This window comes from Hyperolius riggenbachi, chromosome 1 (genome assembly GCF_040937935.1).
Source record: "Hyperolius riggenbachi isolate aHypRig1 chromosome 1, aHypRig1.pri, whole genome shotgun sequence".
NCBI lineage: Eukaryota > Metazoa > Chordata > Amphibia > Anura > Hyperoliidae > Hyperolius > Hyperolius riggenbachi.
In genome coordinates, this window is record NC_090646.1 from 582,334,491 (window position 1) to 582,911,206 (window position 576,716).

The following is a 576,716-nucleotide window of genomic DNA, read 5'->3' on the forward strand; positions in this document are numbered from 1 at the left end:
GGCTAACTGATAAAGGAAATTAAGCGAAATTATGGATGAATTACATTTACATTTGAAATCTATTACGAATTTTCCTGCAATTTCGCATTAACATTTTGGAACGTAATTGCAAATTATAATGCAAAATTATGACTATGCGAAATTTGTGCTCATCATTACTAATTAAAAACAATGGTAAATGTTTGGAAACTAGTTTAGAGAAATCTACCATGTCTTGTTTTAAAAAATATCTCTGTCATGCCATACAGGGGTACTTTGTGAGCATAGCCAATAAATGATATAATCCTGATTTAAAACTTCTTGCTTTTACCAATTAAAATGTTGAGAAACACTGCTCTAGCATTATCATTGTGCTGTAGGTTAATAGAAGGTAGCTGTTGTGCAGATTGAGTCGGAGACAACTTGCAGTATGCAAGCAAACAGTCTTTGTACTGTACAGTGTTTGAAGATAGAGCTGGAGTACAGTGAGAGCTGTGATGTATGGAGCTCCCCCGTAGGCGGCGCTGTCCCCGCACACCAGGCTGTAACACGCCAGTACTGTAGCTGGCAGGCTTTAGGACCGCGCTGCCCGGTGCTGCCAGAGTACCCGGCGGCCTGTAGGACCGCGCCGCTCCTGCCTCCTCCTCCTCCTCAGGAAAGCCGCGCCGTGTCCGTGTCCTGCGCCCCCAGCATGGAGTACGAGTGGAAGCCGGACGAGCAGGGCCTCCAGCAGATCCTGCAGCTGCTGAAGGAGTCGCAGTCCCCGGACACGTCCACGCAGAGGGCCGTGCAGCAAGTATCCTTCCTGAGTGCGGCCTGGCGGGGGAGATGCCGGCTGCGGTGCGGGAAGTGCGTGCTGAGGCCTGGCTGCAGCATCTCCATCCGCGGCTTCCTCCCGTGCCTTCCCGCCACACGGCGGCCTCTGCCTGCTGCGGGGAACCGGCACACTGACTGCTGCTGGCCCGTGCCTGTCACCACCAGCGGCAACTGGCAGCCTGGACTGTCTCTATGCCGGTAACTGACACGATTCACTGACCTCTGGCCAATGCTGCCAGGCCTGTCTGTACATCTGCTTATGACGTTACAGACTGACCCCTAATAACTGCCAGGCCTGTCTGTACAGTGGCCACTAATAACTGCCAGGCCTGTCTGTACAGTGACCCCTGACATTACCCACTGACCCCTAATAACTGCCAGGCCTGTCTGTACAGTGGCCACTAATAACTGCCAGGCCTGTCTGTACAGTGACCCCTGACATTACCCACTGACCCCTAATAACTGCCAGGCTTGTCTGTACAGTGACCACTAATAACTGCCAGGCCTGTCTGTACATCTGCTTATGACGTTACACACTGACCCCTAATAACTGCCTGGGCTGTCTGTACAGTGATACTAATAACTGCCAGGCCTGTCTGTACATCTGCTTATGATGTTACACACTGACCCCTAGTAACTGCCAGGCCTGTCTGTACAGTGACCCCTGACATTATCCACTGACCCCTAGTAACTGCCAAGCCTGTCTGTACAGTGACCCCTGACATTATCCACTGACCCCTAATAACTGCCATGCCTTTCTCGTACAGTGACTACTAATAACTGCCAGGCCTGTCTACATCTGCTTAGGATGTTACACACTAACCCCTAATAACTGCCAGGCCTGTCTGTACAGTGACCCCTGACAATATCCACTTACTCCTAATAACTGCCAGGCCTGTCTGTACAGTGACCACTAAGGGCCTGTTTCCACTAGGGCTGAAACCGCTGCGATTCCGCAGTTTCCCCGCACATGAATCGCACGGGGAAACTCTGCCATAGGGGAGAATGGAGCCGCCGGCGGAATCGCTTACTGTAGTGTTTCGGCCGGGAACCCCCCGCAGAATTCGCAGCTAAGGCTGCGAATCCCATAGCCGTGCATGGCTCGGCTGATGGGATTTGCCTGCGATCCTGCCCACCCGCTCAGTGCCAGCGTGCGTCTCGCAGCCGCACTAGTGGAAATGAGTCCTAATAACTACCAGGCCTGTCTGTACAGTGACCACTAATAACTGCCAGGCCTGTCTGTACATCTGCTTATGATGTACAGTGACCCCCTGACATTACCCACTGACCCCTAATGACTGCCAGGCCTGTCTGTACAGTGACCACTAATGACTGCCAGGCCTGTCTGTACAGTGACCATTAATAACTGCCAGGCTTGTCTGTACAGTGACTCCTGATAACTGCCAGGCCTGTCTTTCCAATACCTGGCATTCCACGTTAGACCCCTGATGACTGTCGGCCATGCCTGTCTGCACATTTGCTCCTGACTTCACACTGACTTCATACCTGCCAGGCCTGTCTGTACAGTGACCTCCGCCATTACACACTGACCCCTGATAACTGCCAGACCTGTCTGTACAGTGACCCCTGACATTACACACTGACCCCTAATAACTGCCAGGCCTTTCTGTACAGTGACCCCTGCCATTACACATTTACTCCTAATAACTGCCAGACCTGTCTGTACAGTGACCCCTGACATTACACACTGACCCCTGATAACTGCCAGTCCTGTCTGTACAGGGACACTAATAACTGCCAGTCCTGTCTGTACAGGGACACTAATAACGGCCAGGCCTGTCTGTACAGTGACACTAATAACTGCCAGGCCTGTCTGTACAGTGGCCCCTGACATTACACACTGACCCCTAATAACTGCCAGGTCTGTCTGTACAGTGACCATTAATAACTGCCAGGCCTGTCTGTCCAATACGTGGCATTCCACGTTTGACCCCTGATGACTGTCGGCCATGCCTGCTCCTGACTTCACACTGACTTTTCATACCTGCCAGGCCTGTCTGTACAGTGACCCCTGCCATTACACACTGACCCCTGATAACTGCCAAGCCTGTCTGTACAGTGACACTAATAACTGCCAGGCCTGTCTGTACAGTGGCCCCTGACATTACACACTGACCCCTAATAACTGCCAGGCCTGGTTGTACAGTGACCCCTGACATTACATACTGACCCCTTATAACTGCCAGTTCTGTCTCTAAGAGGTCACTGACATTACATGCTGACCCATAATAATTGCCAGTCAGGTCTGTTGGTTGCCTCACATTCCAAACTGATTTTTGATAGCTGCGATTTTGGCACACTAATATGTGACTTTACATGCTGAGCCCTGATAAGTCAGCCTTTCCTTTCCACATGCCAGTACCTATATACTGACCCCTGATAGCTTGCGGACTGGCCTCTCTGCTCTTCGGTAATTGACCTTATACTAGAGATGTTAAATGAGATGTTATGTTTTTTTCGCAGTTGGTTCGCAGATTCAATTCAAATTGTATGTAGCTTGGATCTGGGCAATTTAATGTGCTGCCAATTTGGATTGCCCACCATTCCAAGGTGTATAGAATTTACCATCTGCTTTTCCTGTCTGCACTGATACCTGACCCTGCACACCAGAACCCTGATAGCCAGCAGTATACATGCTGGCATCTGACATCACACAGTGGGAGCTGCTAACCTGTCCTGTGAGGCGAATGAGGTGGGCAACTGACTGGACTCATCATACCTCTTCAATTCCATATCAGTCTGGTACTTGGCATTACAGTGCTCTCTGGCAGGTCTCCAGTCTGACACATGCTCACCACAGAAAAGACTGGTACCTGACTTTACATACTGATTGCTGATCAGACTCCAGACATTGCTGTCAGTATACTCCCAGTATAGCTATTACTTGGCATTACACACTAAACAGTGATAGAACTGTGGCCTGTCATTTACCAGATGCAGCTGTTGCCTGATATTGTACACTGGTCACTGCTGCCTTTTCTCCGCTCACCATTACAGATGGTCAGTGAGATGATGCTAATTTTAATTTGATGCCAAAGTATTTGGAACTGGGCGGTTGAAGTGTTGGTTTTGATTGGCCCAAACCCATCCTGCATACATTTGCCTAAAATCAATCATTTATAGTACACTAAGGGACCGATTTAAAGAGGAACTGCAGTGAAAATAACATAATAAAAAAAAGTGCTTAAAGGGGGACTATGGTGAAAAATTGTAAAATTTTAAAATATGAACAAACCTACAAATAAGTATGTGTTTTCCAGAGTAAAATGAGCCATAAATTACTTTTCTCTTATGTTGCTGTCACTTACAGTAGGTAGTGGAAATCTGACAGAAGCGACAGGTTCTAGTCGGGGCTAGTCCATCTCTTCATAGGGGATTCTCAGGGATGGTTCTTTCACGAATGAGGAAAAAAAATAAAAAGTGGTTTATGCATAAACTATTAAACATCCTTGTAAAATAGTGTAAAAAGTTTTTTTTAAAAAAATGAATGGTTACATCATTATTTTATTTATTTATCAATATAATATGTATTGTAAATAGTGACAGATGACGGCTGGGAGACATCCTTTTTTTAGGGGTGTTTTTTTTTTTTTTTAACTTTCTTTTCACAACCATAACTGCTGCCTACATAGTTTTCAGTGGTATAACCCACTTCTAGCAGGAATCACCGTTATAACCCTAATAGCTGAGCTCCGCTGAGCTGCTGAATATGTGTTTATATTGTTGCTAGGCAACCAGACCCCAGGTGCAGAGACTCCTTTGTGAAGAGTCATAAGCTGCAGGGAGAATCAGTCCTATCTACACCATATGATTCTTTGTCAGATTCAATTCAATTTGATTCGATTCATTGATATGATTTGATTCAATCTGACATGTCCAATTCATGATTCGATTCAATTTGAATTGAATCGGGCATGTCAGATCAAATCAAATCAATGAATCGAATCAAATTCAATCGAATCTGACAAAGAATCATATGGTGTAGATGGGGCTGATTCTCCCTGCAGCTTATGACTCTTTTCACAAAAGGAGTATCTGCATGGGGTCTGGTTGCCTAGCAACAATGTAAACACATATTCCTGCTAGAAGTGGGTTATACCACTGAAAAAGGTTGTAGGCAGCAGATATGGTTGTAAAAGAAATTAAAAAAAAAAAAAAAAACACCCCTAACAAATGGATTAGCCTCCCAGTCCTTCATAAGTCACTATTTACAATACATGTTATATTGATGAAACCATTCATTTAAAAAAAAAAAACTTTTTACACTATTTTAGAAGGATCTTTAATAGTTTATGCATAAACCACTTTTTATTTTTTTCCTCATTCGCGGAAGAACCCCTTTAAAGGCACTTAGTGAATGGCAGTTGCTCTGGCCAACTGCCAAACAACTGTAGAGAGCAGGAAAGCTGGCCAGCATCATTGTTTAAATCCTTTTTAGGGAATATCTTTGTAAAGAATAAAAAGCCTTCTTGAGAATCCCCTATGAGGAGATGGGCTGGTCCAAAACCTGTCACTTTTGTTAGATTTCTACTACCTACTGTAAGTGACAGCAACATAGGAGAAAAGTAATTTATGGCTCATTTTACTCTGGAAAAAATGTACTTCTTATTTGTATATGTTTGCACATATTTTATATTTTACAATTTTTTGCCATTGTGCCCCTTTAATTTTTACAATAATTTATAAATTTAGTCAATGCTAGCCCATTGCAAAATCTTTCCTCTCACTGATTTACATTCTGACATTTATCACATGGTGACATCTTTACTGCTGGCAGGTGATGTCTGTGGAAAGAGATGATGCATTTTTGGCAGTTGGAAACAGCTGTTATTTCCTACAATGCAACAAGGCTCGCACAGTGTGATGTCAGCGCCCTGGTGCTGACATCACACTGTGGGAGGGGTTTCACCACAATATCAGCCATACAGCGTCCTCCTGTTGATCCGTTTGAGAAAAGGAAAATATTTCTCATGGGAAAAGGGGTATCAGCTACTCATTGGGATGAGTTTCTCTTGAAGTGGTTTTTTTTATATCAGAAGTTTGCTATATCAGAAATAGTCATAATCAAGCACATAAAGTGTACTATAGTACTGTATACTGTATGTGATTCAGTCAATAATTGAGTGTCCTCTTGTCTTTTCAATGCTTTAGCAAGTGAGCACAGTGTCTAAGCTAGATCAAAATGTACAGTGCTCAGTATGCTAGGATTTGCACGTAATAACTCCACTGTATATTTTGTTACAGTAAAGCTGTTACTGAACAGCTTCTGTAACAAAAACGCCTGGAAAACCGCTCTGATCTAGCGTTTTTCAGAGCAGTTTTCCTCTCTCCTAATACTTAACATTGAGGCAGAATCGCATCAGAAATCTAAAAAATGCTACAGGACCCGAGTGCGTTTGAGAGAAAAAAAACGAGCCACTCTGGGGTGCACCAGCCCTTACCACTGATTACAATCCGGGATAGAGCTGCTGATGTGTAGCAGAACACATGGAGAAACGTGATCAGCTTCAAGTGTTAGTGTAGACTAAAGCAGAAAGAGAATACAAGAAATAGGAACGTTACAAATCTATCACCTGACCGAACTGATCTCATGCTTCTGTACTATAGAAGAGCAAGTCTACATCAGAACTTTCAGTTTGCTCGAGAACAGATGAGGCTAGCACCTGGCATTGCACACTGGCCCACTGATAGGACTGTAGCCTGTCAACAAGTGGATAAGGCCAGAACCTGATATTGCTTATCAGTAGGGATATTTATTGAGATGCCAATACTTCTAAGGTTATGCAAAAGTTTACATTTTGACATTTTTTTGGCAGTTGAAAACAGCTGCCAAAAAAAGGGTGGGAACTCAATGGTGGATGACCAAGGTAAGGCAGAGTTATTAAATGTTTTCTTTGCTTCTGTCTTCACAAAAGAAACAGCACTGTTGCAAACTACAGAGGTGGAAGAGTCTCAATCTTCTAACTGTAATATTAAATACTTAACGCAGGAAGAAGTGAAGGCAAGACTAAATAAATTAAAAATAAACAAGGCACCTGGCCCGGATGGCATGCATCCTCGGGTCCTAAGGGAATTAAGCTCAGTTATAGATAAACCCCTTTATCTTATCTTTTGTGACTCTCTTGCAACTGGCAGAGTCCCAGTGGATTGGCGTACAGCCCACGTTTTCCCATTATTTAAGAAGGGCAAAAAATCAGATCCAGGAAATTATAGACCTGTAAGCTTAACATCAGTTGTATGCAAACTATTTGAGGGGTTACTAAGAGATACTATACATGACTTCATAGTAGAAAATAATCTTATTTCTCAGCATCAACATGGGTTTACTAAAGACAGGTCCTGTTTGACTAACATGCTCAGCTTTTATGAGGTAGTGAATGCTAATATGGATATTGGGAATGCTGTAGATGTGATATACTTGGACTTTGCAAAGGCCTTCGACACTGTTCCCCACAAAAGTCTGGTGCAAAAGTTGAGGATACAAGGACTGGGGAAGAGTCTGTGTTCATGGAAAGGGAACTGGCTAATGGACAGAAAACAAAGAGTTGTGGTCAATGGATCGTACTCAAAATGGGAGACTGTTAGCAGTGGGGTCCCACAGGGGTCTGTTCTGGGTCCAGTGCTCTTCAATTTATTTATTAATGACCTAGTAGATGCAGTAGTGAGCAATGTTGCTATTTTTGCAGATGATACAAAATTGTGCAGAATCCTCAACTCTCAGGAAGATAGTGTCATATTGCAACAGGATCTGGATAGGATGGCTATATGGGCACATACATGGCAGATGAAATTCAATGTTGACAAATGTAAAGTCATGCATTTTGGACGTACTAATGGTCTAGCACCATACAAAATGAATGGGATACAGTTGGGGACATCAAACTTGGAGAAGGACTTAGGAGTACTCATTGACAACAAGTTAAAAAATCGTACTCAATGCCAAGCCGCTGCAGCTAAAGCTAACAAAATTTTGGGATGCATTAAAAGGGAAATAAAAACTCGAGATGCTAGCATAATATTGCCCCTGTTTAACTCTCTAGTAAGGCCACATCTGGAATATGGAATTCAGTTCTGGGCACCACATTACAAAAAAGATATTGCAGTTTTAGAGCAGGTGCAGAGACGAGCAACAAAAATGATACGTGGGATGGAAGGTCTCACTTATCAAGAAAGGTTAGATAAACTGGGTTTATTTAGTCTAGAGAAAAGACGCCTTAGAGGGGATCTAATTAACATGTATAAATACATCAGAGGGCAATATAATAGCTTGGCGGATGAGCTTTTTGTCCCTAGGCCTTCTCAAAGGATTAGAGGACATGATCTGCGCATGGAGGAAAAACGGTTTAGCCATTTATTTAGGAAAGTGTTCTTTACAGTAAGAGTGATTAAGATGTGGAATGCATTGCCACAGGAAGTCGTTATGGCAAACTCTATACCTGCATTTAAAGGGGGCTTAGATGCTTTCCTTGCCTTGAAAGACATCCATGGCTACAATTACTAGGTAATGCCTAATGATGTTGATCCAGGGATTTTATCTGATTGCCATCTGGAGTCGGGAAGGAATTTTTCCCTTTAGGGGCTAATTGGACCATGCCTTGTGGGGGGGTTTTCGCCTTCCTCTGGATCAACAGGGATATGTGAGGGAGCAGGCTGGTGTTGTACTTTATACTGGTTGAACTCGATGGACGTATGTCTTTTTTCAACCAAAATAACTATGTAACTATGTATAATGTAATTCTTATTTATGCTGTTCGAAAAAAAAGACATCAAATGAACCGGTATTCGGAAATGTTTATATTTACTCTTTCTGGAAAGTGAGGCTAGCAGTGCTTTTTTTAAATCAGTTTTTCCCTTATGCTGGGTACACACGATGTATTTTTCCGCTCGATTCTCTTATCTTTTCTTATCAATTTCCATTCACTTCTAAGAGAAATTGAGCGGTAAAACTATTGAAAGTAAGATCGGATATGTCAAACTAAAGGTCCGTACACACGCCGGACTGGAGGCAATGACTGGTCCGTCGTCACCTCCCGCTGGGTGGGCGTTCCAGCGACAGTCCGGCGTGTGTACAGTCTGTCAGCGGACTGATACGGCTGTTTCTGAGCGATCCGCCCCGACGGATCGCTCAGAAACAGCCGTATCAGTCTGCAGACAGACTGTACACACGCCGGACTGTCGCTGGAACGCCCACCCAGCGGGAGGTGACGACTAACCAGTCGTTGCCTCCAGTCCGGTGTGTGTACGGACCTTAAGTATCGAACCAACAATCTGCCAAAAAAAAAGCATCGTGTATTTCCCAGCATTATACTGCTTACCAGGCAACCTCATGTTCATTGTTGGGGTGACATTTTATAATTGTCGCATACCTGTTAGAATGAACAAAAGTGGGCGCTACTGTCGTTGAGGTAAGCTTATAGGGAACAGTTTTCCAATGACGGCACTTTTTAAAAAAAAAAAGTATAGTGTTGTAATTGGTGGAAAAGTGTAGGCATAGTTATTGCTACCTATCCCAAACCTAAAACTTTTAAAGGGTGCTGTCGTTGGCGTACTTTTGAAGCAGCAACCAATCACGTTAGTGGAATTTTCCCTATGAGGTTCCCCACTCGGTCACCTCAACCGTACTAGCTTCCAGAAGTGCCTAACGGTAGGTCTTTGGAAATTGGTGTCCTTGTCCCCAGCCCTAAGAGCATTTCCAGTGTGAAAGTGTAGCTGTGCCCAAAGAGACAGCATGATATGCATATATAGAGGATGGACAATTTCCACTCACCAAGGCTTTCACTTGGCTGAACGGTATATTCTTGTTCTACAGGAAGTAGAATTAAAAGTGGGCTGAACCGAACCTTTCCCAGGCTGAGGAGTTTTGGAGGCTGCTGATTATTTCCATGCAAAGTTTTTTTTTTTGTTCCAGCTCTCACTAATTTTCCTTCCTGTAGAACAAAATAACACAGTTGAAAGGACCCTCATGTATAGTCTCCAGACTCGGTGACTGATAACATAGTCATATATTTTCCATCAAGCTCTTTGATGTTTACCGCACTGAGTTACATTAGCAAGTGAAGATGCAAAGAAATGGTTTTTGCCCCGTTTCCACTTGTTGCAAGTTCTGGATGGATCCTGAACAAAAAACACACGTGAATTACATAAGGTGTAACGGGCCACTGAAAACCATTGGTATTTTAGAAATCGCATGCATTCACATCCGTAAGAAAACAAAATTTGTACTTGTAACTAAAATCTGGACAACGTACATAGGGGAAAACAGCACTGCGCCAACTCCACCTCCTAGTTGCAGGTGAATTCAGACTTGTTTGTGCGCATTGTCTGAGATACTGCATGGAACCCAGAACGCCTGCCCCTGGGGGGGGGGGGGGGGGGGAGGGGTGTCTGACTTAAAGGGAATGTCAATTGATATTAAAAACAACAAAACTGATTCTTGCCTATAGAGAGGGAAGGCTCTGGTCCTATAGAGCAGTGTTTCTCAACCTGTGGTCTCCTGGGGATATATCGGCACCTATCGGGGCTGCAGACAAAATCACTGATCTTTCCCCCGAGGAGAGAAGTGGCAAGCAGCATCCGCAACAAGGGGCGCCGTAACTTATATAACCTTTTCCAGTGCAGACTCCTCTCCGCTCCTGTTGTTGCGCTTCCTTCTCTTGTCGCCTTGCCAGGATTGTGTCCTTTCTCCATGGTTACCTGGCGGGCACCTCTCATGATGTCAGAGGTACCGCTGGAAGTAATCTTGGTGGTAGGACATGGAGGCAGTGAGAGGAGTTGCCGCTGGAACGGGGTTATGTAAGCTGAAACCTGCACCTTACATACTGGGGGCACCTATAGCTCGCTACCTATTCTGCTTTCACCTGTACCTGGCTAACCTATACTGGGGCACCACCTGTACCTGGCTAACCTATACTGGGGCACCTATAGCTCGCTACCTATTCTGCTGGCACCTGAACCTGGCTAACTTATACTGGGGCACCTCCTGTACCTGCCTACCTATCTATATTGGGGCACCTATAGCTCGCTGGCTTCTGTACCTGGCTAATTTATACAAGGGCACCACCTGTACTTGGTTATCTATACTGGGGCACCTATAGATTGCTACCCATACCGGGGGGCACCTGTACCTGGCTAACCTATACTGGGGCACCACCTATAACTGGATACCTATACTGGGGGCACCTGTGCCTGGCTACCTTTACTGTGGGCACCTATACAGTGGAGGAAATAATTATTTGACCCCTCACTGATTTTGTAAGTTTGTCCAATGACAAATAAATGAAAAGTCTCAGAACAGTATCATTTCAATGGTAGGTTTATTTTAACAGTGGCAGATAGCACATCAAAAGGAAAATCGAAAAAATAACCTTAAATAAAAGATAGCAACTGATTTGCATTTCATTGAGTGAAATAAGTTTTTGAACCCTCTAACAATAAAAGACTTAATACTTAGTGGAAAAACCCTTGTTTGCAAGCACAGAGGTCAAACGTTTCTTGTAATTGATGACCAAGTTTGCACACATTTTAGGAGGAATGTTGGTCCACTCCTCTTTGCAGATCATCTCTAAATCCCTAAGGTTTCGAGGCTGTATCTGTGCAACTCTGAGCTTGAGCTCCCTCCATAGGTTTTCTACTGGATTAAGGTCCGGAGACTGACTAGGCCACTCCATGACCTTAATGTGCTTCTTCTTGAGCCACTCCTTTGTTGCCTTTGCTGTATGTTTTGGGTCATTGTCGTGTTGGAACACCCATCCACGACCCATTTTCAGTTTCCTGGCAGAGGGAAGGAGGTTGTCGTTCAGGATTTCACGATACATGGCTCCGTCCATTTTCCCGTTAATGCGATTAAGTTGTCCTGTGCCCTTAGCAGAAAAACACCCCCAAAGCAAAATGTTTCCACCCCCATGCTTGACGGTGGGGACTGTGTTTTGGGGGTCATAGGTAGCATTTTTCTTCCTCCAAACACAGCGAGTTGAGTTAATGCCAAAGAGCTCTATTTTGGTCTCATCAGACCACAGCACCTTCTCCCAGTCACTCACAGAATCATTCAGGTGTTCATTGGCAAACTTCAGACGGGCCTGCACATATGCCTTCTTGAGCAGGGGGACCTTGCGAGCCCTGCAGGATTTTAATCCATTGCGGTGTAATGTGTTTCCAATGGTTTTCTTGGTGACTGTGGTCCCTGCTAATTTGAGGTCATTCACTAACTCCTCCCGTGTAGTTCTAGGATGCTTTTTCACCTTTCTCAGAACCATTGACACCCCACGAGGTGAGATCTTGCGTGGAGCCCCAGAGCGAGGTTGATTGATGGTCATTTTGTGCTCCTTCCATTTTCGAACAATCGCACCAACAGTTGTCACCTTCTCTCCCAGCTTCTTGCTAATGGTTTTGTAGCCCATTCCAGCCTTGTGCAGGTCTACAATTTTGTCCCTGACATCCTTGGACAGCTCTTTGGTCTTTCCCATGTTGGAGAGTTTGGAGTCTGCTTGATTGATTGATTCTGTGGACAGGTGTCTTTTATACAGGTGACTAGTTAAGACAGGTGTCCTTAATGAGGGTGACTAATTGAGTAGAGTCTCTAACCACTCTGTGGGAGCCAGAACTCTTAATGGTTGGTAGGGGTTCAAAAACTTATTTCACTCAATGAAATGCAAATCAGTTGCTATCTTTTATTTAGGGTTATTTTTTCGATTTTCCTTTTGATGTGCTATCTGCCACTGTTAAAATAAACCTACTATTGAAATGATACTGTTCTGAGACTTTTCATTTCTTTGTCATTGGACAAACTTACAAAATCAGTGAGGGGTCAAATAATTATTTCCTCCACTGTACATGTCTAGGGCAGGGGGACAAGAGGTTACAGAGGGGTACAAAAGAGGCACAGGGAGAACAGAGAGGGGGCATGAAGGCCCATATGCAATTCACTTTTTCTCCTGAGCTTTCTCCTGGGTGATAAGTTCACATCTTGTCAATAAAACTTCTTTTAAACCACCAGCAAGCAAAAAATACTCAAAATAAATTTGATAGTACTTTTTCACCTACTATTTGGTACTTTTCAATTGAAAAGTGCTGAAAAGTAATTTAAGAGAGATTAAAAATTATCTCCTAGGAGAAAATGCTAGAGAAAAAGTTAATTGCATATGGACCGAGGTGACACAGAGGGAGTCAAAAGAGGCATAAACTTAGGTGACACGGGAGGACAAAAGAAGATGGATTCGAATTAACAACTGACCTACAGTCTCCATCTCGTTAACCTAGGACGACCTGTATTTTGCTAGTGTTTGGCTCCACCTATGTCATGGCCATGCCCACTTTTTCACCACGGCGCGCTTTCCATGCAGTTTTTCTGGTAGATGGTGCATTTGGTTGAGGATGACTCACAAAGGCGGTACATATACTGAAAAGGTTGTGAACCACTGCTATAGAGCTTTCCCGCTCCTCTCACGGTCCCCACGTTCCAGCTCTGAATCTAGTCCAGGCATGGGCAAACTTGGCCCTCCAGCTGTAAAGGAACTAAAAGTCCCACAATGCATTGCAGAAGCCTGACAGCCACAGTCATGACTCATAAAGGCAAATGCATTGTGGGACTTGTAGTTCCGTAACAGCTGGAGGGCTGAGTTTGCACATGCCTGATCTAGTCAGTCCCAGTTTTGATTTTTGTGTGTGTAGATTGCATATGAAGATAGTAGCTCTTGTGACATCTCATTTACTTTCAATAGATAACTTGATTACATAGTTGTCTTGAGAAGAGTCTTACTATAAAGATCTCCAGAGCAACCCGTCTCTTCCACAAAGCTATCCATGTCACCTGGGCTGAAGAACACAAATTACTATGTTAATGTTGGTTCATACTATGCGCATCTGGGCATGATTTTGTGAGCACATGCAATTTTAAAAACATTGTACTGTATTTGCCATTCCATTGGGAAACCAGATTTGTTTTCAGATTTGTGTATTCTCTTTGCAGCGCTGTTGTCTCTGCATACAGTGTTGTATTCTTTTCAGGAAAACATGTTTATTGTTATGGATGGGTGGAAACTTGAATGTGTTCACAATGTGCGAGTGCACACTGGAAATGTGAAACAGTCCTGACTGAATAGTGATTGTCATGTCTAGGAGAACTCGTGGAGAAACGTGATTTGTTTGATCATCTGATTTGCAAAGCTCTGATTTGCTGTGATCACATCCTGTTTTAGCACATGATCATGACTAGCAAATCCAGAGAATTGTATTATTATCAAGTGACCAAATTGATCACATGCTTCTCCGTGAGTTCTCCTAGACATGACCATCACTAGTTCTGAAGGCCATCCTGCCTTTGTAGCGGTGTCATATTATTAGGCCAGAGACTTGCCACACTTATGAACACTAGCAAATGTTAATTGCTGTGAAGTTATTTTTCACTACCGTATTGCATGTTTATCAGATCCTTGATGGGTTTTTAGCTTTTCACTTTTATTTGGTGATATCAACCAGACAGATGTCAATCCCTACCTCTACTCCATTTTATCCCCCCTCCCCCCTTTAAATCCACCTTCCGTCTCTGGGAGGTGGACCAGGTAGTTCTGATATGGTCCGTTATGAGGATAGAACTCTGTTTGAGTCCTGTCATGATTCAGGTGTTTGCTCGATTTCGAATGATTGATGTGAAAGGTAACCTTGAGTGGCAGCAATGCCCCTTAAGTCTTATTGACATCAGTAGCGCAGAATGGCTGTGGGATCGGAACACAACGCGTGCAATCACGCCGCTATATGCTGCCGATTCCATTCACTGTAATAAATGGCTCAGAAAATGCATGCAGAAGTGCGATAGCACATCGCACTGCTGCACAGCGCATATGATCTGAACGGCAGAAATGCTGTCCATGCACTTCTGCAGTCCTTGCATGTTGCACACCATACTCTCTGCTGAAATGCGCACCGCAGCCCGTATGATGTGAACGAGGCCTTACACTTACCCGTATGAATCATATAGTTTACGTAAAAACAATGAAAACAAAAAGTTTATCAGAGACACAGGTCCCCATTTAGTATTGTATTTTTTTCCCCCTCTAATTTATACAAATATATTTTATAGATTATATGGCTATAATGCAGCAAATAATAAAAAAGAAAAAAAAGTGCTTGTAAAATTTGTCTCCAATTAATTAAAATCCCCTCTCCAGTAAATGTTTTTAAATGTACTGGTTTCTCAGTGACATAGACTGTACATCTGGTTTTAACAGCAGCCTATAACTTTAGGTAGAGTTCCCCTTTTAATACTACATGAAAAAGAGCTCAGTGGGTGAAGATTCCGCAAATTATTTACCACATTTAAATATGCGGCGAGTCATTCGCTCATTAGGTGAGGCTGATATTATCCTAAACGTGATTCAATGGAATGCTTATAGTGGCTGAAACAATTTTACGGTAGTAATGAAGAGGTAATTATTTTTTAGACTTGCTGTTCTGCTGCAGGAGATGACTGGGAAGGACTTGGGATACACTGTTTAGTCACAGAGTTATTAATACATCCAATCATCAAGTGTAAAAATAGATGCTTAGGAATATACTTTACATACATAGCATGTAACGTGTGTGTGTATATGTACAAATATGTGTGTGTGTGTGTGTGTGTGTATATGTAAACTTAAGCAGTTTCAGGTGTATCCATACATTTTATTAGTTTACTGCTAACAGATAAAAAATGCTCTCTACATTATATATTATTATTATTTATTGTATTTATAAAGCGCCAACATATTACGCAGCGCTGGACAATAAATATATACAATGATACAAGGATGACAGACATAGGGTTATACACATAGAACAAAGTTATGAAATGGAACAAAGAACATGAAATGGCAAATTGCACAAAATACATGATCATGCAATATGGGCTGGTTAGGTAGGCCCAGTAATACAAGTACAGTCTGTCATAGGACAGGAGCACATGATCCTGTAGATAACACTGGGGAGTGGAGGACCCTGCCAGAGGCTTACAATCTAAAGGTTATATGTCTATATGTTTATACATTAAAGGTCTATATGTTTATACATTACTTTAGCCTGCTTACCTTATTTTACATCCATATTCAAACACAGCCATTCTGAATAATCTGTGACAAACGCTGGATGATGCTTTCTGCAGTCTCTAAAGTGGTCCCCAAATTAGTCCTGGAGTGCAGGAAGAGTCCCTAGGGTTCTCGGTTTTATCATAATTACTCGGTCAGTAAGATAGAGATGTGTGGGTAGTCGGTGTTCCAAAGTACTGTTGCTATGGTTGCAAAATGGTGCAATTTGAGCTCCATGTCAATTTTAGAGATTCATATAATTTAAGTATTTTAACAGGCACTTTGAGGGCTCGTTCACACTAGGGGCGTTTTTTGCCCCTTTTTTTTTTTCTTTTCCAAGTGCAGGCGATTTTCAAAATCGCCCTAAAAATGCTTGTGCAATGATACCCTATAAGAGAGTTCACAGCTGAGCGGTTCATTTGCAGTCCGCTCAGCAAAGTGGTGCCTGTACCATTTTTGAGGTGATTTTGCCTCAGTGGAAGGTATATGAAAAAGGCTCACAAAATCGATGTGTGCAGTGATTGCGTGAGCGTTTTGGGGAATAAATACATTGTATTATTTTCCGGGTCAAAGAGTTCACTTCCGGACTTGTGTCAGGGAGTGAATTACAAAACTGCTCTGGAAAAGCAATTTTACCAGAAACGCAGCGCGCAGTGGAGCGCCTGGAGGGGGAGAAAAAGCTCACAAAACACTTGCGTTTGTATTTTCGATTTTAGGTGTGAATGAGGCCTTAGAGATTCATAGCTACAATAGAATCTTGTTAGCGTACGAGAGAGAACGGCGCCGGTAGACTTGGGCGCAGGACACAGCCAGTATATGGCTGATCCTGCTGCCGCACAAGTCCGGGCCGTGTTAATTACTATTCCCCCTCCAGGCCGACATGGATAGTGGGGGAATGAAATAATTCAGCTTCCAGCAATCGCTGGAAGCCGAATTATTGTTTTAAAAGCAACTTCAGGTCCGTCTTCTGACGACGCTGAAGTTACTCCCTGTGCCTGCAAAAGCCGTAGTTCCTATTACGGCCTATGGTGGCGCCGGCTGCGCCCAAGTCTCCTGCGCTGCTGCGCCAAAGTCTCCAGCGCTGGATTTACCGTGTTCGTCTTGTTATAGTAAACTCAGATGTAGTAAACCTCTGGCTATAGTAAACTCTGTCCCCAGGTCCTGGCCTTGGGTCTGTAGGAATATATAATGTATGACAAATGCTTATAAAGTTTCGCGGAAAGAACCACTTCTTCAGAGTCTCAGACGCAGAATGTGGGCTGATACTCTGCCTCTGAGCCTCTGAAGAAGCGTTTCTTGCCATGAAATGGCTGTTAGGCCACTGTGTGTACCTACCTGCACTGCCTTGTCTATGTCTACCTTGTGTCTTAACCATTGATGGTCAATAAAGCGTAGATGCTTTATTTCTACTTACCCAGCCCTCCTCCTGTTGGCATTAGGTAACCGTGATCACAGGTTTTTTGACTGTAGCTTTACTTGGGCACACTGCCTGTCTGCTAGTGCCAGCATTCTTTGCCTCCCTTGTGTATATTGATGCTCCCGTTTAGCTGTATGCTTTGGTGTGATTAATGGCCTCAAATTGAAACCTATTGTACACTCGCCATGTTCAGCACTTTAAAGCGGAACTGTAGATACAAATTAAACACATTGTTTCACTTACCTGGGGCTTCCCCAAGCCCCCAGCAGCCGTCCTGTCCCGCGCTGCTCCTCGACGAGCCTCCGTCCTCCCGCCGTCAGCTACTTTCGGTTTCGCCGCCGGGCCACTACGCCCACACGGCTCTGGCCACGCGTATCCTTTCTTCGCGTTCCCCGCTATTGCAGAGGGGAACGCGAAGAAAGGATATGCTTGGCAGGGCTGCGCTGGCCTCCACTTACAAGTCGAGGTACGGAGCGGCGGCGGGAACGGAGACTCGTGGAGACTCGGCACGGGACAGGACAGCTGCTGGGGGCTTGCAGAAGCTCCATGTAAGTGAAACAATGTGTTTAATTTGTATCTACAGTTCCGCTTTAAAGGACAACTGTAGTGAGAAGAATAGAGGCTGCCATATTAAAATCCTTTTACACAATACTAGTTGCCTGACTATCCTGCTGATCCTCTGCCAGGTACACACTGAGATTTTCTGGCAGATTTACTGACCAATCATTTCCAACATGTCCGATCTGATTTCCGTTCACTTCTATCAGAAATCAGATCGGACATGTTGGAAATTATCCATCTGGCAGTAAATCTGCCAGAAAATCTCAGTGTGTACCCAGCATAATACTTTTAGCCATAGACTCCGAACAAGCATTTGCAGGTCAGATGTTTCTGACATTGTCAGATCTGACAAGATTAGCTGCATGCTTGTTTCTGGTTATTCAAACACTTCTGCAGCCAAATAGATCAGAAGGACCTCCAAGCAACTGGCTTTGTTTAAAAGGAAATAAATATGGCAGCCTCCATATTCTTATCACTACAGTTGTCCTTTAAGGTCTCTTTCAGACTGGCAGCAGAAAGGTGGTGAATTCACTGCCAGTCAGCTGCTCTCCTACACAGTCTGGGTGCTTGTTAGCACTCGGTACATGCGCTGGACAGGCAGCCTCCCCATAGTCATATCTGAGCACAGCCGTGCAGAGGGTAGTACTATGGTGAACAGGATAGACACCATAATGGGGGAAGTAGAGGGGGAGCAATACAATGACGGGGCACACTATATAAAGTATTTTCATGAATAGGGGTTCTACAACTGTGGAACCACAATTATGGGCACTATATAAAGAAGGGAATCCGGTGTGTTCTCCAGCATCGGCGTATTACCAGCCCTCATCTTTCCCAGCTTTGTATTCACTCCCTGTTTGCCTTCCTTATTTATGCTGAACATGGTATACCCTGCCTTCATCTAGTGCTATTTCATGGTTTATCCAACTGCCTATTCATCTGTTCCCACAAAGCTCTTCTCGCCCATCATACATTCTACCTTCTTGCTCTGTCTAGTTCCCACTGTCTGCCTCTGTCTGTCCACCTCTTTATAAGAAGACTGAAACCCAAATGATAATGTAACCCCTTAGCGTCAACTCATCTTGTGTGTAGCCACTAAATAGGCAGATGCTATGCTTGCATATTGTCCCTCGTAGCTTTCTAGTGATATGGTCACTTCAGATAGTCATCTGTTTTCCATCAAATAAACTGAAAATATCAGTACAGCTGTTCATTTTTCTTTGTATGTGTCATTGTCTTTTGAATCCTTAACTCCGTATCTAAGAAATTGGAGCAACTCAACCAGTTTCCAGATTTCAACAATTATCTAATTTTTGTTCTCACAAAGTTAAAAAGAGAAGGTAAGTGCTGTTTTTATTTTATCATGTTTGTAAATTAATAGAAACTAGATGCATTTAAATGTCATAAAGTGCTATCTTTAAATTGCTGTGATCTAAGGCTTTACCAAAATTCCATGTTGTTCTGTGAGTCAGAAGTCTCTTCAGGAAAGTTGTGTAACCCAGCTGTCTCTTTCACACCAGTATTAGTAAGCCCACTTATCTAACTGATGTACTTTTGTGACAAATTTAAAATGTGTATTTGATCAGCTCATAAGGTTTCATAGAAAAGGGGACTACTATGAAAACACATGTAATGCATGTTTTATTTATTAAATCGGGTCATATTTTATTTGTAAAATATGACAGCTGGACAAGTCATCTCCTCGTGTGTCTTGTTATGCCACAGTAGAAATGGCAGATGCAATTTTGTGTATTTGTACAGTTTTGCACTTACTTCGCTGCCATTCATTTAGGAAACAGATTTCCAGAAACGGTGATAAATATTGGTTAAAGGATACCGAGATCAACCCAAGGGATTGGTGGTTGATGTAAAGGTCTTGATGTACAGGATTTTGGAAATCTCTTCCGGACAGAGATGGTCGGAAATTTGACGGAATTGCACATACTGACAATTGTTTCGGAATTCTGTGGAAGAATATTCGAATTCCGTGGAATGTTTTTTATTTTTTTATAATAGTTAAATTTTTTAAATTATATTTTGTGGACGTACGCTATATACATGATGCGTAAACTGCTATTCTGGAAGCCAAGCATGGTACGCTCCAGAATTCTCTTGATTGGACTAATAATTCAGAGTCTTACAATTGGCCTCAAAATTCTGAGTTTTGGTACTCTGGATACTGCTCTCAGAAATGCTGTGTTCTTCGGTATTCTGAAGCTCATCCCTACTTGTATGGAAAGGGTTAAGGAGGGACGCCGGACTTTGTGCTGTATCAGATATACATGTCAATGGTATGTGCAGTGGCTGGATAGTGTACTGGTAGTGCACCGCATTTGACATAGGAGACCAGGGGCCATATGCAATTCACTTTTTCACCTGAGTTTTCTCCTAGGAGATAAGTTTTCATCTTCAATTTAAAATAACTTTCCAGCACTTTTCAACTAAAAAAAGTACCAAAAAGCAAGTTAAAAAGTCCTACCAAAATTATTTTGAGTATTTTCTTCCTTGCTGGTGGCTTAAAAGGCATTTTGACAAGTTTAAAAATATCACCTAGGAGAAAACTCAGGTGAAAAAGTGAATTGCATATGGCCCCAGGTTTCAAATCCTGGCTAGGGTCAGTACCTATTCAGTAAAGCGTTCAAGGCAAGACTCCCTAACACTGCAGGGTGGCCTACTGAGTGCCCCCTTAGTGGCTGCAGCTCTTGGGCGCTTTGAGTCGTGACAGGAGAAAAGCGCTATACAAATGTTTGGATTGTTACTTCTGAACACCCCACCAGTGACAGAACAAAGGAGCGGGCCAATTCCAAGTCCAATTCCAAGTCCAATAATTAAGGCTATGAGGAGGACATGACACATGAAGCCAAACACGGCCAGTGTGCCAGGGGCCTGGGCGATACTCCTATATGTACTTAGGTACTGTCATTTTGTCACATCCATTATTTCCATGTGACAGAAATGGATCTTTGGTTGCAGAGATATTTTTAGGAATGTGCCTCCTATAATTGCAGCATTCTGCGGAGTCAGCAAGACAAAAGGAATGTTTCCTTATTAGGGAAAATGGTCTGTCAAAGTGGAGTAAATTCAAACCAAGGACTCATCCTCTGCTCGAATCTCACTAATCAGATTATGATTGAAATAGCAGCTTTTCAGCTAGATCTTCTTAAAGGCCTGTCCACACAAAAGGCATTAAAAATTGCATTATTGAGAGGTTGAAGAGCAGTGCGAAGGTTCTTAAGAGTAAACGGCAACATAACAATGCTTGCCAAATCTGTGTGAGGCTTTAGGAATATTTAAGAAGACCTATATGTAAACAGACCTTTATTGTTATGGCCAGTGTGTTCACAGATTTCATAATGCCTCAGTTTTGGAAAACCCTTTTAATTCTTTGATGTTATGCCTGCCATTTCTTAATTATTGGTGTGAGCAAGCCCTTGGGGCCTGGGACCCACCAGACGGCGGCCCTGGGACCCACCAGACGGCGGCCCTGGGGCCTGGGACCCACCAGACGGCGGCCCTGGGGCCTGGGACCCACCAGACGGCGGCCCTGGGGCCTGGGACCCACCAGACGGCGGCCCTGGGGCCTGGGACCCACCAGACGGCGGCCCTGGGGCCTGGGACCCACCAGACGGCGGGCCTGGGGCCCACCAGACGGCGGGCCTGGGGCCCACCAGACGGCGGGCCTGGGGCCCACCAGACGGCGGCCCTGGGGCCTGGGACCCACCAGACGGCGGCCCTGGGGCCTGGGACCCACCAGACGGCGGCCCTGGGGCCTGGGGCCCACCAGACGGCGGCCCTGGGGCCCACCAGACGTTTGCTCCGCAATTGCAACGGTGCTGTGGAACCAGCCCCATAGGCATGCATTGGAGCAGCGCTTTGCCTATTGCTGGTGATTGGCAAGTGCTGGCAGTGTGCCCCCTAGCCTCAGGGCTAACTTCCAGGGTGGCCCCTGAGCGGCCACCCGTAGTGGCTGCTGCTCTTGAGCGCTTTGAGTCCAACAGGAGAAAAGCGCTATACAAATGTTAGGATTATTAACTTGTCAGTAAAGTAAATGCATGTGTGCTCTGAGAGGTTCTGTGCTTGTACCTATGTCAGATAGCACAGATGTTTTCACTTGGAAAAGGGCCAAACTGTACATAATCTTCCTACAGATCCAGGTATGAAATCTTTCCCACAGCTTTCCTCCTGATCCATTCCTCCTTCCAAAACCTTTCATTATCTCCAAATTAAGCCTTTAGTCCTGGAGATTCAAGAGGTCAAGTGATCTCTTACAATGACCTCTTATAAGCATAAATGCCATGAAAACACCCGTTTGTTGATCGGTATCATCACAGTGTATTAGGCCCAAGCTGTATCTTTTATTCTACAGGTCCAAAGAAAATGTGATTAATCTTTCTGTTGTTATGGTTATTTTAAAGCCCTGCTTCTGATGTTTTTTTTTTTTTTTTTTTTCCATTGATTTTAATTTTCTATAACGTAAATGTGGACATCTGCATCAAATATGAAAATTGTGTACTTTATTGCAGAGACATTTTCTTTGGGAAGGCTTGTCACATGATGGCTTACATGGAGTAAAAGTTGTTGGCCAAGTGGGTTTTTCGTCTTATGCCCAAGGAAATCGCATGACCACACCCACAGCCTCCCTCTACTACTTTGTGTATTGTACAGGGAGAAGATGGACTGGCCTGGCTCAGGGTTCAGAGTGAAAGACTGTCTGGTTCCCTCTCCCAGGTCTTCCCTGACTAACTCATTTGTGTGATGGGATAAGCGGAAGAGTTCGGCTAGATCACCGATTGACTGTTGTTCAATCCTGCTAGGCTATATTTGACTTTAAGACAGCATGTCAGCATTTATTTGTTGTACAAATAACATTTTAATGTGGTTTCATAAGTTGGTTTATAAATTACTCTTCTCTTTAGAAGTATTTAATATACACTACACCCTGTACCAGCCCAAACAGTAAGTCTTGAGTTTCTGCAGACTGAGGGCTCACAACATGGAAATCGAGTTTGGGTGGCATAGACCTACAAATACAGGGAGCATAGACTGTGGGGCAACAGTGTGACCAGAGGAACCTAGAGGTCAACACTCTATTCCTTATGCACTGCCCTTATATTATTGGACCTCATCCTAGATTTTGGGTCTTTTAGAGCAGTGTTTCTCAACATTATATTGGTATGTACCCCCTTTAAAACCCTGTACTCACCAAGTACCCCCTGGCATAGTAAACATCACAAGTACCCCCTGACAAATCTATATTTAATCGTAGCACATGATAATTGGTTCTAAACAGTTTTCAAGCATGTATTATTGCTTTTAATTAGCTAAAATACTAATTTGGTGTTGTTTAAATAAGATTTATCCTATTCTAAAACTCTAAATTTGTTATTCTTGGTTAAGTATATCAAGCCCGAGTACCCCCTGGAACCATCAGAAGTACCCCCTGGGGTACGTGTACCACATGTTGAGAACCTAGGTTTTAGAGGATGAGAGAAAACTCTATATGCTGGGAAAAACGGAAACCACAGTGACGATTGCTGCATGCTACATCACGGTATGCCACAGACTGATTCTGGGTACACACTATGAGATTTTCTGGCCGATTTACTGTCAGATCAATTATTTCCAACATGTCTGATTTGCTTTCCGATCGATTTCCTATTAGAGTTAACAGAAATCGGAAAATGCTCGGAAATCGATCTAAAAGTAAATCGGACATGTTGGAAATAATCAATCTCACCGTAAATTGGCCAGAAAATCTGTGTGTACCCAGCATGAGTTTGTTTTGCCCATAATACCTCGATCACTTTACCACACCCCTGGTCACTCTAAAACCAAGCTGCACCTAGCTCATATAAGGTTACAGGAAAGGCTCCAGCCCCCTTCATATTCTCCCATCCCATACTTACTTTGGCAGTGCCTGAATGTATACATTTTTTTTTTAAATAAAGATGTAGAGATCTGAGGAAGATAAAGTATACGGAGCGAGAGAACTCTAGAGATCGAGATCCTGGTTCACAGTTAAGTTTATGCCCGTTGCCCAGTTAAAGCGACATGTTACCCTAGCAACACTCTTGTTACTTGGGTGAAGCAGGCCTGCGTGATTGGTAAACGCGCTACGCTGTTATCGCTACTAATGGTAAAGTTGTGTGCTACCTGCGCACTGCACTTACTTTGAGCTATGATTAAGGACCGTATTGGTCGAAACATGTTAGCTGGTTGTGATATTTGTAGTAATTTTTTTTTTTTTTTTAAGGATACGTCCACAATAAAGATTTTATTTTTTTGGACACACTGTGTACCCCTCTGTTTGTTTACAATACTTACTGGAGCTTCAGCGATTGGGCCCGTGAAGGGAGTTGGAAATCTGGAGATATAAACATGGATATGGCGATCTAGAAGTAGAGTTATAGAGAGGGATGTACTGTAGAGAGATATTCTAGTTCTCTTGTTACAACCAGCCATAAGGCTAGAAACCCACTAGGCTTTCTAATCCCTAGCATTTTGAGAAAGCACTTGCTAATGCAATGCTCTGGGGTATTTTTTTTTAAAATCACATCGCTCAAGTGGGATCACACCCATAGCATTACATTAGCAAGAGCTTTCAAATCGCAAATAGTTTAGAAAATTGCTCCTAGTGGGTTTCTAGCCTAATGGTGGGCATAGACCGGTCGACCGGCGGCTCGATTAGCTGCCGGATCGACCCCAGTCGCTTCCCCGCTCGTCCGCACGGATCGATTGCTGCTCGTCCCCGCCGGCGGTCCTTATCAGCCGCTCGATTCTCTGCCATTGTCCGCCGGCGGGAATCGAGCGGGCGCAGTTCGAGCTGCATGATCGGGCCACCTGAATATTATCAGCTGGTCGATACACTGTACAGGAACGTGCCGTGTATCCCCAGCATAAGGCTGTGTTACATTGCTGTCAAACCAATATATAACCTGACTTTGCTGCAATACTTCTCTAGACTTGAATGCAATTTGTACAAGCGGCCAAAACCACATTATTTTCTGCCGCCTCTGTTACTATGGTAACACATGGGTAATGGCTTTTTAAGCAAGACATGACTTGCACATTTCATTTTGAGGTTTATATATAGGAAATTTAAAACTGAACTGCTGTGAATCAAGTAGAAAACGTTGAGAATTCATGAAGAGCACACGACCTGGTGTGCAGTGGATCAGCCCGACCACCTCAATGGGGATATTTTTTGTTAATTGCCATTAACCCCCCCCCCCCCCCCCTTCCCCTAAGGAACACAGCTACTTTGGACCAAGTAAACAGGTTATTTGCTCTCATTCGTTCCCTCCCTAGTGGATGGGTAAAGGTAGAGAATCTGTGGCAATTCTCCGTAATGATTCATTTGTTCTTTGGGTGTGTGAATTGTTCATTTTGTTTATATCACATGGTGAACCTGAAAACGTATCTTTTCTCACAACTCTCTTCATGGCATTGATTTAATTGTTAATTGACTAGGGATTATTATCTGTAGAGCTGTACTTTCTGCTTGACTGTCCTGCATTTGTACCATCGCGAGTCTATGTGAAGACCTGACAGTCTTGTAGACTGATGAGACATCAGTCTTCAACGTAATGATCTTATGTGACACAAAAGGTAACATGAATTTTACAGCCCTGCCCATACATGTAGAATTGCTTTGTGTAGTCACTACTGGCTAACAACTGCCCAGTTTACAAAAGGCACTGCTAAATGGAGTCTCTTTGAATAGAAGCTATTGTGTACAGATCTTGTTCTTTCCTAGTCAGAGGCTTTTTTTGACGTTGAACATTTTGTGTTTCTGGTTTTCTATGCATTTCTACATCATTCTGCTAGTCCATTGTAGGCTGACTGGGAAATACAAATTAGCTTCTGACAGTGATTATCCTTTGTGAAATGCCACTGTGCCCAGGCTTTGGCAGACATGCTCTTAATTGAAGGATTCCGTTTAAATAGTTGTGTGCCTAAAGTACTTATTTGCCGGCATGCTAATTATAATGGCAGCACATGGGCCACTTTCTTAGTGCAGAGGTGGGTGAAATATTGTAGAATTTGTGAGCCCGTTAATCATTTTCAGGGAGCAGGTAGCTACCGTAAATAGCAGGGGTGCTGAATGAGATGCAAATAGTACTGAGTTCATGTTGCACAGGTAGATGAGTCACACCTTTGGGTGCATAACCTAGGTCTCAGGTGTCAAACGCAAGGTCCATTTTAGGTGGCCCTCCAGAGCTTCAAATGTGCGTCGTAAGCAGTGAAAAAACCCCAGCTGTGGCTCATGTGTACCGGAGCTCATGGAGAAGCATGCAATCTGTTTCATCAGCTAATCTTACCCAACAAAATGGCAGAGTTGCTGCGTCTGTCAGTGTGGCCTTATGCTGGGCATACACGGCTCGATTTTGCCGTTCGATTCTGCACCCGATCGTTTTCCGCACTCAATTCTGCAGGCGATTCTCTTAACTTCCATTCGGTTTTCTTAACTTTTCCCATTGTCCTCCATGCAGAATCGAGCACGGAAACGATCGGGCGGTAGATCGGACATGTTGGAAATTAACTATCGAGCCATCTAAATGGCTCAGAATCGAGCCGTGTATTCCCAGCATTACTGTGCATGCACAGGTTTACCTACGCAGATTCTGTGCGCATACGTACCTGCTTGTGGCTGTGCATGCGCATAACAGATGCAGGACTGTTCTAGTGACTGGTAATGTACTGGTTTAAGGTCTAGTAAATTTAAAAAGTTCTGAACTGCTACAATTATAGTAATCACACCTGATAAAACTGATCACCTGCCTTTCCATGACATTTGGTGACATGATTACTCAGGATTCCCTGCTTGGGAACCTGCAGTATTTTGCTTGATGTCACTCATGGCCAACAGAGGGGACCTTTTTAGGGTTCACACTGTCCATCTAGTAATGAAGAGAGGGTCCGTTTCAGTGTCTCAAAGGTTTATTAGGGACTTATCCCAAAACAGCAGGACAAACACAATGCTGACATGTTTCATACCTGGGTCGGTCCTTAATCATAGCGTGCTATGATTAAGGACCGACCCAGGTCTGAAACATGTCGGCGTTGTTTGTCCTGCTGTTTTGGGATAAGTCCCTAAGAAATATTGGAGACATTGAAGCGGGACCCTCTTCATTTGTATAGCTCACTGGTCTGGTTGCCTAGGTCCAACTCTGTCTCCTGTCTGAGTGCAGCGGTATATCCATTTCTTCTGTGTCCAGTTAGTAAGAAGTTCTCTTATTTTGTTATTGGAATACAGTTCATTCTTCTGCATGTGGGTGAGAGACGATGGTAGAATTGGAAGTCTGCTGTGCAGAGCATAGTGTGTTCGTGTGGAGCTGCTGCACCCTGGACCAGTTGGCATGCTTTGGGAATACATAGAAGGTGCTTTTACATTGGTGCAGTGCAATTTACGCGTAGCAACAAATACCCCATTGCACCTCAGTATTGCATACATTTTCCCATATGCGGCAGACTGCGTTCAGAGAAATTGGAGGCAACCTGCATCAAAAAGTTGCACTCTTCAGTCACGTGTATAATGCTGGTCAGGAAGTACGTCATCTGAATATCGGCATCTGTGGATGTGCACCGAAAACAAAATTAAAAAATATGCATGTTAACATTGACTTTGCTTGTGGTAACGCGCCACAGCTTCTGCGTCAGCTGGAGCACTTCCATCACGTTGCAGGAAGTGTCATTTTACCAGCTGCTTTATAATGGCCATTGTGGCTAGGTGTAAGGTTAAAGAGGCCTCACTGTGTTTTGTTTTGCTTTTTGTTTATTTGTAACACATTGTTCCTTCATGTTAAGGCTTTTAAAAGTAAAGACATGCAGTACTACCCTACCTAATAATAAAAGCCCTGTGCTCTGTGTCCATGGGCAGCGTCTGTGGCAGGCAGTGAGCGCACAGGCAGGGCCGTGGCCACGTGCAGGTTTTTGAAACTGGCCTGATTGCCTAGTAAAAATGTCCAGTGGCAATCAAAACCTCTGCTCACTTACGTTGTAAAGTGGTGTTCCGTTACCTCTTGCTTGCTGTTATGTGCAAAGTTCCATAAATGCATTTGCATTAAAGTTACAACCCATTATATATAAATAGTAGTGTAAAATCCAGGTTGTTTAATAAAAGCTCCTTAGGAAGATGTACGGTATGTATTAAAGTTCAGTAGGAACATGCTGACTTGATTTTGTAACCAACAACGTACCTCCTCAGGCTTTTTGGTTAGTCAGAGAAGGTATATCGCCCTTCACTTCAATTAGTCTTTGTGGTTGGTGAGAGCATTTGAAAAGCATCCAGCCTTTGGAGTAACTATGAGAAAAAAGGGTTGAAGGGATAGAGCTAAGAATAGGTGTAAATAGGAGAGAAATATTGGTAAGAGGGGGAGGTGAAAACCTGAAAGGAGAAGGTGGGGAAAAGGTGCAGAAGTGACAAGTGTGCGGGAATGGCAAGGTGATGCATCGCAAAAAACAGCAAAATGATGATTTTGGTGAACTCAAGGAATGAGCACTGGATTTTACAATGCAAAAGTGGATATGTGAATGCGGGAACTCTCATCTGGGTGCATAGTGTGTAGCAAAGAGGGGGAAATCTGGGAAACAGAGATGGTCTGATGAGATGCTAATAATCATAGCTTGCATGCAGATTTGTTTTCAAAGATTATTTTTATTGAGCTTTGCACAAGTGAAGGCAAACAATCAGAAGGTGGAGAAAATAGTAAGGAGGAGGTCTTCTGCAGTCAGTAATTACATGGAACTAATACATATGGCATATCTGGAATGATGAGCAGGGAGGAATCTATTCTGGGTTCAGATGGCACTTCATGACAATTAGATCGAAGAAAACAAATGTGCTCATTAGAACATCATCCAACAGGCTGAATCCATACATACAGTGGTTTGCAAAAGTATTCGGCCCCCTTGAAGTTTTCCACATTTTGTCATGTTACTGCCACAAATGTGAACCAATTTTATTGGAATTCCACGTGAAAGACCAATACAAAGTGGTGTACACGTGAGAAGTGGAACGAAAATCATACATGATGCCAAACATTTAAAAAAACAAACAAACTGCAAAGTGGGTTTTGCGTAATTATTCAGCCCTCTTAGTCAATACTTTGTAGAACCACCTTTTGCTGCAATTACAGCTTCCAGTCTTTTAGGGTATGTCTCTACCAGCTTTGCACATCTAGAGACTGAAATCCTTGCCCATTCTTCTTTGCAAAACCGCTCCAGCTCAGTCAGATTAGATGGACAGGGTTTGTGAACAGCAATTTTCATATCTTGCCACAGATTCTTGATTGGATTTAGATCTGGACTTTGACTGGGTCATTCTAACACATAGATATGTTTTGTTTTAAACCATTCCATTGTTGACCTGGCTTTATATTTAGGGTCGTTGTCCTGCTGGAAGGTGAACCTCCGCCCCAGTCTCAAGTCATTTGTAAACTCCAAGAGGTTTTCTTCCAAGATTGCCCTGTATTTGGCTCCATCCATCTTACCATCAACTCTGACCAGTTTCCCTGTCCCTGCTGAAGAGAAGCACCCCCAGAGCATGATGCTGCCACCCCCATATTTGACAGTGGGGATGGTGTGTTCAGAGTGATTTGCAGTGTTAGTTTTCCGCCACACATAGCGTTTTGCATTTTGGCCAAAAAGTTCAATTTTGGTCTCATCTGACCAGATCACCTTCTTCCACATGTTTGCTGTGTCCCCCACATGGCTTGTGACAAACTGCAAACGGGACTTCCTATGCTTTTCTGTTAACAATGGCTTTCTTCTTGCCACTCTTCCATAAAGGCCTACTTTGTGCAGTGCACGACTAATAGCTGTCCTATGGACAGATTCCCCCACCTGAGATGTAGATTTCTGCAGCTCGTCCACAGTCACCATGGGCCTCTTGACTGCATTTCTGATCAGCGCTCTCCTTGTTCGGCCTGTGAGTTTAGGTGGATGGTCTTGTCTTGGTAGGTTTACAGTTGTGCCATACTCCTTCCATTTCTGAATGATCGCTTGAACAGTGCTCTGTGGGATGTTCAAGGCTTTGGAAATCTTTTTGTAGCCTAAGCCTGCTTTAAATTTCTCAATACCTTTTTATCCCTGACCTGTCTGGTGTGTTTTTTGGACTCCATGGTGTTGTTGCTCCCAATATTCTCTTAGACAACCTCTGAGGCTGTCACAGAGCAGCTGTATTTGTACTGACATTAGATTACACACAGGTGCACTCTATTTAGTCATTCACACTCATCAGGCAATGTCTATGGGCAACTGACTGCACTCAGACCAAAGGGGGCTGAATAATTATGCACACCCCACTTTGCAGTTATTGATTTGTAAAAAAAAAAAAATGTTTGGAATCATGTATGATTTCCGTTCCACTTCTCACGTGTACACCACTTGGTCTTTCACGTGGAATTCCAATAAAATTGATTCATGTTTGTGGCAGTAATGTGACAAAATGTGGAAAACTTCAAGGGGGCCGAATACTTTTGCAAACCACTGTACTGTATAACCAAAACACTAGTGGGAAAGAGATGTGGACCCAGCGAAGAATTGTAGTATGAGAGGGGTTCTCAATCACCTGATCGGGTGAGCGAACTATAACAACCAGTATTTCCCAGAAATGGAGAGGGGGTGATTTAGGAGAAATTTAATATGTAGGCGATGCCTACATTGTCCATGTAAGTGATCCACAGGTCCCAGGTTTTCTGGAAGTGGTCAAGCCTATCATAAGAGATGGCCAAAATTCTTTCCTAAATCATAAGTCTGTGTACTCTGGGAATTACTGGCTCAAGAACTAGAGTAGATTTCAGCCACTGGGAGGCTAAGTAAGATTAGGCTGTCATGGTTATGAATTGGCTAAGATGATAGGTTGGGAATTTAGTGCCATGTTTTATGTTGCCTAAGAGAAGGACTGCTAGCTTCCTGGAAAATGGCCTTTGAAGGACTAGCTTGCATGCAGATTTAATGCACAATGTATGCAGCTTGGAATTGGGCTGTGCACTTTTTCTCGATGTGCATTCCTCCAATTCCAAGCTAGGGGGATTGAGTAAAGTGGAAGGTTGTGGTGTCACTACAAATCAGGGGTGGATGGAAGTGGAAGAGGAGATTGTCCGTGAGACAAGAGGACAGGAAATGGTAGGGAAACATAAAGACCTCCTAAGGATGTCCTGTAGTGTGTTGCAGAGGTGGTCAGGTCAGGCCAGGCCACTTTAGAATCTTAGTTATCAGTACAAAATTGGAAACTTATAGTCTAGCAATGCATTCTGAAGGAGAGACAATATGAACAAAGCTGTTTCGCGTAGGTGGATAAGGTGGTTAATGATGTGCTCAGCCTACGCTCAGCTTAGATGACCCAGCACTCTGGGTTTTATGGTGACGTGTTGGGGCTGCTGTACAACCGCTAGACTATCAGCAGCCTTGATTGGCCGCCTCAGCCAGTAACCTTTTAGTGTGTGTATGAGGCTTTAGCGGCAAAGGGTCAGGATAACTGCTAGCAAGTAAAGTTTTCAGCTGGAATAAACAGTTTCCACAGCTCTATCGCTACTGGTTCCACCCTCGTCCTTGTGTGTTTTTTTTTTTTTTTATGGCTATGAAATTGTATATGTATTTTATTCTAGTGTAAATTGTTTGTCAACTGCGTGTTTTTCACTTGAAGTGAAACAGCTTGGCCTTTCTTGGGAGTGAATGGTACAGTATGTATTACTCATGTCTAAACTATGCTAAATGTTAGTGAAATATGTGCAGCTTCTGCCTTTTTTCTTTCTCTATAAATGTATCTACATGCCAATAAATTAGTTTCATTTTTTCCGTTGAGTTCTGCTCTAGTCCCTGATAAGGGTTGTGTAAGTCAAATGGAATGAAAAATAAGATCCATCTGTTGGATAACTTGGCCAACTAATGTATTGCAGCACGAGCAGATCACTTAGATTGTCTTATATTAGCGCCTTCTAATTAAATAGCATTGCCAGAAGGGACACATATTTTTATTTTTTTTACTTTGCGTCTGTGTAATGTAAATGTAATTAACTTGTGATACTTGCTACCGTATCTTTCTGCATTATGGGTTCCAGTTGAAAGATTTTGTTCATGCTTTTGTGTGTATAATACTTAAACACAATAGTTTTTCAAAGTGGATTTGTAGTTAACTTCCCACACTAGTGAATATTTTGATGCTTTGTTGAATTCATATTAATGGCTTTTGTGTAGTGTAACTGCAGCAGTTTGGCTTGTTTGAGCTGCATCAGAATCCTATTTAGTTCGCTAGGTACTAAGGTGGGTTGTACCCGCTGATGGTGCAATGTAAGCATGTGTGTAGACAGGGAAAATAACTGAGCCACTGGCTGTGGCTGCCATTTTCCAGTGCTAGTGGCTGCGTCCTGCCATTGTCAGTTGCTATTCCCTTTAGGTCAGCGGGGAGGCTCATGAGCATCCAAGGCAGGTGGTCAGAGCCAGAGGGCTTTGGTGGTCGCAAGCAGGACCAGCCGAAAGACCTCAAGTGGAAACCTTTTATGCCTTGTACACACGTAGGAGGACTGTAGCCAGACAGGGATCAGGATTGATCTCTTAGATTACACCTGGGAGCCCTAGGCGGCTCAGACTGTCCCTAGCCTCCATGCTTGTGACGAGTCTGTTACTATGGAGGGGCAGTGCATGACTTAGTTACTTACAGTGAGTTCAGTTAGAAGGGGGTTGCTTGAGCACTGAATGACGCAATGTTGAGAGGGGGAGGACTGGGTGAACTCCCACACATAAGCTAGATTCTCTCTTGAGGCAGTCTTTATCGGCCTCCATGACCGAGTTTAATCTAGCATGTGTACCTAGCTTTAGTTTTGGATACAGGAAGAAAAGGCCTGAACCTTTATCAAGTGTTTTTTTTAGGTTGGATAGGTAGACCTTGCCAGACTTCCATGTCAATGACAAGGCCACTGAAAACAAAATGTGAGGCAGAAATGTTCCAGTGGAGACACAACTTTTTATGAGGCCTTTTTTTTCAGCGTGGAAAGCTAATAAAATCAGTTTATTTTGATTTTGTGTCCCCAGTTAGGCCCCATTCACACTTGAGTTTTGCGGGCGTGATTTACCCGCAATCGCGTTTAATGCTTCTTTAGCACTGAAAAGCGATCGCCAGGAAATTGCCTGAAAATGGTCCAGGCTACGCGTTTGTGTTAATCACCAGCGATTTAACACAAATCGCCTAAGTAAGAACGGGTCCATAGGGTTTCATTGCACTAGCACGTTAAAAAGCGCTAGCGCTTGAGCGTTTTGCTGAAATCGCAGGCAAAACGCTCCAGTGCGAATGGGGTCTTAAGGTGCTTCTCACTAGTTGCCCAGATGATTGGTTCACTAAAAAAAGAGTACATTCATAAAACCTTCCCGAGTTACCAAACGTTTTCAGTTACTAGTCAAAACTGGGAAAAACACCATAGAACCCGGTCTGAAGGTGCCAATAATGGTTCAGTTTTAAGGAAACTAACCATGGACTTTCCAATCTGACAGTTACCGGATTGGAGAGTGTTGATGGTGCCATTCGCATCATATAAAACCGGTTTAAGGCTCCCTGCACACTGCAAATCCGGATTCCGATTCCCAATTCCGATTTTCCCTGAATGCAATCAACAGAAAACGGATCAAAAAACGCGGCATGCAGTAAAGATTAAAAATCTGAATCGGATGTAAAAAGCGGAATCGCATGCAGTGTGCAGGGAGCCTAATGATCGCCTTAGCAATACGTTTTGCAGACTGATTCTCTAAAATGATCAGATTGGTTATAATTTCTGTCTTATTTATGGACTGATTGTATCTGATTTTAATTATCAGATTGGAAAGGCGATTGTTCATTTAAATTGCATTGTCACTGGTCACCTAAATACCCTGTGCATATAATCTAAAAAGATTCAAAATTGTATGAAAAAAATCATCACTCCTGTTGTGTAAACCTCAAACGCCTTTACCACACTGCACACAGAACTCCAATTTGCCACTAATAATCATACTTAAAGGTTAAATGGCATTTAGCTGTTTGAGGGCTCTTTTACACTACATGCCATTTGGATTTTTGATGCGATTAAAAAAGTCCTGCACTCTGCATTTTTTTTTTCCCCCTGCAGGTTTATTCTAGTGTTGTTAACATCCCAGTGGAAATCACAAATCGGAATTGCAGTTTGCTGTGTAAAAGCCTGAGACCTCTGAGGGACCGTTTCCATTTGTGTGGTGCGGAAAACGCATTCGGATGCAAATTCGTGTGCACATTTTACCACAAATTTGCATAGGTTAGTAAGTATGCGAATTGAACCATGTCAGTGTCTGTGTGCTCTTACACTGATTTTATGCGAAAACGTACGCAAATTTGCATGGAAAATTCATATAGCGAAAACGCATGCAAATTTCCTATTAATTACATTGTATGGGAATCGCACACCGCCTTGTGGTGTGTGAATTCTGATGGCTCTGCTGTGCAAATTTTTCCTGCACAGAAAAACGCTCTTTTTCCAACAAGTGGAAACAGGCTAATTAACTTGTATTGGTTATGCGAATCTGCGTGCAGATTTGCGATACTGGAAACGGGCCCTTTCTAGGCCCCGTTCACACTTGCGTTTTTGCAAAAAATCGAACGGATGTCCAGATCCGTTCCGTGCGCATCCGGAACGGATGCGTACGGTTGCACTCCGGATCCGGTACGGATCCGTTCCGTTTGCATCCATTTTTTCATCAGTTAGTGATCCGGTTGATATCCGGATCCGTTTTTTAAAGAGATAACAGAGTGTATAAATTCTTAGAGTCTGGGAGGTCTGTAGAAGCCCTGGGGTCATTGTTGGAGACAGCCTGACGTGTGGAGACCATCCTTGGATATAGAGACTGCAGTTTGGACCATGGATCCAGTGTTTTTGTACTCATTTTACCTGGGAATTGTCTCCTTTTTGATTTTTACCTATTACTATGTGGGAAGAAGGCATGCTCCTCGCAGGAGATGGTGGGTGCACCAGGCAGGTAGCTGCTGCACCTGTAGAATCAGGTGTGTAGGGCCTCACCTCTTTGTCCGACATGCTGCCAAATATCTCCAGCCACAAGTCACTGCTGCTCCACTCCTCAAACGCTGGGCCCATGTACCATCCAAAATGGCCGCTACGACCATAGAAAACGCATAGGAAGTGGGTAGAACGTCCAGATTTGCTAGCCAGTGTGTTGCCTCCTTTCCGTTTCTCATTGGTTTCAGCTGTGCGGATGGTGCAGTCAGGATCCGGTCCGGGTGCGGCGGCCGGATCCGACGTACGTGAAAAATAGAGCAAGTTGGAAAAGTGTCCGGATCCGGTCCGCGTGGAACGGACGAGTATGTACGCATCCATAGAGTATCATTGGATTGCCAAACGTCCGTTCCGTTTGAACAGTATACTTTCCGGATCCGGTCCGGAAAATCCTGACTGCTAACGCAAATGTGAAAGTTAGTCCTTCCATGTTAGCTTGCCTTGGCTACCATAACTTATGGATAATATTGAAAACGTTTAGTGTTAAAATGTCCCAATTATGCTCACCGGGTTTCTCAGATCCCCATCTTTTACCAGTTGCAGCAGCTCATCTTTAGGCTCTGGCCAGCTGCTCCTCCTGGTGTTCTGTTGCGCTGCAAGATCCAACAAACACACAGGGTGTGCAGCTGTCCAGAGCAGGTACTTCCTGTTTTTGCAGTGATGTCACCTTAAAGGAAGAGGTTGCTCTTAGGATAATAGTAGTTTATAGAGTAGCCTAGACTCATTCTAGAAACACGTATCCTTAAATCTTGAAGCTGCGGCCAGCTGCTCCTCCTGGTGTTCTGTTGCGTTGCAAGATCCAACAAGCACCCAGGGTGTGCAGTTGTCCGGGGCAGGTACCGGTACTTCCTGTCTTTGCAGTGATGTCACCTTTTAGGACATCTTAAGTGAGGAATGTGGAGGCTACCATATTTATTTCCTTTTAAGCAAGGCGCATTGTCTGGCTGTCCTACTGTGAGACAGGTAATTTGGGTGCCGAACAGCGCTCACAATTTGAGCGCTGCCATAGACCGTAATGCGAATTACAGCTGTAGCAGCGCTCGCTGAGTAATTTGGGTGTTTGCAATAGCCAGGGCGCAAATTAAGATAAAAAAAAATCTGGTGCCAGCCATAACTAAAGCATAAATTAATTTGGGGACAAAACAAATAGGTTATCAGTATGGGAATAGTTAAAAAAAAAATTAAAATAGTTAACTAGAGCAAGGTGAGCAATCTTTTGGCTTCACCTTGCGCCAAAATTTTCCATTGGCCTTTTTTCATGAATGCGTTCTGCTGATCTTCTGCCTCTAATAATTTTAGCCATAGACCACAGTGCTCTCACTAGCATTTTTTCCCCAGCCGATTGCATTAAAAAGACGGTTGGTGTACGAGGGGGTAATGCGGGGACTGCGCAACTCTGCTTACAGCATAGGAGGATGAGGAGGCAAGCTGATGACAGCTGGGTGCTCACAAACATTAGCCAAAGGGAGCACCCTGCTAAATGAGCCTGGGGAGATCACTGGACTATGAACAAGCATGCAGATAAAATGTTTGACTGGATTTGTTGCATGCTTGTTCAGGTGTGTGATGCAGACACTACTGATGCATGCAAGATCAACAGAACTACCAGCCAATTGGTGTTAATTAAAAGGAAATGCATTATTACTATTATGATTTATAAAGCACCAACATTTTTACGTGGAGATGTACACAGTAAGAACCGAATATGGGGTGCATAATAATATACAAATGGTATACACCACTATACAAATACAGAATCCATACAAAATACAGAATTTGTAATTACAGTGACGAGAGTATTATTTATTGTATTTATAAAGCGCCAACATATTACGCAGCGCTGGACATTAGTTTAGGTTACAGACAATATTTGGGGGTGACATACAGCAATATGACAATACAGGAATACAAGAAAGAACAGATCACGCAGCACAGTATGAGTACAAGGTCACTGGATGGAGCATGGAGATTAGGCAAGTTAGGTTCACTCAGATGCATAGCATGGGTTCACAGTAATGGAGGTGCAAGATCAGGTAGGACACAAAAGGAGGAGGACCCTGCCCAAAGGCTTACACTCTAGAGGGAACATAATGAATAAAATGTATGATGAATTCCAAGACCCAAAAGGGGGAGAGAGCCCTGCCCTTGCGAGCTTATAATCTAAATATGACGGCCTCCACATCTCCCATGCTTCAGGTGTCCTTAAAAGGAAAGGGTTGCTATTCAGATAACAATAGTCTGTAGTGTAGCCCATACACTCAAATGTACACTTGTGCATATATCCTTTTATCTTGAAGCTCCGACCAGCAGCTCCTCCTGATGTCCTGTTGTGCTGCAAGATCCAACAAACATGCAGGATGTGCAGTTGTCCGGGGCAGGTACTTCCTGTCCTTGAGGTGATGTCACCTTCTGAAGGAAGTGGTTGCTCTTCGGATAACTATAGTTTTGTAGTGTAGTCCAGATGCTATATTTTACACTTTTATGTTTTTAAAATACACAACTCCATTTGGCAATACACCACCTCCTTAAAACTCATTAGACTACAAACACTTTCCTCAGGTTTAACATTGAGCTAAATGTTCAAATTGAGATTCCATCTATATAAAGACTATTACTTCCTCCCTCAAGTTGCAAATCATCATCTCTAAAATGCTGTATTCATGGTGAGTTTATCCTTAAAGTGGCAGTATTAATGCGCAGTTTCATTCAGCTCCACAATTACATCCAGTGAAGCCAAACAACTCTGCTTCGTTGTCCAGACCTGTAGGTCCTTTCACACTTCATTTATCGCATTGCGGTGCAATTGTTCAACTGGTCGCACTACGAGTTACCATTGCGGTGCAACCACACAATGAGGCATAATTTACAATGAATGTATGCCTCACTTTCGGGATAACCGTGCACAACCTACTGCAACTCTTAGATTGCCATAACTGCACTCGCCGCACCCTGATCAAAGTGATGACTGGCACCCCAATTACACTGCTGCGAGGCCATAGACATAACTTAATGTCTATGGTGGCGCCCAAGTCAGGCGCAGCGTGGGGAAGAGTGTGCTGAAATGCCCTGCCTCGCATGCAGGCAAAGCCAGTTACACATGACTGGGCGGGCAGACGCGGCACCTTTGAGACCTATTCACGGCGCTCCAGGGTGCCGGGGCACCCATTTTGAGTACCTCTGGTTTAGTAATTTACTGTACCATATATTGCAAATGAAAATTGCTCACTAGTGTGAGTTGCAAAACCAGCAACCTCAATGTTGCGCAGGTGAGGAAAAGCCATCCTCACTCGGGTCTTCTGCAAATTGATGGGTCGCCCTCTTAAAGTTTTATTGGGAGATCTCAAAGAGAGAAAAAGGTCTGTCACTAGGTGCGCCTGCCAAAGCTGCTCTATTCCCAGTGCTGTTGTCCCTCCCTCCTCATTCATAGACACTTGTTGCTTGGCTATTGCCAGGTAACATGTCTGTACAGCTTTGGGGCCCTGCAGTGTCACCCACAGGGTCAAGTTTGATCCTAGCCGACAACACAAATTGTGGGCAAATCATGCACGTGTAAGCGCCAGCTTCAACAGAAGTTTATACAGTATAGCCAAATGAGGACACTAGCCAGGTAAGTAGTTTATAAAACTTTGTGATATTGTATCCTCTGTAGTCGTGTTACCCCAGGTTCCGTTTCAAATTAAAGGTTCATTTGCCACCCGGCTCCACGATTTGTCCATCCCAGATTTCTGTCTCGACTTTGTGATTATTGCTGAAACATTCTGATCTTCTTGTTACTGTAGATGTTCCTGGCTGTTTATGTGGAACGGGCTCTAATGAAAGCCATGTGTAACACTATGTGAAATGTTTCTCTTCCAGATGAGCCTACACGTTCCCTTAGTGGGCTGATCTTGAAAAATAATGTGAAAGCTCATTTTCACAACTTCCCGAATGGCGTGACTGACTTCATAAAGAGTGAATGCTTGAACAACATTGGTGACTCATCCCCACTAATCAGAGCAACAGTAGGTAAGTCCTTTGGGGTATATTGGTATCTTGTTCACATACTTCACGTAATGCATTGACTGTTTTTGTTGGATTGGTTTAGCTTCAGTGTGGGTTTCTTGTCAAAAATATATAAAAAAAAGATTTATAAATGGCAAACATCATGGAGTTCTGTACATTACAGAAGGTATGTTGGCTGCAAATTTGAAAATGGTCACAAATGCTGACAGTGTCAACATGCATAAAAGGGAAGCTCCTGGATCTTGTAGAGGCTTCCCACGCCAACCTCCGTTGCTGCTCACCCCTTCAAAAAAGGCATGAGCGTGGCTGTACTGCGCCTGTGTCATGATAGCAGTTTCTGCAGTAAGCTGGAGCTGCTTCTGCATGAGCAGCTCTGTGTTACTGTGCAGGCGTTGCTGCGCGGGTATAGCATGGCCATGCTCATACCTAGAGCGCAGAGGAGTGCAGCTCAGATCTTCTGGAGGGTCCTGGTGAGGACATAGGAAGCCTCTACAGCATGTATGTCAAACTCCGGCCCATGGGCCAAATCTGGTCCTTGGAGACATTAAATTTGGCCCTCAAGTAGTTTACCCTCTTTGCATTGTTTGGCCCACTCTGGACCACCAGGGAAAGCTATATTGGAGGTGAAGCCCTAGAACACCTGGGAAGCCATATGGAGGAGGGAGGGGGAAAGCACTAAACACCTGGGAACTGTATAGTGGAGGAAGGAAGCCACCTAGGAACTTTATAAGGGAGGAAGGAGGCATTGAGGTTGGCCCACGACTAGGTCGCAGCGTACAATTTCTGCCCACTTTGTATTTGTTTGACACCCCTGCTCTACAGCATCCAGAGGCTTCCCTCTTTTGGTAAATTTTTTTTTTTTTTTTTGGTATTTTTTTTTTTTCTTTTATATCCAAGGTTTGCGGTTTCCCTTTTAATGTGTGGGGGAGGATTCCATAGAACTTGTAAAGGAAATGACAGGTGCTAAAAGTGATGGGAACTACGGTATATTCTAGCTAATGATAGTGGTGGGAATTTTCAGACTTGGATACTTTGGGTTTTGTTTGAACCTGGCAACTTTCTGAATGTTTCCAGAGTAGTGTTTCTCAGCATTTTTGTAGCATGTTCACCTTTATTAATGACTGCATTGGTAGAGTGCACCTATTGTTACATTTTCGAGTACCTTTGTGTATATACAATTAGTACTGCATAATCCAGGATAAATGCTTTTCAAACATTCCTTGAAGCTTTTGAGCTAGAAATGCTCAGGTAGGTTTGTGTATCCTATAAATATGTATGGGTACTTATGTTAAGCCATCTAGCAGAATGACTTGTCTGTTCAATGAAAAAGTGCATACTGTGTGATTGAGAGCAGCTGATTCATCATGAATTCTATACTGCTTAAAACGCAAGTACTTTTGTATGGTTTACCATCTCAAAACCTATTATGTGTGAGCTATAGGTTCAAGTACACCTTGAGCCCAATGGGTAAGTGGTACAATGCATTGAACATAGGTTTTAGAGGAATGAGAACTGCTAGTGGAATCTTGTATCCGTGTATGAGAAGATGTGGGGAGGATTATAGGTCAGAGTATGTGAGGGTGGCAGCAGCAATGTTCATGGCAGATTATAAAGCATTTTTATAAGAGCTATTGTAGTAGTCTAGACAGATCATAAGGGCATGCGCTAATGCACTGTTGGTTTCCTGAAATACAAAAGGTTTATTTTAACCACTTTGTATCCAGACCTTTTTTCCCACTTATTGACCAGAGCAGTTTTGACAGTTTATCTATGTCCTTATTTAATCAGAAATAACTTTGTCCCTACTTATGACACAGAAATGAAATATATATTGATTTTTTTCAAGACAAACTAGGCTTTCATTGTATACCTTTTTTTTCCCCTCAAACAATTTTGTTTTCTATTAATTTTAATGGGAAAACAAAGACAAAAATAGAAAAAAACATGTACTTCTCAGTTTTACCAATTCCAATTTGAAAATAAAAAGTTCTACTGTAAATAAAAAACACACATTTTGTTTGGCTATTCTTACTGCTTATCACAAAACTCAGATTATGTTCCGGTCACAATTTATGGTGAAGATATTTGATTCTGAAATAATGCTACAGAGTGTGTTTTTCACTATGAAATGAGAAAATAAAAGTGATTTTTACTATTAAAAATAATCTCATTAGCTCAGGAAACTTTTATATTCCCATTCACCAATTAGCGCTGCATCAGACAGTGCCAGAAATGTGCACAGGAGCAAGCCCAATACTGCACAGCACTGCTTCTATACAAGTCAGTAGATCTACTGACCTGTGGCTTAGATGAAGCCCCAGAGGACGTATATCTACTGACCTGTGGACAAAGTGGTTAAAGATGCTGTATAAGTAGAGGCACATGACTTGGAGATGTTTTGGCTTTGAGGAATGGAGAGGACTAAGGCCTTGTTCAGACTAGAAGCGCTGCCATGCGCATTTCGCAAGAACGGTAGACGGGCATAGACAGCCCTTCTATCGTTCCCATCATATGCGCTGCACAGCAGTGCGATGCGCTATCGCACTGCTGCACAGCAGTGCGATGCGCTATCGCACTGCTGCATGCGATTCGGGAATTGCAGCACATATCCATTCACTGTAGTGAATGGGATCTGCAGTGCAACGCATAGTAGCGTAGATGGCGTGTGTTCGTACGTGTTGCGTTCTGATCACACAGCCATCTGCGCTAAATTATCTGAACGAGGCCTAAAGCTTTGTCCACACACTAGGCTGTTTTAGTCCAAGTCGGTCGGTGTCACCTCTGCCAACAATCTCTAGTGTGTGTGTATAGAAGTTCTCCAAGGCTTAAAGTGAACCAGATAGGAAGCACCCTCGTGTATTTTACCATATATATATCAGTGGGAACATTAGAGAAAACACATACCTTGTTTTCTGTTTCATTTTTAACTGCTCAGCTTGCTTCTAATTAGCCCTGATAAAATCCCTGACTGAGCATTCAGTCTGGCTTTGCTCAGGAATCTTTATAGCTGAGTCATTATAGCAGAGCCACAAGGGGGCAGGCTTGGGCTTGAAAAGACACCAGAGAAGAAAGACTCTGCTATTAAAATTCCAGAGCAAAGCCAGACTGAATGCTCAGTCGGGGATTTTATCAGGGCTGTTAAGAAAGCTGAACAGTTAAAAATGAAACGGAGCAGGGTGAGTGTTTTCTCTAATGTTCCCACTGATATATATGGTAAAATGAGGGTGCTTTGTCTCTGGTTCACTTTAAGGACTCTAGGGGAAGAAAACTTAGACTCTAGGCTCATCACCTCAAGTTAGGATGTTAAAATAAGGCAAAAGGGTGTGTGTGGCCAACAAAGCAACAAAATTAGTTAACCCTTTGCATGAGAGCATATTCTTGTGAGCGTGCAAATCAATCATCCAGGAACCCCTTCTATCCCTATATCTGGCTCACAGTACCATCAAATGTGGCTTGCAAGTGATGTCCCCACTTTGCATTATGTTTGGCCCACAAGCACTTGAGCAATAAGTCTATATGGCTAAGCTCTAAAATTATGAAGTGAGAGGAAGGGGTGGTGCAAGAAAGACAACGGGAGCCAAAAGGAAGTGGTAAGGGAGGGGTGGATCCTGGGTTGGTGGGACGGCTGGCTGCATGCTGTTAGGCGCATTAATGTTACTTGGTGATGTGCAGCATCCTGATGTCACGTGCACATGGGTTTTCTGTGGATGTAGCACCAGCATTTCTCATTTAAGGGATACAATCGCCACCATTGACTACCGCTGGAGAAGCGGTTATTAAGGTTCCGCGGACCGTGTGAGGTATACGGAGCAGTGGCTTCATTCTGCCACTTTGAGCCTAGGGGAAGAATTTGGTGTTTTTCACCGTAAGTGAATGTTAGACACCTTTTACATGCATGTGATATCCCTTGATGATTAATGTCAGGTCATTAGACCACCATGAATGCTATATTTGGGTGGGGAGATGGAAGCAATGCACTAGACCACCACTGAAGCCATATGTTGGAGGAAGATGGGCCACTAGACACATGGGAACTCTATAGGGGAGTGAGGGGGCCACTAGACACCAGGGAACTGAAGAGGGGAGAGGAACCACTAGACACCAGGGAACTGTATAAGAGAGGGAGGGGGGCATTGAACACCAGGTAACTGTATAAAGGAGGGAGGTGGCCACTAGATATCAAGGTTAGGCCACAGCTTGTACTGTCAAATACTGTATATTTGAGTTTGACACCCCTGATCTTATACATATTGGGCCCAGCAGGTTGAATAGGCTTCTTCTGGCTGGGAACATTGCCGTGAATGAGTGCGTCTACATACTGGACATGCACAAGTAACTACCACGCATGCCCAGTAGAGGGAAGCACTTGTGAATGGAGGAAAAAAAAACCCATACACAAGTGCTTCCTTCTATTAGCCATGTTCACGACCTCGCTCTCAGCCAGAAAATAGGTACCCAGCACTGGCTGGGTGGTTTGGATAAGGATCCTGGATGTTTGTGGAATATCCAGAGGCTTCCCACTAATGAGGCAAGTATTTAACTTATATTTTATTAACTTCAGGATTGCTTTAGAGAGAACCCGAGGCGGAATATTGAAATCTTGAAGCGGATCCGAGATGAAAAACTAACTATATAACAAATAACTTGTCTATATATCTTATCTAAAGTTTAGATGGTTTACACAGCAAATATAGCTGCAAACAGTTTTAATAGAATATGATTATTTATTCCTGTGATACTGTGACAGCAGCCATGTTGTTTGTAAACATTACACAGAGGCAGGCTTATCTGCATCTTGAGCCATCAGCCTAATCCCCTCTCCTCCTCCCCTCTGCCTCTGAAATCAATGGCTAGTAACCCCTCCCCCTCCTCCTGCCCAGACTGAGCTCCCATGAGCCCTTGCTACTGCCAAGGCTCTCAGAACCCGTGGACGTGGCTTATTTAATTTATAGGGAATTAGAGTATTAAAACAAAAACAAAAAAGTATTTGGCTTGAGGAATGCCCTATAAACAGTAGGAAAGGAACACAATTATGCAATGTGTAAAAGTTCACCTCGGATCCACTTTAATAGGGCACAGAGGCATGTGCTGTGCACAATGACATGCCTCTGAGTTGTTCTGTTGCCGCTGCCAGCCGCCCTGCGCTTTGCTGTCCCCTCTGAAAATATTGCCAGGCTAGAGACAATCTGCTTCCCCTGGGTCACGATTGGCTTCCGATTGGAGGAAGCTAGCGGAGGCGGGGAGAGCCTGTCATGGAGGCGGCGATACTGAGGAGGCTGACTGACAAGCCTCAGGTAAACAAAGTAGACTAGCAGATCGTCGCTAGCCTGGCGATATTTTCAGGGGGGACAGCAGCGCGTGTGTGTGTGTGGGGGGGGGGGGGGGGGCTTCTGGCAGTGGCGATAGAAACGACACAGAGGCATGTCATTGTGCACATGACATGCCTCTGGGTCGTATTAAGATTTCAATATCAGGTTCTCTTTAAAGGAAACCAGAGATGAACGCTTTGGCACAAAATAAACCTATTCCCCGATAGATTTTACTAAATAAATACTAGACCTGGTATTTTCACCACTCTGGTGTGCCGTTTTTTGTTTTGTTTTTTTACTAAAATTCCATGCAAAACTCAGTTCATCAGAAAAGCATATTATTTAGTGGGCTGTGTGCAAAATGAAATCACCATTTCTAAAAACCTCTTATGACTAACAAATCTAGATTAAAAAAAAGTTTTTCAATATACCCTTACATTAGCGGCCCCTCCCATCTGATCACAGCTCTTTGTGATGCTGAATATACAGAACAGGAAAGCAGAGCCAAGAGGAGGCAGGCTTGGGCTTTGAAAATACATCAGAGAAGACAGACTCCGCTAGCAAAGCCAGACTGAATGCTCAGTCAGAGATTTTATCAGGGCTGATAACAAACAGGCTGAGCAGTGAAGGATGAAATGGAGAGCAGGGTAGGTGTTTTCTCTAATGTTCCCACTGATATATATGGTAAAATACATGAGGGTGCTTCATCGCTGGTACACTTTAAACTTGGCTGTGGAAAACTTGAATATGATGAAACCTAACCAAAAATTCATTGCTAATAAATTATCCCTTTTCTGTCTTTAGGCATCCTTATAACAACAATCGCTTCTAAAGGGGAGTTACAGAACTGGCCAGAACTGTTACCGAAACTATGTAGTCTGCTAGACTCTGAAGATTATAACACATGTGAGGTGAGAATATTTTTGTACCTGTAATACTACCTGTAGTACTATTAAGGATACTGTGCTTGCAGAGTACTCTTTTTAGTGAACAGCATTGTGTTCTAGTACAGGGTGGAACACATAACTGTCCCTGATATAGACAGATGCCGACCGTCCCGTCGTGCCTATTACTGGCACCCTGCTGTCTACCCTACTCTGTGTGTAGTCCTGAGATATATTGAAGCCTGTGTTGCCTGCATTTGCTGGCATGTGAGTGTTTCCTAGGCGACATTGGCTTCATTAAAGCCAGAGAGGGGACTCACAGCAGGGAACTAGTAACAGGTGCGCAGGGATAGGCTGTCCAGCATCTGCCTATATACTTGCATTGGTGGCAGGTAGCCGGAGCCGGTTTTATGTGCACTACCCTGTACTATCGTCAACTCTACATACAGATTTCCTGCAGGTCTGTTGTGATTTCACTGAGAATATGTAATGTGGAACGCAAAGGCGTTCCTAACCTTCAAACATGGTACAGGTAGTGCATGAAGAATGTGCAATAGAGTGTTCTCCCCAGAAATTTTTTCCAGCCGGGTGGCATGAAAAATTAGCCGGGTGGGGCGTCATGACAGAATGCAGGGCCGGCGCTTCTCTGCACAACTCTGTTTACAGCAGAGGAGGAGGAGAGCCGATGACAGCCGGGTACTCATCAAAACTAGCCGGGTGGAGCACCCGGCTAAAAGAGCCCAGGGAGAACACTGTGAGAACTATTCCCCTATTTTTCCTTGGACATTTGATTTAACTGCCCATAGCTCTCATGAGTTCGATCACTTAACTTTGGTGCTTTCAAGGAACCTCTCTGCTCTTTAACAATATGAAAAATACATGTGTATTAAAATGGAGGGGATGGTAGCAGTTGGAGGTACCATAAACTGAGGAGTTTTTAGAGTAGGGGTTTGCAAATTAAAGTGGTTGCTATTTTAACAAGCATAAATGCTCTTAACAAATGAGGTTCTGGGTTATAGGCACAGTATAACTCCCAACTAGACAATCTGAAGACCAGTGTCACTAACGTCGCATAACTAGATATGATGGCAGCTGACCAGCGAGAGCAATTTGAGGGGAGAAGGCACAGAAACCATTTACAACTCAGGGCTGTCTCCATACGCATTTGCACATAGGTTCACTTTGAAGATAGAATGCCAAATGGCAGCCTCCAAAGCAGTCTAATGGCAAGTCTGTTTAGTTGTCATAGAAAGGTGTGACTTGCTGAATGTTAGTGGTGCAAAGTGTTGTAATCCAGAGCTAACTATTCTCCAGTCTCAACCGTGTCAGATAATTAGAACAATAAAGAAATATGCACCAACAATACTTCCTAGATTGGATAATACGTCATGCATTCATTTTGTTCAACCACAGGGAGCTTTCGGAGCTCTTCAGAAAATCTGTGAAGATTCTGCTGAAATTCTAGACAGTGATGTGTTGGAAAGGCCGCTTAATGTTATGATTCCAAAGTTTTTACAGTTCTTCAAACACAGTAGTCCAAAAATAAGGTAAGGGTAACACTTGCCTAATCTTCCCCTGTCTTTCTCACACATTGTTTGTAAATTACTTTGTTGTGACCTCATGTTCTCCTGGCAGCTTTCTGACACTTCTGAGTAGTCTTGTAACCATGTACTGGATGATTGGGGGGGGGGGGGGGCGCGCTATCCATGTAATGATTCCTGTGAATTTTATAAAGGAAAAGCAGAAAATCCTATTCTAGACAGTGGCCATCTTGCCAAGCTAATGCTGACATCATATCCTCACTGACTCTTGTTCCCCCCCCCTCCCTTCTCTTGCTCATTGTGTATTCATTAGCTGCCCTCCTCCCAGAGTCTTCAGACACTCCCACTGAGGTGTATACTAACAACTGCACTGTCTTTTTATTTTATTTAATTTTTATTTTTTTTATTATTTAAACATCCAATCACTGAGTCACCTCAGCCTTGCTTGTAAACACAAATAATCAGAGCAGCAGCTAGGCAGGGAAATAAATGGAAGAGGAGGAATATATTATAGATAAAAAGAACTCCCAGCATTCAACTGTTTGGCACTAGGGCCAGTGCTCCTATAGTATGTGATGACTACAAACCATAACAGCAGAAAAAGTTTTGAATGCAGGATTTAGCATCTTTATCACTTAATACAATCAGATAAGTTGCTGTTGAAATTTTGATTTTTATGGTGACCATACCGCTTTAAAGGGAACCTGAAGTGAGTGATATGAAGGCTGACTTTTTTTTTCCCTTTTAAACAATGCCAGTTGCCTGGCAGTCCTGCTTTTCCTCAGCCTCTAATACTTTGAGCCACAGACCCTGAACAGACGTGCACATCGGAAGTTTTGGTCAAAAATCTGACAAGATTAGCTGCATAGCTTGTTTCAGGCGTGAGATTCAGACATGATGCCAGAATGATAGGACAGTCAAGACAACTGGTATTGTTTTACAGGAAATAAACATGGCAGTCTCCATATACCTCTCACCTCAGGTTGCCTTTAACTCTCTGCCATCAGGAGTCCCACCTTCTGTCTACTGCTTGCTGTCTTTAGGTCACACATGTCATTCTCCAGCCCGCGGGTCAAGTCTGGCCTTCAGAGCCAATAAATTTAACCCTTAAGTAGTTTCCCCACTTTGCAATATGTTTGGCCAACTCTACACCACCAAATAAGCTATATTGGAGGTGAAGCCCTAGAACACCAGGGAAGCCATATGGAGGAGGTAGGGAACTGTATAGGGGAGGGTGGGGGCCTCTAGACACCAGGGAACTGTATAGAGGAAGGAGGACCACTAGACACCAGTGGACTGTATAGTGGTTGGAGGGGGGACATTAGAAACCTAGGAATAAGGGAGGAAAGTGGCCAGTCGACATTGAGGTTGGCCTGCGACTAGGTCCCAGTGTACAATTTCAACAAAACTTAGGCATGAGGATTTTCCTTTAGTGTGCAATCTGGTCTGTGTAGCTCCAATATATTCAGGCAGCTCTGAGATCCACTTGCAACAACATGTAAAAACAAAGAAGGAGCGCTCTGAAACTTCCGGCAGTTAAAGGCTGGTATACCATATAGAATAGCTCTCTCCTCGTAATGATGCTGCTGGCAGAACCTACACAGCCGGTAAGCGTTTGCTTCCTGCTTGTGGAAGCCGGAGACAGGGCTATCTGCGATATCCTGGAACTCCACGGAGTGCAGGTGACGTCACTTCCTGATATTCACTATAGCAACCCGGCATGCCGCTCGTATGCAGACATAAGCGGTGAATCCACCGCTTATGTCTGCATACGAGTGGCATGCCGGGTTGCTATAGTGAATATCAGGAAGTGACGTCACCTGTACTCCGTGGAGTTCCAGGATATCGCATATAGCCCTGTCCCTGGCTTCCATAAGGGGACATAAACGCTGACCGGCTGTGTAGGTTCTGCCAGCCGCATCATTATGAGGTGAGAGCTGTCCTATATGGTATACCAGCCTTTAACTGCCGGAAGTTTCAGAGCGCTCCTTCTTTGTTTTTACATAGTGTACAATTTCGGCACACTGACACCCCTGCTTTAGGTAGACAACCCATAACATCACTTCTATTTACAACTGCGAGCATGGGTTGGAGGGGTTCTAGGCCTTAATGACCAGGTCTCTATATCTGAACAGTCTAGTAGATCTAATCACTTTTGGTGCACCTTATAGGTCAACAAATAACTGTATTAATATTTGTAGAATAGTTATGCTTTAACCACTTCAGGATTCTGCGTACGCTTAACTACGCCCCTAAATCCTGAAGTGGATAGCATGGAAACGGCCGCTCGTATGAGCGGCCGTTCCATGTCAGTTCACGGAGGGTGTCTCCGTGAACACCCTGCGAGCCGCCGATCGCAGCTCGCAGGGTAAATGTAAACACGGGGAAGATCTTCCCCGGTGTTTACATATATACGGCGCTGCGCAGCAGCAGCGCCGTAGAGGAGATCGGCGATCCCCGGCCTCTGATTGGCCGGGGATCGCCGCCATCTGATAGGCTAAAGCCTATCCTATCCGGCGCAGGACGGCTTTCCGTCCTGCGCCGCACACAGGGGACGGGAGAGGGAGGGAAGGAGGCAGAGGGAGGACTAGTGCTGCGGAGGGGGGCTTTGAGGAGCCCCCCCCCCCCCCCCGCTAGGCACAGCAGCGCGGCGGCGATCAGACCCCCCCAGCAGGACATCCCCCTAGTGGGGAAAAAAGGGGGGAGGTCTGATCGCCCTGCCTGATTTCTGATCTGTGCTGCGGGCTGACGAGCCCCCGCAGCACAGATCAGCCAAACCACCCGGAATCCGGAAGTGGTTAATGCCGTTTCCAAACCCTGTCCTAAAGGCCCACCTATAGTGCATATTTTATGGAAAACCACAGAGGTAGTTAACAAGCACTAATTACCCCACCTGTGAACTTTTTATTTATTTTATGAACATGTGTGGTTTCCTGCAAAACAGTTAGGTTTGCACGAGTCGGGGCTGGGAAGCGCTGCTTGGGAGTACTGAATGTTAATAGTTAGATAATGCCATGCTCATGCAGTTGTAGAGTTTCTGCCTTTCTGCCCCTCTTGTTTTATTTTCGGTAAATCTATTACTTTTACAGCTTTAAATTCATGACTGCCTTGTTTCTTTCGACATAGGTCGCATGCGGTTGCCTGTGTCAACCAGTTTATCATTGGGAGAACACAAGCTCTAATGCAGCACATTGATTCCTTTATAGAGGTAAGGATTTTCCTGAATAAACCTAATTGCATGGATTGATGCCTCACCTGTCTTCTACTATATTGCATTGTATATTTTTCCAGTAGCAGTGCAGCGCGCCTGCATCGATTGTCAAAAATCCAGTGACCTACTTCCTGCCCAGCAGGGAGCATGTCACAGGGGAGATGGGGAGGTGTTGTCGGAGTTGGGGAGATGCCCTGCTGGGGCTGTATTATATACACACACACACACACACACACGAAATGGTGTGGTGTGATTGTCCTGCAGCGGTGCACTCATGGCACAGGAAAATCACACCTCACGTGTGTGAAACTAGCCTAAAGCAAACCTGAGCTGAAAAGTAAGAGTCAAAATAGACACACACATCATACTTGCCTCTCGTGTAGTCTGCACATTAATCTCTCTCTCTCCTCCCCACGTCCTTTTGTGTCCCGTTAACCAGTAATATTGCCCACTTAAGCCATAGGGAAATGTGGACGTTACTGCAACAGGTGTGTGTTCTTCACCAAGCGAAACCTGATGGATGTGGGTGCAAACTTTGCCTGATTGGCTCAATTAAGAGGCATTGCTCATGCAAATTTGCATTTGCTTTTCGCCAAACATGGACATTACTTTGCACATTAGTTGTCCTTTCAGTTATAACTGACAGGAACTGATATAATGAAAAAGGGTCCTAAGGCTTTCAGCTTCTGGAGAGACAAGTCTGACTAGATCTAGTCAGAACTAGAGGGAATCGTTGTAAGAAGAACATGGTGAGCTTCTGAGAGGCACTGACAGCGAGTGTCACGCCTTTCCATGTACAGCATATCAACAAATCATCCAACAATCTGAGCGGCTTTGCATGTAGACGGGATGCAGAGTTTGCCTGATCAGACACTGAAAAGTGCTTAAAGCGGAACTGAAACATGATGAAAAAAACAAGTTTCACTTACCTGGGGCTTCTGCCAGCCCCCTGCAGCCAACCCGTTCCCACGCAGCCACTCACTGATGCTCTGGTCCCACGCCGTGGCTCACTTTCACTTTGTGCAGTTCAGGGGAACTGTGCACCTCCTCGTTCACGTTCCCGTAGCCAGACGCGTACTGTGCAGGCGCAGTAGAGATTTTCTCGTACTGTGCCTGTGCAAGGGTGCTCCTGGCTACAGGAACGTGTACTAGGACACACGTGGCCAGGGCGCAATGGAGGTCAACTTAAAAGTCGACCTCCATTACGGGAAAAAAAAGGTGAGTGAGGCGGGGGAACCGAGGATCGGCCCAAGACTACGCAGGCACAGGTCGGCTACAGGGGGCTGCCAGAAGCCCCAGGTAAGTGAAACTTTTTTTTTTTTTATATCAGTTTTCAGTTTTGCTTTGAGAACTCCTTGTTCAGCCTTCTCAACCGCTTCAAAAAGAAGTGAAAACATTTTTTTAACCATTTTAGTAACTTTTTTTTTTTCATGACACAATTGTTACGGTCACTGAAGATTTATCACACTGGGACTTTTAGAGCAGAGGGAGAATTTGATGGGGCCAATTGAGTGCTGGTAACAAGTATATAAATTTAAGTTTGTCAGTCTTCACGGTCTTAATCGCAAATCTTATGTGATGACTCCGAAATGTGAGGAAAGCAAGAGAATGATACTGCATTAGCAGAACAAAGCAGACTTTTATGGCAGTGTTCTGACTCTTATACAGTCCTTGTAGGGAGCTGCTGTTTTGTAGCTGTATGCAGTTATAGAATTGAGTTGTTACAAGGCGCAGCGTGAGAAGACAGCATTCAGCTTGGATAGTAATTTGTGTCCCTTACATCCCACTTCTGTGCAGTAGGCTCGTCTGACTCATGTGGCTGACAATTATGTTGGAAGCTGCAGATATTGACACCAGCAGTACATTCATTCTTGAAGTATTGGAATGCAATGCAGCTGAAATGCTATAAATATGCCTGCTGATGGTTTGCCCAGTTGATGCTGCTGGCTTCTCTGTATCCCATGGAGGGAGAACAGTAAAAAAATAAAACTTGAAAATGCTCTCATTTAAAGGGTACCTGTAGGGGGAAAACTGCCCAATTTATATACTTGCCTCTATAGAGGGAAGCCTCTGGATATTCCCTCTCCACCTTGCTGTTTCTGTGCTGGCACCCCTTAAACTTTGACAAGGGCTTGCTGACTGAGCACTGTGCAGATATCTTGCGCCTGCTCAGTAGCACAGTCTCGGGCTCGGCTTTCTCCCCTGATCCTTAGCGGCTCCATGCTACTGTGCAGGCGCAATCCTTCGTGTACAGGAGCGCAGCCGCAAGCTTTCACAGGGTCCGGCCACAAGCTGTGGTATGGAGGAGCATCCAGAGGCATCACATTTCACTCCATTAAACTCAGGTTTTCTTTAAAATGTTTTCTTTATTTTAACCTCCCAGGCGTTCAATTTCCCTAGGATTTCTGTGCAATAAGCAAGGGTCTAGTATACAGTGCAGAAGAGTATTAACGTGTATTCAGGTCAATACTGTTCACAGCATGTTTTGTATTGACATATATAACCGTCAATACCGCTAGGGAGATTAAACAAAGTCAGGATTTGATATTCCAGGAGGGTTTCAGCAGGCTTCTACCTTTGGCCAGGTGCAGATTGATTTCCAGGTGTACCTTCAACTCCTCCTTTTACAGGATGAAAAGAAAGCTAAAGATGAATCCTTGTTTAGAGAGCTTCTTTACTATACAGAGGAAGTTTGATGTGATTATCACATTTGACTTCACAAGGAATTGTGAGTGATCTGAGTTTGTGAACATTTATAGCCCTGAATACAGGGGCCTCCAGGCTGACGGAAACCTCTGCTGACACCCAGTTCTGACTGTACATGCTGAGATTTGGCAGCCACAATTGTAATTTGAAGTTTAACAGGGAAGTGTTTTAAGCCTGGATTTGGTTGCCAGCAGAAGTGTCTGTCACAGTTGTTTATGCTGCTTTACCAAATTTGACAACATTGCCAATATTTGGAGGTATAAAAAACAAAAACAAAAAAAGGTGTTAGAATTCAGTTTGCATTGCAAGCAATATAGGGTTGGGGGAGTAAATAAGCATTGACTTTTTTTTTTCCTTTTTTTTTTTTTTTTCTTGTATTGTGTGGTTTATTTTTGTTAGAGGACCATTTAAGCAAAAAAAAAAAAAAAAAAAAAGTAAGCAGTTAAAATCTGACAGAGCCGACAGTTTTAGACTAGTCCTTCTCCTCATGGGGGATTCTCATGGTTTTCTTTGTTTTCAAAAGCCTTTGCTGAATGACTTTTGCCAAGTCTAGCTGACTGAATAGTGTGAAAGTGAGTAGGGAGGCTGGCTGGTATCTTACTATTTTGAAAGTTAAACTGCTGTTCAGGCTTATCGGTCCCAGGCCACCTGGATCCTCCGCTAGGCAGTTTGGTAATTCCACCAGTTGGCTCAGGTGCTGTCCGGCCGATTTGTTCCCTCGCTGCGCTCCTGGGGCATGCGCACGGCCGGCTGCACATGTGCAGTGCGCCTCGATTCACGGAGTTCACAGGGCACCTAGCAGAACATCCAGGCTGATGGAGTCATTAAGGGGAGCTTCAGACAGAGCAGAAAATTCAAAATCCGAATCCCTAGTGAGTACAGTTATCACCCACTTACATTACAGGGAATCGGACAGAAACATTCACTTTCCATTCTGACATCAGTCTAACCGCAATGGCTTGTGTGTCTGCGGTAACAGCTTGTCAGGTATCTCGCTGCTTTGTCTAACTGTTGAGCTCACTGTCAGGCTGGAGATTTTCAACAAGGTAGTTTGTTGTACTTACAGCTGAAAAAGGTAAAGGAGGACGGCGGCGAGGGAACGATTAGGCTCAATGGAGCCCCATGTATAAATTATTTTAAATTTTTTTTTAATTCTAGCTTTAAAATTAGTGGAGACCTCTTATAGCTGCTACATGTAGAGATTGGATTCTGGGACCCAACAATGGTGCTGTTGCAGAGAGAGAGAGCTATTTGGTTGTGTGTTTTATAACTGTGACACTTGTTTTGTGAGGCTAGATTCACAGTGGGACGTTGCATTTTGATGCCACGTTAAAGTCGCACCGCAAGCTTACAACGCAACGCGCCCAAAAAGTGGCAACGCAGCGTTACCGTCGCATACAGCAGATACAGTAAAAAATACAGGCAATGAAAAGTATGCTTCCAAGTCAGTACTGAGCATGTGCAAACAGTCTAACGCAGCTAATAACGTGTATAACGCACTGCAATGCAACGTGTGCACTGTGAACAGCGCATTGATTTTTCATTGCAGTGAGTTATTCTGCGTTAAATGTTGTTTTAACGCGCGACTTTAACGTCCCACTGTGAACTTAGCCTGAAATTCACGAAGGGTGGACTTGGGGAAAAAAAGTTGTTTTTTGCACTTACCCAAAGAAAGTCTAGATCGCCCTGAAAACTGTTATGACTTTGATGGTGTTAGTAATAGAAAAGTTATTGCTGCATCACTAGTGACAGCTGAAATGTAAGGGGAAACCCCCAGAATGTGAAGTGGTTAACGAGCAGGAATTTAGTTTCTTATAAATGCTCATGTGGTGCTTTTGAGAGCCGACACCAAACTGAGAGCCCTTTCTATTGTAGTCAGTGAAAGCATGTATTGCTCAGCCATTAAAAACTTCCTGCTGGCTGCTAGATTGGGCTGACTGGCTCCCGAATGCTTCACTAATGTGTCTGCCCTGCGCTTTCTTCTTTCATGCAGCAGATTTATGGTACAGTTTTAATAAAATAAAAATGTGAAAGTTTTTTACTGTTAGTAGTTTTGATGAATTAATAATCCTCCTCTGAATTGCAGAACTTGTTTGCGTTGGCCACGGATGATGAGCCCGAGGTTCGGAAGAATGTTTGCAGAGCACTTGTTATGCTGCTTGAAGTCCGGATGGACTGCCTGTTTCCGCACATACACAGTATAGTGGAGGTTGGTTCTGGTTTTACTGCACTTTTTACTGTTGTAAAATGTTTTTTATTTATTTTTTATTTGATTTGCTGAAAAGCTTAGCTGTTCTGGATTTAGTCATTTTTATGAAAACTGATATATTCCCTGCCTGTGAATTCACACTAATTTTCATGCAGCTCAAATCCTCTTTCAGAGTGTTTCAGGCAAGTGCTGCAGATTCTGCTGTCATTCTAATTGGTTGCATCGTGGAATAAAATTGGCTCCTGACCGAGATTCAGAGGCTCTGCTGTCATTGTGACAGCAGAGCAAGCTGGTGCAGCGACGGAACACAATTTCAATCTATGTCCTGTCTGCGCCTCACCGCAACCAGCAGGATGTATATTTCAATTATTTTGGTCTGGAAGTGGTTAAATGTCATAATTCATGTAGAACTTTCGGTGTGAAGCAAGCACCCAGGAGAGGAATGTCAGGTGTGCTATGACTCCCAGTGTCTCTGTACTCGTCAATAACTGGGGCCGGCTGGAGTGTCGACACCCGGAGCGAGTGTCGGGCCGGCTCTTCCTGGTTAATGCGTCATTAACCAGGAAGAGCAGGCCCGACACCCGACCCGGGTGTCGCCGGTAACGGGGGCCGGCGGAGGCACAAGGAGAGGAGTCAGGACGACGCCGGAGGACCTCGCCGCCTATGGTGAGCTGGAAGAAGCCCCAGGTAAGTGTAATCTTTTCATTTCACGCACTGCTCGGGATCCCTTTAAGTGTGGCTATTTTGAAGCCAAACCTGATGTCCTTTCCTCCCTAATGCTTCATACACACTTGAGATAAGTCTTTGGAAAATGCAAGATCACAGACCAATTTTACCCCCTTCCGTGTAGTATGAGAGCCATACTCTACACAGTCTATTCTATGGAGCTGCACTCCCCATCAGATAAAATCTTTGCAAGATGCTGCACACAAAGATGCCCGTACACATTCAAAAGATCATTATCTGCAAAAGATCTGTTCCTGCAAAAGATCCATTCCTGCAAAATGCATTCATAGTCTATGAGATCTGCAGATCCTAATACACACCTTGTTTAACAGACTTCATCTGCATATCTGGCAATCATCTGCAGATCTGAAAATCCATCCTGGTGGATCTGATCTGCAGATGATTGTCTGTTAAACAAGGTGTGTATGATGATCTGCAGATCTCATAGACTATGAATGCATTGTGCAGGAATGGATCTATTGCAGGAAGAGATCTTTTGCAGATAATAATCTTTTGAATGTGTACGGGCATCTTTGTGTGCAGCATCTTGCAAAGATTTTATCTGATGTGGAGTGCAGCTCCATAGAATAGACTGTGTAGAGTATGGCTCTCATACTACATGGAAGGGGGTAAAATTGGTCTGTGATCTTGCATTTTCCAAAGACTTTTATCTCAAGTGTGTATGAAGCATTAGTCTCCTCTGCCTGATTTGCCCGTCCTTCACTATAGAAAGTGCGTTGCCTCAGCATGAGAAATATTGGCCAATCGGAGAGGAACAGAGGTGTGGGAGGGGAAAACAGGAGGGAAAGAGCCTTCAGCCAATCAGGCTGCTTTATTTCAGTCTGAGGGGGAAGTACAGAAGCAAAAAAGGAAAACCCAGCATGCCCTGCAACTTCCTTTTTTTTTGTACCAAATTTTGTACCAAACTGGGGAATGATCATTTATCAGCAAGAAAAGTAATAGTGATTTTAACTTTTGGATTGCCTGGTTAGCATCCTTATTACTTGTTTACCAGATAAAAATAAAGAATTGATTTTTTATTTTATGCCCGACAGTTACTCTTTTTTTTTTTTAAGGCATGTTAATGACCTGTATTTATGCTTGCAAAATAAATCTATGTATCCCTTTTAATGTTGCATGTATAGAGCTGTCTTGTAAGAAAACAGGATTGAAGGCTGCACAGCTTAAAAGCTTACTCTTATTCTTTAAGTTAGCCAATAAATGGTATCCTTCTGATTCAAAACATTTTGCTTTTACTGATGGCTAACACTGTACACCACCTTACTGCTAGTGTCTAAGAACGGTGCATACTGGCAGGTGTTAGTGAAACAAACACATAATTGCTGTGCAGATTGCAAGATAATGTTATATACAGACTTCAGTCAGTGATGACCACAGTGGCGAGGAATTATAATGCTCATTAAGGGAACTGTGGTTTTGGGCTACTTGGGAACCGATAGGTCACAGACTTCTTTCCTGCAGCACCAGCATAGCATCATTGGAAATGGGTTAGTAAAACTATCTTGACATTTTATTAGAAATTGCTCTCTAGGAATATTCATGAACGCCAGTCTGATTTGACTTGGGCTCTGGATTATGCAGCCTTGTGTGTGTAGATTACAATTTTGAAACCTCACGGTTTTTCTTTAAACGGTAATATAGAAATAAGAATAATTCATGTATGCCAAGGTTTCCAATATATTTTTCTCCCTTTTTGCCCACAGTATATGCTGCTGAGAACACAGGATCCTGATGAAAATGTTGCCTTAGAGGCTTGTGAATTTTGGCTGACACTTGCGGAGCAGCCCATCTGCAAAGAAGTTTTATGCAGGCATCTTGCGAAGTAAGTCCCAGTGTTTTTGTGCCGTCATCTTATCCCCCCTTTTGAAAATGTTGAACATTTAAAGAGGAACTGTCGCGATAATTTTAAAATTTAAAATGCATACAAATAAGAAGTACATTTCTCCCAGAGTGAGGCATACATTACTTTTTTCCTATGTTCCTGTCACTTACAATTAGAGGTAGAAATCTGACATTACCGACAGATTTTGGACTAGTCCATCTTCTCATAGGGGGATTCTCTGGGTTTTCTATATTTTTGAAAGCACTTAATGAATGGCAATTGCTCCGTCCAACTGCCAAAATAGTGTGCAGCGAGCAGGGAGGCTGTCCAGCATCTTTGTATAAATCTTTTTCAGGAAATGTGTAAAGAATAAAGGCTATGGAGAGATGGACTAGCCCAAAACCTGTCGGTAATGTCAGATTTCTACTACCTTCTGTAAGTGACAGCAACATAGGAGAGAAGTAATTTATGGCTCATTTTACTCTGGGAGAAATGTACTTCTTATTTGTATGTTTTAAATTGTAAGATTTTCATGACCGTTCCTCTTTAAAGGGTGAAACAATGCAAAATTTATAGGTAGATTTGGTGGGTTGAATTGCCAAGGTAGGTAAAATGGAAATCCTCTTAGGGCTGGTTCACACTACAAGCTTTTTATTTATTTATTTTTGCGTTTGTGGTTTGAAAAGCTCTTGCTAATGTTAGGGCTTTTTTTAAGCGGGCTTCTTTCAAATACTTTTCCGCAGGGATACAGAAAAGCATTTGATGATGGACATTTTTTACCTTTGCAGAGGGGCACGGAAGCGCATCGGTAAACAATCCTGAAAGCAAAGTGTTGCTTCTAGGATTGCCTAAGCGCCAGACAGATGGGAAAAATGTTAAACATTGAGCACCGTGGCTGTTATTTATCGCCCTCTAAACATCCGTGTGAACCAGCCCTAAGGGCCCTTTCACATGAGCAGCTGAACTGCGCGCTCAGTGAGCAGTTACCGGCAGCAGCAAGCAGTTGAGAGTTCGATAGTCTTTTCACTGCCTATCAACTGCTCGTGTGAAAGGACCCTTATGCTGTGTGTGTGAGTTTTAAAAACATCACATTGCTTATTTAAGAATATTCTTTATGTTGCATTAGCAAGAGCTTTTCAAAATTGCTGGTCACAGTAGCTGTCCCTTAGATATGCATGCTGCAGCTGGTGTTTCCTTTTGAACAATACCGGTTGCCTGGCTGTCCTGCTGATCTCTTTGGCTGCAGTAGTGGCTGAATCACACACCTGAAACAAGCATGCAGCTAATCCAGTCTGACCTCAGTCAGAGCACCTGATCTGCATGCTTGTTCGGGGGTTGTGGCTAAAAGAATTAGAGACACAGGATCAGCAGGAGAGTCAGGCAACTGGTATTATTTTAAAAGGAAAAATCCATATCCTCCTCAGTTTAGGTTCCCTTTAATGTCTAACTAAAATGCCAGTTTTGGATGCACTCACCTATTCAAGTGTGTAAGTAAATAAATGTAAGTTTACATTTATTGGTTTTAGGATGATTCATGAAAATACTACCAGGAAATGTTTAACGTTTGAGTCTTTTTTAATGATTTCTCCATCTCTTGATAGGTTAATACCAATATTGGTAAATGGGATGAAATACTCAGAAATAGATATCATCTTGCTGAAGGTGCGTGGCATAGCTTGTGCTCAGTTCTTTTTCAGCTTCTCATGCTGTGGGTGTTGATCGTCACACAATTTTGTTGCCTATGTAGGGAGACGTAGAGGAGGATGAAGCAGTTCCTGACAGTGAGCAGGATATCCGGCCCCGCTTTCACAGATCGCGGACAGTCGCTCAGCCTCATGAGGAGGATGGGATTGAGGAAGACGATGAGGATGATGACCTTGATGACGATGATGAGACGATATCTGACTGGAATATAAGTAAGTCGATGAATTTAAATATTATATATGAAGCATTAATGGCTCAATTTGATAATTGTTTTGTTTATGCTAACGGAAATATTTTGTCTCAGCATCCTTGGTAGTCATATTAGGACCTACTTAACCTCTTGCCGACCGTGTCACGCCGGTGGGGGTGGCCGCGGCGGCAGCCCCAGGACCGCCTAACACCAATTGGCGTAAAGTCCTGGGGCTCTGTTTTGCAGGAGATCGTGTGACACGGCTGTCCCCCTGGGGGACAAGAGAGCGATCGGCTCTCATAGGCAGAAGCCTATGACAGCCGATCGCCGTAATTGGCCGGCTGTGGGGAGGGAGGGAGCGAGGGAGGGAAGAGATGTAAAGGAAGAGGGTTTTTTTTTTAAAAAGCGACAACACAAATATTTATTAAAAAAAATAAACATGGGAGGAGCGATCAGACCCCACCAACAGAGAGCTCTGTTGGTGGGGAGAAAAGGAGGGGGGGGGGGGGGGGGAATCACTCGTGTGCTATGTTGTGCGGCCCTGCAGCTTGGCCTTAAAGCTGCAGTGGCCTTTTAAACTAAAAATTGCCTGGTCACTAGGGGGGTTTAGCCCTGCAGTCCTCAAGAGGTTAAAAAGGGTATCCTCTCCCTTCCCAAATACTACGTTTTCTCCTCCTCATACATTATCATTGCTTCTTTTTCTTATTTTTACTGTGATGGTCAAGAATGAGTCCTGAAGCTGACACATGTGGATGGAGTGATTCATATTAATTTAGCATATTGAGATATATCCACTACACTATCTAGCTGGAGAAAGAAAGAGGTTTTCCTTAAATGCAAAATTACTCTGGTATAACATGCAATTAAACTTCCTATTGCCCATATACCGGTAGTTATCCTACTTGTCTTTGCCCCAAAGTAATGTCATCTGTGGTTTAATAACAAAAACATTTTATGCCATCACAGTACTGCAAGTTCTGTCAGCAGCCATTTGCATTTTATGTCTTCTGAGCAACAACTTGAATTTCAGAAAGAAAAAATTAATTTGCTATCGATGCAGCTGTCACAATCCTCATTTGTTTTAGACAGAAGCCTTATAACTATGCCAACATATTCCATGGTGCTGTTTAAAAGTAAGAAACAAACATGGGGTACATAATAGCACATGGGGTAATTATAAGAGGCATTTCTTCTTTTCCCTTATACAATTCTCTTTCCCAATAAAGATATACTGTATATACTCCACTATAAGTCTAGAAATTTAGGTCTAACACACTAAATAAAAGTATAGGGGTCAACTTATATAAGGGTCACAGGTAACGCTGAGCACACTGAATAATGTATGTGCTATTAGTGACATTTGCATTTGCAGCAATTTACACAGTGGTAAGTGACGCAACGAAATTCCAAGAAAACACAAGTCTGCAAGTCCTGGCCACAACAATTAACAAGGGAAGGGGCGGGGGGAAAAGTGCTGGGATACAGAAAGGGAGTGAATAACTGCAGCACTTGGGTGCCTGGGGGAGTTATTGGCTGCTATTAAGGGACAGGAGAGGTAATGACTGAAATACTGTATGCAATGCAGTCATTCACCCCCCCCCCCCCCAAACCCTAAGTGCAGCCATTAACTTTGATGGGTAGACTTATACTTGAGTCAATAAACAAATTCAGCTTAAGAGGGTCGGCGTCGACTTATACGTGAGGTCGACTTATATTCGAGGGTATACAGTATATATTTTTTCCCAGAATCATTTTGCTGATTTTTATGCCAGAATCCTAGTTACATGTATTAAGTGCCAAACAACAAATGTATATTTTTTTTTCTTGTTTTTTTTAGTGAAAGTGATACATTTGCTAGTCAATAGCTTTTTTTACCTTCATTTTGTTGTGAATATGCTATATAGGCCTTATGCTAATCCACTCCTAACCTGGTTCTCTTTTCTTTCAGGGAAATGTTCAGCTGCAGCTCTGGATGTGCTTGCCAATGTATTCCGGGAAGAGCTTCTGCCACATATTTTACCTCTATTAAAAGAGCTTCTTTTCCATCCAGAATGGGTAGTCAAGGAGTCTGGAATCCTGGTTCTAGGAGCAATTGCAGAAGGTTATTTTTTGCTTTTCCATTTTTCTCTCTGCTTTTACAGAGTGATGTGACACTCAGGTCAGCTCATCTGGAATTAGGACCACAGTGGATTTCTTTTCTGCTTCTGTAGTTACATGTAGCGGCACATAACAGCCCATTTAGCAGACACACGGACACAGCTGAGCTAGATGAAAACTGTTGCTCAGGGCTTGCACTGTGGCTGCCTTGGAGAATCGGAATTTAGACCAAGTGGTTTTAACATTATGGGAGTGTTTTCACCTGTTTGTAGAATACAGGTATTCCCCAAATAACAAATAAGATAGGGACTGTAGGTTTGTTCTTAATCTGAATCTGTTCTTTGAAACACTTTGCCATCTCTGTCCTTTGTATCTCTTCTGTGTCCTCCTGTGTCCCTCTCTGTGTTACCTGTGTTCCCGTTACCTCAGCATACCGCTCTGTACCAACTCTGTCCCCACTATGTCCCTTTGCCTCCTTCTGTCACCCTTTGCGTCTTCTGTCCTAGTGACCCTAATATGCTAATTGGCTTACGTGAAATTTCATGAAATTATTTCATAATTACGATTTTGAAATTTCATAATTTCTTGCAATCCATTGAAACTTCCAGAAGGTCTCAGCTGGATCACAGTTTTGCTTTAACCACTTTACCCCCAGCGGTACGAATTTCTCCGCCCCTTTTTTCCCCCCTAAAAAACCAGGGACGGAGAAATCCGTACCTTCCGCGCTACCGCCGCTGTCCGCGCGCACCCGCCGCTCGTACACGCCGCCGCCCGCTTGCCCGGAGATCAATGAACGGGAAAATCCATTCCCGTTCGTTGATCTAGCCCCCACAATGATCTGCTGCTTCTTTCAGAAACAGCGAGATCATTGTAAGTCTCCCAGCCTCCTCCTGCTTCCTGTAAGCGTCCTTCCGGACGCTTACAGGTCGCATGTAAACAAACACTCTGTGGCCATCTTGTGGCCAAATAGTAAACTACACCCTAAAAGCATTTTACATATTCAAACATTACATTTACACAATAAATTAACTCATTACCTCCCACACTCCCCAATTTTTCTTTTTCTTTTGTAATTAAAAAAAAACAAAAAAAACACACAAAAAAAAAACAAATAGTTAGCTTAGGGACTAAAATTTTTAAATATTTATGTCAAGAGGGTATAACACTGTTACTTTATAAACTGCGGGCTTGTAATTAGGGATGGATGCAAAACTGAAAAAAATGCACCTTTATTTCCAAATAAAATATTGTCGCCAAACATTGTGATAGGGACATAATTTAAATGGTTTTATAACCGGGACAAATGGGTTAATACATTTCATGGGTTTTAATTACTGTAGCATGCTTTATTTAAAAACTATAATGGCCGAAAACTGAAAAAAAAAAATTTTCCCACATTTTTTCCTATTTCCCCATTAAAACACATTTAGAATAAAATAATTCTGCATAATGTCCTACCTAAAGAAAGCCTAATTGGTGGCGAAAAAAACAAGATATAGTTCATTTCATTGGGATAAGTAATAATAAAGTTATAGACGAATGAATGGAAGGAGTGCTGAAAGGTGAAAATTGCTCTGGTGGTCAGGGGGTAAAACCCCTCAGTGGTGAAGTGGTTAAAATGTATTAAATGTGTATGGGGAACCCACTATAGTAGTGTACCACAGAAAAAATGTAATTTTACCTAGTTAAAAAACATTTTTTTAATCCATCTCAAAAACTACAAGTTTTGTTTATTTATTTTTTTTTTTTTAAGTTCCCATTTTTGTGCCGTTTGTATTGGCAGATCGTTCGTAAATCGGGGACTAGTCGTATGTATTTGTTAAAACGTGTGCATTTTTGTACAGGGGTGGGAATAGCAAATTTGCAGTATATGATTGAAACATGAGACCTTCTCAGTCTCTTGTTGATAAAAAAAATCATTTTAAAATGTATGAAGTGCTGGTGGGGTGTTTAATAGGAGGTAGATGCTTGAGCCCCTGTTATATTTTATTTGTTTTTAAGGGATGCTGGTAGTATCCCTTTTAGATGGTCATTGACAGGCGTCTTTGGGTTAAAAGCAGTCCCAAATGGTCATTGTTAAAGCACCCCCTTTTTTGGATTAGCAGTTTTCTCGCCCCTTTCAGGGGCTGCCGATGGTTGGTGTTTAGAACTCGGGGGCTATTAAAGTGCTTGCAGTGCTATTTTGTAACCAGCTTTGGTCGACTAGATTTATCCCATAATGTCAGCTGCGTGATTTTTTTATTTGGACATATCCAGCAATAAAGAAGCCTGACAGAATAAGTGCGGCTCTCCCTCTTTTTCTTGCTATTGTGAAAGCAGAGTTGCGCTTGCCCCTCTTAAAGGAAACCTGAAGTTAGATAGTTAGATGTATATGGAGGCTGCTATATTTATTTCTTTTTAAACAATACAAGTTACCTGGCAGTCTTGTGGTCTCTGGCCCCTTAAAGAGGATCTCCATCCTGAAACAAAAAATCCTGCAGCGCTGTTGTAACAAAAAGTTATGTTTACATGCGTGTCTTGTCCCACGAAGCTGTCTTAAAGACAGCTAAGCAGTCTTGTTCTCCAGGGTGAGAGGGGGGGCGAGGCCAGGCGCCGGAAGTGGAGGGATGTGGGGTCTTCGGGATGGCTTTGTGGGACAAGGCACGCAGGTAAATATAACTTTTCATTGCAGCAGAGCTGCAGGATTTTCTATTTTAGGATGGAGATACACATTAAAGGAGTTATCAGGCTAAATGCTCAAAATGAGCTTTACTCACCTGGGGCTTTCTCCAGCCCCTTGCAGCCGGCTGTCCTACGCTGACTGCTCCGCTCCCCGCCGCTGTCCCGTCTCCGTTCTCGGTATTCAGACCGACCGCTGGGTCGGCCTTACTGCGGCTGCGCGGTGCGCTGCTGTCAATCATGGCCATGTGGGCCGTGGCAAACTTCTGCGACCCATGTGGCCATGATTGACAGCGGTGCTTCGCACAGCCGCAGTAAGGCCGACCCAGTGGTCGGCCTGAATACCGAGAACGGAGACGGGACATCGGCGGGGAGTGGAGCGATCGGCGTGGGACAGTCAGCTGCAAGGGGCTGGAAAAAGCCCCAGGTGAGTAAAGCTCATTTTGAGCATTTAGCCTGATAACTCCTTTGAGGACCAGAAACTGTTGGTACCAAAAAACGCAGGTTACCGATGAATCGCCGCACTGACCTGCTGCTCTCGCCAGTCACGCCCTGCTGTCCCTATGATGGCAGAGCTCTGTGAGCTAGTGAAGAGCAGATTTCATTGGCCTCCTGACTCTTTCATCAGTGTGAGCCAATGTGATTGACTCTCACAGTGATCACGGGGTCAGGAGCCAATGAAATCTGCTCCTGACCGGCTCACAGAGCTCTGCTGTCAAACTCACAACAGGGCAAGTGAGCTGCAGAGGGGGAGAGAGAGGTGAGAGCGGCGACAGGGCGTGGTGGCGGTGAGTGAAATCTGCGCACTGGCAGGAATAACAGCTCCCAAACAGTGTAGATTAAAATCACCGCTGTCCGAAAGCAGTTAAGCAATGTAATATGTAAGGGTTTTTTTTGGGACGTTGGAGAAGCTATAGAGAGATCCATTTTAAGCTGTACTGTATTGGATAAAATTGTCTTTGGTCAATAGTGTCCATTTCATGTATACCTGAAGTGAGAGACCATACTAGTTACCTGACAGTCCTGCTGATCTCTTTGGCAGCAGCAGTGTCTGAATTGCACACCTTAAGCATGCAGCTAATCCAGCCAGAGCTCCTGAGCCAGAGGATCAGCAGGACAGCCAGGCAATCTGCATTGTTTAAACGGTAATTGGTGACAGACCCCATATCGCTTTCACTTCAGATGTGCTTTAAGGTAACTGATATGTAATGCAGCAGGCTGGTGTTGTACTTTATCTGGTTGAACTCGATGGAGGTATGTCTTTTTTCAACCCAAATAACTAGAACTATGTTAAGACTCAAGTCTTAAATTATGTAAAGAATTGAAATTCTGTACAAACTGTATTTTCACATAACTTCTTTTTTCATGTTTTATTTATAGGTTGCATGCAGGGTATGATTCCTTACCTGCCTGAGCTTATTCCACATCTTATTCAGTGCCTTTCTGATAAGAAGGCTCTTGTGCGCTCCATAACTTGCTGGACACTTAGCCGCTATGCACACTGGGTAGTCAGCCAGCCTCCTGACATGTACTTAAAGCCATTAATGACAGAGCTGCTAAAACGTATCCTGGATAGCAACAAGCGAGTACAAGAAGCTGCTTGCAGGTATGCTTGTGTGATGTCTATCGTGTCATTGTCATAGACCCACTCTTCCAGACTTATTAGAAATTGCTCATTTCCAGCCTGATCTACCGGTAATTAAAATTCAGTGCATCACTTATTGAAAAACTATGGCTCTGCAAGATGTTTTAGTCCAATAAAGCATTGCCAGCAAGTCTGATACCAAAATGGAGAAGTTTAGCTCTTCTGATAACTGATGCCTCAAATTGTTTAACTTTTCATTCTTCTTTCCCCTTAGTGCCTTTGCTACCTTAGAGGAGGAGGCTTGTACAGAGCTTGTTCCCTACTTGGCGTACATTCTGGATACCCTGGTTTTTGCATTTAGTAAATACCAGCATAAAAACCTGCTCATTCTTTATGATGCTATAGGGACGTTAGCGGATTCCGTTGGACATCACTTAAATAAGCAAGTAAGTACTGTGCGCAAATGGCAAGCTGTTATCACTTCATTAAGTCTGTTTCATATTTCCAAACAAGTTTAGTGTAATACTAAACACAACCTTGGACGAACCAATAGTAGATCACCATATAAAATGGCATACATCTGGGAACATCAGACTTGGAGAAGGACTTGGGTATACTGGTTGATAACAAGTTAAGTAATCGTATAAAATGCCAAGCAGCGGTAGCTAAAGCAAATAAAACTCTGGGATGCATAAAGAGGGAAATATCTTGAGATGCTAGTATATTACTCCCTCTGTATAAATCACTTACAGTGGAGGAAATAATTATTTGACCCCTCACTGATTTTGTAAGTTTGTCCAATGACAAAGAAATGAAAAGTCTCAGAACAGTATAATTTCAATGGTAGGTTTATTTTAACAGCGGCAGATAGCACATCAAAAGGAAAATCGAAAAAATAACCTTAAATAAAAGATAGCAACTGATTTGCATTTCATTGAGTGAAATAAGTTTTTGAACCCTCTAACAATAAAAGACTTAATACTTAGTGGAAAAACCCTTGTTTGCAAGCACAGAGGTCAAACGTTTCTTGTAATTGATGACCAAGTTTGCACACATTTTAGGAGGAATGTTGGTCCACTCCTCTTTGCAGATCATCTCTAAATCCCTAAGGTTTCGAGGCTGTCTCTGTGCAACTCTGAGCGTGAGCTCCCTCTATAGGTTTCCTATTGGATTAAGGTCCGGAGACTGACTAGGCCACTCCATGACCTTAATGTGCTTCTTCTTGAGCCACTCCTTTGTTGCCTTTGCTGTATGTTTTGGGTCATTGTCGTGCTGGAACACCCATCCACGACCCATTTTCAGTTTCCTGGTAGAGGGAAGGAGGTTGTCATTCAGGATTTCACGATACATGGCTCCGTCCATTTTCCCGTTAATGCGATTAAGTTGTCCTGTGCCCTTAGCAGAAAAACACCCCCAAAGCAAAATGTTTCCACCCCCATGCTTGACGGTGGGGACGGTGTTTTGGGGGTCATAGGCAGCATTTTTCTTCCTCCAAACACAGCGAGTTGAGTTAATGCCAAAGAGCTCTATTTTGGTCTCATCAGACCACAGCACCTTCTCCCAGTCACTCACAGAATCATTCAGGTGTTCATTGGCAAACTTCAGACGGGCCTGCACATGTGCCTTCTTGAGCAGGGGGACCTTGCGAGCCCTGCAGGATTTTAATCCATTGCGGTGTAATGTGTTTCCAATGGTTTTCTTGGTGACTGTGGTCCCTGCTAATTTGAGGTCATTCACTAACGCCTCCCGTGTAGTTCTAGGATGCTTTTTCACCTTTCTCAGAACCATTGACACCCCACGAGGTGAGATCTTGCGTGGAGCCCCAGAGCGAGGTCGATTGATGGTCATTTTGTGCTCCTTCCATTTTCGAACAATCGCACCAACAGTTGTCACCTTCTCTCCCAGCTTCTTGCTAATGGTTTTGTAGCCCATTCCAGCCTTGTGCAGGTCTACAATTTTGTCTCCGACATCCTTGGACAGCTCTTTGGTCTTTCCCATGTTGGAGAGTTTGGAGTCTGCTTGATTGATTGATTCTGTAGACAGGTGTCTTTTATACAGGTGACTAGTTAAGACAGGCGTCCTTAATGAGGGTGACTAATTGAGTAGAAGTGTCTAACCACCCTGTGGGAGCCAGAACTCTTAATGGTTGGTAGGGGTTCAAAAACCTATTTCACTCAATGAAATGCAAATCAGTTGCTATCTTTTATTTAAGGTTATTTTTTCGATTTTCCTTTTGATGTGCTATCTACCACTGTTAAAATAAACCTACCATTGAAATTATACTGTTCTGAGACTTTTCATTTCTTTGTCATTGGACAAACTTACAAAATCAGTGAGGGGTCAAATAATTATTTCCTCCACTGTATGAGGCCACATCTGGAGTATTGAATACAGTTTTAGGCACCACACTATAGAAATCAGATTGACCTTCTAGAACCGGTACAAACACAGGCAACTAAATTAATCAGAGGGATGGAAGATCTCACTTACCAAAACTGGGCTTATTTGGCTTGGAAAAACGGTGACTGAGAGGTGACCTTATTAACAGGGCTGTGGAGTCGGTACAAAAATCTTCTGACTCCTCAGTTTGATACCTCCAACTCTGACTCCAGGCACCCAAAATGGCTCCGACTCCTCGACTCCGACTCCTTAGTCTAATACTTACCAGGGCTGTGGATTTTGTACAAAAATCATCCGGCTCCTCAGTTTATGAAATCACCGACTCTGGGTACCCAAACTTACTCCGACTCAAACTCCGACTGCACAGCCCTACTTATTAACATTTAAAAATAGTTGAAGGCAATACAAAAGCTTGGCAAAATAACTTTTTGTCCCTAGGCTTATACAACAGACAAGGGGGCATGACATGATCTTGGTATGAAGGAAAAAAGTTGTTGCCATCTATTTAGAAAGGGTTCCTTCGCAGTGAGAGTGGTTAAAATGTGGAATATCTTACCTCAGGAAGTAGTTACAGCAAACTCTATATCTGCATCTGCAAGAGGGTCTGTATGTTTTCCATTGAATGGCATCAATGGCTATAAATTACTAGGTAATTCCGGGAGAGTTGACCCAGGGACTTATCCGATTGCCATCTGGATCTTTTTCCTTTTAGGGCTAATTGGCCCCAGGCCTTGTAAGGTTTTTCGCCTTCCCCTGGATCAACTGGGAGTTGTGCGGGTTCAGGATGGTGTGGTTTTTTTTTTTCCCCTCCTGGTTGAACTTAGACAGATGTTCTTCCCTTTTTTTTTTTTTTTTTCTCCTTTTAACCAGACTAACATTGTAAATATGTAACCTGACAAAGAAAAAAAATAAATGCACTGATTTGATTTGTTGAAGAGAAAAGTTCACCAACACCCATATCATTGTTTTCAAGTCAAATGTGCCTTCAGAAACTATGTCCCACTCATGTTTTCTCTTGTTTTATATCACATTTCTTTGGTTTTCACCAATAATTCTGAATAACTGAGAAAATCATTGTTGGCATCATATTTCGCCTCCAACAAGTCCCGTTAATTCCTGTACTTATGAGTACTGCAAGTGCATGCATACTCCACCATGGATGTCCCACTGCAGGCCCTGAACCAGTGCAGAGCGAACACTTCCATTCCAGTGCAGGAGACTTAGGCGCAGCAGTGAGTAACTTCAGCGCTGTCAGAAGACGGCGCTGAAGTTACTTATAAAACTCTATAATTTGGCCTCCAGCAATTGCTGGAAGCCAAATAATTTCATTCCCCACCATCCATGGCGGCCTGGAGGGAGAATAGGATTTAATACGGCTGGGTCTTGTGCAGCAGCAGGATCAGCCATATACCGGCTGTATCCTACGCCCAAGTCTACTGTCGCCGATTCCTCTCATACACGTGCAGAGGACGGAATGTGGTCCCATGAAGTTGGAAAGTAGTGAGCACCCTAAACTCCGATTAGAGCAGTAGACTTGCTAGGGCTCAGGAATATTTTTTTAATTGAAGAGAATCTGTATCAAAACAATACTCGCCTGGGGGTTACTTACTTTGGGATAGGGAAGCCTCAGGGTCCCAATGAGGCTGGATTGCCTGTAGCTGCAGGCAATCCAGCAATGGCTCCCCCAAAGCCTCCCGCAATCCTCCCCCGGCGCAGTAGCGGCTCTTCCTTTGGGCTAGGCAGAAATAGCCGAGCCCGATCGTATCCGCTCTACTGCGCAGGTGCAAACGGACTCTCTCCTGCGCAGTAGTGCGGATGGATCGAGTTCGGCTATTTCCACCTTACCCAAACAAAAAGCCGCTAGTACGCCTGCGCTGGATCGTGGAGATGTGAATATTTACCTCTCCGCACTTTGGGGGACCCGGGCACTTAACGGAGGGACACCGGAGGCCGGGGGAAGCCTCGTTAGGATCCAGAGGCTTCCCCCTCACGAGGTAAGTGTCCCCCAGAGGGGTATTTTTTTATTACAGGATTTCTTTGATATGTCTCTTAGGGGTTGATGCCCTAACTGACCGCAATATTGCAATGCGCAGGAAGCAGACAACCATCTTATGAGTACTACTGCCAGCAGGGTATCACAAGTTGCGCTATTAGAGCAACCTGTGGTACACGATTAATGCAAATATTACCATAACAGAACTTGTATTGCCCATTTACCGCAGGTTGTGCTAATAGTGTAACACGCAGTACGCTGCTATCAGTTTTACCATACACTGGCTGCTGGTTGGTGCATCAACCCCTTATGGACTGTTGCTCTTATCAAATGTTTGGACACCCCTGGCCAAATTACATGAAATAACTAGATTTCATAAAAAAAAAAATTAAATATGTAAGGCACTACTGCAAGACACAGGTTAACATATTTGCAAATACTGTACATAAATTACTTTTGGTCCATGACCTTTACAATTTAGTAACTAATTAAATAGTAATTTGGTGTGCAAAAACTTGAACCCCTTTATATTTGTCTAGTTACTTTGTGTGTTTTTTTGGCTTTTGCTAAATCAGCTGACACAAATCATAGAATTTGGCTTTTAAAGAGACTGTAATTTTTCATCTTATCTCCTTTCCTCTGACGTGTCTGTCGCGCTAAAGGTCCGTACACACGCCGGACTGCAGGCAACGACGGGTCCGTCGTTACCTCCCGCTGGGCAGGCGTTCCAGCGACAGTCCGGCGTGTGTACAGTCTGTCTGCAGACTGATACGGCTGTTTCTGAGCGATCCGCCCGGCTGATCGCTCAGAAACAGCCTTATCAGTCCGCCGACAGACTGTACACACGCCGGACTGTCTGCTGAAAACACGCCCAGCAGGAGGTGACGACGGACCCGTCGTTGCCTGCAGTCTGGCGTGTGTACGGGCCTTAAGGCTTGAATGTGTCTAACTTATGAGATCACATGTAATAAATTACAATCTAGAACACTTCGATTAATGAAAGGTCTTCCACCTCATCTGTGTTGAAGGACATCCGAGGTGAAAATAAACTGAGAAAAACTGTATCTGTTGTCCTTCTCCTAAAAAATGCCTTTTTTTTTTTTTTAGATATCCCACAGTTTTATTTTATACTTAAATCTAGTTTTTACTGTTTTATTCTCTGCTCAATGACACATTCATTGAAGTATGCCAGAGCTCAAATCTATGAATTATTGACCCTTTTTATCTCTTTCCTGCTCCAGGAAGCCATTTACTGACAGGAATGTGTTTTATGGCTGTAATTCCTAAACAGTGAGGGTTATGCTATAGTCTGACCCGGTCCGACCTGGTCCCGACCTGGATAGAAACGGTCACTTGCATACGTGATGTTTAACTCTTTACGCAGAGAAAGAAAAAAAGGAACACAGCCTAGTTATTTGTGTGCTAGGCACTGTTACATACACATGTCTATCTCATCATGTCACGAGATCTCGGTTGTCCTTTAAAGAACAAGCGTCACCCATGCTAACCTAGAAAAAAAAAAAACGCCTATATAAGTAGATAAATACTACTTCTACTTACATAACAGATGTATTGTGCTATCCATGTAATGATTCCTGTGAATTTAATAAAGGAAAAGCAGAAAATCCTATTCTAGGCAGTAGCCATCTTGCCAAGCTAATGCTGACATCATATCCTCCCTGACTCTTGTTTCCCCCCCCTCCCTTCTCTTGCTTATTGTGTATTCATTAGCTGCCCTCCTCCCAGAGTCTTCAGACACTCCCACTGAGGTGTATACTAATAACTGCACTGTCTTTTTATTTTATTTTATTTTTTTTTATTATTATTTAAACATCCAATCACTGAGTCACCTCAGCCTTGCTTGTAAACACAAATAATCAGAGCAGTAGCTAGGCAGGGAAATAAATGGAAGAGGAGGAATATATTATAGATAAAAAGAACTCCCAGCATTCAACTGTTTGGCACTAGGGCCAGTGTTCCTAAAGTATGTGATAACTACAAACCATAACAGCAGAAAATGTTTTGCAAGTTTTAAATGCAGGATTAGCATCTTTATCACTTAATACACTCAGACCAGTTGCTGTTGAAATTTGATTTTTATGGTGTCAATACCGCTTTAAGCCTTGTTCCGTATTTCTTTAGAGATGGCTGATTGTGTTCAGTAGATTTCAAGACATAGCCAGTACCAATATCCTAATTTTCTACCCTAGGTGTTCAACACGTGATTTAGCCAAAGGAAGGTGCACCACATTGATTTATAGTTATTTTTAGACATGTTTTACGTTTAACTGTATTGCAGCACATACAGTATATATTGTATTCAGTTTAAACTGATTTACAAAAAATAAGTCCTGAAGCGTGGTTGAGTGGTGCTAATTGCTGTTCTTCTGGGAAAGGGTTGTGTACAGAAAACAGACTCCATGGGGATCACAACAATCTTTGTGTGATAACTGTAATTTGTGTTAAGTTTGGAATGTGTAGGAGGTACAGAAAAGCTTTTTCTGATATTTGTGTACTTTTTCGCTAGGAGTATATTCAGATGCTAATGCCTCCACTTATTCAGAAATGGAATGTTCTAAAGGATGAAGACAAGGATCTCTTCCCTTTACTTGAGGTGAGAGTTGGGAACGGATATAATTTTTCAATCGACTTTAGGGACTACAAGCTCAGTTTTTGTTTGACATTGATTGGTTTCCTTGTTTCTGTCCATCATGTGAAGCTGCTACAAACTAAAATGACTTATATGTAAAGGAAGTTGTAAGTAAATATCATAAAATACCCTGGTCACGAGAGAGAGAGAGAGAGAGAGATAGATAGATGCATAGACAGACCATTGCTGTCAATTTGCTGGCTGCAGTGCTGCTCTTCTGGCTGTTGAGGGCCTTTTTACTTTATGGAACGGTGTTTTGTTTGGACAGAATGAATGTGTTGCAGCAAAAACTGCAGATTTCTCGAAAATGGGCAGAAAAAGTTTGAGCTCTGTATGTGATAATCTTTCTTTGTATAGAGTAGAATTTTCTTGAAGAACTGGTTCTTGGGAGCACAACCTCTGTAAGCCCCTAGGACCCGACAATGCAGAGCTACACTTCTGACAGTTAATTCTTTAACCTCTTCCCGATCGCCTAACGCAGATGGGCGTCTGGAAGGTGGGTCTCTCATGACCGCCTAACGCCGATCGGCGTCAAGTCCTGGGGAGGAGATTAGCGGTGATCGCGCGCGAATGCGCTGATCACTGCTGGCAGACTGTAAAAACACAAACTGCCATTTGTTTTGCTTGTACAACACTAGACAGCCCTGTCACTTGGCTGTCTAGTGTTCTTCCCAGAATTTTTTTCTAGCCGGGTGGTATGGATAAGTAGCTGGGTGGCATGGAAAAGTAGCCGGGTAGGGTGGGACGAGAGAATACAGGCTCACAAAAACTAGCCGGGTGGAGAACCTGGCTTACAGAGCCTGGGGACAACACTGCTGTCCCCTGGAGCAGCTCACTAGCGATCCCCTCTCATAGGCTGATGCCTATGAGAGAGGATCACCTTGATCATATATAACCCCCCGCCCAAACCCAACCCAGCCTAGATAGCCAGATGTGCCCCTAGTATTATAACAAGCATGTGGCAAATCCAGTCAAGCTTCAGCAGTCAAAAACTGATCTTCAAGCTTTTTCAGGGTTTATGGCTAAAAGTATTAGCGACAGAGGATCAACTGGTATTGTTTAAAAGGATATGCATATGGCAGTCTCCATATCCCTCTCACTTCTGGTTCCCTTTAAGTGTGGAGTGCTTCATCTTAAGGAATACCTTGGCTCAAAATTAAATACGGTGGAGCAGGCATGTTTAGTGGGCTCTCTTGATGCCCACCGCTCCCTCCATTCCCCTCTGGTACAGCCTACCGACCCCAGCGAACGTACTTCCTGGTCGGGGTGGTCACGGCTGATTGTGCGCGATATCTTTAGTGACTCTACCCAGATGTCTGATGAGATTGGACACAGAGTGTCTGAGGGGATTGGGCTGAGTGAACATGTGGTGGTGGAGGAAGAGAACAGAAGGCGCCTGTCGATCCTGATGGGGCTGAAGGAATCGAGAGATGAGCTTCACATATAGATCAGGGATGTCAAACTGGTCCTTCGAGGGCCGAGGTCCTCACACAATTTTGACACAGCTCAAATGAATTGATGGGTCTGAATCAGGAAAGGTGTGGTCCATCAGGTAGAACACATTCTTCTTTCTCAATCCATCCTAAACACGGGCATCGATCTGGCTCTCCATGCCTGGAGTTCCACACCTGTGAGAGATGTACAATGGTGACTGTCTGGGTAGTAAGCTCATACCATCTCACTGTATTGATTTCCCTCCTTAAAAGTAATTGTGAACATAAAATACCATTGTCGAATATATTTTTTCAATATGAGTAACAAAATTACTAAAAAGATTGCCATAATGCTTTTTGGCCAGCGACCTAAATATATTTTTCTGTTCTTCAGTGCCTATCTTCTGTAGCTACTGCACTTCAGTCTGGTTTCTTACCTTACTGTGAACCTGTGTACCAGCGCTGTGTGAACTTGGTACAGAAGACTCTTCAGCAATCAATGGTAATGTTGGATGAAATGGTAACCAAAGGAACAGCATACTGTGCTACCTGTGATATTAACCCGAGGGCTCTTTCACATTAGACAACGCGTGCAGGAGCCGGTTCCTGCACGCGTTGAATAGGCTGTGGCGTGTTGTTGGGAATCTGCGGTGCGAGGCTGAGTATCGGCGGTAGTAATTCATTAATCCGACGGGAAACCGCTGATTCCGACGATAAAATGCTCCCAGGTGGGTTGTACCGCAACGCATCGAAACGCAGAATCTGGTGTGAAAGGGAAAATGAAAGTCTATGGACTTTCATTTTACCTTGGTCAACGCAAAGTTTCGACTTTGCAATGAAAAGGTGAAAAAGGCTCCAGTGCGAAAGAGCCCTGAGGACTCTTCATCCTCTGCATTCACCTAGGATTTGTATTTACCTGTCAGTTTAGTGGAAATTGTAAACTCCTCAAGCTCAGTTTTTTCTTTCTTTTGTGTTTGTTTTTTTTCACTGGGGGAGAGTAAAAACCTTTTGTGGGAATTTTTGCTTTGATTTCTAAATTAACCAAATTAGTGTGTAGATCACAATAATGCCTGTGTTAATTTTAATATGTAGGTCAGATATAACATTTTTTTCAGCCTAGATAAGGTAAGATTTTTTTTTTTTAAATCTAAAATTACACTTCACATAACTAATTCAGGCACATATCAATAGCACTGTTTTATTATTATTTGGCATTAAATTCTGCTTCCAAGCTCTGACTGCCTGTTGTCTAGGCTCAAGAGGGCATCACTAGACCGTTCCTCAGACTGGAGCATTTTAATTAACATCAGTAAAGGGCACCTAAAGTGAAACAAAGGTACACAGTTTAACCATTTGCGGACCAATCAATCATCCCGCTGCACAGTCACGTTGCCCCCGCCCGATCGCGCCATTTTCTCCCCACTGCAATACACTTGCCCAGCCGTCTCTATGACAGCAGAGCTCTGTGAGCCGGTCAGGAGCAGTTTTCATTGGCTCCTGGTCCTGTCATCACAGTAAGCCAATCCCATTGACTTACATTGACAGTCTGGAGCCAATGAAAGCGGCTCTTAACCGACGCACGGCGCTCTGCCGTCATATGGACGGCAGAGAGAGGGACCTGCGGCAGAGACGGAGCTGCAGATTATTGCGGTGATTCATCGGGAGGCGCGTTTTACCGTAATAGCCGTCTATGGTCCTTATAGGGGTTCTGTGGATATTATTAAAAAACAAAAATGACACTTACCTGGGGCTTGTACCGGCCCCCTGCAGTTTTCTTTTCCCGCACCGTCCTCAACGATCATCCGTTTCTCGCTGCCGGTCATGGTCCAGTTATTTGTCCAACTAGACGAGTACAACTGCACTTGGACTTCTTCCAGCCTCCTGTAGTCCATCTCTTGCTGTCATTCCGCTCTAATCCAGACGGCTGCTGCGAAATCTTGCCGACTAAGCCAGTCATAGGCTACGCTGCAAGCCTCATTGATTGCGCTCCTGGCCCTGGCAGAGTATGGCACATGCACAGTTGACATTTTAACGAGCTGTGCAAACCCAGCACGTTTCCGGCCACAGGAGAGTGATCACGGAAGCAGGACTGCTGCTGAATGGATTAAAGCAGAACAACAGCAAGGGATTAGGACTACAGGGGGCTGGAAGAAGCCGTAGGTAAGTTACACTGGGCACCTTAGTTTTACTTTACAAGCAGAACGCTTTCATCCAAGAAAAAAAACAAACCCTTGTCACCCAGACTTCTTATCGGAATATAGTTTATACTTGTGTATCATTTATGATAGAAGTATTAAGATATAGATAAATATAGATATATATATATAGCAATTTTGGCTACCTGGAGTTGTGGTTTCATAAACTGAGGAGTCTGAGTTGAAGTCGTAAGATTTTTGTACTGACTCCACAGTCCTGGTTTCTTGGCCATGTAGGGTATGCCATTGCATTTCTGCATTGCGCCTACTTGTGGGTCCAGCCTATTGCTCAACTGCAGACTCAAGTATGAGTCTATGGTCTTGGTACTAAATGGCAGGAAGCTACATGCAGGAAGTATGGCCAAGATACACATAGTGATCACTAATGTGGATCCAACAAGGATTTTCTCTCTGGTGAGTACAACTAGCACTCTCCTGTATCTGCTCCATTATATGGTGCTGGATGAAGTTTTCTTTTCAAGTGGTATTGTCATTACATTTCATCACACCACACTGTCCTCACATTTCATGTATAATCTAAAGCATTAAACACAGCATAAAATTAAACCATTTTGACCATTTTCTTAAAGGACAACCGAGGTGACATGAGATAGACGTGTATGTACAGTGCCTAGCACACAAATAACTAGGCTGTGTTCTTTTTCTCTTTCTCTGCCTGAAGATGTTACAGATCAGGTATGGAAGTGGCAGTTTCTGTCTGAGTTGGGACCGGCTCGGACTGTGTCAGACTATAGCATAACCCTAACTGATAAATCATTCCAGCCATAAAACACTTTTCTGTCAGTAAATTGCTTTGGAGAGCAAGAAAGGGGTAAAAAGGTTCAATAATTCATAGATTTGAGCTCTGACATTACTTCAATGAAGATGCCATTGAGCAGAGACAATGAAACAGTAAAAACTTAAAAACTAGATTATAAATGTAAAATAAAACTGTGGGATATCTAAAAAAAAGTCATTTTTAGGAGACTGAGGATAGATACAATTGTTTTTCTCATTTTATTTTCATCTCGGATGTCCTGTAAGGGTAAAAGTCATGCTTTACACTTTTAGCTTCTAGTTGATAAGTCTGCCTTTGCTGACTGAATTATAGGGAGTGTAGGAGTCCGAGGTAGAAAAAGAGAACTTTCTCTCTTTTATTTGCTCACCGATTACTTCTCCAGGAGTACATCTGATCATTTGTCCTGCAGCCAGCAATGTCATCAGTCGCCCTCAGTGAGGTGCAAAAATGCATTCAAAAGACATCAGAGCAGTTTTAAAGTGTTCTATATTCATTTTTTTTTAGTGTGTTTAATGTTTGAGGAAAACATTTTTTCAAAATTCCCCACCATATACTAGTTTTCAAAGATGAAAACCTAAAATATTGAACGTACATACATGCTATCAATCTGTCTACTAAAGGGTTGCCTCCTCACCAATGCTTAGCTTTGTACAGTTAAGTAGTTATCTTTAAATCCTTTCCCTTGTCCCTTGCACTACTAAGTACTTGTAGTGCTGTTATATTAAAGTGGCTTTGAACCAACATTTATTATTGTAATTAAACCACTTTTCAGTTACAACTGTGTTAGCATGTGTTATTTGTCCAGCTTACCACAAGGTGGTGATAGTTGCTCACAAGTTGTACTGTTTGAATATTTTCCTCACATAGGCTCTGTAAGTCATTGTAACAGTATGTTTTCTAGGCCGCCGAGGAAAAAAGGGGGCTTGGCCAAAGCTGTAAATTTGATTTAAAGGTAAAAATACATTTTTACTTGTAAGCATTACTGATTTTGTCTAAGTCATTAACTGTGCTCTCATAGGAAATGAAATAAATACATTGGCTTCAGTTCCACTTTAAGTGTAGTAATTTTTTTATTTTATTTTTTTGCTATTGGAGAGTGGTGTGTTGATTGAATCATGCTACTTTTTTTTTTTGTTTTGTTTTGTTTTTGCCATTGGCCTGGTGCACCACTAGTGAGGATTTGCACTTTTAAGGCCAGTCATTGGGACTTTGTTTGGACTCTTAATGTGCCGGATCTCCTCCCTGGTCCACCTTTGGAGGAAGAGTTTATATCTTAAATGCAAGCAAAAAGAGCAACAAGTGTATTCTACTAGCTGAAAATGCCAAGTAATTGTCAAGGAGGAAGAAATAGGAAAACTGTTATTGTGCAGTGTATTTGTTGAACTAGCAAGCACTAGTCTTGTGTTTTTTGTTTTGTTTTTGTTTTCTTTGGCTTTAGATGGGCTTTGAATAACTTACTTTTTTTTTTACCCTTCCCAGTTCTGAAAATACTAATCCTGATGTCTTCTCACATGAGAAGACCTCATTATGTATTGAGAGATTGGTTCTTGCTTGCTACTTTGCTATGATAATGTGCATGGCTTCTCCGAGGAGCATGATCACGTAATCAGAGAATCTCCATAGATAAACTCCTTGTTTGTATGTTGATAATATCCAGTTTTATTTACAAAGTGCTGGCATACTACGCAGCACTGTTTTTATGAGTAAGCACTTGGTGCAGGAGGCAAGAAAAACTGAACGCCTGTATAAATGCTTGTAACTGGACCTCAGGGTTATGCGATACAGTGTGTGTGCATTTCTGAATTAATCTGAAGTGTAGGCAGTTCAAGAATGTAGTCTGCAGCTTCTCATTTCTTTTCTTCTCTCTTTTTGTTTTCCTTTAGAGGTGCCTAAAATTTTTGTTTTGACAATTTCAGATGCACAATGCACAGCCGGACCAGTATGAGGCTCCAGATAAAGATTTCATGATTGTGGCTCTAGATCTGCTCAGTGGCCTGGCTGAAGGACTTGGTGGAAATATAGAACAGCTTGTAGCGCGGAGTAACATCCTAACGCTAATGTACCAGTGTATGCAGGTGAGAGGACTGCTTCTTACTGGAAAGTCTAAAACATTATCAGAATTCTTGACCAGTTGTTTATTCCTATCTTACACCCGCCTTTATATCTATAGGATAAGATGCCAGAAGTGCGGCAGAGTTCGTTTGCATTATTGGGAGACCTAACCAAGGCCTGTTTCCAACATGTTAAAGCTTGCATTGGTAATTATGTCAATGTATTGCCCTATGTAATCCACAAATATGGTATTTAATGCAAACTGGATGTATATGTATGTCCAATGTAATTGTGGAGAGTGCACCACCAGTTTGTTACAAAATGGGGCACATGTGGTATCATTTTAACCGTGATGATTTATATACATTTTGGGGTGTTTTAAAGCTTGGACTCACATCGCATAAAAGATAGGTGGGGAGAAACTAAATCCAACATATAGTCATTTTAAAAATTCTGATCAAACTTGGGAAAGTTTTAGCAAAACTACAAGAGACGTGATAACATTTTAACTGTGATTACCAGAATAAAGTTTAGAATGTTTTAGGGTTGAGGCCCATGTCTTTTGTATTCTTTTTAGACACAAACTGAATCAAAAGCAATAGCATTTTTGCATATTCTGTACCAAAATAAAACTTGTAGAATGAAAACAAAGTGACAGTATATAGAAGAAAATACATATATTGTTACCTTAGGAACTTGTCTTTTTTTAAATATGTATGTCATGAGGGTATATTACTAGTATTATTGCAAACAAGGTCTTCGATTCATCGATAGTGTATAATGACAAAGCAAAAAGGACACCTCTATTTCCCAATACAATATTGTCACCGCACATTGTACTAGGAACATAATCTAAATGTTGTAACAACCAGGCTGGATAAGCAAATAAAATATGTGGGTTTAACTTGGCTAGCACTGTTTATTGTAAAGCAATAATGGGGGAGGTTGTCCCCCCCCCCCCCCCCCCCCCCTATTTTTCCCTTTAAAATGCATAGAAAATAAGGTAATTACTAAACAAAAATATCGCCAAATGAAAACCTAATTTGACCTGAAAAAAATAAATATATATATATATATATATATATATATATATATATATATATATATATATAGATCATTTAGGTGTGATAAGTAGTAGTAATGTTATTAGCGAATGAATGGGAGCAGCGCTGACGTGAAAATTGCTCTCGGGCTGAAGTGGTTAAAAACAGTCTACAGTGCATTCAGAAACCTTAAGCTAAATATGCCACCATGTGAGGTAGCGACTATACTTTATATTTATATTATGTGCATAAGCAAAATACTCCCCTAAAATAGTGAATTAGAAATACTTCATTGTGACACAAAAAGTTACAATTCAACATGCAACGTTTGTTCCACATTAAAACCGACCAACTTATATGGTTCCATTAATATAGTGACATACCTGGTAAACCAAACAACTGTTTTAAATAATCAGACAAAATTGCAATACCTGTACACAGATATTGGTGAATAGTATACAGGATAGAATAAATCTGCTACCACATATGTGTGAGTTCACAGTAGACCCAGAAGTTGCTATGTAAACTCACTAGATTAAACTCAACTGAGGCAGCAGATATAGACCACCTTGTGTCAGAATTGTGGGTGGGCGTGTGCATGTGTGCACAGCGGCCACTTGTTGTCTAAAGAGCCGGCATGCCCGGATCCTTAGCAATGCCAGAGCAGCCTCCAATCACTTTGTTCTCACCACTCCCCTCACTCATGGGAAGCTGCTTGTCATCCTCCTCCTACCTCCACAACAACATTACCCATTGCTTGCCTGTTTTTGTATAGAACTCTGCCACAATAGTTGCCCTAGAGATCGAGTCCCCAATACCTGCTGGGTGACGGGAATTGCAAGTGTGTACTTAGCTTAAGTCAGAAGGATCCCCAAAAATTTGAAGCTTAAACTTCAATTACAATAAGCCAAAATGAGCCTGATTTAAGAAATATATAAAAGGCTGCAATTAAATGGTATATTGCCATATAAAGTCTTTAGAGAAGGCCAGTCAGATAGCGAGCTAAAAAGGGGTTTCAAAATTCTTACAGGTGCTAAACACACACACACAGGGCACACAGCAATTGATTTCTACAGCACTTTTATGTGGAAAGAAAACTTTACACTGTGCTGAGCTAGAGTTTGGATCCGGTAGGTTGCATCAAAGTGTTCATACTGTATGGATATTGTAAATTGCCTAAAACATTTAACTTGTGTTACCACCTTTAGAGCATTTTTTTAATGATTTAATTCTTTTTATTTCTTCCCTTTTAGCCGATTTTATGCCCATCTTAGGAACAAATTTAAACCCTGAATTGATTTCTGTATGCAACAATGCTACCTGGGCAATTGGTGAAATTTCAATACAGATGGGTAAGTTTACATCACTTGTTAGAGGTGACAGCTGTAACTTTGTCAGGTGCTTTATTAAACATGATCTGTTAGAGAACAGGTACTTAAAGAGACTCTGGAGTCTTTTTTTCCCTTCTTTTGTTTAACATTCCTCTTCAGCTTTAATGCCAGAGTGAAATCGCTGCATCCCCGCGGCAGAGGAGTGATTTATTACTAGAGATAAACCCTGAAAACCTCAGGGACTCGCAGGGCTTCACTTCCTCAATGAGGCAGAGCTTTAGGCTGTAGCTCTGCCTCCTCCGCAGTCAATCTCTGCAGATCGCCGCCTCTCTGTCTTCTTTCCCTGAGAGGGGCGGGGAGGAGGCAGAGATCTGCTGAGATTGATTGTGGAGAGGCAGAGCTACAGCTCAAAGCTCAGCCTCTCCAGGAAGAGAAGCCCTGCATGTCAGGGCTGTATGATCTGCGACCTGCAAAGTCGTAGAACTTTGCAGGGCTTATCTCTGGTAATAAATCACTCCTCTGCCGTGGGGATGCAGCGATTTCACTCTGGCATTAAAGCTGAAGAGGAATGTTAAACAAAAGAAGGGAATAAAGAGACTTCAGAGTCTCTTTAAAGGGCAGCAAGTGTAGTCATTCAGCGAAGTTGCCTACACTGCCCAGGTGAGTTATGGGTGAAGTTAAAGTGTGCCTGAGACGAGAAGCGTCTCAGGTACCATACTTACATGGGGCTTCCTTAAAGTGTACCAGAGACTAACTAATTGAATCGATACTTACCCAGGAGTTCCTCCTGCCCCACAAAAACACATTTGAATCTTACACAGTCCTCCCGCGGTCTGCCATTCAGTGGGGCCCAGTCTAGGTATTCTGCACATGTGCGCACCCCCAGTGCATGCTTCGTAGACTTGGACTGACGTGACTGAACTAGGTACCGGGGCTGATCGTGCGGGAATGGCAGGACGATGGCGAGAGACTCGCACGTGCTTATGGGCTGGAAGAAGCCCCGGGTAAGTATTGATTCACTCTTAGTCTCTGGTTTACTTTAAGCCCCCTTGAGGCCACTCATCCGCCGTCGTCTCCCCTGTCACCCGCAATACTGCTCGAAAGCCTGTCCGAGTCATCGTGCATGCACGGCCAGTTGCGCTCACACGGCTTGAGTGTTCTGTGGTACTACTGTGCAGGCGCAGAACACTCCTAGGGACGGGAGCGCGCCTGGCCAGGCCGTGCATGCGCAATTTAATGTGACTCGGCCAGGTTTTTGACCAGCATTGCGGGTGACAGAAACCACCTGCAGAGACAGCGAGGGACTGAACAGCCTCATTGGAGCTTAAAGGGACACTGTAGGGGGGTCGGGGGAAAATGAGTTGAACTTACCCGGGGCTTCTAATCGTCCCCCGCAGACTTCCTGTGCCCGCGCAGCCACTCACCGATGCTCCGGCCCCGCCTCCGGTTCACTTCTGGAATTTCAGACTTCAAAGTCTGAAAACCACTGCGCCTGCGTTGCCGTGTCCTCAAACCCGCTGATGTCACCAGGAGCGTCCTGCGCAGGCCTAGTATGGTCTGTGTCTGTGCAGTACGCTCCTGGTGACATCAGCGGGATTGAGGACACAGCAACGCAGGCGCAGTGATTTTCAGACTTTGAAGTCTGAAATTCCAGAAGTGAACCGGAGGCGGGGCCGGAGCATCGGTGCGTGGCTGCGCGGCCACTGGATGTCTGCGGGGGACCATTAGAAGCCCTGGGTAAGTTCAACTCTTTCCCCGGACCCCCCTACAGTATCCCTTTAAAGCAGGGGTCTCAAACTCGTGGCCCGCGGGCCATTTGCGGCCCTCGATACAATATTTTGTGGCCCTCGCCGGCAAAAGCTTCCTCATAATTCGCTTCAGTGCTCCCAAGTAATCCGCCGCATCCCCGCCGCTAAACTATCCAAATCGCCCGGGGGGGGGGCAATCCGCAGGCATTTCCTGGAAGGGGCAGAGCTTTCAGCTTAAGCTCTGCCCCTCCTGACGTCAATCGCCGCACGGATCGCCACCTCTTCCCGCCTTTCTCTGTGAAGGAAGAGTGAGAGGGGCGGGCAGAGGCGGCGATGCGCCGCGATTGTGAAATTTCTTATGCGGCCCAGCCTCATCCTGACTTTGCCTCCTGCGGCCCCCAGGTAAATTGAGTTTGAGACCCCTGCTTTAAAGAGACTCTGAAGTCACTTTTTTTTTACCTTCTTTTGTTTAACAATCCTCTTTAGCTTTAATGCCAGAGTTAAATCGCAGCATCTCCACAACAGAGGAGTGATTTATTACCAGAGATGAGCCCTGCAAATCTCCCGGGCTCGCAGGGCTTCACTTCCTCAATGAGGCAGAGCTTTACACTGTAGCTCTGCCTCCTCCGCAGTCAATCTCTGCGGATCGCCGCCTCTTCCCGCCCCTCTCAATCTTCTTTTCCTGAGAGGGGCTGGGAGGAGGCAGAGATCTGCAGAGATTGATTGCGGAGAGGCAGAGCTACAGCTCAAAGCTCAGCCTCTCCAGGAAGAAAAGCCCTGTGTGTCAGGGCAGCATGATCTGCGACTTTGCAGGTCGTTTTGTAGGTAATAAATCACTCCTCTGCCATTAAACAAAATAAGGTAAAAAAAGAGACTTCAGAGTCTCTCTTTAAGGAAGCCCCAGGTAAGTATGGAACCTAAGACTCTTCTTGTCTCAGGTTCTCTTTAAGGTGTTGCTGCTTGTCTTGCACAGAGTGAATACATTCGAAATACAGTTGACTATCTGGGTTTTAGAAATGCTCACTTAATTGTTTTGTGGCCAGATTTCCAACACCATTCTCAATTAGACAGCAAGTCATAGGCTTCAATGCACTAAGCTTTATCAAACACTTTATCAAACGTTTGATAATTTACCTCATGGGTCAAATCTAATTTTAAATTCACTAAGGTGTTTTATATTTATCGAATGTTTTATCGATAAAACATTCAATACCTCTATAACACCTTGGTGAATTCAAAATTAGATTTTACCCATGAGGTAAATTATCAAACATGTTTGATAAAGCTTAGTGAATTGAGGCCATTGTCTGGTTTAATGTTTTATGATGTAGCAATCCTCATAACTTGCAAGGAGGTTAAACAACAAAAATGGAATAGGGTCAGCACCAGACACCATTAATCTAAAGCAGGGGTGCCCACATTTTTTTGGCTTGTGAGCTACTTTATAATTTGCCAAGTCCAGGAGACCTACCAACCTTTACAGTATAGGTAGCTAGGTATAGGTACCTTCAGTATAGGTAGTCAGGTATAGGTAGTTAGGTATAGGTGCCTTCAGTATAGGTAACCAGGTATAGGTAGTTAGGCATAGGTGCCTTCAGTATAGGTAGCCAGATATACGTGCCTTCAGTATAGGTAATTAGGTACATGTGCCTTCAGTATAGATAGCCAGGTATATGTGCCTTCAGTATAGATAGCCAGGTATATGTGCCTTCAGTGTAGGTAACCAAGGTATAAGTAGTTAGGCATAGGTGCCTTCAGTATAGGTAACCAGGTATAGGTAGTTAGGCATAGGTGCCTTCATTATAGGTAACCAGGTATAGGGTAGTTAGGCATAGGTGCCTTCAGTATAGTTAGCCAGGTATAGTGTAGTTAGGTATAGGTGCCTTCAGTATAGTTAACCAGGTATAGGTAGTTAGGCATAGGTGCCTTCAGTATAGATAGCCAGGTTTATGTGCCTTCAGTGTAGGTAGCCAGGTATAGGTGCCACTTACTTCCTTCCAGCTCCAGTGGCGGTGTCTGGGACTCGTCCTGGTCTCCCCTCCTTCAGCCGCGGCTGGCTGGAATGCAGATAAGCAGCGCCGGCTAAGGGAACGCTCAGGCGGGCGAAGGGGCGGCGGGCAGCGTGCATGGATTTGTTGTGCCCGGCGCTGCCCCCAGCCATGATGTCGCGGCTGTGCCGCCTCTCTCCTCCCCTGCTTCCCTGTTGGCCAGCGTCCGGCAGCAGAATTTTATGCGACGCGGCCATATACCAAATAGGCGGGTGTGATCTACTGGTAGATCGCGATCGACCTATTGTGCACCCCAGATCTAAAGGTACATGAGTGTGCAGTAACAGATCCAACACAACTGCAAGCACACAATCAAAGAGAAAAGTAGATATGCACAGAACCGCACCACTCAGGAAAAATATATAAAAAATTGATATCTATATATGTGTGTGTGTGTGTGTGTGTGTGTGTGTGTGTGTGTGTATATATATATATATATATATATATATATATATATATATATATATATATATATATATATATATATATATATATATATATATATGTGAATGTTTTTAATGTTTTAATAGAAAACCATTAAAAAACAGATAATGGGTGGCACGTTACGATGACCAATCTAATAGAATAATAGATAATTGTAATAGTGTCCAAAACACACGGATAGCTCACAAGTTATAAAACTATATACACACTGCATGTGGCAGATCTAAAAATATTTGAGAACTCGCGACGCTTCCACAAACAATGAGTAATATTGCACAGTCTGAGTATCCAATAGAGCCAGGGTCTTGGGGTATCCCTCTAGCTGCCGCCGTGCTCATTTATTTTTTACAATTATGTATGTTTTAATTAAAAAAATATATTTTTCCTTCAAAGTAATTATTGTTGTGAATAAGCGAACAAATAGCATGTTTATTAACTATGAAGCTTGTTTTTGTTTTGTAGGAATTGAAATGCAGCCTTATGTTCCAATGGTGTTGCACCAACTTGTAGAAATCATTAACAAACCGAACACGCCAAAGACTCTCTTAGAGAATACAGGTACCATTTGCCAGCTGTTTGAAGGGAGTAAAACGCTTCACTTTATAGAAGTGGGAGTTTTCTGGTTACTGTACTGCTGAACACATGCATTCAGATATGCCAAAATGTACACAAGCCCTCGTTTTTGCACAGCGCAAGCAATCCATCGCTCATGTTCAACAGTGTAGGCTTCATACATTGGTGTCCTATAATGTGCTGATTTCCTAATCACAAGTGAAGTTCCACATGGCAGGTTCTTGAATTGAGGACACGTTACAAACTTGTTGGCTTGTGAAAGCAAGCATAGGACCTTTATAATTAATGTTTGCCAGGCTTTCAATATCCCTCTGTGTTGCTATAAGAAGTTTATACTTTAGCTTCTAGCAGTAGCATTAGCCATACTATGCCAGGGGAAAAAAACACATATGTAAGTAGATAAATACTTGATCTACTTACATAACAGATGTATTGTACTGTCCATGGTTTGATTTCAGTGAATTTTATAAAGTAAATGAAGAGAATTCTGTTCCTGGTGGGGGCCATATCTTTTGCCCACAGCTGAGGCTAAATACTGATGTCATTCTTCCCTTAACTTTTTTTTTTTTTTCTCCCCCAATCGCTAAGTCACCTCAGCCTTGCTTGTAAACACAAGTGAGTAGGGGATCAGGTTCCAGATAACCAGCTAGGAAGGGAAATAAAGGAAAGAGGAGAAGTGTATTATAGATAAAAAGAACCCCCAGCATGCAACTGTTTGGCACTGACTTCTAAAGGGCCAGTGCTCCTTAAGTATGTGATAACTCCAAATCATAACAGCAGAAAACGTTTTGAAAGTTTTGAATGCAGGATTAGCATCTTTATCACTTAATACACTCAGACCAGTTGCTCTCCCCGCAGCCGTTCGCCGCCTCTGCCTCCCGGTCCGCGGTGATGACGTCAGGCAACGAGCAGCACTGTCATCACCGCCACATGGACCGGAGCGTACTGCGCAGGTGCAGAACTACGTAAGTAGCCATTATTTTACATGGAAATTCCTGATAACTCCTTTAAGGAAACGTTGGAGTCATTCATTGTCTACACATTGGGCGTTACGATGGCTAAGGAAGTTGACTGTAGCATGTGTATGGTGGCCTCTGATGTGAAGTGCTGGATCATCTCCACTGATTGCAGCCTCAAGCCATGCCGCTTCTTTATCACCCTCCTGCTTTGTTGTGTGATGATCGCGTCTTTCCTCCATGTTCTGTACAGCATTCAGCCCTGAACTGTCGGCTGAGGGATGGAGTCCCGATTCCTGTGGGCGTCTGTGTTCATGCGTGTGTATGCACCTTAAAGGGAACCTAAACTGAGGATATGGATTTTTCCTTTTAAAATAATACAAGTTGACTGACTCTCCTGCTGATCCTGTGTCTCTAATACGTTTAGCCACAGCCCCTCAACAAGCATACAGATCAGGTGCTCTGACTGAAGTCAAACTGGATTAGCTGCATGCTTGTTTCAGGTGTGATTCCACTACCGAGATCAGCAGGACTGCCAAGCAACTGGTATTGTTTAAAAGGAAACATCCATATCCCTCTCAGTTAAGTTTCCCTTTAAGTGTGCTGTTAGTTTACAACCGTAGGATAAATAGGAATAGTTTCAAATTCTGGACACTGTTGCTAGTTTACAACCAGTATAAATTTGTAATATCCGCTTATAGTGCACATTGCTTGTATAACTTGGCATAAAGTTGTGAAGATCATCAAAAACAAACTGGAAGTGTAGACTTTTAGCAACTTTGGGAGGTCCCCGAAAAAAAAAGTGCAACTTAGGAATGTTTTTTTCTATGTATCTAATGAACATTATTTTAAGTTAAGTGATGTTACAAATCGATAAGAGAAAAGTTTTCAATCTACAAAATAAAATTGAAAATATCTGCTGCACCAGTTCATACAACTGTGGCTTGAGGGATCGACTTCCTTGCAAGCTACAGTAATTAAGTGATTTTCGAATCGGACAAAACCCATCCCTAAAATCAAGCATCAAGTATTTCTGTAGATTCATTCGCTCTACAGGGGCATCACCCATGGAACAGACAACACTTCCAAGCCAAGCAAGGTAATAAAACAACTAGTGCATTGGTTAGGAAGTGTTATTTAGGTATGGATAGCATGGCGGAGATGAGATCAGATGAAGGAAAGGTTGCGTCAGATTTGCAGGACACAGGAGTGCATTCATTCATAGACTGGTAACCAGCAGGCAGTGACAAAATAAACTTGTCCTCCAGTTCCGTAATACATTTTTTTTTCTTTTTTCAAGAATATGAAATGCAGTTGAGTTGTATTGGCTTTTTTTTCCCCCCCGAGGCCATTCACTTTGTATTTTCCTGAGGTAAGCCGCCACAGGAAGTCTGTTGTACCTCACACTTCTCCACAGCACAACAAACGCAATCCAACACACTGAGCCTGTCTGAGCATTCTAGACTCTACTTGTCCACCAGAGGGAAAGTTAGATCAGACTAAATGGTCTCTTTAATAATTCACAAAGCTGGCATTTTGTGGCATGTGCTTACCCTGGCATCTATGGATAGAACTCAGAACTTGGTTCATTCGCTCCCTGACTGCTGATATTCTGTCCAGCTCTTCGGGCTTGTGCATTTTAGCATCTTAAGAAAGCATGTGACCTTTAAATATTGAGCAGTATACTCCCTTAATTCCAATGCCTGCATACACAGGAGCTTGACACTGTCTGCTGCAGCAGCGTAATTGGTTTGCATTGTGTGATTGGATATGGTGCCTAAAAGAACTAAAATCTCTGGAACATAGTAGGAGAAAGATTACAGTATTTACAGCAACATTATTGTAAGGCTCATATACTGTTGTATTTTTGTTTAGTTTTCTGTATTTTCTTTTATAAATGTTAAATGTGATGTGCTTTTGACTAAAAGTTCACTGTGGGATCAGCAATTTGGCAAAAAAAAAAAAAAATTATTGCAGCATAAGTAACATCTTTGCTGATGTTCATTGTGTAGTCATCCAGTAGCTTGATAATCATGCAAGACCTAAACATGAGTAAAATCAATAACAAACAGCGCTCTCGTAAAATAATGAAATCACAAATACAATGCTACTTGAGTCTTCAAGAGCTTTTTGTATTCATTGATTGAATTAGTTAATAAATCAGCGCTATAGACGGTTAAAGCCACCACGTGCTTTATCACCTTGGTGTTCCCACTACCATGACAATTGGAGGCTTACCAGCTGCAAACCCAAATTATAAGGTTGCAACAGTCGCTCAAGTTGTGGTACCTTTTCTTGATTTCAGGTTTACTTTAAACCTATATGGAGATGCACAAAGGGTTTTAAAGTGAACCCGAGCCAAAGCTCAAGTTAAAACAAGCTCTTACCCTGCAGAGAGGGAAGCCTCTGGATCCTATTGAGGCTTCCCTCTAGTCGGCAGCCCCCATTGCAAATTGCGGCCCCCCTCCGAATCAGGGTTGCGCAGTTTCCTTCCGTATTAATGGCTGCAATGTAGCTTCGCAAGCCCTCCCCTCTCATGCGCAGTAGAATGGAGCCTCCGGCTCCGGCTTACTGCGCATGTGCGAGAGGGCTCAGTCGGCTATTGCGTGTCCATGTACAAGGAAGAGGAGCAGCGAAACCCTGATCTCATGAATGACAATGCTGAGCACGGCCCCCAGAAGATGAGCAAAACTGTGACGGGGGACATTAGAAACCTCAGGATCCTGAGGCTTCCCTCTCTATAGGTAAGTATCTATCTGGCTTTGTGTACCCGAGCTTTGGCTCAGGGACACTTTAAGAACCTTTAGAGAAAATCTGTTTTGAAGCGGAACTGAAATAAACTAAAAAAAAGTTTAATTTACCTAGGGCTTCTGCCAGCCCCCTGCTGCCGTCCTGTGCCTGCGCAGTCACTCACCGATGCTTTGGTCTCCCGTCGTGGCTTACTTTTACTTCACGCAGTTGAAGTGAACTGCAACTGCGCAGTGCTGGCCATACGCGTCCTCGTTCACGCTTCCGTAGCTAGGAGCGTACTGCCCAGGCACAGTAGAGATTTTCCCTTACTGTGCCTGCACAGGACGCTCCTGCCTACGGGAATGTGTATGAGGATACGCGTGGCCAGGGCGCAGTGGAGGTTGGTGTGAAGAAAAGTGAGCCGCAGCGTAGGAACACAGGATCGGTCCAGGACGACGTGGGCACAAGTCGGCTGCAGAGGGCTGGCAGAAGCACCAGGTAAGTGAAACTTTTTATTTTTTCAGTTTTGCAGTTCTGCTTTAAGGACTATGCAGATTTACGCTAATCAAGACATTACCTAGCTCAATTTTGGATTAAATGGGGCTTTGGGGAGCCTTGACTACCAGGCTCCTGGAATTTGTGTACGTGAGCTCACGCTGGGCTTATGTAAACATAACTGAACGTGGATGAAACTACGGAGGGCAGGAAGGAAGATAGTAGTGTGCCGCAAAGCACATCTGCCTTACAAACAAGTTATTTTGTCTAACACTGCCTCTATACAAATTATTATATTCATTTATCAACCTGATTGCTGCTCAAATTTGCCTTGATCAGTTTTGGGTTTAATTGGTCTTTAAAGCACAAACTGGTTACATCCGCTGCTCTGATCCTCTCCCATCTTGGAGAGAGCCGTGCCTTTACGAAATGCTGGAGTATTTTACTTTCTAAATGCAGCACAAGTATCCCATAGTTCAGTACGGTATTTCCTTGCATACCAATCCCACACTGAGCTTTTGATCTGAAAGAACATCATCTGCTTTTAATTGCATGCTGTCATCAGACTGTTCACAGATGCCTGTTTAATGGGAATGTTGCATAGTTTGTGTCACCTGAACATAGGTTTTGTTTTATGCTGCTTCTATACAGATCTGCTGAGTTTTTTACTATTTGTTTAGTTTGCTTACAGAATTTTTTAAACTTCTTTCAGCATCTCCTTCCTCTCATTTATCTTGTCTGAACTATTAAACCACCCGTAATGAGAGAGCACGTCTGAAACACAGTAATAACCCGAACAGCAAAATGTTTAACATGTCAGGGTGTTGTATTATACCAGCAGCTTAAAAGACAGCATTTACAAGAGATCCACAGTATAATAAAACCACATTAAAATCTTTTGGTTTGGAGTTTTAAAGCTTCATTCCATTAAAAAAAATAAATCTTATTGCTTAAAGTGACACGGAAGCGAAAATGAACTTAAGAGATAATTGTATGTGTAGTACGGATAAGTAATAGAACATTAGTAGCAAACAAAAGTCTCATTTTTATTTTCAGTTTTATAGCTTTATGTATAACATTGCATCATTCTGTCATATTTGGCGTTAATAAACCACACTCTATATTTTAAGCCCCTTTGAACTCCCCTGCAGTAAAACCTTATCTCAAGCTGTTTCTTAGAGTGGATCGGAGGTGAACTTTTACACATTGCATAATTGTGTTCCTTTCCTCAAGCCAAATACTTTTTTTGTTTTAATACTCTAATTCCCTATAAACTAAAAAAAGCCACGCCCCCAGGTTTTCAGAGAGCCTTGGCAGTAGCAAGGGTTCATGAGAGCTCAGTCTGGGCAGGAGGAGGGTGAGGTGTTACTAGCCATTGATTTCAGAGGCAGAGGGGAGGAGGGAGAAGGAGAGGGTATTAGGCTGAAGGCTCAAGATACAGATAAGGCTGCCTCTGTAATGTTTACAAACAACATGGCTGCTGTCATTGTATCACAGGAACAAATAATCATTCTATTAAAACTGTTTGCAGCTATATTTGCTGTGTAAACCATCTAAACTTTAGATAAGATAAATAGACAAGTTACTTGTTATAGTTCGTTTTTCATCTCGGATCCGCTTTAACTGTTTAAGCTATTTAAAAAACAGGACTGTGTTTACCGACTTGGTCAAATAGCTCTGAGTAGCACTTTTGAATAGATAACTCAAGTATTTTAGCTCTTCCTGTACGGGAAACACTATGAGACTCATATCTGTGCTACTAATGTTCTATTTTTTATCTGTATTACACATACAATTCATCATCTCATAAGTTTAATTTCACTTCAGATTTACAGAAGATTAATAGCAACACTTCTTTTAATTATAGTATTTCACAAAATAGAGCAAACTACATCGCTGTAAACTCTGAATTGATAGGAAAACCATTCCCTTGTTAAAGTTGCACACAATCTTTTAGTAACACTCACCCAGGACTGCAAGTTTCTGAGGATAGTTCTTGGAATGATAATTTTACAGGCACACTGCAAGTGTTCACTATTTGGTTGATACAGACCACTGGGACTTCTCCCTCCCCAGGGTCGATTTTCATTGGTCCTCTGGTGCACCAATGAGATGTCTCCTTGGGAAGGTGGGCTTCCCATAGGTCTATTTCAAGCTAGTAGAGAGCCCCAATGATTTTTGCTTTTGCCAGGGCTTCTGTTGGTATAGCAGTGTTTGTCCCCAGCGGAGACCTGAGCATTTGTGGCGATACCAAAAAAGCCAGAAGGTGCATGAACTTACACTGCAAACAGCCTAGTAAGAAATGAACACTGTCCATTACCATAGGCTGTTGTGGTTGCCATTGTTATTTACAGTGTATGCCACGATCATAAAAATAATGCAGTTTGGGATATTGTGCTCTGATTACCGGAATGGATCCAGTGTGTCTGAAGATGTAAAAGTGTGAATAGATGCTATACTCAACATAGTACCACCACATTCACATGTCAGTTTCTGTATTCCATAAATTGGCCAAAATTTGTTTTTCACAGCCAGTGTTAACTGAGTCTCAGTTATGAATTTCCAAAAAATGACTGAAGCTGATCTTCTTTCCAAGCATTCAATTTTTACTCTACAAGAGTACAAGACTACTTGGAGACTTCCTATCTGGCTGCATTAGTAGTTATCCGCACAGAGTAGACCTAATCCATTGATTTGCAGCAAACTTGGACACTTCCATACCACGGTCTGTGTTGGGGACGTGTCAAACCTGATGGGCGTGCACATACAGTAGAATCCCTTTATAGAAAACTCCAAGGGACCAGGAAAAGTACTTTACTGTATCAGAATTGATCATATATTGTATATTTATACAGACACCTTTGCTGGGACATGAACACTGAGTTTACCAGTGGTTTACTATATCAGAGTTTACTATAACGAGATTCAGCTGTTATACTTTCTTACAGGTAAGCATGCTGAAAAAAGGCCACTGGTTATTCCATGCTGTGTGTAGAGCTGAATTTAAAGGGAATCTGAAGTGAAGATAAAGTTATGATATAATTAATTGTATGTGCAGTACAGATAAGCAATAGAACATTAATAGCAAATAAATTAGTCTGATATTGTTTCCAGTACAGGAAAATTTAAGAAACATCAGTTGTTCTCTATGCAAAAGAACTTCTCTGAGCTCTCCGCCCCAACTTGGGTCGTAGACAGTCCAATTTTCTGTAGCACTTATACATCAAAGAAACAGTGACACCGCTTCAGATAAGCTTTTACTGCAGGGGAGTTCAAAGGCTCATTAGCTCTGCTCTGTTCCATAGTTTAAAATACCGTGAGTGGTTTGTAATTGCAAATATGATACTATGATGCAATGTTAAAAAAAAAAAAAAAAGCTATATAACTGATAATAAAAATGACTTTTCTGTGCTACTAATTTTCTATTTGTATTACACATACAATTCATTATAGCATAAGTTTTTTTTTTTCCGCTTCAGTGTCACTTTAAGGAACTGACCTTTTTGGCCGCTATATGAAAGTTTCACCTTAAAGCGTAACTGTAAATTCGCTGAAACCGTTTCACTTACCTGGGGCTTCTCCAAGCCCCCAGCAGCCGTCCTGTGCCCTCGCCGGTCCTGTCCGAGCCTCCGTTCTCCAGCGCGAGCTACTTTCGTTACCGCCGACTTACAAGTCGAAGGCAACTGCGGCTGCGCGCCCCGGGCAATGTGACACTTTCTTCTCGTAGAAAGTGTCGCATTGCCCGGGGCGCGCAGCTGCAGTTGCCGTCGACTTGTAAGTCGGCGGTAACGAAAGTAGCTCGCGCTGGAGAACTTTACAGTTCCGCTTTAAGGGAAGTTAACTTTTGTACTACCAGCTTGGGACCTGAATGTACACTGCATCTGCGCTTTTCTAGTTTGGATGCGGCATATTTTCTACACCGCGGATTTCTGTAGTCCCGAGCCGATGGCTGCAAACTCGCCAGTCACATGACAGCCAAGTTTTCTCCTATCAGTAAGCAGCTAGTTTCAGTGGCTCTGTAGCCAGGTGATCAATGTGAGCCAATCACAGTCATTGCTGAACGGCCGCATGAAAAAAGGCTCTAGTCCTTATGGGACCAGAGCCTTACGGTCTGGGAAGAGTTAAAGTACCTCTCAAGTGATGCCTAAATAAATGAAGTCTGGAGTCTCCATGGCATACAGCTTCAGGTGTACTGAGAGCCTAGAAATGCTCCCTTGCAAATACCTTATAAGGGATTGATGACTAGGAGAAATATACTGCAGAGCTTTTCTTCTGTTTACCATAGGTGGAATACACTTAGTGCAGAGCACCAGCATAGCGGCATGGTTTTTTTAGTGATGCTGGATGCTCCTTTTCTTTCTGGGCCACTCTCAATTCCTGACGGTACTGGAGAACTCAACAGGCACCATGAACAAGGAGAGGCCATCATGGATGGATAAAAAGTAGGCTGTTGGGAAATGTGGCACTGAGGGACCATGAGAAGAGAAGAATAAAGATTTTATTTGCAAAATCAACATATTTCATGGTCGTCCTCTACAATGAAATTCGGTGTTGATTTCTGTTTTTGGTTTTTGTTTTGTTTTTTAAATCTAAACCACTTTTTGATTAGCATTTTATGTTTTTCACATATGTTGTACTTGATGTTTTTGGAACGCGCCCATGAAATGTATTGATCCTGCAAATCAAGTCTTAAACTTCATGTCTTCAAATGTCCTGAAACGTCCCTTGCCACCACACTTCCTGACAGCCTTCCAGAATAGCTTCTCTGGCTGAAGCTAAATACTTGTGGTGCCTTTTGAGTCCTTCAGTGCGTTTCTGCTATCCACTTCCTGGAAATGTGGCAGACATTGCTGCAGCATCCACAATCACTACAGCACATGCTTGTGCTCTGCAGGAAGTACAGCATAGATCAGGGCTGAGTCGGTACAAAAATCATCCGACTCCAATGCCTCAGTTTATTGAAACCACCGGCTCCAGATACCCAAAATTGCTCCGTCTCCACAGCCCTGTCCTAGATCGATGAGAGCAGCTCTGGGGTGTACTCGTCTACTCACCTCATAACTTTGCCTTTTCACAGATGTACGTCTTGTGTCTCCAGTCAGCTATTGAGGCATTGATTGTCCATCATGGTCACAGCCAGCAGAGTAACCTTGCCTGTCTTAGGATACATGTTTAGTGTATGGAGCATGGAGGTGTGGGCACATGGTTTAGCGCCTCTTGTATCAGGGTGGGTGTGATTAGGTAACGTTAGCCTGTCTGATCTGTTACCCCATAGCAAGTGGTCTGCTGGCTGGTGTCTGATTCTACATGAGACTCACACAACTTAAGTCCAAGTTGGCTGCTTTTTTTTTTTTAAACTATCGTCGTTTGAACTGATCGGGGAACGATCGTTTCAAACGACTATAGTCGCATGTGTGTACGCACCTTTAGCCTAAGTTCCCATGGCTGCTGAATGTACAACTTGCACCAAAGAAACGGGGCATCAGTGTATTTAAGCTACTCTTATTCTTCAGACTTATATCAGTAAAGTCTGGCCACTTCCTTACACTAGGGACAGGACAGGTAATAAGTCTTCCTCATACATACTTACTTACATGCATGCATGCATACAAATAAATAATCAGAATTGGCTTTTCTCTGTCAGTTCACCTTTTCAGTTGACAGGCAGGGGCGACGCACAGGATAGCAGAACATTTCTGTGAGTTTGTACCCAACTAGAGATGAACTTTGATTTAGACATTCTAGGCAAATGTCCGCTGACAGTAACTGAACCAAGCTGTTGGTTTATTGATTGGAGGAATTTTTTTTACGTGAACTCGAGGTGAGAGTGATATGGAGGCTGCCACATTTATTTCCTTTTAAGCAATACCGGTTGCCTGGCAACCCTGCTGACTCTGCCTCAAATGCTTTCAGCCATAGACCCTGAACAAGCAAATGCAGATCAGGTGTTTCTAATAATATTGTCAGAGCTGACAAGATTAGCTGCATGCTTGTTTCTGGTGTTGTTCAGACACTACTGCAGCCATATAGACCAGCAGGGCTGGCAGGAAACGAGTTTTGTTTAAAAGGAAATAAATATGGCAGCCTCCATATCCCGCTCTGCTCAGGTTCACTTTAACCATCAGCTACTGTACTTGGTTGGGTCAGCTTCAAGTTAGTTGTAATCTAGTTTCAACATGAATTTGTCCATTTGAAATACATCAGCCCATACTCCTCACTCATGAAATTGGGAGTTGTTTTCTAAAGTAAATTGCCCGTTACTGAATGGCCGAGAGAGCAGCTTTCTAAAGAGGTTCCTCCTTATGGAAATTGTCTGGTTTTTTTAGGAGTATTCCAGCTCTATTTTCAGACTACCAGCATGACAAACAATAGGGAGAGGCGTTTCCTTGACTTTGTCATACCCATAGAGCACAAAATGCTGTAACTTTTGCTGGGACTCTTAAATTCTTTGATGCATAAAAAGCCATTTAATATAGACGTGTTTAAAATAAATCTGTGTCAAATTACAGCAGTAAAACTCCACTTGTAAATTGTGCTGGATTTTTCCTCCCTCACTACTCTTCTCCCATTGGCCAACTTACATTTGTCTGGTGCTTACTTACCCTCTTGTTTATATCATATGACTACTGATGGTAGCAGTTGGCCAATGGAAGTAACTTAATGAGGGGGAAAGGGTTGGACATAACTTAGGCCTGACACTATATTTATATATATTATTTTTTACACCTCTTCTGGCATGATAATCTGGTGAAAGAAAAAATAGCTCTACAGGCTTTGTGTTTCAGGTGTTCTCTCATATTTTCTTCCCCTTTCTCATTCCTCCCTCCCTTCCCCCACCATTCCTCTGCACCTCCTTCTGAAGGTTTTACCATGTGTCACTGCCTTTGTGGAGGCGGTGCTCATAAACTACACTAGTGATATCTTATGTTTATTATCATACACAGATTCTGTTTTCTGTTTCTGAGTTATTTGTTGTTTTTTTTCTTTATTTTTTCTCCTCCCCCCTCATTTGCTCATGTCTTGGTTGGCGTTTGGTGGTGTATAACCGTGATTGCGTTGCCTTAGCAATAACAATTGGTCGTCTTGGTTACGTTTGTCCTCAAGAGGTGGCCCCCATGCTACAGCAGTTTATAAGACCCTGGTGTGTATTCTTCAATCTTTTTTTAATTCATTTCTCTTCATGTTTTCTTTACAGATCACATCTGTAGATTTTTTTTTTTCCTTTTCTTTTTTTTTTTTGTCAGTTATTACACAATCCTAAGTCATTCGTCAGCCATGTGACTAATCTTGTCCTAGGTTTCGTCACTTTTTTTTTCTATTTTACTTTTAAGCATTGTCACTGTAAACTGTTACCTATTTATTTGTTGTGGCTAACTAATTGATGCATGGAAGCATGGGATAAGATTGTCACATGCTTGCTGTGTCTAGAGCTTGTATATCAAGTGTACCTGTCATCTAGGCACTGGAGGAAGCCATTTTGTGAGCTGCACCTGCTTTCCTTTATAAGGAATCACTAGAAATTAGTGATCTCGTTTGTAAGTATTTAGTATTAAAATAAATATTCTCATTGTTGCTTCCACAATATGGTGGCCTCTTCCATGTGTGAGCCATAGGTACACTTATAGCAGGATCAGTTGTGAATTTACAAACTTGATGCATGCACATAATTTGCACGCCAATGTGTTTTGTCTTACAATACAGTGGTTACATTGGCGACACTTTATGGACACACATATAATTTAATATATAACATTTTTTTGTATAAAATGTCAGTAATTAAAAAATTGCACAAATCGTAGACTCTAAGTATAGAAATATTGAAAATCCAGAGCAATAGTGAATACAGTTAAATAGCATTATATTCAATAAGCAGTGCAAGGAGCTTGGTGCACTAACCTTTAGGAGCCAATCAGAATTCAGTTTACTGAAGATAAGCCGGTGCAAGATGGATTTTGACTGGTTGCTATGGGGTTTTGCTCCATTTACTATTTTAATAAACCCAAAAGATCTGCTGTCATTTCTTTTATGCATAAACACTTGGCATCAGAGGAAATATATATTTTTATTTCCTCATGTCAATTTTGTATGTGTCCTGCCCAAGCTGAGGGTATTTTAACTTGATTATGAAATTTCCTTAGGTGCACTTCTTTACGGAACATCCGAGATAATGAGGAAAAAGATTCTGCTTTCCGTGGAATTTGTACTATGATCAGTGTTAACCCTGGTGGTGTAGTTCAGGTGAGATGCCCGTTGCCGGAGTTTTTTTTTTTTTTTAATACCTTCATGGCTCTAGCTCTACTCAATTTAAAATAGAAAGTTTGGTGTGTATTAAAATCATAGGTATCTGTAAAAATATTGTCACAAACTAGTATTGGTAAGAGTCTGAGGGCTTATTAAATTAATTTCTTCCAAAGTTTTCTCCTCAGAGATAATTAACTTTCTGTGTAAAATAACTTTTTAGCACTCTGCAATTGAAAAAGTACTAAAAACTAGGTGAAAAAGTACTGTCAAAAATTTAATGAAGAAAAATATTTTCTTGTTTGCTGGTGGCTTAAAGAGACACTGAAGCGAGACTAAATCTCGCTTCAGCTCTCATAGCAGGGGCATGTGTGCCCCTGCTAAAACGCCGCTATCCCGCGGCTGCACGAGGGTCCCTGATCCCCCAACCCACCCCCCCGCAAACCTTGGTCGCAAGTTGGTCGTAGAATATTCTCTTCCTGGAGGCAGGGCTAACGACTGCAGCCCTGCCTCCCAGCGCGTCTATCAGACGCGCATCGCCGCCTCTCCCCCGCCCCTCTCAGTGAAGGAAGACTGAGAGGGGTGGGAGAGAGGCGGAGATACGTGCTGACAGACGCGCGTGGGGCAGGGCTGCGGTGGTTAGCCCTGCCCCAATGCGGAAGCGCTCCCCCGCATTACGGAGGGGATTTGGGGGGACAGGGACCCCCGTTAAGCCGCGGGATAGCGGCGTTTTAGCAGGGGCACACATGCCCCTGCTATATATGAGGTCTGAAGCGAGATCTATTCTCGCTTCAGACTCTCTTTAAAAGGCATTTTATTGTCATGGTGTAAAAATATCACCTTGGAGAAATTTTAGGGGAAAAAGTGAATTGAATTAAGGCAAACATCTCCAATCATTATAATAAAATAGATTTGACTTAACCCATATGTTTCCTAGTGGTTGAATAGTACATAAGTTAATATAGAATAGTAAACCTCATTAGAACGAAGTATCCAGCATATACATATTGTTATAGCATGGGAACACGGACTCAAACATTAAACAAAATTAATATTACTCGCACTAGTCTGGTGATCACTGGCTTACAGCCGTAACTATATCACTTCGCCATGAAAAAGCATTTAGGGCTCCAGTGTTACATGAAGCAGAGGAGGAGGAGGAGCAGCGGCGGTCACTGCTGGTCCAGTTGTATGGCGTAGAGCGATTATGTCCAGAGAACACCAGCATGCAGTGACGGATGTCAGGGGAGTGGTAGGGAGCTTTGTGGCTCTAGCGGTGGACATAGGGTGGCAGGCACACACATCTCTCAATGGAGCGAGGAAGCAGTGCTGTGGTGCTGAAGGACAACATCACAGCCCAAATCCTTGCTACTCATAGCCTGGCATACAGGAGCATTGGTCAGGCGAATACTTGCTGTTCCCCTGAGTAATGCTCTTTACACCCAGACAATTACTCAAGAGACGTTAGCAATTGAATTTGCTCTTAAATCTTGAGTTGGTGGTGGTAAGAAGCTCACGCTGCAACCTTCTTAACTCAAACTGCTTGTGGCCCCCAGATTGCAAACCTCTCCATTCACCAGGGTATTCTTCCCCTCTGTAAAGTGAGCAGGAACATTACCTGATCTCCCAGTTTGCTTTGCGACAAAAGGCTGTGTGACATCATAGCGGAGGCTAAATATTTTTAATTATCTGTTTTGGAAGGAGGGGAGGGGTGCTGTATAGCTGCATTAAGTGTGTGTCCGTTCTAATACTGATGTATCCTTTGTTTTTCAATAATTGTAGTAGAATAAATATTAAAATTTGATATAGACTAGAAGTTATGTTCTAAATGCTTATGCTTCTGAGATAAATTGCTTTATATAGTGCTTTACGTCATGCACTATTTCATTCATTTTTGTAACTTGCAGGATTTTATATTCTTCTGTGATGCTGTTGCATCGTGGATTAATCCAAAGGAAGATCTTCGGGACATGTTCTGTAAGGTATGTCCCTGTGGCATGATGCAAGTAGACACACTGATTGCTGGCGCAGCAAGACATAATATGCGTGCACCAATATATGTTACCTTAAGATAAATTAGAGAAAACTTACATGCTTTGAAGATGGGGGGGGGGGGTCTTAAATCTCCAAAGGGGTGTACTGGGCCGAATGGCTTGACTCTTGCTGTCTGGAAGCACCTTATTAGGATTAGTTAGCATGAGTGTTTTGGAGTAAGTGCACCCAACCAATATATTTTTACCCTACTTTGTAAAGAACCACAAGTAGAAAATTCCATTCTATAGTAGCAAATGCTTTTTTGCCGTTGAGGGATACTACCACTCGGGAACTTGTATGTGAGAAGTTGACCTACAGGTAAGAGTAAAGTTGAGTGCCGTAGACCTGTCCGGGGTATATCCCGTTTGATCACGGGGAATCGGTAGGCGTAACCCTGAAAAGCCTGCGAGCAAGGACCTTAGCATTGGGCTGTAGCAATGAGATTGGACAATAAGCATTATATTCTAGTGTGCTTTTACTAGGTGTTAAGATGAGGGTAATTATGGCATCACGCATGGGTTAGGGTAGTTCCCCATGTTCCAAGGGGGATTCGAATAATTTCAATAGTTTAGGGGCTAGAAGATTAGAGAAGCTTTTGTATAATTCAGCAGGGAGACCATCTGATCCAGGCGACCGGGAGGGAGGAAGACCAGAGATGTCAACACCTATTTCAACCACAGTGAAGTCTACATCCAGTTTATGGGATTGAGGTCCCGTTAAAGTGGGCAATTAGAATGGTGCTCAGAAACTCTTCCATTTCTAGCAGAGTCCTGGAGGTCTGCTTAGCATAAAGGACTCTGTAAGGGCTCCGCCACACTATAAGCGCTTTTCTGAGTGCTTTGTGATTAGTGCTTTTTAAAAAGCGCTCCCATTTACTTTCATAAAAATCGCCACAATCGTGCAAACAAGTACGTAAAAAATCGCATCGCTTTTTACCACGATTTTAATGAAAGTGAATAGAAGCGATTTTTTTAAAAAGCGCTCAAAGTGATGATCACAAGCGCTCAGAAAAGCTTATAGTGTGGCTGAGCCCTAATAGGATTCAGACCTAGCAAGAAGCATTTAACTAGTGGTTAGTCTGTCCATCTGAATCAACTATGCTGATGATCACCTGAGGTGCTTCCCTTTGCCTAGAATTTTGGCAAGTAGCGCACCACATTGATCCCTAAACTCGTACCATCCCTCCTCAGCGTAAAATACTTCACTGTTGGCCTTTTTAATCAGCTGCTGTTCATATTCCTTCAGTTTAATTTTATAAACCTCCTCTGTGAATCTGGAGCGTGAGAATATGCTAGTTTTGCCCTTTGCAGATTTCCACCGCTAGCTGTTCATATTTTGGGGCAGCAAACCTACATATCTTAATGCCTGAAGTAACAATAAATGTTAATAACACTCCCAAAACTTCAGTTCCCAAAGCTCAGTGCTTGGGGGTAATATTCGACTCCTCTCTTTTATTCCTCATATTCACTCCATAACCAGCTCCTGCCATCTCTAACTCAAACATATCTTGCATCCGTCCTTTTCTTACTCAAGACACAACTAAAATTTGAATACATGCTCTTATAATTTCTCGTCTGGACTACTGCAACATACTACTTTGTGGACTACCTTCTAACAGACTGGCCCGCTCCAGTCAGTACTGAACTCAGCTGCTCGTCTCATTCATCTTTCTTCTCAATCTTCCTCTGCTGACCCTTTTTGTCAAGCTCTTCACTGGCTGCTAATTAACCAGAGGATTCAGTTCAAACTCCTAACCCTAACCTACAAAGCTCTCCACAATCTCTCTCTTCCCGGTACATATCCTCACCAATTTCCAGATACAAACCCAATCGCAATCTCAGATCGGCACATGATCTTTTGTTGTCCTCCTCTAGAATCAACTCCTCACATTCATGTTTACAAGACTTCGCACGCACTTCACCCCTCCTCTGGAATGCCCTCCCACAACACATCTGTCACTCGCCTACCTTTGTTACCTTTAAACACTCTCTAAAAACACACTTGTTCCGACAAGCGTATGCACTACCTTAGGCCACCTCTTTGTCCTAAGACCAAATTGCACTTCTACTAGGTATCCTAAAACACACAGCCTCTATATATTTGTTGCATACTACCCCTCCTCCTGTTCTCCCCCCCCCAATTCCCTTTAGATTGTAAGCTCGCAAGGGCAGGGCTCTCTCCCCCTTTTGTGTCTTGGTAACCATTATACATTTTATTCATCATGTTAATTTTATAACTGTCATTACCAATTCTATATTTTGTATCATTCTTTGTATTTTGTCACTAATTATGTATCTTGTATATTGGTGTACACCATTGTCTGTATTATGTACCCCATGTTTTTTTCTTACTGTGTACAGCGCCACGGAATATGTTGGCGCTTTATAAATCAATAATAATGATTTCTTTACAGAAGGTTGTTCTAATATACATTTCAGCCGTACAGCATACAGAGGGAAAACAAACACAGCCTCTTGTTCACTGTAAATGTAGCCTTGTAGGGTGAGTGGTCAGAGGAGTACAGGCATCTGGGAGAACCTAGTACAATTAGGCAGTAGGGGATTGTTAGCCAAGATAAAGTCAATATGGGATCATGAATGTGTGGCAGAGTAACTGGAGTATACAGGGGTAGCGGGGAATTTAGAATGCTGAAGATCAAACTGAACTGGGCCACAAAGGAAAGAGCCTTTTTAATGAATTATTTGCATTTCATTGACCATCCCGAATGACTTTCTGCATTCCAGTTTTTACATTGAATGCTGCAGAAAGATTGGAAAGACAAGTAAAGTGCCTCTTCATTGGCTACTTAGAATGGAAGAAACACTAATTGCTCATCTACATGGCTGGTTGACAGAATTTAATTACTGCGTGAAATTAATGAATGATTTGGCTTATTTAGTGTTTTGGTGTCACCATTTTCTTTTTCTATTCCCCCCCCCCCCCCTTTAGATTCTTCATGGATTTAAAAACCAAGTAGGGGATGAAAATTGGAGACGCTTCTCAGACCAGTTTCCACTTCCCCTTAAAGAACGTCTTGCAGCTTACTATGGAGTTTAACCTAGCTGTGCTCTAGCTGCAGTCTCACCATTAGGGGTAAGTGTTCCTTGCATTTTGTAATGTTTGTTAAAACTGCTCTATTATTTAAAACAAACCTTAGTCAGTATTAAACAAGAAAGAAAAGTTAGATGCTTAACCAAGAAGAGGGAAGCCCCTCCTCCAGTTACCCAGCACCCAGTTTTAGTTCACGGCCATGCTCCCTTTTCACACTAGTGTGGCTGTACCTGCTCAGTAGCACAAAGCGACGTGTGGATGAGCAGCTGTAGATTGATGCACAGACGCCACTGTACTCGTGCAGTACTGATGCTCTTGTACACAGCAGAGAGTGAGACAGAGCACATTAAGGATACTGTATTCCAACCAGACAAATGGAGCAGCACCACTACGTGCTTGGGCTTTTTATTGATTGATCTTAGGTTTGCACACTAGTATTGGCCACGCACTGTCGTGTTGATTTGAAAGTTACTAGGCTGGTTCACACTGGAGTGCTTTTGAAGTGCTTTTTGTTAGATCTGCTGAAAAGCACTCCAGTGTGAACCAGCCCTTAGTGAGTCTTGCCCAAGTACTCCTTACCGAACAGGTACAGACTTGCTGAGGAAGATCTAAGATGTGAACCCATGACTGCTATGTCAGAGGCTATTTGATACTATGTGAAGAGCTTTTTTGTTTTTGAAAATGTAAAAATAACATGGGTACTCATTGTGTGTGTGTATATTTTTTTTCAATAGGTCCTTCAGTCTGGGAGACAACGGGGGAGCCTCTGCACCCAGGGAAAAAGCTACCCTTTTACAGGGGGGAAGGGCAAAACCAGTAGGGAACACAGTCCAATCCCAAAGCCTACTGGGAGGGGCGGGAGGGAGGTGTTGCCGTCACTGTATTAAGTCGATGTTGGGAAATGTTTAAACCGTCTGGAGCCTTTGTGGGTGGAAATATGTCTCCTTTACAATTCTGCACTGGATGTGAAGAAGCAAATTCTCATCGCCAAACAGCACATTCTGGTATATGGGGAATTGTACTTAGAAAAAAAAAGTACCTTTATAATTGAACTTTTGAGGGTTACTTAAAAGGAAACTAACTTTTGCACACTTCAGAGGAAATCTTAAGAATGGGGATTATAGCAGTAAATGGCATTTATTTTTAAGTGAAAGGGTTGCCTAACCATCCCACTAATTGGGAATTTTCTGTGTTTGCATGTTAATGAAGACATAACTAGATGAAGTTGGCAATGTTAAACACAGCTTGCTACGCGTATTAAGAGCAGATAATTGCAGTCTGCACATCAAATGTCTGTGATAATGGGTTACGATCTACTGCTTAAATTGACGTCCACCAAAATGCCAAATTTAGTATTTTTTTTTTTATATGATTATTTATTTTTTTTTCTTCAGGAGGGGGAAGGAACAAGTTAAAAAAACAAAAACTCCTTATTTTAGTTTACTAAAAAAAAAAAACTATAATATGTGTATATTTTTTTAAGAATCACTCCTTAGCTGAACGTTTAATTTGCTATCAGTTTTGCAGCAAAAGTTAACCAGTAGACCAAGGCATTTTGTTTAGAGGAGAGACCGTTAAGTGCTTTGCACCAAACATGAGGGTTTCCCCTTGCCCCAATGTATGCAGTCCAGGATTCTTGTAGTGGTTAAGAGTTAAGAAAATTAGTGGGGTAAAGTAGCATGCTTGTATCACATAGTAAGATAGGCCATTACCTGTATGCGCCCTTTTGTTTCTTTTAATTTGACTTTTCCATTATCACCCAGCATCCAAAGTGTCTGTCTTTAGTTTTCATAACTATATTTGTTTTATGTGCTGCAGAATACGGTTAAACCCCGAGCCTTGGTTGGCAGGGCCTGCTGCACTGCTCTGCAGTTCTCATGGATAGGAAGGGATAGATGAACGATAATATCTCCAGCATCTCATTTAAGGATAAAACAAAAACAGAAAAAGTCTAATATTGCAACACAATGTGGAAAGCAGGTTGATTTGTGTTGAACCTGTTTGCCTTTGTGCTATCCGTGTGTAGTGCTTTCTGCATGATTAAGTACTAGTGATTACTAAAAGTTACATGGAGTAAGGTGGCGCATACTGAAAACTGTAGACATCGTTAATTATAATCATTTAGATTTCATTCACAACATATTACCCATTATAGGTTCTCTTTTTTTTTTTTTCTTATGTGTTGTTAATTTTTTACATCAAAGCATGATCATAAAGCATTGATTTGATAGATGTGATGCAGGGTATCTGCACTGTATCGATGGCGCATGTTGGTGGCCCTATGCACTCTGAACAGAAGCAATTAGGGTGCAAGTTAAATAGCTACAGGATGAATGTTGGGTTGTGGTTCCCCTTTGTTCCTCAATTCATTTGTTCAGCTCTTATGTTGCCCCCCCCCCCCCCCCCCCCCCCTTTTCACTTGTATTCCTGTGAATAAACCCTTTTTGTTAAGTTAATCTTTTTATTTTCTTTCCATGTGTTTTTCCTTATGTACTGTGAATGTGAAAAACTTTAACTGGCACTCTTAATGGAAGTGTCGATTAATGATTCAAATCGCCTCACTGGTATCCCATGATGATAAAGAAGATACAGTGGACTTATGCTCTGCAGGTCAGAGTTATGAGAGTCCGTTTTCTTAGTAAAGATTATAAAAACGAAAACTAGCAAAGTTAAGCCATAACCATTTTTGTAGATGTATTTTTTTCCCTTCACTGAAGTTATGTTTTGAGTCAGATGAGTGCAATCGATTTTTGGCAAAAGGAAATATTGTCTAATTTGCATGGTTTTATTTAAAATTTATTGCACTATACCTTACAATAAAAATGGGAGACAAACTAAAATTAAAACTTTTTTTTTTAATTTAAATAAATACTCAAAATAAACCTATTGGTGCTGCTACATTGCAAATTAATAGCACGCTTACTGAGCTGTGCTACAGAGATCTGTACTTAAATGTTTAAAAGCAGTGCGTTAGAAACTGAAATACTTTAATAGCGCACCAGAAAAAAATGCTGGTGGTTCTTAACTTTTAGTTGCCCCGGGAAGAGGACATAAATTTAAAAAATACTTAATTCCAAAATTTCTAGATGCACATTGATTTGACAAGTTTGCTGTTTTGAAGAAGCCATTTACTGAATAGATAAGTAACTATTTAAAGTGAAATTTAACCTTTGTTAAAGAAAAACTGTTTTTGGTTTGGTTTACTATTCAGCACCGCATAAAGCAAGGATTTTTTGTAGCAAATATTATTTCCATTTGTTCACCTTTGTTTTGTGTATTCTGCAAGAGAGACACAAAATTTATTTTCTTATGATTTTCATCTTGAAGGAAGTTGGAGCTATGAAATCAGTGGATAGTTGTCACAGCTGCTGGTTAACTGGACCAGCTGCTAGAAGATGTGATTGACTTAGACTAGGGTTACACTTGGAAAAAAATTGCACATAATGCTTCCCAATGCACAATTACAGTGCATTGGGAGCATTGTGCGTTTTTCCGCCGTGGGGGGGGGACCACTGACACTGCTACTGCTGTTTTTTTACAAAGCGTGTGATTTCCCTTTGCCAACAGTCTGCTGTTCTCAGCTGGCTGCTGGCCAAGAATGCCGATTTGGCCACAGGAAACTGCTGCCAGTTTTACGTGGCCTCAATTATGACTTTATCCTACAGGTACAGGGTAGGTGTAGCTAGCATATAACTTAAATTATTTTGAACATCACTGAATAATACAGTAATTTTAAAGACTGTCTAAGAGCTCTTTTCCACTAGGCACATACCGATCTGAAAATCGGGATTGCACATGCTTTCCCAAAATTAACACTGTAATTGTGGGAACCTTTTTCCACTGCGGTGATTGCATGCATTGTGATTTTTACCAAGGTGCAATCGCACTGCCTGCTGAAGTTTTTGTGCAATTGCACCTAGGTATACAGATAGTCCCTGACCTACAAACATCTGACATGTGAATGGCCTGAAAATGTGAAATTTGACCTTTTTTTTTTTTTCTTTCCAAAAAAGACCTTTTAGTATTTGAGAAAATAGATTTTGAACAATGTAATTGGTTTTTAAACCAGTAAAAGACAGAAGTGACACAATTGGAGGGGGGGGGGGGGTGCAGAGATGGCACAGACAGACACTGAAGGCATGGGGAGGCATAGGAGGACATAGAGCAGGTACAGATTCAGGTCAAGAACGGAGCTACGGTTACCATCTTGTAAGTTAACCAGGGACTACTTGTGCTCTATGGCAGCACACGAAAATCGCAGTATTATGCAGTTTTTGTGCAATTTTCCTATGCAGCATGAAGCACCACCCCTCAACCTCTGAAAATAGCAATTGTGCTACATGTTATGCACATTTGCAGTGGAAAAGGGCCCCAACAAAGTACAATTGTTACAGGCTACGGGGTGTAGGGCTGACAAATGATGCTCCTGGAGGTAGCTTGGCCAAAGTAATCCACCTGGCTGGATTGCTGGCAGAGCTGTCGTTAGGAGTCGGGGCTGCTGTACTCACAATGGATTCTCGTCCGAGGCAGTTGCTTCATCGGCTGAGTTTCATCTAGTGTGTATTACGGAGCTTAAAGAGACACCGAAGCGAAAAAAAAAAATATATAATGAATTGGTTGTGTACTATGAATAATTACTAGAAGATTAGCAGAAAAGAAAATATTCTCATATTTTTATTTTCAGGTATATAGTGTGTTTTCTAACATTGCATCATTCTCTAATGTGTGCAGATTACACAACACTCTGCATTCAAAATGATTCTTTCAGAGCAGTCTGTGAACTAATGACCTCTCCTCTGGCAGATAAAAAGAAAACAGTTGAGATAATAAAAGTCAGAAGACAGCCCTCTCCACGACTTTGAAAGTCGTAGAGATTAATGGCTTTTTTGCATAGAGATAACAGGAGTTTAACTCTTCCTGTACTGGAAACAATTACACTGATGTATCTGATCTTAATGTTTTATTTCTTAGCTGTACTACACATACAAATCATAATATCATAATTTTTTTTTTCTCGCTTCAGTGTCTCTTTAAAGGTTATATAAGGAAGTACAATAGTGTAACTTTACTTACTGGGGAATTTCTCTAGCCGCTAGAAGTCTGTGTCCGTGCCACCAAGTATTCTTGTGCCTCTGCTTAGCGACTTCTGTGACCACGGGTCACCAGCCTCTACGGAGGGTTAAATAAAGCTGCATGGTATTGTTTTGCCTCATGTAGCCTTTAAGTGGTTAACGTTGTAGCCAGTACTGTAACTCTCAATATGAGATTGTTGTTACTGCAGTACTGACTACAGACTGAGGTAAGGTTCATGCTTGTCAGTGCAGTAAGCACACTTTTTTTTTCCACACGCAAATTTTTGGACGCTCTGCACGGTCGTCTGTATTACAATGCACGCCGTTTGTCACAGTAGCTAAATGATTTGGGAAGAAAAACGCACGGCCTGCAAAATTATGCTGCAAGGTTTTGGGTTTTTCCCCTGTAATTTATTGGTTGTAGATTCTTATCCAAATCAATTTGTCAGAAAGTGCATGTGAATTGGACAAGTGTGAACCCTGCCTTAATCTTTCACCAGCAGGTGGGCTGTGACAGGTGATCTGGGCTCACAGGCAAAGACTGGCTGCTGCCCTCACACAGGTCCTCCCTAAAGGGCAACTGAAGTGAGAGGGATATGGAGGCTGACCTATTTCCTTTTAAACAATACCAGTTGCCTGGCAGCCGTGCTGATATTTTTGGCTTTACCAGTGTCTAAATTATGCCTGAAACAAGCATGCAGCTAATCTTGTCAGATCTCACAATTTCAGAAACACCTGATATGCTGTATGCTTGTTCAGGGTCTATAGCTAACGCCCAATCTACACGATATGATTCTTTGTGTGATTAGATTACGATCCGATTAAATCCGACCTGTCCAATCGGGATTCGATACAATTCGATTTGCCATTGCAAAACAATGGCGAATTGAATTCAAATCCCGGTCTGACATGTCGGATTTAATCGGATCGTAAATAGAATCGTAATCGTATCGTGTAGATGGGGCTTAAAAGTATTGGAGGAAGAGGATTAGCAGGGCTGCCAGGCAACTAATATTGCTTAACATGAAATGAATATGGCTGCCTCCATACTCCCTTCTCTTCAGTTTCCCTTTAACTATGTGAGTGGGGATGGGGGAGGAGCCTGTACAGCTTTTTGTTCAGTAAAACGGGAAGAGACGCTACTAGAGGCAACCTGCCAGGTACTTTCAATATAGTTGTCGTCAAAAGTACAGATGCACAGTACACAACGTGCATATTCAGCATTTTGTGGCTTTATGCTGGGAGTACACAATGATTTGTCTATTTCCATTCACTTATATAATTAAATCGATCAGAAAAACAATCAAAATCAGATTGGAAATGATTTATCGAGCCATCTATCTGCCAAAAAAAAACTCATTGTGGATGCCCAGCATTAAATTGCAAAAAATAAAGAGCGACACTTAAAGGATACCCGAGGTAACATTAGACATGGGTATGTACAGTGCCTAGCTGTGTTCCTTTTTTTTTTTTTCTCTGCCTGAAAGAGTTAAACATCAGGTATGTAAGTGGCTGACTCAGTCCTGACTCTGACAGGAAGTGACTACAGTGTGACTCTCACGGATAAGAAATTCCAACTGTAAAACACTTTCCTAGCAGAAAATGGCTTCTGAGAGCAGGAATGAGATAAAAAGGTCAATAGTTCATAGATTTTTAGCTCTGGCATGCTTCAATGAATGTCATTAAGCAAAAACAATAAAATGGTTAAAACTTAAAGGTAGATTTAATTATAAAACGGTGGTATATCTTAAAGTCATTTTTAGCAGAAGAAAGAATAGATACAATCGTTTATTTCATTAATTTATTTTCCCCTCGGGTGTCCTTTAAAAATATATGTATTTCTATTTTTAATGGAAGTAGAATTTCACTTTGAATATTTGCTTTTTACAGTAATGGTTATCGTACTCTGTATATGGCTTTTGGCAGTGCTTGAGCACTCAGGTATTTAATCTGTTTTTCAGCACTGGTTTCTTGATTTTTGTGCGCGGTCTTCATTAACTATACATACAAACTAGATATTGTTTAAATGCCGGAGATACTGTGTTCACTTCCACTAATATGAAAATAGTCAAATTGCATTTTGGGGGGGGGTCTCCTAAAATTTCAACAATGTGAGGAACAAAGTTGTAATAAAACCATTCAAATTCACTTCAAATTTAAATAAAAAAAACGGGTCATTTATCATTGATCTTGAGTTCAAATTTCACACAAAAGCCATGTTTGACACTGTACCGCCAATCTTATCCGTATAAACGGTCACAGGAGACAGGGTCACTTTTTGTAATTACCCTTCATAGTGCTTTGATTCTTGCATCATGGGATATGTAAAACATCTTACTATTGTGGTCTCGTCTTGACAGTTTTTGAATGTCGATGGAATGTTTATTGAAATTTGTAGGTCTTTTGTCTTGTTACATTCCAGTGTTTTCTGCCTCTTGGCATGCTAAAAGCACGGCTTACAACTGTCTGTCTTTCACACTGAATAAAAGTGCTGTTAGAGTGCTAAAACTACAGAAATAGCCGCTGCTATGTGATGTAGATTTCTCTACTTGAATATTTTTATGTTGTAGGAACCTCAGGAGGTCTGTGTTTACTGTTTTTTATATCTACCTTCTCTTTTCCTCTTTAAACTTTCCTATTTTGAAAGACTCTAATCACGATAAAAAAAAACTGCCCATCAACCTAAGTTGGTCACAGAAAGCAATCGCTGTTCAATCCATACTCATTTCATACACATGCTTTAGTAAGAATGACCACTATTGAATAGCTGGTTTACTGGGAATCTCACTTTTCAGTGCTGTAGCTAAAGGCCAAACAAAGATGACCTGTCTGGGTGCTGATAGTTCAAATCACCTGATCCTTTGACCTATCAGCAGCAAGGTGTCACTGTATTTCTAAACTCTACTGCCATTACAAAGCCAGAGAGGGTTTCAATGTTTGTTTTTTTTGTCCTGCATTTGTTGGAAAGAAAATTTAAAAGCTACAGATTCCCGTGGTAGGAGAGCTTAATCGGTGTAATGATAACATCATCTGGCTGAAATAGAAACATGACATTTAGACATATAACATTTTTATATTGCGCTTTTCTCATGACAGACTCAAAGGGCCAGAGCTGCAGCCACTAGGGTGTGCTCAGTAGGCAGTAGCAGTGTTAGGGAGTCTTGCTCAAGGACTCCTTGCAGAATAGGTGCTGGCTTACTCAACCGGAATAGCTGAGATTTGAACCAAGGTCTCCTGTGTCAGAGGCAGAGCCCTTAACCCTATCCAGCCACAGAATTAGCACTTGAGGAGATCGATCACACTAATGTTGCTGCAAGGATGTAAGAATCATCTGGTTGAATATACTGGCATTACCCAAATGCCTAAATTAAGTTTTGGTTATGTTTAATGAGACTGAAAACTGAGGGGCCTATACATAAAACCTGTAGTTCAGGTGAAGAGCATATTGCAGTCTGTCAAAGGAATGAGTTTGGTTATTCTTGTTATATCATGGTGCATACCCCTTGTCTGATATTTAAGTATTTAGAATAATTCTAAATGGAGTTTGAATGAATCTGAATTAGCCACATCTGTTCATTGACATAAGTGGAGGTTAGTTATGCTGCTATTTATAAACTTCCAATTGACGTGAGTTCTCCAGATGTAAATGGTCATCTTTATAGCTAGTGTAATTCTGTGCAATGTAAGGGAGTGGGAATTGTGCTCTAGCGGCCATGTGTGGTAATGCAGCAGCAAACTACAGCTTTTCTACAGTCAAACACATTTAAAAAGAAACTTGACCAAAAAGGGGCAAAAAAAGCAATACATTGCAAGAAATTATGAGTCATGTAATTTGTTCATGTTGTTTGATCCACAGTTAGCTTGCATGTCCTCATCTTTGCTACTGGCAGACATTTTTTTTTTTTTAATAGATATACATATGCACAGTGAAGGATTCTGGTTGCTTTGCAGTTGGGAACAGCCGCTATTTCTCAAAATGCAACAAGGTACACATAGGAAATGGTCTGACATCACATAGTGGGGGGGGGGGGGGGGGGGGGGGGAGTTTTACCACAATGTCAGTCACACAGAACCCCTGATGAGCTAAAGACAAGGTGAAGATTTCTCATGAGGAAAGGGGGTATCAGCTACTGATTGGGATTAGGTTCAATCCTTAGTTACAGTTCCTCTTTATGTACTACTTTATTCATCTGGTCAATCATTTTTCTAAATCCTTCAAAAATGAGTACATACAAATACAACAGATTACTGCTACTGCACTAAATATGATGACAAAATAATTTGAAATAAGTTCTTTTTATGTATAAATCCCCAAGTCATTTTTGGAATTGGTATGCAGCAGGGGCAGCTTTCCTAGGTGGTTACAAAAACAAGAATTTAAAGGGATTTACCAAAAGTAGTAGGGGAAAGCAAGCAATACTTTGAAACTTGAGAAGTTAAATAGAAGATCAAGAACTGATTCATACTTGCAGTGTAATTAGTTCGTTTGATACCCCATATGTCAGCAGGTCATAATTTTTACTACTGGCAAGCTTGGGGAAAAAAGCGAGATCACCAACTGCCATTATCCGCATCAATAAAAGTACAAACTAACAATGTGATATGTTAAATTGTTTTAATTTTATTATATATATGCACAGGAGTAGATCCTTCTTGCTTGGCAGAAACAGCAGTTATTTCCCACAATGCAGCAGGGTTCACAGAGAGGATACAGTCAGGGCTATGGACCTGACATCACACACTGGGAGGTGTTTCACCACAATATCAGCCATAAAGATATCGTTGATGAGTTATTTGAGAAAAGGTAAAGATTTCTCGTGATAAAGAGATCACTACTGATTGGGATGAAGTTCAATCCTGGGTTAAAAGATGGACAAACATCAGGTCCCGTACTAGAACAAGCATCTGTAAATCCTCTGTGCAATTTGTACAAAACTGAAGAGAAGCTGGAAGATTAGGCACTTAAAGGGAACCTGTACTGAGTTAAATTATTTTAAATAAACATATGCGGTAACTTAAAATGAACATTACATACTTACTTTGCCATCAGTTCCTCTCAGAAGCTCACCATTTTCTTCTGACAGTGATCCCTTCCAGTTCTGACAACATTTTGTCAGAACTGAAATATATCAGTTGCTGTCAGTTATAGCTGAGAGGGCAACTGATGTGCCAGTTAATGTCCTTGTTTCTCTATGGCTCAAGTGGGCAATGTTACAGTTTAACAGTGTGCTGACCAGGAAGCTGTTATGGGGTAATGGACATTTTTTAAAAATGGAGGACACAGAATTCCTTTGATCACAGTGGACAAACTGCACAGGAGAGGAGAAAGAGATTGAGGAGTAGACTACACGGGAGGTAAGTATGATTTGTGCATGTTTATTTTCTTTTAATTTTCAGTTCAGGTTTTCTTGAAGCATATTACAGCACTGTTTGAATGCAGGGGATACAGAAGTATATAGCACAAGAAGGAAAATGGTTTTCAGAAAATGAAAATCAGATCCTCTGTGAAAACCAGGAGAATGTCAGTATCTCTAAATGATAGATTCAATGAAACAAAAATGCTGTGCATTTTTCCAGTGGCCTGCTTACCCCAAACTGCCAAAACTTGAATGTTGGTTGCTAAAGGTAACTGCTGGTTGACTGCTCTTTGTAGTATGTTTTTAGGTAAACGCACACACGTGTAGTGCTATGGAACATAGGGGCACCATATCTGATAAGTAATTGGGCTTACTGAATAAGTTTATAGCCAGGACACTACACTAAATTCTAAAGCACAGCAGTATGGTTATATCATAAACAGCCATTGCAGCTACTCCTAAACCAGAAATGTTAAATGGGAATTTTAGGCTGCTTTAAGTGTTTAGTTTGTGTCTGGTTTGAGAGGGAGTTAATTGTATTCCCTTTAGATGTGCACTCAAAAATGGACTCTAGTAAACCAAATGTCATCCTCACAGTTTGACCTCAATTTCAGAATTATATTTTGTAAAGACTCCTGACAAACTCCTCTATGGCGTTGTGGTCCAAAAAATTGTGAATGGCCTTTTCAGCAGTAGATGCTAAAATGTTGCGGTTTGTGCTGTTCAGCATATCACACATGTGGAAAGATTAGAATTTGTGGATATTTTGTACATCAGTGTACTGTCATTCAGGGGGGAGAGATTTGAACTTCCTGGAAATTTTCAGGAGGCAGTTTTACAAATAATGAACAAGAACTATGTGCTGCAAAAATTAAGTTACAATTAACAAGTATTAAAAGTGGGATATTCATGCGTTCTGTGGACATTAAAAAAAATCTGCACCCGCTTTGCTTGCCAATATTTTTTAGTATGAATGGGGTTCTCATTTCAGAAGGGGTGTTACTTTCCAACACAAGACCGTAAGACTTGCTTTGAGGCAGCTGCCTGATCATGTGACTGAACACTTGAGAACAAAGACTGAATCTAGGGAGTAGTAAACTTCCGGTCTATATTTGGCTTCCTCCTTGGCTTACTTTCTAAGTCCTCATCTACTTTTTTCATCTGGTACCCTAAAAGGTTGAATGGGGATCTGTAACCCTGCAGGCAAGTACAAGCAACTTCTCTCCATTTGCTTCAAAGGAAGGCCCATTCACACTGGGGATCTCAAAACGCTCGCAAAATAGCAAGTGTTTTGCTGTGGGGATTGTTTTTGTGTTTTTCGCTTATTTTTTTTTAGTGGACAATTTTGTGATTGAATGATCATGATTCGCTTCTTTTAACATTTCAATCACGATTGCTATAAAATGGCAAAAAAGCTCTGCATGCGCTGCATTTTCGTTTTCCACAAATCGCGGATCGCTGCAGTGAGATCACTGCCATATACGTCTAATTACCCTAGCACTTTTCAAAACGCTGGCAATCACCGGCGATTCCGAAATCTGCAGAAAACACTCACAAATCGCCCCAGAGTGAATGGACCCGAAGAATGGGTCGCTGTTTGGGTAAATCTATAAGATTAGCGCTGATGCCCAGGCTGCCCTCTAAGAGCTTGGCCACTATTGGCTACTTTGGATAACCGCATGTTATATTTCTTTGCTTTCTTAAAATAAAGATATCTAAACTTATTTAAGAAAATTGTGGCCAAACTGAACCCACTGAAGAATACCGAAGTATTTTGCATTTCACATACAAAAGACAACATCTTACAGAAAGCACTTCAGATGGCTAGTTTTGGAGGTGATTCCGCAACATGAAAATAGTCTGTATGTGTTTGTCTTCTGTGTAGCGTTCTTTACATCATTATGTGTCATTTGTGTACTCCTTTAGTGGAAAGCAAGACAAGCATGTTTCATTGTGCATCCTTTCACAATGTCTTGTTAGCACTGCTACTGCTCTTCTCTATGTATTTATGGAGAAATAACAAAAATATTAAAGCCTTTCATGTGGTTCTCCAGCTTTTTTCTTTTTAAAGAACCACTCATGCTTTAGGTGAATGTGACTAATTTATAGATGAAAAGAATGTTTTTCAAACGACTTCCCCAGAAACCTGGTCTATCTCTCAGGGTCCTGAGGAGAAACTAAAGGACCACTGCTTAGGGGGCGGGGAGGGACAACTTATAGCACTAAATTCTGGAATAGATAGCCATCGCAAATAGAATCTCTAGCACTGTGATTTCTGAACAGTTCAATCAGCCATGTGAGAAAACAATCAATTTTTTTGTTTCTTTTTCATTTTTTCTTTTTATAAAGCAATATTCACATATACATAAAGAAGAATTTCAGATGGGGTTTGATGTTCCCATGAAAACATCCAACGTATTAATGTGATGCTTTGTTACAGGCAGATAAGGCACCTTTCTGCTGACAACTTAGGTTGAGTACATTTCTGAATGAGAGCTTTATATTCAATTGTTTCTTTATCTTACCCTGGAAGATGTTCATGTTTAGCCTTGTATATCCTCATGCTATGTAACAGTTCAATACAGGCGTAGGCAGCCTGTGCCTCTCCAGCTACGAAAGATGCGGCTAAACGGACGCGAACAGGACCGCGCTTCTATAGCTGGAGAGCCAAACGCTTCCTGTCGCCAGTCTATTCAACTGAGTGATATTTCTCAAGTTTGCCTATGCTTACTGAACTACACTTTAAGTAAAAAAAATAATAAAATAAAAAATAAAATAAAGAAAAAAAAAATATGGTTTTAGTTTTTGATAAGCTGCTGAATTTTAAACGTTTTTGGGGCCACCAAATATTTTGGATCATGCAGAGAATATATATATTGTACTGTAGTAATTTTTGTATTTACATTTGTATGATGTGATAATAGATGTGAATGTTAATCACTGCTTGGCTGTGTTAATAAAGATGTTTAAATACAAAATGTGTTCTGTAATGGAATTGCAATTGTGTACGGTAAGTGAATGGTGTTGTATCCCGATTTACCAACTTTAAGTTGTGTTGTAAGGGGTCAGACACACTAAAAGTGCTTTTCTGAGCTGTTTTTGGCCTCCAGCACTTCGAGCGCTTTTTAAAAATTGCTCCCATTGACTTGCATTAAAATCGCTGTAAAATGGTGTGATTTTAATGTAAGTCAGTGGGAGTGTTTTTACAAAGCTCTGGAGGCCAAAAAGCACTCAGAAAAGTAAGCCCTAAGTTTGTTTTTTTAATGTTTGTAATCGAGGCCTTTTTTTTTCCCCACCCATATTTCCTCACCTAGATATGCAGCAACACCACATTTGTACAGCACCTGTAGTACCCAAAGCACATAAGCTTGTCTCAGATCTGTACATAGTGACATGTACAGGGGAAAAAGTGGTTTGATCATAAATGCCAAACTAAACAGGTGGCTTTTCAGTTCTGATTTAAATGTGTCCAGGGTTGGAGCTGTCTTAAGTTTGGCGAGGCATTCCACAGGGTAGGGGCAGCATGACAGAAAACTCTGGCTCCAAAGGGTTTTTAGTTAGACTCTGGTGGTGGTCAAGTTATTGGATGCTTTTGATCTGAGTTTGTGGGAGGTGTGACACAGTTGCAACAAATTCTTCAGGTATCCATGGCCTAGGTCAGTGCTGTCCAACTTCATGGGCATGGAGGGCCATTTTTTTTCAGACCCCATGGTGGAGGGCCGAAGGTTCTTGCTAGAGCCGCGGACAAACCCCCCCCCCCGGAAAAAAATGCGAATTAAAAGGACAGTTAGATTGGCAGCACTTTTCACAAAATGCAATTTAAAATAATGGTGAAGTAGAGAACACGAGGGCTCCGTTGCCGAAAAATGGGTGTGGCCATGGACCAGAATGCGGGTGTGGCCACGGGTGGAGGCAAATATACATGAACTAAGCAATGTGGGACATTAGATTAGGACAGTGGTGGTAAACCTTTTGGAGGCCGAGTGTCCAAACTGCAACCCAAAAGTCACTTATCTATCGCAAAGTGGCAACAGCAATTTAAACTACATACAAACGTTTTAATACATGAACATTATTGAAAATCCAAGTTGAAAATAAACTCTGAAGATAAACAATTTCATCCATCCTACTCCTGAAAAATGTATTTTTTTTTTTTTAGAACCTCCCAGTTTTATTTTCCGTTTTAAAAAGCTAAAAACGGTTTAATGCTATTGTCTCATGATGATGATTCAGCTTTTCCATAGTCTCGCAGTTCGCAATCATGTGACCCCCAACAAGACAAATTCAGCAATCATGAGGCCCCCAACAAGACAAATTCAGCAATCATGAGGCCCCCAACAAGGCACATTCAGCAATCATGAGGCCCCCAACAAGACAAATTCAGCAATCATGAGGCCCCCAACAAATCATGAGGCTCCCAACAAGACGAAATCAGCAATCATGAGGCCCCCAACTAGGCAAATTCAGCAATCGTGATGCCCCCAACAAGACAAATTCAGCAGTCATGAGGCACATAAATAGAGAGCATTTCACATAAATAGGCAGAATGCCCCTTTAATATGGTAGACACCTCTTACCTGGCTTCTGTATTCTCCTCTACTGGCTGCTGTGCCTGGCTGGCCTGGCAATAGTGTTTTCGGCCAGATTGGTGATGATGTGTGGGCTGAAAGGCCTTGCGGTGCTGCTGTGGCCGGGCTGGTGGTGATGCTGTGGTGTGGCCGGATGAGGTAGTAATAGGTGTCCCCCCAGTTAGATAATGACAGGTGTCCCCCCAGTAAGTGATAGGTGCCCCCCCAGTTAGATAGTGACAGGTGCCCCCCCAGTTAGATAGTGACAGGTGTCTCCCCAGTTAGTGACAGGTGTCCCCCCAGTTAGATAGTGACAGGTGCCCCCCCAGTTAGATAGTGACAGGTGCCCCCCCAGTTAGTGACAGGTGTCCCCCCAGTTAGATAGTGACAGGTGCCCCCCTAGTTAGATAGTGACAGGTGCCCCCCCAGTTAGTGACAGGTGCCCCCCCTAGATAGTGACAGGTGTCCCCCCAGTTAGTGACAGGTGCCCCCCCCCCCAGTTAGATAGTGACAGGTGCCCCCCCCCCCCAGTTAGATAGTGACTGGTGTCCCCCCCAGTTAGATAGTGACAGGTGCCCCCCAGTAAGTGACAGGTGCCCCCCCAGTCAGCGTCCATTGCCTCGCTCCTGTGCCCCGCTGCCTCACAGCTCAGACCTCACAGATCGCGGCGACTGAAACAAGCAGAGCGCACGCATAACACCCGCGCGGCAGAACGTCACATGCGGAAGTGATTGATTTCACTTCCGCATGTGACGTACTCCGTGCGGGTGTTATGCGCGCGCTCTGTCTGCCTCCTGTCGCTGCGATCTGTGAGGTCTGAGCTGTGAGGCAGCGGGGACACAGGAGAGGCCACACAAGAGAGAGCAGGCATGGCGCCCATAGCGCACGCCATGCCTGCATCTCGGGGAGAGGAGCGGGCCGCAACAGGAGGTCTGGCGGGCCGGATGTGGGCCGCCAGTTGGACAGGGCTGGTCTAGGTCATGTAGGGATTTAAATTTTGGCATGCCAAGCAGAATATGGACAGAAGCAGGAAAAATTGCAGTAGTTTAGGGCAGTGTTTGTCACAATCTGTTTTGTTTCTGAATTGCTGCAGATTGCGTTGTGGAATGAAATTGGACTGCATTTGATTTGTCCAGTTTCAGCTTAGTCGTGGCCAAAATATTTGAGAATGGCACAAATGCTGGTTTTCACAGTTTGCTGCTTCAGTTTTTATGATGGCAATTTGCATATACTCCAGGATGTTATGCAGAGTGATCAGATGAGTTGCAAGGTCCTTATTTGCCATGAACATTAAAGGAATACTATTGATTGAAACGACTTTTTTTAATACTCTATATTAGTGTACACATTACCACTAGTGCTAGGGGCACTTTGTTTATTCACCCAGGTCTCTCTCTCACTATCCCTGCTTAAAAATTCATTTCTCACACAGCTCATAGTAGTTTGGGTCACCCTGAGCTGCTTGGTTACTCTGTCACACAGCTCACAAATATATTTCACTGTGTCACTCACAGCATGCAGCAGACATGAGGAGGAATAGGCTGATCTGAGGCTGTAGTATTGCTGGAATATAACTAGCTATAACAGGATTCTGTGTTTACACTCAGACTGGCGGCCTGCTTGAGGGTGATTCACTCCAGGCTGCATCCACTTTACAAGCTGCTGAGAGGGGCAGACCACTGTCTACAATTAGCATTATTAGTATCTTTATCAGTCAAGAGAAGCAAAGATAATAAACACACATTGCTAGAATCTTTAACCCTTACCACCATATCAATAAGATTCTTTCAGCAAGGTGATAATTAAACTATAAACTGAGAAGTTGATAGCAACTCCCCTTTGCAGAGACATGGTCTAGCCCTCTGGGAGCCCAGCTTTTAAATACATTTGTATCCAACACTGACGCCAAAACTGACGGAGGATTTTACAGCTGAGAGGAACCGCTTTGTGAGGAATCAAATTGCTCCTAGTACTTGCCCTAATGTGTGCTACAACATACAGCATTTAAAAATAAATGCATACATCGATAGTATTCCTTTAACTTAATCCCAAAAAGCCAATTTCCACTGTAGTTCAGCCCTGCCACAAAAAAGGACCTGCTGATGCGCACAAGGCTGAATTTAATTATAATGCTGATGAAGTTAGATTAGCAGACTGGATGCTTTAAAAAAAAGTTGAAATCATTATTCTTCCAATGTTGACCTTGGTTACCTGCAAGGAAATATGAGCATTCATCATTGCGTTGCATAAAATGGGTTTAACAGGCAAGATTGCTGCTAAGATTGCACCTTAATCAACTAATTATGGGATCATCAAGAACTTAAAGAGAATCTGTATTGTTAAAATCGCACAAAAGTAAACATACCAGTGCGTTAGGGGACATCTATTATTACCCTCTGTCACAATTTCGCCGCTCCTGGTTGCATTAAAAGTGGTTAAAAAACCGTTTTAAAAAGTTTGTTGATAAACAAACAAAATGGCCACCAAAACAGGAAGTAGGTTGATGTACTGTATGTCCACACATAGAAAATACAACCATACACAAGCAGGCTGTATACAGCCTTCCTTTTGAATCTCAAGAGATCATTTGTGTGTTTTTCTCCCTGCAGTTCTCATGCACTGAAGTTTCAGGCTGCTCTTTTTTCTCCTGCAAACAGCTTTGCCCTTGTCTGTAATTCTTCACTATGTGAAAGCCCAGCCAGCTCAGAGGACGATTTATCCAGCTTGTAAAAGATAAGAGAGAAGCTGCTCTAATCTAAATAATACACAGGCAGTGTGCATAGAGGGGCCTGGAAGGGGAAATTCATAGCAGAACCACAACACTGAAGAACTTGGCAGCCTTCCAGACACAGGCCGACAAGTCTGACAAGGGAAAGATACATTGATTTATTACAGAGACTGTGATAGTAGAACGTGTTGCAGTAAGCCAGAACACATTAGAATAGCTTTTGGAACTTGTAGGATGATAAAAAACAGGATGCAATTTTTGTTACGGACTCTCTTTAAAGAAGAGAGTACTCTTAAAATAAGATTGAGAGGTAATCTTACATGTCCTGACGACAAAAACACCAATGGTACTGGAAAAGTATTTATTCAAAACACAAAATAGAGAGCGGTCAGAGGTGCCCATATCCTATTCACCCTCCTGAGGAAGTGGGCTAGTACTTGCAAAATGCACTGCCTATTTTGTGTTTTGAATACTTTACCAGTACTGCTGTTTTTTTTTTTTTTTGTCACCAGGAGAGGTAAGAGACTACCTCTTATTCTTACTTTAACTATTAGAAGTTTATATATACTATTAAACTTACGAGTATACAGATAAACCTTTGGATTTTATAGTTTTTTGTTTTTTTTTCACCCTAAAAATTACAAACCAGGGAGAGTGACCATCCAGCTTCAAGCAGGCCCTGGAAAACCAAGCAAGGGACCGTTAATTTCCAGATGGCTTATATGGTGGTTGCAGAGATCTGCAACCCACTCCTGTGAGTGTAGCTGTATATACTTACAAGTTCCGATTTATTAACGAAATGTAATGATCTGGGGGCGATTTCAACAGTCAGCGCACAGCAAGTGCGCTGAAGCAGATGGAAATCCTCACAATCACAAAAGCAGAGTACCCAGTATATATTTGTAGAGGAGAATTCCAACCAGCAGGTGGAGCTGTGGAGTACAGAGGAATAAGTCCTCTGTACAGCCACAGATGCCATATTGAAATTGCACGATTAGGCAACACTGGACAATATAAACAAAGTAGCAACTCAGAAGAAAGCAAGAACAGAGACAGAGTATATGAATGTCTACCAATCTAGTCGCCACCCAGCGATGGTAGACATATCACATCAGACCAGAAAGAGAAAGCGAATCGCAAGAGAGGCGATTGCTATCAGCAACACAAGACTGAGCAAAGACAGAGTATGAGTTGAGTAAAGGAATACACAGCAAATAACTACAAACTGGACGCCAAGGAAAATAACAAATGAAGTAACTAAACGCGGTCACCGCACGTTATGCGCAACAGTGACAAAATGTACCAACCCTCACTAACAAATGAACAAGGAGAACAAAGACAAACAGATAGCGGGAACGCTTGCTAATCGGTTGCCTAACACCAGACCACAGCAAGCGTTTAGTTCCAGACAAAACAGACTGAAGGAGTAACAAACAAACATTTATATCACGCTTTTCTCCTGGCAGACTCAAAGCGCCAGAGCTGCAGCCACTAGGACGCGCTCTGTAGGCAGCAGCAGTGTTGGGGAGACTTGCCCAAGGTCTCCTACTGAATAGGTGCTGGCTTACTGAACAAGCAGAGCCGAGATTCGAACCCAGGTCTCCTGTGTCAGAGGCAGAGCCCTTAACCATTACACTTTCCAGCAAACTAATAGCAACCGCTGCCAAGGATATACTCCAAGACAAGGGAGATCCTCCAACTCTAACGCTAGGGTGAATGCGATCTAGGAACAGGACAGAATGATTCACTATCAGCCACCGCTGGAGATAGTACAATCGCAAGGACAAGGCAAGAATAGGCAGTACAAATTATACACAAACCTGACTGCACTAATAGGAGTGCAAAATGCACTCCCCAAGAATTAACTACACTAGAATATTTGCAACAAGATACAAAGATGCTGCGGCTCTAAGGTTAGTCTCACTAGACAAAAACTATGACGAGCAAGGAATTCTGGGAGGAAGTGTGTAACGATCGGTGTCAGCACACAGAGAGAATCTGATTATTGGTGATCTGCAGTATCATCAACAATACAGATGTATACCTAATTATGGATGATCTGCAGAATCACCAATAATCCAAGTATAACCTCTGGACACCTATATAGTGTGAGTGTTTGGTGCAACAGTAATAACTTTGAGTGGGACCACCCGAGGAGCAGGTGGTCCTTGGCCGTATGGGAATTACCTCCCTCAGGGAAGTGCAAAAACCTTCCAGCAGCCTGAGAGATCCAAAGGGGTGGAGCCCCAGGCTGGATAGCAGGAAGGACCTAAAGGCTGAGTGACACCTGGAAGGTGGGTGTCACTAGCAGGTCTAGAGACTAATCTCAATGGAGAGGGATAGCTCTCAAGGTCGGGCAAGCCAGGTCGGCAACACACGGACAGACAAAGTACAGAGACAGAAGGCTGATTCGGTAACCAAGGGCAAGCAGGGTTGGCAACAGGTAATCAGATATGCGTAGGTACCGAATCAGAAAGCAGAGGGATAGTCAGGAATGCAATAGGTCATAACAGATATCAAACAATGCCTAGTCTTGGGTGTGAGGTCCGTGGTGTCGACACCCTGGAACTAGTCTGAAGTATAACACAATGATAACACAGAATCCCTAGTCTTGGGTGTGAGGTCCGTGGTCTCAACACCCTGGAACTAGTCTGAAGTATAACACAATAATAACACAGAAGTAATTTGGCTCAGTGTGAATTCCCAGGTCCTCCTGGTTCTAACACTGTGAGATCTGACTATGGTCTGAGTGCTTTCACGTAAGTGTTCGCAACGGCAGACAACCTGAGACTGACCAGAAGTAACTATATATAGAGCGGCGCTCCCTGGCGCCGCCCATCATCGAACAACCAATAGTCACTTGCTCTGAGGTCAGCTGACCAACCTGGTCAGCTGATCCCTCCTTGTTTGTCATAAAGGTTCTGCCTCTCAGCGCACGTATTCCTCAACCTGTGTGAACTAACAGACCCAGCAACACCAGACGCACGCTGCCGCGTGCAAACCGCCGCACTGGTTGCGGAATCAGCTGCCTTGCTGGCAGTACACGCGGCGGCTTTTCCGCGATCTATTACAAAATGACATTTATACTGAAAACCTTCAAAGGAAGCGGACAATCAGATTGCAAGATAAGTAAATGCAAATCAGTCAGCCTTGCAAACTGACAAAAAAGCCCCTTTTCCCTGGACTGAACTATGCAACCTGCATAAGAAACCAACAAAATGTCCAGGGAATCAAGGCCAGCAGAGCGGATTCTGACACGATACTACTCCATTGGGCTCCTGGTCTCTCTGTTTAGCTAGGTATTTTGAGTACAAGGATCACTATAACCCTTCTTAAAGGATAGGGGTTCAGTTGTCGTAACTAAGGCTTCAGGATGGCCAAGACAGTCCTGCAAGCACCAGGACTATGTCCTAACGATGATTCAGCTGTGGAATTGGGGTACCACCACTGCAGACCTTGCTCAGGAATGGCAGAATGCAGGTGTGCATCTGCACATACAGTGAGGCGAAGACTTTTGGGAGATGGTCTGGTGTCAAGGGCAGCAGAGAAGCCACTTCTGTCCAAAAAGTAATTCGGGACGGGCTGACGTTCTTCAAAAAATACAGGGATTTGACTGCTGAGCGTTGGGGTAAAGTAATCTTTTCTGAAGCCCATTTTCTGCGTCTGGCAAAAATTAGAAGAAAATGTGAGTGCTGCCATCAGTCCTGTCATGCCTCCAGGAAAGCATCCTGAGACCATTTGTGTGGGGTTGCTTCTCATCCAAAGGAGTGGGCTCATTCACAAATTTTAAAGAACACAGCCATGAATGAAGAATGGTACCAAAACAAACTCCGGAACAGCAACTTTTTCCAACCATACAAGAATGGTTTGGTGAAGAACAATGCGTTTTCCAGCACAATAGAGCACCATGCCATCAGGCCAAAGTGACCACTATGTGTAATGGGGAACAAAAACATTGAAATTTTAGGTCCATGGCCAGGAAACTCCCCAGACCTTAGTCCAAATGAGAACTTGTGGTCAATCCTCAAGAGGCAGGCGGACAAACAAAAAACCCACAAATTCTGACAATGCCAAGCATCAATTATGAAAGAATGGATTGCCATCAGTCAGGATTAGGCCCAAAAGTTGATTGACAACTTGCCAGGACGAATTGCAGAGGGCTTGAAAAGGACCAAAACGGCAAATATTGAGTCTTTGCATAAACTTGATGTCATAGTTAATAAAAGCCTTTGAAACTTATGAAATGCTTGTAAGTATACTTCAATACACCACAGAACAAAAACTGACCTAGATCTAAACACTGAAGCAGCAAACTTTTTGAAAACAGTATTTAAGCCAATCTCAAAACTTTTGGCCATGGCTATACATACAAATTGCAGCAAGATTTGCATCAGATTGGAAGAATTTGCACTCCTTAGATTTTTCTACCTGTAAAAGAAAAATGAAAGTCCAATGCCTTAGTACCTTGTGGTAGTAACATTAAAAAATATTCAGCAAATAAGATAATCCTGGTTTGACAGAGATCAGACCTTGTATGGGACTTAATCTGGTTCAGGAAATCTCAATAAATGGAAGCTGACAAATTAGCTGCCTGATTATGAACCAGTAGTTCTGAATATGAGTTGCCCTGATCTGTTTCATGTAAGTTCTGGTCAAAAGTGAATCTGCATATTTTTTAAACTCACTTTTTAGTGGCTGCTCTTGAGAGGTTTTAAAGCACAGAGCAAAGTAGTTTACTATACCAGAGGTTGATTGTGCTCGAATATGACTATTTCAGATATAAAGTATACTATAGTACTGGTTCCACCCTGGCGTTCTGATTAAATCGCCAGGGTGGCTGCGGGAGGGTTTTTTTTTTTTTTTTTTTTGAAAATATATTTTATTGAACTTTTCAAATATATTTAACATATAAAACATTGCATAACCCAAGTACCTCCCACCCCCCCCTTCCCACACAGTCTTCCCACCGCCCCCCCAGATCGACCCTCCTCCCTCCACCCCACATTGTATTCATAATAAATATGGAATATCTCCAATTGGCACTTGAGAAAGTTATGGCTGAATCAAATATCAATATCAAAAGTTTTTAACCATTTTTTCCACACCTTATAAAATTTTTTAACAGAGCCACGATTTTCATATACATTTTTATAAATCGGTAAATCGAGATTTACAGAAGATTTAAATTCTGCAATAGAGGGCGCTTCTGGTCTCTTCCATGCAAGAGCAATTGCTCGCCTAGCATAGAAAAGTAGGAGCTTAGCAAGAAATAATTTTTTGTCACTAAGAGTGGTATCCCCAAAGTGGTTGAGTAACATAGCGACAGCTGTGAAAGGGATTTGAGGACCAATCACCTCTGTTAACAGATCATGCACCTGTGACCAGAACTGCTTAATCCACCTACATTCCCAGAAGATATGGAAGAATCCTGCTCCCTCTGCCTTACATCTCCAGCATGCGTCCTCAACATTAAGCCCCATTCGGGAGAGTCTTCGGGGAGTGTAATATACCCTATACAAGTATTTTAATGCACTTAATTTGTGTTTAGCTGCTATTGGAATTTTAAGAAAGTCCACTACTATTCCTTCCCAGTCTTTGAGGGACAGATCTGGAAAGTCTATTGTCCATGCTGCTAGGGCTCTATTGGGCAGTTTGGAAGGGTGTGAAGTAAAAATACCGTATAGTTGAGATACAATCCCAGTGAGACCAGAGTGCATCATTGTTTTTTCCATCTCGCTGAAATACAATTGTATTGGTAGGTGATAAAATTGTGTCTCAAACGCATGCCGGAGCTGCAGGTACCTAAAAAACATAGAATTGGGAAGAGAAAATTGAGCTTTTAATACATTAAATGGCAAGAGTCCCTGCTCTCCCACAATATCTCTCAATTTAAGGATACCTTTATTCGCCCATACAGAGGGATCAGGAATTGTAGTAAATTCTTTCAAACTGACATTGTTCCACAAAGGGGTATGCGGAGACCATTGATTATCTTTTAGCAGAAAGCGTTGAGCTATTTCCCAGACCCGTGCTGTAGTCTTCATTGGAACTGTCAGGGAGGGAATGGCTTTAGGACCACGGTATGGAAGGGCAGATAGCGCCATGTAAGATCCTATATAGGTGGCTTCTAATACTGTCGCTGGATTATATATGGATTGTTGAAACCACCAATAGACCGTACGTAGGACCGCTGCCCAGTAATAAAATTTAAAATTTGGCAAAGCCAGTCCCCCCCTTTCAACAGGCAGCTGAAGAGTGGACAGGGCAATTCGTGGAGTTGATGATCCCCAAAGAAAGGAGGTAATTAGTTTGTTGATAGCAGAGAAGAAGCAGTTTGGTATTAAAACAGGTGTATTTCTAAATACATAAAGAAAACGTGGTAGAATACACATTTTAATTAAATTAGCTCTACCTATAAGTGACAGAGGTAAGGTGCTCCAGGTGCGGAGTTTGGTTTTAACATGGTTTTGTAGCGGTAACACATTGAGACCATAATAGGAAGTTACTTTTGGGGATATTTCTATCCCGAGGTATGTTATCTGTGTAACTGTCTGTAGTGGCGTAGTAATAGCTGGGTGTTCCGGCAGAGGATCTAGGGGTAAAAGCAACGACTTAGTCCAATTTATCTGCAGGCCTGAAAATTCGCCAAATGTGGATATAAGATTGAGTGCCGATGATAAGGAATCGTAAGGGTCTGCTAGATATAGTAATAAGTCATCGGCATACAATGAGACTTTTTCCTCCAGATTTGATATTCGTAAACCTACTATATTTTTATTAGACCGGAGGGACGCCGCCAAAGGTTCCACCGCAAGTGCAAAAAGAGCAGGTGAAAGTGGACACCCCTGGCGTGTACCCCGGCCTAAGTTCAAGAAAGAAGAAATTCTCCCCCCAGTTCGTACACGTGCGCGTGGATTGTAGTATAAAGCTTGAATATATTTAATAAAATTTCCCCCAAATTTGAATTTATTAAGCACTTCCCATAAGTAGGCCCATTCTACTGTGTCAAAAGCCTTCTCGGCATCTAATGACGCATTTACCCTAGTCCCAACATTGTCATGTGTGATAGAAAGATTAGTCATGAGCCGTCTTAAGTTGATATCACACCCTTTTTCAGGAATAAATCCTGATTGGTCACTATGCACCAGGCTAGTGATAACAGTATTTAATCGGGTGGCAAGAACCTTTGCTAATATTTTCCCATCAACATTTAATAACGAAATTGGTCTGTATGAAGAGCAGAGAGCCGGATCTCGGCCTTTTTTAGGAATAACTGTAATAAGTGCTTCCGTCATTGAAAGAGGTACCTGACCCACATCTAGGATATTTTTGAATAAATGACAGAGTTTAGGAACCAGCGTCTTTTTGTATGTGGCGTATAATTCTGAGGGAAGCCCATCTAGTCCAGGAGATTTCCTTTTTTTTTAATGTAGCTATTGCAGCTTGTATCTCAGGTTGAGTGATTGCAGAATCTAGAAACTGTCTATCATCATGTTCTCAAAGGACTAGAGGACATGAGCTGCGCATGGAGGAAAAACGTTTTAGCCATTTATTTAGGAAAGGGTTCTTTACAGTAAGAGTGGTTAAGATGTGGAATGCATTGCCACAGGAAGTCGTTATGGCAAACTCTATACCTGCATTTAAAGGGGGCTTAGATTCTTTCCTTGCGTTGAAAGACATCCATAGCTACAATTACTAGGTTATGCCTAATGATGTTGATCCAGGGATTTTATCTGATTGCCATCTGGAGTCAGGAAGGAATTTTTCCCATTTGGGGCTAATTGGACCATGCCTGGTGGGTTTTTTTTTTCGCCTTCCTCTGGATCAACAGGGGTATGTGGGGGACGGGCGGGAGTTGTACTTTGTACTGGTTGAACTCGATGGACGTATGTCTTTTTTCAGCCAAAAAAAAATAACTATCATCCGAGAGATGTGGAAGATGTACACCTCGCAAATAGGAAGATATTTCTTGGGCACTCTTTTGGATTTTGGAACTATACAGGTTAAAATAATAGTCCTTAAATGCATCATTAATATCCCCTGAATGAGTCATGCAGCCCCCAGATGGGATGTTAATCTTAGCTATCTGCACTGATAACTTCTCCTGGCTCACTAGATGTGCAAGTAGTTTGCCCGTCTTATCACCCTGTTCGAATATTCTAACTTGTTTAGAAAAGAGTCCCTGTTTTGTATGGTCAATTTGTTTACTAGATAACGATAAGAGTGCATTTTGCCAATTTTGATAGGAGTCCTCTGACTTGGTCTCAATGTACAACCGCTCGGCTTGCTCTGCCTTTTTTTTTCCAAATTCTCTATAATTATTTTGCACTGCTTCTTCTCTGCTGCAATACTAGAAATATATGCACCTCGGGTAACTGCCTTATAAGCATCCCATGCAATAAGTGGCGACACTGGGTCATGGGATATACTCCAGTATTCTTTCATTCTGTCCATTACTATATATTTTACCCTCGGTTCCTCCAACCAATGAGGAGCTAGCTTCCAGATATATTCTGTATGTGAGGACCCAAAGTCTAAGGTGAGGCTAACAGGACAGTGATCTGATATACCCCTGGGAAGCAGTTGGATATCTTGAATTAATGACAGCGAGGCGTGAGATGCATATATTAAATCGATTCGTGATAGCGTGTGAAAGGAAGCTGAATGACATGTGAAGCCAGGTTCAGAGGTATGCTTCCATCTCCACACATCTGTCAAGGATTGTATCTGTGCCCAGTCTGAGAGAAATTGTGATTCTGAAATCCTAGGTTTAAGCCTATCCAGAGAAGCCGATGGCACCATATTAAAATCCCCAAGAAATAGCCTGTGCTCAGTTGGATATTTAAGCACAAGTTGTGCTATTTGGTGTAAAAGATCAGGAGACGCCGGGGGAGGATTGTATAGTCCTGCTATGACAAGGGTAATATTATGTATGTTTGCATATATAATGACATATCGGCCCATTTGATCAAGGACAAGATCTAGTAATTGAAGAGGTACGTTTTTTCTAATAAGAATGCTTACTCCTCTCGAGTATGTGGAGTATGTGGAATTGTAGTAAGCCCCTATCCACGGTTTTTTAAGTGCAAGTATCCGGCTTCCCTGGAGATGCGTTTCCACCAGGATCACTATATGAGGACTGAATTTTCGTAGGAAATTAAATACTAATGCTCGCTTAAAGGAGGTACCAAGCCCACGTACATTCCATAGAATACATTGAACTGTCTCACGTTGAGGTGCCATTGATTAAGCTAGTATATAACTGGAGTAACCTCTGTTCAGGTGAGTAGAAAGTTGTCGACTCGCGTTGAGAAAATGGAGACTGTGTGTACTTTTTTACCCCCCTCCCATCCCCACCCCCTCCCAACAAACCCATTTCTGCTTTCCCACCCTGCTTCGACCTAACTAGAGGAAGCTTATTTCCCATTCCCAATTAACTACCTGAAACTAATCCCTGCACTTACTATGTCCAGCTACAGGGCGTCTATGGCAGGTTATAACAGAAAAAAAAATAATATATATATATATATATATAACAGGGGTGGGGAGATAAGAAAGGCGCCGGACGGTGGGCTGGCTGCCCGGCTGCTCTCATGAACTGGGAGTTTTTTAGTGCTTAACGAAATTCAACAACGTTACTAACATAGTGCAAACTCAACGTCACAACATACTTGTAGTATAGCATCATTATATTGTGTAGAGATTATCCCATCTGGAGTTATAACCATATCCACCTTGACAATTTCCTTTCATCCTTTATCCATTACCAAAGTTCAGTATAAGAGTAGAGAGAAGAGAGTTAGAAATTGAGTATGAAGGAGGGTAGGGGTGTCCAGTGATGAGGGCCTTGAGAATAGACCCAGGGTATAGACTATATGGTTAGGGGGCAGAAGTAAGGGAAGAAAATTATGGTAGTGGATACGAAGAATCTAAAAGACAAGTTTGGCTATCAAAATATGTATAAAGCATGTCATATCTATTATCAGTTCACTAGAGAAAAGATTACTTTCCTCTCCATATAACATAACATCCACATATATTTATAATACCTAGGGATGATGGAAAGAAATATAGTTATACCCAGCAAAGAACAGAATGTTAACAAAAAATAGAGCAACAGTGCCATCTAGTGATCAAATTGTGCAATTATAAAACCCATGAAAAAGATAGCAGCTCGAAAACTATAAGTATATTGCAGTCTCTACATTTCATGTCTTAAAGAGTTCAGGGAACTGCCTGTAGAAAAAAAAGAGCATGTTGAAGGTGAGACCACCAAAAATATAATAAACATAGTTGCAGTAATAACAGGTAATGCAGGTCGCAGGTAAGTCCCTTCTTAACGAAAGAGTCTGAGAGTATGAAAAGCCCTTGCCATAATAAACAGAAACTCCCCCTCCCATTCATTTTCTTGAATCTGAATCTGGCTTGTAGATCGCATAGTACGTAGAGCTCAGTCACAGTTATTAAGAGTAAGGTAGTACTCTTGCTTGTGCGCCTCCCAAATTGTGCTGCTGGGCAATAGCACCAGGAAAATAGAGAAAACTTTTTTGCACCCAGCTGTTCAGTAGTAGAGATGCCAGTCCTGCAGATTCACTCCGGATTAGAAGGCAGTGACTCAATCCACTGCATGGCAGCTTCAGGTGTATTGAAAAAACTGCAGGTTTCTCCATCCTGGACTCGCAGACGAGCTGGGAACATCATGGAATATTGGATATTTTTCTCTCGTAGCTTTGCTTTAACTTGAATAAAGGATTTTCTAGCCTTTTGTGTCTCCGCCGTGAAATCCGGAAAGAGCATGATCTTTGCATTATCCACATGTAGTTCTCCCGCTGCTCTGGCTGCACCCAAGATGGCGTCGCGATCTCTGAAGTTTAAAACTTTGAAAATTAAGGGCCTAGGATATGAGCCCGGAGGGCCTTGTTTTGCCGGCATGCGATGGGCCCTTTCGATTAGAAAGAACTTTGAAAATGTTGCTGGAGGTAAGATGCGTTTCAGAAGTTCCTCAACATACGCTGGGATATCTGCTCCCTCAGTCCCCTCGGGAAGGCCTAGTATGCGAATGTTAGATCGCCGATTTCAATCCTCAGCATCCACTGCTCTTGCAGTTAGTGCTTTTAGCTGCTTCTGCATGGCAGGTATCTCTATTCTGTGTTGCTGTACAGTATCTTCTGCAGTGGAGACCCTGCTCTCAAGCTCTTTCACCCTCCCTTTAGTCTTATGGCCCATACTCACGGGCGAGAAATGTGGCCTGTCGCCAGCACACGTGAGCGTGTGGGCGACAGGCCGGCGACAGCTTCTCGCCAGGTCCCTCCGCGTACACACGCGGAAGAGGGACCAGCGGCAAGGCGGAAGCTGTCGCTGACGTTCCTCCTCCCCCCGCCGGAAGCTCCATGTACCTACATGGAGGTTGCTGTCGCTAGTCCGCATACTCACGCGGACTAGCGACAGTTGCGGCGGGGGGGCAGCGGCGACTGTCGCCATGCGATTGAAAGTTTCAATCGCATGGCGACATGAGCGGCGGGCGACAGTTCGGGGTGCGCGCGTGTGCGACGGCCCATACTCACGGGCGACCTGTCGCCGCAACACGCGCGCGCCGCGTGTTGAGGCGACAAAAGTCCCTCGTGAGTATGGGCCATCAGAGAGCTCATCCGTGACGAAGCTGAATCTGGCATCTATAGAGTCAATCTTAGCTGTCAAGGAGGTCTGGCAGTGTTTTATGGCCTCCATGAGGTCAGCAATGCTGGGCTGGGGAGATTCATCCTCTGCTTGTGTGATCTCTTGATCTTTAGGCTTATCTCCCTTACCTTTAGTGTTAGCTTTCGGGGGAGCAGGGGTCGTCAGTGGTTGCTCCGGAGCCTGGGAGCCTTCTTTTTTATTATCCTTATCTTTTCCTTTCCCCATGTCTGTGAGGGAGTATGGAGCAAAGCGGTCTTGGCGCCTTTGAGACTTCGCAGGGCCTGCAGCCTGCAGCTCCTCCTGACCTGAATGTCTGACACCGTCGGAATTATCCGGCGGAGAGATAAGCCAGTCTTCCAGCTTAGTGTCTAGAGGTTCCCCTAGACAATGTCAGTAGTTGTGTCAAGATCTGAGTTGGAATTTCGCTGCTTTTAGAGATTTATGAGCAGCCGGGCAGCAGAGCCATAAAAAACGTGGCCGTTCAGAGCGCCATCCAAGCCACGCCCCCCGGGAGGGTTTTTTTTAAATAAAAAAAAAACTATTTCATGCAGCCAACTGAAAGTTGGCTGCATGAAAGCCCACTAGAGGGCGCTCCGGAGGCGATCTTCCGATCGCCTCCGGCGCCCAGAATAAACAAGGAAGGCCGCAATGAGCGGCCTTCCTTGTTTTGCTTACATCGTCGCCATAGCGACGAGCGGAGTGACGTCATCGACGTCAGCCGACGTCCTGACGTCAGCCGCCTCCGATCCAGCCCTTAGCGCTGGCCGGAACTTTTTGTTCCGGCTACGCTGGGCTCAGGCGGCTGGGGGGACCCTCTTTCGCCGCTGCTCGCGGCGGATCGCCGCAGAGCGGCGGCGATCAGGCAGCACACGCGGCTGGCAAAGTGCCGGCTGCGTGTGCTGCTTTTTATTTCATCAAAATCGGCCCAGCAGGGCCTGAGCGGCAGCCTCTGGCGGTGTTGGACGAGCTGAGCTCGTCCAGACCGCTCAGCAGGTTAATTCAGTCAATAATTGGAAGTCATTTTTTCTTTTCAGTGCTTCAGCAAGCAAAGCACAGACAGCTTGTAAACTACCCGCTTGTAGACCTGGTTCACGCATTTGTATCCTCCCGCCTAGACTACTGCAACGCCCTGTTAATCGGATCTACAGATAAGGTTCTGCGCCCCTTACAGCTAGTACAGAATGCTGCAGCCAGACTCCTAGCCAATGCCCCCCGCAGCTCACACATCACCCCAGTACTGCAAACTCTTCACTGGTTGCCAGTAAAATGGAGAATCAATTTTAAGATCTGCCTGCTGACATTCAAGGCTCTACACCACATGGGACCCAAATACATAGCGGATCTATTGGAACTTTATGCCCCTCCACGCACCCTCCGCTCTGCCAACAAGATGAAGCTGGTTATTCCCAGGATACATTTAACATTTGGTGCTCGGGCCTTTTCCTATGCAGCCCCTACTCTATGGAACTCACTTCCACAATCAGTACGAGAGGCTCCTTCTCTGGACAGCTTAAAAAAAAAGGCTAAAAACTCACCTCTTTTCCCTAGCCTTTGAGACTGCATAATGCAGGGTCACATCGCTTTGAGTCCCCAGGGAGAAAAGCGCTATATAAATATTATTGTTATTGTTATTGTTACATTAAAATGCAAAGTGCTCAGTATGCAGGGATGTTTATGACATAATCATGCAACCACTTGCACGGAAAGCATAGGTTTCACTAATTAATGCAGTTACAGTACTGATAGTGTGCTCCTTTGTCCACATTTCTGCACAGCCTGGATGATATTGTAGCGTTTCAGCCATGCACAAGCAAGTCACAGATGACCGGCAATCCCTCCGTAATCAGGCAGCAGCTTATACAGGAAATATAGGTCTCACCGGCTACTGCTTTTGAGGTAATCCATGCAAGCCCAGAGTAGTGTGCAGATGGTGAGAAGGCTACAAGTGGCTTCTAGCCCCGCCCCTGGCTAAGTGGTATCCAACTGACGTATGAGGCCATCCACTTTCCACTATAGCCAGATACAGGATACCAAAGGGGACAAAAACAGGTTTACTATAACAGTTCTATTATATCAGGAGGTGTTACTTCCATATACTCATAACAGAGTTTGGCTGGCACCTGCCCACTTAGTTTACTAAACCTGAATGTTTACTAATTCAGAATTTACTATAATCAGATTATACTGTATATCATTTTATAAATCGCCTTCTAGTGAATGCGTTCTTGTTTAAGTCAAGTATGTGCTTGCAAATGAACAAAAACAAATGGTTGTACTGATGAGTGAAATATCCCAGTGATTTCCCAGTTTGGCCTCGTGTCCACTTTATCCTACCCAGTTGGCACAGTAATTTTAGACTTACAGGTTTGTTTTTACCCATATGCAATAGTGATTCACATCACACTGCGCTACCACAAGGCTGTGCCATGCAGCATATCATTCAACGCACGTGACGGGACCAGGTGTTTGGTGCGTCAAAATGCGGACTTTTTTTTTTCCTTTAGCACTCTGCGCCATATTGGTGAGAACAGCACCTAAATAGTTCATGGGTAATGCACCCAGCCATCCAGGGGAGGCACCAACTCTAATGTAAATATATCTAACTGCCTTTCCTTTATATGAATGAGGGGAAATCGGTCCACATTGGTTTAGTTCTCTGAACCTTCTGGTGGCCAAAACATTCTATTGCTTTCGTTTCAGATCGAGATAACGATCATAAGAGTTACTTCATTTTACAATCACTTAGACCTGTGAGTCAAGGACAAGTGCTCTGAGTAATTTACAGGAATATATCGCTGCATAAACGAAGTTTAGACCCCATCAGACCCCAGCCGGTGCATGAATACCTAAAATACAAATGGTTAAAGAACACTCACATTAAAGGACCACTATTGCAAAAAAAATGGTAAAATTTAAAATACATATACAAATAAGTACATTTCTTCCAGAGTAAAATGAGCCATAACTTACTTTTCTCCTATGTTGCTGTCACTTTACAGTAGGTAGAAGAAATCTGACAGAACTGACATGTTTTGGACTAGCCCATCTCCTCATGGGGATTTCTCAGGGTTTTGTTTATTTCCAAAAGCTCTTAGTGGCAGTTGCTCTATCCAACTGCCAAAAAAAACTGTGCAGGGAGGCTGGCCAGCATCATTGTATAAGTCCTTTTCAAGGAATTTCTTCATAAAGAAGAAAAGTTTTGCTGAAAATCCACCATGAGGAGATGGACTAGTCTAAAACCTGTTGGTTCTGTCAGATTTCTAATACTGTAAGTGACAGCAACATAGGATAAAAGTAATTTATGGCTCATTTTACTATGGAAAAAAGCATACTACTTAGTAGTATGTGTTTACATGTATTTTACATTTTACGAATTTTGCGATAGTAGTCCTTTAATTTGTAATTAACCACTCCACCACAATGGGTGCGTATATCTACGCTCCTTTTAACATCCTTTGCCCACCAGGAGCGTAGATATACGCACCTTCCCGCCGCTGTCTGCGCTCGTGCACGCCGCTGGCCGCTCGCCTGGAAATCAATGAACGGGAAAAACTGTTCCCGTTCGTTGATCTCAGCCCCCCCAGCAATGATCGGCTGCTTCTATGAGAAGCAGCGCAATCGTGAAAAAAGCATTGTGCTTCCTGTAAGCGTACTTGCTACGCTTACAGGTCGCATGAACAAAAAATTACTGTGGCCATCTTGTGGCCAAACTGTAAAACTACATCCAAAACATTTTTCATATACAAATACATACTTTTACACTATAAATTAACTCCTTACCTCCCACACTCCCCAATTTATTTATTTTTTGTAATAAAAAGAAAAAAAAATTACAATAAAAAAACAAATAGTTACCTTAGGGACTGAACTTTTTAAATATTTATGTCAAGAGGGTATAACACTGTTACTTTATAAACTATGGGCTTGTAATTAGGGATGGACGCAAAACTGAAAAAAATGCACCTTTGTTTCCAAATAAAATATTGGCGCCAAACATTGTGATAGGGACATAATTTAAACGTTGTAATAACCAGGACAAATGGGCAAATTTCATGGATTTTAATTACAGTAGCGTGCATTATTTAAAAAGTAATGGCCAAAAACTGAAAAATATTTTTTTTCCCCACATATTTCTTATTTTCCCATTAAAACACATTTAGAATAAAATAATTCTTGGCATAATGTCCCACCTAAAAAAAAGCCTAATTGGTGGCGAAAACAACAAGATATAGTTCATTTCATTGCGATAAGTAATAATGAAGTTATAGATGAATGTATGGAAGGGGCGTTGAAAGGTGAAAATTGCTCTGGTGGTCAAGGGGTAAAACCCCTCAGTGGTGAAGTGGTTAAACATAAAAGTGAACTTCCAGACTAAAAATCGACTTAGCAGCACTGAAAAGGCTTGGTGTTTCTTTACCAGTTTCACAGCATCAGAACTTTGTTTCTCTTATACAAGCCTCATTTTTAGCTGCACAGAAGAAAACTGCCCGGGCAGTTTTCCCCTTATGCTGTGCAAAGCATGATGGGATATTGGATGTTCTTGTTCTGCTGTTTTGGTGCAATTTTTTTTTTTTACATTTTGAATTTGACATTTGAAGCCTAGTGTGTGCAGCTGGGAGGGGTTGTCAGGACACAGGACAGTTGTCACCTCCCTGTCACCTCCTTTCAACCAAAAAGATGGCTGCCCCCATGACAAAGATGGCAGCCCCCATGAATCACAAACATTTGCCTGTTCTTTTAAAACAGGGTGGGTAAAAGATTATATTACCTATCTATTCTAATTAACATAACTAATGTAACTTAATAACAGTATGTTTGTTTAGGCTGAAGTTCCCCTTTAAGGCTAGGTTCACACTGACATTGCGTATCATATAACTGCGTATTAAATGCTGTACAATCCTATTGTAATGGTACGTTCACATTGGCGTGTGAGTGGTGTGAAATCCATCGGCGTAATGCGAGGCATGTATGCATTACTAAATATAACGTGCGTTCACCATTTCAGTGAAGCATACTTTTCATGAACTGTGTGTGCAACATTACACACGTACAATGCGGCTCTCCCTCTCCATTGCATACATAGCAATCCTGTGTTTACAGGGCACACAACTCCCTGCTGTGAACGTTGCCTAATTAAAACCTAAAACACAATCCGAAGAAAAAAAAAAAAAATCTCACTAGTGATTACTTTTTTTAGTCTCGTCTCTTGGTTGGTTCTTTCTTCCAGCGCGTTTACTCGTAACATTGACAATGCACTTTATACATTTATTTATTTATAAATCACAAACCCATTCACAAAAAAGCTATGTAAGTAAAACTGAATTCAATAACCCACACTTTGTATAAACAATATATTAAACCAGTTCATAGATAATATTGCAAATGCTGATATCGGATTTTTTTTTTGTATGCGATCATTTGGAATCCTATGCAAACAGCATGCTTCGAATAGTAGGGGCTTTCTTACTACTGGTGCATCCCCTCTTTTAATACCACTTCATAAACATTTTGGAAACTAAAGAAATCCATTGCTATGGTTTTGAAAATACTGGTGGTCCCTTACTTACAAACAGGTGCTGCTCCTGGGAGATTGTAAGTTACGGTAAGTCTTGTATTAAACATGGTGAAACATGGATAAATCCTTTTACTTTTGGCGGTCCTGTAAGCCTGGCAACTTCGGCTTAAGGCGCGCATGCATTGCCGGTTGCTGTAAAGGTCTTGCACATTATTATTATTTAGTATTTATATAGCGCCGACATATTACGCAGCGCTGTACAATGTATATATATATATATATATATATATATATATATATATATATATATATATATATATATATATATATATATATATATATATATATCTTGTCACTAACTGTCCCTCAAAGGAGCTCACAATCTAATCCCTACCATTGCCATATGTCTATATTATGTAGTGTAAGTACTGTAGTTTTTGGAATGTGGGAGGAAACCGGAGTGCCCGGAGGAAACCCACGCAGACACGAAGAGAACATACAAACTCTTTGCAGATAGTGCTCTGGCTGCACATGCGTGGTTCAGTCTTTCGAGTACTGTGTTTTGGCCAAAATTATGCACCTGCCGGTGCTGCCAGCGGGGTCCACAGAGGGACCTTGAGGGCTATGTGGGAGCTGGAGGAAGCCACAGGTAAGTCCAGATTTGCCTTTTTTTTTACCTCTGTTTTGGGTCTGTTTAAAGTATTTTCAACGATTTATAACATTTTATACAATGATTTAACATTAACCTATTGGGAACCGCCGTAGGTTGAATCAACGTCCGGCAGGTGATGGTACCCTTCTGACCGGACGTTCATTCAACGTCCGCGCTAAATAACCGCTCCCGACGCGATCGTGCACACCCGGAGGGGGAGATTAAGCTGTCATATGACAGCTGATATCTCCCCCGAGTGATCAGCAGCCATCGCGTATGGCTGCTGATCACGTGATCACTACGATCGCCGTCGGATCGTAGTGATCACTTTGACAGCGGCGGCAGGGGGGAAAAGAAGAGGAACTAGCAATGGTTTCCAAAACTGTTCCTGAGCTTGTGCAGATATTTTTACTACAGGATAATATTTTAATACAGCTGAAAGTAAAAAATCACTGACATCCAATATTCTCTTTTGGCCTTGTCCCTGTGTACAAAGGGTTCTCTGAAGTCTCTAAAGCATTCTACTTCCTACACAGAATCAGAAGTAAAAAGGGACAGTAGTTGTGCTGCAGTTTTATACAGCAATCATCAAATCTGTCATGACATTATTAATGACTGGTTTGGTTCATACTCTGAGAGAAGTTGAGACTGCAGCTCATCATCTGATCAGCAGGGGGAAAAAATTGGCTGCAGCTTACCTTTCCTGCAGGACCTTTATGCTAGCAGTAAAGAGAGTAACAAAGATTGCCTCTGGTCCCTATCCCCCTGCTCACTTCATCTTCCAATTTCTGCTTTGTGAAATACCGGTCAGGTATAACAAAAACCTCTGGCCACCGGAGCTGCTTTCTCCACTCAGGAGGTTACCCTGCTTAAACCACATGATTCATCCAGCACAAACGGCAATTCTTAAACTGCTAGGATTGAAAACATTACAGCACAGAAATGGAAAATGAATGTCTCAGCCTAGCCAGATTTCCACTATTTTAACTCCTGTACTGTCCTTAATTGTAATATCTATACTCTATCTTCACATCACAATCTGTGAAAGGAGTACTATAGGGGCAAAAAGAGTTGAACTTACCTGGGGATTCTAAGGGTCCCCCACAGACGTCCTGTGCCCGCGCAGGCACTCACCAATGCTCCAGGCCCTGCCTCTCCAGTTCACTTCTGGAATTTCCAACCTTAAAGTCTGAAAACTACTGCGCCTGCGTGGCCGTGTCCTTGCTCCCACTGATGTCACCAGGAGCGTACTGCACAGGCGGCAGGCGCAGCCTGTACTGGGCCTGCGCAATACACTCCTGGTGACGTCAGTGGGAGCGAAAGCGCTGCCACGCAGGTGCAGCGATTTGTTACTTTAAAGTCGCAAATTCCGAAAGTGAACCGGAGGTGGTGCCTGGAGCATCGGTGACTAGCTGTGCGGGCACAGGATGTCTGCGGGGGACCCTTAGAAGCCCAGGGTAAGTTTAACTCCTTTTTCCCCCCCCTTACAATACTCCTTTAAGCAACTGCAAGGTTAGATACCTTGTAAATACAAACTTATTTAGCCAAATAACTATGATTTTCAGGAGGAGGCTGGATAATTTTTTTGTAAAGCTATATAGGACAGAGATCCAACACAGGCCACGTTGACCTTGAGTGTCTGCTACCATGTCCCAGGTATTGTGTGGGCAAGCAAAGAACCAGAGCTACTGCTGATTGATGAGGATGCGTTCAGGAGGATTACTAGAGAGGATGACCTAGGGGCCATCTGTTTTACATGTCTGGGCATGTTGCAATGCTCCTGCAAGGTGCTCTGTGTTCACTGCATCAAAATGTGGGATGATTTTTCGTAGGTCACTCTTAATGCCTGTTACAAAGGAAAGTTCCAGAGATCCCCTCCTCCCCCAATCCACACAGGGATGTTAGATGGCCACTGCCTCCTCCTTTTCTAACAGCTCTTGCACTACAACTACTAGTTTTATTTTGCGTTGGGGTGCAATGCTCCTGCCAAATAGCACCGCAATGTAAAAAAAAAAGAAAAACCCTCACTCATTTCGGCCTGTGGCAGAGTGCAATGACGGTCATATGCATAGCGCAGCCCCCTGCTGGGCAGTAGGTATCTCACTGGGATTCCCGTCAGTCTGCACATTGGCGACTCACCGATCTCCATCGTTTACACTCACTGCTGTGCTCATTGACTTGCGTTGCTGTATAGTCACTGTGGTAGGCACGGATCATGTGGCCGTGTGCTGCAGGCTGTATGGTGGAATAAACGCTTATGGTGGGGTAATTGTAAAAGGCCCCGTTCGCTTGCATTGCTGTGGTGTTACCCTGCGATAAATCACATTCTTGCAATGCAAGTGTAAAAAGTGACTAAAGGTAGCCACTAACAATTCAATCTCTTTCATCCAATTTTACCAAATCTATTTAGTATAAAGGTAAATTAAGTGAATATATTGAATGGATAATTTAGTTAGTCCTTTTATATTACATTGACATGGTAAGATTGGATACCACCACCATAAGGGTTCTGGGTGAAGAAGCTTGACTCCATGAGCCGCACGCTGGAGCACAGGAAGATGCTGAACTGGTGAGATCAGAATCTGCACCGGAGGGGACCGGGAGTCTCTGGTGGCCGTCAGTCTGGGAATGTATTTATTTTCCTTTTTACCTTGGGGGTACCTTGTTTGCTGACTGGCCGCCATTATTTGCGGCCTCCAGTCAGCGATGGTTGTTAGATTTTCTTTTTACTTTTTTTCGTATACATCTCCCCTACTTTGCCTAAGAAGCATGGCGAGGGGTATTAGCCAATGTTTTGAGTTAAGTTGTGTATGTGCGCTATTGGATTGGTTTGTCTATAGATACGCCTGATAGGAGACTTTTGACGCTTCCAGGTTTTTTTCAGGAGTACATTTTTACACATTTACGCATACTGTTTTGCCATATGCGTATTTTTTTTATGATTTATTTCCATATCTAAAAATTATACAGATAGGTTAAAGTATGTAGCCTCCCTCGTGCTTGTACAGTGGGCTGCGAAAGTTTGGGCAATGTTGTTAAGCGTCATGATTTTCCTGTATAAATCGTTGGTTGTTACGATAAAAAATGTCAGTTAAATATATCATATAGGAGACACACACAGTGATATTTGAGAAGTGAAATGAAGTTTATTGCATTTACAGAAAGTGTGCAATAATTGTTTAACCTCCCTGGCAGTAAGCCCGACACAGTGTTGGCCTAGCCGCCGCAGGGGATCACATGGCCCCGGGAGGATTTTTTAAAAATAAAAACTGTTTTAAATTGTTAAGCTAACACTTCGCTAGCTAACTGTGCGGCAAGTCCGTCCGGTCCCCACCGATCGCCACCGGTATATGTATCCCCCAGGGATCCCGCGATAGCGCAGCCTCCCAATCGGCTCCAGGCTTCACTATGGGGAAGATCGGGACTGTGCATGAGTTCGATGACGCCATGTCCGATCGTCGCCATAGCGACAGTGAAGCTCATTGCTGAAACTGCGGCTCTCGCGGGATTGCGGACGGGTAAATATTGCTGGCGGCGATTCGGGAGGGGGGGAGGGGGAGTGTTAGAAAGGTGCCAGGGGACTTGCCGCACATTGTTAGCTAGCCTAGTGCTTGCTAACAAATACAAAACATTTTTTATTTAAAGAAATTCCTCCCGCGGACGCAGCCACTGCATCTGCGTACCGCCAGGGAGGTTAAATAAAATTAAGCAGTTGCATACATTTGGCCACTGTTGTCATTTTATTGATTCCAAAACCTTTAGAACTAATTATTGGAACTCCAATTGGCATGGAAAGCTCAGTGACTCCGACCTACATACACAGGTGAATCTAATTATAAGAGAGTATTTAAGGGGGTCAATTGTAAGTTTTCCTTCTCTTTTAAATTTCTCTGAAGAGTAGCAACAGGGGGGTCTCAAAACAACTCTCAAATGACCTGAAGACAAAGATTATTCACCATCATGGTTTTGGGGAAGGATACAGAAAGCTGTCTCAGAGATTTCAGCTGTCTGTTTCCACAGTTAGGAACACATTGAGGAAATGGAAGACCATAGGTTCAGTTCAAGTTAAGACTCGAAGTGGCAGACCAAGAAAAATCTCAGATAAACAGAAGCGACGAACGGTGAGAACAGTCAGTCAACCCACAGACCAGCACCAAAGACCTACAACATCATCTTGCTGCAGATGGAGTCACTGTGCATCGTTCAAACATTCGGCGCACTTTACACGAGGAGATGCTGTATGCAGGGGAAGCCTTTTCTTTGCCCACAGCACAAACAGAGCCGAGGTATGCTAAAGCACATTTGGACAAGCCAGCTTCATTTTGGAATAAGGTGCTGTGGACTGCTAAAACAAAAATTGAGTTATTGGGGCATAACAAGGGGCATTATGCATGGAGGAAAAACACAGCATTTTAAGAAAAACACCTGCTATCTACAGTAAAATATGGTGGTGGTTCCATCATGCTGTGGGGCTGTGCGGCCAGAGCAGGGACTGTGAATCTTGCCAAAGTTGAGGGATGCATGGATTCCCCTCAGTATCAGCAGATTCTGGATACCAATGTACAGGAATCGGTGACAAAACTGAAGCTGCGCCCGGGGCTGGATCTTTCAACAAGACAACAACCCTAAACGCTGCTCAAAATCCACTAAGATATTAATGCAAAGGAACAAGTACAACGTTCTGGAATGGCCATATCAGTCCCCAGACCTGAATATAATTTAAAATCTGTGATGTGAGTTAGAGAGCTGTCCATGCTCGGAAGCCATTAAACCTGAATGAACGACAGATGTTTTGTAATGAGGAATGGTCCAAACCACCTTCAACCAGAAACCAGACTCTCGTTGGAACCTACAGGAAGCGTTTAGAGGCTGCAATTTCTGCAAAAGGAGGATCTACTAAATATTGATTTCATTTATTTGTTTGTGGTGCCCAAATTTATGCACCTGCCTAATTTTGTTTAAACAATTATTGCACACTTTCTGTAAATCCAATAAACTTCATTTCACTTCTCAAATGTCACTGTGTGTCTCCTATATGATATATTTAATTTACATTTTTTATCGTAACAACCAACAATTTATACAGGAAAATCATAACGATTAACAACGTTGCCCAAACTTTTGCATCCTGCTGTATCTGTCACTTACCTGTCTCATCTCTGTGACTAGAGATAAGATGCTATAACAGGGCTGAATAGGGATCCCAGGCGATGCTGACAAATGAGTGACAGATACAAGCACAGGGGAGGCTACATAATACTGAAAGCACATCTGGCTATCTATGCTGGGTTGGGGGTAATCTAATACTGTGGGCACATTTGGCTATCTATGCTGGGTTTTGAAGGGTGGGGGGCTTCCTAATACTGGGGGCAGATCTGGCTAGTTATACTGGGGAGGGCGATACCTAATACTGGGGGCACATCTGGCTCTCCATACTGGAGAGGAGGCAGCACTGACTAAACTGGGCAGAGGGACTACCTAATACTGGGGGCACATCTGGCCAGCTATATCTGGGGATGGGGCTTATGGAGACACATGGCTAGCTATACTGGGGAGGGGAGCTACCTAATACTAAGGGTACATCTGGCCAGCTATATCTGGGGATGGGGCTTATGGAGACACATATGGCTAGCTATACTGGGGAGGGGAGCTACCTAATACTAAGGGTACATCTGGCCAGCTATATCTGGGGATGGGGCTTATGGAGACACATATGGCTAGCTATACTGGGGAGGGGAGCTACCTAATACTAAGGGTACATCTGGTGGAAGCAGGAAAGTTAGGCGCCCATACAAGTTATCGTTTATAGTGGGCAGTGGGGTTGCCCGCTATGAAATCTGCAGGTACAAATAGTGGGCTTAACCTCTTAGCGGCACGCCACCGCATTAATACTTCATGCTGGAGCCTCTTTAACGGTTCCAGGATGTTTTAATGCGTTGCCCGATGCTGCCACCGCCCATGCACACCCACTCGCTGCTTATAACCGTCAGGACTCAGAGATCCATGATTTTTCACCTAACCAATTGCAATGCCTGGAATGAATGGACACGTCCCCAATCAGTAGCTATTTCCATTCATAATGAAGTAGTCAAATGTAAAAAAAAAAAAAAAAAAAGGTTTTCAAAAATATATAAATAGTTGCCTTAGGGACTCAGCACTTTTTTTTTAATATGTATGTCATGAGGGTACATCACTGTTATTTTACTACATAAGGGCTTGTTATTCTGAACCGCACACACACAAAAAAAAAAATCAAAAACGAAAAAATACTTCTATAATTCCAATATGAAGGGGAGGAGAACTAAAGTAAAAATTGCTCTGGTACGTTGGGATAAAAACCCCTTGGGGAGTGAAGTGGTTTAATATATTATTTTTGTGCTTTTGACAGTTATTGTTTTTGAAATGGACTAAAGGGGGGGGGGGGGGGGGTTAAAGCTACGTGTGGGGGTTGCAATGTTAGCTCAGTAAAATGTCAGTATCATTTACCAATATTTTGCTTTTGTAATTTGGACTTTTAAAATGTAGAATATCTGTAAATGTATCAATCTGCTACTTGGGTCCCCGGATATCCCGGCATCTTTTTCATGTACGCCATCTGGTTAGCTATATCTGCGGATGGTGAGTGGGGGACTACTGGATGCACATCTAGCTAGTTCTACTGAGAAAGGAAGTACCTAAAACTGGGAGCATGGCTTGCCTTATAGTGGGGGCACATCTGGCTTTCTATACTGGAGAGGGGAGCTACCTTCTACTAGAGCACTACTGGCTATACTGTGGAGAGGGGTTACCTAATACTGGGGTCACATTCTGGCTAGCTATACTGGGGAGGGGACATGCTACGTAATACTGAGGTCACATTCTGGCTAGCTATACTGGGGAGGGGACATGCTACGTAATACTGAGGTCACATTCTGGCTAGCTATACTGGGGAGGGGGCGTACAACGTAATACTGGGGTCACATTATGGCTAGCTATAATGGGGAGGGGGGACGTGCTACCTAATACTGGGGTCAAATCTAGCTAGTTTAACTGGGGAAGGGGGCTACCTAAAACTGGGGGCGCAAATGGCTAGCTATATTTGGGGATAGTGCTACTGGAAGCACATCTGGCTAGCTATGTCTGGGGATGGGGGGGCTATTAGAGGCACATCTGACTAACTATACTGGGTAGGGGGGGGGGCTACCTAATAGTGGGAAAACATCTGGCTAGCTATACTGGGGAGGGGGCTACCTAATACTGGGGATATATTTGACTAGCTGGAACTGGGGATGGGGTCTACTGGAGACACATAAGGTTAGCTATGCTGGGGAAGGGGCTACCTAATATTGAGGGCACATCTGACTAGATCTACAATGTGGTGGGTACCTAATACAAGAGGCACATCTGGCTAGCTACACGGGGGATAACTAATACTGGGGGTGCATCTGGCCATCAATACTGGGGTGGGCACCATTTGGGGTGGCACTCTTTGGAATATTTACCTATGGTGCTGGAAAACCTTGTCCCAGCCATGGCCGCGTGACATCATACTCTGTAAAGCGCTGTAGAAGATGTTACAGCACAATAAGGGAGCTGTTAAAAACAAAACAAAAAATCCAGTTACATCAAATAGATATTTTTTAATACATTTAAAGGTACTTACGTATTATACCGTGTGAAGAGATTGGCAGTTCCTTGTTTAAAGGGGAACTGAAGAGAGAGGTATATGGAGGCTGTCATGTTTATTTCCTTTTAGACCATACCAGTTGCCTGGCAGCCCTGCTGATCCTCTGCCTCTAATACTATTAGCCATAGCCCCTGAACAAGCATGCAGCAGATCAGGTGTTTCAGTGGTTCAGACTTATAAGTCTGATCTGACAAGACTAGCTGCATGCTTGTTTCTGGTTTTAATCAGATACTACTGCAGAGATATAGACCAGCAGGGCTGCCAGGCAACTGGTATTGATTAAGGCTTCTTGCACACCAAGACGTTGCATTAGGTGGCACGTTAAGGTCGCATAACGTGCACCTAACACAACGTATGGTGCTGCAAGAGCCGACGGTAGAGTGAGCCGCGTTAGGCGGCTCGAGTCCTATAATGTCTCCCAGAGTGGCGCTGATTGGCCAGCGGGACCACGTGATGCGGAGCGAGACACTCCGCATCACGTGGTCCCGCCGGCCAATCAGCGCCCGCCAGTGCAGTGAATATTAAGTAGCCATGTGCGCGGCTACTGTAGCTGGCTCTCCCCGCCTCCTCTCCGCCCCCCACTGCGCATGTGCAAACAGTCTAACGCGGCTATAGCCGCTCCAACGCCGTAGCATGCTGCACTTTGCACAGAACGTGCAGCGTTACATGTAACGCAACGTGGGCTGTGTGAACAGCCCACTTGTGTTACATTGCTGTGCGTTGGGGGAGCGTTACAGGCGCACTAACGTGCGCCTGTAACGTCTTGGTGTGTAAGCAGCCTAAAAGGAAATAAACATGACCGCTTCCATATACCTCTCTCTTCAGTTCCCCTTTAAGTTCTGCTTGCTCCACTACCAAGATTTAACTCTTTTTTTGAAAAGCTGAAAGTCCTGGCTTTCCATCACACCAGGTCCCTTGTCAGTGTAATGCTCCTTTACCAAGTTAAATGGTTTTGAAGGAGGGGTGTCCCCTGCAGGGGCGCCACCAGTATGCAAGCGGCCGCTTGGGGCCTCACTTTATGGGGGGGTCTCGCTGGCTTGCTCGTCTCCCCTCCGGCAGTCCGGCTCAGCTTGCATGTCAGCGATAACACACAAGCAGCCGGGTACTGAGGCGGCGCGTCGTTAGGGGACTACTTCCTCTCCCGTCTGGTTACAGTGCCTCCTCCTCATGTGATGACTTAACCACATGTAATCACAGGAGACGTCGGGAGAGGAAGTAGGAAAATGAAGCTGGAGGCTGTGTGGCTGTGCGGCGCGGGGATCGGAGGAAGATGAGTCTGACCTACACACTGGAGTCTGGGGTCATATATCTATCTAAACTACAGTGGGGCCACCTACCTAACCAATCTAACCTACAGTGGGGCCACCTACCTAACCAATCTAACCTACAGTGGGGCCACCTATCTAACCTACAGTGGGGCCACCTATCTAACCTATAGTGGGGCCATCTATCTAACCTACAGTGGGGCCATCTATCCATCTATCTAATCTTCAGTGGGGCCATCTATCTATCTTACCTATAGTGGGGCCACCTATATAACCTATAGTGGGGCCATCTATCTAACCTATAGTGGGGCCATCTATCTAACCTACAGTGGGGCCATCTATCTAACCTACAGTGGGGCCATCTATCTAACCTACAGTGGGGCCACCTATCTAACCTACACTGGGGCCACCTACCTATCTAACCTACACTGGGGCCACCTACCTAACCTATCTCGCCTATAGTGGGGCCACCTATCTATCTAACATACACTGGAGGCACCTGCTTATCTAACCTATACAGGGGGAACCTACCTATCTAGTCTATACTGGAGGCACCTACCTATCTAACCTATACTGGTGGCAACTATGCCTGGCTACCTATACTGGGGGGGGGGGGGGGGAACTTGTACCTGGGGGTGAATTATACACCCTTGCTCTGGGTGCAATTTAGTCTAGAAACTGCCCTGCCCTCCCCCCACAGTGTGCTGGCTTCCAGTACCTGCTGCCTCTGCACACAGACCTCAGATCGGTGGCAACCAGACAGGCGCATGCTACCCGCGGACACGGAGCACGCAAGCTCAGCATAACTGCCAGCTGAGTACAGCACACAAGCCAGCCAAAGACAAGACAGAAGCCATGTGAGGGGCTTATTTATGTGAAATACTATTTAATATATTTAAGTTACGCTACTGCTATGTTCATGTACATTTGACCCCACCTATGTGCACGCCCACTTTCCAGTGACATGACCACGCCCATTTTTTGCCACACTGCGCGTGCCGCACATCTGTTCCCTCTTGGTGTCCGAGGCTGCCCCAGATCTCCTTGGACCTGTACCTGGCCACCTATACTGCAGCACCTATAGCTCACTACCTAAATTGATGGCACCACCTGTACTCTCATTTGTTAACCGGGGCATACCTGTACTCTGCTAGTATTTGGCTCCACCCCCATCACACCTTGGCCATGCCCATTTGTTGGAGCCACAACCATCCTTTTGCTGCAGCTAACTTTGGGCATTGGGGGCAGGGGCGTAACTAGAAATCACTGTGTCCCCCTGCGAAACTTTGGATGGGGCCCCCTCCTGCCAACCCTCCCCCCTACTTTCTGCACAGGTAAACTGAAAACGGATGTTATTCAATTGGCTAGTGCACACTTGGATGTGTTTTCCCCATGCAGATAGAAACAGACAGCAGTGAAGCACTGGGAGCATTTTCTCTATCCATTGCATTAGCTTCTGTGATAAAACGTGAATGTTTTCACACATACAGACACACATGGTGAGCAGAAAATGCATACAGAAAACCAACAGACAAGTGTTCTCCCATCCTCAGCTTATCATACTCACTCTGTCCATCTCTGATGGAGCAGAACTGGCTCTGCAGACTTCTCCAGCATCAATACAGTACAGAACACTTGGGGAGGGGTAGAGAGGTTGGGGGCTGCACACAAGAGCCTGCTGCATACTCAGTAGGGATTGTTTAAAAATCTTTGACTGCAAAACTTTGTATGATTCCTTATCAGTGCTGAGCAGATGCAGTCATTAGAACAATTATGCAGAGAGCAGAATGTTTTTTCTCTGTGCCCTAAGTTGTCTGTCTCTCAAGATGGGGCCCCCTGTGGCTTCTGGGCCCCCCTGCGGCTGCATCCCTTGCAGGGTCTATTGTTATGCCCCTGATTGGGGGGCGCAAGTCATGGGCTTCTTGGAGCCACCAAAACCTTAGCTGGTCCCCTGCATCTTGGGAGTAGAGATGGGCCGAACGGTTCGCCGGCGAACGGTTCCACGCGAACTTCGGTGGTTCGCGTTTGCGTCCCGCTGGCGAACCTTTGCGGAAGTTTGGTTCGCCCCATAATGCACCTTGAGGGTCAACTTTGACCCTCTACATCACAGTCAGCAGGCCCAGTGTAGGCAATTAGGCTACACTAGCCCCTGGAGCCCCACCCCCCCCCTTATATAAGGCAGGCAGCGGCGGCCATTACGGTCACTCGTGTGCTGCCTGCGTTAGTGAGAGTAGGGCGAGCTGCTGCAGACTGTCTCTCAGGGAAAGATTAGTTAGGCTTAACTTGTTCCTGGCTGGCTGCATACCTGTTCTGTGAACCCACCACTGCATACCTGTACTGTGAACCCACCACTGCATACCTGTTCAGTGAACCTGCCACTGCATACCTGTTCTGTGAACCCATCACTGCATACCTGTTCAGTGAACCTGCCACTGCATACCTGTGCTGTGAACCCACCACTGCATACCTGTTCTGTGAACCCACCACTGCATACCTGTGCTGTGAACCCATCACTGCATACCTGTTCAGTGAACCTGCCACTGCATACCTGTGCTGTGAACCCATCACTGCATACCTGTTTAGTAAACCTGCCACTGCATACCTGTGCTGTGAACCCACCACTGCATACCTGTTCTGTGAACCCACCACTGCATACCTGTGCTGTGAACCCACCACTGCATACCTGTGCTGTGAACCCACCACTGCATACCTGTTCTGTGAACCCACCACTGCATACCTGTTCTGTGAACCCACCACTGCATACCTGTTCTGTGAACCCACCACTGCATACCTGTTCTGTGAACCCACCACTGCATACCTGTTGTGTTCAGTGAACCCGCCACTGCATACCTGTTCTGTTCAGTGGACCCGCCACTGTATACCTGTTTAGTGAACCCGCCACTGCATACCTGTTGTGTTCAGTGAACCTGCCACTGCATACCTGTTCTGTGAACCCGCCACTGTATACCTGTTCTGTTCAGTGAACCCGCCACTGTATACCTGTTCAGTGAACCCGCCACTGCATACCTGTTGTGTTCAGTGAACCCGCCACTGTATACCTGTACTGTTCAGTGAACCCGCCACTGCATACCTGTTCAGTGAACCCGCCACTGCATACCTGTTGTGTTCAGTGAACCCGCCACTGCATACCTGTTGTGTTCAGTGAACCCGCCACTGCATACCTGTTGTGTTCAGTGAACCTGCCACTGTATACCTGTACTGTTCAGTGAACCCGCCACTGCATACCTGTTCTGTTCAGTGAACCTGCCACTGTATACCTGTTGTGTTCAGTGAACCCACCACTGCATACCTGTTCAGTGAACCCACCACTGCATACCTGTTGTGTTCAGTAGACCCGCCACTGTATACCTGTTCAGTGAACCCACCACTGCATACCTGTTGTGTTCAGTGAACCTGCCACTGCATACCTGTTCTGTGAACCCGCCACTGTATACCTGTTCTGTTCAGTGAACCCGCCACTGTATACCTGTTCAGTGAACCCGCCACTGCATACCTGTTGTGTTCAGTGAACCCGCCACTGTATACCTGTTGTGTTCAGTGAACCCGCCACTGTATACCTGTACTGTTCAGTGAACCCGCCACTGCATACCTGTTCAGTGAACCCGCCACTGCATACCTGTTGTGTTCAGTGAACCCGCCACTGCATACCTGTTGTGTTCAGTGAACCCGCCACTGCATACCTGTTGTGTTCAGTGAACCCGCCACTGCATACCTGTTGTGTTCAGTGAACCCGCCACTGCATACCTGTTGTGTTCAGTGAACCCACCGCATCAGTGCGCATACCTGTGCAGTTAAGTGAACCCACCTACCTACGTGAGTGCACGCAGTGAGATATACCACTCCGTGCATACCCGATATGGACAAAACAGGTAGAGGAAGAGGTAGTGCCAGAGCCAGAGGAAGGCCACCCGGCAGGTCTGCGCGAGGTCGTGTAAATGTAATTTCGTGTGGACCTGGCCCACAGTACAGTGCTCGGAAGAAGGCACGTCCCATCACCTCCCAAGATTGTCAGGACGTGGTTGAGTATTTAGCGACACAGAACACCTCATCTTGCTCAGCCACCAGCGCTACTACTAGCACCACTTCTGCTGCATTTGACACTTCGCAAGAATTATTTAGTGGTGAAATCACTGATGCACAGCCATTGTTGTTACAGCCAGATGATTTTTCACCAGCTCATATGTCTGCGTTACGCGGCAACACTATGGATGTAACGTGTAAGGAGGATGAAGGACCTACTGATGGTGCATGTTTGGATTTTTCTGAGGCAAGCGAAGCTGGGCAGGATGATTACGATGCTGACGATGATAGGGATCCTCTGTATGCTCCCAATAGAGGAGATGAAGAGGGGGACAGTTCAGAGGGGGAGTCAGAGAGTAGTAGGAGGAGAGAAGTTGCTGAAAGAAGCTGGGGCAGCTCTTCGTCAGAAACAGCTGGTGGCAGAGTCCGGCACCATGTATCGCCACCTATGTACAGCCAGCCAACTTGCCCTTCAGCATCAGCTGCTGAGGTCCCCATAGTGCCCACATCCCAGGGTGGCTCAGCGGTGTGGAAATTTTTTAATGTGTGTGCCTCAGATCGGACCAAAGCCATCTGTTCGCTCTGCCAACAAAAATTGAGCCGTGGAAAGGCCAACACTCACGTAGGGACAAGTGCCTTACGAAGGCACCTGGAGAAAAGGCACAAAGAGCAATGGGATGGCCACCTGAGCAAAAGCAGCAGCAGCACACAAAAGAAAAGTCACCCTCCTTCTCCTCTTCCTCCTTCAGGTGCATCATCTGCTTCTGCCGCTTTCTCCCTTGCACCTTCACAGGCACCCTCCTCCACTCCGCCTCTGCCCTTGAGCGGTTCCTGCTCCTCTGCCCACAGCAGCAGTCAGGTGTCCGTGAAGGAAATGTTTGAGCGGAAGAACCCAATTTCGGCCAGTCACCCCCTTGCCCGGCGTCTGACAGCTGGCGTGGCGGAACTGTTAGCTCGGCAGCTGTTACCATACCAGCTGGTGGACTCTGAGGCCTTCCGTAAATTTGTGGCCATCGGAACACCGCAGTGGAAGATGCCAGGCCGCACTTATTTTTCGAGAAAGGCCATACCCCAACTGCACCGTGAAGTTGAGAGGCAAGTGGTGTCATCTCTTGCGAAGAGCGTTGGGTCAAGGGTACACCTGACCACGGATGCCTGGTCTGCCAAGCACGGGCAGGGCCGCTACATTACGTACACAGCCCATTGGGTCAACCTGGTGGTAAACGATGGCAAGCAGGGCGCAGCGGACCAAATTGTGACACCTCCACGGCTTGCAGGCAGGCCTCCTGCCACCTCCTCTCCTCCTGCTACATGCTCTTCGCTGTCCTCCTCCTCCTTGGCTAAGTGGCAATTCTCCTCTCTAGCTACACAGCCTCAGCTCCGCAGGGCCTATGCTGCATGCCAGGTACGACGCTGTCACGCCATCTTAGACATGTCTTGTCTCAAAGCGGAGAGTCACACTGGAGCAGCTCTCCTGGTTGCTCTGAAGAAACAGGTGGATGAGTGGCTGACCCCGCACCACCTGGAGATAGGCAACGTGGTGTGCGACAACGGCAGCAATCTGCTTGCCGCTTTGCATATGGGGAAGCTGACACACATACCCTGCATGGCACATGTCATGAATCTAGTTGTTCAAAGATTTGTGGCAAAGTACCCTGGCTTAGCGGATGTCCTGAAGCAGGCCAGGAAGTTCTGTGGGCATTTGAGGCGGTCTTACACAGCCATGGCACGATTTGCAGAAATTCAGCGGAAAAACAACATGCCGGTGAGACGCCTCATTTGCGATAGCCCGACTCGCTGGAATTCGACCCTGCTCATGTTCTCCCGCCTGCTAGAACAGAAGAAAGCCGTCACCCACTACCTCTACAACTACAGTAGAATGAAACAGTCTGGGAAGATGGGGATGTTCTGGCCCGACAACTGGACACTGATGAAAAATGCATGCAGGCTCATGCGGCCGTTTGAGGAGGTGACCAACCTGGTGAGCCGCAGTGAGGGCACCATCAGCGACTTAATTCCCTACGCTTACTTCTTGGAGCGTGCTGTGCGTAGAGTGGCGGATGAAGCTGTGAATGAGAGTGACCAGGAACCGTTACGGCAGGAACAGGCATGGGACCAATTTTCATCAGACCCAGCTGTTTCCTCAACACCTGCGGCAGCACAGAGGGGGGAGGAGGAGGAAGAAGAGAAGTCGTGTGCAGAAGACGAGTCAGACTCAGAGGATGATGAGCAAGGTGTTTCTTTGGGGGAGGAGGAGGAGGAGGAGGGGACGGCGGCAGGAGAACAACCGCAGCAGGCGTCGCAGGGGGCTTGTGCTGCTCAACCTTCCCGTGGTATTGTTCGCGGCTGGGGGGAGGAGGTTGACTTACATGACGTCACTGAGGAAGAGCAAGAGGAGATGGACGGTACTGGATCCGACTTTGTGCAGATGTCGTCTTTTATGCTGTCCTGCCTGTTGAGGGACCCCCGTATAAAAAAACCTCAAGGGGAATGAGCTGTACTGGGTGGCCACACTACTAGACCCTCGTTACAGGCACAAAGTGGCGGACCTGTTACCAACTCACCGGAAGGTGGAAAGGATGCAGCACATGCAGAACCAGCTGTCAACTATGCTTTACAATGCCTTTAAGGGTGATGTGACAGCACAACGCCAGCAAGGTACCACTGCCACTAATCCTCCTCCCGTGTCCACGCAGTCAAAGACAGGACGCTCCAGCGATCTCATGGTGATGTCGGACATGCGGACGTTCTTTAGTCCAACGCCTCGCCGTAGCCCTTCCGGATCCACCCTCCACCAACGACTGGAACGGCAGGTAGCCGACTACCTGGCCTTAAGTGTGGATGTAGACACTGCTGTGAACAGCGATGAGGAACCCTTGAACTACTGGGTGCGCAGGCTTGACCTGTGGCCAGAGCTGTCCCAATTTGCCATCCAACTTCTCTCCTGCCCTGCCGCAAGCGTCCTGTCAGAAAGGACCTTCAGCGCAGCTGGAGGCATTGTCACAGAGAAGAGAAGTCGCCTAAATCACAAAAGTGTTAAGTACCTCACCTTTATCAAAATGAATGAGGCATGGATCCCGGAGGGCTGCTGCCCGCCCCAAGACTAAGTCAGTCCCCGCACACACAGCATCTCTGCCTGCACGCCGTGTGACTGGCTGCCTGGCCTGCCCCAAGAAGACTAAGTCGCTCCCAGTCCCTCCACACAGCATGTCTGCCTGCAGGCCGCTTGACTACCTTCTCCGCCACCACCAACAGGGTCCGGGACTCCAGGCGGATTGCTGAATTTTTTAGGCCGCTGCAATAATTTTTCTGGTGCGTGTACATGACTGCCTAATTTTTCTGGCTGCACTGCGGGCAGCTGCAACAACAAAAGAAAAGGCATGTACATGCGCCCATTCCCCTTCGTGATCATTACCTTGCCGTGGTGAAGGGGCTTGCGTATCACAATGAAGCAATGACCGGCGCCTAGATGAGTGTCTCGGAGGGCACACAAAAGATAATAAGGTCGTTGCTTCATTGTGGTCAGACCAAATTTGATCAGCTGGACAGTCACTGTTCTGTCATTCAGCTACATCAGCCAGGCGACCATATGGGCTGTAAAGCCACCAAAACCTGCACTCTCGCCATGGTGCGCACCAGTCCAGCACGGCCGTCACTACACAAACAGCTGTTTGCGGTGCGTTACACGGTGAGTTTGGTGTACACGGTGAGTTTGGTGTGTCAGTGTGAAGCAGTACCTTAATTACACTACCTGATTGATGTATACACATGCAAGATGTTTTAAAGCACTTTAGGCCTGTCATTTAGCATTCAATGTGATTTCTGCCCTTAAAACGCTGCTTTGCGTCAAATCCAGATTTTTCCCCGGGACTTTTGGCATGTATCCCACTCCGCCATGCCCCCCTCCAGGTGTTAGACCCCTTGAAACCTCTTTTCCATCAGTTTTGTGGCCAGCATAATTATTTTTTTTTTCAAAGTTCGCATCCCCATTGAAGTCTATTGCGGTTCGCAAACTTTAACGCGAACTGAACGTTACGCGAAAGTTCGCGAACCCGGTTCGCGAACCTAAAATCGGAGGTTCGGCCCATCTCTACTTGGGAGATGAAGAGGGTGTATAGCTGGGCTGCTCCTTCGTCTTAATAGAGTCTCCAGCCCCCGGCCAATAACACACAGAAAGAGGTCAGGAGGGTGTATAGCTTGTCTGCATCTTCGTCTTCTGTAATGAGATCCTTGCGACAGAAGATGACCTCCCAGCGGTGCTGCTGATCATCAAAGTCGGGGTTGTCCGGTACTTCTGCAATCACGCTTTATGCAGCCAAGATGCAGGGGACACCTCTCCTTCAAAACCCTTTAACTTGGCAACGTAGCATTACACTGGCACGGGACCTGGTGCAATGGAAAGCCAGGACTTTCAGCTTTTCAAAAATGGTTAAATCTTGGTAGTGGAGCAAACACAAACAAGGAACTGCCAAACTCTTCAGACGGTATAAAACGTAATTACCATTTGGATAAGTGTTGTAGATTATTTTGTGCTTGTTGTAAAATAAAATATCTCTCCATAAGTGGTAAGAGTGAATTGGGAAAGTTTGGGAACCGCTGGCTGAGTGTAACCATGGCTACAAGAGTTTTGGCTGTACAGCAGTTCTGCAGTGGAGGGAATGGCTGTGCAGCAGGGCCTGTGGCTGTAACTAGCACACGGGATCACCAGCCCTGCTGAAGAAGTTGCCCATTCTGTGCTCAGTAGTAAAGTACTGAAACACATTTTTTGCATTCTTGTCTTGCGTTTAATAAAGTTCATGAAAGGGGGGGGGGGGGACGGCGTAGAAAGCTCAGGACAAACCAGCAGAGCTGTGACAAGCGAGTGTGACTGCCTGAGAAGCCGCACGGTGGCGCTGTAGGTACACCAGCTTCCCAGATCCTTAGTGCGCATGTGCTCTCCCAGTCCGGGAGGGGGAGGAGGTACAGGGGTTCCGTCTGGTTCCGTAGCCTGGAAGAGACAAGGGAGAGGGCTGGGGATCCGGCGGGCTGCTGGGCCGCATTGGAGAAGCTGTAGAGGGCCGTCCCGGGGTCTGACCTCTGCCGGCAGCAACATGGTGATGCCGTACTTCGGGGAGAATTTCTGGGTGAGCTCTGATTTGTGCTCTCTTCCTGGCCGGCCTCCCTGCAGGCAGCAGTAGGGGGAGAGCCCTGGAGGCAGCCTGGATGTGTGGCACCTGGAGCCGGGGGGTGGAGGGACTCTGCCCAGTCAGCCAACCAGGGGGATCCCCTGTGCCAGCTGCTGCCTGTGCTGCCACCTGTCCTGCCTCACCAGCTGCAGCATGAGAGGCTACACAGGGTGACAGGCCATGCTGGGCCCTGTAGTCCCCCTCCATAGGGACTCTCCCTGTATAATGTCAGCATGTTATTGTGCTTTATGACTGTGTCAGGGCTGCTCCCAGGCCTGTTCTTCCTACAGTATACTTGTGTGTTTACCTTGCTGTGCAAATGCTACCACCACCCTCTCCCCACACACACCAGGCAGACAGATACCTGTGTGTGTTTATACTGAGTATCAGGAGACAGGGGTTCCCCCAATACTGCTATGGTTTCCCAGATACTGAATCTTTCTTACCTTACTTGATCCTAACCCCACTCCTGCCTTTGCTTTGTATTCATAATCTCCCCCCTCTGATGATGATCACCTTTTCTTGCTGCTACACATCTGTAGCCTTGACTTTAATCCATTGTTTAAGCTAAGCACACATTACAGATTTCTGGTGTCATTATTTATTTTGTGATTGCTTCAGGTGACATTTCTCCTGTGATCCACACATGGACTTGCTTGCTGAACTTTCTGCTAAGGAGCATGTAATGCTGTATGTAGGAAAGGGGTTATAGCGGATTGTGCTCTGTTGCAAAGTGGTGCCAGGATTTGCAGTATCTGCCAGTGGAAGTGACTTGCTTCAGTAGCAGACATTGAGTGATTTATGTGCAAACAGTAAACTGCTATTTGAAACAAACTTAATTGTTTTTGGATCTCAAAAGTCTCTTGTTTGTTCACCATGTGTATCTGTGCAGTCTTTATTGCTCCATGGTTAATCATGTCCTAACTATAGTCCCGTAGGTACTAGTCTAGTTTAGGGGGCCCCGCAGGAAACCTCATAAGAAATTCTGGTGATGTGATTGGTTGGCACTATCTTGAACTGCTAGGTTTCACGTAGCTTGTTGTAATCTATGCCCATACTATTCGGCTAACCACAAGGCTTCATGCAGTAGAGCATACGTCACACTCTAGTCTACAGGTCATATCTGGCCCGCAGAGCCTTCACATTTTGCCCCCAAGTGGTTTCCCCACTTTGTATTATGTTGGCCCAATGTAGCACTAGACACCAGGGAAGTGTATTAGGGGGAAGGGGGGGGGGGGTTACTAGACACCAGGGAACTGTATAGGGGATGGAGGAATCATTAGACCAAACACTGCAAATCCAGCGCAGGAGACTTGGGTGCAGCCAGCGCCACCATAGACCGCAATAGGAATTATGGCTATAGCAGCGCACAGTGAGTAACTTCGGTGCCGTCAGAAATCGGAGCTGAAGTTACTTTTAAACATTGTAATTTGGCCGCCAGCAATAGCTGGAAGCAGAGTTACATCATTCCCCACTATCCACGTGGACCTAGAGGGGTTACTGTATCCAGCAATAGCTGGAAGCAGAGTTACATCATTCCCCACTATCCACGTGGACCTAGAGGGGTTACTGTATTTAACGCCGCCGGGACTTGAGCAGCAGCAGGATAAGCCATATACCGGCTGTATCCTGCGCCCAAGTCTCCCAGCGGTGAATTCTCTTGTAAGCGCATTAGACACCAGGGAAGGGAGGGGGACACGTAGACAGTTGGCCCACAACTTGGTTCCAGTGTCCACCTTGAATTTGATACCCCTGCTTTAGAGGGCGCTGTGATAGAACTGTCCCCTAATGCTGGGGATACACTGTACGTTTCTGTGCCGTGCATCGACCAGCTGATCTGGCCAGCTGATAATATTCAGCTGGCCCAATCATGCCGCTCAACCCTCGCCCGCTCGATTCCCGCCTGCGGACAATGGCAGGGAATCGAGCAGCTGATAAGGAGCGCCGGCGTGGACGAGCGGCAATCGATCCGCGCGGACGAGCAAGGACGTGGCGGGAGTCGATCCGGCGGCTGATCGGCCGCCGGATCGACCCGTGTATTCCCAGCATAAGATTTACCTGCCAGATAGATAATTTCCAACATGTTCCCTGCCGGCGGACAATGCCAGGCAATCGAGCGCTGATAAGGAAGCGCCGGCGGGGACAATCGGTAATCGATCCGTGCGGATGAACGGGGACGCGGCTGGGGTCTATCCGGCGGCTAATCGAGCCGCCGGTCGACCTGTGTATTCCAGCCATAACAGAAAAATCTAACAGAAAATTGTATGGTGTGTACTGGGCATTACAGTGCATCCACTGACCTTGCCAGCCCTTTGTTGGTATCAGGTCTGCTGGTAATCTCCATATCAGATGTACATATTAATTGACACCCACCCTATTTATCAGGGACCAGGAACACTGGTCTTGTCTGATCAGTAGTCTCACTGAGAACTTGGAGTTGGAGGGCACCTGATTGTATGTACCACTTGTATTATGCTGGGAATACACCATGAGTTTTTTGGCAGATAGATGGCTCAATAAATTATTTCCGACAGGTCCGATCTGATTTAGATCATTTTTCTGATTCATTTTTTTTCATAGAAGTGAATGGAAAATGATTGAAACAATGATCGGTAAACTCATCGTGTATTCCCAGCATTAAGGTATGGTATATGTAAAATGTATGCGTTTTGTATATGCGAACCGCAAACGCGTAAAAATGCACGCAAAACGCTAGAAAAACAAGTATGCGGAAAAACCGCAAACGCACTAAAAATGCGCGCACACAAATAAACCGCGACCTTTTACGCACAGCCATGTGTGCGCCCAGCCAGAGACTCAAAAAACGATAAACATTGGTGTTTTTATATTTTTCCATATGCTGTCAAGTTTGAATTCCCTGTAAAGATGGCCGTTATGTAATGTAGCTACTTTGGCTGGAATGATTATTATTTATGCTCACAGATCCAGACACTTCCTGTGGAGAGGTATCTGGAAGGAAATTATAACTTTACATGAGAAAACCTTTTCACTACTTGTAGTTCTGCTATTACCGGTATGTCTGTTCTTCTCTCCCATTGCAGAAGGATGAATGTTTGGGTAACTTGCTAATGGTATTCTAGTGGTTATGCACATGGAAGTGTTCCTGGCTCTTAAAGAGACTCTGTATTTGGGGGGTACTTAGCTTGGGAGGGGGAAGCCTCAGGGTGCCAATGAGGCTTCCCCCATGCCTGTAGCTGCAGGCAATCCAGCCCTGGATCCCTCAAATCCTCCGGCAAGCCTCCCCTGACAAGGCTTGATATACTTACCTCTCCGGGATCCAGCGGGGGCGCAGAAGCGGCTCTTCAGTCGGGCTAGGCAGAACTAGCCGAGCCTGACCGTATCCGCTCTACTGCGCAGGTGCAAAAGGACTTGAGCCTGCGCAGTAGAGTGGAACGATTGTGTTCGGCTTTTTTCGCCTTAACCCGAAAGGAGCTCCGCTACTGCGCCTGCGTTGGATCCCGGAAGATATTTACGTCGCTGCACTTCGGGGGCTGCAGCTGGACAACGGAGGGACGGAGAAGAATGGGGGAAGCCTCGTTAGGATCCAGGATCCCCCAGGGGACTTCTTTTTTTTTTTTTTTTATTACAGGATTTCTTTGCTGAGTAGAACACAGGCCTAGTGCTTCCTTTTGGATATTTTGTTTACTAAATAATTATGTGATAAAATAGCCTTAAAATGCTTGTTTTAAAAGTGGTGGCAAGAATATCAATAGAGTCAGGCTACGTTTCCACTGTAGTGTGAAATTTTCCATCTAAAAAATCGTATAAGATTTTTCTGATTAGTGAAAATTTGCATGTAAATTTGTACACGTTTTCATGCAAATGTTTGCACGCGAAAATTCGTATTAGTCAAATATACATATTCTGCCTAGTAACAGCTTAGTCATGACAGCTGACAACTTCCTGTAACGATTGATTTAAAGAGACACTGAAGCAAAAAAAAATATGATATAATGAATTGGTTGTGTACTATGAATAATTACTAGAAGATTAGCAAAGAAAATATTCCCATATTTTTATTTTCAGGTATATAGTGTTATTTCTAACATTACATCATTCTATAATATGTTCAGATTACACAACACTCAGCATTCAAAATTATTCTTTCAGAGCACCCTGTGAACTAATGACCTCTCCTCTGGCAGAGAAAAAGTAAATAGTTCAATAACAGTTGAGATAATAAAAGTCAGAAAACAGCCCTCTCCACGACTTTGAAAGTCGTAGAGCTTAATGGCTTTTTTGCTTAGAGATAACTGGAGTTTCTTATCTCTTCCTGTACTGGAAACAATTAGACTGATGTATCTGATCTTAATGTTTTATTTCTTAGCTGTACTACACATACAAATCATAATATCATCATTTTTTTTTTCGCTTCAGTGTCTCTTTAATGTGAATTTTTGCTCAAATAACACAAAAATTTGTGTTGCTATGCAAGTCATTGTACGCGAATCGTATGCAATGTTTGAAAAAATGATGCAGGACATCAGATTTTTTTTTACGCGTACGAAAATTCGCATTGCATGGAAACAGCCCCATTCGCTACCATTATATGCTAAATAAAAGTGAGAAAAGTGACACAAAACGCAAGATTGGAAACCTAGCCTAAGTAGAATCACAGGTAGCTTGGGCATTGTTGTTGAGTATTATTATTATTATTATTATTATTATTATTAGTAGTAGTAGTAGTAGTAGTAGCAGCAGCAGCAGCAGCAGCAGCAGCAGCAGCAGCAGCAGCAGCAGCAGCAGCAGCAGCAGCAGCAGCAGCAGCAGCAGCAGCAGCAGCAGCAGCAGCAGCAGCAGCAGCAGCAGCAGCAGCAGCAGCAGCAGCAGCAGCAGCAGCAGCAGCAGCAGCAGCAGCAGCAGCAGCAGCAGCAGCAGCAGCAGCAGCAGCAGCAGCAGCAGCAGCAGCAGCAGCAGCAGCAGCAGCAGCAGCAGCAGCAGCAGCAGCAGCAGCAGCAGCAGCAGCAGCAGCAGCAGCAGCAGCAGCAGCAGCAGCAGCAGCAGCAGCAGCAGCAGCAGCAGCAGCAGCAGCAGCAGCAGCAGCAGCAGCAGCAGCAGCAGCAGCAGCAGCAGCAGCAGCAGCAGCAGCAGCAGCAGCAGCAGCAGCAGCAGCAGCAGCAGCAGCAGCAGCAGCAGCAGCAGCAGCAGCAGCAGCAGCAGCAGCAGCAGCAGCAGCAGCAGCAGCAGCAGCAGCAGCAGCAGCAGCAGCAGCAGCAGCAGCAGCAGCAGCAGCAGCAGCAGCAGCAGCAGCAGCAGCAGCAGCAGCAGCAGCAGCAGCAGCAGCAGCAGCAGCAGCAGCAGCAGCAGCAGCAGCAGTCCGCCATCTTCTGCAGTGCTGTACAGAGTATATTGTCTTGTCACTTAAAGGACAACTGTAACGAGGGTTATGGAGGCTGCCATATTTATTCCTTTTAAACAATGACAGTTGCCTGGCAGCCCTGCTAATCTATTTGGCTGCAGTGGTGTCTGAATCACACCAGAAACAAGCATGCAGATAATCCAGTCAGATCTGACAATAATGTCAGAAACACTTGATCTACATGTTTGTTCAGGGTCTATTGCTAAAAGTAATACAGGCAGAGGATCAGCAGGCTAGCCAGGCAAGGAAATATATATATGGCTGCCTCAATATCCCTCTTGCTTCAGTTGTCCTTTAAATATAGGTAGTGATTCTGTCAGTGTATTACATTGACTTGTTTTATTCCGAGACTGAGTAGACAGAAACTGCAATCAGGAAAGAGAGGGGAAGATCGTCATAGTGCAATTTAAGATACAATGAAATCAGTCATCATAATTATACAGTAGGTTATAGGACTTCAAACTAACTAGACTGATATCAACACTCTTCTGTTTTTGTAGCTGGACATACTCTTTAAGGGCTGGTGCACACCGAGCGGCTTTTTGGGCGTTTTCAGATCCGCTTGCGGCTGCGGATCTGCTTGGTCAATGTATCTCAATGGGGTGGTGCACACCAGAGCGGCAGGCGTTTTGCAGAAACGAAAAATGCCTGGGTGAGGCATTTTTTGGATTGCGGATGCGTTTCTGCCTCAATGTTAAGTATAGGAAAAACGCAAACCGCTCTGAAAAACGGCACTTCAGAGCGGTTTTGCAGGCGTTTTTGTTACAGAAGCTGTTCAGTAACAGCTTTACTGTAACAATATATGAAATCTACTATACTGAAAACCGCAGCAGCAATCCGCAAAACGCTAGCAAAACGCCTCATAAAAATAAAAAAAAGCGTTTAAAAATCTGCTAGCGTTTTGCGGATCTGCTAGCGGGTTTTGGTGTGCACCAGCCCTCAGTTTGGTATTCAGAACATGGCGGTATATATAGTTTCCTAACCGCTCGGTGGGTGGGACTTAAACCAGACTTGTTTCGTGTGACTGCTATTTTTATCTTTATATTCTTTATTATCTGTGTACCTTTTACGCATTGCCTGATCTGCAGAGATGATGAATCATTCTGTGTGTGGTTGCTGCGCTTATACATCTGGTGAATGGAATGTGCTTTCATGACATATATTACCTTTATTTTAGTGCTGTGCATTGTCTGGCTCTACATTTGAATTTGCTACGTAGGGTGCAAACTACAGCGTTTTTAGTCTGGGGCTAGGTTCACACTTGCGTTTGGCAAACATCCACACCATTTACCTGCACACTGTGTGCATTCGACTGAGTTGAAGGTTAGACAGAATAGGTCATTCATTTGATGGAGAACACCATTGTGCTGCAATTCACAAAGGGCTGATTGTAAAAATAAAAAAAAAAACGTATTCTGGACTTTTTGTTTTCCAAATTCCCAAAGCTTACCACACATGTGGAAGAAGTTCAGTAATTTACCATAATTGTTGTTTCAATTATCCAAGCCCTGTTCAGTGTGTAGAAGTGTCACCATTGGAGTAGGTCTCTGCAGCAAGCTGGTGCTAGTGGTCTGCACTAGCTTTTCCTGTGACAGCTTGTTAGAGAGGAAAAGGCTTCCAGCATCACTTTAGATGTGCTTACATGCCACTAGAGGTCTCTCTTCTGTGTATCTCTATGCAGATCTGCACATGTAAAGTGATACAGAAAATACTCTTTGAATGTCTCCTTTTTCTGCTCCCCCAATGTCCTGTCCCGTTTACCAGTGCATTGGATCGAATGGGGTGAGAAGCAGGAGGGGGAGGCTCTTCTTATTGGCTCTCTGCTTTCTGTCATGGGCTATCGCATGCTATTTGCTAGCTTCTGACAGGTCGGCTGGAGATAAATACCGGACATCCCTCTTGGCATTACCGTATACTCAAATCTTTGTGAATCGACATTTACTGACAGGTTGAGGTGTTCACCACACAAGTCGGTAATTTACCTCACTAGTCATGTGGAAATTGTAGTACATGTGTACAAGCCCATTGATGAGCTTGGGCTGTCAGGCTTTATACAAATTTACATGCAGTGAAATCGCACGCAATGTCCGTAAATGTGAACCCAGCGTTGTGGCTCATTTTGTCTTAGTTCGTTGTTCAGTGTTAGAGAATACTATGTGCATGTCTGGGGTGTTTGGTTTGAAGCACCTCTGCATCATCATTGCACATTAAAACTTGTATTCACCTATTCAGCAAAGCAACGGAAAATATACAGTACTGCAAATTGCACTTGAATTGTTTAAAAAGGTGAATAAAGCAGCCAACATGGAGATGTAAATAGGCCTACAACTGTGAAGCCTTTGCGGTGCATTCACACACTATGCAATGCTGCAGTCAGAAACACACCACGTGACGCATATGGTAATGGGTAATCCACCACATCTAATGCATTTCTGTGTGTGTCAGCACAACACACAGAATACAGCACACCTGTTTTGTTACCATTTGAGTTGTATGCAGACATGTGAACTACAATGTGTGATAGATGAAGTATGAGGCCTTAGGCCCCGTTCACATCTAAAATCACTAAACGCTAGAGATTAGCATTAGCGTTTCAGCGGGTGATTTTTTTTTTCCACGATTTAATGCGGAAAAATCACTGGACAAATTAGCGTTTTTGGGAGCGATCGCAATTAACGGTTCTATACATGCTAAACGCTATCGCTCCAGAATTGCTGGCAACCTGCTGCAGGTAACTCGCATGTGATTAGCGATAATCGCAAAGCGATCGCAGCAGTGAGAACACTGCCATAGGGTACAATAGGACCAGCAGTTTTAAAAACAGTTTGCAGTAAACGGGAATCGCACAATTCCCACTTAGGTGTGAACGAGCTCTTACTGTTTGCTTTCAAGACCTGTTTAGATGTGGCTTACCTCATGGCTTAGCTTATTCAGCGTGCGTGTGTCCGTGCACGCGCCCGTGTGTGTGTGTGTGTGTGTGTGTGTCTGTGTGAGATGGGGGTGAGGTTTATGTTGGTAAGTAGTGGCTGGATTGTGTAATGGTTAAGGGCTCTGCCTCTGACGCAGGAGACCAGGGTTCGAATCTCGGCTCTGCCTGTTCAGTAAGCCAGCACCTATTCTGTAGGAGACCTTAGGCAAGTCTCCCTAACACTGCTACTGCCTATAGAGCGTGTCCCAGTGGCTGCAGCTCTGGCGCTTTGAGTCCGCCAGGAGAAAAGTGCGATATAAATGTTATTTGTCTTGGTATACTGGGAGACACATATCATGTAACTGGGGGGTCACGATGGGGCACTGTGGCGACAGAAAGGGGGGCTGGTTTGGTGAATATTAGTGCATGGCACCCCCTCCCCTAATAATTTTGCATTGGCAGATTTCCCCTCTATTTCCACATTTTAAAGTTGCCTATCCCTGTACTAGAAAACTTCCTATCATATTTCAGAACCATAAACCAGAATCTATTGCCAAATTAGCTTCTAGTGGAGTTGTAGAAAATGAGTGGTAAATCTCCACCGCCCTCCCCCCCCCTCCTCTCCTTCCTTTCACCCGCAACCTGTGTAGGAACCGGTGTATGGCAGCCTTTCTGCCATGATCAGCAATGGTTGCTGGTATATAGGCTACAGCTAAGTTCAGTTCAGGATACAAGTGATTTGGCTTCCTGAGAACCATTGCTTGGTCGTGGTCCTCTTCCGTCTGATAAGCAGCGCTGGCATTCACAGCCACACTTTACTGTTCATTGCACTGCTGGGTTTTGCCGGCATGTTCAGCCTCGCACTGTCATTGCTTCTTTTACTGCCTTATCTAGTAAGCCCATTAGTGCTTAGAGTGCTGCATCCACATGCTTACTAATACATTGCATAACAAAGCTTTAAAGCACATTATGCATTATGAGATTATTTTGCAGACAGAGCAAAAGTACTGTGTACAAACATGAAGATTAAAACAGTTTTGTAGATGTACATGAATGTCGGTCAATTACAATTCCATTTCATCTTATGTTTGTACTTCTTAAAGGGAAGGTCCAGGATGATTAAAAAAAAAAAATCTACTTACCATTGGCTTCCTCCAGCCCCTGGCAACCGTCCTGTGCCCTCGCCGCAGCTCCGGTGGCTCCCGGTCCCCTCCGGTGCAGATGCCGACCTCGCCAGTTCAGCATCTACTTGTTTTTCAGCGTGTGGCTCACGGAGTCGCACTGACGTCATCCGGGACTGTACTTGAACTACTGCGCCTGCGCAGTAAAGTCCGGATGACATCAGCGTGTCTATGTGAGCAGCACACTGAAGCACAAGTAGGCCTCTTGTACTGGAGGGGACCATAGTCCACCAGCGGGGAGCAGAGCTGCGGCGAGGGCACAGGACGGCTACAAGGGGCTAAAGGAAGCCCGATGTAAGTAGATTTTTTTTTTTTTAACCACCTCGAACATTCCCTTTAAGGTACCCATACACTTATAGATTTGCAGCAGATTTGACCATCAGATTTCTGTCAGATGCCGGTCAGGTTGCATCTGACAGGAATCTGATGTGTGCCACACACTAAGAACAGATTTCCAATACATTATGGACAAAATCTATTGAAAATTGATCTAAATGCAATGTTGCACCACTCGATCCAATGCAATGCTATAGGCCATTGATCTGCAGCCAGCAGCCATTCGACCTAGATTTTCTGTCCGGACCAATCGAGCAAATTGATTGAAACCGGTCGGAAATCGATTGTTCAGACGATCAATCATGGTTCCTGCTGCATCGATTTGTAGCCGTATCGGCTGTATATCGATGGCAGAAATCAACCAGTGTATGGATCCCTTTAGAGATGATGGCCAGTTAGGGCATCACAAGTTCTTGGATCCCGGCAGCCAAGAAATTACAGCTGGCATCCACGTTTTCAGTATTTTATGATTTGTCAAAAACAGCTGGTTCTTTAAAGCAAAGAGGAAAATTCTTCCTGAATCCCGGGTTAGATAGATGGGCTTCTGACCAGGGCTGTGGAGTCGGTACAAAAATCATCTGACTCCAACTCCTCAGTTTATGAAGACTCCACCTCCAGGTACCCAAAATGGCTCCGACTCCTCGATTCTGACTCCTTAGTATAATACTTGGATTGTGGATTTTGTACAAAAATCATCTGACTCCTCCGACTCCAGTTACCAAAATTGTTCCGACTCCAACAGACTCCACAGCGCTGCTTCTGACGTTCATATCATTTTGGGACAGCACTTTGTCATTTTTTTGTTTTTCGCAGTGGTTCAGGGAACATAACATTGAAATTTGGGATGTATGGTCAGGAAACTCCCCAGAACCCAATTCAATTGAAAACTTGGGGTCAGTCCTCAAGAGGTAGGTGACAAACAAAACATCACACATTCTGACAAACGCCAAGCATTGATTATGAAACTGGGTTGCCATCAGTCAACATGCAACATGACAACATGCCAGGGCACATTGCAGAGGCGTTAAAAGAAGGGGGGGGGGGTTTAATACAGCAAAGTCCCTAATATCCGGCACATGTGAGGGTTGCCTGATGCTGAATACGTGTGATTGGGCAGCTGGCCAAAAATGCCATAAATCTCCCCTGGTGCAGCAGAAACTACTTTCTGATCCTCTGGACACTGTCTTCTACATTTCTTGTAGCTCCCATCGGCTTACCGACATGCTCTGTGTACGGTTCCCGATGTGCATCGGGTCAGGTGACACGCCAGTAGCTGTGCATTGATGCCGGAAGCCTCTGGGAGCTGCAGGATGCGTAGAAGACGGCACCCATATGCTATAATACAGACTTCTCATAGAATGCTTGTTACTGTTCCCACCAGTCACTAGTGTGATGCAATTCCTCCCCAATGCCAAACACACTGCATGCTGCTTTTTTTGGTGCACTGTTTGTCTCACTCAATAAAAGTCGGTGCAACAGCAAATGCACATGAAAAACTGTGATAATTTAAGCGCCCTCATTAAAGGAAACCTGAAGGGAGAGAGATATGGAGGCTGCCTCCTTTATTTCCATTTAAACAATAGCAGTTGCCTGGCAGCTCTGCTGATCTGGCTGCAGTAGTGTCTAAATCACACATGTGAAACAAGGATGCAACTCCTTTGATCTAACTGGGATAAGCGCACCTAATATGCATGCTTGTTCAGGGTGTATGGCTAAAGGTATTGTGCCCACTACGAGTGGCTTCACAATGTCAGAAACCGGTTGTGATTTTCAAATTGCAAAGCACTGTGAATCTATAAACAGCCATTGAACGTATTCACTCTGCAAATGCTGCATACAGCACTGTGATCGCAACACTGCAGTGGAACCACTCTAGGGTTTCACCGGTGTTATTATTTGCTATTTATACCATGTTTCCCCCAAAAATAAGACAGTGTCATATACGGTATTCATTTTTGCACCAAATGTTATGCTAGGGCTTATTTTCAGGGGATGTCTTATATTTCTATGAACACACAAGTTCCTGTGCTGTGTCATCCTGCCTTCCCCATTGGGCCACTTCTTCCTCCTCTTGTGTCTCCCTTGTACCTTTTAGTGTCCTCCAGGTGTACCTCTTTGTACCGGTGTCCTCCTATCCCCTGTCCTCCTGTGTCCTCTATATCCTCTGCTGTGTCTTTGGCTGTCCCTCATGTCCTTCTGGTATCCCCTTGCATGCCCCTTCTTTCCCCCAGCTCCATGCCGCTGTGTCCCCGAGCTTCAGCTTATGGGGAAGTAGTACAACAACTTGTGTTTTTACTTTGCTGATCGCTGGTAATCTGAAAGTGCGGCAGGAACGGTTGCTGGCAGCGAGATTTTTTTTTTAGTTGCAAGTACATCGGTAAGGCCCAATCTGCGTCGGCCCGGAAGTCTATGGTGACACAGGTTTCTTAAACAATTTAACGTTGCGGCACGCATGTGTGGAAGTGTATATTTACAATATGCTTCCGCATACCCGAAGCAGGAAGTGACCACAAGCGCATCACTTCCTGCTTGGCTGGTGGCCAGACAGGGAACACTGTGTACGAACGCGGCATATCTCTTCCACCAGTTTACAGTGTGAAACCGGTCTTACAAAGTGGCCGTTGCACCGCACCCCAATGCACCTCTGTGAATGTAGCGTTTTTCAAATTAAAATCACTTTTAGGTACCAAGTCAAGTATTTCCTTTCCCAGGTAGGCTCCTGATAGTCCCTGGTGTTCACTGCTTCACTTTGCTGGTGTCGCCTCCCTGATTCTGCTGTGGCAGTACCACGGATCCTTCTCTCAAGATGGCTTTTGCTTTCCAACCCTTTTGATGTCAAACACTATATGTATGTAAAGGTGGCAACTAACGATACAATTTGTTCAAGGATGGTCTACGAACGATTCTTCATACGAACAATCGGATGTGATTGTTTGGCACCACTAATGGACAAAAATCTCCTAATCAATCTGATCAGATTAATTAAATCCATCTCGTCAATCTGATTGGATTGGTTAGAAGGGTTTTGTCTATTATTGGTCCCAAACGACCATTTCCACATGTTTACATGTGAAGAATCGCTTGTAAACAATAGTTTGTACCGTTAGTGGCTTTAATTGACCAAGCTTCTATCCCTTAGGGGGCCCATACACCTAACGATTTTCCCGCCGATATACAGCATATTTGATCACTGTGATCAAATCTGCTGTGAAATCGTTGCGCGAATGCTGACAAAAAGATCAATTTCCGTCCGAAATCAATCGTTCCCGTCGATCCGTCCGTGCGGAAGATTTCGCTCGATCGGCGGCGGGTCGGGAGTGCGTCGATAGCGGCGTTCGAATGCCCGACGACTGACGTTAGCGGCAATACATTACCTGCTCCGGCCGGCGCGTGCCCCCTGGTCTCTGTTGTCCCTTCTCCGTGCTTAGCTCCTCCAGCTTCACTGAACTTCCTGTCCCGGCAGGAAGTTTAAACAGTAGCGCGCCCTCTACTGTTTAAAATTCCCCGGCAGGAAGTACAGTGAAGCTGGAGGAGCCGAGCACGGAGAAGTGACAGCGGAGACCAGGGGACACGCGCCGGTTGGAGCAGGTAATATATGCTGGGGGGGGGGAGGGGGGGGAGCGGCAGCAGCACCAGCACCACAGATTGTGATCGGTTTCATGCTGAAATCGATTCACAATCTGTTTGCAGTAAAAGCAGCCATACGATCCCTCTCTGATCAGATTCGATCAGAGAGGGATTTATCTGTTGGTCGGATCTGATGGCAAACCGACCAGTGTATGGCTACCTTTACATTTCCTATAAGTGGAAGCAGTGGCACAGATGACCTCTTGAGGATTGGCCACAGCATTCTCTTGACATGCCAGGGGTGTGAAGGCTGCATATAAAGAAGAGGTGGGACTAGGCGGAGCCTTCTTGGTGAGGTGACTGTGTGATTTTTCTCCCTGCAGGCCAGCTTTTGTCTTTGCCTAGGGATGTACATTTAACTTTTATTAGAAGCTGATGTGAAAAAACACTCATTTTGTTTTATGAATTACAATTACTCACCTTTATCTGGTAACTGCTTATCCACTGAATCTGCTTTGGTTTCCTTTTCGATAAGTAACAGTGTTCTCCCCAGACTCTTTTAGCCGGGTGCTCCACCCGGCTAGTTTTGGTGACCACCCGGCTGTCATCAGCTCACCTCCTGCTATGCTGTAAGCAGAGTTGCTCACAGAAGCACTGACTCTGCATTCTCTCATCTCGCCCCACCCGGCTACTATTTCATGCCACCCGGCTGGAAAAATGTTCTGGGGAGAACACTGAGTAAACCTATCTGAAATCTCATGCATGTTTTCACATGTCTGACCAGGCTGTGTATTTTCACGGTTTATATGTGTTTGCATTTTTTTTTTAAAGAAATTACATTGAGAAGTGATAAAAATGACATACCGTTAAAAGTACTGCAGCTTAAATCAGCTGGCACAACCCTGTGCTCTCCCACCCCATTGGCTGTATAATACACTGTCTGCTTACTCATACAGAGATATCATTTTTTTTATGTAGATCACCACCCAGTAGCTAAGTTTCCTTCCTATATTTCTGTGCAAATGATAAAACCAGTGTCTGAGGACCAGGGATGAGTGAAACAGTGTTTGGCTGGGTTCACACATAAAAGGTGTACAGTTCCATTCCAGTCCTGTCAGTTTTGTATCGGTTTTCTATGGCTCTGTTCACACATTAAAAGTGTAATAAATAAACATGGCTAGTCAATAGCAATCAGTGGAGTAATAGTTCTAGGACATAATAGCAGGGCTTTGGAGTCGTTATGGGTACCTGGAGTCAGAGTTGGAGTCGATGGTTTCATAAACGGAGGAGTCGGAGTCTGGAGTCGGATGATTTTTGCACAAAATCCACAGCCCTGGTAAGTATTAGACTTATGCTGCATACACACTTGAGATAAAAGTCTTTGGAAAAGGCAAGATCACAGACCAATTTTACCCCATTCCATACTCTACACAGTCTATTCAATGGAGTTGCACTCCCCATCAGATAAAATCTTTGCAAGATGCTGCACACAAAGATGCCCGTACACATTCAAAAGATCATTATCTGCAAAAGATCTCTTCCTGCAATAGATCCATTCCTGCAAAACACATTCATAGTCTATGAGATCTGCAGATCCTCATACACACCTTGTTTAACAGACTTCATCTGCATATCTGGCAACCATCTGCAGATCTGAAAATCCATCCTGGTGGATCTGATCTGCAGATGATTGCCTGTTAAACAAGGTGTGTATGATGATCTGCAGATCTCATAGACTATGAATGCATTTTGGAGGAATGGATCTATTGCAGGAAGAGATCTTTTGCAGATAATGATCTTTTGAATGTGTACCGGCATCTTTGTGTGCAGCATCTTGCAAAGATTTTATCTGATGGGGAGTGCAGCTCCATAGAATAGACTGTGTAGAGTATGGCTCTCATACTACATGGAATGGGGTAAAATTGGTCTGTGATCTTGCCTTTTCCAAAGACTTTTATCTCAAGTGTGTATGCAGCATAAGGAGTCTGAGATGAGGAATCTGAGCCATTTTGGGTACCTGGAGTTGGAGTCGGTGGTTTCATAAACTGAGTTGGACGATTTTTGTACCGACTCCACAGCCCTGCATAATAGTCAGTTTGAGTATAAAGCAGAGCGGTATGGCTGGCGTCAGGTGGTCCTGCAGTTGTGATGTGGTGGCCGGGGTGGGCTGGAAGCTAGAACTATTACTCCAGTGAATGCTATTGAGTAGCCATATTTATTGCTATATATGGCTATATGGCCATGAGTTCTGATATTACTACCTTTGCCTCTGAAGAAGCGCTCCAGGCCGTTGATGATACTGTTACGTGGCATATGGACTTTTTACTGTTATGTTAAATATGTTCATCTATTAAGATTGTGATTACAAGTTTGTTTTATGACATTGGATGGATTATCATTCACGGGCCCACATCCAATTATTTATTTATACTTATGGTATTTGTTAGAGGGGTGGGCAGCCTACCTGCTTTAAAAGGATCCGGTCTCTGTTTTCTGCGTTACACAGGTTCACCTTTTGCAGATCTAGCCTATAGTGTCAGTACATTTTACATGTGGAAGGACTGTGTGTTTTTTCATGTGGGCCTCTGAAATGCATCTCCTAGCAGCTTAGGTTTGTTTGTATATGTCTTATGATCTCCCGCACGGTCACACCCATTTATCTTCTGATCCATAACTCGCTCTGTGATTAGAATCTCATGGCTGCCCACGTCTTGTTTTTCCTGCTGGCATGTATAACAATGTATCGCTGTAAAATGACCATGTGTTCAGCCACTCTTATATCTGGGCACAATCTTGTCAGTGGATTGTTTTATAAGTGACACTGAAGCGAAAAAAAAACTCATGATATAATGAATTGGTTATGAAATAAAGATAATTTATCGAACATTAGTAGCAAAGAAAAGTGTCTCATATTTTTATTTTCAGGTATATAGCTTTTTTTTTTCATAACATTGTATCATTCTCTAATAATTGCAGTTTCCACGATACACTCAGCATTTTAAATGATTTCACAGAGCAGGCTAATTAACCTTTGGACTTTTCTCTGCAAAAAAACATAATCAAAGAAGAAACAACGAGAGACAGTTGAGATAAGTGCTTCAAAAGACTGTGCTGTCCAGGACTTTATAAAGTCGCAGAGCTCAAAGAAGCTCTTTTGCATAGATAACAACTGAGGTTTCTTAACTTTTCCTGTACTGGAAACAATATCAGACTCGTATCTGTGCTATTATTTCTTAGCACATACAAATCATTATATCAAAAGTTTATTTTCACTTTAGATTCCCTTTAAAGTATATGATAACTGAAACGGACCGGTTTCTTTACACACACAAATGTCTTCCGATGGAGTCCTGCTCTGTAATGCATTAACTTTATAATACTGGCATGGTGTACTACTTATATATACAATTATTATTGCTGCTGTGTTGACCCCGGTTTTAAAAAATGAGGCTTTGAAGTGTGCCCTCTTGTTGTAAATGGCCTTACTACAACCAATCAGAGGCATGTCAGCTACTTAGGACAATCAGGAGTTGAGAGGTTTTTGACTGCATCTTAAGCCAGACTTTAATTAAACTATAAATCAGTATTGTAGGTATACAGTCCTCTACTTACAAACAACCCAAGTTACGTTTCAGAGGTATGAAGTTGTACTAAGGACACCACTTACAATCTCCTGGAACAGAACCTGTTATTACTTGAAAAACAAAGCAGATCGAGAGCCCCAGTAGTGCAATATGTCAAACCAATTGGTTAATAGAGTAAATAATGAGTATATACTCACAAAGGTGGGTTACCTCTGATAACCGCTCAGTAGGCAAGTGGGGAGATTAGACCCGATCCCACTCGGGTTCAAAATGTCTCTCTCCGTAGAAGTAGAAAAACGGGGTAACACCCCTCCACCAAGGGTGGACATTCAGGATAAACAATTGTTCAAACCGCAGGCGCTCATACCTGGATGGAGCTTTACAAGCTCCATATACTGCCTGATGAAGCAGTATGTTGCCTGCGAAACGTGTTGCTATTACTTTGGAGTCTATTTAACTGAAGATATTTTTCAGTGAATAACTGATTGTGTCTACTTGTGGGAGATAAGTCCACCACTGTCTTCCCCCCCCCCCCCTCCTTTTAAACTGTTTTTAACTATCTTACCCTTATCTGGCGCCTCTGTTTAGAACCTGTTTGTAAGTACGGGACTGCCTCAGGTATCAAATATGTAGTGAAAAAAGCAGTATTGTATATTTTGTGCACGGAGACAACTTTGTTTCTACCGCATCTCTGAAATGTTGTAGTTTGTTAGAAGAGGTCAGGGACTGTCTGTACTGTATTTCGCAGTTACAGTAGAATCACTTTATAGTAAATGCTGATATAGTAAACCTCTGGATTAGAGATGATCAATGAAATGCAAATTTTTCTGAGTTCATGCTAATTTTATGCAAATATATACAGCTTAAAAAAAATGGACCAATCAGTTTAAACCTGGGTTTAAATTGATTGGTCCATTTTCAAACTGCTTATATTTGCATATAAATTTGCATCAATTCGGAAAAAATTGCATTTGATTGATCATCCCTACTCTGAATAAACTGAGTCCTCGGGTCCCAGGAAATGTCTGTATAAATATACAATGTGTGACCAATTCTGATATAGTAAACTACTTTTCCTGGTCCCTTGGCGTTTACTATAAATGGATTCTATTGTATATAAAACATGCCTGTCTTTTGCCGTTTACGGATGACTGCAGTGGAACTACTCTTGAACGTGAGGCAGTTATATCTTCCAGCAAACAGGTTTGTGGTTGGTGACATTGCCTTTACCATGAAGATAGGCGTGACTGTCATGGGATTCTGAGTTTACTACATAACGTGTTTTTCTGAAGACTATACCGAGATGGTTACACTTGTGACCATTTTTAAAAGTAGCCGGTAGAAGTTACACAAGCATACTGTAGGTGAAAATGGTGTCTCCTCCCCCCAGCAGAGCAAAATTCAGCTCCTGTAACTGCAGTAGTAGGTATAATTCCTTACGGGCTTTCTCCATTCCACGTGCCTGGCATTTAGATCTGGAGATAAAAGCAGTACATGGGGAAACTCTTGCTGGGTCTGTCATGTGATAGCATTGACCACAGGAAGGCGTAAGTGCCGGGTGGCTGGTAAATATTCATGCAGCACTTGTTGGCACAGGTGTAGGGGGGAGTGTCGGATATGCCAAACTATTGTTACTTTTTTAAAGGGAAGAAGTTTTTAAATCCGGATGATACCATTTATTGGCTAACTAAAAATGAATAAAAATAAGCAAGCTTTCGGCCTTGCAGCCTTCGTCAGGCTTGAGAGCCCGTTTCCACTATCGCGAATCCGCATGCGTTGCTCGCATGCGGATTCGCACAGCCGATGCAAGTGGATGGGCCTGTTTCCATTTGTCAGTTTTGCTGTGCATTTTTCTGTGCAGGATTTTTCTGCACAGCACAGCCCTCAGAATTCGCCTGCGTGTGGAATGCAGGCGAATCACACGCAATGTATTTAATAGGGAAATCTCATGCGTTTTCCCCATGCGTTTTTGCCGCGAATTCGCATCCGATTTCGCATAGGTACCCATGTTAATTCACACAGGCAGTGACATGGTTAAAATCGCATCACCCTAACCTATGCGAAATCGCGGCAAAAAACGCATGCGGAATCGCACCCGCATGCGATTTGCCTGCGGTGATTCGCCGGCGATTCCGCAACGCAATAGTGGAAACGGGCCCTGAAGGGGAGTCACGATGTACAGTACAAAATACGCTATCCAGTCCACACCCTGAAGAAATGCTGTTAAGGGTTTTATTCCATCCAGCAGAAAGTGGTGCACATAATCCAACAATTGTTTAAGGGTCTGGCAGGGTCCCCCTTTTCAAGTTGTTGCAGGTGCAATGACCACAAATGCTGTATGTAAGGTTTGATTTAAAGGGAACCTGAGATTGGGCCACAGCATAAAAATATACATACCTGGGGCTTCCTCCAGCTACCTCTGGCTAGATCGCTCCCACGCCCTCCTCTTCTGACTGTCCGTTTGCCCACAACAGGCCGTGGGAATGTCCTTCGGTCTGCGGCCAACTGGGACTGCATCAAGACGTGGGAGCGCACCTTGCCGGACTGCGCGTGCGCCGACTGGCGGATTTTATGGGGCCAGTTGCGGACAAACTGGGAGCCAGAAGAGGACGGTGGGGGAGTGATCAGGCCGGAGGGGGCTGGAGGAAGCCTCAGGTATGTATATTTTATTCCTGTGGTCCCATTAAAGAGGAACTTTAAGCTAGGATTGAACTTCATTCCAATCAGTAGCTAATAACCCTTTTCCGGGAAATATTTACCTTTTCTTGAATAGGTCATCAGGGACATCCTAATTGCTGATATTATGGTGAAACCCCTCCCACAAACTGATATTTGCATCTCACTGACCATCCCTAGATGTCAGATCGATTTATGGTTGCCAATTCCTTTTTTAGCTAGCTCCTGTTTTTGTTTTTTTAGTTTTTCTTCTTTGCAAGATGTCTCCAGTGCTGGCCTAGTTGCTCTTGCCTGATCATTGCACTGTCATACAAGCTATTTTCAGAGCTTTGTAATTGCTTTTTTGTTTATTATATTTTTCTGCCTGATGTCACTGCTGAACAATTTGTCCTGGCAGAGCCCCTGTGTGTTATTTGTTGATTTTTCTTCTCTGAACTGGTGGTATAAAGTTACAGGATATGTGAGAGTTACAAATATTTCCCTCTCGCTGACCCCAACTAAGAAACTTGCACTTCGGTTTACAAGATCTAAAAGTAAGGTAGCTCTGACTGCAGTCCCGTCAGCTCATTACAGTAAACCTCCGTCTACACTGGTGGGAATGAACTATTATTTTTTATTTGAATTGACAATTTCTGCTTACATTTTTATCTGGCTTCCCAGCTGTTGAACTAGTTCAGTTCCAGCAACTGTCTTTGGTTTAGCTGAGAGCAGAACAAATAATCTGTGTGTAGATCATGCAAGAGTAAAGAACACAGGGACACCAGAGGCCCGTTCTAGTGTAGTCTGGTTATTAGAAGTGGAAAATACAAATACAGTATTTGATACTCACAAGTATGGGTTGGTAATCCAGCAACCACTTTCTGTACATGTGTGGAAGAATCGTCCCCACTCGGCCTTGTGAGGGTTCTTGAGGTTGCGGCTTCAAAGAGTATTAAAGTGAACCTCCAGACTAAAAATCGACTCAGCAGCACTGAAAAGGCCTGATGTTTCTTTAACAGTTTCACAGCATCAGAACTTTGTTTCTCTTATACAAGCCTCATTTTTAGCTGAACAACAGAAAACTGCCCGGGCATTTTTCCTGATGCTGTGCAAAACATAATGGGATTTCTGATGTTGTTCTTGTTCTGCTGTTTTGGTGCAATTTTTTTTTTTACATTTTTAATTTGACATTTGAAGCATAGCGCGTGCAGCTGGGAGGAGTTATCAGGACACAGGACAGTTGGAACTGTGTCTTATGCTCCCTGTCACCTCCTTTCAACCACAAAGATGGCTGCCCCCATGACAAAGATGGCAGCCCCCATGAATCACAAACATTTGCCTGTTCTTTTAAAACAGGGTGGGTAAAAAATTATATTACCTATCCTAATTAACATAACTAATGTAACTTAATGACAGTATGTTTGTTTAGGCTGAAGTTCCTCTTTAAGGTGGCTATATATGTAGCGATTTTGCTGTACGATCATTCTATTCAATCATTTTATAGAATCGAGTGTGTTCCGGAATTCCCAATCCATGAAAAGTGGCTGATTTCATGTGGAATCAACCAGCTTAGTCAATCGAGCAGGATGCAAGATATCGGGCGATCGCATGGGAAACGACTTCTGTTCACATGTCATTCGATCGACTTTGAATCGATTTTTGCATTCAGAGCTTGGAGACGCAACATCGGTCAGATCAAATGTGAAGGTGAATCGCATAGGATATTGCCTGTAGTGTGTGGGTCACTAGTTGTAGAAAGGAAAGCGCTGCACATCTTGTTGTGCTGGTGCAGGACTCATAGGCAGCATCAACAAATATCCAAAGGAGGAGTCCGCACATAGACTTTTTAGTAGAAAAACTGCAGATTTATTGATCCATCACACACACACATACAAGGTTAATCTGGCCAAGTGGCCGACGATCGTTTCGGGGCCTTTGAAGGGTCCCCTTTATCAAGGCATTGGCAGAACAACATATAGTATATGTTTCCAGAGGAAGTACAGGAGTACAGTGGGTTTAGGGAGGGGAGTGTGCAGCACCTCTAGACTCCTGCACTGCACCAGCCCAAGCACTTCAAAAGAGCCTTTTTATTATTTTAAGACAAAAACTTTTGGCATGTGACAAGAATTTTTGGTATGTCACTTGGCCACATAGCAGAACCCAGTGCAGCTTAACGTGCAGATATGTAGATTGTATGGTATTTGGTGTCTGTAAAGTGGACAGTAGACATGCAAGGGGGTGAATATGCAGTAACAATCTTCCTACCCTCAGGACATGCTGTATAGCAAAACTGGAATGCTCAGTTGTACGGAACTCCACTCTGTGCTGTGGACACAAAGCAAACGCCAACCATGTTCCTGGGATCAGCAAAGTTCTTCCCCCAACATCTCTGTATCAAGAGTGTGCGGGAAATTCAGTGACTCTGCATAATCCATAAATGGCTAGATAAGCTTCTCACATCTATGCATACCTAGGCATTCTGGCCCATATGGAAGAATTTAATGCTTGATTGGATTGCATCCTTGTACACTTGGTGCGGTGCAATTTGGAACAATTTTTAATTGCAAGAGAGCCGAAAAATTGCACCGCACTTTATAGACATGGTGTGACCCAAGGAGGAAAAAAAAAGTTAATAACATGGCCTTCCTGGTGCACTTCTGGGATTACAGCGGTATTTGCTCGGTAACGCTCTACAGCTGCTGTGTTACCCGGAGCAATTCCTTCAGATCGCAGGCGTTGTTATCTTCTGTTGCCTATAATGGCCATTGCGCCATGCTTCAGTAAGAGAGAGTACCGCAACGCAATTGCTTATTTTTTTTACAATGCTAATTTCTAAATTATTTGATCAGTGTTTGCCCATTGGAAAAGCTTTCCTCTCCCTGATTTACATTCTGACATTTACCACAGCTTATTAAATCTTTAGTCCTTTCAGTTGCATCTCTGCGGAATGTGTTACTGAGAGTTCCAAAGCCAGTACAAATAAGGCGGGAACCAAGCAGCAAAATGGACAGTAAGCACATCCATCGCACGTCCACACCGTTTTGCATCTGTCCGCTTCGATTGCGATTGCCGATACTAATGTGTCTCGGTTCCTTGTACCCTGTAACCTGGACTGAATAATTATAATAATAATTTGCAATAAATACCGTTTTAACAGTTTTGAGTACCAAACGCCTTTTTCCCCTCCTAAAATAAATATAAATTATATATGTGTTGGCCTACAAGTAATATGCAGACGTTACTTTGTTTTTTGGTTATTTTTTAGAAATGAACTAATGTAGCATCTTTCCTTCAAGGATCGGCATTTGAGTTTTTCAGCTTGCTCAGTGCCGCCAGTCATGCATCTGTGGCTGTTCTCAGCTATTAACACCACACGGCATTGGCAACTTGTGAATGAAAGGTGTCTGTGAATAAATATAGCGATGAACGTTACAATGCAAAGGATGACAGGAACTTTAATGGGGAGGGAAGTAAGCCTGGTTGTTGAGAAACACATGAGGAAGTATTCATGTAGTGCTTATGCTGACTAAACATTTTGCAGCAGTTCTGTGTATGAAGCAGATGTGAAAATTACGGACAATCTCTGATTGGTTGCTGCGGGCTCTGCATACTTTTCCTTTCACTCTACAGGTTGTAAATATGTTTTTAGGGTTGCACACCTGAGTCACTGTTATCCAGCATCAACAGGGATTGGCTGATGCTGGATAAGTGTGATTTCTGGTTGCTTGAGGTTCAATGTTAAAGATAGGCCTAGCTAATACAGTGCAATACCCTACTCTATAAACATACCATTAACTCTATATTAAATGTTCAAATACAGTTATTAAAAGTACATCAACTTTGGGGGAGCTGTGGAAGCCAGTCTTTAGCCACTTCACAACTGAGGGGTTTTACCCCTTGAGCCCCAGAGCAATTTTCACCTTTCAGCGCTTCTTCCATTCATTCGCCTATAACTTTATTATTACTTATCACAATGAAATGAACTATATCTTGTTTTTTGCCACCAATTAGGCTTTCTTTAGGTGGGACATTATGACAAGAATTATTTTATTCTAAATGTGTTTTAATGGGAAAATGGGAAAAAATGTGGGAAAAAATGTGGGAAAAAATATTATTTTTCAGTTTTCGGCCATTATAGTTTTTAAATAATGCATGCTACTGTAATTAAAATTCTTGAAATTTATTTACCCATTTGTCCCGGTTATTACACCATTTAAATTATGTCCCTATCACAATGTTTGGCGCCAATATTTTATTTAGAAATAAAGGTGCATTTTTTTTTTCAGTTTTGCGTCCATCCCTAATTACAAGCCCATAGTTTATAAAGTAACAGTGTTATACCCTCTTGACATAAATATTTAAAGAGTTTAGTCCCTAAGGTAACTATTTATGTATTTTTTTTTATTGTAAATTATTTTTTCCTTTTTATTACAAAAAATAAAAAAAAATTGGAGTGTGGGAGGTAATGAGTTAATTTATAATATAAAACGCTATATTTATATATGAAAAATGTTTTTGGATGTAGTTTTACTAATTGGCCACAGGATGGTCACAGTAATTTTTATGTGCATGCGTCCTGTAAGCAAAGGAAGTACACTTACAGGAAGTTCACTGAGGCTGGGAAACTTTTTTTTCTTTTTTACAATGATCGCACAGCTTCTCACGGAAGCATTCCGATCATAGCTGCGGGGAGTTAGATCAACGAACGGGAACAGTTTTCCTGATCATTGATCTCCAGGCGAGCGGCGTGCACGAGCGCGCGGGAGCACGGGTAGCAGCGGGGGGTGCGTGTATCTACGCTCCTGGTGGGGAAAGGATTTTAAAAGGAGCGCAGATACACGCACTTGTGGTGGTAGAGTGGTTAAAGGACCACTATCGTGATAAATTTCAAAATTTTAACTACTTGTTGCACGCCGTGCAATATATTCACGGCCCTGCAAACTTAACAGGATGCACCAGGGCCGGGAATACAAGTCTGCAGCGGCTCCCGGTCGCCTGCGCGCGAACCGCCGTTACCGCCGCTTAGAGGGGGAAGTTAATGAAAGGGATCCCCGATTTAATGAATAACTTAATAAGTTATTGGCGAAAGAAAGGGAGGAGCGCTGACAGGTGAAAATTGCTCTGGTCCACAAGGGTAAAAAGCGCGCAGTCATCAAGTGGTTAAATACATGTAAACACATACAAATAAGTACATTTCTTCCAAAGGAAAATGAGCCATAGCTTTTCTCCTATGTTGCTGTCACAGTAGTTAGTAGAAATCTGACATAACCGACAGGTTGAATTTTGTCTAGTCCATCTCTTCTTGGGGGATTCTCAATATTTCATGTATTCCTTACAAAATCACTCCCTGGAACTGCCCCTTAAATTCTACAATTTGGTCCGTTAAGCACAACAGAGCCCACAAACAGCCTAAGGGCCTGTTTCCACGAACGTTTTTATTTTATGGGAAACGGAGGCATGATGCAGAAATCTGCACCAGAAAAATTGTGTTTAGTAGAAACAGGCCAATAGGAATGGTTTGGTGTCAGTTTTTCTTCATCCAGATTATGCGTGTAGTGGAAACAGGCCCTTCGAAGTTGGCCTTCACCACTGTGAGTACTGACAGCGATTTTGTGCTGGTTGGTTGAGACTGCTGGTTAGTTGAGTTGTGGATAATCAGAACTCTACTGTAAAACATTTTAAAGGAAACCAGGGATGGTTGGACATAAGTTTTATACATACCTCGGGCTTTCTCCAGCCCCACCCGCACGGACCGCTCCCACGCCGCCATCCTCAGCCTTCTCCTGCGCCGGTACCAGGGCCCGTAACTTCTGTCAGTCGGGGCCAGTCTGCACAAGAGAAGTGCGCTGTTTGCGTATCTCTCCAGCAGCCACCGGAGAGGTACGTAGAGGGCACACTTCTCTTGCGCAGACTGGCCGAAGTTACGGGACCAGGTTCCAGCGCAGGAGAAGGCTGAGGACGGCGGCGTGGGAGTGATCTGTGCACATGGGGCTGGAGAAACTCCAGGTATGTATAAAACTTTTATTTCCAATCATCTCCGATACCCTTTAATAAATCCCCCACTTGCATAGCATGTGATGATACGATTGTGATGGGTCCAGGCAGAGCTGTAAAGAAATTGGTGTATCATATTTTGCTGTATCTCGTTTCCATTGGAAAAATCAATTCCTCTTTCCTGAAGTCCATGGGGCCTGCTGAATGTCATCGGGATATACTATATTTGTATCTGCCTTGTGCCAAGCATTAAGGTATAGCTTTCAGAAAATGTAGATGACCTTTCTATACTGGGAGTTATTTTAAGCTTCAGTTGTATATATTTGTTTCATAGAGCTGACAGATTTGTATATAATCAATATCTGTTCTTATTTTAGTGTATTCTAGCTTGATGTTTATTGAATGTACGGTGGCTGATGCCGTCCACCTCTCCTCCAGCAGCTTATGGGTAGTTAGCAAGCATAGGGCTCTATTTAGGTAGCTATAGATGGAATTGCCTGTTTATATAAAGCTGTGTATGTATAAGGACACAGCTGGACAACACATGGGCTGTCAGATGCCAATCTGTCCAAATAACTGCTGCTTGGAGGAGACCACAGGAAATAGATGGCCATGCAACACACATCTCCTCTCACAAATCATCTGACATTCCTGTATGCATTTATATAACTCCAACCATGTCATGCATAGACACCAAGCAGCATGCTAGTTATTATCAGTAGCTGTACAGACAGTGTGGTCAGCTAGGCTAGTAGACCGCTAACCTGCTATTAAGATTCAGATAGGTAAAATAACAGCTGCCTCCTCCTGAGCTTAGCATTGCATTTATAGTGTATATACCTGAAGTGAGAGGTATATGGAGGCTGCCGTATTTATTTCACGCCGCATCCATCGCATGGTCTTGCATCCTCCAAAAATTAGATTCATATGATCCTGCAGCAGAGTGCGCCGACAGTCATATGCATAGCCCCTCCCCCACGAACCCATGGCTGTGGAGGAAGTACAAAAATCATCCGAATCCTCAGTATATGAAACCACCGACTCCAACTCCAGGTACCCAAAATGGCTCAGACTCCTTAGTCTAATGCTTACAAGGCTGTGGATTTGGTACACAAATCACCCGATTCCGACTGCTCAGTTTTTGAAACCACCGACTTCAACTCTGACTCCAGGTACTCAAAATTGCTTTCGACTCCGACTCCACAGCCCTGCATGAACCACTCACACGCCTCTCACTTGTTCTTCATCGCACGTCGACGCCCCTTGCACAGTGATGTACTCCCTGTTGAATGAACGTTACTGGGATTCACAGCTTCACCATCCTATTTCCGTCATTCTGCGCATTGCACCGCTGCCTACAAATTTAAAATTTCTGTCACCTATTGACTTCCATGCTGTCCACCGTCAAAGCTGCTGTTGACTTTGCGGCGGGTCTGGAACTTCTGGTGCGATGCGACAGGGTAAGTGTACTAGGCCTCGTAGACTTTCTTTGCTGTTGTATTACCCTGCGTGCAGAAAGGGTAACGCAATGCGAAGAAAGTGGCCAAGTGTAAAGGGGGCTTGAAACAATGCAAATTTCCTGGCTGCCCTCTTGATTCTTTGCCTCACAGTGCTTTTAGACATAGTGCCTGAACAAGCATGCCTATTGGGTGATTCAGACTGATGTCTGACTGCATTTGCCACAAGCTTGTTTCAGGTGTGTCCTTCAGACAATACTGATGCATAAAAGATCAGCAGGATAGCCAGGCAAATGGCAGTGTTTAAAAGGAAATAAATATGGCAGCCTCCATATCGCTCTCACTTTAGGTGTCCTCCTTGGCGGTAATGACAAATTTTTTTTTTTAATACGCACAGCTAGCACTTTGCTAGCTGCGTGTCTACCTTGATCGCCGATGCGCCGCTACCCGCCATGTTAGAGGCCCCCCCCTCCCGAGACCCCGTGCGCAGCCTAGCCAATTAGTGCCAGGCAGCGCTGGGGGGTGGATCGGGACTCCCGAGGACGTCACGACGCCATGGCGACGGGGAAAGCCCTAAAGGAAATCCCGTTCAGAAGAAAATAGTGCTGCGCATCCACCCTGGCGCATTTAATGGAACGCCAGGGTGGTTAAGGAGACAGTGCAAACCTGTTATGGAACACATAGCAATAGAACATGTTTGTAGCCAGGAGGCTAGTGATGATTCTGTACAGCATTGGCCCTGCACGTGTGTATGAGGCTTTAGTTTTGAGAGGCAGCCAAAGGTACAAACTGTAAGTTAAAATTAGTATTACTAAAATTATATTTCAGTAATTTGTTAGAAACCCACATTAGGTTTGATACAGTAAACAAACATGTTATGCCCGGTACACACCATGCAATTTTACTGTCGGATTGAGAGGAAATTTCCCATTGTTTGCTAATTTCCAGCATGTCCCATCTGCTTCTGATCGGAAGGGATTGATTTTGTGTAGTACTGATCTCAAAATCGATCCCTTTCTGGATCAGAAGCAGATCGAATATGCTGGAAATTATCAAATGACAGGAAATTTCCCATCAATCTAATGGGACAGTTGCATTGTGTGTACCAGCCTAAGAGCCCAGGTGCAGATTAAGAAAAAAAAATCCGCACTCTAGGCAGGGGACACAGTTGTCTTTTAGTTTACATGTAGCATTTTTCTGCACATCATGTGTGTTTGTATGCAGAAAAAGTGTACATTTTTTTCACAGCAGCTAATGTAATAAAAAACTGGCAAAATCACATTAAGTGTGACTTAGCCTGTTGATTCTGCATACTCACTTCCTGTTTAAGGGAGTACGCAGCCGAATCCCAGAAGCAGTGCAAAATGCACGACTATGGGATTCGCTGCCACTCGCACAGAAAAATGCTCCAATGTTGTCCGAATCGCTATAGTAAGCGGTTCGGACGGTGGCAGCATTATCCCCTATGGCAGAGTTTCCTCGTGCAATTTGCCTGAGGCGAATTGTAATCGCATGTAGTGTGCAAGAGGCCGCAATGTCAAACCCCATTCTTGTGCCAGGATACTTCATTTCTGTGAAAATGCCAGTCAGCAGTTTGGTCTTCTGAGGGAAGTTGAATGAGTGGTCATGTGACTGGTGGGAATGAGCTTCACATGTGGTGCTAGCAGCACCTCTTTCAGTGTAGTGTAGGTTAGTCATACGGTAGTTGCAGTGTACTGTAGGTTAGTCATACGGTAGTTGCAGGAAGTAAAAGGGCTAATCACTGACATCACTGCTCATTCTCTCCTCAAGAAAACAAAGATCCTGGCATCTATGCTGACAGGGGTTACCATGTCTCCTGTAAAGCAGGGCTTCCCAAACAGTGGCAAGAGCAGCAGGGCTCAGGATTTCTATGCAGAACTGCACTATTGATGCTGCACATTGAGTCTATACAGTTTACTGACTTGTGAGAAAACACTGAAATGAAGATAAAGAACTAAATCAAATTAATATAATGCTTGGGACCCCTGCACAAAGATGGCCGCAACCCCCATGACTGTGACACCCCCCCCCCCCACATGAATGCTGCCCGAAGGCCTGCTGCATACCAAGCAGCTAGCAGGGACACAGGAGGACGCTGCACGGTGGCGTAGGGGTTAGCACTCTCACCTTGCAGCGCTGCGTCCCCGGTTCAAATCCCAGCCAGGGCACTATCTACAAGGAGTTTTTTTTTTGTCCCTGTCTGTGTGGGTTTCCTCCAGGCACTCCGGTTTCCTCCCACATCCTAAAACATACAGATAAGTTAATTGGCTTCCCCTAAAAAAATAGACTATGATACATACACTACAGGATACATAAATATTCTTATGACTATGGAAGGGACTAGATTGTGAGCCCCTCTGAGGTGCAGTTAGGCTTCTTGCACACCAAGACGTTGTGTTAGGTGCCACGTTAAGGTCGCATAACGTGCACCTAACACAACGTATGGTGCTGCAAAAGCCGACGGTAGAGTGAGCCGCGTTCGGCGGCTCGATTCCTATAATGTCTCCCAGAGTGGCGCTGATTGGCCAGCGGGACCACGTGATGCGGAGCGAGACACTCCGCATCACGTGGTCCCGCCGGCCAATCAGCTGCCGCCAGTGCAGTGAATATTAAGTAGCCATGTGCGCGGCTACTGTAGCTGGCTCTCCCCGCCTCCTCTCCGCCCCCCACTGCGCATGTGCAAACAGTCTAACGCGGCTATAGCCGCTCCAACGCCGTAGCATGCTGCACTTTGCACCGAACGTGCAGCGTTACATGTAACGCAACGTGGGCTGTGTGAACAGCCCACTTGTGTTACATTGCTGTGCGTTGGGGGAGCGTTACAGGCGCACTAACGTGCGCCTGTAACGTCTTGGTGTGTAAGCAGCCTTAGTCACAAGACAATATACCCTGTACAGCTATATAAATACTTAAATAAATAAGTGCATTTCTTTGCTAAATCCTTCTTCGCTCTCTCTGCTGGAGCCCAATAGCAGCGCTTTTCTAGGCACTTGTGATTTGTCCTGTGGATTTGTTTCCATCACCTCTGACACCCGCAGTTCAGTCCATAGCAGGGGAGAAGCAGGTTGTAGCCCAGCAATGGGGCACCATTGGTTCATGGTTGACCAATAAGAATCCTCCCTGCTAGAACTCAAATAGATTTTTTTTTTTTTATTTACAATCCACTAGTAAGCCCCATGCTTCTGCGACTCGGGGCGAGCGGAGGAGCAGCTGCATTGGCAAATGAAGCAGATGGGTGGAATGACACAGCGCGGATGCCAGTGCATCCTTAGTGGATGCGCTTACCAGGGCTGTGGAGGAGGCGAGGAGCCGGAGTCAAAGCAATTTTGGGTACCCGGAGCCGGAGTTGTAGATTTTATAAATTGAGGAGTCTGAGTCGGTAGTCAGTCAGATGATTTTTGTACAAAAGCCACAGCCCTGGTAAGTATTAGTCTGAGGAGTCGGAGAGCCGGTGTCTGAGCTATTTTGGGTAGCTGGAGTCGGAGTTTGAGTTAGTCGGTGGTTTCATAAACTGAGGAATCGGAAGATTTTTTTAACGACTCCACTGCCCTGGCGCTTGCTGTATTGTTTCTGCCTACACTGCCCTCGCGTCATAGTGTGAACCAGCCTTAGCGTTAAAGAGACTCCGTAACAAAAATTGCATCCTGTTTTTTATCATCCTACAAGTTCCAAAAGCTATTCTAATGTGTTCTGGCTTACTGCAGCATTTTTTACTATCACAGTCTCTGTAATAAATCAATGTATCTTTCCCCTGTCAGACTTGTCGGCCTGTGTCTGGAAGGCTGCCAAGTTCTTCAGTGTTGTGGTTCGGCTATGAACTCCCCCTTCCAGGCCCCTCTATGCACACTGCCTGTGTATTATTTAGATTAGGGCAGCTTGTCTCTTCTCTCTTATCTTTTACAAGCTGGATAAATCGTCCTCTGAGCTGGCTGGACTTTCACATACTGAGGAATTACAGACAAAGGCAAAGCTGTTTGCAGGAAGAAACGAGCAGCCTGAAACTTCAGTGCATGAGAACCAGGGCTGTGGAGTCGAAGTCGGAGTCGTGGAGTCGGGCAATTTTGGGTGCCTGGAGTCGGAGTCGGGAAAAATGCTCCGACTCCTAATGAATTTGTAACTGTAATTAAAATAGAAAATATGATAAAATGTTCTATTTCTCAGATAATAGTCATTAAAAATAATGTATATATACAGTATATATACAGTAATAGCTGTGCTTAGTCCACAAAAATGAAATAAACCAATCAAAATTAGTTACTTGTGCTGCTTCAATAAAGCAGTCCCTGTATTTTTAAGGTCAGATATACATATCTGATTGTGACTGTATACATGATGTGTACACAGGAATCTTTTATATATACTAAATAACATCTATGCTGTAAGAATAAAGCCTGATGTGTAGCTGTGTCACTTATAGAGATGGTCAACGAGATGGAAATAATTCTGCATTGATGCTGATTTCTGCAAATGTATGCACTTCCTTTGCTGATGAAATCAAATAATTTGATATGTTGTTAAAATTTGGTTTGGTGACTACAAATTAAAGGGTACCTGAGACGGATGAAAAGTAAAGTTTTATACATACCTGGGGCTTCCTCCAGCCCCCTTCAGGCTAATCAGTCCCTCGCTGTCCTTCACCACCCGGATCTTCTGCTATGAGTCCTGGTAATTCAGCCAGTCAGCGCTGTCCGGCCGCATGCCGCTCCCACAGCCAGGAACATTCTGCACCTGCGCAATAGTGCTGCACAGGTGTAGTATGCTCCTGGCGGCGGAGTGTGTGCATGCGCACTACGCCTGACTGGCTCAAGTATTTGGACTCATAGCAGAAGATCCAACGAGGGACTGATTATCCTGAAGGCGGCTGGAGGAAGCCCCAGGTATGTATAAAACTTTAATTTCATCTGTCTCAGGTTTACATTGTTACACAGTAGTACTATACTCTACATATGCACTCCCCACAGAGCTGCAGGGAATCCACTGAGAATGATGTGCACATTGAACACAGAGGTGTTGTCTGTTTACAATCTCCTCATTCCTCTGCAGAGTACCTGCACATCATTCTTACATGTACCCACACTTACATTGCCTAGGGCCTGATAGATGTTCTTTGTTCCGATTTGTACCTTTTACAAGTACTCTTACCAAGAACTAGTTTTAGTCTAAAGGGAATAAATATAGTAGTCTACATATCCTTCTCACTTCAGTTGTCTTGTAAAATTCCTAAGCGTTGGCAGTTAAGAGACAAATTTCATGTTACATACTTTTAGAGGAGTCGGAGTCGGAGTCGGTGGAATCCTAAACTGAGGAGTCGGAGTCGGTGGATTTTTGGACCGACTCCACAGCCCTGATGAGAACTGCAGAGGGAAAGAAACACACAAATGATCTCTTAAGATTCAAAAGGAAGGCTGTATACAGCCTGCTTGTGTATGGATGTATTTTCTATGTGTGGACATACTGTACATCAACCTACTTCCTGTTTTGGTGGCCATTTTGTTTGTTTATAAACAAACTTTTTAAAACTGTTTTTAACCACTTTTAATGCGGCGAGGAGCGGCGAAATTGTGACCGAGGGTAATAGATGTCCCCTAACGCACTGGTATGTTTACTTTTGTGCGATTTTAACAATACAGATTCTCTTTAAGCCCGTCATGGAGACATGAACCTAAATGATAAATCCATCCCTAGCAAGTCGTAATCTACTATTCAAATAAATGTCAGAATAAACCGCAGCTCATATCTTTAGGTAAAAGCACTGCTTTAACTCCAGGTCCAGCCGCTGTAGTCTTTACACACACTGTACAGTTTGGTGCTCTTCCTAAATTTAATATCTAGTAGCTCATATCAACACAGTGATCAAAGATCCGTTAATAGATTGGAATGGACTGTAAACATGTGTATGGGTACGCTTTAACTTCCAGGCCTTAGCTCTTGTTTAATAAGGGCATTTTGTTACGTAGTTTTTTAAGTTCTTTCAGGACACTCGTGCCATTAAACAACCAGAACAAGCTGCCTGTTGCGTAATTACTGTAGCAATTAAATTATAATGCAGTTAATGATCCACATGATGTTCTCATGTTGTGGCGGGAGTGGGTGCGTCTTGTTATAACAGTGATGGTGGTTAAATGAGCCACCTAAAACTAACATTATGATTGTGTGTGGGCACTGGGCACCTTATTCTACTGCCAGTTTCTGCCCGCCTGTGCCTCTTGCTGCCTTCTCTGCAGTGGAACATGCAAGCAAAGCAGGCTGCACTGTGGGGTATACAGACCATCACCTATTTACAAATGGCTTGAGTTACAACATTTCACAGATTCAAAGCTGTCTTTATGTACAAAATATATAATACTTTTCTTATAAATGTTTTTTCTTATTAAATGTATAGTATAAACTCTTATGAATAGTTTAAAATACTTTAAAAACACCTTAAAGAGAACCCGACGTGGATGTTGGGGGGGGGGGGGGCAGATGGGATGCAGAGGCGTGTTCTCTGCCTCATGACATGCCTCTGTGTCTCTCCACTCTACTCTCACCCCCCGAAATTTGCGAAAATATTTGTCGCTGTCTTGGAGGTAAACGTGGGAGAGGGATTCCCTGATCAAAATGCCCGCCAGAGGCATTCCTGCAGGGTATCCAGAGCTGCCATCGAGCTCTCTCCCCCTGGCCGCGCCTCCTGCCGATCTCCCGCCTCCCTGCAAGCTGGGAGAGAGAATCTTTCTCTTCCCAGCGTCGTGACCCAGAGGTCACAAAAGTGAAAGTGGGCCACTGTGGCTCACGAGAGTGGCGGTTTTGGTGGCTACCTGATCCGCTCAGCCCCTCAGATCGGGTAGTCTAGTTTTTTGTTTTGTTTTTTTTTATGAGCCCACCGCAGGCTCTTCAACCACTTGATGACCCAGCCTTTACCCCCCCTTAAGGACTAGCGCTGATTTTGCTGATCTGTGCTGGGTGGGCTCTGCAGCCCCCAGCACAGATCAAACACCAGGCAGAGCGACCAGATCGCCCACCTTTTTTCCCCACTAGGGGGATGATGTGCTGGGGGGGTCTGATTGCTCCTGCCTGCGTGTGGCTGGCGTGGGGGGGGCACCTCAAAGCCCCCTCCACCGCAGGATTCCCCCTCTCCTCCCTCCCTTCCCCGGAGATCGGAGGCTGCACAGGAACTGATCTGTCCTGTGCAGCCTCTAACAGGCTCCTGCCTGTCATGTGACAGCGATCCCCGGCCGCTGATTGGCCAGTGATCGCTGATCTGGTACAACGCTGCTACTGTTAGCAGCGTTGTACAAATGTAAACAAAAGCAAAGATTATTTCTGCTTGTGTTTACATTTAGCCTGTGAGCTGTGATTGGCGGAGCCCCCCGCCGTGAATTGACAGGAAGCAGCCGCTCGCACGAGTGGCTGTTTCCTGATTAATTAGCCTGCAGCTGGCGACGCAGATCTGCGTCGCTGGTCCTGCAGCTGCCACTTTGCCGACGTGCGTTATGAGTGCGCGGTCGGCAAGTGGTTAAAAACAACCCAAAAAAATGATTATGCTATATGTTCCAATCCACAGTTGTCAGAAAGTAAATCATTTACCCACGTTTTTTTCTCTATGTTTAACCGATTCCCGATCCCCCTGCACACTACTACCAATCATGCCACGCTAAAGCCCACTTGCCCTGCTGTTGGTATGACACCAGAGCTCCAGGTGCCGATCAGGAGCCAATTTTATTGGTTCCCGACCCTGTGATTACTGTGAGCCAATCTCATTGTCTTACATTGATTACAGGGTCAGGAACCAAGGAAATCATCTCCTGACTGGCTCACAGAGCTCTGCTGTGATCGCGACGGCAGAACGAGTGGGCTTAAAGAGACACTGTAACATCAAAAAGTTCCCCTGGGGGGTACTCACCTCAGGAGGGGGAAGCCTCAGGGTCCCAATGAGTCTTGCCGCGCCGTCCTCTGTCCCACGGTAGTCTTGCTGCAGCCCTCCGAACAGCGGCCTGACAGATCAGACAGCCTGTTCAATATTTACCTTTCCAGGCTCCAGCGGGGGTGCTGTTGCGGCTTTCAGGTCCGAAGTAGATGGAAATACCCGATCTCAGTCGGGTCCGCTCTACTGCGCAGGCAGACCCGACGGCGATCGAGTATTTCCGCCTATTTTGGAGCCGAGAGCCGCCACAGCGCCTGCGCAGGTGCCGGGAATGTAAATATTTACATCGCCGCTGTTCGGACGGCTGCAGCGAGACCCCCGAGGGACGGAGGACGGCGTGGGAAGCCTCATTGGGAGCCTGAGGCTTCCCCCTCCCGAGGTGAGTACCCCCAGGGGAACTTTTTGATGTTAAAGGTTTTCTTTAAAAAGCGGATCCGAGATGAAAAACTAACTAGAACAAGTAACTTGTCTATATATCTTATCTAAAGTTTAGATGGTTTACACAGCATATCTAGCTGCAAACCGTTTTAATAGAATATGATTATTTATTCCTGTGATACAATGACAGCAGCCATGTTGTTTGGAAACATTACACAGAGGCAGGCTTATCTGTATGTTGAGCCATCAGCCTAATCCCCTCTCCTCCTCCCTCCTCCCCTCTTCCTCTGAAATCAATGACTAGTAACACCTTCCCCTCCTCCTTCCCAGACTGAGCTCCCATGAGCCCTTGCTACTGCCAAGGCTCTCTGAAAACCTGTGGGTGTGGCTTTTTTAGTTTATAGGGAATTAGAGTATTAAAACAAAAACAAAGAAGTATTTGGCTTGAGGAATGCCCTATAAACAATAGGAAAGGAACACAATTATGCAATGTGTAAAAGTTCACCTCGGATCCACTTTAAGCAATGGGTGAATGGCGACATCGGCGATTCCATGTGGCGAGACGTTGGTAAGCTGTGTTTTTGGTATCGGTAGTGGGGCCAGAGACTGCTGGTACGCAAGTGGTTAACACAGGACTCATCTTACAAACTCCCATAATGGAACTTGTGTGTAAGTAGGGGACTGCCTGTAATACACAGCAGCTGACAGGCTTGATGTAGCTAGTTTCAGTACTCCATCCTAATAGCAGTGGGTATGAGACCTCACACAACGTATGTTTGTGAGTTTTACCACATGCTATGACCGTTAAATTCAATTGGACCCAATCAACAGGAAAGTTTTTCACTGAAATCATAGCACTTATTAGAGCAACTTTAACCTATGATTGAACTCTATCAGCCGTATACCCACTTTCCCATGAGAATTTTTTTTAAACTTTTCTTGAATAGATAATCAAGGATGTCTGTATGGCTGATAATGTGTTGAAACCGCTCCCACAGTGTGATATCCGAGCAATGGCCGTGTTGCATTGTGGGAAATAACAGCTTTTTCCAACTGCAAAGCAAGCAGGATCTCCCTCTGTGTATAGAAAAACAGAAAATTGCCTTCTACAGGTGGTCACTAATTATACAATTTGCTGAACGATCAATTACGAACGATTCTTCATATGTATGATCGTTTGGAACCATTAATAGACAAACATCTCCTAACCAATCTGATCAGATTGATGGGATTGAACTAAAATTCTGATCGAAATCATTAATCTCATAGACTTGGTTAAGAGATTTTTGTACATTAGTGGTCCCAAACGATCATTTACGATCGTTCATATGAAAAATCGTTCGTAATCGACCGTTCAGCAAATTTTATTATTTTAAGGACCACCTTTTAAAGGAGCACTCCAGATAAATAAACAGTTATAATTTTACAGAACTGACAGGGTTTGGACTAGTCCATCTCCTCATGGAGGATTCTCAGGGTTTTGTTTTCAAAAGCATTCCCTGAACGGCCATTTGTAACAAAGAAATGTATTTCTTTAAAGATGATTATGCTGTTGCTTATCTTCTAGTGCAGAGAGGAAGTTTTGTGTTCAGGTCTGCTTTAATACTTTAATACAAAGCTTGCAAGCAGCGAGAAAGAATTGGTTACGGCACAGTACTGTGAACAGCCCCATAGAACTGTTTGGGCAGTGAGTTGACATACATAATTATTCTGCAACACAGCTGACCACTGTGAACCTAACCTGACCGCTGGAACAAAGGGAGATAATGTGCTTGTCTGTAGGTGGATCGCTGAAGGATATCATGCCGCAGCTACACTCCAGTTAGGTTTTTTGCCAGGACAGCACAGAATGAGTGTTTCGGGGATTATTGTGCGTGTGTACAGCGCTTTCAATTGCCTGTTCTCTGAACTGCATTTTTCTTAGCTGAAGATCTCCTGCTGCTTTCTTTTGTTTCACCTAAAGGCTCTCACTCTAACATAACATGCTGTTTACAATGGGCAATCCTGGAAGAATGAGAAATTTGAAGCGTTGGAACGTTTTGTTCTATACAGTACTAGGAAATGACAGCTGGAACCTGATTGGCTGCTGTGGACTACACAGCTGCCTTCTTCCAGGTGTTGTCATGACTGACATGAGCTAGCTCCATTTTTTTCGTCAGAATCCTGTCGTATTTCTGCTCCTGTCTCCGGTTGTATTGTTGCGAACCGAGAGCTCATTATAAGATCAGCATCTCATTACATCCATATCTCGAAATACATCTTAAGGTCTAAATCTTGTAATCTTGTTTTAAAGCATTTCATAGTGTGATGGAGTGTACAGAGGCCTAAACGGGCAGGCCTGCTTGATTCTCAGTTCCAAATACAAAAAAAAATTAGTTTCAGTTAGTGTGGTAAGAAGTTAAAATTTCTTTGGGATTTTTATTTCTGGCCTGTGTCCTCCTCAGTCAGAATTTCCACTTTCTGTGCAGACCATAACCTTGTTTTTGCCTCTTTTTGTAGCATGGCAGGTAAGGTGGTGAAAGAATTCACCTCAGCCATTAAAGAGAATCTGTATTGTTAAAATCGCACAAAAGTAAACATACCAGTGCATTAGGGGACATCTCCTATTACCCTCTGTCACAATTTCGCCGCTCCCCGCCGCATTAAGAGTGGTTAAAAACAGTTTTAAAAAGTTTGTTTATAAACAAACAAAATGGCCACCAAAACAGGAAGTAGGTTGATGTACAGTATGTCCACACATAGAAAATACATCCATACACAAGCAGGCTGTATACACCCTTCCTTTTGAATCTCAAGAGATCATTGTGTGTTTCTTTCCCCCTGCATCTCTCATGCACTGAAGTTTCAGGCTGCTCTTTTCTTCCTGCAAACAGCTTTGCCCTTGTCTGAATTTCCTCAGTATGTGAAACCCCAGCCAGCTCAGAGGACGATTTATCCAGCTTGTAAAAGATAAGAGAGAAGAGAGAAGCTGCTCTAATCTAAATAACATACGGGCAGTGTGCAGAGAGGGCCCTGGAGGGGGGAGATGCATCACAGAACCACAACACTGAAGAACTTGGCAGCCTTTCAGACACAGGCCGACAAGTCTGACAGGGGAAAGATACATTGATTTATTACAAAGACTGTGATAGCAGAACGTGCTGCAGTTAGCCAGAACACATTAGAATAGCTTTTGGAACTTGTAGGTTGATAAAAAACAGGATGCAATTTTTGTTACGGAGTCTCTTTCAGGCCAACTGTCGGGTGAACGTCCGCCCAGCGGGAGGGTCTGACGGACCCGTCGTTGGCGGAAGTAGTGTGTGTGTACGCACCTTTATGCACGTGTTGGAGCAGAGTGCAGCACAGATAAGAGGCTAGGCATGCACGTGTTTGTTGGTTGGAGGGGGAGCAATGCACAGTGCACAACAGTGCAGGTTCCGGTGGGTGGGGTGAGCAGGAGCTGGGAGGCTATTCTCATTTGCATTGTCCCTTGCCTCACATGACCGATCAATCTTCTCACCACCACACCTCATCTCACACAACTTCCCACCTCTTTTATTCATGCTTGGGCTGTGACCGTGAGTGGCCACACCTGGCAGGTTCTGCATGGTGCGGCACACATGGACAATATCTGACAATGGCCTCAATTCACTAAGCTTATCTCCTGCCTTTAATAACGTTTCTATAGTTATCACCATGGTGATGAGGCATGTAGTATTCAGGAAACAAGGAAAAGCCTCGTACACAGGATAGACTCAGACAACGTTGCTGAGAATCTATATATCCAAATGCCCCTGAAGTTGCTTTAAGATTTAGGCAAATATTATTTATCAGGGCCAGGGTGAATAATTACCGATGACAAGTGTTCTGTCCTGACAAACTTGACGTAAATACCTTCGAAAAATTTGTTATGTTTTAAAATTTGTTGAATATTACAATAAAAATTGTACAATAACGAAGTGAAAAATTAGATCGCAAATGTTGGGTGCCTAAACTTAATAAAGCTTTGTTAATTAGAATTTATAAAAAAAATAGATTTATCCATCCATAGTACAATTCTCTACTTCAGGCAAGCAGGTTGACAACATTCAATGGGAGAGACTTTTTCATGAATCGAGTATATAGTCTCGGTGCTAATGGTTGACCATTATGTATGATTGGCGCCGAGGCTATATACTGGATTGACATAACAGCTGTAGATACACAATTGCTTTTAAAGGATACCTGAGGTGACAAGTGACATGAGATAGACATGGGTATGTACAGTGCCTAGCACACAAATAACTACGGTATGCTGTGTTCCTTTTTTTCTTTCTCTTTCTGAAAGAGTTAAATATTAGGTATGTAACTGGCTGACTCAATCCTGACTCAGACAGGAAGTGACTACAGTGTGACCCTCACTGATAAGAAATTCCAACTATAAAACACTTTCATAGCAGAAAATGGCTTCTGAGAGCAGAAAAGTGATTAAAAAAGGGTCAATAGTTCATAGATTTTAGCTCTGGCATACGTCAATGAATGTCATTGAGCAAAAAACATAAAACAGTCAAAACTTAAAAAGTAGATTTAAACGTAAAATAAAACTCTGGAATATCTTAAGTCATTTTTTAGGAAAAGGAAGATGGATACAATCATTTATTTCATTAGTTTATTTTTGCCTCAGGTATCTCTAAGTTACTGGTATCAAGACCAATGGCGCATTCATTTTTGTTATAATACAATTTGATCTGGTTTGTCTGATGTATACCTTTTTTAATGGACACATGCTTGACTGTGAACAGATAGATAGATCACCATCATGCTCCACTAGAACAGTCATATATTTTCAGCATTGAAGTTCCTCATTTCTGCTTCTCGCTGTGCTTAGAGGAATCCTGAAGTCCTGTAACTGGCCAGTCTCCAAATGTTGTTTACAAACTACTGTATGTCAAAATCTCAGCTTTCCGCTTTATGCAATTATTTCAGCTTCTTTGCTATGGCTGATATCTTCTTTGCTCGTTTTTAAGAATACATCTTCAGAAAAAAAGACGTTGGTGCTGATTTGTTAATCATCCTGGCTATAATGTATTTTTCCCAAACGCAAATATGGTTCCTGCAGCATTTTGGAGGTTATTACGCTTGAAGTTTAAGTGTAAGAAAACTGTAAAGTCGCTTTAAAAATTGCAGTGTGGTTTTCAAACTGTTTACTGGCAAAATCTGTTCACTTCCAGATCAGTGTTTGCCACAAGAACTACAAAATCATTAAACGCAAACCAGGGCTGTGGCGTTGGTACATAACCACTCCGACGACTCGGTTTATGATTCCTCCGACTCCTCTAATTTGGATAAAATAATCTTGTTGGTTAAAAGTATGTAACATAAAAGGCATGTCATCGCTGCCATAGCTTAGGAATGTTAAAGCTATTTTATGATGGCATCTGCTTTTGGGAACAAAAAGCTGACACTTTACCCTGTCAGTCATTCCGGGCCTATCATTGCCAATGTGAGTGCTCCAACATGACGTCTGTATAATAAGGTGCACTGCATCATATCAGCCGGGTTCCAGATTGTAGCCCTGCCACCTTGTAGAAAAAGGCCTCTGTCTTTTATGTGTCTGATATAGGAAAAGCCAGGACTATATTCTGCAAGGTGGCAGAGCTATCCATCAGAACCCAGCTGTTATGGGGTTCTTGTGAATCTTCTTAGACATTTTAACTCTTACGCATTAGCGTACCACTGTTTGTTGTTTTTTTTACATTATGTACGCAAGAGGTGCAATTAAACTTGGGGTGTAGCTATAGAGTAGCTGTTATAAAATAATCAAAAGTAGTTCTTGGTTGAGAGTACATGTAGAGGGTGAAGACTGGACAAAGAACATCTATAAGGCCCTATAGGTACATGTAAGAGTGATGTGCAGGTACTCTGCAGGACAATGAGGTGATTCTTCCTCTATTACACATTCTTCAGGTACAATCTGAACCAGGTTTATGGGTGATAGACAACACCTCTGCGTTCAATGTGCACAACATTTTCAGTGGCAGAGCTGTGGAGTGGGATGATTTTTGAACCATATACACAGCCTTGTAAAAATTAGACTAAGGGGTTGGAGCAATTTTGGGTACCTGGACTCTGAGTCGGTGGTTTCATAAACTGAGTCGGATGATTTTTGTACTTGACTCCACAGCCCTGCTCAGTGGGAGTGTATATATGTAGAGTGTAGTACTACTGTGTAACTGAATTTGTAGTCACCAACACCAAATATAACATATCAAATTAATTGATTTCATGAGCACAGGGAGTGCATACATTTGCATATAAAATTTTCATAAGCCTGCATCAACGCAGAAATATTTGCATCTCATCACTGACCATCCCTACTAGTGACACAACTACACATCAGGCTTTATTTAGCAGAGATTTATCTATTTATCTATTATAAAAGATTCCTGTGTACACATCAGATATACAGTCACAATCAGATATGCATACCTGACTTTAAAAATACGGTGACTGCTTTATTGCAGCAGCACAAGTAACTTTTTTTGTGTGTGTGTGTGTGGACTAAGCACTGCTTATTTACGATTACTATTATCTGAGAAATAGATCATTTTATCATATTTTCTTTTTAAACTGCAGTGTCTGCATTTTTTCCCATCTCTGACTTCAGGTACCCAAAAATTGCTCCAACTCCACAGCCCAAAATGGCTAGGCAATAATGGAAAATGGCTAGGCGTAAATAGAAAATGGCTACAGAAAATGGCTAGGCGTAAATAGAAAATGGCTACAGAAAATGGCTAGGCAGTATAAGAAAATGGCTAGGCACATGCCAGGAATCGCTACTGCAAATTGCTACAAAAAGCACCAAGCGTTTGTGATGACACTTAGCGATTTTTGTTGTGAACTAGCCCACAGTTGAGTTACAGCATGGTGTTTGGCTATCCTATTCCTGAACTACAGTATATTTCCAATGCACAGTGTGAAGGTTTTTTTTTTGTCTTGTCTATTTTTCTGCTGATGATTTGTCCTTATTTTCTCAAATATTGTATACAGTACATCTCAAGTTCTCAAATTCTACTTTTTTTTATATGCAGCAAAAAAGTTTCTGTAGCATGTTAGCCAAACAAATTACAGTATACTTTTTTTTCCCCTTTTTTATGTGAAATAAGACACCTTGCAGCTAAGCCTTGTATGCATGTCAACTGGCGGGCAACATTGCAGGCCCGAGGCTGTACAGACCTGTTGCTAGACTATAGGCTAGCAACATGTTCTGTTGCTATGCAGAGGGCCGACATGGCAGTACGGTTGTGATGTCACACCGCAGGAGGGTTGAGGGGAACAAAGCTATTGGTCAAATTTCTCCAGCAGGCTGTTCCCTGGCTGAGGCATCAGGGAGCATTGGGGGTTGCTATTCACACTATAGATTCTATGCAGAGGTAGTTGTTATCTAGTAATGCTTTTATACAATGTTCAAAACTAGTGTTTTTATAACTGTGCTGCGTAATATGTTGGCGCTTTATAAATTCAATAAATAATAATAATAATAATAACTTGGAGAACTTTGCCTTCTTAAAACAGAAGGACATTTGCAATAATTCAGCTTTAAATGAACATGTGTGGTTACTCACAATGCACCACTACTGAATATGCAAATTATCCCTTTTCGACCCTCTAAGCAAGGCAAGCATCCAGAACCGCTGGTGTATAGCAAGCCTATAGCTTTAAATATTACACAGCCACACCAACCCCACATGTAGACAGCCTGAAACAGGCTTTTGGCCCTCATCAGTACATGGCAGGGATATCCCCCTATACATTCCTAGTGGTTTGGGTCACCTCAAGCTATGTTTAGAGGTATCCCCCTATACATTCCTAGTGGTTTGGGTCACTGTCAGGAACCGGCCCGCGGCACGCTTGCGTATACGGTTCCCGACTGCGGGTTTGACCAGATCTAGAGGGGAAGCAGCCTTAGTCAAACTAGAAACAAGGCTGGGACCCCTCAGAACACCTCTCACTGCCACCACTAGCGGTTCGCTCCACTCTGCTGTCGAGTCCTCAGCGCGCACTCCGCGTTTTCGTATTCGGGTCAGCTTTGCGCTTAGGCCGAATACGGGAATGCCACGCACCCACACACACACACACACACACAGTTGCAATCTTACACTGTAGTGAAGCAAAAATCCACTAACAGTCGTTCCGAACGATACTGTTAGCCACTCTGCTGTCGCTACTCGCACTGGCGTTTTTTGTACGTTGGGTCAGCTGCGCGCTTTAGGCCATCTTATGACAAACGCCCCCACACACAATGCAATTACAATTTCATAGGGTAGTGTTGCTCAAGCATACAAATAGGCATGGACTTATACACACTTCAATCTCTTCTAGGCTATGAGTGTTAGTTTAGTACGGCAGAAGTCAAGCTTATTAAATAATAATTTAATATTCCAGGGAAAAAGGTGGAACAATGCAGAACAGAATATATACAAAAGATTACAAAAACAAAGTAAAAAGTTACAAGGATAAAAGTACAAAAATACACACAAAGCGATTTTGCTTACCAAAATAAACAGGGAAATAAACGTACCAGCGTATCGATCTGGCGTTGTTGCGGGAGTACGCACTTCTGGTTAGGAACCAGGTTAGTTCTAGCCGTGTGGACTACCTCCAAGAACTACAAGTTGTGGCTATCCTAGCTGCAGTTTAATACTGTAAGATACGCCTGGAGGCTGCAACTTCCTTGGGGAGGGGAGGAACTAGTTTTTAATTAAATCTCAGACATATTCCATTTCCAGGTAAAAGTCTATACATCAAACGATTGTGAAGTGAGGCTTTCAACTCCAGGTGAAAACTTGATTAAGGCTTCCTCCCATTATTTCCTAGCATCAAAGCTTTCCTGTCTCAGCCCTTAAAGTCTGCAGATATTTCCAACCCCCTTACAATAGATGTAATTTACAGAGTATTGTTTGCACCTCCATCAATAATTCAATTTCCACAGGTAAAAAATGGTATCAAAAGGACTTCACCCCTTCACCCATTTCTAGTAGGCGGTCATGTACATTTCAAACATTCCTGTGTTAGTCTCCAGACTGGGGTAGTCTTGCTTTGTGTATTGAGACAATGGGCCGTCTCCTGAGTTCAAAAAGCCAGGCAGATAATCCCATTAGCAGGGAACCACTCTCAGAGGAACTGCATACAGAAACTCAAAGGACTTTATGGTCAAGACAATCACCCATTTCCTGGCCCCAAGCAACTCAAGGCAACAGCTCCCTTCTAGCAGACCTACATGGAACACAGGCAGAAAAATGAAAGAATATGTTCCTTTATTATCCTTATCATCAGCACCCCAATATATCACCACAGTCACCTCAAGCTATGTTTAGAGGTATCCCCCTATACCAGGCATGGGCAAACTCGGCCCTCCAGCTGTTATGGAACTACAAGTCCCACAATGCATTTGCCTTTGAGTCATGACTGTGGCTGTCAGACTCCTGCAATGCATTGTGGGACTTGAAGTTCCTTAACAGCTGGAGGGCCAAGTTTGCCCATGCCTGCCCTATACATTCCTGGTGGTTTGAGTCACCTCAAGCTATGTTTAGAGGTATCCCCCTATACATTCCTGGTGGTTTGGGTCACCTCGAGCTGCTTGGTAACTCTGTTATAACTTGGAAATAACCTTGAAGGACACCTGAACTAAGAGGGGTATGGAGGATGCAATATTGATTTCCTTTTAAACAATGCAGATAGCCTGGCTGTCCTGCTGGGTACATGTGAATTGGCCGCCGGGAGACTTGGGCGCAGGACATAGCCGGTATATGGCTTATCCTGCTGCTGAACAAGTTCCCGGCGGCATAAATACTATCCCCCCTCCTTGTCCACGTGAATAGTGGGGGATGATATAATTCGGCTTCCAGCTATTGCTGGAGGACGAATTATAGTGTTTTAAGAGCAACTTCAGCTCCGTCTTCTGACGGCGCTGAAGTTACTCACGGTGCGCTGTCTATGGTGACGCCAGCTGCGCCCAAATCTCCTGCGCTGTGGTTTATACAGCACACGTGCCTCTAATACTTTTAGCCATAGATCTGAACAAGCATGCAAATCAAAAGTTTGACAGAATTTACTGCATGCTTGTTTTAGGTGTGTGATTCAGACATTACTGAAGCCAGAAAGATCCGCAGGACGCCGGGCAACTGGTATTGTTTAAAAGGAAATGAAGATGGTACTTCCCTCTCACTTCAGGTGGCCTTTAATTGTACAGAAAACCAATAGCAATTTCCTTTTTAAGCTACATACACATGATAGATAAAACTCTACTGAAGCGACTGTTTTGTGTCATACTTGGCCAATAATCTGGGGGGGGGGGGGGGGGGAAGGGTGTGAGACAGGTATCCCTGAGATTGCAGAAAGATCTGGCACACTGGATATTTAAGCCACAGTGACCTCTGAACCCATTCCTTACCCTGCTTGACTGAAGCTGCTCCATCGTTTGCTGTCCTCCCTCCCTAACCACCCCATAGCTACAGTATGCATTGCTTAGATGTCCTGGAGTGACGCCTCTGTATGGCATCCATTCTCTGCAGTGCTGACCCCAGGATCACTCAGTCTTCACACACAGGGTAATCATGCGAGTGTCTGCACCATAACAACCAGCATGGCGCATATGTCCAATCCAGTGCAAGGAAAATGTACGCAAAAGGAGAGCTGCTGCCGAATGAAGGATTCTGATTGGTCGCTCTGAGAAACCTCTCTAGTTTGCATTTATAATAATAATTCCTATATTTTGTATAGCGCTTTCCTCCTGTCGGACTCAAAGCGCTTGTGAGGCAGCCACAAGAGCGCACTCAGTAGGCAAGAGCAGTGTTTTAGGGAGATTTGCCCAAGGTCTCCTTACTGTATAGGTGATGGCTTACTGAACAGGAAGAGACCAGATTCGAACCCAGGTCACCTGTGTCAGAGGCCGAGCCCTTAACCAGTACACTATCCAGCCACATTTGCACCTGTATTGCTCCAATTTCTCTCAGAATGGTTTTAATAACTCTCCCCCAATGTTTCCAGGTGGTCTCAACAGTTTACAGATTTTATTACCATGTCCTGGACTTACATCAGCACAATTCAGCTTGATTTTTATGGAGGGAAGGTAAAGCGTGATTAAAGTAGTTACTTGTAAAAAGGCCAGTGAGCGAGTCACAATGTTTACAGCGGATCTGCCATGCTAGAAAACTGTCACTGTAAAATGTTAAGCTTCAGGTCAGTCATCCTCATCTGGCCATCAATACTTTAAGCGTTACTCATTCAGGTCACCTATCCCAACACTTCAGTGGCTGCCAGCTGCTCCTGCAGAATTGCACTTCATTCAATCAGTAGCTGATACCCCCTTTCCCATGAGACATCTTTACAGGTCAGGGGGCTCTGTATGGCTGATATTCTGGTGAGACCCCTCCCACAGTGTGATGTCGTGACCATGGTCCTGACTACTACTGTGTGTGAACGTCGTTGCACTGTGGGAAATAACGGCTGTCACCACCAGTGATACATTTCAAAATGTAAATCTGAGAGAGGACAGATTTTGCAGTGGGCAAGCACTGACTTAAATAATCTATACGTGAATCTTGTAAACAATAAGCAATTTTATTCATCATGTTAGTTTCACTTCAGTTCCTCTTTAATGATTAATATTCTTTATAGTGCTTTATAGAGCATCAATATATTAGACTGCTAGCAATAGGATTAGTTGCAGTACCATGTTAGCCATCAGTAAATTCTGGAAGTTTTGAATTGATGATTCAATTCAATTAGGGAAATAAATCACAAATGTGACACAAATAGTCACAAAAACTAAAAAAAAGGAGTTTAGCTTAAAGCAAAACTCTACATTAAAGGATAACTGACATGAGAGGTATATGGAGGCTGCCATATTTATTTCCTTTAAACAATACCAGTTCCCTGGTAGCCCTGCTGATCATCTGTATTTTGCTGCAGTAGTTTCTGAACCACATCAGAAACAAGCATACAGCCAATCCACTCAGATCTGACAATGTCAGAAACACCTGATCTGCTGCATTATTGTTCAGGGTCTATGGCTAAAAGTATTAGAGGCAGAAGATCAGCAGGATAAATGGGCTATTGGTATTGCTTAAAAGGAAATAAATATGGCCGCCTCCATATCCCTCTCACTTATCCTTCAAAAATAGAAAAAGTCACATGCTTATCTCGGTAGAGGGAAGCTTCTGGATACTCGAGGCTTCCCCCCACCCCCTTCCACCTCAGCGTTCCAGCACTGGGACCTCCTAAAGCTCACAGGTGCAGGGCGGCTTGGACCTGCCTAGTAACACCGAGCCACCGCTTGGTGAAAAAAGCCAGACTGTTCTGCCCCATGCTGCACCGCAGGTGTGAACTGCAAAGCAGGTGGATTCGGTGCACGGCGTTCACCGCAATGTTATGCTGAGCAGGGCACGTAAGAGCAACTCGGGGCCGGACCCTGAATTACACCAACCTCTGAACTACGATGAATCAGGAGTTTAGCCACAGCAGGGAAAGCCGTCATTTGGCTCTCTTGGCGCCCAACCCACTGGTGGCGTACTAACATGTACATGTGAAGTATCCTGCACAGCAGAACGTGAGATGTGGGGGGTCACAGTGCTGGAACGCTTAGGTGTCGGGGGAGGAGGAAGCCTCTGGATTATCTAGAGACCTCCTCCTATTGCAGTAAGTACCCAAATGGGACATGGTTTTCTTTCAGGTACATGTTAATAAGTTGTGAATCAAGAGGCTAGCCCTGCAAGCACTGACTGGCACTTGGCAGGGAAACTTGCATTCACACAGACATTTCTGCTCAGCATTGGATTGGGGTCATGTCAGGTGACTCAGCAAGCGACACCTTTCGGCTATTGCTTTTGCTTTTTTTTTTTTTTTTTTTTTTTGAGGCAAAACAAGTTATTTGATGTCACCGCTGAAATCGTGATAAACATCAATATGGCATTAGTACGCTAGGTGAAGAAATGAGGGCATTTTATAAACCTCTCCCTTGTCGTCTGATACTTCAGAATAACAGACCAATGATTGGCTGTCTCAGCTGTATAAGGGCTGGTTCAGACGGACGTTTGCAGAGCGTTTACTGCCAGCGTTCGGGGCTTGGCGTTAAACGCTGCCATTCAAGTGAATGGGAGCGTTTGTACCAAGCTTTTACGAGCGTTTGCACAAACGCGGCGTTCGGGTCCCGATTTTCACTGGCGTTCAAGGAGCCCCTGGAAGCTACATGTTGCTTCCAGGGGCGGTTAACCGCGACGGGTAATGTCCCTCTAGGGGAAGAAAAAACGCGACCGCATCCGAACGCAATGCGAACGCTGCTGAAAGCCTGAACGCATTGCCGCCGCGACGCCAATGAACGCAACGCCTCCAAACGTCCGTCTGAACCAGCCCTTAAGTATGTGGAACTGTGTTGGCTGCCCACAGGGCTTCCTGGAGAGAAGTACTGTAGGACCTGACTGTAAAGGGTCACCAAGCCTTTAGCACATAAAAGGACTGGATTATATTGTGTTTGTTTAAGCACTTCTTCCTGCTGCATAATCTGATATTAATTAGTTTTGAGCAGCTCTACATACCAGAGGAGTGATGAAGAGGAAGTAAGAGGAATCCAGTGATTTTTCCACTGTTTAACATTTTGTCTTCATACGGTTTAATTTATCAATGACGCTAATATTCTCATGCAAAGGATAATGTAACTTCCAGGGCCTATTTTATTCACCCCCTCTCATGCCACAAGCACCATGTTTTTCACCCCACAAGTACCATGTTTTTGCCCCCCTCCTACGAGTACCATGTTTTGCACCCAACAAGTGCAATGTTTTCCCTCGCGACAATTACCATGTTTTTCCCCCAACAAGTACCATGTTTTTCACTTTACCCCATAAATACCATGTTTCCCTCCGACAAGTACCATTGTTTTCCTCCCACAAGTACCATTGTTTTCCTCCCACAAGTACCATTGTTTCCCTCCCACAAGTACCATTGTTTCCCTCCCACAAGTACCGTTGTTTCCCTCCCACAAGTACCGTTGTTTCCCTCCCACACGTACCGTTGTTTCCCTCCCACACGTACCGTGTTTCCCTCCCACAAGTACCATTGTTTCCCTCCCACAAGTACCATTGTTTCCCTCCCACAAGTACCGTTGTTTCCCTCCCACAAGTACCGTTGTTTCCCTCCCACAAGTACCGTTGTTTCCCTCCCACAAGTACCGTTGTTTCCCTCCCACAAGTACCGTTGTTTCCCTCCCACAAGTACCGTTGTTTACCTCCCACACGTACCGTTGTTTCCCTCCCACACGTACCGTTGTTTCCCTCCCACACGTACCGTGTTTCCCTCCCACACGTACCATTGTTTCCCTCCCACACGTACCGCGTTTCCCTCCCACAAGTACCGCGTTTCCCTCCCTACAGGCACCGTGTTTCCCTCCCTACAGGCACCGCGTTTCCCTCCCACACGCTCCGCATTTCCCTCCCTGCTTCTGGTTTTCTCCTGCTGCAAATAGATCCTTTCTCCTTTTCTCTTTTTCTCTCTCCGTGGAGCAATACCGCTCTACCAAAGGTGTGTGTTAGTACTGGGATCAAGTGGTATCTTTAGTTACATTGTGCTTTGTATTGGTTGAATATGATCAGACATATGAACACAACTTTAGCAGCCTCATGTTCTGCAGTAGGCAAGGATCACCAACCACTCACTGAGTGAACAAACATGTCAAGAGAACATGCATTGCTTGAATGAATGAACATGTAGGAAAAGTCAGAGCAAATTCATGTTCAACTTCATTCTGCTTGTAATGGCAGTCAAGTGCATGCCCCCCCCCCCCCCGCTCCCCCCACCACCGCCTTTCCCCAGCATGCATTCTAAACAATGTACCATACATATAATTGATGTCTGTGGGTACACCCAACCTTTGACCTTTCTTGGGTTAGAAAAAAATGATTTATTGGGTTGGACTTGGTTGATTTAACGCCAAGGATTTTCATTGGGCGCAGGGTGAGCAGTCTTTCGCCTTCACCCTGTGCCAAAATGTGGCCACAGCCATTTTCTATGTACTCTGTTTTTAACCTCACAAATATCATTGGTAGCTCTAAAGGTAACTGGAACAATACTCATGCCTGCTGGGTGAATGACTGATGCCTGCGTATTCTGTATGGCCTTATAAATGTGTGAACAGCTTAAGACCTTAAAGAAAGTCTGAAGCGTTAGTTAAAATAAAAACCAAATACTCGCCTAAGGAGAGGGAAGGCTCTGGGTCCTATAGAGCCTTCCCATTCTCCGCATGGTATCCGCATTCCAGCGCTGGATCCCCGGTTCAAATCTCCCGCCGGGGGAGACTCCTTGCAATCTTCGGAAGCGCTCGGGCTCCTGAAGACTGGCGGCTCTTTCCTGTGCATGCGTGCGAGCTTAAAGCGAATCCGAGAGGAAAAAAACTAACTATAACAAGTAACTTGTCTATATATGTTATCTAAAGTTTAGATAGTTTACACAGCAAATCTAGCTGCAAACAGCTTCAACAGTTTGAGTATTTATTCTTGTGATACAATGAGGGCAGCCATGTTCTGTTTGTCACATTACACACAGGTAAGCTGATCTGTATCACTAGCCCTCAGCCTGTGACAAATTCAATCCCCTCTGCCTCTGAAATCTCTGGCTAGTAACCTCTTCCTTCTCCTGCCCAGACTGAGCTCCCATAAGTCCTTGCTACCTGGAACTGAGTGCCAAGGCTCTCTGGAGAAGCTGTGGGCGAAGCTTGTTTAGTTTATAGGGAATTGGAGTATTAAAACAAAACAAAAAAGTATTTGGCTTGAGGAATGCCCTATAAACTATATGAAAGGAATACAATTATGCAATGAGTAAAAGTTTATCTTGGATCCACTTTAAGAAAGGGCCCTTGCGCGTGTGCACTATGGAGTGGCCCGTTTTCAGAAGCACAAGTGTTTCTGAAGACTTCTTAAGCACCCCAGAAGTGAAAGAAAGCAATCTACGAGCCACCGTTGTACACTGCTAGCCGGGTAGCCTGCAGGGGGCCTGTGAGGAGAATAAGAAGGCTCTATAGGACCCAGAGCCTCCCCTCTCCTTAGGTGAGTATCCGTTTCTTATTTTTATTTTCTCTTAAGACTCCCTTTAAGGCAATTGGGAATATGACATTAATGCCCATTTTCCATGCTGCTGGAAATGAGCTTATTATTTAAACCTTATGACTGTTAATATGATATGATTGAATGGAAAATAATGCTAATGATGGACGCGCTTATATGCGGTATTTAGCTTCTATTGTATGGATGGTAGGATGCATGAAGCACAAATAGTGAAGGCCACACTTCCTTTCATCCAGAAAAACAACATTTCTCGTTACTGGGAGGTACTCCTGTCACTTCCTGTGTGATAGTGTGGAATGCTTTAGGTTTTATTTCCAGTTTTAGCTGACCTCTCTGGTATTTATTTGTGACTGGGTTTTATACAAAGACATTAAGGGATTTATTTTTCACGACTCTGTAAAACACAAAAGCGCTCTGCTGTGGTACTTATAATATTACACAGGCTCATCCTCAGCCATGTAATTATAAGAGACTGAATGAGAGGAGATGCTGGATAGACTGAGCCGCCTTCATTCAGCGCATTACAGAACTCTGAGAAAAGAGGAGATCCTTAAGGCCTCTTGCACACTGCATGCATTTCAGATTCCGATTCCGCTTTTTAATCTGTTTTTACATCCGATTCCGATTCAGATTTTTAATCTTAACTGCATGCTGCGTTTTTTGATCCGTTTTTCTGTTGAATGTATTCAAGGAAAATCGGAAACGGAATCGGAATCGGAAAACAGATTTGCAGTGTGCAGGGAGCCTAAAACTGACCTGAACTCAGAACTTCCTGTCTGCTTTAAAAGATACATTGAATCAAGATAGAGAAGAGGCCGTGGGCACCAAATCATGAAGCTTCATTTAATCCAGATGTATTACAATACAATAAAGATGATGGAACTTAGCAATACATCACCTACAACTTGGCTAGATCAGATGTCGATTAAGGAATCTTTCCCGTGTAGAAATTGTCCCACATGGGAATATATGATCAGGATAGATAATGTACGCCTGGGAGGGTATATTCACCAAATTAAAGATTTTATCACTTGTAGGACAGCCTTTGTTGTCTACGGCATTCTCTGTCCCTGCTCCTTTTTCTATATAGGAATGACTACCAGACCAGTGCGTGAAAGATTGGTAGAACATCGTATATCTATCAAAAAGGGTGAGGGAGCTTTAAGAATGATAACTCCTGTTAGAGAAGTCCATAATGCTGATGCTAATGTCCTTAAAATGGTCGGCCTTGAAGTGGCAAGAACCCCCCGACGTGGGGGAGATAGGAAAAAACTTCTCTCACAAAGAGAATCTTTACTAATCTCTAGGACTGATGCCCTGGGCCCTTCTGGCTTTAAAGAGAATCTGTATTGTTAAAATCGCACAAAAGTAAACATACCAGTGTGTTAGGGGACATCTCCTATTCCCCTCTGTCACAATTTCGCCGCTCCTCGCCGCATTAAAAGTGGTTAAAAACAGTTTTAAAAAGTTTGTTTATAAACAAACAAAATGGCCACCAAAACAGGAAGTAGGTTGATGTACATTATGTCCACACATAGAAAATACATTCATACACAAGCAGGCTGTATACACCCTTCCTTTTGAATCTCAAGAGATCATTTGTGTGTTTCTTTCCCCCTGCAGTTCTCATGCACTGAAGTTTCAGGCTGCTCGTTTCTTCCTGCAAACAGCTCTGCCTGTGTCTGTAATTCCTCAGTATGTGAAAGCCCAGCCAGCTCAGAGGATGATTTATCCAGCTTGTAAAAGATAAGAGAGAAGCTGCTCTAATCTAAATAACACACAGGCGGTGTGCATAGAGGGGCTTGGAAGGGGGAGTTCATAGCAGAACCACAACACTGAAGAACTTGGCAGCCTTCCAGACACAGGCTGACAAGTCTGACAAGGGAAAGATGCATTGATTTATTACAGAGACTGTGATAGTAGAAAGTGCTGCAGTAAGCCAGAACACATTAGAATAGCTTTTGGAACTTGTAGGATGATAAAAAACAGGAAGCAATTTTTGTTACGGAGTCTCTTTAATGATAAGAATGAATTTGCTTTCTAGAAAATTATTAATATAAGGGCTGCTTTACCTCCTTCACCTCCTTTTGGATTTTTGGGTCACTCTTTAGTGGTGTGTTATGCTCCTTCTCCTTTAATGCTTTCATAATATGTTCCCTTTCCACCTCTATATCTGTATATTGCTGTATACTTCTGAATGTAATACTTAACTATGTATTTATGTCTTTGAATAACAGCCTATGCTCCAGTCGGTCTGGTCCATTCCCTCACCTCTTGTGGCGTATTCCTCGACTCTTTATGCAGCCAAAACTGGGTGCTCTTTGTGAGAGCAACCCGGTAGGATAGCATTTCCGTAACCACGGAGCGTCTCCTAGGTAACGCATCACCGCGCGGTGACGCGCGATGTGTGCGCCTGGAGACATCGAGTCCTGGATGTGACGGGGGCATAGAGATGCGCTCCACTCTGGAGCGCGGAAATGCTTCCGCCTTACGCTGGAGGAGGAGGAGGGGGCGTGCCGGAAGAGTGGAGGATGGCCTGGCGTCCTTTTAATGCCGGGCAGATCAACATGGCGGTGAGCTTCTCCCCGCCATGGAGCGTGTCTAAGAAAAAGCGCTTGAGAGCGCGAAACAATTTTCGACCACCTCACCATCTTCTCTGTAACCAACTGCTGCTGCCTTGGAACGGTGATGTATTGCGAAGTTCCATCATCTTTATTGTATTGTAATACATCTGGATTAAATGAAGCTTCATGATCTGGTGCCCACGGCCTCTTCTCTATCTTGATTCAATGCATTGTTCTGTAAACGTGGAGGCACAGTAACAGGAGCTATTCCAGAGTATCTTTTGTGTCCCAACGGAGGTTCATTGTGTGCGGGGTATCAGTCTTATCTTAGTGCAAAGTGCTTTAAAAGATAAGCATCAACCAAATTAACCTTTTGAAGAAAAACATTTCTTTGTTGCAGCTGACACAAATCCTGCAATAAATCTGCAGTGTCTACTTACTGCTTTCATGGAAGGAGACAGTTACTGCTTTCATGAAATCGGCCAGCTGACACAGTTGAAGGGTCAAATTACAGTTGTGATTAGTCACCGATGAAGGGGTATTAGACAGGCTAAACTCTCTAAATACATACAAGGTGCATTTCTCTTTGTTTTCCTTCTGCCCTGTGCAAGAGTTCAGGTCCACTTTAAATACCTGGCTATAGTGTTTTCTCTTGTATATAGAAAAACTCACCCTTTAGTGTAATGTAGAAAAGGACCCTGTGATAGTGAAGTATATCTTAAGGTGGCCACACACCATACAATTTTTTAAATATCTGTTCAATTTAAGGATTGAAATCAATTTTTCTGACTGATTGTAACATTACCAATGTACCACACACCTATGTTACATTTTTCCTCAATTATGATAAAAATGATTGGAAACTCTGAGAAAATTGCTAGGGTGTGTATATTCATAAATTAACAATCCAACACACACCATACAATCCTTAGTAGTAATTGAACAGAAATATCTGGCATTCCAAATCGATTTAAATCGAAAAAAACGGGAACTCCGATCGGATTTTTCAGTCGAATGAAAAAAAAGCTTTTGATTTTTTTCGAGAGATACGATCGTTTTTATCGAATTGCTGTAAAATCTGATCATTTTATTGTATCGTGTGTGGCCACCTTAAGCCTGATGCCATTTTGCATTGGTAGCTTAATGTCTCTTCAAATTTCAACTGAGCCAGCGTTAATATGACGGCTGCATGAACTGCAAGCCCCTTGATAAGGACAGTATGTCGATGCCAATCATTGTACTGAAAGTTGACCATGCATGAATAGATTGCCAGGTTACAAACGTACCCACTCCTCCCTGATCTGAATCTGATCTGTGAGGGATCGAATCCCCACACACCGCACCTAGATTATCAATAGATTTTATCTTGAAATCAATCTTATGCTAGGTAGACACTATGAGATTTTCTGGCACATCTGATTTCGGAGCATTTTCCGATCAATTTCCTATTGACGTGAACGGAAAACAGTCTGAAAATGATTAGAAATAAGATTGGACATGTTGGAAATAATCGCTCTGCCAGAAAATCTCTTAGGCCTAGTGCACACCAAAACCACTAGCAGATCCACAAAACGCTAGCGGTTTTGGGTGCGGATGACAGAGTTTAGTTCCAGTGCACAACGGGCAGATCTTGATGCGATCCGCCGGCCACATCAGCATCTGCGTGGCTAATGTATCTCCGACATGTCCAATCAGGATTCGATTTGCCATTGTTTTGCAATGGCAAATCGATTTGAATCCCGATCGGACATGTCAGATTTAATCGGATCGTAAATAGAATCTTAATTGAATCGTACAAAGAATCGTATCGTGTAGATGGGGCTTTAGATCAACTAAATAATCAATGTTTACCTGCTTGCTGCCTTGGGCCACACAATATATATATTTGATCAGATCTTAGCAGGAATGTGATCTGATATGAAAAAGCCCACAGTCAGTAATTGCATTCTGCCCCCACTAGGACCTCCCCTAACTGCTTTTGTTGGTTTCAGATAAGCTAGACATTGCCTACAATATAGTTTGATCCAAGAGTCTCTTCTATCCCTGTCCAAACAGGAAGCCTGTACAGCTACAGCATGGTGAGTCCAATAATCATGAGCAAAAAGAAATGGTCCGCACTTGTCAATGAAGGTTTCCTTTATTGTTGGACATATCCAAAACATCTGAGGCAAACATCAGATAGCTATCTGATGTTTGCCTCAGATGTTTTGGATATGTCCAACAATAAAGGAAACCTTCATTGACAAGTGCGGACCATTTCTTTTTGCTCATGATTATTGGACTTGCTGACCAGGTCGTGCACTGTCGTGGAGTGTGGTGAGATGTAGCGGTGTTCACTCTACATATAGTACAGCATGGTGAGCTGTATTTTCCCCATCTAGTCAGGTTTGGCTGCAGTGCACATATCCTACCAGTAACTTTCATCTAGCGGATGTTGTAGTGGCTGGAGATCTGTTTGGTGTGTTTCTCAATTGGCAGCAGAGCATCACCCGATGCTGTTACAGACCTGAAAGAGGAACTTTAGCAAAAAGGAGAGAAAAATAAATAAATGCACTGCAAAGTAAGAAGCAAAAAAAAAAAAGACAGATCAAGAAATGATTAATATTCGCCATGTAATTTGTTCATGTTGTTTAATCCACAATCAGCTGCACGTAATCATCTTTACTACTGGCAGACATGAAAAAAACGAATGGTACGAACTGCCATTATTTATAACCACACCCCCTAACAATGTGATAGGCTAAAAGGTTGCTTGTTTTATAGATATACATATGCACATTGCTTGGCAATTGGAAACTGCTGTTATTTCCCACAGTGCAACTAGGTTCACAGACAGCAAACTGTCAGGACCATGGTCATGACATCACACTGTGGGAGGGGTTACACCATAAAATTGGCCATACAGACCACCCTGATGATATATTAAGGAACAGGTGAAGATCTCTCATGGGAAAGGGGGTATCCGTTACTGATTGGGTTGAACTTTAATTACAGTTCGTCTTGAAGTGAGGATGTGCCATGCAGCCCATGTGCTGTGTGAGGAGACCGTTTGCTTATTCATCCTGTGGTGAGCTCTATCACAGATGCTGAGCACCAGATAAATGCGTCTGACAGTATTTGTCAATTGCACACATTGTCATTCAGTTTAGCCATCAACATGCTGAAAGATTTTATAACAAAATATAACCTGCCTGTGCAGAAGGAATGTGAGCCTGTGTTATATAACAGCTTCTGTACAACGATTAATCTCCTTAGTGCTTATTTGTCTAAAATTGCCACATGGCATTACATTATTATAGTGATTGAAAAGCTGCGGGCTTGTGAGGCAGAACATCTCATAGTATGGGCTCGGGGTCCTGCAGTGACAGGAATACGGAGGATGCCATCACTAACTGCCTTCTTGAAATGACAGTTTCCTGGATTCCGTGCTGATTTTGTCCCAGAGTGAGGAGTTCTGGTTTCATTCCCTGTTTTCTGGTTCCAGATATGTGAATCAAACACGGGAGAGTGTCTCCGCTTTTTTGCACACCAAGTGGTGTAAAACTAGAGCAATGCAAGTCAGACTTTACAGTGCTGTATCATTTCTATATCGCCTCCTCTGCTGCTCTGAAATTCTACTTTCTCCTGACTGCTAAAGCAGACCTGAACCCAGAACTTCCTCTCTGCTCTAAAAGATAAGCTACAGCATAATAACCTTTAAAGAGGAACTTCAGCCTAAACAAACATACTGTCATTAAGTTACATTAGTTATGTTAATTAAAATAGATAGGTAATATAATCTCTTACCCACCCTGTTTTTAAAGAACAGGCAAATGTTTGATTTCATGAGGGCAGCCATCTTTTTGGTTGAAAGGAGGTGACAGGGAGCATGAGACACAGTTCCAACTGTCCTGTGTGCTGATCACCCCTCCCAGTTGCTAGGAAACGTGACTAACACAGGAAATCCCATCATGCTTTGCACAGCATCAGGGGAAAAAAACCCATGCAGTTTTCTTTGATGGGTGGAGCTTAGCTAAAAATGCAGCTAAAAATGATGCTTTGGTAAGAAAAACAAAGTTCTGATGCTGTGAAACTGTTAAAGAAACACCAAGCCTTTTCAGTTCTGCTGAGTAGATTTTTAGTCCGGAGGTTCACTTGAAAGAAAAGATTTTTGTTACAGCTGATAAAATCCTGCAATAAATCTGCAGAGTGACTACTTCCTCCTTTCATGGATGCAGACATATTGTTAACATCCTGTGTTTACAAATTAGCTGCTCTGCCATGGCAGAGGGGATTCCTGAGCCGACAGAGCTGAGAGATCAAATTACGGTGGTGATTAGCCACAGATGATGGGGCATTAGACAGGCTAAACTCGCTAAATACATAAAGGGTGCATTTCTCTGTTTTCCTTCTGCCATGTGAAAGACTTCAGGTCCACTACACACGCTCAACCAAACTGCCTGATTGTTGTCTGATTTTGGTCTGTTGGACTACAATTTAGCGTGTGGTACAACTAGAAGAGCGACTGATAATAGGCGGTTTGCCTGATCCAATTTAAAATATGATCTGACCAGCAAGATGGAAGGTGGAGAAACACATTGCTGCATTTTCTATATCTTGTGATACAGTGAGGGAATCTCTTCTTGGGAATCTACAGTGAGACGAGTATGCATGTGGCCTTATTACAGTGTTTTTTTTTTTTTTTTTTTTTTTTAAAGCAGATGCCAATACCCTGGCTCTCTGATTCGGCTTTAGTTTATAGGTCATCAACCTATACACAGCCAGAGGCCAAGTACCTGATCTGCATGCTTATTCTGCATCATTTCATAATCATTCAGCGCTGCGTAATATGTTGGCGCTTTATAAATACAATAAGTAAATCATCACAATGATTTTCAGTTTCTAATAGTGTTAGAGGCAGAGGGATAGAAAAACAGCCAAGCAACTAAAATTTTTAACACCCACTTTAGGGTTCCGTTATAATAAACCCATCCTTATGTCCACACAATTAAAAAAAGACATGGAGTAAAAGTCAATAGTGTCAGCGTGTGCAGAAGGGATGCCATTTTTTTAAAAACACATCTTGGGGGGAGGGGGGGCATGGGGGGGATGGGCCCGTATGGACCTTTGTTGCCTTGTGGGAAATAACCGTTATTTCAAAACTGGCAAGTAAGCAGAATGTCCCTCGGTGCAAAGAACTCTCAGGCCTCTTTCACAGTACGAGGTTAAAGTCGCACGTTAGACAATGTTTCAACGCAGACTAACACACAGCAATACTAAGTCTGTGCGACATTCACAGTGCACACGTTGCTTTAGTGTGTAGCGTTATTAGAAGGTGCTGCATGCTGTGCGTTATACACGTTCTTAGCTGCGTTACACTGTTTGCACATGCTCAGTAATGACTTGGCAGCATACTTTTTATTGCCTGTATGCTCTACTGTATGCGACGATAACGGGGCATTAAGTTGTGGTGCGACTTTTTGGGGGCATTGCGTTGTAATTTGCGTTGCGACTTTAACGTAACATCAAAACGCAATGTCTTACTGTGAAAGAGGCCTCAGCAAACTAATGTTAAATGGAATCATCTATAACATTCATTTATAGAATGACTAGAGAAGCACTAATATGTCGGCAATTTTTTTTTTTTTAATGTAGGTGAAATTTCATGTTAAGGCCTAACTAAACCTAAAACTGAACCAAGCCCCCGTCTACATCTCCCGGCATGCAAGGCGGCATGCTTGGTTGTTTTTGTCAGGAATTACAAATGCTTGCTGAAACTGCCAGTTGGCTCGAAAAGATGGAGAATCCCATACGGGCCAGAGGAGCAGCACCCCAACCCCGCACCCCCAACGGCACACACCATTACGAACATTTGTTTCTATGTCACTGCTCAGGTCACTTCAATAGGCCTTTTATTGATAAGGTGTGACTAGATCACCTAGGAGAAAACGTAAGAGAAAAAGTGAATGAAATAAGGGCCAAAGTAATTCACTTCCAAATGTAAGGGCCCGTTTCCATTAGAGCGAATCCGCATGCGTTGTCTGCATGCGGATTCGCATAACCAATACAAGTGGATGAGACTGTTTCCACTTGTCAGTTTTTTGGTGCGTTTTTCTGTGCAGGATTTTTCTGCACGGTAGGGCCTGCAGAATTCGCCTGCGTGTGGAATGCAGGCGATTCGCAGGCAATGTATTTAATAGGGGAAATCGCACATGCGTTTTTTGCCGCGATTTCGCGTGCAAATTCGCACTAAAACTAATGTACATTGAGCCAGGCAGTGACATGGTTAAAATCGCTGATAGCCTGCCTATGCGAAATCGCGGCAAAAATCGCATGCGGAATCGCATCCGCATGCGATTTTGTCAGCGGTGGAATCCCAGCGATTCGCACCGCACTAGTGGAAACGGGCCCTAACACTTAAAGTGGATCCGAGATGAACTTTTACTCATTGCATAATTGGGTTCCTTTACTATTGTTTATAGGGCATTCCTCAAGCCAAATATTTTTTGTTTTAATACGCTAATTCCCTATAAACTAAACAAGCCTCACCCACAGGTTTTCAGAAAGCCTTGGCATTTTCAGACAGTAGCAAGGGCTCATGGGAGCTCAGTCTGGACAGGAGGAAGGGGAGGTATTGCTAGCCAGTGATTTCAGAGGCAGAGGGGAGGAGGACGGGGGATTAGGTTTTTTTCACAGGCTGAGTGCTGAAGATACAGATAAGCTTGCCTGTGTGTAATGTTTACAAACATGGCTGCCGTCATTGTATCACAGGAAGAAATAATCATATTCTATTAAGCTGTTTGCAGCTAGATTTTCTGTGTAAACCATCTAAACTTTAGATAAGATATATAGACAAGTTACTTGTTATAGTTAGTTTTTCATCTCGGATCCGCTTTAAGTTACCCTAATCAGCGTGATCTGTCTTGTTCAATGCTTGGATATAAAAGTGACACTTGTGAGTTAACTTGGCAGTATGTAGGAGCGTTCTACAAGTCTATTATTATAGTAATAACAATAGTGATTCATTTTAAAGCCCAACTCAAATTTATTAGAATTTTGGATAGAATTACTGGTAGATATTTTTCGGTGTACTATTAAAGATAAACCGTAACCAAGGCTTGAACTTCATCCCAATCAGTAGCTGATTTCCCCTTTTCCATAAGAAATCTTTACCTTTTCTTAAACTGATCATTAGGGGGCTCTGTATGGCTGATATTGTGGTGAAACCCCTCCCACAGTGTGATGTCAGGACCATGGTTCTGACATCACTGACATCACCTGCCAGCAGTAAAAATGTCACCATGTGGTAAATGTCAGAATGTAAATCAGGGAGAAGAAGGATTTTACAATGGGCAAACACTGACTAAATCAGTTATACATAATTATTGTAAAAATAAAGCACTTTTTTTCATTACGTTAATTTCCCTGGAGTTCCTCTTTAGGTTTGCACTTGTTTTCCAGGTAAAGACTTGCCTCCTAGTAGAATCCCATTATGCAGTGTTTATGATGTAGTGCAATCTCATAGTTACGTGCTGTGCTTGTGTTTTATTGAACGCTGTTCTCTTCTTTGTTCTGCAGGGGGAAAAGAATAATGGCTTTGCTGTGTTATACCAGAACATGAAACATGGCCAGATCTCCACAAAGGAACTGCAGGAATTTATAAGGGAGAGGTATTGCATTACCATCTTATTTATATGGGCTACACGTTGTTATTATGTAGGTTTATGAACTGACTTTAACATGATGTGATGAAAAAGTTATTTATCTGTTCAGACTAAAGGCATCCAGGTTGCCGGGTAATGGCATTCTTTATGGGTGTACCTGGCTGCCGCTTCTGTAGCAGTTTGCACGATTTCCATACAACAGTGATATATATAGAAAGAACTTGATTGAAATCTGATCAGATATGGAGGCTGCCATACTTATTTACTTTTAAACAATACCAGTTGTCTGGTATCCTTCTCATCTTTCATGCATCACTAGTGTCTGAATCACACACCTGAAACAAGCATGCTGCAAATCCAGTCTGACTTAAAAGGAACCTTAACTGAGAGGGATATGGGTGTTTTCTTTTAAACAATACCAGTTGCCTGGCAGTCCTGCTGATCTTTGGCTGCAGTAGTGGCTGAATCACACACCTGAAACAAGCATACAGCTAATCCAGTCTGACTTCAGTCAGAGCACCTGATCTACATGCTTGTTCAGGGGCTGTGGCTAAAAGTATTAAGAGACACATGATCAGCAGGAGAGTCAGGCAACTGGTATTATTTTAAAAAGAAAAATCCATAACCTTTTAGTCATGGACTATAAACCTCAGGTTAGGTTCCCTTTAGTCAAACATCTGATCTGCATGCTTGTTCAGGGTCTATGGCTTTACGTGTTAGAGGCAGAGGATCAGCAACCAGGCAATATGCATTGTTTAAAAAGAAACAAATATGGCAGCCTCCATATTCCTTTTAGATCAGTTGTCCCTTAAGTACGCCCATCAGTGAAATTAAAGTCATCAGTCAACTCAAACCCCAGCAACTGGCCAAATATGAACTGGAGAAATGCAGTCACGATCTTTGTGAAAGAGCGTTCATTCTCCACCATAAAGGATTCTGTCACTAGCGCAACTAGTTTAAATGAGTCAAATACCCCCCCCCCCCCCCCGCTCTACTTATCCGGGGCTTCCTCCAGCCCCTTGAAGCTGACATGTCCCACGCTGCAGCTCCACTCTGAGCTACTGGCCCGCTTGAGTGCGCCTGCACAAGTGCCGCTGTCAATCAAGTCCACGTTGTCCGCGTTGTAAGTAGTGATAAAGTTATTGGGGAATGAAAGGGAGGAGCACTGAAATGTGAAAATTCCTCTCGTCCATAAGGTGAAAACAACCCCTGGGCTGAAATGGTTAAAATGTTTTCTTTAAATTACACTATCGCTAGTAGAATGCTGATTTTGCTTTTGTTCAGAAATACAAGCTTATTGTTGCCGATGTGTATATAAGACATTGAGCCAGGAGCAGCCATACTAAGGGCTGAGACACACTGCCAAGCATTTTGCAATGCATTCTCAATGACCTGAATAAGAACTGTGGAAAAATCGATCACATTCGGGATCACATTGATTTTGCCACAATTCTCATTCATCAAGTGGGAATACGTTTTGCGTTGCAAATTGCTTGGCAGTGCATCTCAGGCCTAAAGCTTAATACTCACCTGACAACACAGAAAGATGGATCCCAGCGATGTCTCCCAATGATGAGCGTTCCCCGATCCATCTTCCTGCCGGTGGGTGCACATGACAGGCGCTAATGGGAAGTCAGGTGATCGCGGTACTTTCTGCTGAGTCGTCTGGCATTTTAGAGATCCAATCCTTCGGGATGGTTGTCGTTATGCATCGCTAAAATTGCTTGTGTAGTCACGCATCTGTACCCACGCAGCGAGATTGTGGAAACTATCGCTTGTCCCTCAAAAACAATCGCCGGTCATCGGAAAAATTATCATAGGAATCACAGGCTTAAAGAGGACCTCCATCCTGAAAAACAAAATCCGTCAGCGCTGCTGAAATTAAGTTAAATTCACTTCCGGAGTCTTGTCCCACGAAGCGGCTCCGAAGTCCCTGCTTCACTCCACTTCCGCTGCTTGGCCCCGCCCTCCCTCTCTCCTCCGAGCAAAGCCATTTAATGCAGTAAATAGCTTGGCGTCTTTTTCCTCCAAGCGGCGGAAGTGGAGTGGTGCAGGGACTTCGGGCCGCTTGGTGGGACAAGACACTGCAGGTAAATATAACTTTTTATTTCAGCAGTGCTGCAGGATATTGTATTTCAGGATGGAGATCCCTCTTTTTAAAGTCTTAAGATGTTATCAGCACTCAGGGATGTGCTAATGACATTAGAGAGTCTATGAATCCTGTAGAATCAGTGGGGATAGCTTGCTCGATAATCTGGAAGTGAGGATCTACCTCGTGTATATTAGGCTCAAGGACTGCTCGTTCATCTGACTAAACAGGCAGGATTTTTGTTGTTGCTTTCTGCTTCTGGGCCGTGGAAGTGGACTGTGTGAGAGATTTCCAGTGTTCTGGTGATCTCTGGTCAGCGTACATTTTTTTCCCCTTCTTTTTGTAGTTGGATGCATTTCATCAGCTCATGAAAAACTTGGCTGTCCCGGAGGACTCTCCAGTTTGCTGTGTCTTGAGAAAACAACACAATGTTTGGCTGGCACTTGATACAGATATATGTGTGTTTTCACTGACGTTATTTGTCACGGCCCTCATGAATGATTGGAGCAGTGTAGTGTCAGGCTGGTGTCATTGCTCTTTGTCACTGGAAACAGTCTCAGCTTTGTAATTCCAGCTGTGTCCTATTTATTCCAGTATTATTCCATCCAAATTGTTGGCAGCAACAGTCACATTTGGCAGTTGCTACCAGTTGTAAAGCTTAACTCTTTGTACACTGTACCTGTTGCTTTCATTGGGATGGTAGTATGACATTGTCTCTTCTCTGGTCTCCTATTGGTACTGATCACCTCCGGTACAGCCTAAAACCCAAACTAACCAGGCTTGGCTGAGAGTTCATGTCACTACTTATTCCACACAGTGCTGCTGCTTTCTTTTCTTTGCAGAGTGTACATGTGAAAGATACAACGGTTATGAGAAATGTTTATGGTTTGTTCCCTGAAGTTTGCCCATCACTTTTCGGCGTGACAGGATGCAGCTGGGCTAAACTTTTTATTGAGCCAGATATCTAAGCTTTTCAACAGATTCCCTTTCTTTTTATACGTGAGAGTATTTATTTATTACTGTGTCGCTGTAGCAGGTTGCTACAGCACATTGCTGGTTTTGAAGCAAACCTGAAGCTAAAATAAACTTATAATATAATGAATGGTATGTGTAGTACAGCTAAGAAATAAAACATTAGTAGCAAAGAAGATAGTCTCATGTTGATTTCCAGCACAGGAAAAGTTAAAACTTTAGTTGTTAACTATGCAAAAGAGCTTCTCTGAGCTATTTCACCCACTGGGTTGGATACAGTCCTGTTTTTTCCTTTAACCTCCAGGACAGGTCCACCACGAGAACGACAGGCTCCTCCCAGGAACAGGAAACGTCCAGATAGAGCACTCTATAAAACTTTGTCCAACCCCTTGATCCCCAGTTGACGTTTCCTGTTCCAGGAACAAGGAGTGCTCTGGTCGCTCGCCGGTCCGTCAGACCAGGAGAGTTTGGGACTTGGTTGGCGGCTATGGGTGGACCTGCCTGGAGAGGTTTTTCGGTCCGGAGGGGGAAGAGAGAGTGGAGTTACCTTCCCCATGGCTGTCCTGGCTGCCCGAGTTGCGGCGGATCCGGAGGACACGTGCGGCGTCCATGATTCCCCTTTGGCGGAGGCTAATGGCGCGCCGGAAGTGACACGAGGATCATGCGGGCCTCCGGAGGGAAGGCAGCTGATTGCCCTCAGTTGCGAAGTACGTATGACGTACTTCCGCCCTTACGTGATGTCACTTCCGGTCGCGTGGGTGAAGAGACGCCGGAAGCCCGCATGGTTTGCCAGTTTGTGTTCGGAACGGAGCGGGATGGACGCTAAGCAGGAACCAGGAAAGGTAAGCTTGGCGGAGGCTTGGTGACCTTTACGGTATGAGCTATACGCCTAGGCCGCGTCTGTATGGAGGTCTGATATAAGTTTACAGACTTACAGTTTGCATTTAATAGCCTGCTTAGCGTCTGATCTGAGGTTTGTTTTAGTAACCTGTATCTATAGGCCGCGTCTGTACGGAGGTCTGGGATAAGATCAGAGTCTTATAGTGTGCATTTAATAGCCTGTTTTACGTCTGATCGGAGGTCTGTTATACTTAAATTTTTGCGGACAGACATATATGGAGGTTTTTTATTCCACTTTGGACCAGAGGGCTATATATATATGAATATTATAGCTTGGGCAATTGTTTGATACTATGGGGGAGTAGAGTTATAGAGATATATATATATATGTAGCGGATGCATTTATATGTATAAATGGCTCTTCATTCCTGCTCTCCTCGGTCAGGGTTACTGTCACTCTTCATTTTTTCACCGGGTGATATTCCTTTAAATCAAAATCAGAGGAATGACATTGTATTTTTGTGTTGTTATTTTAGGGCCCGGAGCCTACTGAGCCAACAAAGCCAAGGAGGCGGTGCCCGCTCTGTGATGCAAAAATGGCCCATAACTACAATAAGCAGTTTTGTCAACCTTGTTTAATGAAACTTATACAGGAGCAATCAGGGGGGTTGAAGGAAGAGTTAATGACAGCCGTAAAGAAGGAAATGGCAGACACCATTAAATCTCTAAAGGAGGTGTTTGCTTCCGCTATTCCCCCAGCAGCAGCAGAGTCAGTAAACCCGGGTACAAGTACAGATATACCGGCCGCAGAAACACCTAATACAGAATCTCAGCCTGTAAAACATAAAAGTAAAAGTACAAAGAGAAATATAGTATCTTCCTCTGAAGAGGAAGACATGGAGGGGGAGGAGGAAGATAATGATGATGAGTCAGACTCCTCCGCTAAAAGTTGGGACAGCCAATCTGAGGTTAAGAAAATCTCTAGATTTAGATTTCCAGCTGATGAGACAGAGCAGCTGATAATGGCGATTAACAAAACCTTAAACATTGAATCCAAAAAATCGGAGGAAATATCTATGCATGATAAGTTATATCAAGGAATGGAACCAAAAGAATCATTAACCTTCCCTATACACAGATCCACAAAGAATACCATATTAAGCCAGTGGAAATACCCTGATAGAAAATTGTTCATGTCAAAGGGTTTTATGAAAAGATTTCCATTTACAGAGGAAGATGTCAAAACTTGGGATAGATCTCCCAGGTTAGATGCGGCATTTTCTCAGGTTAATAAAGACAACGAATTGGCCTTTGAAGATCTAGGCTATCTAAAAGATCCGCATGATAAAAAGGTAGAATTCGCTCTTAAGAAAGCCTGGACAGCAGCAGGAGCAAATTTTAGACCTGCTGCTGCCACAACTTGTGTAGCAAGAGTTCTATCCCTATGGGTTAAGAAAGTAGAGGAGAAAGTTGAAAAGGGAGCCTCTAAGGAGGAGATTTTGGAATCATTAGAAGTGGTCTCTAAGGCCACTGATTATATAACTGATGCAGCAGCTGAGAATATCAGAGTAAATGCTAGAACCTCGGCATTAATTAACACAGCAAGGAGGAATCTGTGGATAAAGAATTGGGAAGGTAGTCAGGCCTCAAAAGCCAGAGTATGCAATATCTCCTTCAATGGAGAATTACTATTTGGAGAACAGTTAGACCAAATATTAGAAAGAACTTCTGATAGAAAGAAGGGATTCCCAAAGAAGAAAAAGTTTATACAGAATAAAAGATTCTTTAGGCGAAATAGACAAGACAACAAGGATAAGCCTCAGCAGAGGAGAAGACCTTGGGCCATTAACAGAGAGGGGACGAAAAGGAGTTTTCTTTTTCGGAAACAGGAGGGACAAGAAAAGAAATGACGCCAGAGAAAAAGTTGGGGGGCGTCTGTCGGGATTCTATTCCCAATGGACAAAAATTTCCAAAAGCGATTTCATCCTCAATCTCATAAGTCAGGGGTACAAGATTCAGTTTCAATCCTTCCCTCCAAAGAGATTTATTTCCACGTCCCTTCCAAAAGAAAAGGAGAAAAAGCTAGCGTTAAAAAGCATAGTAAAATCAATGTTAGACGAAAACGTGGTCATTCCGGTTCCCGAAAATCAAATCTCGAACATTCAGGGATTTTATTCGACGGTATTTTTAGTAAGAAAGCCGACGGGGAAATTCAGACTGATTCTAAACCTAAAGGCCCTGAACCCCTTCGTATCTTATCAGAGATTCAGGATGGAATCAATTTACTCTGTGCGAACCTTGTTAACCCAAAATTGTATAATGACAAATATAGATCTGAGGGACGCTTATTGGCACATTCCAATAAGGGAGTCATCTCAAAAGTTCCTCAGATTTGCAATAAAAGAAAAAAGAATGATTCAGCATTTTCAATTCAGAGTTCTACCTTTCGGGATATCATCGGCACCGAGGATATTCTCAAAGGTAATGGCGGAGGTGACAAAGTTTTTCCACATGGAAGGGATTCTTGTAATCCCGTACCTAGACGACCTCCTGGTAGTGGCAGAATCATATCAGAAATCAAAAGAAAATACAGAAAGGGTGTTAGAACAATTACAAACCCTCGGATGGATAGTAAACTGGGACAAATCAGTCCTTCAACCAACATCAAAGATCCAGTTTCTGGGAGTCATTATAGATTCAGAGACAGAGAGAATGTATTTGCCAGTCGAAAAGATAGGGAAGTTAAAAGTTATGATACAGGAATTCATAACAAAGCCAGTAATGACGATAAGACAAGTAATGAAAGTTTTGGGATTCCTGACATCAACTGCTCCAGCTATACAGTGGGCAATGATGCATACAAGACACTTACAAAATTGGATGCTAAGAGTTTGGAACAAGACACAGGACAATCTAAAGACACAGGTCATATGTCCACCAGACGTACTGAAGTCCCTGGAGTGGTGGTTATCGGAGAAGATACTCACCGAAGGCAGGATGTGGATCATACCAACAGGGAAGATTATCACGACCGATGCAAGTCTTATAGGTTGGGGTGCACATCTGCAGGGAAGAATGTTACAGGGGCAGTGGCCAAAGTGTGTGAGGATGCAGTCATCCAATTACAGGGAGCTAGCAGCTATACAGAAAGCACTAGAACAGAGTGTACAGACACTGATGGGTCATCATGTTCAGGTCAGGTCAGACAACACCACAGCGGTAGCATATCTGAATCGGCAAGGGGGTACAAAGTCAGCGAAGCTGATGGAACTGGCCATGAACATATTAACAATAGCGGAAAAGAATTTTCTATCATTATCAGCAATACATCTGAAGGGATCATTAAACACGATAGCAGATCTTCTGAGCAGACAAAAGATGTCAAATACAGAGATGGAAATATCAGACAAGATGTTCAGAAGATTGACCACACAGTGGGGTCGACCACGAGTAGATATGTTCGCAACCAAGCAAAACACAAAGTGCAGAAGATTCTACTCCCTGAATCCAAGCGAAGGAGCCGAAGCGGTAGATGCGCTAAGTCAGAACTGGATATTCGACAAGGGGTACGCATTTCCACCAATACAGCTAGTGCCACGAGTATTACACAAGTTATCAAGGACCAAGACAGTAGTAATTATGGTAGTCCCGGATTGGCCAGCAAGAAGTTGGTATCCACTACTACTAAAGATGAGGCTGGAGGGTCCAATAAGGATTCCGGACAAGGAAGTACTAGCTCAGGGATCAAGAAGAACTGGAAGCTCTATTCCAAATCTAAGCCTGTCAGCCTGGCTTCTGAGAGGTCCCCTTTAAGGAAAAAAGGAGTATCAGAAAGGGTTATTAGTACTCTATTGGATTGTAGGAAGAAAGTTACAAGGAAAATTTACCTCAAATATTGGAAAACCTTTAATATGTGGCAGGAAGAGTCAGGGTTCAAGGGTGATTTAGTGCCAACCATTTTAGAGTTTCTACAGGACGGGGTAGAAAAGAAGATTTCGTTAAGTACTTTAAAGGTACAGGTAGCAGCAATATCTACCTTTATGGATGAGAGGTTAGCAAGGGACCCCCTTATCATCCAATTTTTTAAGTCAGTGGAGAGAAAGAAACCTATGTTAAAGAAAAAAGTTCCCAGTTGGGATTTATCCTTAGTTTTAAAGGTATTAAAGAAAGAACCCTTTGAGCCCATAGCAGATATTTCCTTCAGACTATTGACAATGAAGACAGTATTTCTTATAGCTATTACATCGGCTAGACGGGTGAGCGAATTAGAAGCCCTATGTTGTGATGAACCGTTTTGTATAATACTTAGAGATGAAGTGATACTGAAGACATGTGATGAATTTCTCCCGAAAGTTACTACAAAATTTCACAGATCCCAGGACATTGTGCTACCATCATTTAAAGAGGAACAAACATTGGATGTAAGAAGATGCCTTATGTGTTATTTAGAGAGGGTAGCGGAATTTAGAAACTCTAGAGCTTTGCTAATTAACACGTCAGGAGCTACAAGAGGTAGTAAAATGTCAAAGAGATCTATAGCTAGATGGATAAAATTATGTATAGAGGAAGCCTATAGGATTACAGGGAATACGGTAGTAGATACAGTTAGAGCCCATTCAGCTAGGGCAGCTGCCACCTCATGGGCTTACAGAGCGGGTGCTACGCCAGAAGAGATCTGCAGGGCAGCCACGTGGTCAAGTTTAAGCACCTTCTCTAGACACTACAGAATAGACCTGATGTCTGCAAGACAGCAATCATTTGGAAAGAAAGTTCTGCAGGCAGTCAGCCCACCCTAAATTGGTAAGATTCTTGCTCATCTTCTCGTGGTGGACCTGTCCTGGAGGTTAAAGGAAAAACCAATGTTAGTTACCTGGTAACATCCTTTTTAGTAACCTCCAGGACAGGTCCGTAACCCACCCGATATCAATTATATGTATATATATGTATATATGATGATGTGACAATATATGTATATGCAGTATGAATATTAAAACCCCTTTTTTGTTTAGGAACAGTACTTGAAATTGACTGGGGATCAAGGGGTTGGACAAAGTTTTATAGAGTGCTCTATCTGGACGTTTCCTGTTCCTGGGAGGAGCCTGTCGTTCTCGTGGTGGACCTGTCCTGGAGGTTACTAAAAAGGATGTTACCAGGTAACTAACATTGGTTTCTGAAGCACTTAAACAGCCATGAAACAGTGAGAGACAGCTTGAGATAAGGTTTTACTGCAGGAAAGTGAAAGGGGTCATTATGCTATGTTTTAAGGGGCCCATACGCTGGTCGATTTCAGCGATCAATCGATTCCATAGAATCAATTGATCGGTCAGAAATCGATTCTATCAAATCGATTTGTGGCTGGTTTTGATCGATTTGATCTGACAGGAGGGAAAATCTAGGTCGATGTGATGCTGGCAGCGGATCGATGGCCCATAGAGTTGCATTGCATCTAATAGTCCAATAATGCATTTAGATCAGTTTCCAATTCATTCTGAAATCTATTGGAAATCTGTTCCTAGTGTGTGGCACACATCAGATAGATTCCTGTCACATACGACTTTACGGGCATCTGACAGATATCTATCTAATGTTCGAATCTGCTGCAAATCTATGTGTATGGCCACCTTTATAGCATAAAATACAGAGTGTGGTTTTAAAATTGCAACTGTGACAGTATGATTCAGTAAAAAAAAAATCCAGCGTATGATTTGTGCAAGTACAGTATTTTGTGACATGAATGTTTCGGATCTCCTGCAGGGATGTATGTGTTATTAGACCATCCTGATCCGTGATATCCCACCTTGAGTATTTGTGAGCTTTGATGATCATATATAATGTGCAAATATGGCAGCAGCAGTATGCAGCTGGGACAGTTGCACTGTAATGTGGAAGCAAGTATCAAGCTGCTGTTGTACTTGCTCCATAAAGCTGACATGCACAGAGGTGAGTGCAGGCATGGAGGGTTGGCTTTAGGACAGGAAGGGGCGGGGCCATATTAACATTAAAGGGAACCTAGACTGAGAGGGATATGGATTTTTCCTTTTAACCACTTAACGACCGCCCCCAGCCGATGGGCGGCGGCAAAGACCGGGCCCAAACGACCGCAATACGCCCATCGGCGGGGGCGGCTGCGGGAGTGGCTGTGCGGCGATCGCGTCATCACAAATTGCACGATCACAAATCGCTAGCGATTGCGATGGCACTTTGTAGTGGGTACCAGGCCTAACTCGCATACATGGATCCACTACAGTCACGTGCACTTTTAAAGAAGCACATACTGTTTCTTGCATTTACTAAATCTAAACTCAATGCTGCATTGGACCACTAGTGGCTTCTCACTAAACAGCTTGTGACCTTTCCACAGCTCCTGTTGCAGTCACACCTCTTTAATGATTGGTAACATATCTGGGGACTATCGATCACTGAGAGATGAAGACCAGACCGCCACCAATGCAGCAGCAGTGTTGCATCGTCATATAGGAAAAACCTTTGTTTTTCCATTTCTGGGAGGTTTATTCATCTAAGGGTCTGTTTCCACTACATGTGGATTCTGGATGCAGTAAAACTGACTCCAATGAATGTCTATGGGCCTGTTTCCACGATTTTTCTGATGCAGATTTCCCATTGGCGTGTAGTGGAAATAGGCCCTTAGAACGCCACTGTAGGCTGGCACCAAGCGGTTTGATTATTCAGTGCCTGCCTGCCTTGGTCACATGCCTAGAGAGGGGTTGTAGTACACGGTGCGTCATAATAAAGAAGGAGTTAGTCGATTGCTACTTCTACTTCCTCCAAGTTATTTTATGTCCCAAGTTGCAGATGACAGGTTCACTTTACAAGCACCAACTTTTTTTTCCAATTGCATTCACAGGTCTGCCATTGAAGAAGCTTATTCCCGGTCAATGACAAAGCTTGCCAGGACTGCGAGCAACTATACACAGCTTGGGTAAGTTTTAGAACGAACATATCTAGTTCAACTACATGGTTCTGAAAAAACAGGTCCTTCCAGGACACCTACATTCACTGCAAATATTTCAACAACTAGTTTTGGAAGTAACTTGCCTTCTTTCTGTGGCACCACCACACAGGACAGATAATGTATAAATGCACACTTACAGCACATTTACGCATTACATACACAGCGGTGGGCTCTACCGATTCCTGAGAGATTTCAATTGATTGGGAATCAGCCTGCAGTGTATGGGCAGCCAACAGATCTCTCTCTAATCAGATTCAATCACAGAGGCATGCTGGTGTGACACCAGCATGCCCTAAATCTTGCTTGCAGCAGTTGGCTCCTGTCCTCTCCTCCATCTATGCCAAGTCCCTACAGGAGGGCAGGATCCCCAAATGCTTCAAGAGGTCCACGATCATCCCTGTCCCCAAGAAACAAGGCATAGCCGACCTAAATAACTACAGGCCTGTGGCCCTCACCTCGGTCATCATGAAGACCTTCGAAAAGGCAGTCCTATCCGAACTCAAGAACTCCACGCTACCTCGACTAGACCCGTTCCAGTTTGCGTACAGAGCAAACAGGTCCACTGACGACGCCATCAACATCTGCCTAGAGCTCATCAGTGATCACCTGGATAAACCTGACTCATACGCCAGAATCCTCCTCCTTGACTTCAGCTCGGCGTTTAATACAATCTGCCCTCGCATCCTCCAGAACAACCTGGAGGCACTTAACGTCCACTCAACCCTACGCCACTGGATCTCAGACTTCTTGACCAACAGATCACAAGTCGTCAAGCTGGGCAAGATCGCCTCCCAAGCAAGGGCTACCAACACAGGTGCCCCACAGGGCTGTGTCCTGTCCCCAATTCTGTTTTCCCTCTACACCAACAACTGCAGATCCACAGCAGACTCAGTCAAGGTCGTCAAATTCACTGACGACACCACCATCATTGGTCTTGTGACCAAGAATGATGAGCATGACTATCGTCAACAAGTCGATAGCATTTGCCGATGGTGCAAGAAAAACAAGCTGGTCCTCAACACAACCAAAACCGTTGAGATGGTTATTGACTTCAGGAAGCAGGCCCCCACCCCCAATCTTCATTGACGGCACGGAGGTTGGAAAGGTATCTAGTGTCCGCCTCCTGGGAACTCAGATCTCCAGCGACCTGGGCTGGAAGACTCACACGAGCACCACACAGAGGAAGGCCCAACAAAGACTCTTCTTACTTCGTCAACTGAGGAAGTTCGGGATGGAACAGGAGCTTATGTCAAACTTCTACTCTGCCACTATAGAATCCGTCATCTGCACCTCCATTCTGGTGTGGTATGCTGGTTTCTCAAACAGAGACAAATACAAGCTTCAGAGGGTCATCAGGTCGGCGGAGAGAATCATTGGGAAACCACTCCCCTTGCTTGACCTCCTCTACAACTCCAGACTGCGCTCTAGAGCACAAAGGATCGCAAATGACCGCTCACACTCAGGCCACCGCTACTTTAACGTGCTCCCATCCGGCAGAAGGCTACGGTCCATTTCCTCCAAGACAGCTAGGCACATGAACTCCTTCTTCCCTGCTGCCGTTAAACTCTTGAATTCCATCCACTGGCTCCCCCCCGCAGGCCGGTAGTCAGTCCATATGTGTCCGCTGTGTCCTGCTTTCTGGCCACCTTTCCCCCAATTCAGTGCCTCCCTTGCTTAAGCTACACCTACCACTGTACTATTGCTTCTTTACTGTAATCGGCTGTTGCTGCTGCGGTTGTTGTTAGAATGTCGCGGCCAGATGTCATGGTCAGATGTGTAATTGTTGTTGTCTTCTCATTGTTGTTTTTGTTTTGTTTTTTTGCTGCTGAGTTCTCTGTCTGTGCCCAACCCAATTCCGGGCATGACCCAGTCATGCTTGGCGAAATAAACTTTATTCTGATTCTGATTTACTTGGTTGAATCTGCCCAGCATCACTAGATCTATGGCTACATTAACTCTCTGTTGAATACTTATTCTACAGCCCTACCTAGTATGTCCATCTTCCCTCCATGTGGAATGTAAGCCTTTGGCGGGGCCTAGTGTATTCTACATGATCATATGCTCCTTTCCTATGACCATCTCGTACTTGTATTGATGGGCCCACCTAACTGGCCCAACATTGCTTGATCATGTACAGTCCTGGCCAAAAGTTTTGAGACTGACAAAAATATTGGAAATTAGAAAAGTGGGTGCTTAAGTTTTTATAATAGCAATTTGCATGTACTCCAGAATGTTATGAAGAGTATTCAGATGAATTGCATAGTCCTTCTTTGCCATGAAAATTAACTGAATCCCCAAAAAACCTTTCCACTGCATTTCATTGCTGTCATTAAAGGACCTGTTGAGATCATTTCAGTACCGTATATTCCGGCGTATAAGACGGCTGGGCATATAAGACGACCCCCCAACTTTTCCAGTTAAAATATAGAGTTTGGGATATACTCGCCGTATAAGACTACCCCTCTTCCAACCCACATCAAATTAAAATAAAAAAAATCATATACTGCTGCTATGTATGAACAGATACTGGAGTACTGTATCTGTTACCCAGTATATTACCAGATATAGTCAATTGACTTGTTGCATTGGTCAACTCTCCTTAAGCGGATTGGTCAGCTCTCCTTGTCTACCTGTTTATCAGAGCGGTATGGAACAATAGATTGCGCTCCCTCAGCAGGGAGATCGGAGAGTCAGTAACAGGATAGAGCGTATCACCCGGCATCAATGACACCCGGCGTATAAGACGACCCCCAACTTTTCAGAAGATTTTCAAGGGTTAAAAAGTAGTCTTATACGCAGGAATATACAGTAATCGTCTTGTTAACTCAGGTGAGAATGTTGACGAGCACAAGGCTGGAGATCTTTATGTCAGGCTGATTGGGTTAGAATGGCAGATTTGACATGTTAAAAGGGGGGCGATGCTTGAAATCCTTGATCTTCCATTGTTAACCATGGTGACCAGCGAAGAAACGCATGCAGCCATCATTGCGTTGCATAAAAATGGCTTCACAGGCAAAGATATTGTGGCTACTAAGATTGCATCTAAAGCAACAATTTATAGGATCATCAAGAACTTCAAGGAAAGATGTTCAGTTCTTGTTAAGAAGGCATCAGGGCGTCCAAGAAAGTCCAGCAAGCTCCAGGATCGTCCCCTAAAGAGTATTCAGCTGCAGGATCCGGAGTGCCACCAGTGCAGAGGTTGCTCAGGAATGGCAGCAGGCAGGTGTGAGGGCATCTGCATGCACAGTGAGGTGAAGACTTTTGGAAGATGGCCTGGTGTCAAGAAGGGCAGCAAAGAAGTCACTTCTCTCCCAAAAAAACACCAGGGACAGATTGATCTTCTGCAGAAAGTATGGTGAATGGACTGCTGAGGACGGGGGCAAAGTCATATTCTCCGATGAAGCCCCTTTCCGATTGTTTGGGGCATCTGGAAAAAGGCTTGTCAGGAGAAGAAAAGGTGAGCACTACCATCAGTCTTGTGTCATGCCAACAGTAAAGCATCCTGAGACCATTCATGTGTGGGGTTGCTTCTCATCCAAGGGAGTGGGCACACTCACAATTTTGCCAAAAAACACAGCCATTAATAAAGAATGGTACCAAAACGCCCTCCAACAGCAACTTCTTCCAACAATCCAACAGTTTGGTAAAGAACAATGCATTTTCCAGCATGATGGAGCACCGTGTCATAAGGCAAAAGTGATAACTAAGCGGCTCGGGGACCAAAACGTGATGAAAGAATGGGTTGCTATCAGTCAGGATTTTGCCCAGAAGTTGATTGAGAGCATGCCCAGTCGAATTGCAGAGGTCCTGAAAAAGAAGGGCCAAAACTGCAAATACGGACTCTTTGCATACATCTCATGCAATTATCAATAAAAACCTTTGAAGCGTATGAAGTGCTTATAATTATATTTCAGTACATCACATAAACAACTGAAACAAAGATCTAAAAGCAGTTCAGCAGCAAACTTTGTGAAAACTAATATTTTTGACGGTCTCAAAACTTTTGGCCAGGACTGTATCTTGTACTGTTTCTCTTGTATAACTTTGTCCTTTGTTGTATTACCTTGTTACGTTATGTCTGCCATCCTTTGTACCATTGTATGTATTTTCCAGCGCTGTGTAATATATCAGGGCTGTGGAGTCCAAAAATCCTCCGACTCTTCTGTTTATGAAACCAACGACTCCGACTCCAGGTACCCAAAATTGCGTCGACACCGACTCCAACGCCGACTGGAACGCATAGACATCACCAGACGCTGGGTTTCATCCCTGGTGATCCTGGTGATGCTTTGACAGGCCTCTACTGCAACGGTCTTCAGTTTCTGCTTGTTCTTGGGGCATTTTTTCTTCAGTTTTGTCTTTAGCGAGTGAAATGCATGCTCAATCGGATTCAGGTCAGGTGATTGACTTGACCATTGCATAACATTCCACTTCTTTCCCTTTAAAAACTCTTTGGTTGCTTTTACAATATGCTTTGGGTCATTGTCCATCTGTGCTGTGAGGCGCCTTCCAATGACTTCTAAAGGATTTGGCTGAATATGAGCAGATAATGTTGCCTGAAACACTTCTGAATTCATCCTGCTGCTTTTGTCAGCAGTCACATCATCGAGAAATACAAGAGAACCAGTTCCATTGGCAGCCATACATGCACACGTCATGACACTACTACCACCATGCTTCAGTGATGAGATGGTATGCTTAGCATCATGAGCAGTTCTTTCCTTCTCCATACTCTTCTTTTCCCATCACTCTGGTACAAGTTGATCTTGGTCTCATCTGTCCACAGGATGTTGTTACGGAACTGTGAAGGATTTTTTAGATGCTGTTTGGCAAACTCTTATCTGGCCTTCATGTTTTTGAGGCTCACCAATGGTTTACATCTTGTGGTGAACCCTCTGTATTCATTCTGGTGAGGTAATTTCTTGTTTGTTGACTTTGACACACATATACCTACCTCCTGGAGAGTGTTCTTGATCTGGTGAACTGTTGTGAAGGGTGTTTTCTTTACCAGGGAAACAATTCTTCGGTCATCCACCACAGTGTCCGGGTCTTTTGGTGTTGCTGAGCTCACCGGTGTGTTCTTTCTTTTTTAAGAATGTTCGAAACAGTTGTTTTGGCCACGTCTAATGTTTTTGCTATCTCTCTGAGGGTTTTTTTTTTTTTTTTTTTTTTTTCCAGCCTAATGCTTCACTGATAGTGACAGCGCTTTGGATCTCATCTTGAGAGTTGACAGCAACAGATTCAAAATGCAAATAGCACAATTGAAATGAACCGGGGACCTTTTATCTGCTCATTGTAATTGTGATAATGATGGAATAACACACACCTGGTCATGGAACAGCTGAGACGCCTATTGTCCCATTACTTTTGCTCCCTTAAAGAGAACCCGAGGTGGGTTTAAAGAATATTATCTGCATACAGAGGATGGATCTGCCTATACAGCCCAGCCTCTGTTGCTATCCCAAACCCCCCTAAGGTCCCCCTGCACTCTGCAATCCCTCATAAATCACAGCCACGCTGCTGACAAACAGCTTGTCAGAGCTGGCTGTGTTTATCTCTATAGTGTCAGTCTGCTGCTCTCCCCGCCTCCTGCAGAACTCCGGGCCCGCCTGCATCCCTTCCCTCCCTGCTGATTGGAGGGAAGGGACAGGGGCAGGGACCGGAGCTATGCAGGAGGCGGGGGAGCAGCTGAGACTGACATTACAGACGTAAACACAGCCTCACAGCACGGCTGTGATTTATGAGGGATTGCAGAGTGCAGGGGGACCTTAGTGGGGTTTGGGATAGCAACAGAGGCTGGGCTGTATAGGCAGATCCAGCCTCTGTATGCAGATAACATTCTTTAAACACACCTCGGGTTCTCTTTAACAAGTGGGAGGCACATATGCAAACTGTTGTAATTCCTACACTGTTCACCTGATTTGGATTTAAATACCCTCAAATTAAAGCTGATAAAGCTGACAGTCTGCAGTTACAGCACAGTGTTTGTTTCATTTCAAATCCATTGTGGTTGTGCACGGAGCCAGAAATGTTATAATTGTGTCGATGTCCAAATATTTATGGACCTGACTGTGTGTATGGGACACACACGCACACACACGTACGTGTAAAGTTCAGAAAACTGTGCATACAGCGTTAAATGTGTACATACTGACATCAAATAGCTTATCATGAATTGTGGTTGTGTTCATTAACTCCTGCAATTATTCTCATAAAGCTGATTTTTTTTTTCTTCTTACGGTCTCTAATCCAAAACTACCTCTTCCATGGCTTGTGAATCAATGGGTCAGAGGAGTGCATTATACATTACACATTATGTGCATTACATAAAGTTATATCTGATAGTGTATACTGTATTTCCCTCTCCCCGATACACCCAGCAATACACTTATGGGAAGAGTGACACAACAACCTGGTTAAGGGCAGCATACCTCACTAGCAGCCTCATAGACACCTCTATACCAACTATATACCTTGGTTTAGAAAATGTGGGCCTCATGTCCTATCCTGGGGACAACGCTGTTATTTCAGGTTTAACAAAGATGGCGAATATGCAGTATTCACAGGATATTGGAGGGTAGACAGGCTGACAAACTATCCCTGCACATTAATGTCTTAGAAATCACTTAATGGGCATGTCATTTTAGGACATTTGGACCTGTTTGGGATGTCTTTAAAATGTCAACAGAAAAGCTTGCCGGAAGCCATCTAGAACTGGTCAGGAAATTGCAGGATCTCATTAAGGAACTCCAGAAGTATGGGGATGAGCAGCTGAAGGCGCACAGAAAGGTACTGGTGCTGTGAAAGCATTTCTCTGTTCCCATACTGGGATTACTAATCCGCACTTAAACAGGTGATTGTCGGTTTGTTTGTATTTGGCAGACAAAGGAGGAAGTGTCGGGAACCTTGGATGCTGTGCAGAACATTCAGAGCATTACTCAAGCCTTGCAGAAAGCCAAGGATTTCTACAACATCAAGTGTGTGGAGCATGAGAGGCTAAAGAAGGAAGGGGCAGCCCTGAAAGAGATAGAGAAGGTAACCTGAAAATATTCACTTTGCAATGCTGAAGGAGTAATGCACCAGAGCAGAGTAGCTCCCAGTCCCAAATATCTCTCCTAGCAGAAACCATCCGAATACTGCTTATATTTGTAACCTCCACATAGTGTGTGCTCAGTGCAGTTACAGAAGACAGCCCATTGTGTGGAAGAACATTGCTTATGCTGCTGTCACAAATAATGACTGGGCAGCACAGTGGCACTATCTGCACAGAGCTTGTATATTATCCCCATGTCTGCATGGGTTTCCTCTGGGCACCCCAGCTTCCTCCCACATCCCGAAAACATACAGATGAGCTAATTGGTTTCCTCCTAAATTGGCCCTAGACTGATACATATGACTATGGTAGGGATTAGATTGTGAGCTCCTCTGAGGGACAGTTAAGTGACAAGACATTATATAGCCTGTACAGCGCTGCAGAAGATGTCAGCTCTATCAAAAGACAAATTAATAAGATTGACAGTGACTTGTGCAAGTGTTTTCCCTGCTTGGCTCGTTCATCCTTCTTATCATGACAATACAGAGTAGGTTTCATTCAGCTCAATTCCCATGATGCAGTGCATAGTCTGGTATTGTAAGGCATTCTTAGTTCATACAGTATAGTTTAATAAGGTAGGTGGACACAGATGCCCATGTATGACAGTGTCAAGTACTGTGTGCAAATTCACTGTAGAAATGTGACTTAAAGAGAAACTCCGACCAAGAATTGAGCTTTATCCCAATTAGTAGCTGATACCCCCTTTTACATGAGAAATCTATTCCTTTTCACAAACAGACCATCAGGGGGCACTGTATGGCTGATATTGTGGTGAAACCCCTCACACAAGAAACTCTGAGTACGCACTCCTTGCAGTTTCCTGTCCGTGAACCTTGCTGCATTGTGGGAAATAGCTGCTTACAGCTGTTCCCAACTGCCAAAAATGCATGCAGCAGCTACATCACCTGCCAACAGTAAAAATGTCACCATGTAATAAACGTCAGAATGTAAATCAGGGATTTAAAAGATTTTACAATGGGCAAACACTGATTAAATCATTTATACATCATTATTGTAAAAATGAAGCACTTTTTTTATTACATTATTTTCACTGGAGTTCCTCTAAGTGTCAGGTAGAGGTCACACTTGAGTGAATCTTATGCTTACACTTAAAGCGGACCCAAACAAAAAAATGTTTTTTTATGCAAAATATTTAGTTGCACCACTCTGACACATACAAAGATAAATAAACACTCCTTCAAGCCTATGAGCATTTCAGTGCATGCTTTTCTCCCTTCTCTTTTCATAACCAGGGTTATACAGGTGGCAGCCATTAGCAACTCCTCCTTTGCCAGACACCTCCTACTCCAGCATTTTGCTGAATTCTCTCCCGGCAATATGAAAGGAAGGGAGGGGTTCCTCCAATAAATGTAAAATATTTTATATTTGTCATCCTGCAGCTATTTATTAATATACTTTAGAAAATAGATTTTATTTCTGAAATCAAGTATTTTTAATTTGGGTCCACTTTAAGTGAATCGGAGCTGTCAGAAAATTGTATAGTTTGTACCTAGCATTAGAGTGCCTAATTATAATTTTACAATTTTTTCCTTTTGCTCTCCTTTTGTACTAGGCATCAATAAAGGCCAGGAAAGCCACAGAAAGCTACAGGGCCTGTGTGGAGAAGTATGCTGCTGTAAAGTCTGACTTTGAGCAGAAAATGGCAGAGACTGCACAGGTGAGAAGTCATTGAGGTGCTTGTTGTTTTGCCTTTAGTTGCGTGATTTCACAGGTGTGTTTGCAAGGTATTAACTGGGAGATGAAGTGCAAGAAATCTGGTTCAATGATTAAAAGTGGGATGATACTTCATATTAACTGAAAATATTAAATCAATTAGAAATGATTTATTTAGCTCATCTGTCCTGTTGTTTTTAGTGATGACTGTCAGATTTAAAGAGACTCCGTAACAAAAATTGCATCCTGTTTTTTATCATCCTACAAGTTCCAAAAGCTATTCTAATGTGTTCTGGCTTACTGCAGCACTTTGTACTATCACAGTCTCTGTAATAAATCAATGTATCTTTCCCTTGTCAGACTTGTCAGCCTGTGTCTGGAAGGCTGCCAAGTTCTTCAGTGTTGTGGTTCTGCTATGCACTCCCCCCTCAGGGGGGAAAGAAACACACAAATGATCTCTTGAGATTCAAAAGGAAGGCTGTATACAGCCTGCTTGTGTATGGATGTATTTTCTATGTGTGGACATACTGTACATCAACCTACTTCCTGTTTTGGTGGCCATTTTGTTTGTTTATAAACAAACTTTTTAAAACTGTTTTTAACCACTTTTAATGCGGCGGGGAGCGGCGAAATTGTGACAGAGGGGAATAGGAGATGTCCCCTAACGCACTGGTATGTTTACTTTTGTGCGATTTTAACAATACAGATTCTCTTTAAGAGAAATGGGATATGAAAAGATTACATTTTGCTGTTTTCCATCTTTGTTTCTCTGTGATGCCAAAAGTGACATCATTTCTGTCCCTTTTTTTTTTTAACCCAGCTCAGTGTTAATTTACTGCTTATTTTACAGATTACTGTCCCTTCCCCAGCAAACCTCACCTAGAAAACAGGCTTACATCACTGTGTAAACTCTTCAAAGGGCAGTGCCAACAGGATTGTGCAAAGGTTTTTTTTTTTTTTTTTTTTAAAGCTACAGCTAAGGCCTCGTTCACATCTACTGCGCTGAAAAACGTGTTAAAGCGCATGGTAAAAAGCACAGAAATGCATGCAACACTACGTTTTTGTAACGCTGCTCAGCGCAGCGCATAGATGTGAACCAGCTACACATAGTTACATGGAAAAATCAATACCTTGCTGATCGCACAGGGCAGTGCGCTGTGGAAAGCACACAGAAACGTCCCTGATGTGAACGAGGCCTAAGATACAAGCTTATCTCAAAATACAAATAACAAACATCCCATTTCGGATAAAATAAGGATACTATTAATCCAAGTGGAAATGGGGGCTTATAGTTTTATATTTGTAAAACATCTATGTTGGATAGTGAGCATGATGTCCAAAAATCTGTTCGTATTAATTTCACTGCGAAAATGTTCACATAACACAGTTTAGATGAATTTTGTTATTTGAAGGAGCTAAAAGATTCTTATCTACTTCTTTAACATACTTGATTTTGATTATATTTTATTATACCACTATAAAGAGAGAAGATCTTTGCACAGGTTTATGTGATGATGGCTTCAGAGCAGTGTGACTGTGTGTTTGTCATCAGACCAAGGATCGTGCTATAGAACAGACTGATAAGTGGGTGACACGTTATGCATTGACCAAGCCAAGGCCTGCTGCTCTGCCATGTGTCTCTCCACTCCTGCCAGTAATCTGTATCCATCATATGTTCATTTGTTTTAGTACTTACAGTGCTTGTGTAGTACTACTATCTGATCAGCAGTAAGTCTAGGATGATGTCATCACTGCTGTTATGGGGGAAGCAATCTTATTTCTGGAGTGTTATGTTGCACCCGGATGAAGTTAGCGTGTTGCTTAAATTGGTGTGAAGGTTATAATGGTTATTTAGAATTCTGTGTTTAAATGTATGTACAGTGCTGAAAATGCAGAAGCGCAACTTATTGATATGTTGGGCTTTCAGTTTTTGCCAAAAACTCACGTACTGCTCAAGTATCGGGGGTGGTGGTGTGCTGTAGATGCTACACTTCTATGGGCAGCGTAGCTAGTCATAATACTTTCAGCAGCAACGCGAGATGACAAGAGAAGGTAGGAACAAGCCATAGCTCCCTCCCTGCCACTTACATAAATGGAGGTTACTTCCCAAAAAATAAAGCAGATAATATTGACGTCCCCACCTGAGAATGAGCTGATCCGGTTCTCTGTCGCTAATAACTACACAAGCCACGGGTTGCCCAGCCCAATGATTATGTCAATAAAGTTACAACTCTATTTTGTTTTGTGTTATCAACTTTTTTTCCCCTACTTTCACTAAATGCTTGTTTACTTTTATCTAGTAAATTATACAAACCCCAATATGTAACTAACTTATTATTTGATCTTCAGTCCATACTACCCCCTTTCCATATAAGGCAAGGTCTTACAAGGTCTAGGGCATTGCCCATATTGGCAACGCCTCTTTCAAAGTGCTCTGCTGAAAAGGATGAAGCTGGGCATTAGGCACTGCAGGAAGCATTACTGACTTCTTTTTACAATTTTGTGGGGAACTTCTGGTGATTTTTGGTGTGTTTATATCTATCTTGATCTTTTAGTATTGAGCAGTGAAATGACAGCAGATTACTGTAGCGGTTCATCCAGCTTCCATCCATGCTCGCCTGAACAGGGCCATAAGGCAGAAGTGTTCTGTGCACGCCACATAGGCAATAGGAGATGACACTGCTTGTTTTTATGGGAGATCTTTCAGGAAAGGGAAGGAGAATGTTTTGGCATTGCAGTTGTTGTTAGCTTTTTTTAATATCTAGTTGTCCTGTGCAGTCTAATGCATGAAGAGCACAGCAAGATCAGTATTAGAGGTACATCTGTTACCCGGTACAGTTTAAGATACTTTCTTGGGAGCTGAGACTTTTTCTGACAAATGCAGATATTTTTGGTTGTAAATTATGGAAATATAGGTAAAAAGAAAAAAATGGGGTACATATAGGGAGACCAATTTTTCAAAAATAAAAATGTTGGATATTACAAAATAAAGAATGCTTCAGCTTATTTTTTTCTCTCTTACAATAAACTTGTAAGGGAAGGAATACACTTGAGCCAGCAGAAAGGTGGACGAATCTGCATTCTTGGCCAGCTGAGAACAGAATCGTAGGTGGCCTTTTTTTCACTGCTTCCTTCTAATTTTCTAAATAACGCAAACGCATGTCTGTGTGATTCAGTCACGGTTGCGCTTCAATGGAAAGTGTAGGAATGCATGAAAACGCATAGAAACAATTTTGCATTTTTTGTTTTTTTCCGTCTTGTCTCTACACTGATCACATTGCTTTCAGTGCACTGCCATTGTGCATTGGGAAGCATTGCATGCGTTTTCGCAATGCGGAAAACATGTGCTTTTAAATAATACCTTAGGTGACATGATGAGATAGACATGGGTATGTACAGTGCCTAGCACACAATACTATGGTGGTAGTTTTTTTTCTTTCTCTGCCTGAAAGAGTTAAATATCAGGTATGCAAGTGGCTCACTCAGTCCTGACTCAGACAGGAAGTGACTACAGTGTGACTTTCACTGATAAGGAATTCGAACTACAAAACACTTTCCTAGCAGAAAATGGCTTCCGAGAGCAGGAAAGAGATAAACAGGATCAATAGTTCATAGATTTTAGCTCTGGCATACTTCAATGAATGTGTCATTGATCAATAACCGTAAATCAGTTTACACTTGAGGTAGATTTAAGCATAAAATAAAACTGTGGAATATCTTTAAAAGTCCTTTTTAGATTAAGGAAGATAGATACAATTTATTATTTCATTCGTTTATTTTTGCCAAGCGTGACCTTTACCTTAATGTTCATGCCCACATACATGCTCCAGTTAGAACAGTGCATATCAGGCTGGCTGCATGGCTATTAATAAGCCGCCTGGGAGTTTACTGGTTAAAACCAGACTACACAAAGGCCTGGACCACATAATCCATTGCCATTTGTCTGCTGAACTGTTTGTGCTTCTTTATAAACCGTAACGATTTAACTGACAATTACCTGGACAACACTTTGGAAGGGAGAAACTTATAGAAATAATACACCCTGTGTGTTTGGAGTGTAAACTCCCTTTGTTTGCTGTGATGATGGGAAATAGCTGCCATTCCTGGGAACATTTACTGAAGTGCAGTCACAACAGCAAGACGTTGTACCTCAAGTCAACCAGAGCTCAGAATAGAAAGAATCACTGAAGTAGCTTCAGCTGGCTTTCCCTGTTCTCTCCTACATGACATGTATTCACTTTCAGAGTTACTTCCTTATTTGTAAGAGTAACCAAGCAGCTTGGGGTGACCCAAAACCATAAGGAAAGTATACTGGACTAAAAGAGACTGAAAAGCCCTCCTACTAGCCTGTAGTGGCTGGACATGCCTTTGACAGAGGACACCAGGGTTTGAATCCTTGCTAGGGTCAGTACCTATTCAGTAAGGAGTTCAAGGCAAGGCTCCCTAACACTGCAGGTTAGCCTCTTGAATACGTCCAAGTGGCTGCAGCTCTTGAGCGCTTTGAGTCTGACAGGAGAAAAACGCAATACAAATGTTCAGATTGGATTACTAAAAAGCAATGCTTAGAGTGGTTTGCCTTCTTAAAACAGAAGGTATTTGCGATAATTCAGCTTTAAGTGAACATCTGTGGTTCCCCACAATGCACTGCTACTGAATATGCAAATGATCTCTTTATGCCTCAGAAGCCAGGACCGCTGGCTTCTGGGGCATAACCAGAACCGCAGGTGTATAGCACGCCTATAGTTTTAAACTTTATAGAGCCACATCATCCCTACATGCAGACAGCTAATGAGTGAAGGTAACGTTCTAATTAAGTACAGGTAATCCACTGGCTTCAGCTGGCAGTCTGGCTGTAAACACTGTTATGCAGATGATTTTAATTGCTGAAGTGCATTGCTGGTGGCATGTTCAAAAATGATAAACAAACTTTGTGTGTTGATAACAAATGGTGTGGAAATATCCTCCCTGTTTTACGGGTGGTGGTTCCAGTTTTTCACACCCGTTTTCTTCAATACCCAGTACTCCCCTTCAGGCTAAAGTTGAGTCAGAATTTACCCTCTGCCCCAATAGATTAGCCACGCCACAAGAAATCCTATGAACAAACTAAAACAGTGTCTGAAAGGCAGGGCCGGTTCTAGACTTTTTGCCACCTGAGGCACACCTGGCATACACACACTTTTGGGGTGCGGGGGGGGGGGGGGAATGTTTGTTTGTTTTAAAGGTACCTGTTCATCTCAGGTTTCCATTAAGGATGAACTTTAACCACAGATTGGACGTGGTTGAAAAGGGGATGGGTCTGTGTGGCTGATATTGTGGTGAAACCCTCCCACGGTGTGATGCCAGGGCCATGGGAACCTTGTTGCATTATGGGAAATTAAGTTTGTTTTTCCAACTACCAAGCAAGAAGTCTCTCAGTCTCTACATAGAACTCTAGGTAACAAACATTCCACAGAGATCACTTGGCAGGACTAAAGATGTCGCCACCTGTGATAAATTTCAGAATGATTGTATTTATTTTCACTGTTGTTCCGCTTTAAATAGGGTTCTGTGGTTCTTTTTAAAAAAACAAGTGACACTTACCTGGGGCTTCTACTGGCCCCCTGCAGCTGTCATGTCCTGCGCTGTCCTCTACAATCCTCCGTTCCCCGCCATCAGTTACCGTCCAATTACTTGTCTAACTAGACAAATGCAACTGCACCTGCATGGCCGCGTGCGTCCTCGCTCCTGCTTGTGTCTCCGCGAGTTTCCTGTGCAGGAGGATCGTAAAGGACGGCGTGTGACAGGACAGCTGCAGGGGGCCGGTAGAAGCCCCAGGTGTCCGTTTTTTGTTTTTTAAAAGAACCACAGAACCCCTTTAAAGAGGGACTGTAACCAAGTATTGAACATCCCAATGAGTAGCTGATATACCCCCTTTCCTACAAGAAATCTTTACCTTTTCTCAAATAGATCATCAGGGACATCTGTATGGCTGATATTGTGGTTAAACTCCTCCCACAGTGTGATGTCATGACCAAGGTCCTGACAGTTTGCAGTCTGTGAATCTCATTGCATTGTGGGAAATGACGGCTTTTTCCAACTACCAAATGTTTTTTTCATGTCTGCCAGTAGTGAAGATGATTACGTGCAGGCTGATTGTGATCAAACAATATGTACAAATTACATGGCAAATATCAATCATTTCTTGCTCTCGCCTCTATTTTTTAACTTCTCACTTTGCAATATATTTTACCCCCCCCCCCTTTTCACTACTGTTCCTATTTAAAGACAGAGGTAAATGGCGGCTGCCATGTTTATTTCCTTTTAAGCAATACCAGTTGCCTGGCAGCCCTGCTGACCCCTCTGTCTCTAATACTTTCAGCCATAGGCCCTGAACAAGCATGCAGCAGATCAGGTGTTTCTCACATTATTGTCAGATCTGACAGATTAGCCACGTGCTTGTTTCTGGTGTTATTCAGACACTTCTGCAGCCAAACAGACCATCAGGGCGGCCAGGCAACTGGTATTGTTTAAAAGGAAATAAACATGGCAGCCTCCATAGTCTTCTCACTTCAGTTGTCCTTTAAGTCTTGAGTTTTGTGATCTTCAAGAGCATTCACTAGCCATACAGGACTCATTTTAGAGTTCCATTTAAAAAATAAATAAATCAGTGGATTATCTGTACTTTTCATTCACACATGTTAAAACTCACACAGTTGCTCCAACAGTGTGTATCAAAAATTGCATATGATGTGAGTGGGCCTTTAAAATGCGCTTCCATTGGGGAAAACAAATACTGGTTCGTACAACAATATAGTGTGAATGGATCCGTATAAAATGTCTTGGCATCTCCTTCACTCATTAGTACTGAATACGTTTATTTATAGAAGCTATAACATGTCCCATAAAATGGTGTCCAATTGAAGCTTTATTTTTCCTTCATATATCCAATTTCTTTGATAAAGTAAACCCTTCAGTGATACATTGTTGTCTTTATGCTTTGTTTGGCTTTGTATTTATGTGAAAGGAGAGCCATATGTGTTGTCCTCAGTAACAAAGTGACCTGTACCTTCATTGCTTCTCACATCTCTGTATAATTCCAGTAATGTAACAAACTGTATTTCACAGACATTCCTGTGATTACTCTGCCGTTTCTCAGGTCCCTGCTAAGTAGTTGTGCACGTTTTATTGTCCTTAGGCCTCTTCACATGGGAGGCTGGGAATGGTGGATTCACGGCCTGTCAGCTGACACCATGCAGCGGCTGGGAGCTTTGCTAACGCTTGGCACAGGCGGAACATCAGCAGTCACCACACTAAATCACCCCTGAGCGAGGCTGTGCTCAGACGCAACATGCTTTGCTGGGTAATAGCAGTGCATAGCAGAAGCTGACATGCATGATGTTACAAACACTGGCAATGGGTTGTATACAATTGCAGCTGCAAGGCGCTTGGTATTTGCCAGACGGAAGGCTGTAGAGCCCAACAAGCGCACAGTTCAGTCGTACGTCTGAAATTGTACTTACTGCCGTGTGCAGATTTATGAGACCAGCAGAGTCAAAGTTCCATTGCAAAATGGCTTGTGCAGTGATTACGTTATTTTATAGATTTTTCTACTGACGTGACTACAACTTTTGTCTTTGGTGACGGCAAGGCAGGCTAGTGAGGGCAATTGGCAACAGAGCACGCTGTGCAGATGATTGACCCAGTTCAGGCAGTTCTGTTTTTGTATAGGCATCTAATACAACAATATTTAAAATTAGATCATAAAAAGGAAAACTATCCACACCACCAGTTTATAGATCCCCGTAACTGACAGCTGCCTGCTTGCACCATGTCCCCCTGAAATGCTCCATTTTTTGGCATGAAGGTGGAAAATAGAGAACTGTATCAGGTGAAACTGCACCTCCATAACCGTGTTTCCCCGAAAATAAGACCGTGTCATATTCATTTTTGCACCAAAAGATGTGCTAGGGCTTATTTTCAGAGGATGTCTTATATGAACACACAAATTCCTGTGCTGTGTGTCCTCCGGCCTTCCCCACTGTGCCACTTCTTCCTCTGCTGGCTCCACCTCTGTGTGCCCCTGTCCCCCTTGCAGGGCTGTGGAGTCGGTACAAAAATCTTCCGACTCAGACTCCTCAGTTTATGAAACCACGACTCCGACCTCCAACTCCGGGTACCCAAAATGGCTCCAACTCCTCGACTCCGACTCCTTAGTCTAATACTTACCAGGGCTTTGGATTTTGTACAAAAATCATCAGACTCCGACTCCTCAGATCCTGAAATCAACGACTCCAACTCCGGGTGCCTAAAATTGCCCCGACTCCGGGTGCCTAAAATTGCCCCGACTCCGGGTGCCTAAAATTGCCCCGACTCCGGGTGCCTAAAATTGCCCCGACTCCGGGTGCCTAAAATTGCCCCGACTCCGGGTGCCTAAAATTGCCCCGACTCCGGGTGCCTAAAATTGCCCCGACTCCGGGTGCCTAAAATTGCCCCGACTCCGGGTGCCTAAAATTGCCCCGACTCCGGGTGCCTAAAATTTGCCCCGACTCCGGGTGCCTAAAATTGCCCCGACTCCGGGTGCCTAAAATTGCCCCGACTCCGGGTGCCTAAAATTGCCCCGACTCCGGGTGCCTAAAATTGCCCCGACTCAGACTCCACAGCCCTGCCCCCTTGTAGCTTTAGTGTCCTCCTGGTGCCCCCTCTGAACCAGTGTTCTCCTCTGTCCCTCTATGTCCCCCTGCAGCCTCCTCTTAACCCTAGATCCATGTCGCACTGTCGCCAGTGACCTCTGATGTCCCCTGCCTCCTCTTTTTTTTCCCCCATCTCCATCCCGCTGTGTCCCTGATCTTCAGCCTATGAGGAAGAAGTACGGCAGCTTGTGTTTCTACTGGAGCCAGTGGTCTCGCAGGCGGAACCTTGACTCCGTTATTGATCCAATTACTGCGCTCGCTGATAAGCAGCTAGTGCAATGATTGGCCCAATGATGGAGCCATGGTCCATCCTGCAAGACCATCAGCTCCAGCAGAAACACAAGTTGCCATACTCTTTCCTCTTACTGTCACTAGGGCTTACTTTCGGGGTAGGGCTTATCTTTCGAGCATGTTAAAAATTCCCCAAAATTTGGTTTATTAGTATCAATCTAAAAACACTCCGCAACAAACATGAATCTTCAGCAACACCCCATGGAACAATCACTCCTTCACACCACACACACTTAGAAGGGCCCTTCTATAAGAAATAAAAACTGACTGTAAAATTATGCAATACAAAAATGTATAAATGAAAAGCTTATCTCACTAGCAGGAATGTCCTTTTAACCGTGCTGGCGATGACCGTAACAGTTTCCTTGCCAAAGACAGGTTCCCATCCAGCAACTATATGAACAGTATATGCTCCAATTTGAAAGCAATGGTGTACAAACAGTTCCTTGCAAAAATATTGGTTGCATGCACAGCGCTTTCAAAATTGTTGATGCTTAAGCGGACTAAATAGAACTCACGAATTCCTGCATATGTACGTCCGCACAGATCACAGGTAAGGATAGTGCTCCTCTGTTCTCCTCATGAGTCGTGATAGTAATGAACCCTCCTGATGAAGGCCATCGTTTAGTGGCTGAAACGCGTAGAGGTGGAGAGACATTGCTGTGACTTGTGGGCAACGCAATTACAAGACTTGAACTGGGCTTGCAGTCAATGCGCGCAGCTGCTGCCCGTATGCGAAGTTCTAAGATCTTGAGGTGTACGAGTCTGCTGGCGTGGAGCTGGAATCTGGCGTTGCCGTCATTACTATCACGAGTCCGCTTAAGCATCAACAATTTTGAAAGCGCTGTGCATGCAACCAATATTTTTGCAAGGAACTGTTTGTACACCATTGCTTTCAAATTGGAGCATATACTGTTCATATAGTTGCTGGATGGGAACCTGTCTTTGACAAGGAAACTGTTAATGTCATCGCCAGCACGGTTAAAAGGACATTCCTGCTAGTGAGATAAGCTTTTCATTTATACATTTTTGTATTGCATAATTTTACAGTCAGTTTTTATTTCTTATAGAAGGGCCCTTCTAAGTGTGTGTGGTGTGAAGGAGTGATTGTTCCATGGGGTGTTGCTGAAGATTCATGTTTGTTGCGGAGTGTTTTTAGATTGATACTAATAAACCAAATTTTTGGGGATTATCTAGCGCGTGTTATCAGTGTTTAAATTCTATTTTTTATTCTTGAGGGGTGGAGGGATTCCCCCTTGTAACACGCAGCTGAGCAGTTGTTTTCTACTGTGCCTTGACCCTCCTTTGCGCTTGGTTTTTTATACATTCCATGTTAAAAATTCCTGCTAATGCTTACTTTGATGGGATGTCTTAATTTCAGGGAAAGAGGGCACTGACTAAAGGCCAACTACGATGGTGTTCAGTGACTATTCCTATCGCCCCGGAGCTAACCGGTACAGAAGAATGAACTGTGCTGCGTTGCTCTATTGTACACAAATAAGTGGTTTCCTAGCAGCACCTTGCCTTAATATGTTACATTATGTTCAGGCAATGATGTGCCAGCTGTGGTAGATTTTTATGTAAAATTGAATAATGCACAGTAGATTGATTTGATGGATTGTTTTGATTTTTTTTTTTTAAAACAATACAATCAACATACAAATAGTATGGTGTATTGTAATGGTTCTAAATGTTATTACAGCATGTACACCTTTATTAATGATTGTTTTAGTCAAGCACCCCTTTGTAGTGAGTAACATAATCTCAAAGAAAGTCTGCAGCCAGTTGAAAAGGCAGAGCCTCACCTGTGGAGAGGGAAAGCTGTCCTAATCCCCCAGCCCAAATCAGAACCCCCCCCCCCCCCCCCCCGCTGTCCCGCATTCACATTTGCTGCCTCCAGAATTGCTTGCAAAGTTTCAGACTCATTTGTGTCCCTGAGTGCTTCCAAAGACTGGTGGCTCTGTACTGCGCTTGCGTGATCGCACCCTTGCACATGCGCAGTGCGAAGCCGGCCATCTTCGGAAATGATCAGGGACACGAGTGATCTTCCAAGGTCCCCTGAAGGCTTATATTATTATTATTATTATTTATTGTATTTATAAAGCGCCAACATATTACGCAGCGCTGAACATTAATTTAGGTTACAGACAATATTTAGGGGTGACATACAGCAATATGACAATACAGGAATACAAGAAAACCAGATCACACACCATAGTATGAGTACAAGGTAATGCTTAGTCAGTCACTGGATGGAGCATGGAGATTAGGCAGGTTAGGTTCACTCAGATGCATAGCATGGGTGCACAGTAATGGAGGTGCAAGATCAGGTAGGACACAAAAGGAGGAGGACCCTGCCCAAAGGCTTACAATCTAGAGGGAGAGGTAAGGACACGAATGGTAGGGGACCAGAGTTCAGCTGTAGGTTTAGAGCACTTGTGAGGGGTGGTAGGCCAGAGTGAAAAAGGTGAGTTTTGAGGGCTTTCTTGAAGATGTTGAAGGAGGGGGCTGCCCTATGTGACAAGTCAGGTGAATTACTGCAATGGGGGTGACAGCAATGGACCAAGGACATGGAGAAAAGGCGTTAGAAGTCTATATAGGATCCAGAGCCTTCCCTCTCCTTAGGTGAGTATCTAACTTTTTTTTAATAAGCTGGCTTTAGTATCACTTTAAAGAGACTCAGAGCTGAGTCTTCCTGCCTTTTTTTTTTTTTTTACTTACCCAGGGCTTCCTCCAGCCCCATAAGCATGGATGTGTCCCTTGCCGTCCTCCTCAGCGCATCCGTTCAGCTACAATCAGTGGCTCAGTGATGTACCTTTGGAGCAAGCGCAGAAGGCCCCGTCTGACGTCTGACTGAGCCACGTAACCGGAGTTGGCTGCGGCTGAACAAAGGACTGTGGGAGGATAGGAGGGACACATCCATGCTTATGGGGCTGGAGGAAGCCCCGGGTAAGTAAAAACGCATCAGGAAGACTTCATCTCTGAGTCTCTTAAAGAGTAACTGTTAGGCATTAAATACAAAATTCTAGTGCAGGCTGCTACAATAATCAAGAGGATGCTAACCAGGCAACTCCAAACTTTAAAATCAATTTTACTGTGCTCCTTCTCTCCCCATGCCTCCAGGCTCTAAGATGGTATGCAGACTAACACGGACGCAAAAAAGAAGTGACATGCTATGCTGTATCACCCTGATTGGCTTAAGCCTCTGTCACTCACCTCTCTGCGCTGTGATTGGCTGCCTGCTCTCCCCTTCACTCTCTGTTTCAGCCTTGTTCATGCGCAGGGAGGGGGGCCAGAGGCTGTCTCCTGTCACTGTCCTCGACCCCCCTCCTCCAGAGGCATGTGGGCTCCCTCTCTGCTGCATCTGCAGCCCGTAGAATTCTCCCTCTTCCCCGTGCTGAATATTGGGAAGGATAAAGGAGCTGCACACAGACTCCCTGAATAATGGTTCCAGGCGCTGCAGCTCCCTTCTATACTCTCTGCACTGCCTTCGGTGGTAGTGCAGAGAACAGATGGGAACGCCAGCACTTGGATACATTAGGTGAATCTGTGCCTGCCGCCTTTATCCTCCCCGCTGTGCTCTGAATCAGTGCGGGGAGGAGGGGGATGCGGAGGGGGAGATTCTTTAACCGGGAGGGCATAAGATGGCCCCTGCCAGGAAAATAATATAAATTGAAAATGAAAAGAAGCCAAAACGTGGACAGTGCATTACATCTGATATGTAAGTAGAGCAAGCATTTATCTACTTACAAAAGTATTTTTTGGGGAGGGCATATGATGGCTAACAGTTGTTCTTTAACGTACTCCTTGACGTATACACATTGCTAAGCATTTATGCAGAAATATGAAGTAATCCTTAGCAAACATTCCTTGATGCTTTTAATTAACTATAAATACTTATTTAGGTTAATTTATTTATGTTTTATCTTTTTCATCAATAAACTTAATTTAATAGATTAACCATGATAAATTCATGTTCAAGCCAAACTTAAGTCCTCCCCCTGGGATGCGTTTCATGTGTTGAGATTCTAGGGTGTGCGGCCACCTTTCTGACTTCTGTTTTCCTCCTCAAACTCTCCGAGAGCTGTGATCACCCATGTGATAAGGCCCTTTTAATCAGCGAAAATATTCTGGCTTCTTGCCATGCGATGACACATGTAAGCCAGATAAAGGGATTTTTTTTTAATGAATTTATTTTTGGAAATTTTAATGCCCATACATAACAGCATAAATAGGGATTGGTCATCACCAGGAAGGCAAAATCTCTAAAAGGGAGAACAGTCAGGCCTTAAAACTGGACTGACTTGTTTCCTGTGATGAATTGATAAGAGAGTAAGTGCCCTCTAGTGTGGCTTGGCAGTGCTGTGCTGTGCAGGTTACCGGTATTCTATCACAATCCATCAGGAATAGACCTTATAGGCCAGTGCTGTCCAACTGGCGGGCCGCATCCGGCCCGCCAGGCCTCCAGCTGCGGCCCGCTCGTCTCCCTGAGTTGCAGGCATGGCTTCCGCTATAGGCGCCATGCCTGCAATCTCAAACCGCGCACCTCCCCGTGTCCCCGCTGGCGCTGCCTTAGCTCAGACCTCACAGATCGCGGCGACTGAAGAGAGCAGAGTGCGCATGTGTAGTACCCGCATACACGGAGTACTTCACATGCGGACGTGACATCATTAGTCACTTCCGCATGTGAAGTTCCTCCGCGCGGGTGCTATGCGCACTCTGCTCTCTTCAGTCGCCGCGATCTGTGAGGTCTGAGCTGAGGCAGCGCCAGCGGGGACACGGAGAGGACAGCGCTGATGCAGGCCAGCGGGGACACGGGAGAGGACAGCGCTGATGCAGGCCAGCGGGGACACGGGAGAGGACAGCGCTGATGCAGGCCAGCGGGGACACGGGAGAGGACAGCGCTGATGCAGGCCAGCGGGGACACGTGAGAGGACAGCGCTGATAAAAGGTAACGGGGACTGGACACCTCGTTATCTAACTTGGGGGGCACCTGTCTCTATCTAACATGGGGGGCACATGTCTCTAACTTGGGGGCACATGTCACTATCTAACTTGGGGGGCACATGTCACTATCTGGGGGGCACCTGTCACTATCTAACTTGGGGGGCACCTGTCACTATCTAACTTGGGGGGCACCTGTCTCTATCTAACATGGGGGGCACATGTCTCTAACTTGGGGGCACATGTCACTATCTAACTTGGGGGGCACATGTCACTATCTAGCTGGGGGGCACCTGTCACTATCTAACTTGGGGGGCATATGTCACTATCTAGCTGGGGGGCACCTGTCACTATCTAACTTGGGGGGCACCTGTCTCTAACTTGGGGGGCACATGTCACTATCTAGCTGGGGGGCACCTGTCACTAACTTGGGGGGCACCTGTCACTATCTAACTGGGGGGCACCTGTCACTACCTCAGCTGGGGGGACACCTGTCACTATCTAACTGGGAGGCACCTGTCACTACCTCAGCTGGCAGGACACCTGTCACTATCTAACTGGGGGGCACCTGTCACTACCTCAGCTGGCCACACCACAGCATCACCGCCAGCCCGGCCACAGCATCACCGCAAGGCCTTTCAGCCCACACATCATCCCCAATCCAGCCAAAAACAGTATAGCCAGGCACAGCAGCCAGTAGAGGAGAATTTAAAAGCCAGGTGAGAGGTGTCAACCATATTAAGGGGGCATTCTGCCTATTTATGTGAAATGCTGTCTATTTATGTGCCTCATGATTGCTGAATTTGTCTTCTTGGGTGCCTCATGATTTGTTGGGGGCATCATGATTGCTTAATTTGTCTTGTTGGGGGCCTCAAGATTGCTGAATGTGTCTTGTTGGGAGCCTCATGATTTGTTGGGGGCCTCATGATTGCTAAATTTGTCTTGTTGGGGGCATCATGATTGCTGAATGTATCTTGTTGGGGTCCTCATGATTTGTTGGGGGCCTCATGATTGCTAACTGCGAGACTATGGGAAAAGCTGAATCATCATCATATGAGACAATAGCATTAAACCTACTTTTTTAGCTTTTTAAAATGGAAAATAAAACTGGGATGTTCTAAAAAAAAAATACATTTTTCAGGAGTAGGATGGATGAAATTGTTTATCTTCACAGTTTATTTTCAACTTGGATTTTCCATAATGTTCATGTATGAGTTAAAACGTTTGTATGTAGTTTAAATTGCTGTTGCCACTTTGCGATAAAGTGACTTTTGGGTTGCAGTTTGGGCACTCTGCCTCCAAAAGGTTTGCCACCACTGTCCTGATCTAATGTCCCACATTGCTAACTTCATGTAAATGTGTCTCCACCCGTGGCCACACCCACATTCTGGTCCATGGCCAGAACGGAACCCTTGTTTTTCAGCGCGCGCAACTTCAATGACCTCTTGAATTGCATTTTGTGGGGATCTCCTTCCAATTGCATTGCATTTTGTGGAAAGTGCTGCCAATCTAATTGTCCTTTAATTGCATGTTACCCTGTTAGGGTTATTTTAATTACTATTAGGTCAGGCCAACTAGGCTGTATGATTCACCGGGTTAGCAGTGATTTTTTTGCAGGTTCAACCCCCCGCCTCTTGGGATTTTGTCTCTACTTATGCTTGTGTTCTGGAGTGTGCCATTAAATGTAATCTTTAGTTGTAAATGAATGTCTGTGTGAGAAACATCAGGTAGTAATTCTGGGCAGGGTTACTTGTGTTTCAGCTCCGCTGACAGTCATAACGTGCATACCAGGTTATGAGTAATAGTTACCTGGATTTCATTCAGCTGGGTAATCTGGCTCTAAATAGAGGCCCAGCCCCTCTGTATTCTATATGGAAAATGCCTGAAGAGGTCAGCTGATTGGGCTGATAATGTGTCTGTCTGCACATCTAACTGGAAGGCTGTAGTTAGATCCACGCAGTATGCCAGCTCCAGGCTCTGCTTGTCTGTTGTAGAGGATCACACAATCACTAATATGCGCAGAATTCTTACAAGTATGCACCTCTTTGAAGTATTCACATTTTATCATCTGCACATCCGCTTTAAGACATTACTGAAGATAGAAGGTTCAACAGGACAGCCTGTTTAAAAGAAGATAAATATGGCAGCCTCTATCTCATAAGTTTATTTTCACTTAAGGTTCACTTTTAAAGCAGGCATTTGGTGAGAAGGATATAAACAATTGTATTTATCCACTTATTTCTCAAATTGACTTTTAGATATCCCGCAGTTTTATCTCATGTTTAAAAACATAATAGAGTTATTGTTTTGTCTCAGCTCAATGACAAAGTGTCCCGTGAAAGCAAAAATATATGAACTATTGACCATTTTTATCTATCCCATACTCTCAGAAGCTTAGTTCTCTGCCAGGAAAGTGTTTTATGGCTTTAATTCCTTATCAATGAGGGACACCAGTGTTCTCTCCAGGCTCTTTTAGCCGGGTTCTCCACCCGGCTAGTTTTGGTGAGCACCCGGCTGTCATCAGCTCACCTCCTCCTCTGCTGTAAGCAAAGTTGTGCAGAGATGTTCTGGCCCTGCATTCTTTTATCTCGCCCCACCCGGCTACTTTTTCATGCCACCCTGCTGGAAAAAATTTCTGTGGAGAGCACTGGATGCTATAGTCCGACTGGGTCCCGACTCTGGAGAAAAACTGTCACTTGCATAGCTGAATATTAACTCTTTCAGGCAGAGAAAGAAGAAAATGAACACCGCATATGTATTTGTTTGCTTGTCAAAGTACAAACGCGTGTATATCTCATCATAGGTTACCTTTAAAGCGGACCTGAACTCAGAACTTCCTCTTTGCTCTAAAATATAATCAACAGCATAATAACCTTTAAAGAGAAACATTTGTTACTGCTAATTTAAATCTGCAGTGTGTCTACTTCCTGCTTTCATGGAAGCAAATGTAGGGTTAACATCCTGTGTTTGCAAATTAGCTGGTCTGCCGAGGCAGCCAACTGACACAGCTGAGGGATCAAATTACACTTGTGATTAGTAACAGATGAGGAGGGAATTAGACAGGCTAAACTCTCAAAATACATACAGGGTGCATTTCTCTGTTTTCCTTCTGTCCTGTGCAAGAGTTCAGGTCATAAATATACATTAGCACTTTAAGTAATTCGGATCCATAGAAAGCATCCATTTTTTTTATACCAAAGTTGTGTCTCATTCTACAAACTTTACCTCAATTTCTATATCAGGGCAAAGGAGTTGAGAAGCTGGGGGTAAATTTTCTCAGTTGGTGACCAGGCAGCAATAAAACCTAAGAAATTGTATAATAAACCTTTCTCCCCTCATTCCAAAGTAACGTTTGACCAAGAGATTTTTTTTTAAGTTTGTTTCTGTTTCCTATGACAAGTGTGTGAATGAGCAGTTTGGTTTGCGTGAGAACAAGTTGTAAGATGTGAGAGGACAGTACCCAGCCTTTGCTCTTAGCATGCCATAGAATGTGCTGTGTAATTCCCAGACATGCACTCTCAGTAATCACAGGCGTTGCACCGCAGGATGCTTCTGTCATATCTGCTGATGTCCGCACAATTCCTCTCACCCGCCACGCTTCCTGCCGACTTTTTCCTATTTGCTAGGCTTGCATTTGTTTATTTATCTGCAGTGGATTTCCTCAGTGTCCACTCCTTGCCTCCGGCCTTTCAGTTTTTTATTTATTTTTTTGGGGTCTCCGCATAAGTTTGCAAACTTTCAGCATTTGCAGATGAAATCCAGTGGAAACAGAAAGCTGTAAACACTTTTGTGTATTCTTTTCTGCTGTAGCAAGGTGCACCGTGGTACTGGAAGTGTGATCACATGACTATTCCTGGCTGATCCTTTAGCACTAGAGAGCAGAGAGAAATGTGACTGTGGCAACAAGTCAGGATTCCTCATCCTGATCCGACAGCGGGAGAGTTGTGGGTGGATACTGATTCATTGTGTAGAGAGAAACGCATCTTTGCCTCTTATATAAACTTTCAAAGTTTTCCCCATGTAATTTGAGGCTGAATGATAATTGTACTTAAAGGGGAAGTCTAGGATGCGTTGAGTAAAAGTATCTGCAATTCACAAAGATCAGCACATGGAAATTTTATACGTAAATCTTCTTGCTCTTTTATTGCGAAAGGCATCCACAAAGTGAAATTCGTGTTAGACAGGCGCCAGCTAATTGCAATAGATAGGTGTCGCTGACACCCACAGTCCATCGAATGCCCACCAGCGACTTTCTCCAGATAGCTCTCGAATGGCTAGAGTCCATAGTCTACAGTTCCAGAATAGATGCGTCTCTAAGCATGGCAAGAGGCACTGGGCTAGAGTTGTTTCGGGTGTCCTGCCCGTCTTCAAGCCGATACATCCTATACAATAAAACTGTCCCTGCGTCATCCACTTTCCCTGTCTGTCCGTCCTTCCGAAGCTTTTTTGTACTGCGCATGTGCGTAGTACTGACAGCCGTTGGGACTGGAGGTCAGGCCAGGGAGCAGGGCGGCCGTGTTCGCGCGCTTCGGGCACGCGCTTGCGCTCTGAGTGGCTACGGTAGTTTAACTACCTAGAGCCTGTTTTTAAATGGGCTTAGGTAGCCTAGTGTGCAATAAAAGAGCAAGAAGATTTACTTATAACATTTGAGTGTGCTGATCTTTGTGGAGTGCAAACATGTTGGCTCCACCTCGTGCTCTGGTGGTCCGATCGTTGTATGCACTTCATCTTTGGGGGGTGAAATGCGGCCGGGTACCCCCACTCTGTTGTGTAAGTAAAAGTATCCACCTAGTTTTAGCAAAGGTGTGAGAGATGAGGATGGAATTTGTATGTTATCGGAATCAATTTATTTGGCCAAGTAACTTTGCACGTACAAGTCATTTGACTTGGCAGTTGCTTAAAGTGACACTGAAGCAAAAAAAAACCCTCATCATATAATGAATTGGTTGTGTAGTACTGATAATTAGTAGAACATTAGTAGCAAAGAAAATAGTGTCATATTTCTATTTTCAGGTATATAGCTTCTTTTTTATAAAATTGCATTATTCTCTGATAATTGCAGTTTCTTCAATACACTCAGCATTTTAAATGATTTCACAGAGCAGGCTAGTGAAACTTTAAACTTTTCTCTGCAGAAAAAACATAAACAAAGAAGAAACAATGAGAGAGTTGAGCTAAGTGCTTCAAAAGACAGTGCTGTCCACACTATAAAGTGGCAGAGCTCAACGAAGCTCTTTTGTTTAGATAACTGAAGTTTCTTAACCAGCCGGGCGGTATGGACGAGCTCAGCTCGTCCATCACCGCGGAGGCTGCCGCTCAGGCCCTGCTGGGCCGATTTTCATCAAATAAAGAGCAGCACACGCAGCCGGCACTTTGCCAGCCGCGTGTGCTGCCCGATCGCCGCCGCTCTGCGGCGATCCGCCGCGAGCAGCGGCGAAAGAGGGTCCCCCAGCCGCCTGAGCCCAGCGTAGCCGGAACAAAAAGTTCCGGCCAGCGCTAAGGGCTGGATCGGAGGCGGCTGACGTCAGGACGTCGGCTGACGTCCATGACGTCACTCCGCTCGTCGCTATGGCGACGATGTAAGCAAAACGAGGAAGGCCGCTCATTGCGGCCTTCCTTGTTTATTCTGGGCGCCGGAGGCGATCGGAAGAACGCCTCCGGAGCGCCCTCTAGTGGGCTTTCATGCAGCCAACTTTCAGTTGGCTGCATGAAATAGTTTTTTTTTTATTTAAAAAAAACCCTCCCGCAGCCGCCCTGGCGATCTTAATAGAACGCCAGGGTGGTTAATTCTTCCTGTATCAGGGCTGTGGACTCGGTACAAAAATCTTCCAACTCCGACTCCTCAGTTTATGAAACCACGACTCCGACTCTGGGTACCCAAAATGGCCCCGACTCTGACTCCTCAACTCCGACTCCAACTGTGACTCCACAGCCCTGACTGGAAACACTATGAGACTCATATCTGTGCTAATAATGTTTTATTTCTTAGCAGTACTACACATACAAATCATTATACCATCAGTTTATCTTCACTTCAGATTCCCTTTAACAGGAACAAACAAAACAATACAGGACAAACAGTATATACATTACAAGTCAAGAACAGTATGTAAGTTATAGTAGCAGTAAACAGGGTGAGAATTGTTCATTTTCAGTTCTATGATTTAATGCTTTTAAGTCCTAGCAGTTCTAGCGTGGTTCTGCATTAAAGGTATACTGTAGGGGGGTTGGGGGAAAATGAGTTGAAGTTACCCGGGGCTTCTAATGGTCCCCCACAGACATCCTGTGCCCGCGCAGCCACTCACCGATGCTCCGGCCCCGCCTCCGGTTCACTTCTGGAAATTCAGACTTTAAAGTCTGAAAACCACTGCGCCTGCGTTGCCGTGTCCTCGCTCCCGCTGATGTCACCAGGAGTGTATAGCTTGTGCCCAGTATGGTCTGTGACTGCGCAGTACGCTCCTGGTGACATCAGCGGGAGCGAGGACACAGCAACGCAGGCGCAGTGGTTTTCAGACTTTAAAGTCTGAATTTCCAGAAGTGAACCAGAGGCGGGGCCGGAGCATTGGTGAGTGGCTGCGCGGGCACAGGATGTCTGTGGGGGACCATTAGAAGCCCCGGGTAACTTCAACTCATTTTCCCCCGACCGCCCTACAGTATCCCTTTAAGCATGGCTACTGTGTGGGGAAATAAATTGTTCCTGTGTCTAGAAGTTTTAGTTGCGACTGACCAGAATCTTACTCCTGAAGGCAAGAGCTGGAAGATGTAGTGAAAGGGGTCAGAGGCAATCTTGGTAACTCCCTTTCTGCACCTGCTAACGTAAAGATCCTGAAGGGAAGGTAAGCTACAGCCAATTATCCTTTCCGCTGTTCGGATGAGGCGCTGCAGTCTCACCTTTTTTAGTACTGAGCAGGAGCTGAACCATATAGTCATAGATGTCATGATTGATTCAGTAAGCGCACTGTAGAACTGCACTAATAATTTTTGTGGTAGGCAGAACTTTTTCAACTGCCATAGGTGGTACATCCTCTGTTGCGGTTTCTTGATGATGGTGACAGTATATTGTTGTAGAGTGCTGTTTAACCCTCCTGGCGGTCTAATAAATTCCGCCAGGAGGCAGCGCAGCAGTTTTCCTCTAATTGTCATCCGGGACAACCTGAGATCCGGTCCCGCCCCGGATCTGTGGAAACACGAATCCAAGAAGATTAAAAGCCCCCGCCCACCCTCCATCCTCAGTTCATCTGTGTTTCCGCCACGGAAAAACCTTAGAAGCAAAGCTCCCGTTTTTTTGTTTTCTGGACTCACCAGAGGGTGAGTCTTGAGTACGCTGGAGGTTTTTTTGTGTGGTCCTTAGCGGCAGCAGGCAGAGCAGAGGCGGCCTCAGCAGCAGCGCGGACTACAGACCTCTTGGAGCGGTGTACGGCTTCCGCGTGGTGTATGGCCGTTACGCCGCGCCTCCTCCATCAGACGCCGGCTCTGCAAGGCGCATCCGGAGAGCTGATTGAACGCCGGAAGTGAGGTCAGACGTCGCGTGGCGTCTGACGTGGGTGTGGAGGAGGAACATTGGAGAAAGCCAGGAAGTGAGGCAGCGTGGTCCTGGCGTCTCCGATCAGACCTGCAGGCGGCAGCGGTGAGATGTCGCAGCCTCAGAGGGGAGAGCAGCCTCAGCAGCAGCGTGAGTCGGAAGCGGCGAGTTCTGCTCCCAGATCCTCTTCGCAGGTCCTGCCATCAGGGTCCAGTGGGGTAAGCCTCCAGTTGGAGGATATCTTTCCTACTACCACATTTGACAATGTAATATATAGGATGGCATCTCAGTACTTTGTCTTTGTTGTTTTTATTGCAGACAAAATCTGAGCCTAAAACTACTACTACTACATCCACTCAAGCTAAATATAAAAGATGTAGCTTATGTAATAGTAAAATAGCCTTAGAAGCCCCAAGAAATTTATGTCAGGCTTGCATAGATGCTATTGTGGCCTCCCAGACTCCCAACATCCTAAAGGAAGTTATGGATACTGTTAACATTAGAAAAATTTAAAGAGTCCTTGGTGCAGCCAATTAAGGAGTCTCTGCCAGGACCCTTTTCCGGCACTCCTTCCCATCACTCCTTTTCTGATATTTTTGGAGCTGACGAGGAAGAGGAGGGAGAAGAGGAAGGGGAAGAGGTGTCAGTATCCCAGGAGGAGGGAGAGCAGCCTCAGTCGGGGGATTCAGAGGGGGATGATAGGGTAAAAACGCCTAGATTTTTGTTTTCCCCCGAGGAATCTTCTGAGTTACTTAAGGCAGTATATACCACGGAACAAATAAAGGAATCAGTTCCGGAAATTACTCCCCAGGATCAGGTGTATCTTGGGTTAGGTCAGTCCTCGGGCAGAGTTTTTCCTATCCACAAAACTTTACAGGATATTATTACTTCCCAGTGGCAAAATCCTGAGAGGCCGCTGTTCGTTCCCAAGTCAGCAAAGAGAAAGTATCCCTTTTCTCAGTCAGAAATTGACAGATGGACTAAATGTCCTAAACTTGACGCATCCCTGTCCCAATATTCTAAGGACTCGGATCTATCCTTTGAGGACGCAGGTGTCCTCAAGGATGTGATGGATAAGAAAATTGATGCGCTTCTCAAAAAAGCTTGGGAATCGGCTGCCTTTGGTTTCATCCCAGGTATTTCAGCCACCTGTATTTCCCGAAACCTTAGAATTTGGATGGATAATCTTATTGATCAGATTTCTAAGGGTGCTCCGATTAAGGATTATGCGGCGTCCTTGCCGGTCGTCCTTAAAGCCGTCGCTTTTTTAGCGGATGCGGTTACGGAACTGATTCGGGTATCAGCTTGCACTACGGCTCTCGTTAACTCGGCTAGGAGAGCAGTGTGGCTGAAGACCTGGGAAGGGGACCAGACCTCAAAGAACAGATTATGTTCTATTCCATTTGAGGGTAGTCTCTTGTTTGGATCTGGTCTGGAAGAAGTATTATCCCGTTCAGCAGAAAAAGGGAAGCAGTTTCCTAACAAAAAGAAGAGTTTCAAGGGAAAGAGACCGTTTGTTCCCAAGAAACAGGACTCTAACCTTCCAAAAAATAGGAATGTGCAGAGGAAGTGGTCCTTTCCCAAAGGGAAAGGAAAAGGGGGGTACACTCTCGGAAAGACGGAGCCCCCCAAGCCGAGTAAATGACGATTTACCAGTTGGAGGGAGGCTAATTTATTTTCAAGTCGAATGGGAAAAGTTAAATCCCGATCCTTTTGTTTTTCAGATAATCAAGACGGGTTATCGTCTTCAGTTTTCAAGCCTCCCTCCACAAAGAAATTTTGTGAATCCAACTCCAAAGGACCCAGAAAAGGCCAGGGGTTTGGAGATGGAAATTTTGAAACTTTTAGAGAAGAAAGTTATAATTCCAGTACCCCAGGAGAGATTATTCCAGGGTTACTACTCCCATGTCTTTCTAGTAAAGAAGGCAAATGGGGAATTCAGGTTCATCCTGAATCTGAAATCTCTCAACCCATTCCTGACATACAAGAAGTTCAGGATGGAAAGCATTTATTCAGTGAGGGCCCTATTACAGGGCATGGAATATTTTGTGTCAATAGATCTTTCCGACGCATATCTGCACATTCCCATTTATTCCAGCCATCAGAGGTTTTTGAGGTTCGCAATCAGGTCTCAGGACCAGATTCGACATTTCCAATTTCAGGCCCTTCCCTTTGGGATAGCCTCGGCACCCCGAATATTTACAAAAATATTAGCAGAGGTTATGAAGATTTTCAGGATACAGGGAATAGCGATTGTCCCATACCTGGACGATCTCCTCCTGTTTGCAGAAACAGAGGCTCTGGCCAGAGCTCACAGAGATACAGTGTTTTCCCTCCTATCCCAAGTGGGATGGTTAGTAAATTACAAGAAATCAGCCCTGAATCCAGCACAGGAGATTGTGTTTTTAGGATACAGGATAAATTCGATAGAAAGGAGGATCTACTTACCACCCGAAAAGATTGCAAAGATCCAGGGGGAAGTAGATCTGCTATGCAGACAGCAAAAGAGTTCTCTTCGCCAGATCATGCGAGTTCTAGGATTGTTCTCAGCATCCATTCCAGCGGTCACCTGGGCCCAACACCACGGCAGAGATCTCCAGTCTCTGCTTTTGGCAAATTGGGACAGGTCCAAACTTTCCCTAGACTCACAGATAGCTATCCCAGAGGTAGTGAAGTCCAGTCTGGTCTGGTGGTTGGACTCTCAGAATCTAACCAAAGGACGTCTTTGGAGACAGGAGGAACCAATAAAGATCTTTACAGATGCAAGCTCTTGGGGATGGGGCGCAACGTTGTTGGGCCATCATGCTCAGGGGCATTGGACGCAGCAAATTGCAAAGAAATCGTCCAACTTCAGAGAGTTACTGGCAGTGCAGAAAGCACTTCTATCTTTTCAATCCCTAATAGAAGGGAAGCACGTGTTAGTATTTTCCGACAATATCACGACAGTGGAATTTTTCTCCCTGCACAGGTGCCAGAGATCTCTGGGGTTGGACGCCCTCAGCTTCCCTTGGGACTTCAACCTCTCCTATGAATTTCCTCCAACAGTACTGTTACCTCAGGTATTGGGGAAATTTCAAAGGGAGAGAGGGAACATGATCCTGATAGCTCCACTATGGCCGAAACGACCATGGTATGCGACCCTGTGGAGGTGGGCAGTGGCTCCGCCTTTTCTCCTGCCAGCTCGGCCAGATCTGCTAATCCAGGGCCCTCTCATCCACCCCAGGCCACAGTTATTCAGACTGGCCGCCTGGATCCTGAAAGGGTAATCTTGAGGAATAAAGGGCCTTTCGGAGAAGGTAATTGACACTGTAATGAAATGTAGAAAGCCAGTAACTCAGAAGATATACCGAAAGGTTTGGAAGGTTTATCTAGCCTGGTGTGGAACTAGAACTAGAGATCAGAATTTGACTAGTTCAATTTTAGAGTTTCTTCAGGAAGGTGCAGACATGAAGTTGGCACTTAGTACCCTTAAGGTTCAATGTTCAGCACTTTCAATACTATTAGATAGGCATCTAGCGCAGGAAGAGTTGGTAAAGAATTTCTTCAAAGCACTACAGAGGTCTACACCAGTAAGACAGAAAGTATTTCCACAATGGGATTTATCCCTGGTCCTCAAGTGTTTAACAAAGGCACCCTTTGAACCCATTGAAGAGATTGAGATGAAATTCCTTACCTTGAAATTAGCATTTTTGATCGCAATTACATCAGCTAGACGTATAAGTGATTTACAGGCGTTATCTATCAAAGATCCCTTTCTAATCATTTGCCCTGATAGTGTCAGGCTCAGGACTGATCCGGCCTATCTACCTAAGGTAGTCTCTGAGTTTCATAGGTCTCAGGACATTATTCTTCCTTCCTTTTGTGGCAACCCTTCGGGACAGAAGGAGGAAGAATTTCACTGTTTGGACGTAAAGAGAGGTCTGCTAGTATACCTTTCGAGATCAAGAGAAATTAGAAAGTCAAGCAGCCTATTTATCTTATTTTCAGGGAAAAATAAGGGGCAGCAGGCATCCAGACAGACCATTGCTAGATGGATTAGACAGACCATATCTATAACATATGAGTGTAGTAATTGTCCCTTACCACCTAATATTAAGGCTCATTCAACCCGTTCTCTATCTACATCCTGGGCGGAAAGAGCAGGAGCCACCATTCAACAAATTTGTCAAGCGGCAACATGGGCAAGTGCATCAACTTTTATCAAGCACTACAGAGTGGATGTACTGTCTCAACAAGATCAATCGTTTGGCAGAAAGGTGCTCCAGGCGGTGGTCCCTCCCTAGGTTAGTCTTTTTTTGCTCTAAAGACTTTCTTGTTTATCTCGCAGGTTGTCCCGGATGACAATTAGAGAAAGACTCCTATTAGACCTACCGGTAATGGAGTTTCTGATTGTCATCCGGGACAAACATTATAACCCTTTCCCTATCTCGACTGCGCACCTTTCTTGTTACAGTTAAGATCACTGGGATCTAGTACATTCACCTTTTTTGGTGTTTTATGTCTTCCTTCATCTTGGTGTTTCTAGTCTTATATACTTTCAGACGCACTGAGGATGGAGGGTGGGCGGGCGCTTTTAATCTTCTTGGATTCGTGTTTCCACAGATCCAGGGCGGGACCGGATCTCAGGTTGTCCCGGATGACAATCAGAAACTCCATTACCGGTAGGTCTAATAGGAGTCTTTTTTTTTTTTTTTTAAATCCTGTAGCGAGCCCAAGGCTCGCTACATGATAGCCGCTGCTCAGCGGCATCCCCCCGCCCGCTTCGATCGCTTTCGGCGATCTCCGATCAGGAAATCCCGTTCAAAGAACGGGATTTCCTGGAGGGCTTCCCCCGTTGCCATGGCGACGGATAGCGGCGATCGAGCGCGGGGCGGCGGCGATCGGTGTGCTGACGCAGCTAGCAAAGTGCTAGCTGCGTGCAGCAAAAAAAAAAAAAAATTAAGCAGATCGGCCCAGCTGGGCCTGAGAAAACCTCCTGCGCGGCTCACCCCGAACTACGTTCGGGGTTACCGCCAGGAAGGTTAATAGAAGCTGAGGACGGTATGTGTTCCTTACCCCATACAGTGAGAAAACATTGCTGGTTCTTTGGGACTGTATACCCACATTTATTTTGTGTCACATGTCAATTCATGTACTGACTGAAGTAAGAGGAACACAGAGGCTGCCATATTCATCCCCTTATAAACCATGGCAGTTGTTTGACTGTCATGCTGAGCTTTTGGTTGTTTGAGTCACGTACCTGCAACAAGCATGCAGCCAGTGCAGTCAGACCAAAGTAAAGGCATCTGATCTGTGTACTCATTCCGGAGTACATACTGTGTCAGCGCCGCTCAGTTTGGTGCAGGGAGATCCGAATGACCGCTCTCCCTGCTGCCGCTAAACTCCAAGGCGGCGTTAAGTATATTACACCTCTGAGTTGTTGCAACTCAGGGGAGATGTAATTCGGGGTCTGCCAGCCGCCAGAGCCCCAAATTACCGCTACACGGGGCGCGCAGCATAGCATTGCTGCTATGACAGTGTCATGCGCCAAAATAACCTGCTTTGCTCATTCCGGGCTAGCGACTTAAAGTGTACCAGAGCTGATAAACTATAAACGTGAGAGATACGTAGAGGGCACACTTCTCTTGTGCAGACTGGCCGCGACTGGCTGAAGTGACAGGACCCGGTACCGGAGCTGCACACAGCGGAGAATGGCGGAATGGGAGCGATCCGTGCACATGGGGCTGGAGGAGGCCCTAGCTATGTATAAAACTTTTATATTTTATCAGCTCTGGTTTCCTTTAAGGTATTAGAGGCAGAACACAGAAGGCACAGAAGTCAGGCAATAGGGGTTGTTTATAAAGGAATAAAGATAGCAGCCTCCATATTCCTCCTTTTCAGGTTTTTTTAAACCTAGAACACACTTAAAAATGTTGTCATTGTAAGTTGTTTTGGTTTGGGCTTCAGTTTTGGGGTGATCGCTGTACAGACGCTGCTAGTGATTTGGTAAAGTAGAATAACATGGGCAGATGGGTTGGACTGTGAATTTTGTTTAGTGCAGCTTTGCCCAACCTAAGGCTGACTTTTGTGGCCCACGGAAGTGTACTGAGGAGGAGGATGAGGGATTGTGTAAAGCTATGACGTAATGCCCGATCCTCCTCCTCAGCTCGGATTCTTGCTCCGGCTCTCCTCTCCCAGATGCTTTGCCGCTGCTCCGGCCTCTCATCTCAGAGGACAGTGTGCGACAATCGCACCTTACCAGCTGGTCAAGCTGTAAAAAACTTTGCTCCACACTGACCTTCACCCGCCACTGGGCTGCAACAACTAATTGAGACCCCGGCTTCTGCTGAATAGTATCTCTGCAGCTCACACAACACTTGTGCTGGGCGCAGGGATCACCCAGATAGCCTCTGCACCCTCTACACATACACCCAGGTACCCCAGAAAATGGGCATCAAATGGTGACTACAACAATTCTTGGTTTGCCGCATTCTTTCCTTTTCCAACACCATGTCCAACACTGTTACTAGACAAATGTTAACGATTTACATTTACATTTTGTATGTATGTGTTCCGGCCCGCGAAACTTGTCTTGTTATGAAGTGCGGCCCTCGGGCAAAAAAAAGGTTGGGCACCACTGGTTTAGTGCATTCGACAGTGTGAAGTCACTATGGTACGGCATCTATAGATTTCATTGTCATTACTGCTTGACAACTTACAGGAATCTGAAGTGTCTGGTGCTACATCTGCTGATACTCCCTTGTTTAACCATTTCAGCTGCCTGGACGTGATGCTCACGTCCAGACGGCTGCTCTGCTGTGGTGCCGCGCTTCGGCGCACTCCCGCGGACGTGCTCTTGTGCTGTCCCCCGGTAGCCCTGGGATCAGTGAACGGGAACATGGTTCTCGATCACCGATCCGTGTCCCCAGCAGAAAAACCGAAGCGCTCTTATTAGAGGCTTCAGTCTTTCTGCAAAAAAAAAAAAGTTTCCCCGTCCTCCTTGTGCTTCCAGTGATTGAGAAGCACAAGGAGAAAAAATAAACTCAAGGTGGCCATCTCGTGGACAAATAGTAAAACTACATAAACATACATTTTACATTAAAATGTACACCTATAATAAGATTCAAAATTAACTGTTTCCCACCCCAAAATATTACCCAAATAAAAAATTTTATGGAAAAAAAATTACAATAAAAAAACAAAAAACAAATAGTTACCTAGGGTCTGAACTTTTTAAATATGCATGTTGAGGGGGTATACTACGAAAATTTTTAAAATTATAAGCTTGTAAATGGTGATGGACGCAAAATGGAAAAAATGCACCTTTATTGCCAAATAAAATATTGGCGCCATACATTGTGATAGGGACAAAATTTAAATGGTGTCATAAACGAGACAAACGGGCAAATAAAATATAGGTTTTAATTATGGTAGCGTGGATTATTTTAAAGCTATAATGGACGAAAACTGAGAAATGATTTTTTCCATTTTTTTTCCTTATCAATCCTGTTAAAATGCATTAATAAAAAAAAAAAAATTAACAAAATGTACCACCCAAAGAAAGCCTAATTAGTGGCGGAAAAAACAAGATATAGATCAATAAATTGTGTTAAGTAGTGATAAAGTTATTAGCGAATGAATGGGAGGTGAAAATTGCGCTGATGCATAAGGTGAAAAATTCACGCAGGCTGAAATGGTTAACATTCAGGAACAGCGTTGGGCCATTGCTTTTCAGCACGTCTCAGTGGAAAGATTTAGGAAAGTTTTTTTGCTGCTGATTGTGTTACTGACGGCGCTGTCCCCAGCTTCACATTTTCCAAAATATGTCATTCTAGAGATTATCAGCAGATTGTCTACCTGAAGCTGGCTGGGGAATAAATTGCATGGTATCATTCCACGACAGTGCAGTGTGACCAGAACCTGAAGCCATGCTGCCTTTTAGATGTTAATGTTTACAGATCAGATAATTTCAGCACAGCTTAAAGAAAAAATAAACATAACTGGATATTGGTGGTTTGGTTTTCAGCCCGTTACATTAGTTACATTAGTATGTGGAAGCCTCTCTAGCCTAGCAGTATGTTATCTGCTGGTTAATCGTACAGTTTTATGGGTGGACAGACCAGGAGATGAGGAGACCTGCCAGTTCTTGTGTCGTTATGCCCTCTAGTGTCGGCAGAACATATTGCAGTTATGTTTATTGTTGACTGAAGCACAATTATGGTGATTAAACGAAACTATTTGGCAAGTTAAAGTAAAAAAAAGGCGGGGGGGGGGGGAGTGGTTGTTGGTGGGGAGGACGAAAACATAGCTAGTGCTTAAAGCAGAACTCTTATGGCCAAATTAAAATTGCATTGGACCTAGATCTTCCTACGGAAGAGAAATGCTATGGCAAAACAAAGAAGCAGGAGCCGAAGGGAAGGAGCAATGATGCGCCCTCCTCCAGCTTATATGGTTGCCGTTGCGTAGCGATGACAAACAACTAATGCGGCGGCAGCCCGAGCCCGACACACGGAAGTCTGGTTCTGGGGGTATTGGCTGGGCAGAATAGGAGCGAGAGCGTTTGCCTCTCGCTCCTCATAGCAGGCTACTGTGACAGATGACTGGCATGCTGAATAGTGTTGGGGAAACATAGTAATAGTAATGAATGGCATGGGGAACCGTGAAAATAGTATAATACACTACTGCACTGTAAAAAGGAATCCCCTCTGACATAATGAGCTGCCCCATTAGCAGTCGCCGTCAGCTTGTCAGGGGATCCGTTTAAAAGGTAAATTAAAAGAAAAAGAAACATTGCACAGCAAAAAGATATGCTGTGTTTGCACGGACTGTTAATGCAATTTTGATTTATGCTACTGAGAGAAATGTGTTAAGGTCGATAGTATTCCTTTAAGGCATCTTAATGACATGTATTTATGCTTGAAAAAAATCTATGTATCCCCTTCTGATGTTGCATGTATATAGCTGTCTATTCCATCAGCTTGCAAGCAAACAGGATTTAAGCCCGACGAAAGCTGCAAGGCCGAAAGCTTGCTTATTCTTGTTCTTTTTAGTTAGCCAAAAAATGGTATCATCCTGATTTAAAACTTCTTGTAATAGGCACATTACTGTACTTTGAGCTGGTCGCACTGCACTTCATTATTTTATATAGCTAGCTTGGAACGTCACATTATTGACGCATCTGTTTAACCATTCATCGTTAATGATCCCAAACAATTCAGGTTTAAACATTTACTACGGTTGTTATTGGAATTTCAGTAATTCAGCTTTTCAATAAACATTTTGAGATAAAAATCCACAATGATTAAATTCCTATTTAAATAGCTTGCTTTCAGAGTAAAAGAAAATTTGTTTTTTATAACCGGGATGCTTTCTCTCCAGGCATTAATTGCAATGCATATACCCAGCTTTCTAAATGGAGAATGTGAAACACGTCAGATAACAGACATGCGTCAGTGCTCTTTACAGGAACACGATGGGTGTTTATAATCCTGCTGTGCAGCTGTGAAAAATGTCACCTTCCTCTATCCGCCACCCTGTGTGTGTCTGCAATGTGGGTCACTACAGGACTCCATACATTGCACTTTACTGCTGCCGTCAAGGAGAGGTTTAAAGGACAACTGATCTGTGCAAGGCTGCCCTTAGATTGTAAGCCTGTTTGACAAGGCCCTCCTCCCCTCATGTGCTCTTCTCTACCTCCATATGGACTCAGTGACTCGTCTGCTATATTTATCCTTACATTGCACTATTGTTTGTTATATTTCTATTTTGAGTACCATTGTTTAATGCCTTTATGCCCATGTGTAACATGTTTTTTTTTTTATGGTGAAATATGCCTTCTTAAAGGAGTGATCAAGCAAAAAGTAATAAAACAAGCGCTACTTACCGGGGCTTCCTCCAGCCCCAAGCTCCCAACATGTCCCTCGCGGCAGCTCTCCCCGTAGCCGTTCGCTGCAGCTCCGTCCCGGTCCTCGGCGATGACGTCAGGGCGACCTCCAGGTCGGCCTGTACTGCACCTGTGCGAGCGGCGCTGTCAATCACCGCCACGTGGACCGGAGCGGAGTGTGCAGGCGCAGTAGCTCTGCGGGGAGCAGCGGCGAGGGACATGCTGGGAGCTTGGGGCTGGAGGAAGCCCCGGGTAAGTAGCGCTTGTTTTATTACCTTTTGCCTGATAACTCCTTTAAAACAGAAGGAAATTTGCAATAATTCAACTATAAGTGAACATTTGTGATTACCCACAATGTGCCACCACTGAATATGCAAATTATCTTTTTGCCCCTGTAAGCCTGACAAGCATCCAGAACTGCTGGTGTATAGTAAGCCTATAGCTTTAAATATTACACAGCCACAACAAACCCACATGTAGACAGCCTGCCTCAGACTTTTGGCCCTCATCAGTACATGGCAGGGATTGATAAGGCTGTATGGGATAGGGCTTGGACCAGTACAACAGGGTATCCAAGCAGCTCGGGGTGACTCAAACCACTAGGAATGTATAGGGGGATAAAAAAAAGAAAAGCCCTCCTACTAATAAGCAATGTTTGGTGAAATTAGTACCGTATATTCCGGCGTATAAGACGACCCCCCCAACTTTTCCAGTTAAAATATAGAGTTTAGGATATACTCGCCGTATAAGACTACCCCTCTTCCAACGCACACCAAATAAAAATAAAAAAAAATCATATACTGGTGCTATGTATGAACAGATACTGGTGCTGTACTGTATGTGGTACCCAGTATATAACAGTATATAGGCGATTGACTGTTTGGATTGGTCAACTCTCCCTGTCCATAAGTGGATTGGTCAGTTCTCCCTGTCTACCTGTTTATCAGAGCGGTATGGAAGAATAGATTGCACTGTGCCCATAAAACATGCCTCTTTCACAATTCTGGCCCACCCTTCTAACCTATTTACCGCCTTCTCCGCCTCACAGATCGCACACATGTGCGCCAGCGCCGCTTCACTACAGTCCTCAGCAGCGAGATCTGAGAGTCGGTAACAGGATAGGGCGTATCACCCGGCATCAATGACACCTGGCATATAAGACGACCCCTGGCTTTTCAGAAGATTTTCAAGGGTTAAAAAGTAGTCTTATGCGCCAGAATATACAGTACATGGCAGGGATTGAAACAGGCTGTCTACATATGGGGTTGGTGTGGCTGTGTAATATTTAAAGCTAAACAAAAATATACCCTAATAGAAAAGTATAAAACTTAGCTTTTATTAAAGTTGCATTAAAACATTATCATATTTGCTGGCTATTTTGTCAGTTGTGAAAAAAGTGGACTGGAGGAATTAAGGTTCTTGGTCAGAAGACTATCCTTCTAGTTCACACTAGTAAAGTTTGGAGTGGGGTTTATAATGTTTACTAGTGTGAACTAGGAGGATGGTCTTCTGACCCAGAACCTTGATTCCTCCAGTCCACTTTTTTTCACAACTGACAAAATAGCCAGCAAATATGATAATGTTTTAATGCAACTTTAATAAAAGCTAAGTTTTATACTTTTCTATTAGGGTATATTTGTGTTTAGTCTCTTTAATCAGGTGCGTTTATGGTTATTAATATTTAAAGCTATAGGTTTGCTGTACACCAGCGGTTCTGGATGCTTGTCTGGCTTACAGGGACAAAAAGAGATAATTTGCATATTCAGTAGTGGTGCATTGTGGGTAACCACAAATGTTCACTTATAGCTGAATTACACCAAGCTTTGCTTTTTTTAGTAGGAGCGCTTTTCGGTCTCTTTTATCCCCCTATATATTCCTAGTGGTTTGGGTCACTCCGAGCTGCTTGGTTACTATGTTTTTTTATGTCTCTTCCACGATCTATTGTACAGTGCGCTGTAATATACTAGCACTTTAGTTTAACAATAAGGTAAGCACAGAAGTATGTTGATGCTGGGTCCACATCTGGCTTTTGGTGAAAGTCAACTCTTCAGAGAGGAAGAAGCAATCTTGATGTGGTGATCCCTCCTATTGCCCTCCCATTTCCACCTCTTTAAAGAGGAACTCCAGTGAAAATGGTGTAATAAAAAAGTGCTTCATTTTTACAATAATTATGTATAAATGATTTACTCAGTGTTTGCCCAGTGTAATCTTTTAAATCCCTGATTTACATGCTGACATTTATTACATGATGACATTTTTACTGTGGGCAGGTGATGTAGCTGCTGCTTGCTTTTTTGGCAGTTGGAAACAGCTGTAAACAGCTATTTCCCAAAATGCAATGAGGTTCACAGACAGGAAACTGCCAAGAGTACATACTCAGAATTTCTTTGTGGGAGGTGTTTCACCTCAATATCAGCCATACAGCGCCCCCTGATGGTCTGTGAAAAGGAATAGATTTCTCATGTAAAAGGGGGTATCGGCTACTGAAATGACAGGAAACAGCCGCTCGCGCGAGCGGCTGTTTCCTGATTAATTAGCCTGCAGCCGGCGACGCAGATGTGCGTCACTGGTCCTGCAGCTACCACTTTGCCGACGCGCGTTATGAGTGCGCGGTCGGCAAGTGGTTAAGGGAACCTGAAGGGAGAGGCATATGGAGGCTGCCATATTTATTTCCTTTTGCTCAATACTTGTTGCTTGACTGTCCTCCTAAGCCTCTGCCAATACTTTTAGCCCCAGCCCCTCAACAAGCATGCAGATCAGGTGCTCTGACTGAAGTCTGACTGGATTTGCCGTACGCTTGATTCAGGTGTGGGATTCAGTCACCACTGAAGCCAAAGACATCAGCAGGATAGCCAGGCAACTGGTATTGTTTAAAAGAAAATACATATGGCAGTTTCCATATGTCTCTCGCTGCAGGCTCCCTTTAAGGGGAGTGAATGGGAGGGTGATAGGAGGGAACATTACAGCAAGCCTGCCTCTTCCTGTCTGAAAATGTGACTTTAGTCGAAAGTCAGATATTTCAAGGAGTGATTACAGGGAGCAGGGGAATGAGATGTATGCAGACCAAGAAAATAAAAAATGAGAATTGGCTCTTGGGTGCATGAAAAAGATAGAAAACTTTATTCATGTAAATCCCATATATCAAACATAAAATAAATACAAATATCCCATAAAACCAGAGTACCCAATGAAAAATACTCCTCACAAAAAACCCTCCAACACAATAGGGGCTGCAGTCCCCTATGTGCAAACCGGAACCTGCACCATAGAAAGCCCTATAGCATTGAGGCATTTTCTACAGAGATGTACGCACAATGCAGAGAGGTATGTGGATCCAGCATCAACATACCTCTGTGCTTACCTTAGGTAGCACTGCGCTTTGCTCATCTCTGTGGAATTACCTTTGGTGTGAAACAGCCCTTTTACAAGTTTCGTTTTGGAAAACTAATTCTGATTGAGTGATTTCCAGTGGTTTTCTAATTTTCACGGTTATTCAGCAGGTGCTTTATTATGCATGGTGCTATTTACAGTTAAGTTATGCCTAGTACACACCTTACAGTTTTCTGTCGATTTACTGTCCGATCTTATTTTTAATCAATTTTCCAATTATTTTTCCGATCGTTTTCTTATTTTTTCTTATCAATTTCCATTCACTTCTAAGAGAAATTGATCAGAAAAACTATCGAAAATAAGACCGGACATGTCGGACATTATCTATTGAACCATCTATCTGTTGAAAAAACTTATGGTGTATTCCCAGCATGATGCTGGGTACACACGATGCGTTTTTGGTCGATTTTCCCAGGGCTGTGGAGTCGGTCCAAAAATCCACCGACTCCGACTCCTCAGTTTAGGATTCCTCCGACTCCTCGACTCCGACTCCTCTAATTTGCATATTACAATTTTGTTGATTAAAAGTATGTAACATGAAATTCGTCTCTTAACTACCAACGCTTAGGAATTTTACAAGACAACTGAAGTGAGAAGGATATGTAGACTACTATATTTATTCCCTTTAGACTAAAACTAGTCCTTGGTAAGAGTACTTGTAAAAGGTACAGACCGGAACAAAGAACATCTATCAGGCCCTAGGCAATGTGACTGTGGGTACATGTAAGAATGATGTGCAGGTACTCTGCAGGGGAATGAGGAGATTCTTCCTCTATTACACATTCTTCATGCACAATCTGAACAAGGTTTATGGGTGACAGACAACACCTCTGTGTTCAATGTGCACAGCATTCTCAGTGGATTCCCTGCAGCTCTGTGGGGAGTGCATATGTAGAGTATAGTACTACTGTGTAACAAAGTAAACCTGAGACAGATGAAATTAAAGTTTTATACATACCTGGGGCTTCCTCCAGCCGCCTTCAGGATAATCGGTCCCTCGTTGTCCTCCTCCACCACCTGGATCTTCTGCTATGAGTCCAGGTACTTGAGCCAGTCGGGCGTAGTGCGCATGCACACACTCTGCCGCCAGGAGCATACTACACCTGTGCAGCACTATTGCGCAGGTGCAGAATGTTCCTGGCTGTGGGAGCGGCATGCGGCCGGACAGCGCTGACTGGCTGAATTACCAGGACTCCTAGCAGAAGATCCGGGTGGTGGAGGACAGCGAGGGACTGATTAGCCTGAAGGGGGCTGGAGGAAGCCCCAGGTATGTATAAAACTTTACTTTTCATCCGTCTCAGGTACCCTTTAATTTGTAGTCACCAAACCAAATTTTAACAACATATCAATTTATTTGATTTCATCAGCAAAGGGAGTGCATACATTTGCAGAAATCAGCATCAATGCAGAATTATTTCCATGTCATTGACCATCTCTATTAGTGACACAGCTACACATCAGGCTTTATTCTTACAGCATAGATGTTATTTAGTATATATAAGAGATTCCTGTGTACACATCATATATACAGTCACAATCAGATATGTATATCTGACCTTAAAAATATTGGGACTGCTTTATTGAAGCAGCACAAGTAACTAATTTTGATTGGTTTATTTCATTTTTGTGGACTAAGCACAGCTATTACTGTATATATACTGTATATATACATTATTTTTATTGACTATTATCTGAGAAATAGAACATTTTATCATATTTTCTATTTTAATTACAGTTACAAATTCATTAGGATCCGGAGTCGGTGCATTTGTTCCCGACTCCAGGCACCCAAAATTGCCCGACTCCACGACTCCGACTCCACGACTCCGACTCCACAGCCCTGGATTTTCCGTCTGATCGATTTCTGATTCGATTTTCCGATTCTCCGATTCAATTCTGTTATCTTTTCCTATCTATTTCCATTCACTTCTATGAGAAATCGATCAGAAAAACGATGGAAAATAACATGCTCTATCGAACCATCTATCTAACACAACATGGCATTGTGTGTGCCTACCATAATATTCAGATTGTAATTTTGTGTAATGCATTCTGTTCTATTTTCAGAAATTTCAAGACATTGAAGAGGCGCATCTCATCCGGCTAAAGGAAATCATAGGCTGCTTCTCTCATTCGGTCAGCGAGGTTCACATTCAGATAGGTCAGGTGAGTTGTGGCTTTGTCTTGGAGAGCTATATCATCCTTGTAATGAGTGTTCCTGAGCTCTGGATATCTGCAGTCAGCCTCCAGGGGGCAGAAGCACAGCAGCATAAGCACTTGTCAGGACTCTTTGCAGCCTCATTTTTCCAATTGACTGCTGCAGAGAGGATGACAAGGTTTCAAAATAGTGTGCTTCGCCTTTAAAGTGGACCTGAGGCATTATGTGACGTGATGAGATAAACGTGTATATACAGTACAAAACATTAATACCCAGGCTGTTCTTGTTTTACTTTGCTGCCTGAAAGGGTTAATTTCTAGGCATGGAAGTGACAGCTTCTGTTTTGTCTGTACCTTGTCGGGAATAAAGTAAACATCACTGATAAGTGAATACAGTCATAAAATTTTTCCTGGCAGAATACAACTTCTAAGGGCGTTGTGTAAAATTTGTAAACGAATTTGCATATGATACAAATTCGTTTGCGTTTGTATGCGAATGTTAATGTGAAAATGCATGCATTTTCACATATTTTTTTAAGTATGCGAATTTAACCATGTCAGTGCCTGTGTGCTTTTACATACATTTTACACAAAAACGTACGCGTATTTGCATGGAAAATTCGCATGGTGAAAACGTTTGCGATTTTCCTATAAATTACATTACAGGTGAATCGCACACTAGCCTTGCGGTGTGCGAATTCTGATGGCTCTGCTCTTCAGATTTTTTCTGCACAGTCTACCGCACAGATTTCCTGACAAATGGAAACAGGCCCATTGACTATTATTGGCTATGCGAATCTGCATGCAAAAAACGCATGCAGATTCGCTCTAGTGAAAACGTGCCCTTAACGAAATTCCTGGGATACTTTTTTAGGAGTTGGACGATAAATATAATTCTTTATCTCTTCAGTTGATTTTAACGTTTGGTTCACTTTAAATGATTCTTTGTCAGAGAAGATGTGATGCAAACTGTCTTTTAGGACTGGCTCAGACGAGCTTCTGGCAAGCTTCTGCTCAGCATCTTGTTTAAATGCCATCATTTTTTTTTCATGATGGCCAGCGTTTAACAGCTAAGCCTTGAATGTCTTTTGAAGGCTTTTAATGGCTTTCAGTGCATAGCTTTTGAGAGCGTTGTGTTTTCTGGGCTTTTGGTGGCTTTTGCAGGAAAGGGCTGGGATTTGTGTCTTCAGAAAGTGGAAATACAGGCTTTTGTTGGCTTTCAGTGGCTTTTACTGGCATTCAAACGCAACGCCAGCGACTTCTACAAGCTGCATGTTGCTTTTGAGATGTCTGGATCTACTGACAGGCCTAGTAAAATCCTATACCAAACGCTCCCATTCACTTGCATGGGACAGCTAAAAAATGTCCCTTTTGCCCAGTGCCCAAAACGCCGCTTTTAATGCCTGCAAAGCGTCCCTGTGAACCAGCCCTTATGCTGGGAATACACGGGACGTTTCTGTGGCGCGATTATGCCTCCGGATCGCTTCCCGCTCATCCTTGCAGGCGATTCTCTTATCTTCTGCTCGTTTTCCTTATCTTTTTCCATTGTTCCGCCCACGGTATTGAGTGCGGAATTGATCCGGCGGGTGATCGGACACGTCGGAAATTATCAATCGAGCCATCTGCAGAAACGTCCCGTGTGTTCCTGGAATAATACAGTGGGTTGCAAAAGTATTCGGGCCCCCTTGACGTTTTCCACATTTTGTCACATTACTGCCACAAACCTGAATCAATTTTATTGGAATTCCACATGAAAGACCAATACAAAGTGGTGTACACGTGAGAAGTGGAACGAAAATCATACATGATTCCAAACATTTTTTTACAAATAACTGCAAAGTGGTGTGTGCATAATTATTCGGCCCCCTTTGATCTGAGTGCAGTCAGTTGCCTGTAGACATTGCCTGATGAGTGCTAATGACTAAATAGAGTGCACCTGTGTGTAATCTAATGTCAGTACAAATACAGCTGTGTGTGTACAAATGTGAGGGCCTCAGAGGTTGTCTAAGAGAATATTGGGAGCAACAACACCGTGAAGTCCAAAGAACACACAAGACAGGTCAGGGATCAAGTTATTGAGAAATTTAAAACAGGCTTAGGCTACAAAAAGATTTCCAAAGCCTTGAACATCCCACGGAGCACTGTTCAAGCGATCATTCAGAAATGGAAGGAGTATGGCACAATTGTACACCTACCAAGAGAAGGCCATCCACCTGAACTCACAGGCCGAACAAGGAGAGCGCTGATCATAAATGCAGTCAAGAGGCCCATGGTGACTCTGGACGAGCTGCAGAGATCTACAGCTCAGGTGGGAGACTCTGTCCATAGAACAACTATTAGTCATGCACTGTACAAAGTTGGCCTTTATGGAAGAGTGGCAAGAAGAAAGGCATTGTTAACAGAAAGCATAAGAAGTCCCTTTTGCAGTTTGCCACAAGCCATGTGGGGGACACAGCAACCATGTGGAAGAAGGTGCTCTGGTCAGATGAGACCAAAATGGAACTTTTTGGCCAAAATGCAAAACGCTATGTGTGGCAGAAAACTAACACTGCACATCACTCTGAACACACCATCCCCACTGTCAAATATGTTGGTGGCAGCATCATGCTCGGGGGTGCATCTATTCAGCAGGGACAGGGAAGCTGGTCAGAGTTGATGGGAAGATGGATGGAGCCAAATACAGGGCAAACTCGGAAGAAAACCTCTTGGAGACTGCAAAAGACTTCACTGGGGCGGAGGTTCACCTTCCAGCAGGACAATGACACTAAACATAAAGCCAGGGCAACAATGGAATGGTTTAAACAAAACATATCTGTTAGAATGGCCCAGTCAAAGTCCAGATCTAAATCCTATTGAGAATCTGTGGCAAGATCTGAAAACTGCTGTTCACAAACGCTGTCCATCTAATCTGACTGAGCTGGAGCTGTTTTGCAATGAAGAATGGGCAAGGATTTCAGTCTCTAGATGTGCAAAGCTGGTAGAGACATACCCTAAAAGACTGGCAGCTGTAATTGCAGCAAAAGGTGGTTCTACAAAGTATTGACTCAGGGGGCCGAATAATTACGCACACCCCACTTTGCAGTTATTGATTTGTAAAAAATGTTTGGAATCATGTATGATTGTCGATCCACTTCTCACATGTACACCACTTTGTATTGGTCTTTCACGTGGAATTCCAATAAAATTGATGCATGTTTGTGGCAGTAATGTGACAAAATGTGGAAAAATTCAAGGGGGGCCGAATACTTTTGCAACCCACTGTATGCAGTGAAATGTTCAATTTGATAGAATTTTCAGATTTATCTAAATCTGAACTGTAATCTGGAGAACAATCAACTACCGTATATACTGGAGTACAAACCGAGTTTTTGGGCCCAAAAAAGTGGCTCCAAAAGTGGGGGTCTCGGTTTATACTCGAGTCTTATACTCAAGTAACTAAAATACAACCCACCGCGAGCACCCCCACCCGCCACAGGAAAAGTGGAGCTGGATTGTAAGCTGTCCGAGCAGAGCAGCATGTATTGTGAGCCGCTTGCAGCGTGTAATGTTCTGAGGAGGAGAGGTGAGGCTGCATTGCTCTCACCTGCTGGCTGCTGCCCGGGAATCGGTCGGCATGTACTGTACTTCTCCCGCCAGTTCTCCACTGCCCGCTCTCACGCCAATTTCCCCCGCTGTCAGTTAATCGGAGCTCCGGAAACTTTCTTCACGGCAAGGAGTCCTCTGCTGTTCCTCCCAGTTGCATTGCTATGGCTCCTGCAATGCAATATAGGTGCCACTAGAGGGCACCATAGCGGTGAGGTTAGAGAGGACTCGTTGCCCTGTAGCAAGTTTCCGGAGCTTCGATCCACTGACAGCGGGGGAAATTGGCGTGAGAGGACAGCGGAGAACCAGCGAACCGCAGGAGAAGCACAGTACATGCCCAGGCAGCAGCCAGCAGGTGAGAGCAAAGCAGCCCTCACCTCAGAACACTACACGCTGCTCACAATACATGCTGCTCTGCTTGGACAGCAGCTTACAATCAAGCTCCTCTTTTCCTGTGGCGGGTGGGGGTGCTCGTGGGGACTTACAATTTATCATCAGTAAATTTACAGTATATGTAACTAGCTTCAAAGCAGATATGACCTTTCCCTGGCACCCTGTGTATTCCTGAGCTCTAGTGAGCCCCTTAACAATTTGTGTAGTGGCATACTATTTTGACTATGAACACAGAACACAGAACTTCATCTCAGCTCTAAAAGTTAAGCAAAAGCATAATAACCCTTACAGAAAAAATATTTCTATGTTTATAGCTAATACAAATCCTGCAATACATCTGCAGTGTGTCTACTTCCTGCTTTCATGAAAGCAGACCTATTAACATCCTGTATTTACTAATTAGCTGCTCTGCCCTGATAGTCAGCTTAAAGATGAGGGGGAGGCATTTCCCTGTTTTTCTTCTATCCACTGCAAGACGTCCACTCTAAAAGTCACCAGTGGCTGCTGCATTTCCTATCCCCGGCTTATACACGAGTCAATCATTTGCCCCCGTTTTTAAGGTAAACGTTTTTAAGGGGGGGGGGGGGGTTGGGTCGGCTTATACTCGGGTCGGCTTATACTCTGGTCGGCTTATACTCGAGTATATACAGTAATTGAGACTGATTTTTGTTAAAATACAACCAAGTTATTGAACTGGCTAGCAAACTGGTTCGGATTTAATCAAATCAATCATTTTTAAGGGATAGAACAATTTATTTGGATTATTTTACCCATAGGGCAGGTAAAGAAAAAAATAGAAAAAAGTCAGATCAGTATTTACATTGACTGCACTTTACCATTAAAACTGCATCAGTTCTCTTAGGTAAACTTCCACACAGCTTTTTCAGGACTTTGGCAGGGTGGTTGTTTCGGCACAGCTAAGGGTGCTCCCAGCCTGGCATCTGGAATTAGCAGGACAGCCTGGCACCTGGAATTGTTTAAAGGACAACTGAAGTGAGAAGACTATGGAGGCTGCCATGTTTACTTCCTTTTAAACAATACTAGTTGCCTGGCCACCCTGCTGGTCTGTTTGACTGCAGAAGTTTCTGAATAACACCAGAAACAAGCATGCAGCTAATCTGTCAGATCTGACAAGACACTTGATCTGCTGCATGCTTGTTCAGGGTCTATGGCTGAAAGTATTAGAGGCAGAGGGTTAGAAGGCAACAGATATGGCTTAAAAGGAAATAAACATGGCAGCCTCCATATATTTCTCTTCAGTTGTCCTTTAAAAGGAAATATGGCAACCTCCATATCTGTCTCAATTCAGGTTCCCTTTAAGGCCATCATCCTGTTCTTAGTATTCATAGTTGAAAACTGCCTCTGCGTGTTACTGTAGAGATATTGGGGTTGATTCATCAAAAGCCGGTGATACTGCGATGCACACACAGCACATGGTATTATTACCTTCACTTCCGCCTGCAAGTACCGCGAGTTACATGATTAGCAGATTTCTTTTACTAAAGGTTTATTATAGAAGAAGTCCTATAAAGAAATCTATCAAAATATATCCATAGATACAATGATATAGCAATATATTAGAATATCACAAACCGTTTAACCATTTGCAGAATATTGATATTACATCGTTGAAAAATATAATAATATTAATGTAAACCTTAATTTTGCCATGGTACTGGAGATATAATCCATTAGTTTCATTTCTTCCACTCTATTCAGGTTTTGGTCAAAGTGAATGTCTCTTTGCTTCCAGTTTCAAACAACTACCCATAGTGCTGATGCTATGAAAGCATTATAAACTCTATTCCATCTTTTTGGTATTGTGGGATTTATAGCCCACAAAAGTGCATGCTGTGGGGTTAAGATAATCTGTTTTTTGATTAGAGTAGACTTTCCAGAGCAAATCGTATTGCATACTGGCTGCATTATAGGACATTCCCAAAAAATATGTGATATACTGCCTACGCCCTGACAACCTCTGAAACATAAAGGGGACACTGATGGAAACATTTTTATGTAGTTTCGTAGGGGTTCTATGCTATCTTAGTACAACTTTTAAAGCGGTTTCTCATATCATTGGAGTTTTTGTAGATCGTAATAGATTAGTACCCATTTTAACCCAATCTTCACCTCCGACTCCCAGGAAATCATATTTTTAGTTTTATGTGAGGAAAGCAGACCGTTAATGTGATTATAAAGCACAGAGATTGTTCCTGTTATAGAGTTAGAGGACAAATAGAGGTTTTCATAGAAGGTGCAATTTAAAGTGCCATATGGGCCAGCATGACGTAGGAATTTTTTTTAAGTTGCATATATCTATTATATTTAGTGGAGGGAAGGTTTTTATTAGGTTTAAATTCTTCCAAATGAATAAATTTGTCTGCTATCCAAAATTTATTAGAGGTAGTCAAGGCATTTGCAATCCACCACTGAAATGAGGAGCTGTCCAGAAAGGCAGGGGGAAACTCTGGATGACCTATAAACCATAATTTTGGAGGTTTAGCAGAGTATAATTGAAATTTGTCCCTGTTGTTATACCAAAGACTCAAATCATCAGCCACAACCAAGTTCAGAGATCTAATTTGCTTCAGGATGAATTTTTTATCCAAGTAGGGGATAGTAGATATATTATAAGGCAGAATAGAGTCAGCTTCAAAGCGTGTCCACAATTTGCAGTTACTGGAACCGAACCATGCCAGATTTTGTGCAAACCTAGAAGAAAGAAAATATAGCCAAAGATTAGGGGCTCCAACCCCTCCCCCCCCCCCCCCCCCCAGCCGTCACCCTTCTATATAGGTAAATATTCTAGAATCTAGCGGGTTTATTGTTCCAAATAAATTTATTGAGCAATTTTTAAAATTTAAGTATAAGAGGGTGACCAGGATTTACTGGAAATGCCCTAAAAAAGTATAATACCTTAGGAAGAATTACCATTTTCAGTGCCATAACTTTGCCAAACCACGAGATTCGATAGTTTGACCATTCAGTTAAAAGTTGGGTTACTGATCTGAACAGCGGCTGATAATTTAAGTCCACCAAAATTTCAAATCTAGGGGTCAATTTTATTCCGAGTATGATATCCCTGTAAGCATCCACTTAAAATCAAAATGAGCATGATATACATTAACCACCGTGGGGGGTGGGGGGGGGGATGGTTATTTGGCATGGCCTGAGATTTTGAAACAGTAACCTTGAGACCTTTATTGTTGGACATGTCCAAGACATCCAGGGCAAACACTTGTTGTGTCCTATAAATTGTACATTTGTATAGGACACAACCAGTATGTGTTTTTTTTAGTTTTTGCACCCGCCCAGGTGACTCCTCCCCATGTGGGTGGCACTTATGGGTGGGTACTTTGTATTGATACCTCTACTTATGTGTCTAGATGGCCATTATCTTGTTAGCTATGATTAAGGACAGTTAGTCCGAAACATGTCAGCTACCTGATGTTTGCCCTGGATGTCTTGGATATGTGCAACAATAAAGGAAATCTTCACTGACATGTGCGGACCCCTTCTTTTTGCCTGTGGGTTTGCTGACCCGGTCGTGCACTATCGTGGCGTTTGGTGGGATGCAGCTGTGTTCACTTCATACAAACCTTGAGACCTGACAAAGATCCAAATTTCTCCAGTAAACCAAGCAAGGATGGCATAAAAGTTAATGGTTGCTTAAGGAGATAAGAGCATCAGCATAAAAACTAGCTTTATAGTCCATGTTCTTTAGGGCTCGTTTCCACTATTGCGGTGCAGAATCGCCTGGATTCCACCGCTGTTGAAATTCCATGAATTAGCATGCGGATGCGAATTTTTGCGCGTTTTTTGCAGCGAATTCGCATGCGAATTCGCATAGGTGAGGGTATATGCGAAATTAACCATGTCACTGCCTGTTTGAATTACATTGGTACCTATGCGAATTCGCATGAGAATTCGCATGAAAATTCGCATACCATAGCCGCATGCGAAATTCCTATTAAATACATTAGCGGCGATTTGCATGCATTCCACTCGCAGGCGAATTCGTTGGCTCTTTTGTGCGTTTTTTTACCGCTGAAAAAAACGCACCTCAACAACGCTACAGTGGAAACAGGCCCATCCACTTGCATTACATGTGCGAATCTGCATGCGTTGGACGCATGCAGATTCGCGATAGTGGAAACGAGCCCTTAAAGTGTACCCCTTGATATTTTCATCAGCCTGAATAGCCAAAGAAAGTGGCTCCGTAGCGATCGAGAATAGCAAGGGGGACATGGGGCAACCTTGTCTGGTGCCCCTACCCAAATCTATTAGGTTAGACAATAATCCCAGAAACTTAAAGAGAATCTCCGACCAAGAATTGAACTTTATCCCAATCAGTAGCTGATACCCCCTTTTACATGAGTAATCTATTCCTTTTCACAAACAGACCATCAGGGGGTGCTGTATGAATATCGTGGTGAAACCCCTCCCACAAGAAACTGAGTACGTACCCCTGGCAGTTTCCTGTCTGTGAACCTTGCTGCATTGTGGGAAACAGCTGTTTACAGCTGTTTCCAACTGCAAAAAAAGCATGCAGCAGCTACATCAGCTGCCAACAGTAAAAATGTCACCATGTAATAAATGTCAGAATGTAAATCGGGGATTTAAAAGATTTTACAATGGTCCAACACTGACTAAATCATTTATACCTAATTATTGTAAAAATGTAGCACTTTTTTTATTTCACTATTTTCACTGGAGTTCCTCTTTAATCCTGGTCTGAGGATCATCATAGTGTTAAGACTGCATTCATAAGTGGACCAGATACACCCATTCGGGCAAGTACTTTATAAAGATATGACCATGAGACTGAGTCGAATGCCTTATGCAGATCCAAACCTAACATAAGGAGTAGTTCATTGTGAAGTTTGGCATCTTCTAATATATTACAGGCTAATCTTACATTATCAGTCGTCTGACGTTTAGGTATAAAACCAGACTGCGAAGTGGATATCAGGGAGGGAATTACCAGGGATAGACGGTTTGCAATGATTTTGGAGAATATTTTCACATCATTATTCATCAAGAGATAGGCCTCTAGTTTTGAGGTAGAGTGTAATAAAGATTAGGTTTAGGGATCAGAGTAACATTTGCTTGAATAAGTTCTTTAGGAAATTTTAAGATGTTAAGGGCCTCATTATATAGGGTTTTAAGTTGTGGAACCAAAGTTTTTATAATACAGACTAGTAAAGCCATCAGGGCCTGGAGCTTTCATGTTCGTCAATGATGATCTAGCTGTTATAATTTCACTAGCAGTGATCGGTTGATTTACAATATCTTTTTGATCATCAGAAAGAGAAGGGATTGGGAGAGAATGTAAAAAATCCTGTTGGATTGCGGGGACTTTAAATAGCTTTTTATAAAATTCCTCAAAAATGTGGATAACTTCTGAAGGTATTGCGGTTACTATTCCACTCTTATTCTGCAGCCTATATGTGTGAGGCGGCTTATAATACTGCGATAATTTTCTTGCAAACATCATGCTGGCAGAATTACTGTGTAAAAGAAACTTTGCCTTTGAGAACTTAAGAGCTTTCTCAATAGATTCAGAAAGCAGTTGATTCAATATTTGTCTTTTATTTCTGATTGATGTCAAAATTGTAGCATCATGAGAGCCACTATGCTGGCCATATAATGTATCCAGTTCATTAGTGAGTTGCAGGATGCTAGCTAATCGTTCTTTCTTCCTTTTGACAGCAAGCTTGATAAACTTACCCCTCATTACTGCTTTGTGAGCAGCCCATAGAACTCCCGGGGAAACCTCTCCATTATTATTCAAAACAAAATAATCCTCTAAAGAACTATGAATTTTACTATATCGGCATTTTATAATAATAGGTCATTCAGCCTCCAGTTATGAGAATAAAAAGGTATTCCCAAAGACGCCAAAAAGCCAACCATAATCTGGTGATCAGACCATACACACGTGCATATAGGGGATAGATCTTTCACTTATTATTCATATCCAAGGGATACATATGCAAGATTAGACTACATTTCGGGGATAAAAAAATGTAATCCCTATATGAAAATGTAATCCCTATATGAAAAGTTCTCCATAAATCAGTTAATTGGCAATTTGCTAACCCTTTAGACAATGTCCTAGGAAATTTTCTGGTACATTCCACACTTAGCACAGGCCCAAGTTCGGAAGTCAGCTGCAGTAGAAAAACATATTTGTACGATCATAACTTGTCATCTTCAGCGCTAATGTTCGGGGAAGAAGCTACAAACTATAACCAGAAAAAGAGAAAAAAGGGAGGGGCCTTAATCCAATCTGTTTCAGTCATGCGGCCGGGGAGATAGATGTTGTTTCCTTGGAGAAGGGGACTTGCGAGGAGTCCATATTGGAGAAAGAGGGCGGTCAGGATTTCTCTGAGGTGAAGTAGGGTGCCTTTGCAGGGTCAGCTCAACAAGCAATTTCGTGCTATCGTTGGGAGCTGTAACCACATGCGTTGTGCCATTAAAAGTCACCAGGAGCTTGAATGGAAAACCCCATCTATAGCGGATCTGCGCATTATTCAAAGCAGCCGTAATATCCTTAAAGATAGTCTGAAGCGAGAATAAATCTCGCTTCAGACCTCATAGATAGCACCGCTATCCCGCGGCTTAACGGGGGTCCCTTCACCCCCAAATCCTCTTGTTTCAGCGGGGGAGCGCTTCCTGGTTGGGGCAGGGCTAGCCGCCGCAGCCCTGCCCCACGCGTGTCTGTCAGCGCGTATCTCCGCCTCTCCCCCGCCCCTCTCAGTCTTCCTTCACTGAGAGGGGCGGGGGAAAGGCGACGATGCGCCGCTGATAGACGCGACTGGAAGCAGGGCTGCAGCCGTTAGCCCTGCCTCCAGGAGCGACCAAGTCTGCGACCAAGTGTCACAGTGGGGGTTTGGGGGTGAAGGGACCCCCGTTTAGCGGCGGTTTAGCAGGGGCACACGTGCCCCTGCTAACTAAGAGCTCTGAAGCGAGATTTATTCTCGCTTCAGAGTCTCTTTAAGCTTCCTTCTTTTTTCCAAAGTGATTGGCGAAATATCCTGATAATTTGCAATCGGTGCTCTTCAAATTCTGGCTTAGCCCGTGCCTCTTTGAGAATTTTTTCTTTGATAAGATAATCTTTCAAACACAATACAACGTCTCTTTGAGGCTTATCTGGGCCTGGTGGAACACGTAGGGCCTGTGCACACGGTGACATACAAAGGCACTATCAGGCTCATCAGGTAATAAAAGTTGAAAGATCTTGGTTACCTGAGGCTGGAGATCAGTATATTGTTCAGGTAGGCCTCGTATGCAGAGATTGTTTCTCCTATTCCGATTATCGAGATCCTCCGACTGGAGTTGCAGGGACACCACCGATTCTTGCAAACGTTTATGATCAGCTTGAAAGTTCTGATGAGATTTCAGCAAGTTATCGTGTTTTGTTTCCAGAAGATCTGTTCTGCTGCCCAGTGATGCAATCTCCTGAGTCAGCGCAGATTCCACTTTGCTGAGTTCTGTAGAAAACTTTTGGGCCAACTTGTTATACATAGTCGAGACTTTCCTCCAAATCTTGTTTCGTCAGTCCCCGTGTAGGCTCAGGTTTAGAGTTTGCCCAGTTATGGCCTGCATCATAGAGCGAATCCTGAGAGCGTGCGGGAGACAGGCCACCATCTTGGGTGGACATGGCGGAGCTTCGCAAAATAAGGAAGTAGTCTGAAACCGGTCTTTGCCCCTTCAATTTCCCTAGCTTCTTCCTCTGTGACATGCACACTCGATCCCTGGTAGGGCAGCAGTCATTCGCAATGGTAAAAAGATGCTTTGAAGCCCTAGATAGCGGCAAATTGAACTCGGGGAAAAACAGAGCTACATGCAGATGCTTCCACTCTCCAGCACGCCGCGCATGCGCCCCATGATTAGCATATTTTGTGATACTTGAGTAGCGCAACCGTTGATATGGTAACGTGTGTTACTAACAAGCACCGTAGCAGTGGTTGCGATACTTGCAGGCGGAAGTGAAGGTATTGCCTTGCGCTTAGGGCTGTGGAGTCGGAGTCGAGGAGTCGGAGCAATTTTTGGGTACCTGGAGTCTGAGTCGGGGCAAAAATGCACCGACTCCAATTCCTAATGAATTTAAACTGTATTTAAAATAGAAAATATGATCATGTTCTATTTCTAAAATAATAGTCATCGTAAATAATTTATATATACAGTAATAGCTGTGCTTAGTCCACAAAAATGAAATAAACCAATCAAAAAATAGTTACTTGTGCTGCTTCAATAAAGCAGTCCCCGTATTTTTAAAGTCAGATATACATATCTGATTGTGACTGTATATATATGATGTGGAATCTCTTATATACCGTATATTAAATAACACCTATGCTGTAAGAATAAAGCCTGATGTGTAGCCGTGTCACTAATAGAGATGGTCAATGAGATGGAAATAATTCTGCGCTGATGCTGGTTTATGCGAATGTATGCACTCCCTTTGCTCATGAAATCAAATAATTTGATATTTTGTTCAAATTTGGTTTGATGACTACGAATTAAAGGGTACCTGAGATAAATGAAAAGTTTTTTTATTCAAAATGCATAGTAGAAACAAGCAGATGGGCACTACGCTGCTGGTGTGTCTAAATGGGGTAGGAAAAGTTCCCAGATGTGGATCCCGTAGAGAACAGACCCAGGACACTCATTACATGTCAGACTAGGTATGTTGTATCAATCATCTGGTGCCCGTGCCTGCGATTTTACATAGACGTGACCACCAGAAGGTTGAAAGAGAGGATACAAGGTCATATTGGGTCTATTGGATCAGGAAAGGGCTGCCCGCGTCTCATAGAGCATGTTAGGTCACAATACTCTGGTGATCCGGGGTGCCTTAAATTTGCTGGACTGGAACAAGTCATGAACCCGCATAGAGGTGGAAATAGAAAAAAACTTTTGTTGAGAAAAGAGACTCAATGAATTATTAGAACAGACGCTATGGGGGCTTTAGGTCTCGAGGATTATGTCGACATGGCATGTTTTCTGGATCCTTAGAATTTAGTGCTAGGATATTTTTGTACATATTGTGCAATCTCTCATGAATTCCATATTTTTCCTGTATGTCACATGTTCAAAATTCTTTGTTTTTAATTAGTACGGTCCTTGATGCAATAGGGGAGAGTGGGAGCAAGTGATATGAAATTAGAAATGCCAAAACATAAGTGAATGTACTATGGGTAACAAAAGGATGTTTGTGCCTTCTTTTCACCACGTATTGCATCTTTTGATGTGGGTGTATGTGTATACTGACAGACCAGAGCAGGACGTTTTGTCTTGGGTCTGCCTTTCATATGCACCCCCATCTTTTTATTATATGGATTGTGTACTTTTTAATTTTAAAATCCTTTTTCCCTAGCCAGCATACTGCAGATCCCAGTGAGTTGAATGCATTTTCTTCATCGCTGGGCTGCGGTATCTTCATGTTTTGGCACCATCTAGCGCTGGCCTCTATACTACATGTGGAGGATATTTTTCCTCCCAGCAAGATGGAGGCCAGGGTGAAACGCACGGACTTCCGGTTTCAGCGTAACGTCGGTCAAGCAACAGCCGTCCGGAAGCTGGACTAGCGGCGGTGAGAGCGCGCAATGCGGGAGGGAGGATCTCCCTATTTAAATAACCAATTCCTGGTTATTTAAATAGGAAGATCCTCCCTATGGAGGATGCTGCGGCGTGCAGAGAGCCTCTGAGGATGCTCAATAGAGCGAAACGGTCGTCAGGCCCCAACGCTGCTCCCACCTCACCCCACAGCATTTAGAAGATCGGGTAGGATTTTTTATCACAAATTTTAAGCTTGTTTTGAGATGTATCTCATAAGCCGGAAGTATTAAAGCTTGTTAAAACATAGAATGCAAGTGCCAAACTGCTTTTTTTCTTTCTCCTGGAAGAAAAGTTTTATGCATACCTGGGACCTCCAGTTTCATATATAGTTGGGAGTGTAGTCTTTTTACACAAAAGGGAAAAAGAGAAAACCTTTAATCCTTTTTAGGGTGATCCACTCTCCCCTATCAAAGCTTCACATATGTAGAAAGGACTATAAAGATGAAAAAATTCGGACAGGAACTTTTCAATGCGAAAAATATCAAAAACTTTATTGACACAAACATAGAAAAAGGTAAAAAAAACCCTCTCTGTTAGAGGTTCCTAAGTGTGGGAGTGTGAGAGTGTGAGCAGCTTGCAGCTTGCCACATTAGTTGTTTATCAACCATTGGGATCGTGTAATCTACATCTGGTTGGCTCAGATGCTTTTTTGCTTCCTTGGTGTCCTAATTGTGCATTGTCCACAGGATTAGCAGACAGTGCTCTCTGCAACTTGGCCTGATGAAGGGCCTTCTGTGCCCGAAACGAGCGTGTCGTTGCCTTTTTTCAAAATTTGCATTAAGTCTACAATAAAGCCGATGTCTGTACTGTAAATTCTGTATTGGAAATATCCACAAGGAACCTCTAACAGAGAGGTTTTTTTTACCTTTTTCTATGTTTGTGTTAATAAAGTTTTTGATATTTTTCGCATTGAAAAGTTCCTGTCCGAATTTTTTCATCTTTTTAGTCCTTTCTACATATGTGTACCTGGGACCTCCTCCAGCCCCCTTCAGGCTAATCAGTCCCTCGCTGTCCTCCTCCTCCACCTGGATCTTCTCTATGAGTCCCGGTAATTCAGCCAGTCAGCGCAGTCCGGCCGCGTGCCACTCCCACAGCCAGGAGCGTTCTGCGCCATAGTGCTGCACAGGTGTAGTACGCTCTGGGCAGTGGAGTGTGTGCATGCGCACTAATGCCCGACTGGCTCAAGTATCTGGACCCATAGCAGAAGATCCAGGTGGCGGAGGAGGACAGCGAGAAACTGATTAGCCTGAAGGGGGCTGGTGGAAGCCCTGGGTATGTATAAAACTTTAATTTCATCTGTCTCAGGTTTACTTTATTACACAGTGGTACTATACTCTACATATTCACTCCCCACAGAGCTGCAGGGAATCCACTGAGAATGTTGTGCACATTGAACAGAGAGGTGTTGTCTATCGCTCATAAACCTGGCTCAAATTGTACATGAATAATGTCTAATAGAGGAAGAGTCACCTCATTCTTACATGTACCCACAGTTACATTGCCTAGGGCCTGATAGATGTTCTTTGTTCCGGTCTGTACCTTCTACAAGTACTCTTACCAAGGACTAGTTTTTAGTCTATGAGGCAGAAGATCCACCAGATATCCAGGTAAATGGTTTAAAAGGGAATAAATATGGCAGTCTCCATATCCCTCTCACTTAAAGAGAAACTCCAACCTAGAATTGAACTTTATCCCAATCAGTAGCTGATACCCCCTTTTACATGATAAATATAATGCTTTTCACAAACAGACCATCAGGGGGCGCTGTATGACTGATTTTGTGCTGAAACCCCTCCCACAAGAAGCTCGGAGTACCGCGGTACATCTGGACAAACTGCCACAATGTAACAAGGTTCACAGACAGGAAATGGCTGTTTACAGCTGTCTCTAACAGCCAAAACAGCTAGGAGCAGCTACATAACCTGCCCACAGTAAAAATGTCACCATGTAATAAATGTCAGAATGTAAATCGGGGGGGAGGGGGGGGGGAGATTTTACAATGAGCAAACACGGACTAAATCATTTATACATAATTATGGTAAAAAATGAAGCACTTTTTTTACTACATTATTTTCACTGGAGTTCCTCTTTAAGTTGTCCTTTAAAATTCCTAAGCGTTGGCAGTTAAGAGATGCATTTCATGCTACATACGTTCAATCGACAAGTTTAATATGCAAATTAAAGGAGTCTGAGTCGTTGGAATCCTATAACCTGAGGAGTCGGAGTCGGTGGATTCTTGTACAGACTCCACAGCCTATGTGTGCAACGCAGTATTAGCGGCTTTTTGATGAATCATCCCCAATGTGTTTTGCATAGAGCATAGTGTTAAAGTGCATCCGAGATGAACTTTTACTCATTGCATAATTGTGTTCCTTTCCTATTGTTTATAGGGCATTCCTCAAGCCAAATACTTTTTTTGTTTTTGTTTTAATACTCTAATTCCCTATAAACTAAACAAGCCACGCCCACAGGTTTTCAGAGCGCCAAGGCACTTTCAGACAGTAGCAAGGGCTCATGGGAGCTCAGTCTGGGCAGGAGGAGGAGGAGGTATTACTAGCCAGAGATGGCAGATGGGAGGAGGAAGGGAATTCGTTTTTTTTTCCACAGGCTGAGTGCTCAAGATACAGATAAGCTTGCCTCTGTGTAATGTTTACAAACAACATGGCTGCTGTCATTGTATCACAGGAAGAAAGAATCATATTCTATTGAAGCTGTGCTGTGTAAACTATCTAAACTTTAGATAAGATATATAAACAAGTAACTTGTTATAGTTAGTTTTTCATCTTGCATCCGCTTTAAAGAAAGGTTGTTTTGTATAATTCTTCCTTTTCAGGTCGTGTCTTTGTATAGACACTTTGGGCAAGTGGTTGGAGTGTATGTATTGCGCTCAGTTGGCTGGTATATAGATTGCAGTCCTGGATGCTGGAAAATCTATCTGCAAGCTGTGAAAGATGTGAGGAGGGGACAGGATGTTGTGTGACAGTGGCGTCACGACTAGTTGTGGTCAGGTATAACCATTTCCTGCCTGTTTCTGAAAAGGCTGAGTTGATGGCGCTGCTGGACGTCTTCTCATTGTGAAGTCCGTGTAATGTGGCTGGATAGTGTACTGGTTCGCTGCCTTTTGACATAGGAGACCAGTGGTTGAACCCTGGCTGGGGCCATTTCAGTAAGGAATCATTGGGCAAGACTCCCAAACACTGCAGGCTGGCCTATTTAGTGCACCCATAGTGGCTGCAGCTCTCTAGTGCTTTGAGTCTGTCAGGAAAAAAGCACTATAAAAATGTTAGTGTTATGTGTTTAATGGATTGATCAGTGTATTTTATTTTCTCCTGATTGATGCTTGTTTATTTGTGCTTCTGGAGAGGAGCTTTGTACAGGAAACCTGGAAACGCCTGCTTCTGCCTGGGATAGGATTTGCAGTAAGACCACCGTCTCATGTTGTGTTGTCTTGGTAAACAGGTTTTTTTACTGTCTTAAGGTGGCCATTAACGGTACAAATTTTCCTTCAGATTTGATTTTTCGTCGCAATCCCCCTTTCAGTTCAATAATTTTCTTTTAACTTAGTGCGCGAGCAGCATAAACACGTCCGGGTCCCTTGCCGTTCAGCCGCGATCAGCCCCGGTAATAGGCTCAGTCAGGTCAAGACTGGGTCTTCTGCGCATGTGCGGTAGACCTGGACTGACGCTACTGAGCAAGTTACTAGGCGTGTCTGATCGATTGTTTGGGGTTTGGCATAGTTTAAGGGGTGTCCATTAAGGTTAGCCATTGGTTGGAGACGTTAGTTAGAGATTGGTTGGGGTGGAGGGAGGGATTGGGTAGGCATCGACAGAGGGGAGAGTTCAAGTGAGAATTTGGTACAAGATCAGTAAAAATTGCCAATATTTATATATCACAAAACATATAACCTTATGGTAGAGTATTGGTATTTGGTATTGATAATTTGACCAATATTCTACGAACGACTATTCCCGGTGCCCAAATTACATGTATTCCATGTCAGCTGGAGGTCAGTGAATTTCTACTTTAAAGTGTACCAGAGAGGACATGTGACACGGTGAAATAGACATGTGCATATACAGTGATATGCTCCTTTTCCATGCCTGAAAGAGTTTATAATAGGCTATGTAACTGACAGTTCTTTCTCCAGCCAGGACTCAGGCGGCTCACTGATAACAAATCACAGCTATACAACACTTTCCTAAGCAGATACCTGGGCGTTTTACTGTGAGAGGAAAAAGTATTTTCACACTGGGACTCTTGAGGCACTGCAATTGAGCAGAGACTATGAAACATTAAATCTGCTTTTTAAATGTTTATACATAAAATAAAACCTTGCTATATCTAAAAGAGTTCTTTTTAGGAGTAGAAGGACAGTTCCAATTGTTTATTGTATTCGTTTATTTTCATCTCTGGTTCACTTTAAGGTGTTTATTTGTGTTTCTCTAATGGGTGATAATGCAAATTTTGAGACCTTATAGATAAAAAAAAAAGTATTTTTATTTTTTTGCAGGTTCATGAAGACTTCATAAACAACATGGCAAACATCACTGTGGAAAGTTTACTGGACAAGTTTGCAGAGTGTAAAGGCACGGGGAAAGAGAGACCATGTAAGTATAACAGTTCAGTGGATTGCATTGTGGTTTTACTGGTTTTACGTAAGCTCTTGTAGGTATGACTCTTTGCACTCCTTGCTGTGTGACAGGTCATGTTGAAGGCACACATGCTTGTCGTCTCCCCCATGTGGGTACAGAGCCTGGTGAGTCAGGTTGTGGCGTGCTTGTATTGATTCTAGAGCTGCATGATGTCTCCACCCTTCAATACCTCGCTGTATTGCTAAATCTTTCACACACACAGTCAGGCTGTTCAAATTACTGGAATCACGCAAATGTCATAAAATGTTTTGTTCGGGAGTTGAACACTGCTCTTGTAGAATTAGAACTCTTCTCTAAAGGCTAGTTTTACTGCTGGGTCTGGAGGTGTGTTTAGCTCACAGGGACAACAATGGCTGATTTGCATATCTCAGCAGTGATGCACTGGGAGACATCTCGCAGCTATCTCCAACCTGAATTATCGCAAATACTTTCTATATTAAGAAAGCAAACTTTTATTTTCCACTTCTGGATTAGAAACAATTCTACAACAACTTAAACTTCCTATAGAATGCAAGGACCACCTTTCAGGGATAACACTGATTGCAATTGATTGGATACCCCCCCAACTCCAACTGTCAAGGGACAATAAAATCTAAATATACCTGAAATATATTAAAGTGTTTCTGAGCTGAAATCAAAAGTTTCCTTGGTACTTATCCGTTAGCCGGGCGCATCCGGCAGGTGGCGACAAAACTCCACCAGAGTTACATCTTTCCCTACTATCCATGTCGGCCTGGAGGGGGAATAGTAATTAGCGCCACCTGCCGGATGCGCCTGGCTAACGGATTAGTACCGTTTCCTTGTAATAAGAAAACTAGATACTTGTCTCCACAGGGAGGCCTCTGCTGGCCCACAATCCAGTTCAACCACGGGCTGCACAGTTGTTGTTTACAATTTAATGTTAAGAATTACCTTTCCATATCAGTTTACAGTCAAGGTTTCAATTTCCAAAAACCCATGCACACTTGCATCAGTTTTGCTCTCCACTACATCATTGTGGGCAGCTCAGTGGCATACTGATTAGCACTCTTGACTTGCAGTGATGGGTCCCTGGTTTGAATCCCAGCCAGGGCACTATCTGCACAGAATTTGTATGTTCTCCCTGTGTCTGCGTGGGTTTCCTCTGGGCACTCTGGCTTTCTCCCGCGCCCCAAAGACATACAGATAAGTTAATTAGTTTCCCCCGAAATTGACCATAGACTACAATGCATACATTACACAATACATACCGTATTTTTTCCCCCACAAACATGGGAGGAAAAGTGCCTGCGTCTTATGGTCCGAATGCTGCCCGAACGCCAGGTGTCTTTCCATGTGGGAATCCCCACAGTAATGCTCCCTGTGTCCCCACGCGGCTGTCCCGCCCCCTGTCCTCCTCTATCCTGTCCTCGTGTCCCCGCGGCTGTTGAGTACTCCCCTGACTTCTGTCTTTTCCTGTGGGTGCAGGATCGTGGCTTACCGCTGCAGGCTAGAGATGAACAGCGGTAAGCCTCCATGGTAAAGCCGCTGGGGAGTCCGTGTACACTGCAGAAGTCTCTCTCACTTCACTTCCACATGAGATGAACAGCGGTAATCTTCCGTGTTAGAGAGAGACTTTGGCAGCGTGCACGGACTACCCAGCCGCTCTAACACGGAAGATTACCGCTGTTCATCTCATGCGGAAGTGAAGTGAGAGAGACTTCTGCAGTGTGCATGGACTCCCCAGTGGCTTTAACATGGAGGCTTACCGCTGTTCATCTCTAGCCTTCGGCGATCCTGCACCCGCAGGAAAAGGCAGCAGTCGGGGAGGACTGAACAGCCGCAGGGACACATGGGGACAGGATAGAGGAGGACGGGGGATGGGAAAGCAGCAGGACCCAGGGGGACAAGACAGGAGGAAAGGGTGATGGGACAGCAGCAGGACCCAGGGGGACAAGACAGAGGAGGACAGGGGGATGGGACAACAGCAGGGGCAAAGGTTGACACAAGGGGGCAGAGGATGACACAAGGGAGACATTAAATGTACAAAGGAGACATGGACACAAGAAGCACAAAGGGAACATAATAATTGGTGAGGGGAGAAGTTGCACAAGATGCCCCTGCACCATGGATGCACCAGGTTTAGTATTTGTTTTTTTTCCCCCCTGGGTTTTGTCCTTTAAACCTAGGTGCGTCTTATGGTCCGTAGCACCTTATGGTCCAAAAAATACGATACATAGACATGTGACTATGGTAAGGATTAGATTGTGACCCCCTCTGAGGGATAGTTAAGTGACAAGACAATATACTCTGTACATTGCTGTGGAAGTGCTATGTAAATACTAAATAATAATTCCATGAGCTGGTTTGATAAATGTGCCCCAATGCATCCTTGTTTAGAGACAGATCTACTGTGTCAGAACCCCTACTACTTTTCTGACAGGTCTTCTTTAAACTATAGAAATTCATATTTAAAAAGGTTCTCTTTGGACATCCTTAATGATTGTCAGTCCTGACAGATTTGGCAGGTACTTATTCCCCTTCTCACTCACATGGCATCCCAGAAGACTGTACTGTACTAAAGCCAGATGTGTGTACTAGAGCAGCCCGTAAACAGTAGTACACATAGACGGAGAGTGCACCAGCCATTATTCTATCTCTAAAACATCAGCGAAACACAGATGGGAGCAGCCGTACCAATATAGTACCTGAGCTCTACCATTTAAAGCGGAATATAACCCTGCATTTCAACTTTGCTCTACTTTTTATCCTCCCTATAGCTGATACTGCACCATGGGGCTGCCAGTCTCTCTCCCTACTTCTCACCTAGGTTTCTTGGTTGCACAAGAATCACTGAAGAAACCCCCCCCCCCATAATTAATGTGCATGTTTGTTCAAAATAAAAAAAACATTGTAGTTAACAACTTGACTGTTCTAACAGATTCCTGAGTTATTGGAGGGAGAAAAGCAGCATTCACACTTCGTGCCGTCAGTTTGGGTAAAATACGGAAAAATAGCTTGATTGTGTACTCACAGCCCCGACCTTTGCTGACCCAGCTTTAACATTGCAGAGCTAAGAGCAGTCATTTGTTTTGACTTCAGAATTAATTGAGGCTAAAACATTTGAAATTCCACTCGTATCAAGCTGTTCATTAGGAATAGCTCTGTGGCTTTAGTGCTGTCAGAAAAATAAAATGTCCCCCTCTGATTAAATAGCAGAATGATGACCGGTCCACTGAATTTCCAGAGAGAGGTTGAATAAACTTTCTACTGCGGAAACGATTCCGAAGTGACACGCCGCAGGAGGGAGGTCACGATGTGCACTGATATCCAGCTGGGCTGTCAACTGGCACCATGCCAGGCACGCAAAGCCTTGCCACTCTCTGTGGCATGGGAAGCTCATGCGAGAGATGCGAAAAGAACCTCAAAATCCCTCTGTGGGATAATCCTGCTTCACAACCAGCATTTTATTTGCCTAAATCTGTTCTGTTTTTAGAAAAAGGTGAAGATTCTTTGCAGGTTTTTGTTGATGTAGAAGTGCTTATGCCAGCTACTTAGGCTGAACTGGGTCTATTGAGGCAAACAGCCTGTATTCTGTACTCTATAGTGTATTTCCAATTACAACATTACATTAGTATGCAGCTCCTAATACCATTAGGCTGTTCCTTGTCAGTCGTATCATGATTTGCCCGTCCCGAACTATTCACCATATTTTCTTTGCTGTACGAATAATCTTTTTAAAGCAGCAGGGACAGCCATTCTATCCCAGTGAAAAGAGCACAAATATAAGTAGATAAATACTTGTTACTACTTGCATAACACATGTATTGCACTGTCCAAGTTTTGATTGCAGTGAATTTTATATGCTAAATAAAGAGAAAACTGTTTCAGGCATTTTCCATCTTTACTGCCTCTGGCTGAAGCCAATACCAATCTCATTTCCTCCCTTGTTCTTTTTGGGGTTGATTCACTATAATAAATAACATGCCTTATCAGAGTTAACATGCCTTATCAGTTGATGTGCCTTACCAGAGTAGCATAGCGAGCACTACGAACTTATGCCTGCTAATTGGCAATGATGAGAGCTCCACTCGTCCAGCCCTGAGCCCCTGCAGGTCCAATCACTATAAAGGACATTATCCCCACACTTTGATTGGCCCAGTAGGCTGCCTGTCAATTGACAGGAAACTTGACGGGCATAACTTCATAGCATTCTCTATGCTGCTCTGATAAAGCACGTTAACTCTGATAAGGCTTGCTATTTGTTATAGTGAATCAACCCCTTTATCTCCTAGGAGCTGCACTATCATATCTTGCTTGCTTTGTAAACATGCGAGCATGTTTCAGCAGCTTCTGCAGAGGAGTGAGGTGTATTTCTCTTCTCAGCCTCCTGTCATACTGAACTGCATTACACACAAATTAAGTCTTTATTGGGGAACTAAAACATAACTTTTACTTTTGTATTATTAAAAGCAATACATAAATATATCATAGATGTGTATTACAAAACAACATAGGGCTTATTATATAAGAGAGGATCATATATATCTACCTGAAGGGAGACTTCAATGATCTATTGTCCTCCACTGGCTGCCCATTACCCAGAGGATCCAGTTCAAACTCCTGACTCTAACATACAAAGCCCTCCACGAGTTGTCTCCTCCATACATCTCCTCACTAATCTCAAGATATTGTCCCTCCCGCAACCTTCCCTCCTCCCAAGAAATTCTCCTGGCCTCTAAGCTGATCACCTCCTCTCATGCTCGCATCCAAGACTTTACACGAGCATCACCCCTTATCTGGAACTCTCTTCCACAGCCTGTACGTCATGCTCCAAACCTGGGCATCTTCAAACACACTCTTCAAACACACCTTTTCAGACAAGCTTATAACCTTCTACAGCCCTTATCTGTCACATGGTAATCAGAGGCAAAGGGTCACTGCCTCATCCATCCTCCACCCCCTAACCTAGTGTGTCCCCCACTACCCATTAGAGTGTAAGCTCGCAAGGGCAGGGTCATCCTCCTAATGTTTACTGTTTTGTAACAATATTTGTGCTGCTTTGACCTCTGCTGTACATTTGTTAGTTGTATCTATGTTCCCCTTTTCGTCTTATTGTGCTTTGTAAAGCGCTGTGGAATATGTTGGCGCTATATAAATAAAAAAAAAAAATAATAATTATCTCGAACAGAAATGCTTTAACTTTTTCTTACATATAAATAACAAAATAGACCCCCCACCAATCCAACATGTTTCAACCCCTTAATTGGAGACATCGTTGGGGAAAATGCTCAGTGCAAGGTGCATATTTGAAAAAGGCATTACATTACATCATGATGATGTGATTGTATTGTAATGCCTTTTTCAGATATGCACCTTGCATCATGATGATGTGATTGTATTGTAATGCCTTTTTCAGATATGCAGCTTGCACTCAGCACTTTTCCCTGACGACTGCTCCAATTAAGGGGTTGAAACATGTTGGATTGGTGGGAGGTCTATTTTGTTATTTACTGTATATGTGAGAAAAACTTAAAGCATTTCTATTCGAGATAATAGGACAATAGATCATTGAAGTCTCCCTTCAGGCAGATATATATGATCCTCTCTTATATAATAAGCCCTATGTTGTTTTGTAATACAAATCTGTGATATATTTATGTATTGCTTTTAATAATACAAAATTAAAAGTTATGCTTTAGTTCCCCAATGGAGACCTAATGTGTGTGTAATGAATAAATCAGAAGTTGTGGATACACGCTGAACTGCACTCAGCCAATTAGTGAGGAGGAGGAATGTGGGAGGAGAGATGACAAGCTTCCCTCTCTCCGGGAATGTACCAGATAGAGCCAGGCTAACTGACATAATTATATTGGAATGTATGCAATGCAGGGTCAGGTTGTAGACTGCATAATAAACACAGAGCAGCAGGAAAGTTTAAAACCAGTCAGTTTTTTTGTCCCGATGGGAAGAATCCCCTTTGTGTCCCGTCTTGGTGTCTCCAAGGGGCACTGAGCATGATGGGAACTTGGTGAGAAAGGTAGGTGAAACAATATAGACCTAAAAGGTCTTCTTAGCTAGTTTACTACTCGACAAAGAGTCCCTTTTCATTGCAGTCTTTCAGTTGTGAAGAGATTTGGCAAACTTCAAAGTGCAAAGACATCTCCCCATCTGTCCCCCACGCCTTAGATTGTAGCATCCTCCTTCCCGTGTGCTCTACTCCGCTTCCATATGGAGTCAGTTGTCTGCTATACTTATCCCTACGTTGTTTACATCACTATTTTCTGTACCATTATTACACAGCGCTTGGTCCCTGGTTCTAATCCCATCCAGGGCACTATCTGCACAGTGTTTGTATGTTCTTCCCTTGTCTGTCTGGGTTTCCTCTGGGCACTCCAGTTTCCTCCTATATCCCAAAGATATACAGATATGTAAGTTAATTGTCTTCCCCCTAAATTGGCCCTAGGCTACGATACATACACTACATGATATAGACATACATATGACTATGGTAGGGATTTGAGTGCGAGTTCCTCTGAGGTTCACTATAAGTGACAAGATAATATACTCTGTACAGCGCTGCGGAAGATGTCGGCGCTATATAAATACTAAATAATAATAATAATTGCCGTCACATCTGCATATGCGCAGATGGTGATGAGTGGTACTTTTTTGCTAACTTGGTGGGAGTAATGCAAAGTTTTCCTTAAAGGGATACTGTAGGGGGGTCGGGGGAAAATGAGCTGAACTTACCCGGGGCTTCTAATGGTCCCCCGCAGACATCCTGTGTTGGCGCAGCCACTCCCCAATGCTCCGGCCCCGCCTCCAGTTCACTTCTGGAATTTCTGACTTTAAAGTCAGAAAACCACTGCGCCTGCGTTGCTGTGTCCTCGATCCCGCTGATGTCATCAAGAGCGCACAGCGCAGGCCCAGTATGGTCTGTGTCTGCGCAGTACACTCCTGGTGACATCAGCGGGAGCGAGGACACGGCAACTCAAGTGCAGTGGTTTTCTGACTTTAAAGTCAGAAATTCCAGAAGTGTACCGGAGGCGGGGCCGGAGCATTGGGGAGTGGCTGCGCCAACACAGGATGTCTGCGGGGGACCATTAGAAGCCCCGGGTAAGTTCAGCTCATTTTCCCCCGGCCCCCCTACAGTATCCCTTTAAGGTTTTAACTTCTTTTTTGTCTCATCTGCGTACCACACCTATTGGTTGGTAAAAATGAATACTCGGCAAATGGTTTCATTTTAGACAGCTAGAAAAGCCCATGCTGGGAATACTCGATGAGGTTTTTGGGCAAATTTACTATCGAAATTTACTTGGAAATTGTTTCAAACCAATTATCATGTACCACGATTAAATATATATTTATCAGAGGGTACTTGTGATAATGTTTACTATGCTGGGGGGTACTTGGTAAGTACAGGGTTTTACAAGGGGTACATACCAATAAAATGTTGAAACACTGCTCTAGAGCAATGGTTCTCAAGCACAGTGACTGTTCTTTGGATCTCTGCACTGGAACATAGGGCAATGACGCTAATTAGTTGGGTTTATCATTAATTCAACTGTGCTCTAGGGAGAATATCTGCATAACATGCACTGTTATGCTGGGAGTACACCATGAGTTTTTTCGGCTGATAGATGGCTCGGTAGATAATTTCCATCAGGTTCGATCTGATTTTGATCATTTTTCTGATCGATTTTCTCATAGAAGTGAATGGAAATTAATCTGAAAAACGATTGGAAAATCGATCAGGAAGTAAATCTGCCCCCCCCCCCCGATAAAAACCTTAATGTGTATTCCCAGCATTAGTGAGGCTAGGACAAGTGTTAGAACCTTTGCTTTAGAGGAGTTTATGGTGAATGCACTCCACACAGAGGAGATTTAAAGACAACCTGAACTGAAAATAAAAAGTCGAAATAACCATACACAGGTCATACTTACCTCCTGTGTAGTCTACTCCTCAATCTTTCTCCTCTCCTGCTTCCCGTTTGTCCACTGTGATCAATAGAATTCTCTGTCCTCCATTTTAAAAATGGCCATTACCCCAAAACAGCTTCTGGTCAGCACACTGTTAGGCCTGGTGCACACCAGAGGAGTTTTTCTGAGCGTTTTGAGTTTTTAAATCTGCTGCTAATGTTATCCTATGTGTCTGTGCACACTGGAGCAATGAGGTTTTGTAAAAAACCCCATAGCATTACATTGGGAAGAGCTTTTAGAGGTTTTAAAAGCTCTTCCCAATGTAATGCTATGGTTTTTTTTTTTTTTACAAAACCCCATTGCTCCAGTGTGCACAGACACATAGGATAACATTAGCAGCAGATTTAAAAACTCAAAACGCTCAGAAAAACTCCTCTAGTGTGCACCAGGCCTTAAACTGTAATATCACCCACTTGAGCCATAGGGAAACATGGACATTACCTTGCACATTCAGTTGTAACTGACAGCTGCTGATATATAACTGACAGCAACTGGTATATTTTAGTTCTGACAAAATATTGTCAGAACTGGAAGGGATCGCTGTAAGAAGAAAATGGTGAGCTTCTGAGAGGAACTGGCGGTGAGGTTAGTATGTAATATTCCTTTGCAGCTACGTCATGTGTTTATTTTAAATAATTTTACTCGCTTCAGGTTCCCTTTAAAATCTCATTGAATTTGGGGTGTCACTGAAACAGGAAGTGAGGGGCATAATCTCAAGCAAGGATATAAATGTCGGTTAAAAAAAATTCCAGAATTTTTTTTTTCATTTTTTAATTGCATATTGTATGAGCAAAGAGGAACTGTAGGGTTGCAGTGCTGCATTGGAAAGCGGAGGGCTGGGTCAAGTCATCTGCTGTGTGCTAGGAAGGGGATTCTAACTCAGCTCAAAACATTATGAGCTGCTACTTTAATATACATTTTCTAACCTATGTATTGAAAATGGAGGCTGAAGGTGTGAAGACCCAGGACTACAAGGTTTTTGTGTAGTGGAGTAAAAGGACTATTACAAAAAAAAAAAAAAATCTGTAAGAACAGTATTTTCTTATTAAAACAGATGTGGTCACTTCCCTGGTCTAAAATAATGATTGCTTCGGGATAGAGGCGTGGCTCTTTTGTCACGGTGGTTCTAGAGCCCTATTCACATGTTTTGAATGAGGCTTTACCGTGCAGCACGGCACACTGTTGTGACCAGAAGCAGCACCAAGCTAAGTGAATCCCTTGATAACCACCTTGGCGAAACAGGTGGTTTTGGCGCCCCATAGCAGCAATGTAATGCTGCGCGGGGCACGTAGGGGTAATTCAGGGCTCCAGCAGTTGCCAGACACTGAATTTCATTTCCTTTCTGAATAGTATTTAGCGCCGCCAGGGAGTTTTGCGGTAGCAGGGAGAGCTGTCTTTCAGGAGAGCCCTCTACGTGTCTCTCCGGCGGCTGCTGGAGAGTTACGTAAAGAGCGCACTTCCTCTTGCGTAGACTGGCCACGACTGGAGAAAGTAACAGGACCCAGTACAGAAGACTGAGAAAACTGAGGACAGTGGCATGGGAATGATCTGTGTGCATGGAGCTGGAGGGAGCCCCAGGTATGTATAAAACAGTTACTGTCATTCAGCTCTGGTTTCCTTGAAGTCCCTGTCCCAGAAAGAGCATGCAGATCAGATGCTCTGACTCTGGCGTGACTACACTGGCTGCATGCTTGTTGCAGGTGTGTGACTCAAACCACTAAAGCCTAAACCTCAACATGACAGCCAGGCAGCCGGTATTGTTTATAAGTATTGAAGAGGGCAGCCTCCATATCCCTCTCAGTTCAGATGTCCTTTAAATCAAATTCTCAGATTTAATCACATGATCCGATGTTGCTCAGTTGAGGCAGATGCTGCTGCTTGGATTTCATCATCCGGCTGTCCAGACTTCTGGAGTGCTCAACCACCCCACTTATCTGTCGCTGTCTGCGCCTTACTATTTCTCATATTGAAATCACACTTTGCCAAAAACGGCTTAACCTATTAGCGCTATAATGGTTCTTTAAAACCAATTCCCCACAGAGCGATCTTGAGCTTTTTGATCGCTGTGGGGCTTTACTCCACAATTTATTAAAACAGTGTTACAGAGCAGCGTTCTCACATGTAACTGCAAGTGCAATTTTTACTCCGTATGGCCAAAAGCAGATGTCTCCTGCAGGGGTCTTTGCTGATCCCCCCCACGGTCACACTCGTGTTAATGACCTGGGGTGTAGCTATCCCACAGTATTGCTGCTTAATTTGTCTTGGACCATATGGATGTGTGACTTGCAACAAGCAGTTCAACTTAGATATCACAAAAATGGCCTGCTCAATAGTAGATACGCAGGTCATTAGATATGTTTAGATTGGGGTCCCCATAGGGGATATAAATGCCTTCATAGAAGGTGGCTGGGTGGGTATTTTCACCAGGGTGTGTAAGCAGTGCAGAATAGATGTACAATGGTGTCACTCAACAATTGTTTCGCCTCCTAAGATGAGGCGTCGTCAGGAGTTTGTGATAACACGACAAATATTTACAATATAATACAATATGTACAGCCCACCACCCCCATCATCAAAGGTTCCCCCAGCAACACACTCAAGTCAGAGTTGAATGTGAATGAAGGCAGGGCGTTTATATACTGATGTATCCCACACACCCTTCCCATTGAGCTCCTCCCCTGTGTATGTATTCATCCTCACCCCCTTAGTCGATCCCAGGGTATGCATGTCCGCGCCCTGTATGTAACATAATTCCCCTCCACCTCCTCTGTTTCTCTAGCATCTCGGTCCGGCGTGTGACGCTGTTTCCTATGACGTCACATCCGGCCTCTGACTGTAGCGTTATGATTGGCCGGGCCGCCGCTCTGTTGTTTGGGCATTGCCATGGCAACCCACCAATCAACGCGGGCCTTCATGTTATGCGCTGACCGGCCGGGCACCGCTGTGTTATCGGGCGTTGTCATGGTGACCAATACGCCATATGCATGGTGCGGGGACATCCTGCTACAGCCTCATATCCAGATGCTGATCTGCAGGATTGTCTGCTTACTATAGTGCCAATTTCCCTAATGTCAGCTCTATCAACACTTATCACTCAGATGGGCGCTGTTTATTTAAAAGAGAATATCACTGTGAGAGGCCTAAGAAATTTGACCAAGCCCCACTCACATACTGAAGATAGTGAATTTATGAGGGGATGGGAGGAGCTAAAAACAAGGCAGACTCTTGAACAGATGAGGTTCCTGAGGGACTATGAGAATACATTTCTTGCTAAGACGAGAAGTAAGTTACAACAACAACAAAAACTTATCCTAGAAGCCTCTGGGCACCCAGACTTTGACAGGCTTGAAGCCAAGCTTGAATCCCGTATTAATCTTTATAAAGAGGACATCAAAAGACGGAAACAACGGAAATTTACAAGGGACAGTGACGATTTTAAAAACAATAAAGTGTACTCTTGGGTAGAGAAAAAACAACCTACATCTAACAAAGAAGAAACGCAGGGAGAAAGTGAGACTCAATCGGAACTTGAATCCGACTCATCGGCAGATAGAGATAGATCACCTAATAAGAGACCTAGGAGCCCGAGGAGAAAACCCGCACCCACTCATAGGGGGAGGAAACCTAAACAGAACCCCCGTGATAATAGAGGGCAAGGGGAGACAGGTGGTTTTTTAGGTCAAACCATAGAGACTCCTCAAGGGGTCACCCCCAGACCTCCACCCAAAAACACACCAACTCTCAGAAATCGGGAGAAATGGGGGTACACGGGTTACCGCAAGGGCAGAATGACACATCAATGGTGATTGAGAACTCAACACATGCACCTTTACAAGTAGTGAATCTGTCTAACACTATACTATCTGATGATGAAATATCTTTATTGCAAAAGGGTCTCACTTTCGTCCCTTCAAGTGATTTCTCAGCCTTTGAGTGGACGAAAGACATTCATTTGTTTGCAAGGAAGTTGTCCCTTGTAAAGTTACATGAGTCCCAAAGAGGTAAAGAAAAGAACTCAACTAGATTGGAAAATTTGGCGTTACAAGCATTAAGTGATTTGCAAGCTGAAAATGAGGGAATTAAGGAAATGACACCATCAAGCAGTCAGTACCACAAGAGCACATATTGTCCCCCGTTTTCCCAACACACTCATATCCAAACTTTTGTGAATATGGTCGTAAGAGACCTGCGCATGTTGGAGAAACAGACCCTACAAAGAGGAAAGGGACGGATGAACCTAACAGATAGTGAGGCCAAAGCACTGAAAAACCTCACAGGGAATAAAGAGATCATAATTAAGGCAGCGGATAAGGGAGGTAATATAGTTATTATGGATGAACAAAACTATAAATCAATGTGTGAAAAAATTTTGAAGCAACGAGATCAATATGGCCTCTTGAGGAGAAACCCCCTAAGTGAACATAAAAAGGCCCTGAAAGATCTCTTAACAGAGGGCCTAAACTCCGGTGCACTTGATAAAACTGACTACGAACACTTGAAGTTGTCTTCCAAACATCCCATAGCATCGGTGTTCTACGCCCTGCCCAAGATTCACAAACAGAGGGTCGATCCTCCCGGGAGACCGATCGTATCCGGCAGGGGTAATCTCACCGATGCTCTCAGCCAATATGTTGACACCTTTCTTAGACCGTTTGTAGAAGCCCTACCATCGTATCTTCGAGATACGAAAGACGTTCTGGTAAGGTTACAGGGCCTTCAGGTATCTCAGACTACGTTACTGGCGAGCCTGGATGTCGAGGCCTTATACAGTAACATCAGACATGATCTCGGCATCCAGGCAGTGCAATATTTTCTGAGATCTAGAGGGGTACATTTGAATACCCACTCTGACTTCCTTCTTAAAGCCTTAAATTTCATACTTACCCACAATACTTTCATGTTCGATGACAGGTGGTACCACCAGCTCAGGGGCAGTGCTATGGGGACGGCGTGTGCCCCCTCATATGCAAATCTGTTCCTGGGCTGGTGGGAAGACACATGTGTCTTCAACGAGGATCTCTTGTTCTTCACATCACATATTTCCTTTTGGGGAAGATTTATTGACGACGTGCTCTTACTGTGGGATGGTCCTGAGGAATTGTTTGTCAACTTTGTATCATTATTAAACTCTAACACAATAGGAATGCATTTTACCTTTGAAATTAATCCGACCAGGATCACATTTCTAGATTTAGAAATTATCAAGGATGTGGAGGGCTCCCTTAATACCAGCATATTTAGGAAGGAGACATCTACCAATTCCTTACTTCACTGGGAGAGTGCCCACCCAAGATCTTTGAAAGCAGGCATTCCAGTGGGGCAGTTCCTTAGGGCCCGCAGAAACTGTTCAACTGAGGACAGGTTTGAGGAGGAGAGTACCCTCCTGAGGGATAGGTTTGAACAGAGAGGTTTCCCCGAGAGAGTTATTAGGAGAGCATATACACGGGCAAAAGAAAGTAAGAGAGAGGACACCCTTAGGGACAAAACACCATCCTTGACACAGAATGAAGTATCGACAGTCAGATTGATAGGATCCTACTCTAGACAATCGCATCAAATTTTTGAAATAATGGAAAAATATTGGCCCGTATTGCACCAAGATAGGGACCTGACAAAACATCTTACACCTAAACCGTCTATTACATATAGACGGACTGAGAATTTGAAGGACATGCTGGTTCATAGTGCATTTTCAAGCAACAAGGAGGTAAAGACACAATTGAATTGGTTACCACCTAAACCAAATGGCTGTTTCAGATGCGGCCACTGTAAGGCTTGCCCATATGTAGCCAACAAAAAGAAGGATTTTTGGGCACAAGGGACTAATAGAACGTTTACAATCAGGTCTTTTGTTAATTGTAACACGCGGGGACTGGTGTATGCAGCTACGTGTGAATGCAACCTGATTTATGTAGGTAAGACAACAAGAGCCCTGAAGGATAGAGTCCTGGAACATGTGGGTGACATAAAACACAAACGAGATACCCCGGTTGCTAGACACATGAACAACTGCCACCCAACGGAACCCCTTAAGATCTCTTTTTGGGGTGTCCAACAGTGGAAACAGGGGAAAAGGGGTGGAGATCTTGATAAAAAACTGTTGCAGTTGGAACTGGCATGGATCTTCCGCCTGGACTCTATAGCCCCGAAGGGCCTTAATGAAGAGTTCTCAGTGAAAGGTTTCATTTAAATGTATCGCCTTATTGTCAAATCAAGGTTCAAATGAGTGGTCACCCTGACCAGATTAATAGTTCTGATTATATGAGATAAAAAGTCTGTCCTTTGAGCCCCTGATGGGTGTCTCCTATTCCTAATCACCAACTGGTGTGCCCCGGATGTGGCGAGTATCCCTAGCATACCACCCTCCCTCCCCCTCCCCCCTCCCCCCCCCCCAACCCCCTCCACCACTCAATCCTCCCCCCTATCCTTCCAACCCCCCCCGTCCCTTTGGCCCCCCTCCTACCTGCATAATGGCAGCCCCCGCGTACCCTAGTTCGGGAGGAAATTCTAGTGGGGGATCTGGTCACTGCAGATTGCGCTCTGACAAAGCATCCAGGGGCATAACTGTAGGGGTGCTCTGGAATGCATGGATTTTACACTCCTCAGGAGGGGGTCCTTTAAATCATATAGATGGGGGGCATACAAGCAGAGAGGAATCTGTGGAATCAGAAGGATGGGCGCCGGGTGTAGCGTGAGTGGCCCTCTATTTGATGACTGTGGTTATATACCACACTAGGGCGACAGTCACTATGTCAATAATTAAGCAGTTTACCCTGCAGAATAGCATGTGTACAGATGGATGTAGCAGGATGCAGCGACAGCGCCCATCTGAGTGATAAGTGTTGATAGAGCTGACATTAGGGAAATTGGCACTATAGTAAGCAGACAATCCTGCAGATCAGCATCTGGATATGAGGCTGTAGCAGGATGTCCCCGCACCATGCATATGGCGTATTGGTCACCATGACAACGCCCGATAACACAGCGGTGCCCGGCCGGTCAGCGCATAACATGAAGGCCCGCGTTGATTGGTGGGTTGCCATGGCAATGCCCAAACAACAGAGCGGCGGCCCGGCCAATCATAACGCTACAGTCAGAGGCCGGATGTGACGTCATAGGAAACAGCGTCACACGCCGGACCGAGATGCTAGAGAAACAGAGGAGGTGGAGGGGAATTATGTTACATACAGGGCGCGGACATGCATACCCTGGGATCGACTAAGGGGGTGAGGATGAATACATACACAGGGGAGGAGCTCAATGGGAAGGGTGTGTGGGATACATCAGTATATAAACGCCCTGCCTTCATTCACATTCAACTCTGACTTGAGTGTGTTGCTGGGGGAACCTTTGATGATGGGGGTGGTGGGCTGTACATATTGTATTATATTGTAAATATTTGTCGTGTTATCACAAACTCCTGACGACGCCTCATCTTAGGAGGCGAAACAATTGTTGAGTGACACCATTGTACATCTATTCTGCACTGCTTACACACCCTGGTGAAAATACCCACCCAGCCACCTTCTATGAAGGCATTTATATCCCCTATGGGGACCCCAATCTAAACATATCTAATGACCTGCGTATCTACTATTGAGCAGGCCATTTTTGTGATATCTAAGTTGAACTGCTTGTTGCAAGTCACACATCCATATGGTCCAAGACAAATTAAGCAGCAATACTGTGGGATAGCTACACCCCAGGTCATTAACACGAGTGTGACCGTGGGGGGGATCAGCAAAGACCCCTGCAGGAGACATCTGCTTTTGGCCATACGGAGTAAAAATTGCACTTGCAGTTACATGTGAGAACGCTGCTCTGTAACACTGTTTTAATAAATTGTGGAGTAAAGCCCCACAGCGATCAAAAAGCTCAAGATCGCTCTGTGGGGAATTGGTTTTAAAGAACCATTATAGCGCTAATAGGTTAAGCCGTTTTTGGCAAAGTGTGATTTTGTTATTTACCTGCGCGATTTGATTCGGTAGTGAGATATTTCTCATATTGGACAGCACAGCTTTCTGTGTGTATGATTTGTTTTGATATGATGATTCATTGATGTTCTTTTTTTAAACACTGTGTCCCTCTGGTTTCCCCATCCGGTCGGCGGATCTGTTATATAGAATTATCTTTTTGCGTATGCTTGCATGTTGCTATTACCTTCCATTAGCTCCTGTTTGGAGCCTCTGATTGGCCGGCATGATGTGGGACCTGAGACGCACACAGACGCCTGTATGATTGGCTGCTGGGTGTCTGTTTAGGTGAGGGTTACAGCGTCACATGTGAGCCACGCCTCCTTGAAAAAGCCGGTAGTTACCGGCGAAACATGTCTGGTCTTCCGGCATGCTCATTTGACAGGTGACCTCTGCGGAGAGCCGCTCTTGCCCTGCGAATGCATTGCTGCCTCTTGCCTATCCATCTGGCCGGGTGAGGTGTCCCTGAGTTTGCTGCTAGTAGTGCATCACTGCACGCCCTGCCCACAAGAAGGCTGTCCTGTTTGGAGTGGTGAGACCAACGGTTCCTGCACTCCTCTGCATCATCCACTTGCCGGTAACTGTGGTCCCTCCCCTAGCTGCTAGCTCCGGCGGTGGGTTGAGCGACCGTGTTGTGAGCTTGGATGCACAATAACTACAGGAGTGGACTGGCGACATGCTATCCCACAAAGCTTTTGGATTACTCTGATGCACGGATGAGCTCAACAGTTACACTTCATGGTGGTTGAAGACTTGTCCAGTATGTGTTTATGCAACGTTTTTTCTTGCTTGCCTAAAGTGATGCTAACTAACACCAGCTTGGCTTGAACTAACAGCTTAGTGGTTCAATATTGGCTACTGAGGCTGCTGTGTGAACATTGAACTTGCCGCAGTGTTCCTACTGCTGGTGCTTGACATGCGGAGGCAATTTGTTTGTACAACATTAGCTTTGAGGCCTTGTGCACATTGCGTTCCGTTCGCACGTCCGTCCGCGTTTGGCGTTTGTTTGAGGTAGTTTTTATTTCCAATTCCCGGGGAATTACCTGCGTGCTGTGTTTTTTTTTGTGAACCGCTTTTCTAAGCGGTTTTGCAGAGCGATTGCGTTGATCTGGAAAATAATAAATACAATGTATTTACTCGTAAAAACGCGAATGCAATCGCTGCACAAAGCAATTTTGTGAGCGTTTGTGGTTTTCCTATACTTTCCATTGAGGCAAAATCGCCTCACAAATGGCCCATGCGGCGCTTTTCTGAGCAGATCGGAAACAAACCGCTCAGAGGCGAACTCTCATAGAGAATTATTGCACAAGCGCTTTCAGGGAGATTTTGAAAAATTGCCAGCGCTTAAAAAAAGCGAAAAACGCCTCTAGTGTGAACGAGCCCTACAGCGACTGACTTCAAAACTCCCTCCCCTCTTGGACACGGTTTCTATAACCGGATCCCTGATCACGTTAGGTGATCGTGTTTAGGTGTGGTTGTGAGGATGTGTGGCTGGATGTGAGCAGCCGCATATTATCACCTGTTTCTTTTAAATGGATTCTGTTTTGTGATATAGTAATTATAAAGGTATATGTATTTAGTATTTTTATAAAACCCAGGCTCAAGGACTATTTGTTGTAGCACACACCTCCTTTCCCTTCTTCCCTTGACCCATACGTTGCAGACTTCGAGGGTTCAAGCCACTGACATAATGGGCTCTATTCACAGTGCTTCTCAAAAAGGTCTTATCACCTAATTGATAAAAAATAACCTTTCAGCACATGTACAAGCAAAATAATCACTAAAGGAAGTTGTTCCTGATTAAGTTCATTGCAATATTACTTTTCTTACTTTAATTCTATTAGATTTTCATTCTTTGGAAGCTTTAAAAAGTAACATAGATAAGGTGAAAACAGGTGAAAAAGCTTTGTCATGCCCAATCTCTGAGATGATTCCATTCTGGAGTAATGGAGCTTTAAAGGGGAACTGAAGAGAGAGGTATATGGAGGCTGCCATGTTTATTTCCTTTTAAGCAATACCAGTTGGCTGGCAGCCCTGCTGATTCTCTGCTTCTAATACTATTAGCCATAGCCCCTGAACAAGCATGCAGCAGATCAGGTGTTTCAGACTTTAAAGTCAGATCTGACCAGACTAGCTGCATGCTTGTTTCTGGTGTTATTCAGATACTACTGCAGAGAAATAGACCAGCAGGGCTGCCAGGCAACTGGTATTGATTAAAAGGAAATAAATATGGCAGCCTCCGTATACCTCTTACTTCAGTTCCCTACACACGGCTGACTTTTTCAGACTACGGGTCGTTCTGACGACAGTTGCACGTGAGTACAAGCCGTCGTCAGACTGATAAGACGGATTTTGACTCATCCGCTCGGCAGCTTGTACTCAAGTGCAACTGTCGTCAGAACGACCACCCCGTGGGCGGGTCTGACGACCCGTAGTTTGAAAAAGTCAGGCGTGTGTACGTGCCTTTAAAGTGGCGCCTGACCAGGCACTTCATATGCGAGTTATTTGGCATCAGCTTATCAAGGAGCTTTTGCACAGACAGACAGTAGCTTTGTAGCCGATTACCTACTGCATAAATCTAGGAATGTATTTGTGTCTGCAGTGGGACTTCAAAATCTTCAGGCACATCAGGCAGTTTTATTTTACAAATGGGTAAATGCCTCCCATCACCTTTGCAAGCATATTAAACCGTTTTTGAATTTGTCCATTTACTTACATGCTTATATTATATATTTTCCTTCTCGCTGCATGGAAATGCTTCCGGAATGCTGCATGGCATAAATGAATGAGGCCCCTTTCAAACTGCGGCGGTGCAGTGCGTTAATTTTACTGCACCCCACTGCTGGGCAGTGAAAGTCTATGGAGACTTTGACACTGTGGCAGTATGGCGCAATGCATTGGAAGTGAAGTTTTCAGCACATCCCCAACGCTCGGATAGACCTACGTTACCGCGGCGGACTGGAAGTCATGTAATTCTATGGCGACACCTGTCAATGTGAAAAGCCACCGCATGGTTTACGTGTTGTGCATACTAGCGCGGTTTTCTTCGAAGGCCTGTTTTTGGTGGTGTTGTGTGGCCTCCAACGCCAATCCACAGTCTGAAGCCGGTTTGAAGCTAAAGGGATGTGGAGGCTACCTTATTTCCTTTTAAGCAATACCAGTTGCCTGGCTATCCTTCTGATCATCTGCCTCTAATACTTTTAGTCATAGGCCCTGAACAAGGATGCAGCAGATCAGGCGTTTCTGACATTGTCATTAGCTGCATGCTTAATTCTAATGTTATTCACACACTACTGTAGCTGAATAGATCAGCAGGGCTGTCAGACAACTGGTATTGTTTAAACGGAAATAAATATAGCAGCCTCCATATTCTTCTCACTTAAGTTGTCCTTTAAAGTGAGTCTGAAGCGAATGGAAAAAAAGATGGTGCTTACCTAAGGAGAGCGAAGGTTCTGGGTCCTATAGAGCCTTCCCGTTCCTCCTACCGTCCCGTGTTCCACCGCTGGTCGCCCGGTTGCAGTCTTTGACTGATGTCTTTCACTGCTGCTGCCAGAGCCTTCCTTCTCCTTAGGTGAGAATCTGTTGGGTTTTTTTGTTGTTGTTTTTTAACCTTCGCTTCAGACTCCCTTTAATTACTATGTGTGAACTGGCCCTTGCTGAGTAACTTATGACAAGTGAAGTTTGAAATGATGGAATGTCAACTAAAACATAAGTATCCAGCTAAAGCCAGTTCTTTGGTTATTAGCCGGGGCTGGACAGTGTACTGGTGAAAAGGAACCTGTGGTGAGAGACCTATGGAGGCTGCCCTATTTATTTTCTTTTATACAATACCAGTTGCCTGGCAGCCCTGCTGATCTTTCTGGTCAGTAGTGTCTAAATCAAACACCTGAAACAAGCATGCAGCTAATCCAGTCACACTTAAAGCAGAACTGATCCTCCGTTCTCCCGCCGCCACTTTGTTTCGTTCCTAGACTTGTAATTCGAGGCCTGCCCAGCCCTTCCAAGCGTATCCTTTTTACGTGTTAATAGTGCTATTGCAGACTGGAACGCAAAGAAGGATACGCGTGGCCAGAGCCACGCAGGCGCAGTGGCCCGGCAGCAAAACAGAACGTAGCTGGCGGCGGGAGAACGGAGGCTCGTGGAGGACATGCCGGGACAGGACGGCTGCTGGGGGCTTGCAGAAGCCTCAGGTAAGTGAAACAGTTTGTTTTAAAACTTACTTCAGTGCCGCTTTAAGTCATAATCCTCTGATCTCCATGCTTGATCAGGGTCTATGGCTAAGAGTATTAAAGGCCGAAGATCAGCATGACAGCCAGGTGTAATGTGCATTGTTTAAAAGGAAATAAATGTGTCAGCCTCCATAAGTCTTTCACCTTGGGTTCCTTTTTAGGGTTCTGCCTCTCACACAGGAGACCAGGGTTTGAATCTTGGTACCCTGTTCAGTAAGCCAGCACCAATTCATTGAGGAGACCTTGGGCAAGACTCCCTACTACTGCTAGAGCCTATAGAGCGCACCCTAGTGGCTGCAGCTCTGGAGCTTTGAGTCCGCAAGGAGAAAAGCTCGAAATAAGTGTTCTGTGTCTTGTGTAGACATCTCAGATGAAAGAGAACCTTCTCAGAAAATCTTCTGAAACTGTCCTGACTTCTGTTGTGCACTAGAGGGCAACATAAACCTATGGAATTGCTGCTATTCGCTCATTATGGAGCTGAAAGTGTTTTGTTACATCTTGCTAGCTCTTTATAGATAGTTTTACCTGTATATGTTCTGCATGAAGACCTCCAATATCAACAGTGGCTTATGATTATTTTTATTTCCATTTCGATACCCAGGAACAAATAATTCAGTGAATATATTTATGCAGTTAATGAACGCCAAGATGGGGTAGATTTCACAAAGCAAATAAAACAATGAAACAGATGGAAATAGTCCTGCCAGACATATGCATGTACACAGAAACCTTCTAGATACACATATAAATTCCACTAATAATGATTGCCAAATTTTGGCTAGCTCACTGCATAGTTCTTTAATTACATTTATAGAATGTGAAAGAAATCTTTACACTCAGAGGAAACAAAATGGTTATTAACCATTTCAGCCCATGGGGATTTTTAACCTTATGCATCAGAGCAATTTTCACTTCCCATTCATTCGCTAATACCTTTATCACTACTTATCACAATTTATTGATCTATATCTTGTTTTTTCCGCCACTAATTAGGCTTTCTTTGGGTGGTACATTTTGCTAAGAATTATTTTTTTATAAATGCATTTTAACAGGATTAATAAGAAAAAAAATGGAAAAAATGTATTTCTCAGTTTTCGACCATTATAGCTTTAAAATAATCCACACTACCATAATAAAAACCTATGTATTTTATTTGCCCATTTGTCTCGGTTATGACACCATTTAAATTTTGTCCCTATCACAATGTATGGTGCCAATATTTTATTTGGAAATAAAGGTGCATTTTTTCTGTTCTGCGTCCATCACTATTTACAAGCTTATAATTCAAAAAATTTTCGTAGTATACCCCCTTCAAATGCATATCTAAAAAGTTCAGACCCTTAGGTAACTATTTGTCTTTTTTTTTTTTATTGTAATTTTTTTTTCCATTAAAATTTTTATTTCGGTCATATTTTGGTGTGTGAAATAAACAGTTAATTTTTAATGTTACTGTGTGTGTAAATTGTAATGTAAAAAATATGTAGATGTAGTTTTACTATTTGGCCACAAGATAGTCACCTCAAATTTTTCCCCTCCTTGTGCTTCTCGCTAAGCGGAAGCACAAGGAGGATGTGGAAATTTTTACGTGGAGAAAGACCGAAGCCTCTTGTAAGAGCGCTTTGGTTTTTCTGCTGGGGACACGAATCGGTGATTGGGAACCATGTTCCCATTCACTGATCCCAGGGCTACCGAAGCGCGGCACCGGTGCAGAGCAGCCGCCCGGACGTGAGCTTCACGTCCGGGTGGCAGAAATGGTTAAAGCATAATGTTCTGAATTCTTCAATACAGTTTATGGAAATATTTAAAAAAAAAAAAAAAACCCTGAGGTTTTTTTAGTTTCACTTTTGCAGAAGGCACTGGAACTGTTAAGCCTCAGTGTTTACTATACGGAGGAGTACATTTGAAATCGGCGCCGGTAGACTTGGGCGCAGGATACAGCGGTATATAGCTGATCCTGCTTCTGCACAAGTCCGGGCCGATTTAATTATTATTCCCCCTCCAGGCCGACATGGATAGTGGGGGAATGAAATAATTCAGCTTCCAACAATTGCTGAAGGCCGAATTATTATGTTTTTAAGCAACCTCGGCTCCGTCTTCTGACAGAGCCAACGTTGCTCACTGAGCGCTGCAATAGGAATGATTCCTATTGTAGTCTATGGAGGCACCGGCTGCGCCCAAATCTAGCAGCGCTGAAAAGCACTGCTCTGATATGGAGAGCTGCCTCTGCTGAGCTTTCTTGCAGTCTATTCACTGTTGCTGATAAGAGTTAATTATACATGTTGATCTGCCTAAACAAACACAGAACACAGAGAAGTGAATTTCTTCGGCATTTATATGTGGAATAAAGACTTTTCATTGTGTGCGTTGCAAGAGTTTGGGTTCGCTTTAAATAGTACAATGATATTCTTGTTTTTTTTTTCCTGCAGGTCCCATTGAGTTTGAAGAATGCAATGCAGCGGTTGTTGTAGAGGGTGAGCTATACCTGAACTGAAGCGCATTGTTTTTGCTTTGACTTTCAGGCAGGAGCCACAAAAACTGACATATTTATTATCCACAGGAATAAAACAGAAGAAAAGAAAAACATTTGGGCTTCCAACAATTATCAAGAAGGAGAGAGATACAGAATCGGTGTATGTATTTACAGTCTGGCATGTAGACGGGGAACACACTTGTCACTCTGTGCTCGCATTGTCTTTCATGTTTTCTCTCTGCACAAATGTTACATTTTTATTTTGCACCTAAATACAATAGAACTACAAAGGTGCTCAATATGCAGGGAAAAAAAACCTGTAGGTTGTTTTTTGTTTAGTTTTTTCAAAGCAAAAAGTGCAACCCAGATGGATGCAAAAAAATGTTGATTCCCAAGCAGCCTATTGACTTGCATTACAAGTGCAGCAGAGGGCAGTTTCCTGTACATGGCAAAACACCCATTATTCTGATAAGTGTCTTAGGATGCATTTCGGCAAACTTGGGCCTCGTTCACACTATACGCGCTACCGTGCACATTTTAACAAAGCCTATGACGTGCGACACACAACAACGTCAGAAGTGCATAAAGAGCACCTCTGATGTTCAGATTGTTTTCGCGTGGCGCAGCATGCAATGCGCTATCGCACTGCTGCGTGCATATTCACTGTAATGAACGAGATCAGCAATGCATGGCAATGCAGATGGCTTTGATCACGTGCGTTGTGTTTTGAACATTTAGCCATCTATGTTGCCTAAAGTGATCAAGGCCTTAAGGTGGCCACGAACAATCCAATTTCTAGCGAAAAATCGATTGATCAGATAATTCTGATCGGAAGTGAAATCATTCACTACACCGTCAACAAACCAATCTTTGCTTCCTATCTATCCCAACCGACAAGAAAAACCAAATTTTGGTTTGATGAAAATCCAATCGGACGACTATTTTTATAATCGTATATAATCGATTGTGCCTATCAACTGAGATTCTTTACAACCAATCCGATCAGAATTTCTGATCGTTCAAATGATTTTTTGCAAGATATTGTACTGTTAGTGGCTACCTTAAAGAGAACCCGAGGTGAGTTTTAACCAGTTGCCGCCCGCGTCACGCCAATGGGCGTGGCCGCGGCAGCAGCCCCAGGACCGCCTAACGCCAATTGACGTAAAGTCCTGGGGCTCTGTTTTGCAGAAGATCGCGCGCAGGCTGCGCACGCATCTCCTGCTTGGGGGCGGAGCTCCGCCCCGCCTTCAGTCTCCGAGCGGCTATTGCCGCTCAGGAGACTGTTAGACGGCGTGATCGCCGTCTATTTACATTGTGCAGCGCTGCACTGGGGACAGCCGTGTGACACGGCTGTCCCCATGGGGGACAAGAGAGCGATCGCCTCTCATAGGCAGAAGCCTATGACAGCCGATCGCAGTAATTGGCTGGCTGTGGGGAGGGAGGGAGGGGATTTAAAGAGAATCTGTATTGTTAAAATCACACAAAAGTAAACATACCAGTGCGTTAGGGGACATCTCCTATTACCCTCTGACACAATTTCGCCGCTCCTCGCCGCATTAAAAGTAGTCAAAAACGGTTTTAAAAAGTTTGTTTGTAAACAAACAAAATGGCCACCAAAACAGGAAGTAGGTTGATGTACAGTATGTCCACACATAGAAAATGCATCCATACACAAGCAGGCTATATACAGCCTTCCTTTTGAATCTCAAGAGATCATTTGTCTGTTTCTTTCCCCCTCCATCTCACTGAAGAGTTACAAGCTGATTGTTTGTTTACTCTTGCAGACAGCTCTGCCCGGTTGTCTGTAATTCTGCAGTATGTGACTCATCAGTATGTGAACAGAGTATTTATCCAGCTTGTAAAAGATAAGAGAGCAAAGAAAAGCTGGCTAATGTAAATAACACACACACACAGGGGAGTGTGCATAGAGGGGGCATGCATAGCAGATCACACTGAAGAGTTGGCAGCCTTCCAGACACAGGATGACAAGTCCGACAGGGGAAAGATAAGCTGATTTATTACAGAGATGGTGATAGTATAAAGTGCTGCAGTAAGCCAGAGCACATTATAATAGGTTTAGGAACCTTTAGGATGGTAGAAAACACAATGACATTTTTGTTACAGCGTCCCTTTAAAGAAACGAACAACAATATTTATAAAAAAAAAAAAAAACATGGGGGGAGCCATCAGACCCCACCAACAGAGAGCTCTGTTGGTGGGGAGAAAAGGGGGGGGGGGGGGATCACTTGTGTGCTGTGTTGTGCGGCCCTGCAGCGTGGCCTTAAAGCTGCAGTGGCCAATTTCACTAAAAATGGCCTGGTCACTAGGGGGGTTTAGCCCTGCAGTCCTCAAGAGGTTAAGAATCCAATTAGCATACAGAGGCTGGGTCTGCATATAATACCCAGCCTCTGTTGCTATACTGTTTCCCCCCTCCCTCCCCCCCCCCCTGCGCTCTGCTGTCCCCCATAAATCAATCGCCGTGCTGGCGACACGCAGCATGTCGCCAGCCGGCTGTTTACATGTGAAGTGTATGTCTGCCGCTCCCCTGCCTCCTCCATAGCGCTAGTCCCCGCCCCGCGTCCCTTCCCTCCAATCAGCGGGGAGGGAAGGCACGCGGGCGGGGACCGGCGCTATGGAGGAGGGGGAGTGGCAGAAATACACTTCACATGTAAACAGCCGTCGCCAGCACGGCAGTTGATATACGGGGGCATAGCAGAGCTCAGGGAAAGACTGGGGGAGACAGTATAGCAACAGAGGCTGGGTATTATATGCAAACCCAGCCTCTGTATGCTAATTGGATTCTTAAAACCCACCTCGGGTTCGCTTTAAGGTTGTGAACACACCTGTCTGTGCAGAAAACCATGAGTTCTCTGCCACGTGCATTCATTTTTTTGTTCATGCGTTTACGTTTTTTAAATCTGTCTTTTTTGAGGGGGGATACAATATCATATCTCTCTCTCTCCCCGCCCCCCATAGGAAAGCATTGTATGCGAATTGCATGTGATTCATATACAATGTTTGAGAATATCCAACATATTGTTCGTTTTTAAAATAGTACATTGCAAATTGCAGAGATCTGTGATTTTACAATGTGGCCCATAGATTTGCATTGCTGTATTTTTCGGACTATAAGACGCTCCTGACCATAAGACGCACCTAGGTTTAGAGGAAAAATACCGGGGAAGAAAAAAAATATACTAAACCTGGTGCATCCATGATGAAGGGGCATCTTGTGGATTATGCCCCCTTTGTACCTCATGCCCCATTGTACCTTTTGTGTCTTCCTGTGTCCCCCATTTGTCTCTGTCCTCCTTGTGTCCTCCTCTATGCCCCTTTGTGTCTCCCTTGTGTCCTCCATTTGTCCCCCTGTGTCCTTCTCTGCATGTTTTGATCAATGGTAAAAAGAGTGGCACTCACTCAGAGAGGGACAAGGGTGCCCAAGCCTCAAAGGAACCTCCTTCGGATCCAAATAGCAGCAAACACGGTGGAGGCTGGCACTTCCAAAAATATAAAGCTCTTTATTGATGTTTTAAAGTGCCAGCCTCTATCGTGTTTGCTCCTCCTCTGCATGGGCACAGTACACGCAGTCCCTGACATTGCAGTGGGTTGGAGGTTCGTATTGGCAGGTGTTCACAAGTCAGGAACTCCCTGCATTTGGACTATACTCAGCATTGCGTAATATGTTGGCGCTTTATAAATACAATAAATAATTAAGACGCAGTGACTTTGTTCCCCCCACTTTTGGGGAAGAAAAAGTGCATCTACTTGTCCAAAAAATATAGTATGTGCGATTTCACATACGTTTTCCGCTATGCACTAAAACACATTCATGTAATTCAAACTAGTTTGCTCCCAGCCTTATTGTTCCTAAAACTCCACCCCCTCTAACCTGTGGGGGTGGTATTCTACACCCCATCAAATCCCTTTTCTCCAAACTCCCTAAAATTGGAGCCCACTAAGCAAAGCGCTTATAGGCAGTGTTGAGCACAAATGAGTAGCTATGAGTACGTAGCTACTGGTAATACAAATTTAAGTTCGATAGCACTGCCCGCAGCAGAGTGGGGGTTAACTTAGCTATGCCGCCGCCTATAGCCGATGTGTTCCACCTGCGGTCCACATAACTCCACTAATTCCTCTTTCCAAGTTTGATAGTAGAAGTAGTAGTTATGTAGACCACGGGTGGAACGCTCTGGCTATAGGCGGCATAGGTAAGTCAACCAACCCCCCCAGCACTATCTAGCTTAAAGAGTAACTGTCAGGCTGCAAAAGCTAATTTAAACCTCTATTCTCCTGTGTTAAACAGTTTAGAAGGAAGCCAAAAAGGCAATACTGAAGTTAAAAATCTCTCTTACTATGATGTGTGCTGAACTGCAAGGCTCTTTATTCCCAAGCTCCTAAAAAGGACGCAGGCCGCATAACAGATACTGCAAAGCATTCTGGGGCTGCCTCGTCTCCCCACTGCAGTACCTTGGGTCATCCCCCTTCATTTTCCTATCACGCCCTAAGGCCAGTGCTGGTCGTAATGGAGAAAGCTACGCTTACGGATCATTACGCGTAATTTTACGCTATTACGCATTACGAAATTACGCTTACGGCATAGACATTCAATTTCGGTACATGTCTATAATTACGCATAGCACTTACGCAATTACGCGTAAGTATACCGTAATTCAGGTTATTACGTTATAGGCTTACGCGTAAAATCCTACTAGCAATTAATGCGTAAGGTCATGCTGCCAAGCGGAAAAGTTGACGCATGGATCAATGTTAGGTAGCCGCCGACTTTAAGGGTTAATAGCAAAGCCCCCTTAAGTGCTAAGAGCCTCAAATTTGGAGAATATATTAGGGAGATCAGAAGGAATAAGAGGAAAATTTTTTTTTTCAAAAAGACCTTATAGTTTTTGAGAAAATCGATGTTAAAGTTTCAAAGGAAAAATATATACATTTAAAAACCCGCCGACTTTAACGGTTAATAGCAAAGCCTGCTTAAAATTTAGGAACACCAAATTCACAGGGTATATTAAGGGGATCAGTGGGAATAAGAGGAAAACAATTTTTTCAAAAAGACCTTATAGTTTTTGAGAAAATCGATTTTTAAGTTTCAAGGGCGAAAATGTCTTTTAAATGCGGAAAATGTCAGTTTTTTTTGCACAGGTAACAATAGTGTTTTATTTTCATAGATTCCCCCAAGTGGGAAGAGTTTTACTTACTTCGTTCTGAGTGTGGGAAATATTAAAAAAAAACGACGTGGGGTCCCCCCTCCCAGACCTCTTTAACCCCTTGTCCCCCATGCAGACTGGGATAGCCAGAATGCGGAGCACCGGCCGCGTGGGGCTCCGCACCCTGACTATACCAGCCCGCATGGTCCATGGATTGGGGGGTCTCGGAAGGGGAGGGGCAGCCAAGCTTTCCCCTCCCCCTCCGGGACCTTGTCCAATCCAAGGACAAGGGGCTCTTCTCCACCTCCGATGGGCGGTGGAGGTGGAGGCCGCGATTTCCTGGGGAGGGGTTCATGGTGGCATCTGGGAGTCCCCTTTAAAAAGGGGTCCCCCAGATGCCCACCCCCCTCCCAGGAGAAATGAGTATAGAGGTACTTGTACCCCTTACCCATTTCCTTTAAGAGTTAAAAGTAAATAAACACACAAACACATAGAAAAAGTATTTTAATTGAACAAAAAACATAACCACGAAAAAAGTCCTTTAATATTCTTAATTAACCATTAATTCTTACCTGTCCCTTTAAAAGCCAGTTCCCACGCAATATCCTCGGAAATATACTAATCAGTTACAATGTAACAAAGTTATTACAATGTAACAACTTTGTTACATTGTAACTACGCCGCACCCGACGTCACTCACCACCGCCACCGCCACCGCGTCTGTGCTGCAGGACCCGACAGAGCTCTGAACTATAGCTCAGAGCTCTCTAATCATCTTTGTATTTGGGCTCCAAGGAGCCCCATTGGTCCTTAGCAGACCAATGGGGTTCCTTCTGATTTGAAGGAACCCCATTGGTCTGCTAAGGACCAATGGGGCTCCTTGGAGCCCAAATACAAAGATGCTTTCGAGAGCTCTGAGCTAATATAGCTCAGAGCTCTGTCGGGTGAAGGGACGCTAAGTCCCCGCCGGCTCCGTTGCCCTCCCCGCCTCTCCCACATGTCACCTATATACATGCTGGCACCCATGGGTGCCAGCATGTATATGAGTGACAGGTGTGGGCGGAGTGGACGGCGGGAGCCGGCGGGGACTAGCGTGTATGCGGCGGCCGGCGGGTGAGCGGCGAGTGACGTCGGGTGCGGCGTAGTTACAATGTAACAAAGTTGTTACATTGTAATAACTTTGTTACATTGTAACTGATTAGTATATTTCCGAGGCTATTGCGTGGGAACTGGCTTTTAAAGGGACAGGTAAGTATTAATGGTTAATTAAGAATATTAAAGGACTTTTTTCGTGGTTATGTTTTTTGTTCAATTAAAATACTTTTTCTATGTGTTTGTGTGTTTATTTACTTTTAACTCTTAAAGGAAATGGGTAAGGGGTACAAGTACCTCTATTCTCATTTCTCCTGGGAGGGGGGTGGGCATCTGGGGGACCCCTTTTTAAAGGGGACTCCCAGATGCCACCATGAACCCCTCCCCAGGAAATCGCGGCCTCCACCTCCACCGCCCATCGGAGGTGGAGAAGAGCCCCTTGTCCTTGGATTGGACAAGGGCTCGAAGGGGGAGGGGAAAGCTTGGCTGCCCCTCCCCTTCCGAGACCCCCCAATCCATGGACCATGCGGGCTGGTATAGTCAGGGTGCGGAGCCCCACGCGGCCGGTGCTCCGCATTCTGGCTATCCCAGTCTGCATGGGGGACAAGGGGTTAAAGAGGTCTGGGAGGGGGGACCCCACGTCGTTTTTTTTTTATATTTCCCACACTCAGAACGAAGTAAGTAAAACTCTTCCCACTTGGGGGAATCTATGAAAATAAAACACTATTGTTACCTGTGCAAAAAAAACTGACATTTTCCGCATTTAAAAGACATTTTCGCCCTTGAAACTTAAAAATCGATTTTCTCAAAAACTATAAGGTCTTTTTGAAAAAATTTTTTTTCCTCTTATTCCCACTGATCCCCTTAATATACCCTGTGAATTTGGTGTTCCTAAATTTTAAGCAGGCTTTGCTATTAACCGTTAAAGTCGGCGGGTTTTTAAATGTATATATTTTTCCTTTGAAACTTTAACATCGATTTTCTCAAAAACTATATGGTCTGTTTGAAAAATTTTTTTCCCTCTTATTCCTTCTGATCTCCTTAATATATTCTCCAAATTTGAGGCTCTTAGCACTTAAGGGGGCTTTGCTATTAACCCTTAAAGTCGGCGGCTTTTTTATATTATACGGGAGCGTAATATTACGCGATTACGGCAGACTGTGTAATTTCAATGGGAGTTTACTGTCTTACGCGTAATTTGTTACGCGTAAAACGTAACCCTACGGTCTACGCGTAATTAATTACGCGTAATACCGTAACCTTACACGTAACGCTTACGGTGCATTTGTAGTGAATTACGATGCGTAATTACGCTAATGCGTAATTTCGGCCCAGCACTGCCTACGGCTGCTTTCTCAGTGAGACGTTACAGGCTCATGTTACAGCAGATTGTAACAGCAGCCAGCACTGAAAAATCACAGGGCATATGTTCCGTTAGAGTACACTGCATGAGTCCGCTATTGTTCCTAGCCACATGGCTAATTAATATTCACTGCACAGTAGTGTTGTCCATTAGGATCTTTTTTGTGAGTGGAATCATCAGGAAGCAGGGAGGATATGACATCACAATTGGCTTCATAGGAGACAGACAAACATGGAACCTGCCATGAGCTGTCAGGAGCATCATTCTCTGCAAATACAATATAAAAATTCTGTGAAATCCAAACGTGGACAGAGAAATGCATATGTAATGTAAGTACAGGCAATATTTAGCTACTGATATGTGTTTTTTTTTCTCTGAGACCTTATACCTAACAGCTCCACTTTAATACAAGTAGCTGCATACTCATAGTGAACAACACTACTTATTGGTACAATTTAAAATGTTTAGGCGTTTAGAAATAAAAAAAAACCAAAAACCTGCAGTCTAATGAAATGCTGTTAGTGTAAATAAACTATGAATATATAAAGTCAGCGCAGGTCTATAGTAATACAGCTTTCATCATTTTTTGGTATACAGGATCTTCGAACAAAAGGGTAAAGAAGCAAGGCTTACCAGATTCCAACAACCCACATTATAAGGTTGTAAACGAGTTTGATAGGTGGTCCGCAGAACTTTCAAATGGTGTCGTTTCACCAGCGATGTTGCACACTACAGATTCCTCCGGAATATAGTAGATATCCTGAGATCGCAGAGACTCACCAAAGGGGAGTCCAGTAGGATAGTGACATGAAAGAGATATACGGCACATCTAAGTGTAAACCGTCTTTATTACATAACAAGTAAAACAATTAAAAACAAGGATAAAGGAAAACTCACATACGGGGCCCGTGCACTGGGAACCCCGAAAAAGTAGCGCGCATAAAATGGTCAATAGAAGACCTCAAATAAAATGGTGCCGCCTGTCGCCTTCCCGACCGGTTTCGCAATCTTGCGTCAATCGCAAGATTGCAAAACCGGTCGGGAAGGCGACAGGCGGCACCATTTTATTTGAGGTCTTCTATTGACCATTTTATGCGCGCTACTTTTTCGGGGTTCCCAGTGCACGGGCCCCGTATGTGAGTTTTCCTTTATCCTTGTTTTTAATTGTTTTACTTGTTATGTAATAAAGACGGTTTACACTTAGATGTGCCGTACATCTCTTTCATGTCACTATCCTACTGGACTCCCCTTTGGTGAGTCTCTGCGATCTCAGGATATCTACTATATTCCGGAGGAATCTGTAGTGTGCAACATCGCTGGTGAAACGACACCATTTGAAAGTTCTGCGGACCACCTATCAAACTCGTTTACAACCTTATAATGTGGGTTGTTGGAATCTGGTAAGCCTTGCTTCTTTACCCTTTTGTTCGAAGATCCTGTATACCAAAAAATGATGAAAGCTGTATTACTATAGACCTGCGCTGACTTTATATATTCATTGCTTGTGTGGACTTTTGGACATTGTCCTTCTCGGCTGCGGTCGCCTTCTGCCTTGGCGCTGACACTTGTTTTTTATTTATTTATTTTTTTTTTGTTTTTTATTAGTGTAAATAAACTGTCATAAATACAAGCTAATTGTGGAGTCCGCTTTCACCAAACGATGATTATATCTGGTCTGTGGCTTTTATTCTTTACTGTATATAGGGTTTTTATGACATAAAAACAAATGTTAGTTTATGTAGTTGCAACTGTTGGCATGTAGTTAGTCTTTACACATTAGTTGGGGTGATTTATTACAAACATCCAGTCTTGTACATGGGAACTAAGAGAGTAAATCTGCTGATGATATAAAGAGAGAATTTCACCTCAGATAAACAGGCATTTTCTATATTTTGTAATGTGTTTAAAGCTGATTGGTGGTTTGTAATGTAGGCGGGCACAGTGAGTATTTCTCCCTTGATAGCATCAGGCCTCATGTACATGATCGGATCTGTGACACTGCCTGTAGTTAATCACCTTCAGTGAATCGCTGACTCGGAGAAAGCATGTGGCTGGCTAAGTGATGTGCTGTCATGCATTCTTGCTCCAATCAGTGCTGGGGATTTACTTAAGAAGAATGCAGTGAAATGAAGTGCAGTTTTACTGTGTCTGCTTAAAGTAAATCTGAGCTGAAAATTAAAAAAAAACATAAACATGTTATACTTACCGCCTGTGTAGCCTACTCCTCAATCTCTTTCTCCTCTCCGGCGTCCTGTTTGTGCACTACGATCAATGAAATTCTCCGTCCTCCTCCTTAAAAATGGCAATGACCCTGTAACCGCTTCCGGGTCAGCGCACTGTTAAACTGTAATATTGCCCACTTATGCCATAGTGAAACATGGACATTACCTTGCACATCAGTTGTCCTTACAGATATAACTGACAACAACTGATATATTTCAGTTCTGACAAAGTCAGAACTGTAAGAGATTGTTTTTAGAAGAAAATAGCGAGCTTCTGAAAGGAACTAACGGTGAGGTAAGTTTGTAATATTCATTTGCAGCTACATCATGTGTTTATTTTAAATAATTTTACTCAGTTCAGGTTCCCTTTAAGGTGTAGCCAAGGTGAAAAACAAACTAAAATAATAACCAGGCACTTACTTCAGAAGAGGGCAGGCTCTGGATCCTTCAGAGGCTTCCCACGTTGTCATGGCGCCCAGCATTGCCGCGTGAAGATCTATGGAACAAGAGCTGGTTGGATATGTTATGTGGCCACTCTCCTGTTCATGCATGAGTGCAGACGTACTGCGCCTGTGTGAGTACAGCAGCGCCTACGCAGTCAGCCAGAGCTGCGCGTCTCTCTTTCTTCATCCCCTTCCCCCCTCATCCCAAAAAGCACTAGGTACATTTTCTTTCCTCTCTGGATTCAGCGGGTGGACTGGTGAGTCAGGTGTTCTGTATGTCACAAAGTAAGTAGGGAGAGAGGAGTACATGCCAGAAAATATTTCCCAAAATCCCAGAATGACCTCAGAAGCCCTGTGTCTGTGTCCGCATGAAGACATGAGACTGTGCAGTTCACAGGAAACACATGGCTCTAGAGGTCTTGTGTCTGTATGGAGAGGTGCACAGGTGAAGGCCGGCTTGACACTGCAGATGTGCGGTGCATCGGTCGCACCGCCCAAAACAGGCCTTTGGGGATTACCGCTTACTTCCTATTGGGAAATCGATGACATGCGTAATGCTGAAATCTGCAGCGGGTTTTTAAACCACACACGTGTTACCATAGACTTACATGACTTCTGGTCTGACACAGGAGCCCCACGGTAACGGAAGTTTGGAAGCGCGTTAAATTGGGCACTTCCGGCGCAGGGTACTGCAACGTGGGGAGGGTGAACTCTCCTACAGACTTTAATTAGGCTGTGGTTGGTGCGGTAAATTAACCGCACCACCCCAGTGTGAAATGGCCATCAAGCGAGATTCTGCAATTTGAGAAGTTAATTTCCAAAGTTAATACCTTTTAAAATTGTCTTCGGTTTTTGGCTGTAACTGGGTTCTTGCCTCACTATTAATTTCTGTAATACTAGCATAGTCCACAATGTCACCTTACAACTAAATAGCGTTTTGTCTATTGAAGCTATGTAGCATAATGCACTGTCGGACATTACGGGGGCATCCTAGCTGCTATGGAGTTGGTAAGCGCCGCGAAGGAGGCAGGCAGCTCCGCTCACACAGCATTAGGATCCCTCCAGTTTTTGCTGCTTTGTATACGCTTGTATATGCTGTATACGCTTGTATATGCTTGTATATGCTTTGTATATGCTGTGTTGCCTTGTACATGCCTACTCTTGTATACTATGCTGCATGTGTATGTCTCTCAATCTACTGCATGTCTGATACTGTACCGTACCATCACCGACCCTGTATGTGCCAAAAATAATTCCGGGTACAACTCCGTTGTACTTGGTGAAATAAATAGATTCTGATTCTGATTTAAGCGTTCATGCTTAATACCGGTTTCTTTGTTTTTCTTTCAGGGAGAATGCTGATTCAGATTCCATTGTAAGTACTTTTTTTTCACTTTGTAACTCTCCTGTATTTTAATAAGCAAGCTGTGACCAAATGCAGCATTGCAAGATATGTGCTGTCTGCAGTGCCCTAAATGTGTGACTGTGGTCATTGCAGGATATTGTTGCATTTTATTTTATTTATTTTTTTATTGTGTGATTAGAGTAAAATCCTGCCAATTTGAGTGGAGCAATGGGCAAGGTAATGTCAGGTTGTCATTGTTGTCACTGGGAAGACTTTCTCTTGGTGTTTTCAGTGACAGTCATCAGGACAGGAAGTAAATAAGTAAAAGTAGAATCTTTTCAGTGGGGCCATAAAACAAAGTGGACTATATTCCTGCTCTTACCTTGGTGTTTATCTGTTTAAAGTGCACCTGAACTCTTACACAGGACAAAAGGAAAATGCACCCTCTATGTTTTTAGAGAGTTTAACTGATCTAATTCCCCATCATCTGTGACTTATCACCAGTATACCCGTAAAAAAGGGCAATGCGCTCAACAACTCATGCTAAATAAAATATTATAAAACCGTGTATCACACTACTTCATAGCCTGGTTTACACCAAAAAAAAAACGTATTCACATTTTTTTTTTTTTGTTTTTTTTTAAACGGCTATATATAAAACTGGAATGGCCACTGAGATTAGCATTAGACAGTCTCTAGATATAAATCTTCTCAAATCTCCATACAGTTCCAATAAACTCTTAACAGCATCCTCATGAGAAACAATATACGCTCACAGGAACAGTTGGCCAACCTCATACGATCGGCAAATGCGTTTTCTGTCAATCCACACGTCCCTGCAGCTCTCCTTCCAGGTTCTTCAACACTCAGTGCATGCCAGATAAATGCACAGCAATAGTGTAATACCGCTTAACACCGCTTTAATTGCCATTGCCAAACAGTTGCATGCTGGAGGTCTTTTTGTCTATAAACCCACCCTCCTCCCACAGTCTTCAGACACTCCTACTGAGGTCCATACTAGGAAGTGCACTGTCTTATGCCATCAGGAGGAGGTGGAAATACAGGGAAGAGGAATATATTATAGATAAAAAGACCCCCAGCATGCAGCTGTTTGGCAATGGCAATTAAAGGGCCAGTGCTCCTAAAGAACTTTGATGCAAGATGTCATTTTGTACATATGAAACACTTGTAACGATGGTCTGTGCTGAGCCTCTGGTGAGAGGCTCGATTATATGCTGGGTGAAGGCACACTGGGTGCTGTGTGAGAGATCTGGGGAGCACTGGTGATAAGTAGTGAAGTGCTAAGCAGTATTACACTATTGCTGTGCATTTATCTGGCATGCACTGAGTGTTGAAGAACCTGGAAGGAGAGCTGCAGGGACATGTGGATTAACACTGGCAGAGCCAGAAAACGCATTTGCTGATCGTATGAGGTTGGCCAACTGTTCCGGTGAGCGTATATAGTTTCTCATGAGGATGCTGTTAAGAGTTTAATGGAACTGTATGGAGATTTTAGAAGATTTACATCTAGAGACTGTCTAATGCTAATCTCAGTGGCCATTCCAGTTTTATATATAGCCGTTTTTTGGAAAAAAACTGTGAATAAGTTTTTTTGGGTGTAAACCAGGCTATGAAGTAGTGTGATACACTGTTTTATAATATTTTATTTAGCATGAGTTGTTGAGCACATTGTACTATTTTACGGTTATTAACTTTGCACTGAGTACACACTCTGTTTGGCAGTTTGGCGATCCAACATATGCGGTGTATTGAGGAGGAGCTATATGTATTTTTACTCTTTATTATGAGGAGCGCATGGTTAACCTATTGGGGACCTCTGTAGGTTCAGTCAACGTCCGCGCTAAAGAACTGCTCCCGACGCGATCGTGCGCACCCGGAGGGGGAGATTAAGCTGTCATATGACAGCTGATATCTCTCCTGAGTGATCAGCAGCCATCACGTATGGCTGCTGATCTAGTGATCACTACTATCGCCATCGGATCGTAGTGATCACTTTGACAGCGGCGGCGGCAGGGGGGAAAAGAAGAGGATCCACTCACCTCCCTGCTGTTCCAGCGACGATCGGTGCCCCCCTCCGCTCTGGCCGGCATCTCCACTCCGTCTGACGTCAGCGCCGGGTCCCGGGTTGATGACGTCCTCAAGCCGCGACCCGACCTGAGCGTCATTTGGAGCAGAGATGCCGGCTGGAGAAGAGGTGGCTTCTGCGGCTCATCGCTGGAGCCTGGAAGGTGAGTGATTGCTTCCAGCTACAGGGGGGGACACCTGCCTCCATGGGGGACACACTGCCCAGCACACCACAGACGGGAGCCGGCCGCCCGACCCCCCCCCCCCCCCCCCCAAACGTGAACCCTCCTCCACCACAAAATGCCCTGGTCCTTAAGGGGGGTTAGGTTGCCGGTCCCGAAATGTTTAAAAGACCCCCCTAATCACCAGTATAATTTGATCTTTCAGCTGTGTCAGTTGGCTGCCACGGCAGAACAGCTAATTGGTAAACAAAAAAAAAGTAGACACTGCAGATTTATTGCTAGATTTGTATCAGCTGTAACAAAGAAATGTTTTTCTGTAAAAGTTATTATGCTGTTGCTTAACTTTTAGAGCAGAGAGGAATTTCTGGGTTCAGGTCGGCTTTCAATATAGAAAAAAAACCAATCTGTGCTATAGTTCTACTGTGACAATTTACAGATGGCAATGACCTGTAGCTCTGCCTCACTAGCTGTTTCTTGCTTCACCAGCATGGAGGCAGGCAGGGAACGTGTGCAGCCAATGACCTTTAGGAGGATGAGGATCGAGTTCTGCTTAGTCATAGTTTTCCATACAGCGTTATTGGGGAAGACTTTATTGCACACGTGTGTTTGAAGATAAGAAAACACACATCATATGGAGAGATCCATGTGATCCACGCTATGTGAAGCTCAAAGTCAGGATGTTTATAAAATTACACTGGTTTGCATGGAACATATTTTGTTTTTGTTTAGTTAAAGGACATCTGAGGTGAAAACTGATGAGAAAAACAATTGCATCTATCCTCCCTCTCCTAAAATGGCATTTTTCAATATCCCACAGTTTTATTTTATATTTGAATCCAGTTTTTAAGTGTTTATGTATCTAATTTTTAAGTGTTTATGGTTTCATTGTCTGCTCAATGACACCTTCATTGACGTATGCTAGAGCTCAAATCTAGGAATTATTGACACTTTTTATCTCTTTTCTGTTCTCAGAAGCCATTTAATCACAGGAAAGTGTTTTATGGCTATAATTACTTAGAAGGGACAGTCTGACCCAGTCCAACCCAGACTGAAACTGTCACTTGCATACCTGATGTTTGACTCTTTAAGGCAGAGAAAGAAAAAAAGGAACACAGCCTAGTTATTTGTGTGCTTGGCACTGTACATATACATGCCTATCTCATCATGTCACATGTCACCTTGGGTATCCTTTAATCTGCTCACTCCAACCTGAATTATCGCAAATTCTCTCTGTTTAAAGAAAGCAAACTTTTGTTTTCCATAGCATTTTAGTAATGGGGCTTTTAGGACCATTGTAGTCCCTCACACACTCCAGTGAGTTCTGGTTCACCATGAGCTTGCTGGTTAGTCTTTACCTCTCGGTGTTACAAGCCCTACTCCATAGAGCCAAATTAATCCATGCCATGCACTGATGAGGATCAACCAATCCGAAACAGCCTGTATGCATGTTGGATTATTATGGCTCTGTACAAATTTAACAAGCTGACACATCATTGCATTCCAGCGGATCTGGAGGTGTGTCTAGCTTCTAAGGGTAACAATGGTTAATTTGCATATATTCAGCAGTGATGCTGTGGGAGACATCTCAAGCTCACTCCAACCTGAATTATCGCAAATTCTTTCTGTTTTAAGAAAGCAAACTTTTGTTTTCCATAGCATTTTAGTAAGGGGGCTTTTAAGACCATTGTAGCCTGTCACACACTCCAATGAGTTCTGGTTCACCATGAGCTTGCTGGTTAGTCTGTACCTTTAAATACTGAAAGGGCATTTTTTTAATCCGGTAATAGTTATTGCACATTAATGTAGTATGATTGGTGCAGCGGCTGAGAGTAGAGACTCGTGAGCTCAATCCATAGACCTACTATACTGTTTGGGTTGGTGGGCAAGATTTCATACCCTTCCACTTCACGGTTAGGTTTTTGTTGTAGCCTGTCCAGTGCCCCAGTTTGGTATGCTTTCTCTTTCTTCCTTCCCTGCAACACTTAACAGAAGTTGAGGTGAATGACAAAATGTTAGTGAAAAGTGGCTTGGCTGCACCTACATAGCCACGCTGCCTACAGTCCAACCTCAGCTCCGCTGTAGAAGTAGGGAGTATGGTCAGCAGGACCTGACTATGCTTGCTGTGTTTGAGCTTCCACAAGTAAGCCCAGATGCAGAAGAACTCTTTAGGATTCTATACAACCCTTTTTCAGAGTGAACTTAGCAGAGAGGGTAGTAAGGACGAAGCTGGTAAAAAGGAGAAATGTGTGCGTCCGGAGCCGCCCTATAAAATAGCAGGTGCTGAGGCTTCCCGCTATGCAAATTAAATAGATCCATGCACTCAATTTTCTGCCCAATGCCATTAATCGTGGCGAGGGGGGGATTAGGGGCTGGTAGTTAACCCATTAGCAACTTCAATAGAGTTATCTTGTTTGAGATAAATGCACTGCTTTCAACCTAAGTCGTCACAACTTGTGCTGTAAATTTATAGAATGCTTTGATCTCTTTCTACTTATAGAAACGGAAAGCAGAAGTCCTCTGTTATTGTCTCACACTGCCCCCTAGTGACAAATGGCCATAAATAGACATTACAGTAGAACTAATTAAAAGCTTTGAGATGTGGGGGGAGGGGGAGTTCTGTCAGGCATAGGTAGATGGAGGGTTAAGGGTTAGGCATCGGTAGAGGGTGGAGTTCTCTGTGAGCGTAGGGTTAGGTTACGCCATAGTAAAATATCGGTAAAGATTGCCCATAGTTTACGATCGATAGTTTTAGAATATTGGTAATTTTACTGATTTTCTACTAGCGGCAACCCCCTGCACCTTTTTTCCAGACTCCTTTATTATAAGTATGCAGTAAGGATGCTCAGATTTCTTGATAGAGGTTATACAGGTTCACCTTTGTAGGGACCAGGTAGGAAGTGACATTCAGTCCCCCCAGATCTTCCTTAGTTCAGTTTTTTTGTAATGTGCTCGATAAACAGAGCAGGTCTCATTCACACTATGTAGGGTGACGTATAGTCTATGTGAAAAGACTAAATATATGCAGTGTGCAGTAACCTATAGCCACCATCCAGCCTTTCATCTTTTACCATTACTGTTGCTAAATACTGAAATCTTCCTTTGTTTCCTGAGGATTATTGCCGTTTGCGTATTATAACGAACACACCTATGTTTATAGACCTGTCACTCCCTTCAGTGTAATGGGTCACATTGCAGTGCAGCTACACTTAATGACTTTATTGCTGCATAAATGGACATTGTGCCACCTGGGCCTGTGATACCTCAGATGAACTAAAAGTGATCATGTGATAATTACCTCACCCCTCTGCATCTCCAACCCCCACTCTGTAATGAAGGGAACCTCTCTGGAGCCACCGAGGGTGGTGCTCCTCATGCCCTGTGTCTTTGCACCTCAACCTTTCTTTAGCTTTATTTCAAGATGCATTATGTGCGGGCTGAGCTTCCTGCGAGCGTTTAACTCACACCAGTCGCATTGCTAATGAAGTGCTGCCTTCTCGATAGCTGCAAGGTTAAATCGGTGAAGCAGGGCTTAATTGGGTTTGACTTACAATGTTTACTTTCTGACTTGCTTGTTGTGGTGCTTGGAGTTAATAATTTATGGAACACACTGAACTGGAAACACGTCCGTCTTTCGTGCAAAATCTAGAAAGTATTGAGTGTTTTACAGAGGTGCACTTAGGTCCTCCCTTCCCACGCCAATACATTGTGAATAGGAATCTCTTATAGGAACCATGCCTGTTAATCTCTGAGGTTAATGTAACGTTTCACTTTAGATTTATAACTATTACTGCACGTTAAACTGATATTTATATTATTTTGTTTATATGGTTATTTCCAAAGACATGGACCCTCAATGGTTTTTATAAACACATTAAAGTAAACCTGGACTTACTTACCAATTAGGCCAGTTTAATCAATGCCACGGTGAAAAGCAGTCTCTTTTCTAGAACGCCCTGCACTGTCGCACGTGATGAGGCACCACTAGAGGGCATCATAGAAAAGAGACTGCCACAGGTAAGCTAACAAGGAATCCACCCACCTGCCATCTTTACTTTGTACCTGTGTATATCTGGAATTACACAGTCTTTTCAAGAGGTTAGTGCCATCATTTCCTCTACTGACCACAAACCATAATCTAACAACAATGACAGTGAAGGGTCACCTATTACAACCTTCAGCCACCCAAGCAGCCTCCAGGCTACCATTTTCCTACCCTTGGCTTATACCCGGGTCAATCATTTTTCCTGTATTTTTTTAAGGTAAAAGCTGGGGAGTCTGCCTATACTTGGGGTTTGCTTATACTCGAGTATATACGGTATGTGAACAGGCACTTAGGCTTCATTAGGATATACTGGCATATTATTGCTGCATGGGAATGCAGGATCATGTCTGTTGATCTTTTATGCTCAGTCTTACTACCCTTAGGTATTTTTAACAGCAAAACACTACTGTGACAGAAATCCTCAGCTTGCCTGCAATTTAGGCATGTTTGTAGAAGAAAAGGGAGGGGTCGAGTGAGGCTTTCCAGTCAGTATATCTGGATATTCCTTAAAGAGCTTCCTCCAGTCTCATGAGGTGCGTGGGGTCCCTCACCATCCTCTGCTGCCTCACCATTCTCTTCTAATCCCCCCGGTAATGTGGCCAGCCTTGCTCTTTTGTGAATGCGTGGCTTGGCCGCATACAATTCCGTAGCCGGGAGCGTACTGAGACTGCGCAGTAGTACTGCACAGGAGCAGAACTCTTCAATGCACAGGATTGCAGTGGGGGCTAGCATGCGCAGAAGCACATGACTGGACAGAATACTGGGGGGGGGGGTTAGAAGATGATGATGAGGGACCCCCAAGCACCTCGTGAGGCTGGAGGATTCCCTAGATAAGTATAAATATAGCATATAGCGATTATCTTCATCTCAGGTACCTTTTAAGATATGACCATTGACACCCCCAATCATGAGATCAGTGCTACATCTGACCTAAAAGAATCAGATCAGATGACCTTCTGCCTCTCTGTACTGAGTGACTACATCAAGCATGACACACCTGTTCTGATGAGATGACGAGCTATGTCCTGGGCACAGGAAGTTCTATCAGTTTAGAAGGAACCCTGTTTTATTTCTATAGATTGACTTGTTTTACTGCTTTTTTTTTTTTAATAATTGCTGTTTCATTTTAGAATCTTCCTGCGGTTGATGAAGAAGGATATAGCATAAAACCGGAAGAAAACCAGAATTATATCCTTTTCTTGCGTCACTTATTGACTGTTTAAAACGGATAATGTTTAATCTATAACTGGATAAGAGTCCTGTACTGTAATAGCTCTGGCTGCTCTTATCATATAATAATAGGTACATAGCGGTGTCAGGAGCCTATGGAAATGGGACGTGCATTAATGCAGGAGCAGAGAATTTCCTCTGTGCAGAAAGACTCCTGTTCATTTTTCTGTAAATCTAAGCACATGTAGTATCCCATAGGAAAGGCAGGAAACAGAGGTGAGCCATACAAATGATCACTGCCCCCTGTGTGAACTACATTAAGCCTACCTAAGCTTGTAACCAGCAAACTGATTGCCAGTAGTAGGTGTTTTAAGTAAATGTGAAGTCAAAAAAAAAAAAAAAGCAGATACTCACATATGGAGAGGGAAGGCTCTGGGTCCTAATGAGCCTTCCCTTTCCTCTCTGTGTCCTCGTTACTCACCTATGGAGAGGGAAGGCTCTGGATCCTATGGAGCCTTCCCTTTCCGCTCTGTGTCCTCGTTACTCACCTATGGAGAGGAAAGGCTCTGGGTCCTATGGAGCCTTCCCTTTTCTCTTTGTGTCCTCGTTACTCACCTATGGAGGGGGTTATGGAGAGGGAAGGCTCTCGATCCTATGGAGCCTTTCCTTTTTTCTCTGTGTCCTCGTTACTCACCTATGGAGGGGGAAGGCTCTGGATCCTATGGAGCCTTCCCTTTCCTCTCTGTGTCCTCGTTACTCACCTATGGAGAGGGAAGGCTCTGTATCCTATGGAGCCTTCCCTTTCCTCTCTGTTTCCTCATTACCGTGCTGTCACCCCCATTGCAGATGCCTTTGGCGATCCTCATAAAGCTTCATAAGCAATCGCGTCTCCGAGTGTTTCTGTAGATGGGTGGTTCTGTACTACGCATGCACAGTACAGAGCTGCCTGTCCTCGGAAGCAATCGAGCACAAAAGTACTTCTGAAGCCTCCCAAGGGCTCCTGGAGGCGGCGAACAAGATCCAACGCCTGCCCTCTTTATAGGTGACTAGCTGCCTTTTTTGGGCACTAAACGTCCATCCATTTTAGCTTTCTGGATCTCCTCCTGATTGATACAGAGGAACTCAAAATAGCAGTAAAGGTGGCCATACATCAGGCTACTTGGTGGCCGATCGACCATCCGATTTGATTATTATAATCAGAATCAGATGAAAATCAATGCCGCCAAGTGCATGCCCAAACGACAGTGCAACCAATTTTGGTCCGAAATTGGTCTCATATATCGAACATGCTGCAGGATGTTGGGCCGTTGTGGTCGGATGGATGCATGGCGGTAATGACGAGGACGGACGAGGAATATCAGGACGAGCGACTAAACTCCCGGCGCTGCTGCCCTAATGTATAAGGGCTCTTTCACATCAGAGCTTGCGTTGAACGCTCAAAGCATACGTTTTGTTGTATGCGTTTTAATGCGTTTTGATATGCGTTGCACTGCAGTGAGTGTGCGTTTTTAATCCGTTTTCAATGCGTTACAGCACATAGGAAAACGCAGGTAATTTTTTTTTCTTTTAGTTTTCAACTTTCTACATTGTTCCTCTGTTGCATTCTGGGACTGATTGCCTGCGTTAACGGATTAAAAACGCGCATAGTGTGCGTTTTACATTGACTAACATTGTAACGCATAAAGCTAGCGTCGGCTGAAAAACTGCGCCTGGGTGCAGTGTAACGCAACGCACAAAAAGGCTGCGTTATATGTGAAAGCTAAAATGAAAGTCTATGGACTTTCATTTCACCTTGGGTAACGCAAACTTTACCCTTTGCGTTGAAACGCAGAAAATCTGCCCTAATGTGAAAGAGCCCTAAATGTGTATGTAATGTGTGCATTTATACATTACCTGTCCTGCGTCGCAGTGCCCGTCTTCTGAATCCCCGCTCTTCTGTTAGCCCCATACACTCTGTCGGCACATAACACGCCGGTGTGTGACGTCACACACCGCCGCGGCAACATGTATATGTGGCTATGGAAGAGTGGCGAAATCAGAAAATGGGCAGGCACCATGACGTAGGACAAGTAATGTGTGAACGCACACATTACATACACATTTATACATAAGGGGAACAGCGACAGGCCTCGGCCGATTCCTGAGAGATTTTATGCTGAAATTGATCGGGAATCGGCCTGAAGTTTATGGGCAGCCGACAGATCTCTCTCTAATAAGATTCAGTCAGAGAGAGATTTGTCTCTTGGTCGAATCTGCCCATCATCGCTAGATATATGGCTACCTTTTTAGCTGTGTTAGCTTGGGCAAAGCTGTCTGTTTTGTTTCACACACCCATATACAGGCACCAGTATACTGTGTGAAGGACTATGGAGTCTCCGAAGGACTGATTAGCAGAAAGCTTCAACCTAACTTCCTTTGCTTTTCTTTCCTCACATTGCAGCTCAGATGCTACCCTCAATCCAGACAAGCCAAGCTATCGGATAGCTGCTCAGTCCTTCCCGGTAACTCACAACTCTCCTCTACACTTTGCTGTATGCGTAGATAGGTATATTTGCCTCTAGTGATGTTGCAGCCATTAAAAACTTGCATGAATAGTAGGGGGAAGACATTTTATTCATTATAAACTATTCATGTTAACTTGCTGCTCAGCTACCCTGATATTTCTAAAGTTCATATTTGTAAAGGTGACCATAGACCTGACGATTGTGGGCAGATTCGACAAAGAGACAAATTTATCTGTAATGGAATCTGGTTAGAGATATATTTGTCTCTTGTCGAAGCTGTCCATATACTGCAGGCCGATTCCCGTCCGATTTCAACATAAAATCTTTAGGGAATCTGCTGAGCCCGGCACTGCCCCCAATGTATAAACGTGTCCCCCCCCCCGTGTGTGCATTTATACATTACCTGTCCTGTAGCAGCCTCCACGCGGTGGCCGTCCATGCCGGGTAACAGCCGCATATACGCTAGTGGCGCATAACGTCTGACGTCAAACGCTATAGCCGCTAGCGTGTATGTAGAACCCGGCGAGATGGACGGACACCGCGTGGAAGCTGCTACAGGACAGGTAATGTATAAATGCACACACACACATTCATACATTGCAGCGGGGGATTCATTGTTTCGTCACTAGTTCTAAAATCACGCACCTGACCAACCAACTTCGGCCCAACATCTTGCAGCATGCGCGATCGACCATGCAACCAATATCCGGCCCGATATTGGTCACTTTGTCGGTTCAGGCATGCACTTGGTGGCACAGGTTTTCATCCAATTTGATTACAATTGAATTGGATGGTCGATCGGCCGCCAAGTCGCCTGATGTATGGCAACCTTTATTGCTTTAGTTGACATGATGAGTAGTCTTGTAGGAGTGGCTGGATAATGTACTGGTTAAGGGCTCTGCCATTTGACACAGCTCTTCATGTTCAGTAAGCCAACACCTATTCAGTAGGAGACCTTGGGCAAGAATCCCTAACATTGCTACTGCCTGCTGAGCATGCCCTATAGGCTGCAGCTCAAGCACTTTGAGTCTGCCCAGAGAAAAGCGTGATATAACTGTTCTGTCTTGTGCTTTGCTGTTTCCATAGGTTAGATGAGGCTTCACACTCTTCTGTTTTTATGAAACCATCATTACCACAAACATCCTTAACTTATGCACACATACCAAAGAAAACCATTTTTACTCAAGCGATTCTGATGATGATGGTGACGATGGGCCTAAGAAGTTTCATGTGGAAATCAAACCTATGCAGCCAAACAATGGCACCCATCACACGATGGCCTCCCTAGATGAACTGAAGGTCTCGATTGGAAACATCTCCCTCTCCCCAGCACCATCTGTGAGTAGCAGTGTGAAACAAGTAGATCATACCTGAAAACTAGCTGCAATAAAAATGAAAAAATGCATAAATAAAGTCTGCTGCTTGTTTCTAGAGTCTACATTCATCGTTAATTATCTTTTATTTTGTCTGTCAGGAATAGCACATTTATATCTGTCAAAAAGCCTAATCTTAAAGAGGAACTCCAGTGAAAATAATGTAATAAAAAAAGTGCTTCATTTTTACAATAATTATGTATATATGATTTAGTCAGTGTTTGCCCATTGTAAAATCTTTTACATCCCTGATTTACATTCTGACATTTATTACATGGTGACATTTTTACTGTTGGCAGGTGATGTAGCTGCTGCTTGCTTTTTGGGCAGTTGGAAACAGCTGTATACAGCTATTTCCCACAATGCAGCAGGGTTCACAGACAGGAAACTGCCAAGAGTACGTACTCAGAATTTCTTTGTGGGAGGGGTTTCACCACAATATCAGCCATACAGCGCCCCCTGATGGTCTGTGTGTGAAAATGAATAGATTTCTCATGTAAAAGGGGGTATCAGCTACTGATTGGGATAAAGTTAAATTCTTGGTCGGAGTTTCTCTTTAAAATAACATTAGTACAATCATAATAAAAGTACCATAAACATCCAGAATAGACTGATGGTAATTAAATGGCTTTCAAAAGAGAAAATGTATCTAAATAATAAAAAAAAGACTAGAAATAGTTACAGGAACAGGTGAAACTCAAAAAAATAGAATACCATGCAAAAATCCATTTATTTCAGTAATTCAACTTAAATGGTGGAACTAATATATGAAATAACCTCATTACATGGAAAGCTAAATATTTCAAGCCTTTGTTATCATTTTGATGATTATGGCTTACAGCTTATGAGAACTCCAAAATCAAAATCTTAGACCATTAGAATATTGTGCAAATGTTCCATATTCTAGGCTCAAAGTGTCAGACTCTAATCAGCTAATTCATGCAAACCACCTGCAAAGGGTTCCTATTCAATATATTAGTTTCACCTTTTACGGTAAGTTGAATTACTGAAATAAATGTTTTTTTGCACGATATTTTAATTTTCGAGATTCACCTGTAATCTTTGCCATGGTTGATCCCAGAAACCCATTTCTTACAATTCTTCTACAAGAAGAAACAGTTTTCTGTAACTATTTTTGCACATAAAATCTGTTATAGCAAATATGATTTAAACTCATCTATCCACTATTTCAAACTATAAAGATGAAACAAAACTGTGACCTGGTCATAGAAATCCCTTTGAGGGGGATACCATGACAGAAGGAACAAAATACGCAAACTTTATTCACATACACCCAAAAAGTTGCAAACTCACATTTTCAAGGGAGGCTAATATGTTGTTATATTCCTACATTATATATTTTGATGTACAATGGTGACGACACTGGTTTGCGTCGGAACTCAGCAGTCCCAAGCTTTTAGACATTGGAATATGTTATTCTTTGCAAATGTATATATTACAGGGTATGGGTCTTAAAGAGACAGGAGTGTGGAAGACAACATTTGGATTGACAGGACTTCAGATTTCCACAAAATTATTACATTTAATAAATGTACTTTTATTTAAAAACTTCACAAATCTCATACGTTTTGACACGATAGGAGGTAGCATCCCTGTCAATCAAAGTCGCTTACATTTCCTTACCATAGTACCTATTATTGGAAAGGGCGGGACATGATGGTAGGCTTTAGAAAAATAAAGTCCCATCTATCCTGCTGAAAACAATATACATGTAGTACACAAAATGAAGTTGCAGTTATCAAATCATACAGCTCACCTCTGAAGGCTGAAAAATTATCTGAAAAAAAAGTTGTTTTTTGTAAAGAGCTGGTTGCTGAACTGGTTCAGGTGATCATTAGGGATGATCAATGAGATGCAAATATTTCCGAGTTCATGCAGGATCATGTAAATTTTTATGCAAATAACTGCAGCTTGAAAATGGACCAATCAGATTAAACCTGGGTGGGACTTGATTGGTCTATTTTCAAACTGCAAGTTTTTTTTTCAAAAAAGCTGGTTGCTGAACGGGTTCAGGGGATCATTAGGGATGATCAATGAGATGCAAATATTTCCAGGTTCATGTAGGATTATGTCAATTTTGATGTAAATAAATACAGCTTGAAAATGGGCCAATCAGTTTAAACCTGGGTGGGACTTGATTAGCCCATTTTCAAGCTGCATATACTGTATTTGCATCCTCTTCAGTCAAGTCAGCACCATCAGCAGTAAATATAGCTCTTTGTTAAAATAGCAGCATGACAGTCATCCGCTCAGCTGTATTTGCATAAATATTTACATAATTATGCATGAACTTGGAAATATTGCATCTTATTGGTCATCACTAGTGATCATATGTACTATGGAATGTTTTCGGTATTTATAGGTCGTTGGCCTGGTTTTAAATTTCACATTTCCTAAACTATTTTTGCTGTAACCATAATGTGAACTTTATTAACGAAAATATTTTCCTTTATTTCCCCCTAATCTTTTTCTACCTAAATGCGGGCAACAGAGGCAAAGTCCGGTGAGTAATGCTGACTGATTTACATTATGCTAAACCAGTGGTCCTCGAACTGCGAGCCGAATGCAGCCCACAGAGGTTTTTTTCCCTGCCCCCCATCCCCCCTCCCCCCAAACACTAAATGTATAACTGATAGATGTGGCCCACTGCACCTTAAAATATTGGAGACCCACATATAGAATTGTAGTGCTGGCACCACCCATCCACATACTGTAGAAACCAGCAAGCAGTCATTCGCTGGCTTCCAATCCAATTCTGCATCAGGTGACACTGATGTCCTATTGGATGGCAGGTTGTCACCTGGGTATGCTTCACTGTCTGGTGCACAAAGATGTTCTTTGGGCGCCGCATGACTGAATGGCTGCTGCTGGGAGGTCTCCTCCGGGCACGATTGGGGGGAATCAATACCTAGATTCAAGGTAATGTTTTTCAACATCATTTTATGTATGTTCCGGCCCCCCAGCAGTCTGAAATATGTTGATCCGGCCCCTGTCCGAAAAAGTTTTGGGACCCCGTGCTAAACAATCACTATCTGCTGACCTTACTCATAATAGAAGCATATGATCCTGCTATTTAGGATGCACATATTTCTACAACTTGTTGGTTCCTCTTCACAGGATCATGTTTAATGTATATGATTGCCACAGTATCTTACTTTTGAAACCCCTACATTTTTTTATCTATCTAAGCCCCTCTGCAGCAAGTGCTGTAAAAACATGGCAGGTGATTTGGGCGCAGTCGGCACCACCATAGGCCATAATAGGAATTAAGGCTAAAGCAGCGCTCTGAGTGATTTGGGCGCCGTCAAAAGACTGATCACAAATTACGATAAAAAACACTGTAATTTGGCCAACAACAATAGCTAGAAGCCAAATTACAGAATTGAGGTACTCCCCAGCGAAGCAGGTGGATTTGGCGCACGGCGCTCAGCGCCCCATAGCAGCGATGTTATGCTGCACGGGGTGCGTAAGAGTAATCTGGGGCTCAAGCGATTGCTGGACCCCAAATTACACCTCATTCCGAGTTGCGATTACTTGGAGGGGGAATAGTATTTAATGCCACCGGGGAATTTAGCGTCAGCTGGGAGAGCCATCATTTGGCTAGCCCTGCAGCCAACTTACTGGCGGCATACTCACCAGGCCTCCTAATAAGTTTGTAGGGGAAATGGTGGGCCAAGCTGGTACAGTAGAATCCCTTTATAGTAAATTCCTAGGGACCTGGCCAAGTTTTTTTTGTTTTTACTAGATAAGTAGTTTACTTTATCATGCAATGAAATGAAGAAGGCGGATTCCGGAACTCCAAATGCAGAGAATACTTTATTCAAGCACGGTGACAAGCTTACAACAGGTTAGAATAGTGCCAGTGTCGACAGCTGTTTCGCGTGATTTCACGCCTCCTCAGGACACCAAGGCTTACCCTTTCCTCCCCAAGTCCCACCTATATACCTAGCTATGGGGGCGGTTACAAATACTTCTCAGTCTCAGTCTAAGTGTTAACCCTTTAGGGAGGAAACATATACATATATACACTCCTATGCAGTAAAAATCATGTGTACACTCCATTGAATTATCTTTAAAAAGCTGAAATTTCGTTTCTATCATTAAAACCCAGATTCTCCAAAGCATTGGTCATAGATATCAAGGAGGCCTCCTTATGTAATAAAAGTTCCTCTCTAGGTCCCCCTCTAGCCATATCCGAAATTTTCCTCAAGCCGGCCACTCTTAAGCAGTCTGCATCTCGTCCATGGCAAGAATTTACATGGTCAATCATACGGCGTGACCCCACTCCATTTTTGATCGACCTTTTATGTTGCAAAAACCTGTCCTTAAGTGGCTGAGTGGTCTCCCCTATGTAGAATCTCCCACAAGGGCACCAAATACAATACACCACATATCTGGACCTGCAATTAATAAATTCTTTAATATGCCACGTGACGCCCCCTACCTGAGCTACTTTGCCTTTCCTTCTAAATTTACATGCTGAACAATGGCCAAGAGGAAAGTTTCCTTCCCATTTTTTATCCGTAAGCCAGTTTCCCTGTCTTTCCTGTATAGGTTTAAATTCACTGTGAACCAATACTTTTTTAATCGTACAACCCCTCCTAAAGCTAATTCTTGGGGGCCTACTGGCAACTTCCCTTAGGTGATCGTCCAGTGACAATAAATGCCAATGACTACGTATCACCTGGTGGATCTGGTTGGACATAAGGGGTAAAATCAAATACAAAATTGAATCTCCTATCTTCCTGTTTCCTCTTTGACCGTCTGCTTGGTAACTGAGTCCGAGATATCGATCTGGCTTTTTCCAAAGCCTGCTCGATAGATTTTGTCTGATAACCCCTTTGTAAAAGGTGTGTAACTAAATCTGATGCCTGAGCTTCAAATGTCTCTACATCGGAGTTATTTCTTTTGAGTCTAAGAAATTGTCCGTATGGGATGGCATCCTTCACATGTCTGGGATGGTAGCTATCATAGTGGAGAAGACTGTTTGTAGCAGTGGTTTTTCTATAACCCCTAGTGGTGAGACTACCCTCCTCCACTTCAATCATGAGGTCTAAGAATTCCACTTTAGTATCTCCAAAGTTAGCTGTAAACTCCATGTTGATATAATTGGAGTTTATTCAGTCAATAAATTCTTCAAATTCTCCTCTGCTACCACCCCAGACAATCAGGATGTCATCCACATACCGCTGCCACAATTTTAAGGAATGCCTAAAGGGATTTGTGGGGGCCCAGATCACATTATCCTCCCATACTGACAAGAACAGATTAGAATAGGTTGGGGCCACCGGGGTCCCCATTGCTGTACCAGAGAGCTGCCTATACCATTCTCCATTAAATTTAAATGTGTTGTGTTCGAGAACAAATCTCAAACATTCACATATGAACTCTATGTAGTCCTCACTCTTACCAAAGTTGTCCAGTATGTGGTGTATTGCATCCAAGCCTTTCCCGTGTGGGATCCTACTGTACAAGCTAACAGTATCAATAGTAGCAAGGTGAAGACCATTCCGCCACTCAAGGGACTCTATCACCTGCAAGACATCAACTGTGTCCTGCAAAAGCGATTTAACTGATCACAAACAAGGCCTCAGTCTTAAATCCAAAAACTTGGAAAGTGTCTCCGTTAGTGAACCCACCCCGGAGACAATCGGTCGTCCGGAGGGGTTCACCAACGTCTTATGAACCTTCGGCAGATAATACCATATGGGCAGCCTGGGGAACTCCACGAATAGGTCTTCACCCATTCTTTTGGACAAAAAGCCGAAGTCTACCCCCTTCCTCAACAGAGTGCGGAGCCCGGCCTTGTCCTTTTCAATAGGGTTCCCCCTTAACTTTTCATATGTGGAAGAATCCCCAAGCTGCCTGTTGGCCTCATCAACGTACATAGTGGAGGGTATAACAACAATATTCCCCCCCTTATCCGCGGGCTTATAAACCAAATCCTTGGGGGGGAAGTCTGGTCGCCCTGGCTTCAAAGGGATCTGTGCTGTGGGCTGGAGAGCCCACACAGCACAGATCGGACCAGCATAGGCTGGTCCTTAAGTGGTTAACAAATAAATTGGTGATCTGGAGGTGTGTTTAGTTAAATGACAAGTGTAAATATTGATTTACTTCATGTACTGCAAATTTTGCACACATTCTCTGCACAACACACTGCTGGTGTAAAAAAATAAAATAAAACAAACTCCTATAAACTTCTCAATATTTTTTTCATTTGTATGACTATGGGCACACTTAACAATTGTGCTTATTATTATACCTAATGTTGAATAAAGATTTTTGTTATACTTTTTCAAATTTTGCTGTGGGAGGTGCTATTTTTTAAGGGCTTTCTTCTTCTACCATATAATTATGTATGTATCTATCTATCTTATAATGTATGTATACCATATATGTCAGGGCTGTGGTGTTGGTACAAAAATTATTCTACTCCTCAGTTTATGAATCCTCCGACTCCCGGTACCCAGAATCGCTCCGACTCCTTAGTCTACTACTTACCAGGGTTTTGGAGTTGGTACAAAAATCCTCCGATTACTCAGTTTATGAAACCTCAGATTCCAGATACCCTAAAATGCAGATACCCCAAAATTGCTCTAAGGGCTCTTTCCCACCAGCAATCACAAAAGAAAAGACTAATGCAAGCGTTTGCAATTTATCATTCGCATTGAATTTGAATTGCAAAATCGCTCCAGAAAGTGTTTGCGATTTGCAAATCAAATCGTGGTAGTGATACCTACCATGATGCCTATGTTAAATTAGCAACCCTAGCAATTTAAAAATTGCTGCTAGTGGAAAAGAGCCCTGACACGGACTCCTTGACTCTGACTCCACAGCCCAGGTATATATTAAAGCGGAATATATCCCTGCATTTCAACTTTGCTCTAAAACATTATTTACAGCATATTATATGCAACCAGCATTTTTTTTTACTAGACCAGCATTGGAAGGCTTTAAAGTTCCTGGAGAGAACTGCTGCTGCATCTAAAGCTTACATAGATACATTTAAGCAAAACAAAATGTAACAACTGTGGAATGTGAGTCACTCTCTCTGACTGTGCAGGAGCTGGAGGACAGCCAAAGAGTGTGTAACATTCCTCACTTGCTACATTTTGTTTACTTAAATGTATCTCTCTAAACTTCGGCAGTTCTCTCCACGAACTTTAAAGCTGTGTGTAACCCTTCCAATGCTGGTCTAGTAAACAAAAAATGCTGGTTGCATATAATATGCTGTAAATAATGTTTTAGAGCAAAGTTGAAATGCAGGGTTATATTCCGCTTTAACTTGAGTTTGATAGAAAGCATCCTTCCACACCATTATGCTCTTGTTCTTTGAAATCGGTGAATAATTTTAAAATTGACTTTTCTGTTGAACGTTTTAGGTAAACGCTTTTATACAATACATTTAAACGTTCTGTAATGTGTACGAATGCCTACTCTTTATGTGCTATGTCATGAACCATGTCCCAGCTAGTACTTTAGAAAACGCAGCCCTTACAAATATTGACTGTCTCGCAGAGTACAATGTTTCTAAGCTTTATTGCCCGTGTTAAATGCATTCTTGTGTTGTCTTGCTTTTCCCAATCCCTAGAGTTGTATGTCCTTTTTGTTGCTGCACAATAAAAGTCCGATTGAACTCGGATCCACCTCTGTGTACTTTACACATCTATTTGTCTTATTTATGTGGCTATTTATAGTGTTATACTTTGCTCTCATGGGGTGGTGATGCATAGGAAATGCACTATAGCTCACCTTTCCGTTTATTACATGAAACACTGCCTGTCTTGCTATATCTTTTCAGCACAGTTATGGGAGTATTATTTCTGTCTTTAATCTATCTGTCATGTGCAGACAAAGGCAAATGCAGATTTCTTAACCACTTCAGCCCACGGTTTGTTTTTACCTTAAGGACAGCAGCAGTTTTCCCCTGTCAGCACTCCTCCCATTCATTCGCCAATAACTTTATCTCTACTGATCACACCTAAATGATCTATATCTTGTTTTATTAATTGTTTTTGCCACATATAAGGCTTTTTGGGGTTGATACTGGTTTTCAGTAATTACTTTTTCTAGGCATTTTATAGGGAAATGAAAGATGGGCCATTTCTCAAATTTTATACCCTACAGTTTTAAAATAAACAATACTACTATAGATAGATAAAATAATTATAATATACCATCATTATATAGCTCAGACCCTAAGGTAACTATGTATTTCTTTTAAACTCATAGTTTTTTTTCAATACTGTTTCTGTTTTGAAGCAACAGGGTGGGGGGCTAATAAGGTTTTACGGTAATAAGTATTCAATGTATTTTTACTTTTATTTTTCGGCCACTAGCTGGTGATATACACTGTCCTGGAAGTTACCATTAAGGCCAGTTTCACACTGCAAAAACAGGCCTTCAGGGAACGCAATGTTAGTACTCGTTGTTCCCTGTCTGGCCACCAGCCAAGCAGGAAGTGATGCACACTTGCGGTCACTTCCTGCTTTGGGAATGCGGAAGTGCACGAAAGCATATTGTAAAAATACGCATTGCACGCCGCAACATCAACACGTGAAATCCCCGCGTCGCCATTGCCTAACATGATTTCTCAGATCGTTCCAGGTCGCTGCAGAAACCGCACAGTAATTTAGTTTTGTGCTAGCGTTAGATCGAGGACTTCCGGCCCAGAATACCGCAATGTGGGGCGTGTAAACCCCCCATGGGGATACATTAGGCTTCAGTAGCAGTGCGGCAATTCTGCTGCACCGCGCCAGTATGAAAGGGCCCTCAGTGTTCAATCATTTGTTATTGCTACATTTGTGACGTTCACTTTTATCAATCGACATCCCTCGTAATTTGAAGCATGTTTATTAATTGACAGGTACTTCGATTGGCATGGGGAATATGTTCCCCTTCGTTAATCACCAACATGTAAATCCTGCTGTGAACGAGCAGGGGAAGCAACACTGGACACATACTGTATGTGTCCAGATTGATTTATGGCAGCTCAAACTGTGGTTAAAGCGGATCTGAGATGAAAAACTAACTAGAACAAGTAACAGTATATGATTATTTCTTCCTGTGGTACAATGACAGCAGCCATGTTCTGCTTGTGATCATTACACACAGGCAAGCTGCACTGCATCTCCACCCCTCAGCCTGTGAAAACTTCACTCCACTCTCCTCCCCTTGCCTCTGAAATCCCTGGCTAGTAACCTCCTCCTGCCCAGACTGAGCTCCCATAAGCCCTTGCTACATGGGTCTCAGAGTGCCAAGGCACAGGAGGAGATGAGGATGAGGCTTGTTTAGTTCATAGGGAATTAGGATATTGAAACCATTAAAAAAAAGTCTTGGGCTTGAGGAATGCCCTATAAACTATATGTAAGGAACACAATTATGCAATGAGTAAAAGTTTATCTTGGTTCCACTTTAAAGGAAACCAGAGGTGAAGAGTTTTATTCCTCAGTGAGGATTACTCTATAGTCCTGACTAAGTCCTGTCTGGAGAGAATAGTCTAATGTAATTACATATTTGCAGCATAAAATCTCATCGATATAACAAATTTACATGTTCTACAAATCCATTTTCATTCTGTCCCCAGGCACACATGACCCGGAATGCTTCAAGTAAGTAAACTTGTCCTCATAAAATGAGAATCACATTGGCAAATGTTCAGGGCGGTCGTCAATTCTTTTTTTTGTAACTATAAAGGTTTAAAAGTCTTTATTATTTGTCATCTTTCTATCCTCAGCTTGTAATAAGGCAGTAGTCAGTCCGCGGTCAGTTCATCTTAAAGCTTTAGCTAGACTCCATGAGGCTCCAGGCAGCCAGAGATCTGTGGTGGAAATCTGCCCGGGAACAAGTGCACTTTTATTTTATTGGTCATTAACCGGAGCACTGATTTCTCAACCGCAAACTACCATTTTAACCCTTTCATGTGCTTGATTAGGAAGTCTGTGTAAGGCAGCCTTTCTCAACTTTTTTTACCCTGGAGGAACCCTGCAAATAATTTTTGGATCTCAGGGAACCCCTGCAAATAATTTTTGGATCCTGAGTAACCCCTGAATTTATTTTGCAGGAAGCATGGTCTTTAAAAGTAGGTGTGGCTGTTTATTTCATTACCCCCTATTACAGTGCCACTCATTATACTGTCTCCTTATCCTAGTGCTTTTTATTAATGTGCTCATTATTATTCTAACCTCCAATTTAGTGCTTCTTTTTACTGTACCCCCTATTATAATGTGCTCTATTATACTTTCCCCACGATGGGGTAAAATGCCAAGGAACCCCTGCACAGTCCTCAAGGAACCCTGGGGTTCCATTGAACCCTCTTTGAGAAAGCCTGGTGTATGGAGACAGCTGCTTCCTTAATGGTTTATTAACAAGACTTGTAAAGTTTTGTTTGTTTTTACAAATACCGGCCAATCCAAGAAAGAATAGCTACGAGATGACAGCGACCTCAGGAGCCTAGAAAGACGAAAACAATGTGGCATTTTTGTGCTACTGGAAAAGACCTCATGGAGCAGTACTGGAAGCTATAGTGATGGTCAGGTCTAGGAGAACTCATGGAGAAACATGCGATTTGTTTGATCAGCTGATACATTTGCAAAGCTCTGATTTGCTGTGATCACATTCTGCTTTAGCACGTGATTATGACTAGCAAATCAGAGACTTACATACTTATCACCTGACCAGACTAATCACATGCTTCTCCATCAGTTCTCTTAGACATGACCATCTCTACTGGAGGCATTTCAGAAACAGCCAGGTGCGTGCTGCCTAACAAAAGCTGTAGGTTTAGTGGAGCACATTTTTTATATGTGCATGAAAACTTGTACTGTTAAGCTTGAAGATCTTATTCTGTGAAGCCTGTTTAAAGCAGACCTGCCATGATTCACATTTTCTATAAAATGATCAGTGCTGCCAACAGTGAAGTCCAATTTCAGACCTACGTGTTTTCTTATTCCACAGTAGACATTCCCTGCCAGAAATGATATTCATCTAAATATAAGCTTATTGATTAGCTCATGTCAAATAAAACATATTTAACCTGCTGAGCGGTCTGGACGAGCTCAGCTCGTCCAACACCGCCAGAGGCTGCCGCTCAGGCCCTGCTGGGCCGATTTCCACCAAATAAAAAGCAGCACACGCAGCCGGCACTTTGCCAGCCGCGTGTGCTGCCTGATCGCCGCTGCAGCGCGGCGATCCGCCGCGTGCAGCGGCGAAAGAGGGTCCCCCCAGCCGCCCGAGCCCAGCGTAGCCGGAACAAACAGTTCCGGCCAGCGCTAAGGGCTGGATCGGAGGCGGCTGACGTCAGGACGTCGGCTGACGTCCATGACGTCACTCCGCTCGTCGCCATGGCGACGAGGGAAGCGAAACACGGAGGGCCGCTCATTGCGGCCTTCCGTGTTATTTCTTGCCGCCGGAGGCGATCGGAAGATCGCCTCCGGAGCGCCCTCTAGTGGGCTTTCATGCAGCCAACTTTCAGTTGGCTGCATGAAATAGTTTTTTTTTTATTTAAAAAAAACCCTCCCGCAGCCACCCTGGCGATTTAATCAGAACGCCAGGGTGGTTAAGGAAGAACACCATTTTGTCTACCAAGCTAGCCAATTGTGATTTGAAAAAAATCAAGATGTAACTAGAGAAACAAGTTACTTGCTTAACAGTTCTGAGCATGATAGTTGTGTTAGAGAGAACAGAATAACTTGGCTTTGTCAGGGTGAAACAATATAGGATTTTTAATCAAATGTTAGAGGTTTTAATTAAGAAAAGTGCTTTTGAAAGATTAACTCGCCTCAACTTAAAGAGACACTGAAGCGAAAAAAAAAATTATGATATTATGATTTGTATGTGTAGTACAAAGAAATAAAACATTAAGATCAGATACATCAGTCTAATTGTTTCCAGTACAGGAAGAGTTAAGAAACTCCAGTTGTTATCTCTATGCAAAAAAGCTATTAAGCTCTCCGACTAAGTCGTGGAGAGGGCTGTTATCTGACTTTTATTATCTCAACTGTAATTGAACTGTTTACTTTTCCTCTGCCAGAGGAGAGGTCATTACTTCACAGACTGCTCTGAAAGACTCATTTTGAATGCTGGGTGTTGTGTAATCTGCAAATATTATAGAATGATGCAATGTTAGAAAAAACACTATATACCTGAAAATAAAAGTATGAGAATATTTTCTTTGCTGCTAATCTTCTAGTAATTATTCATAGTACACAACCAATTCACTATATCATATTTTTTTTTTTCGCTTCAGTGTCTCTTTAAAAGAGCAGAAAATGCCATTTTAAATTCTTAACAGTTTTTCAAAGCAAATTAATTGTGGGATCAGTCTGAACAACATGATAATACTGAGAGGAACAGGACCTACTACTACAGATCCTTGTTACCTCTTGTCTTTTATTTTATCATGTGCCCAAAACTTGGAAGTAGGATTTTTAGTTGCAGAAGACTGGCTAGCATTTGGGCATTTATTATAATTAGATGTTGGGCCTAGTGTTATAATTCAGCTCTCTGACCTGGAAATATGCTCCTCCCCTTCCTGTTGTCCACAAACCAGTAAACATACTTAAGATGCTAGAAATTGTGGCTACTATTGTATGGAGATTAGGAAGAGGTGGAGCATAGCTACAAATTATAGAGGCCAAGGCCTATATTCAATCTTGACCCAAGACTACAGAACTTCCCTGGGGACACAGAACAGGGATTAACGTAAAACAGGGGTACTTGCAATCACCTTGCTCCATCTGTATTTATGTAATATTTATTTGCAAGGGTTGTAAAAACTGCAAATGTTTGCTTACTTTTCAATGAATGCTAATTTTATATTCTTACATCTTTTAGGTGAAGAGATGACCAAACTAAAAATGTCAGGGACAACAGAGTAAGTTTTCCATATGTTGTTGCTTCATGGTAGTTGGAGCTTGGGAAGAGTGAGGTCTTTACCTATATGATGCCAGCACTCTATAAATACTCAATAAAAATGATAAGTAGGGATGAGCAGCGAGTGCTAATAACTCTGAAGTGATGCTGTTTTTTGGTCGTTTCAAGTAGCAGTCAAATAGATTCTGTTGCATGTTTTTCGTCATATTTACATAGAATTTGTATAGTCAGTGAACCAATAAACATGTTCTGTTTTTTATTCTAAAGAGAACCCGAGCCAGGTCTACAAGTAAAAAAAAAAGAAATGCTGCTTGGTCCATGAGGGTTGCTGGACCAGGCAGCATTCATTACCTCCTCTCCCCACCGCTCCTATCTGCAGTAATCCATCACTTTCACTTCGGTGACCTTATGGTGGCCACTAATGATCCAATCTTTTTCATTCAATCTTACCATTTCTATGTAATATAAGGGACTACCTAAAGTATCCATTCAATGCATTCACTCAGTTTACTCTTCTACTACATAGATTTGGTGAAATTGGATGAAAAAGATTGGATAATTAGTGGTCACCTTTAGGGGCCACAACGCTGCAGAGGAAGGCCTGTGCTCTCCTCTGAGAGCACAGCACTGATGAACATGGAGAGCGTCGGGGGAGAGGAGGGGAGCAGACAGCGGGAGCCTGTTAGAGCCATTAGAAGGCTTTGATAGGTGGGGAAGGGGTGTTTTGCAGGCGTCCCTTATCCTGCAGTGGGAAGCCCCTTCCCAGTAGTCTGCCGACATTATTAATGTTGCCAGATTCCGGGGGTGGGGGCACGGAGAGCGGCGGTCAGGACACACAAAGGCATGTCCTGCAGATGGGAACATGCCTCTGTGTCCCTTTTTTTAGATTTAAAAACCCACCTCGGGTACTCTTTAAACATTGGTATGTGGTAAAAGTTTGCAGTCCTCATCTGGGTAATATTGAAACATAATGAGAATTGCTCAAAGGTTAGCAGATTAGCAGTTATGTGATTGCAGTCTCATGCAGAAGCCCCCAATGCCAACAGATGGCCACACACCATAAAATAAAATTATCCAATTTTACGGCAGTTCAATAAAAACGATTGTTTGTACAGAAGAATTGAAAGCTTTTTTTTTTTTTTATTTGTTCGAGAAATCTGATTGAATTGCCCTTTTTTCCTTTTTCATAAAAGAACATCTGGAGTGGCCGATTTGTCTATTTTTTATAAAAACGTAAGTGTAGGTTAGTGTCAATATTTTGATGTATAGACCCACGCAATTTTTAATTTTTTTTTAATTTTTTTTTTTTGTGTTTTCAATTTATTTATTTTTTTCATCATATGGGAAAAATTGAACACAAGTGTGAAACATTGGGCAGATGTTTTAAATGTTGCAATCAATTGAAAAATTTATTGTAATTCTTGAATTGAAAAGAAGTTTAAAGAATTGTTTGGTGTGTGTGTGGCTGCCTTTAGTGAAACTTCCGCCTGTGAAGGACTAGCCAGTGTGGTCTACAAGATTCCGCTTTTGTACATTCTTTACTACCCGCCATGCAAACTCTAGCCTAGCCCTACCCTCAGACTAATTGTACTTGCCTCCTTAGCGGTAACACCGAGTCGGGCTCGGGATGGAAATCCACAGCTCAGAGCAGTAATCTCGAGTTGGATCCATCGGAGGTGTGGAATGTGCAGGGCTGCTACAGATCTATCAAGTGGTATGATTTTTAGGTTCTGAAAGCTTGTGAAAAAATTGCACCGCTTTTTGGAAAAAAAATCTGGAAATCATCATACTGCCAGGGAGGATAAAGGCCCATACTTATTACTTGTTGCTGGTGCTGTAACAATTGCAGCATCACCATAGGAGAAATGTACTGTAGAGAAGCACGTAACTGTAGCTTTACCTTGAGAGTGGGAGTGCGCTGGAAACTTGTGTCAGAAATGAACACCTTAATTGGTATTGTCCATTCAGATTCTGAAGCAGGATCATTTACATGTTTCAATATTTCCACATTTTGCAGCAGAGTTAACAGTGATCTTCTGGCCTGGGACCCTTTGTTTGGCAACTCAGTTGAGTCCTCTCCCCAATCTTCATCCAGTTCCACAGGTAAAGTTCAGTCATATTGTATTCTGTATCACACTGTGTACAATTTACATCCGTGTATCTGAGCTGCATCATCTTTTCATGTAAATAAAATGTATTCCTGTTACCTACATAGGCAAACTGCTGTAACAGCACGACATAGGCCTGGGCATAGCCATATTACTGAAGGTTATTATCTAACCCCTCACTAGAAAATAAGTCTGTATTTAACCTTCTTACACCTCCATAGTAAGTGGGATACACAAAGCGATTGGTGCGACATCAAATGCCAACTTTGCTCTGTTTTCTCTTTGCCTTTTTTTCTTCTTCTTAAAGCGGACCTGAACTCAGAATGCCCTCTCTGCTCTAAAAGATACACAACAGCGTACTAACATTTAAACAAAAAACATTTCTTTGTTACAGCTGATACCTATCCTAAAATAAATCTGCATGGTTTCTACTTCCTTATTCATGGAAGCAGACATATTGTTAACTTCAAATGGCATTATCTGCCATCTCTACCATAGGCAGTCATGTGACACACGGGGAGAGATCAGATTACAACTTGTGATTAGACACAAATGAGGGGAAATTAAACACGCTACACCCTCTAAATACACACAGGGTGCATTTCTCTATGTATTTCTTCAGTTCTGTGCAAGAGTTCAGGTCCACTTTAAAGCAGACCTGAACTCAGAACTTCCTCTTTGCTCTAAAAGATAAGCAACAGCATAATAGCCTTTACAGAAAAAAAACATTTCGTTGTTGCAGCTTATAGATCTCCTTCAGAGATGCTGCAGTGTAGTGACTTCTTGGTTTGCTGAGAGCACAGAAAGGGTTAACCTCTGTTTACATACTAGCTCTCAACTTGGCAGACAGCTGAGAGCTCAAATTACACTAGCTCATTACTTGCTGAGAAGGGAGAATTAGACAGGCTGTTCTCTATTAACACAAGCAGGGTGAGCTTCTCTGTGTTCTCCTTCTCTGCAAAATTTCAGGTCTGCTTTAAAATGAAGTTTTTGTTCTCTGCTTTATCGGTCTAGACCAGTGTTTCATAACGTTTAAAGTACACAACCCTGCATAAAAGTTCACATTTACCAAGTACCCACTAATATAAAAAGTAGTGAAGTTGAAGGTTGTATTTATTTAATGGAAACTCTGGGAATACAAGAAATGTAATGCCTTCTTTGTGTGGCTCACAATATGTCTAGTACCCCATGCACATATATGGTACATTCATTAGTAGTACACCATAACTGTGTATGAGTGCTGTCCAAAAATAATAAAAAAAAATACCTGTTCAGTTTTAAGCAGGCATACCCGCGGAGCTATGAGAAGCACCCATTGGGTGTGTTTTGTAGGCTAGGCTCTAGTGGGACTGGATTTTTAAACTCCCTGGCGGTATTGACGAGTATACACTTCAATATAAAACATGCTGTGAACAGTACTGATGTGCATACACGTCAGTAGTCTCCTGCAATGTATTCTAGACCCTTGCTTGACACATTTTGGAAAGTTACAGGAAAATAAAAATTATGAAAATTAATTGTATCACTTTTTGCACAGAAATCCTGGGGAAATTAAACACCAGGGACTAGATGTTTTAGCTTCAGAATTTTTGTGAACATTTCTGATTGCAAGCAACAGACTTTCAATGTGTGTGTATTTGTTTCTTCCCATTTCTTCTTCTTCAGCTGCACTAAAGGAGCCTTTTGAGAGTTTCCCTTTTTCTCCCACAACTTTGACCTCAAGTAATATGTCTGAGTTCTCTTTTGACTTCCCAGTGCCTGATCCTGGAGGCACGGCACAATTTGATTTTGGTGCTAACTTTTTCCATAACGTTGGCACCTTGAAAGCTCAGGTAGAAAACACGCAGCCTGCTTTGCCTCAGAGGCCGCGGACCACTCTTTACGAGGGTAACAGCAACAAATACAATAGAACAAGCCGCAAGAAGCTCCAGAGGTTCCATAGCGCTTTTGAGAAAGTTGACAACATGCGCTATTATTTATCTGAGAGAACTCTGAGAAACTATGTTGTTGAAGACTATGTAGGCTTGTCTAATGCCAACTATTGTATCGATGATGTGTTTGTTGAAGAAAACTCAAACCCTTCAGACAAGTCGTCAAAATCTGCCTCTGTGAACTGTAGCCTGCCTACAGGGCATACAAACAATGGTATGACAAGCATGCCTTGTGTCGCTTTGTTGTGCAGTGTACTGCCCCCGAACAGTGGATTTTGGTTACAATCATTTTGTGGATGTAAACCTCATGCCCCCCCTTTTCATCCATATTCTGTACCTGTTGCATCCTGTTATTTTAACACAATTTTAGTTCTTAAACCGTGTGTCTTTTCCAGGCAGCTTTCTTTTATTTTATTTATTTGCATAAGATGTAAACATATTGTTTGTCTACAGTGGATTTACATTTGAGCATACGTTTGAATGTTTTACTGTTTTTTTAAATATGCAAACTTGTCTTGTATTTTGAAATTTGGTGTTTTCATTTGTAGCGCATGTTTCTGTGCATGGTATGATTTATTTTTTTCAATTAATTTTTTTATACTTTAATACATTTTGCAGAGGTTTGTTGTTGTTATGCCTTGCAGTTGTCTGCTGATATGTTCTTAATTGTTTTTGTTTAAATTAGCACCTATTACAGTAGGGTAAACCTACTTGGTTACAAACACTTAGAGCCTAGGTCTTAGGCTGGTTAAAAACGTGCAGGAGAACGGCTCCTGCAGGCGTTGTGGCGTGTAGTCGGGAATCAGCGGTGTGACGCTGAGTAGCGGCTGTAGTAGTTAATTTACCCGAAGTGGAAGCGCCGATTCCCGACGATAAAATGCGCCGGGATGCGTCGTACCGCAACGCATCGAAACGCAGCGGCGGGTGTGAAAGTTAAAATGAAAGTCTATGGACTTTCCCTTTACCTTGGTTAACGCAAAGTATAGACTTTGCGTTAAAACGCCGAAAGAGGGCTCTGGTGTGAAAGAGTCCAAAGGCTTGATTCCCATCTGGTGTAGAAAAGGTACTGTTAGGTAAGTTTTCCTCAGGGCTGTGGAGTTGGAGTCGAGGAGTCTGAGGTTTCATAAACAAAGGATTTGGAGTCAAATGTTTTTTTTTTTTTTACCGATTCCATAGCCCTGATAGGGCTGTGCAGTTGGAGGTGAGGAATCTGAGCAAATTTTTGGATACCTGGAGTCAGTGGTTTCATAAACTGAGGAGTCGGATGATTTTTGTCCTGACTCCACAGCCATGGTTTCCACACCTCCACTCAACATCTTTGTATGTCTAGCAACCATCTAATGTCCACTTATCAGCTTGCCGTTATGTTGAAGAAAAGCAAGTGTTACCGAGCACCGGCTTATCCTGAAATGGCCCCAACCTTGCTTAGGGTCGGTGCGTCATCACTGATAGAGCAACATGGAAAGATAGAGTTTAACTGTCTCTTAAATGGGTAGTAGCCCTGGGGCTAAAAATGTAGATAACCACTGTGCTTTTAAAGTATTTACTTTATCAGTAAGTGAGGCATATACTGTAAACTTTATTGGGAGGCTATGATGAATTATGCCGTGCTTTTATGCTATTCCCTAAGGGCTCACCTGGGGTACATGGCTCATAACATTCTTCAGCTCTGTAAGCAGTGATAAGCAGCCGCTAAAATTGTGTTTTCTTTAACAGTGTCGCCACCCGCACGGCCCACCACACCACTTTCCATTGGCACAATCGTTCCCCCTCCACGGCCGCCATCCAGACCAAAGCTCCCCACGTCCAAGCTCAGTGGAATAAATGAAGTAGTAAGTAATGTTCCTTAAAGCATACGTCTAGCTAAATTATGTTTCAAGCAAAGTGTTCAGATCTAGTCTTTCTGGTGCGTACTCAGTGTCACTCAAAATAAGTGACATTTCATATTTACCTATGCGCTTGTAAAAGCTGGATTATTCTTGGCAGCACCATCTCGCTTTTCTTCTTAAGGCTCGCCATGTACTCCTCAATAATGCACCCTCCTCTAAACCCTAACAGTACCGGCAGGCTCTAGCCCCTTAAGAATCAGAGCCTTTTTTTCTGGATTTCATTCTGTTATCACTGTGATTGGCTTACAGTTATCACTGTGATTGGCTTACAGTTATCACATGGGCAAAAGCCAATGAAATTGGCTCCTGACCGGTGTACGGAGCTCAGCTGTCTGCGAACTACAATGGCGACAGAGCAACTGGAAGAACGGGACCGTGTAGCTACAGTAATTTAGATTAAGGATGGTCGATGAGATGCAAATAATTTTAAGTTGATGCAGTATTATACAAATTTTGTATAAAAATGTATGCAGCTTGAACATGAACCAATCAAATCCTGCTGAGGAAAAATTTGATTAATCCATTTTCAAGCTGCATAAATTTACATACAAAGTTTGCATAATCCTGCATCAACTCCAAATTATTCTAATTGACATCCCTAATTGAGTCTACACCGTAGCAGGAATAACAGGCAATAAACAATGTGCAGATTTCAATTACAGCAAGCATTGTGTAATGGTTAAGGGCTCTGCCTCTGACACAGGAGACCAGGGTTCGAATCTCAGCTCTGCCTGTTCAGTAAGCCAGCACCTATTCAGTAGGAGACCTTAGGCAAGTCTCCCTAACACTGCTACTGCCTATAGAGCGCATCCCAGTGGCTGCAGCTCTGGCGCTTTGAGTCCGCCAGGAGAAAAGCGCGATATAAATGTTATTGGTCTTGTCTTGTTAATTAACTTAATTAACTTTAATTATAAGTGAGAAACAGGCTGTCTGCATGCATGTGGGGTTGACGAGGCTCCGTAAAATGTAAAGCTATAGGCGTTCTAGACACCAGCAGTTCTGGATGTAAGCCTGACTTCAGCGGCATAAAGAGATGATTTTCATATTTAGTAGCGGTTCATTGTGGGTAACCACTGATGTTCACATAGGGCTTGTTCACACTAAGGGCGTTCTTGTCCTTTTTTCAAGCGTGGGCGACTTTCAAAATCGCCCTAAAACCGGTTGTGCAATGATTCCCTATGAGAGAGTTCACAGCTGAGCGGTTCATTTCTGATCTGCTCAGCAAAGCGCTGCCTGTACCTTTTTGGAGGCAATTCCACCTCAAAGGTATAAGAAAACCGCAAAACGCTCACAAAATCGCTTTGTGCAGCGATTGCGTTCGCATTTTTAAGAATAAATACATTGTTTTTATTCTTTTCCGGGGCAAAGAGTTTACTTCCTGAATTGGTGCCAGGGAGAGAATTAAAAAACTGCTCTTGAAAAGCAATTTTAACAAAAATGCACCGCCCACCCAAGTGCCGGGAATTGCAAAAAAAATCGCGTCAAACGCCCGACACAAACGCTAACACGATCGGAACACAATGTGAACAAGGCCTCAAAGCTAAATTATTGTAAATTCCTTCTGTTTTAAAGGACATCCGAAGTGAGAAAAATATGTAGGCTGCCATGTTTACTTCTTTTTAAGCAATGCCAGTTGCCTGGCAGCCCTGCTGATCTATTTGGTTGCAGTAGTATTTGAATAACACCAGGAACAAGCATGCAGCTAATGTTGTGAGATCTGACAATGTCAGAAACATCTGATATGCTGCATGCTTGTTCAGGGTCTATGGCTAAAAGTATTAGAGGCAGAGGATCAGCAGGATAGCCAGGCATCTGGTATTGTTTAAAAGGAAATAATTTTGGCAGCCTCCATAGCCCTCTCATTACAGTTATACTTTACGAAGGCAAATCACGCTAAGCGTTACGTATGACAGAAAATTATTTTTTAAAACCTAATTTTTATTGAGAAGGATAGAATACAAAGTATGAATGTAACGAGTACAAAAAAAACTTTACATAGAAAGGACTGGTTTTTTTTCTCAAATTTGTGACAGAGAATTCTTTAAGGCCTCATTCACACCTAAAATCTAAAATGCAAATGCAAGTGTTTTGCGTTTTTTTTGTTCCCCCCCCCCCTTCCCGGCACTCCACTGCGCGCTGCGTTTCAGATAAAATCACTTTTCTAAGCGCTTTTCCAGAACGGTTTTGTAATTTACTCCCGATGCAAGTCAGGAAGTGAACTCTTTGACCCAGTAAAGAATAAATACAATGTATTTATTTTAAAAAAACGTGAAGACAATCGCAGCGGCTTTGTGAGCGATTAGCGCTCTTCCTATACCTTCCATAATACGAAAATCGCCCCAAAAATTGTACAGGCACCACTTTGCTGGATGCACAGCACACGAACTGCGCTGATATGAACTTTCTCATAGGGAATCATTGCACAAGCGTTTTATGGGCGATTTAAAAAATCTCCTGCGCTTGCAAAAAGGCCGGAAATGCCCCTAGTGTGAACGAGCCCTAAGTGAAGTTCCACTCTAAATAAAACGGGGCTATTAATATTAGGGATGATCAATGGGATGCAAATCCATTCTCCTTGCATTAAAACTGGATGTAAATGATATGCAGCTTGAAATTGGACCAATCAGAATAACTTTTTGTCAATTTTTATTGGTCCAAGTTCAAGCTGCATAACATTTACATTAAATTTGAATGGATTGAGAAGAGATTTGCTTCTCATTGACCATATCTTATGAATATTGTATCAGGGCTGCACAAATGTAAATGAAAGCATGTCAGTACTGTGAGAAATATGGACACTGCTATTTTCTTAGGCTAGGCTAATAGGATTTCCAAAGGACGATAGCAATGCAATTTCCATATTCCTTTCACTACCTGTGGTTGTAATGCTGTATAAAAAAATTGCCTCTCTGAGGGGATCCAAAAAAAGTATGTTTCCAGTCATTTCCTATTATCCAGTGGCCCAGGATGCGTTCTGCACAGTTACCTGCTGTACACATGTCCTGTTGCTGTGAGTGTACGCCCCTATCCCCCAAAGGGATGCACTTTTACGCACACGCTATTAATGCATGCAGTTTAACGCACTTGTTTTCCTGCACTTCTGTAAGTATTGCATCCACAGTGCACCAAAAAAATGCACACAGCAGTGTGTTGTGAGAAAGCTTTTAGCTAAAACACGTACAGTAGATATAAACTGATAGAGAAACATGGAAAATGTCCTTCATCTGTGCTGCAAGTCAGTTGTATTGTATTAAGGAAAGCTCACTGCAGTGCATTCAGTGTAAACCAGTCCTCGCTCAGTGAGCCAAGAGGAGCAGCGCTTACAGGTACAGGACATACAACAGATATACATTATACAGTGTATAGATCACATATACGTAAGGCTTGGAGAGCGGAAACAAAGCAATGGTGGCCCTTTAGGAAGGTTAGAAGTGATATTAACCAAAATTATTATTCTTTAAATGCTGTTCCTTTTAGCATATCACCTTCTTCACAGGTATCTCTCCCCAGACCCCCCAATCCCTGCAAGAATTGTATATATAACAGTCGCCTTAAAAATTATCTCTGGGTTAAGGAGTACCTCCAGTATAAAAAGACAGAACCCGTCTTGCCAGGCTCTGACTTAATAATGCAGGATTGGGGAAGAGGGGTGGTTGTCTCTAAATAATTAACTCGGAGACCCACTTCCCCCCGCCCCCCAAAGCCTGCATTGTTAAAACAGCTTGTCATGACAGGCTCTGTCTTTTTATACTGGATGTACTCTTCAATGGAACTCAACAAGGCACTGTATATATACAGTTGAGCCCCTCTTATCCAGAACTCAACCAACCAGCACAAATCACCAGCAGTACTCACAGTGGTTAAGGCCAACTTTTTAAGGTGTTTGTCGGCTCTGCTGTGCTTAACGGAGTCATCAGGGAAAATCCGCTTCACCCCCCACCCCCACTCTCTACTTACCCGGGGCTTTCTCTAGCAGCTGACACGTCCCACGCCGCAGCTCTGCTCTCAGCCGTCGACTCGGTGTTCTCACCGGTGCAGAGGGTGACCTTAAGATCGTCCTCTACTATGCCTGCACGACACCGCTGTCAATCAAGCCCTCGTTGCCTGCGGTGTACTGTGCAGGCGCAGAACTACTGTGCCTGCAAAGTACACCGTGGACTTGAACGCTCACACAGGCGCACTAGAGGAAGTCATCCTCTTCACCGGCAGGGACCCCGGGCCAGCGGCTGAGTGGAACTACGGATTGGGACATGTCAGCTGCAAGGGGCTGGCGGATGCGCCGGGTAAATAGAGCTGTGGGGGAGCTGTTTTCCCTGACGACTCCTTTAAATACTGGGTTCCACCACTCCCCCAAGGTTAATATACTTTCAATTACTGTATTTTAACATTTAAAACCATTTAATAGAGAGTTCATGTTGTGTATGTAGGTGGGTATATAGAACTGTATTAGCCAGGCCTATTTCTAACATTGAGTCGTAAGCAACCAGAAAGCAAACTTATCCGGCATCAGCTGATCCCCATTAGTGCTGGATAACAGAGACTCTACTGTATGTGCCTAGAATTATTTTTAATGTGTCTCACAAGCAGTTTATTCAAATGTAATAATTCCCTCCGTAATATAAGAAATAAGAGTTGTACTTTCTCTTTAATATCAGCAATAACATAAATGTTTTGTTTTTTTAATTAAAGCCACGACCTTTCAGCCCTCCAGTGACATCTAACACTAGCCCCCCTTCCTCTTCCTCATTGCCTCGTGCAGAAAGCTCCTCTTCAATATCCTCATCTGCGTCAATTAGTGCAGCAAACACCCCCACATTCGGTAAGTGCTGTTTGCATCCGTCACATGCCTGCAAGGACACTTTCTCTCACATCCTCACTGTCGCTGCTTGCTTATATCAGACATTGCATCACATGACCAGATGACTTGTAAAGGTGGCCACTAATGACACAGTATACTGAACGATCGTTTTATGAATGATTCTTCATATGAACGATCGTAACCAGGGAAAATTGATTGTGGAGGACTGAGCTAAAGCGGAAATTTTAAATGCTTGCTTTGCTTCTGTCTTTACCAAGGTGAGGCCTTTAACTCTAAATATGGCCCTGGGTTGTTCCCAGTCTTCCTCATTCAGCATGAATTGCCTAGTACAGGAAGGTGTGCAGGAACGATTAAGTAAGATTAAGATAGACAAGGCACCTGGCCCAGATGGAATCCACCCCTGGGTATTAACCACTTAAGGACCAGCCTATCTTCCTGATATCGGTGCTGCGTGGGTTCTCCAGCCCGCAGCACAGATCAGGATTTAGCCAGGGCGATCAGTCTCCCCCCCCCCCCCCCCCCTATTTCCCCACTAGGGGGGATGTCCTGCTGGGGGGGTCTGATCGCCGCCGGCTTGCTGTGCTTTGCGGGGGGGGGGGGCTATTCAAAGCCCCCCTCCGCAGCGTTTTCTGCACTCCCTCCCTCTCCCTCCCTACCTCTCTCTTCATGGGCTACCCAGGACGGATATCCGTCCTGCGCATTGTAGAATAGGCTTCAGCCTATCATATGCCGGCGATCCCCGGTCAATCAGAGGCCGGGGATCCCCAATCTGCCTTACGGCGCTGCTGCGCAGCAGCGCCATATGACGTAAACAGCGGGGATTTCTTCCCCGTGTTTTTACATTACGTGTGCGAGCCGCGATCGGTGGCTCGCACACTGTTCACGGAGACGCCCTCCGTGAACTGGCATGGAAAATCCATGCTATACCACTAACGACCCGCCGACGCCTATCGGCGTTAGGCAGTCGTTAAGTGGTTAAAGGAGTTAGGTTCAGTTATTGATAAGCCACTTTATCTTATTTTCTGTGATTCTCTTTCAAGTGGGTCAGTTCCCTATGACTGGCGTACAGCTGATGTTTTCCCCTTATTCAAGAGGGGGGAAAAAATCAGAGCCAGGACACTATAGACCAGTAAGCTTAACATCAGTTGTTTGTAAACGGTTGGAAGGTATCCTACGGGATGCTGTACAAAATTATGTAGCACAGAATAATCTTGTTTTAATTCGACAACATGGTTTTACCTGACTGCTATCTGGAGTCGGGAAGGAATTTTTCCCTTTTTAAGGCTAATTGCTCCAGGCCTTGTAAGGTTTTTTTGCCTTCCCCTGGATCAACTGGGATATGTGCAGGTTCAAGATGGTTTTATTTTTATTATATTTTTTTTATTTTATTTTTTCTTGTTGGACTTGATGGACGAATGTCTTTTTTACAACCAAGCTATGGAATTATGTAAAAGATCATGTGGGGCCACTAATGGATAAAAATCTCCTAACCAATCTGATCAGATTAATTTAATAAAATCGATCTGAAATTCAAAATTATTTATCTAATTGGATTGGTTAGCAGAGTTTTGTCAATTAGTGGTCCCAAATGATCATTTATGATCGTTCAAACGAAGAATGGTTTGTAAACGATCGTTCAGTAAGTTGTATCATTAGTGGCCACCTTAAGTTGCAGAAGAATAGTAGAAAAACAATGGAGCATAAGAAAGAATAAGCTATAGCATTATGAATTTTCCTTTTGGTCTTTTTGGCTTGGAAAGGTAATATATTTGTTCTACTCTACAACAACAACAAAATGCTACCCTAGAAGACACGCAGTGCTCCAGAATATTTATGTTCCCTAGCAGTGGAATATTTAATGTAAAGAACATGACCTGTCCATTTTAGCGAGTAAAGGTTCCCATATATCAGACAGTGTATTGGCAGATTGACCATGAGACAGATCTCTCTCTGATCGGAGAGGGATCTTTTCGGCCCCATAAACTGCCAGCTTCCCCCACATTTGTGAACCTTCAGGCTTACTAGCTTTTACTATAGTTATCACTGTCTGGCATTGCAGGCTCCCACTGTGCTTGCATCTTACCCCCCAACACGCCATTCCCAACTCTTATGCTGGGGTTACACGGTACGTTTCTGTACCGTGTATCGAGCAGCTGATCCGGCCAGCTGATAATATTCAGCTGCCCCGATCACGCTGCTCGACCCCCGCCGGCGGACAATGGCAGGAAATCGAGCAGCTGATGAGGAGCACCGGCAGGGACGAGCAGTAATCGATACGAGCGATCTGGCGGATAATCGGCCGCCGGATTGACCCGTATAATACCACCATTAGAGCCTTCACCTCCTCCTGCAGTGGTCAGTGTTCTGCCTCTTTACAACATTCATCTGACCTCTTCATAAGCTTAGCAGTCTAGCATCTAGAGAGACCAGCAGGAAATGTTAACGAATTCCATGACTGTACACAGAGCAAGGAGTGAAGCTGGCTCTGACCCTCTTGGTCTCCATGCTGATTGAGAGATTAGAGGAGCTCAGATATGCTTCAAATTTTTGCTTTTATGGTAATCAATTATTGAGAGGAAATGGCGATGAAGAAAGATGGTGGTGAGTCACAGAGAAAGTGTGATTATGGATTCAGGAACACGTGAAGAGCATAAAATGGAATTTGTCTTTTAAAGTAGCTTATGTTAGCTATATGTTTTACTGTTCCTTAATGGTCTTTTATTGACTATTTGTAGGTATCTCCAGGGGGCCCAGTCCTGTCACCCTAGGAAGTCAGGACACACTGCCTGTTGCTGTGGCGCTCTCAGAGTCGGTTAATGCTTACTTCAAAGGAGCAGACCCAGCAAAGTAAGTCATTGTCACAGTCTGGTGACTGTAGTTGTAGTTTTTTTTATTTTTTTTTTACTGCAAACCTGAAGCTTACTTGGGCCAAAATATTGGATACTCACCTCGGGATCCTCCAGAGGCCTCCCACGTCCTCCACCAGCGCTGGGTTCCCAAAGCTTGTGGCCGCACTGCACCTGTGCAGTAGCACTGAGCTGCTCAGGCTTCAGCTAAAAAAGCTGAGCCTGATCGGGTCCATTTACTGCGCAGGTGCAAGCCCCCGAAAAAATCTTGTTGACATTTTTCGGCTGGAACAGCAGAGGAACAAGCAATTTTGGGCCTAAATTGCTCGCTTGTATTGATTGAACAAGCTGTAAGATGTTCAGTTTTTGGCTGCTCTTACCGGCGCACACCCGATTGTGCTCGATCAGGTGCATGGCGGTAACAGCGTGTGATATTGGGACGAGCAACGAACATGACGGAAACCCTAGTGCTTTTGTTTTGTTTTTTTATGAGCTTGGCTATTCCCTTTAAAAATAAATAAATATGGCAGCCTCCATTTCCAATGCAGGTGTACTTTAATGAGCACATTTAGACTACCACTGTTAGTTTACAGTCACAGGATGTAAACGGCAAGTGACAGTCTGGGAAGATACAACATGTAAAGCATGGACACCAAGCTGCAAAATGAGTTTAGATGTTATCCATATTGTTTATATTGTTTTTTTGCAGATGTATTGTGAAGATAACTGGAGATATGACTGTGTCATTTCCAAGTGGAATTATAAAGGTCTTCACAAGTAACCCCTCTCCAGCAGTGCTTTGCTTCAGAGTAAAAAACACTAGCAAGCTTGAGCAGATTCTACCAAATACCCAGCTTTTATACAGGTATTTGGGTGTGGTGTGGTGTGGTGTGGTGTGGTGTGCAGTGTGTGTGTGTGTCGTAGACATAACATGTGTGGACTGTTTATGGGCAGAAAATAAGATCTAGCAGTGAAAGTCTAGGGAGGTTTTTTTGTTTTGTTTTAAATATCTAATTTATTTTCCTCCAAACTTTGCTCCATGCACATCTCCATTCCTGTGAGACAAGGCTGGTGCTTTCCAAAACTTCTAAAGCAGGGGTGTCAAACTCAATCACATAAGGAGCCAAAATCTATGGTCTAAGTCATGGGCCACATTGTTTATTAAAAGGTAACTGTCAGGTATAAAATAAAAAAATTATTCTTTATTTTTATTTGGTAAACAAGTAATAAGGATGCTAACCAGGCAATCCAAAAGTTAAAAATCACTCTTACTTTTCTTCTCCATAAAACATCATTCCCCAGTTTCTGTGGCTCTTATTTGGTACAGCTACTGCACAAAGGAAGTTGCAGCGTTTGCTGGGTTTTCTTTTTTTCTTCTTTCTTTTCCCCTCAGACACAACTAATGCAGCCTGATTGGCTGATCCCTGTTTCCCGTCCCACACCTCTGTTCCTCTCTGATTGGCCAATATTTCTCATGCTGAGACAATGCACTTTCTACTGCAGAATTGGTTGGGAGTGTCTGAAGACTGGGAGGTGGGTGGGCAATGATAGACAGAGTAAGGGAGGAAATGATATCAGGATTGGCTAGATAGACACAGTCAAAATTTTCTTTTTTTACTATAAAAAAAATCACTAAAATCAAAATGTGGACAGTGCAATACATATGCTATGTAAGTAGAGCAAGTATTTATCTACTTATATATGTGTTTTTTCTGAGATAGTATGGCTGACAGCTTCTCTTTAACCATTTAACGGCATTCGGACTTATTAAAACGTCCTGTTTAAGCCTGTTAACGGCAACAGGACATTTTAATAAGTCGTGCGTTCCCGCCGCCGCTCCGCACGTGTGCGCGCTGCTACCGCCGCAGTTTCCATCGGGATTTCCTGTTCTGCGATTGGGGAAGAGGACCGAGAGCGGTCCTCTACCCGATCGCAATGCCTGGAATGAATTGACGTGACCGCGAACAGTGGCCACGTCCATTCACAAAAACAGGAAACAGTCACAGGTTGGTAAAATGTAAAAAAAAAAAAAAAGTGAACACTTCCTATAACGGAAAGTGTTCACTAGCGCCATCTTGTGGGCAAAAAGTAAAATTTCACATACAGGCACATACAAGCATACACAATATGAATAAAATTAATACACGCGTACACACGTAAAAAAAATCAGTTTAGGAAAAATACATAAATAGTTGCCTTAGGGATATATTTTATGAGGGAAAATTACTTTTACTTTACTACATAGGGGCTTGTAATTATGGACCGGACAAAAAAAAAAAAAACACAGAAAAATAACACCTATACTTCCAAATAATATATTGTCGCAATACATTGTGATAGGGACATAATTTAAACAGTTTAATAATCGGGACAACTGGGTAAATAAAATGTAATGCTTTTATCCACAGGAGAACATTTAACTTTAAAACTATAATGGGCGAAAACTGAGAAATATTTTTTTTCCATTATTTTCTTTTTCCCGTTAAAACGCATTTAGAATAATAAAATTCTTATCAATATGTACTACCCACAGAAAGCCTAATTGGTGGCGGAAAAAAACGAGGTATAGATCATTTTGTTGTGATAAGTAGTAATAAAGTTATTAGGGCATAAAAGGGAGGAGCATTGACAGGTGAAAATTGCTCTGGTCCGTTAGGGTAAAAACCCCTATGGGGTGAACTGGTTAAGATATAACATTTACAGAACAGTCTAAAACTAAGTGGCTAACTATAGTGACTGTGGGGAGCGGCTCCTCCCCTTTTCTGCAGGGTAGTGCATTGGAGCAATTTGATATTTACCTTCTCCAGTGCTGCTTCAGGTCTCCTCTTATCTTCCTGATAGCCACACGCTCTATGCAGCATACACCTGGCTCCTGAGCTCACATGATCAGGAGAAGGAGGTATGAAGGCGCAGAGTGTGTGCGACTGCTACGAAGAACAGAAGAGACATGGTGCATTTTTGGTGCAGGTAAATATTGCACTGCTCTGCTGCACTACTCTACTATGTGGGGGGAAAGTGTGTGTGTGTGTGTGTCTTACCAGCTATTCGTATGCCGTAACATTGTGTTTATTTTAAATAATTTCATTCTGTTCAGGTTCCCTTTAACCAGCCGGGCGGTATGGACGAGCTCAGCTCGTCCATCACCGCCGGAGGCTGCCTCTCAGGCCCTGCTGGGCTGATTTTCATGAAATAAAAAGCAGCACACACAGCCGGCACTTTGCTAGCCGGGTGTGCTACCTGATCGCCGCTGCAGCGCGGCGATCCGCCGCATGCAGCGGTGAAAGAGGGTCCCCCCAGCCGCCCGAGCCCAGCGTAGCCGGAACAAACAGTTCCAGCCAGCGCTAAGGGCTGGATCGGAGGCGGCTGACGTCAGGACGTCGGCTGACGTCCATGGCGTCACTCCGCTCGTCGCCATGGCGACGAGGTAAGCAAAACAAGGAAGGCCGCTCATTGCGGTCTTCCTTGTTAATTCTGATCGGCGGAGGCGATCAGAATGACGCGTCCGGAGCGCCCTCTAGTGGGATTTCATGCAGCCAACTTTCAGTTGGCTGCATGGAATAGTTTTTTTTTAATAAAAAAAAAAACCTCCCGCAGCCGCCCTGGCGATCTTAATAGAACGCCAGGGTGGTTAAAGGGCCAATGAGCAGAGGTAAAAAAGCAAATCCGGACTTACCTGGGGCTTCCTCCAGCCCCCCGTAGCCCGCAAGGTCCTTCGGTGTCCTCTGGGTCCCCTCTGTGGAGCCCGTTGGCGGCTCGGTAAACCTGGCAACTTCAGCTGAAGTCGCGCATGCACGGCCTGTCCAGGCACCCGGTGTCTCATTGCGCGCGTCGCCGTAAGGGCAGGACATGCAAGGTTTAGTCTTTCGCGTACCACACATGTGCAGGACCCTTAGGGCTACTGGCAAGTGATCACGCTGGGCGCATGGACAGGCCGAGCATGCGGAGCTTCAGCCAAAGCTGACCACAGGGGGAACCCAGAGGACACCGAAGGACCTTGCGGGCTATGGGGGGCTGAAGGAAGCTCCAGGTAAGTCCAGATTTTCTCTTTTTACCTCTGTTCAGGGTCCCTTTAAGCCTATTCTGACATAAACTTAGTTATTTTACTATATCAGTATAGTCATTAGCAGATATATCTGAGTATGTTAAGTCAGTTTGCTTTACCCATGTCATGTTTTTATGAATAGGTTTATAAATCCTGTTTTATTTTTGTGTTATGTTTTCAATGTTCTCTTTATAGTGATCCCTCGCAGAGCGACACCAACTGCAAAGACTTCTGGATGAATATGCAAGCTGTCACCTCCTACCTCAAGAAGTCTTCTGAGCAGAACCCCTCAGCCTCATATTATAATGTCGACATCTTAAAATACCAGGTGAGCACATGTCAGGAAAGGTGGAGTTGCTGTCAGTATGGACACTTGGAAAAAGTGCCAAACTGCAGTAACCAATATACGTGGCTTGCAAATCAGCAGTGTGTGGGCCATTCAATTTTTTTTTTTTTTTGTGCCAGCTTCGGTTGTTGTGCAGATTTTCTAGGTGCGATCCAGGTTAGGCAGGCAGTAATGTAGATATCGGGATGTATCTGTGCTCTAATGAATTACAGTGAGTTATGCCTGTCCTAGCATTTGCATTGGGTAAGATAACCAGCTATACCATACCACCTATACCATACCATTGCTGGGGTTTATAATCTCTTAGTGGGTTATTGGAATCGGGAAGACAGGCTGCTAGTTAGGCAAAGGCACACTGCATCTAAACCAGACTTGCAAAACAGTGGCTTTTGCCCTTTCTGTGCTCTGTAGATAAAAAGAAAAATGACTACGATAATTCATAATACTGATTACCGTGTATGGCCAGGGACAGGAGGGGCAATATTTGGTTTTGGGACATAGTTATACTTCCTCCTTGCAATCAGGTTAGGCAGATATTTTTACAATGGGCTCCTGAAATTATGCTGCTATGTACCGGGACAGATTCAAGGCAGTTTTGGAGATCTTTAGATGCTTTCAACACAGCATGTTTAATTAAGCAGTCTAAAAATCCCTTCAAGTTTTCTTTTGGCTACGGTCACAGTGGGGTTTTGCAGTGCGTTGCCTTGGAGAATATAAACACTTTGCTAACACAATACAATTATAATGTAATGATATGTTAACAGGCATAGATTTAAAGAGGGCAGCAAGTAAATTTGTATGCGGGGTAAGGCCGAAATTCTACTGAGGCTTAATCCTAACACTAATCTACCCTCTAGCTAAAACTAGCCCTATGCCTAACACTGCCCAACTCTTTAACGTATTACATAAAATTCAAGGAAAAAGTGTGTGTGTGTGTGGGGGGGGGGGGGGGGGGGTGAGGGGCATATGCAACAGATCTGATCAAGACAATTTTCAATATAAAAAATACACAAAATCTGTATTAATTATAAATTCTGAGATGGCAACATTAAAAGACACAGAGAATGCCTCATGGAATAACCACTCGGCCACGCACGCATGCACACAAACACAGACATACACCTAGGATCACCTAGTTTGATCTGGGATCCCAAATGTCACAATCAGGCCTGTGTGGAGAAATATTCCATTAAAAAATGGAGTTCATCCTCCTACAGTTAGAAGCAGCCAAAAGTAGCAAACTGGCTACGAATCTTCCTGTTGTGAACTTTTTCAGTGTGTCAGAAGCTAGCAAGCAACAAAGTTCAGCCTGTATAAGAGCAGCAAGCAAATGGTATTAGTCCAGCTTACAATATGAAGCAGCAACAGGCAGCAAGCTGAAAAAGTTCACAGCAAGTAATGCCAAATGCAGCCTCCATGGGAAGAGTAGCAATAAATAATCCATACTATACCAGATCCGGACGCAACATGGTGAGTACCGGCTGGTATTCTGCTTGGAAGGGCCGGTTGAAGATTCAGGTCTCTCAAAACCGGCTGCCGGAGCTCACGGGTGGGGGAGTGACCACAAAACCCTAGTAAGAATCCACTTATCCATTCAATATTCCAAAGAACGACAGTGGAAAGGATTGCACCAGCAGGGGTCCATACGGTGGTAGATAGTACGATCCCAAGCTAACGCTGTGCAGCATGTGCTTGCATAGCCTCTGTGTGACTGTGTGGGGTAAACCGTTTCTGCCACGCTGGAGTCAAGCACACTGATCCGGAAAGCAGCGGACCAGTCAGAAAGTGGCGGCGGCAGCAGAGGGTGATGATGGTGGTTTGCGCGGGGAGCGGAGTCCGCAGCACGTCTCTGTGTCAGGAACACGCTAGCAGCCCTTTAACGTCATTTGGGCTTTAGCTATGTCTGGCTGTGCCACTGTAACTGCAATTAAAATTGCAGTCTGACGCTACCCAAATTAGCAGGGCACCCAATGGATCTGCCTCGTCACATCAGCGCATTCGCTGCATGATGCAATGGATCTGTTGGCAATGCATGCAGGTCAGAACCGTGTAATGTTGCATGTTAAAGTGGACCTGAACTCTTGCAAGGTACAGAAGGTAAACGAAGAAATGCACTTTGTGTGAATTTGGAGAGTTTAGCCTGTGTAATTCTCCCTAATCTGTGACTAATGACAACTGTAATTTGATCTCTGAGCTGTGTCAGCTCAGGAATCTCTGAAGACCTTGGCAGAACAGCTAATTTGTAAACACCGGATGTTAACCCTATGTCTGCTTCCATGAAAGCAGGAAGTAGACACCTCAGATTTATTGCAGGATTTGTATCAGCTGTAACAAAAAATGTTTTACATTAAAGTTCATTATGCTGCTGCTTATCTTTTAGAGCAGAGAAGAAGTTCTGTGTTCAGGTCCGCTTTAAGAGTTGCAGCGAAGCATACTTTGTATGTACTGTATACTTCACTGCATGTGTCACACATGCGATGCGACTTTTCCCATACGTTGCAATTCTTTTTTTCTTTACAGAGGATGCAACCCACATCACCCCAATGTGGTAGCAGCCTTAGAGCCAGTCCACACTAGGTCCGGAAACGTATCCGTGGCTGCGTTTTCAAACCTGATGAAAAACGGAGTCCCAGATACTAATGTTCAAAATAGCAGCCAGCCTCACCCAAGTAAAAAACGGATCCGTCTGCGTTTGCGGGGATCTGTTTTCAAAACCTGAACGGAAGGTCCGGATCTGCTGCATTTTCACGCAACGGATCAGGACCACGGATACACGCAGGGGGTAGTGAAAGCAATGAGAAAACGCATCTCCAGCTCCACAGGCAAAAAACGGATGTTAAAACGGATAGCCTGAGCTTTATGATTGGCCCCAAAAAATCCTCCCACTCCTTCCTAATGATGGAGACGTTTTCTGTCAGGGAAAAACCTGAACGGAAACTGATACAAAACTGATGCACTTTCATCAGTTTGCAGTACGGTGGGTACTTCCCCTGATCCGGACTGCAGTGTCCGTCCTGCAACTGGGTCTAGTGTGGACCCACTCTTAATCTATTTATATCTGCAGTGGTTGCTTTCATGTATGACATGTTAGAGCTACTCTCGGTTCAAAGTATGACTCCCTAAGGGGAAAAGGGCATAGCTATTCTTCCCTACCCCTCCTCCTTTGCAACATGTTGCATGCTGAAAAATATCAGGTTGATTTTAGTTGCTAAGGAAATCCCTTAGGAGAATTCCTGTGCATATCAACATTGTTGGCTTGAACACAGGATCAGTTTAGATAAGGCCAAAAAGCAGTTGGAGCTTAGCAACTTCCTAATGATGGCTGCCTAGAATCATTTGCTGATGGACGTGTTTTTGCCAAGGCCCTGAATTAGAGGTATGCTCTATGGGCATCATGAAGGCCGCAGAGAAATGCTTTCTTTCTTGGCACAAGACATCCGCTTTTATATATCTTATATTGATTGCAGTCCCCCTTCAGCATCGCTGGCAGCGAATCCTCTCTCCAGAGCGTGAACTTGTGGTGTGTGCATGTCACAGGTCTGCTCTGTGTATGGCGGGATGTCAGCTTCTGAAGGATATGGTGTCTGCATTGAATTTACTGGCTGTGGATGACTTCTTAGCTGAAGTTCCTAGGTTTCTTGTAGATCAGTAGTATGTGGTGGGAACAGTCAGAAGTAGTTAGCCGTGAGAGCCAGTGGCATGCATAGAAACACAAGTCATGGGGATTATTTGAAGTAAAGGTGACTAGTTTGGTGTCCAGTCAGCAAATATTTCATTTGTAGGAATCCAGGGAGAAGTTGGCAGACATTTTGGTTTATTTACAGTACTTTTTCTTAAATTAAATTGTATTTTGTGTGTTACTGTCTAAAACACTATGCATTGGTGATATAAAAAGGATCTTCAGCATTATATGTCCCCTAATACTGTTACCTCAACCATCACACACCTTAGACTAGTGGTTCTCAATTTTTTCAGAGCACACACTCGTTTGTGGGCATCACCAATCCAATGTACCCCCCTCTGTTTTGTCTGTAAGCCGAAAGCTTATTTCGCATGGTACATTTTCTAAAACGTGCATGTGTGTGTGTGCGCGTGCGTGTGTGTGTGTGTGTGTATATATATATATATCTATATCATTAATTAGACAGTAGTTTACCCCGAAATGGACATAATTAACAGCGATTGACCCAGAGATCTACTTTATTGGCAGTGGTTGCCCCACCCCCCGGGGAATACATATAATATGGCAGCGTTTCCTCCCAAAATACATATGAAGTGGCAGCATTTCCCCACAAAATACACATAATTAGGCAACTTATGACAAGAAATGCAGCATTTTTCCCCAAGATACACATAATAAGCAAGTTTCCCCCAAAAATATATGTAGTTAGGCAGAAATGCACATAATTGGTCGCATCCCCCCCTTTCAAAGTACACATAATTTCCCCCAAAATACATGCAATAAGGCAGTGTTTCCCCTCCCAGTACACATAATGTGGCAGAGTTTCCCTTAAAATACATATAATTAGGCATTTCCCCCAAAATACATATAATTAGGCAGCTGCCCCCCCCCCCCCCGTATACCGTATTTTTCGGACCATAAGACGCACTTTTCTCCCCCTACAAGTGGGGGGGGGGGGGGAAGACCCGAGGGGAGAACAGTCCAATAATCACGAGCCCGCAGTGTGTTTTCCCGATCACCTCTGTGGTTGCCCCAGTTATGGCCGGTAAAGTGCATGCCGCTATCGCTTCTATAGGTGCCCCAGTTGGATGTTGCAGATTGGTGGGCGATACAGCTTTTCAAAGTTATGGCCGGTAAAGTGCACTCCGCGGTTCCCGATCAGCTGTGGAAGTAACCACCGAGAGACGCAACAGGAGGCAATTGGCTAATCAGGTGCGGGCACTGCCTCTATACGCACCAATCACTGCTGCCCGCGTGCTGACAGGACGCGATGGTCTCGAGGGCGGGACATAGCTCAGTCATTAGGGCCAATCACTGCTATCAGCTCAGTAACAGATATAGCTGGATTTTGCAGTAGGATATGTTCTGAATCCTGGTGGCAGCCTGTTACATTTCCTCATTTGGCAGAGCTTTAGCAGGCAAGGTGAGTGAAAGTTCAGGTCAATCTGTCAGAATATGTGTTAAGTAACACATGAAAGCATTCCTGATCATGGTACCCACCAGCTGCATGTTTGGTAAGTGATCCATTCAGAGCTTAGCATGTGTATAACACAGACAGCAGAATGCTGTTTAATGCTTTTCACAAAGGGAGGCATTAAGCATTGTGCAGCCTAGTTAATAAGGGATTTAGCACCAGGACATGTTTTGAATCCTGGTGACAACGTGTTTAAGAAAGTTTGAATGTACCTATAAGGCTGTTGTAGGTGGTGTTCCCATCAGATCCTCTAATTTACATACTGCAGTGTTATTTGCCCTTAATTAAGTGCTTGATGTATATGTATGTGTCCATAAGACACCCCTGCACCATGGAAGCACAAGGTTTAGTTTTTTGTTTTTTTTCCTGGTTTTTGCCCTCCAAACTTAGGTGCGTCTTATGGTCCGGAGCGTCTTATAGTACGAAAAATACGGCAATTAGGCAACATTTTCTACCCTATAAAAACACAGAAGTCATAATTCCACACAAATCGACTCCAGTGCTGGACTTGGGATGCCATTTTCCCAAAGACCTCCTGCCGGAATACCACGGAGACTCCTGCAGCCATGCCAGACACCTCACCTACACAACCTGGAGGTGAAATCTGCCATTTTGTCTTCAGTTCCTGGGGGTCACCCTGACAGTTGCTAATGTACCCTCAGCAGTTCGTGGACCCTAGGTTGAGAATTTCTGCCATAGGCCATAATGCTGATGAACAGCATGCACTTCTCACTTCCTTATTACACATTGCACAGATATGATGTTGTTATTGATTTATAAAGCACCTATATATTCTGTGGCGCTGTACCTTCTAACCAATTATACTAGCTTATCGCAATATTTTAACATCACAGGTTATCAACAGCTTTAAAAGGATACAAAAGGGAAGACACTGTTTTTACTAAAGCAGGGGCCATTTGTCTTAAACTTCTAGGCATAATTAATAGTAACAAACTTATATCACACAGTAAGCAAACTCTTTGCTTCCATTTATTTTTGCATGTTATGCATTGAATATTGGAAACATGATATTAGCAGTAACCTAGCAGGGTTCCTGAATATTAACACTGCCCTGCGAACGACCCTAATGTAGGAATCCCTAGCTGGCTACACACAGGTGTCCCTGAGCAGGGCACTGAAATGTCATATAGCTCCTCTGTTACCATGGCAAAGGAAGTGAGTTTAGCTTCTCTTTATCTACAGGCTTATGCATGTTTTAAAGCTTTTTCACATTGCTAATCCTAATAATCTACTGTGTCCTTTTTATGTGGAAATGCTGGATTTAATTGCATCTCCAGCTTCCTCTGCAGTTTTGGTTTCTGCTCTGTAACAGCAAAGTGTACCAAAAGTCTAGTGTGATGAGGAGAAGAGCTGGAAGCGCAAAGCATAGCTACAACTGTGGGATAGGGATAATCTTCACAAGTGGGACACTGAGAAACAAAAACCTGGCAGAACTTCTAACCTTACCTCCAAAACTATTTTCATTGGAGTTACAAGTCCTTATTGTAATAAATGATTGGTTAGTCACAGACACAGATCATTTATATCGCACTTTTCTCGCAAACTCAAGCGCCCCTAGGGTGCGCTCTGTAGGCAGTAGCAGTGTTATAGAGTCTTGCCTAATGTCTCCTTATTGAATAGGTGCTGGTTTACTGAACAGGCAGAGCTGAGATATGAACCCTGGTCTCCTTTGTCAGAGGCAGAGCCCTTAACCAGTACCCTATCCAGCCACTCATTAGGGCTGGTTCAGACGGACGTTTGGAGGCGTTGCGTTTGCTGGCGTCGCGTTCAGCAGCGTTCGTGTGCGTTTGGATGCGGTCGCGTTTTTTCTTCCCCTAGGGGGACATTAGCCGTCGCGGTTAACCTCCCCTGGAAGCTACATGTAGCTTCCAGGGGCTCCTTGAACGCCAGGGAAAATCGGGACCCGAACGCTGCGTTCGTGCAAACGAGCTTGAAAGCTTGGTACAAACGCTCCCATACACTTGAATGGGAGCGTTTAACACCAAGCCCCGAACGCTGGCAGTAAACGCTCTGCAAACGTCCGTCTGAACCAGCCCTTAGACTGTTATACTCTCTGCTTCAAAGGAAAAATACCACAATCCAAATAAAGATCTTAACTCATTTTGTTAAGTATTCATTGAGTAACTTTGCTGTGATGTCGTAAATGTTCGGCTTGCTATCTGATGCTGTAGAACAGTGCTGCAATTTCCAGATTAAAGCCCTAAGTTACGCTCCTGAATTTTTCATTGTAGGTAAAAGTGAAAAGATAATTACGCCATTCCTCACACAGTGTTCATTTCTGATGCAGCGGTTTCATAGATATTGCAAACCGTAATAAGCAGCAGGCGCGTGTCTCACCTGATCAGGTGGACCGGGGGGGGGGGGGGGGGGGGAAATGGAGGACACAAAGAGGTATGGAGGAGAACACAAGAAGTACAGTGGGGGCATAATAATGGGGGGGGGGGGGGGGGCTGGTGGACAAGACACCTCTGCACCATGGACAGACCAGATTTAGTATATATTTGTTGCCCTGTTGTTTTGTCCTCTAATCCAAGGTGCATCTTATGGTCAGGAGCGTCTAATAGTCTAAAAAATACGGTAGTTAACAAAAAAAGAGCAGTGCAGAAATGGTTTATGGGAAATGCTCAAAACTTTATGCATCGCGAATCGGCGTTTATTCCACAAATATTATCTAGGGCTTTAAGTAATTTTCTGTGGCTGTGGCAAGTTCTGTGCTGTGGCAGGCAAAGAAAATGTTAGTATGTAATGCATATTATGTCAGGCCACCAAGACAATCGTATTTTTCACTTTAGCAATAAAGAATCGTTTGGTAAATAAATGCTGAACAACTGCCTGAACTAGACAAGACACAGAACATTTACAGGATCTGGTGCTTTTCTCCTGGCGGACTTAAAGAGTAACTGTCAGGCTGCAGAAGCTAATTTAAACCTCTATTCTCCTGTGTTAAACAGTTTAGAAGGAAGCCCAAAAGCAATTAGTGAAGATAAAAATCTCAGTTACCTTTGATGTGTGCTTATCTTAAAGGCTGTTATAGACCCATAAGGACGCAAGCCGCATACTAAACTGCAAAGCATTCTGGGGCCCTCCCCTCGGCTGCTAATGAGACGTTACAGCAGCTTGTAATCAGTCCAGCGCGTAGCACTGATAAATCTCCGGGCAGAGTACACTGCAGGAGTCAGCTATTGTTCCTAGCCACATGGCTCATTAATATTCACTGCACACTGTGTTATTTAGTACCAGCTTTTCTGTGATCAGGAAGCAGGCAGGACATGACGACACATTTGACAGAAAAACATGGAGCCTGCCATGAGCTGTCAGGAGCATCTATCTCTGCATATACTATATACAAATTCTGTGAAATCCAAACGTGGACAGTGAAATGCATATGTAATGTAAGTACAGCCAATCTTTAGCTACTGATATATGTGTTTATTTTCTCTGAGACCTTATACCTAACAGCTCCTCTTTAAAGTGCCAGAGCTGCAGCCACTAGGGTGCTCCACGGGCAACTAAGATCATTAGGGAGCTTTGCTCAAAGCCTCCTTACTGTTTTATGTACTGGCTTGAGATGGGATTCGAACCCTGGTCAACTGCTCAAATCCCACATCCAAGGCCTTACCAGTACAATATTCAGCTGACCCAGTGCCTAGTTCCCTTTATAGCCAATTCAGTTTTATGCGGTTTCATTTACTCCAAGAAGTGCGGTTACCTCTTATATGCAATGTCTTCACACAATATTGTTTAATAACTTAGTTCTTTTCTCATTTTAGGTAATATCAAATGGGATTCAGTCCACTCCTCTGAACCTCGCCACCTACTGGAAATGTAGCGACACAACAACTGATGTCAGGCTGGATTACAAATACAATCCAGAGTCTATGGCTCTGCCCAGTCCGTTATCAAATATACAGGTTGTGGTTCCGGTGGATGGTGGCGTCACAAACATGCAGTCTCTTCCTACAGCAATATGGTGAGAATGTTTTTTTTTGTGTTAAAAAGTATTTATATAGGATATGTTGCCCTTTTTTAAGCATGTGGGGATGTGTGTTTCTAGTGACACTAGCTGATTAGGCCCACACTATCTACCCTGCATTTAATAACACTTATGAATACCTTTTGTCAGTTGGGTATTGAACCTTTTATGACAGTAATATGAGACTTCTGTAAAAGAAAAGATGACAAAACTCTTGGTCTGCATTAGTGTCCAGAAATAGAATGTGAATTTATCTCCAAACAGAAAGAATTTGCGATAATTCAGGTTGGAGTGAGCGCCAAGATGTCTCCCAGTGCTTGACTGCTGAATATATGCAAATTAACCATTGTTGTCCTTAGAAGCTAAACACACCTCCAGATCCGCTGGAATGCAATGATGTCAGCTTGTTAATTTGTACAGAGCCATAATAATCCAACATGCATACAGACTGTTTCAGTTTGGTTGATCCTCATCAGTGCATGGCATGGATTAATTTGTCTCTATGGAGTAGGGCTTGAAACACCGAGAGATACAGACTAACCAACAAGCTCATGGTGACCCAGAACTCATTGGTGTGTAAGGGGCTATTATGCATGTTGGATTATTATGGCTCTGTACTAATTACTTCTAAGGGCAACAATGGTTAATTTGCATATATTCAGCAGTGGTGCTCTGGGAGACATCTCAAGCTCACTCCAACCTGAATTATCGCAAATTCTTTCTGTTTTAAGAAAGCAAACTTTTGTTTTCCATGCATTTTAGTAAGGGGGCTTTTAGGACCATTGTAGCCCCTTACACACTCCAATGAGTTCTGGTTCACCATGAGCTTGCTGGTTAGTCTGTACCTCTGAATTTTATCTAAAACCATACATAAAGCAACGACAGAAAGCAATAAAAACATACCATGGGACATGTAGCATGAGTGACGTGTATTACGTCCCACAGTTTTGGAAACACAAGATTTAGCAAAGCAGATAATTCCAGCACTGAGCGCCATCTCTGGGGGCGAGTCCCATATCGGAACATTTGTGTGCTGTGGGCTGTTATTTGCATGCTCAGGCACAACTTGCCATGTTCACTATGCAGATCAATGATGTATCAAAAGTGGGACTAAGGCCCCATTTACACTTAATCAGTTGGTGTGTGTTAGTGTGCGTTGTACGCCTTTTTCCATAGCAGTGTATTGTGAAAAAGATTTCAGTTAAGTGTGAAAGGTGCCATAGGAAAACATGGGCATTACTTTGAAAATCATTTTTCTTTCAGTTATAACTGCGAGCAACTAATTTAGTAGTGAGAAATGTAAAATGTTTAACCACTTAAGCCCAACTGGACGAGATTTCTCGTCCAGTTGGGCTGCGCGCACTCCCGCGGGTCGCGCGCGCGCCCGCGGGCCCCCCCCGTGCGCGCCCCCGCTGCTGGCCGCTAGCCCACCGATCAGTGAAAGGGATTATAAATCCCTTTCGCTGATCGGACCCCCCCGGAGAAAAGCCGACAGCGTCTCTTCAGACGCTGCGGCTTTTCTGAGCTCTGGTCTCCTTTCTTCATCTCGCTCCCAGGACTTTTTGACTCTGGCCATCTTGTGGCCAAATAGCAAATTACACCTAAAAAAAAAAAGTTTTAAGAATAAACCTATAAATATATTAAAAAAAAACCCTGTTTACCTCCCACACCAAAAAATACCCACATACAAGTTTAAATTAAAAAAAAAAAAATTACAATAATAATAAAAAAAAAAAAAAAACCATAAATAGTTGCCTAAGGGTCTGAACTTTTTAAATATTCATGTCAAAGGAGTATATCAATATGATTTAATAAATTATGGGCTTCTAAACAGTGATGGACGCAAAACGGAAAAAAATGCACCTTTATTTCCAAATAAAATATTGTCGCCATACATTGTGATAGGGACATAATTTTAACGGTGTAATAACCGGGACATATGGGCAAATACAATACGCGAGTTTTAATTATGGAGGCATGTATTATTTTAAAACTATAATGGCTGAAAACTGAGAAATAATGAATTTTTTCCATTTTTTTCTTATTCTTCCTGTTAAAATGCATTTACAGTAAAGTGGCTCTTAGCAAAATATACCACCCACAGAAAGCCTAATTGGTGGCGGAAAAAACAAGATATAGATCAATTAATTGTGATGAGTAGTGATAAAGTTATTGGCAAATGAATGGGGGGTGAAAGTTGCTCGGATGTAAAAAAAATGTCAACCCTTCGGGCTTAAGTGGTTAAATTAACATAATTTATTTCCCTCCTAGGAATGCTGAACAGATGAAAGCCTTTTGGAAAGTCTCTACAATTTCTGAAAAGTCAGAAAATGCAGGTAAATCATTTTTTATGCTTGTATGAAAAGCAACTTATTATGTAGCATTTTACGCAGTATAGTGACCAATTCTTATATCTTATGAGGTGTTTACAAGATATAAGAATTGGTCACTATACTGCGTAAAATGCTACATAATAAGTTGTATATGGTGCATACACTATTAAAGAAAAGCTGTAACTAAAAAAACCTCCCCTGTGTGGGGAGGGGGAAGCCTCTGGATCCTATTAAGGCTTCCCCTGTCCTCCTGTGTCCCACGGCGGTCTCACTGTGCCCATCCGAACAGCGGGGATGTAAATATTTACCTTTCCGGCTCCAGTGCAGGCGCAGTATCGGCTCTCTGCTCGGAGATAGGCGGAAATAGCCGATCGCTGTCGGGCAGCTCTACTGCGCAGGAGCAAGTCTCCTGCGCATGTGTAGTAGAGCAGACCCGGCAGAGATCGGCTATTTCCGTGCTGAGAGCCGCAGCAGCGCCACCCGCTGGAGCCAGGGAAGGTAAATATATCAAGCCTTATCAGGCTTGTCGAGCCAGGATTGTGGGACGATTCGGAGGAGCCAGCGCTGGATTGCCTTCAGCTACAGGGGAGGGGGGAGCCTCATTGGGACCATGAGGCTTCCCCCTCCCAAGGTGAGTAACCCCCAGGGGATTTTTTTTTGATACAGGGTCCCTTTTTAAGCATTTTTTTATAGGTGATACATACTAAAAAATTGACTCTAATGTAATCTTAATTGTTGTTCGATTGTTTTGTCTCTTAAATGGGCTAGGCTATTCTGTATCCTATTGAGGTGGGTGGGGGAGTGGTGCACAGTCAGTGTTTCCCAAAGCTTTGTAGTATATTCAGCTGTACAAAACGAATGGCTGTGATATTGCATTGGATGAGTGCTTGCTTTCAGCACTATTATTACTTTTAGTAGAGACAAGCTGTGGCGTGTGGTCTTTATTTTCAATTTACTTTTCTTTTTTTACCACATGCCTGAAAAATTGAAAGCAAAAGGATTTATACTTACCTGGGGCTTTCTTCAGCCCCTTGTAGTCCGTCTGCTCCCTTCCACTTTATTGAATAGCAAAACAGGACAGACAAAAGTTTGTCTGTTCTGTTTTTCTATTCAATAAAGTTATGGACTTGTTTCCATTGTTTGTATCTTCAAGCAGACTGATCTAGTGCCAGTCACTGGGCACACCTGTACCATTCACATACCTTCACCAGCCCTGCCGAATGGTGTGGTTGACTTTTCCTTCTAACCATATAGTATGTAATTGTGAGCATTTTTCATCACTGGGATGCTACACTCCAATTCTGTTTTAACCTTTTTTAGCCTGCAACAGTTTTATATTAGTTTTCTTATAATTTTAGGATCTGGATCACTCAGGGCAAAATTTGATGTGTCAGAGGGACCTAGTAACCCCAGCACATTGGCAGTACAGTTTGTCAGTGATGGTGGCACCCTGTCTGGAGTGGACGTTGAACTTGTGGGCACAGGTTATCGCCTTTCCCTAGTGAAAAAGAGGTTTGGCACAGGTATGTTTTTTCTTCAGTGCTGCAATGTGGGTTTTATGATTGTTGTAAAGTTTTGGTAAACCCTTCAGGTAGTATTATTTTCATAAGTGATGTTTGGGTGTGAACTGAAGAGTATGAGGGTACCCTTAAGGCCTCTTGCACACTGCAAGCAATTCAGATTCAGATTCCGCTTTTTAATCAGTTTTTACCTCCGATTCAGATTCAGATTTGCTGTGTGCAGGGAGCAAACTGCAAATCTGAATCTGAATCGGAAGTAAAAACAGATTAAAAAGCGGAATCTGAATCTGAATTGCTTGCAGTGTGCAAGAGGCCTAAGTCCCATACACACGTCAGATTTTTTTCAACGGCCCGTCGTTTGGACGTCCCGTCGTTCGGTTGTCTGGACGGCAAATCGGGTGTGTGTACAGTCCATCGTTCAGCTGATAAGACTGGTCTTGAGCGATCCGCCTGGCGCGGATCGCTCAAGACCAGTCTTATTAGCTGAACGACGGACTGTACACGCGTCCGATTTGACGTCCAGACAACCGAACAACGGGACGTCCAAACGACGGGTCCTTGAAAAAAATCCGACATGTGTATGGGCCTTAAACCTGATTGCACAGAAACCAGAGGTTTGCCTTCAGTTTTGCTAAAATAGATCCTTCAGCTTTAATTTTGTAAAAGTCAGGCACTGCCTAGACTAAATGAAAGTACAGTAACTTTTCTCTACCTTCCCTTGTCATTGTGACCTAGCCCCAGGTAATTTGTAGTGGATATAAACTATATAACCATAGATGTCCTCTGTGTGATCCTTTGTTGTACTCCATTCATCACTATTCAGCTGCCTGAATTTGCTTCTGAACTGTATTATTTAACCTCCTTGGCTGTGATTCTTTATGCATTTTAGTGTCTAAAATGCAGTGCAATTTTTTTTTTTTACTTATGCAATCCAGAAAAAATCAGCAGCCCCTGAACAGAACTCTCCTCCCTGGGGATCCAGCACTGCATTTTTTCCCTCCTGTCCTCTGGATGGCGCCCTATTTCTATGGGGAGATCGCCCCCCCCCCCCCCCCCCCTCCTTTGTTGTGGGGCAGATGGCCGCTCTGCTGCTTGCTTTGCAGTAACCTGCCCAGCGGTTGCCCCAACCCAGGCTTGCGATTACCGCTTGCAGCATGTTTGTTTTCACCCAAGTCTGGGTCGGGAACACTGTTAGGGAGGTTAATAAACCTCTAAACTGAGGGATATGGAGGCTGTCATATTTATATCCTTTTAAGGTCGCACGTTATATAGTCTTATAACGCAGCTTACCGCACTGCAATGCTAATCCTATGGCCGTTCACAGTGCAACGTTAAAATCGCGTTAAAAAATGTTGCTTTGTGGTAACTCACTGCTTGCAGTGCGTTACCTCTTAAAGAGAACCTGTACTGAGTAAAATTATTTAAAATAAACACATGAGGTAACTTCAAATGAACATTACATAGTTACCTTGCCATCAGTTCATCTCAGAAGCTCCCCATTTTCTTCTTACAGTGATCCCTTCCAGTTCTGACAACATTTTGTCAGAACTGAAATATATCAGTTGCTGTCAGTTATATATCAGTTGCTGTCAGTTACAGCTGAGAGGAGAACTGATGTGTCCATGTTTCCCTATGGCTCAAGTGGACGATGTTACAGTTTAACAGTGTGCTGACCAGAAAGCGGTTAGGGGGTAATGGCCATTTTCAAAATGGAGGACGGATAATTCCATTGATCACAGTGGACAAACAGGATGCAGGAGAGAAAAAATAGATTGATGAGTACACTATACAGGAGGCATGTATGACTTTTGTGTATGTTTATTTTGACTTTTAATGTTCAGTTCAGGTTTTCTTTAACGCAGACACGTTGTGACTTTAATGTCGCATGAAACCGCAACATCCCACTGTGAATACAGCTTTAAACTATACCAGTTGCCTGGCAGCCCATGGCTGCAGTAGTGTCTGGATCCACACACACCTGATCTGCATGCTTGTCCAGGGTCTATTGCTAAATGTATTAGAGGCAGGGGATCAGCAGAACAGCCAGACAATGTGCATTGTGTAAAAGGAAATATGTCCGCCTCCACATACCTCTCACTTCACGTGTGCATTTATACAATTTGATAAAGCAACTTTCCTGTCCCTTGCAAGACCAAATATTTCCTCTGGGTAATGCATGATCTATCCATGATATTGCTTCATACCTTATGTGTATTTGTTCTGACTTTCCCTTTGTTTTTTCTCTCTTTCAGGAAGATACATGGCTGACTGTTGATATTCTTAACTTAATTTAAAATTTTAATCTCGGGATGTAAGCAAATGGCTTTCCTTTTAATTTATCGGAAATCTTCTACATGCTGTTTTAATTATAGATATATATATAAATATATAAATATATATTTTAATTCTTGACTTGTTTAGAAGGTATTTCTATATTGCTGCCAACTACAGAGTCTAAGAATGCACTTTTTACGAGTCTTTTTGTGGAATACCCATTTGATTATGTTGTAGCACTGAAGTTTTCTGCGGTCGTGGTAAAAATTCAGCTGTTTTAAAAACAAACAAAAAATGTGTATTTGTATAAAGAGGAGACTTTCCTACACAAACCACCGTTGTTTTATCAGAAAACTGTTACCTTTTGTAACAAAGCATACAAGAGCAATCGTGTATACATTTGTACAAGTTTTTTTATACTTGTAAATAGCCAATGCATTAATATTTAACAATCTAAATTCCTTTTGACAAGGTCTCACCTGTGAGCAATTCAGGGTATCATTTGTAACCACCTTATGTGGACCTCCTGCTTACACAACATGGTGGTGATTCACTAAATGAGATGTACAGCCTAGCTTTGTTTACGTCAGACATCCTATCATGCCCAATCAGATCACTGCCACAGACGTTCCACCTCTCAGACAACCTAGTGTTGTAAATGACGCCCACTCTTTGACACACACCCAACCCACATCTTTCCTATTGCTGTAAACCACACCCCACCATCTTTGACACACTCACAACCCACATCTTACCTAGTGCTATAAACCACGCCCCACTATCTCTGACACACACCCCAACCTGGACTGCAATGTAACCTAGCCTCCACTCTCTATAAAATAAGGGCCTGCAAGTTGGGTCGACACATACAGAAAAGTGTGAACGATCATTCAATCTCTGTGGACTGCAGCAGCAAATTATAAAATACCTCTTTTTTGGGGCTGATATTTTTATTCCTACCATAGTGATTTCCATATCCTGGTTTGTACGTTATTTATTATTATCTTGCCCTTTTATATAGTCAATTAGTATTGCCTTCTGGAGTGCAGTGCTTTTTAGAACATTCCCTTAAGTGTTAGAATAACCCCAACCAGGAAGCAACCAATCATCGAACCCCTTCTCTCCCTTTGCGTACTTAAATGCATAGATAGTTGAAGGGTAATAGGGGAAAGCGGTGGCATAATGAGGAAGAAGGGTGACAAGGTGGTACAGATGGTGAGAAGTGGCACTAGTGGTAGAGGGGCAGCAGCAGTGCTTGCAGTGGTGGTTGCATGTGGCTGGACTTTGTAGTGATGTAGGAGGAGTTAAAATATGCCCTTCCAGTAATAGCCCCTATATAAGCACAAGTCTCCAATGGTGGAACCCACGGGTAAATCCCTTCTGTGCCAAATGGGACTGACTCTGCTTGAACATGACGTGTTTGACATAAACACTACGCTATTGGCTCTTCACCATGCATCTCTTTTAGTAAATAATCCCTGTGGGGTAGCCATTTTGTGTACTTCTCAGTAATAAACCTATGAATGCACTACATTATTGTATGAGTAATGAAACCAAGTTGTATACTGGATATTGTCTGCAACAAAATTTCCCATGACCACCACTACTGCCAGTAATGATCCGCAATAAGCGATGATCGCTGTATTTATAGAATGGCTGGTCAGCTGATCACCATATTATAAATCCCCAAATAAGGTTAGCTACTTTGAAAGCAAAGAACGCTATTGACTTGAATGGGGCAGAGTGGTGAACATGTGTGTTTATTTCCAACCACTTTAAAAAGTGGTAATATGTGGCCACAGTTGTGGTCTGTGGTGGTCTTTATTCTTTTGCATGACTTTTTTGCTGCTTATGACCTGCGGCTTTACTCAAGTAAGCGGAGCAGTGGATCATTATTTTAGGCGATCATAGCACTGGTCTTCACCGTTGAAGATCTAATTTTTTTAATCTATAAAATTATTACCCAAGTTATATCAGCTATAGTCGATCATTTTTATACCTTTTTTGCCCTTGCTTGTAATCTGGTCTGAAAGATCACAAAAAAAATGCATTTTCACCCCACCCCCATAAAGATTGTTTTATGTTGTGAATTTGATTGACCATTTGGTGGGCTACTTTCACATTCCATCAGCAGTGATCAGAAATTTGTTTCAAACTCAGCTTTTTCTCTATGAATTAGTAGTAGTATTAGTAGTTCTTTTTCTACAAGCAAGTTTGACTGAACTCACAACATGGCTACGCCCAAAAAATGGCAGCAAAAGGTCCATTGTATCACTGATGTATCTCAGAATTCCCTTTCTGCAAGACAATAATTTTTTGTTGTGTATTCTGTTTTTCAAGTGAGACGAGGTTTTTTCTAAGGAAAATATCTTGAACTCCATATTTTTCTTTTACTTTACTTTTATTTTTTTATTTTTAAATACATTCAGCATAAGTGCAATTACAGAAGAAAGAATGAATGACACAACAGAGTTTTTGTAATGTCCGTGTCAGCATATTTATTTTATTTTTTAAGCATGCTTGGTTTTTATATGCATTGACATCTGTGCCTTTCCCAGTCTGCTTTAGCCACCATATCGTTCTTGAGGTTTGATTTACTAACTACCACAAAGGGCTACTTCAACCTCACATATGCAATTACTGAAATGCCATGCAGACCTCAACCGTGGCGTCTACAGGACAAGCATGGCAGCTGATCACCGCGGGCTATACTTGGGTCTTCAGGTTACTTTGCACTGGGAGAGAGACAAAGGCAGCACAAATACACACACCAAATCTAACCAGAATCCTCATGAAATATACCGTAGTAAGGGCAAAATGACAAGGCAAAGTGAAATCTCATAATATCCACAAGTTACTGTTCTTGAAAAGCTGCCCAGTGAATAATACTGATCCTATAGGCGTAGATTCAGTTTATGGGTTTTGTTGCCCTGACTGCAAGCACCCTGATGTCAGTTTTCTGCGTTTCATTTTTTAACCCTTTAATGCAGAATTAGTCACTGAGCACACGAATGTCAATTTCTTTTTTTTTTTTTTTAGATTGTGTAAGTGACTCCTCATTCTTTGCAGGTATACGTTCAATGAATTTGTGCAGTTACTAGAAGCCAGTGTTAAATATGTTTGCACATTATGTGAATAACATTGTTTTTTCTTTTCTTTTTTTTTTTGTTATAATAATGAAATATATTATTATGGACCTTTTACATTTTCATTTAATTATACTAAAATATTGTTTGCAATCAGCAGCCGGTTTAACCTGAATTGTTTTTGCATGTAGGACCCTTCTCCAACTTATGTAGTAGAATCCTATTCTTACCGGTATTTATTAGAATGAGTCTTTTGATCTTACCCAGGAGACTTGTAGAGGGTGCATGATGGCTGCACCCTCACAAATTCTACCCCTTCAAATTGCCACGTTGAAGATGAACAATGGGCACTAGTTCTTGATTAACTTTGACCAAGAAATTAAATCACGTTTCATAAATGTTTTTTTTTTTTTTTTTTTTTTTTTTTAAAGACGGCCATGATTTTCTTTACCTAAATAACACAAATGCATCTCCTATGTGGGTTGCCAAAAAGTAATTTGGGTTTCTGCCCCTCCCATTCATCTTAGCTGCTGTAGCTCTGCTTTGTACAGATGCTGCTGCTGCACCTAACCTTTTTAGAAATCATTTAAGGGACACTTTTAGATGAATTTTAAAGGTACTTGCTCCCAATTATGAGTTTTAAAGAGACTCTGAAGCCTCTTAAAAATCCTTTTTTTATTAAAGAGAACCCGAGGTGTGTTTAAAGAATGTTATCTGCATACAGAGGCTGGATCTGCCTATACAGCCCAGCCTCTGTTGCTATCCCAAACCCCACTAAGGTCCCCCTGCACTCTGGAATCCCTCATAAATCACAGTCGTGCTGTGAGGCTGTGTTTACATCTGTAGTGTCTATCTCAGCTGCTCCCTTCCTCCTGCATAGCTCTGGTCCCTGCCCCCGTCCCTTCCCTCCAATCAGCAGGGAGGGAAGGGATGCAGGTGGGGACTGGAGTTCTGCAGGAGGCGGGGAGAGCAGCAGACTGACACTACAGAGATAAACACAGCCAGCTCTGACAAGCTGTTTGTCAGCAGCGTGGCTGTGATTTATGAGGGATTGCAGAGTGCAGGGGGACCTTATGGGGGGGGGGGGGTTGGGATAGCAACAGAGGCTGGGCTGTATAGGCAGATCCATCCTCTGTATGCAGATAATATTCTTCAAACCCACCTCGGGTTCTCTTTAAACCATCCTGTTTAATACATTAGTCCTACCTAAACCGCCGCATTCCCACAGCTGTAAGCTATCTAAAACCCCCCTAACTCCCCGGGGGGTGATCCGGGGGGCCCTTCCGTGTGAGTCAGGGCTATGAGCTGCAGCCCTGCCTCACACGCGTCTGTCAGCAGCGGATCGCCGTCTCTCTCCGCCCCTCTTAGTCTTCCTTCGCTGAGAGGGGCGGGGGAGAGGCGGAGATCCGTTGCTGACAGACGCGTGTGAGGCAGGGCTGTGGCTCATAGCCCTGCTCACATGGAAGACTAGAGGGCAGCAAAATCCACAACCAAGAAAGTCGTGGATTTTGCAGGGGAGAGGGAGGGCGGGTTAGGTGGGTTTTAGATAGTTTACAGCGGCAGGAATGCAGCGGTTTAGGTAGGATTAAAGTATTAAAGAGAGTCTGAAGCGAGAATAAATCTCGCTTCAGACCTCATAGTTAGCAGGGGCATGTGTGCTAAAACGCCGCTATCCCGCGGCTTAACGGAGGTCCCTTCACCCCCAAATCCCCTCCGTACATCGCGGAATCTCTTCCGCATTGGGGCAGGGCTAACCGCCGCAGCCCTGCCTCCCACGCGGGACCCCCTTTTAGCCGCGGGATAGCTGCTAACTATGAGCTCTGAAGCAAGAATTATTCTCGCTTCAGTGTCTCTTTAAACAGGATGGTTTTATAAAAAATAAAAAAAAAATTTAAGAGGCTTCAGAGTTTCTTTAATGCTTTAGACTATGTAAGGAGGTTAAATAAATGGTGATGAGGCAGCATAATATTGCCACCTTACCTCTTCAGCGAGGCTTTCCCTTATTGGGAATAGGAATTTCCTGATCCTCATTCGGTCCCTAAATTAAAGCAAAAAAAAAAAACCAAAAATCAAACTTTTAATGAATTGTGTGTGTAGTACAGATAATGAATTTTTTTTTATAAGATTGCATCATACTGTCACAGTCACAATTTTAAAACCACACTCTTAAACTATAAAACAAACCAGGAGTAATGACCCTTTGAACTTTCCTGAAGTAAACCCTTATCTCAAGCTGTCCCTCACTGTTTCTTGGCTGTTTAAGTGTCTCATGAAACAGGACTGTATTTGAAGACCTCAGAGAAGGTCTTTTGCATAGATAACGGTTTTTTTTTTAATCTCTTCCTGTACTGGAAATACATATGAGACTCTTTTCTTTGCTACTAATGTTCTAATTCTTAGCTGTACTGCACATAGAATTCAATATATCAGAAGTTAATTTTTGCTTCAAGGTAGACTTCACGTTATGGCTTTTGCCTCTGTAGTTATGCAAATAGCCCAGACCTCCTCATCTTTGTATTTGACATCAGTGATGTTCTGCCTTGCGAATAAGTTATTCTGCACTACATCATTTTACATTCGGCCAAGTTTTCTGAGCTCAGTAGAAAATAAAAAAACTTATTTCCTTAAAAGATAACTTCCTAAAACAAAATTGTAGCTGAGCTAGTGATAAATGGAACTTATCAATCAGACCGCTTAGCCCTTTTAACTTGATTCTTGCATTTTACTCAACCCAATGAATTTTTACATCAAAATTATTTCTTTAGGTTTCCTTTAACTTTTTGATGTCAAAGCTCCCCGCTCTTTCCCAAATTCAGTTACTTTAAGATAAGGAGTTAAGACTCTGCACAGATTTCTTCACCCTTTTAATTATTTACTATACAGACATTTGTCTGCCTTATGCCAAGCCAAATACAGTATGTTTTATATAGCTAAGTGTGGAGAATTTAAAGGCCTGTTTACACTTGCAATAAAAGAGGTTTACAGATGACCTCAAATTGAGGGGGTGGGGGTTATACTCAATTGAGGCATGAAGATGGGTTCCAGCGCCGTCCCCCGGCGACGAACATTTCCCGGTCCATCTACCTGCCGGCGAGTAAACTCGACGGCACACGACTGACATGAAGGGAAGTCAAGCAATTGCGGTACGTACTTAGTCGTCAGGTATCTTAAAGATCCAATTTGCCTTTAGGGTCCTTATCGCCTCGCCTGACATCGTTTGCATAATTGTGTCCTTGAACCCAGTTGCGAGATCCTTCATTGCTAAAAAAAAAAAAAAAAAAATTGCCATAGAAATTGTGTAGTGGGTACAGGCCTTAATAGAATTGCTCATTTTTTATTTGGGTATAACTGGATCTCAGATCCAAGGCAGGTAGCACCCCTAACTAGTAAAAGCTACTGAATAGTCTCAAGTGTATATAACATAACCTAAACTGGAGGCACTCTGCTAAAACATAACATTTAAATCTAAAAATGAGTGTAAGCATAGTCCGCTTACCTCCTGATGGAAAACATGTAGAAGTTTTTTACTGAGCACTAAATGTTTTGTGAAACCAGCTCACTTCAGGTATCCGTGCCTTGGTAAAATCGTACATTCCTAAGCACCAAGTACAAATACATCCTAAATAGTTAAATGTGTTTTCAAATTTTGAAATTGTATGAGAGCAGTTATTACATGGTTGAAATATATTTTCAGAAATCAAATGTCATTATTACATTATAAAACCATAGATGATCTTTAGGACAAATGCCATGGTTTAACTGTGAGAAGGCATGACTGATCTTAAAGGAAATTCCTATATTTAAAAAAAAAATGCAAAAATATAACTAAGAAAATTAAAAACTAAGAATAATCAAATTTAAGATTTTATAAAAAAAATTATATGTATTAATTGGTATGAAATTAAATTCCATATAAAAAGTATAGTTATTGGTTATATAAAATGGCCTTTCTCTGTACAAACATGCTGTTTGTCTCTCTGACAGTTAGTAAGTTGTTGCAAAACAGAGAGGGGAAGGGTGAGAACAAGCAGTACCAAGCGACCATTCCTTTGTGATCACATAACCCTGATAGGGCATGCTTCCAGACACTTGGAAAAGATGCCCTAAATCAGGGCATTCCAACTGTCGGGCCGCACCCACTTGCCTAGACTATTTCTTGTGTCGGGCCCCATTATCTGACAGGCCCACGGTTTTGTTTTCACTTGGCTCCACCCCCTCTCGCCAATAAATATGGTGCTAGACACACCCCCTGCCCACGAAGTTGGACAGCACTGCCCTAAACGATCTCAGACAATCATTTCCGGCATCGTACATTGGAAGTGTATACAGGCCTTTACTCTCCAACATTCTGTTAATTGTGGTCATTATAATTGAGTTTTGACACCGAGTACATCCAAACTAAGCTGAAACCGCATTTTATAAATCTGAGTTTGTTTGATTGTGTGTATATATTAAAAGCAAAAAGTGACAGGATCACTTTTAATATTACCAAGCACTAAAATGATCTTAATAGTACAGAACACAGATGTTGATACTATTGAAACAAGCATTACAAGACTGCCTATCTCATCTAATAGACTGTACAAAGACATTAACCACTACGTTACAGACTGCAAGCTCTGCAGATGTTTATACATATACTTTACAATGCATATATCATTACTATTCAACTCTCCACTACTTTGCAATAACCATGCCTCTCTTATTTACACAATACAGAAATCTCTTATTTTTAGCAATAAGACTACGCAATACAATGCATTTATTATGTTTTCGTTTCCTTATTGGGGGAGGGTTGTATCACTTTTAACAGTTTGAAAAAGCTAATGAATAACTCTACAGGCTGTTTCTTTTTGTAATTTGTTCAGCATTAATTCTCTGAAGACAAAACACAGAAAAATATGCACGCCTGCATAAAAGGTCTCCTCAGAACTCTGGAAACTATTTGTGGACACCGTAACCAAAAATAGTGAACTTTGTAAATAGTATTTTTCTCTTGTTCCGTTATGTTGGTACGGGCTTGTGAGGTATCCAATGTGCTCAGTGTGAATTGTTTACTGTAAATAAAGCTTATTCAGGGCTGAACAAGAATAGGAACAAGGGAATTGGTGCATGTAAAGTTATCTGTTATGGAAATATATTTACTGTTTTGCTTACGATAGGACTGGTGCTGGCACAGACGTACATTTAGATAGGACTGGTGCTTGCACAGGCGTACATTTAAATTGGCATGGCCAAATTTTGCTGCTGAACGTCCAGGGTGGTGTTAATGCTATCCCCCCTCTGAGTAGAAGCAACTCGCCACATGTTGTTCTAATTTGAACTCTGTCGAGTAGCTCCACTATAGCTGTATTTCACATTATGGCCTATAGGGGCGCCCAAATCATCTGCACAGCTCTGCCAAAATTGGCCATCTAAGGGGCACAGTGCCTTTACCTCTTCTGCTTTTTACTTCTTTTCCTACAGTCCAAGAAATAGGTGGGAGGAGCCACAAATTCTGTCCAGTCCAGCTGGTTTCTGAGCTCTGCAGCATAAAGGGAAATCAACACTAATATGGCAGGTATGTGGCCTCTCCTGCTGAAGCAGAAGAGACGCCGGTGCTGTGTCCAGGTCTCCTGTACTGATTAGTCCCTTATTTTAGTTTTATATCTCCTTCTGTTATTTGCCTGCCAGTTGGACAGTGACTGATCAGTGGGAATATTCTTACTAACCTTCCAGCAAGCTTGCAAGTAACATAACAGCATACATATGGGTTTGGAAATGCTATTTGGTGCTGTGTTCATTCTAACAAACTTGATAACCTGTTTTCCACTGTCATCATTCATGGTGCTGATCCCCACCCCCATGCATAAGCGTAACCCCTACTTGACCATTATCCCATAAAAAAACCCAAATTTAACTTTGTGTTAACCCTCTTATCCCAGAATTCATAATACTAACTCAGACCTATACCCTGTAAACACTGCCTCACCCTAGTTTGTCTCATTATTTTGCTAACCATAACAGCACGATCTCCTAATTGTAACGTAACAGATAATTCTAGCTTCGTACACACTAGACTGTTCTTGGCTGAGGCAGTCGGTCAGCACTGTCTCGGCCAAGAATCTAACCTGAACAGTTGGCCCCTGAATGTCTGCTGAGGTCACTTAATCATCCGGCGTGCCTGATTTTTAAAGGGACCCGAGTGGTACATAAAATCGAAATCTGGACTTAAAGCGGAATGAAACCCAGCATTTCTACTTTGCTCTAATAGATTATTTACAGCATATTATATACAACCAGCATTTTTTTTTTTTTACTAGAACAGCATTCAAAGGGTTAACACAGGCCTTAGAAGCCTCCCTGCCAGCAGAGCTGGACGCATCCGAAGTTGTAGATAATGTTATCTTGTGTTTAATTGTATCAAGTGAGTAATGTAAACAAAGCCTTCTTTGACACTGCCGGGTCTCCTAAAGACAGTGAGACAATCAGGCCCGGTGCACACTGGGCAGATCCGCCGGCCGAATCCGCCTGAAAATCCGCGTGGCTAATGTATCTCTATGGGCTGGTGCACAGGCACGTTTGCGGTGTGCTTAAAACCTCAAACCGCCGGTGTGCACCAGCCCATAGAGATACATTAGCCACGCGGATGCGGCCGGCGGATCTCATACAAAATCCGCTCGGTGTGCACCCGGCAAATATCGGCACTCTGCTCCCAAAACCGCTAGCTTTTTGACGATCTGCTAGCGGTTTTGGTGTGAACTGGGCCTCAGAAAGTATCAGAAAGCATTTATGCTTAAGTTAGACGATGAATAAAGCAGTTATGAATAAAATACAAAGTAAGCTCTGAGTAAAAAAAAGTTTACTTTGGGAACGTATAATTTCTAAATGAATAATAATACTTATGCACAAAAGCAAATATGCTAACTGTATGGCATATAAGAAGTAGGAAAACATGTTTTATTGAATATTATGTCAGGGTTTTATGCCGCTTTAACTGGGCCTTCCTCTGGCCCCCCATAGCCCGCAAGGTCCCCCGACATCCTCCTCTTCCCTCTCCTCGGGACAGCTTCGATAATCGGTAACATTCAGGTGAAGTTGCGTGTGCGCCGCGTCATCATGCCGGTCGCCGTAAGCCTCCTGCGTATGCACAGTTCAGTCTTTAAAGAACAGCACATGCGCAGGAGGCTTACGGTGACCAGTGTGATGATGAGACGGGCGTGCACACATGACTTCTCCTGAAAGTTGGCAATTACCGGAGCCGCCAGCTTCCCGAGTAGAGGGAAGAGAGGCTGCTGGGGGACCTCGCGGGCTACGGGGGCCTGGAGGAAGCCCCAGGTAAGTCCAGATTTTATTTACTGCTCAGGGTCCTTTTGAGCAACAATTGGTTGCAGAGTCCACAGTTCCGCTCCATCATACCCTACGCTGTTGTCCTTCTTTATAGACACAGAAGAGTCGCTCAGCTGTCATCTAGCGATGTATCTGTACAGCATTGGGAACACTGCAGTGTCACCTGCAGGATCTAGTTTAGTAGTAGGCGACACAAATGAGGGAAAATCCTCAATTACCTCAAATGCACCTTTTGCGTAACACTAACTAGTCCAGACGTTCACCTATAGAGATGGGAAGTCCTGGTAATTGTGTTTGTGCTCCTCTGCGTATAAACAGAGGTGGTAACCGCTACAGCAAATTGACAGTGTGCTGCAGAGTTATACATCTTTTCTGAGATAAGTTTCCATTTACAATATGTACTTGAAATCTAAGTATAACTCTATTCACCTGTGACTTTTATTGCACTACTAGGCAGAAACGGCTCGCTTTATCCATAAGTGAAGACAACTGAATTCATTGTGCAGCTTATTATAGGATAACAAGTAGACATTTTGTTTTTCTCCAAAGCACACCCAAACTAAAAAATAAAATATGAGGTGGCCGTACCTGGGGCTTCTTCAGTGCTCTGATAAATTATGTGGCACCTCAGCTTCGTCAGGTTCCCCTCCGCTTTGCTCCGCCTCTGAAAAGGGTGTATGCTATGTCCACTCGCATGTCCTCTTTTTGAGCTTTCCCCCCACGACTGTGAGCAGGAGCATCTTGGGCATGCGCAGTTACAAATGTCTCTGAAGCGCACACACGTCCAGAACGCACCAGGCTGCAGATGTTCAGGAGTATGTCTGCAGAGGGGGAGGACAGAGCATGCGCTCTTGCTCCAACTGGGATTGAAGCTTTAAATGGGGGTATACCACAGCAAAGCTGAAGGTCCACAGAAATGATATGGGCTCTTAAGCCCCAGGTGCAACCACCTCTTGTATTTTTGCTTAGTTCAGGTACCCCATAAGTAAATTGTGAGTGCTGCGTGAAAATTCCTTGTTTATCTTTAACTGAAATATATAGCAGAATATCACAGACGTTAGAACATGGAGACTTTTCTGCTGGGCACAATGGATATATCGCACGCTGCTGTAGACATGGTGGAATGGCACAGGCAATAAATACTATTTCATTCATTATTTGACTGTTCCTTTTTTGGAGAGCCGAGGTTTGTCAGATGTGTGTGGCACGTTTTAGCCTTAATCTTCTGGAATGAGAGTGCAGATTACAAAAGGGCAGCCGCACAGCTTTCTATGGGAATTTTCAGTAGGGATAAATGAACTGGGATGGTTACAGGTTGATGCTGGTATCTGCCGCGTGTAGCGTTCAGCAGGCTGGCCCTTGCTCTCGCACACGGTCACATCCTCCTAGCTGCCACTTGTTTAGATGACTTTGTAAACACTGAGAAGCTAAAGTACACCGGAATTTTTATGGAATGTTCTTACTTTTGATTGTAAATTAAAAACAAAGCAAGTTTATCTTACGGAAGACTTATGTAAATATATTTGATTTTTTTTTTTTCATAATGTAAATTTTACAAAATATGTTGCATCTGTAATAAACATGTAATATATACATAATTTACCAAACACTGCATCCTTTGTTTTGTTCTGTTCATTGTTATTGCTTTACGCTGGTTACCCAGTCAGTGTACATGAGCGAGTATGAAGATGGATGGGAGAGCATTATGGCTAAACACACGCATAGGTCTGTGCCAGGAGGAGGAGAGTTGGGGGAACACTCTACTGCAAAGCAAAATCTATGTTGTAAATGGACACCTTAAAGATCTGCAATTGGTCATTTAGTTGCACATTAAGAGGTTTGTACATGTTTCAGGACTTTTGAGCAGTCCAACTAATATTTAGAGCACATGAGAAAATAGCTTTCTAGATAACAGAAGTTTGTCTTCTTGAGGACCACTATTGCGAAAATCGTAAAATGCATGTAAAAACATACTAATAAAAAGTAAAGCTGGCCACTAACTGTCCAATTTCTAGCGAAAAATCGTTCGAGCGATCAGAAATTCTGATCGGAAGTGAAATATTGTAACACATCATTCACTACACCATCAACGAACCAATCTTTGCTTCCTATCTATCACAACCAACAAGAAAATCCAAATTTTGGTTCGACTAAAATTCATCTGGACAACATTTTTTTCACTCGTTCATAATCGATTGTGTCCACCAATGGAGATTATTTACAAACAATCCGATCAGAATTTCTGATCGCTCGAGCGATTTTTCGCTAGAAATTGGACCGTTAGTGGTCACCTTAAGTTTCTTCCAGAGTAAAAGGAGCTTTACATTACTTTTCTTCTATTTTGCTGTCACTTACAGTAGAAAGTACAAATCTGAAAGAACCGACAGGTTTAGGACTAGCCCATATCCTCATAAGAGATTCTCAGGGTTTTGTTTAGTTTCAAAAGCACTTAGTGAAAGCAGTTGCTCTATCCAACTGCCAAAAAGTGTGTAGCAAGCAGGGAAGCTGGCTAGTATCATTGTAAAAATCATTTTCAGGGAATGTCTTTAAAGAAAAAAAACATTGCAGAGAATCCCCCATGAAGAGATGAACTAGTTCAAAACATGTCGGCTCTGTCAGATTTCTTCTACCTATTGTAAGTGACAGTAGCATAGGAGATTTAAGGTGGCCACTAACAATACAATCTTTTTCATCCAATTTTACCAAATCTATGTAGTATAAGGGTAAACTGTGTAAATGTTGAATGGATAATTTAGGCAGTTACCTTATATTACATATAAATGGTAAGATTGGATGAAAAAGATTGTATCGTTAGTGGCCAGCTTAAGTTATTTATGGCTCCTTTTACTCTGGAAGAAACATACTTCTTATTTGTATTGTTTACATGTGTCACAAGCCCCCTACTGGCCGGACTGCACAATGCCTTCCAATCGGTTTCAGCACACAGACCATCCAATCTCGTGGACGCAATCGATGAGCTGAAACCGCTGGAATTTTGGCAGTAGACAGACCAGAGGGAGGCGTGCGATCTATTAACCACAAAATACTAGGCTGCCACCACCTCTTTTTGATGGGAAGAGGAGCCCCAATCTGCCTAACAAACACCTGCAAATAGAATGATAAAAACACACCCTGTTCTGACTAATAACAATTCTCAGTAGCGATCTTCAGAAGCTAGAATTCGGTTTGTGCGACTGAATAGCAGGGGTAACTGAACAATAAATGACTTTTAGAAGTCTTTTATTATAAATGCAATATAATTCATTAATGTATACAGAAAATCATTACAATCAACAATTCTAGAGACAATCGTAGCGCAGTATAAAAATAAAAAGGGAAGAAAAATACATATACTTAAGGTCAGGTGAAAATAGGTCCTTTCTGGGAAATCTGAGCACATGGAAAATGTCCTTTGTTTCAGTTCAGGAAATGGCCGCCAGCCACATGGTCCCCTGGCTGACTTGATCAGGTGATAGTAGGGAGGACTGCCCCTCCTTGTATGCATCCTGGTTTTATGGAAGCTAGTTTTGGGGGTGGAACAAAGCCGGTCCCCTTCGGTTCACAAACCAATCACAGTTCATTCCCTTGGAGAGAGATTTTAGATTTACCTGTAAAGTGCTGTAATTCAAAAAACGGAAATACCATATTTGTGCGGATGACAGATTCATACTCTTCAGAATATGACAATTCCTATATCGTCAGACTTGGCTACCATATTATGTTTAGTTCCTGAGAGGTTTAATACTTTGTCGTGGCTTATCCCTGGCCCCCTAAGACTGGTATCAAAATGTCCAACAAGACACCCCGAATCAAATGATATAACTTTCTTACCACTCTTTCAAACGGTATTCCTTAAACAGGCTAAAAATCATGTAGCACATTTATGTTCCCTCTGTCTCCAATGGAGTCAAGAAGTCTGATCTCCTGCTAGGTTTATCCTGTCTCTTCAAAAGACAGCAACATTTTGCCATTTGGGCTTACTGCTGGAATGCTTTCACACCTAGGTGTCTCTGGCCCAGGAAGGAACTTCTCTTGATCAAGTTAATTTACACAAACAGGTCTTATCAGAGAACATACTTGGCTCTCATGAAAAGAACTCTGCTAACATCTATGAAGAAAACAGAGACCCCACAAGCTGACTGCAAGGACCTACACATAAGATTTTGGTCTGGCACGTCAACGACAATCGGTGCAGCAAACCAATTGCGATTGCGTTCTCTTTTCTTGCGACTCTTCCGTGACATGTATTTTATATTTTACAATTTTTTTGCGATAGTGGTCCTTTAACCACTTTACCTCCACGCGTACGGATTTCTCCGCCCCTTTTTTCCCTCCTAAAAAAACAGGGACGGAGAAATCCGTACCTTCCGCGCTACCGCCGCTCGTGCGCGCGCACCCGCCGCCCGTGCACGCCGCCGCCCGCTCGCCCGGAGATCAATGAACGGGAAAATCCATTCCCGTTCGTTGATCTAAGCCCCCGTAAGGATCTGTTGCTTCTTTCAGAAACAGCGAGATCATTGTGAGTCTCCCAGCCTCCTACTGCTTCCTGTAAGCGTCCTTCCAGACGCTTACAGGTCGCATGTAAACAAACACTCTGTGGCCATCTTGTGGCCAAATAGTAAACTACACCCTAAAAGCATTTTACATATACAAACATTATATTTACAAAATAAATTAACTCATTACCTCCCACACTCCCCAATTTTTTTATTTTTTTTTGTAATTAAGAAAAAAAAAATACAATAAAAAAAAAAAAACATAAATAGTTACCTTAGGGACTGAGCTTTTTAAATATTTATGTCAAGAGGGTATAACACTGTTACTTTATAAACTGCGGGCTTGTAATTAGGGATGGATGCAAAACTGAAAAAAATGCACCTTTATTTCCAAATAAAATATTGTCGCCAAACATTGTGATAGGGACATAATTTAAATGGTTTTATAACCGGGACAAATGGGTTAATACATTTCATGGGTTTTAATTACAGTAGCATGCTTTATTTAAAAACTATAATGGCCGAAAACTGAAAAATAATAATTTTTTCCCACATTTTTTCCTATTTCCCCATTAAAACACATTTAGAATAAAATAATTCTTGGCATAATGTCCCACCTAAAGAAAGCCTAATTGGTGGTGAAAAAAACAAGATATAGTTCATTTCATTGGGATAAGTAATAATAAAGTTATAGACGAATGAATGGAAGGAGCGCTGAAAGGTGAAAATTGCTCAGGTGGTCAGGGGGTAAAACCCCTCAGTGGTGAAGTGGTTAAGCACTTAATGGACAAGCAGACTTATAAAAACATCCTGCCAGAGCCTGTTAACGGCTCCAGGATGTTTTTATAAGTCAAACAGTGCTGCTGCCGCTGTGCACACAGGCACAGGAAATTAGTGGGGGGAAAAATCCATAGAAAAAATACACCTTTATTTCCAAATTCTATATTGTCACCATACTTTGTACTAGGGACATAATAAAAATCTTGTGATAACCAGGACAAATAGGCAGATAAAATGTGTGGGTTTTATGTACAGTAGCCGTGTTTATATTAAAACTAGGGGATGAAATTGGAGAAAGAGTATTTTTTCATTTTTTTTTTCTTGTTTTTCCCCTTAAAATGCATACAAAATAAAGTAATTACTGAAATCAAATATGAACCCCAAAAAGCCTAATTGGTGAAAAAAACAAGATATAGATAATTTCATTGTAATTAGTAGTGATTAAGCTATTGGTAAATGAAAGGGATGAGCACTGAAAGTTGAAAATCGCTCTTGTTCGTTAAGGCTCATAAGCACGTTGGATTTTTCCAAACGACCCGTTGTTGGGACGTCAAATCGGGCGTGTGTACAGTCGGTCGTTCAGCTGATAACGCTGGTTTTGAAGGATCCGCCAGGCGGATCCGTCAAATCCAGCGTTATCAGCTGAACGACCGACTGTACACACTCACGATTTGACATCCAAACGACGGGTCGTTTGGAAAAATCCAACGTGTGTATGTACCTTTAGGGTAAAAACCGATTTGAGGTGAAGTGGTTATAGAAGAACTTAAGCAAAAAAAGGGAAAAAAATAAATCCATACATAGCAAAGTGAGAAGTTAAAAAATAGAAAATCGATCAAATAATTATTGATAATGCCATGTAATTTGTTCACATTGCTTGATCCACAATCCACATCTTTACTACTGGCAGACATGAAAAAAAGACAAACGGACAGCACCATCTGCCATTATTTATAACCACACCCCCTGAGGATGCGCTAGGCTAAAAGGTTTTTTTTTGTTTTGTTTTTATAGATATTCATATGCACAGATGGAGATACTGGTTTCTTGGCAGTTGGAAACAGCTGTTATTTCCCACAATGCAACAAGGCTCCCACGGTGTGATGTCAGAACCTAGGACCTGACATCACACTGTGGGAAGGGGTTTTACCACAATATCAGCCATACAGAACCCCCTGACAATCTATTTAAGAAAAGGTAAAGATTTCTCATGGGGTATCAGCTACATATTGGGATGAGGTTAAATGCTGGGTTACAGTTCCTCTTTGCAAATATCTTCAGTTTTAGGCTTTTTGGTCCCTTTCACCCCCTTACACACTCCTAGGAGTTCTGGTTCAGCATAAGCTTCCTGGGCAATCTGTAATGTAATGTATCTATAGTCGTATTCCTAAATAGGACTTTCCTAGAATCTTGGTCATATTTGGGTTTTAAAGTCTTAAGGTGCGTACACACACACACACTACTATAAGGAACGGTGGGTCCGTCAGACCCTCCTGCTGAGCGGAACGTTCAGAAACAGTGTTATCAGTCTGCTGACAGACTGTACACACCCTCTACTAGTATCGCTGGAACGCCCGCCCAGCGGGAAAGACCCGTCGTTCCTTACTGTATAGTAGTGCGTGTGTACGCACCTCTAAACTACACATTAAAAGTTTTGACTGCCTCAGGTGAATGATTATGTTGATCCAGCTCTCATACACACAGATCTTGAACTTTTCATCTGATCACTGCAATCACAGGTTTCTCAGCCACACAGGAGACTTATGGCCTCTGATCAGGGAGATGCTGTATATACACTATTCTAACTTCAGAAAAAAGCTTTAATTTGGAGCCCTGGATTCTTACCGTTTATAGCTAAGAAAGAGAGGAGCATGCTAGTTCTAGGGATGGTCGGAAATGCCCATTTCTGATTCTGCGGAAATTCAGATTTCCGACAGTTTTCGTTTTTCCAATTTGCGCTTTTTTGATTTCTGAGGATTTTATTAGTAATTGTTTGCATCAGTGAAAATGGGAAATCGGATAAAATCACTGCGGTGATCTGATTTTTACAGAAAAATTCTGCACTCTCTGATTGGTCCAATGCTTCCGAGTTCTGAGATTGGGCTAAAATTGGAAAATCAGATTTCCGCAGGATTTCGATTTCCGAATTCCGATCGAAAATGCCGATTTCCAATCTGAAATTTCAAGTCCGCAGAACCTGAATGAGCATCCCTAGCTAGTTCTATGTCGGATTGGGGCTGTACATGCTTGTTTAACTCATACTACATCAGGACCCATATAAGTTGTTAGAAATGGAGAGGCTGTTCTGTAAAAGTCATGAAATGTCCTCTACAATAATAATGGTGTCCACTTGGAGCTTACTTATCATGACTTGGATAAATGAGTACTTTTCCCATAAATATCTCTTGATATCTACAATTTAACCACTTGAGGACCCACGCTTTACCCCCCCTTAAGGACCAGCGCTGTACTCTGTGATCTGTGCTGGGTGGGCTCTGCAGCCCCCAGCACAGATCAGGTAGCAGGCAGAGCGACCAGATCGCCCCTCTTTTTTCCCCCCTATGGGGATGATGTGTAGGGGGGGTCTTATCGCTCCTGCTGGCTGAGGTTTGTGGGGGGGGGGCACCTCAAAACCCCCCTCCGCGGCGAAATTCCCCCCCCTCCCTCTCCTACCTCCCTTCTCCTCGGAGATCAGAGGCTGCACAGGAACGGATCTGTCCTGTGCAGCCTCTAACAGGCTACTGCCTGTCATGTGACAGCGATCCCCGGCCGCTGATTGGCTGGGGATCGCTGATCTGGTACAACGCTGCTACTGTAAGCAGCGTTGTACGAATGTAAACAAAGCGGATTATTTCCGCTTGTGTTTACATTTAGCCTGCGAGCCGCGATCGGCGGCCCGCAGGCTATTCACGGAGCCCCCCGCCGTGAATTGACAGGAAGCAGCCGCTCGCGCGAGCGGCTGCTTCCTGATTAATTAGCCTGCAGCCGGCGACGCAGATCTGCGTCGCTGGTCCTGCAGCTGCCACTTTGCCGACGCGCGTTATGAGTTTGCGGTCGGCAAGTGGTTAATAATGTTCAGGTGAGAGGGTTCGGTTGGACATAATATAAGATTGTCACCAGCAGAGGGGGCACCACGTGCAGGTATACCCCCCTCCCTAACCACTTCCCAGATACTGCATACTGCAAAAAAAAAAGATTTAAAAACGCACTAGTGCACATGACGGGCCCTGAGCTCTGCCACCGCCTGGGACCCCCAAATCACCCCAATAGGGGGTGAGAAGATGAGCAGTGCAGTGCTTCCCAGCCCGTCAGCCAATCAAGTGCAATGGAAAACACCTGCATCAGCAGTACCAAATCTAGCTGTGTGCACTAGTGTTTGTGGTTTAAAATGCTTTTTTTTTTTTTTTTTGCAGCTTCCAGTATGCGGTGTTGTGTAAGTGGTTAGGGAGGGGTGCAATGTGAGAGGTTTACCTGCACGTGGTGCCCCCTGCTGGTGACAATATTCAATTATGTCTGACCGAACCCTCTCACCTGAAGTTGCTGAACGTGTGCAATTCCTGCTAGATGTAGTACTGCAGACACGGGTCTGCAATCCCTCTCGGCCACTCAGCCAGCCATCCGCCTGGTGGATCACAGTGTTTTCTCCACTTATCCCACTTGTCATGTGACATCACCCATGCCACTCGCCCCCCACATTGGAACTATGTGTTACTAGCGTGCATACATTAATCTGTCAGCTTCAGCCCAGCCATGTTACCTGAGGGATCAGTAACCAGTCCCCAATGAGTGACATGCCTCGTACCCATGCACAAGGCCTACACGGGTGTTGCTAGGATCCTAAGACAGCCGGGGGACTTTTGGGCACTCCAGCCAAAAATGGGTGTGGTCATCATGGGTGGGGCTAAATTTACTTGAATTTAACAGTTGTCTAACTAGGCCTGCCCAGCAAAATGTTGGATGTAGCTCCCTCTCCACTAATACAGAAAATATAAAATGCAGCATATCACATAACAAGGCAGTGCCACTTAAAGGGGTTCTTTCGCGAATGAGGAAAAAAAAAAAGTGGTGTATGCATAAACTATTAAACATCCTTCTAACATAGTGTAAAAAGTAAAAAAAAAAATGAATGCTTTCATCAATACAACATGTAATGTAAACAGTGACGGATGACTGACTGGGAGGCTAATCCATTTGTTAGGGGTGTTTTTGTTTGTTTGTTTTTTACTTTCTTTTCACAACCATAACTCCTGCCTACATAGTTTTCAGTAGTATAATCCACTGCTAGCAGGAATCGTTATAGACCTAACAGCTGAGCAGCTCAATATGTGTTTACATTGTTGCTAGGCAACCAGAGGCCGGTGCAGAGACTGTTTGTGAAAAGAGTCATAAACTGCTGGGAGAATCAGTCCTATCTACACCATATGATTCTTTGTCAGATTCGATTCAATTTGATTTGATTCATTGATTTGATTTGATTCAATCTGACATGTCTGATTCATGATTCGATTTGATTCAAATTGAATAGAATCATGAATTGGACATGTCAGATTGAATCAAATCAATGAATCAAATCAAATTTAATCGAATCTGACAAAGAATCATATGGTGTAGATGGGACTGATTCTCCCAGCAGCTTATGAGGCAGGGAACACACTTGACTTTCAGTTTTCCGCATGCGTTTTTCTGCATACTTTTTCTGCACACCAAGTGTGTTTCCATGCAGGAAAACGCGCACGTTTTTTCACAGCAGCTGATGTAAATGATAGAGGAAACTGCCAAAATGTGCAGAGTCATCATGCAGAATGTCAGTTTTTTTTTTCTGCGTGCGAACAACACAGTAAGTGTGCACTAGAACATTGATTACCATGAGTTCTCAGTTTTTCTGTGCAGAAAACGCGTACGAAAACTGTCAAGTGTGTTCCCTGCCTGACTCTTTTCAGAAATGAGTCTCTGCACCGGCCTCTGGTTGCCTAGCAACAATGTAAACACATATTGCGCTGCTAAGCCGAGCTCAGCTGTTAGGTCTATAACGGATTCCTGCTAGCAGTGGATTATACTACTGAAAACTATGTAGGCAGGAGTTATGGTTGTGAAAAAAAAGTAAAAAAAAACACCCCTAGCAAATGGATTAGCCTCCCAATCCGTCACTGTTTACATGACATGTTGTATTGATGAAACCATTCATTTTTAAAAAAAACTTTTTACACTATTTTAGAAGGATCTTTAATAGTTTATGCATAAACCACTTTTTATTTTTTTCCTCATTCGCGAAAGAACCCCTTTAAACATATGGGATATACTGGGTGCTATGTGGTGCCATGCTGGGCACTGTGGAATCTCTATGGGGCATGCTGGAAGCTGTGGTGCCTGGAGCCTACATAGGAAGCATGCGTAGTCATGGGTGTCCTCACTGTTCCTCCCCCTGACCACCTTGACAGAGTAGCACCAGTGATGCTCGGATAGTACTTTTTAAAATCCGAATTGACCCCAATCCGGATACCTAGATATCCGGATCCGGCTCGGATATCCGAATCCGGCCTTTTAGATATCCGCGTGGACGCGGATATCCGGTCGCATTATCCGCAGATATCTGGCCTATTCGGATATCTGGATAGAAAAACCGGAAGTGCCCTTTAAATAGCTTTAAAAGGGGTTTTGAGGGTAAATGAGGCATCTATCATCATTATTTTGCAAAGGGAAACACTAATTGATGATGTGGGGACTTCGAATCCCCCCCCCCAAAAAAAAATGACTGTCAATTAACATTAGGCCTAGATTCCACACAGCGGTCTTGCAGCCCACATTGTGTCCAAAGTCCAACCACCGCACAACTGGGACATGACAGTTTTCAGTCAAGACACCTCCAAAAATTGATGCTGCTATTTTGTTTTGTTTTGGGTTAAATATAGGTGGTATCGTGGCCTGTGGCACCCTGTCCTGGCGGTGGGAGCTGCACAGGCAGCAGGAGCAGGGCAATGCAGCAAGCAGCAGGTGTAACGTGTGCCAGCCTGGAGCATGACGGACGTGGTACGTGGCACTTGCCAAGTGTCACGTGACAAATGCAGAGCGACAGACAGCAGAGGAGAAGACACTAACTGGTGCACACTAACACATTAATGAATTAACTATAGTGGAGTGATAGTGAAGGGGTTAATCACTGAGCTTATCACTGTGTACAGACCTTGGCCCAGCAGCAGCACTGCAGCTGTACAGCACACACTCTAACTGTCACACTATGAGACATCAGTCAAGCTAATTAACGATTACTATAGAGTAGTGAAGAGGTTAATCAATGAACAGCTTTAGGTTTATAACTGTGTACAGGCAGCCCTTGCTAGGCCACCAGCATTGCAGCATGTCTCTCAGGAAGCATTCAGCAAGCCATAATGATCTGTCCCATCATGGCAGCCCTCCTTATTATACAAGGGGGGCTGGCCAGTGTTCCTTTCTGTGATTGGGTGCCAGGGCTTAGGCTAGGAGGCCTCTGATTGGCTCAATGAGGTCAGGTGGGGCTGGCCAGGGTTCCCCTCTGTGATTGGTTGCTTGGGCGTCTGCTGGGAGCCCTCTGATTGGCTCCAGGATGTCATCACCTTAGTTACAGTATTTCGGATCCGGATATCCGCAGATATCCAGTAGAGTTGGGCCGAACGGTTCGCCTGCGAACGGTTCCACGCGAACTTCGGTGGTTCGCGTTCGCGTCCCGCAGGCGAACCTTTGCGGAAGTTCGGTTCGCCCCATAATGCACATGGAGGGTCAACTTTGACCCTCTACATCACAGTCAGCAGGCCCAGTGTAGCCAATTAGGCTACACTAGCCCCTGGAGCCCCACCCCCCCTTATATAAGGCAGGCAGCGGCGGCCATTACGGTCACTCGTGTGCTGCCTGCGTTAGTGAGAGTAGGGCGAGCTGCTGCAGACTGTCTCTCAGGGAAAGATTAGTTAGGCCTAACTTGTTCCTGTCTGGCTGCATACCTGTTCTGTGAACCCACCACTGCATACCTGTGCTGTGAACCCACCACTGCATACCTGTGCTGTGAACCCACCACTGCATACCTGTGCTGTGAACCCACCACTGCATACCTGTGCTGTGAACCCACCACTGCATACCTGTTCAGTGAACCCACCACTGCATACCTGTGCTGTGAACCCACCACTGCATACCTGTTCAGTGAACCTGCCACTGCATACCTGTTCTGTTCAGTGGACCCGCCACTGTATACCTGTTCATTGAACCCACCACTGCATACCTGTGCTGTGAACCCACCACTGCATACCTGTTCAGTGAACCCACCACTGCATGCCTGTGTTGTGAACCCACCACTGCATACCTGTTCAGTGAACCTGCCACTGCATACCTGTTCTGTTCAGTGGACCCGCCACTGTATACCTGTTCATTGAACCCACCACTGCATACCTGTGCTGTGAACCCACCACTGCATACCTGTTCTGTGAACCCACCACTGCATACCTGTTCAGTGAACCTGCCACTGCATACCTGTTCTGTTCAGTGGACCCGCCACTGTATACCTGTTCATTGAACCCACCACTGCATACCTGTGCTGTGAACCCACCACTGCATACCTGTTCTGTGAACCCACCACTGCATACCTGTGCTGTGAACCCACCACTGCATACCTGTTCAGTGAACCTGCCACTGCATACCTGTTCTGTTCAGTGGACCCGCCACTGTATACCTGTTCATTGAACCCACCACTGCATACCTGTGCTGTGAACCCACCACTGCATACCTGTTCTGTGAACCCACCATTGCATACCTGTTCAGTGAACCCGCCACTGCATACCTGTTCTGTTCAGTGGACCCGCCACTGTATACCTGTTCAGTGAACCCGCCACTGCATACCTGTTCTGTTCAGTGGACCCGCCACTGTATACCTGTTCAGTGAACCCGCCACTGCATACCTGTTCTGTTCAGTGGACCCGCCACTGTATACCTGTTCAGTGAACCCGCCACTGCATACCTGTTCTGTTCAGTGGACCCGCCACTGTATACCTGTTCAGTGAACCCGCCACTGCATACCTGTTGTGTTCAGTGAACCTGCCACTGCATACCTGTTCTGTGAACCCGCCACTGTATACCTGTTCTGTTTAGTGAACCCGCCACTGCATACCTGTTCTGTTCAGTGGACCCGCCACTGTATACCTGTTCAGTGAACCCACCACTGCATACCTGTTGTGTTCAGTGAACCTGCCACTGCATACCTGTTCTGTGAACCCGCCACTGTATACCTGTTCTGTTTAGTGAACCCGCCACTGTATACCTGTTCTGTGAACCCACCACTGCATACCTGTTGTGTTCAGTGAACCTGCCACTGCATACCTGTTCTGTGAACCCGCCACTGTATACCTGTTCTGTTTAGTGAACCCGCCACTGTATACCTGTTCTGTTTACATTCCCCATTCCCCTTCGTGATCATTACCTTGCCGTGGTGAAGGGGCTTGCGTATCACAATGAAGCAATGACCGGCGCCTAGATGAGTGTCTCGGGGGGCACACCCACGATAATAAGGTCGTTGCCTCATTGTGGTCAGACCAAATTTGATCAGCTGGACAGTCACTGTTCTGTCATTCAGCTACATCATTCAGCTACATCAGCCAGGCGACCATATGGGCTGTAAAGCCACCAAAACCTGCACTCTCGCCATGGTGCGCACCAGTCCAGCACGGCCGTCACTACACAAACAGCTGTTTGCGGTGCGTTACACGGTGAGTTTGGTGTGTCAGTGTGAAGCAGTACCTTAATTACACTACCTGATTGATGTATACACATGCAAGATGTTTGAAAGCACTTTAGGCCTGTCATTTAGCATTCAATGTGATTTCTGCCCTTAAAACGCTGCTTTGCGTCAAATCCAGATTTTTCCCCGGGACTTTTGGCGTGTATCCCACTCCGCCATGCCCCCCTCCAGGTGTTAGACCCCTTGAAACATCTTTTCCATCACTTTTGTGGCCAGCATAATTATTTTTTTTTTTCAAAGTTCGCATCCCCATTGAAGTCTATTGCGGTTCGCGAACTTTAACGCGAACCGAACCTTCCGCGGAAGTTCGCGAACCTAAAATCGGAGGTTCGGCCCAACTCTAATATCCAGGTCATGCGTCAAACTATCCGCAGATAGCTATTCGGATTTCTATAGCTAACCGGGATCCGGAGTCTGACCCGGATAGCGTAAAAAATGCTCGGATATCCGGGTTAGTCGGATATCCGGGATCTAGATGAGCATCACTAAGTAGCACAGCAGGAGGAACTACTACTCTCCTCCATCCACTTCCCAAGTCTGGAGACATCCTCTGTAGTTGGCGATTCTCCCCCAGCATCTGAGAATCAAACGCTAGGAGCTCTAGTGCCTGATTCATTCTCAGACACTGGGGGGGGGGGGGGGGGGGGGGGGACACTGAAGAGAAGATGTCTGCAGAATCTGGATTTCAAGTGACCGGAAGTAAGTACTGCCACCCGCTGCCTGGGGACATCCGGGGCACATGCCACTGATCTTTGGGGCTAGCAACGCCCCTGGGCCTACAGCCTCTTGCTGCTGGTTAATTAACCAGCTAGTGGGCTGAATGTGGAGCCTCTATCACGTGAATCATTTTTTGTTGACGACTTCTTAGTAACAGGTGCATTTCAGGTCAAGGAACAGACGGAACTAATAAAACTGCTGCTTCATTTGTCTGATCCTCCACCATGAAGAAGCATTGATAAGACAAATGTCCCCTCAGGGGATGGACTCTGTGAAGAGGTGAAGTGTTGTTAAACATATTTGCTTGCCTTACACACTGAAGTGGCTTAGTACACACATCAGTGCTTTCAAACAAATGTAAATGTATTTTCCACCTGGCCTGTGGAAAAGCATCCATTTACTGGCTGATTCTGTCTCCAGCACATCGCGATTAAACACCACCTAGACATTGCTTGGTTATTACTGGAGTCAGTGTGCTTATGGGCTTGTGCAGCTAGACACGCTTATCATGGCCATCCTAATAATGTTGACACACTGCATATAAAATGTTATTTCCATCCATTCATAAGACCTATTAGTTAGGTGAGGATTAGGCTGATGCACCTGGGCTTTTAGTTGGATACATTGATGCGATGTTTCCAGTGTAGGGCAAGCTGATGTGTGCTTCTGGTTATATCAGTAACTATATATTACACTTCACCTTTGGACTTTCAGGCTCAATTGATACTTTAAACAGACGTCCATGGCAGGTTGGGTCGCAGAAACACAATAGGCAAACATGGGCACGATGGAAGCGGAAAAGTACAAATGGGTCAATGCAGAGCCGGATCATCCACAAGGCAAACCTAGGCAGCTGCCTAGGGCCTGAAGAGAGTCTAGGGGCCTGGTTGATGCAAGCCCCCACCAAAGCTTACTAAACAAAAAAGACAGATTTTTTTATTTATTGTACTTATAAAGCGCCAACATATTATGCAGCACTGGGCCAGATGACCGTTAGTGGTGGACAAAAGCTGTTATCTTGCCCAGGGCCCCATTTCATTTTAATCCATTTCTGAGTCCATGTTTCCTATAGGAAGCTATGGGTTTGTTCTGCGTGTCCATTGATCTCCACCCATCCACTCTGGGAAGCAGTCCTTGTGTGGACAGATCTATCATGAGAGTGGGATAGTAAGTGATCATTACCAAGCAGCAACTGACTATTAACGGATGTGGCAAGAGCCTCCCTGGCAAATTAAAGGCACATATGGTGCAATACAGTAGTCTGCATTACCAGAAATCTCAGGAGCTCAAACAGACTATATTCTACAAAGAGACATCGGTTCCACATAACAATGGAATTGCGTGTTGGCACAGGCAGGCTTTCTAGTTCCCCCATCTAACCTCTCTCTAGCGTAACCTAAACTTAGGGAACATTTGCTATGTGACATGGGAGCTGCATTACCTGGAGGGCACCATAGGTCTCCGAAGGTGGAAAAGCAGTGCCCCAAGCCCTCTCATAAACTAGGAACATACCCGCAACTACACCCTGGGTGTGGCAAGCAGCACAAGTGCTTTCACCGCCTGGAAAAACTACACCCCAAAGGAACAGAACGTTTTAAACTACTATGACTGTGAACAGTGCCATAGGGATAACTGTACTTGCGCACCATGAATAATAGCCTCCAATGTCCATCAAAAAAATTAAACAAGATGTTTGCATAAAGAGTTTCAGCCAATGTAGTCTAGTGTTCCTCCTAAACGCACTGGCAGCTATAAACATAAACAACAGTGACTGTCTCTCCAAAGAAGTGTTAGAAGATGCAGAGAACCTGTAAGGGGTAGCTTTTAATAACAGCCTAGACGTCCTCCTGTATACATCCTTGCTTCTTGAGATACTGGACATAAGAGGTAGCAGCAAGACTACATGGGAATAAAGTATATCCTGGTACCCGAATGTCCTCAAATTACACCAAATGGGAAGCAAGGAAGGATCCTTATGGACATTAGTCCATATAATGTAGTAAAAGTAAAGAACATTTCCTCAAGATATTGTGCAAGTATAAAAGTAACCGTTTATTATTATTATAAGCACTTAAAATTGATCATAAACCATATAGTATAAAAGTCTCAATGTTGCACTCACAGAGGCAAACAGGGACAGTGTGTCAGTAGCTGCCTATGTGTATGTGGACATTATACTGCAGCATGACTACAGCAGAATCGCAATATAGAAACCTTTATAGTACAATACAAGCATTGAATTGTAGCTCTTTGTGCATTTTGTATATTTACTCACTATTTCTGCACTGCATGATTGATGTTTTTTATGGGATTGATCAATGGTTCATGATAGTTATCTTGCAATAGGCTGTGCCACCTTACACATTAAATATAATTTCAGCCTGTGATGAGTCTGGTAAATGACGAAACGTGTAGGGCGGAGCCAGTACACCTGACGCAATCACGCATACAGACAGCGGTGGAGCGCGGAAGGAAGCCTGGCTAGCATGGGATCTCCGGTGAGCGGGATGCTTCCCGATAACCTATATACAGCCATCAAAGGCCCTAGGAACGCCACTGTGATATACTCTTTACTTCTGGGATTTTGTAAGTTGCTAATTGGTGCGAGAAGCGTGGATGTTGGCAGATTATTTTACTTCATGTTGCGCGATGAAACTTTGTTTTATTGAAGATTAAATAAATTGGAATTGGATCTGGTTATGGTTCACTGATGTACCTTGGTGAAGCATAGTGCAAAGCATGAGACCCACCTGACAAGCGAGGTGGCTACAATCTGGTGAACCTCCCTGATTACGGGGTGGTGGTTTTATCACGAATGACGGAACTAGTTCACACTGCACTGGAAGTTTGGAGTGTTGTTTTTGTAAACAGTATTACGCAATGTACAGCTTTTTCCTTTTGTAGGCAGCTGATCTGCTGGTGAGAGTGCAGTGGATGTAAGAATTCAATGATTTATGATAGTTTCCTTCTGATCACAATTATTGGACCAGAAGGTCGTTCTGCACCGTTAATGGGCACCCTAAGATGCTGACACACATCCAATCTTGATTGGCCGATTTTATCATGTAGTATGAGGACCGACAGATTTTGAATACTTTGAACAAATTGTGCAGATAAGCTCTTATATTTCATGGAAGTAGTAAAACTGACCAATTAAGATTTGATGTATGTACTTAACTTTATAGAAACACTTTTTCATTATGGTAAACGCTCAAACTGATCATAAACCGTGTTTGATCCTCAACCTTTAGAGATAAAATATAAGTAAAAAAATTGTTTAGTTTTGAATATTTTGGAAAGGCCTTAGTAACCTTTTAACATTTTATTGCTGTTCTGTCCACATCTGTGGGTATTTTGCTCGCTCCCACTCCAGGCAGGACTCTCCAAGAGTGACAAGGATGGCAACAAAAATGTATCCCGAGGAAGAGTTAGAATCTCCAACAACCTTCTACTGCTGTCTGTCATTTCCTGTTCCTGGGATTACTAGTTGTTATACAAAATCCATGAAGGTCCAGGGACAGAAAGTGTTGGGAACGCAGCTAAAAATAAAAACCTCCCAACTTTTTAATCCTTTTCCATATTAATCAAAAATAAAAGTAAACCTGTAAGAAAAGGAAAAAAATACATCCCTCAAAAGTAGAAAGCCTTTGGATGAACTAGAGGCTTCCCAGATCCTCCTTAAGTCCACTGCGGCTGCCCAGGGCCCTCTTCTTGGCCATGCTCCCATCCAAGTATGCGCTTCTCCGTCCTGGGCATGCATGAGTATAGTTTCCCATGCCCAGTAGAGTGAGCTGGCTTTTTCCTTCATGCACGAGCCGCTTTTTTCTACTGGACATGTGCAGACTGTGCTTACACTTGCCCAGCTTGAGGAAACTCGTACATGGACTGGAGCTCAGCTACGAGAACATATCTGACAAGATCTTGTCGGATACGATTAGAGGGATCCAGCATTGGAGTAGTGGAAACCAGGGGGATCCAGGATTCTTCTGGACTAAGTAGTGGCTTCCCCCTACCAAGGTATCTCCTCTTCTTTTCTTTTTTTTCCTTCAGGTTCACTTTAGGAAAAAATCCCGGAGTTTAGTTGGAGTGTACTTGAGATGAATTTACCAACAGAACAAAAAAACAGTTCCATGCATGATTTTCATCTGACCTAATAGTATCCCTATTTCCACTAGAGGTACAAAACTGCTGAGCCCAGATTTCTGCCTTTTTTCTCTTTGTAATAATAATCATTATATACTTTTACTGCCATCGTTCGATGCCATTTAAAGGACCATTATTGTGAAAATTTTTAAAAATTAACCACTTCCCAACTGAGGGGTTTTACCCCCTTGACCACCAGAGCAATTTCCACCTTTCAACGCTCCTTCCATTAATTTGTCTATCACTTTATCATTACTTATCACAATGAAATGAACTAGATCTTGTTTTTTTCGCCACCAATTAGGCTTTCTTTAGGTGGGACATTATGCCAAGAATTATTTTATTCTAAATGTGTTTTAATGGGACAATAGGAAAAAATGTGGGAAAAAAAATATTATTTTTCAGTTTTCAGCCTTTATAGTTTTTAAATAATGCATGCTACTATAATTAAAACCCATGAAATGTATTTGCCCATTTGTCCCGATTATAAAAACCGTTTAAATTATGTCCCTATCACAATGTTTGGCGCCAATATTTTAATTGGAAATAAAGGTGCATTTTTTTCAGTTTTGCATCCATCCCTAATTACAAGCCCATAGTTTATAAAGTAACAGTGTTATACCCTCTTGACATAAATATTTAAAAAGTTCAGTCCCTAAGGTAACTATTTATGAATTTTTTTGAATTGTAATTTTTTTTTTTTAATTACAAAAAAAAATTAATGTGGGAGGTAAGGAGTTATTTTTTTGTGTAAAACTAATTTATTTGTATGTAAAAAATGCTTTAGGGTGTAGTTGTACTATTTGGCCACAAGATGACAACAGTAACTTTTTGTTTAATGCGACCTGCAAGCGTCCTTCCGGACGCTTGCAGGAAGTACTAGGAGGCTGGGAGAGTTTTTTTTTTCACAATGATTGTGCTGCTTATCGGAGAAGCAGCGGATTATTGCGGGGCTTAGATCAACGAACGGGAATGGATTTTCTTGTTCATTGATCTCCGGGCGAGCGGCCGGTGGCGTGTTTACCAGCGGGAGTGCACGCTAGAGGGAGCGCGGGCAGCGGCGGGATCGCGGAAAGTACGGATTTCTCCGTCTCTGGGGGTGAAAGGATGGAAAAAGGGACGGAGACATTGGTACGCGTGGGGGTAAAGTGGTTAAAATACACGTAAACAAAAACAAATAAGTATGTTTCTTCTAGAGCAGTGCTGTCCAACTGCGTCCTGTGGGCAACATCCAGCTCGCCAGGCCTTCTGTTGTGGCCCGCTAGCGTTGGCTCAGCACAGTGCAAGTCTTTTCCCCTCTCCAAAGTTTGGGTAGACAGAGCGGCAGCGGAGCGATCTTAGCACATTCTAGGTCGGCTAGAATGAGTGCTGACATAATGCGGAGCGATACACACTCCAACCGCATCACCCGGAACTCATTACTAGTCGAGTCAGTGTGAGGCGGGAGATTTGCAGTTGGAGCTGCTACCCTGAAGACTGGAGATCGGCACTAGAGGAGTCACCACCCAGGTGAGCAGTATTTTCTGTTTTCCAGTGCCTAAATGACACCTGGGATATCAGGAACACAGCAATATTTTCCTTATCAATGGCATTCTGCCTGGTGTTTTTGATGGGGATTAGAATTCTGACAGATTATGCGGATTTGGGAGAAAATGGTGCCAGGTTATCTGTATTTTGTGAAAAAAAAATCGATGCCAGATCAGGTGTATTTTGTGGAAACCGGCAGCCAGATTATGTGTAGTATTTTCTTAGAGGGGGGACGCTGTCAGATTATGTGTATTTTATCCCACTATTGGTACTGCAGGAACCCTATTTATTGAAGTCGGCCCTCCACCATGTAGTCTGAAAAAAAATCGTCCCTCCTTGCCAATGATGTTGGGCAGCACTGTTCTAGAGTGAAATGAGCCATACGTTACTTTCCTCCTGTGTTGCTGTCACTTAGGCCTGGTGCACACCAAAACCCGCTAGCAGATCCGCAAAATGCTAGCAGATTTTGAAACGCTTTTTCTTCTTTTTCTGTAGCGTTTCAGCTAGCATTTTGCGGTTTTGTGAAGCGTTTTTGGTGTAGTAGATTTCATGTATTGTTACAGTAAAGCTGTTACTGAACAGCTAGTGTAACAAAAACCGCCTGGCAAACCGCTCTGAAGTGCCGTTTTTCAGAGCGGTTTGCGTTTTTCCTATACTTAACATTGAGGCAGAAAAGCATCCGCAATCCAAAATCTGCAGCAGCCCGGGAGTATGCGTTTCTGCAAAACGCCTCCCGCTCTGGTGTGCACCAGCCCATTGAAATACATTACCCTAGCGGATCCGCACCCGCAAGCGGATCGCAAACCGCAGCAGAACCTCTCTGGTGTGCACTAGGCCTTACAGTTGTTAGTAGAAATCAGACAAGCTTTGGACTAGTCCATCTCTTCATGTGGGATTCTCAGTATTTCATTTATTCTTTACAACAGCATTTCCTGGAAATGATCTATACAAAGATGCAAGTTGACCCCTCTACCTGTTAGCACACAATTCTGGCAGTTGGATTGAGCAACTGCTTTTCACTAAGTGTTTTTGAAAATAAAGAAAACCCAGAGAATTCACCATAAGGAGATGGGCTAGTCCCAAACCTTTCAGTTCTGTCAGATTTCTACTACCTACTGTAAGTGATAGCAGCATAGGACAAAAATAATTTATAGCACATTTTACTCTGGGAGAAATGTACTTTTTATTTGCGTTATTTTTATTTGCCTTATTTTCGTAATAGCGGTCCATTAACTCTGGTGTTTATATGAGAAAAAAAAATACTTTAGCACCTTGTTATTCTAGAACAGCTGCTTTTTTTGCTGCTACCTTTTGATTAATTGCTATTAGGAATGAGTTAACAGCCGTGGCAGAGAGAGGACCCGAGCTGAATGTTTATAAATGAGGCTGTGTATCCAGCGTGTTATTTAATATCTCTACCGTCTGTCCTGTTCTATACTGGAGAGAAAACAGCAATTTGCACTGTTTGTATTATCAATATTCACACACAAGCTGCCTCCAGCCCAGCCCTTTCTAATGACACTGTAATGAGTGTGTTTTATACTAGTGTAAATGCATTATTGTTGAGGGATGTAGCTGCATTTGAAGCTTATAAGTAATTACCATTAATAATAACTTGCTATTCAGGTTTCTCACAAAGCATGTCCTGGGAAAGCATCATGCTGAAGGCTGTACTTGAAGCAAGCATGAACTGAAAAATAAAAGTCAAAATAAACACACGTCATACTTACCTCCTGTGTAGTCTGCTCATCAAATATTTTTCTCCTCTCCCGCCGTTTGTTCACTGTGATCAATGGAATTCTATGTCCAAGATTTTAAAAATGGCGTGGACCCCATAACAGCTGCTGGGTCAGCACACTGTTAAACTGTAATATCACCCACTTGAGCCACAGGGAAACCTAGACATTACCTTGCACATTAGTTGTCCTTTCAGTTATAACTGACAGCAACTGATATATAACTGACAGCAACTAATATATTTCAGTTCTGACAAAGTCAGAAATGGAAGGAATTATTGTAAGAAGAAAATGTTGAGCTTCTGAGAACAACTGACAGCGAGGTAAGTATGTAATAGTCATCTGCAGGTACATCATGTGATAATTTTACTCGGTTCAGGTTCCCTTAAATTATTTTCATGAAGTGTAACTTCACCGTTTCTAACAAAAAATACAATCCTCACCAGGTTAGCTGTACACATAGCCGGCCTTTTACCTGAGTGACCGGAGCGGTCGCTCAGGGCGGTGGCTTCCGAGGGGCAGAGCCGGGACAAGGTCCTCCAGCACCCAAGGCTGAAACACCAAAGTGCGCCCCTCCATCCCTCCACCCCAGCCGTCACACACTGATTGCTATTAGACTAAGAGGCGCCACAGGGCCCCCAACACCTTAATATCTAGTTATCTGGCTTGTAGTCACTGCCATGTATCCCCTTTTCTTATTTCTTTCTGCTTCAAACACAATTAGGAATGACAGCTGAATGAATTTTGAGCCCCCTCCTACACTGCGCCCTGAGGCTGGAGCCTCTCCAGCCTATGCCTCGACCCGGCCCTGCCGAGGGGGCACCTATAGCTGGCTACCTATACTGAGGACACCTACATCACTATACTGGGGGCTCCTATAGCTGACTACCTTTACTGAGGGCACCAACACCTGGCTACCTATACTGAAGGAACCTACGCCTGGCTACCTATGGGGGGGGGGAGACCTTCAACTGACTTCCTATGCTGGGGGCACTATGCTTGGTTGTCTTCCTATATTGAGGGCATCTACCCATGAGATCCTATACTGGGGGCACCTATACCTGGCTACCTACCTATACTTAGTCTATAACAAGTGCCCCTTACGCCTTCCGTATAATATGTGTGTCACTCCTCAGTACCGCTGTAGAGCAGGTAGAGCTATTGATGAAGTCCATATAGTAAGTATCACCCATCAGGCTTTCTGTACACCAAGTGTGCTCATCTCTCCCCCCCCCCCCACACACACACACACCACCACCACCACCACCAAGTGCTGCCTGGTTGGGGCACATTCATAGTGGTTCAGGGAAAACTTTAATGAACTTAAAGAGAACCTGAAACGAAAATAAAAAGTCAAAATAGCCATACATAGGCCATACTTATCTCCTGTGCAGTCTACTCCTCAGGGCCCATTTCCACTATCGCGAATTCGCATGCGTTTGCCTCATGCGAATTTGCATAGCCAATACAAGTGAATGGGACTGTTACCACTTGTCAGGATTTCTGAGCGTTTTCGTCCGCGTCAAAAATTTGCATGGCAGAGCCATCAGAATTCGCATACCGCATACCGCTATGCAGGTGTATGCGAATTTTCATGCGAATTCGCATGGAATCAATTGAAAAGCACACAGGCACTGCCATGGTTAAATTCGCATACAGTGTCATTCATGTGAATTCGCATGAAAATTTGCATACAAACGCCTGCGAAATTTGCATCCACATGCAAATTTTTTCCACGGCGATTCGCACCGCACAAGTGGAAATGGGCCCTCAATCTTTTTCTCCTCTCCTGCGTCCCATTTGTCCGCTGTGATCAATAGAATTCTCCGTTCTCCGTTTTAAAAATGTCCATTACCCCATAACAGCTTCCTGGTCAGCACACTGTTAACTGTAATGTCGCCCACTTGAGCCATAGGGAAACATGGACATTACCTTGCACGTTCGGTTGTAACTGACAGCTGCTGATATATAACTGGCAGTAACTGGTATATTTCAGTTCTGACAAAATATTGTCAGAACTGGAAGGGATCACTGTAAGAAGAAAATGGTGGGCCTCTGAGAGGAACTGACGGTGAGGTTAGTATGCAATATTCATTTGCAGCTACGTCGTGTTTATTTTAAATAATTTTTCTCACTACAGGTTCCCTTTAACCAATTAATGAGTGGAAGAGCAAAGAACACATAGAAGAGTAGGGATGAGCGGGAACACTTCCGATCCTTCCGCACATTTTTGCTGAAATTAACTCTCAAATTCTGTTAAATTCAGTGGGCCTTATGGTTTTTTACCTAAAATTGCAGTTAAAGGGAACCTAAACTGAGAAGGGTGTGAATTTTTCCTTTTAAAATAATACCAGTTGCCTGACTCTCCTGCTGATCCTGTGTCTCTAAAGCCCAATCTACACGATACGATTCTATTTACGATCCGATTAAATCCGACATGTCCGATCGAGATTCGATTCGATTCAGTTTGATTTGCCATTGTTTTGCAATGTCAAATCGAATTGAATCGAATCGAATCCTGATCGGACCTGCCGGATTTAAACAGACCGTAAATAGAATCGTATTCGAATCGTACAAAGAATCGCATCGTGTAGATTGGGCTTTATACTTTCAGCCACAGCCCCTGAACAAGCATGCAGATCAGGTGCTCTGACGGAAGTCAGATCGGATTAGCTGCAGGCTTGTTTCAGGTGTGTGATTCAGCCACTACTGCAACCAAAGAGATCAGCAGGACTGCCAGGCAACTGGTATTGTTTAAAAGGAAACATCCATATCTCTCACAGTTTAGGTTCCCTTTAAAGGAAACCTAAACTGAGAGGGATATGGATGTTTCCTTTTAAACAATACCAGTTGCCTGGCAGTCCTGCTGATCTTTGGTTGCAGTAGTGGCTGAATCACACACCTGAAACAAGCATAGGGCTAATCCAGTCTGACTTCAGTCAGAGCACCTCATCTGCATTCTTGTTCAGGGGCTGTGGCTAAAAAGTATTAGAGACACAGGATCAGCAGGAGAGTCAGGCAACTGGTATAATTTTAAAAAGAAAAATCCATATCCTTCTCAGTTTAGGTTCCCTTTAAAGAGAACCTGTACTGAGTAAAATTATTTAAAATAAACACTTGAGGTAACTTCAAATGACCATTACATAGTTATCTTGTCATCAGTTCCTCTCAGAAGCTCCCCATTTTCTTCTGACAATGATCCCTTCCAGTTCTGACAACATTTTGTCAGAACTGAAATATATCAGTTGCTGTCAGTTACAGCTGAGAGAAGAACTGATGTGTCCATGTTTCCCTATGGCTCAAGTGGGCGATGTTACAGTTTAACTGTATGCTGACCAGAAAGCTGTTATGGTGTAATGGCCATTTTCAAAATGGAGGACGGAGAATTCCATTGATCACAGCGGACAAACAGGACACAGGAGAGGAAAAAGAGATTGATTAGTGGACTACACAGGAGGTAAGTATGACTTGTGTATGGTTATTTTGACTTTTAATTTTCAGTTCAGGTTTTGTAACGATTGTGGAATTCTCTCCGAGATCAGCGCACAAGACGTGTGCTGACACTGCGGAAATCCTCCACAAGCGTATAATTTGCGGGAACCCAGCAAAAGGTGCAAAGCACCTGTAAAGGGAAAGTCCTGTCGACAGGGGGAGCTGTGGAGTGCAGAGGAACAGCTCCTCTGCCCTACCACACACGCCAGACAGGAATTGTACGAAGGGCAGAAACGCAGGGCAAGATAGCCCTGAAAGGGAGAGATCAAAGTGACAGAGGGTATGTGTGTTCACCAAACTAGTCGCCACCCTGCGAGGATGAACACACAACCAGGAAGACAAAGCGAGAAGGCAATCGCCGGAGATGGCGATTGCTAACAGCGACACAAGACCGAATAAGCACAGATGAGGAATGTATGTTTGTCCACCAATCTAGCCGCCACCTGCGACGGTGGACACACAACAGAAGAAACCAAGTGAGAACGCAATCGCAAGAGAAGCGATTGCGGAAGAGAATGAGCACAGGGACAGATTGTATGTGCGTGCACCAAACTAGTCGCCAACCCGCGACGGTGCTCACACAACAGCAGATATGAAGTAGGAACGCAATTGCGAGAGAGGCGATTGCCAGAGGTGACACAAGGCTACAGCAAGGCAGAGCACGAGAGTAGCAAAGGCACAGCAAATCATACAATGAGGAGATACGAAAAATAACAAACGCTAGCTAAACGCGAACACTGCACTCATTCGCAACAGTGCACGCGTTTATGCGTGGTCTCCACGTGATAAGCACAATAGAGACAAGCACGCCTAACTAACCACCAACAGGCAAACATGAAACAGAGGACGCGAGTGCTTGCTTAACGGTTACCTCACCGAGCCTCCAGCAAGCGGTCGCAGCAGACAAGACAGACACACGAAAACATGAACAAGCGAGAGATAGGATCCACAGCACTAGCGAAAGTGGCTAGTGCGATCCAAGTACAGAGTAGCAGACCAGAAGGATCCACAGCACTTGCGCAAGAGGCTGGTGCAATCCAGGAAAACAGATCAGAAGGGGCTACCAGTAACAACCGCTGTTCCGGTTAGCACCCAGACACACAGAACGATTTCCTGTCGACCACCGCTGGGACAGGACAATCGCAACAGACAAACAAAACAGATAAGCAATCCTAACTGCACTAGGGAAACCTGCCTAGTGCAGTTCCAGGAACTACACCAAGCTAATCTTCAAACAAAGAGCAAGGCTGACACTCCTCCAGGAGTGTTTCACAGGAAGAAATCCTTATGACCAGCCCAGGTCTGTGATATCACATAGTATTTATAGAGCAAGCCTACAAAGGATGTGGCTGGGCAATCTGCATGACAAACATATGCAAATTCCTCAGCAGCAAGCTGCAATACTGACAAAAGGTCTCTCTTCCAGAGACCTGCAGAATGCAGACCTGAACAGTGGTCAAAAGGCTGCCTGCCTGCGCAGGCAGCCACGCGGATCCTCACAGTACCCCCCGCCCCCTCTAGGGTCGGATTCCAGACGACCCTCTAACCTGATATTTGCAAAAGACTCTAACTGAAGACTCATGAAGGTCAGGACAGCCCGACAAGGCCCAATTCCACAGTCAGTCCAGCCGAAACCTACCTCATTGGAAGCAAACGCCACCGAAACATGTCCATCAGTACTACCAGTCTCAGTATAACACCCATCAGGACTGTGAACGCCAGAGAAGAAGCCATCGACACCCTCCAGATAATACCCACCACCTTCCAAGGAGCGTCCGAAAATACCAAACCTGCCACAATGCCTGTTCGAAGTGTCCCTTACAACACAAAAGCCACTGTTGATCTTATCCAGGGTACCAAGCAAAATTTCTCCCGGAATCTCCCAGAACCTTTTGAAGCTCCACAGAGATCCCAAGAGGGCAGAACAATCACCAGGCTCACATGGAGAACTATCAAGAACCCCTATGGAACCCATGACCATTCCGGATTCAGAATTACGAGGACACCCATCAAGATCAGGACTTTCAGGGACCACTTCTGGGCATGCAAGCAGGCAGGCCATATCAGAGCATGTCTCCACCGAGGAAGCATCTGAGCATGCTGGTAACCGAGGCACACTTGGGCTTTCTGGGTCACAGAGCACATTGGGGTACACCAGCACATGAGAAACCTCAGAACATGTCGGGGAACTGCCAACCTCAGAGTCCGACACGACAAGACCAAAACCAGTACCAGGCAGAGAATCATCATGAGCAGTGGTCTCAAGCACTGGACTTTCAAAAAAAAACTCGGACTCAGGCTTAGAAGTCTCAGTGACTGTAATGGTATCTGACAAAAACTCATCCTTGACTACGCATAACTGAAGCTCCACCAGAGCTGAAAAAGTAGCCAGCAAGGCAGCAATGCCTACTGAAGTGGGCAACACCTCAGAAGGACTTGGGGGGCAGGAGACATCTCCTACAAGTTCTGCACCCTTTAGGAGGAACTCGGAGGTCTCCAGGACATCAGGCAAGACCTCAGGAACATCATTTTTCAAGTTTTCTAAGAAGGATTCTGAACTATCCATGTTACAGGGCAAAACTAGAACTTTATTTTGTGGACAGGACAGATGTCCCAGGGAAGGTTCCACCATAAACTGAGACTGAATTTCATCATCATGAGCGGAACGTACAGGAATATTTACTGGAACACACACTGACTCCCTAACTTTAATCTCACTGCACCCAGAAGTCTGCGTAGCAGTCAAACTAGCTTGCAACTCGAAAACTGCAGAAAAACAGGTGAGTATAGTAGCAATACCTAGACGAGCCTCTAGGGACACTGCAGGAGACACTAAACAAGGCCATATTAACTCATCCAGAGTACAGGGTGCAGAATCAGCATTTTCCTCAGAACAAGAAAGGGACTCACAAATGTCAGTGTGATTGGACATCATATTGTTATTCATGGTACAGGGCAGGCTCAGATAAACTTTCTCTGAACCCAGCAAAGATGCTTCAGAGTCAGATTCGCAAAACCGAAGTGCTGTCTCACTCTTAGATTCGGCTAACAATGTCAAATCCGAGGAGTCAGAACGCAAAACTTGCGAATCAAAAATCGCTTTAGGTTGTGAAACTGACGCTTCCATAGCGCAAACCTCCGCGATCTGCGGGGCAGACTGTAAGGCGTTCAGGACAGAAACACTGGAGCAACTGTCACCAGGCAACGGGCCCTTACAGGTGTGAAAAGGGTGAGACAAAGACGCATCTACAGTAGAAATGGCAACAACATTAGGAAAAACTTTATTAGACATATTAATTTTACTTTTGATGCTGCAAAATTTAGGAATTTTCCCCATGGCAGGATCACAGATAGAAGATCTTAAAGATCTGTCTCTAAATGACAAGGGGTCCCACACATCCTTGAGAAAACTGGCACATTCATGCTTATCACAATCTGCAGGAACATCAGAGAAACAGGCATCAGATCGCACAGATTTAAACTGCACGCAGTCAGGAGAGAATCCTCCAGGATTCTCACAGGAATCAACCACAGTGGCACACCCACTCATTTCAGATTGCACAATGTCACGACTCACATGCTTTACCCCAGAAAAGCAGGAACAATCATCCGACAACGATGTCTCTTTATTGGAATCAATTGGTTGGTGTGTGTGCAACTCATCCAAAATCGTCTGCCATACATAAATCATCAGATCGACATCACCCTCGTCACATTCATCGGAATCAATCAATAGGTACATAGAATCGAGACAATCATTCAAGACATCTTCGCTTTTTGCGATGTAAAAAATCGCAAAAGGCTTTCCAATCAAAATCAAATTCCTCCATCAAGGCCCCAATGTCCCATGAGGCAAATGGAGGTTCAAACAGGCCAGTATCCAGATAATCTCCATATGGGTGAAGTTCAGGAACAAGAACAGATTTTTTAACTGCTTTAATATAGTGGGCGATCCTACCTATAGTAGGATCCACACAAGCTTTGGATTGAGGCAAAAAAAACGGAGACAGATCAACATCATGGTAAACATCATTATCATATTTATTTATTTATTTATTGTATTTATAAAGCGCCAACATATTACGCAGCGCTGAACATTAATTTAGGTTACAGACAATATTTAGGGGTGACATACAGCAATATGACAATACAGGAATAATAGAAAAACAGATCACACGGCACAGTATGAGTGCCAGGTAATGCTTAGTCATTGGATTGAGCATTGTAGATTAGGCAAGTTAGGTTCACTCAGATGCATAGCATGGGTTCACAGTAATGGAGGTGCATGATCAGGTAGGACACAAAAGGAGGAGGACCCTGCCCAAAGGCTTACAATCTAGAGGGAGAGGTAAGGACACGAACGGTAGGGGACCAGAGTTCAGCTGTAGGTTTAGAGCACTTGTGAGGGGTAGTAGGCCAGAGTGAAAAGGTGAGTTTTGAGGGCTTTCTTGAAGATGTTGAAGGAGGGGGCTGCCCTAATGGGTAGAGGTAGGGAGTTCCATAGTGTTGGAGCAGCTCTTGAGAAGTCCTGGAGGCGTGCATGGGACTGGGTGATGCGGGGGGCGGTTAGGCGAAGTTCATTGGAAGAGCGGAGTGAGCGGCTAGGTGTGTACCTCTGAGTAAGATCGGAAATGTAGGTTGGACAAGTTTTGTGGACAGATTTGTAGGTCAGACACAGTATCTTGAATTTGATTCTGGACTGGATAGGAAGCCAGTGGAGGGATTCTAGGAGGGGATCTGCCGTGGTGGAGCGATGGGAAGAGTGGATAATTCTGGCTGCCGCATTCATGATGGACTGCAGTGGGGCTGTTCGGGTCATAGGGAGACCAGACAGCAGGGCATTGCAGTAGTCAAGGCGGGAAATTATGAGGGCATGGATGAGGAGTTTGGTGGTGGCAGAGGTCAGGAAAGGGCGAATCTTACAGATGTTACGAAGGTGGAAGTTGCAGGACTTTGTGAGGTTTTGGATGTGGGAAGTGAAGGAGAGTGCGGAGTCCAGGGTGACACCCAGACAACGGGCTTGAGAGGTAGGGCGAATGGTAGTGTGGTTAACAGTGACATGCACATCTGGGAGGTTCGTGGATGGTCGGGGTGGGAAGATCATAAATTCCGTTTTGTCTAGATTTAGTTTCAGGAACCTAGCGGACATCCAGGAGGAGATGGCTGATAGGCAGGAGGAGACCTTGTCCATGGTAGTGGTGGATATGTCAGGGGTGTGGAGGTAGATCTGGGTGTCATCTGCATACAGATGATAGTTAAAACCCATGGAGGAGATAACCTTGCCAATGGAGGATGTGTATAGCATGAACAGTAGGGGGCCAAGGACCGAACCTTGGGGGACTCCCACCGAGAGGTGGTTGGGGGTGGATGAGGACTCATTGAAGGCGGTTGTGAAGGAGTGGTTGGAGAGGTAGGATGAAAGCCAGGACAGGGCGAGATCGTGAATGCCCTAGGACTGGAGGGACTGGAGGAGTAGGGGATGATCTACTGTGTCAAAAGCTGCTGAAAGGTCAAGGAGGAGGAGAATGGAGTATTTACCTTCAGCTTTAGCTAAGGCAAGGTCATTGACCACTTTGGTGAGAGCAGTTTCGGTTGAGTGGGCAGGCCGAAATCCAGATTGCAGTGGGTCTAGGAGTGAGTTGGCATTGAGGTACTGGGTCAGGCGTTTGTGAACCAGACGCTCCAGGAGTTTTGAGGCAAAGGGGAGGAGGGAGATAGGACGGTAGTTAGAGGGTAGCGAGGGGTCGAGGGAGGGTTTCTTGAGCAGGGGGTAGTACAGTGGCCTGCTTGAAGTCTGATGGGAAGGTGCCTGTGGATAGGGAGAGGTTGAACAGGGTAGTGAGGACTGGGGCCAATTCCGTGAAGTGAGGCTGGAGTAAATCAGAAGGGATGGGGTCAAGGGGCGAAGTAGTGGTATGGGAAGTCTGCAGTAGGTGGTTGACTTCCTCGGTGGTAGTAGGAGTGAAGGATGTGAGGGGAGAATACGGTGGAGGAGGAGCTGGTTGGGAGGGGGTGGGAGGTGGAGATTGGATATTTCTTGGTGGATGGAGACAATTTTGTTGGTGAAGTGGGGGGCTAAATCTGTGGCAGAGAGGGAGGAAACGGAGGGTGGGGGGGTGGGTTTAAGCAGGTTGAGTTGAAAGTGGCAAAAAGACGCCGGGGATTGGAAGCTTGTGCTCCGATAAGCTTGGTAAAGTATTCCTGCTTCGCATGAGCAAGGGCAGCGTGGAACTGCAGCAGGTTGGTCTTGTACTGTAGGAAATCCTGGTTAAGTCTAGTTTTTCTCCATTTCCGTTCAGTGGCACGTGTTTTCCTCTGGAGGTTGCGAGTATGGGTAGTGCGCCAGGGCTGGGGGTTAGGGGGTCGGTGGTGGCGAAATATTGGTGGAGCAGCTTTCTCTAGGGCTGATGAGAGAGTTTGGCGATACTGAGCTGCAGCAAGATTAGGACAAGTTAGGGTGGGGAGAGTGGAGGAGAGGGCATGGAGGGGGTCAGCAAGGACGCTAGGGTTGAGCTTGCGTAGGTCTCTCTGCCATCGACCAGGTGGGTGGGTGGGTAATTTGGAGGTGCTTTCCGTGAGGAGGTTGAAGGTGAGAAGGTGATGGTCTGAGGGTGGAAAGGGTGCGATGTCAAGGTCTGCAATGGTGGTGGATACTGAATGGTTTTGCACATTTCAGACTTGACAGAAATAACCTCTTTAGTTGTGGTTGCTATGGGCAACGAATCTTTTGGCTGACAAGCCAAATCAGCAGATTGGCCTGCAAGCACCAACTCATTAACATATGGTAATGACACAGAAATGTTGCATAAGCTAATCTGATCAGCATCATGCTCTGCAGGAAAAAACTCATAGAAATAACCTGGCAGGGGAATTCTAAGCTTACGAGAAAATACATGACTCAGAAATCTGCGAGGGTTATGTCTCAGATTCACGTGTTTGGCACACTCATCCGCCCACACAAACAGATCCTCTTGGAAAAGATTGTAAGCAATCTGATCACTCCAAGTGGAAATTCTGGTGGCCTGAAATTCAGGATTTGCCAAGAATCTGATATAAAGTCATCTCTGGTTTCAGAGTCCAGTATCTTAAACCTCTTAAAGATACAGGACCCATATTCAACAAAATCGTACAAATCAGAAATTCCCTCTACACTGGGAATTTTGGTTGGGCTGGTCATACTGTAACGATTGTGGAATTCTCTCCGAGATCAGCGCACAAGACGTGCGCTGACACTGCGGAAATCCTCCACAAGCGTATAATTTGCGGGAACCCAGCAAAAGGTGCAAAGCACCTGTAGAGGGAAATTCCTGTCGACAGGGGGAGCTGTGGAGTGCAGAGGAACAGTTCCTCTGCCCTACCACACACGCCAGACAGGAATTGTACGAAGGGCAGAAACGCAGGGCAAGATAGCCCTGAAAGAGAGAGTTCAAAGTGACAGAGGGTATGTGTGTTCACCAAACTAGTCGCCACCCTGCGAGGATGAACACACAACCAGGAAGACAAAGTGAGAAGGCAATCGCCGGAGATGGCGATTGCAAACAGCGACACAAGACCGAATAAGCACAGATGAGGAATGTATGTTTGTCCACCAATCTAGCCGCCACCTGCGACGGTGGACACACAACAGAAGAAACCAAGTGAGAACGCAATCGCAAGAGAAGCGATTGCGGAAGAGAATGAGCACAGGGACAGATTGTATGTGCGTGCACCAAACTAGTCGCCAACCCGCGACGGTGCTCACACAACAGCAGATATGAAGTAGGAACGCAATCGTGAGAGAGGCGATTGCCAGAGGTGACACAAGGCTACAGCAAGGCAGAGCACGAGAGTAGCAAAGGCACAGCAAATCATACAATGAGGAGATACGAAAAATAACAAACGCTAGCTAAACGCGAACACCGCACTCATTCGCAACAGTGCACGCGTTTATGCGCGGTCTCCACGTGATAAGCACAATAGAGACAAGCACGCCTAACTAACCACCGACAGACAAACATGAAACAGAGGACGCGAGCGCTTGCTTAACGGTTACCTCACCGAGCCTCCAGCAAGCGTTCGCAGCAGACAAGACAGACACACGAAAACATGAACAAGCGAGAGATAGGATCCACAGCACTAGCGAAAGTGGCTAGTGCGATCCAAGTACAGAGTAGCAGACCAGAAGGATCCACAGCACTAGCGCAAGAGGCTGGTGCGATCCAGGAAAACAGATCAGAAGGGGCTACCAGTAACAACCGCTGTTCCGGTTAGCACCCAGACACACAGAACGATTTCCTGTCGACCACCGCTGGGACAGGACAATCGCAACAGACAAACAAAACAGATAAGCAATCCTAACTGCACTAGGGAAACCTGCCTAGTGCAGTTCCAGGAACTACACTAAGCTAATCTTCAAACAAAGAGCAAGGCTGACACTCCTCCAGGAGTGTTTCACAGGAAGAAATCCTTATGACCAGCCCAGGTCTGTGAGTGATATCACATAGTATTTATAGAGCAAGCCTACAAAGGATGTGGCTAGGCAATCTGCATGACAAACATATGCAAATTCCTCAGCAGCAAGCTGCAATACTGACAAAAGGTCTCTCTTCCAGAGACCTGCAGAATGCAGACCTGAACAATGGTCAAAAGGCTGCCTGCCTGCGCAGGCAGCCACGCGGATCCTCACAGGTTTTCTTTAAGTAAGTAAAAAAAAAAGTTTCACTTACTTGGGGCTTCTGTCAGCCCCCTGCTGCCACCTTGTGTCTGCGACATTGCTAAACGATCCTCCGCTCCCCATCCGCCGATCTGTTTCTTTACTGCCAACTTACAAGTTGATGACTACAACAACTGTACAGCCCTGGCTGCGTACTTCCTTGCTCCCACTCACGTCACCAGGAGCGTCCTGCGCAGTATGAGATAACCTCGTACTGCACCAGCGCTGTGGCCTGCCGACTCACAAACCGAAACTAAGCCGCAACGAGGGACCGGAGGATCGTTTTGCCCCAGCACAGGATGTCTACAGGGGGCCGGTAGAAGCCCCAGGAAAATGTAACACTTTTTTTTTTTTTTTTCCAGCTTACAGGTTTCAGGCAGGGGTCTTTCAGTTTCTACACTTTTCAGAAAACTGAAAGACAAATGTGACCTCTACCTTACAACAGCTAATGTAATTTATAGAGAAAACTGACAAATTGCGCAAGATGTCAGTTTTTTTTCTGCGTGCGAAATCTACATTCAAGTGTGACCTAGCTCATTGATTAACATGAGTTCTCAGTTGAAAACAGTTTTTCTGTGCAGAAAACGTGCACGAAAGCCGACAAGTGTGACCCCTGCCTTAAAGTGAGCAGGCAAATAGGAATTTTATGTGTTGGACAGCGTACAGAAGGCACCAGAAACATTAAGCTGTGCAAGGGGGACCTGTGGTTGAGAAACGGTGGTGCTATGTGGAAGGAGGAAAGAAGGGGGAGGAGAGGAGATGAGGATAGCTGCACTTGTTATGATCATAAATTAATAAAAGGCGCATGGAAAAAAGGGCGCAGGGAATTGCTGCTAGTAGAATAACACTAATATTCTACTGCTGGATGTTTACCGATATTTTACTATGTCTTACCATACTGTCACACAGAACTCTCCCTCTACTGATGCCTAACCCCAACCCCCCTGGTGGTGCCTAACCCCAAGATCCCCCCTTCCCCCAGTGGTGTCTAACCCTAAAATTCCTCCCCCACCCCTGGTGGTGCTTAACCTCCCTGGCGGAAAGCCTGACCTACGTTCGGGCTAGCCGCTGCAGGGGATAACATGGCCCCGGGAGGATTTTTTAAAATAAAAAGTGCTTTATATTGTTAAGCTAGCACTTTGCTAGCTAACCATGTGGCCCAAGTGCCTCCGGTCCCCCCCCCCCCCGATCACTGTGGTAATACGTACCCCCAGGGATCCCGAGATGGCGCAGCCACAGCCTTCACCTCCAGGCTTCGCTATGGGGAGGATTGGAACTGCGCATGACGTCATGTCCGATCGTCGCCATAGCGACAAGTGAAGCTGAATGGAGAAGCCGCGTCTCTCGCGGGATCGCGGACGGGTAAATATAGCCGGCGGCGATCGGGGGGCTCAGAGAGGTGCCGGGGGACTTGGAGCACATAGTTAGCTAGCCTAGTGCTAGATAATAAATAAAAAAAATGTATTTAAAAAAATCCCTCCCACGGATGCACCCACTAAAACTGCATACTGCCAGGGAGGTTAAATGAAAATTGTTGCATTTAGATTCTTTACCTTCTGGAATTAATGGCAGGGAAGGTAAAATAACCGTGAACCAACGGGCGCTGCCGTGCACCCAAATTTTTGTCCTTTGCTGCAAATCACGGTTTTTATAATAGGCGCTTGTGGTGGCACCATTTTTTCTGTAAGGGCTCCTGTGCCCTTTTTCCACGTTTTGAGTGTGACGGCAGTACTTTTATATAGAACAATATGGAAGCACATATAATGGGTGAGCAGTGAAATGGCCTTTCCAGCGCGTACAAGAGGATTCGCCGCTGGGAAACTTGGGCTCAGGATACAGCCGGAATATAGCTTATCCTGCTGCTGCACAAGTCCCGGCAGCGTTAATTAATATTCCCCCTCCAGGTCCACGTGGATAGTGGGGAATGAGGTAATTTGGCTTCCAGCAACAGTGTTTTAAAAGTAACTTCTGATGGCGCCGAAGTTACTCACTGCACCGCTATAGCCGTAATTCCTATTATGGTCTATGGTGGCACCCAAGACTCCTGCGCTGGATTGCCAGCGTTTGCTTGCCAGCTGCCTTTGACCCCCCTGTTTCCCTAACTCCATTTTGCATGTCTCAGTAATCTCTGTATCATTTTATTGCTGGTAGCAGACTTTCCTCACGTAATACGTTACATAGCAGCACACCTGAAACTAATTATACAAACACCATAACAAGTGGTAAGAACAAGGAAATATTTCAGGGGAGTGATTATGAGTCACATTGCCCTTTGTACCTGCAGATAACGGATAATTATGATTTGATTTTTTTGCTTTGTTTGCTCTCATGAGTTGGCATGACTCCACAGTAAGGCAGGGTTCACTGTTATTATTGCAAAAAAACTGACCATTTTTTTGGCATGCGGTATTTCATGGTAAAATGCATGTTCTTATGATCATTTTTTCACAAATTGTTTTAGGGCTCGCTCACACTAGCAGCCTTTTTTCAAGCACAGGCGATTTTTAAAATCGCCCCCAAAACGCTTGTTCAATGAATGTCTGTGAGAAGGTTCATATCAGCGCGGTTCGTGCGCTGTGGGTGCAGCAAAGCGGTGCCTGGACCATTTTTGAGGCGATTTTGCCTCAATGGAAGGTATGGGACAAACGCAAACGCTCACAAAATCTCTTTGTACAGCAATTGCGTTCGCATTTTTAAGAATAAATACATTGTATTTATTCTTTTCCAGGTCAAAGAGTTCACTTCCCGACTAACGCCAGGGAGTGAATTAAAAAGCGCTCAGGAAAAGTGCTTTTCACAAAAACGCTCCGCCCACCCAAGCGCCGGGAATAAAAAAAATTGCCTCAAAAAAAGCCCAACGCCAGCGGGACGCAATGTGAACGAGCCATTACTGTGGCTAATGAAAGTCAGTGGGAATTGGCATGCCATGTGCTAATTTGAGCTGCAAGAAGTACATTTTTTGCGCATGAGAATTTTAGCAGAAGTGTGATTCTCCATTGATTCTCATTAGTTGCACTTTTTTTTGCACATTCGCAAAATGCACATGGATCTTAATAATTGTGAACCAAGCCTAAGGCACTTTATTGACCCTTTAGAGATTTTAATAGATTAAAAACGCTTAAGCTCACCAACTGGGCCAAAGTGTTCCCAATCTGCTGTGTCCTACTGTAACCATGCAAAAATGCTAGTTTTTTTTTTAGCTTTCTAATGGGAACTATTCCAAAAGCTCAAGAGCAGGGGGGTAGCAATAGTTATAGCAGCCATAGCAGCTGCTATGGGGCCCTGGAGCAGAGGGGGAGTATTCGCCATTAACTTTCCTGTGTTTCTCCACCCTCAAACCTTGTCCCAGTGCCCATGAACTACTGTATTTGCAGTGTTGGCTGCAAGAGAATGTAAATTGCTGAATTAACTCATATCCCTAGAGTAGAGGCAGGATGCATTGCGTAAGAGTGCCTACATCTGAGGACCGCATGAAAGTTTTGCTATGTGGCCCTCTCTATCTACGTCACTGCTAAAGAGTCAATGAAACGGGAAAATGCTATAGACTGAACTCTCTGAATATGTGCAATCTGCTCCAGGGGCGTATCTAGGTAATATAGAGCCTATGGCAAACTCTGAAATTGCGCCTCCCCCCTCTAAAAACAGTATCCTTTCTCGCGTACATTTGTTATGATTGCTTGTGTTTTTGGGCTATTGCTGAAGTTACTTTTTTGGAACTATCTCTTCTTATTCCCATTCTACCATCTTTTCTAACACTAACCCAAGTGGGCCCTACATGTTCCCCAGTTAACATAATTAATCTGATCTGAGGTATGAGTGATGGGAGGCACGGCAGTGCAGCACAGAAGCAGGCATGGCTCCCCATGGTGCTGTGGTGCCCATGGCAGAAGCCATGGCTGCACCCCTCTAGATACGCCTCTGATCATTTATATACTTTAGCTGTGCTAGAGGTTGGCGAGGTGCCTACACTAACTTCCTGGCGCTCAGCTATAGCTACTACCTAATCCCAGCACCCAAACTAACCTCCTCCTATAGCTGAGAGGCCACAGTGAAAGCTGAACCGAGGAACCATGCACAGCTCAGCTATGCGCCCATTGTCACTATCTCTGCCGCTATCCACCGCCACTTGCCGGACTTTGGCTATACACTAGATGAGCTCTAGCCAGAGTCACTGCTGCTAGCCAGAGTATGGATATATAATACCCAATCTCCACCACTCTGATTACCTAGTTTGTGCTGCCATAGCTGCAAATTACATTGTGGCCTAATAATGGTAATGCTCAATTGTCAGGTTTTGCAGATAGAGATGACATTGGGCGTTCGCATAAGGATTTGCGGGTTTGTGAACCAATGAATGCAAGCAATTTGCTCATCTGGTTTTCACCTGGCATACTCCGCCACACTGCTATGCATCCTTCAAATCCCTGCCGCTCCTACCCTGCCTGCTTGTACAGAGATTTCTCAGCATGTTTTATTATACTTTCTAACAATAACAGTTTCTAACAGTTGTATGAAATCGAACAAAAGTGAATTGATCAGATATTTTTATGCCAATAGATGTCTGATTCAGGCAAAGCCATCTAATCAACTGGATGGATCAATACATATATGCCTGGAATTATTCTCCTGTATACTAGAATTTGGTACCCACATTGGGAGAGGCAGGGCTAGCACTACAGCCAATCTAGCTTGTTTTTTTTTTGTTTTTGTTTTTTTTTTACAGGTGGACGAGAAAGCAGTGAGGAGAGCTCATTGATGACCTCATAAGAGTACAGCTGCTATTCACAGTGCTGAATTAACGTTAGACATACAGTCGAACATGTTACAAAAGCCTTTCCATTTTAGTCTGCAGTCACCAATGACTTTGTATACCACAAATAATTCATAAGAATAAGACACAGTTTATAATTCAAACCACACTGGTCCTTTCCATCATCAAAAATTTCCTTTGATGTTAACATTTGAAAATAATAAATATCTTAATTTATAGGATCGAAATAAGGTTTAGAATCTATTTTTCAGTAGAAATGTAGAATGCATTCGTTTTATAAGTATAGTAAGGAAAAAAAATTACATTTACTCACCCAGGGCATCCCTCAGCCCCCTGAAGCTGGATGGTGCCCTCGCAGCCCCGCTCCGATCGTCCTGTCCCCGCCGGCGGCTACTTCCGGGTTCGGCGACAGCCGCCGACAGGCTGGGAACGAGGCTGATTTTCGGCGTTCCCACTCGCTATATGCTGCTATAGCGTATATAGCTACGCTATAGCAGCATATAGCGAGTGGGAACGCGGAAAATCAGCCGCGTTCCCAGCCTGTCAGCGGCTGTCGCCGAACCCGGAAGTAGCCGCCGGCGGGGACAGGACGATCGGAGCGGGGCTGCGAGGGCACCATCCAGCTTCAGGGGGCTGAGGGATGCCCCGGGTGAGTAAATGTCATTTTTTTTGTTTCCCTTAAGTATTCCTTTAAGACAGACCTATAAAAGAAAAGCAACGGCATAATAACATTTAAAGGAAAACGTTTCTTTGTTACAATTGATACAACTCTTGCAAAAAAATCTGCAGTGTGTCTACTTCCTGCTTTCATGGAAGCAGACTTATTGTTAACATCCTGTGTTTACCAATTAGCTCTCTGCCAAGGCAGCCAGCTGACACAGATGTGAGATCAAATTACTTGTGCTTAAGGTGGCCATACACTTATAGATTTGCAGCAGATTCGACCATCAGATAGCCTTCTGGAAGATGCCTTTTAAGTCCAATCCTACAGGAATCTATCTGATGGGTGACACACTAGGAACAGATTTCCAATAGATTTCAGAATGAAATCTATTGGAAATCGATCTAAATGCATTATTGGACCATTAGATCCAATGCAACTCTATGGGCCAGCAGCAGATCGACCTAGATTTTCCATCCTGTCAGATAGATCAAATCAATCGAAATTGATCGAAATCGGACGCAAATCGATCGAATGTGGAATTTAGTAGAATCGATTTCTGATCGATCAATTATATAGAATCAATCGATCGATTGATGGCTGAAATTGACCAGTGTATGGGCCCCTTAAGGGCTTGTTCACACCTAGGGTGTTTTGCGGGGTTTTTTTGAGCGCCGGCGATTTTTAAAAATGCCATGAAATCGCTAGTGCAATGATTCCTTATAGGACAGTTCATATTAGCGCGTTTCATCTGCTTTCCACTCAGCAATGCACTGTATGTACCATTTTTGGGGCGATTTTGCTACAATGGAAGGTATAGGAAAAGTGCAAAATGCTCACAAATCACTTTATTCAGCGATTGCGTTCATGATTTTATGAATAAATACATTGTATTTATTCATTTCCGGGTGAAAGAGTTCACTTCCTGACTGACGTCAGGAAGTGAAAATAACTGAATCGTTCTGCAAAAAGCACTTACAAACGCGCTTTGTACAAAATCGTAGCGCACAATGGAGCTCCGGGAGGGGAAAAAAAACAAATATCGCGGGCATCAGCAATTTCGATTTTAGATGTGAACAAAGTCTAAATACATACAGGCTGCTTTTCTCTATGTTTTCCTTCTGTCCCGTGCAAGAGTTCAAGTCCACCGTAAAGTGCATCCGAGATAAACTTTTACTCATTGCATAATTGTGTGCCTATCCTATTGTTTATAGGGCATTCCTCAAGCCAAATACTTTTTTTGTTTTGTTTTAATACTCTAATTCCCTATAAACTAAACAAGCCTCACCCACAGCTCCTTTTGCGCCTTGGCACTGTAGCAAGGGCTTATGGGAGCTCAGTCTGGGCAGGAGGAGGAGGAGGTTAATAGCCATTGATTTCAGAGGCAGAGGGGAGGAGGAGAGGGGACTGAATTTACACACAGGCAAGCTGATAGCATCTCCAGCCCTCAGCCTGTGACAATTCCTTCTGTCCCGTGCAAGAGTTCAAGTCCACCATAAAGTGCATCCGAGATAAACTTTTACTCATTGCATAATTGTGTGCCTATCCTATTGTTTATAGGGCATTCCTCAAGCCAAATATTTTTTTGTTTTGTTTTAATACTCTAATTCCCTATAAACTAAACAAGCCTCACCCACAGCTCCTTTTGCGCCTTGGCACTGTAGCAAGGGCTTATGGGAGCTCAGTCTGGGCAGGAGGAGGAGGAGGTTAATAGCCATTGATTTCAGAGGCAGAGGGGAGGAGGAGAGGGGACTGAATTTACACACAGGCAAGCTGATAGCATCTCCAGCCCTCAGCCTGTGACAATTGACAAACAGAAAATGGCTGCCCTCGTATCACGGGAATAAATAATCATAAACTTTTGAAGCTGTTTGCAGCTAGATTTGCTGAGTAAACTATCTAAACTTTAGATAAGATATATAGACAAGTTACTTGTTATAGTTAGTTTTTCATCTCGGATCCACGTTAAGATGGAGATGCTGTACATTGCAGTGCATTAAGTGGAGGGCATATGGGGTCCTTTTGGACCACCACAAACAATACTGGCATGGTTCACATCACATCACCTGCGTTTTTTTCATCCATTTGTTTTCAGCTCTCCTGTATAATCATACCTTATCTCACAATCTTGCAACGTTTCGCTATGAAAGTAAACAAATTAAAATTCCTCAACGGCCTTTGAAATATGCCCAGTGTTTACAGTGCAAACCTGCTGAATGTGAGGCCTGGAAGAGCCTGGCGAAGAATAGCAAAGTGTGCTGTTCCTCCGAACATTAGAGGTCAAGAGAAATACAAACCTGCATTATAAGGGAATGTATTACTTTTATAGATACAGTGTGTTCTGCACGTTAGGCTGTAAAAATATAACATAAACATTTTCTACCAACTATATTATGTCTGTCAGCAGAAGGTTGTGAAGACTTTGAACTATACACATTATATGTAAAATATGCAAAATGTTACCAGCATTGCAACTTCTAGGAGGATTTTAGGAGGAAATGTTGTGCTGATAGGCAGCAGGCACAACACTCCCACAGCAAGAGTAAAATAGGGATGGTCAATCAATGTAATACAAAAAGTTCCAATTTGGGGCAGGATAATTGCAAATATATGCAGATTTGTCTGACTATTAATTAAAACCTTTTCTCTTTCTTTATTTTTTTCTTAATCTTTCTTTAGGGTGGATTTCCCTTAGCACCTGCCATCTACCTCCGAGACGGACTCCGGCATTTGTGCACACAGATTACGCATCTGAATTCCTGTAGCCGTGCATGGCAATTCTGAAGCAGTGCTGCATTATTTTTTTACACGCACTAATTCACAAGCAGCCTATTGGTTTCAAGAGGCTGAGATTCCGGATCCGCATTAGTGCGCGTGAAATCGGGCACAAACAGCCCCAGTGGAAATTGGCCCTTAACCTCTTCCCGACCGCTCCACGCCAATTAGCGTGAACGCGGCGGCAGCCCCAGGACCACTCCACGCCATTTGGCCTTCAATGGGGCTAGCAGGAGATCACGAACGCCGCCTTCAGTCATGCTGTCATAGGCTGCCGCTGGGAAGGAGGGACCTGGAAATGTGTTTTTTTTTTTTAATTAAAATTTTATTAAAAAAAATATTTATAAAAAAAATAAATAAATAAACAACCTGGAAGCGATCAGACCCCACCAACAGAAAGCTCTTGAATCTGAACCTTTAACTTCGAAATATTGGAGACCATAACTTGAGTCTCAAATAATTTAGTCACTTGGAAGGAGGAGGTGCCCCCAAAATAATGACATACTGTATATATATATATATATATATATATATATATATATATATATATATATATATATATATATATATATATATATATACTGTAAAATAAGATGAAATAAAACTGTCTTACTTTTAAAATGAAGGGACAAGCCACAATAGGTAAACAAGTTTATTAAATGGACAATTAGACATTCGGTAGATAACGTGTTTCGCAGATTGCAGTCCGCTTCCTCAGATCAGTAAAAAACAGTGTCTAACAGTAAGCGAGTATCTTGCCGGGAGCACCTCAAAGGCACCCTTTTACAATAAATTATTTGAACACCCCATTAGTGTTCGAAACACAGGATCATATGCATGATATCCGTCTTCATAATGTACAGTATTTTTATGATACAGCTATTTGATTATATATTTGTTAATTTTGTTAAAATTTCAATAAAACATTGGACATAGAAAATACCACAGGCTTCCATTGGTCCATTTTCAAGCTGCATACGGTACATTTGCATAGTTCTGTATGAATCCAGAATTATTTGCATCCCTAATACTACACATTTGCTCATAGTCTCAATCCTACGAGGTTGTTTTTTAAAGAGAATCTGTATTGTTAAAATTGCACAAAAGTAAACATACCAGTGCGTTAGGGGACATCTCCTATTACCCTCTGTCACAATTTCGCTGCTCCTCGCCCCATTAAAAGTGGTTAAAAACAGTTTTAAAAAGTTTGTTTATAAACAAACAAAATGGCCACCAAAACAGGAAGTAGGTTGATGTACAGTATGTCCACACATAGAAAATACATCCATACACAAGCAGGCTGTATACAGCCTTCCTTTTGAATCTCAAGAGATCATTTGTGTGTTTCTTTCCCCCTGCAGCTCTCTTCCACTGAAGTGTCAGGCTGTTTCTTCCTGCAGAGTGCAGACAGCTCTGCCTGTATGTAATTCCTTAGTATGTGAAAGCCCAGCCAGCTCAGAGGAGGATTTATCCAGCTTGTAAAAGATAAGAGAGAAGCTTCCCTAATCTAAATAATACACAGGCAGTGTGCAGAGAGGGGCCTGGAGGGGGAAGATGCATCACAGAACCACAACACTGAAGAACTTGGCAGCCTTCCAGACACAGGCTGACAAGTCTGACAAGAGAGAGATAAGTTGATTTATTCCAGAGATGGTGATAGTAGAACGTGCTGCAGTAAGCCAGAACACATTAGAATAGCTTTTGGAACTTGTAGGATGATAAAAAACAGGATGCAATTTTTGTTACGGAGTCTCTTTAAGGAGGATTTTTAACCACTTGCCGACCGCACGCTTATACCGTGCGTCGGCAAAGTGGCAGCTGCAGGACCAGCCCGGCTGCAGGCTGATTAATCAGGAAGCAGCCGCTCGCGCGAGCGGCTGCTTCCTGTCAATTCACGGTGGGGGGCTCCGTGAATAGCCTGTGGGCCGCCGATGGCGGCTCGCAGGCTAAATGTAAACACAAGCGGAAATAATCCGCTTTGTTTACATTGTACGGCGCTGCTGCGCAGCAGCGCCGTAAGGCAGATCGGCGATCCCCGGCCAATCAGCGGCCGGGGATCGCCGCCATGTGACAGGGGACGTCCTGTCACTGGCTGCACAAGACGGATAGCGTCCTGTGCAGCCCGGATCACCGCGGGGAGAGGTAGGAGAGGGAGGGGGGTGAATGTCGCCGCGGAGGGGGGCTTTGAGGTGCCCCCCCCGCAACTAGCCTGCACGCAGGAGCGATCAGACCCCCCTGCACATCATCCCCATAGGGGGGGAAAAAGGGGGGCGATCTGAGCGCTCTGCGTGCACCCTGATCTGTGCTGGGGGCTGCAGAGCCCACCCAGCACAGATCACAACAAACAGCGCTGGTCCTTAAGGGGGGGTAAAGGGTGGGTCCTCAAGTGGTTAATGTTTTTCTTAGGTTAATGATGATACTATAGGTTAGTGATGATTGCAATGTGCTACTTACGATTTCACTAAATTTCGCATCATTTTTGTAATTATAATGAAAAAATCATAATCACAAAAAAAATCACGTAACTACGACTAAACACAAAATTTGCATTATTATGATCATTTCCGTAAGGAAATTTCCAGAATTCCGAAAATTTTTCAGGGCAAAATTTTTCATAAAACATGAAATTACAATCTTGTGTTATTCATAATTAAGTGTAATTTTGCATAATTATGCTAAATTACAGCTTAACAAATGAAACAAATTTATGATTTAACATGAAATTACCGTACAAAATGAAATTAAGAATTACAAAATTATGAATTAAGATTTTTTTTTCTTTTTTTTTTTACACTAAATTGTCCATTTACAGAGATATTTCTCCCACCCAGCATGGGTATGTGTAAAAATACACCCCAAAACACACTATGCTACTTCTCCTGAGTACGAAGATACCACGTGTGTGACACTTTTTTGCAGCCTAGCTATGCAAAGGGACCCAAAGTCCAATGAGAACCTTTAGGATTTCACAGGTCAATTTTAGTTATTTGGTTTCCAGACTACTCCTCATGATTTAGGGCCCCTTCCGAGGACAAACTCCTCCTTCCCCACGGGACAGTGTGGAAAGTGCAAATTGCACATAGATATGGCAAAGTACACTATGCACTTTGTCCCAAGTGGTAGGAGAGGTTTCTGGCAGCCCTGTGTATTTGGGTCTCTCCAAAGCTGATGTGTGATTTCACACTGCATATTGGCGTATCCGGTGGGTCGCGCCCGCACCGCATCGCCAAAAACAGACCTTCAGTGTATTCTGTGTTAGTACATGGTATTCCCTGTCTGGTATTAGGCCAAGTAATCTTTGCATCGCCACCTGACTGACGCAAATTGCCGCAGGAGCCTTGCAGCAGCGTAGATATGCACTAGCGTTAACTCACACACTTCTGGTGTAGTGGGGATCGCAAAGTGGGACTTTCGCTTGGCAACGCATCGCGCCAGTGTGAACGAGCCTTCAGAGACCTTTGTGTGCCTACTCTGTGTCTCGTTTTCCCTACTCTAATAGCGTACCTGCTCATGGTAGTTCTCAAAACACTCCCCTACGCATAGGGCAGGCTGGTCAGAACAGTAGGGACAATAAAAAGCGGTGTCACGCCTTATTCCAGCCCTGCTGCAGACACAACAACGTTTTCTTGGGGAACGGTACCTGGAAAAACATAGGGTAGTGTCTTTCATGTAGCCGGCTAACTACATTTTGGGGTTGGGCCACGGCTCCTCCTGGATACAGGAGTTCCGAAACGATCTCTTCCTGAAATTGAAGGAAGGTTCCTTTAGTTCTCCCAGCCATACTGTAGAGAACAAAACCGTTGTAAATTGCCAACTAAATCAAATAAACGGACACCTTCTTATACCAGCGTCTGGTTCTGCGGGAAACCAAATAGGGAGCCAACATCTGGTCGTTGAAGTCCACCCCTCCCATGTTAAGGTTATATTCGTGGATGGCGAGGGGTTTTTGAACAACCTCAGTTGCTCGTTGAATTTGGACTGTCGTGTCTGCGTGAATGGTGGACAGAAGGTAAACGTCCCTCTTGTCCTTCCATTTCACAGCGAGCAGGTTTTCATTACACAAGGCAGCCCTCTTCCCTCGTGCAAGTTGGGTACTAGTGAGCCGTTGGGGGAAGCCCCGGCGACTAGGCCGCACGGTGCCACAGCAGCGAATTCCGACTATCTGTAAATGCTGATAGAGGGCCATGCTTGTGTAGTAATTGTGCACGTAAAGAGATGGTACCCCTTCTGGAACAAGGGTGACACCAAGTCCCAAACAATCTTGCCACTGCTCCACAGGTAGTTAGGGCATACGACCAGCTTCAATTTTGAGTCTTTTCCCTCATAGACCCTAAAACGATATGTATAGCCTGTGGCCCTGTCACAGAACTTATACAGCTTGACCCCATACCGGGCGCGCTTGCTTGGGATGTACTGCTTAATGCCAAGGCGCCCGGTACAATGTACAAGGGACTCGTCTATGCAGATGTTCTGTTCTGTTCTGCAAATTTGGATAACAGGTGGTCTATGAGGGGCCGAATTTTGTGGAGCCGGTCATAGTCAGGGTGGTCTCTTTTATGACAGGTTGTATTGTCATTGAAGTGCAGGAAGCGCAGGATGTATTCAAAACGTGGCCTGGACATGGCAGCAGAATACATGGGCATGTGATGTATTGGGTGATTGGGTGCGTAGACCAATAGGACCGCAATACATTTTTTAGTGAGACCCATTGTGGTGATATATTGGGGTGCTGATGCTGTTAAGGATAATAACAGAACATATTTCTGTCCTGTTTCTGTCTAGTACTGGGTAAAACCTCAGATGTGTATTGGGCTTGGGAGTAATTGGTCACCTGGCCAGAGTAAACTGAAGTCTAATGTAATTCTGTATGTAGATGTCCATTACCTCTGCCCCATTGTCCAGCAGGGGAAACTGTGTCTACTGCTAATTAGCTGCCAATTGAGGAAGAATAGGCTGGTTGGCATGGCTTTTGAGTCTGGTGTCAGCCATTGTCCCATTATACAAGGAAAGCCTGCTAGAGTCTTGAGGAAAGGGGGAAGCTGACACCTGAATGTTTGAAATGTATTTGACAGCCTACTGGAAATTATTGAAGGGGTGAAGTCCTTTTGATACCATTTTCTACCTGTGGAAATTGAATTATTGGTGGAGGTGCAAACTCCTTATCTTTGATCAGCTAGGAAGTACTGTCAACAATGGGGTTGTCACCTGTAACTTGGACTAGGGAAATCTTTTCATGTATGTGGATCTCTGGAAATCCCATTTATGTCTGAGATTTAATTAAAAACTAGTTCCTCCCCTCCCCAAGGAAGTTGCAGCCTCCAGGTGTATTTCATAGTATAAAACCGCAGCTAGGATAGCCACAACTTGTAGTTCTTGGAGGTAGCTCACATGGCTAGAACTAACCTGGTTCCTGACCAGAAGTGCGTACCCCCCGCAACAACGCCAGATCGATACGCTGGTACGTTTATTTTCCCGTTTATTTTGGTAAGCAAAATCGCTTTGTGTGTTATCTTTGTAACCTCTTATTTTTGTAACTTTTATCTTGTAACATTTTTACTTTGTCTTTTCGTAATCTTTTGTATATATTAAGTTCTGCATAGTTCTATGTTTTTATGGAATATTAAATCATTATTTAATAAGCTTGACTTCTGCTGTACTAAACTAACACTCATAGCCTAGAAGAGACTGCAGTATAGCTGTGTATAAGTCCGTGCCTAATTGTATGCTTGAGCAACACTACCATATGAAATTGTAATTGCATTGTGTGTGGGGGCGTTTGTCATACGTTGGCCTAAAGCGTGCAGCTGACCCAACGTACGAAACGCCAGTGCGAGTAGCTAACAGTATCGTTCGGAACGACTGTTAGTGGTTTTGCGTCACTATAGTGTAAGATTGCAACGGTGTGTGTGTGCGTGGCGCTCTCGTATTTGGCCTAAGCGCAGAGCTGACCCAAATACGAAAACGCAGATTGCGTATTGAGCACTCGGTAGCTGAGTGAACGTGTCTAGTAACGCTAGTGGTGGCAGTGGGAAGTGTTTGAGGGGTTCCAGCCTTGTTTGTAGCTTAAATAAGGCTGTTCCCCGCTTAATCTGGTCAAACCCGCAGTCGGGAACCGTATACGCAGGCGTGCCGCGGGCCGGTTCCTGACATAATTGGCTGGCAGTGGTGGGATCGTTTGGTACATTAGTACGCAGTTTAGCTCGCTATTCTGAGTACTAAAGGCTGGAAGCTTGCTAGAAGCAACTAGCCTACAGAAGTCTACTCAGTGCAGAATCTATATACGTTTTTTTTTTTTGGTTCAAAGATACACACTTGGTATTTTGCTTTCCCTTCCCCCCTTTTTTCTTTTTCTTTTGCAACACGATGGCTCAGAAAGCATCTAGCTATGCAAGGCAAAGCAAAGAGATACTACTCAACCTGTGTGAGCACAAAGGCATCGAGACGGTGAGCGGCCAGACTAAGGAGCAGTTAGTTCGTGCGCTCGAGGAGTATGATGAGGCAGAGCAAGCCCGTGCTTCAACGTCAGCGGATGCAGCTCACGACACGCCAGAGGAGGAATCGCTCCCGCTGCAGAACGCGAGTGGAGACGATGTCCTGGACGATCTGCCGAACACGGAGATGACATCTCTGGAAGCCGATCTACAGCTACTGAACTCAGCGGATCCTGAACTGCGCCTAAAACTGATCCTACTGCACCGACAGGCAGAGAAGGAACAAGCGGCACAGCGACACCAGGCCGAGAGGGAAAGTGCTGAACGGAGACACCAGCTGGAGCTGGCTAAACTTCAGCAGCAGAACCGGTCTGCTGGACCCGCAGAACGCGAAGGTGAGCGAGTCCACAGAATCCCCCTGGATAAGTTCCCCGCTATGGACAAGGACTCTGACATAGACACTTTCCTACAGGGGTTTGAAAGGACTTGTCGGCAGTATGGGGTGCCCCGTGAGCAGTGGGCAAGATACCTCACACCAGGGCTGAGAGGCAAGGCCCTGGAGGCGTTTGTGAGTCTCCCCCAGGAGGAAGAAACAGACTTTGAGGCGATTAAGAAAGCCATTATTGCGCGATACCACCTCACGCCAGAGGTGTATCGCAAACGTTTCAGGACAGTGCAGCGAGGTCCTAATGACAGCTACCTGGATCATGCTTGCAACTAGAGTGACCAGACGTCCCGGATTGCCCGGGACACGTCCCGGATTCGGGGTCCGCTGTCCCAGGCTTAATGAGGTCCCGGGAAACGTCCCGCTTTGAGCAGCGGGACGTCCCGGCCTCGGGACTCTGGCCACTCTCTCCTCAATGAACTGGCAGCGGCGTCTATAGACGCCGTGCCAGTTCATTGCCTGCAGCCCCGCTCCAGCCTCCTCTTCCGGTGTCTGTTTCCGACACCAGCAGGCGAGCAGGGCTACGGCAAGATGGCTGCCGGAGCCCTGTACTGGAGACCTATTTGTGTCACTAGTACAGGGCTTCGGGCGCCATCTTGCCGTAGCCCTGTCAGCGCGGGAGACCAGAGCAGGAGGAACAAGACGGTCCCGGGACGGAGCAGCGCGCCAGAGGCCGGACACTTCTGCCAGGTGAGTAAATGCTTTCTTTTCCAGGTGAAATGTTTGCCCGCATTGTTTCTTTTCTGGTGAAATGTTTGCCCGCATTGTTTCTTTTCCAGGTGAAATGTTTGCCCGCATTGTTTCTTTTCCAGGTGAAATGTTTGCCCGCATTGTTTCTTTTCCAGGTGAAATGTTTGCCCGCATTGTTTCTTTTCCAGGTGAAATGTTTGCCCGCATTGTTTCTTTTCTGGTGAAATGTTTGCCCGCATTGTTTCTTTTCCAGGTGAAATGTTTGCCCGCATTGTTTCTTTTCCAGGTGAAATGTTTGCCCGCATTGTTTCTTTTCCGGTGAAATGTTTGCCCGCATTGTTTCTTTTCTGGTGAAATGTTTGCCCGCATTGTTTCTTTTCTGGTGAAATGTTTGCCCGCATTGTTTCTTTTCTGGTGAAATGTTTGCCCGCATTGTTTCTTTTCTAGTGAAATGTTATTGTTTGCCCGCATTGTTTCTTTTCTGGCGAAATGTTTGCCTGCAGTGCGTTTCTTTTCTGGCGAAATGTTTGCCCGCAGTGCGTTTCTTTTCTGGCGAAATGTTTGCCCGCATTGCGTTTCTTTTCTGGTGAAATGTTTGGCCGCAGTGCGTTTCTTTTCTGGTGAAATGTTTGCCCGCAGTGCGTTTCTTTTCTGGCAAAATGTTTACCCGCATTGCGTTTCTTTTCTGGCAAAATGTTTGCCCGCAGTGCGTTTCTTTTCTGGCGAAATGTTTGCCCGCATTGCGTTTCTTTTCTGGTGAAATGTTTGGCCGCAGTGCGTTTCTTTTCTGGTGAAATGTTTGGCCGCAGTGCGTTTCTTTTCTGGTGAAATGTTTGCCCGCAGTGCGTTTCTTTTCTGGTGAAATGTTTGCCCGCAGTGCGTTTCTTTTCTGGTGAAATGTTTGCCCGCAGTGCGTTTCTTTTCTGGTGAAATGTTTGCCCGCAGTGCGTTTCTTTTCTGGTGAAATGTTTGGCCGCAGTGCGTTTCTTTTCTGGTGAAATGTTTGGCCGCAGTGCGTTTCTTTTCTGGTGAAATGTTTGCCCGCATTGCGTTTCTTTTCTGGTGAAATGTTTGCCCGCATTGCGTTTATTTTGTACCGACATGTTGCCCGCATTGCGTTTATTTTTAACTGACATGTTTGCCCGCATTGCGTTTATTGTCTGGTGAAATGTTTGCCCGCATTGCGTTTATTTTGTACTGACATGTTTGCCCGCATTGCATTTATTTTATACTGACATGTTGCCTATTGCGTTTATTTTCTGGTGTCCGGGGTAACTGTTACTGCATTTATTATTTAATGGTCATAGATGGCTATGTTTGCTGCTTTGTGGTTACGGTATACTATTAGCATCACACAGTTTCTGCACACCCATGATACAAAGTCTCATTTGTCCACATCATGGCGTAAACACTGCTTTCTTATGCCTCGCTGTTACATCATTACGTTAGCTCCGCCCATACAATGTCATGGCCACGCCCATTTTTTCGGCGCTGCGCGCGCCGCAACCCCCCTCCCCCAGTCTTCGCCACTGCACGCTCCTCACTCCTTCCCACTTTTCGCCGCGGCGCGCTGCGCGCGCCGCCCCCCCCACGCCCCCCTCCCCGTCCCAGGTTGGACCCACAAAAATATGGTCACTCTATTGCAACCTGCGCACTGCCTTCCAGCAGTGGGTAAAAGGACTGTCGGTTGAAACCTTTGATGCCCTGCAGGAACTGATAATAAAAGACCAGTTCCTCCACACTTGTCCTGTTGAGGTCCGGCAGTTTGTATGGGACCGAGAGCCGAAGACCGTGGATGAGGCCGCAAAAGTTGCTGATGCCTACACGTCCAATCGAGCATCTGACTTTCGAAGGACTACGGCGCCCAGCTGGAAGGAAGAAAAGCCTGCGAGACCTTTTCCTCTGAGCACCCAGCGAAGCCAAGTCCCGCAGCCGCCTGGAGGTAGAACAGCCACCGTTGACACTCGGAGATGTTTTGCCTGTAACAAACCGGGTCACATCAGTGCTACGTGCCCAGAAAAGAAGAAGGAAGCCCCAAACTCTGGCGGGGCCCGAAATGCGTTGTGTGCCACCAGGAATGCAGGTAGCTATGCAGAGAATCTGCAACCTGTCACGGTTGGGGATACGGTTACCACCGGTCTAAGAGACACTGGAGCAGAGGTGACTCTAGTGCACCCCCAGCTTGTGAACCCTGAGGAGTACATTCCTGGCAAGACTATGGCTGTCAAAGGAGTTGGGGGTGTCACCCCCGCCATACCCACCGCCTTGGTCCACCTGGATTGGGGGGCCGGCAGCGGAATGAAAGAAGTGGGGGTAACGGATGCCATCCCCACGAACGTTTTGTTGGGTACTGACCTGGGACGGTTAGTGGCCCGGTATGAGCCTACTCCAAACCCCATGGAGCCTGCATCCCCCGCAGAAGTTCAGGACTCTTGCAAGGTACTGTGTGATAATGCTGTGCAAGCGGGGAGTGCTGGTGAGGCCCCAGGGGCTACGGACTGTGTACTAGGAGCCAGCCCTAGTGAGTCTCCAGTGCCCAGGCCTGGAGGAGGACACGTTGTTACCATGAATGCAGATAATGTTGATGTAATATGTGATGTGTTGCATGATGACATGTGTACAGTGAACGCTCCGTCAGCTGCAGTGGTGACCCGCAGTGCTCACCGGGCTGCAGCAGACGAATTGTCCACTGAAGGGGCTGATGTCACTGGGTCGGGCTCTTCCACTTCAGAGCCTGGCTCTGAGGACTCAGAGGCCTCTCGGTTTGCCACCTCCCTGGTGCCTGTGGCCGACAGCGCTGAGTTCTCCGAGGCTGTGCGACTTGATAGCAGCCTGGAAGAGCTCAGGAGTCTGGCGGGCAGGGCACCGGGGGAGGGCGACAAAGTGAGGGTGTACTGGGAGCACGGCAGACTGTACAGAGAGGTTATTCCCTCTGAGCCGTCTGAAGTGGAGGAGGCCGACCGGCAGTTGATTGTCCCCCACAGGTACAGGGAGCAGCTATTAAGAATAGCACATGAGGTGCCCCTGGCTGGTCACTTGGGGATCCGCAAGACCAAATCCCGGCTTGCCCACAATTTTTATTGGCCCCACATGGGGACAGATATTGCTGATTTTTGCCGGTCTTGTGTCGCCTGTCAGCGGGTCGGCAAAGCAGGTGACACCGACAAAGCCCCACTGAGGCTCTTACCCATAATAGAGGAGCCCTTCCAAAGGGTTGCTGTTGACATAATTGGGCCTCTAGCAATACCCAGCAGCACAGGGAAACGTTTCATTCTTACGGTGGTCGATTATGCCACTCGCTACCCTGAAGCTGTAGCCCTGAGCTCCATACGGGCAGACAAGGTTGCAGACGCATTGGTGCGCATTTTCTCACGGGTCGGTTTTCCCCGTGAAATGCTCACCGATCACGGCCCGCAATTCATGTCGCGCCTAATGGAATGCCTCTGTAAACAAATGCATGTAGAACACATCATGGCCAGCCCTTACCACCCCCAGACAAATGGGTTATGTGAGCGGTTCAATGGTACTCTGAAACAGATGCTAAGGGTGTTTGTTGAATCGCAAGGGAGAGACTGGGAGCGATACCTGCCCCACTTACTGTTTGCTTATCGTGAGGTGCCCCAGGCATCCACCGGGTTCTCGCCATTTGAGCTCTTATATGGGAGGAGGGTACGCGGACCCCTCGATCTCATTCGAGAGGTCTGGGAGGGGCAGGATATGGGTCCCGGGGTCTCCATAGTGGAATACGTTCTAAAGTTCCGGGAAAAGATGGACACCCTGGTGGGGTTAGTGCGAGAGAATCTTACTCAAGCCCAGGCCACCCAGAAGCAGTGGTATGACCACGGGGCTAGGGAGAGAGTTTATGAGGTAGGTCGCAAGGTATGGGTCCTAAACCCGATGCGACAGAATAAGCTGCAGGCCGCTTGGGATGGGCCCTATACCATACATAGGAAGATTAGTGATGTGACCTATGTGGTCGCGCTGGATGACCGAGGTAAGCAGCTGAAAACGTACCATGTCAATATGTTAAAGGAACATCATGATAGAACCGCTTGCGCTCTCCCTGTCTGCAGTTTGCTACCGGACGGTGAAGCAGAGGCCCTGGTTGACATCCTGGCCTCCACCCAGGAAACCGACTCTGTTACCGAGGTGCAGATCAATCCGGAGTTGACAGCAGAGCAGCAGGCTGGGCTATCTGATGTGCTGACCCTTTACCGTGGTACCTTTGCAGCCCGCCCTGGTCTGACCAGCCTGGCTGTACACCATGTTGACACCGGAAATAACAAGCCGGTTAGACAGTCAGCCTATAGTCTCCCCTGAGGTTCAGGCCCACATCAGCAAGGAGATTGAGGAAATGCTGTCACTAGGGGTGATCCAACGGTCGCACAGCGCATGGGCATCACCTGTAGTGCTAGTACCCAAACGGGACCAGACCACTCGGTTCTGTGTAGATTATCGAAAACTAAATTTGATAACTGCGTCAGATGCTTACCCAATGCCGAGGGTCGACGAATTGTTAGATAAGCTAGCTGGCGCGCAATATCTAACAATCGTGGATTTGAGTCGGGGATACTGGCAGGTCCCTCTAACAGCGGAGGCACGGCAGAGTTCTGCCTTTATCACCCCCTCAGGTCTGTTTGAGTTTAATGCGATGCCTTTTGGGATGAAAAACGCCCCAGCCACCTTCCAAAGGGTTGTAAATGGTCTCCTGGAAGGTTTGGAACACTGCGCTGTCGCCTACCTAGATGACATCGCCGTGTTTAGCGCCAACTGGAACGACCACTTAGCACAGCTGTCACAGGTTTTGGGGCGCATCACTGCAGCAGGACTAACAGTCAAGCCTAGCAAGTGTCAGATAGGTATGAAACAGGTACAGTACCTGGGACATGTGGTGGGGGGGGGGAGAGCTTCATCCAGATACTGGGAAGGTAGATGCCATTGTGTCCTGGCCCACCCCCCAAACGAAGAAGCAGATTCAGTCCTTCCTAGGGACTGCTGGGTACTATAGAAAGTTTGTCCCCAACTACAGTGCCCTTGCCAAGCCATTGACAGATCTCACCAAAAAGAAGCTGCCCAAGCAGATTCTCTGGACGCCAGAATGTGAACAGTCATTCACAGCTCTGAAGAGGGCCCTAGCCAGCCCTCCCGTGTTGCAAGCGCCAGACTTCAGCCGACGGTTTGTGGTCCAGACGGACGCCTCAGCCTTTGGCCTAGGTGCTGTGTTAAGCCAGGTAAACCAGACTGGGGAAGAACATCCGATTCTGTATTTAAGTCGGAAGCTGCTACCCCGGGAGGTAGCCTACGCCACCATAGAGAAAGAGTGCTTGGCAATTGTATGGGCCCTACAAAAGCTGCAGCACTACCTCTATGGTCGCGTATTCACGGTCGTCACCGACCACAACCCTCTTAGTTGGTTACATCGGGTTTCTGGTGACAATGGAAAATTGCTGAGATGGAGCTTGGTTCTCCAACAATATAGCTTCACTATTCAACATAGGAAGGGGAGCAATCATGGGAATGCAGATGGGCTGTCCCGTCAAGCAGAACCAACAGTGTAGGTGCTGGCAGGATGATCTGGGAAGATCGTCTGCCTTGCACCAAGTTAACGGTGGAGGTGTGGTGATATATTGGGGTGCTGATGCTGTTAAGGATAATAACAGAACATATTTCTGTCCTGTTTCTGTCTAGTACTGGGTAAGACCTCAGATGTGTATTGGGCTTGGGAGTAATTGGTCACCTGGCCAGAGTAAACTGAAGTCTAATGTAATTCTGTATGTAGATGTCCATTACCTCTGCCCCATTGTCCAGCAGGGGAAACTGTGTCTACTGCTAATTAGCTGTCAATTGAGGAAGAATAGGCTGGTTGGCATGGCTTTTGAGTCTGGTGTCAGCCATTGTCCCATTATACAAGGAAAGCCTGCTAGAGTCTTGAGGAAAGGGGGAAGCTGACACCTGAATGTTTGAAATGTATTTGACAGCCTACTGGAAATTATTGAAGGGGTGAAGTCCTTTTGATACCATTTTCTACCTGTGGAAATTGAATTATTGGTGGAGGTGCAAACTCCTTATCTTTGATCAGCTAGGAAGTACTGTCAACAATGGGGTTGTCACCTGTAACTTGGACTAGGGAAATCTTTTCATGTATGTGGATCTCTGGAAATCCCATTTATGTCTGAGATTTAATTAAAAACTAGTTCCTCCCCTCCCCAAGGAAGTTGCAGCCTCCAGGCGTATTTCATAGTATAAAACCGCAGCTAGGATAGCCACAACTTGTAGTTCTTGGAGGTAGCTCACACGGCTAGAACTAACCTGGTTCCTGACCAGAAGTGCGTACCCCCCGCAACAACACCAGATCGATACGCTGGTACGTTTATTTTCCCGTTTATTTTGGTAAGCAAAATCGCTTTGTGTGTTATCTTTGTAACCTCTTATTTTTGTAACTTTTATCTTGTAACATTTTTACTTTGTCTTTTCGTAATCTTTTGTATATATTAAGTTATGCATTGTTCTATGTTTTTATGGAAATAAATCATTATTTAATAAGCTTGACGTCTGCTGTACTAAACTAACACTCATAGCCTAGAAGAGACTGCAGTATAGCTGTGTATAAGTCCGTGCCTAATTGTATGCTTGAGCAACACTACCATATGAAATTGTAATTGCATTGTGTGTGGGGGCGTTTGTCATACGTTGGCCTAAAGCGCGCAGCTGACCCAACGTTCGAAACGCCAGTGCGAGTAGCTAAAGGTATCGTTCGGAATGACTGTTAGTGGTTTTGCGTCACTATAGTGTAAGATTGCAACGGTGTGTGTGTGCGTGGCGCTCTCGTATTTGGCCTAAGCGCAGAGCTGACCCAAATACGAAAACGCAGATTGCGTATTGAGCACTCGATAGCTGAGTGAACGTGTCTAGCAACGCTAGTGGTGGCAGTGGGAAGTGTTTGAGGGGTTCCAGCCTTGTTTGTAGCTTAAATAAGGCTGTTCCCCGCTTAATCTGGTCAAACCCGCAGTCGGGAATAGTATACGCAGGCGTGCCGCGGGCCGGTTCCTGACACCCATGTTGAGGAGAAGGCCCAAAAAGACTTTAAATTCGCAAACTGTGACTGGTTTCCACCGAAACGGCTAGGAATGGAAGCTGCTCGGATTGGCGGTGATAAATTGTGTGGCCTTACGGTTGGTCTCTGCCACGACTAAGTCATAAAGATCCTCGGTGAAGATTAGATGAAAAGCATCTAGGGCCGATCCTAGATGATCTGTCTCCACCTGGACTCCAGACTGGGTGGTGAAAGGGGGCACTATGGGTGCGGCGAAACGAGGGGGTTGCCAATCGGGATTTGCCAGCACCTCTGGGAGTGTAGGGGTTCTACGGGCCCGTGTTCCTGGTGGCTGCGACTGGGATCTTACTGCACGTGCCACCGAACCAGTTTCAACTGCCATGCTGGTGTTCGCCACTTCACCAGGGTCTACAGGAGTACTGGTTCCAAGTCCAGGATGTGCTGCACTGCTGGTGCATGCCTCACCATGAAAACCTGGATCAGCACTAGCACCACTCTGCTGCCCTTGAGCTTGATCCTGTGCCACCTGCGGTCCACTGACATGGGGTCGGGTACACCTGGTGCTAGCAGGGACCCCAACCTCGTCATCATCGCTATCGGTCAGAGAGTCACTGTCCTCTACAGGTTCGTATTCTGAGCCGGATGATTCGTCGGATTGGAAGTCCCAATCACTCTCACCCAACTCGGCCAGAATCATGTAGGCCTCTTGCAGGGAATACCCCTTTCTTGCCATTTTGGGATGCTAAATTTACGGGGTATTCCTCTGAGACTACCCAGGAGTGCTTGTGAACTAAAAAGCTGCGGTTGCTCAGTTTCAATAAAAAAAATCAAAACTGATCTTTAGAGCGCTGCAGCTACTGTGTTTTTGCAGTGATCAGAAAATAACAATTTCTGTCACTGCGGTGGGGCGGGCTGAACGCAAGTGCGGCCAAACGATCAGGCCTGATCGGGCAAACACTGCGTTTTTAGCGGATCCTACTCTAAAGTGACCTTAACGTACTTATCAGTATCACTTACAGATACTATATAGTGACAATGCTGATTAGCGACAGTGATGACGCTAATTAGTGACTGCGGTGTAGTGAGCTGGGCGCTAACTACCTAACAAAGGGCCCTAGCTAACTCACTGGCCTGTTTTTAGATCACTAAGATAGTGACGAGGGGGTGTGATCAGATACAATCTGAGGCAATCAGATAGCAATTGAAAACAATCAAATGCAATCAGAAGCAATTACAAACAGCCAGAGGTCAATCAGACCCAACCAAGAGGCCAATGAGATGCCAATCAGAGTGAAAACAGGAAATCGGATGTCAATCACTGTGCAGCTGTCAGATGCCATCCAATGTAAACAGCAATTGAAATCACAGGGCAATCAGAGATGATCAAAAACCAATCACAATGCAATCAATCAATCAGATGTCAAAAAACAGTGCACAGGCAATAGATGTCACTCACATGTCACTCAGATCTCACTCAGACCTCAAACAGAGCTGTGGCAGGCGACCAGATGTCACTCAGACCTCAGTCAGACGCCTGTCAGGGCAGTGAGGGGGCAGTGGGGGGTGATCAGCGGCGATCGGGTGGGGAATCGAGCAGGATCAGTGTGGGGAACTCACAAGCATAGCTGCCATCCTCTCTGGTGGTCGTCCGGAAACGCTGTGACCACCAGAGGAGGAGGCAGCCAGTATAATACACGTTGTTTACATTACAACGTGTATTATACACTTTCCATTGGCCTGTTTGAAAGATCACAGCCCGACGGCGCTGCTAATTGGCCGGCAGGCTGAAGACAGAGGGGCGCTGCAAAGCATGCCGGGCGATGCGCGCGCATGCGATTGCCGGCAAAACAGAGCTCCAGGACCTGACACCAATTGGCGTTAGGCGGTCCTGGGGATGTCGCCGCAACCACGCCCATTGGCGTGGGGCAGTCTTCAAGTAGTTAAAGGGATTTTGCAGCGCTTCTATACATAATGAGTGCAAATGCGCCCAAAATGCTGTATGTCCTGCAATTGCGATTAACCCTAATTGCAATCGCACTAGTAAGATCCCCACCTTTTAGATACATTGACAAAAGCATTTATTGGAATCGCCAACGATTTTGCAGCGATCAAAAAAAGCTGCCAAAATCTTGTGTCCCAGTCCTAACAACAGATAATTAAAAAAGAAAAATTAAGCCTAAGGTCGCTTGATCACTTATTCATACAACATAGTTATTTGGGTTTAAAAAAAGACATACGTCCTTCAAGTTCAACCTGAAAATAAGGAACAACACCAGCCTGCTCCCTCACATATCACTGTTGATCCAGAGAAAGGCAAAACACCCTTACAAGATATGGTCCAATTAGTCCCAAAAGGGAAAAGAATATTCTCTGATGCTATCCACTGTTCTGCAATCTTATTGGATAAGCTCCATCAGGTTGTTTTATTGGTGTCTGTGCTATAAAATCATTAGGGCGCACTGGCGAACTCAGGGGGCTGTTCCGGGTGTCTGGAACCTCCCCCCTGCACTGAGCTGTGTATTCAGCCAGGGAAGCCCGCATAATATAAACAGCCTCATTCTCCCTCCCTTCTTACTTCTGGTGCTTCCCTCCAGCTAATAGAATGAGAGAGGCAGCCGAGCTTCCCTCACAACCCTCACAAGAAGATGCAGCCTACAGTGAGAGAATGTTGATTATGGAGTCCTGGACTCTCCACAGCACAGAAGTGTCAGACATGATGAAATTAGAGTGCAGGCAAGCTGGTAAATATGCACAGCATGATGCAGAGCTTGCCTGGACTCAGGGTCTGTGGGCAAACATCTGTCTGGTCTCTCCCCATTGTTATAATGACTGCATGTGTGGATAAGGTGTGGAACTGTGGATAACAAGCTGAAAAGTTTTTGACAGTCCCTAGACTCCAGGAGGGCTTCTTTCTGACTTGTGTGAGAGACTGACAGGGACAGGAGTCTGATTACAGGCAAGTAGCCTGTCTGATGTGGGACTGCAATACAGATAAGTTCTCTGCTCCATCTCAGGCTATTCTCAATTTCTCCACTCCTCTCTCTGGGCTAGTGCACGCCAAAATGACAATAGCAATCGCTAGCAATTTGTGAGTGTGATTTTGTGAAGTGATTTTCAGAGCGATTTTTGAATGAATTGCTCAAAAACATGCTACATGCAGTATACCTGCGATTTTGAAAAAATCACAACGCTGCTGTGGGAACACCCTCATAGGGTAACATTAGCCAAGCGCTTTTCAAATCAAGAGTGCTTCTGAGCGTTTTTCAAATCAACAGTGGTGTGCACCAGCCCTCTCTCATTCACCTTTGTTTCCCTCTTCCCCTAGTGCTGGCTGGCTGACTGTGTGTTCTTGTCTTACAGGAAAGCTAAATAAAAGTGCAATCCTGGTGAGGCAAAATAATATTATTTAGTATTTATGTAGCGCCGACATCTTCCGCAGATGCATATATCCCTGCATCATATGGGTATCGCTTGCGCTATGTGAAACTATGTAGCATATTCCACTGAATTGTTCAAACTAAGTCTATCTCCTGTTCCTCTCTTGGGGAGTTGTTCCAGCGCTGTCCCCCGTTCACATTTGCTGCTACCAGAAGCCCTCAGAAACACTCGTGTCCTTGAGTACTTCCAAAGATAGGCAGCTCCGTAATACGCCAGCGCACTTTTGTGCATGGGCAGTATGGAGCCACCTGTATTCGGAAGCACTCGGGACATACGTGCTTCTGGACCTTTCAGGAACCCCCCCCTTAAAAATCCTGCGTTTGCCCCTGGGGCAGGGCCCTCCTATTCTTTCTTGCCTTTGCTGTACTCCTACCAAAGCCACATTTGCTTGGATCAGAAAAAGGTTAGTCATTCTATAGTGCAGGGCCCAAGGCAGAGAAATGGTTTTATATACCCCTTCCTTCACCTGTTAGTTATTATTTGGAAGGGTGACCAGGCATGATGGAAAAGAGGGCGATGTGAGATTGCAGTGCAATATACTGTATTTGTGGGACTACAAGACTCACTTTTATCCCCCCAAAGTGGGGGGAAAAGTGACTGCATCTTGTAGTCCGAATGCAGGAAGTTCCTAACTTGTGAACGCCTGCCAATACAAACCTCCAACCTACTGCAATGTCGGGGACTACCTGTACTGTGGCCATGCAGAGGAAGACACAGGGGGACAAACTGAGGACAGGGGGACACAAAGGAGCATAGAGGAGGACACAAAAGGGCATAGCGGAAAACACAAGAAGGACAGAAGAGGACACGGGGAGACAAGAGGTACAAGGGGGCATGGGGTGCAAAGGAGGCATAATCCACAAGCTTCCCCTTCACCATGGATGCACCAGGTTTAGTATATATATTTTTCCCCCTGGTTTTGTCCTCTAAACCTAGGTGTGTCTAATGGTCGAGGAAAAAAAATATGTTTGAAGTGAGCAGATTCTCTCTACTGCTCTTCAATGGCATTTCTCAAGATCAGCATTTTATCTGCAGAGCTCAGAAGGATGAGAATGCTTTAGTGAAATATGTCACGGCCAGCTAATATGTGTAAAACAGTGTCACAGCTTCTGTAACAGCAAATGTAAATGAAAACATGATATGTGCATGACCAATTGCCGTCCTGCGGACAAACCAACCCCTTAATTTTACTTCCCCCCTTTTCCTTAAATAACATCAAAACTCTATGTTTAATACAAAACACTCGGACTGCATATTTGACTTTGGAATTTTAAGGCCAATGCAGCCCATTTATTAACCTTAATAACATTTTAATATAAAACGATAACTATTCACTTGCAGGGCAAAGCGTCCAGAGCTACTTCAACAATCGAAATTAAACAACACATTCTCTTTCTGGGCATGCGGCTCAATCCGGCCCCCAGCCGCACCAACAGACTCGGGAACAGCGGCATGCCCCTTATCAACTGTTCTTCTTATCGCTCCATTAGTTTGTTACGTGAGGAAGTCACCTAAGTGAAATCCTCAAAGTCATCCTTCCTTCACCATTCTCCAGACACCTTGCCCCGCCAGCTGCAATGACAAACCACCTACCTATCTACCCTTAACGGGCGGGTGGGCGGGAAACTTTCTCCTGCGTCTCCCTTTGGCTTCTGACTCCTCCCTTCCTTCCAGCTCCTTCTCTCTCTCCCAGCTCTGTCCTGTCACGCCTCCTCCTACCACTTCCTGCCTCTTTCTCCAACACTTAACCCTCACCCTGCCGGACTATGTCCAGCACTATCATGTTGGCCTTCCTTATGCTCCCTCCTGTCACTTATTCCAGGCCTTGCTTGATATGTGCATGACCAATTGCCGTCCTGCGGACAAACCAACCCCTTAATTTTACTTCCCCCCTTTTCCTTAAATAACATCAAAACTCTATGTTTAATACAAAACACTCGGACTGCATATTTGACTTTGGAATTTTAAGGCCAATGCAGCCCATTTATTAACCTTAATAACATTTTAATATAAAACGATAACTATTCACTTGCAGGGCAAAGCGTCCAGAGCTACTTCAACAATCGAAATTAAACAACACATTCTCTTTCTGGGCATGCGGCTCAATCCGGCCCCCAGCCGCACCAACAGACTCGGGAACAGCGGCATGCCCCTTATCAACTGTTCTTCTTATCGCTCCATTAGTTTGTTACGTGAGGAAGTCACCTAAGTGAAATCCTCAAAGTCATCCTTCCTTCACCATTCTCCAGACACCTTGCCCCGCCACAGCAAACAAGGGGGAAACCTCACCCTTGCGCCGCCCGCACCGCTAAGGCTTTTTGAATTCCCTCTTCTAAAGCTAACGACCACAAGTCTATCCCGATGGGGTTCAGATGAACCCCATCAACCTCCAAAAATAGCACCGTATCCACTTCTAGCTCTAAATGCCTAACCGCCACACCCCCGTGTTGTACTATGCACCGAGACACCTCTCTGTTGAGCTTCTTTCGTGCTCGATTAACCCTCTCGACTGATCGTGCCAGTCTCCACTTGCTCCTACTCACCATCTCCGACCACACGATCACCGTGTCGGGTAAAGTAGAGCGCAGTTCCAAAAGATCACCTTTTATCTCCTTGGTTATTGCTCTCGTGGTCCTTGTGGCCAAATCATTGCCTCCCGCGTGTATAACTAGGACATCTGGTGCTCTGTCCTGCGTCACCAGACTCCGTATTTTTGGCAGCACCTTGTCCCACATCAAACCTGGGAAACCAATCCATCTCAGCCTCGCCGTTGCTCTTGGAATGCCTAGCTGCCGACCGTCCGGTCTTACAGCAGCTCGCTGGGCACCCCTTGACACATAGGAGTGCCCCATAATCCATACCAGCCGAGGGGAGATGCCAATCACTGAAAGAAAAAGAAAAGGAAAAGAGGGAAAACCAACCACCAACTAACTACACAAACTAAAACGTGTTATAATACTTAAATCAAATGCGGCCTAACATACAGCAGAAACCGGGATGACTCCCACCTTCCTATTCGCTTTATATGCTCGTCCGCGAGCCCCCACCTGGCCGCTTCCGTTGCTGCCCCTATCCTGAACGAGTGAGACGCAAATTCCCTTTCGGCTAACCCCAAACTGGCTAAAGCTTTCCTAAAGACTGCCGTAAACTGGTACTTAGATAAAGAAGATCCATCCTCGTGACACAGAAAGGAAAGACCGTTTCTGCTCCGTACCCTTAAAAACTCTGCGACCCTGAAAACTGGGCATGCTGCAGACCCACTAATCTGGAATAAATAAATTGTCCTACCTACACCAGCACGATCCGTCTTTGATCTACGGAGAAAAATTTCCACAGATTCTGAAAGAAGCTTAACCTCCTCCCGCAGTATACCTCCAGAGAAATGCTTCCCTTTACTAACCAGTTCACTGATCCTAAATGCCCCGAAAAACGCGAGCGAGAAAGCCGCCCCGAACAGCAATTCCTCATACCCTGACTTGCACAGTGATCCCAGTCTGTTCACCAGCGACTCAAGCAGCTGGAACGTGACTGGACGCCTGGAGTTCTCTGGTATCCGTTGCTGCGCCCTGAAACCCCTTAGTGCCATACGCACCCTAAAATCCTTTGTCACGTCCGGCAATCCCTGTAATTTAAATGCAAAAGAAAGTGCTGACAAGTTTTTTGATAACGCCGATGCAGATACTCCCTCCGCTCCTTTCATAGCCATGAACTGTAACAGCAGATACACTTGATCCTGTTCCGTCTCGCCCCTTCCGAACTGGTGCTGTAATTCACTCCATTGTCTCCACACTGTCGTGTATGCCGACCAGGTGGCCTCTGACAATGAGTTCGATATCCACTCTCCTATGGGCCCAGGGGTATCTCCCACAAATCCAAGGGACAAGACTCCCCTTGCCGATCTGCTCCCGGCGCGACGTCCCGGAATCTCTGCCATTGAAACCGAGAAAGAGCGTCAGCCACATCATTCTCCACCCCCGGCAAGTGAACGGCAAAATTGAACAGGTTATATCTCAAACAACTGAGAACCAACTGTCTCAAGACCTTCACTACCGGAGGTGAGGATGCTGACAGGCTGTTGACCGCTGTCACCACACCTAGGTTATCGCAGTTAAAGCGAATCCTCTTGTTCCGAAGCAACGTACCCCACAATTCTACCGCTACCAGAATAGGAAACAATTCAAGTAGCAGTAGGTTTTTTGTAAAACCTAACTGCACCCAGCGCCCTGGCCATGCTTCCGCGCACCACTTACCTGCGAAGAAGGCCCCGAACCCACACGATCCTGCAGCATCCGTGAACAACTCCAAATCATGATTGCCCGTACTCTCGTCCATCCAAAGGGACCGCCCATTGAATTCCTCCAGAAAGGACAGCCACATGCGCAGATCTTGCTTATGTGCCGTTACCAGACGAACCCTGTGATGAGGCAGCTGAATGCCTGCAGTAGCCCTTGCCAATCGCCTGCAGAAAATCCGGCCCATGGGCATGATCCTGCAGGCGAAATTTAACTTCCCTAAAAGAGACTGCAGCTCTTGTAGGGTAACCTTCTTACAGCCAAGGACTCTTTTTATAGTACCCTGCAAATCGGTCACTTTGTCCTCGGGTAACCTGCATTCCATCTCAATGGAGTCTATCGTGATCCCGAGAAATTTTATGATTGTCTGGGGGCCCTCCGTCTTTTCTTCTGCTAATGGAATGCCCAATCTGTCACATACCCACCTCATTGTATTCAGTAAATGTGCGCAATCACGTGACGCAGCCGGGCCCACGAATAGAAAATCATCCAGGTAGTGAATGGCCGTCCGGAGCCCCGACTCGTCCTTCACCACCCATTCCACAAAAGAGCTAAACCGCTCAAAATAAGAACATGAAATCGAACAACCCATTGGTAAACAACGATCGATATAATAACCCCCCTCCCAGAAACAACCAAGCAACCTGCAACTTGCGGGGTGGACCGGTAATAATCGAAAAGCCGCTTCCACATCCGTTTTGGCCAACAAGGCGCCCTGCCCTGCACGTTTCACCAATCGAACCGCCGCATCGAACGACGTGTAAACTACTGAGGAGGATTCCGGGTCAATCCCATCATTTACTGACGCGCCTTTTGGATATGACAGATGGTGTATTAACCTAAATGAATTCGGCTCCTTCTTAGGAACCAAACCTAAAGGCGACACTACCAAATCTTCCACAGGGGGTTGCTGAAAGGGGCCGGACATTCTACCTAAACTCACCTCCTTCTCCAACTTCAGCGATACCACTTCCGGATGGGCCGTAACTGATTTTAAGTTGCGAAATGGGGGTTGCGAACTCAGGACCCCAAAGCTAGGGATTCTGAAACCCTCCGTAAACCCCTTTCGCAAAAACTCAGCTACCTCCGTATCAGGGAATCTATTTAGGTACTGTTCCATCCTTGCTACCTTCACCGGACTCCTCCCTTTTTCCAGAGGAGTCTGCGTACTGGCCCTTTCCCTTTCTGTGGCATTTTGTGACCGTATGACTTCCACCGCAGGCTGAGCATTCGTGCTTAAAGCGACATGTGCTCCCAAATTTGCATGCCCCTTCATTGAACTTCCAGCAGACCCCAGGCTTTCTATTGGCCAGCTGACCCGCTGATCCAGGGCTGCTGGCCGTCCCCTGAAAGGGCTGATTTGCTCTCGTGCCTGGAATCATCAGGCTCATCCACAAATCGATGTTCTTATGATTCCACCTAATACCTGGGTGAAAAGCCTTTTCTTGCCTGAATTGTTCATCATACCTCAACCAGGCGTTTCCACCATACATCCTATGAGCCTCCCCGATCATATCAAAATAGCAAAAAAGTGCTGAACAGCACTCCGGTTGCTTCTCCCCTAGCACGCTCGCATATATCGCAAAGGCTTGGTACCAGTTTTGGAACGTCCTCGGTATCAAGCGATACCTCCTACGCTCTTCGTCCTCTTTTTTGGTCTCATCAATTCTGCCCCTATCTAAATTGAACTTACCCAAAGGGAGCAATGAGAAAATCTCAATGTACTCCCCTTTCCAAATTTTTTCACGCACTTCTGGTTTCAAATGCTTACCCATAGGCCCCCTCATACATAAGTAAACATCACCTTGCGCCTTATCTGATAGGCGAATCATTTCTGTGTCTTTTTCCCCCGTCGTCTCAAGTGTCTGAGTCGACCCCGTAGTTGTCTGTACACTAGTCTGCCTAACCTGCGTCACTTCAGGTGGCGTTGCAACTATCGCCCTTTGCGCAGGTCCTGACCACGCTGCTACAGGAGTGGACCTCGTAGCCGTCTGACCTTGCAGGGTATCTCGAATACTCAACAATAACGACGTCATCATTGACAACGCCGCACCTGAACCTTCTCCTAAATTCGACAAATTGCTCCCTATTGCCTGGTTAGACCCCTCGCTTTCGCCTCCCACCCCTCTACTCACACCAGCATTTAAGGAATTGGTAGCTCTGTACATTGGCTCACCTCGCTGTACCGGATGGTCCCCACGATCCTCCGGGACCCTTGGACTCTCCCTCCTCGGTTCCTCGTCCTCCCCGGACCCCTCGGATGCGGTATCGCCCGTGCGGGCCGATCCGCTGACATTCCTGTGCCGGTTGGCCTCTCTCCCTCGACCCCTTTCCGTGCCGCCGTTGTCCCTCCTCTGCTGTACCTCCGACTCGTGGCCCCTGGAGGACTCGCCTCTTCCTGCTCTGCGGGGTGGGGATGGCGAACAGGGCCTGTTTCGGGTGGCTACCCTGCCCCCTTGGTCACTTGGCTGGCCGCTAGACCCCTTCCTCTGTGACCGCAGGGCTGTCTCCGGCGTGGTGGTCTTCACCGCCTGCTTCCCCTTGCCAGTACCTCTGCTCCCCGCTTGCTGGGCCTTCTTCTGGCTTGAGGCTGGTTGCGCTGCGGCCTTCTGTGCCCTGGTGCTGCTGCCTCCCTTCTTCCGTGTGTCGCCTTTTTGCGGACGCCCAGCCGGGGTTGCTGGCGTGTGCTGTGCCCCTTGCGTTCCGTGTGGCTGTTCCTCGTTGGGCCCAGCATCTCCCTGGCCCGTCATCCCGTCACTGCTAGCGCTGGTGCCCGGTCGTTCCTCCTCCCTATGCGACTCCGGCTGCTCCGCCGCTCTTCCGCCTGCTGCTTTTCCTTTTTTCTTGGGGGGAGCCGGCGGACCCTGAGACGGACTTCCGCTCCGCCTAGTCCCTCTGTGCGATGGGCTGGGGCTCAGCCGCTCCGGCGGTCGCGATATGCGCGCACTGCTGCGCCCTCCAGGCTCTCCATCCGCCCCACCCGCCATCCTGGTCATCTGCTCTGCGACCCGTGAGGGGCCGCGGGCTGCGGCCTCCGTCCGGACCATCTGCAGCAAACTCTCCACGTCCTCCATCATAGATAAACAGGAGCAGCCAAGTTCAAACTTTCTCCTGCGTCTCCCTTTGGCTTCTGACTCCTCCCTTCCTTCCAGCTCCTTCTCTCTCTCCCAGCTCTGTCCTGTCACGCCTCCTCCTACCACTTCCTGCCTCTTTCTCCAACACTTAACCCTCACCCTGCCGGACTATGTCCAGCACTATCATGTTGGCCTTCCTTATGCTCCCTCCTGTCACTTATTCCAGGCCTTGCTATCATTCAAGGTTGATTTAGATAGAAAATCCCCAGCTACAAAGCATTGAGGCACAAGAGCAAACTGTATGAGAGATAAAGACATCTACAAACAGGATGATGTAATTTACACCACAACACTAGACGTAGCATATAAAGCACATTGTTCAGTGATGCTCGGCACACAGCACATGTGACATTTGAATCCAAGGTGTGGTGAGCCAGTGACGTGCTATTGTCCTGCCTGCCCACTTGGATTCATCTTAACAGTGTTTTGCAGCAAGTAACCTGTTTCTTTATACATAATGTTGCTTGCACAGTCTTTAATCACCTACATACTGTAGTATTAAAGCAGCAGGGACAGGCATACTATCCCAGAAAGAAAAACACTTATAAGTAGATAAATTACTTGTTCTACTTACATAACATATGTATTGTACTGTCCATGGTTTGATTTCAGTGAATTTTATGTAGTAAACAAAGAGTAAACTGTACCTGGCATTTTCCATCTTTACTGCCTCTGACTGAAGCCAATCATAATGTCATTTCCTCCCTTACTCTTTTTTTTCTCCTAGAAACTGCACTCTCATATCTAGCTTGCTTTGTAAACAATGTGAGTAAAGCATTGATGGTATTTTAGCCGCTTCTGCAGAGGGGTGAGGTGTATTTCCTTTCATAGCCTTGTGTCATACTGAACTGCCTGCAGCCAATCACTGAGGAGCAGGAATGTGGGAGGGGAGATAACAAGCTGTCAGTTGCTCCCTTGGACTGGTGTGATGCTTGCTAGTGATTGGCACAGGCAGTGGAGAGGCGGGCCTCTGTATTGAGTCACATCTGTGTGAAGCCTCAGCTGTGCTCTGAACTGTTTTTTTTTTTTTTGCTGAACGGTAACCACACCTCTTGTCATGCACTAACATGTGCGAGGCTACAAACTCAAAAATCAATTGTATGCAGCCAGAAGGTGCTCAGTGGCTGAACTGTCCAACAAGCGTTGTGTAAAAGAGGCCAACAGAAAATAATGTAATTAATGATCATATTTACCGGTTGAAAGGAAACAAATAAAATAAAATAAATAAAGTGAATGTAGTTTGAACTGGAGCCTCTGGAGTAGCTAAGGTGCTTTGGGCCCCGGTGTGGGTTTTACATTGTTCCCCCAAGCACTCTATACATAGCAGTTGATACGGCGCACCAAAACCTGCCAAGGACAGCCACAGTGTCAGAGGTGCAAGAAGGGATTGGGGAACGGTTTGTTGTTAATGATTACCCCTATTCTAAGCATCTATAGAAGTGATTATTACCAGCTCAGGACTAATAGAGAGCTAATACAGCGACTGAGTGAGGGCCCTTCAGAACCTTTCTGGCCCAAAGTCCCCGGTGCGGTTGGAACCTCTGCATCCCCTATTGCTACGTCACTGACTGGAACTTTGCACAGGGCTGATCAGATTCAGAACAGGCTAGTTAGGCAGGGGACACACTTGTATCTACACTGTTGGCCGCCAGCCAGTGGAGAACAGCTGACTATCGGCAATAGGGACTTGAACGCGATGTGTGAAAAAAAAGGAGCAACATTTTTTTCATTTACAGTTGCGGGAAAACGCACATCGCTCCCACTGCATTGGGAAGCATTATGTGTATTTTTATGTGTGACTCCTGCTTGAACAATCAGTCTGTCTGTCCAGGTGAGCCCTGTGCAAACTTCTGCGTTGTCCTTCATTATTGTAGTTCCTGCAGATGTAGGTAATCTATGAAGAAGTCAGATTATTATTAGCAGCTCATCTAGATTTGCCAGTTAAGCATGACTGTGCCAGTCTCCTCTGGTTCCTTGTATAAACAGAAGAGTGAACAGCCTATTGCACTCACAGTATGTAATGGGACAGCACAGCCAGGCTAGTCATCAGCTAGCACTGCCCAGGTGACAGCACAGACTTCTCACACCCACACCTGGCTGAGTGATTGGTCTGGGGCAGGAGAGGTGTGATCAGTCAGAGGGAGAGCTGGCTACACACGCCCAGTGCAGCTTTGTGGATCAGGTGTTACAGCTCAGCTCCACTGCAAGGTGCACCTCTGTCTGTCAGGTAAGAAGGGACTCCGCTGACACTTATCAGCATGCCACACATTCCACTTCAGGACAGATATGTATCACTTCTCACCTTCACATAACACTGCAGATCATGGTAGGAGTTTGTTGCAGTTCTCTGTGCATTGAAACATACAATGGTTTATTTTCATGAGAAAGGAATACAATCCGATAGCAGAGCAGAGATCCAGCTGCACATTCGTGTTCTGTGTGGATATGCCAATGTATGGCTTATAGAATAGTCATACTATGATTCGTATTGTTTATAGTATGTTTGTATCCCACTTCAACTCATAAACTTTTGTTATCCTTTAATTTGCATGTATTGCAGCTTTTAATAATTTATTATGTTTTAATTAGAAGGGTAATTAATTGACCACACTCATGGGAGTAAACAAAGCTTTTAGCCCTGTTTCCACCTGACCTTGAGACTGATATTAATGTTTAGTATTAACAGGCGTTACCAGCAGCTCTCCATGCTGAGCTCACCTTGCAGAGTTCCCCTTGTCTGAGGCGTGTGTAAAATGTAGGAATGTCTTCATAATTCAGGGCATAGGCTAGAAAGGCCAGGAATACTGGGAATAAGCTGAGATTTGTGTAGCTTCCCCATAATATTGAGGATATCCTATAAATGCATACAAATGCCAAAAGATGCTTCCAAATGCTTCACATGTAAGGCAATAGCTTATCTTCACTTTTTTTTTATTTATTTTTTCTGGATAGAGCATGAAAAGTTGGTATCTGAGGGTTTTTATTGCTGTCTTGGTCCAAATGGGGGGGGGGGGATTAAATCACTTCCAGTTGCTTAGAAAAGGGTCAGAGGAGTGGAGAGGGTTTTAACCTTCCTGGCGGTAAGCCCAAGCTGAGCTCGGGCTATGCCGCGCAGGAAGATATCTCAGCCCCTGGTGGGGCGATTTTCTTCATTTAAAATGCTGTACGCGCAGCTAGCACATTGCTAGCCGTGCGTACAGCTTGATCGCCGCCGCTCTGCGGCGATCGCCCGCACGCAGCGGCGCAAGAGGCCCCCCCCGCCAGAGCCCTGCGCTGCCCGGACCAATGAGTTCCGGGCAGCGCTATGGGCTGGATCGGAGGCGTCTGACGTCGTCGGCTGACGTCCATGACGTCATTCCGATCGTCGCCATGGCGACAGGAGAAGCCAAACAGGGGAGCGTGTTATATACGCGTTCCCCTGTTTGCTATTGATGCCAGCGACGAATGCACTAGAGGGACACATGCGTCCTCTAGTGGTGTTTCATGTAGCTACCACTCTGGTAGCTTTACATGAAACAAAAACAAAAAAAAAAAGGATTTTTGCCTTTTTGGCAAAAACAATTAACCGCCAGGAGGGTTAAGCCTCTGTCAGGTTTTATTGCCGCATATGCCACTAGAGATTTTATCTGCTGCCTCACTTTCAAGAGTGTCACAAGTGAGGGGAGGTGAGGCAGAATCTGGCCAGTGGGGTCACAATAACCCTTCCTCATCTAAAACTGAAGAATAATATAAATAGAATAACGTTAGATACTAACCTCACTATAGGAGAACCTCTTTGAGCCCGTCACTTGTCGATGGGACCCTCTTCTTCTTTCCAACACGCCCCTATCTGTGAATGAGCATAGCCGCACTGACGCGAGCATCTTGCACCCGCGCAAGCCTATTCAACAAGCCCTTGTTAAATAGATTCAGAGGGTCCCAGCGCTGAAATGGCAAACTGATGGTGGGGGGCTCTGGACAATCCAGAGACTTACCACTTCTAAAGTAAGGCCCCGTTCAGACTATGAGCGTTCCTAGCCATTTTTAGAGAATGCATACGGGCCGAGTTTCCGCATAGAAACAGCTAGTAATGTTTTTCAATGGGCTGGTTCACATGTATGCGTATGAGACGCATACGTTTCTCGTCCGCATTGCTGCATGCAGTTCTGTGTTCTGTGTGTTTCCTGTGTGAAAAATGCAATAGAAAACGCATTAGAACGCAAAAAAAACTCATGCAAGCGCATGCATTTTTCAACTTGCGTTTTCTTTGCATCTCTATGCATCCTGCAAACGCGCATAGTCTGAACAGGGCCTAAGTATCTAACTTTTTTTCTCCAGGCAGGTACACTTTAATGTCACACTCACAAGCTGTTCCTCACAATGGAGAAGACTTTGGTTGGCATTTGAAATGCAGACTGTATAGACTTTACTTTATTTGAATCCTGTAAACATTCACAGTGGTTCTGTAAACCGTACTTCAGGTCTCTATGTAAAAAAAAAAAGCACATTTTATGGCTTTCCTTTCCTGAGTTAATCACTGACTAAACTAATAAGCCAGAAATACCTGGCTTCCTGTGTGGGGATCATGAGGAAAGCACTGCACGCTCCATTTTGTATAACCTCTTAAAGGGAACCTGAAGTGAGAGGGATATGGTGGCTGCCATATTTATTTCCTTAAAGCAATACTTGTTGCCTAGCAGTCCTGTTGATCTTTTTTGGCTGCAGTAGTGTCTGAATCATATACCTGAAACAAGCATGTGGCTAATCCAGTCAGACTTTAGTTAGAAACATCTCATCGACATGCTTGTTCAGGGTCTATGGGTAAAAGCATTAGAGGCTGAGGATCAGCAGGACAGCCAGGCAATTTGCATTGTCTGCATATGAAATAAATATGTCAGTTTCCATATCCTTCTCAGTTCAGGTGTGCTGTAAAGTTAATGGGAAGTGCAAAAAAAAAATAAAAAAAAAATCAAACAGAGCCTTTCTGCTCCTCTCCTGGTGCCCTTCTTCCATGGCTGACTCCCCTGGTACCAGAATTTGGTGGAATGCTGCTCTCTGCCACCACAGGAGGCATCAGAAGTCCCCGAGTGCTCCTGAGGACGGGTGGCTCTGTACTGCGCCTGCACTAGCGGGCTCACGCATCAGCAGAACAGAGCCACCCAAGTGCTCCCGAAGAGATCTGATTGGCTTAGCAGATGTACTAAAATTGACCTGTGTATGGCTAGCTTAACCTCCTTAGCAGTATGCCCGACACTGTGTCGGGCATACCGCCGGCTGTCACCAGGAGTCCCCCAGTATCATTTTTTGAAATCGCATAGTTGTAATAGCTTCTGCTAGCACTAGGCTAGCTAGCAGTGGTGGCCGGCATCCCCTGATTACTTTTGATCCCCCCCGATCGCCGCTAAATACATTACCCCCCCCCCCCCCGGATCCAGCGATCGCACAGCCTCCCTGTACATCTCCAGTCCTCTCTATGGGGAGGGTCAGGTATGCGCATGACGTCATGACGTCGCCAATGTCATGTTCGATCCTCCATATAGAGAAGAGCGGAGCTGTCCGGGGAGGCTGCGCCGATCGCTGGATCCAGGATGGGTAATGTATTTAGCGGCGATCGGGGGGAATCAAAAGTAATCGGGGGATGCCGGCCATTAATAGAGTGCCTCTATTGCATGTTAGCCTGGAGACCCCCGTTGCAGCCACCGTGGAAGTGCAAACAAGCACGAAACGGCCCGTAAGGCATATAGCCAGAGCCAGGGACAAGGTCCTCCAGCACCCAAGGCTGAGACACCAAAGTGCGCCCCTCCATCCATCCCCAGCTGTCACACACTGATTGCTATTAGACTAAGAGGGCCACAGGGCCCACAACCTCCCCAACACCTTAATATCTAGTTATCTGGCTTGCAGTCACTGCTATGTATCCCCTTTTCTTATTTCTTTCTGCTTCATACACAATTAGGAATGACAGCTGAATTAATTGTGCGCCCCCTCCTACACTGCGCCCTGAGCCTCTCCAGCCTATGCCTCGGCCCGGCCCTGCATATAGCACCTGGGCACCCACCGTGCACCAACCACTCAACCATGCCACCTCCTTACTAAGGGTATGTTCCTTTGACTCATTTAATGCATATGACTGCAAGTCGTTTTTATGTTTAAGCAATCGAATAAACAAGCCTAAGAAGTAGTGCCGGTCTTTCTGCTCTTCATCTTTCTGCGCCAACTGACTTTTAACGCTGCCTGAACTCCCATGTGAAGTGGCCCCTATGTTGCTGCAAAAGGGAAATCTAGTGCCTGGCTTTTCCTTGTAGAAATGCCAGTTTCCTGGCTGTCAGGCCAGTCTTCTGGCGCCAGTAATGTGTGAGTCACACTCTCACAACAAGTGTGTTTCCGCAGGAGGGAAATCACCTGCCTGTATAGTTCTGAGCCAGTTATCTAATGTATAAGAGGAAGAAGACAAGACAAATAACATTTATACTGCGCTTTCTTCCTGGCGGACTCAAAGCACCAGAGCTGCAGCCACTAGAGCACGCTCAGTAGGCAGTAGCAGTGTTAGGGAGTCTTGCCCAAGGTCTCCTTACTGAATATGTGCTGGCTTACTGAATAGGAAGGGCTGAGATTCTAACTTAGGTCTCCTGTGTCAGAGGCAGAGCCCTTCCCCAGCACACTATCCAGCCAGAAGGCCAGCATGAAGCTAGTAGTAACTACCAGATTCATTTTTCTAAAGAGAATACATTTGGAAGCCTCCGTATTTTCCCTACTGGAAACTTGAAGTGAGAGGAATATGGAAGCTACCATTTTATTCCCTTCTTAAAAAATGCCAGTTGCCTCACTATCAGGCTACTTCCCTTACCTTTATTACTTTCTGACTCACTGACCCACAACAGGTATGCAGAACAGGTCACCTGACAAGTCTGATTCCATTTGCTGCATGCTTGTTCCAGGTGTGACACTGTTGGATGTAAGAGACGAGCATGCCAGCCAGGAAGGTCCAATTGCCATTCCTTGCAACCTTGGCGCCAGCACTTTGTTCTAGAGCAGGGCTGGACTGTAGGCCTCATTCCTGACACATTTTCCCTCCTACCTCCCTGCAGAGTTGCGAGTGGGGTGAAATGGAATGGTTAACTCGCCTAATCACCGCTTCCAGTGTCTGGTCTCCATGACCACAGCGGTATCATGCGAGACACTGCCAGGACGTGCCAGCGTGTAATACCCTTGCACGTCCTGACGGCGTCACATGACGCTGCTGCAGTGCCGTTTTCCCAATCCATTGTGTGCAATCCGTTGTGCTCCTGCTGTTACAGGGAACGGAGCGCAATGGCCACTGTGAACCTGGCCTCAAAGGTCCCCGCCGGGAGCCCTCTGCGATTAAGCGATTCCGGTGGCATTCCCACGCTGAGGGACTCTCACAAGCTGGGCTAGTACATGCACAGTGAGGCCCGACTCAGGCCACCCAGAAGAGACTGACAGGAGGTCTTTAGGTAAGAAGGAGGGGCAAGAAGAGAACAGGGGGAGTGGTGGCCATCAGGATAGGTCCCCATACATGCCTGCTCCCCCCCCCCCCCCCCCATTTCTCCTAATAGTTTCGGCTCTGGCATCCTTTAAAAACAAAGTAAGGAATCTGAAATGTTGTTTGTTGTACTGTATGTCCTTTTTAGGAATCTAAGCTGAAAACACTGGATTTCCTTTTAAAAGGGAATAAAGATGTCAGCCCTACCAGTACCTTTTCTATCAGATTCACTATTAAGTACATGTCAGCAGGGATTCTCATCCGGATTCCGGATATCTGGGTAACCTGGATATCCGAACTTTTTACGCCATCCGATTCGGATTCCGGATTTTAAAAAAAATACAAATTATCTGCGGATATTTGGACGCATGACACAGATATCCGCGGATATTGCAGATATCCGGATCCTAAATCGATTACAAAGTAAAATCGCCCTCCACCCTCCTCCCTCTCCTCGTTCATGGATCTTGTCTTCCAGGGATTTGTAGGATGTCAAAAGCAGGCTCACATACATTGGTCAGGAATCGAATCCAGGTCAACTGCTTGGAAGGCAGCTATGCTCACCACTATACTGCCACACAGTAAATCCTTTGCTGTAGGAAAGTGATGTTAAAATTCTTGGAGCAGACTTACTTCCTCCCTCCAAAAGACACACATACATCCTCATAAAATCATTTAGCAGCAACTGTGTGCACAGTCTCTGTGGTACAATTGGTTAGTGCATTTGTCTGTTAACCGATTGGTGGTTCAAACCCACCCAGGGATGGCCTTGCCTTTTGTGTTCAGCAGTTGTCCGGAGAGAACGCCAGATAGCCATGTAGATTCATCTCTTTCTCTCTCTCTCTCTAGTAGGTATCGTCACCGCTTTCCGCGGAATTGTATTTTCCGCGATTCCAGGCGGAAATTGGTCATTCTGTGCCATCAGAACGAAATTGCTTTTTCAATCCGGTGGAATACCGAAATTGCCTGTGAAATTCCGCCGGTATCCGTTGATGGTTTTAAGCTGAAAATTCAGTTCAATGGCATCGAGTCGTCCGAGAGAGAGAGAGATATGATTCTACATGTGGCTATCTGGGGTTCTCTTCGGACAACTGTTGAACACAAAAGGCAAGGCCGTCCCTGAGTGGGCTTGAACCACCAATCTTTCGGTTAACAGCCAAATGCGCTGACCAATTGCACCACAGAGACTGTGCATGCAGTTGCTGCTAAATGGCTATCTGGGGTTCTCTTCGGACAACTGTTGAACACAAAAGGCAAGGCGGTCCCTGGGTGGGTTTGAACCACCAACCTTTCGGTTAACAGCCAAATGTGCTAACCAATTGTGCCACAGAGACTGTGCACACAGTTGCTGCTAAATGATTTTATCGGGATGTATGTGTGTCTTTTGGAGGGAGGAAGTAAGTATGCTCCAAGAAGTTTAATACCACTTTTTCCTACAGCGAAGCATTTACTGTGTGGCAGTATAGTGGTGAGCATAGCTGCCTTCCTAGCAGTTGACCTGGGTTTGATTCCTGGCCAATGTATGTGAGCTTGCGTTTAACATCCTACAAATCCTTGGAAGACAAGATCCAAGAACAGGGAGCAGGGGGTGTTCTTCACCTACCAAAACGGTTTGGAAGCATTTAAAAGAGCACTTCCAGTTTATTATGCAGATATCCGAATAGGTCGGATATCCACCTTCATGCGGATATCTAAAAGGTCAGATTCGAATATCCGATCTGGATCAATTCGGATTTTAAAAAGTACTATCCGAGCACCCCTGCATGTCAATCAGGGAATGCTATTTTGACTAATTAAAAAATAAATGTTCCTGCTTAAGAAAATGCAGCAGGAATGCTGGTTGAATTTTCGTAATCAGTGGCACACTTGCGCTGAGTGACTGGCAGGTACTGTACATAAACTGGGTAAGGATCAGAGTGGAGGGACTGGGAGATTGTGTGTTCAGAATCAAGGTAGACTGGTTTGGAGTAGTATATGGCTTTAATCTGAGCAATTTTGTTGCATTGACTGAGCTGAAGGAGGTGCTTATTTCCCTACAAAACTGGAATTTTACTTTAAGGCACCTTCACAGTTACTGCGTTTTGGTGCTCTTCCCTGCATCTTGGCGCAGGGGCCATGTAAATCAATGGAACATGTTACAGTTCCTGCAATGTGATGTGCCGGAATTGGCCTGGCCGATGCAAAGGCTGCAGTGCATTACCGTGCGGTACAGGACGCAAGGCAAGTATGGGTGATGTATTTCCTGTTTGACAGTGTGCACGTGACTGAGGGGTAAGACTTGCTGGGGGCGGGTCACTCTGGTTTCCTTGGCTGTGCAGTCAGCTGCATGTAAGTAAATATAGGTAAAAGGACAGTGTGCAATGCATGGCAGGCAGCCACGTGCAAATCACACCGCGCAATGGGCTTGATTCATTAAACCGCGATAACCCATATCATGCGCGCATTTTCATGCGCAATCGGTAATTTCCGCACTCAATAAAAATTTGCATTTGCCTGTGAAAATTTGCGATTGCGCGCGAAAACGCTAGAGCGGACATGATATGAGTTATCACAGTTTAGTGATTCAAGCCCCATGTGTGAAAGAACCCTAAAGTGACGTATTTGACATCAAGGGTGCTGTGAACACGCGGGGGCTCAGGGGCATGCACTCACGACACGGTGAGGGACTGCGCTTTGCCTAGCATTCATTATGAAATGGGCGGGCTTTTTGCTAGTTACAATATCTCCCGCCTAGACCAGTGTTCCCCAACCCTGTCCTCAAGGCCCACCAACAGTGCATGTTTTGTGGAAATCCACAGAGGTAGTTAATCAGCTCTGCTGAGACACTAATTACCTCACCTATGAATGTTTAGTGTACCTTGAGGACAGGGTTGGAGAACTCTGGTCTAGACTATTGCTATTCCCCTTTATCAGGCCTTCTCTCAAACCGCATTGCCTCCCCTTCATTCAGTGATAAATGCGCAGACAGACTGATCAACTCCTTTCACCGCAGTGCCTCTACAACTCCCCTCTGTAAAGCCATTGGCTCCCCCTCTGCTTCAGGATCAACTTTAAAATTCTATGCTTGTCCTACAAATGGGTGCACAGGACCTACCTGACTTACATCTCCAATCTTGTCCACAGGCACATACAGGGTCGGACTGGGACACTGGGGGCCCACCAAAGAAATTTCAACCTGGGGCCCACACATCCCATGATTGCAGTGAAAAAAGGGAGTGACTATGCACCGGAAGGTGGGCGTGGTCATGATGTATTATGGACAGGGCCAAATGTACATGATCTTAGCATTGTAATTCAGAGACACTGCTGCCCAGCAAAACTTTGCATAGAGTTCCCTCCTTCAATATAAAGTAATGTCCTACTTTGCAGAGGTTGCGACCGCAGAGGTTGCAGAGGTTGCGACCGCATCGGGGCCCTTGGGCCAAAGGGGCCTCGAAAGGCCCACCCTCAACTAAAGTATTACCTTTCTATTGGTCCTGTGCTCATAATAATCACTTCTAAAGATACAGTGGTAATCATTAACAAGCTATTCCCCATCCCCTTCTTGCACCTCTGACACTGTAGTTGCCATTGGCAGGTTTTGGTGCATCGTATCAATTGTTATGTATAGAGTGCTTGGGGGGGCCCCATTGTAAAATTTGCATCAAGGCCTACAGCTCCTTAGCTACGCCACTGCTCTCAGCATGAGTGATTACAGCACTGAGAAGATAATTTTTTGTGCTGCAGGCAGCAATTGGAGCTCTGTCAGACAAGGAGGGGGGGCCCACCAGAGACCTGGAGGCGGGGCCCACCGAGGGAAAAAACTGTACTACTGTGGCCCAGTCCGACCCTGGGCAGATACCAACCCACCCCCTCTGATCCTTGACTTACATCTGTTTGCACCGCGCATATCCCACTCCCATGCACGATTGCAGGACTTCACTAGGGCTGCCGCCACTCTCTGGAACTCACTTCCACTAGCCTTCAGACTCGACCCCACCTTTAATACCTTCAAACGAACCCTCAAGACTCACCTTCTCATGTTCACCTACCCCCCCCCCACATCATTACTGTAATACGTTCTACTGGGCACCAACTCAACAGAAGCACCTATTGTCTCTACCCCCACCCAGTGTTGCCAACCTTTCACGTTATTTTTTACTGACAAATACCTTAAAATTTACTGACAAAAGATTTTTTTTACTGCCGAAAAATGGGCGTGGCCACGCAACAGAATGTGGGCGTGGTCATGGGTGGGGCCAAATATACATGATTTTAATATTGCTGTGAAAGGTCTGCCAGGGAAGTTTGAGCTCTGCCATAGTGTCCCCCCCCCCCCCCCCTTCCCCCAAAATACATGTAATCTTACAGCATTTCACCAAAAATCCACGTAATCTGGCAGAGGTTCTTCCAAAATACAGATAATATGGCAGTGGTTCCTAAAACATAGATGTAATCTGGCAGCAGCGAAGCGATTCCCCCAACATACACATAATCTGGCAGCAGTTCCCCAAAATACATTTAATCTGACAGCAGTGGTTCCCCAAAAATAGGTAGCCCCAGGTCTAGATGTCCCCAGAACAGGTAGCCAGGGGGAGAGATGTCCCCAGAACAGTTAGCCAGGGGAATATGTGCCCAGTATATGTAGGCAGGGGTACAGGGCTGGTTCTAGACTGGCACATATGAGGGGGCAGTCAAATGGGTAGGGGGCAACATGTTCGAGGAAATTTGTGGCGACTAAAGTGGGCATGGCAAGTAAATGCACATAATGAGAGACAGCGTTTCACCAGTAAATGCACATAAGAGACAGCCTTTCACCAGTAAATGCACATAATGACAGACAGCTTTTCACCAGTAAATGCACATAAGAGACCGCCTTTCACCAGTAAATGCACGTAATGAGAGACAGCTTTTCACCAGTAAATGCACGTAATGAGAGACAGCTTTTCACCAGTAAATGCACGTAATGAGAGACAGCTTTTCACCAGTAAATGAACATAAGAGACAGCTTTTCACCAGTAAATGCACATAATAAGAGACAGCTTTTCACCAGTAAATGCACATAATAAGAGACAGCTTTGCACCAGTAAATGCACATAATAAGAGACAGCATTTCACCAGTAAATGCACATAAGAGACAGTTTTTCACCAGTAAATGCACATAATAAGAGACAGCTTTTCACCAGTAAATGCACATAAGAGACAGCTTTTCACCAGTAAATGCACATAATGGCAAACAGCCAGTGTCCTCAGTATATGTAGCCAGCAGATATATGTGCCCAGTATATGTAGCCAGAGGTATATGTCCCCAGTATATGTAGGCAGGGTTATATGTGCCTAGTATATGTAGGCAGGGTTATATGTGCCCAGTATATGTAGCCAGGGTTATATGTCCCCAGTAGATGTAGCCAGAGCTATATGTGCCCATGGGTAGCCAGGGTTATATGTGTCCAGTAGATGTAGCCAGGGTTATATGTGCCCAGTAGATGTAGCCAGAATGTATATGTGCCCAGTAGATGTAGCCAGATGTATATGTGCCCAGTAGATGTAGCCGGAGGTATATGGGCCCAGTAGATGTAGCCAGAGGTATATATGTGCCCAGTAGATGTAGCCAGAGGTATATGTGCCCAGTAGATGTAGCCAGGGTTATATGTGCCCAGTAGATGTAGCCAGAGGTATATGTGCCCAGTAGATGTAGCCAGGGTTATATGTGCCCAGTAGATGTAGCCAGGGTTATATGTGCCCAGTAGATGTAGCCAGAGGTATATGTGCCCAGTAGATGTAGCCAGAGGTATATGTGCCCAGTAGATGTAGCCAGGGTTATATGTGCCCAGTAGATGTAGCCAGGGTTATATGTGCCCAGTAGATGTAGCCAGGGTTATTATTATTATTATTTAGTATTTATATAGCGCCGACATATTACGCAGCGCTGTACAGTGTATATATATATATATATCTTGTCACTAACTGTCCCTCAAAGGAGCTCACAATCTAATCCCTACCATTGCCATATGTCTATATTATGTAGTGTAAGTACTGTAGTCTAGGGCCAATTTTAGAGGGAGCCAATTAACTTATCCGTATGTTTTTGGAATGTGGGAGGAAACCGGAGTGCCCGGAGGAAACCCACGCAGACACGGAGAGAACATACAAACTCTTTGCAGATAGTGCCCTGGCTGGGACTCGAACCAGGGACCCAGCGCTGCAAGGCGAGAGAGCTAACCACTACGCCACCGTGCTGCCCAGGGTTATATGTGCCCAGTAGATGTAGCCAGGGTTATATATATGTGCCCAGTAGATGTAGCCAGGGTTATATGTGCCCAGTAGATGTAGCCAGGGTTATATGTGCCCAGTAGATGTAGCCAGATGTATATGTGCCCAGTAGATGTAGCCAGGGTTATATGTGCCCAGTAAATGTAGCCAGGGTTATATGTGCCCAGTAGATGTAGCCAGAGGTATATGTGCCCAGTAGATGTAGCCAGGGTTATATGTGCCCAGTAGATGTAGCCAGAATGTATATGTGCCCAGTAGATGTAGTCAGATGTATATGTGCCCAGTAGATGTAGCCAGAGGTACATGTGCCCAGTAGATGTAGCCAGAGGTATATATGTGCCCAGTAGATGTAGCCAGAGGTATATGTGCCCAGTAGATGTAGCCAGGGTTATATGTGCCCAGTAGATGTAGCCAGATGTATATGTGCCCAGTAGATGTAGCCAGATGTATATGTGCCCAGTAGATGTAGCCAGGGGTATATGTGCCCAGTAGATGTAGCCAGATGTATATGTGCCCAGTAGATGTAGCCAGATGTATATGTGCCCAGTAGATGTAGCCAGGGTTATATGTGCACAGTAGATGTAGCCAGGGTTATATGTGCACAGTAGATGTAGCCAGGGTTATATGTGTGTGATTGAGTGGCTGGCAGTGGCAGGCGGCAGCGAGCGGAACTTACCTGCGTCTTCTCTCGTCGCCGGCGCGGGATGATCTGCCGCTACTCTAGTCTGGTCCCTACCAGAGCAGCAGAACTTCCGGCGCAGGAGCGAGACGGAAGGTAAGTCCCGCCCACTGCCAAACGCCACTGCCAGACAGTTAGATCAGGAGGGGGACAGTCAGCGAGGGAGGGAGAGCACGAAGGTGAGAGAAGGGGGGGAGATTGCCCACCTTCTCCACCGCTGCCCACAGCTCTCCCTCCACTGCGCTGCTGTCCTTCTGCAACAGAGCAGGCGGCCAACCGGCCGCCCTTTTACGGACGCTGCTGAATTCCTTACGGAATTCACAGGCAGCGTAATTTGTGTAAAAAATTACGGGCTGCCCGTAAATTTACAGGCGGTTGGCAACACTGCCCCCACCCTAGATTGTAGGCGCCCCCCCCTAGTGTTTCCAGCTTGATTATGCAGTCTCACTATCTGACACCATTCTTGTGGACTAGAACAGACTACATTTTGACCAGAGACACTGAACTACTGTTATCAAAGACATTTGCAAGATCTTGTTTTGGTGTGAGCGCCTTGTGCGTCCTACCTTGTATGTTAACCCATTTATCCATTGTGCAGTGTTGCATAATATGTTGACCCTCATAGAGAGGCTGACTCCACAACAAGCCTTTAAAACACAATTGATAGTCATGAGAGATATAAATGTGTCTCTAAGGGCCCGTTTCCACTAGACGCGTTGCAATGCAGAAACCGCTCCGCATCGCAAGGCAAGGAAACTGCAACCAATTCACGTCAATGAAGTAGTTTCCATTGTCGCGAATTTACTGATGCGACGTGGGAAAAATTATGACTAGCATGCTGCAGTTTTCTGCAGCATGCATCCGATCCCCATAGTCACTGATGCAAAGCTACATCTGGTGTGTCCAGAAGACAACCGGAAGTACCAGCATCCCTGCGAAGGGATGCGAGGCGGTGCGGCGATCGCCTCGCATCCAAATCCCTAGTGGAAATGGGCCCTTCCCTTATTCCCTTCTCTGTCAGTCCCTTCATTGGTTACCAATTAGTTACCCAAAGGATCCAGTTTAAACTTCTCACGCTATCGTACAAAGCTGTCACCTCCATACATTTCCTCATTAATCTCCAGAAACCTCCCCGCCTGGAACCTCCACACCTCACAGGAGACCCTCTTGTCCTCTGGCTTGGTCACATCCTCTCACTCTATCATCCAGGACTTCTCATGGATGGTGTCTCTCCTTTGGAACTCTCTCCCACGGCCCACATGCTCCACACCTGGAAACCTTCAAACGCACTCTGAAAACTCACCTATTCAGACAAGCCTTTAATTTGCTATAGGCAGCATTGGAAGTTCACTGCCCCATCCCCTATGTTTCCTTCCCTATTGTTTCCACCCCACTACCCTCTAGATTTTAAGCTCGCAAGGGCATGAACCACCTCCTATTTTTTTTTATTTTTTGGACTATAAGACTCGCTTTTTCTTCCCCAAAGTGACGGAAAAAGTCACTGCGTCTTATAGTTCAAATGCAGGGAGTTCCTGACTTGTGAATGCCTGCCAATTCCAACCTGCTGCAATGTCAGGGACTCCCTGTACTGTGCCCATGTAAAGGAGGACACAGGGGGGCAAACGGGGGACACAGGGACACAAAGGGGCATAGAGGAGGACACAAGGGGGACACAGGAGGACACAAGGGGGACACAGGAGGACACAAGGGGGACACAAAGGGGCAAAGAGGGGGACACACGCATTAACAGTGACGCACCTCTGTGAATGTAGCCTTAGAGGCAGAGGATCAGCAATAAAGCCACGCAATTGAATTGTTTAAAGGGAAATAAATATGGCAGCTTCCATATCCCTCTGTTCATGTGTACTTTAAGTCTATAGTGAGTCTATAATAGCAGCCTTTATAGGGAACCTAAAGCAAGGCTTCCATATTTATTTCCTTTTATGTAATACCAGTTGCCTAGCAGTCCTGCTGATCTCTGTGGCTGCAGTAGTGTCTGAATCACACACCTGAAACAAGCAGGCAGTTAATCCAGTCAGACTTCAGTCAGAGCGCCTGATCTGCATGCTTGTTCAGAGTCCATGGCTAAAAGTACTAAAGGCAGAGAATCAGCAGGATCGCCAGGCAATATGCATTGTTTTAAAATAAATAAATATGGCAACCTCTCTATCCCTCTCGCTTTAGGTTCCCTTTAAGGACATATATCACATGTATTTACTGTATTACGGTATAAGACAAGATGATGATGCATAAAGTATATATCCTGGGTGACTTGCTTTCCAATAAAATCTATTTGACACACTGGAATATTAAACGTAAATGAATAATTTAAGACATAGTAAATGACGTATTACGCTATTATTAGATTAGGACATTCATGCTTATCTTCCGATGACCTGCTGTTTGTTTTTTTCACATGTGAACTCTATATTTCTATGCTTCATGTTCAGTAGACATGGTCAGTGAGATGCAAATCCTTTTGGCTTGCATACAAATTGTATGCAGTTTGCAATTGGCGCAATCAAAATCAACATGAAACACATTGGTTTTACCCAATTCCAAACTGCATAGGAGTTGTATTAAATTTGCATGCAAGCCTGAATTTTACTTGCATCTTAAAGAGAGCCCGGGGTGGGCACATTAAATTAAAAAAAAAACCCAGACTACCTGATCCGGGGGACTGAGGGGATCAGGTAGCCGCCAAAACCGCCGCTCTCTGCTGCTCCTGTGGACCGCACTGGCCCAAATTCACTTTCGTGACCTCTAGGGCAGGATACTGGGATGAGAGATTCTTTCTCTTTCCCAAGGTGCAGGGAGGTGGGGGAGTGGCAGGGGGTGTGGCCAGGGAGAGCTGCCCAATGGCAGCTCTGGAAGCCCTGCAGGAATGCCTCTGGTGGGTGTTTTGAACAGGGAATCCCTCTCTTACATGTTGACCCTCGAGAGGGGGGGGGGGGGGGGGGTGACAGCATGGGGGGGGGGGGGGACACAGAGGCATGCCATGAGGCAGAGAACATGGCTCTGTGTCCCATCTTCCCTCCCCCCCCCCCCCAACACACCTTGGGTTCTCTTTAATGACTATCGGTAATGTTTAATTCACAATAAGAAAGATACTTGCCTAATCTGTACCGACTGCCTCTGCCTGATGTTATAGTAAATTACAATTTATTACAATTTCATAACTTTATTTTAGGTTGTGAAGTGGAAGACACTGACAGATCTGGCTCTGGAGGCGCTCTGCATTGGAGGCTGCTGATGTAACAGCCCATTACTCTCAATAGAGCTGGGAAGAGATTAGTCCAGAACCACTGAAGCTGTGCCAAGTTACATGGAGTTCGGGATCTGCAAAGAAGCTGTCAGAGTGGTCCCGCGATTGCTGTTTGTGGACATTAAATACTATAAAATGAAAGATTTTACAGTCAAGCCTTGGGGAGCAGCATAGGCAGCATTGCGTCTCTATACTGAGTTCAAATTGAAGGTATGATTATACATTTATTAATTTCTTTGTATTTGCCTTTAGCAGCAGAAATCACCTGCGCTGTTACTGGAAAAAAACCTGCAACAATCAGGAATGATCATTTCAGATAGCTGCCGGTGTACACAAGCCCTGACTTATGCCAGCCCCACACGTAGACATTTTTAAACAACAGTTTCAATAATCTAAGGGGACTGTTTGAATGCAGAGCAGGGACAAGGTCCTCCAGCACCCAAGGCTGAGACACCAAAGTGCGCCCCTCCATCCCTGCCACCCCAGCCGTCACACACTGATTGCTATTAGACTAAGAGGGCCACAGGGCCCACAACCTCCCCAACACCCTAATCTCTAGTTATCTGGCTTGCAGTCACTGCCATGTATCCCCTTTTCTTATTTCTCTCTGCTTCATACACAATTAGGAATGACAGCTGAATGAATTGTGCGCCCCCTCCTACACTGCGCCCTGAGGCTGGAGCCTCTCCAGCCTATGCCTCGGCCCGGCCCTGTTTGAATGTTTCAATGCAATGTATTTTCCCATTTTGATAAAATTATCACATTTCATTTGAAATGATCAGCATTTACCATTTCAGCTTATCTATTTGATTTCGGTTAGATGTAACCTAGCATTCAGCAGTTGCAATGGGAACAGCAGAGTTCTCCTGCTCCTTCGGAATCCTGTCTGAGCCATAGAAAGCCAATAGAGGCAGTGGCAGCAGCTTGAGAATTTGAGAGGAAAGGGGAGCTTCAGAAATGGTTCTGTAATCAGACTGTTTGCTTCCAGTAAATTTCACTTTTCCTATAAAATTGTCATCAGGGCTGGTGCTTCCATAGGGGCAAACTGGACAACTGCCAAGGGCCCCAGAGACAGCTCATTGGGGCCTCCCCAGAGCCGGAATTAAGCCAAGGCCAAAAAAGCAATGGCCCCACAGGATCAAGGGCCGGTGGGCAGGAGGGTATACTAAGGGGGGGGGGGGGGTCACCTGGCTACCTGTACTGGAGGGAGGGGGCATCAGGCTATCTATAAGGAAGGAGAGAGGGTCATCTGGCTTCTGATACTAGAGCGAAGGGAGGGTCATCAGGCTACCTATCCTAAAGGGAAGGGGGGTGTCATCGGGCTATCTAAACTGGAGGGGCGGGTTATCTGGCTACCTATACTGGAGGGGCGGGTTATCTGGCTACCTATACTGGAGGGAAGGGTCATCTGGCTGCCTATACTGGAGGGAAGGGTCATCTGGCTGCCTATACTGGAGGTGTGTGTGAAGGGGGGGGGGAAGGGTCATCAGGCCCCCAATACTGGAGGGAGGGGGAAGGGTCATCTGGCTATCTATACTGAAGGGAGATGGCTGCTGACAGTGGCCTGGGGCGGTAAAGAGTACAAATCTGGCCCTGGGTCTCCCACTAAGTGAATGGTTGTCACAGGTGTGGGTGGTCTCCCTGGTCGTGAGGGCATTTGGGGGGTGGGACTACTTGCACCCCTATCTTGTGAGTGGTGGTCCCGAGCGGTGTGAGCACTTGGGACACCATCTGTACTACTCAACTCCGTTTGAAAGCTTAGAGCAATTTACAGGCAGAGATGGATTAAGGTGAAATGGGGCACTAAGCAAGTAACAACTTTGGGCCCACCTTTGATGGCCACCTGGTTATTTTTTATTTATTTTGGTAAGATTTGGTGAGGACTAGCATCAGCTGGGCCCTTAGTATCTCTCCAAGCCCTAGGCAACTGCCTTAATTGCTTTGTGGATAATCCAACCCTGCTTACAGGTAATGTAGCTCACAAGTCACATAGCAGTGGTTAGGAGGGGGCATAGAGACTGGCTGCCTGCACCACTCCTGCTGTCACATAATTGCATTACTTTGTGAAACTGATGTCTCTTCCTTAAGGCGCGTACACACACACCATACTTCAGCAAACAATGGGTCCGTCAGACCCTCCCGCTGGGCGGACTTTCTGCCGACAGTAGCACGTGTGTACGACAGACTGATAAGACTTATAAGTCTGCCAACAGCGGGTATACATGTGCTATTGTCGGCAGAAGGTCCGCCCAGTGGGAGTATCTGACGGACCTGTTGTTTGCTGAAGTATGGCGTGTGTACGTGCCTTTAGATAGAGGAGACAGGTTAATTGGTTCAGCCCTTGCTAGATCTGGTACAGCAGGTACACTTGCTGTGCCTTTAGATTGCTGACTGGCTTATCCTAGATCATTGAACTAGCCAGATGATGCCAGGTGAACACCTTACTGTAAGCTGTGCACCAGACGGCACCCACTGCTAATCCCACATCCCCCCACTCTGCACACGATAAGTATTATCTTCACTGTTTTTTTTGTCATTGCACAAGATTAACTTTTTTGACAAGAATCGAATGTAAGTGCATTAGCAATTAGCGTCAGCAGTGCTAAGCTTTTCATCTTGTCTCTTTGTTGCTGAACACCTCACTGAGCTGTAAAATGTGAATCAATATTTATCTTATTTTTCACGTTATGCCACTAATCTTGAATTTTCTATTATTTTCTATTCTGTTATTCCTCATGTCTACAGGCAACTTTGCACTTTGGAGCAGATTGGTCAACATAGCAAAAATGCAGCCCTTCTTCTCTTTCCCGTTTGGGTCCAACAGGGCTGGCCAGAACACCAGGCTGATCTTTTTCATGTTTGTTTTTGGAGTGATTCTCTTCTGTGCTGGATTCCTCCTGTCCATTTTTGGTTTCCAGTCCTGCCAGTCACTCAGTGGCGGTAACTGCAGCATGACTTTCCGAGTACTGGGACCGGCGCTTGCAGCAATTGGCCTGGCGTCTGTTGTGCTGGCAAGATCTAGAGCCAGGCTGGAGGCCAGAAGAAGACAATCAGAAGGTGATCAGACTGATCCGGACAGCTTTTTTCTCTGCGGTGAAAGCCGCCAGTTTCTTCAGTTTCTAATATTTGGATTTTTATTTGTCACTTGTGGAGTGCTCATCAGTGTTCTGGGCGTTTGGATCCCCGGGTGCAGTACTGTCACGCCGAGCCACAATGCTACTGGGACAGAAACAAGTTACAGAAATTGTGGACTCCTCTCCTTGCAAATAATGGGACCGCTTATTGTGCTTATTGGTCTTAGCTTCTTCGTTGTGGCTCACATAAAGAAAAAGCATCGTTTTTCTGAGAATAATGAATCCGTCTTAGAGGAGGAAACACAACCGCCAACAAATGAACCCTTCCATATTACTGTGGGTAAGTCCATCCACAAAAAAATTGCATGTTTTTATAGTACAAACCTAGTACATAGTGTCAGTAGTGTAGAGAAAGCAGGTTGGCACTACAGTGAAAGCAAGCGTGCTCCGGCGGCCTTCTGGATGCCTCACCTTCAGCTCAGCGTGCTCTAGTGTATAGTATGTTCAAAGTGGCAGAGGAAGCAAAAAAGCAGGAAGAACCGGCACTGCTAAAAAATGCTGTTTTTAATTGAGACTTCATCAAGCGTGATGCATACAATGTACATGCGTAATGGAAGCAAACTTGCACTGTGGATAGATCAAAAATACGAGTGCGGTACCTTTTGGTGCGGTGGGTGCTGAGTTGTTAAGCCTGACAGCCGTTTTGCGCATGTCTGCGCATCTACAGAGGATGCCCTCCGTAGATGCAGACGTGCGCGAACTGGCCATCAGGCTTAACAACCTAGCACCCACCGCACCAAAAGGTACCCCACATGTATTTTTGATCTATCCACAGTGCAAGTTTGCTTCCATTACGCATGTACATTGTATGCATGACGCTTGATGAAGTCTCAATTAAAAACAGCATTTTTTAGCAGTGCCGGTTCTTCCTGCTTTTTTGCCTCCTCTGCCACTATTACATAGTGTGTTCAGAGTACACATTGCAATTTGGGTAGTGCTATGATCTAAAGGCAGAGGTTCCTACCCTCCAGTACTGGGTGGCCAGAAGTACCCCCCATATTAGATAGCTTAACATGTAGAGTAGTGAGCAGACCGTGGTGCAGAGCTCACTCAGCTCTCTACAAAAGTGCGGAGAGGTGGGTGACCTCTCCACTCCACATGCTACTGTACAGGTCAAACACACTGAACCTTTGAGGAGGATAGAGCTAAAATGTAACTTTTAATTAAAAATCTCAAAGTAGGCAACGGCAGACCGTTATGACACACAATGTACTACCTAACTAGTAGAGATGGCCTGAACTGCGAACCGATTCGCGCAAACTTCAATGGTTCGCGGTGAACCGCGAACTATATGCGAGTTTGACCCGCCCCATACTACATCATTAGTGTCAACTTTGACCCTCTACATTACAGTCAGCAGGCACAGGGTAGCCAATCAGGCTACACTCCCTCCTGGAGCCCCCCTCCCCCCTTTATAAAAGGCAGGCAGCATCAGCCTTTTCACTCACTCATGTGGCTGCAGTAATTAGAGAAGGGAGAGAACCTGCTGTGGACATAGGAAAAGCTTAGTTAGGCTCTTTTGTTAGGCTTGTTAGCTTGCTCCTTGCTGATACTGCTAAAAAGCAACCCTTAACAGCTCTTTTGAGAGCTAATGTTGTTCTTGTGATCTTTTTTTTTTTTTTGTGTCCCACAGACACTTGTGTTGCATATACAGCCCTGTCAGTCAGTCTTAGCTGGTCCTTGCCCCCTTGGTAATTCCTACTGTGCCACTGCCAGGCCCAGCACATTCAGTAACTACCTGTGTGTGTGACAGCTGCTCATTTGTAATACCAATCACTGCATACCTACCTGTTCAGTGCACCTACCTACGTGAGCGCACGCAGTGTTATATACCACCAGTCACTGCACCTGTTCATGGTACCTATGTGTGTGTGTGACAGCTGCACATTTGTAATACTAGTCATTTCATAACTGTTCACAGTACCTGTGTGACCGCACGCTGTTTAATATACCAGTCCATGCATACCTGTTAACGGCACCTGTGTGACAGCTGCACATTGTATTGTAATACCAGTCACTGCATACCTTTCACTGCACCTGTGTGACTGCACATTGTATTAGTCAAGTCAGTGCATATTTATTTATTTATTTATTTATTGTATTTATAAAGCGCCAACATATTACGCAGCGCTGGACAATACCTTTCACTTCATTCCCCCCGATATGGACAAAACAACAGGCAGACGCAGGCCACCCGGCAGGTCTGTTCGAGGTCGTGCTGACGTGATTTCGTGCGGCCCTAGACCAAAGTACAGTGCTCAGAAAAAGGCACGTCCCATCAACTCCCAAGATTGTCAGGACGTGGTTGACTATTTAACACAGAACACCTCATCTTCCGCAGCCACCAGCTCTACTACAAGCACCGCAACTGCTGAATTTGACACGTCGCAGGAGTTATTTGGTGGGGAATTAACTGATTAACAGCCATTATTGTTACAACAAGATGAAGGCGCTAAGCAAGTTACACCACCTCATATGTCTGAGTTAGGCGACACTATGGACGTAAGGTGTGAGGAGGAGGATGATGAAGTACCTGCTGTTGGTGCAGTTTTGGAGGTGTCTGATGCAATCGAAGCTGGGGAGGATGATTATAATGATGATTATAATGATACGGATGTCAGGTGGGTTCCCAATAGAGGAGATGAACAGGGGGACAGTTCAGAGGGGGAGTAAGAGAGGAGTAGTAGGAGACGAGTTTCTGAAAGAAGCAGGGGAAGCTCGTCATCAGAAACAGCTGGTGGCAGTGTCCGACGCCATGTATCGCCACCTATGGACAGCCAGCCAACGTGCCCTTCAACATGAGCTGCTGACGCCACCATAGTGCCCACACCACAGGGCTCAGCGGTGTGAACATTTTTAAAATGCTGCTGTACGTCAAATCCTGAATTTTTTTTCCCCCGGGACTTTTGGCGTGTATCCCACTCCGCCATGCAAAAACTCAGATGTTAGACCCCTTGAAACATCTTTTCCATCACTTTTGTGGCCAGCATAAATGTTTCTAGTTTTCAAAGTTCGCCTCCCCGTTGAAGTCTATTGCGGTTCGCAAAAGTTCGCGCGAACCAAACTTTTGCAGAAGTTCGCGTTTGAGGTTCGCGAACTGAAAATTGGAGGTTCGAGCCATCTCTACTAACTAGCATGGAAGAGGAGCCCTATAGGAGATTTGTATCAGGGTTGTACTAAATTAGGACTGAACTTTTCCCTTTCTCATGCTAAATAATTATAACTCTCAACCAAAGAAAATCCTACATGTTTCACCTCCTAAATGGAGGCTTTGTCAGGGGTGGAAAATAAAGTGCTATAGTGCAGACTATACATTACAAACAAGCATGATTATATACAAAGGTCACAGCAAAATAGCAGCATAATGTCTAAAGATGCAGCCAAGGCTTTGCTGCATCTTTAGCCATTGTGCTGCTATTGTTTTTCACCCCTGACAAAGCCTCCATTTCGGAGGTAAAACATACAGGATTTTATTTGCTTAAAATGTACCAGAGATGTACAACAAGAAAGATTTGATACTTACTCAGAGCTTCCTTTAGCCCCATAAACATGTCTGAGTCCCGCGCCATCCTCATGCGGTCTGTTGGTTAGCCGCAATCAGACCCGGTAACTGTTTTAGTCGCGTCAGTCGGGGTCTTCTGCGCATGCGCCGGAGGTCAGCGCGCCATAACGTTGGTGAGCCCTGTTTTTTGTACCTGCAGTCTCTTGTCCTTAAGGGGCAAGAGACTGTTGGTACTCAAGTTGTTAAACTGACACTAATGTCATTCGAGTCTTTAGGAGTCCAACTATTAAAATGTTGGTAAAATGTTTGATTTGTTCGTAGAATGGCTTCAATCCTTTTAGTGGATGCATGATCTGGACCATAAGACCAAAACAATCTAGCTGTTATGCAATCTGGGCTATGCATGCCAATCTGGACCATAAAAGCAAACAATCTCGCTGTTTTGTAATACCTATTTTGACTGGCTGCTCTGCTTCTTTCATAATTTTGAGTCTAAACTAACAGGTTATATAATGTGTAACAAACCAGTCTTTCTTTCCGTACAGAGTAAATTCTTGGTATTCCAAGGAGCCTGTCTGGAATAATTGCTGTAAATTAATAAGTGTTGTATTGTTTATTGTGACACTCGGGTTGTAAATGTTGCATCATAAAAGGTCAGCACCATACACTGGTACTGTTGTTTCGGTGCTTGTGTATGGGTGCATTGTCAATGCCAACAACTCAAGCCCAGAAACCATGCTAAAATCGATATACAGACTTCTGTGTATTTAGGGGTATATCTAGGGAAAGTAGTGCCTACAGCAAACAATCCCGCCATCCCCTCCCCCACCAAAAAAAAATAAATAAATATTTTGTTTTATATTTTTTTTATATTCAGTCTCAACTGTGTCAAGTTTTGAGTGAAACATGGTATTGAATGTGAGTGAGTATACATATCCCCAAAATAAAAATTGGGTAGCATGTCCTCCTCCAGTAATAGACTGCACCTCTGTGACAGCCCCTGTAACAGACAAGACCCCTCAGTAACTGATAGCCTTTTTGCTAGACTGCAGTCCTTAAATGGTTAAAACACTCATTGATGTGTGGAGATAAGTTTTCACCTGCCTTATTATCATTAGTATGATCTTAGTGAATTGTGGCCATAGTTCAGAGTTACAAGGAAGCTAGATGCATTTCTGAATCCAAGTCAGTGACAAGGGTTTAGTTTTCTACACACTAAATCATTCTGCTCATGTGATGTATATGGGTAGTTTCTCAGGTGCCCCCTCCCCCATGTTGTCCCCCTTTCTACCACTAAATGAAAATGAAGAGTATAAGAACTGGAGGAGGGTCTATTACTGTTCCTGTGACACAAAGTGAACTTTTCATGATCTCCCTGAACCTTAGCAACACCCAGCTGAATGAAAATGGGGGTAGCTGATATCTGCCCCCTGCAACTAATAATCCTAAGCAAACAGTAAGTGACTAAGTGGGATTTTCTAAACCATGTACAGTGGAAGAATAAATCCTGCTCCCCCTCCCTTCTCACTGCTACAGTACATGCCAACCAGCCAAGCATGCACGTCTGTAACACACTGCTAGGTACGTTGTCACCTAAAACAATCATTAACTACTGTTTTGGGCAACAGAAGTTGTTTGTATTGGGCTCTAATGGGTTCACAGATCGCAAATTCATCACCAAATAGTGTATAGCAAACTGTGTGTGTGTTTGCAGTGCTGCTATATAGACAGCTATAGTCTATAAAGCTATATAGTCTATACAGCTTGAGATGTAACCTATTGTTTTGTATCTTCTTTTCTCTACAGGTGATGCTGTTATCATTTTCCCACCTCCCCCTCCTCCATATTTTGCTGATGCTTCGTCACCAGGGTCTGGTCCTGAAAATGCTGCTATACCCAGGAGTGATCATCCTCCTGCTTACAACAGTATTTATAATACAAGGTAAGGAGGGAATGAGAAGTTGGGCCCCTCTACATGCAGCTGAGTCCCAGTGTGCCCGTGGTTCCCCCTCCATCACTGCCAACCCTCCCTCATTGCGCTCCTGCAGGTATGATCTCCGACCTTAATCACAAGTAATCACGTGTGATCACACGTTATTCAAATGAGGTTTAATTACAGCAGGTGTGTGACGGGGAATGAAAGGGTGATTTACCCATAAATCAGCGTGTCCTCCCTGCGATCCAAAAAGGTCCATGCCTCCTGTTACTCTTGTTCCAAGCCTTGCTGCTGTCACTTCCTCCTTCAAGCCGGAAGGAGGAAGTGACAGCAGCGAGGCTTGGAACAAGACTAACAGGACGCATGGACTTAGCAGGGAAGACACACTGATTTATGAGTAAATCACCCTTTCTTTCTCCGCCGCACACCTGCTGTAATTAAACCTCATTTCAATCACGAGTAGTCACTCGTGATTACTCGTGGTTAAGGTCTGAGATCATCCCTGCCCTTGGCAGACACCTGCCTTGCCTACCCCTAGAAACGGGGCTACGTAAAAAAAATACCCAAAACTGCACCCACCATCTAAAATAAAGTTGCAGGGTTTGGATGACCAGGACTCCAGGCAACAACACCATCTCATTTAAACATTTATTTAAAATAACAAAGTGTTTGTTAAATATAGTTTTGTACAGACAGTTACCTACTTACAAATGACTCAAGTTACCTAAGGTACTTGACACCCGGTGCTGATTATTTACAGACACAACCCCCCAAAACCTTTTTTTAGGTGTGGGAATTTGAGGGGGTGGCGCAACAGTGTTACGCCCACTCCATGTGACAATCTTTGTGGTGGTCTGGTGAGCCCATGGAGAGGGTGGGAAGAATTATAGTGTCCCCCCCCCTTGCACCCCATTTAGTACGCCACTGAGGGGAGGGATGGTCTGGACCATGAGCTAACTGGACTTTCTTGCATAGCTCAGTGTTTGTCACACCCTGACGAAACAGGCTGATTGGACGAAGCAATTCAGTTGTAGTGGGGTGTCTCCAGCATAATAATGGGGCAGTGCTTAGCGCTCTCGCCTTGCAGCGCTGGGTCCCCAGTTCAAATCCCAGCCAGGTCAACATCTGCAAGGAGTTTGTATGTTCTCCCTGTGTCTGTGTGGGTTTCCCCCGGGCACTGACTCCGGTTTCCTCCCACATCCCTAAAACATACAGAAAAGTGAATTGGCTTCCCCAAAAAATTGGCCCTAGACTACGTTAAATACACTACACGATACATACATAGACATATGACTATGGTAGGAATTAGATTGGGAACTCTGAGAGACAGTGACATGACAATATACTCTGTACAATGCTGCTGAAGATGCCAGCGCTATATAAATCCGAAATAATAATAATAGCCTGATGGTGCCTTTCAGTGGATCAGAAATTGTGACAATTGCAGCATAGCGACACAGTACTTTGGGAAGAGGGACATCCTGACTTCAAAAGAGAGGAGTCCATGAGTATAGCTTATGTGGATTGAAGAATTATGATTCAGCAGTGTTTTTTAAGTCAGCTGAGTCATATATGTTTTTGGAACAATGGCTTCAGAGTTTTTTTGTTTTTTTTTAATCCATATGACTAATTGACGTAGGCGACACTACTCACTGCTTTGAACTATACTGGAATTAGAGCTGGAAATGTACATACCCATGCAGCACCTACTTAGTACCCTAAAAGAGAGATGTTTGTGGGATGTGCTTGCAGATGTATGTGAGTTGTGTACCAGGGGAGCATGCCACTGTGTTATTCATTTTATCTTCTTAAAGGATACAAGAGTCAGAAAGGTTTTTGAAATGGGGGGAGCCGGCATGTATGAGGAACTGTCCGGATGGCCACCGCTCCCCCCATTTTCCTCTGCCCCATTCTTTCTTACCTATAGCCCCCCCGGCAGCCTCTTCTGGGTCGCCGGAGTCGGGTTGCAGTACACAGGGGGGGAGGGTTGGGTGGGCTTTAGGTAAGAAAGGAGGGGGCATAAGAGAATGGGGGGAGCGGTGGCCATCAGAACAGTTCCCCATACTTGCCTGCTCTCTCCGTTTCTCCAAACCTTTTCGGCTCTGATATCCTTTAACTGGTAGTAGGGTTTTAATGTTCTCTTGTACCTGAGCAGAGGAACAGATCCCATAGGGGAGACCTTATAAATCAGGAGGCAACTTGGGACTGTTCTCACCACCTCTGCTGTACTCTGTCTTCTGGTGGGTGCCCACTCACGTGTCTGTAGTATGCAGTCGGCTTTCAATCCCACTCAGCGGGGTCACAACAGGTAAACTTCCCGTTCTCCAATAGAACGCGGCATCCAGCGCTCACACGCCTCTAGGCTCACCTCTACAACAGCCGCAACATTGCTCCAAGAGTGCAGATGCAGGACGCCAATGCTAGTTCGGTCTTTGCAGACAGCATGGGCTTCACGTCACAGTGACGTGCAGACTTCACCCATCGATGCCCCTTACAGGCAACTTGTCAGGATGTGAGGTTTTAATGTTCTCTTGTACCTGAGCAGAGGAACAGATCCCATAGGGGAGACATTATAAATCAGGGGCAATTGGGGACTGATTTGGTGAACTTAACAGACTTACAAAAGCTCAGCTAAACCCAAAAATGATCAAGGAAAACTCTCAAAGCAATCATGTTGATTAATGCAAGTTATTTCCTAAGTATAACCTACTTCCTCTTGGCAACAAGTTTGTGTCCTCATGGAGATACACAGGGTCTATTCACTAAAAAAAGTTAAACTTATGTGCACAGTCTTTTTTTTACTGTAATGCAGGGATGCTGGGAGGTCTGGTATCTATTGGTTTTCCTAGCTTAGGTGTCACATGGTTCTTTGACATGCTTGACGAGCTCACTAGCTGAGTTAAAAGGGGGAGGAAGCGAGCTGTACCACAGTGGCAAGTACATTTGGTCATGGAACAGGAATTCTATCTACTCTTATCCCAATTTCTTATAGAATTTGCCATGTTCAGTTTGGATTTAGCTGGACTTTAAATTGGGGTTACTTACAAAAGGGTTTTCATTCACATAACCTCATTTTTATGGTCTGGAAACCAGTCTAGGGTGAGAGTGCGAGGTGAAAGTATACTTATAGTCTGACAGCTGCTGCCCTGTCCTATACCAGACCTTGTGCAGTGTCACATGACCTTCTTCACTATAAGGTCACATGTTATGCAAACTCAGGAGCTCCTGCCATCTGTTATCAGAATGAGGTCAGACTGACGGAACACTCTTACCAGGAACTCCTGAGCTGTTATCCAACTAAATCAAATGGATCTATTGTTTTGATATAAAAAAATATTCTAACAATGGAGGGTATATGCATGTCTTTCCATGAACGGTTGTTCCATTTATATGTATAATAAATTAAAACATTACTGCTGACTGACTAGCCAGGAACATTTTCTAGTCCACCAAACAATGGTGCAGGTACGAGTCCAAAATTATCGCCCCGCCCACGCCCACCATAGTATAACAATCTCTCATTGTTCTCACAGAGAAGCACTTCTCCAGGTCTGCTGTCATCTCTTTCTCACATGGATACTCTGTATGGCTTCTGTCATATGAAGGCGCAGCAAAAGCTGCTGAAATGTTTTATTAACAACTCCATGTTAAATCAAGGGATTTACATCATGGGCTCTGCCTGTTCAGTAAGCTGCACCTATTCAGTCAAGTCTCCCTAACACTGCTACTGCCTACTGAGTGCGCTCTTGTGGCTGCCTCACAATTGCTTTGAGTCCGACAAGAGAAAGGCACTTTACAAATACTGGAATTATTATTATTTATAAAATGAGTTACCAGAAAGCCTGTGCAATTACCAGCACATAACAAAGCAATTCTTCATGCTATAAGCAGAGTGTGTGTTGCGTTGTGCTAGTGTTGTAGCATGGGTGTTACGCAACGCACACAGGGCCTGCTGCACTAAACTATTAGAGCCACGCACCTTACCTATTGCGTGCTAAACGCCTGCGTCACAAAGTATTTGGCCCTGCTTTCGGGAAGTTTTTGCCCCTGCTTTGTTTGGCTTTGCTTCAGGCAGTAAAAATGTTAACTTAAGAACCAACACTGACTGCAATTCACTTTTAAAGGACAACAGACCCAAACACACACAAAGTAAATAAACATATGAATACAATACATACTTCCTGTAGATTCTGTCCACCATGTACTTTCCTTATTGTCCCATTCAGCCACAGCTCACTTCCAAAAAACAGCTCTTCCACCTAGAAAATTCTTCTGTGTCCATGGCAAACTGTGTAGACTAGAGGGCAGGCTTAGTGGGGTGTGAAAGGATTGGTAGGAAAGTGGGACTGGCTTATGCTGCAAGTTTACCTCTTCCTGTGAAAAAGTTTGACTTTCTCTAAAAGTCAATTTTTTTCGTTGATAATTACGGTGACTCGGGTGGAGCACCCAGGACAACAGACTGCACACAGAGATACAAACTCTCCTAAACATACCTCTGTACTTAGTTTACATTGTTCGGGTCAGGTATTCTTTAATAATAACAAATCTGGCTGTGTTAACTAGAACTGTAATTACTAATACAAACATTTCTGGATATCTTTTATGTCAGTGACTTACATGTCTTTGTTTTCCAGGTCTCCAAATACTGGTCAAGGGAATATTCAAGGCCGAGAAGGAATTTACACCATTCCGCTGCCAAGTGACCCTCCGGAGGCTTATAGTAATGCTTACTTCTTATCAGATCCTCCACCTAAGTATGAGGAGAAGGATCCCTCCATACCGGATCCAGAAACCACACCCTCTCCCTCATCAGTAACCTCAAATAGCCCTGCAGAGTCTTCATCAAGTCCTGAACCACAAGGCCCATAAGCTAAAACATACTTTTATGCTGTATATTCTTTTTTTATATATATATTTTTATAGTAAAGACAATTTTTTCTTCACTTCAGGTTGGTATTATTCTGACATTTTATGTTTGGCTGCTCATGTTATGCCAGGAAGTGGATACTGAAGGATGAGTTCTGCATACAAAGGTGCCATACAAACATGATGACATGGACTCGTGTTGCCAATTCCTTGGAGATTGCTGTAAAATGTCCCTCACTTATGTTGACATCCAGATCTTAGAAACCCAATTCATTCTTTTTAATTTTTACTTTTCAATAGTGTGGCATGGGGTTAAAATTTCCTCTCTTTTATTGCTGTTTACATCCCTTGCTTCCTGTCCTCGGGGGGAACTTCCTCTTGCGTCCTGTCCTCAGTACCTCCTTAAAACTTTGTGGTTTTAATATAAAAGCTGGTGGTCTCAGGGTCTGGAAATAAGGCATAACAAATAGTCAGGGATTATAGCTTTGACCCACTCTCCAAAATACATTAAAATGTTTATTTGTTGCTGACACTCTTATAGAGATATCTCTACTTCCTCTCTGTACAGGAAATTCTTATAGATGGGTGCACAAGAGAGCAATAAAATTCAAATATAATATTTTCCTGGAGTTGCCTTTAACAATGAGCCCTGGGCAGAGCAGGACCATCCACCAGGCAACCTAGGCAAATGCTTGGGGCCTAGTGGGTGTCAAGGGGCCCAACTGCCATCTTCTTTGACCACTCTCTATTTCAGCTTATTAAAAGGACCACAAGGAGGCCCCATATCCACTACCTTGCCTAGGGTCCCATTACTTCTTAACCCACCTCTGGCCCTGAGTAGTGATGATCGTAATCAGCTAATTACGATTACGCACATTTTTGCATAAATTGCAATTTCGCCTAATAGTAATAATGATTTGCACATTTAATTGATTTTGCAGAGTCATTTGTGATTTCACGTAACATTTCGCATAATTTTGTGCCGACTTTGGCAGTGAATAGCAAAGCCCCCATACATGCTACTGACACTAACTAAAATAGTGAATAGTGGGTATAAGTAAAAAAAAAATAATTTTCCAAAAAGACCGTGTAGTTTTTGAGTAAATCTCAGAAAAATTACAATTTAAAAACCATTTTTTCTTTGCATTTTTAAAATCGATTTTCTCAAAAACTACAAGGTCTTTTTGAAAAATTATATTTTTTGACTTATACCCACTATTCTCCTTAATATATGTAGCAATTAGTAGCAATAGCATGTTTAGGGGCTTTGACATTAAAGCTGATCCAAACCAAACATTTTTTTTAAAAAAAAATATTTAGTTGCAGCACTCTGACACATACAAAGATAAATAAACACTCCTTCAAGCCTATGAACATTTCAGTGCATGCTTTTCACCCTTCTCTTTCCATAACTAGGGTTATACAGGTGGCAGCCATTAGCAATTCCTCCTTTGCCGGACACCTCCTACTCCACCAGTTTGCCGGATTCTGTCCCGGCAATATGAAAGGAAGGGAGGGGTTCCTCCAATAAATGTAAAATATTTTATATCTGTCATCATGCAGCTGAAAGAAGGCTGCTATTTATTATTATGATTTAGAAAATAGATTTTATTTCTGAAATCTTGTATTTTTAATTTGGTTCCACTTTAACCACTAAAGTCAGCACAAAACTATGCAAAATTTCATACAAATTACGCAAAATTATGAAATAGTACTATTACATACGAAATGAATTACAATTTTCCCTGAAATTTTGCATTATGATTACGATGCGTAATTGCGAATTCCGATGCGAAATTTCGCATATGTGAAACTTCGACCCACCACTGGCCCTGAGTTCACTGAAGGAAAGTGAGACTGAGCAGCCGGTGCTCACACTGCAGTTGTTGAACGTGTACAGAAGCACAGTTGGGCCTGAGATGTGGTAGAACTGTTTGTCTGCTCCAATCCTTGTTTTATCCATTCTACTAGTGCACAGCACTGACTGGATCACTCCCAGGATTTGAAGTGGATCCGGTTGATGAGCAGCAAGCAGATGTCTGCTACAGACATGGCCGGATTTCAGGCAAGGCCGTATAGGCCATGGCCTAGGGCACCAGGAAAGCAAGGGGCGGTCTGTGGGCAGCAGGGGGGTAGTAGCAGTTAGCCTGCCAAACATTTGTCTTGCTACACAGAGTTTGCACATAACATTGGGTGGCTACAAACAGCCGGATCTGGCACTCGGGGGATGAAGGGGCAGCGAATGGGCACATACAGTGATCTCTGAGCCGCCTGTCACTCACCAAATGTGCTACTCGTCAAGGAGCTTACAATTGAATCCCTCCTATTACTAATCACAAACTGTCCTACAATCTAATCCCTGCCATATTGCGGGGGGGGGGGGGGGGGGGAGTTTAGGATGCTGTCGGACCGCGGGCAGCTGGTGATAGTGGCCTTGGGCGGTAAAAAGTACAAATCCGGCCCTGGCTACAGATCTGCTAGAATGCCTTAAAAGACAACTGACCTGAGAGGGATATGGAGGCTGCCATATTTATTTCCTTTTTCCAGTTACTTGGCATCCTGCTGGATACTGATCTTTCATGCACCAGTAGTGTCTGAACCAGAGATGGTTTAAGATGTAAGGGGGTCCTGGGCAAGGTAGTAGATTTGGGGTATCATTGTGGACCTTTTATAAGCTGGAGTGGAGAGAGGGCTGGTGGGCCCCTTGACACCCGCTATGCCCCAAGCACCTGCCTAGGTTGCCTGGTGGATGATCCTGCTCTGGTCTGAATCACACACCTGAAACAAGCATGCGGTAAATGCAGTTTTATAAATATTTAAAATAAACACACAATGTACCTGCAAATGAATATTACATATGTACCTCGTCGTCAGTTCCTTTCAGAAGCTCACCATTTCTTCTAACAATGATTCCTTCCGGTTCTGACAAGATCTAGTCAGATTTGTCTCTCAGGATGCTTAAAGCCTTAGGTCCCTTTTTCATTATATCAGTTGCTGTCACTGAAAGAATAACTGATGTGCAAGGTAATGTCCATGTTTCCTTACGGCTCAAGTTTATTACTGGTTAAAGTAGTGCTGACCCGGAAGCTGTTACGGGGTCAACACCATTTTTAAAATGGAGGAGAATGCCATCGATCACAGTGGACAAACAGAATGTAGGAGAGGAGAGATTGATAAGCAGACTGCATGGGAGGTAGTGAAGGTATGACATAAATATGTTTATTTTGACTTTTCTTATTCAGTTCAGGTTTGCTTTAACCACTTTACCTCCCACTGGACGAGTATCTACGTCTCTGAACATATCACTTGAGCTCCCAGGGGCCTAGATCCGTGTCCCTGTCTGTGTGTGCCCGTCACGCGCTTACAGCCCCCCGCGGTAGTTCACAGATTGGGGAATAGGAACATATGTTCCTAAACCCAATCCAAGTGTTTAAAGTGAATGGGAACCGCATTTAAAAAAATGAGACAGATACTTACCCAAGGAGAAGGAAGGCTCTGGGTCATATAGAGCCTTCCGGCTCCTCTCCTGGTCCCCTCGTTCCGGTGCTGGCTCGCCCGGTAGCAGTATTTGACTAAATTAGTCAAATACTGCTTTATACGGCCGAAGGAGGCTTCAGAAGTCTTCAGGGAGCACGAGTGCTCCTGAAGAAGGGCGGCCCTGTACTGCGCCTGCGCAAGCAGGCTCTCTTACACGCTCACGCCTGTGCAGTATGAAGCCGCATGTCTACGGGAGGACACTGCTCCCGAAGACTTCCAATTACCCTTTCGGCGGGGGATTTAAACAGGGGGAGCCAGCACAGGATAGGGAGCACCGAGAGAGGAGAGGGAAGGCTCTATACGACCCAGAGCCTTCCCTCTCCTTAGGTAAGTATTTGCGTAATTTTTTTAAAAATGCGGTTCCCATTCACTTTACATTGAAACGATTGCTGTTTCGACAAGCAACACAATCATTCCATTGTGAAAATGACAGTCACTGTAATTTCCTGTTGGCTGGAACGCAGCTTGAGCTGCATTCTAACCAGACAGAAAAACGTGGCCAAAAAGAATATTACAATAAAAAAAACCCCTAAATATACATTTCCTATCCCTATAACAAGCCCATTAATTAATTTTTCTCCCTCCCTGCCCCCAGTCCCCCATATAACACAATTGTGAAAATTTTTTAAAAGACAATACATAAATTGTTACGTTAGGGACTTAGCCGGGGTAAGCCGTGCAGTAGGATTTCTCAGGCCCTGCTGGGCTGATTTGCCTAATTTTTTTTTTGCAAAACGCAGCTAGCACTTTGCTAGCTGCGTGTGTATTCCGATCGCCGCCGCCCCGCACCGATTAGCCGCCACTTGCCGAGCCGCCCTCCCCCCTAGACCCCGTGCGCTGCCTGGCCAATCAGTGACAGGCAGCGCTGAGGGGTGGATCGGGACTCCCAATGACGTGACGATGTCGGGGGAAGCCCTCCAGGAAATTCCATTCTTTGAACGGGATTTCCTGATCGGAGATCGCCGGAGGCGATCAAAGCGGTTGGGGGGATGCCGCTGCACAGCGGCTATCATGTAGCGAGCCCTGGGCTCGCTACAGGATTTAAAAAAAAAACTGCTGCGCTGCCCCCTGGCGGTTTTTAATAGACCGCCAGGAGGGTTAAGTTACCCAAAAATCACATAATGGAAAAATACACCTTTTTTTCAAATAAAATATTGTTGCCATAAATTGTATTAGGAACATAGTTTAAACGGTGTAATAACCGGGACGAATAAAAAGTTTGGGTTTTAATTACAGTAGCATATTTTATTTTAAAACTATATTAGCTGAAAACCAAGAAATAATTTTTTTCTTTTTTTTTCTTCTTCTTATTCACTTTAAAATGCATGTAAAATAAAATAAATAAATACTATATAAAATAATTCTTAGCCAAAAGGAAAGCCTAATTTGTGGCAAAAAAAAACAACAACAATGTATTCAGTGTGATAAGAAGTAATAAAGTTATTGGAGAATGAATGGATGCATAGCTGAAATGTGAAAATTGCTCTGGTGTTTAACTACTTCCCCTCCCCCGGGACAAGTAACTACGTCCTTGCAAAATCCTATATTTCCTTGCAGGGAGGTAGCTACTACGTCCCTTCCTGCTCGCCCCCTGCACGCTCCTGCAATCGTTACCACCACCAATCGTTAGTCAGGAGATCAATGAATGGGAACACAGTTCATTGATTGAACACAAGTCCCTGTGTGAATGGCCACCGTCTGTGAGAAGGCGCCTCCATTCACAAAAAACGATAGTTACACATCCACGCATTACTTACTCTTTGCGTAGTAATACTACGCATAGAGAAGTTATGCACGAGGACATTTTGTGGACAAATAGTAAAATTACATCTACACTTTTTTTTAAATAAGACATTTAAAATTATTCCCCCACCCCCCAAAAAAATGTTTGTAAAAAAATGTAAAAATATACAATTAAAAAAAATACATAAATAGTTACCTTAGGGACTGAACTTTTTTTTAATATGTATGTCAAGAGGGTACATTACTGCTACTTTATAAATTATGGGCTTGTAATTAGGGATGGATGCAAAACTGAAAAAAATGCACCTTTATTTCCAAATAAAATATTGGTGCCATACATTGTACTAGGGGACATTTTTAGTTGTTGCAATAACTGGGACAAATGGGCACATGAAATGTGTGGGTTTTAATGTTGGTAGCATATATTATTTTAAAACTATAATGGCCTAAACCTGAGAAATAATACATTTTTTTTCTTATTTTTCCTGTTAAAACACATTTAGAATAAAATAATTCTTAACAAAAAGTACCACCCAAACAAAGCCTAACTGGTTGTGAAAAAACAAGCTATAGATTGTTTTGTTGTGATAAGCAGTAATAAAGTTATAGGCGAATGAATGGAAGGAATGCTGACAGGTGAAAATTGCTCTGTTTTTTTATGGGGAAAAACCCTTGGAGGTGAAGTGGTTAAGCCAAACATCTGATCTGCATGCTTGTTAAGGGTCTGACTAAGGGCTGGTGCACACCGGAGCGGTTCTGGAGTGTTTTTTAAAACTCTTGCAGGGGGAAAACCGCTTGGCTAATGAAAGTGAATGGGCTGGTGCACACCAGAGAGGTTTGTCTTTTCCACAAACGCAAACTTGGGGGCTGCAGCATTTTTTAGATTTTTTGCGTTTCTGCCTCAATGTTAAAGTATAGGAAAAGCTCAAACCGCTCTGAAAAACGCTAGATTAGAGCGGTTTTCCAGGCGTTTTTGTTATAGAAGCTGTTCAGTAACAGCTTTTACTGTAACAATATTTGTAATCTGCTACACAAAAACACTCCAAAAAACGCTAGGCATGTTTAGAAAACGTCTCTAAGGCCCGGTTCACATTAGCGGTGGCCGTCCGGAATCGCCGTGCCGGAGCCGGACCGCTTTCAGAACGGACGGAACGGACGCACGGCAATAGCAATGAAAGCCTATGCGTCCGTTCACATGCGTCCGTTCTGCCGGACCGGAGCCGGACCGGATCCGGACCGGATCCGGACTCCGGCGTCCGTTCCAACATGCGCTATTTTTTGGTCCGGCTCCTCCGGCAGCCGTATCCGGGGCGGAGCCGGACTGCACCATCCGGCCAATGGAAACCAATGAGAACCGGAGAGCGCACAACACACTGGCTACAAAAACCGGACGTTCTACCCCACTTCCTATGCATTTTGGATGGGGACCACATGGGCCCAGCGTTCAGGTGGGGCAGCAGCGATTTCATGCTGGAGCTCTAGGCAGCAACATGTCTGATTAGTCTGATAACGAGGAGGAGAACAACAGAGAATTCCCAGGTATACGAGTAAAAAATGCCTGGATCCATGGTCCCAACTGCAGTCTCTGTATCCACGGATGGTCTCCACACGTCCACCTGTCTCCAACAATGACCCCAGACCCTTCTGCTGACCTCCCAGACCCCAGGTAATAACAGGTTGTTATCTCCTTAAGAAACCGGATCCGGACCGCAACCGTGTTCACACCGCACGGAAACCGGATGCAAACGGACCGGATCCGGATAGGAACCGTACGGATCAGGTCCGGTCCGGATACGGTGCGGTCCGGACATCCGGTGCGGTTTTGACAAAACCGCAAGTGTGAACGGGGCCTAAACATGCCTAGAATCGCTCTGAAATCTGCTTCAAAAACCTCTAGCATTTTGCAGAACTGCTAGAGGTTTTTGGTGTGCACTGGGCCTGAAAGTATAAGAGGCAGAGGATCAGCAGGACAGCCAGGCAATATACTTAGTTTAAAAAGATGTAAATGTAGCACCATCCATATCCCTCTCAGGTCAGTTGTCTTTTAATTAAAAAATGTTTTGCTCCAGGCCTTTATAAAAACAAACAGGGCTGCATCATGCGTTCAACTCTGTAGTGATCACTGAATGGCTCAGAAGTTGTACTGGACATTTGAAAAATGTGCTATCTAACCTAGAAGGGTACCTGCCCTACAGAAGACTCTCATTTGGCCCATGTATTCGTTTGTGAATGTGCTACGAGAGACTGTATATATTTTTTGTTTTTAATTATGAATTGATTATGAATTGATTGATAAATATAGCACTTAATGTTTGGATTCAGTGTAAGCTGTTCATATCTTTGTACCAATATGATGCCTATGCCTTTTGTAAGGATCTGCACATGCAGATTCTTATCTAGACAAGGCAGAAGCAAGAAATCACATATAAGAAAATACTGAGGTCTGCACAGGTTGGATTTGAAGGTGAAAACGTGTTTATTTACATAGGTGCTGCAATTCAACCAGCAGCATACACATACAAGTACAAGCATACAATCATCAACACAATGAATCAAATACCAGATTCCCTCTAACTGACTAACTATACAGATATATACAACAATATGCAATTACACAGATCACACAATATATACAATGGTATACACAGGAACACAGATCTCACGATATATACAGGAGTGGATAAACCAAATCGGCATGCTAGGGACAAGTCAGACATGCAGAATCAAACCAGGTAATCAGAAAATATCAGTAATACAGACAGTAGGCAAAGAGAATAGTCGGACTAGCAAAGGTCAATACCAGGAGTTCAGAGTACAGGAACAAGGGAACACAGGAATAATGGCTAGAGTCACAACACTGCAGGAATACCAGAATCATCTAGCAATGTGCTGCTAGGAAGTCCACTCTTAAATATGCAGCACATTGATCAGGTGACCTTCCACAATCTCCTCACAGTTCCATCTGCTGGCAACCCGGGGAGTTGCACAACTCCCAGCAAAACAAGAGCCATCTGCTGGTGGACAGAAGAAGTCCGCACCAAAGTTCACCAGGCTGCCACCAGCAGGATAAGAAAGGCATAGAGCCTGACTCCTTTACTTTCTGATAAACCCACCATTGCAGGACAGTGATAGTGCATATTGCCTCCTTTTATTGCAGCTTGAGGTGCAGGTTCACCTTTAGTGCATTTCTTTCCCGTGACACACTCAGTGGGGTTGATTCACTAAGAAAAATAGCGCGAGTAACCTCCTGTTACTCCTGTTACTCGTGCTATTTAACCCTGCACCTCTGACTAAAGTTAATAATGCACGCTATGCTGCCAATAGAGCGCAGGGTTAAATAGTGCGAGTGACAGGAGGTTACTCACTCTATTTTTCTTAGTGAATCAACCCCAATGTATTTTTCTCTATTTCTTGGTTTTATTGGATTTCCTGCTACTGTGACAGGTATTAGTATTGGAGGGTTTCCATGAAGCCTCCGGCTGTATCCTTATGGAGAGTGTTTCATACTAACCTATTCACTATAATTACTGCGGCTGACCTAATTTTATTTTGGCACGGCAAGGAAGTTTGGAAACTGATGCCTGGGTTCTGCCAAAAGGTATGCCCACATGGACAGTCACTGAATTGTTACACTGGCCTCTGCAGTACTCATGACTCTTCCAACAGGTTATACTGCTGTGGTGCTGCAATGTATGCTGTGCCCTACAGCTGGTTCCTGTCTCCCAGTCGTACCAATATAGGTGACCTCAGTCGTCAGGGATATAAGCCCTGAACAGACATTACACTTTTCCCAGTTGGAAAGATAATTAATGACTAGATGACCAATAAGATATGACAAATATTCTGGGTTTGCATGCCAACGGTGTGCAACTCAAAATGAAGCCAAACTCAGCAGCTACTGATTTTGCTTGGCTGATGAGCGGTATACTACTTCTCTCTACTACTCCTAAAATGCCGGCAGCAAGGGAAAATGTGGTGAAGCAGGCAAACGGCCAGAAATTAAATGTCCATGTACTGTATTTTAACCTCCCTGGCGGTCTATTAAGATCGCCAGGGCGGCTGCGGGAGGGTTTTTTTTTTAATTAAAAAAAACTTTCATGCAGCCAACTGAAAGTTGGCTGCATGAAAGCCCACTAGAGGGCGCTCCGGAGGCGTTCTTCCGATCGCCTCCGGCGCCCAGAATAAACAAGGAAGGCCGCAATGAGCAGCCTTCCTTGTTTTGCTTACATCGTCGCCATAGCGACGAGCGGAGTGACGTCATGGACGTCAGCCGATGTCCTGACGTCAGCCGCCTCCGATCCAGCCCTTAGCGCTGGCCGGAACTTTTGTTCCGGCTGCGCAGGGCTCGGGCGGCTGGGGGGACCCTCTTTCGCCGCTGCTCGCGGCGGATCGCCGCAGAGCAGCGGCGATCAGGCAGCACACGCGGCTGGCAAAGTGCTGGCTGCGTGTGCTGCTTTTTATTTCGCTCAAATCGGCCCAGCAGGGCCTGAGCGGCGACCTCCGGCGGTGATGGACGTGTATAGTCGTCCATACCGCTGAGGAGGTTAATGGGTCAGGTCACACTGACATTTGGGGTACCATATTTGCCAGGCTGCAAGTTTAAAACAAGCCTCCTGTGGCAGCGTACAAGCTACTATGGGATTCTATGGAAAAATCTGCCAAAGTATTTTTTTAAGTATTTGAGAGAAATTGTTTAAAACACCTAGTTTGCATTCATGGGGAAAAACAGAATATATCTGTATGGCTTGTGCTCCCCTAAGATGCTGCAGCAAGTGCAAAATAATAAAATAGAATTTAGGTTTCCATGGCATATAAAATTAACTCCAGCATGACACAACATCCACCAACCCTGCCCCCCCCCCCCCCCGAAAAAAAAAATCTAAGTAGAAAGCTACATAGGAACAACAATAACTAAATCCCTTCTAGGCCTGAGTTCCACATCGTAATCTTCACACCCAGGTGTAGCCACAAAAACATCTGGTGTGAAGGATGAATCCCTTTTATCAATGAGTGTGAATTAGTAATTGTGGCACACAGTGGCGTAGCTAATGAGCTGTGGGCCCCGATGCAAGTTTTACAATAGGGCCCCCCAAGCACTCTATACATAACAATTGATACGGCGCCCCAAAACCTGCCAATGGTAACCACAGTGTCAGAGGTGCAAGAAGGGGATGGGGAACAGTTTGTTAGTGATCACTACCATTCAAAGTATCTATAGAAGTGATTATTACCAGCACAGGACCAATAGAGAGCTAATACTGTAGTTGAGGGAGGGCCCTGTGGGGCCCCTTTGGCCCAAGGGCCCCAATGTGGTGGCTACCTCTGCACCACCTAATGCTACGCCCCTGGTGGCACACAGCCCCCTGTGGTCTCAATAGCTGCTCCCCTGAAGATATGTTACTGGTAGTAAGTTGGTGTTAGGAAGTCTGACCAGGGCTTTATAGGCTTAGAGAAACTCCATGATTTCTGAGCATGCGGTTGGCCATCCCAGGAGGCGCCTAGAGTGAGACAGTAATGTGGTTCTTGAAGTCATTTGCTGGCGTTGTGGTAGAGAGCCAGTGGCAATTTACTACAATGGAGGATGAAGTGGCAGAGGAAGTTTACCTTAACAGAGCAGCACAGCGGGACATAGATGGCCACAGCGAGTCTTCTACTTGTATAAGTTCTGAAAATGAGTAGAGCTCCAAGTATGTATTAAACACTATTTATCAAGGCCCCCATGCTGCTAGTGATTCTCAGATACCCCCAATCACAGATTCGACCTATTCGGCCGTGGTTGAAAAAAAATTCCGGAAATTCCGTGATCAATTTCCAGATTTAAAACGGACTCACGAATTCGACCCGGATAATTCCCATGAATGAGGCAATCAGGGAAATTAATGACTGTGATCACGAAAAATAATTTTAGCTAATAGCAAGGCAGCAAGGATTGCATGGATTATAAAGGTGATAAGGAACTACAACTTAAACAAAAAAATTCCAAAAAGAAAGTTAAATCAACACTTTAAATGCATCTATAAATTGATAATTGGTTTTAAACAGGAAAATACACTTTAAGCAATCACAGAGGTGATGGTGAGTCCCAGTGGCACCTGGCGGTGGTGGTACTACTGTAGGAGGATGAGTGACCGACGCCACAAAAACACCCAGAGAGGTTTTTGTAAAAAAATTTTCCCCTCCTATCAAAGATAGCAATGACATGGCAGCACAGTTGTCCTTGGCCGTTGGCGCTGGGAACGCAGACTTAAGTAGTGAAATAGAACATCAGCGGCAGCAGGAGGAGGACTAAGCAGTCAGTGCGGCAGCACAGAATGACCATGGCACCTCACTGGTGGTACCACAGCATGATAATGCTGCCCAAAAAATTAAATGCATCCGTGGCCTCTGGCGGTGAAACTCAGCGGCAGCAGGATGAGGACTAAAGCGGTCAGTGCGGCAGCACAGAAAGACCATGGCACCACAGCAGGAGGAGACGTGTGCTGCTGCTGGGAGTGCTGCTCACAGCGGAAGTCTGGGATAAAGTCATGATGGGCTGCACTTCCGTCATCATTTCCATCAATGCCTGTGAGTGACTCTCCTGAATGACCACACGGCGACCCAAGATGCTGAAAATGGGTGCCACCGACGTCGGCTGACTGGGCCCAGGCTGTGCTGCTGATAGACGCCTCTCTGCTGCATCCCCTACAGTTGAGCGCCCTCTTCCTGGCCGTGGACCAGTCCGAGAAGTGGCAGAGGCAATGGCACTCCCTCTCCTACCACGACCCCTGCCATGTTGATGTTGTGACATGTTGTATGCACAAGATTTCAAGGTGGAGAAAGTGTGCTGATTTTTACAGTCAATACGTGTGTGTGGGCCTGGGGACAGACGGACGGAATATAAATGGGCTTTTATTGATTTTTCAGAAAAGAAAAAAAAAACACTGAATACAGTAATAGAACATGAAAATCAGTGGACAGCTCCGCGGTCTGCCTGCACTATGCGCACAGCAAACTAACCGGCTTCACGCTACTTGCAAAGTACAACGTCACTGACTAAACTTAGTGACGGACCAGTGGCAGTGACTGCAACTAACTGAAGTTGATCACTGGCTGGCTGGCTTAGCTAGCTAACAATTGTACAGTAATAAATCAGTAGAATCAGTGTGAAGTTGAACCTGCCTGCACTAAGCACAGCAAATCAGTACACTGTCACTAACTACTACACTGACTACAGCTAACTTAAGTTAATCACTCACTGGCTAGCTAAATACAAGTATACAGTCAGTAATAGAGCAGTAGAATCAGTCATATGCCTGCAGTAAGCACAGCAATCAGTACACTCTCTCACTTACTACACTGACTACAACTAACTTAAGTAACACTCACTGGCTAGCTAGCTGAATACAAGTATCAGATACAGTATAAGGGCAATGTAAGGACTAAAAACACTCTTGCTTATGCAGATATGGCCTGGAGATGATCCTCTCAGTACCACACAGAGTCTAGCAAGGATGGAGCTCTGGAAATGGCCCCCACTCCTATGATTGGTTGCTAGGGCCTGGCTGGGGGCCTCTGATTGGCCCAGGGATGTCATTTCTGCCCAATCACAACCTAATCACGAATTTCCAGTGCGATCACGACCGTGATCGCTTTCCGATTATTTGCAATTACGGAATTTCTGTGGCCAATTTCCGTGGTCCAGAATTATTCACGGATTCGGATTCGGAAATCAAATAGTGAAAAAGTGCTTGTGATCGTGAATCACGGTTATTCCGTGAAAACAGAAATAATCTGCCCATCACTGCATGCTGCCACCTCTATGCACAGCTCTATCTTATCATCAATAATTTGTAGCTGCTATGCTCCATGATAGTGACCACACAGGGTTTGCCAAAAACACACTAACACACTTTGCCAGTACTGCAAAATGCAATACCTTGACCATTTAATTCAGCAAGACATATTCATATGCATAACTGAGGCATTCACCAAAGCTGAGAGCGGGGATGACGGTTTGCTTAAAACAGTACTCCCCTTCACAATCTTCACCATGCTGGTCAATTTCTTACTAAATGCCATTAAATATTACTTTTCAGGACGAGGTCCTCCAGCACCCAAGGCTGAGATACCAAAGTGCGCCCCTACATCCCTCCCACCCCAGCCGTCACACACTGATTGCTATTAATTTCTAGTTATCTGGCTTGCCATCACTGCCATGAATCCACTTTTCTATTTTTTTCTTATTATTCACTTTAAAATGCATATAAAATAAAATAATTCTTAGCAAAAAGTACCACCCGAAGAAAGCCTAATTTGTGGCGAAAAGAACAATGTATAGTTTTTTTTCAGTGTGATAAGTAGTAGTAAAGTTTTGGGCGAATGAATGGATGCAGCACTGAAATGTGAAAATTGCTCTGGTGTTTAACTACCTCCCCTTCCCCGGGACAAGTAACTACATCCCTGCAAAATCCTATATTTCCTTGCAGAGATGTAGCTACTACTTCCCTGCTCGCCCCACTGTGCGCTCCCGCAATTGTTACCACGGCCAATCCTTAACCAGGAGATCAGTGAATGGGAACACATGTCCCATTCATTGATCTAACTCCCCGTGTGAATGGCCACCACCGTCTATGAAACGGCGCCGCCATTCACAAAAACGATACTTACACATCCACACATCACTTCCTCTTTGCGTAGTAATGCTACGCATAGGGAAGTTATGCACGAGGACATCTTGTGGCCAATTAGTAAAATTACATCTACACTTTATTTTTCATTAAAAGACATTTTTTAACATTTAAAATGAACCCCTTACCTCCCACATGCCCCAATAATTATCCCCTCAAACATTTACAAAAAAAAAAAATATATATATACAATTAAAAAAAATACATAAATAGTTACCTTAGGGACTGAACCTTTTTTTTAATATGTATGTCAAGGGAGTATATTACTGTTACTTTACAAATTATGGGCTTTTAATTAGGGATGGACGCAAAACTGAAAAAAATGCACCTTTATTTCCAAATAAAATATTGGTGCCATACATTGTACTAGGGGAAAAGTTTTAGTTGTTGCAATAACTGGGACAAATGGGCAAATAAAATGCGTGGGTTTTACTTATGGTAGCATGTATTTTTTTTAAAACTATAATGGCCTAAAACTGAGAAACACATTTTTTTCATTTTTTTCTTATTTTTCCTGTTAAAACACATTTAGAATAAAATAATTGTTAACAAAAAGTACCACCCAAAGAAAGCCTAATTGGTGGCGAAAAAACAAGGTATAGATTGTTTTGTTGTGATAAGTAGTAATAAAGTTATAGGCAAATGAATGGAAGGAACGCTGACAGGTGAAATTTGCTTTGTTTTTTTAAGGGGAAAAACCCTTGGAGGTGAAGTGGTTAAGCCAAACATCTGATCTGCATGCTTGTTAAGGGTCTGAAAGTATAAGAGGCAGAGGATCAGCAGGACAACAAGGCAATATGCTTAGTTTAAAAAGATGTGAATGTACCACCATCCATATTCCTCTCAGGACAGTTGTCCTTTAACCACTTTACCCCCACTGGTGCGGATATCTCCGTTCTTTTTCTCCATCCTTTCACCCCCAGGAACGGAGATTTCCGCACCTCCTGCGCTACCGTCGTTGTCCGCGCTCCCGCTCGCTCGTGCGCACCCACCGCTCGTGCACGCCGCCGCCCGCTCGCACGGAGATCAATGAATGGGAAATCCCGTTCGTTGATCTAAGCCCCCGCAATTATAGGCTGCTTCTATTAGAAGCAGTGCGATCATTGTGATTTTCCCAGCCTCATTGTGCTTCCTGCAAGCATACTACCAGACACTTGTAGGTCGCATGAACAAAAAATCACTGTGGCCAAATAGTAAAACTACACCCTAAAGCATTTTACATATACAAATAAATTAGTTTTACACAATGAATTAACTCATTATCTCCCACACTCTCCAATTATTTTTTTTTGTAATTAAAAAAAAAATTACAATAAAAAAAAAAATAGTTACCTTAGGGACTGAACTTTTTAAATATTTATGTCAGGAGGGTACAACACTGTTACTTTATAAACTATGAGCTTGTAATTAGGGATGGACGCAAAACTGAAAAAAGACACCTTTATTTCCAAATAAAATATTGGCGCCAAACATTGTGATAGGGACATAATTTAAACGGTTTTATAACCGGGACAAATGGGCAAATAAATTGCATGGGTATTAATATCAGTAGCATGCATTATTTAAAAACTATAATGTCCGAAAACAAACATAATGATTTTTTCCCCACATTTTTTCCTATTTTCCCATTAAAACACATTTAGAATAAAATAGTTCTTGGCATCATGTCCCACCTAAAGAAAGCCTAATTGGTGGGGAAAAAAAACAAAATATAGTTCATTTCATTGTCATAAGTAATAATAAAGTTATAGACGAATTAATGGAAGGAGCGCTGAAAGATAAAAATTGCTCTGGTGTTTCAGGGGTAAAACCCCTCAGTTGTGAAGTGGTTAATACTTCAAAAATGTTTTGCTCCAGGCCTTTATAAAAACACAAATTGTCTTCAAGGCTGCATCATGTGTTCAACTCTGTAGTGATCACTGAATGGCTCAGAAGTTGTACTGGACATTTGAAAAATGTGCTATCTAACCTAGAAGGGTAGCTGCCCTACAGAAGACTCTCATTTGGCCCATGTATTAGTTTGTGAATGTGCTACAAGAGACTGTATATATTTGTTTGTTTTGAATGTGATTATGAATTGATTGATAAATATAGCACTTAATGTTTGGATTCAGTGTAAGCTGTTCATATCTTTGTACCAATATGACTATGCCTTTTGTAAGGATCTGCACATGCAGATTCTTATCTAGAGAAGGCAGAAGCAAGAGATCACATATAAGAAAATACTGAGGTCTGCACAGGTTGGATTTGAAGGTGAAAACGTGTTTATTTACATAGGTGCTGCAATTCAACCAGCAGCATACACATACAAGCATACAATCAGCAACACAATGAATCAAATACCAGATTCCCTCTAACTGACTAACTATACAGATATATACAACAATATGCAATTACACAGATCACACAGTATATACAATGGTATACACAGGAACACAGATCTCACAATATATACAGGAGTGGATAAACCAAGTCGGCATACAAGAGACAAGTCAGACATGCAGAATTAAACTAGGTAATCAGAAAATATCAGTAATACAGACAGTAGGCAAAGAGACTAGTCGGACTAGCAAAGGTCAATACCAGGAGTTCAGAGTACAGGAACAAGGATCAGGGAACACAGGAATAATGGCTAGAGTCACAACACTGCAGGAATACCAGAATCATCTAGCAATGAGCTGCTAGGAAGTCCACTCTTAACCTCCTGTGCATTACGGACAAGCTCAGCTCGTCCAGTAACACCGCAGGGCACTTTGCTAGCTGCGTGTTTCTCCGCTCGTCGCCGGTGCGCCGCTACCCAACGCGTAACAGCCCCCCCGAGACCCCTTGCGCAGCCTGGCCAATCAGTGCCAGGCAGTGCTGAGGGGTGGATTGGGACTCCCTCTGACGTCATTCCGTTCGTCGCCATGGTGACGGGGAAGCCCCGAAGGAAATCCCATTAAGAACGGGATTTCCTGAAGAGCATGATCGCCGGCGGCGAACGGAAGGGTGGGAGGGAGGAAGCAGGGAGGGGGGAATCATGTAGCTAGCGCTAGGCTAGCTACATGATAAAAAAAAAAATTAGGTTAAAAAAACCATGGGGATTCAGAACGCCAGGGAGGTTAAAGAAAACCTGTAACTAAAAAAAGTTCCCCTGGGGGCTACTCACATCGGGTGGGGGAAGCCTCCGGATTCTATTGAGACTTTCCCCGTCCTCCTGTGTTTCACGATGGTCTCTGTCTGCCCCTCCAAACAGCGGGGATGTATATATTTACCTTCCCGGCTCCAGCGCAGGCGCAGTATGGGCTCTCTGCTCAGAGATAGGTGGAAATAGCCGATCTCTGTCGGTCCAGTGTCCGAGTCTCCCAAGTCTCCTGTTCCTGCGTAATAGAGTGGACCCGACAGAGATTGGCTATTTCCGCCTATCTCTGTGCTGGGAGCCGCAACAGCGCCCCCGCTGGAGACAGGGATCGTAAATATATCAAGCCTTGTCAGGCTTGTCGAGCCAGGATTGTGGGAGAATTCGGGGGGATTACCTGCAGCTACAGGGATGGGGGAAGCCTTATTGGGACCCTGAGGCTTCCCCCTGCCGAGGTCAGTACCCCCTAGGGCAGGGGTAGGGAACCTTGGCTCTCCAGCTGTGATAAAACTACAAATCCCAGCATGCATTTGCCTTTATTAATCATGACTTTGGCTGTCAGACTCCTGCAATGCATTGTGGGACTTGTAGTTCCTTAACAGCTGCAGAGCCAAGGTTCCCTACCCCTGCCCTAGGGGATGTTTGTTGATCAGGTGACCGTCCAGAATCTCCTCACAGTTCCATCCGCTGGCAATCCGGGGAGTTGCACAACTCCTAGCAAGCCATCTGCTGGTGGACAGAAGAAGTCCGCACCAAAGTTCACCAGTGCTGCCACCAGCAGGATAAGAAAGGCATAGAGCCTGACTCCTTTATTTTCTGATAAATCCACCATTGCAGGACAGTGATAGTGCATATTGCCTCCTTTTATTGCAGCTTGAGGTGCAGGTTCACCTTTAGTGCATTTCTTGCCCGTGACACACTCAGTGGGGTTGATTCACTAAGAGAAATAGCGCGAGTAACCTCCTGTTACTTGCCCTATGTAACCCTGCACCCCTGACTAAAGTTAATAATGCAAGCTCTGCTGTCAATAGGAGGTTACTTGCGCTATTTTTCTTAGTGAATCAACCCCAATGTGTTTTGCTCTATTTCTTGGTTTTATTGGATTTCCTGCTACTGTGACAGGTATTAGTATTGGAGGGTTTCCATGAAGCCTCCGGCTGTATCCTTATGGAGAGCGTTTCATACTAACCTATTCACTATAATTACTGCTGCTGACCTAATTTTATTTTGGCACGGCAAGGAAGTTTGGAAACTGATGCCTGGGTTCTGCCAAAAGGTATGCCCACATGGACAGTCACTAAATTGTTACACTGGCCTCTGCAGTACTCATGACTCTTCCACCAGGTTGTACAGCTGTGGTCCTGCAATGTATGCTGTGTCCTACAACTGGTTCTTGTCTCCCAGTGGTACTAATATAGGTGACCTCAGTCGTTAGGGATATAAGCCCCGAACAGACATTACACTTTTCCCAGTTGGAAAGATAATTCATGGATAGATGATCAATAAGATATGACAAATATTCTGGGTTTGCAACTTTGCATACAAACGGTATGCAACTCAAAATGAAGCCAAACTCAGCAGCTACTGAGTTTCCTTGGCTGGGTGATACTACTTCTCTCTATTACTCCTAAAATGCCGGCAGCAAGGGAAAATGTGGTGAAGCAGGCCAATGGCCAGAAATTAATTGTCCATTTATTTTAATGGGTCAGGACATGCTAGTGTAATCGACATGCTAGTGTGACAGCGCCATTAATTGAATTGCATTGCAGCTCAATGCGATTATATTGTCCGCAATGGACATAGTTTGAAAGGAGCCTTCAGCATGGAATACCCTTGTTTGCATTACGTGCTTTTTGCCACGTATGGCACTGCCACACTGGTCATGAAAGTCGGTGGCCCACAAGGGGATTGGAGATTTTTTGCATTGCAATACATTTGTATTTTTTTTTCACAAACAAAAAAAATCTTTTTTTGCTTTCTTCCTGCATATCACCCGCAATTCCAATTGCTATGTATTTCACCACAAACAAAGAATCACTAATGAAAAATCAAAAGCTGGAAAACGATGATCACTAGAAAACCGCTTGTGATACCTCAAGGAAAAGTGTGTTCCCTGCCTCAGGGCTGGGACCCACTAGGGTGTTTTTGGCAGCGTTTTTGGATCACTGACAATCGATGGCGATTCCAAAAAATGCTTTGCCAATATTTTTAGATTGGGCTGAACCCCAAAAGTGTGATTGCAATTAGGGGACGGGGCTATAGACGGAAGCCGGACATCGGGACACCTGGTTAGTATACTACAGTTTAAAACAAACAAACAATGAAATACTAATTGGACTCGCTGTTCAGTTTACAGCGCATCAAACCTGAGCAAAACACAATTGTCCCAGGTGGATTCCAACCCTCATAGATGATCAATGAAATGCTCATTCCTCTGAGTTGATTCAAATTTGGCTGAAAATCAAAATACTCTTTGATAAATTTCAATCTGCATGCAAATTGCAACAACCAACAGCTTTGCACTAAGCTAGAAACATTTGCGTGTCATTGATCATCTCTACTGTCCCTCCTTTGAAAGCAATTTCTTCTGCCTTTTTCTCCTTGGCCTGATGGACAAATCAATAAACATGAAAGCATTTACCTATTAAAAAAAGTCCCCAAAATTTAATAATCCAAACATCTGTACAGCGCTTTTCTCCTGTCAGACTCAAAACACTCGAGCTGCAGTCACTAGAATGCATTTAAGAGGCGCCCCTGCAGTGTTAGGGAGTCTTGCCTAAGGGCTCCTTACTGAATAGGTACGGAACCTAGCCAGGATTCCAACCTTGGTCTCCCATGTCAAAGGCAGAGCCTTAACCAGTACACTATCCAGCCACTTGAAGTAAAAGCTTGAAGTAAAAGCTTGAAGTAAATGCTTGAAGTAAAAGCTTGAAGTAAAAGCTTGAAGTAAAAGCTTGAACTCTAATCTCTGTGTGTCTGAGTCTCTCTTTCCCATCTCTGAATGATGACAATCTGAGAGAGCTAATGGAAGATGAAGAAAAACAGTACAGCGTTTTAAATTTGTGTTTTATTTTAATCCGGGGGAGAAATCTGTTTGCGACATTTCAGTTAACGAATAGAGTATGATTGTACAGACATCAGGCAGAATAAAATGGTTTAAAAAAAATATAATGGCTTTTGATATAATATAATATAATGGCTTGAGTAGTCAGAAATTCTGCAATGTAGTAATGAATTCCCTGCATGACACTCACATTACAGGTCGGGAGCATTAGCAAACCAAAATACTGTATCATAAAGTAATGGGTGGAGTTTGGTAGGGACTGATCATGTGGCAGGTTTTTCTATCAATGACTCTGAAATGGACCCTAAAATACTCTACTAACACAACCCACTGATCCAGGCCTTCATCTTCCCAGGGACCCTGCACATGTTAAAGGACTTACCATGTGAACTTACAAATCTATTTTTTACTCACCAGGGGCTTCTTCCAGACCCTCGCAGGCGTCTCAGTCCCTCACTGCTGCCCCGGTCTTCCTTGCTCTCCCCACTGGCCGCCCGCAATGATCGCGACTTCGCCGGCAGGTTGGGTCTCCTCCGCCTGCGCTGGCATTTGTACCCACGTGTCCACGTCTTCTGGCGCAAACTGTGCCGGCACAGTAGTTGTACGCAGGCACAGTACACCCTAGATGACATGGAGGCGTGGGCACTAAGGTTGCTCATTCAGATTCCGCGGAATTGAGATTTCCGCAATTCCGGTCAGAAATTGCAATTCCGTACCGTTAAGACGGAATCGGAAAATGTATAGCGGTAATCGGTAACAGCGGAATTTCCATGCAGAATTTCTTGTCGGAATTTTTTGGCCAATCAGAGCCATCGGAAATTAAAAGCCAATCAGAAGCGTGTAAATGCTAAATTTACTGTTAGGCGGAATTTTTAAGCCAATCAGAAGGATCGGAAGGGATAGACCCATCACAGAAGCTTAAAAAACACGGATTTCTGCATTAAAATCGAAATTTCAGCACCAATTAGAGTCTTTACAAAAAACAACCAATCCTACGTTAGCAACCAGCTCCTAGCTACCTATCATCAGCTATCCCACCCATTTTGTATATAAGAGAGGTGTGACAGTCATAAAGCTTGTGGGTTTCAGTCTGGTGTTTTGGAGAGAGGAGAGACACACCCATATTAGTTGTTTCTTCATAAAACAATAGTCTTTTTAAAGACTGTATATAAAACAAAAGTCTTTTTAAAGACTGTGAGAGAAAATTAGACTGAGTGTGAGCTATTAGTAGTACCGTATTTTTCGGACTATAAGACGCTCCGGACTATAAGACGCACCTAGGTTTAGAGGACAAAAACCAGGCAAAAAAAGAAAAACACTAAACCTGGTGCGTCCATAGTGCAGAGACATCTTAGGGACCCCCCCCAATTATGTTTCCCTTGTGCCTCATGTGTCCTCCTCTGCCCCCTTGTCCTCTGTTGTCCCCCCTGTCATATTCTGTCCCCCTGCAACATCCTTTGTCGCTGTGTCCTCTGGTGTCCCCCTGTGTCCCCGTCCCTGTGTGCAGTGTCCCCCATGCCCTATCCCTGTGTGCGGTGTCCCCCTGTGTCCCTGTGTCCCAGTACCTGTGTGCGGTGTCCCATCCATGTGTGCAGTGTCCCATCCATGTGTGTAGTGTCCCCCTGTGTCCCATCCCTGTGTGCGGTTTCCCTCTGTGTCCCATTCTTGTGTGCAGTGTCCCCCTGTGTCCCATCCCTGTGTGCGGTTTCCCTTTGTGTCCCATTCTTGTGTGCAGTGTCCCCTATCCGTGTGCAGTGTCCCCCTATGCCCTATTCCTGTGTGCAGTGCCCCCCTATGCCCTATCCGGTGCCCCCGTGTCCCATCCATGTGTGCAGTGTCCCATCCATGTGTGTGGTGTCCCCCTTTGTCCCGCCCATGAGTGTTGTGTCCCCCTGTGTCCCACCCATGTGTCCCCCTGTGTCCCACCCATGTGTACTGTGTCCCATCCATTTGTGCAGTGTCCCCCATGTCCCAGTCCCTGTTTGCGGTGTCCCCTGCGTCCCATCAATGTGTGTGGTGTACCCTTTGCATCAATGCCTGTGTGTGGTGTCCCCATGTCCTGTGCATGTGTACTGTGACCCCATCCTTGCATTTAGTGTTCCCCTTTGTCCTGTATACCATAGCTTCTCCCCCGATTCCTCAAGCTAATAAAAAAGCAGCTCTCGACCAATCAGGTGGGGGCGCACCCCAGACTGCCAATTACAAAGCTTACTGCTTCTAATGGCTTTTAACAGCACCCAAGGTGCTGATGAGGGTGAGATCAATGGCTTTGTCTGCTATTCTACAGAGACTGACCTTCTTGCTTCTGTCCAACTTGACGCTTGTACTGCAGTCAATTCGCCATCTGCCTCTACCCACCACGTGCAGCCCAGAAATACAGCGTGGCAGTGCTTAGCGGCAGGATACACGCTAAATCTGCGCGGTGGAAAGCCGTGCTGTGACAGCCCAATACAGGCATCGGGTGAAGCTCCGCCCACATTGTACTGCGATTGGCCCGAATGATCCCGCCCGCGGGACTACCGGGCCCTGTAAAAAGAAGCAGGCAGGAGAAGTGAGCGCTGCAATTGGCGGTCTGGGGCAGCGCCCCCCGCCTGATTGGTCGCTGGCTACGTCCATCATTGGAGCTGCTCGCTGCAGATTGAGGAGTCTAGGAAAACATGGTATGCTATACACGGGGGACAGCAAACTTAGGGATGGGGACATCAGCTGCAGGGACACCGGACACGGTGACATCAGATCGGGAACACCGGACACAGGGGAACTCAGATGCGGGGAAACACCGGACACGGGGACATCAGATTGGGGACACCGGACACGGGGAACTCAGATGCGGGGGGACACCGGACACGGGGACATCCGATTGGGGACACCGCACACAGGGGGAGCTTAGATGTGGGGACACACCGGACACGGGGACATAAGATTGGGGACACCAGCCACAGGGGGAACTCAAAGGCGGGGGCACATCAGACGCAAGGACAGGGAAATGGGGCAATTTACACAGGGGGACGTGGGACACTGCACACATGGGTGGGAAACCACGCACAGGGATGATGGTCACTGTCAGACACAGAGGGACAGAGGAAAAACATAGGCGCTGGTGGTACATTCGGACTATAAGACGCACTGACTCCCCCCCCCACACTTTTGGGGGAGAAAAAGTGCGTCTTATAGTCCTAAAAATACGGTAGTAACTAGGTCTATTTGTGAGAGAGTGACAGTAGATTGTTAGTTTGTGTGATAGATTGTAGTGTAGTGTGTTAGTAGTTGCTGTGTGGAGAGGATTAGAGAGAGCCAGCCAGGCCGCAGGCTTAGTGTTTGACAGAGTAAGAGAGTTAGGTGATTGATTAGTTGAGTGTAGTGCAAGTTTTTTTTTTTTGTTATTGTTTTTTGTTTTCTTTATTTTGTTTTTGATTTATTTTCTTTATTTCACCCCCTTATTTTCTTATCTGTTTTTTTAGTTCAATTTAGGTGGATTTATTTTACTTTGGTTCTGTCGCTCATACCCCTTCCCCAATAAACTTTTTTTGCCCCAAAACAATGGAGCAAGAGCAGCAGCAATTTCCTGCCACTCCTAAAAGAAAATGGAGTGATGGTGGTATTGGTGGATCACGTCAAGTACATGATCAAATTGAGGGTGGCAGCAGCAGCAGGAAGCGTTCCCCCCTGATCAGAGATGTCTTCCCTATGTTCGCACGCAGGAAAATTTTGACAGAGCAGCAGGCGAACAGAGTTGTTGATTATTTCGATCAGGAACCCTCTACCCAGTCTGAGGAACTTGAAGCTAGTTGCAGCAAAACCAGTAGTGGCCACTGGCCAGGTTCTTCATGACCAGAACCCAACCGCAGCTGCTTATCTTGACGAGGTTGCTTCCTCCCAGTACTCTCCTCCAGAATTAAAGCACACCTTTGACGATGAGAGAGATGTGCAGAAGAATTGGGAGGAGGCATTGGAGGAGACCATGGGACCAAGCTCCCAAGAAGTGGTGGGTTCTTTGGTGATAGAAATGGCCCCTGTGTTTTCTTCATCCAGTAATCCATCACAACTGGGAGCTTGTGTCACCACCAATCAACATCACCAGGTGTTTTGTGGCCAGGTGGAGGGTCCAGAAGAGTCACTTATGGTTTCCAGAGCTTTGGTTGAACTGGTTGATGTTTTGGATGAGGAGGTGGCTGATCCAACGTGGTCGCCATCTGGTGGTTTGGGCACTAGCAGGCGTGAGCAGCATGGCGAAACAGAGCAGACGGTTGGCCAGCAGCCTGCAAGTGCTATCCCGTCTGTCAGTACCCACCAGTCCAATGCTGGGCATCGAAGTGCTAGAACAGGTTGCAGCACTGTTCCACGTGCACGCAAGTCCCATCATGGCATTATTTTACTGTTCCTGCAGAGGATGAATCCAGGGCAGTCTGCTCTGTGTGCCGTAAATCGGTGAGCAGAGGCAAATCGGGCAGCGGGTTTGGCACTTTAGGGCTGATAAGCCATCTGCGCATCCACCACATACGGGAGTTCGAGTATGTAAAGAATTACAAGAACATGGGTGGAAGAAAAGCAGCAGCAACAGGCCCCTCCTCTTCTTTTTCTAGTCGTCCTGTCCCTATCCAACCTGCTCAGTCCCATTCTAGTTCAAATCCCTCTGCATGCCAGACTGGAAGAGGGCTTCAGACCTCGGCAACCACCTCATCATCATCCTTGTTGGTTTCCTCTGAATCACATGTGTTCCAGCGTCAGGCCTCTGTGCCAGAAATGTTGCAGAGGAAACGGATGCTCCCTGCAAGTGATACGTTTGTTATCAAAAATAATGTGCTCCTGGCAAGGCTGTTAGGCCAACAGGTGCTGCCCTACCAGTTTGTAGACTGTGCCCCCTTCCGCAGACTGTGTGGCTCCACAATGGCGGATCCCCAGCCGCCATTATTTCGCCAGGAATGCTATCCCTGCCCTTCCCCAGCACATTGTGGAGTGTGTCGGCCGGTCTATGGATCACGCTGTCGGTGGCAAGGTGCACTTCACTATGGATGGCTGGAGCAGCAGGCATGGGCAGGAAAACTTTTACCACCCATTAGGTCACCCTCCATGGTGCTGAGGGGGGTGCAAGATCTGGGGCATCTTAGCTGGTCGTGCCACCACGTGGGTTGAAGGGGAGGCCTGTTCTACTTCCCTCTGCTACCTGTTATGTCCAAGTCAAGTACGCCGTTGCTGAGCCTCCCAGCAAGTGGTCCCGCTCCTACACTGGTCTGCAGCACCATCGATGCCAGCAGTGCTGAAACTTGAATCCATGGACGAGAACAGGCAAACCGGATCTGTAATCCTTGCAGCCTTACAGGATCAGATTCGGCAGTGGCTGTTCCCCCGAAAACTGGAGACAGGTGTAGGGGTGTCTGATAATGGTGCTAACATGCTGGCCGCCATTTCTGAAGGTGGCTACACTCACTTACCTTGCTTGGCCCACGTCTTCAACCTTGTAGTCCAGACGTTTTTATGCACTTTTGATGGGTTGAAGGACGCTGTGGCCTCAGCACGAAAAGTGTCAGCCCACATCCGTCGCTCCGCAACCGCCACCGCATCCTTGAAACTGCTGCAGCGCCGCCATAGCCTGCCGCAGCACAGGCTTATTTCTGATTGTCCGACGTGGTGGAACTCCACCCTCCACATGCTGGAGAGGTTGTGGGAGCAGCGAATGGCAGTCAGGCTATACCTGTCTCAAATATCTTCCTCCAGAACAGGGTCACTGTACTACATTACTGGGGACTAGTGATGGGCGAGCATCCAGATGTTCGGGTTCGGGGGGGTTCGGCCGAACATGCCCCCGATATTCGGCATGTTCGGCCGAACCCCGAACCCAACCCGAACATGTCCCTTTGGGGCCCCTATAGGGTCCCAGCATAAAGGGAGAGCATGCTCCGAGCGCAGGGGGGGGGTTGGAAATGCCCCCCACCCCTCCCCGCTAAGCTCTCCCTTCTGCTGGACCCTATAAAATTAAATAGAAGTCCCTCAAAGTACCTGTAGCAGGCTGGCAGGAAGAGGACAGCAAGCGGGCAGCTGGAGAGCATAGGCGCTAATACCATCTGGTACTTCCACCCTTTCTCTGACGCACTTCCTGTTTACATTTGTAAGTCACGTCAAGAGAGAACAGAAGTACCGTGATGACGTGTACGAGGGTACGCGTCATCTACATGATGACAGCGCCTGTGATCGCCGGCTGCCCGCTTCCTGTCCTCTTCCTGCCAGCCTGCTACAGGTACTTTGGGGGACTTCTATTTAATTTTATAGGGTCCAGCAGAAGGGAGAGCTTAGCGGGGAGGGGTGGGGGGCATTTCCGACCCCCCCCTTCCCGCGCGCTCGGGGCATGCTCTCCCTTTATGCTGGGACTCTATAGGGGGCTTTGTTCGGCCGGACACGGCTGTGTTCGGCCGAACACAGAAGGCCTTTTCGGGTTCGGGCAGCGTGCCCAAACACCCTCCCGAACACCATGAGGTGTTCGGGGGGTGCCGAACCGAACCCGAACAGGCCAAAATCCAGGCGAACCCGAACAGTGGCGAACACTGTTCGCCCATCACTACTGGGGACCAGTGGCAGCTGATTGGAAAGGTGTGTAAAGTCTTGGAGCCTTTTGAGCAGGCAACAAAAATGGTCAGTGAGGAGCACTGCAGCATATCAGAAGTGCTCCCTCTTGTCTTGATGCTGGACAAGGCTCTTGACATGCTGCTCAGACAGGGGGAGGAAGCTCTACTGAACAGTGGTCAGTCAAGTGGGGGAGTGAGTGAGCATGCTCAAGTCCTGGATGAGTAGGAAGGAGAGGCAGAGCTTGTGGAAGCAGAAGAGCCCATTGTTCTGGGGTGGGAAGAAGATTTTGATGTGGAGCTGGAGCATGACGACAGTTCTGACATCCAGGAAGAGGTGATTTATGGCAGACATCTCTTCCCTATGGCTGCGCATATACTCCAGTGCCTCTGCAAGGACCCCCGGATTTCAAACTTTAAAATCAAGGCTCGACATGTGGGTGGCCACCATCTTAGATCCCCAGTGCAAAGGGATAATGTGGCAGTTTATACCCCCCTCCCAAGCAGATGCCAGGATGAGCCACATCCGGGATGCCCTTCTTCGTTGGGTAGAAGATGCATTTCCTGCACCTGTATCCCGGGCCCAAGCTACCAAGCCTCATCATACTCAGCAAAGGTCTGGTGGTCCCACTCCCAGCAGCAGCACCATTAGCCATTCTGTGAACCTGCTGAGTATGATGAAGGAATTTTATCAGCCAATGCCAGATTTTTCCAATACGCCTTCTAGCAGCAGCACCACCAGCGGGCAAAGTAGTCACTTCCAGCGCCTGACCCGTATGGTGAATGATTACTTGAGGTCGGCCAGTGCTTCAGACAATATGGAGAGTAATGATGACCCCATGGAGTATTGGACAAAAAACTGGATACCTGGCCTGAACTCGCTCAGTATGCACTGGAGGTTCTTGCATGCCCCGCCTCCAGTGTTCTTTCTGAGCGAGTATTTAGTGCTGCAGGTGGGGTGGTCACCGACCACCGGACCCGTCTGTCCACAGACAATGTGGACATACTAACGTTCATAAAAATGAATGAGTCATAGATCAATGATAATTACAAGGCCCCTCTCACTGATTCATGATCAAGATTAGACAGACTAAATTACAATTTTGCTGTTTTTAATGACTCAAATGGTTTCTCTCTCAAACTCTGCTGCCTATCACTATCATCGCATATTTTTTTGCACTTTAAGATCATAAAAATGCAGCTTTTGCAGCTGTCCGACGTTATATTCCTAACCCTATGCTTTTGGCCAACGACTACTCCTGCTGCTCTAAAAAAAATTGTAATGACTGCCGTGGAACCACCTCTAGGTTCCATGACCTAAAATTTCTCCTGCTACTCATAAAAAATTGTAATGACGACCGTGGAACCACCTCTAGGTCCCATGGCCTACGACTTCTCCTGCTGCTCAAAAAAAAATTGTAATGACTGCCGTGGAACCACCTCTAGGTCCCATGGCCTACGACTTCTCCTGCTGATCCTAAAAAAATTTGTAATGACTGCCGTGGAACCACCTCTAGGTCCCATGGCCTACGACAACTCCTGCTGCTCCAAAAAAAAATTGTAATGACTGCTGTGAAACCACCTCTAGGTCCCATGGCCTACAACTTCTCCTGCTGCTACGGAAAAAAATTGTAATGACCGCCGTGGAACAACCTCTAGGTCCCATAGCCTACAACTTCTCCTGCAGCTCAAAAAAATTGTAATGACTGCCGTGGAACCACCTCTAGGTCCCATGGCCTACAATTTCTCCTGCTGCTTCTAAAAAAAATTGTAATGACTGCCGTGGAACCACCTCTAGGTCCCATGGCTTACGACTTCTCCTGCTGCTCCTAAAAAAAATTGTAATGACTACCGTGAAACCACCTCTAGGTCCCATGGCTTACAACTTCTCCTGTTGCTCCCAAAAAAATAAAATAGATATGACTGCCGTGGAACTACCTCTAGGTCCCATGGCCTACGACTTCTCCTGCTGCTCCTAAAAAAAAATTGTAATGACTGCCGTGAAACCACCTCTAGGTCCCATGGCCTACGACAACTCCTGCTGTTCCAAAAAAATTGTAATGACTGCTGTAAAACAACCTCTAGGTCCCATGGCCTACAACTTCTCCTGCTGCTACAAAAAAAATTTGTAATGACCGCCGTGGAACAACCTCTAGGTCCCATGGCCTACAACTTCTCCTGCTACTCTCCCCAAAAAATTGTAATGACCGCCGTGGAACAACCTCTAGGCCCCATAGCGTACGACTTTTTCTGCTGCTCCTTAAAAAAATTGTAATGACTGCTGTGAAACCACCTCTAGGTCCCATGGCCTACAACTTCTCCTGCTGCTCCTAAAAAAAAATTGTAATGAATGCTGTGAAACCACCTCTAGGTCCCATGGTGTATGACAACTCCTGCTGCTCCAAAAAAAATTGTAATGACTGCTGTGAAACCACCTCTAGGTCCCATCCGCACCCTCCGTGCAATTCCGCTGGGTCCCCGCAGTTAAATCGTCCCCCCGGGCTGCTCCTGACCCCACAGCCCGGGTCGGGCTCTCCTGCCTCTAGCAAAATGGCCACCTAAACTGGCTGTGGCTGCGCAGTCTGCACAGACACGAGTGTGGCTGCGCAGCTCTAGGGCCTCCCCCCGATCCACGCTACAGGCTGTTTCCTGTAGCGTGGATCGGGGGGAGGCCCTAGAGCTGCGCAGCCGCACTCGCGTCTGTGCGGACTGCGCAGCTGCAGCCAGCTCAGGCGGCTATTTTGGTAGAGGCAGGAGAGCCCGACCTGGGCTGTGGGGTCGGGAGCGGCCCGGGGGGACTGCATGGAGGGCGTGTATGGCGTCCTCCGTGCATTTAAATTTCAGGCAGTTTCTCGTCATTTGTATTTTTTATTTGGGCTCGTAAGTCCTTTAAGGGTTCCATTCAAAGGGCATACAACTGGAAACTTAGCCCTCAGTCATCTCCTGTCCTCTGTGCTCATCAAAACTTTGGTGACTTTTACAATAAGATGCAACCAAACGTTTGGCTGATTGCTTTGTTCTTGCCTGTGGTGGGAAGCCTCCTTACTCTCCTCCCTCTCAAGTCACTTCTCCATGGAACAACATGTGCAGGCGAAGCTGAGTATGAGTGATGGTCACAGGGGTGCTGAACGATCATTTTGTCTTATGAATACAATGTCCATAGGGAAATCTTGATCTGCAATTGTTACTGATATTTTTGTGTGATGTTGTTTTTTAAACCAGTGAAAGGCTAGTACTACATAAATGGAGTAATGAGTCAGAACAACAAATACGAATCTATTGTGTGTCTTTATTGTTCCAACACCATGTGGAATAGCTATTGTTGGTCATGCCAGCAGACCTTGACATTCTATTGTAAATTCCTCTTCATGTACATTGTGTGGCTTGCATGCTGATTGATGAGTAACTTTCTCTTGAATATTTTTGTGTGTTGTTCTTGATCTCCAGAAGTTTAAATGTTACAAAGACATGGATACAATCATCTTAAAAGTCTGTACTGTCTTTTACTAAATCAGAATCAGAAACATTTTATTTGCCAAGCACAACTGGGTTGTGCTGATAAATGGATTTGGCATAAAAACAGGACTCTGAAGAGAGCTCAAAAATGGAATACTGAACTTACCAGGGGCTTCCTCCAGCTCCCCCCCCCCCCTGTAGCCGTAAGGTCCATCTGCATCGTCTGGGTCCTATCCGTTCTGCCACTTCCCTGCGCATGCCCCCCACCCAGTGATGTACACCCTGCTGGACAGGAAATACGTCACTGGGATTCCCAGGTTTTCCCACAATATTCCCGTCGTTCCCTGCATGGGCCCCGCACTGGCGCCAACATGTTTAAAATTCCTGCGTCGCCTATTGACTTAACTTACTGCAGAGTCGCTACAGATGTCCAATGCTCACGTGCTGTTGACTTTGCGGCGGCTGAGTGGTGGATTGGGCTCTTCCGGCGCAATGCGTTGCTATAAGTGTGCTAGGCCCCATTGACTTCAATTGCGGTTGCGTTACCCTGCGGAAAAATGCAACGTAGGTTTGTTAACGCTTATGTAGAAGTGTCCTGAAGAAGGTAGTAACTCAATATACAATTTGTTGTAACAGCATTGAGATGCTCTATGACAGCAGACAAGCGGTTAAAGATTGTGGTTTATGAATCTAGGGACTAACGCTTTGAATTGCATTGTTTATTAAACAAAAAAACAATCCATCTTTTTTATGCGAACCTCCAGCTTAGGTTGCTATAAAGATGCTTGGTGCGCCCAACCTATAGAATAATAAATAGGCTTGCCATAGATGTTTATACATTGCCTAAATGCTACAATATTTTATTGCAATTAGAGATGTCATATTATTTATACCAGAGCGAGGATATAATGAGGCCGGGGCTCAGGATGAATGTGGCCTTCAGTGAAGCTCGGTAACCTTTGCACATTGTGCTTCCTACACTGAATGTGCCACTTGGTGAGTTTGTTTTACCTTCCAACCAAAAATGCCTCTCACTAACAATTTACTTTTATGAATCCGAAGCAATGATATAGAAATTAACCCTTTATTTACAGGATTTTCCTGACCTTAAAATGACTAATGCTTGCCATTTACACGGATAGATTTAAATCAGATCAACCAAATTATTATACTATTTTATATAGCGCTGACATCATCAGCGGCACTTTATAGAGAATAGAGAGAATAGTCATGTCAATAGCACCTTAAAATAAATCTTGTTGCAAACCGGAGTGCTGATATCTTGTGTGACAATGATGCTTTGTGGTATTGCCTGGGATGATATTCATACCTCCCAACTTTTTGAGATGAGAACGAGGGACACTTAAGCCACGCCCCTGCCACCCCCCTGATCACGCACCCGTCACAAAGAAAAATATGTTGTTTTATAATTCAAACCACACTGGTCCTTTCTATCCTGGTTCATTTTTCCTTCATATTAACATTTTAAAATTAGTAATATATCAATTTAAAGGATGGGAATAAAGTTTAGAGTCAATCAAACACATTTTTTGTAGAGAAATATATATACTTACATAGAAAGAGGGACAAAGTCCTGAAAGAGGGACAAATGAGGAGGAAAGAGGGACAGAGGGACAGGGCTCCCAAAGAGGGACTGTCCCTTCAAAAGAGGGACAGTTGGGAGGTATAGATTTTTAAGCACCTGACCGTTACAGAGGGAGTGCCCGCTCACAACCCATGCACTGTATTTGATATGGGCACTAGTGGGTAAATAGCCAATGGGCTCACAAGGTGCAGAGACATTAGGAAGCGCAAGATTATGCACACGGAGGAGCGCTCCTGCTGTGCTTCTGGCCATCCATCGCTCCTGCTCTACTCTCCCCAGGCAATCCAACCGCTGCTGCTCTGCACTCCTCCGGGCATCCGATCACTCCTTCTGATCAGCTGTTCTCTATGTGCTCCCCTTTGGCTTCGATCAGCTGGAAAGCATGTCTCTGCAGGCACTGCAAGCCTGCTCAGCATCACCGCCACACTCTTCGATCCTCTGCATTCAGGAGCATGTCAGTCCGCACACCCCTCACCACACACAGACTCAGAAAGTCGGTGACCCACGTATAGACAGAGGGGGTGACTTTTCAGAACTTATTTTTGTGCTGAAAAATTCAGCCTATATGCAAGTATAAAGGGTAAAAGGAATTATACTTACCTGGGCCTTCCTCCAGCCTCCTGTAGTCCATCTGCTCCCTTGTTGTCCCATCCGTTGCGCCACAATAAGACCCACTAGCTGGGTTGCAGGTCACTGCGTATGTGCAGTCCCAGCCTGTGCACACTCCCTGGCTTGGAGCGATCTGGGGCAGCACAGTTGCATGTGCAGAATGCTCGCAGCCATGGGAGTGGGATCAGGGGATGTGTACTGCTGGGACTGTTCATGCACAGTGGGCCGTGAGTTGCCCAAGAATCTATGGCTCTGACAGTGGCAACACTGGGATGTAACCGGGAGTGAGCTAACGGACCACAGGGGGAAGCCCCAGGTAAGTATAAATCCTTTTATTTGTATTGTCTCAGGTACACTTTAAGGCCAGTTTCACAATGGGCATTGAATTTCCTCAAAGACGTACATATAGCACAACCAAAAACATGTGAAGTGACATACATTGTAATGCAGGCAAGGAAACCACTGACCAATGTGTGCCTTCATTCACTAGTATTGTGTGTGTCAAGGTATGCGATTCTAGCAATGCACTACATCAGAGTTCCCCAACCCTGTCCTCAAGGCCCACCAACAGTACATGTTTTGCAGGAAACCACACATAATCACAGGTGAGGTCATTAGAGTCTCAGCAGAGCTGATTAACTACTTTTGTGGATTTATACAAAACATGCACTGTTGGTGGGCCCTGAGGACAGGGTTGGGGAGCACTGCACTACATGTTTTGAATTGTAACACAGTGCCAATGATGAGGTGTGGACAGGGCCTTTGCTTCCATAGGGGCAAAAGGGGGCAATTACCCCAGGGCCCCTGAGCCTGTAGGGCTCCCCAAGGTGCTTACCTGTCTCACTGCCACCGCTCATCCTGCCGCTTGTCCCGCCATTCGGTCCCTTCCACAGCCTGGAGACCAGCAGAGGCATGGCTCTCCATAGGCTGCAACAGGCCAATTCTGTCTAGCAACAGGGAGAATTGTCATCGCTTCAACAGGAACCAATGAGAATTCTCTCTGTTGCTGAGGATTCCTATTGGTCTATTGGAGCCCAACGGAGAATCCCCATGCTTCTGTCAGCCTCCAGGCTCTTCAGAATGGACCGAGCTGCGGATATGGACAGCAGGACGCGTGAGTATGACGTCACAACAGCGACGGGATGCGGCCGAAAGGGGCGAGGCGGATGCGGCGACTAGAATAGTGAGAGCGGATTGTGTCCCTTCTCATAGGCTTGCATTGGGCACGTTTTGCCGTCTAGTCCGGGAAAAAGTGTCAAATCCAGACTCGGTTACATTTTCTTTCTTTGCAACACGGATCCGAGTGCGATCTGTGTTTTTGCACGAGTGGAAGCAGGTCCTATATTTAACATAGGATCTGCTTCCTGTGCTTCGGCAGAGCTTTAAAAATCATGTAATCACACAGACTTTGGCGGCCACATGTTGGAAATTAGCACCGCTCAGCAAGGAGGAGACACACTGGTAACCTAAATCTCAATTTAAACTATGGGCAAGGCAGGATGTATACCCCATGGACCTCTTCCAGAGGCATGTTCGCCTTTGGCTGAGGTTCATAGATGACGTGCTCCTGGTCTGGCGAGGCACCAGTGAACAGCTGAAGATTTTTGTTGAGAATTTAACCTCCCTGGCAATCAATTAAAGCCGCTAGGGGGCAGCGCAGCACTATTTTTATTTTTTTTTGTAAATCATGTAGCTAGCCTAGCGCTAGCTACATGACAGCCGCTGTGCAGCGGCATCCCCCCACCCTCATCGATCGCCTCCGACGATCAAGCCCGTCTGGGAATCCCGTTCTGAGCGGGATTTCCATTAGAGCTTCCCCCGTCACCATGGCGACGGGCGGGATGACGTTACCGATGTCATCGACGTTGTGACGTCAAATGGAGTCCCGATCCACCCCTCAGCGCTGCCTGCCACTGACTGGCCAGGCAGTGCATGGGGTCTGGGGGGGGGCGGCACGGCAGGTAGCGGAGAATTGGCGTGGAGCGGCGGCGATCGGGCAGTACACGCAGCTACCAAAGTGCTAGCTGCGTGTACAAAAAAAAAATTATGCAAATCGGCCGAGCAGGGCCTGAGAAATCCTCCTGTGCGGCATAGCCCGAGCTCAGCTCGGGCTTACCGCCGGGAAGGTTAATGGAGAACGAGAGAAATCTAAAATTTACCTTTGATTGGAATGTGGAGGAACTTTCGTTCCTAGATTTGAAGATCCGGAAGGAAGGGGGGAGATTATTAACCACTACCTACAGAAAACCTACAGCAGGAAATACACTGCTTTATTATTCTAGCCACCACTTAGAAACGCAGAAAAGAGCAGTCCTGCGAGGACAGTTACATAGGCTTAGAAGAAATTGTACTTTGGATGAAGATTTTAGAAGGTAAGTGTAATGATCCGCTCAGCTGTCTGCACAGGCAGACAGCTGTTTGACCATTCCTTAAGTCTGAGGGCTGCAGGTCTCTGGAAAAGAGACCTGTCTTTACTTTGCAAGTTTCAGACTTGCTCTGTCACTGAGGAATTTGCATACACTTGTCATGCAAATTGCCTAGCCGCCTCCTTTGAAGGCTTGCAGTATAAATACCATGTTCTCCCAGGATCCTTTGCTGGTCATGATGGTTTGTTACTGCTAAAACACTCCTGGAGTGTCAGCCTTGCTATTGTTTGCTAAAGATTATCTTAGAGTATTCCTGGGGACTGCACTAGGCATCCCTCTAGTGCAGTCAAGTTGTATTATCTGTATTGCCTGTTCTGTCTTGTCTTGTCCTTGCGATTGCCCTGTTGCCAGCGGTTGGCGATGGTGAATCGTTTGGTCCAGAACCTGGATCGCACTTGCCCTAGCGTTAGTGGCAGTGGATCTCTCTAGTCTATGTCTTGGAGTTTTACCGTTGAGGCGGTTGCTACTGGTTACTCCTTCTGTCTGTCTTGCCACGTGGATCGCACTCGCTCTGGCGGAAAGAGCAGTGGATCCTGCTAGGCCTGTTTCTGTACTTGGATCACACTTGCTCTGGTGGAAAAGAGCAGTGGATCCTGCTAGCTCTGTTTCTGTACTTGGATCACACTTGCTCTGGTGGAAAAGAGCAGTAAATCCTGCTAGCTCTGTTTCTGTACTTGGATCACACTTGCTCTGGTGGAAAAGAGCAGTGGATCCTGCTAGCTCTGTTTCTGTACTTGGATCACACTTGCTCTGGTGGAAAAGAGCAGTGGATCCTGCTAGCTCTGTTTCTGTACTTGGATCACACTTGCTCTGGTGGAAAAGAGCAGTGGATCCTGCTAGCTCTGTTTCTCTTCTTGGTTCACACTCGCTCTGGCGGAAAGTGCAGTGTATCCTTCCTGTCCTGTCCCTGAACCCGGATCGCACTCGCTCTGGCGGAAGAGCGGTGGATCTTATCTGACCTATTCCTGTTTTCCGTTTGTTTGTCTGTCTGGAGCAAACGCTTGCGGTTGCCTGAGGTAAGGCAGCCGTTTAGCAAGCGTTTCTGTTATTTGTTTATTTGTGTTCATTCGTTAGTCAGGGTGGCGTGCTTGTCTCTGTTGCGCTTATCGTGCGGAGACTGCACCGTAAACGCGCTTGCCGCTGTTGCTCCTAATGCGTGGTGACCGCGTTTAGGTAGTGCGTTTGTTATTTTCGTTGACATTCTCATTGTATGATTTGCTGTGCCTTTCTCTCTGCTCCTGTGTTTAACCTTTACTCTGTCTTGTGCCAATGTTGGCAATCGCCACTCTTGCGATTGCGTTCACACTTTGGTCTTCGCTGTTGTATGTCGACCGTCGCCGGGTGGCGACTAGATTGGTAGGCATACATACATTATGTCTCTGTGCTATCTCCCTCGAGAGAAATTATCCTGCTCTGTTGTTAAGCTTGGAGGGTGTATTCTCCACAGTCAGCATGCAACACATAAGCTGACGTGAAGGAGGTACACACACCAGCACAAGGGATCAGGATATCCCCAGTTTAGTGGAGGAGAGGACTGACTCCAATAGGAGATTGTGGTTGTCACGAACTGTCTCCTGTCATTTCCTGCTGCCTGTTGGTGGTAGTAGCTTGGACTGCCCTGGACATTCATTGCTCCACCAGCAGAGGGCTCTAAGGACTTTGCCTTATCCTGAACCTCCACCATCCACCAGCAGGTGGCCTGTTACTGCCTTCACAAAGACTTGCAGTTCCCTGTTTGGCCTCTGGATGGCTTCATGGGAGCTCTCATTAAAACTGTTCACCACCAGCTGCATCCTATGGTTGCTGATCACTTGGACTATTTAAGGACTGCCTTTTCCCCTTGCTAATTGCCAGAACTTTAAGTTTCCAGGTCTGAGTTTCTGGACACCCTGGTTCCTGTTCCCTGCCCTGATTCCTTTGTATGCCTTCCTGTTGCCAAACCTGTTTATTCTGTCTGAGACCTTGCTTTTGTCTAATCCCTGGTACCGTGCTTTTCTGATTACCTGTTGCTGACCTTGCTCTCCTGCTGACTCTGATATTCTGCCTAATCCCTTTTGTACTGCGATTGTGTATATATTTCCTGTATATATAATTATGCACTTAGTTAGATAGATAGTCAGGTGTTGTATATATTTGTCACTGCTTCCCGGGTTATTTGTATATATTGTGTGCTGTGCATATGTTTGTGTGATATTTGCATTATGCTTGCATTATTGCATTCGCAATAAATCATTATTTTGCACCTTAATTCCTGGTTCCAGTGTCTGTATACTGCAAACTGTGGTCAAACCCTGTTTCTCCATTCAGGCTCCTGACAGAAAGTTCTGGCCATATATACACTGACCACTGCAGCTATACTGCACACTGATACCTAGCTGTTATGTCCAAAAATGGATCTGCAACAAATTGATTATTATGCATTGCTTGCTGATGAGGATGAAGCTGAGTGTCGTGCAGATTTTGCTGATTTCTCTAAAGCTGAATTGCAGCAGTTGATTAGCCAGACATATAGTTATGTCAAATTAGGAATAATTCGTACAGAAGATATTGAAAATTTAGCCAGGATCTGGAATGATCTTGCATACCCCAAAATGACAAATATTTGCATGCAACCTGATTCTGACCAAGGTGTAGTCAGTGATTATGATCCACCGTTTGACAATTATGCCATAGAAGCTCTGATTAACTTGTTTGAAGATGACAGGGAATATTTTCTTGATCATTACTCAAACAAAGGTAAACAGACCGTGCAGGCTTGCATAGATTCCCTCCAGTCCCTGATCACTCAGGGAATATGCAAGTATGGGAAAGCCTCCCTTTTGCTAAATGCATGGCAGAGAATTATCTCTGCAGGTTCCACAGCTCCTGCCTTACCCAGTGCTGGTCGTAATGGAGAAAGCTACGCTTACGGATCATTACGCGTAATTTTACGCTATTACGCTTACGGCATAGACAGTCAATTTCGGAACATGTCTATAATTACGCATAGCACTTACGCAATTACGCGTAAGTATACCGTAATTCAGGTTATTACGTTATAGGTTTACGCGTAAGGTCATGCTGCCAAGCGGAAAAGTTGACGCATGGATCAATGTTAGGTAGCCGCCGACTTTAAGGGTTAATAGCAAAGCCCCCTTAAGTGCTAAGAGCCTCAAATTTGGAGAATATATTAAGGAGATCAGAAGGAATAAGAGGAAAAATTTTTTTTTTCAAAAAGACCTTATAGTTTTTGAGAAAATCGATGTTAAAGTTTCAAAGGAAAAATATATACATTTAAAAACCCGCCGACTTTAACGGTTAATAGCAAAGCCTGCTTAAAATTTAGGAACACCAAATTCACAGGGTATATTAAGGGGATCAGTGGGAATAAGAGGAAAAATTTTTTTTTCAAAAAGACCTTATAGTTTTTGAGAAAATCGATTTTTAAGTTTCAAGGGCGAAAATGTCTTTTAAATGCGGAAAATGTCAGTTTTTTTTGCACAGGTAACAATAGTGTTTTATTTCCATAGATTCCCCCAAGTGGGAAGAGTTTTACTTACTTCGTTCTGAGTGTGGGAAATATAAAAAAAAAACGACGTGGGGTCCCCCCTCCCAGACCTCTTTAACCCCTTGTCCCCCATGCAGACTGGGATAGCCAGAATGCGGAGCACCGGCCGCGTGGGGCTCCGCACCCTGACTATACCAGCCCGCATGGTCCATGGATTGGGGGGTCTCGGAAGGGGAGGGGCAGCCAAGCTTTCCCCTCCCCCTCCGAGCCCTTGTCCAATCCAAGGACAAGGGGCTCTTCTCCACCTCCGATGGGCGGTGGAGGTGGAGGCCGCGATTTCCTGGGGAGGGGTTCATGGTGGCATCTGGGAGTCCCCTTTAAAAAGGGGTCCCCCAGATGCCCACCCCCCTCCCAGGAGAAATGAGTATAGAGGTACTTGTAGTACCCCTTGCCCATTTCCTTTAAGAGTTAAAAGTAAATAAACACACAAACACATAGAAAAAGTATTTTAATTGAACAAAAAACATAACCACGAAAAAAGTCCTTTAATATTCTTAATTAACCATTAATACTTACCTGTCCCTTTAAAAGCCAGTTCCCACGCAATATCCTCGGAAATATACTAATCAGTTACAATGTAACAAAGTTATTACAATGTAACAACTTTGTTACTTTGTAACACCACCGCACCCGACGTCACTCGCCGCTCACCCGCCGGCCGCCGCATACACGCTAGTCCCCGCCGGCTCCCGCCGTCCACTCCGCCCACACCTGTCACTCATATACATGCTGGCACCCATGGGTGCCAGCATGTATATAGGTGACATGTGGGAGAGGCGGGGAGGGCAGCGGAGCCGGCGGGGACTTAGCGTCCCTTCACCCGACAGAGCTCTGAGCTATATTAGCTCAGAGCTCTCGAAAGCATCTTTGTATTTGGGCTCCAAGGAGCCCCATTGGTCCTTAGCAGACCAATGGGGTTCCTTCAAATACAAAGATGCTTAGAGAGCTCTGAGCTAGCTCTGTCGGGTCCTGCAGCACAGACGCGGTGGCGGCGGCGGCGGCGGTGAGTGACGTCGGGTGCGGCGTAGTTACAATGTAACAAAGTTGTTACATTGTAATAACTTTGTTACATTGTAACTGATTAGTATATTTCCGAGGATATTGCGTGGGAACTGGCTTTTAAAGGGACAGGTAAGTATTAATGGTTAATTAAGAATATTAAAGGGCTTTTTTCGTGGTTATGTTTTTTGTTCAATTAAAATACTTTTTCTATGTGTTTGTGTGTTTATTTACTTTTAACTCTTAAAGGAAATGGGCAAGGGGTACTACAAGTACCTCTATACTCATTTCTCCTGGGAGGGGGGTGGGCATCTGGGGGACCCCTTTTTAAAGGGGACTCCCAGATGCCACCATGAACCCCTCCCCAGGAAATCGCGGCCTCCACCTCCACCGCCCATCGGAGGTGGAGAAGAGCCCCTTGTCCTTGGATTGGACAAGGGCTCGGAGGGGGAGGGGAAAGCTTGGCTGCCCCTCCCCTTCCGAGACCCCCCAATCCATGGACCATGCGGGCTGGTATAGTCAGGGTGCGGAGCCCCACGCGGCCGGTGCTCCGCATTCTGGCTATCCCAGTCTGCATGGGGGACAAGGGGTTAAAGAGGTCTGGGAGGGGGGACCCCACGTCGTTTTTTTTTTTATATTTCCCACACTCAGAACGAAGTAAGTAAAACTCTTCCCACTTGGGGGAATCTATGAAAATAAAACACTATTGTTACCTGTGCAAAAAAAACTGACATTTTCCGCATTTAAAAGACATTTTCGCCCTTGAAACTTAAAAATCGATTTTCTCAAAAACTATAATGTCTTTTTGAAAAAAACATTTTCCTCTTATTCCCACTGATCCCCTTAATATACCCTGTGAATTTGGTGTTCCTAAATTTTAAGCAGGCTTTGCTATTAACCGTTAAAGTCGGCGGGTTTTTAAATGTATATATTTTTCCTTTGAAACTTTAACATCAATTTTCTCAAAAACTATAAGGTCTTTTTGAAAAAAAATGTTTTCCTCTTATTCCTTCTGATCTCCTTAATATATTCTTCAAATTTGAGGCTCTTAGCACTTAAGGGGGCTTTGCTATTAACCCTTAAAGTCGGCGGCTTTTTTATATTATACGGGAGCGTAATATTACGCGATTACGGCAGACTGTGTAATTTCAATGGGAGTTTACTGTCTTAAGCGTAATTTGTTACGCGTAAAACGTAACCCTACGGTCTACGCGTAATTAATTACGCGTAATACCGTAACCTTACACGTAACGCTTACGGTGCATTTGTAGTGAATTACGATGCGTAATTACGCTAATGCGTAATTTCGGCCCAGCACTGGCCTTACCTGTTATAAGTCCTGTCCAGGTTGATTTTACTTCTGAACAAGTTAACATGTACTATAGTTATTTGAAGACAGACAGAAAAGCATTTTTTGACTTTTACATTAAGCAAAGCTTTGCATTTGTTTCTGGATGTAAATGTGCGGTTGAAAGTCTATTGTCTGACAGAAAATGTAAGCCTGAGTCAGCCCATGCTTTGATCAATGCATATTCAGAAATCTTGTCATTATGCACATCTCCTGTTAACCCTCTGAATGCCACTCACTCCCAGCCCACTGCAGTTAAAGAGCTGCAAAGTCAGTCTCCCAGCAAAGAAGAATTTAATTTTATTTTTGACTCTGAACTGATTGATGATTTGTTTGATTTTCTGAGAAAGGATAGAGAAGGATTTATTAACCCTCCTGGCGGTTTGCAAAAAAATCGCCAGGGGGCAGCAAATCTTTTTTTTTTAAATTTTTTTTTTTTTTTTTTTTTTTTTTTTTTTCATGTAGCGAGACAAAGTCTCGCTACATGATAGCCGCTGCTCAGCGGCATCCCCCCAGCCCCTCCGATCGCCGCCGGCGATCGGAGATCCGGAGATCCCGTTCAAAGAACGGGATCTCCTGGAGGGCTTCCCCCGTCGCCATGGCGACGGGCGGGATTACGTCACCGACGTCATCGACGTCGTGACGTCAGAGGGGACTCCGATCTGCCCCATAGCGCTGCCTGGCACTGATTGGCCAGGCAGCGCACGGGGTCTGGGGGGGGGGGCGGCCGCGGCGAGAGGAATTGCGGCGGATCGGCGGGTAGCGGCGGCGATCGGGCACTGCACGCAGCTAGCAAAGTGCTAGCTGCGTGCAGCAAAAAAAAAATTATGCAAATCGGCCCAGCGGGGCCTGAGCGGTGCCTTCCGGCGGCATAGCCCGAACTCAGTTCGGGCTTACCGCCAGGAAGGTTAAGTATTACTGTGACAAAAGTGAAGGTTTTGTGTCTGCCTGTATACGAGCAACTGAGACATTGATTGCGCATAGGCTTTGCAAGTATGAATCCGCTTCTGCCTTAATTGCTGCCTATTTAGAAGTCCTGCAAGTAATACATTTTTCAGTTAACCCTCCGAATGTCTGTCACATTCAGAATCCTCAGCCCACAGCTACTAAACAGCTTAAATGCCAATCGCCCATTACAAAACAATTTGATTTCATTTTTAACTCTGATCAGATTGATCACTTATATGGTTATTTAAAGAGAGACAAACAAGGGTTTTATGAATCTTACTTTGAGAAGGGGGAATTGTATGTGTCTGCCTGTGTTCGTGCAACAGAGTCATTGATGCTGCATAAGCTCTGTAAGCGTGAATTTGCTTCTATGTTGATTACTGCCTGGCGTGAAATCCTTTCTTCCTGTTTCCACTCTCCTCCTTCTGCTCATTCTCCATGTATCTCTTCTTGTGCCCAGAACTCAGAACCTGCAATAGTTAAAAAACCTGTAAAAACAGCAACATTACAAACCGCTATCAGATCCACACCTTGGTCCTGGCAGTATCCAGTTATATCAAGAGAACCTGCTGTTCCAGTTTCCAGAGTGGTCACCAAAACCAGACGCAAATACTTTCCTACAGCTTCCATTACTCCAGTCATCTCACCTTCCGTGCAGCCTCCAGTCATCTCGCCTTCCGTGCAGCCTCCAGTCATCTCGCCTTCCGTGCAGCCTCCAGTCATCTCGCCTTCCGTGCAGCCTCCAGTCATCTCGCCTCCCGTGCAGCCTCCAGTCATCTCGCCTCCTGTGCAGCCTCCAGTCATCTCGCCTCCTGTGCAGCCTCCAGTCATCTCGCCTCCTGTGCAGCCTCCAGTCATCTCGCCTCCTGTGCAGCCTCCAGTCATCTCGCCTCCTGTGCAGCCTGTTAATGTTCCTGTGACACTTGTTATACAGACTCTTGCCTTCCTCTCACAACTCTTGCAGACTTTGTATGCTCCAGAAATCCAGTCCTGCCGTTTATTTGTCTACAAAGCCTTGTCTCCAGCCTGCAGAGACTTTGCCTCCGTCTCCAGAGCCTTGTGCTCAGTCTGCAAAACCTCATTTCCAGTCTGCAGAGACTTCAAATCAACCTGCAGAATCCTGCTCACAGTCTGCAGAGCTTTGCATCCAGTCTGCAGAACCTTGTTCCCAGTCTGCAGAATATTGCCTCCAGCCTGCAGGGACTTTGCCTCAGTCTGCAGAACCTCACTTCCAGCCTGCAGAGACTTTGATCCAATTTGCAAAAGTTTGCATCCAGTCTGCAGAAACCTGCACCCAGCCTGCAGAATGTAGCCCTCAGTCTGCAGAATCTCGCCCTCTGCTGGTAGAGACTTTGCCTCAAGATACAGAAAACTGCATACAGCCTACAGAACCTAGTATCTTGCCCACACAGTCTCAGTGCCAGCTCACACAAACTGTATCAGGGTCTCAGCCAAAGGTCCAGTCAAGTGCTCAGCCAACGGTTCAGCCATGCGCTCAGCCAACGGCCCAGCCAAATGCTAAGCCAAAGGTCCAGATCCATGAAGTTATACAGTCTGTTGCCCTGCCTGAAACTACTGAGCCTGTTAACCTGTCTGAAGTTTTCCTGCCTTCTGTTTCACCTGATGTTATGCAATCTGCTGCCCAGCCGTCACAGACTTCTGCCGCTGCCCAGCCGTCACAGACTTCTGCCGCTGCCCAGCCTCCACAGACTTCTGCCGCTGCCCAGCCTCCACAGACTTCTGCCGCTGCCCAGCCTCCACAGACATCTGCCGCTGCCCAGCCTCCACAGACTTCTGCCGCTGCCCAGCCTCCACAGACTTCTGCCGCTGCCCAGCCTCCACAGACTTCTGCCGCTGCCCAGCCTCCACAGACTTCTGCCGCTGCCCAGCCTCCACAGACTTCTGCCGCTGCCCAGCCTCCACAGACTTCTGCCACTGCCCAGCCTCCACAGACTTCTGCCGCTGCCCAGCCTCCACAGACTTCTGCCGCTGCCCAGCCTCCACAGACTTCTGCCGCTGCCCAGCCTCCACAGACTTCTGCCGCTGCCCAGCCTCCACAGACTTCTGCCGCTGCCCAGCCTCCACAGACTTCTGCCGCTGCCCAGCCTCCACAGGCTTCTGCCGCTGCCCAGCCTCCACAGGCTTCTGCCGCTGCCCAGCCTCCACAGGCTTCTGCCGCTGCCCAGCCTCCACAGGCTTCTGCCGCTGCCCAGCCTCCACAGGCTTCTGCCGCTGCCCAGCCTCCACAGGCTTCTGCTGCTGCCCAGCCTCCACAGGCTTCTGCTGCAGCCCAGCTGCTAGAGACTCCTGCTGCCAACGCTCCTGATGGTGCCAAAACTACTGTCTGCCCTGTTGGTACCAAGCCTGCTGCATCGCCTGATGTCTGCCAGTTCCCTGCTCTGCCTGAGACCTGCCAACCTGTTGTCCAGTCTCCTGCCAAGCCTGATGATCCTGTCCAGTCTCCTGCTCAGCCTGATGATGCATGCCAGTCTCCTGCCAAGCCTCTTGGTGCCTGCCAGTCTCCTGTTCAGCCTGATCTTGCCCAGTTTCCTGCTAAGCCTGATGATCCTGTCCAGTCTCCTGTCCTGCCTGATGTCTGCCAATCTCCTGTTAAGTCTGATCCTGTCCTGTCTTCTACCAAGCCTGATGATGCGTGCCAGTTTCCTGCTCTGCCTGAAACCTGCCAACCTGTTATCAAGCCTGATGCCTGCCAGTTTCCTGTTTCACTGCTTGATGGTTTCCGGTGTGTGTTCCAGCTTCCTGAGGTCCAGTTTCTAACATTGCTGGCTGTTCAAAGAATTCTGGTCATATTTTGGTTGGCATTGTTTCCCTCCCTGCCCACCCAGGTCTGGCATTTGCTGTTTTCAGTACTTTTTGCTTTTTTCTGGGTCCTGCCTGATGCTATACAGTTTTTCATCCAACCTGTTTCCCTGCCTGGTGATCTTTATGATGCGTTCCTGTTTTCTAAAAACACAGTTGCAAAATTTAATTTTTTGTTTACTTCCCTGATCACCCAGCCATGGTATCCACTACGAACCCTATTTAAAATTGTTTTGCCTGCCGTCTCCTGGGACCCTGGTGGTGGGTTTGTAAGGTCATGGTGGAGCGTCCCGAGGCCGCTCCTTAAGGGGGGGGCTATGTCACGAACTGTCTCCTGTCATTTCCTGCTGCCTGTTGGTGGTAGTAGCTTGGACTGCCCTGGACATTCATTGCTCCACCAGCAGAGGGCTCTAAGGACTTTGCCTTATCCTGAACCTCCACCATCCACCAGCAGGTGGCCTGTTACTGCCTTCACAAAGACTTGCAGTTCCCTGTTTGGCCTCTGGATGGCTTCATGGGAGCTCTCATTAAAACTGTTCACCACCAGCTGCATCCTGTGGTTGCTGATCACTTGGACTATTTAAGGACTGCCTTTTCCCCTTGCTAATTGCCAGAACTTTAAGTTTCCAGGTCTGAGTTTCTGGACACCCTGGTTCCTGTTCCCTGCCCTGATTCCTTTGTATGCCTTCCTGTTGCCAAACCTGTTTATTCTGTCTGAGACCTTGCTTTTGTCTAATCCCTGGTACCGTGCTTTTCTGATTACCTGTTGCTGACCTTGCTCTCCTGCTGACTCTGATATTCTGCCTAATCCCTTTTGTACTGCGATTGTGTATATATTTCCTGTATATATAATTATGCACTTAGTTAGATAGATAGTCAGGTGTTGTATATATTTGTCACTGCTTCCCGGGTTATTTGTATATATTGTGTGCTGTGCATATGTTTGTGTGATATTTGCATTATGCTTGCATTATTGCATTCGCAATAAATCATTATTTTGCACCTTAATTCCTGGTTCCAGTGTCTGTATACTGCAAACTGTGGTCAAACCCTGTTTCTCCATTCAGGCTCCTGACAGAGGTGCACAGAGCCGGTGCAGATCCGAACAGCCACAAACAACACTTTCGTAATAACGTCTCAGCGCAAAGTAGCGCTGAGCGCATAAACCAGGACTGAGGAGATCAGGACAGGTAGACAGAATGAACGCTTGCTTAACTAGCCACTACTTAGTGACAGCAAGCGTCCACAATAAGACAGACTGGAATGAGGCAGCCAATGCGTTTGCAGCGATGGCGTGCCTCACAAAGACAGGACAAGATAGTCAGGAAATAGCAGGATCAAGATAGATGAACGTAACACAGATAAATATACAATAAGTATGATTTCCTAGCGTATTACAATTACAGCTATCAATGAAACTATTTGTAACGTCTGACTAACATATGTATATATCGGCAATGAACCGATATATGACATAAGCAGGAACTCTGACTAAGACTGGAGTAATACAGGGAACAGGACTCAGAAGGATTCGCTATCTCTTCGCAGAGATGAACGCAATCCACAAACAGGACCAGGAACAGGATACTAGCTCAGCACGGGTGCTCACGATACGCGCAAACTACCAAAACGTGCTGGAAGGCTGACTAACTGAACACAGGAAATAAACAGTTTGTGTACGTATATATCAGCGACACTGATGTATCAACGTAACACGAATACAAAGAAAATAACAAAATGCGCAAGTATGCGTATATATTTGCGATGAACCAATATATGACACAAGACAAGCAGCGTAACAACTTCTAGAACAAGAGCAGAACTAGGAGGACTCGCTGACCCCTTCGCAGGAGTCAGCGCAGTCCACACGGACTAGGAACGAGGTGGGGCACGAGTAGAGTAACAGACTGAATCTGAGACTATGGTAGCCCATGAGGCATTGCAGGAAGCAGTTCTTTATACTGAGGTCATCCAATGGGAGCAGACCTGCAGATTCCCACACAAGTGAATGGTAATTAATCACAGGCTGATAGCAGGAAAAGGCAGACAATGATATGCAGCCTGCAGGAAAGGGATTGCCCCTCCATTGCAGCAGACAATGTTTACACAAAAGCATATTAAACTGTCATTAACTTAAGAGCGACTGCAGATGGAATCAGCAACTAGTTTAAGTGCAAACCAAACTATGCAAGCAAATGCATGTAATGACATTAGAACTGCTTGGTTTGCAATACCACTGCAGTCAGCAGTAAACGATGCAGAAGCGATCATAACATCTGTATTGCCCCATTACGTACAATCCTTATCTGGCATCTGTGGCTGGGCAGAGGATCTGTTCCTCTGCACTCCACAGCTCCATCTGCCGATTGGAATTCCTCTGTACAGGTGCATCCGCACCTTAGCTGGGTTCTCTTATCCATACGTTTGTGGAGGATTTCCGTGGTGTCGGTGCACAGGTTGTGCGCTGAACACGGAGATAATTCCACAATCGTTACAGTAAGGCTGGGATTTAAGCATAAGATAGGTGGAAAGAGGGTATCCAGAAGAGTTGGTGGAGCAGGAATTTCAGAGGATCAGGTATAAATACATCTTCATAGAAGGTAGCTGGGTATTAACATGAACCGAGAGTGTGTCAACTCTGACTTGGGCTGTATGCTGGGGGAATTTATGTTGGATGGTGGGGGGATGACTATTGTAAATATATTGTAAATAATTTGTGCACTATATGTACTCCTGATGACGCTCCGCTTCAGGGGCAAAACGATTGTTGAGTGGCACCCTATTTGTACTCCTACGTCTCACCTACACACTCTCGGTTCATGTTAATACCCAGCTACCTTCTATGAAGATGTATTAATCCCTGACCCCTATAGGGTTTATAATTGATCTAATAGTATCAGTGGCAGACTTTACCCACATGGTATTCCTCCCCTAGTGGGCAGGTGTTCTATATATGTAAACAGTCAAGAAAAACGGCTTCTTTTGGTCAAGCACACTGCCCATCAGGACATTTCTGATGCAAACATATGTGAGATAGCTACACCCCATACAAATTGTTGGGGGGATCAGCAAAGACCCTCGCTATAGTGTTGCAGATAATTGTTGAACATTGTGCTGCATAATTATGCAAACCAAATGACTGTTGAATTGGTCTACATGTATTGTGAAGTAAACCCCTCCTGTTGATAACAGAGCAAGCAGATAGCTTGTATATGGAGTAATACAGGGGGAAAAGGGCTAATTTAATCCCCTTTGTTTGTGTACATATACGGTCAGGCCTCTGAAGGCAAAGTGTTTTATTGCTTATTTACCTGTACAATTTATTCTGTAGTGTGATATCTTGTATGTCAATTTTTGCAAGCCAACATTTAAGTATATTTAAGCACATGAAGACACCCTAGAGCTTTAAAAATGTATCCCATGGATACGTTTTTAAAACCAGTGTGAACTGGGCTGGCCCTGACTCCATAGACATGGTGTCCCGTGACTGTGCACTGCTTAGTGCTATTATCCTCTTCCTGTACAAATGTGCCCTCCATTCATGTCAAATATCCCGCCAGGTGCAGAGGAATTTAAACAATGGGAATGTCTCTGCATCCAACTGCATCTTTGACAATTCTGCAAAATCTCGCTGCTCTTCTTAGTAAGTGCTTTCCATTGACTTGAATTAATAATTTAATGAACTATGCACAAGAGTCAGTTTTAAGCCAGGCAAGTTCATGTAAAATAATACCGCCTGACGTGTTAATGTAGGAGAATATACATTTTCTTGCTAGGCTTCACTGCTCAGACCGAAGTCTAGCGTTTAGGTGACCTAATCACGTGAGTCTGATGTTTGTTGCATCTCTTGAACTTTTACCCTCGTAAGCTGGTGAGGATTTCTTTCTAGGATACAAAAAGAGGTGGCTGGCTCCTCCGAATGGATCATAGGCACCTTCCAGTGGATGTCTTTTCTATCTCTCCATTCGCAAACATCCAGCCTGATGTGCAGGTCTCGGAAAGAGATAAGTCTGCAGCCACCTTGCTGTTCTGTGGAGTGTTTTTGGGTCTGGTTGGGATCACGTTTTCTGTCATGGGATGGAACCGACGTGAGGACAACAATAAGTTTGAATGGACCCAGCTGCTGGGGCCCATTTTTCTGTCAGTAGGGCTGACATTTGCACTGATTTCGGTATGCAAGTTTAAGCTGCTCTCCTGTAAGCTGTGTAAGAGGAATGAGGACACGGCACCAGAACCAGAGCAGCCGCAAACTGGCCAATCCTTTGTTTTTACTGGAATACACCAGCCAATAACTTTCCACGGTGCTACTGTTGTGCAGTATATTCCTCCTTCGTACAATGCCCAGGATACTGGTGCAGTGTCTTCACCCTTGGCAGCACCTGTGCTCGGTAACAATGGTTCTAGTGTCCCTGGTGTGATGTCACCACCGATATTTCCTCCTCAGTATTACAGCATCTATACGATGGACAATCCAGCATTTGTAGAAGAAGGTACAGCTCAGCAGCCTGCTGTCCATGGAAATGAAAGGTGTGTGCCTTTAATGCAATCTTGCATCTCGCTTGCACTCTGAAGAGATTATCAAAGTTACCATTTCATCCTAAAAAATTCTAAATGATCGACTGTTATGCTGATCTTCTGGCTTTACCGTGTTTCCCCGAAAATAAGACCCTGTCTTATATTAATTTGTCCTTCAGAAGATGTGCTAGGGCTTATTTTCGGGGAGGTCTTACATTCTGGGGGGTAGCCAGATCTCCCTTTAGTATATAGCCAGATTCCTCCTAAATCCCCATTGTATTGATCCGCCTGCCTGCCTGCCCGCCGCTTTGCCTCCTCAGTTCCCGCCCGCTCACTTTACCTCTTAAGTTCTCGGCTCCCGGTCCCCTCCATTAACCACTTGAGGACCCACCCTTTACCCCCCCTTAAGGACCAGCGCTGTTTTAGCTGATCTGTGCTGAGTGGGCTGTGCAGCCCCCAGCACAGATCAGGGTGCAGGCAGAGCGACCAGATCGCCCCCCTTTTTTCCCCACTAGGGGGATGATGTGCTGGGGGGGTCTGATCGCTCCTGCCTGATGGGTGTTGCGGGGGGGGGGGGGGGGGCACCTCAAAGCCCCCCTCCGCTGCGGAATTCCTCCCCTCCCTCTCCTACCTGTTCCCCCCCGATGATCCGCGCTGCACAGCCTGTGCAGCCAGTGACAGGCTGTCCCCTGTCACATGGCGGCGATCCCCGCTGATTGGCCGGGGATTGCCGATCTGCCTTACGGCGCTGCTGCGCAGCAGCGCCGTACAATGTAAACAAAGCGGATTATATACATTTAGCCTGCGAGCCGCGATCGGCAGCCCGCAGGCTATTCACGGAGCCCCCCGCCGTGAATTGACAGGAAGCAGCCGCTCGCGCGAGCGGCTGCTTCCTGATTAATTAGCCTGCAGCAGGCGACGCAGAACTGCGTCGCTGGTCCTGCAGCTGCCACTTTGCCGACGCGCGGTATGAGTGCGCGGTCGGCAAGTGGTTAAGAAAGTCCAGATCCCCTGCTGCTTTTCCCCCGCATAATTCACACTGCGGATTAGCGGTAAAGGCAGCTCATGTAGTCTGGTAAACGCTGCCCTGTACAGGAAGTTATCTCTGTTTACTTCCTGTACAGGGCGGCGCTGTTACCGGACTACATGGCTGACGTCACCGCTTATCTGCGGTGTGAATTATGCAGGGGATAAGCAGCAGGGGATCCGGACTTTCTTAATGGAGGGGAATGGGAGCTGAGAACTTAAGAGGTAAAGCGAGCGAGCAGGCGGGGGGGGGGGGGGGGGATGGGGGGGGGGTTGGGGGTCAGGGAGCAGGTCCCCAGCGCCGGCTATGTCCCTGGCACTAGGCCTTATATAAGGAGGATGGCTTATATTTCGAGCATACTCGAAATATAAGCTAGGTCTTATTTTCAGAGTAGGTCTTAAATTCGGGGAAACACGGTAGTAGCTTCTTCGTGCCACCCCTGGATTAAAGGGAACCTGAAGCTAAAGGGATATGGAGGCTTACATATTTGTTTAACCTTTTGGCGACTGCTGATAGTAAATCCTACGCCGCACTTGTGGCTGTCTAGTGGTGACCACTTATAGTACATCTTTTTCATCCAATCTTACCAATTCTATGTAATATAAGGGCCTAAATGCCTCAATGATCCATTCCATATATACACTCAATTTACCCTTGTACTACATAGATTTGGTAAAATTGAAAAAGATTGGATCTTTAGTGGCCACCTTAAGACTGATGCGGCATAGGATTTACGCCACCTGTACATTTCCGCTCCTGACGCGATCGTGCGCACCCGAGAGGGGAGATCAAGCTGTCATATGACAGCTCATATCTCCCCTCATTGATCTGGAGTCATCGCGATTGGCTCCTGATCACATGATCACTACGATTGCCGGCGGATCGTAGTGATCACTGTTGGCAGCGGCAGTCTAAGGGGAAGAAGAGGACAGGGACTCACCTTCCTGACGTTCCCCTGGCAATAGTCGCTTCCCTCCGCTCTGGCCGGCATCCCCGCTCGCTCTGCGTTAAGTGTCGGGTCCCGGCTTGATGACATAATCAAGCCAAGACCAGGAACTTAATGGCAGTATGAGCAAGGATGCCGGCCAGAGTGGAAGGGGCTAGAGCTGCTGGCAATTCGGGGACACCTGGCCACACTGTAGCCACTATGCCCAGCTAGCCATTCTAGGGATCAGGCTGCCTGACGTGCCCCACATGTAAAATGGCCTGGTCCTTAAAGAGACACTGAAGCGAAAAAAATTATGATATTATGATTTGTACGTGTAGTACAGCTAAGAAATAAAACATTAAGATCAGATACATCAGTCTAATTGTTTCCAGTACAGGAAGAGTTAAGAAACTCCAGTTGTTATCTCTATACAAAAAAGCCATTAATCTCTACGATTTTCAAAGTCGTGGAGAGGGCTGTTTTCTGACTTTTATTATCTCAACTGTTCCTTAACTAATTACTTTTTATCTGCCAGAGGAGAGGTCATTAGTTCACAGACTGCTCTGAAAGAATCATTTTGAATGCTGAGTGTTGTATAATCTGAACATATTAGAGAATGATGCAATGTTAGAAAAAACACTATATACCTAAAAATAAAAATATGAGAATATTTTCTTTGCTGCTAATCTTCTAGTAATTATTCATAGTACACAACCAATTCATTATATCATATATTTTTTTTCGCTTCAGTGTCTCTTTAAAGGGGGGTTAGGCAGCCGGTGCCCAAAGGGTTAATGTAAAACAATGCAAGTTGCCTGACTGTCCTGCTGATCCTCTACCTCTATTACTTTAAGGCTGCTTTCACAGTGGGACGTTAAAGTCCTACGTTACAGCAGCCTGTAACGCAGCCTTACTCACAGTAATGAAAAATCAATGTGCTGTTCAGAGGAGTACATTTGAAATCGGCGCCGGTAGACTTGGGCGCAGGATACAGCGGTATATAGCTGATCCTGTTTCTGCACAAGTCCGGGCCGATTTAATTACTATTCCCCCTCCAGGCCGACATGGATAGTGGGGGAATGAAATAATTCGGCTTCCAGCGATTGCTGGAGGCCGAATTATTATGTTTTTAAGCAACTTCGGCTCCGTCTTCTGACGGAGCCGACGTTACTCACTGAGCGCCTCAATAGGAATGATTCCTAATCGTGCACTAGAGATGCTCGGAAAATTACGCGATTCCGGCCGGAATTAGATTAATTCCGATAGTCGGAACGGAATTCCTATACCTCTCAAATGGAATTCCGACTGAATTTTCCGGAATAACACAAAAATCTCTCTCTCTCTCTCTCTCTCTCTCTCTCTCTCTCTCTCTCTCTCTCTCTCTCTCTCTCTCTCTCTCTCTCTCTCTCTCTCTCTCTCTCTCTCTCTCTCTCTCTCTCTCTCCTCTCCCTCTCCCTCTCTCTCCCTCTCTCTCCCCCTCTCTCCCCCTCTCTCTCTCTCTCTCTCTCTCTCTCTCTCTCTCTCTCTCTCTCTCCCCCCCCCCCCCCCCCCCATCCTCTTATATCATCCAGTAGGGAATTGCAGACTACATGGTAAAGCTTGCCTAGCATAAACCATACTACCATTATGATCAATTCAATACAAAAAGTAGCATGATTAAGGATTGGTACTTTTTGAAAAGCATGCTTATATACCATAGCTGGGATTTGAACCCAGAATGCAGTGTGTAGTAGATACTAGGTATCTGTCTTACCCTCTAGAGTAGACCATGAACCACACTACATGGTAAAGCTTGCCTAGCATAAACCATACTACCATTATGATCAATTCAATACAAAAAGTAGCATGATTAAGGATTGGTACTTTTTGAAAAGCATGAGAGAGAGAGAGAGATTTTAAAAAATTATAGTATACCTCGGAATTCCGCGGAACAGCTCTGGAATACCGTTGGAATGAAACGGTAGCGGAATTTCGGTAGTGGCGGTATGCGGAATTACCGCGGAATCGGAAATTGGCTCTTCCGACCATGCCTGTTCTGCACAAGTCCGGGCCGATTATGCACAGCATATAATATACTAACACAATAAAACAGCATTTAAAGGGTTACATCACAGGACTAACTTTTTCTCCTGCAGGGGCTGCCATCAGGTGATTAGCTTATCTTCTGTATACATTCTTTACTTGATACAATTAAGTAAACATTCTCTGGCTGTGCAGAAACTTATGCTAATGAGTCCTGGAGTGAAACACAGGTCAGAAATCACTGATGGCTGCATTTGAAACAGAATTACAACAGTTATGAATAAAATGCACCAGCAGCTTTCAAAGTAAATAAACTGAACTTTGGGAAGTTATAATTTATAAATTAATTATATTACTTGTGCACAAAAGCAAATATGATAATTGTATGGGTTATAAAAAGTAGGAAAAACACATTTTTGTTGAATATTTTGTCAGAGTTTTAAACCGCTTTAACATTAGCTGAGCGTTTAGGGAAATCGCTAGCGGTTTGAAACGCTCAGAAAATCGCTCTAGTGGGTTCCAGCCCTTAAGCATGGATTTAGCAAAGTCAAAATACTGGTTTTCATGTTTGTTGCAGGTCATAGGTCAGAAGATAGATAACTATGACAGCCAATCAGTGTTGTTTATGTTTTATTTATAAAGTGCTATAATCTTCCATGGTACAGTGCAGAGTACAAACTAACATTGGTACTTATCCGTTAGCCGGGCGCATCCGGCAGGTGGCGCTGTTGATGTTAATTCCAATCATAATTACTTCACGTAAACCTGTGAATGTAAACGCCGGATGCGCCCGGCTTAAACAGATCAAGCCGCCGGCTTGCTTCGTGAGTGTCTCGCTCTCCTCCCCCTCTTGCCCTCTCTCGTATGAGCCTTGGGGAGGGGACATGCGTGTCCCCCCAGAGTCGTTCGTCGCGGCATTGCGACGAACGACTCTGGGGGGACACGCATGTCCCCTCCCCAGTGTTCTATAGGAGAGAGGGCAAGAGGGGGAGAAGAGCGAGACACGAAGCAAGCCGGCGGCTTGATCTGTTTAAGCCGGGCGCATCCGGCGGTTTACATTCACAGGTTGACGTGAAGTAATTATGATTGGAATAAACATCAACAGCGCCACCTGCCGGATGCGCCCGGCTAACGGATAAGTACCCTAACATTTAATAGAGTGGCACCATCAATATCAACTTTCATAATCTCTCAATAACGGTTCATCTTAACTCCATTAATGTTTTATCTTTCCATTTGTAGAATATTGTTTAACATTAATATTTAGATTCATAGAAATAATGTATTTACTATTAATTACTGTATCTATAAGGGCCTGTCCACTACACACAGATTCTGGACGCAGAAAAACTGACTACAATGAATGCCTATGGGGCTGTTTCCACTAAACGCGATGTTTCTGATACAGAAAAAACATGGACAGCATGATGCAGAATCCTTCAGCGTGCATCTGTTTCCCATACAATGATTGATTGCCTGTATCCCGAAACACTGATGCAGAATGCAACAGGCTAGTGGAAATAGGCCCTAAGGGCCCGTTTCCACTTCTTAGTGATGCGAATGCAGCTACCTAGCCGCATCGCATCACTTCCGCTTCCCATGCGGAAGTCAATTGAGGAGATGGGACGCGTCTGTGGGCTGCTGCAGATTCTCGAATCGCTCCGCACAACATGCACGCAGTGGAAATTCTATCATTGCCGTGCATGTGTTTCAGGACACCTGCGGCGCAATGCGGCTGTGTAGCCGAAAAGTCATACTGTGTTACAGCCGCAGCGTGACAAAACCATTCCATTGAAAGTATCCCTCACTTCCAGGATAAACATGCAAGACGTCTGGTAATGATACGCATGCAGCTCGTTACTTTGCTGGAATCTCCTGCACCTCGACGCACCTTGATCACTGTGATAGCCCCATAGGGCTATCACTACTTCTGCAACACCATGCGGCTGTTGTTGGCAAAGCGATGTGATGATGGACAGCCCCGAGTGTAAAAGGGGCTATAGCCAAATGGGTTTTATACGCATACAGAATACTATTTCACTATTTTAAAATAATTATGTATAAAAGAGGTTTGTAAAAAAAAAAGTTGCAGTTTTTGCTAAGATCAAAAGAAAATTAGCTGCTGCATGAAGCCAGAGATCCTGAGAAACCTCAAACTGCCTGATCACTTCCTCTCCCAGCACACCTGAAATCACGTCTCCCTACAAGGCTATCAGTTACAAGGCAGGTATGGCTTGAGGTGAGTGAACGATCCCGCCCCCCTCCTCTGCCTGCATGTCCATGTAACCAGAAAGGGAGTGCTTGAGGGTAGGAACACATTAGGCAGAGCGGGAGTGCGGGGTGTTTTGCTGCATGTGCATTTTTAGTGCGTTTTCTGTGCGTTTGCATTTTTGTTCTGCACATGCGCTTTTCTTGTGTTTTGTGTGTGTTTTAATGCATTTGCAGTTTGCATATATGAATTGATATGCGTTTTGTATGTGTTTTGCATGCGTTTTTTATGTCTTTTATGCAAATCACTAGGAAGTCAACAGGAAGCGGAAATACATCATCAAACTTGTTTTTCTAAAAAAAAGGCATAAAAAAGGCATAGAAAACGCATAAACAACACACTACAACACAATACCTCTGCGTCACCATTGACTTTCATTGTGCCTTTTAGAGGTGTTTTGGAAAAATATGCAGCAAGACCAGTGTTTTTAAAAATGCAAATTGCACAACACAAACATGTGCATATTTCATGTGGCTCATTGACTTGCATTATGTGCATTTTTGCTGCGTTTTCCACAACACTAGCATTTCTGCCTAGTATGTTCCTACCCTGAGGCTGATTTGGACCATGCAGGTGAGCAGGCAGCTGTAAGATGTTGAGGAGGAGACAAGTATTTTTTTTTTTTTTTGCAAAACTACTTTGTGCTCTATTAAAGCTAATGGGAATCCATACTAAATAAAAAAAAGTCAGATACTCACCTAAGGAGAGGGGAGGCTCGGGTCCTAATGAGCCTTCCTTCTCCTCTCCTGGTGCCTTCGGTGCTGCGCTGGCTCCCCCGTTCAAGTACCCCGCCGCAGGGACTTTGGAAGTCTTCGGGAGCCGAGTCCTCCCCGAAGACAGGCGGCTCCATACTGCGCACGTGCGAGTGCGTCATAGAGGGCGCTTGCGTGTGCGCAGTGTAGAGGCCCATCTTTGGGAGGACTCGGCTCCCGAAGCATTTCCGAAGCCTCCCTTCGGCGGGGAAACAGCGGTATCTGACCGAAACGGTCGAATACCACTACGGGGGAGCCAGCGCAACAGCGGGGACCGGGAGAGGGAATGCTCTATGGGACCCAGAGCCTCCCTCTCCTTAGGTGAGTATCTGACTTTTTTTTTTCAGTATGGGTTCCCATTCACTTTAATATAAAACTGTGCCTTTAAGCAGACCCAAACTTTTGCACAGCTCACAAGAAAAAGTTTTAATTTCACATAAAACGGTTGTAGAAATCCATTGCAGTGTGCTCGATGAGTTTGTTTAGCGACATCAGTGTAATTAGCATCAGCAGCTGCAATTTTCAGAACAGCTGGTGCTCTGTCTCTGCATGAAAGACTAAAGGCCCGTTCAGATCAGAAATGCGGATGGCCATGCGTGCGGAACGCGTGCGGACCGCAACGCGTACGAACGCATGGCCATCCGCGTTTGTGTGCGTTGCGTGGCTGATCCCATCACTGAAAAGTGAATGGGACAGCCACGCGTTTTTGCAAAATCTGCGTGCAGCATGCGTTCCCGGACCGCACAGGTCCGGAACGCATGCAGTGTGAACATCAGACATCGCACTCTATGCAATGTCTGATGTCGTGCGTTTTGGCCACCTGCACGCGTTTCCAAAACGCGGCTGGAAACGCGTGCAGTGTGAACGAGCCCTAAGGCTACTTGCAGACCAAGACGTTGCATTAGGTGCCACATTAAGGTCGCATAACGTGCACCTAACGCATCGTATGGTGCTGCAAGAGAGGACGGTAGAGTGAGCCGCGTTAGGCGGCTCTATCCCTATAGGGTCTCCCAGAGTGGCGCTGATTGGCCGGCGGGACCACGTGATGCGGAGCGAGACACTCCGCATCACGTGGTCCCGCCGGCCAATCAGCGGCCGCCAGTGCAGTGAATATTAAGTAGCCATGTGCGCTGTAGCTGGCTCTCCCCGCCTCCTCTCCGCCCCCCACTGCGCATGTGCAAACAGTCTAACACGGCTATAGCCGCTCTAACGCCGTAGCATGCTGCACTTTCCCGACGACGTGCAGCGTTACATGTAACGCAACGTGGGCTGTGTGAACAGCCCACTTGTGTTACATTGCTGTGCGTTGGGGGAGCGTTACAGGCGCACTAACGTGCGCCTGTAACGTCCCTGTGTGGAAGCAGCCTAAAGGTGCGTACACACATGCGACTATAGTCGTTTGAAACGATCGTTCCCTGATCGTTTCAAACGACGATCGTTTAAAAAAAAGCAACCAACGATCATTAAGTCTAATGACAGACGAGCTAGATCGTTAAAAATGAACGATCTAGCTTGGCGGATTTTTACCAACGACGATCGTTTGCAAAAGTAGTACATCGTTGGAAACGGTCGTTCGTACTAGGCTTGACATGCGCATTTCGCTATTTCTCCTTGAAATTTCTCATTTTTATGCGCAAGCGCAATAGTTGCTTTACGTGATGTAACGTTCGTTCTAACGATCAGATCGTTACACACAATTTAAAACTAACTTTACTTAGGCTGTTCTTTCATCAATTAAAAGTTCGTTCGTCGTTCTCAACGAACGATCGTTGTCGCATGTGTGTACGTAGCATAAGGCTTAACCCTTCCCATGCACAATTAACCCATTTAAAACTAACTGAGGTTTTTCATAAAGTGTAATGAATATTTTTTTTCCCCCTAAAGGTTGTCATGCTGTGACTAATCTTTAAGAGCAGAGAGGAAGTTCTGAGTTTAGATCCACTTTAACTGGGCTTACATATTTTAAAGTGGCCTAGTCAATACTTTTTACTGTGTTATTAGATAGATACTACTGCATTATTATTATTTAGTATTTACAGTGGGATGCGAAAGTTTGAGCAACCCTGTTAATCATCATGATATTCCTGTATAAATCATTGGTTGTTGCGATAAAAAATGTTAAATATATAAAATAGGAGATGCACATAGTGATATTTGAGAAGTGAAATGAAGTTTATTGGATTTTCAGAAAGTGTGCAATAATTGTTTGAACAAAATTAGGCAGGTGCATAAAATTGGGCACTGTTGTCACTATATTGATTACAAAACCTTTAGAACTAATTATTGGAACTCAAATTGGCTTGGTAAGCTCAGTGACCCTGGGCCTACATACACAGGTGAATCCAATTATGAGAAAGAGTATTTAAGGGGGTCAATTGTAAGCTTCCCTCCTCTTTTAATTTTCTCTGAAGAGTAGCAACATTGGGGTCTCAAAACAACTCTCAAATAACCTGAAGACAAAGATTGTTTACCATCATGATTTAGAGGAAGGATACAGAAAGCTGTCTCAGATATTTCAGCTGTTTCCACAGTTAGGAACACATTGTGGAAATGGAAGACCATAGGCTCAATTCAAGTTAAGGCTTTAGAAATATCTCGTATAAACAAAAGCGATGAATGGTGAGAACAGTCAGAGTCAACCCACAGACCAGCACCAATGACCTACAATATCATCTTGCTGCAGATGGAGTCACTGTGCATCGGTCAACCATTTGGCGCACTTCGCACAAGGAGATGCTGTATGCAGAGAAAGCCTTTTCTCTGCCCACAGCACAAACAGAGCCGCTTGAGGTATGCTAAAGCACATTTGGACAAGCCAGCTTCATTTTGGAATAAGGTTCTGTGGACTGCTGAAACTAAAATGTAGTTATTTGGGCATAACAAGGGGCGTTATGCATGGAGGAAAAACAATACAGCATTTAAAGAAAAACACCTGCTACCTACAGTAAAATATCGTGGTGGTTCCATCATGCTGTGGGGCTGTGTGGCCAGTGCAGGGACTGGGAATCTTGTCACAGTTGAGAGACGCATGGATTCCACTCAGTATCAGCAGCAATGTCCAGGAATCAGTGACAAAGCTGAAGCTGCACCGGGCTGGATCTTCAAACAAGACAACGACCCTGAAAACTGCTCAAAATCCACTAAGGCATTTATGCAGAGGAACAAGTACAACATTCTGGAATGGCCATCTCAATCCCTAGAGCTGAATATAATTGATCTGTGGTGTGAGTTAAAGATAGCTGTCCATGCTTGGATGCCATCAAACCTGAATGAACTAGAGAAGATGTTTTGTAATGAGGGTCCAAAGTACCTTCAAGCGGAATACAGACTCTCATTGGAACCCTACAGGAAGTGTTTAGAGGTTGTAATTTCTGCAAAAGGAGGATCTACTACATATTAATTTCATTTCTTTTTTGTGGTGCCCAAATTCATGCACCTGCCTAATTTTGTTTAAACAATTATTGCACAATTTCTGTAAATCCAATAAACTTCATTTCACTTTTCAGATATCACTGTGTGTGTGTCGCCTATATGATAAATTTAACTGACCTTTTTTTTATCATAACAACCAATGATTTGTACAGGAAAATTATGACGATTATCAACGTTGCCCAAACTTTTGCATCCCACTGTAATTGGGATGAGGGAAGATTTTACAATTGGCAAAGCCTGACTAAACAATTTATAAATGAATATTGTAAAAAATTAAGATCTTTTATTTTAACTTAATTTTTCTGAATTTGCAGATTTCTAGCAGATAGAGGGCAGAGTGAGCAGCTCCAAAGTATGCAGCCCCCCAGCGGTCCACCACCCTCCTATGAAGACATATACCGGGAATAACAGGAGTTACCAAGATCCCGCCTTCGCTTCTACAGTCTGGGATTGATTTTGCGCTCTAATCTCCTCACATTCACATGTTCTTGAGCACTGAGATATATTTTCTGGCTTTGAAAAATTGAGTTTTATGGTGGTGAGGAGCAATGATACATGGAAGCATTATATATCATCCATTGGAGCCTATTTATAAATATAAGCTAAATAATTGCTTTTCACAGCTCTTCACATTTTTAATTGAATGTTTTTATCATATAAACATCTGACAAAGAATGATGTGTCAGTGTTGAGGGATGTTTGTGGATCTGCTTTACTAAGGTTCTTCTGAGTTGGAGAAAGTAAGTGATCATCAATCATCTAACAAAGTTGGCCAGAAGGTCTTCAACATTGTCCACTATCAGGTAGCAAAAATTTCTAATCTTCACCTGGGTCATATTAGCAATTAATATTTTGTGTAAATGGAATCTCATGTAGGCACATGAAGTGAGAATGATCTCCAGCCTGGAGAGGACCTTAATAAAGCATGACCAATGACTTGAGAAGACGATGAAAAGTAGTAAAATAAAAATTACGAAACATGGTGGAAAAAAAAAACTTCTCACAAAAGTAATTATTTCACCAACTTCCCAGTTCAAAGAGATATACCGCACTCAAATGGTGTGCTATGCAGGGCCGCCCCGCTCATGAGGCGGGGTGAAACATTTGCCTCAGCTGGCAAACTTCTATGGGCGGCACCCGCCCGGGGGGGGGGGGCGGGCGCCGAGCCGGAGGGGTAGCGGGCAGGTCGGGGGTATTGGGCCTAGCGGTGGGGAGGGGGGTCGGACCCCCCCCCTCCCTCGCCTGGGTCCCCCGATCTGCGCTCCCTCCAGCTGTTATTAGGAAGCAGCCGCTTGCAGATCGTAAGAGGCAACGGGCGGGGAGGACTCACCTTTTCCGCGTTCCAGCGAGCGCTCCACTGACGTCACTTCCTGCATCGCCGCCCACTGTATTGTAAGTGGACGGCGATGCAGGAAGTGACGTCAGTGGAGCGCACGATGGAACGCGGATAAGGTGAGTCCTCCCCGCCCGTGCCTCTTACGATCTGCAAGCGGCAGCTTCCTAATTACAGCTGGAGGGGAGCGCAGATTGGGGGACCCAGGCGAGGGCGGGGGGGGGTCCGACCCCCCTCCCCACCGCTAGGCCCAATACCCCCGACCTGCCCGCTACCCCTCCGGCTCGGCGGCCGCCCCCCCCGCACCCACGGAGGGGCGGGGGGACGGGCGGCAGCAATTTTCTCCTAAATTTGCCTCAGGCGGCAAAAAGTCTAGGGCCGGCCCTGGTGCTATGGGTGATATTTAGTAATATTTATACAAAGGGAAAAAAGTTCACCCATACTTTCAGCAGAAACAACGGTGACGGCGCGTATACTTCAAATCAGTGGCGTACCTAGGAAATTTGGCACCCAGTGCTGGGTATTAAAATACACACCCCCCCCCTTAAAAAAATGGGCGTGGCCACAACCTGCGGCGTGCTTCGCGGCAAAAAATGGGCGTGGTCATGACCGGATGAGGGCGGAGCTAACTGTATTTTAAAGTATTAGCTAGTATAGTTGCCCCAGTATAGCTAGTAGTTTCCCCCAGTATAGTTGCCCCCAGTGAAGCTAGTATAGTTGCCCCCAGTGAAGCTAGTTGCCCCCAGTATAGCTAGTATAGTTGCCCCCAGTATAGCTGGTTTAGTTGCCCCAGTATAGCTAGTTTAGTTGCCCCCAGTATAGCTGCCCCCAGTATAGCTAGTATACCTGCCCTCAGTATAGCTAGTTTAGTTGCCCCCCAGTATAGCTAGTTTAGTTGCCCCCAGTATAGCTAGTTTAGTTGCCCCCAGTATAGCTGCCCCCAGTATAGCTAGTATACCTGCCCCCAATATAGCTGCCCCAAGCATAGCTAGTATACCTGCCCCCAGTATAGCTAGTTTAGTTGCCCCCAGTATAGCTGCCCCCAGTATAGCTGGTATAGTTGCCCCCAGTATAGCTGGTATAGTTGCCCCCAGTATAGCTGGTATAGTTGCCCCTAGTATAGCTGCCCCCAGTATAGCTAGTACAGTTTCCCCCCCCCAGTAAAGATGCCCAGGAGGGGGAGAAGCAGCGCTAGAAGAAGGGGCAGTGGGGGCAGCGGTGGGGAGGGGGGAAATATCCCCCCCCCCTCCCTCACCTGGGACCCCTCCTTCTGCCTCTCTCTCCCCCTCCAGAATAGCTGCGACAAAGTGCAGGGCGGCCGGAGGCGTATAGACAATTACTCACCTAATCTCCGCGTTCCCAGCGTCATGACGTTACAGGTCTCCGCCTCCAATGCCGCCCACTGTGCTTCCACTAATCAGGAAGCACAGTGGGCGGCATTGAAGACAGAGACCTGTGACGTCATGACGCTGCGCTCCACGCTTGGAACGCGGAGATTAGGTGAGTAATTGTCTATACGCCTCCGGCCGCCCCGCACTTGTCGCCGCTATTCTGGAGGGGGAGAGAGGCAGAAGGAGGGGTCCCAGGTGAGGGAGGGGGGGGATATTTCCCCCCTCCCCACTGCTGCCCCCACTGCCCCTCCTTCTAGCCCTGCTTCTCCCTCCTGCTGTGCTGCTGTGGGGGGTCGTGGTGACACCCCCCTGGGTGTCTGACACCCGGTGTGCCCCGCCCCCCTGCGCACTATGGTAGGGACGCCACTGCTTCAAATACAGGAAGTGAGCAGTGATGTCACTTCCTGTATACACGCCGTCACTGCGCATCGTTCGCCTGGCTGTCTCTTCACCACTGATCTGAGATCTGAAGTATACCGAAGGGCAGCACAGCGAGAGGGAGCTGAACTTTGTGTAGGCAAGATGGGACCAGGACAAGAGGTAGACAAACCTAGTGTGTACCATGTGGCCAACAGCAAAGTACCACCGGTGGTATGTGTACCACAGGTTGAAAAGCCCTGCTGTACAGCATGTAAAAGCTCAATATATGGGTAGTACAGTGTAATACAGGGATAAGTATAGGGTGGAGGAGCCCAAGTTCTCTAACATGCATCAGCGTCGTCATGGGGCGTAGAAGAGGATTCCAATGGCAACCTGTTCAGCTCTAGTGAACGCCATGCCCAAGAGAGTTAAGGCAATGCTGGAAAATAATGGTGGGCACACAATATATTGACACCTAGCACAATTTTGACAGCAGTTTTGTTGCCTGCAGTTTAGACTTTAGTGACTGTGTGTTGAGTTGTTTTGATGGGACAGCAAATTTACACTGTTATTCAAGATGTACACCAACTACTTTACATTGTATAAAAGTGTCATATCTCCAGTGTTGTCCCATGAAAAGATATAATAAAATATTTACAAAAAATTTGCGGTGTATTCACTTTTGTGAGATACCGTATATACCATGAAAGTTTTGCTGCTCAGGTCGGAGGCCCAATCACAGTTGTGCAGGGTCGGCTTATCAATAGGCACTGTAGGCTAGTGCCTAAAGGCAGCCCTTCTCTCTCTGTCTGCAGAGTGCGAGTGGAGCGTATATGAAGAAACTCACCGGCACTGTAGAGGGGAGGCTAATTGTACTGATTGGGGGAATAGGGAAAGCGGGACACATGTGGCCATCTATTAAGGGAGGGAGATACATTTGGTTGGGGGAGACTACTTAATGGGGCACATCAGGCTGGCCAGTGGCCAGAGAGCGTGGCTGGAGGAGGTGTGGTCTGTGTTAAGGTGTGTTGCGTCATCATATCCCTGATGACGCAACAGCGAAACCGGTCGGGTGAGCAGATGGTGGATGGATCGTTGGTGTCCATATGCTATATTGTAGCGTGTTTTACTGATCGGGTCCCTGTGGCAAGGGCCCAGATGTTAGTAATTGCTTTTATTCATTTTAACCTATTGGATGAATTGAAACACATTTTGAGGAATCAATGTAAGTGTTTTTAACCTTAAAACGGTGTACACTTAGATTTTCTAATTTTATTTCATGCAAATATTCGGCTCATGGTGATGAGTGGATGTGAAGCGTTAGGAAGAGACGTTGGATGGCCTGCATCTTTATTATGTATCATACACTTAAAGAAAACCTGAACTGAAAATTAAAAGTCAAAATAAGCATACACAAGTCATACTTACCTTCCATGTCTTTCTCCTCTCCCGCGTCCTGTTTGTTCACTGTGATCAAGGGAATTTTCCGTCCTCCATTTTGAAAATGGCCATTACCCATAACAGCTTTCTGGTCAGCACACAGTTAAACTGTAACATCGCCCACTTGAGCCATAGGGAAGCATGAACATTACCTGGTACATCAGTTTTCCTCTCAGCTACAACTGACAGCAACTGATATTTTACTGACAGCAACTGATATATTTCAGATCTGACAAAATATTGTCAGAACTGGAAGGGATTATTGCCAGAAGAAAATGGTGAGCTTCTGAGAGGAACTGATAGCAAGGTAACTATGTAATGTTCATTTCAAGTTACCTCATGTGTTTATTTTAAATATTTTTACTCAGTACAGGTTCTCTTTAAGGCTTTATAATCTGGGTCTCAACTAATTTGTGGTAAGCCGGCACTTTGAAGGGTGTTTTGATGATGGTTGAAGATTGATTATTGATCCATATACCGCTGAGGCTTTTACCGTATGCTTTGAAGAGAGTCTATTCAGAGGACTTTTTAGCATCTGGCAGCTTGTTGGACTTTATTCCTGCGCAGATATTTTATGCGAATAAAAAACCTATGCAATTGATACAGTGAGATCTAACAGAGTGTGGCATCCCAACGCAATGCATGCAGTGTGTTACTGAAGCTAGTGTGCGTTAACAGATACATTGAAACATATTTTTCATTGATTGTATGCTTCACTGTATGCAACACAACGTGTCTTTAACATTTTTTGTCTGACTTTTTTGTTTCGCCCCATTGTGTTCCTGTTAAATAGGGAACACACCGCCTTAGTCCTTTTTTTTAAACCTTGCTTTGTCGGTTCCGTCTGTGTTTTGGTGTAGTAAGGCTCACCATACACTATGTGCCATACACTTGATCTGGAAACCGATATCTCCCTGATGAAAAAATTGATGAATTGCCAGATCAAGTGTACTAGCTTACACCACTTGATTTCTATCAGACTTCAGTGGAAATGTGATTGAAAATCAATCAAAAACCTTGCCACCATTAGTTTCGTACTGACTGATGCAGTAAAATTTAAACATACTGTGCTTAAATCAGTAGTGTAGCAAGCAGCAGTCACAGCAGCTACTTTGGAGTCCTGGAGCAGAGGGGGCCCAGGTGCCTTTTAATGTGCTTAGTGCCTTTTTAATTCTACAGGGTGGGCCATTTATATGGATACACCTTAATAAAATGGGAATGGTTGGTGATATTAACTTCCTGTTTGTGGCACATTAGTATATGTGAAGGGAGGAAACTTTTCAAGATGGGTGGTGACATTTTAAAGTCGGACATTTTGAATCCAACTTTTGTTTTTTTCAATAGGAAGAGGGTCATGTGACACATCAAACTCGTCGGGAATTTCACAAGAAAAACAATGGTGTGCTTGGTTTTAACGTAATTTTATTCTTTCATGAGTTATTTACAAGTTTCTGACTACTTATAAAATGTGTTCAATGTTCTGCCCATTGTGTTGGATTGTCAATGCAACCCTCTTTTCCCACTCTTCACACACTGATAGCAACACCACAGGAGGAGAAATGCTAGCACAGGCTTCCAATATCCGTAGTTTCAGGTGCTGCACATCTCGTATCTTCACAGCATAGACAATTGCCTTCAGATGACTCCAAAGATAAAAGTCTAAGGGGGTCAGATTGGGAGACCTTGGAGGCCATTCAACTGGCCCACGATGACCAATCCACTTTCCAGGAATGAATGAATAGATGAATAGGAATGCTCAGACCTGACACCCATAATGTGGTGGTGCACCATATTCAGCTCGGGTACACTTTAAGGCCAGTTTCACATAAGAAACCAGCATTTTGGGTGCACGGTAATCACCCTTCTGGCTGCAAGCCAAGCTATAAGTGAGGCTCTCTAGCTCTCACTTCCTGTGGCCGAAAAACAAATTGCAAAAAATACACTTCCGTGCTTTTGCGACGTGAATGTGAACGCAAAACTGTTTCAAATATCTGTGGGGCCATAGACTTACATGACATCTGGTCGCCACGGGTGTTTGCCAATAACGTGCTGTTGCTTTTGCGTGAAATGCCATGCTTCCGACGCATTGCATCACACCAGGTATGAAAGGTCCCATAAGTATTCATTGATTTAGCGTCACCCTGCGGTAAAATAGGTAACGCAATGCAATGAAAACATCCCAGTGTGTGTCTTTTTTTAATTACAGTTACCTTTCTATCAGCTTCTATAAGCTGAAATACTTTTCATGTTTGTCTATAAACATGGGCGGCGCCAGGGGGGTGCTTGGAGGTGCCAAAGCACCCCCTAGAATTGTCCAAGCACCCCCAAAGCACCCCCTGAAGGAAGAGGATCGTGGGAGCTGCGCGCCACAAGGAGGTCGGGACAGGAGGAGGTCGGGACAGGAGATCTTCTGACTATAGGTGAGTAAATGGGTTTTTCTTTTCTTTTTCAGGTGGTGCTGCTGTCAGTGGTCAGAAGAACTGCTGAGCATTGTGCATATTGTGGTCAGATCTGCGGAGGATTGTGGATATTGGGGTCAGATCTGCTGAGGATTGTGCATATTGGGGTCAGATCTGCTGAGGATTGTGCATATTGTGGTCAGATCGGCTAACGATTGAGCATATTGGGGTCATATCTGATAACGATTGTGCATATTGGGGTCATATCTGCTAACGATTGGGCATATTGGGGTCATATCTGATAATGATTGGGCATATTGGGGTGATATCTGATAACGATTGGGCATATTGGGGTCATATCTGATAACGATTGGGCATATTGGGGTCATATCTGATAACGATTGGGCATATTGGCGTCATATCTGCTAACGATTGGGCATATTGGCATCATATCTGCTAACGATTGGGCATATTGGGGTCATATCTGATAACGATTGGGCATATTGGGGTCATATCTGATAACGATTGGGCATATTGGGGTCATATCTGATAACGATTGGGCATATTGGCGTCATAACTGATAATGATTGGGCATATTGGCGTCATATCTGATAACTATTGGGCATATTGGGGTCATATCTGATAACGATTGGGCATATTGGGGTCATATCTGATAACGATTGGGCATATTGGGGTCATATCTGATAATGATTGTGCATATTGGCGTCATATCTGATAACGCAGTGGCGGACATACGGCCGTGCAGCCGCACGAGGGCCCCTGAAGTTCCGCTGCTTCAGGGGCCCATTAAGTATTGCAGGGTTTTTTTATTTAATTTTTTTTTTTTTATGTTTTATTTTTTAACCTGGGGGGCCCAACTCCTGTCCTCCCCCCTCACCTCGCCCCCCCCCCCCCCCTCATGCGGAGGGAGAGCCGAAAATACAGGAAGTCTCCGGCCGGGGCGGCAGCTGCCGCTTGGTCTCCAACTTGGAGACATATCGGAAACTAAGCAGCAGCTGCCTCTAGCGTCTGCTGCAGCCCCGGCCGGAGACTTCCTGTATTTTCTGCTCTCCCGCCGGCTGCAGCGCATACCGGGAGGGGGGCCCCGAGGTGAGTGAGGGAGGATAGGAGTCGGGCCCCCCACCCGGATAGCTACCCACCCGGCTACCTTACCCACCCGGCTACCTACCCCGCTACTTAACCATCCACCCGGCTACCTACCCGGCTACCTAACCAGGCTACCTACCCACCCACCCGGCTACCAGTGCAGTTTCTAGGGTTAATTTCACTCAGGGCGAGTTTTAAAAAATACGCCCCCCCCCCACCACCACCACCACCACCACCACCAATCACGGAACTTTGCGTGAGAGTCGTAGGGCATCTTAAATATCCAATCCGTTGTGGTAGCTATCACCGCACATCGCTAAATGTCATTTGTGTTAATCACACACCTGTACCCACATCTCGAGACGGCGGTAATGCTCGTTGCAAAAAAATAAATAAAATTGATGGTTGTCGTGAAAATTGCCGTAAAAAAGAAATGCCTATTGGGTATGGGCCTTTACAATTTTTAACGAGTTCAGAAATAAAGAAAGCACCTACTAAGCCAACACAGGGGATCACACAGCAGTTTGTCTAAGCAGGAATTAGGCAGGAACTGAACTAACTCACTTCCAGCTTCAAAGCCATAGATCATACACAGAAGATTAGTAAGCAGATATTGTCTGGTACACACCATGCAATTTCCCGTCAGATTGACTGTCGAATCAATTTCTGACAGGTCCGATCTGATTTCTGATCATTTTTCTGATCAATTTTGTATAGAAGTGATTGGAAATCAATCAGAAAAATGATCAGAAATCAGATTGGACTTGCCGGAAATTATCGATTCGATTGTCAATCTGACGGCAAATTGCATGGTGTGTACCAGGCGTTAGAGTACTACTCAGACCAGGGCAGAGAGGTGTTTCCCCCCTCTTCCCACAATGGGAGGAAAAGCAACAGAGGTCAATGAAGCTAGTGGGGGGAGGGAGAAAGTCACTGGAGTTAGTGGGGGGAGAGAGGGAGAAGGTCACTTGGGATAGTGGGGGACGCAGAAGGTCACTAGAGCTAGTGGGGGGAGGGAGGTCACTGGGGCTAGTGGGAGGAGGGAGGTCACTGGGGCTAGTGGGGGGAGGGGAGGTCACTGGGGCTAGTGGAGGGAGGGGAGGTCACTGGAGCTAGTGGGGGTAGGGGAGGTCACTGGAGCTAGTGGGGGGAGGGGAGGTCACTGGGACTAGTGGGGGGAGGGGAGGTCACTGGGACTAGTGGGGGGAGGGAGGTCACTGGGACTAGTGGGGGGAGGGAGGTCACTGGGGCTAGTGGGGGGAGGGGAGGTCACTGGAGCTAGTGGGGGGAGGGGAGGTCACTGGGGCTAGTGGGGGGAGGGAGAAGGTCACTTGGGATAGTGGGGGACACAGGTCACTTCAGCTAGTGGGGAGGAGAGGTCACTGGAGCTAGTGGGGGAGGGAGGAGGTCAATGGGGCTATTGGGAGATGGCAGAAGGTCACTGAGGCTACTGGGAGGGGGGGGGAAGGTTACTGGAGCTAGTGGAAGATGGGAGAAGGTCACTGGAGCTAGAGGGGGGAGGCAGAGGGGTCACTGAGGCAAGTGGGGGAGGAGAGAGGAGATCACTGGAGCTACTGGGGGGAGAGAGGAGGTCACTTGGGCTACTGGGGGTAGGCAAAAGGCCACTGGAGCTAATGGGGGAGGGATGAGGTCACTGGGGCTAGCAGGGGCAGGAAGAAGTTCACTTCGGCTACCAGGGAGGAGGAAGAAGGTCACTGGGGCTAGTGGGGGCAGGACAAAGGTCACTGGGGCTACTGGGTGGAGCAAGAAGGTCACCAGAGCTAGCAGGGGGAAGGGGAAAGGTCACTGAAGGCAGTGGGAGCAGGTAGATTTATACTTACTAAATTCTGGTTGAAGGTGTCCATTCTTCTACTGTCCTAAGGGGGCAAGGCTTCCTTCAGGCTGGTCTTCCTCCTGTCAGAGAAGCACTCCTTAGTGTACAGGAGGCTGGGACGACCTCTCCCCTGTGCAGGGGGGGGGGGGGGGCTTCCTCTGGACATGAGATGGGGCTTTCTTCAGGACAGGTACACTTCCACCTTCCAGGCACTGCTCCTAAATCAACTTCCATGGGCTTCAGATGGACCTTCCTGCATGAGGATGGCAGGGCTCACATTAGCCAGCCACCCTATCATCTGTGTCCCATATGGGGGCGGGGCTTCCGCGATTGGGGGCGGGGCTTATGGCAGCCGGGAAACCTCTCCTAAGTGTCCCAGATCGGGACAGCATGGGGATAGCTGCTTGTAGTCAGATTTACTGCGACCCCAGCACAGTCGCAAATCATCCTCAGCCCTCAGCTGCCTGTTAGTTCCTTCTCCTTTCCGAATCCCCACCATGCTGAGCCAGGAACACAACAGCAGCCAGCTCCTTCAGTACCCTGATGGCTGCTGCAATGCCGCTGCAGGAAGTCAGTGTCACCACGTGGCGATTACTTGTTGCTGGCAGCCATGGCAACAGGACGCCCAGGAGGAGTCAGTGGAGACAGAGAGGTGATCGCAGCGCTGCTTTTCTTTCCTCTTCAGCGAGCGTCACCCTGTCTCTGTCAGTCCAGTCATTCTGCCTGCGCCCCCTTCTCCTCAGTGCTGCACTGCGCCCCGTGCAGTGGCACTGTCCGCACGCCCATAGAAACGGGCATGCCGGCTACCTAGCTACCCACCCGGCTACCTAACCACCCTGCCGGCTATCTACCTGGCTACCTACCCACCCGGCTACCTAACCACCCTGCCGGCTATCTACCTGGCTACCTACCCACCCGGCTACCTAGCTACCCACCCGGCTACCTAACCACCCTGCCGGCTACCTACCTGGCTACCTACCCACCCGGCTACCTACCCACCCGGCTACCTAGCTACCCACCCGGCTACCTAACCACCCTGCCGGCTATCTACCTGGCTACCTACCCACCCGGCTACCTACCCACCCGGCTACCTAGCTACCCACCCGGCTACCTAACCACCCTGCCGGCTACCTACCTACCTGGCTACCTACCCACCCACCCGGCTACCTACACACCCACCCGGCTACCTTACCCACCCACCCGGCTACCTACCCCGCTACCTAACCATCCACCCGGCTACCTACCCGGCTACCTAACCAGGCTACCTACCTACCCACCAGGCTACCTACCTACCTACCCACCCGGCTACCTACCAACCCACCAGGCTACCTACCCACCCACCCAGCTACCTAACCACCCACCTACCCACCCACCAGGCTACCTACCCACCCGCCTACCCAGCCACCCACCAGGCTACCCACCCGGCTACCCAGCCACCCACCAGGCTACTTACCCACCCGGCTAAGGGCTACCTACCTACCCACCCGGCTGCCTACCTACCCACCAGGCTACCTATCCACCCAACCACCCATGGGAGCTGCGCGCCGGATGGAGGCTGGGACAGGAGGTCTGCTGCTGCAGGTGAGTAAATGTTTTTTTTTATTATTTATTTTAGCAGGTGTATGTTCTGGGCAGGTCTGCCACATGATTGCGTGTATGTTCTGGGCAGGTCTGCCACATGATTGCGTGTATGTTCTGGGCAGGTCTGCCACATGATTGCATGTATGCTCTGGGCAAATTTGCTACATGATTGCATGTGTTTTCTGGGCAAATCTGCCGACATGATTGCACGTATTTTCTGGGCATATCTGCCGACATGATTGCAGGTATTTTCTGGGCATATCTGCCGACATGATTGCAGGTATTTTCTGGGCATATCTGCCGACATGATTGCACGTATTTTCTGGGCATATCTGCCGACATGATTGCACGTATTTTCTGGGCATATCTGCCGACATCATTGCACGTATTTTCTGGGCATATCTGCCGACATCATTGCACGTATTTTCTGGGCATATCTGCCGACATCATTGCACGTATTTTCTGGGCATATCTGCCGACATCATTGCACGTATTTTCTGGGCAAATCTGCCGACATGATTGAATGTATTTTCTGGGCAAATCTGCTCACATTATGTGTATTTTCTTGAGAAAACCTGCACAATTATGTGAATTTTCTGGGGAAAGGGTCACCAAAACTTGGGCCCACTGTCTTTGCGTTGCACTTTTCAAGGGAACCTGAGGTGAGAATAATATTGAGGCTGCCATATTTCTCTCCTTTTAAGCAATACCAGTTGCCTGGTTGCCGTTCTGGTCCTCTGCCTCTTATTCTTTCAACCATAGACCCTGAACAAGCATGCAGCAGGTCAGGGGTTTCTGACAATATTGTCAGAACTGAGAAGATTAAGCTGCATGCTTGTTGCTGGTGTAATTCAGTTTATTACTGCAGCCAAATAGATCAGCAGGGCCGCCAGGCAACTAGTATTGTTTAAAAGGAAATAAATATAGCAGCTTCCATATCACTCTCACCCCGGGATCACTTTAAATTACAGTTAGCTCCGCCCTTATCCGGTCATTGCCACGCCCATTTTTTGCCGCGGCGCTATGCGCCGCAGGTTCTATCCACGCCCATTTTTTGCCGCGTATAGCCGCACCCATTTTTTGCCGCGGCGCGCTTTGCGCGCCGCAGGTCAGGGGGGCCCACAATTGATATTTTGCACAGGGGCCCACTGCTGCCTGTGTCCGCCACTGTGATAACGATTGTGCATATTGGCGTCATATCTGATAACGATTGGGCATATTGGCGTCATATCTGATAACGATTGGGCATATTGGCGTCATATCTGATAACGATTGTGCATATTGGGGTCATATCTGATAACGATTGTGCATATTGGCGTCATATCTGATAACGATTGGGCATATTGGGGTCATATCTGATAACGATTTGGCATATTGGGGTAATATCTGATAACGATTGGGCATATTGGGGTCATATCTGATAACGATTGGGCATATTGGGGTCATATCTGATAACGATTGGGCATATTGGGGTTATTGAACGTGTTTTTTGTTCAAATCTGCTCACATTACGTGTATTTTCTTGAGAAAACCTGCACAATTATGTGAATTTTGTGGGGAAAGGGTCACCAAAACTTGGGCCCTCTGTCTTTGCGTTGCACTTTTAAAGGGAACCCGAGGTAAGAATAATATTGAGGCTGCCATATTTATCTCCTTTTAAGCAATACCAGCTGCCTGGCTGCCGTGTTGGTCCTCTGCCTCTAATTCTTTCAACTATAGACCCTGAACAAGCATGCAGCAGGTCAGGGGTTTCTGACAATATTGTCAGAACTGACAAGATTAGCTGCATGCTTGTTTCTGGTGTAATTCAGTTCACTACTGCAGCCAAATAAATCAGTAGGGCTGCCAGGCAACTAGAATTGTTTAAAAGGAAATAAATATGGCAGCCTCCATATCACTCTCACCCCGGGGTCACTTTAAATTACAGTTAGCCCCGCCCTCATCCGGTCATGACCACGCCCATTTTTTCCCGCGCGGCGCAGGTTGTAGCCACACCCATTTTTTGCTGCGACGCAGGACGTCAGCTACCCCGGAAATTGTTCCAGCACCTGCATAGCACCCCCTAAAAAAATTTCCTGGAGCCGCCACTGTCTATAAATAAAACGATAAAATGCACTCTGGAAATGTAGATTATAAACCCCTGTGTGCTTTGTGAAACAACCAAGATGGCTGGCTGACTATGTATTTAACGTTTATTTATGTATTTTATGTTTTAACGCAGAAAATAAAATACATCCTTTTGCATACATTTTTTTTTTAAAGTAAAACTGCCCCTAAACCAGTATTTTTCTTTAAACGTCTATGAAAGACCCACGAGGCACATGCACAGTGCTGTAGCCATGAATAATAATAATGTTTTCTGCATCCAGCAGCAGCACATCTGTTTCTCTGTGATATGTTTGTACTTTGTGTTGATGCTGGTTCATTTTACCTCACGTAAATGATTGCTAAGCAATTCTATCCATCCAGTGTCTGGTCAGCATTTTATAAACACATAAAGGATAATTGTGAAACGAACTCCAAAACAATACTGAGCCATAATAGATTGAAGGCCATACAGTGCATATTTTTATCATCTCTCCTGGGAGTGGTGTGACTGCGTCATTGTCAGGCTCCCACCGCCTCTATCGCCATGCAGCCCAGATGACTGAAATAGTTACACTAACTAATTGTGCGCTAGTAAGTACAGTTCCAATTAATCCGGCATACTTGTAGTAAGTGAATGGACACCTTACATATGCAGCCTTGCTTTATTTGTGTGTTTTGTGAACAGCGCTGTGTATTATCTGAATAAATAAATCAGAGGTCAATGCGTGTATATTGTTCTTAAATTAGAATGCCAACATCTGTACTCATCTTTCATTTTATTGATTATGAAAAAAAACAGCCATTAACTCTATGCATAGACCGGTACTTTGGACCTGTTATTATATATCAAAGATATGAATGGTGCAATTTAGGGGCTTGCATTTTTTACTTGATGTTGGCATTTTCCCAAAACTTTCTTCTCCTGCTTTCTTACCTCCGACATAAGGTAAATACATCATGTTTATTAGGTGAATACCACTTTCTATGGTGCATAGTACATGACTACAGCAGAACTCACAATATTTTGGTCTGGCAGCATCTCGTGATGCATAGAGAATTTCAACTAGGATGTGTTCATGTGTATGACAGTTCTCTGTAGAGGCCGCTAGGGGGTGAAACAGTGGGGCCAAAACAGTGGAGCTTCGGCCAAGAATCTAGTGTGTGTACATCAGCACCCAACTCTGCCAATGCATCAGCGGTCAATCTGCCTCGCAAGAGAGACAAGGCCAAGGGCATTGTTCTCTGCCAACCCGTGCTGTGGTGCACCACTCTATTGACTCTGTAGGGTGGAGGACCCTATAGCAACAGAACCCTGCCCAAAATATTGCCCAAGAGATCAAGTCCCCAAAATGGGAAATAGAATGCTAATCACAAAATTAGGCCACGACCTGTAATGCTTCAGGAGTTTAGTTTTTCGCTGCCCCATTACCGCACCTTTTTGATCGTTTCTTCAGTAGGACTTCTATTCTTCACAGGTGCTTGTGAGGGAGGAATGAAAGACCTTTGAACACTGATGGGTGGAGGTAGATGTAGGAATACACTAGGGATGCCCTAGAGGTGCCCTAACTCTTTGGCTATAGCGATTAGAGTCTGAGGAACTCTGTAAATTTGAAATATAGACAATTTGCAAGTCATATATTACTGTATTAAGTCCAATAAAAGGGCTCTACGAAGAAATGTATTAGCCCAGTATATACAGTAGATGTACATCCAACAGATAACTTGTTAACATGGAGGGGCGCTTTGCAACCCAAAAATCAATGCCCAAAAAACTTTAAGATCCAGTTTCAGAACTATTTCATCACCCCACTCCCCACCCCACCCCAATCGCAATCTCAGATCGGCACATGATCTTCTGTTGTCCTCCTCTAGAATCAACTCCTCACATTCACGTTTACAAGACTTCGCACGCGCTTCACCCCTACTCTGGAATGCCCTCCCACAACACATCCGTCACTCGCCAACCTTTGTTACCTTTAAACGCTCTCTAAAAACACACTTGTTCCGACAAGCATATGCTCTACCTTAGGCCACTTCCCTTTGTACTAAGACCAAATTGCACTCCTACTAGGTATCCTAAAACACAAAGCCTCTATATATTTGCTGCATACAACCCCTCCTCCTGTTTCCCCCCCCCCCCCCATTCCCTTTAGATTGTAAGCTCGCAAGGGCAGGGCTCTCTCCCCCTTTTGTGTCTTGGAAATCATTATACATTTTATTCATCATGTTAATTTTATCACTGTCATTACCAATTCTATAATTTGTATTTTGTATCATTCTTAGTATTTTGTCACTAATTGTGTATCTTGTATATTGGTGTACACCATTGTCTGTATTATTATGTACCCCATGTTTGTTTCTTACTTTGTACAGCGCCACGGAATATGTTGGCGCTTTATAAATCAATAATAATAATAATAATAATAATGTGTCACTCACCAGATCAAATGACCTGAAAGGCCAGTAATCGCTCATGTTAGATCCTGCCTCTCTGGTCAGAACCGCCTCATGATGAAGAAGGGTCAGCAATGCTCCATACATTACTCCCAGTGGTGTGTCACATGTAAATAGTAGGCTTAAATGGTGCGATACCTTCAATACAGAAGAGTATTTGGCACCACCTTTGCAGTAAAAATGCTCTTTTATTAACCTATTTTGGTTCCTGGACGTAGAAACTACGTCCAGTAACCATGCGCGCTACCGCGGTCGATCGCGCACGTGCACGCGCACTCCCGGCCGCGGATTCGGTAGCCAAGGAATCAATGTATCGGGCTATGGTGCCCGATCACTGATTCCTCTCCCCCGCTAAAAAAGCGACAGCTTCTCTCAGAAGCTGTGCTTTTTCTGGCCGTTCCCTCTCCGATGAGTCACTCTAAGCGTGTATTACGCTTAAGGTGCGTACACACATGCGACTATAGTCGTTTGTAACGATCGTTCCCCGATCTTTACCAACGACGATCGTTACAAAAAACGAACCAACGACTATTAAGGCAAACGACGAACGAGGCAAATCGCTACAAAACAACGTTCTGTCTTGGCGGATTTTTACCACCGACGATCGTTAGCAAAAGTGGTACATCGTTGGAAACGATCGTTCGTACCAGGCTGGACATGCGCATTTCTCTTTTTCTCCAAGGAACTTTACAATTTTATGCGCAGGCGCATTAAGTACTTTTAAGTGGTGTAACGTTCGTTCTAACGATGTGATCGTTACACACTTTTTACAACTAACTTTACTTCGGTCGTTCTTTCGTCAATTAAAAGATCGTTCGTCGTTGACAACGAACGATCGTTGTCGCATGTGTGTACGTAGCATTAGAGTGACGTCATGTAAACAAACTCATGGCCGCCATCTTGTGGCCAAAAAGTAAAACTACAACTAAAATTAAAAAAAAATTAAACATAACACACAATTACATTATAAAACTATACTTTACATCCCACCCTCCCAAAAATACCCAAATAAAATGTTTAATATAAAAAAAAAAAACATTACAATGAAAAAAACAACAACATGTAAATATTTACCTAAGGGTCTAAACTTTTTAAATATCAATGTAAAGATGAAATATTTCTATATTTTTTTTATTTTAAACTTGTAAATAGTGATAGATGCAAAACGGAAAAAATGCACCTTTATTTCCAAATAAAATATTGTCGCCATACATTGTGATGTGGACATAATTTTTGATAGGGACATATGGGCAAATACAATACGTGAGTTTTAATTATGGAGGCATGTATTATTTTAAAACTATAATGGCTGAAAACTGAGAAATAATGATTTTTTTCCGTTTTTTTCTTATTCTTCCTGTTAAAATGCATTTACAGTGAAGTGGCTCTTAGCAAAATGTACCCCCCCAAAGAAAGCCTAATTGGTGGCGGAAAAAACAAGATATAGATCAGTTCATTGTGATAAGTAGTGATAAAGTTATAGGCTAATGAATGGGAGGTGAACATTTCTCAAGTGAAAACGACGGAACCTGAATGGGTTAAAGATGCATACAAAGCAGAGCAGCCAATGACAGCCCACTGTTTTGGTTTCTCTAGCCTTGTAGCTATACAAGACACTGATAAATGAATAACTTAGGGGTGTAACAATAGACCCTGCAAGGAATGCAGCCACAGGAGGCCCAGAAGCAACAGGGGGTCCCGTCCTGAGAGACTGACAACTAAGGGCAGAAGAGAAAAAGCTTTCTGCTCTCTACACAGTTGTTCTAATGACTGCATTTGCTCAGCTACTGATAAGGCATACATAGTTTTGCAGACAAAGATTTGTAGATTTGTTTTGGTAGAAGGGGGCCCCATCCAAAGTTTTGCAGGGAGGCCCAGTGATTTTGAGTTACGCCCCTGGAACAACCCTTTCCTTGGTGACCTCCACAGCCTGAGGCCTAGAGGTGGTGCTGAGATCCCAGGAGACCAGGAAGGAGCCAATAAGCAGGGTGCCATGCCGAAAAGTGGGTCTTGGGATGGGCAAAATGTACATGAACCTATCAGCGGTGTAATTAAAAAAAAAGTGGACCTGCTTAGCAAAACTTGGGATGACATAACAATTGTGCCCACAACAACAGCTGATCTGGAGGATGGATCCCTTTATCCAGAAGTTAAGGTGAACCTAAAGGAGGCCGCAATAGCAGCATAGGGGGGCTATATACAGGCTGGGAACGCGAAGAATCACTCACGTTCCCATGCCTGTCGGCCGGTGACGGCCAAACCGGAAGTGTTCGTTCGCCTGCGGGTCCTGGACCATCGGAGCGGAGCTACGAGGGCACCGATCGGCTGCAGGGGGCTGAGGGAAGCCCCAGGTGAGTTCATCTCATTTTTTTGGGCAGACATTAGGTTCACTTTAAGTCTCTCCACAGCTCTAGGGCCCCTTGTGGCTGCAGGGGTTACTACCCTTATAGTTACACCCCTGCTCTAGAGTTAAGAATGCTACTGCCTTAAGGAATGTGATTGTGCTGACTGCTGACCTGAGTTAAATTAAAACAAAATGTTTGCTTGTGAGGGAGGAATGAAAGACCTTTGAACACTGATGGGTGGAGGTAGATGTAGGAATACACTAGGGATGCCCTAGAGGTGCCCTAACTCTTTTGGCTATAGCGATTAGAGTCTGAGGAACTCTGTAAATTTGAAATATAGACAATTTGCAAGTCATATATTACTGTATTAAGTCCAATAAAAGGGCTCTACGAAGAAATGTATTAGCCCAGTATATACAGTAGATGTACATCCAACAGATAACTTGTTAACATGGAGGTGCGCTTTGCAACCCAAAAATCAATGCCCAAAAAACTTTAAGATCCAGTTTCAGAACTATTTCATCACCCCACTCTAATGTGTCACTCACCAGATCAAATGACCTGAAAGGCCAGTAATCGCTCATGTTAGATCCTGCCTCTCTGGTCAGAACCGGCTCATGATGAAGAAGGGTCAGCAATGCTCCATACATTACTCCCAGTGGTGTGTCACATGTAAATAGTAGGCTTAAATGGTGCGATACCTTCAATACAGAAGAGTATTTGGCACCACCTTTGCAGTAAAAATGCTCTTTTATTAACCTATTTTGGTTCCTGGACGTAGAAACTACGTCCAGTAACCATGCGCGCTACCGCGGCCGATCGCGCACGTGCACGCGCACTCCCGGCCGCGGATTCGGTAGCCAAGGAATCAATGTATCGGGCTATGGTGCCCGATCACTGATTCCTCTCCCCTGTTGAAAAAGCGACAGCTTCTCTCGGAAGCTGTGCTTTTTCTGGCCGTTCCCTCTCCGATGAGTCACTCTAAGCGTGTATTACGCTTAGAGTGACGTCATGTAAACAAACTCATGGCCGCCATCTTGTGGCCAAAAAGTAAAACTACAACTAAAATTTAAAAAAAATTAAACATAACACACAATTACATTATAAAACTATACTTTACATCCCACCCTCCCAAAAATACCCAAATAAAATGTTTAATATAAAAAAAAAACATTACAATGAAAAAAACAACAACATGTAAATATTTACCTAAGGGTCTAAACTTTTTAAATATCAATGTAAAGATGAAATATTTCTATATTTTTTTTATTTTAAACTTGTAAATAGTGATAGATGCAAAACGGAAAAAATGCACCTTTATTTCCAAATAAAATATTGTCGCCATACATTGTGATGTGGACATAATTTTTGATAGGGACATATGGGCAAATACAATACGTGAGTTTTAATTATGGAGGCATGTATTATTTTAAAACTATAATGGCTGAAAACTGAGAAATAATGATTTTTTCCGTTTTTTTCTTATTCTTCCTGTTAAAATGCATTTACAGTGAAGTGGCTCTTAGCAAAATGTACCCCCCAAAGAAAGCCTAATTGGTGGCGGAAAAAACAAGATATAGATCAGTTCATTGTGATAAGTAGTGATAAAGTTATAGGCTAATGAATGGGAGGTGAACATTTCTCAAGTGAAAACGACGGAACCTGAATGGATTAAAGATGCATACAAAGCAGAGCAGCCAATGACAGCCCACTGTTTTGGTTTCTCTAGCCTTGTAGCTATACAAGACACTGATAAATGAATAACTTAGGGGTGTAACAATAGACCCTGCAAGGAATGCAGCCACAGGAGGCCCAGAAGCAACAGGGGGTCCTGTCCTGAGAGACTGACAACTAAGGGCAGAAGAGAAAAAGCTTTCTGCTCTCTACACAGTTGTTCTAATGACTGCATTTGCTCAGCTACTGATAAGGAATACATAGTTTTGCAGACAAAGATTTGTAGATTTGTTTTGGTAGAAGGGGGACCCATCCAAAGTTTTGCAGGGGGGCCCAGTGATTTTGAGTTACGCCCCTGGAACAACCCTTTCCTTGGTGACCTCCACAGCCTGAGGCCTAGAGGTGGTGCTGAGATCCCAGGAGACCAGGAAGGAGCCAATAAGCAGGGTGCCATGCCGAAAAGTGGGTCTTGGGATGGGCAAAATGTACATGAACCTATCAGCGGTGTAATTAAAAAAAAAGTGGACCCCCTTAGCAAAACTTGGGATGACATAACAATTGTGCCCACAACAACAGCTGATCTGGAGGATGGATCCCTTTATCCAGAAGTTAAGGTGAACCTAAAGGAGGCCGCAATAGCAGCATAGGGGGGCTATATACAGGCTGGGAATGCGAAGAATCACTCACGTTCCCATGCCTGTCGGCCGGTGACGGCCAAACCGGAAGTGTTCGTTCGCCTGCGGGTCCTGGACCATCGGAGCGGAGCTACGAGGGCACCGATGGGCTGCAGGGGGCTGAGAGAAGCCCCAGGTGAGTTCATCTCATTTTTTTGGGCAGACTTTAGGTTCACTTTAAGTCTCTCCACAGCTCTAGGGCCCCTTGTGGCTGCAGGGGTTACTACCCTTATAGTTACACCCCTGCTCTAGAGTTAAGAATGCTACTGCCTTAAGGAATGTGATTGTGCTGACTGCTGACCTGAGTTAAATTTAAACAAAATGTTTACGTTTAACTGCTGCGTAAGTCTAATATATAACAGATGTAGCACTCACCCCCTAAGGAGCGGCTGAAGATAGATTTGGGTTCCCTACCGTACCAGCTGCAACTCACTTCAGAAACTGGACCCGACAATAATCATAGTAAAACCACTAACAGTGCGGCTTTAATAATAGCATATGAAGCCTTGTTAGAGCGGAATTTAGATAAACAGCAAACACATAAACATCAAACATGCAATAATAAACTGAGTGTGGGATAAGTCTGTCTATCACTTTAAGTCCCTGTCTATCCACTGGCCAGTGGCTATATAAGTTCTATGATGGCCGGCGTTGGGGCCCTTTGAGAGCGCTCCGTCCCTTTAAAGAGGGCACTTGTAATCCACAGGGAATGAAGGCAAACTATATAAAATGTATTCCGAAAGAGAGGATAAAAATAAAGGGTTTCTCAATCCTGAGAGTCAGCAATAAATCCAGGAAAAGAAAAAGGGATCTCTGTTATGGCTCCTATAGAAACTGTAATCAATTCTCTGCTTTCAGTCAGAAATAAACATGACCGTGAGGCCTCTCACCAAATCACTGCTGTCCACAGTCTCAGATGAACCTGGGTCAGAATGCAGGCAGATAGTTCACAAGTCCCTCTGTCCAGATGGATGTTCTCCTTCCCTCTCAGATGATGGAGGTACTCTCACCCGCAGCAATGTTTTTGTCCTGTGCCAACAGTCTGGCTGGAGGGGTTCAGTTCTGTGTCCTTCCCACACCACTCTCTTCCCTCTCCACACCCTGTTCCCCGTTCTCACTCCTCCCTCGGGAAACAAAAATCAGCTCTAAAAGTTCCACTCTGTTTAGGGGCAGGCAATGCATTTTGGAAAACAATGAAACAGCACCACCTAGGGGCTACACACTCCCCCCACTAAAAGTCTTTGGTCCCCAAAGATAGGTTGGTAAGTTACAAACTAACCAAACTTTTGAACTTAACCGTTATATGGGGCCAGATAACAATTTGTAATATATTCATTAGACAGAGGTACTTTCCACCATGGGATGTCAGGAGCAGAGTGAAGTGAGTCACAAACTGATACAGCAGCTTGGGGTATTTGAGCCTCTAGGTTCCTGCGAACAGTGGTGATAGCTTGTTCAGAGCTCTTCCCCATGAAGTCATAGGTCAGCCTTTTGGGGGGTTGAATTGCACGCTTTCCTCTTT

General features: G+C 44.4%; 3 protein-coding genes across 5 annotated transcripts; all 3 read left to right on the top strand.

The window, feature by feature from the left end:
* The first annotated feature begins 576 nt into the window (after nt 1-576).
* TNPO1 (transportin 1) lies at nt 577-106,142 on the top strand. 2 transcript variants are annotated; one of them, XM_068248249.1, is made up of 25 exons: nt 577-775; nt 19,112-19,187; nt 38,718-38,867; nt 44,978-45,084; nt 46,471-46,604; nt 49,725-49,806; nt 54,602-54,724; nt 57,175-57,293; nt 58,895-58,955; nt 59,041-59,209; nt 61,136-61,288; nt 65,323-65,548; nt 65,802-65,973; nt 72,448-72,534; nt 74,398-74,505; nt 77,899-77,949; nt 78,914-79,072; nt 79,168-79,255; nt 81,346-81,444; nt 86,126-86,221; nt 97,483-97,558; nt 98,556-98,655; nt 100,563-100,637; nt 103,639-103,782; nt 104,475-106,142. In XM_068248249.1, exons 1-24 carry the CDS (start codon nt 671-673, stop codon nt 103,744-103,746), a joined length of 2,724 nt encoding a protein of 907 aa, XP_068104350.1. In that variant the 5' UTR covers nt 577-670; the 3' UTR covers nt 103,747-103,782; nt 104,475-106,142. The 2 variants fall into 2 exon arrangements, with proteins under 2 accessions (XP_068104350.1, XP_068104360.1); XM_068248259.1 differs by lacking the exon at nt 77,899-77,949.
* A 51,088-nt stretch (nt 106,143-157,230) lies between these two features.
* On the top strand, nt 157,231-397,565 carry FCHO2 (FCH and mu domain containing endocytic adaptor 2). The gene is made up of 27 exons (XM_068248366.1): nt 157,231-157,403; nt 219,004-219,095; nt 229,856-229,930; nt 236,611-236,752; nt 236,846-236,998; nt 238,630-238,734; nt 275,476-275,574; nt 293,678-293,774; nt 316,389-316,433; nt 316,520-316,592; nt 328,062-328,086; nt 335,496-335,553; nt 339,199-339,377; nt 341,925-341,936; nt 349,020-349,044; nt 352,268-352,307; nt 354,324-354,409; nt 358,062-358,177; nt 362,924-363,053; nt 365,789-365,900; nt 366,609-366,764; nt 370,137-370,269; nt 379,235-379,434; nt 381,709-381,773; nt 383,129-383,293; nt 385,543-385,601; nt 393,519-397,565. The coding sequence occupies exons 1-26, from the start codon at nt 157,371-157,373 to the stop codon at nt 385,563-385,565; spliced, it is 2,439 nt and encodes an 812-aa protein (XP_068104467.1). The 5' UTR covers nt 157,231-157,370; the 3' UTR covers nt 385,566-385,601; nt 393,519-397,565.
* A 68,606-nt stretch (nt 397,566-466,171) lies between these two features.
* TMEM171 (transmembrane protein 171) lies at nt 466,172-495,202 on the top strand. 2 transcript variants are annotated; one of them, XM_068248344.1, is made up of 5 exons: nt 466,172-466,235; nt 481,613-481,897; nt 484,433-485,101; nt 490,130-490,265; nt 494,894-495,202. In XM_068248344.1, exons 3-5 carry the CDS (start codon nt 484,474-484,476, stop codon nt 495,126-495,128), a joined length of 999 nt encoding a protein of 332 aa, XP_068104445.1. In that variant the 5' UTR covers nt 466,172-466,235; nt 481,613-481,897; nt 484,433-484,473; the 3' UTR covers nt 495,129-495,202. The 2 variants fall into 2 exon arrangements, with proteins under 2 accessions (XP_068104445.1, XP_068104454.1); XM_068248353.1 differs by lacking the exon at nt 466,172-466,235 and adding an exon at nt 466,316-466,334.
* Nucleotides 495,203-576,716: the final 81,514 nt, after the last annotated feature.

Excerpts from the sequence above, each read along its gene's own strand:
- FCHO2 (XM_068248366.1), top strand. The coding sequence starts at position 157,371 with ATGGTGATGCCGTACTTCGGGGAGAATTTCTGG. Across the intron at positions 275,575-293,677 it reads TTCACATTCAGATAGGTCAG|GTTCATGAAGACTTCATAAA; the intron begins GTGAGTTGTGGC and ends ATTTTTTTGCAG. Across the intron at positions 352,308-354,323 it reads AAAATGTCAGGGACAACAGA|CAGAGTTAACAGTGATCTTC; the intron begins GTAAGTTTTCCA and ends CACATTTTGCAG.
- TMEM171 (XM_068248344.1), top strand. The coding sequence starts at position 484,474 with ATGCAGCCCTTCTTCTCTTTCCCGTTTGGGTCCAACAGGGCTGGCCAG. Across the intron at positions 485,102-490,129 it reads ACCCTTCCATATTACTGTGG|GTGATGCTGTTATCATTTTC; the intron begins GTAAGTCCATCC and ends TTTTCTCTACAG. Across the intron at positions 490,266-494,893 it reads AACAGTATTTATAATACAAG|GTCTCCAAATACTGGTCAAG; the intron begins GTAAGGAGGGAA and ends TTTGTTTTCCAG.
- TNPO1 (XM_068248249.1), top strand. The coding sequence starts at position 671 with ATGGAGTACGAGTGGAAGCCGGACGAGCAGGGCCTCCAGCAGATCCTG. Across the intron at positions 49,807-54,601 it reads ACATTGATTCCTTTATAGAG|AACTTGTTTGCGTTGGCCAC; the intron begins GTAAGGATTTTC and ends TCTGAATTGCAG. Across the intron at positions 98,656-100,562 it reads ACCCTGGTGGTGTAGTTCAG|GATTTTATATTCTTCTGTGA; the intron begins GTGAGATGCCCG and ends TGTAACTTGCAG.